Source organism: Chelmon rostratus, chromosome 11, assembly GCF_017976325.1.
Source record: "Chelmon rostratus isolate fCheRos1 chromosome 11, fCheRos1.pri, whole genome shotgun sequence".
NCBI classification, from domain to species: Eukaryota; Metazoa; Chordata; class Actinopteri; order Chaetodontiformes; family Chaetodontidae; genus Chelmon; species Chelmon rostratus.
Genome location: NC_055668.1, coordinates 19,247,681 through 19,824,396, shown reverse-complemented (window position 1 = coordinate 19,824,396; position 576,716 = coordinate 19,247,681). Strand labels below are relative to the sequence as shown.

The 576,716-nt window shown below is 42.2% G+C and overlaps 19 protein-coding genes across 23 annotated transcripts; 10 read left to right on the top strand and 9 right to left on the bottom strand.

The window, feature by feature from the left end:
- Nucleotides 1-22,615: 22,615 nt before the first annotated feature.
- On the bottom strand, nucleotides 22,616-127,168 carry camkmt (calmodulin-lysine N-methyltransferase). The gene is made up of 11 exons (XM_041947689.1): nucleotides 126,862-127,168; nucleotides 125,441-125,619; nucleotides 124,274-124,338; nucleotides 57,066-57,126; nucleotides 55,566-55,617; nucleotides 51,170-51,233; nucleotides 47,210-47,276; nucleotides 44,918-44,992; nucleotides 35,965-36,028; nucleotides 33,698-33,829; nucleotides 22,616-25,841 (listed from the first exon to the last, which is right to left on the bottom strand). The coding sequence occupies exons 1-11, from the start codon at nucleotides 127,018-127,020 to the stop codon at nucleotides 25,743-25,745; spliced, it is 1,017 nt and encodes a 338-aa protein (XP_041803623.1). The 5' UTR covers nucleotides 127,021-127,168; the 3' UTR covers nucleotides 22,616-25,742.
- Nucleotides 127,169-127,414: 246 nt separating this feature from the next.
- Nucleotides 127,415-135,828, top strand: prepl (prolyl endopeptidase like). The gene is made up of 15 exons (XM_041947334.1): nucleotides 127,415-127,736; nucleotides 128,148-128,279; nucleotides 128,544-128,610; nucleotides 128,796-128,976; nucleotides 129,099-129,187; nucleotides 129,287-129,413; nucleotides 129,491-129,707; nucleotides 130,239-130,430; nucleotides 130,707-130,919; nucleotides 131,222-131,397; nucleotides 131,523-131,739; nucleotides 132,016-132,165; nucleotides 133,118-133,244; nucleotides 134,289-134,377; nucleotides 134,697-135,828. Exons 1-15 carry the CDS (start codon nucleotides 127,605-127,607, stop codon nucleotides 134,772-134,774), a joined length of 2,187 nt encoding a protein of 728 aa, XP_041803268.1. The 5' UTR covers nucleotides 127,415-127,604; the 3' UTR covers nucleotides 134,775-135,828.
- slc3a1 (solute carrier family 3 member 1) lies at nucleotides 134,926-142,100 on the bottom strand. Its single transcript, XM_041947336.1, has 10 exons — nucleotides 141,630-142,100; nucleotides 140,748-140,927; nucleotides 140,509-140,654; nucleotides 140,249-140,374; nucleotides 139,817-139,936; nucleotides 137,839-137,963; nucleotides 137,086-137,287; nucleotides 136,007-136,189; nucleotides 135,563-135,688; nucleotides 134,926-135,464 (listed from the first exon to the last, which is right to left on the bottom strand). Exons 1-10 carry the CDS (start codon nucleotides 142,048-142,050, stop codon nucleotides 135,033-135,035), a joined length of 2,061 nt encoding a protein of 686 aa, XP_041803270.1. The 5' UTR covers nucleotides 142,051-142,100; the 3' UTR covers nucleotides 134,926-135,032.
- A 1,623-nt stretch (nucleotides 142,101-143,723) lies between these two features.
- Nucleotides 143,724-162,169, bottom strand: ppm1ba (protein phosphatase, Mg2+/Mn2+ dependent, 1Ba). The gene is made up of 6 exons (XM_041947129.1): nucleotides 161,822-162,169; nucleotides 155,047-155,963; nucleotides 154,494-154,611; nucleotides 152,972-153,086; nucleotides 152,476-152,533; nucleotides 143,724-147,240 (listed from the first exon to the last, which is right to left on the bottom strand). Exons 2-6 carry the CDS (start codon nucleotides 155,932-155,934, stop codon nucleotides 147,211-147,213), a joined length of 1,209 nt encoding a protein of 402 aa, XP_041803063.1. The 5' UTR covers nucleotides 155,935-155,963; nucleotides 161,822-162,169; the 3' UTR covers nucleotides 143,724-147,210.
- A 19,990-nt stretch (nucleotides 162,170-182,159) lies between these two features.
- znhit2 (zinc finger, HIT-type containing 2) lies at nucleotides 182,160-184,292 on the top strand. Its single transcript, XM_041947954.1, has 2 exons — nucleotides 182,160-182,231; nucleotides 182,448-184,292. Exon 2 carries the CDS (start codon nucleotides 182,509-182,511, stop codon nucleotides 184,243-184,245), a length of 1,737 nt encoding a protein of 578 aa, XP_041803888.1. The 5' UTR covers nucleotides 182,160-182,231; nucleotides 182,448-182,508; the 3' UTR covers nucleotides 184,246-184,292.
- An 816-nt stretch (nucleotides 184,293-185,108) lies between these two features.
- On the top strand, nucleotides 185,109-246,654 carry lrpprc (leucine-rich pentatricopeptide repeat containing). The gene is made up of 38 exons (XM_041947184.1): nucleotides 185,109-185,314; nucleotides 186,314-186,516; nucleotides 186,722-186,844; nucleotides 187,139-187,260; nucleotides 187,474-187,532; nucleotides 187,645-187,731; nucleotides 188,343-188,469; nucleotides 188,669-188,813; nucleotides 188,913-189,070; nucleotides 189,236-189,341; nucleotides 189,509-189,616; nucleotides 197,147-197,265; nucleotides 197,364-197,454; nucleotides 198,254-198,323; nucleotides 200,342-200,369; nucleotides 201,425-201,479; nucleotides 202,320-202,426; nucleotides 203,151-203,228; nucleotides 203,395-203,457; nucleotides 203,634-203,747; nucleotides 203,846-203,976; nucleotides 204,281-204,366; nucleotides 209,555-209,762; nucleotides 215,285-215,409; nucleotides 217,648-217,754; nucleotides 228,093-228,161; nucleotides 228,278-228,368; nucleotides 228,922-229,064; nucleotides 230,859-230,979; nucleotides 231,305-231,431; nucleotides 234,323-234,411; nucleotides 234,498-234,702; nucleotides 236,498-236,625; nucleotides 236,771-236,886; nucleotides 241,063-241,137; nucleotides 241,649-241,733; nucleotides 242,816-242,958; nucleotides 246,387-246,654. The coding sequence occupies exons 1-38, from the start codon at nucleotides 185,109-185,111 to the stop codon at nucleotides 246,450-246,452; spliced, it is 4,284 nt and encodes a 1,427-aa protein (XP_041803118.1). The 3' UTR covers nucleotides 246,453-246,654.
- A 2,915-nt stretch (nucleotides 246,655-249,569) lies between these two features.
- abcg8 (ATP-binding cassette, sub-family G (WHITE), member 8) lies at nucleotides 249,570-257,588 on the bottom strand. The gene is made up of 13 exons (XM_041948024.1): nucleotides 257,544-257,588; nucleotides 255,820-255,924; nucleotides 255,556-255,703; nucleotides 254,569-254,807; nucleotides 254,231-254,363; nucleotides 253,124-253,393; nucleotides 252,855-253,008; nucleotides 252,294-252,395; nucleotides 251,584-251,783; nucleotides 250,576-250,652; nucleotides 250,140-250,407; nucleotides 249,860-249,987; nucleotides 249,570-249,707 (listed from the first exon to the last, which is right to left on the bottom strand). Exons 1-13 carry the CDS (start codon nucleotides 257,586-257,588, stop codon nucleotides 249,570-249,572), a joined length of 2,007 nt encoding a protein of 668 aa, XP_041803958.1.
- Nucleotides 257,589-258,153: 565 nt separating this feature from the next.
- On the top strand, nucleotides 258,154-268,911 carry abcg5 (ATP-binding cassette, sub-family G (WHITE), member 5). Its single transcript, XM_041948092.1, has 14 exons — nucleotides 258,154-258,323; nucleotides 258,516-258,637; nucleotides 258,968-259,104; nucleotides 260,130-260,228; nucleotides 260,895-261,027; nucleotides 262,376-262,515; nucleotides 263,239-263,368; nucleotides 263,544-263,757; nucleotides 263,981-264,186; nucleotides 266,780-266,918; nucleotides 267,122-267,195; nucleotides 267,849-267,960; nucleotides 268,097-268,209; nucleotides 268,727-268,911. The coding sequence occupies exons 1-14, from the start codon at nucleotides 258,154-258,156 to the stop codon at nucleotides 268,909-268,911; spliced, it is 1,974 nt and encodes a 657-aa protein (XP_041804026.1).
- Nucleotides 268,912-269,614: 703 nt separating this feature from the next.
- Nucleotides 269,615-277,113, bottom strand: dync2li1 (dynein, cytoplasmic 2, light intermediate chain 1). Its single transcript, XM_041947911.1, has 13 exons — nucleotides 277,027-277,113; nucleotides 276,802-276,925; nucleotides 276,655-276,689; nucleotides 276,242-276,311; nucleotides 275,323-275,411; nucleotides 274,905-275,103; nucleotides 274,545-274,613; nucleotides 274,305-274,382; nucleotides 274,043-274,122; nucleotides 273,661-273,731; nucleotides 273,401-273,498; nucleotides 273,105-273,197; nucleotides 269,615-269,846 (listed from the first exon to the last, which is right to left on the bottom strand). The coding sequence occupies exons 1-13, from the start codon at nucleotides 277,038-277,040 to the stop codon at nucleotides 269,784-269,786; spliced, it is 1,083 nt and encodes a 360-aa protein (XP_041803845.1). The 5' UTR covers nucleotides 277,041-277,113; the 3' UTR covers nucleotides 269,615-269,783.
- A 524-nt stretch (nucleotides 277,114-277,637) lies between these two features.
- lyrm7 (LYR motif containing 7) lies at nucleotides 277,638-279,059 on the bottom strand. The gene is made up of 5 exons (XM_041948050.1): nucleotides 279,018-279,059; nucleotides 278,719-278,791; nucleotides 278,513-278,583; nucleotides 278,185-278,266; nucleotides 277,638-278,044 (listed from the first exon to the last, which is right to left on the bottom strand). The coding sequence occupies exons 1-5, from the start codon at nucleotides 279,033-279,035 to the stop codon at nucleotides 277,974-277,976; spliced, it is 315 nt and encodes a 104-aa protein (XP_041803984.1). The 5' UTR covers nucleotides 279,036-279,059; the 3' UTR covers nucleotides 277,638-277,973.
- Nucleotides 279,060-279,158: 99 nt separating this feature from the next.
- hint1 (histidine triad nucleotide binding protein 1) lies at nucleotides 279,159-281,414 on the top strand. The gene is made up of 3 exons (XM_041947835.1): nucleotides 279,159-279,296; nucleotides 280,810-280,914; nucleotides 281,156-281,414. Exons 1-3 carry the CDS (start codon nucleotides 279,186-279,188, stop codon nucleotides 281,318-281,320), a joined length of 381 nt encoding a protein of 126 aa, XP_041803769.1. The 5' UTR covers nucleotides 279,159-279,185; the 3' UTR covers nucleotides 281,321-281,414.
- A 669-nt stretch (nucleotides 281,415-282,083) lies between these two features.
- cep170aa (centrosomal protein 170Aa) lies at nucleotides 282,084-324,464 on the bottom strand. Of its 5 annotated transcripts, none has more exons than XM_041947088.1 (22): nucleotides 324,359-324,464; nucleotides 314,323-314,382; nucleotides 313,524-313,660; nucleotides 309,560-309,649; nucleotides 307,990-308,068; nucleotides 307,712-307,770; nucleotides 307,355-307,580; nucleotides 304,823-304,960; nucleotides 300,556-300,729; nucleotides 299,343-299,648; nucleotides 293,802-294,164; nucleotides 293,101-293,390; nucleotides 291,308-291,397; nucleotides 290,289-290,406; nucleotides 288,598-290,145; nucleotides 286,943-287,210; nucleotides 286,489-286,720; nucleotides 285,907-286,074; nucleotides 285,711-285,799; nucleotides 285,470-285,563; nucleotides 285,321-285,372; nucleotides 282,084-284,918 (listed from the first exon to the last, which is right to left on the bottom strand). In XM_041947088.1, exons 3-22 carry the CDS (start codon nucleotides 313,626-313,628, stop codon nucleotides 284,593-284,595), a joined length of 4,815 nt encoding a protein of 1,604 aa, XP_041803022.1. In that variant the 5' UTR covers nucleotides 313,629-313,660; nucleotides 314,323-314,382; nucleotides 324,359-324,464; the 3' UTR covers nucleotides 282,084-284,592. The 5 variants fall into 5 exon arrangements, with proteins under 5 accessions (XP_041803022.1, XP_041803024.1, XP_041803023.1 ...); XM_041947090.1 differs by having other exon boundaries at nucleotides 286,540-286,720; XM_041947089.1 differs by having other exon boundaries at nucleotides 286,489-286,699.
- A 2,390-nt stretch (nucleotides 324,465-326,854) lies between these two features.
- Nucleotides 326,855-336,612, top strand: rtkn2a (rhotekin 2a). The gene is made up of 12 exons (XM_041947632.1): nucleotides 326,855-326,983; nucleotides 328,674-328,873; nucleotides 329,186-329,244; nucleotides 329,436-329,489; nucleotides 329,580-329,697; nucleotides 329,997-330,197; nucleotides 330,802-330,896; nucleotides 331,906-332,012; nucleotides 332,109-332,240; nucleotides 332,751-332,919; nucleotides 333,189-333,296; nucleotides 333,673-336,612. Exons 1-12 carry the CDS (start codon nucleotides 326,855-326,857, stop codon nucleotides 334,380-334,382), a joined length of 2,082 nt encoding a protein of 693 aa, XP_041803566.1. The 3' UTR covers nucleotides 334,383-336,612.
- A 432-nt stretch (nucleotides 336,613-337,044) lies between these two features.
- arid5b (AT-rich interaction domain 5B) lies at nucleotides 337,045-412,172 on the bottom strand. The gene is made up of 10 exons (XM_041947903.1): nucleotides 412,106-412,172; nucleotides 411,522-411,776; nucleotides 401,272-401,506; nucleotides 379,339-379,569; nucleotides 358,256-358,419; nucleotides 356,407-356,692; nucleotides 350,806-350,858; nucleotides 349,640-349,737; nucleotides 341,446-341,656; nucleotides 337,045-341,247 (listed from the first exon to the last, which is right to left on the bottom strand). Exons 1-10 carry the CDS (start codon nucleotides 412,124-412,126, stop codon nucleotides 339,223-339,225), a joined length of 3,579 nt encoding a protein of 1,192 aa, XP_041803837.1. The 5' UTR covers nucleotides 412,127-412,172; the 3' UTR covers nucleotides 337,045-339,222.
- A 12,053-nt stretch (nucleotides 412,173-424,225) lies between these two features.
- On the top strand, nucleotides 424,226-431,999 carry LOC121614183 (transmembrane protein 26-like). Its single transcript, XM_041947988.1, has 6 exons — nucleotides 424,226-424,492; nucleotides 425,427-425,523; nucleotides 425,799-425,888; nucleotides 429,657-429,853; nucleotides 430,126-430,205; nucleotides 431,704-431,999. The coding sequence occupies exons 1-6, from the start codon at nucleotides 424,290-424,292 to the stop codon at nucleotides 431,997-431,999; spliced, it is 963 nt and encodes a 320-aa protein (XP_041803922.1). The 5' UTR covers nucleotides 424,226-424,289.
- Nucleotides 432,000-436,981: 4,982 nt separating this feature from the next.
- Nucleotides 436,982-447,561, top strand: LOC121613968 (p53 apoptosis effector related to pmp22). The gene is made up of 3 exons (XM_041947710.1): nucleotides 436,982-437,339; nucleotides 442,567-442,707; nucleotides 445,538-447,561. Exons 1-3 carry the CDS (start codon nucleotides 437,135-437,137, stop codon nucleotides 445,747-445,749), a joined length of 558 nt encoding a protein of 185 aa, XP_041803644.1. The 5' UTR covers nucleotides 436,982-437,134; the 3' UTR covers nucleotides 445,750-447,561.
- A 6,755-nt stretch (nucleotides 447,562-454,316) lies between these two features.
- Nucleotides 454,317-466,746, top strand: tnfaip3 (tumor necrosis factor, alpha-induced protein 3). The gene is made up of 9 exons (XM_041947483.1): nucleotides 454,317-454,583; nucleotides 456,191-456,611; nucleotides 460,518-460,708; nucleotides 461,002-461,143; nucleotides 461,374-461,544; nucleotides 461,638-461,818; nucleotides 462,055-463,052; nucleotides 463,272-463,477; nucleotides 463,683-466,746. Exons 2-9 carry the CDS (start codon nucleotides 456,305-456,307, stop codon nucleotides 463,962-463,964), a joined length of 2,478 nt encoding a protein of 825 aa, XP_041803417.1. The 5' UTR covers nucleotides 454,317-454,583; nucleotides 456,191-456,304; the 3' UTR covers nucleotides 463,965-466,746.
- Nucleotides 466,747-472,524: 5,778 nt separating this feature from the next.
- On the top strand, nucleotides 472,525-517,813 carry sdccag8 (SHH signaling and ciliogenesis regulator sdccag8). The gene is made up of 18 exons (XM_041946882.1): nucleotides 472,525-472,702; nucleotides 473,761-473,922; nucleotides 474,105-474,190; nucleotides 474,387-474,500; nucleotides 474,617-474,742; nucleotides 475,059-475,154; nucleotides 475,611-475,675; nucleotides 475,769-475,969; nucleotides 476,250-476,388; nucleotides 476,540-476,692; nucleotides 477,086-477,220; nucleotides 478,222-478,338; nucleotides 478,870-479,012; nucleotides 494,309-494,436; nucleotides 498,901-499,009; nucleotides 500,970-501,101; nucleotides 516,376-516,502; nucleotides 516,787-517,813. Exons 1-18 carry the CDS (start codon nucleotides 472,636-472,638, stop codon nucleotides 516,823-516,825), a joined length of 2,139 nt encoding a protein of 712 aa, XP_041802816.1. The 5' UTR covers nucleotides 472,525-472,635; the 3' UTR covers nucleotides 516,826-517,813.
- On the bottom strand, nucleotides 517,308-569,989 carry akt3a (v-akt murine thymoma viral oncogene homolog 3a). The gene is made up of 13 exons (XM_041946883.1): nucleotides 569,674-569,989; nucleotides 545,931-546,056; nucleotides 541,823-541,934; nucleotides 538,193-538,337; nucleotides 536,296-536,427; nucleotides 536,010-536,075; nucleotides 534,955-535,023; nucleotides 532,791-532,913; nucleotides 531,915-532,043; nucleotides 525,951-526,165; nucleotides 525,349-525,436; nucleotides 523,096-523,198; nucleotides 517,308-522,229 (listed from the first exon to the last, which is right to left on the bottom strand). Exons 1-13 carry the CDS (start codon nucleotides 569,717-569,719, stop codon nucleotides 522,144-522,146), a joined length of 1,440 nt encoding a protein of 479 aa, XP_041802817.1. The 5' UTR covers nucleotides 569,720-569,989; the 3' UTR covers nucleotides 517,308-522,143.
- Nucleotides 569,990-576,716: the final 6,727 nt, after the last annotated feature.

Here is a 576,716-nt window from a genome sequence, read left to right as displayed (position 1 = left end):
CACTCAATGGATTTAGGTACTGGAAGAAGGCAACATATAAAGACGGGGGAGCTGATGAGACATAGAGTCAGATAATAAAGGGGGTGGGGGGGTCAATGTTTGAGACCATAGCGAGGCATGACAAAAATGTTGAAAAAAGGTTGAAATCTATTGAGAATGCCAAATACACAAGCTAAACAATTCAGAATGAAGTTCTCAGCAAAGCCGTGGCTCTCGCCTTGAGGGGCATTGTGTACTTACTACAGCGGGTGAGAGAAGGTCTCAGCCAGATACAGTGCCGCTAGAAAGTTTGTGAACCCTTTAGAATTTTCTGTCTTTGTGCATGAATGGGACCTCAAATGAGATCAGATCTTCATTCAAGTCCTACTGTAAAACTAGATAAAGACAACCTAGTTAAAGAAATAATACAAAAAATATTAACTTTATTTAGCAAAATTATCCAACATTAAACGTCTTTGTAGGAAAATGTACAATAGGGGAACCTCTAGGATTGTGAGTTGATATAAAGAGGGAGTTGGAGTCAGGTGTTTCAATTGGTGGGATGTCGGTTAGGTGTGAGTTTAGCCACCCCTGCCCTATTGAAAGAATATAAAACTGGGTATTTGTTATCAGAGACTGGTCTTCACCACATAGGTTTGCAGAAGTTTGCCATCAAAGGAGATTTCTGCAGAGCTCAAACAAAAAGTCGTTGATGGTGACCAGGCTAGAAAAGGGTACAGAACTATTTCTAAAGAGTTTGGCCTTCACCAATCCACTATCAGGAAGATAGTATACAAATGGAGGAAATTCAACAACACTGTTTTTCCTCACAGGACATTTTTGCCCAATGAAAATCACTCCAGGAGGTCACAAAGAAGCCTTGGGAAACATCTGCAGGCGTCTCTTGCATTGTCTTATGTCAACGTTCATGAGTCCACCATCAGACAACCACTGAACACGAATGGTGTGTATAGCAGGATAGCAAGGAGAAAGCCACTACTCTCCAAGAAGAGCACTGCTGCATAGATGAACCAGAAGGCTTTTGGAAGAACGCTCTGTGGGTGGATGAGAACCTTTTAAGTTGAAATGAGAAGTGTTGTGTTTGGCGGAAACCAAAAACTGCATTCCAACCTGAGAACTTCATCTGAGCTGTGAAGCATGGTGGTGGCAGTGCTATGATTTAGGTCTGCTTTGCTGCTTCAGGACCAGGATCAGGGCGGCTTGTAGTCAATTGATGGAACTATGGATTCTGGAATGCACCATTAAATTCTACAGGACAATGTAAGGGTGTTTGTTCATAAACCAAAGCTCAACAAGAGGTGGGCCACACAGCAAGACATTGAATCTAAACACACAAGTTAGTCGACCAAACGTTTTGGAACGGATGAGTCAAAATCCAGACTTTAATCCAAGAGAAATTTTGAGGGAAAACCTGAAGACAGCAGTTCATCCAAGGAAACCCAGGAGGAAAAAAGCAGGATCGGGCCAAACTTCCTCCATGCCGATGTGTGGCACTGATCAACAGTTACAAAAAATGGTATTGCTGCTCAAAGGGGTCACACCAGGTCCCAAAAGCAAAGGCCCTGGGTCCTCTTCATGTATGTTTAGGACTTAGATGAAGTTCTTATCACATTTTAACTAAATAAGCTTGACAGATGGCTCTCTAAAGAAAATTGCAATATCTTTCTGGCATCAGGAGTTTGAGTCCTTCAAGTTCCTCATTTCTTCAATAGAAGGCTTTGTTTTTATTTGCCAGCATGTTTAACTGTAGCATAAAGGACTTGGGTCATGAAGTACACCAGTTCAGCAGAATCTTTAAAGTAAGGAATGGAATGCAGAGGGCCTCAGAATAGTAGAGCTAACATTGTTCATCAAACCGTACAAAGAAGTCTTCTTTGAGCTATTCTAACTGTGCAAAATTGCACTTGTAATTGGGCGTCTTGAGCATTGAGTCTTGTGGGCCTGTTCATCAAGGTGACCTCTCAAGGGTTTTGCATGTTTTTTTTTTTTTTTAAGTCACTACGACGCTTTACTATAGCCAGTATCTGGATAACTTGCTTTAAGCATTAGCAATCTAATTTCTCTGTGGGAGGGAACATATAAAAAAGGGTTTCCTAAAAAGAAAAGCTCACCTAATGAAAATGGTCACACTGCGAGATCAGCTACTGCTGGCTGTTCTGTAGATTTCAGTAATGAAGCGGGAACTAACTAACTAACAGTGTTAGCAACAAGCTAGCAACCAAAGCAGGGACAAGTGCAGCCACCACATCCCTCACCATTTACACCACCAGCAGCTACCTCAGTCTCGAGGGGCAAAGGCCTTAAATATGAATGATTTTGTTGATATCTTAGCAAGGAACCACAAAAAACTGCAGAATAAACTTGAAATTGTAATTATTCATGGTATGTGATAAATAAAATCTAGGTTAACACTGAATTAGTGTTCTTTTGTTTATTTGTATATACAAACCGTGTTGCAACCAAGCCTATGGGGGTGGTGAAGGGATGTAAAAGTTGTGCTTAACATATCTGGTACCCCTGAAATCGGATGTGGCAGCATCCTGTCCCCCCCATTTTAAATGGTTCAGAACTTCCACTACCTGGCAAACTAAAAAAGTATAAGGAGACCTTGAAAATGAAGTAAAGAATGTGGACCAAATATTCTTTACTCAAAACAACCATTATGTAAAAACAAAAGTGTTGTGTTAATATAGTTACAATAGCTTTGGTTGACAAACTCCTAGAAACTATGTTTACATCATGCTAATTTGTTCCAATTAATTTCTTTTTGTGCCTGAACGTAACGAAAAAAGTTGAATTAAGCTGCTGGAGGATATTGTTTTACATCAGTGGAAAACAAATGAAACTGTACGTTGTCAGTGAACTTTTTACTAATAGAGTCAGAGTCAACATTTTGTGATGTAAAATTTCCTCAATTTGTCAGTAAAAAACATCACCCAGGTAGCAATACATTTCCTCTGAAACATATGTATACACAATAAATGTAATTTTAAGGAGATGGGTTTGCGGTTGCGGATGCATTAACGTGTCCTCAATCTCAGTTATTATTCTAATCCAACAGTGGTTCTGAGAAAAGAATCTAAACAGACGTAACTGCTACCTTTTCAGTTAATCCCCGTCTCAGTAATGTAAGATTTAGTCACTCTCAATAACAACGAATTAATTAACAAGTTTAAAAACAATAAACTTCACCTCTAAAAAGTTATAGTAGTCAAATAGAAAAGCCTGGTGGGAACAGAATCACACGTGAATGTCCCCTTGTTCATTTAGCCACAAATTAGAGGAAAGTACAGAAACAGAATAACAGAGATTGTGGTTCAACAAACACTTTCACCAAACCGTATAGCAGTGAGTTCTGCAGTTGGGCTTCAAATTGGAAATTGAAAATTGTAAGTGAAGTTAGGAGTGCGAAATAACATTTTTATCTTACAAAAAAATCTCCACCACATGACTTATTCATGTGAATCTTTACGTGACACCATTACCATGTTTATATGGTAATAGTTTTCTTTATCCTTTGTCCAGACAATTAAGCCGTCTGCACTCTGTCTTACTGTCACCATTTGTGATTATGCGTACCCCGACTCCCTTCACGCACACACACACACACACACACACACACGCTGTAGTTAAATCAAGGCAGTCAAGCCGTTGTTCAGACACTGACTTCTTTTCTCCAAAATGCACACTGGACATCTTTGTCAGGGGTTTGGGCTGAATGGTGACCCTCTGCCAAAGAAGAGGAAAAGGAAGAGAGGGGAGCCAGGGCGAGGGTGACACTCAGGTGGTCCTGACTCCATCTTTCTTTCTCGCTCTCTTTCTCCTTCTCTGTTGGACAAACATCTCCACACTGTGGTCCTACTGTCTGTGTGGCTCTCTTCACCCTCGAGGCCATTTCTGCCCATTCAACAGGCTCCTATAAGCAAGTGAGTGAACAAGGGGGGGTGGAGGACGAGACGGAAGGAGGGAAGGGCAGACAAATAATTTGGGTTCTCCCCTTTTTGTTGTGCTCTTCCTCCGAGCAACACAAGAGAACACAAAACAACACAAAGAAGAAAGTTCTGTTCCTTTTCCTGCCCCCCTTTCCTCTCTCTTGTAAGCCCCCAAAACACACACATGCAGGCACACACACTCACTCGCACACATACAGAGGAGGTCCTTTCTTAACTACGACTTCTCTAACCCATGTCACAAAGCCCCCCTGCTCCCTGCCCTGTGCTTGAGGAACTACAAGGTCTGGCTTTGCGAGTGTGTGTGTGGCAAAACCTCCCTACAAATTAGCCCACATCCAGAGAGATGAGGATGGATGAAGACCAGGAGACAAGAGATGGGGTGACACAGAAAGGTAGAAAGAGAGAGAAGTGGGCCAGGAGGGGTGCACAAGTGGGACAGGAGAGGACGACCTGCCCCAGAAGTTATCACTCTTTTCCAAACAAGGGAGTGAGAGAGTGAGGGTGGAGAGATCCTGGAGGGGAGGAAGGAGGACCAGAGGGAGGTAATGAGTAGGAGAGGCCAGACTTCCCTGAAGTTATCCCTCATTTCCGTTATGCTTTTGTGCCCCAGCAGCCTCCCTCGGAGGGGCTCTGATGGCTATTGTTAGTGGCAGACTGGCAGTGGCGGTTCTAGGCCATTTCAAATGGGGGGCCAGGATGGGGCCACATGTGATTTTAGGGGTACCAAATATGTTAATTGTTACATACCGCCACTCACCCCCATTGGTTTGGTTATGAGACTAATGATGCAATGTATAACAATAAACACAAGAATACTCATTCAGTGTTAATGAACATTTTAGTTATCACTGCACATTAATAATGGCAATCTCCGCTCTCTGGGGATAAATGCAGGTGAAAAACATAAAAAAAAACGAACTAAAACTAAGCTAACTTGTTTACTATTACTTATCTTTGTTGGAAAAAGTATGTGAACCTTTGCTTTCAGTACTTGTGTGATCCTTTGAGCTGCATTTTCTCTAACTGTTAATCAGTCACACATCAACAGGAAGTTTGGCCTGATCCTGCTTTTTTCCTCCTGGGTTTCCTAGGATGAACTGCTCTCTTCAGGTTTTTACCTCAAGATTTCTATTGGATTAAAGTCTGGATTTTGACTCATCCATTCCAAACATTTGTGTGTTTAGGGTCAATGTCTTGCTGCATGGCCCAAAATGATGAACAAATACCCTGACATTGCCCTGTAGAATTTGCTGGTACAGTCCAGAATTCACAGTTCCATCAATGATTGCAAGCCACCCTGATCCCGAGGCAGCAAAGACCAGTGAGCAGAGAGCAGTGGCTTTCTCCTTGATGTCCTGCGATACGCACCATTCGTGTTCAGTGGTTGTCTGATGGTGGACTCATGAATGCTGACATCAGCCAGTGCAAGAGATGCCTGTAGCTCCTTAGATGTTTCCCAAGGCTTCTTTGTGACCTTCTGGACTATAATAGACCTTGATCCTGGAGTGATTGATTGATAGTAGATTGTTGAAGACCAAACTCTTTAGAAATAGCTCTGCACTCTTTTCTAGCTTCTAGCTTCTTTCTGGTCACCATCAACAACTTTTTGTTTGAGCGCTACAGAAATCGCTATGCGGTGAAGACCAGTCTCTGATAATGACACAGCAGTCAGTATGCAGCGTCTTTAGGCATTGAATATTCACCATGAGTGACTGTTGTACCACAGCTCAGTCTTCTGTCCCTGATCACAGTCCTTGAGTTTGGCCTCAGCTGTGGCTGCACAGGTGCATCATCTCTGTATTTGGAAATATCTTTGGAGAGAACAAAAGACATCCATATCATCAGTTATTAGGCACGTAAATAGTTATGTTTTTTATTAACTCAAATATAGAAATTGAGTTATTTCTAAATAACATATTGAAAAGACAGAAACCATATTTTCACATGGAAACAATGACAAAACCCAGTTTTATATTTATTACAATAGACTTGCCAATTAATTTGAAAGTTATTAATAGAGGAGCATTATATTGAATGATGTGCATCCATTCTAATAGTAGGCTCATATGTTTCTACCTAAATCCTGTGAAATGGCTGCATGAATTTATCTACTAGCATCTTTCCACGCTGATAAACCTGGTGGTCCAGTAGTAGTGGATGCATGTGGCTCCTTCTTTATCCGTCTCTGTTACTTGTTCTCCGTCCTGCTCTCCCTCTGCCTCATTCTCCAGGCTGGTTGCTTCATCTTGATGTATCTCTTCTTGTTCTGTCTCCCCAGATCTTGCTCTTTCTTTTCTTTCATGGCTTCTTTGTCATCTCTTTGGTCTGATTTAAACTGGGCAAAAATGTGATAAAGTGATAGAGCAGTAAAGAGTATTTAATGACCGCCATGGTAATCATAGATAAGTAGTGCAGCTTAGCATTTACACTGGCCAATCACACGCTGCCGAGTGGTTAACATAATGGTAACATTATTACAAATATATTTTCATGATAATTAGTGTGCGAAGGTATGTAGGCATAGTGTGTCTGTAATCACCTCACCCTGCTTTTCAGAACCAACACAACTATTGAATTTAGAGTTATTGCCGTAAAAAGTGTGTCTTTGACTGAGACCTAATGTGAACAGTTTGTCATGATCCCATCAAAATAAAACTGATGTATGCTGTTATTAACCAACTGTCAATTCTATCTCACTAAATTTATTAAGAAGCACTGCAGTTGTATACCGAGCTGACTATATGTGACTATAAATGGTTGTTCTTGATAGAAGAAATTAGATATTATTATATTGTTGGATCAGTTTTACATCACTCAGAGTCAGAGCATGAAAAGATGCATACCATGTAAAATATAAAAGCAATGGTATTCACAAATTTAGCTTTACTGACTAACTAGAATAAAGAAACAGATCCTGTTTTCATATTCAGCCAAGTATATGTATCTACAAATATTTGAAAAGTATATTTATTTGTATTTTAATCCAAATACAATTCACCATTAAATTGAGGGGGGTGAGGACTGCCAGTTCATTTATGAGATATGCTGTTATGTTAATGTGTCAGATGCACACACATCTATGCCTATAATATAACATCTAGAGTTTCTTTGCCTGTGGTGTTTTGTCTTCTCTTTGGAGCTCCCAATTAAACTCATTTTCAGCGGATCTATTCTGGCCTGGCAGGCTATCAACATATTCAGCTCATTATCTTTATCATACGCCACTGTCTCTCTCTTTCCTGCCATTTTCCACTGTAACCAATCGCACAATAAAGACAATAAAGGCCACAAAATGATCTAAAAACACTGCAATGTTTAAACCAAATGAACAAACTCCACAGCTGGCCTTGCATCATTTGATGCAATTAAATCACCGTGCTGAGGGCAGCATCTATAGTTGTACCATTTGCAATCCAAAACCATTCAGGCACAACTCCATTTAACCACACGGGCAAAGTGCATTGTTCTTGAGAACAGGAGGAGGGTATGTGCATCTTATTGTTGTATATGTCATGCACAGGAGGGCTCAGTGGGAACGGCTATATATACATACTTAAATGTCATAGCAATCAACTGGCCGTCAAAGGGGTAATTCGACGTGTGATTTGGCAGCTAGGTGGTGGGATTGACACTGGAAGGGACGGGAATGTGTGACGCGATGGAGAGAGATAGATTGGTAAATGTGGGCTCTGTGAGAAAAAGCTCCAAAGAAAACTGGGAGGCAGATCTGCTGCAGATACAGTGCAATGACCAGTCGCATACAGACTGCATTATTTACACTCAAGTAAATATTAAGACAGATCTACGAACAGAAAGAAAGATGTAGACTGCATTGCTTATAGAGCTTCTTATAGGCTGAGACCAAGACAGACAAAAGGCCAGGCCGTCGTACAGTGCAGACAGACAGACAGGTTTGTGTCACAGAGAGCTGATGGATAGGTTTGATTGACAGGTAGACAGACAGGTCTGTGGCAGCCCAGTCAGTCCCATTATGGCGCAGGGGTGTTCCCTCTACAGTGGAAGCTGTCACTCCTCTATCGCTCAAATGACAAGCCACTCTAGCCGGGGACGCGCCGCAACGGGCTGAGAAAGCATGTCATCTTTTTCTTTTCTTCCCTCTCTCGGCGATGTCTCGCTCGATAAAGGAGCAGCCGCGAGAACAATAGGAACGACGGACTAGAAAAGGACAGAGAAAGACAGAGAGATGGGGGAGAGGGCGAGAGAGAGACGGGGCGTTTTGACATCTGAATTACATTTCTATCGCCTCAGACACGAGAGAAGAATGGAGGAAAGAAAGAAAGAAGGAAGGAGGGAGGGAGGGAGGCGGGACGGCAAACCATCACTTAGATGTTTATTTTAACTTCACTGTATTTGGCTGGCATCTAAAAAACTCAAACCTCTGTTCCTGTGACATGTGCTCTTTGAATATGGCTGCAGGGTAGGAGCTTACAGAAAAGTGATATTCATGTTATTTGACAAGTGCAACAGATGTGGGGGAATTTGGCTTGGAAGCAGTTTTTCGAGAATCACTAACTTCCAAGAGTTTCGCACACTGCGGTCTACAAATACCACACATGAGGCCTGACAAAGGGACACCGCAATCTGACAAATATGACAGCAGACTCTAAAGACCGCCGCTGAAAGACGGCTGAGAGGAGATATCTGACACAAGGCAAGATTCCTCCTCGTAGCTTCGCCTCGAGCCACTTTTTGTATGTATGTCTCATTCATATCAAGTGCTACATTAATGTCAGTTGGGGTTCATGTGGTGCAAGAGAACAATAAAAGCCAAGGGGGTAAAGAATGAGCCTCCATCTATTCACTAGTTCGGAAGACACTTTCACCCCCTCTTGCATCTTATTATCCCAGTGCAAGCTCTCCTCTCATACTTTTAACTTGTCACATATCTGTACTCGTGTGTGGAGCGGAGAGTGCGCACATGTAAATGTGTGTGGGGGTGCGTGTGTGACACCCAGCCCTCTATAACCTCATTAGAATCTTTCGGGTCCCGCTGTGCGCCCATCCACACACACTCACAGTGCTTTGATTTCTCAAAGTATAAAGATGTCAATCACCTGCCTCCCCCAGTCAGAGCAGGGGAATTCATACACAGCGGCGCACACGCATGCACCCCCCCCATTCTGAGCACACACACACACACACACACACATAAACTATCCATCAACGTCCTCCTCCCACTCCCCTCCGTCTCTCTCTTGCTCTCCCTCGTCACTCCCCCTCAGCCATTCCACTATTTGAGAGTAATTTCATGTGCCAGCGTGGTGCATAATACACTTTTAATGGACAACTAATTCTCTGCCATTACTTCGTCAACATGATTACGGGATCTGCCGCTCGCAATCCTGAGGAGTTGGGCCCAGGCTTTTTAAATATACACAAGACATTAATGTCTCTCTATTCAGCTTTACATCAGGGGATGTCAGCCATTTACATAATGCTGCCATTGAGGTCTGTGACAGCCTCTCTCTCTCGTTCTCTCCCTCTCACTCCCTCTCTCGTTCGCTCTCTCTCTTGCCCCGGCTCTATTTTTCGACATGATTTCTTTCCACAAAGGGCCTCAGAGCACTGCCTTTTCCCTTCTGCCGCTCTCTCTCTTCTGTTCCATGAATGCTTGCACTTTCCGCCAATGTCATGGTTTAGAGGGTAGAGAGATGGCGAGAGAGAGAGGGGGGGGGGGGGTGGGAGAGAGGGGAGAAGGGATTAGGCGAGGTTGGTTTTTCTAAAGGGGTGTGAATGGGGAAAGTTGCCTTTCCATCACCTGTACAAAGACAGGATATCAGAGAATAAAAAGGGATGAGTGTATAATTTGACCACTTAAACGGCTAGTTCATTAGGCCTGTCAGGATAGCACTTCTCTGCCTGTCGGGAGGCAAGGCAGATATGCAAATCTGTTCCCCGTGGAAGTCTCTGTTCTGCTCTTGCTTTCCGTTTGTTGGGAAGAAAACACAGCACAGACTGCAAAACACGGGCTGCACATCAGAACAAGTAAATCAGAGTTTTCAACCGTTTGTGGCGCAGATACATCATGTTCGCTTTCATGGCTATTTAAAAAAGGGATCAGTCGGATTTGATGTGATATGGCAGCCAAGGGAATATCAACTCCGTGCAACAAAAGGTGAAAAATCTGATTATTCGGTCGTGTGAATGAAGTGCTGAGAGGTGTTTGCTGGAATCACTGCAGCTTAATTGGGAAGAAATCCTCAATTACAGCAATGTAAGCAAAATGTCTTTTGAGGCCGTCAGACATTAAGAGAAACGCCGCTTGAGTAAACCAAATTCTAATCAGATTTTTTAAAAATATTAATTTAGAAGCACAAGGTTCACAAAATACTAAAGAGGGGTAGTAATAATACAATACACACATACACAAACACAGCGTCCTGGTGACATAGGAAACACAGTCTCTCTGCTGGCAGGAAGTCCAGGCAGCGTCTGAAGTCCGACACTGAACATAATAAAAGCCTCCATCCGGTTTTTGGTACCTTTTAGCCTCAGTACAGAGCCTTGCGTGCAGTGTTTGTACAGTGGGGTCTCCGGCTAAATCAAAGCCACCAAGGTTGTTATTGTCTCCGCAGGGACATTTCCTATTGAGCTCTGTTTGATGTATGAGAGCAGGCCACTATTGGCCACTTGGGCCAAATACAGGAAGTTGTCTTTCATGTTGTTGCCGCCATTTTATCAGGTCAAGGCTGGTTTATGAGTCTCTCAGGAGCAACGGGAGTTTAACAGAAACGTATTACTGTGCGGCGTCCGGAGAGAGGTCGATTTATACAGCGAGTGTTGGAACTGCTTCCCACCTGACGTTGTTTAAATAGATATTAAAATGGAATATTTTCTGTGCTCTCTGCTCTTGACAGCAGCGTAAGGTGAATAAACATGACCATGAATTCCCTCTTTTGATTTAGCTTTTGCTAAACAGGTGTATTTCACACAGTAAATCAACATTATAAAGTAAATATGGTAAAAAAATATATATAATTGTACACACATGTAGAAGATAAAAGAAGCAAAAATCCCCAGCCACATGCCGTTATTGAGCGAAGTATCATGTAACTTGTTTTCCGGCGTAAACAATGCATACTTGACATGAACAAGCCAGCTCTTTGACCAAAAGTGATAAAACCATATGAGAATGTTGGAGCTAGCACCGCAGTCTGGGCACTAATTGCCTCTAATGGAAAGGCATATAATAGCAAGAGAGTAGGAAGGCCATATACCAGCTTAAAAGTGAGAGTACTTTTCTTGAGAAAATGGATGAAAAAGCCTCGGCAAAAGACTGTCTGCGTGCGCGCGTGTGTGTGTGAGTGGGGGTGTGTGTGGTGCACAGTTGGAGGTGCTGCGTTGACTACCATCAGGTGAGTAACCAGTAACAGGTGTGTGTCCAGGCGTCCATAGAGCTATGTGTGAGTGTTTGTGTGCTGTAGTAATGGCCTGGCATGGTCTGTAATTTGGTGCGTAACCATTAAAGGCAGTGCTGGACTCACCGCGGATGCTTGCATGTGAGCATGTCGACTCACACACACATGCAGTTATCCCCCTTTGTAGGACAGAAAAGAAAATATAAATGCAGTGGAGAAAAAAGACTATGAGTCTATAGCCATGCGAGAGGCTCCGTGAGACTGCGGTTAGCATGATGAGCTAAATGCTAACACAATTATGGCAACCTGCTGACAATGACAATGCTAGCATGCTGATGTTTAACAGGTGAGGTTCCCCACGGTCACCATTCACTTGTCGGCAGGCTTGCATGTGCATATTAGCATTAAAAAGTAAAAGTACAGGTGAAGCATACATTTGCAGGTACTTTGTTAAAAACCAAACAGCTTTTTTTAAATTTTATTTTATTTTTTAAGTTTGGACCAATAATACAGCTAAAAAAAATAAATACCACAAATAAAGCTGATCCTGACTGACATTCTGTGCTTCCAGGCTGTTGAGGCTGAAATAGAGAGTGATGATACATGGAGATAATCAGGGGCAGCAAGCAAGCCGACATTCTGGGGGGTACAATAAGAGTCGAGGGGACTTGGGGTCCTTTTAGAAATTCACTAAATGGAGTTTTTGTAGCTCAGCAATCTCCCACTTTATATTAGGGTAAATACTGTACATTCATTATGAGATTTTTCATACCCATTATTTGTGCCGTTGCAGCTTTTGAAAATGGCACTCACCTATTCACTGCTTCACCCAAAAATTTTAAGGCATAAGGCTTAAGCACAAATTCACATAAAAAGACATCATAAAAGCCACAAAGCAACAGATGGAAGCAACAGCTGTATTTTCAAACACAAAGCACACATCACACAGCATGCATGTCTCCACAGCCACTAAAGGCTCAGACTAAGAACATATAACCTGTAACCACGCGTGATATAACGAGAGAGAGCAAAGTGTAGGATTTTAATGCCTGACATCTGTCTACAAGACAAAAAAGGAATCCCTAAAGCTCCCCTTGTTCACTTCCTGGATCCTCTCTGCCTCCACCGTACTGGCCACCTATCACAAGTCTCGACTGTCTAGCGAGCCGGAAGGCTGAACAACCAGACTGAGGGATGGCTAACTTTAGCTGCTGCAGGCTATGCCTACTTTTTTCAAATACAATTAAGTGTGTAGCTCTAATTGCAACGCTTGAAAGGGAACTGATGCTCGACTAACCACATCAGCAACACATTGTTGCCCACATGTCCTCCAGCTCATCCTGCAACTTTTGGAAGAAACCAATATCACGCGGAAAGGGGGTGTATGACTTTTTGCAGTATGATCTATGAGATAATTAGAAGTATACGTTTTATTCATAGTATAAAATGATCATAATTACATACTCCAAAAATGCATAAAAATAAAATGGAAACTAAAATAAAAACCCAGCTTGAATGCTATGATCCTGCTTATTCTATCTACCACTTATTTCAGTGAAAAGGTTATATAAATTAAAGAGTCTTTTAGATCCATTTGAAAAAAGTGCAAATTAAAGACATTCCCTCAGTGGTTCTTTGCCCCCTCACTGCAAAAGTAAAGCTTCTAAACAATCATAAGACCTTCAAAGCACCAAAAAAAGTGGCAATTACAGTGCTTTTCAGCAGCACCCATGTGAAATACTAATTGATGAAATTCAGATGCAAACATTCCCTCGCGCAAAATGAATTTCCTAATGTGACTGCTCATATAATATTGTTTTGACTTCCAATGCTCAGCGTCAGCATCTCGGGATCGGAGACAGTGACAGGTAAAAACACACGCTGTATATGATAACAGACATTTCAATGAATAGCTGAACAGTGCCATTAGAGAGGTGAGGGGTGTGGAGCTATGCAGATCACAGAGCAATAGAAAGATGATATTGCTATTACCAAGTGTTGACACATGAGATTGCATTTACATTTTCATCCAATGGAAACCTAAACACAGGCTGTTGTTTGTGAGAGTTAGCCACAAGTCGTGAATACCAAAACAGTAGTCAATATGTAGAAATTGCATTGTAAAACATGGAAAAAGTCTAACATCTTACCCGTCTTTACTCCCCACATCTCATCTCCCTTTGTCTCTCTTTTTTCTCCTCCCAAGGCCTTTTGCCGCTGACTCTCATCCTTCACTTCCTCCCGCTTTTCATCCAAACAGCTCTCACTCTCTGGAGCTTGAATAGGTTGTCGGCGAGAGAATTCTCTGTGTTTGTGTTTCGAGTTGTCAATGGCAATGGCGTTATCAATTAGTGCAGCAGTGGGAGCCCAATTAACAGCATCAAACAGCTAATTAATAGAGCTGTGTGAGTTAGTAGCGCACAACAGCACGCTGCATGACTCTAAGCTAGCGCAGCCACGTTGTAGCATGAGTATGCTGCAGGGGAGACAGGGCTGTACAGTAGCATGTAGTCACGTGCATGCAACAACATGCACATAAACGTACATATACAGATACAGGCACACACAGATACATGTAAACACACACTGTATTCACATATTTACTTATATTTAAGTGTAAATGTGCAATTCCCCTGCAAACTATACAGTTAACATAAAACTATACTAGCTTGCACACAAATACTGAAAGACAGAGAAACCTAACAATGACAGTGAGTAATGGATAAGAGACATCAGTGAGTGTAACAGTTTAACACTTATTGACAGCAGCAGGTCAAATGCCACTGCACAGCTACAGATGGTGAAGGTTTACAACAAGGTAGGAGGCTCAGTCACCTGAAATCTTATTAGTTTGCCATCTTTCTCTGACTTTATGCTGCTGCATCCAGACAACTTAGTGGTGAAAGAAGAGCATCGTATAAAACTTGTTGCATCTGTTATTATCCTGTTCCGATTGGTGAACAATGAGATGGAGCATCTACACCACAACCAATTAAAAATGATTGCATCTAAAACTGTGAAGCAATTCATAAATTCAACTATTGTAACCATTGTAAATCAAAAATGATAATAATAATCTTTAGGTTTTCACTGTTATTCAGGTAAAATAAGCAATGTAAAAATGTCACTTTGGACGTAAGGAAATTGTGACAACCAATTTTCATTATTTTTGACATTCTAAAGACTAATCAATAAAGCGATACTTAAAACCCAATAAAACTAAAGCACAACAAGTGTGTGTTTTGTTTAATGACATAAGTGAGCAAGAGTCTGCCCCCTTGTTTCCTGTCAGCGCTTGATGGTACAGCGAAGCTGCAGAGGAATCAGGCAAGCAACCGCAGCAAGGAAAGTGCTTCTGCCTCTGTAGCTGGGCCCTTGTTTGAATCAGCTGGCACCAAAGGGCACAAAATGAACTACAGATAAATGGTTTGCTCATCTGCATGGCTGAGTTCCAGGTGAGACTCGATTTAGCGTTCAGTCAGGAAGGTGCACAGGTAATCAGAGATATGATACACATGAGCACATAAAGCAAACACAAAGAGAAAAAAAAACAAACACAGCGTATGTACATACACATGCAGGGCAACAATAAGCCGGCTCTCCTGAATCATGCCAATATTTTGGGGGCTTCCAATATTTTCAGCACATACTTAGCTCAATCCATTGGAGCCAATAACAAAGCGAGAACTGAAGGCTAGTACGCTCTCGAGAGGTGACAGTCTGCCAGGGCCACAGGCTAGACTCGAGCTGGAGCGCAGGATGCTCCTTCTGCAGCGTACACCCAGGCCAGAACACTGAAGCTCTAAACTCATTGGCTGGAGAAGTGGCTGCACTTGTGGTGAGTCAGGGGCACAAACACACACACACACACACAGATTAACATGCATAGACACATGAGAATTCATTTAAAAACTGTGAAGTAGGGGTGGACAGTGAAAGACTAGGGAAGCAAGCTTGTGACTGGCAGGTTGCTGGTTCAAGCCCCCAGTGCGGCAGGATAAGCCTTGCCTTTCCCTTATTACCACCACTGATGTGCCCTTGAGCAAATCACCAGAACCACTACACTGGAGCTGCCCAGTGACGAGCAGACGACACTGAGGTTGCACTGAGCTTCTGGGTGTGACTGTGATCAGGGTGCTCCTGCAAAAGAGAGGCTTCCTTTCAGTGAAACTTCCCTGAATAAATAAAGTAAAAAAAAAAAGTAGGCCAACTCCCCTACTTTCATTACTTAAAGTTCAACATTCAGTATTTAAGAAATGCACACACACACTCTCTCTCTCTCTCTCTCTCTCTCTCTCTCTGTGTGTGTGTGTGTGTGTGTGTGTGTCTCTCACACACACACAAATTCTCTCAATCACTCACTCACTCGAGGTTGTGGTTATGGCTTAGGGAACACTCAAGCTCTATTCAATCAAACAGAGTACTCGGACTGAATCAGCTAAAGGTTAATTGCACCAACGTCCTTGTGCACATATGGACGGGAAATGTGTGTGTGTGTGTGTGTGTGTGTGTGTACGTGCAACTGTGTGTTTGCAGGGATGAGTGTATCTGTTGGAACCCTCACCCAACCGCCGTATTGAAGCAAAATGCCTTTTTGTCGCAGAAGGATTAGTGTGGACATAATCTATGTACATTTCCCCCTAAGGAGGCAGACAAGTGGCTACTGGAGTATTTACCTCCCCCAAACAGAATAGCCAGAAAATTGTTTGGAACAGGTGCATGCCACCCTGTGAGCAGGCGTAGAGGAAGACTGCGAGGGAAATGCTGTTCGATGTTGACAGATTCAATACTTTTACACCCAAATTCTGGCGACTTAAAAAAATGACATGTGAGTGGTTCACCTAGAGCGCCCTCAGCAGGTTCGAGTCCAGCCATGTCTTCACTTCTTTCTCTCCCCATTTCCTGTCAATCTCCTGCTCTATCAAAAGGCCAAAAGAAAAAATAATAAAAAAAGAAAGAAACTACATGTTGTCTGCCGTCTATTACAGTGGGTCTCGACCCTAAAGAGGGCTGCGAGATAAATCCGAAGGGTCACAATATGATTAAGAGTGAATCAAAAACATTTTTGGTTCTACACAAAATCATCCTGCTGTTTTCTTTTTTCTTTTGCTCTTTTTAATCTCTAATCATTCCTTTTTTCTCTTGAAGTAATAAACAGTTTTACCACCACCAAGCATCTAAAAATTATGCAAATGAGAAGGGAAAATCACTTTTTTCGTCCAGCTCACGACTCACAGACATATTAAACTTTACACGAGGGGTCACTGCTTGGTGTTAATGGGATGGAAACTAAAAAGCTTGGACACCACTGGTCAATTGTTAGCTTATAGTGATATCATTTAGATACAGAGTCCATTTATACCACCAGTGAAGTCAGTGAGTGATTGTACAAAAAAAGTGAGACATTTTAAAACCTCTGATTTCATCACTGGATGGGGGAAAAGTGTAGCAGTAAATCACGGTTACACCCAGGATATGCACTCAAACCCGGGACTCATAACAATGGTTATATGTGCTTGCGGTTGAATTGGACCTGTTTTTGGCCGTGCTGGTCTGGGGGGGCCCAAGAGTCACTGGCAGAGTGCCGGGCTGCGGCCTTGTTGACCTTCAAAGCAGAGACGAGGACCCTCTCCATCCCGCCAGCACCACTTGTGGCAGGAAGAGAGGCTTGTTGACTGGCCCCTAATGGCCCCCTGGCCCACGGGAACATGGGTCGGCAGGTTAGAGCTGTTGCCCTGGCGACCGCAGGCTCATGGGCCAAAGAGAAGAGGGGACAGGAGGGAAGAGGAGAAAAATAGATGGAAAGATGGAAAGAGAACAAGGTAAGGAGGCAGACAGATGGGTACATGGGAAGGTAATAAATCATAAATGAAGGTTTGGCAAGATCTACAGTATGACTGTCTGGTCTCTAACAAGTGAACAACTCCACCTAATGTATGTTGTGCTAGACTTAAAATGCTCCCTTAGCATGATGCTAGTTAACAAATGTATTGCAGTTCCAGGCCCAAAGTCTTGTTTTATTACCACATAAATCACTAGTATAATCACATGTATCATCAGAGAGCAGCATGTACACATTTATCTTCTCAACTGTTCCCAGTTTAAAATAAGCCTGTTTTACTCTCAATGAATCTTTAGGAAATGTTTTAAACAGTCTTGTGTGTTTTACATATTTAGCAGAGAGGGGCTACTCCTTTGTTCACATTTGAGATTGTAGCTCGAAGGTTAAAGTCTCCCTCTACTCAAAATTGTGTTGCTTCACTTGGATGTTTGACCCCATCTCAAATTCGTCTGTTGAAGGTGGAGAGTTTCTCTGTGCCACATTACTGCGACGTCAAAACTACTTTGAAAGCCAAAGAGTATTTTCACTTAATTAGTATTTAATGACTGTAGGTAATTGAGATCTGTGGTGGAAAAACAATATCAGACACAAATGATTATTCCGAGTGTGTTGTGATTGGTCAAAGTCGGTGGCTTCAACAGTCCTGGGCCGCGGGAACACAGTGCAGAGCCTTCTCAGTGTTGCTGTCATGTTCCTTCATTTGGTAAAACAGGTCAAAGGACATTATTAAAGAAATGTTTCTCATACCAGAAGGATTGCTAATTAGTGGACACTGGTTAGACAAGTGGAACCAGCTATACAGTAATGGTGGTTAGACACCTGAGCAGCCTATGACATTCAGATAAAGTTAATAAAGCCACCGACTATCTGTTGTTTGCTTGATGAGGACGGGATTCACGGATGCTTTACAGGTGCACTTGGTCAGAGAATGGTGTGAAAAGTTATCTGACAGGACAAGAAACTACCTGTAAGACCAGCAGGGGTTGATGAAGGTGGACGGCTGAGCTATGACTGAAGCTGCGTCGAGTCAAAGAGAATCTGCTCTTTGATTAGTTGGGTCAGGGCTCGGCAATGGTGAGAGGATCCTGAATGGATCGAAGGGGCTTTTATTTAACTTTGTATATAATCTTGAAAAATATACATCACCATTTCCTCATTGAAAATGTTAGTTGAATATCGACAGCCTCTTATTTTAATCAAATTGTACAAAAGTACATAATCATATAATAAAGAAGAATACAACTGGCTGCTTGCTTGCTTGCCGAATCTACTAATTGCTTGTGTTACTCATTAAATGTAAAGATTTGGTGGCTCGCTGACAAACTAGCTGTTTCGCAGACTGATTGATTGAAGGCTGCGTTGATTAGCTGGCTGAGGAAGTCACGGGCAGACAATAGCACGGAGAGGAGCTGCTTGCACGTCGGGAGACAGGTGTTAATTCAGCGTAGCTCCTACGCTGGCTTATGTCGGCCCTCCGCTATTAAAAAGTCGGGTAAACACTGCCACAAGAGACTGTCAACATTTATCGGAAGGACTCTCAACCAACACAAACCACTTGTGTCCTTCTATATGTCTCACGGCCTGTTTCCGTCCCTCTCTCTCCGTGTCTCTCGCTTCCACCCAGCTTGACCTAATCAGCGATGAGTTGAGTGCTTTCGTCAACAGCGTAGCCTCCTTAATTAGCTGCCCATTGCTATAAGCTCATGTGTAAGCATCGCTGTGCTGCGTGAATGTGCATGCATCTGTGTGTGTGCGTGTATACTGCCAGCCTCCAGATTGACCTCACTCCAGTCAGACAGCGAATAAGTCAGTCAGCGAGCGTAGCCTCCTGCATATCCAGATGGAGAGCTTTAATGGGTATTAGAGATGAAGGGGCTGAACAGGTAAATGGGGATAAATACAGGCAGCCTATAGAGCCAGGCAAGCCTCCGAAAGAACAGATGGGAGTCAGCGCACAATTGATTTTGTGTGTTTGCGTCTGTTAAACGCATCTACAAGTGACAAAAGCAATTTTTTTTAAAGATACACAATAATAAACACACGTCTCCCACTCTGTATAGACAGTGTCCTATTCATCCCTGCTCCAGGTGACTACATTAATACCACAGAATTCCACCTCCACATATTTCCCAATTCCTTCTCCTGTAATGGAAAACATTATTGTCATCAAGGCCAGCATCAGGTGCGTGCACGAGGAGGACTGTGAATGTGGTGTGTGTTTGTGTGTGTGCATGTGGGTAGCTCCCACTTCGCCACGTCAAGTCATACTCGATGGCTTTCTAAATTTAAAAAAAGAAAAAAAAAAGAAAAATGCTCTCAGGGACTTTGCTGCATTCCACTTCATGAGCACAAACAAACGGAATAAAAGCCATTCTGGAGGGAGAAGTGGGAGGGGGTGCAGGTGGAGTGGGGGGCAAGCAGAAAAAGCCCCTTAAAAAACAGGGAGAGATAAAGAGGAGAGGGGGGAACCAGGAAGGCAAGCAGACGGAGCTGAAAAACCAAAGTGACTCCACTACCGATAATGAGCGGATCATTTAAAAAGCCCTCCTCAAATTGCCTTGAGGAGGAGAAGAGAGAGGAAAAGGCTTGAAAGGTTTTGAGATTTTGGGCAATGGGCGAAGTGGTGGTGGTGGAGGTAGTGGTGGTGGTGGTGGGGGTACAAAATAGAGCAGGGGACGTGTAAACATGTTGGGCTGTAAGATGCACAATCTGTTCGCTCACACATGCAGTAAATACACTGAAACATATGGCTCATTTCAGTCGGAGGTTGCGGTTGTGGAGGTCAAACAGTCAGGTGGAGCTGACCACCTGAGCCCACCTGGCACACACCATGTGTATCACATCCAGTGTGAGGAAAAGTGTATGTGCATGCCTGAATGTGCTACCTGCTCTATTTTGCAAAAGTAATGAATTTAAATACCTGTTTAATATGTCAAAAAGGGGAAAAACAATGTTTTTGTGGAAAAAAACCCACCTAAAATCAAATACATAAACATGTTCTTCTGGGTTAATTTGCAGGTCACCCATAAAGTATAGTCTGAACTACTTAACACAGAAAATATTTTTAAAATGGCATAAAAATTGCCAGTGTTGACAAATGAAAGTAAATGAAATAAAATATAAAAGCTGAGCAAAAACAGTCAATCCATTTTGCCCAGATCAAATTAAGTACCTTTTTCTTTAACCTTGTACTTCAAAAACAAAAAATTAAGACGTGTGAAGACTTTTTGGAGAGCTGCACCAAAAACACGCCAAAGTGGAGGCAGAAACTGTTCGGATGTACAGTGTGCACGTGTGTGTGTGTGCTGTCAGTGGTAGTTTGCCATGCAGTGGCGACCAGCCTGAGGCCCTACGGATGCCGGCTAGCTGGCGGCAGAATATCAATAAAGCACGGCGCGACACGGCTGGACTGCAGCTGAGCCCGCGGTGAGTGAGATGAGGAAGAGTTGTGTATCTGAATGTGTGTGTGTTCATTTGTCAGGGCTGTTTGCATGTCGCTGTATCGGCCTACATACTGTGTGTGTGTGCTGCATGGTGTGTGTGGGGGGAAGGTGTGCTGTATCGTGAGGTTGTTGACCTGTTTGTGTGTTCGAGTGGAGGAAGGATGTGGTGTGTGTGTGTGTGTTTGGTGGAGGGGGGGTCACCATGCTGGTTGCCAAAAGATTTATTTAAAAAGTTAAATAAATTATACACATTTTTATACACACACTTGTAATCTCCAGTGGCCAAGAGGGCCTGATGTACTTGACCCTATTCAACCCACAGCTTTATTTTAAAGCAGCTATTTGCAGCGACAAAGCCCGGATAAACCCGCCGTGGGCTACCTACCCAGTGTCAAACAAAGTTAGCAACTCGCTGGTAAGGCTGGTGGAGCATTTAGCAGTTTAACAGCCAGATATTTCCCTCAAGAGTTGATAAAGACCAAAACAGAGCTAAAAGAAGCTTAAGAACTGGACTTGCATCTGTCACAGGCCACAAACATGACTTCACATGAATGCTGATGTTGCACCGTGTTGCCTGGAAGCAACATTTGCATTAACGCTCCACATATCAACTTCATACGGTTGTTTTATGTCAAGCTCAAAGCTTATTCTGTTGTGCTAAAATTAATTAAGTACATTTCAAACCTCACTGCAAATACAGGTGAGATGAAAGTCACAGGAGTGGACATTTCCATGGGACACTGTCTGCAGGACTCTCTCTGCCACTGCAGTAACTCACAGGACACTCACATGTTTGAATCCTTTCCATCTTAACAATAATTTTGTCGTCCTTCATCACCCAGGCCTTGTCTGTGCTCTCCTTCCCTCTCTCCCTCTGTCCCCTTCTTCCTCCTCCCTGCTCGCCTCTCTCCCCCTCTCCTCTTTTCCTTCCCTCTCCATCTTGACACAGTGCACTGAGCCTAATCGTGGATAATTGGGTGGGAGGGGCAGTGGGCCGGCCCTGCCTTTGTGTGCAAAGGGCAAGTGGTCAAGTTAATGGGGCCCTTGTGTCGAGCCGGGAGCACTCTGTCTCTCTCTTTTTCTCTGTTCGATCACTCACTTGGCCAGTCAATCTCAGTCTCTCAGTCAGCTTCTCTTTTCTTTCATGGCTGAAGCTTTTCCCCGCTGTTTCCATCAACTTTCACCTCATTTCCAGCTGTCTTACTTCCCCTTTCCTTCCAAGCATTAAGTGTGTCTTGTCCCATTTATTTCCTCTCCTCCTCCTCTCACCTCCTTGTCTTCCTCAGCCTTTCTCTTTCTCTCTATGCTTCTGTCTGCAGATTTTTCTATCTCTTCTCTCTGTCTCTCCAGCAGAGTGTTGGGGAGGAGAGAACAGACCTCTTTAAAATATCAAAAGACAGATCAGGAGGCCTCACTGGTCCCTCCCTTTCGGCCAACTCTCCCTCCTTCTCGCTGATAAACAGAAGAGTGAGCCTGCAGGATTAGCTGCTGTGTACTGCCTTCCCTCCCTCCTTTATCCCTCTCTCTTTTCTTCCTGTGGAGGGGTAGACTGTTGACTGGGCTTGATATGTGTGTGCGTGTGTGTGTGAGCTCGAATGTGTGTGTATCTGTGTGTGTTACCTTGTCTGGCACCAGCTTAGCCCGCAGGAGGCCATTGTGTTTGAAACACAGGCCACAGCCGATCTGGGCCTGAAGGAAACTTTATTACATCTGTGGACATTTAACGCTGTATTTCTAATAAGGAAACACACAAGTGTAGAAAAAAGCTGCCAGCCAGGTCCCCATGATAAGCATTTATTGAGGAAATATATGTCAATCAGACATCTGCAAGGTGACAAATAGAAATTCCTTTTTTTTTTTGCTTTTGTGATGCTGAAATGTTTCAGTAATTAAATTCTTCTTTTCAAAAAAATGAAATAATTTTTGCAATATTGAACAAGGTTTTTTGAATGAAAAAAAGTCCCAGTCTCAAATTTCTTGAAGAAATTTTTTTTTATTTTTATTAATTCACACACAAAAAAATCACCCACCCGTAGACTGCAAAGTACAATATTCAACCCAGTGATTAGCTGGAAGCAAAGGATTCTATGTACCGAACAGACAAACTCTCGACATGAGGCCATGTCCACACTAAAGTGGATCAATTGAAATATTTCATTTAAGTATATAGCTTTGTACTTCTTGTGTCAAACCCAACACAACGCGAAAAAGATAAAAGCTAGTCCACTAGACCTCGAGCAGGAGACTTTACACCAGATCACATCATTGTAGTACATAAATACTTGGAAAATGCCTCCTAATGAGGAAGTACCACAGAATCAAACTTTACTCAAATTGGAGAGTTTTCTTGAACTTTTTGTTTCTGGTGGTTGAAATTAAAAAAAAGGTGAGTGTGGAAAGAAGACCAAAACTGACAGAAATTGATCTGGATTAGTGTGGACATGGCCTTTTTAATAGCCTAGCTGAGACATCCCACAACACAGTGACATAAGTCTGTTGGAACAGAGCATTCCTGCATGATGGCTGTCCAAGGTAAATCCCAGCTGCAACACAGACCCTCCTCTGCAGCCTTTTCCAGAACAACTGTTGGGTTTCTCACCATTAATCAGCAAATCCAAATAACGACCACATGGCTTTCTCCAAATAACTATGAATGGTTCCTTGACTTTCTCTTGGTGTCACAGTGAGAAGTGGTAAGTGACCCGGCACACAGCACTAATATTACAACAAGGAGCTACCACATCGGTGTGAAAAACATCACAGCAGGTCGCGGGTGCACCAGGTGAAGATTTCTTTTCTTTTTTTTTTTATTTTGTCACTAACAGAGGCAGTGATGTTGGAAGAAGCAGCAACGCAGCGCAGACGTCACAGTAAACAGTGTGCTGTAAAATGACATCACTGTTTGTGGTGGTGATGTCACACTGGACGGTGATGGAGTCACAGTTGGGATGGTGTTTCTCTGTAAGCCCACAGATATCAAAAGTATACACAGCAAACTGCATTACAGATAAAAAAGAAATTAAATATGCTTTAAAACCTTTGCAATGGGAACTTTTTTGCAATGCAATTTAAGCCCTCAAAGCATTGAGACCACTGATAAAACTGGCTTAATTTACTTTTCTGAGTAGTTACACACAGGGAATACCTCTTATTTCTGCAGGTGGATTATTATTTTTTTCCAATATGAGGAACGTAAACAGCAGCCACTGAGAGATAGTGCATAGCTTCTTGGCTGTTGCGTACAGCAATGGATCACAGTGAAATATGGAAACACCTTACTAGTGATAGGTACAACTTTAGGCTTGAGTGACCCACTGACACTTGGCGTTTCTTTAATACCAGGAACAGGAAATGGCTGAATGCACGCAAGAAGACCTGAGTCAAACAGTTAATTGTGCTGACAGAAAAAATGGCAACAGAAAACGGAGCAGCATGGTCTGAATCTATGAAGCTTTTTATCTTGAAGCTATTAGGAGATGGTGTAACTTTCACACAGCTGATCAATGTGTACATCATGTTCAAGCAGCCCGATTTCAAATAATGTTTCTAGTTGTTTTTGTGTTTTATGTGCACTTAATTTATGGTCATTGTAGCAGCAGATACTCTGCAGCTGCACTCGTTTCGGTTACAGACTGCAGCATGCCGTCTTTGTATCTGTATTTTCTGAATAATGTATATGTGAGCAGAAACACAGACTCAACGAGAGCTGACATAAGCTTTGCTAGCTTTGCTGCATGTACGTAAAGACTAAATCAATAACCATGAACAGGCCATTAAATGTTGATTTTCCTGTCAACATACTGTATGTAAGCAGTGAACACAATCAAATGTGAGTGTCACACTTCAGTGATGCAAGCAGCTCCAGCAAAAACAGGCTCTGCACAACTTCGGGTGAGATGTCAGAGGATCAGACTGTCGCCGATCAAACGACTCACTTTACGTTGCTTTGAAGCGCTAAATGTTTGGCTCAGCGGTTCCACTTCTGTTACCAAACGGAGTCATGACAGCAGACGCGGTGGAGCCGAGCTTCACTCGTCTGCGCTGGAGTTTCATCCGTGGCAACTTTTGAAAGAGGCTAACAGTGGAGCAGGAGTTGGAGGTAATGCTGTACAGTCAGAACAAGTTGTGGCAGTTCGACCACAGATTATAACACCAACGGAGCTGCGTAAAATGAAATCACATCATGTGATTTACAGTGGACTACTTGTATCCATGGCGATGTTGCTGTGTGACACGCTAGCTCCTGGGCAGCAACAATTGCTGCTTAGTCTGAAAGTGCCTTAATGTGTTAATGCGCTGCTGTAAGTAAAAGTAGCGCAACCTCTTTAGCAACCTCTGACTGGGACAAATTAGTTGTATTAGAAAAAATTAACGTGGGGGAAGAAGGGAAGAAAGAGAAATAAAGGAAACTGTCAGCTGCTCCACAGTCTGTGGTGGTTCATGAATTAGAGCTTGCCTCCATGCTGGAGCCAGAAACACAGTGACATTGGTAAATACTGACTGACTGAATAACTGACACACAGTAGGACTGACTGAGGAAATGTCCAGGTAACTGATTGAGTGACTGGTTGCCTGACTGGCGGGCCGGATGACTGTTTGGCAATGTGGTTCACTTTCTTGGACGGCTGATTAACCAAAGGGATGACTGACTGGCTGATTAGAGCAGTGATTAAGTGTCAGGTCAGCTGATTAAAGGGCTGAGTGACCGGGTGACCACTCTGGAGACTGACAGTAGTTATTTGGCATATGGCAGATGGTTAAAATGAACTAGGTCAGAATATATCCACCTCTCCTTTTCTTCCTCCTCAGCTGTAAAAATACCTCCACTGCTTTGGAATCGAGGTCGTTCCACACCAACACTTCAAACTACAAAACATGCACAGTCAAATAGAGTCCAAAGCCATGCACCATCTGATAAGAAACCCTCTCAGTGGCCAGTATCACTCTGACAAATATCTCAAATACTATCAAATCTAATACTACTCTTTCAGGGCAATTCTTCCTCCTCACTTAGGTCACTCGTGGATCTCATCGTTGGCATGAATCTGGAGCATCAATCCATCTCAAATATCCAAAAGCATGTGTAGTGGTTCTGTACGGAGCTGAGCGCTGAACTTGTTTTGGTTTACTGAGTGTGGCTGACAGGTTGAGGTCCTTTGGTCAAGGTGATGAGGAGAGGATAGTGGATGTTCTCATCATATGCTTCTTTTCCCTCTCTCAGCATCTGAAAGTACACAAACACGAAAAGACACTGAGACAAACTTAAAATTTTACAGAAAGCCTTTTTTCTCTAATTTCATCATTATTTTCAGCATCTTCAGTTTCGTCCTGGTTGCTCTGAGATTCAAGCTGATCTGGCAAATTTCCTGCCAGGGATAAATAAAGCATCCATCCATCTATCTCATCACAACGCCGTCGGTTCCCCTGTCACCTATCTACTGTCCACCATTGAAATTAAGGGAAAAATGCCCTAAAACAACACATTTTTAATATTTGAACATCTAAACACATTTCTCTTATGTTATCATTGTTATCTGAGAAGCTTCAATTTGAAAACCCTGTCAAGAAAATCCGAGTTGCCACATGACAGATTAGATCGAGATAATGTGTAATTACAGGATGTAATGGAGCTCAAAAGCAGATAATGTTGAAGATGAGGCTGCAGAGGCTGCAAGATAAATATTTCAAAAAGAATGGAAAAAGCTACGGACGGAAAACTAATAATGACAAATGACTAATCATTTATTAGGTACTGTTAATCTGCCAGTCAGTTACTCAGTTAATTGATTATTTGATCTGTAAAAAAGTGAAGATTTTCCATTTTGCAAATGTCCTGAAGTTGCTACCAACCAAAGACATTCAGCTTGCTGTGATGTAAGACCTGAAGGAAAAGCAGAAAATTCTGACATTGGAGAAGCTGGAACTGGACAACTTTTTGCATTTTTGCTTGAAAAATGATGATTAATTGATTGCTGATTAGTTTTCTGTCAGTTGATTGATTTACTACTTGTTCCGGCTCTAGTGAGCACACACTCGCTCCCTCAGACACACACTCAGCTTCGCGGGGTGCCCGTGTTGTGCCCACTCACTGCCCTTTTAAGCAGACTTGGCAGTTTGGGCCTGCAGCAGCTAATCAGCTCGCTCAGCGTCTGGCCAAATGATCAGAGACTTATGAAAGTGAGTTTAGTGGGTCTGCCCATGTGAGAGTGTGTGATTGTCTGTGAGTGTGTGGCGAGACCAGGACAGGGGAGAACTGTGTGAAAAGGTTTCCTCACAACAAACAGAAACTCAGACTGACCCAAAATTCACTCCCGTCAGCGGCATGCAGGTGCTATGCAAGTGCTCATCCATCCAAGTCAAACCTGCTTACAGTACAAACTCAACTGCTGACTGTGCGCTCTTTGCCTGCAAAATTAGGCTATTTCACTGCACTGAGCGAAATCATAATGTTGTGGGCCACAGTTCTTATTCAGATTTTCCAGCATCAAAAAATCTCGATCAGCTTGTCCTATAAATGTGCATAGAAAGAAACTACAAGACATAATTGTTCATGTCAAATTATAGTGAGTCATAAAACAGTGATGTAATTCATTAAACAGGAAAACTAAAAACAAGAGTTTTTTCACCTCTGCTCTGAGGCAGGTCTTCATAAAACCCCTGCAGCTCTCTCACTTTATTCAGCTGTATTAACAAACTTGGTAAGTTAACAGGACAGTTGCATGCATTGTTTTAAATACATGTGATATGCAGTGTAGTGTGCATGCGTGCATGTTGCATGTAGTGATGGTGGAATCCTTGAAGCTTCTTTCAGGTGGTTGTTAGGCCGAGTTCAGGCTGCATGAAAGTCTCCTGTTCATTTCAATGAGACGACTGTGCTGACACAGCAAGAGTGGCAACACAGAGGAGTCCAGCAGCAAACGTGCACATTTAAAACAAAAAAATAATAAATAACTGTAACAGACAACATTTTACCAACTTTTGCTGTGACCTCATCAGCAGCGCCCTGTGTTAACCAATCAAATACATGCATGCGCACATTCCTGGTAGATTACTATCTAAAGTGAATGACTTCATGACTTTGAAGTGGAGCTCCTCGATTTTATCTCATCTTCTCACCACTACCCGTAGCATCACACACGTATCAGGTGTGTGTAAGTGCTGACTGATAGTTGAAATTATTTATTTATTGTGATAAGGTAAGATTAAACTCAAGTGGTGACACATTCTTGGACATTTCCACCCAGAAAACAGGAGGTTTGTGTGATTGAACTGGTTACCTGAGGAGCTCTCTCACGCGTCTCATTACTCCTGTTCCCACACTTTGTCCCACAGAAGCCTGAGATGTTCACCTCCACACCATCGCTCCTCATTCTGCCTTTTTCCAATTTCTCTCCTTTTTGTTGAATATGAACGAACTGCTCTCCCCTCTCTCCTCCCTCCCCACCCTTTCTCCCCCGGTGCCCTTCATGTGCGTTATCTTCCTGTGGCCATCCCTCCAGGCACCGGCCTGTGGTTGAACCCATGACCCCCAAAGGAGGGGGGAGAGAGAGAGAGAGAGAGAGAGAGAGAGAGAGAGAGAGAGCACAGACGGCCCAGGGGGTGGTTGGGCGTGGAGGGGCAGCTGCCTGCCCCCTGTGCTAAGCCTGCTATGGGGACCACGGCCAGCATTCACATTCAAATTCTACCAGGCAGAAGGAGCAAGGAAGCGATAGACGGAGGGATGGAGGGATGAAGAGGGAGGGCGGGGGCCTTAACATGGTGCGGGCTAAGAGCTCGCAGAGGTGAAAAGTTTAACAAGCAAAGCTGTTCCTCCTGATCGCAGGCTGCCTAATCAGCTTCATGGGTGGCTGGCTAAATCGGCTCTCAACCCGACCCCCCCACCCCGCCGCCCCTACAATCTTTTTCTCTTTTTTTCCCTTTCCAAGGTGCAAGTCATTTATTTTATTGCCACTTTCGCCTCAGCTTCTGTCTCCCTTTCTCGCGCTCTCATTGTGCCTCTCTATTCCTCTGCCTCCTTCCTTTTTCTCTCCTCTTATTCCTGCCCTGCTTGTGAGGACCGGAGAAAGTGAACAAGGTGGAAAAAGAGAGAGGAGGGGGCTCTGAGACAAGGGAGGGACGGATGAACCGGATGTCTGGGGTCTCCCTCGGCAGGATTAGGAAACAGAGAATGAGGGATTGGGTGGATGGAGAGACGAGTAGAGGAAGGGATAGAAGGACAGGCTTGAATAAATAGAGAAGTGGGTCGTGATGTAGGAAATGGGAAGATAGTGGGGAGCAGAGGGAGGGAGGGTGGAGAAGGGTGAAGGAAGATATGTCAGAGGAAGGGGTGGGAGGGTGGACGGGGGTAGCCAGGCAGCTGAGGGGGGAGAGAGTGAAGGAGGGCCACAGAAAGAAGGAGGCAGGGAAGAGGGTGTGAGTGCATGGACACAGTGGGGATACTATTTATGCATGTGAGAGAGACGGGGGATCTACACATGTGCACACACACACACTCGCTCGCATGTGTGTGTGTGTGTGTGTGTGTTTGAGAGAAATTAAAATTCATGACTCTCTCTTCACAACCATTTGAGTAACAAGATTAAGATGGCGGGTTAGAAAATAGCGCTGGCATTATCAGGCTGCTTGCAGTCCCTCCAGCTGCTTGCCTCTCTATTCCACAACAGTGGGGATAAGAGGATAACGCGCTAGCCCTGTCTGCCCGTCCCAGCACACGCCTTACACTCACACACACACATACACACACAGAGTTCTTAGACACACTACTGCTGCACATCGGGCCTGCCTGCTGTCTGCAGTCCCTCGTGTGTGTGTGTGTGTGTGTGTGTGTCTGTGTCAGAGGGTGAAAGTGTGTGTACGTTTGGAAAACTGCAGCGCGGCGAGCTGGGGGTCTGGAAATGGTTTTTAAGAATTGCAAAAGACACACCCTGCTCTCTCTTTTTCACACAAAGCAAACATTAAGACGGGCGGCATATTCCAAACAAAATCAAATCTGACATGTGTCGAAGACGGCGCGGCGAGGGATGCCAGTGTACTCGCGGCGACCGGGGGGGCTGCGTTTGTTTAACAGCGCCTGTGCCAGATGGAGGAGCTTGTGAGTCGCTGTGGGAGAATGAGAAGAAGTAAACTGGGCCTAAATGACACACGTGGAAACTAAATCGGCTACATTATGTTGTTGTGTGGCTGCGTGAAAATTTCGGCATGCTTGGACTTTGATTGGAGCGTGCAGCTCGCTGGACTCCAGTGTCATTTTGCAGATAGCAGTGGTTTCATATCATATATCATGTGAACATATAGGCTCACAAAGCTCTGCACAGAAGAACACAGTTATTATTACTCACACAGATTTTGTATGCATTTGCTATATAATGATATATTAATATTAAACAAATTCCCTTATTAAAATATAACTGATTTCAACCATTCGTTCTGTTGACACTTGTCACATGTATGTGAACAACACTATGCAGTGGTCTATTAAAACCCTCATTTAGTGCATTCGTTTGTTAAAGTAACAGCTGATTACGGAATCTTTGGGTAAAAAGTGTCATTACATGAAAAAGAAATTAAAGATGTGCAGGCTAGATTTTTTTTTATTATTGTCTTATAAACATATCACTGATTGAATGAATAGATTTATGACAAATTTCAACAAAATATGCAAAATGTAAAATGCTGAGACAGTAAAAACATTAAGCAGGCGTTTGCTTACAAACTAGAGACATTTTAACAGCTAGAATTCTCAGTATTAAAGAAAATAAAATAGAGGTTTTTCACTTCTAGTTTTGTCTTCAGAATGGATACACCTGCTTTTGGTGGAAGCACTTTGTTTGTTTTAAGCCGCGGTGAAAGAAAATCCATAGTGTGTCGGTTCTGATATGCATTTTTCTTGTGTTCTGAATCACCCACTGAAAGTAAATATAGCTGAAGAAAGCTAATCTGTAGTGCAAATGAGCAGCAGCTGCTCATTTGGATGTGCATATGTGTGTGTGTGTGTGTTTGTGTGTGTGAGCGCACGGTGGTAGTGTATGTTTCGCTGTGATATCATCGTGTGGTGTGTGCGTGTGTGTAATGTCTCGCCAATATGCTTCCTGAGTGATGTCTGGTCTGTGTGGGATTGTGATATAGCTTGTTTCTTAGCTGTGTGCACAGTGTGTCTGTGTGTGTGTGTGTGTGTTGCTGACTTTTGGGGACAGATTTCAGGATCAGTTAACCAGTTAATTGAGGCCAAAACAGCTGATTTTTGGGTCAGTGGTTATGGTTAGAGTTAGGGTACGTCTCCAGGAAATGAATGGAAGTCTATGTAATGTCCCCAAAAGTGACCTAACTCAACATGTGTGCATGCGTTTGTGTATGTGTGTCTACAATGGTCAGTCAGACACATAAACACACACACATAAAACCACACAGGGGTTGTCCAGAGTGTTCATCAGAAGATAAACACTCTTAATCACCTTCAGATGTGAGGGGGACACTTCAACTTGTCCTCATATCCCCACGCAGCACCGGACCCCACTGTGTGTATGTGTGTGTGTCTGTGTGCGTGTGCGTGACAGTGTCTGTGTGTGCATTTCAAGAGTGAGCCGACTGATCTGACACTCCCCTCGCGTGCCAAAGAAAAGGGAAAAAAGGGCACAATTTCAGGGTGATATTTTCTTATCCCACATCAATTTTAGTCTGAATTTCATTGTACAGATTCAGTTGTAAAGTAACTCTCATCACTAAAACAGGTCTGAGTGGCAATTTTCCCAGCCGGCTGGGGTGCTGAACCATTAGGATTATTCAGTGACTGTATTCTGTGGCCTTGAGGCCCAATCAATCCTCCGCAGCTTTTTCAAACTGAGTTGTATTTCTTTTAAATCTAAGGCAGTGGCAGTTTCCACTTTAATGCCACTGAAGCGACTTCTTTCTTCCTGGTCCTCTTCTGTCTTTTTCTTTGTCCCTCCTTTCTTCATTTTCTAGAATTTCGTGTCCTTTTTCTAAAGTGACTTTAGCTCTTCTTGTGCTGCTCCCACTCCACCCGAGGCTAAGAACCACCTACTATGAAGTGTCATTTATGCCTGTTGGAAAATCATCTACGTTTTTCTCTTCTCTTTACGTGTTTAGAGAGAAGAGACTTGATTACATTCAGTGGCAACATTTTTTCCAGTCCGGGAAATGTGACGTGTCGGCTGTGATTTAATATCATGCTCTCTCTTGTATTTCATTGTGTCACATTCTTTAGAGCAACATTTTCTATCATTTGGACGACGCTTTGTGTTCTTCTGCGTGGATGCAGGCAGGAAGGCAACACAAACAAACATGGAGTATTTGAGGAAGCACCTTTTATTTGTTATGTATATAATTCAAAATGTAATAAGAAACAGGCCTTCCCATGTGGTCATTTTACATTAACTATTCATTCAATTTACAAAAAAATGGGCTATATCGTGATATTTGCCATTATCTGGATATTGGGATAAGAGATTTTAGTCATTTCACACAGCCAAGTTACAGTTGAAGAGGAGTTCAAAGTGAAGCACAGAGCTTTGACTTCGGGTTAGGGAAAGGTGCTGTTTTTTGATTAAACACTCTGTACATTTTTCCTATCTTGTGCTAAAGTCATAATGGACTTTTTTAATATTAACCAAGACCATGATCTTTCCTGACCTTACCAAAGTGCTTTTATTGTCCTAAATCTACTCATAAAAACATTAATCGCGCTTTATTTTCCAGGAGGGGATACTGTAGGGAAAACAACTGACAGGCTGTGTCACATGAGAGCAGCAGCCCCCAACCCTCTCACTGCGGACCAGATGTGGATTGTGACAGTTTGACCGGCGCCTGCCTTAAACCTGCCAGTCCTGTCAGTCTCCATTGTAAGTCTGTGCTTACTCCAAATGTGGTTTGAAAGGGTCCAGACTCACTTAGATATAGAATGTGGTTGCGCATGCTAAATTTAGTGGCGGATAAATACAGGAGCAGAGAAGGAGTGAGATTTTCCTTGCTGAGGTTCAGGCCACTTTAACAGGCACTTTAATGGCCGGTCTGTCCAATTGTCCCACCAGTGCAGGTGAACGTGTGTGCACCAATTTAGCCCACTCCTCGCTGTCCTGTTCTTCTGTAGCTGTGTGTGTAATGGAGTTAACAGCTGGACACCACTTCTTTTAACACTGCCGACTCGCTCCTTTTCTCTTTTTCACTGTCCTTTTCTCTCCTTCCCTCGCTCTGTCTCTCTCACGGTGCCACGTTAAGGCAGCTTGTTTTAGCTCCGGTGTGTCTCACAAAGTGTCTCTCAACATCAAACGAGAGGCTAATCCGCCAGTCCTTATTAAAGCTGAGTGCACGTTACGTGACCTGGATTGTTGCTGGTTTCCTTATTAAGCAGCAACACATTTGGCTCTTTTTCGAGTAAACAGTTGAACTGTGTTAACCAGGTTTTCATCCAATTCCATTTTAATACAATGTCCAGGTGTTACTGACCTCTGCAAAAACACAGAAGCAAATATTTCTGCATTTGTGTACATAATGTCCCATTTCATACAGTGTGGTCGCCTTAGAAAGGAATAACGCCATGGCCACTCTGGAGAGAGGAATGATTACAGCGAGCAGACAGTGCCCATTATTCCAGTTCCCTGTGTTATTCCTCTCCCTCCAGTATTCTGGGAAGACCCGCCCCCACTCTGCCTCTGATTGACACCGTGCAACCAATCATCTCAACCTAACCCCACCCAGGCAGTGAACACTAGTCAATCAGATAGGGCACTGGCAGGTCTTTGCAGACATTTTTCGGACAATTGGGGATTCAAAATAATGGACCATGGGAACAACGGGCAGTCCCCAACTAGTCAACTTTCTAAACAAACAAGTACGTAAGTATAATATTAAGGTGGACTTGAACAAAACCTGAATTAAGTCGTCACAGGAATTTGCCCCCTAAACGCCCCCTAGTGTTTCTTAAATCAACTGCATGAAACAGCGACTGGTTCTCTGAGCACTCTGAACTTTTGACTGTGCAGTCATCTCTCTTACCTTGGAGGGATGCAGTGCTTTTGAGCCGTGCACTTTGCAGCTCGTCTTTCTTTTCTTGGACAGGCTTCTTACCTTTAAGTGAACATCCATGACCTGAGCATCGTACTGCTGGTGTTGAGAGACGTAGAGTCCGGCCTGCTGGGCCAGTTGGCAGAACAGCGCCAGAGTTTCACCGCGCAGAGGAGCAAACACCAACGCCATGCCCTGGGGAGAAAGCCAGAGGAAGGCGAGTACTTTTGCAGCTGGATAGTGAATACAGCGCAGAGTATATTTATGGGCTACTTCACACACCTCCACTCCGCATTTCTCATAACATTTCTTGTTTAGCTTTATGCACACAAAGACACATCCTTTGATTTTTACCAGGTACATATTAAATGATAAACCAAAAAAAAAAATTAAAGCACTACAAATCCAATCAAATGTGAACACACACGTGTAGGTGTGAAGCGTGTGCTCATGTATGTGACGTGTGCCTGTGTGTGCGACAAAGACGCAGAGAAAGAAAGAGTGTCTGTACGTGTGTGTGCATCACAGACGTCCTGCAAATACTAAGAGGATTACCAACAGGTTCAAAGTTTCTTTGAAATCCTTCAGCTTTCCGTTTTATTTCATGTTGATCATGTTATTATTGTTTTAATTAAATGGAGCAAAGAGGGATGTTCGCGCAAACACACAGCAAAACGCGCGTGACGCAACACACACAACACAAGCTACATTAACACAAAGGCAGGGAAAACAGCAGGATCACTCCATTTGACAGATGATGTTTCATCTGTATATCCAGTCGCATTCTGTAAAAACACAGCAAATGCAAACAAACAGGCAAAATTCCTCCCAGCACTAATCAGCTGATTACGGGGATCCAGCCCACCGGATGGACCACCTTTGTCAGAAACAACAAATTAGTGCCATTAGATGGGAGAATTAATTGCTTTGTTAATTGCTTAATCAGCTTAGCAAATTATTAAATATTTGGCAAAGCTTGTTGTGGCAGCGACAGTCTGATGGCCGACACTCAAATCATATTAGCCACTGAATTATCTCCACTGGATTAAAGAGAGAGAGACATGAAGAGAGACTTAACACACAGATGTACAACAATGGCCAGATGTCATGTCTGTCATTTGACCACAGCAGCTTCTGCATTCAGCTGCAACCGAGACACATATTCAAGTTGCAGGTGTGACTGCGCATGTCTGACATGTCAGCTGAGGAAACTGGCAACTGCCTGAATGTACTAATAATAATATAATCCTTTTGTCTTTCTAGTTCCCTCTGCTGTTTTTAACAAAGGTGATAAAGAAACTTGAATTTAAAGGGTTAGTTAGAAACACGAGGACAGTTTCGGTTTTATGTGACGAGGCTTTTTAGGACATTTGTCGCTGCGATTTCTGCCTCCAACCCAAGAAAATGACATTTGAAAAAAATACAGCGCCAGCATCTCTTTCCAGAAACAGTGTCCCACTCGTGCGGGATTATGCTCAGAATATGCGGTCAGCAGTTTTCATCGGGACTGTTTCCTCTGTAGTTCAAGTGAAAACAATTGAGGTCCGAGGATTATTCAAAAGAACAGGGACAGTTTTTGTAAAATAAGGGTTTTATTTTTGTTTTGCTTGTTTGTTGTAATTTGGGTGAAATGACCCTTTAATGACTTGAGTCAAGCTGAAAAGCACATTATATCCTAATGTTTCATGGTTCGCCATCTATAAAGGATTTCAAACATGTTGTACTTTCATGCTGCTTAAATGTGTTTCTCAGCCATTTTCCCTCCCCGTTTTTTCCTCCATCCACCTTCATCTCTCCTCACTCATCTTTCCCACTCCTCTCCTTCCATCTCTCTCCTCCCTCACCCCTTCCTGTGTCCTCTCCTCCTTCTTCTCCTCCCTATCTCCTTCCCCTCAGTGCTGTCTTCACCTCTTTTTCATAAACGGGTATTCCCTATAGCAGTCTGGCCTCTGTACTTAAAATGCACCCCTCTTCCCTCAGATGAATAGAAACCTCAACCCTATCTCTTCCAGCCTTTCGCTCCCCCCCATTTGCTTTGGCTGTCACAGCGTGGGGTCTTATCGCGAGGCCAAAAGGGAGAAGTTGCCTCGGATTTATGATTAAGGGAAGGCAGGAGAGAGAGAGACGGAGATCAGAGCGATGCATTCAAGTTGCTCATAATAAGCATTAAAGCATTACATGATATTAATCCTGTCAGCCTATTAATGTGTATAGGGTTTTGGGCGAGGCCTAATTACGATTGAGAAGAGTGGGTGGTGATTTAGAGGGAGGGGATAAGCAGGGATATATACAGTAGACACACAGAGGCAAAAACGTACACACACACTTACATTGGGTTGCAGTAATCTCCTTATAGCATCAACCAGGCAGGCTCTGTACTGGTCGAGAAACAAACTGAGAGGGAGAGGGAGACTCAGGTTAGAATGGATTCTTATGATAGCAGCCCAGATAAACCAGCAGGCTATTTATTTTCTTTTGTTCACAAATAAATCCACCAACAGGAAGAAGGGAAAAACAATTTGCATGAGTAAGATGCTCTTCCGTTTTGTTTACGTTCGAGTTTCCATGCGTATTCACCTCAGCCTGCTGTCGAGGCACTGAGAGGAATGCAGAACGTCAGAAAACCCAGCGCGCTCAGATACCATCGCCTACAGTAAACACGCACACACGTGTGCGAGCAGGCGTACGCACTTTTACTGCTTCAAAGCGGCGCAAAAGCACCTTGAATTTGTGGAATTAATACCTGGAGTGTGTGCTCTGAAGTTAATTTGAATATATAAGAACAAAAACAAATGCACAAAGGGAAAAAAAAGAATCAAATTAACTGGTTCCATTATATGTTAAACACCACTGTACTGTGCGGCCGTTTCTGCATGCATGTTGTCCCATAAAACTTCACAAGCAATATGATTAGCACCACATTTAATAATTCAGGTACCATAAGTTATAATACAGCTAGTGTGTGATGATAAGTACATCAAAGCTTAGCAATTAGCTGAAGTGATTAATATTAGATTATCAGAGTGCTCTGTGGTGGAGTGTGTGTACATGTACTGCATTCATGTTCGTGTTCGTGTACGTCAGTGTGCATTTGTGCAGTATGTTTGTGTGTTTGAGTCACTGTGTGTACGTTTGCATGCAGAATGAAGTGTACTCATAGACAAAAGGTGATTTAAACAATGAAAAGATGAGTGGATGAAGAGAACGGGCTCTGGTTGGAGTCTACAGGTATTATTCTCTGAAGAGGAAAATTGTTTGAACCTGAGAAAGAGGGGGAACAGAGACTCTCTTTGTTAAATGTACAGTAATCATCTGAATGAAAAAAAAAGCCTCCCGAATGGCAGGTAGATATGTAATCTATATATTGTATATTTGGGTGGAAACTTGACAAACTGAGAGGAGGAGGGCAGGACTTTATTGTCAAAGACACAATCCAAAATCACTAAGAAAAAAATTGGCATTGAATTGAATGTTTGTCCTCATCAACTTCATTGATTTTTCTAAATATCTGCTTATTCTGAATTTGATGCAACAGCACGTCTCAAACACGTTGGGACTGGGGCAACAAAAGACTGGGAAAGTTGTGGAACGCTCCAAAAACACCTGTTTGGAACAGGTGGTCATCAGGAGGCAAATTTAAATGAAGTCACAGTCAGTGTACACATCAGTATCTAATGAATAAAGCACAATCATTATAATCTTCACACACTGCAACGTGTGAGATCCCGCACATTCAGAAATGTCATTGTTTGACAGAAATAAAGCAGAGCATCAACCCAAAAACAAGGAGGTGGGAGGAGACGTGGGCTTCGAACACTCACACATTTTGTTCTTCAAAAACAAAACACAAAGGACGACAAGAACATCTCCGAGAATTTCAGCGGAAATAAATGTGAGCTTTGTCTTTGATGTGCAGGGTGATGTCATGACAACTGGCTCCTTGTAACTTGATCAAGCCCTGATGCAAATATAAAAATGCAAGCGTTCACGTCTTTGTCCCTATATAATTCACTTTTTGAAAACGGGTTGAGTTTACATAATGGAGATGCATGCAACACACACGCACACACACACACACACACACGAACACAGGCCCAAATCGACTCCAATCATTCTAAACAAAGTAACACCTGTATCCACAAAGACAAATTTCAATCCATTATGCAAGTAAGAAGAGCGGTGTGTGTGTGTGTGTGCGTGCGTGTGTACCTATTATCACAGATGAGAGTGGAGTAATTTGACTAAAATGCAACAATACAGTGCAGATTTGACATAATCCCTCACATCCGCCCAACTGGCCGGTGGAGTGGCAATCTGGATGTAACTTTTCAATCACAGCCTCTGACCTTTCCTCATTCAAAATCCTCTGATCCCTAGGTGCACGTCACAGACCCTCCTCTCTGCATCTCTGCCTGGGCTTGCTCAGATATGTTTTTGTGCACAGGATATTGGGATTTTTTTTTTATGAAAAAGAAAACAAAAACAGGATTTTCCATTACAAGCCCTTGGTGAAACCAGGATGGGTGTATGTATGTGCAAAGTTTATTGTTCTTCTAAGGTTAAACAGAGGTGCCAAGTTTATTTGACTTGAAAGGTGAGAGGTTTGTGTTTGGTTTATTTTGCCACAGATATCGGTTCACAGGAAAAGCGAGTGGTAAGGAAAACAAGGAAGTGAGCTAGTTGGGTGGAGGTAACAGCTGAAGCACACGCAGACACAAACACAGTGAGGGCAGGGGAAGGACAACATGTCATTAAGAGGGCAACTGTTAAAATTCAAAAAAGAGCCACAGTCATTACTGACGAAAAGTTTTGATTTAAAGATGTCTACAGCTACAGCTATAACAATGTGGCATGACTTATAAAGCCATATATGTTAGATAAAGTGAAAGTACCCATTACCTACACAGCAGTAAAGTGGTGGAAATCCAAAGTTTAACTGCTAATCAAATTATACACAAGTCTCCATCAGGGATGATGGAGTCATTTGTTTAAGGTTATTACTGATGGGCCGGAATTGTTAGTTTAAACAGAAATGGGGTGTAAAAATGTGGGATACAGAGTAAAATGGTGCAAATAGCAAAAGAATGTGCACCAAACTAGAGGAGAAGACAACACTGCAAAAACAAGAAAACAAATAAATAAAAACAGGGAAATTTTGACTAAAATAAGCAAAAATTTCTGCCAACTAAGCAGGAAAACATTACTTACCAAAATGTGTAAAACAAGTACAAATATCTATGCTCAAAGAACCCACAGTTATCATAGAAGTAGTGCAACCAGACTAAAAGTAAGTACATTTGTCTGGATATAAAGAAATTCTGACTTGGACAAAGCAGTTTTGTAGTCATCATTGCTGATCAAACAGCTTTATAATAATGGAAATTCTATTTTCAAGCCTTAAGTTACTCATGACCGGTAATAAAATCTCAGTAAGAGGTTATTATATCTTATTAAGATAAATAAGGACAGCAAAGCTTGAAACAAGTGAACGCCTTGTAAGAAGATATATAACATCTTGACAGAAAAAAAACAAGGACATATTGCCTTGATTTAAGATATTTTATCTTACTAAGATTTCATTTTTTGCAGTGTGGAATCTGAAAAATTATTTAAAATTTAAAGGGGAAAAAAAAAATCATTGGCCACATTAGCTTGAATGCCAACCAGCAGTATTGACGCAGTTTTGCAAAGTGGTAAATTATGTCATCATGTCTAATTCTGTCACCTCCACACAATAAATAATTAATCATTTCTTTCTTTCTTTTTTTGCGATATTTTTTTATGTTGGCTGTCTCAGGTACAAGTGTGGATCACTGCTGCTAATCATCACTTATATTATATGAACCACCTGTTTGCGTGGTGGTGTGGTGAGGTTACTTAAGACTGTATCTCCTTTTTTATACATGTATATGATCTGTTATTTTTTAACTGTTACTATTTCACCTCTGATTGTAGTTCAGACATTGGCATTATGGAATCAAGTCGTTTGTTGGTGGTTGTAGTTTCTGGCCTCTCTTCACACTTTAATAATGCCAGTGTAATTTTGATGAACTCTCAAATTGAGCGGCCTTCCCCTTTAAGGTCACTTTAAGGTCAGCTCTGGTGTCCCCAGACGGCCAGAGGCCTATTGTCTCATGCTGACCCGTCCCACCCAGGACAGCCCTGTCAAAAGTGACTGGAGGTCAAAGGCTGTGAAACGGTGTGTGTGTGTGTGTGTGTGTGTGTGTGTGTGTGTGAGAGAGAGAGAGAGAGAGAGAGAGAGAGAGAGAGAGAGAGAAAGAACCTTGCTGCTATATTTGTCCTCACGTATGTGAACATGCAGGATGTCGTCAAAGCTGCAAGGGTGAGACCATCGAAACACATGACATCAGCTACTGAGCCACAGCTACTAAGCCAGAGGCATAAGTCTGGTCCTCGCTTACACAGGTATTTTCTCTTCTCTCTCCTGTCTCTGCCTTCATGCAGGAAACCTAAGTCGCTAAAGACTGGAAGAGCAGCACAACCTTGTGACCATGAAAACAAAAAGAAACAAAACAGCACGCGCAGACGCTAAATACACAGTGTGTTGACCTAGACCCTCTTAAAAAGAGAGTTAATACCAAAGCTGTGTACGAATCACAAAACTGGTTACACTCTTTCATCTGATTAATACAAGGATGTGTTTTCTTGGCAAAGACACTGAGCATGCCTCTAAGAATCACTGTGTTGAAGTGATAAAAAAAACTGGAGACCTTTTTTCTTTTTTGTTCATATTTTCTGAAGCAGAATCAAAAATCATAACGGACGTTGAGATCTGTTATCAGCTTTTTGTTGGCTGAAAATACAGAATTACTTCAACTTTAAACAATTATGAATGTTTAAAAAAATACCTGAAAGAGGTCTGAGAAAAGGACATGATGACTGTTTATCAAATATTTCTCACTGGCTCAATTGATGATACGTGTGTGTGTGTGTGTGACTACATATTTTGGTTAACTGTCGCTTTCATTTATTTGAATTTTATCAGTTTTGAAAAAAATTAAAACCACATTTTCTCATTATTTTAGTGTGATAAAAAATGCTCGACAAATGAAAATGATTTCAATTTGGACTCAGCAATTTAGTGAAAAGTAAAAGTGTTTACACTGTTTCATTCCCCTGTTAGAGAATTGAAAAACAAAGTGCTGCTGTAGAAGATGCCTACTGCAATTCTGGCAATCATTCTGAAATTCTGAAGCGATATGATGGAGACAGAAAAGACATAAATTGAGAGAAGAAAAACAAAGTTAAGCAACTGAGAAAGTGTCTTTTTCAGGCAGAGGACTGCTCTAAGAATCGGTGTTGCATTGTGCACACAGAGGAAGACAAGGAATACAATAAATGATGACTTCAAGGGTGTTTAAGGCATCTAAAAGTATATTTTATAATATTTAAGTACTTTTAAGCCTGGGCCCAATTTTTACACATTTTGGGATCTAAATAAGGAATTGGTCCACATCTGAGCTAATGTGTTAAAACACCACAATAACATAAAGAAACAAACCAATCAAGGCAGTGGAAGACCTGTAACTTCCGTGTTCTGTGAGGTAAAATTAATGTTTCTGGTGACTTGGAACAGAGTGATATAACAGCTGTTTCTGGTTAAACATAAGCATTTTACTCTTTATAAAAAGGTCTGTCTCTGTATGGATCCTTTCCATATGTCGTCAAACACTTACAATAACGGTCTGAGCCTGTCAAATAAAAACACTTCTAGTGGACGTACGTTGCAGCTAGGCAATCTACTGGACCATCTCCAAAACTATTTGTCATTTAGAGCTCAAAATATGTAAAAATAAATAAATAAATAAATAAAGGGGTTTAAAAACACACAGAACTTTCCCTTTTAGTTAACCTTTATTAAATACAATTACACAATGTGATTTTTTTAGCGTGAAATATTGACTTAATTTCCATCAGCGATGAGGTTGACTCCTACAGAATGTAATGAATGCTCATGTGAATGTGCAGAAGATTCAAATGACATAGATGTAGTGCACAAAAATAGAAAAATGCACACAAACTCACACACACATAAACAGGGCTTTATCTCAGTGCCCACACATGGACAGCTTTTGGAGGAACCAGACATGCCAACATCCCAGCCAAGGATCCTCTGCCACCCACATGCCCACTGCAGGAATCCCCCTTTCTCTGTCTCTATCTCTGTCACACACACACAGACAGACACACACACAGAAACACATGAATGTGAGGACACACAGAAAACTTCACTATTCCTGCACTGCTGCCTGTCTTTCTCTCTGTGAATCTCTGCCACTGATTACACTGAAGACTTAAAGATATCCTCAATTAAGAGTCTATGAATACGTAACTACTGTTGATTTCAAAGGTTTCGCTACTTGCTTGTCTCCTACTTCACTGAAATGTCCACTCTTCATTGAGGCTTCACTTGTCTATGTCTTCAAGATATTTCCATTCATTTTGCGACTCATTTGATGAACAAAAGTGTGAGATTTCGTGACAAAACAAGAAATTGTCTTAGTGTGCATATGAAGGACACTGGCGACATTTTTTTCCTCTAAGGTTGTTTGTTCGCAGAAGTCATCTGACATACCACTAGCACACTTTTTAATCAACGGCCATTGTGAGTGGCTATGGATGGCCTTGACATTTAATATCCAGAAGCTACATCTTGCAGGATACTAACGAATGATTCAGACCTTGAATTATCACGCAGAGAGGCAGTTCATAATGTGCTGCTGGATTGGTGCAATTTCATCACGCTAAAAAGTTGGTGAAGCGGTGAGCGGTACCAGATTCATGCTTTAGCAGCACTTAAATGACAAAATCCACTCAAACACTCGGCAAGTCTACTTTTATAATACCCCCTCTCCAAAGATAGGCAGGATTTCCAAAGACGTTAGCACATAATGGACCACTGATACACTCTTCTCCTGTCCTTACTCCCTCTCCTCACTTCTGCTCCCCTCTCTTCTCAGCGGTAGTTCCACTGCTACCGGTAGGAGCTATAATTAATCGGAGTGGTAGCCGCGTTGTTGACCTTTTCGTAGGTGATCATCACCATGATGCGCCCGTTAATCGGTCAGCCATCACTCTTCAACCACCACCACTGCAATTATCACACAACCGCTCACTCCCATACGCACGCAGGAAAGATGGAACCTCACAGGAAAACATCTTGCAGCGCACGCACGCACACATGCAGCACAGAGGCATCACTAAAGCATGAATATGCTGAGCAACATGGGAAATCTGAAGAATGTGTAATATCAAAAATGCATGTGTAATTTACTCTGTTCTCAGCCTATCTGCTTCTGTCTGTCATGCACACATGCACAGATACACTAGTCTACTTGTAAAATATCCTCTATTAGCTGCCTGCTCTCTTTCTCTCTCTGTGTGTTGTACCTGACTATTACCTGTAATGACCATGACATTACAATAATGATAACGCCGTTTGCTAATGCTGCACTTAGCACACGTGCACACGCCTGTGCAGAGTGCACATGCATGCACACATACTGTCCACGTGCTAAATTTTTTCAGTGTTTGTCAATCTGGTAAATAGTCAAGTACTTTCACTTCAACCTACAGAATGTCCATCTTCTCAGTGTGTGTGTGTGCGTGTGTGGGTGTGGGTATGTGTGCGTGTGCGTGTGTGCGTGTATGTGAGTGTGCAGGTGTGGTGGTAAACTGATGAAAATCTGATTACCCACCACTAAAAATCTGAAATAGCTTCCATGACCAGTCCTAAAAAAGAGGAACCACCATGCCTGTCTTCCACTCCTCAGGGACTGTCCTGAGACCCCATGGCCATTGAAGAGACATGTGAACTGAGACAGGCCAACACTGTTCAGGGCCTTCAGCATCTCATTTGAAGGAGTTTTCTTGTACTTCGGGTGATCTCCACCCCGAAATTCAGCAAGGCTTCCTGCAAGCCCTCTTACCTCTCCACAGACGGTGTGACGCTCAAGTTCAGGAGCACCTCAACGTGCTTCTTCTATCTTCCATCACTATGACCAGCGGATATCACTCTGGGCTTCTCCCTCCAGAGTCATCTACAGGTTTGCCTGAACCTTCGTGAGGCAAAATGAAAGTCCCTCTCATGTCCTGCACAAACTCCTCTCACACCTGAGGCTTTTGCTTCCACAGAACCTGCAAACCCTCTCACCTCCTCATATCTGTCTGCCGATTTTGAGGTCTGCAGCATGCGTTATCCCCCCCCCCCTTTAAGTTTCTACTTTACTGCCCATATGAGCATTGGAGTCCCTTGGCAGGGGCCCATCCAGAGAAAGGCCAGATACTGATGACGCTGTGTCTCTTTGCACCGAATCTCAGCTAAAGATTCTGGCTATCAAAACTCTGCTCTCTTGTATTGAATGAGACTAGCTTTGTCTTTTTATAGTGTGGGTGCACAAGCAAAAGCATTATAATGACTGATTTTTTTACATGTTAATATGCTCAAAACATGTCTCCATGATGAAAAGTAAATAACAGATCATGTTTGATTTTGATTTTTTTTCTCTCTCTCCAGTAGATACTGCACGGCGCACTGGCTCTCCTGAGCTTATAGCAGTTGCAATGAGCAAGGTGTACCTTCCATTGTATATGCCACTACCGCCCTGTCTGCGCACATGTGTCTCAGTGTGTGTGCATGTTTGTGCGTAAACAAGTCAAGGTTGTACAACCATGTATTTTGTTGGACTTACTACAAAGAAAAAAAAAAAGCAAAAGAAGAAAAACAGGAGCGATGATAACTCGCGTTCACAGATGATTCCTCCCTTTCCAAAAAAAAAAGTCCTGATGCATTTTGCCTCACACAGACTGACTGAGCAGTAAAAAAGATGTAATTCTTGATTGGCCACAAGATCTACATTTCAATGACCGATGGGCTAATTGTTATGTTTATGTTGCTCTATCTCTCCATTTCCATCTCCATGTCTACTCCTCCCTCCATCCGCCCTCAACTCTTTCTTTATCTTACTGTGTCTCCTTCCTTGTCAAGGCGCAATTATTTGCAATTTGCCTAAGTCATCCATTTGCTGGGACACCAAGCATGAAAACGAGGCAATTTGGTGTAAAATGGAGGCAGGCGAGCATCTGAGCATATGTATGTGTGTGTGTGTGTGTGTGTGTGCATGTGTGGACAAGGCAGGGGAAGGTCCAGGCGCTGGTGGGGGGCCATGCAAGAACTGTCACGCAAAAGTGAAAATTAATGTCATGAATGCACACACAGCGTTGAATCTGTGCGTGTGTGTGTGTGTGTGTGTGTGAACCTACCAGTCTGCACACATGACCACGTCAAAGTGACCGTCTAGTGCTGAAATATCTGACTCACAGTCCCACCTCAGCACCCTGCAAGCACAAGCATAAAACAGAGAAAGCAGAGTTCAGTGTTTGCAGAGCTGGTGACAGCAGGAAGCCATGCAGCGTTCACGGAGCTGCGCGGCGAACGGCAGTTTGTCCTTCACCGCTTCTTTTCGTTCTTTCCAACACTTTGAGCTTCTTGCTCCCTGACACCCACTGTTTTTCTGCCTCAGTAGAGACTCGGACAAAGTGTCGGGGAGGGAAGGCATGTCATCTGCGAGGTAAAGAAAGGGAGCTTCTGACATGACACTTGACATTTATACCATGTCAACACACACACACACAGACACACACTATAAAAATATATGATAGGCTGACCTATCATAAAGCGGGAGTAGCGAGAACCATAACAGAAAAGGGATGGTGGAGCTCAGTCTCATGTGTTTTGGTGGTTTTCTCTCCAGATCTGACATATTTTGCTGCTTCTGTGGAAATTTCAGTGTCTTCCGCAAGTAAAATATTGCATTTTGGTTTGGTGTTTTTGGTGAGAGCAAGTCCAATTCTCGGTATTCAAGCAGGAAGTGTTGCTGAGTCTCTACGTCTTGTTGTTGGCAGCACTGGTTCTGTTTTCTCTGGGTTGCCAGGTTTGTCTCTGTCCACCAGTCTCTATGACCACTTTGTCTGTTCTGTGCTACATAGCATTGAAGTTTACTTTTTTGCAGTAGATTAGCAGTGGTTAATGTGTTTCTTTTTGGCTTTCTTTTGGCTGTACCGCCACCACTTTCTTCTCCATCTCTATATCCACAGCATTTTACCTCTCTCTCTCTCTCTCTCCACTGCAGAGTGGGGGATTATTAATTAGGCATTATTAACACTCAGTAAACAAAACATTAGGCCCTGCTAGAAACACAATCTCGATTCGCGGCAGGAGGTCCCAACACGCGCACACACATACGCATGCATGTGCACACACCATCATGCGACATGCCCCTCCCTCTCCCTCCCCTTGTCCAATCGCATCGTGCCCTTCGCCCTCTCTTGCGGTGCGGCGATGACAGCAGCCATAATCTGAAAAGAAAACAATCAAAGTAATGTAGCCTAATTATACGTTTACTTTTTCACTCCGTCTTCCACTCATGTAAATATGCGCAGGAGGGTGAAACGGAGAGAGAGAGAGAGAGAGAGAGAGAGAGAGAGAGAGAGAAGAGGAAGGGGAGCACAACAGTCAGTCAATGGCAAAATGCTTTTTTTGAGACAGGGACAACAATTAACTACGTTTTAGCCCGTCCTTGCATATCAAGTGTGTGTGTGGGTGTGTGCGTGTGTGTGTGTGTGTGTATGGTGGAAAGTTCCATCAATGGTTTCTGGATTAGAACTCCTATCAAAGGGAATCATTTTGCTTGAACGAGTGTGTGCACATGTACACAGACACAGACACACGCACACGCACACACACACTACTTGAAGAAAGCGTATTACATAGCTAACAAGGTTTGATCTTCTGCCTTTCATTTTTCAAATGTAAATGTAAAAATGTACAAAATTGACATATTTTTTCAAGATAAAAATGTGTTGATAATTCATGGAGTTAATACAAGAGATTTGTACAAGACAATGTATAAAGACATGTGAAGTTGGTCCGAAAACCATCATTTACAGATATTTGACGATCGCACAAATTGAACACGTTTGAAAACCATTTAAAGCCAATAGTTAAGTCAAATACTGCGCAGGACCTGAAACGAAAACATTCTGGTTGAGAGACACTCCCAGTTGGGGTAAGGCGTTTGCCTTACCTGCTGTAGCCTACCATTCACTTTATTCTCATGCAGCATTTATTGTTGTCTTATTAGAGGGTCATCAACAGGCCTGGATGCATCTCCCAACAAGTTACTTGATTAAGGGAGGGCGAGTGGTGCTGCCTCTGTGTCGACTAGAATGCCGGCATGGTTGACGTTTTACATTCCACTGGGGCCACTCAAACTAAAAGTGTGTGCACTCAAGGCACTGTAAAGGCACTTTGAATGAAAACATTCACTACATGGCATACATTTCAGTATGTTATGTTTACCTGCAGTACAGCACGATGTGTGCCCAATAAATCTGAGCACTTGTCAGAAATAGTTCAGGCACTTCCAGGTAAAAATGTTAACACTGCAACAAACACTACATACATTCCTCTCTTCTACGTGACTGCGGCGATAAAGAACCCAGAGTCGAGGTCAGGTACTGTATCTTTCCATTAAGACATGAAAATGGTCTCACCTGGCAGATACATGTGTTGACCCAAACTTTCCAGCTTGCCTGGTCCTCTCGACGAGCCCTCGTACATCTGATGTGCCATGGTCAAGGACTCATCATAAACACACATATTATTATATTATATATCCCTATTTGTATACAGTACATATAGGCAAAGATGTTTACAGTGGATAAAAAAAATAGAGAGGTCGTTGTTGAAAATGTATGTATTGAAGTCAAGTCAGTTTTATTTATATAGCCAGAAATAACAAATTTACCTCAAGGTGTTTTACAATCTATACAACATTCGAAACCTTCAATCTTTTGATCCTAGATTTAGACAAGGAATAACTTCTTCCAGAAAACCCTTTAACAGCAGGAAAAAATGGAAGAACCCTAAAGAAGAGCAACAGCGGAGGGATCCTTTTCACAGGAGGGACAGTCATGCAACAAATGTCACATAGTACAACTACAATGTGGTCAACCAATCAAGGATTCTGAATGCATGTTGTTAGGAGTCTAGAGGACTTGTATAAAAAAAAAGAAAGCCGCCACCTTTAGAATTTGAAAATCTCCCATCTCTGGCACCCAGAGAACGATGTTACAGTATTTTTCCAAGACAAGGTGTGAGTGGAGTTGATGTACATTTGGTAATTTAATTAATCTTTTTGCAAATGCAAATGTGTTGCCAAATCAAAAATTCTTTGACGTTTGCTTAATTAATCGGAGGATTCAAACTACCGACTGTCCCATCAAAAGATATTGGGTTTAAGGATTTCGGAGTGGTGTGTGTTATGTCACAATAGTGCTGCACTAAGAGTGACAAACTCAAAGTATGACCCTCTTTATGTGAAAACACATACGGTGGACAACCACATAGAGACAACATGAGTGAGCAGAGCTGATCTCCAGGGATAGAGAGCAAGCCTGCAGAAGCAGATCACAGCAGCCTCCAGTTGGATCAATGGGAAGGCTTTTAACCACAGATACACAAAATCACACTGTCCCTCTTGCACACACACACACACACGCACACACAGATGAACGCACACAAAAGGAGGGCGATTGATGTCAAGTTGTCTAGTAATACACTGGCTTGTGGAGTTGCAAAGCAATTCAATTAGGATTTCCTTGTCTTTAAAGCCTGCAAAGAGCTGAGACAAATCCAATCGACAAAGACAGAGAGCAGGAGAGGGAGAGCAGGAATGCGTGATAAGTTGATAGACGGGCTGATAGCTGGAGAGCCAATCCAAAATCAAAGAGGCCTCCCAGACGCAGACACACAATAATATGTAGGTTAGCATGCATTTATATAAAAGCACACCAACAGAGGCGTAAGCGCACCACATGCACATGCTCGACACCTGTGCGTCAGTGTGTTATGCATAGGGATGACAGGGCATAGAGCAGAGCAGCTTACTGTAATCTCATCACCAGCACACCACTGGGGGAGAGGTCACAAACACACACACGAGTTGGAAAACACACACCAAAATAAAGAGGAAAAAACCAAGGAGAGAGAGAGGGATTTGAGTATTATTGAACATTAAAGTGGAGGAATATTTGCTCCCATCACTTGAAGTAGACAAGCAGCAGCCAATGACGTGCATCAATCATTCTTAATGGAACATTTCCATTGATTTTCAACATGAGTATTCAAGGTCACCGCAACCGAGTGTCTCTGCTCACTGGTGTGCATTTGTGTGTGTTCCTGCACAATAAAGGAGGTCAACAACTGCTGAGGAAAAGGAAAATCTCCGGATGTAGCTAAATGTCGTCTATTCACAACTTCTTTCCCCGAGTATCTTCTCATCTGTTTCACTGTATAAAACTGAGCCATATCACAGCGCACTATCTCAGTCTATTGTAACACTAGCTGCGCAATAAGCGCATGTGAGACAAACAGTGGCCATTAGCACAAGGCTAAGACCAACAGCTTCCTCGGCGAGAGGAAATTCCACACAGTATGTGAATGGGCCAATTTGGCTGAGCCCAGAACAAATTATCTGCCTTTCTCAACCCTCCCTCTCTCTTTCTGTGTGTGTTCGATCCATTCTCGCTATGATTTCACTTACAATTCTCTCTATGCGTTTGTTCTGTGAAACAAAGCAGTCGGTCAATGGTGTATTGTTTGTGTGCCCAAGTGTGTGTGTGTGTGTGTTGTGTGTGTGTGTGTTTTACAGGCTCCGCAATGTTATTGTTTGGTGTTATTGTGATCAGTAAAGGAGCATTGTAGCCGGATAAGACATATTGTATTTTTATTGAGAGATATTGTAAGCACAGCTAAATATGGAAAGTGCCATATTGGTCAATGGGGAAGAAATGTGTATTTATATTTCCTGCTTTTGTGAGGCAACTGTGGAGAGCCGGGGCTCCTTTTCTCTTGTCTGTGTAGTTGTTGAGTGAATAAAGCAAGATCTGGGAGGATGGAGAAAAAGGACAAGAGAGATGAAAGAAGATGGGAAGAAAAGAGAGGGAAAACAAGAAGCTACAAAGGAGAACAGACAGGGAGAAGTGCAAAATGGTTAGAAAGATGGTTTGCAAGCTGACAGGAGTTGATCAATAGCCCACTCAAAGAACAAACGTTGGCAAAAAAAAGTCTCACCTAAAGATTTGTCCTAAAAACTTAATTATAGGCCTAAACCTTAACCACACACAAAAACATTTTAAACAAACCTTGATTGTTCCTGTTTTTAAAACGCTCATCAAGTCCTAACCCTAGCCTTAGCATTAGATGAAGTCGCAAACTAAATCTGACAGGATGGCAATTACTGTGCTCTTAACATGGCATTGTGGGCAGCTAGGATTGGTAGATGCCATGTTGAGCGATAGTGCTGTGTATTTGTCACTGTGGGTGCCCCATCTGCTGCTTTTGCCTAAGGATAAAAGAGGTGGATGGCTATTTTTCCTTCATTCCACCCCAATCTCTGATTTCAGGGCTGAAACGCCAAGGTTATAGCACTACTGTTTGTTTATGGTGCCGCCTACAAGAGTCATGGTATAGCTACAGCAGAATCACATCGCGTGGAAGAGATTGAGAAAACTAGGAGAATTGATTAGCGATAATAATGGTTTAGATTGCAAAATGTTTTTGATGTTTGATAGACAATAACAACTGGCACCATGTTTCATGACTGATTAAGCAGAAACTATGAAACTAGGATATTACTACTTAACAGGTTGCAATTATTTTAATGGTGCACATAGATACACCCAGTTTCCAGTTGATCAGGTACACATTACTAAAAATAATGCAGCCTAATACAACAGACATGCATTAAATAAAGTTTTTTTTTTTTTTTTTTTTGCTGAAGCTTTTTAAAGAGGTGTCGATTCAACGTTATGGTCATTCTGGAGGACACAGTTTGTGTTGCTATTGAACTGTACTGCATAAGAGTGGTTTCTGTCATTTACCTTGCCCTGACTGATATAAATGGGGTGGACATAATAATGGAAACAGCTTAGTAAAAAAGTATAACCAGACTGCATAAGTTTTAGCCAGGTGCTCCTAATAAACTGGCAGGTGAATGTTTATTACAGATGCAAATATCCCATATATGTGAAATTACTGTTTGCACATGTGGGATCTTCAACTGCACATGCAAGCACATGTGTCTGGAAGGCACACGGGCCTGAAATGGTGATTTTTTTTCACATGTGAAACGTACGTCATGTTAAATTCTGTTACATGTGATATTACATATTGTCCCTTAAAGAAAATCGTCATCTAAATTTACCATGTCACATGTGCTTAAACTGTCTGCCTCTTTGTGTGAGTGTGACGAATTTTCGTGGGAATTTCGTGCACAGGAATGCACAAACACATTTTTCGATTGAAACCTCAATTGAAAGAAGAAAAAAAGGACAAAAGTTTTCACCAAAATAAATCCATATGAATGCATATAAATAAATCTGAGGTACAGGAATGAGGCAGAGATGGAGAGATAGACGGAAACAGGAGGAGAGAGGACGATGAAAGGATACTCTGAATGGACTTCTCGTTCCCATCTGATAGCAGAACTTCTTTCACGTCAGCACAAATGGCAACCTGAGAGACAGAGAGACGGGAAAGAGACAGACAAATGAAACAACACGGAACAAAAGAACAAAACCAAAAGCACCCTTAGATGAAGCAAACATCTGAACACACACACACACGCACACATACAATAATGACATAACCATATCTACAAAGCTTCACTCTTGGCAGCCCAGCCCACCCCACCCTCTCTCTCTATTGCTCCCTCTCCTCCCTGCCATTTCCCTCTCTATCTTCACCCCATTTTTATGTCTGCATTATTTTAATCATTCAATCAAATCAGTCAATACTTTTATCATTGTGGCTAGCGGTGGGGGCTGCTATCTTGCTATCACTCTGTTCAGTAATTGCATTGTGACAGGGGATGATGGCAAGCGCAGAGCCTTTTCATTTGACGCTGGGTGTTTATCGGGCCGAGCCATCACTCCGTTCGCCGCTGTCACTCTGCACTCGGCTCGCCGGGCCTGCCTGATGCCCTTCATATAACTTTGCGGAGCAGACTGCGAGAGACGAAGAGAAAGAGAGGGAGAGGGAGGGAGACGGGAGAATGGATAGACAGCTTTGTGCTGCACTGTGTGTCTCTGTGTGAGGAAGATATAGATAGAGACGTGTGTGCTTTACCATAACCTCATCTTTTCACATTCTCTTTTCTTTTTTTTTATATCAGCAAGTGTGTGTCAGGCTGTCAATTTCTGTTAAGGAGCGTGTGAGTGTGTGTGTGTGTGCATATACCCATGAGTGTAAATGCAAGGAGCTATTTTGTTGGTACGCACAAAAATCCTATACGGCTGTAATCTTGATTTGTATGGCATATTGAAAATACATGATGTAGCATATCAAGTGCATGAAAATTTCTCAGACAAACAGAACATACATACACACACACGCAAACATGTGTTTGGGCCTGCAGGGTGTGTGAGGGGGTCACTGGGTGCTCTGCGTCCCACCATCTGCTCAAATGGAGGAAGGGACCTCCGGGCTGAAGCAGAGCATCCAGCTGAAAGATCAGGAGCCCAACCTCGCAAGCCAGGAGCAACAACGCGCCACCCACCAACACCACCGTACACACATGCAGAGTCCGACTATATCAGATGTTCACACACATCTTAATTTAAACAAAGGTTATCAAAATGTCAAACTGTACTCGGCTGTGAAGTGGGTAATCCGATATCAAAGCTGAAACCATACATTTTGAGTCAGTGTTGTTTTTAAGCAACCACAGTTGTTCCTTGACCTTAACCAAGTGTTCCAAATCATGATCTTTCCCTAAATTCCTTACTGTGACTTAACATAATCAAAATTTTAAAACGCTTCTACAATATGTGTTGTTCTGAAAGGCACGGAGATTATGTATTTTGTTGTTCAATTTGGAAGACTTGCTATATTTATATGTTTGCATGCAACGCAAAAATCAGAACCTCTACAGTGGCTGAATAAGCTCACCATATGAAGAGCAAAAGGCCAAGTACGCTCATCGAGATATTTTTGTTGCTGAATATTAAGTATTTATCAAGTCATTTGGAGCTATCTGGTGGAATAACACTGGTCAGAAGCAGGAGCTGATTTAAAGTTGGGAAAAATTTGAACAGATTTCCAACAAAGACAAACAATCTGATTCAGAAATTGGTAAGATGGTAAAGGGAAAATAAAGCACTTGCCTCTATGAAGTATCTACCAACTACATAGAATCTGACAAGTATTAGTTTCTCAGTGAAATCAGATTTGTAATGACTCTTTTAGGCTTCAGAGAAGTTCAGTGAGGGAAAACACGTGGAGATTTGCAGAATAGTGAAGAGGTATTAAACTTGACAGCCGAGTTTTTAAAAAAGAATATAAGTGAATCATTGAAAATCATTGCAATTTTCTCAGCTTTACTTATCACAAGGCTTGATTTGAATACAGGTCTTCTTTTTATCAGAATTTCTCATGTAATGGTTGAAATTTCTTTTTGGCTTAAAAGCTGTTTGAACATTTTTTAAACATGGTACTTCCCTTTCACACGGTTCAGCGGTGGATTTGTTTCTGATCTTGATTTTGAGATTTGCTTTATTCTTCCCAGATCTTACAGATCGTTGAGGGAGAGAACTTTCTGGCTAAAAAGTTAAGTTATCCACATATGAACTAATGGGTTTTACAAGTGAATTCTATGTACGCTTTGTATAGATTTTAAATATTTCCTAGTGTTTTCTGAACAAAGTCTCAATTTCAAATGAACTGTGAGTGTATCTGGAGACACCATCAGAGAAATAAGATTAAGAGTGTACACCCACAAAGTTTGCAATTTAACATGCTCACAATGACAATTTTACCATGCTGATGTTTAGCAGGGACCATGTTACCCATCTAAGTTTTGTGTGTTAGCATGCTAACCTTTGCAAATTTGCATTAAACACAAAGTACAACTGAGGTTGATGGGAATGTCATTAGGGAACATGAATGTCATTTTCATGGGAATTGATTTAAATGTTGTTGAGACATTTCACTCAAAACCTAAAATCCCAGCCTGGTGTAACGTAGTAATTGGATCAACACCCTTACTATAAGGACCACGAGCTTCCATGGCTATCCATCTGCTGATAGGGTGGCTAAAACCTTCACCAGGCTCGTCAGTGCATGTTGAGTAGACAACCATGGAAACAGGGGTTTAACCATGATTCAAAAAAGGCCAGAACAAGAGGTTACTTTAATCTATCTTGGAGTTCAGATCACAAATGTTAAGGTGACATATCTTCATTCCATTGCATATAGCAAAGTAGTGTAGACGGTTGCTTCCTGTGATTGGTTGATGAATGCGGAGAAAATTAATGTCGGCCTAGAGTGCAGTTCAACAGGACGCTGCTGGAGGAGGTGTAAGAGAGGAAGAGGGGATTGAAATCATGGCGTTAAAACGGTAAAGAACAGAAAATAAAGAATTAGGGACGTGGATCCATGAATGACAAACACCAGGGAGGAAGGGAGAGAAGAAATGCAACAACTAGAGGGAATAAGTGATGAGCTGTTCACGGGGACGACGGGGAAAAGAAGGTTGAACGTGGTGTCAGTGGCGGATGAAGGAGGGATGAGGAGCAGGAGAGGTGTGAAGGAAGGTCTCCATCTCAAGCCACCAATGTCAAAACATGGTGTATTGACTGCAAAGAGATAAAACCAGGCTTTCTCACACACACACACACACGCACGCATGCACACACACCTCGCAAAATGGCATCCAGCAGATCGATTGGACACTGACGCCTGCTATGTGGAGGGGCCCTTAAGACCCTGGCTAATAAACCCTATGGCTGACAGGCTGCGGTATATCTGAGTGTGTCAGTGTGTATCTGAGTGTGTGTGTTGTGTCAATACAGGACAGCTTTTAAGACCCAGGCTAGTTCATAAAGCTAGATATCACTACCCCAGTAGGTCTGGTGGTAGTGTGAGTGTGCTGAGAATCATTAGCATATTATAATGATTACATCTTACATAAAAATAATGCTGGTAATCCCAAAAAAAAAACTGTCTCCTACACTGTGTCTTCTGTGATTCTAGTTTTCCTGCAATCAATTATGAAGGCAAATGCAATCCATTCTATAGCTGTTATACCTGGCATTGAAAGAAAACTGGAAAACACTGACAAAGTATTTTATATTACACTCCAGTCTAACTAAATGATACCTGAAGTTGCAAGATTAATGTTTTCTCTTAAGATATTTCACAATGCTGCTGAGAGCAATTTTCACTAAGCAGGCGACGCTTAAGGTAAGAGAAAGAGTGTGGCTGACCTTGCTACTAAGATCGAGTCTGTGTCGCTCATTTCAGCATAAAAATCAAATAGCGACAGGTAGAAATACTATTGCCATATTGACCATTAAAGCATTTGTATGTCCAAAAATTAAAAGGGAAAGCAAATTAAAGTGACAAAAACAAAAATAATGAGGTTACACGTAATAAATAAAATGTGTAAGTGGCACAAGGAACTGTTCAAAGACTTGAGAGCTGTTTTAGTACCCATAAGCATTGTAAATTACTCTAAAAACTTAGGAGGCTTAAATTTAGGATGGACTGACGCAGAATTTTGGAAGTTACGCAAACGGTTAGGAGCAACCCAAAAGCACAAGATGTTCTGTGGATATGGCCTAAGGTGGAAGAGAAGACATGTGATCTACTATTAATTTAATGTGGGTAAACACACAGGCACATACACACACCAAAAGTGAATGGTATGTATATGAATAGGTATGGATACTGTGTGCCCATGCTGTTTGTGTATTGATTGGTGAGGGTCAATTTCATTAGGGAAGCCAAGACAATTCTCCTGCGGGCACTCTGTGTGTGTGTGTGTGCGTGTGTGTGTGTGTCACTTACCATGAGCCCAGCAAGACAAGTCATACCTCCTCCTAACTCACACACTGCACCCCTGAGAGAGGGAGAGGGAGAAGAATGGAAGTGAGATTCACCTTGCTGAGCCAAACCTAGCAGTTGAGCACTAACACACACAGACGGACACACATGCACACACGCACACGCGCACATGCTGTACAGTAGATGCACACAGATGTATACACACGCGCACACACGCTATCATACAAACGCATACACATACACACACAGTCAACACAGCAGGGTAAGAAATATCAATTCAACCATCAACCTGAAAGCTGAATACTGAACATTGAGAAGCACAAGCTCAATCAGCGGGAATCTGAGAAAACACACACACACACACGCACACACACATACACACACACAGTCCTGTAGCTTGCTCATGCTCATTCAACCCCTCTCTCCATCCTCTTCCTCCTTTCATCTCCCCTTCCCCTCCATCTCTACCCCTGTCCTCTTTCATCCCTCCCTGCCTCCCTCCCTCTCTTGCTGACCTTCACTACGCTGCTCTGATCAATACCCCTCTCTTCCTCGCCTCCCGCCTCTTGAATGTTAAAACAGGAAATCAAAGGGTGACGTTCCACCTTGAGTGGAAATCAAAGGTGCCTGGGTGCTTTTCAGCCCTGTGCCGCAGGCCAGGCCAGCGCTCAGCAGACGAGAGCAGGGGAAAGAGCAACACAGAACAACACAGCGTGGCATGGAACGGCACGGAATGACACGAGTGCCGAGCATTTACTGCAGGAGTCAGATTTAAATTAGGGACATTTTCTGGAAAGCTGAAATGTTCTCCGATAGCTACGTTTACTGTATGAACTTGAAATACCGTCAAAATGTAGCAGAGTAACAGGTTAAATGCAGAATAATTGACACATTTTGGTGTAATTACATTTGATAAAATATTAAATGCATACCATTGTCTCACAACAGCTAGGTGTTAGCATTTCCAAGGATGTTGCTACTTCACCACCAGCTCCCTGCTGCTAATTTGAGCTCTTTCCACTTTAATTTCACTGAAGAGAGGAAATATTTTCAAAGTGACTTTTCCAACAGCCTTTCTATACTGCGCTTCCACGGTCGGTTATCACAACAATTGCGACGCTTTCAATAAGTTTGCTCTTCCTGATTTGTATCATAAAGCAATTTCCTGTCATGCAGCAGGTTTGTGGTGAAATCAAACATGGTGGAATGAAAGCGATTATATGCTGCCAAACGTCTTTCTGAGTGTCTCATTTGTTTACATTTGCAATCTTTCAATATTTAAGCAGTAAATATTTTATTGATGTCAAGCTGTTGCAGAAACCTGAAAAACTCTTAAGTGAATTAGAGAAACAATGTTCCCTGACAGTCCAAACAGACACTTAAATGCAACCTTAAAAACAATGTAGTAGATCCTGATCCACATAATGAATCACCGTCCTTGTTTTATTGTCGAAAGTCTTTTGATGATGGAGTGTGCGGCTTTAAAGACAGCAGAAAACTCACCTGAACATGTGACGCTTCTGCAGGCAGTAATGAGCCATCACCTCTTCAGATGGCCACACACCTAAAACCGGAGAGACACAGAGAGAGACAGAGATGGACTCAGTTACTATCTGATGTTTATCCATTTCAGCTGCAGATGCTTGTTTGCGGGCGTTTATCTGGCATCTCTAGCTTGACAAACTGCTTTGATTCCAGTGTCTCAACATCAAAACACCTTAATATTGATATAAAACCCAAATAAAGACAATGAGTGTTCAGTGAAACATAATTGGATGCATTGTGTTTTCCAGTCTGTGTTCATTTGCTTCTCTTGTGGTTTCCACCTTTCCTGTGATCCAAGGCTTCTCTGTCTCTGTGTGTCTGTCTGTCTGCCTGCCTATCCTAAATCCTTGCAACACACTCTCTCATTGGGCACTGTGTATGCAAGTGTGTGTGTGTGTGTGTGTGTGACAGGGGGTCCGGTGGGTGATAATCACAGCGTGCAGGCCTGTCTGGCTTATCACCTACTGTCAGCCCTTCTCCTTCTGCCGTGCATGTAACACACACTAACGTGCACACGCACTCGCATGCCTGGTGCTATTTTCCTTCTGTCTCGCAACACACACGCACACACACACACACACACACACACACAGACACACATCTTGGCAGTAGAAAAAGTAAACATTCATTTGAATAAAACTTCAGCTTTTTGCTTCTGGCTTTGAACAAGAAGGTTCAGCTTGGCGCCGCCTGTGTGTGTTTGTGTGCACATGTGCGTCTCTTTTTGCGTGTGTTTATATGAGTTGTTGAGAAAAGGAGAATGGAGGGTGGGGGGATATAGAAGGAGTTTGAGAAAGCAAGCGAGGGAGGGAGACAGAGATAGAAAATGAGCGAGGTAACGAGAGAAAACTGGGGAGGGAGGAGGGTTTGAGGAGGAGAGAGAAAAGGTGGTAGTCGATATAATAAGCGGCTTACAGGCGGTCTCTCTTCACCTCATGGGGCAGACATCACTGCTCTCTCACTCTCCCTCTCTGTGTCTGTCTCTCTCACTCGCTCTCCCCCTCGTTCTCTCGCTTCCCCCTCGCTCCGGTCCGCCAAGATTAGCTCAAGCAAGCAGGATTTAATAATGCCTATTGATAAAATGTCCAAATATTCCTTTTCCCCATTAGAAAAAAAAAAACACGCTTTCTACGTCTCAGCCTGACAGCGCACACACACAGACACACACGCGCAAACACACACAAATGCAGTGACATCCAGAGCAGCTATACTGTGTGTCTAGAGTGTCAAGACATGTAAGGCTTGAATAAGGTGACATTTTAAATTTCATCTGTTATTCCCCTTCAGCCAGGCGCTTGTCACAAAGTCCTGAAAACTTTATACTGTCAACTGTGACATGTGCCGTTTGTTGTTGTTTTTGTTGTGCATGAATGTTATATTTCATCTCATATTTTCTAGATTTGTATTCTTCTTCTATAATTCCACACGTTTTATTCTTAGTCAGTGTGTCTTTAAAGGATACGGCTGGCATTATTTGATTTTTTTTCTTCCATTATCAACAAATCCCATAAACGCTCAAAATTAACAATGCATTACTCCATCTTTAAATATTTCTGATTACCCTACCTTGTCTGAGGCTCCAATCGCCAAGCCTAATCGTCACAAATTTAAGGTTACATTACCTAAAAAATGTCCTAATACAGCTGAGCATTTTTGGAAAACCTTTCTTTAACAGGAGTAAATAGTGTAGGGGACTATTTCCAGCAGTGGATTAATACACATTTGGTGCGATGTTATGGCAGCAGAACAGTGTGTGGAAGGTTGAATGAAAATAAACTACAGTACAGTGCTGTGGTAAAGTAGAATCATCATCTCTCGCAACATTTTGGCTCATTGTTGGAAGAAAACTATAGGTATCTATATATAAAATCAGCAGACTTATCCGTTAATATGGAAAAAATGACACTATCTTTTCTTACTTTGTTTAAGTAAGGATGAATGATGGCACTCTGGAATCTCTGTAACTAAATTAACCCTCACATGGGTTTTTAATAATTTAAGAGCCTGGATTCAGTATAATTAAGCTTTAAAAAAGCTACAACAGCAACACTAAACCAACTGATGAGCCCAAAGTCCAGCTCTGAATCTTAACCATGACAGTCTGTAATTAATCTAGCCACACATATAAAAAGTAAGACAGCATGATAAAGGAAATGTCAGGCACTGACGAATGCTAAATATACTTACCGCTACATTTACTGAGACAATTTATTGTGATTTAAATATTAGATATGCTTGTCAAGTCCTGTCTTTAAGTGGAATTTGGACTTGGGGACCACTGGAGCCACAGATCAAAGCCTGAGGTGCAATTTTTGTTACCTGATGGAAAAAAAGCAGTAATTCCAGTCAATTCCAGTATTGAACAGGCAGAAGGAAGAAATGGTTTAAAGCACTGCTGCAGGACTGAGTACACTGGAGCAACTGCAGTGTATGTGTGGAGTATTGAGGGTCTTAAGCTGCACCCTAATTCTTCCCCCTTACCTTTTACCCCTCCCCTTTTGATTGTGTGTTCACATGAAAATGTAATGATGTCCCACCGCACACCTTTGCCCTGTCAAATGATAGTTTAGCCCCTCCCCCCTCCATCCACAGATGTGTGTCACCGTGACACTTGACACTACGGACCTGCCAAAAACATCTTGGGCAGATGAACAGTAGAGGGTGGTAATGCAACATTAACATGCCACCTTGAAGGTGAAGGTGCCATGCGGACAATTCAGACCATCTTTCATCTACACACCTGTGAAAGGGCTGTACATCTGTATGTGTCAAACCAAGATACCTGAAGGCTATCTGTGATTATGATGTTGAGAAAAATAAAACAAGAGAACACTGTGACCAAGAGTTCAGTGCAGCACCAAGAATGTAAAGCTCTAAACTGAACGTTTCTGCATTGCTTTCATACACACTGCTGAGGGCCTGTTCCAGTCCGCTAACCAGCGCCCACACTTCCAGATTAACTTTCTTTAATGCAAAGATATGTGCCTTTGTGTGTGCACGCGCGTGAGTGTGTGAACACATGCATGTGTATGAGAGAGAGAGAGCAAGACGGACAGCACTAAGTAATAAAGCTTTGTAAAGCATATGTGAACCTGATGGTTAATCCCCAACTCCAATAACATTAATAGCCCAGGGTGATAAAAAAAAAAAAAGTACTTGTGTGTGTGTCTGTGTGTTTGTGTACGTGCGTGCGTGGATGTGTGATAAGTATGTGGTAGCTGTTTGTGTGGGTGTGTGCCTCCCAGGTCGAGGTGCACTGTAGGAAATGAAGGGATCAGGGGTGGAGAGCAGATTACTCTTCCTGAGGATAATGAAATTATTTCTTACCTTCAATTACTAGATGAGGAAAGGAAGCAGTGTAGGTGTGTGTGCATGTGTGTATCAGCTTAATATAGTTATCGGTTCCAGGCGCTAAACCTTGTCAGTGGTGTTACCCCGAAAGCCATATGTGCAGCTTATTGGGGCTGTGTGCTAGAAACAAAGTTAACTGGTCTCTGGGTTGCTACTGTTAGTTTAGGACTAACTAAGACCTGTTAGACATGCAAAAAGTTTTTGGGATACAAAAAGGCTGTGGCATAGGGCTGCATACTTTTCTCAAAAATGTGTAATATTCAAATATAGCTTTAATAAGACACACTAATTTCATGTGGAGGACATCTTATTTTGATTAACAGTACTTTACAGGTTTATAGGTTGTGCGAGTGAAGGCAGTTTTCTGGATAAGTAGGATGTTCAAATGCTCAACAACATTTCCAAAGGCGGATCAGTGATGATCAAATTAAATGATGATCTCAATACAAATTTCCCTGTGAAAATCTTTCAATATCATTTGATTTACAGGCCTTCTTTGACTGATGTTATTTACTGCTTTAAGATTAAATTCTGAAGGTTATTTCATTTTTAATTGCATCTGCCCTGTTTGCTACTATGGCAGAAAATAATGTGTCTGAATATGCACCATTCAAAACAAAACAGCTGACCACAAGGTGTGAGAATTGCAAGCAGTTGCATGCTGTCTATGTGTTTCTTCATGCTGTGCTTGCTTAGAAACAAGTCGTAATGACATGAATCATTCGTGGTATGCTTTATAAACTCACATACATCCAGTTTTAACATTAATGGAGGTGGGAGGCCTGCTTAACAAATCAGATTTATTGGTTGCAGCTGCCCACTCAGTCTACAGTATAACGCCATGGTCCTAAACCCTTACCCCTCCACATCCTGGTGACCTGGGGCTGACCCTGGGAACTCCCCGACTTATGCCAGCACTAATCTGGCCTCAGTAGCTATCAGTAATCACATGCACAGGGATGGAAATATCCATCCACCCCTCCGTTTTCTGCAGCTTATCCAGGTTTGTGCCGCGGTGGCAGCAGGTTACCAAGAATGGTAACTCGGTCACCAAGGCATCCTTCTCCCCACCCACGTCCAGGTCTTCCTGAGGGATCCCGAGTCATTCCAAAGCCAGGGGTCAGATGGAAGGGATGGAATTAGCTAAAGGGCTATTTCAAATATCTGAAGGGGATCCAGGTGCTATTTGGGGAAAGACAACCTGAAATAACTTAATAGCTAAGCCAAGCTGAGCTAACAGTACTCAACTGAGTCAAGGCTGTTCTTAACTCCAACAATTAATTAAACAGAACCCGAGCGATTTTAATTTAAAATACAACAGGATCTGCTTAAGCAAGCTCGTGCTGCTAAAGGCAACGCTGATTGCTGATTTTCACACTGTTTAAATATGCTGACAAAGTTAAAACACTCTTCCTGTAGTCTAAATGCAAAAAGACAGGTGATCCCTTGTAGGTCTGACATATTCACTCTGCATCTACCGTCACAAAGGTCAGCTTCCTCACAATATGTGTCCAGATGGCGACCGTTGTGTTTGCTTTACCTTTTATATATGTGTTACCGATGTCAGCTGCTGTGTTTACAGTTACACAGGAGGGCTCTGAGGTATGAGGCACTGATCAATAATTTTTCTTAACAACACAAAGCTTTAGGTGTGATGCGTTTTTTTTTTTTTTTTTTTTTTTTATCTCCGGACAATAAAAGGTCTGTTTTTCGCTTTTCTTTCATCAGCCTCTGCCAGATCTCCTGCTGAGGACAGAATGCTGCTGTACAGTGCTATAGAAAAGATAGGATGAGTAAAAGAAAATAAGAGGTGAGAGAGATGATCTGCGTGGAGAAGAACAGTGTGGAAGAAGAGAATGAGAAAAATTCTGAGTGCAGAAGAGCAGCGAGGAGGAAGCTGAAGGGAGGAACATGGAGGGGGTCCAGGGACAGAGGGAGGAAGTTAAGCGGGATGGAGGAAGAAAGTCAGATGGTGGTGATAGTGAAATGAAAGATGGGGCTCATAAGAAGGTGACAAAGAGAAAGAGGAGGAATGGGAATGAGAGGAGTAATGGGAGGACAGCGTGGGTGAGGAGGACAGGAATGGATGGCAAAAAAATAAGCAAGGAAGGGGAGTGAGAGAGAGAGGTGTCAAGATGGGGTTAAGTGGGCCATGATGTTGCTCTGTACGCACACACACGTGCCTCTATCACTATTACATACTGATACACACAAACACACACCTCTCTGTTGGTTTCGTTCACACACACACACACACACACACACACACACACACACACACACACACACACACACTGTTTTTCCCTCCCCTCAGGCCCAGCGTGTCTTCAGGCTCCGTGGCTCTCTGGCGGTGATCCGTCTCCACATTAAGCGAGGCCTCAGATAATTCCTAAGCCTCCTCCATGGCCGATCCAATAAGGGATAAGGCTCTCGGCTGCCCATGATCAACTGACAATCTGTCCTCTCACACGGCTACTTTAGTGGAGGCCAGGATTACCCCAGCCAGCCTAGACAGGGTACACACAGTTCACAAGACCACAGAGATGATGTGTGCATGTGTGTGGTGTGTGTGTGTGTGTGTGTGAGAGAGAGAGAGAGAGACAGTGAAGGAGAGAGACAGGTTGGAGAAGATCGTGTACACAGTTAAAAGTGTGTGCATTTGTCAGTATGGGTATGCGCATGTGTGTGCGTGTGCTTGGCACCACAGTGAGGCACAAGACAGCTGGTTGCCGTGTGTAGTTTGTGTCGCCACGAGTAGTTGAGGGGTTACAAACTGACAATAAGCAGCGAGATCGATGACAAAACACTATGATACTTAAAAAAATATAGTACTTCTGTAAAGGGTAACACCTCTACTGATTAGACAGTGTACTTTAATATTAAATGATATACATCAGCAACAGGCTGTTTTCCAAACTGCTGCACATTTTACAACAAACACTCATATACATTATCATATAAAACAGCATCAATCTACAACAAAAAATGTATTTGGGAGGTGGATGAGCACACCAAAACCAGCAGCTGCAGTGCTTTTGTTTAGAAGTGTGTTTGAGTTATACCTCATGCAAGAGTCAATGCGTTTTTTGTTGTAAATACAACATACAGTACACTAAAACTGTTTACTTCCTCTAACTGAGGAGTTATTTTCATAATCCTCGATGCACACAAAACAGAGTAAGTATACTATCACTCCTAATAAGTGATATGTCTATCAGGATTATTTGGTTGAAGGATTCATGGTACAGTATATCTTTGTCTAGTATGTGATATCTCCTTATGCAAGTACATTTTCAAGATTTAAGTGTATTTCCCAATGAGTTTTGTTTTGACTATGGAGCAGTACTGAAGGGCTGGGTAAGCAAAACAGAGTGCTGCCCAGTTGATGCAGTTTGTTGACACTGAAACCAAGTATCATAGAGGTACTCCAGCCTTTTAGGAGCCATCATGCATGTTAATTAATCAGGTGTCGACTGCAGTCAGGTGACTGAAAACAGGAAAGCTGAAAAAGCTAATACAAGTCAACAGGGATAAAGAACAAATACTCCTGATTTCTTTTTCCGGTATTTCAAAATCAAAAAAGTGAAATGCTTTTTGGCCTGAATCCGATTAGGTCAAGTTTTATCAAAGCTTCGACTATTAATAGCAGTATGTTAATAATAGCAATTATGAAATGATCAGTCTGCCTAGCTGGTATGGTAAATACACATGCTGTGAAAAGGCAGTTCAGATAGCCTATTCGCCTTTCACCAGAAGAGCCAGGCAATGTGTGATAAGCATCGACATTCTAGCCAACAGAGTCTGCCTTGGAGACACTCTTGATCCCTTTTTCCATTGGAATAGGCTCATTTTAGCACATACTCACACACACACACACACACAAACACATATATACACACACACATACACACAAACATGCACTCACACACACGCTTGGAGGACTGTGCAGGGTTTCGATAAGCGTGGCCCTTCTCTCTCTCTCTCTCTCTGAGTAAACATCGTTTTGGATTAGGCAGAGTATAATGAGAGCAGGGGGCTATCTGCCCACCACGCCTGCATTGTGGCCCCCCGCTCCTCTCTGAGGGGGCCGGGACCAATCTTTACTCTGCTATTTATCCCCCTCCTCTGATAGCTTACTTATCTGCTGCAAAATGCCAGGGCTGACTGCCTGTCTAACTGCCCCTATAACTGTCTGCTTGCCTTCATGTCTGCCTCATTCCACACCTGTCTGTCTGTCATCCTGTCTTAAAGCTTGCAAAAGCATTACGACAAATGTACGACCGCATCGCATGTTATCTCTCCTCTATCTGTCTGTCAGCATCTACATGACAGACTCTTTCCCTGAACCTCATCTGATGCTGTTGCAGAGGACTGTGCTGCAATAGGAGTGGCATTATAAAACTAATGATACATATAGAGCAAGCACGACCACTTTTCTTTGCACTGCTATGGGATGTCATAGTTTCCTATTATGTGTGCAGGCACTCAACCTGATGTTACAGGCTACTTTATTAATGTTACACATCATCTAGACCAAGAGCTCACCTCCATACAGTGTTTATTTAATACCAACCCTTCAAAACCTACAAAAATGGGTGATGCACTTAAGAAAATGTACACATCTCGACCACTTTTTTACCCAAGTATGAAGAAAAATGAAAAATGCAAAATGAAGAAAAAATGGATCCTCGAGCTGTAAAGGATATTGGATATAGGATAGTGTTTACGTAATATAAGTATTTCACTATTTTCATGAACCAGCTTCCTTCACTACCTATCCCATCATGCCTTGCACTTCTCATTGGCAATGAATAGAAGTAGAGAGCGTACACTTGATGGAAAATAAAGAAGACAGGGGAAGTGAGGGTTGCAGGAGGAGAGTTGAATAAAGTGCGGCGAAAGAAATAGGAGGAGGGAGGGAGAGAGACACGGCGGCGCAGAATTGCAGAGAGGAGGAACGATCGAATGAGAGGGGAGGGAATGAGATGTGGGGAGAGACAGGAGGAGGCAGAAACAAAGAGGGAGTTTGACATGTGGCTAATAGACATATCAGCACTGAGGTGTGGGGTTTAGCTGGCAGACGAGGGCTTTGCAGTGCTTCATTCATTGATTAGCATACGGAGAGTGGCATGGGGCCGTGTGACAACCCCAGATTACGCCATGTTCACACACATACACACACATATGCACACACACATATGCACACACAATGTAGATTGCCACAGATTGCATCTCTCTCCTTCCTTGGAGAAAGGCAAGGATGTCAAATTACAGGGTGTCACCTGCACCAAGCTATCTAGTTTCTTGAATGTTAATGTATATAAACAATTAGGACAGGAGAAAGAGAAAGAGGGAGGAATGGGGGTGACTGAAAAAGAAAGAGGAAGACGGAGAGCAGAGGAAGAAAGAGAGGGAGAAAAGAGTTGGGATAGTGTGAGGAAAGAGAGGGGAGACTGGGAGGGTGAAAGGGGCAGGAGAGGGGAGTCGGTGAAGGGAGTGGGGAAGGTAGAAAATGGGAACAGTGCACACGGAGGAGGAGGAGGAGGAGGAGGAGGAATAGGACAGTTGAGATTAAAATGACTGATGAGAGGTTCTTGTTTCTTGGATCACAGGAAAAGTATGAAACAATATGAGAAAGCATGACAGCTGCCACTGAGCCCCTCCCTGCCTTCAACCTGCCGTACTCTCTTTGAATGTGAACCGATGTGAAATGAAAAAAAAAAAACAGAATCTTGCCCACAGCCATATACAATAAAAACATTTGATTTGATTAATATCAATGTTTTTCTATTTTTTACTCTTCATTTTAGATCCATTTTACCATCCATGTCCATGCTAGCATCAATTTGAATTTAAAAGAAAACCCAATCTGCATCATATGGGTGAAAACTGTTCTATTTTTGCTTTACTGTCAATATCCTGTGACTGTGACATTTGATGATAGTCATCTTAACGCAAGTGTCACCCTATTTGACATCAAAAATACCAGTTGTTTCAGCAGAAATTGGTGCACTGGGTAGGCTTTGCTTAAAAAAAAGCACTTCTGAAAGGAGCCCCATCTCCAAATAAATGAGATTGTGGAAGGTGAAAACACGCCAACACCTGAGGCGGTGTCAGTTGGTCTGGTGTTATCTGAGTACGGCTGTGACCTCTGTGCCTGCTGAGTGCTTTCCTGCTTTAACTACAATAAAAGCATTTGCACCAAATAACGCAAGTTGTGGATTCAGTGTTCAGTGTCTGTATCTCTTGCTAGCTAACCCAAGTCCGGCCCTGAACATTGAATCTAATTCACATCCGGGAGTGGTACAAGGGCAAACATGTAAGTGTGCTGTGATATACACACATCATTGGCATTGACGAGGCTGTATTCAGAGCATAACTGCGGATCCCTTATGGCTTATTTAACCATGGGGTTTAGATAAATGTTTAAGCAAAAAATTGTTTACTGAAAAACTGAGCTCAGATCGGCAGAAATGGAAATGGATTCTGGCCAATGATGTGGTCTGGGGTGTAAAAGTATCACCTTATTCATAGAAGTCAACAGTTATTTTCATTATTCAAATATTATTTCATTTCTCTTTTTTAAAGATCTTTGTTTTATTTGACGGTGCAGCCGGAGAGAGACAGGAAGGAGGTAGTTCAACCAGGTGAGCTGTCGTGGCGCCTCCATTTTTGGCTTTTTTGCATAAAAATTCTTACATTAACTAGATTATTTGAAGTAACCTGATTAATGACTAATCGATTAATTGCTCAATCGTTGCAGCTCTTAAGCCAACATGGACAAGGAGCCCGTGATGTGTTCAGAAAAATATCTACATCTCCCCCAACTGCAGAAACACCATCTGCAGGTAAAGGCCGAAAACTCCACAACAAATTACAAGCTACAAATTCAACCTTAAGGGCGAGATTGTTGATAGTTGGTTTAATCAACTACCACCTCATTGGATAGCCAGTATTTAGGCTGTTAGTTAGTTTACAGCTACAAAAGGTCACATTCATCACAAATTTAGACAAAGTTTGGGTCTTCAACCATTTATATTTAGAGAAGACGGGTAGAAAATGATAGCTCAAAATTCTACATCCATTCTACCAAGACCAGTATGAGGTGTGTATACATGGGTGTACATAGTTTGGAGTAAAACCGTGTCTGCCTTATGTGTGTTTGTACTCCTGCGAGCGCATCAGTGCAGGACTGAGCAGGGACCGATTATGAGCTGTTATCAAAATTCAAAGAGGGAGGCAACTGATGGAGGGAGAAGAGGAAATATTCGGGAAGAGTGGCAGGGACAGGGAGTGGGTGACGGAGGCGGGAGACAGAAATCCCATCTACACCACCAGAGCATCCAGGAGTCTGCCCAACAACTGCACTGATGCTTTAAACATGAGACCCAGATTTTCTATCTCGGTGAAGAGGTGCCGAGGGAAGAGGAGAGGAGAGCAGGGGGAAGATGTAATATAGAGGAGAGGTTATAGGGAGCAAAGGGAAGGGTGGGTGGATACAGAGACAGGGCTGCTGAGGGACAGATTGTCAAATTGACTGTGGAATGTGTTTTAACTGTGTAAATTGACTGTTAACGTTCTAACCTATCTCAATCGAACATCGAATGCACGTTCAAGTATTGTTGTGCTGTCCAGGGGCTGCAGAGTAATCACTGGGTTATGTGTCCTGCACAGTTGCACCATGATGTCACTATAAACAATACTTTTTAGAGGAGGGGAGAGGGGTGTTATTTAAGGCTGCAACTAAGGATTATTTTCATTATCAATTAATCTGAATCTGAGGTATTTCTCTGATTCATCGATGAATTGCTTGGTCTATAAAATGTCAGAAAATTACAATTTCCTAAAGGCCAAGGTAGCGTCTTGAAAATGTTATGTCTGATTGACAGGCCAACTTTAGCAAAGGCGATTCTAAATACAAGCTTGTTGCATCTTAACTCTCGAAGATTTCGAAACACAGAATGTTGGACGGGACAAGAGACGGGAGGAAGGAAAGTAATGCTTCTGATTTGGAGCTGCAGTGGCTCCACATAAAGTCCTATCGGGTCCAGTCACATACTGATCCACTTGAATGATTGGCTGCCTGCAGGGTCACCTCAGCCTGTGATTGGCCACTTAGCTTCACGCTCCAGCCAACATCAAGCTGGACGATTTAAATTTCCTGAGGACATAATTGGTAGCTTGTGTGTTCAGTTCAGCAGCTGCTTTCCTTAGCGCGGCACTGCCGATCGCTTGTCAGCTTGCATTTTTGTTGAACCCTTTGTTTCACTATCATGCCATTTTGCTATGATCTGTCTACTTTCCTGAAATTGCATTGTGTGAGCAATCATGTTGCAATTAATGTGTGGAAAAGATGCATTTAAACTTTGGCACTGACAGAATCTTGACTTTGATTTTACTTTAACAGTTTGTCGACTGAATCACCTCGCTTATCCCCTGTGAAATCATTCCAGGTATATTAAGAATATCATAACACTGGCTCTGACATTTGAAAAGGATGACAGGCCAAAGTGCCATGCATGACTTGATAGTGAGTAAACCAAAATGCTTTCAGGAGTCTCAGCAAAGACCGGTGGTGAGGGTTTAGAGGAGGTGAGAGCAGGATAGGAAAAAGGTTAATGGGGTGGATATGGGTAAGTTTGTAGGCTGAAGTATAGATGATTCAAATGGGTGTGGGCAGTGGTGATTGGGAGGAGGAGTGGTGGTGGCAGAGTGTTAATTTGGGAGGTTCAGAAGAGGAAGGAGACCCCCGGGGCTCTCTGTCGCTCTCTCTCTCTCAACTGAAATAAACTGCACTGCGACAAACTCGCCATGAGAGGCCAGCGAGTGTGTGCACATGTGATACAGCGGTGTGTATTTCCTGACTGAGTTAGCGTCTGTGTGTTTGTGTATGTGTGTGTGTATTTGCATCTGTGTGTGCGGGCGCGTTCACGTGTGTGTGTGTGGAGGGCTGCCTGAAGGCTCCCTGTGTGCAGGCGTTTCATTGGAGAGGCAGATGAGCAGGGCAGATATCCTGGGGCGGCCTGGCAGTGGCCAGAGCTTTATCTGAGCTGAAATGATTTTAGCACTCCGTTTTGGAGCACTAACCCAGGAGCAATGTCACTCCATCCTCCTCCTTCTCCCGATCCTTTTCTCCTTCCTTCGTTCCTTCTCTGTCACTTTGTCATTTTCAGTCTCTCTTCTGCTACTTCCTCTTTTATCTCTCCTGTCTTTTTCTATCTCTGGCTGGCTACTGCTAAGGAGAAAGAGGAGACAGGAAACGAGAAAGAATGAGGGAATTAACTCTTTCTGGATGTGTATGTTTAGTTTTTTTTAAGGAGCTGTTTATTTAATATGTCAGACAGAGAGGAAGAGAAAGGGCAATAAAGACACATCAGAGAGTCAAGGACTACAGCTAACAATTATTTTCATCATCAGTTGATCTACAGATTAGGTTTTGGATTTATCAATTAATGCTTTTGGTCCATAAAATGTCAGAAAATAGTAAAAAAACAACGTTCATCACAAAGGCCAAGACGACCGAGAGTCTAAAACCCAAAGATATTTAGTTTGACATCATAGAAAACTGAGAAATAGAAACTAGAAGCTTTTGGGCACTTTTGATGATGGAAGAAACATGGACACTCTAAAGGCATTAAATGGATTTGCTTGCTAAAGATGCAGTTACAGGCCCGTCTTACAGGAAATTTAACAATGCATTTCAATAATGTAGCTTTTTAATAGATATAATATAATAATAACTAATTTTTAAATCATACTGTATAGCATCCCTGGTGTACCCCTGGCTGGGATGTAACACGATTGCCTGCCAGTGAAGTCAGGTAGGTTTCTGAAATCCTGCCAGTAGGAAACACTAACATTAAGTGGCGCTCCAGTGCATTTTCCCAGTAGGAGGTTGGACATTCAGACTTTCCTAGTGGTCAGGAATTGCACATTACAGGAAGACTAATGCACACGGAACCTCCCTCAACCTCCACCTCCTCCATTCTTCCGAGCTCCACCTATTTATCGCCTTTAGGTAATGTCCCATATTTTACATGAGAGTCTCAGGCAGAGGCACGCTGGTCTTCAGCAATCAGAGTCGTTATCATGCTGGGTCGATGGCTTGGGCCCAACAGCCAGCAGCAGCGTAGATGGCACCTTTCACACTCCTCCTCTCTCATCTCATCTCCCCACTCTCTCCTCCACACCACCACCACCCACATCACCACCATCACCACTCTCTCTTCCTCTCACTGCAGTTACCTTGACTGCCACATGGGGAATTAAGTGGTATTACGAGGAAAGGCTTCTAGCTGAGCTTAACTGCATTACAAGAACAGGTAATATACCCTGAGAGTGTGTAGGGGAACAAGGGGAAAAGAGGGTGGAGGGACGATGGGTTCTTGTGGGTTCGAGAGAGGGAGAGAGAGAGAGAAAAGGGGTCTTAAGTGAATTGTCAACTCAAACGCTCTAATCACAGTGAAAGCTCTGGACAAAGAGCACCCACGGACACCAACGGAGCACACCCTGGGGCCAACGAAAGGCCACTTAGCCCCATCTGACTCCCTCTCTACCTCCGTCTAGCTGCTTCCCTCTAATTCTCTCACTATATATAGAGGCAGGTCTCCTCAAAATAATACCCTCCACAACACCTGAGAGAGGAAGGGGCCCGGGCCCGTTGCTGCATGTCATCCCATCTCTCTCCAGCCGCCACGATCATACAGTAATAAAAAGAAACGGCGACAACAACAACAAAAAAAGACACTTGCACCTCTGAGGAGTTTCTAACAGAGCACACACTGGCCTCCATTCTGGGCCTCAGCAGCTCTGCAGGACATCCACTTTCCATAAAGTCCATAGGCAGATCACTGGCTCCCCAGGGCTAGGCAGCCATGATGGCTCTATTCAACAGTCCAGCTAATGCTATGCTGATTGTCTGCGCACAGCTAGCATGTTGTGTGGCTAAGCATGGGTCATTTCCTCATTTCCCCCATGTCTCTTTTCAAATTTCCAGACAGGGAGGGCCTTTACTTGGGAGCGACGGAAGGTGACGAAAGATGGAGGTTTTTTGCATGCGTGAAGTCAAACTGGAAAATCCCAATGGTAAAAAAATGTGCAATCACCGAAAAGCAATTAGAATACTCGACACAGAAATAATTTTAAAAATGTCTGCAGATTCCGAAGTAAAACACACAACAAAGTTGCCTGTGCCCCCTCCAGAGTGTCCATTGTGCAAGGTGACAAAGGAGCGCTCATACAGCCAGGCTGAAACATAATGGATGTGCCCCCTTGGTCCACTACTTATTGTACCATAGAGGACCTCTTTCTCGACACGTGTGTGTGTGTGTGTGTGTGTGTGTGTGTGTGTGTGCACTCACTTGGAGCTAAATGTTCATTTCTGCACTGTAAATGTAGCCAGATGAGAATGTTAGAGGAAAAGAATAATAAAAATAATAATGTTTTGAACAAAAATGGGGACGCTGACTTCCACAAAACAGTTCTGGAGACAGATGCCGGCGATGAATGGATGATTTCTGTTTTTTGGGTCGAGTTCTGACTGTTTTGTTTTTTCAGGTTTTTTAAGGTCCATTTTCAGTTTGGTAGTGCTCTTTAAAAATAAAAAAAGAAACAATCGATTTAAGTACTTTCACTTTTAAGCCATTTTGAAATAATGGTTCTGATCAAGAAACAGTCATGTTCCAGTTCATGCACTCGGTCACTCTGTCCTGCACAAACATTGTTGTCAGAGAAGTTAATACAGGGGTTTTGATTCTTTTTTGGCTGTTAAACTCTGTCATTTTGGTATTTGGATTTGTATCTTTGTCGACTCAAAGCTGCCGGTTGTGCTCCACAAAGGTGCAAGCTGCAACCTTTCTGAGCCACCTTTTAAGCCCACAGGAGGTCAGAATTCACAACAAAATTCACAACATTTTCCTTTCAAGTGTCAATTGGTGAAAATATTTTAATATCAGAGTGACAATGCACACGGCTGAAAAGGATTCTCCAGAACTGACCCTGCACTTCGTTACTGACTACAGAGGAATGCACTTGAATTCCTGGTTTGATAAGTAATATGCACTACAAATGACACACTACTGTCTTCCATACCCTAAACAATAGGAGACGTTTGAGTGGAAGGTTTGTGTTTTTGTTTTTTGGTGCCGGGGGCACGGAAGCCACAGCGGTGAAGTGAAAGAGGGGGAAAGGGCAGAACAGAGAGAAAAGGAGGACAGAAGACAAGACAGGGTATGAAAAGAGAGGAACACTGTCTGAGCAACAGAGAGTGAAATGGAGAAATGGAGAAGGGCAGAAGAGGTGGGACGAAAAGAAAAGAATACTTTAACACCTAGTGTGAGTGAGATTGTGTATGACACCAAACCCAGGCAACATACAGAGAGCATGGCACTGTAACCCGGCACAGAAGATTGTGATGAATATTTCATATTAGAGATTGGAACTTATTGAAATGGCTCCCATGAAGTGTGCATGCGTATATATGTGTATTTGTGTATTTATCTTGGTCCTTCTGGAGAAGGTGGACGAACATAGCAGCTTTCGGCGATTGAGTCCATCGCATGTTGTTTGTTTGACAGATGTTTGTCATTTTACTTTGCTAATCAGTAGCACAACAAGGCCGGAACTGACAGAGAGAAGCAGCGGTCGAGCCAGTATATATTCAGATCTAACTCTGTGAATCAAGGGTTTACTATGACCAAAGCAGAGTTGGCAGTGGATCAGTGGAGAGATTAACCAAGACAGTTTTGGTGAGTTTTGCAATAAGCTAACAAGGCAATTAAACTTGTCTTAGTTTGGTAAAAGAGAGAAACTTAAATTCAGTCACACACACATGCACCAATATTTCAGCAGTCACTGGTTGTTGGGCTGATGGTGGCCAGTTGGAGAAGTTTAACATATCATCCAACCCCAAGACAGTCTAGAATAACAGTTCTGTTAAATATAATATGGTGACAAAGGAGCACAGCTGCTACATCGCACAGCAAAGGCCACGTATTTGATGTGTGAGGGAACTGCTACGGCATCATCTAATAACTAAATTGACCACAATGTGAGAAGCATCAGGATCTGACTGATCGAGCTCAGCAGGGGACGGTGAACGATCGACAACGTCGAAGTTCACTTAACTGTAATCAATCAGAGCGGCACATCGCAATATCTTTTTTTTTTTTTCAAGTCAGATGATCTCTTGTCTTTAAATGTTCTCACAGCCATAAAAAGAAAGCATAAACTATAACATCTTAATTAAGGAGACACTTCTTAACGTTGTTACAGCAGCAGGAGAGCTTCCAAAGTTTCCCTCGAGTTTGCTGTTCATGTTTAAAGATGTTAACGCTGAGCTGGAAGGAATTGAGGAGTTTAAGGGTGCTGCTGAGAGAGCATCGTTAAATGTGGCAAGGCACAGACATGTGGGCCGCTGGTAATGTTTGAGAGCTGGTTTAAACTGCGGTGCTAACGATCACACACACAGTGCTGAAAATCCTTCTTCCTTCAGGCTGATGTTGTAGGGTTGGACTGACTTGTACTGTTTCATAAGTGACAGAAGCAGGCAGACAATGGCCAACTGTCAGAGCCTTGAGAAGAGTGGGAGGGAGGGAAGACACACACCACACACACACACAGAGGGAGAGAGAGAAAAAGAGAGAGAGAGAGTCGAGGTCAGTAATTGAGTGGGAGGGACAAGCCCTACTCATTCTTTCTGTTTGCCTGTCCCCCCTGTCCCTCGCTTTCTGTCTCTCTCTCTCTCTCTCTCTCTCACACACACACACACACACACACACACACACAGACACACACTGTAACACACCAGTCACCCCTTCATAACCTAACAAGACCAATTTGTTGCCACGAGTTACCAGCAGGGTCCCGGACAATGTCAGCTGTCAGTCATTGGTTTGGTGGTCACCAGTGGTTAGAGATGGTGCTGCTTAGTTAGTGAGATAATTTACTCAGTAGCTTGGCAGCAACTTTGAGTCCAAACACACACACACACACACACAACCTTACACACATACACGCACACACACAAAGCCTAAATTGGGAGAACAAAAAAATACAAACTCGCTCACATACACAAACAGACACACAATGCCTTGAATAAAAAAGCAATATAAGATAGAGAATAAAAATGCATTGGTGCTGCCCCGTATCAGACAAAACAGAGCGACATTGAGATTAAGCGTCATACTGCTGAGAGAGAGAAACGGAGATGTGAATAGTGAAAGGCAAGATATCATACATTTATTTTCAACAGGGATGGGTGGTGATTGAGTGAGGAAGGCTGCGAATGAATCTGTGTGTGTGTGTGTGTGTGTGTGTGCGTGTGCCTGTTTGCATTCTGGCCCTAGGGTCGTGGCGGACATATTGACACAAAATAAACAGCGCTCAATCTCCCGGCCTGTGATTGCTGCTCCGGTGTCAAGATAAGTCCTGGGCCCGTGGCAGCCGAGAGACCGGCCGCTTGCTCAACAATACTGGACAGAGAAGGAGGAGCAGAATAGAGGAGAAACACACAACGTCAACATCTGACTGACTGTGTGTCTCTGCGCGGCAGCTGCTCTTTACCAATCCAATATCAATGTAGGAACTGTCTTGTTCCACTACAAACACTGCACTCAAACTTGCCTTCAGATTTCGACGTTTGCAGCAGTTACAACATTTTCTCCATCTCTTATTGTTTTGAGTGCGCCACTCGAAGCAATTCAGCATATTTGATGAAGTTTGACGAACTCGCATGATTCTTGCAATTGTTCAGTTGTATCCACTCGGATGAATGCACTTACTGCAAGTACAACATGAATAAAAGCATCAGCTAAATTAATGTAATGTAATGTAACAGAGGAATATACACACAATCTGAAACTGTGTGGGAGCCTCCAAGCACAGCTGCAATTTTGGTTAACGTATGGGCTGCAGTGCAAAATGAAACAGGTTGGGTGAAGTGGAAGATAAGTGCAGATAAGAGGGCGTGGTGATTAATAAATTCTCCGCCAGTCATATCACTGGTCTCATAGGCCTGAAACAGCTGAGCCAATCACAGTGACGCCTGACGGCTCAACAAACACAGTAAAGAAATGGTAGCAACAACAGAGGCTATGAGGAGTTATGGCCGACCTGTCTGATGGTGTGTAGAGGCGTGCGTGGTTATTCTGTAGCAACCTGGTGCCATTTGCACATGATTTAATCAAGGCAAACACACTGGACGGCTGTGCATAATGGCACTTCTCTCTGGCGCGGTACTTCTCAAATCAGAGGCTGCAGATTTATCAGCATATCTGTCCTGCTGTCTTCAGATGGCTGCAGGGATTTAATGAGCTAAAGCAGATTTTCTTACAGTATAAAGCAGCTGTGGACTACAGATACTGCAGCAATCACTCATATTAATTTATAGATCAATGCAGGCTGTTTTACCAACAATCTCGCTCTATTTTTAAGTGTTATTCTTGATGCCAATTTGAACACATGAACCGGCTAAGGCAGTAATTAATTAAATTTGCTTATTTACATTTTAAGCATTATTGCATCATTTCTGTGCATCTGCTGCCGGCTGTTCTTGATATAATCTTCAAAGAGGCAGCAGATTGACGTTGCGGCAGGTTCTTAGATGTCTAATCTCAATAATGGCAAAAGCTTGCTTTGTTTACACCTCCTTTCCCACCTGTTAAGTTTACACTCCAAAATACCACACAGGCAGGCAAAAGGAATCTCAAGGTCAGGTCGGGGCACTGCTTGTGTGGTTCATTGAGCGACCAGAGATTACACACTTCACATGAACAGATATTCTTTTCCAAACATAAGTGCTAAACAAGGCTCCAGGTTCAGATTTTTTTAGATTTTCCAGCCTGAAGGAGACTTTTGCAATTAAGTTTTCTAAACAAAAAAAGAGGTAATAGTTGAGAAAAGGAGTGCACAGAAATCACAGTGTATCATAGAAAATAAAATTTAAGATGTGAGGCTAATTGCTCTTGTAGTAGTAGCAGCAGCCAACAGCTGAAGACTGTTGAAGGCCAGAACAAACTGTGAAGGAAGACATGGGCAGATATAACCTGAAGGATGAGTGGAATGTTTTGGCCCAGAAAGAAAGAAGAGAATGGAACAAAGAAAGAGAGAAAATGTGGAAGCAGGAGCGACAGGAAGGATGAACAGGACCCAGGGACGTGAAGAAAGATTGAGAGATCGACAGGAAGGGCATCACCGCATTAAAGCAGAGTAGGTGTCAGGGCTCTGAGTTCTTCGCCTGTCTCCTTCCTCACCTCCCTCCTCCCCGGGGCACCACCAACACCTTCCACCCCTCTCCCCCCTCCAGAAATGAATATTTCTCATCACCATATGAATATTGCGGGTGTGACAAGTGCGTGTAAACACACAAAGGCGGAGTGCTCAAATCCACTCTCTGGGAGCTATTAAGTCGTCAGGCGGCACAGAGAAGCTGACAGAGGGGAGAAACAGTGTGCGCGTATGTGTGTGTGTACGGTGGCGGGGAAGAGAAACGATGTGGTGGGCCACTGAACAGAGCAGCCACAGAGAGAGAGAGAGAGAGAGAGAGAGAGAGAGAGAGAGAGTGGACAAGCAGTCAGAAAAAAAAACAAGGAAAGAAAGAAAGAATTGCTGGCAGACTGCTAATTTTACTTGTCGCAGAAAAAAAACACCCAACTGTCAACGTCACTGTCACCTCAAAACCCAGGGGAAGGTGTGTGTGTGTGCACGTGTGTGTGTGCGCGCGTGAACAGTGTGCATGAGCAGACAGAGGCAAAGACAATGTTTGTGCAAAGTGTCTTTTTGTGTAGCAGGTGTGTGAGCAAGGGCAGCCCTTTTTTTGATATTGCAGGCTCAAATGTGTGTGTGATGTGCCCACATGCAAATGTGCGCACATGCACACACACAAAACAACTCACACGGTACTTGACAACTTCCTCATGTCAGATTCAATAAGGTAGCTCACTCGATTCAGTGTGTTAGAGTGTGTGTGTGTGTGTTGTGGTGTCTGGCGAAGGAGCAGGTTGTTTCCTCTGATCAATGGAGAACATGCCAAGGTGACCCAGCTCCGTCTCTCTAACAACATCTAACTCCTCACCTGTGCTCCTCTCTTTCATTTCATCTCAAACTTTCTCTTTCCGATCAGAAAGAATAAAATGAAAGAAACTTTGATTGTTGTCTTTTTATTGTTTTGTGCAGACCTCCAGTAGACTAGAGACCACTTTGTGGAAGCTAACAGGGAACCGAATAAAGAGTAAAGAAAAAAAAAACAAGGCTTGGCCCTCTCGTCTTTTTTCTTCCATGTTTACCTTTCTGAGACATAATGTTTCTCTCTCTGATGTTTTCTGTCAACAGAGGATTTCTTCTTTGTGTAATTATGTTTTCATCTATCTATATGTACCAATATATACCACACACACACACACACAGACTTCACCAGCACGGTGCTCTCTAGGGATGGCAATGGTTAGATGGCCGCTGGGTAAGTTGGTGTACCATCTTACAGTCCAGGCAGAAAGATCTCTACAAACACTGAAAGGATTGGCATCAAAATCGATAAAGGCATTCATGCTCTCCACAAGATAACTTTGATGCCCTGACCTTCCATCAAGCCTGCCAGCTGGTCCAAATTTTAATTTGCCACTTTGGTTTCTGGCCAAATATCTGTAAAACTTGTGACATCTCAGCTGATGCTTGATGCTAATGAGCAAACTAAGATAAGATGCGGATTATTACCATATCAATATACTCACTCCAAGTATGATAGCATGCTGACACTAGAAATAAAAAGAAATATAGCACTAGTTTTAAACGCAGTTGAGGTGAAAAAGTTGGCATACATACTAACAAAGGCTGATGGAAAAAGCATTTGTATACAATCCACTTACTCTATACACACAAACCATTAGATTTCCATATCTCTCGTTTATTTCACTGAGTAACTAACCCTGAATAATAATTCAAGGTTGTCAAGCCAACCTTGAGTAATCTTGATTGGTGGCACAGCTTATCAAGTGAATTGATATCATTTATCATCTACCTGCTGTGTAATTTAACCGTCAATAGGTGCTCCGATTATGCAACATAAATGCACAAACATGGAATTCACAGTTTAACAACGACTTGTCCTCTGGCCTTGTGAGCATGATGCTGTATCAGTTAAAACGTGTGCTGTTTCTATGTCGGTGCATTTTAGTGCTTACAGCCGAGAAAATTGTATCTGTTGAGTGAGGGATCTTTTTTTTACTGTTGTGTGCATTTAAACTACTGCATCTAGACCTTTGTATGGATAAAGAAGGTGGTTCTTAGCAAAACAGAGTCCAATCAGAGTGGATGAGCGCACAAATGTTGTGTTTAGATTGCACATTCAAGAAGACAAACCAACAGGTTACAGAGAGTCAAGGAAGTTATCAAGTGGACGCTATTGAGGAGACCCACATCGCCACACAAGTTGTTATTCTCCAAAACCAGGACAATGTTGAATTATCACATTTTATACAACAAAATGGCATTTTGTTGTTCATTCAATAATTATTTACCTATATTTGCATATAGCAATTACAGTAAATGTAAAATATGGTTACGGTCAAGGAACTAGAACACTTTGTTAGAGCAAAAATAAAAATGAATTGCACGAGAGGCGGACACAGTCCATGTCGATCCATCACCCTGACCTCCCCCGCATCTCAGCACACTACTTTCTTCATTGGGACTGAACAAACTACATTGGAACTGCATGCGCCTGTTTTTCAGCACATCATCTTTAGTAAACAGACCACTCTGGTTAAAACAAGTCCAAATATCATCATTTAACCATGGGCATTAACTCAAATTGTCTGTATTTGACAGCCTCCCGCGCTCTCATCTTTTCATTTTCTCACAAAAGTGCCAATGAATGAGTGCCGATGTCGTTCTCTGATTTAGGGGTCAACTAGGCGGTTCAGTTTCCCAGACCGAGCAGATACAGCTCTGACGTCAGCCGCTAAGTGGGCCAGGGGTCTATCAGTCAGCGGATCTGTTAGGCTTGTAACCTGCGGCGACAGGTCCTTAACGCGCCGCGCGGACAGAGCCGTAACAGATGCCCAGCTAAGTGCCTGATTAAAACTTAATGTGCAGAAGGAGCCGTGTGCGAGTGTGTGTGCTTTTCTGCGAGTGTGTGTGTGTTGCACAGTGTTAGGGAGAATATGAAATGGGCGCCAGCCCTCCAGCGAGCGAGGGGCCATGCCAGCTGCTTCTGTCCCCAGAGACGGAGCCCTGAAGCTGGGCAGCGAGGCAGGGCAGTCACAACACAAGTGGCATATGTGACGTGACACTCCACTTATCAAATGAGATTTCATTTTCTAATTATAATAAACCCCCATACCCACACACACATATAAGTGTGTGTGTATGTGTGACACTTTCAAATGCCAGACAATGGTTTGGCCCTTAAAGTTAAATGTTCAAACCTACTTTTGACACAAGGCTGAATAAAAGCTGCACATGCAAACTACAACATGTAAAAGTGCCCAAGGTGCAACTTACACTGCTGAAGATGTTCAGTTAACACGTAATAGGTAGAACTGATCTAATGTTCATCATCATAACGTTACAGGATTGTAAATAACTTCCTGTGGTTCCCATTTTCCCTCCTATTTAATGCCAGTTTGGTTGGAAAGTGTGACAGAAATTTCTGGAGCAACAGTTATTATTGTTATGTTTATTGTGAGTATAATGAACACAATAGTCTACACATTTAATAAACAGGTTGTTACGTTATGTGCGAATGTACTCAAAAATTAACTTTCATGACTGAGGCTGATCTTCTGTGCGTTTGCGTGTGTCCAGGAGGTATGAGTAACTTCGTGGGTCAACAAGCCGGCAGCCAATAATTTACCCTCTGACAGAAAATTTCATCTGCCTATCATCCTCCCTCTCTCTCTCTCCCCCTCCATTCCTCTCTCACTGATTATGCCGTCAATACGGTGCGGATGAGAGGAGCTGACAATTGACCAGCCTGGATCAATATCAGCTAATAAGCATGTCAGGAGAGAGGAGAAAAGAGCAAGGAATCGACTGAGAGAGAGAGAGAGACCCAGAGAGAGAGAGAGGATGAGTGAGAAAGTGACAGAGAGAAAAAGCCAGTTTGATCCAATTCGGCTGCTTGGCGTGTGGAGGTGTAAGTGGGATGATTGGCCTGTTATTGCTGGTTTAATGTTAGGCAATCAGAGCCCTAGTGGTCTAGATATCAACAAACATCCATCAAATTGTCCCTTCTTCTTCTTGATACCACCTCCTCTGCCTGGCCCCGCCTGGACCCTGACAAACAATACGACAACAATGAGAGCCGAGCAATGGTGCCGTTTAAAAAAACCCCAGGGAGGTTGAATTGATAGCCTTGCACTCGCTGCACGAGCCAAAAGAAAACACGCTTGTTTGGGGGGTTTTTGTTTGTGTTGGGGAGATCTTCACTCATTTTATTTTTTATTTTCTTTTCTTTCCAGCCTCTCGCCGCCCTTCCCCCTGGCAGAGGAGCATGCCGTTGTTGATGGTGATATAATAACACAGTCAGGTGTCTGTGGCCAATTCCCTGTCATTTGGACTTTTGCGTAAATCACCATGTATTTTTCTCTTCTTTTCTTTCTACTTGCTTTCTCTATTTCACCGCTCGATCTTCCTTTTTTTCCCCAAGGTGTCATTTTCTTTTGCTCAAATTACCTTTCCCGTGGCCTCCCAGACGCCACAATTGCTGATGTTGTATGGATACTGATGGAAGCTTTTCTGTGTAAATACAACACTGCTACTAGCACAGCTAGTCAACACTACTTAGTCTAATACTGCCTATTATAGAGGAGCAGGTAGGTACATGACTTACTCTAAATTGACTGAAATGTTGTTTGACTAACTACCTGATTGACTGACTGAATGGCCTGCAGTATGACTGATTGACTGACTGTCACTCCACTTTCTGCTCACGCCATTGTCAAGGATTTCAGCTGAAATGGATCGGTTCAGGTCTGGTCAGATCAGTGTTGCCGCACCATCAGAAATAAAAGACAATAAAGCTAAAACTGAAAGGTGTGAATACAATCCTCACGATATGAGCTGCAGCAAATAAGAATACAGATAAGATAGTGCCAAACGGTGTGAGTGGGTGAGCATGCACATCTATGTATATCTATATGTGTGTTGGTAAATGTATACACGCGCGAGTGTATGTCTAAGTGTCTGTGTGTGTGTGTGTGTCTGTGTGTGTGTGTGTGTGTGTATACTGTATATATACATATATAGGCAGTTTTCACTATTTACTCAAGAGGTGGATTCTTAAGTAAGTACTTACTTCTGTATAAGTGCCATGTTGTGGGTGAAACCAAGAGGCAGTTTATGGTAAATTTAAATTGGGCTTATTGCATGTGGAATGACTGCTACTTTGAACCTGTTGTACGTGCTTTTTAGAGACCTGTGTCTTTTTAGAGAACTGACCAGAGGGGAGGATAGATGTCAAGATCATTACGATGGATTTACTTTCCACAGACAATAATTTGTTGACGATGTGTCACTGGGCTACTTCACAATATTGCCCATACGAGCTGTGATTGATTCTACCAACTGAATTACCTTGGTACTACCGAGTGCGGATTCATGTCAAAACAATCGGTGCCAAATTTGGGTGAGAAGGTAACTTAAGAGTATAGAGAGAAAGAGAGAGAGTGTGACGATGTGAATCAGGGCAATGATGGCTTCAATCAATTCCAACCCGGAAACCTTTGCTGCACGTCATCCCCACTCTCTCCCCCTTTCCTTTCTCTTTTTTGCTGCACTATCAAATTAAAAGGCCCACACTCTCTGCAATATTTGAAATGCAGACATTTTTAAAAAATGCAAAGCTTGCCAGTGCGGCACGTCTAACCTGAGGATACACCTGGTCAAACACAAAACGTAGCATATCTAAAAGTTGAAGAGTGCACCATGCTTGAAAGTCCTCCCACAGCAGCCAAAGGCAACACTGGCAAGCCTGCAGCCAGCGCCGAAGGGCCCTCCCCGAACTGCAAAACTTTAAGTGAGGCAACGACAACTTCATCAGCATCTTTAGGTAACAAACTAGCTGGTTGACTTTAGTTTAGCGTTTTTACTAGCTTAACACTCCACTGGTTGCATCTGAAATTCCTTACAAGAATGCTATTTAGTACACAAGATTTTGCTGTATGTCAGAAACCTTAGTATGAAACCAATAATACGTGAATTGCTTACTATTTACCGGGAAAAATACTGCAGTATACAAGCACTGTGGTAGTGAAAATCTGTTTTGGCTTATTTTGTTTGTCTTTTACTAACATCCTTTCTGCGTTTATTGAAATACGGCCATGGTAAAAATGGTCTCAGATTGTTTTTGTTTGTTCTAACTCCAACAGATAACTTGCCCGTCACTTTCCTGTCTGTCCTAACACGTGCTGTCCCCCGCCAGACATGTTAATCACCATGCAGAGCCCCCTGCCTACATATTCAGCCAGTGTCCCTGCTAGGACCAACTAGACGATACGACCTGTTCTCCCACACATGCTGATTGCGGCGTGGACGTAGTGATGAGTGATGGAATGAAGGGGACGGACGAAGGAGGCGGAGAAGGAGGAGAGCTGTGTTGTTCTCATTTACATGTTTATAGCTCCTCGGTAGGGAGGGGACAGCGCTTTTTTTCGCGTGTGTTCAACGGACATGTCCAATTATCAACCCTGTTGTTTCCTCGACAACGCTCTCTGACTGCTCAACATGCAAACACAGACAACAGGACACACACACACACATTCACACACTCATATGAGCCAGCTGTGCTTGCTGGGAGAACGAGCTGGTTAGTGTACTGCGGGCTGCTTGTGAGCATAAGGGTCATATGTCATATGGCAGGTATGGAGTCAGCTGGGTTTTAATGACAGCTGTGTGTGTGTGTGTGTGTGTGACAGAGAGAGAGAGGGTCAGTGCCAACCTGCTCACACACACATGCACGCACGCACACACACACACACATGCACACATATGCACAGAGCGAACGAGGTTAACTCATAACTCACAAACACCAGACACACTGGATGAGACATAACATATGCCATATGGCAAACATACAAACTCAAGCATACCTAATGTGCTATTTCCATGTTAATGCAATCCTCTCTGTCACCATGGCAACAAGCATGATTGACAGAGCGGGAGAGGTTGGAGGGGGCAGGAAAGAAAGAGAAAAGAAGTGTTGAGATCTTTTATACCAAATGCATCTTCTTAACCCCTCCGCCCAACAAATACACACACTCATGCACAAAGATAAAAACGCAACAATTTATTCCAGTGTTGGCCCTCCCAAAAAATAATCGAGGACCCAAAACGTGAGCTGCAGGGAGGCTAAGTGCACGCTCACGTACCATCTGATAGTCAGCCTCTCATCTCCTCATTCCTCAGCCCCCCACCCTTGCAACTCCAGCAAACACACACACATACACCCTGGCTGGGAGGAGAGAGAATATTAAAAACAAACAAACAGAGAATTGACTAGCTGAGAAGAATTACAGAGGTGCTGATTACATCTGACCCCTCACCTCTGCTGTCAAAAAGCGCTCCTCGCGCCTCTCTTGTTCTCTCCTCCATTTATGTGTCAACTCTCATCCCCCTCTCCTCTTCGCCACTTTGTTAACCTCTGTGTTTCTGCTCTGGATTTTTCTGTCATGGTCGAGGCTCTACACAGAGACTTCCTCAGCAGCAGTTCCCAAATCTTTGCATTGGTGAAAGCATTGTTAATTTGGCGGCGGGTCTTTACTACCCACATTTTAAACAAAAGAGACCTGACAGAAAAGGCAGAATTTACTGGGCTTTAGATTAATGAGGTGAGGAGAGCACTGATTTTAATGTATTTTAATGTGTTCACAGTAACTCTGTTCCTGTATCCCGGCCCATCTTATCCTACAAATGGCTTGTGTGGTACATATAGATCTGTCAGATCTGTTAAGGGACTTAACTGTGTAAAGCTACTTAGGGCCTCCGATGCACAATTGTCAACAGGCAAGCTACCTGGATTGTGCGCTGGTTAGTAAGAGGGGTCAAGAGAAAGGGAGCACCCTTAACCCTATAAGTTGCATGCTTTGGCTGGACCATAAGTTACTAATGACAATGGATTTGCCCATTAAACCCTCCAGTAACATGCTTTGGAGACTGTAACTTAAACCCCTTAAACAAAACACGAGGAACTTTCCCCTTAACCCTTTAAATTGGATGTTATTGGACAGCCACAACTGAAACCCCTTCTGGTTAAATAAAAAAGACAGTTCAAGGACAATGAAGCATAGTGCCATAACATAAACCATCCTTGACTTGCTAAACCTCAATTACCTGTTCATGGATGATGGTAGATACTGAGCTATGAGGACTCCTTGGCGTGTGCACTAGAATTGTGGAAAACCTCTACGAGAAAAGGTGGCAACTTGCAAGAACCTTGAAACCTTGAACCTTCAAAGATACCATGAAAGCACCAAAACCAACAGTGCATAAGTCTGTGTCTAAATTCTTTCTGATTTCTTTACTCTGTGGCACTCCTCATACTCAGTTCCTACTGACAACGTAATCCTTGGTGTGTGTGTGTGTGTGTGGTGAGTATCTACGGTAGCAGGGTGTTCTGTATGTGGGATCAATCTAAACTAAAGTCTATCTGTTAATGGTAATGAGGGACATGTCAGTGTGACACACTGTTGTGTTTTTAATAGTTTCTCCATAGCACAGAGGAATAAGCAACATCAGGCTTTTGCTACAAAGGTATCACTGTCGATTTGATAAATTCATTTCTAATTGTTGGTTTGGGACTTATTACGGGATTTGGTGAAACCAGGAAAACACAGAATACCAGAAGACATCCTTTAAGGAAGCAAGATGCTGTCTAAATGGTGTCTGGTTGTGAGTGGATAAAGCTAGCCTATGATACACCACATTTGCCCCTTTCAGTGAACCTTATGCTCACATGCAAGAGTGTGTCCAGAGTGTTTTCTTAGCTAGTGCTGAGGGACTTCACACCAGCGGACCTGATCAGAAACATATCACTGATGCTCAGTCGTCTGAATCCTGTAACCCAGATTGTTGCCTCTGCTATTCCTTTCACACACACACACACGCACACAGACACACACACACACACACACACACACACACACACACACACACACACACACACACAGTTTCTAATGACAGCAGTGTGATAGTTAACTGGTGCTGGAGTGGAGTTGCGGTGGTGTGGCAGGGGCTGATTTGGCAGCAGTCACAGCTGAAAGGCTTTTATCCTGCATGGTAGAAAGCACAGAGATGGACATGCACAAGGACCCCTGAGGGACACACACACACTCTCACACACATACACACAGGGAGTAGTGGCAGTCAAAGGGAGTCTACTCAAGTGTTTGTTGGGTCTGAGGAGGCAGAAAAAAATACAAAAGCGAGAAAGAAAGAAAAAGAGACAGAGAAAGAAGGAAGAAAGACCCCGGGATGATGTTACTGTATGTTGCTAGGAGATAAACTGCTGCCACTTTTTTTTATTACCCAGAGGGCTTTGCAGCAGTCTATGGGTCTATCGGTCAGTGTACAGATCAATGGAGCTCTTCAGACCAGTGCTCTACTGTATGATACCACATCAGGCCACACAGGTGCACAGAGGCAGACAGAATCTTGGACAGGAACAATCAAAGAGGTTCAGAAGCGTTTTGCATTCTCCAAAAACAGCATTACGTTGGGGAAAAAAGAGAACTTTATCCTTACCCTCATCATCTCATCTGAATCTTTACTTTGTTTGCAAAAGTAATGCATTTGATCAGTTTCAATCGCTTTCAATGCCAGATGAAGACAAACGTTGAACTGAGTTGAATTGAGCCAATTTGTTGCAGTTAGCAAAGGCTTTTTCAAATGACATCTTGTCAGTCAGCAGCGATAACACTGAACAAAATGATGCTCTCAGAGTTCATCAGTCACCACACCCGTTAAGTGCTGCAGTTTTCATGCGGCCAGAACAGAAATGTGTACTTATTGTTTCTGGTCTGGGGGGTTTAAATCTAACAAATCTGGTAATAAACCAGTCAAATTATGCAACTGTGTTGACACAGAGATCAAAGGCTAAAGAGAGACAAAACAAAGACGAGACCATAAAACAGCAAACCAGTTATCTGGCTATTACTGAGTTCAGTCTCATTATCGGTTGTTAGCAGCCTGGGGTCGTCCCTTTAATCCTAGTGCAGACAATAAACACGTGATTATACAAATAATGAGAGGAGATATGGATAGTCAGGCAGAGCACAGCAAAGGAGCAAAAGAAGATGGACATTACAGAGAGGGGCACAACAGGGTGGGACACAGCAACGTAGGGCCCATTACTACACACGAAAAGACTGGAACCAGAAACGGTTTTAAAATGAGAGAATGGCTGAACCATATTTGGTGCTATGAAGAACTGTGCATAAATGATTTGAAACGCACAAGATTGTATGATTTTGTGTAAAACTGCTGCATTGTTCTTTATTAAAGAAAGAATGTCATGCAAGTCAGGTACAGGAATGGAGGACACAAGATTGGATTGTACTCAGTGTTCATGAGAAGTGTGGACAATGGTTAAAAGATGTATATTTTCCAAATGATATGTTTATTGTAAGTTAGAGGGTTAGGATAGGAATGCAACCCGGATTCCAAAAAAGTTGTGACTCTGTATAAAACTTAAATAAAACAGTATATGATAACTTGCTAATCCTTTGTGACGCATACTCAATTAAAAAGACAATATCTTCAATGTCAGAGCTATTTTAAATAAAGTAAATATCTGCTTATTCTGAATTTGATGGCAGCAACACATTTCAAACGATTAAGGACAGGAGCAAAAAAAATGGAATAACTCCAAAAACACCTGGTTGGAACATTCCACAGGTAAACAGGTTGATTGGTAACAGGTGATAGTATAATGATTGGGTATAAAATAGGCATCCTGGAAAGGCTCAGTCGCTCACAAGGAAGGATGGAGCAAGGTTCACCACTTTGTGATACATGATTGGATAAAGGATGTTACTACATGGGCTCAGGAACACTTTGTAAATATGTAGTAGGTAAACACAATTTGTTTGCAAATGATAGTATTCAGTTTTATTTATGTTTTACACAGCGTCCCAGCTTTTTTGGTATCAGGGTTGTAAGATAAAGGGTTGGAATAGTTTCATTGTGTCTGTAGCAGAACAACAGGTGAATCTTCCATGTTGCAAAGCAAGCCTCAAAAGGACTTCCTAACAACGTATACTTCCTGGTATTTAGTGACCTCAATCAGCTGAACGCTCATTACTTTGTTCCACAGTAAACACATCCAGTAAACGTGCACAAACACGGCAGACTTGAGACTCACGGTTGAATATAATTAACTCAACTCTGAGTAGTTTTCTGTTTAAATTGCAACTTTCATTTAAAGTTTACATTAAAATTCAGGAAGAAGGATTTCGGTAAATTTCAAAATACCTTTCTGCTTCAGTCCCTACAAACACAAACACGCACAGAGCCACCGCAGGGAGCGCGGAGTGTTGCTGCAGGGCCTATCTAGTACAGTGTTTCTCCCTCGCTGGTTTGACTATGGCACTTATCTGCCTACTGCAGAGAGAAGAGAGCAGATACCACACAGATGAGCTCTGCTGCCAGTGTGTGCCTGAGCATGAGTGTGTGTGTGTGTGTGTGTGTGTGTGTGTGTGTGTGTGTGTGTGTGTGTGTGTGTGTGTGTGTTTGTGGGTGCGCATGCATCTGTGTGTGTGTGTGTGCATACTGTATGTGTGTCCTCTGAATGGGTCTGGATCTGTGTGCATGTATACGTGTTTATACGGTTATGTACTGTGCCTGCGTGTGTGTGCATTTGCCATTCAGTGTACTGCACAGGAGTGTGTTTGTCTCTCTTTACCTTTTCCACTTATCTTGACATGCAAACCCCTCTGTGTGAAGGTGTGAGATGTGAGTAGTGGCGTCTGACTGTGAGATTTGAGCTGTGGTAATATTCAGGCTTGGGATCCCTCTCTCTCTCTGTAGGATTAACCTCAGATGGAAAAGATCTGGCCCGCAGACTGTTGACAAAGCCACAGTTATGTATGATACAAGAGCTCAGCAAGTGCATGCTATGCAGAAGCCAGACCTTTCATAGGCATATCAGAGATGATGTACATTTGTCACCTTATAGATCTCTCTATACAGTTCAAATATTATGCATAATGTGCAAAAGCAAGTAGACAATATCAGTAACCTGGGTATAAACACTGTATGTGTGATGTTCGGCTGCTGTTTTATGTCTGTCTTAGTGCTAAATGAGTCATTCATCAATTAGTGATCTAAAGAAAAATCATCCACAGCTATTTTGAAAATCTGCTTATTAAATCATTTTTCAAGCACACCTGCCAAATATTCCCTGGATGCAGCTTTGCTGCTTTTTTGGAGGGGTTTTACTGTTGGTTGAACTAAAACATATATATTTAGAAATATATCCTTGGCTTTTGGGGAATTTTTCACTATTTTCTGACATTCTGACAACCAAGAATTTAATTGAGAAAATAACTGACTGAAAAATAGCTGATTGATTAATAATAAAATGATAGTTGCAGCAAATGCACTTTCATACTAACTTGCATGTACATAATAGCTAATGTTTATTTTTGCATACTTTTCTTTCGTTGTATATATTTGTACCTTCCACTATTCAGATTCAGATTCTGATGAAAGTTGATCACAATATGATCACAGTTATGTGCTTAGGAAGATACTCTGAAAGCCACAAAATTGAAGGTGAGCAAAGAAACAGTGAGAGACAGAGAGAAGTAGAGTTCTAAAAAGTAGGGAAGAAAAGAGTGTGTTCTGAATATATATTTGTGTTCCTGAAGAAGCCCTATGGGGATATATTTATTGTGTGCGTCTGTTAGTGTATGTGAGAGAGAGGGAGCAAAGAGAGAGGGACCACCATGGGTCATCCGTCCATCTGTCCAGCCAACGGTCAATTTGGAGCCGGAGAATAGAGGCATTGAGTCAGGTAAATGGGTGGCGAACACAAAGTCTGTGTGTATGTGGCCGTGTGCATGCGCATTCGCCCACATTGAAAGGCAAAGGCAAGTCGGACCAAATCCATCACTGTGGATGAATAGGGACACCCAGGGATGAACGGATGGAAAGAGAGATGGAAGAATGGGAGAGGAGAGGCGGAGGACAAGGAGTGACAGGTGGAGGTTATCTGAACACAGAGAGAGAGAGGGAGAGGGGACGGGAGGCACACATGGGAGAGGGGGAGCTATTGTACATTATTAGCGGGCGTACAGTAAAAAGACCTCATACATGCACAAACACACACTGGCTTCAGTGAATACACAGTTCCACCAGGGATCACAGTGTACTTTCAATGCAGTAGTCAGTGCATGTGCAAGTATTCTGCAGCTATTTCATGTCCTGTTGGAACATTATCTTGGAGACAGGTGCTGTTGACTCTTTGGAACAAGCTAATTCATTTTTCAGCAAAAAAATATTTCTCATTCAGTCCACATTGATACTGTCAGTCAGAGATAACGTGAGTCATAAACAAACCTTTCAGCATTGTTGTTTCACTGATAAAAACCCTCCAAATTAAAAGATGACAGTAAAGATGATGTTAATTAGTGATACTCATCATCTTTATGTAGTCAGTGAAATGATCAGTTAGCAGGTCAACAGTTAATTGACCACAAACATTGCTTGTAAGTGTTGAAGTCATTTTTCAAGCAGAACATTTGCTGGTTCCAACTTCTTTAATGTGAGCATTTGTTCTTGTTCTCTATTTTATATCACCATAAATTAAAATATCTCTCTTTTGGACTGTTGGTCAATTTGAAGACAGCACTATGTGCTTGTACGATGGGAATTAGTAATTTATACTATTTTCCAGCATTTTACAGACAAGTCAATTCATCTGAAAAAACCTGATTGATATGTTATTCCTTAAAATCATTTGGCATTAGTAACACTAACCGTGTCATGACGGCTTTGATTTACTGTTCTAAACTCCCATTGCTGGCTTGATTCTCTCTGTAAAATAGTACTCTGGTAGACAGAAAGCAGTGTTTCATTTTACACTTTTATGGTTTGTTGGATTAAACCGAGAGAAGACCTGAGTAATCAGCAATTAGCATAAGCAACAATGTCCACCAGGGCTGGGATGATATGCTTAGCTCCCGATCCAATACTGCCATGATACTTGGGTGCTGATTCGATATGTAGCGGATTCTAGAAGAATCATGATTTGATATTAAGATTTACAGTGATTTATAGTAGTTGCTGTTGCTTGTTAATGGCAATTCCCATTATGTAATTATGTGCTAGCATTGAGTAATAGGAAAAGGAAATCTTTAATCACCTGTTTATGTGACGTGTAGTGAAACCGTAGATTTTCTTTGCACAATGTAAATACTATATGTTCTTTTTTCCAATGAGAACATGAAAGATTCCACTAAATGTTTTTCCTATGAGATTTTTTTTAATTAATACTGACTTTTTTTCAAATCAGAGAAGCTAAGTTCACTGATTGACTCTATCAGACTAACGTTTGCCTTTGCATTTTCACTTCATTGCTGAACTCTCATTCATGTTCGCCATAAACCCGTCATTCATCATGTATCTGTTTGGTCGACATCACGCCGTGTTTGTTTCTCAGAGCAGTTAACGATTCAAGAGTTGATGTTTCTCTACACTGGCCTAAAACAACCTGCATAGGTGAGTCAATCGCATGCCATTTTGTGTGGCCAATTTTTGGACATCTCCACCCAGCTGACAGTCAGCTGACGGTTCAGTTTTACACACATACTCTGTCTCCTGTTTACTGCTTACAAAAAAGTTAGGGCTGCATAAATAGGCTCAGACATACACATTCCCACAAATACCCCAAGGTTAGCAAAACACTCCTCATTTCAATTAACAATTATTATGCTTCACAGGCAGCCCCTAAAATAAACTTGCTTGCCATCTCGCTTTTTCTCTCGCTCACTATCTGTCTGGCGTTTCTTTCACTCTCTCAACAATTCGTGGCCCTCGCTCGGATCTTCCCTCATTTCCTTCTCCTCCTGCGGGGTAGTAACTGTTCATCTCTGTCATCTCTCTCTCCCTTTCCTGTCTCGCTTTCTCTCTCTCCCTCCCACCTCAGGGCCACTCCAGTCTAAATGGAGTGATTAGTCTAAAGTGGGTGCTGTCACTGAGATCATCCTAAGATAGAGTCCTATCTGGAATGACCTGAGCCGACAGCAGACCAGCTCCAGAGAGACAGAGAGAAAGAGAGACACTATTAAATGTTCTATTTGTGACAGCTGGCTCCAGGCTCTGCCACAGCCATGCCTCCTCTCTGCAGAGCCCCATCTAGATCCAGCCACGGCTCTTGCTCTTAGCTGTGTCTATGTCAACCAGTCTCTCTCCATAGAGTTAATGTGAAGAGAGGAAGAAAGGAGGCAGGAGGAAAAAAGGGATGAGGAGGGGAGAGTTTAAGTAAGGTGAGGGTTAAACCGGACTAACACATTAACGAAATAAATCGAGACATATGATCATAAATAAATATGGCTCAAAGATTAGGAGGCTTTGGCCTCCACCTGGCTCTCACTCACACACACACCCACACACACACAGACAAAAGGACAAGGACAGAGCATTACAATACGCTGCAGAGGGCACAGGCTGACAAAAGCCATTTCATCACGGGTTAACCTCATTCACACATTAATCTGCCACAATAGCTTCCTAATCACATAATCCACAGAAATTATACAGACAACACCTTTAAATTATGATTGCACAGCTGGGGGGGGGGGATTAACTAAGAGGAATGAGAGGTGACTCTGTATGTGCGTGTGCATGTGTGTGCATCCTAAAACTGATGTAAAACTGAGATGTGAGCTACCACATACTGGTGTTAAGGTTTGTCTGTATTATTTGTCAAGTGAGCAAAACACACTGCCTCTCAAAAACCCTCTGTGGGATGCATTGTTGTTGTCGTGTGTGTGTGTGTGTGCGTGCGTGTGTGTGTCGGTGCGCGCGAGTGCCTAAACATCGCTATGTTTGTGCCGTTTTAGAAATGGAAGCGATTCCACCCACTTGACAACACACAACTGCACTAATCACGACAGTGTTAAAACACTCCACATAATGTGCGATCTTGCATACACACACCTACACGCTGACACCACGACACACACATGTGCGCACACACACACTGCTGAGCAGATGTATGGGCGCACTGAACGATCAACAACTCAAGTGTTTTGTTATACAGAAAACCACTTCTCATTAAGGTCGTGTTACAAACAGCAATTGACCTGCGAATGTATGTGAATGGCTGTATGTGCGGCGCCTGGATATGTGTGCGTTTGTGTGGATGTGGTATTGTGTATAAAGGAGTAGCTGCTACCGAACAGTTGACGTTTGAGTGTGTGTATCGAGTAACATAGTGCCACTGAGAGATAAGTTTCTCTCCCTATGCATTTCCTCTTGCAGTCAGCTGCTTTCATCCAAATTGTGTGTGTGTGTGTAGCCTGTGTGTGTGTGTGTGTGTGTGAAATTGGGCTCTTCAGTTAGACAAGGTAGGATTAAGAAGAAGGGATAGACTTTCAGAGGGAGAGAGAGAGATGCTTCAGAGAGCCCATCACATATGCATTGAAAATTTCCTCCTCACTGCAATTATTCAAGAGCTGCTGTTTGCCAGAAAGGGATGAGCAACAGGAAGAGAGGCAGAGAGAGGAGTCAGATGGTGGATTAACACGAGGTTAGATGGCGTGGGTAGGTTTAACAGTTTACCAGAGCAGTGAATTCAGAATGGCAGGACGAGAAGATGTGTGAGTGAGTGCGGTGGAGTAGGTGGATAAAGTGAGCAAAAGATAGAAAAATATAAAGAGATAGGTGCATGTAAGAGAGACCTGGCTGCTCTCGCAGATTATAAGTGTCAGTAGGTAATGAAACAAGTGTGAACTGTAGAGGAGAGAGGGAGGGAAACAGAGGAGGGAGGCAGAGAGAAAAGAGGTTAAGGACAAAAAAGAAATGGAGTCGGAATTTAACAAAGTAAAAGAGAGAATGGGGAAAGAAAAATAAGAGAATATACTGCAAACACTGCAAGTATCGTGACTCCACCACGTCAATTGAGGATACTCCAACTGGACTTTTGGTTGCATCTGATTGCATTTCACTAGCATGCAAAAAAAAAGTACAACCAGTGAAGATATTTCCTGCATGACTGTGTATGAACAGCAGAATCCATGTTGTTTCAGTTCATCTGTTACATGTGTTTGTGTGACAGTTTACTCCACCGCTTTTGTTTTGCTTCCGTGCAGAATATGGAGCGTCTTGTGAATCCACGCGGGCTGAGGAGCTTAAATAAAATATCAAATCATGCTTTATTTTATTCATGAATGATTTGTGAGGTACAAATCAGATTTCACAACCAAAGACATATGTGTGCTCGGCTTGGCAAATATTTCCATAGTTTTTAGGGTGTTATTTTGGCTTCAGTTCCAGCCAATCAGCAATTTTTTCCCCAATAATGTGTTTTTGATTGAATTTCACTGATCTGATTATTGGATTACTGCATGTGTTTTTACTGAAAGTGAAAAGGTAAAGGAGCATACGTATTAAGATTAAGATTAAGAAAAAACATAGACACTACATTATGGTAAATGTGTAAACACCACAGTATATTTAACACCAGAGAATAGTTAAAACTAGAGTGCTGTCAGTAGAGAGCAGATCTCCACCAGGCAGTGAGGATAACAAAAAATTAATGACTTGGGCAAAAAGTCAGTTATCAAATTAGTTGCAGATGAATGTCTTCAAATCAAATGAATAATCGTTGCTGCTGTACAAGAGGGAATGACATGATTTTATCCAGATTTGCTTCCAAACTTCCTCTCATTTAGCATCTTTCTCTCACTGTCGGACTGTTCATTACACAACAGAGACGAGGTCCCAAATATTCAGGGGGGGGGTGTAAGAATGGAGGGGGGCAGAGAAGGTTAAGATCGGGAGAATTGGGTGGAAATCTGTATGAGGGTCTAGTCCACCAGAAGCAGACAAAGAGGGCGAACAGAAAGAGGCGGAGAGGAGGAGAAGAGGGTTGGAAAACAAGATAAGCTGAATCAAGAAGAAAGTTCAGTGGTTCAGCCTGTGCTGTTTGCTAGCTGTTTTATCTCAAACCGTTTATGCCAAAGCAAGAAGAGAATGCGTTATTTGTACACTTGATTTATTATTTATTTGTACTGTTTCCAAGTGTTTGTAGTAAATTTAACCCTGAGTTATCAGCCTGTGTTGTACTTTGCTAAGGTTCAATGTTACTGAAGGCTCTGAATGGCCTTCTGTGGGTTATTGTGGAAGAAGGAAGCCCACTGCATTGTGACATGTAGCAGGAGGGACGTTTGTGTGTGTGTGTGTGTGTGTGTGTGTGTGTCAGAGGTGGTTGAGGCTGTGGACGAACACACAGCTCAGCTCTTGCTCCCACAAACACAAACACGAAAACAGGAAGCTAAAGAAACACACACGTGTGCAGCTCTAAGAGGCAAATACAACTGCCATTCTCAGCATTTCATTCGACACATGATTGCTGCATCCTTTCTCACTTTTCAGCCCCCTCAGATTAGCTGAAAAGGACAGAGCATCTTTTATGATGGCACACTTTAAGAGTGCACGCGCATAAAAGCAACGTACACGCGGCTGCGACAAACGTCAAACGCCATCCCGAGCCGAGAAAGCTCTCGCTTGTTAGATGATCAGATTGTTCTTGCTGCAGGCTTGCCTCTAAACATATATAGCCTACACCCGCCTGATGCTAAAAGCCTGACTTAGTCCTGTTGAATATTGCATGGCGCTAATGTTTCACAGCCTGGCACAGATTGGCAACACACAGTCTCCTGGGTGAGGTGTGGGTGTAGGGGCGGGAGAGGTGTTGACAGTGTGAAGAAAGTGGAAAGATACAGTTGTCTCATGTCCTGCCCCGTTTTCTTTTTGTGCTTTTTAATCTCTTATTTTTAATTCCTCTTGTCCCTCTGTCTTCAACAGTGTCCTTGTACACCCCTACGACTCAAAATAGACAAAATTCTATAAACGCTGCACAAATAAGGACTTAATGCTGAAGTAACTCGAGTAACAGTCCCACAAATCATCTTTGACTACACAACTGTTGAACTGACCATAGAACTAATTAAGTAATAAGGAAACTTGGTCACTGAACATCCAACTCGGAAGTTATTAATACCTAAAATAAATGTAGAAATCTGGAACTGAACATCAAACCAACTATAAAAACATGTAGGTGGGAGCAATTTTTATTTTGCCTCAAATTCAGTAATATTGGAGCTGATTAATCAGTCGAGTCCTTAATCAGAGAAATATAAACACATTTTGACACATTTTTTTTAAAATATGCCTAACTTCTGATCTAGATCAGGATATGTGTATTTAGGCCGATGACAGATACTCAATCGCACTAACTGGCATCCAGAGCACTGTGACCCAGCTTTGAAGCAGGGATTGCGGGAGTGTTTTAGTTACTTTAAACTTCCGTTCTCTTTTCATGAAGAACTTTCCCTCGGAGCCCACTCTCGCTCCGTGGCGACTCCGTCACCTCTCTCCTCATTAAATTTCAAATGTAAATTTTCCATGCTGGCTGTCTGTCTGTCTGTGTCTGTCACTTTCTGTCCCTGTGTAAATATCTCTCACAACTCCACTTTCCCTCTTTCTCTCTCTCACCCTCTTTCTTCCTCTCTCTGCCTGTGTGACATGTCCTATTAGCATTAGTGAGGCGGCTAGCTGGAAAACCATCTGTTTCGTGTACCTCTTTAGCCCATTATGTGGTTGTCTGACTAAAGCACTCACAAGGTATTCGTGTGCGTGTGCGTGTGTGTGTGTGTGTGTGTGTGTGTGTGAGAAGGAGAGAAAGTCACCAACATAAAACTGTGAAGTAAAACTGGGATGGTATAAAAATCTGTCCTGATTGCTTCACAGGACAAATGTACAGTGTTTTACAAGGATCTGCTACAAATACAGCATGCACCGGTCCTAGAGAGAGAGAGAGAGTGTGTGTGTGTGTGTGTGTGTGTGTGTGTGTGTGTGTGTGTGTGTGTGTGTGTGTGTATCAGACAAAAAGGCTTGTCTCTGTATAATGGGACAGCGGGATCTTGACAATGTTGATTTGGAAGCCCCGAAGGGAGCCTGCATCAAACACCCACACCTACTCACACACACACTCATGCACACACCAGGGGGGAGGCCCTCATCAGAGGAAGGTGCGTTGTTTTACCAACACAAATCACATCAAGTGATTAGACACAGCACAGTCACCGTGGAGACAGGTGGGAATGGCAACAGATGATGAAACAGGGCTTCCATCAAGAAATCACACAAAACACACACACACACAAATCCCATATGCAAGAATGCAAGCACACAGGCTCTCAATCAAACACAAACACACACACACACACACACGTACACACACAGAGGGACTCCATCAGGAAATCAGCAGCCAATCAGAATAATTTGACTGGGATGATGACAGGTCTGTCCATGGAACAATCTGCAGCCGCTGTCACCAAGAGAGAGCATCGTTATCACCACACACACGCACACACACGCACACACACACACGCTCTCTTTGCCCTTGTACTGTATGTATGACATTATATTATCTAGGTGCTTCCAAAAGCAGTGCCTACTGCTCAGTCCACTGTATGCATATGCGAGTGTGTCCAAACTGCTCACTTTAATGTTCAGCAACGGAGCGAGCATGTGGCTGACCGCTCGAGTGTGTTCATGCGTCTGTGTACGTAATTTTGCATGTGAAGGTGCTTGGCCGTTCTTCGCGCTGAATACAAATCCAGCGGTGTGTCAGTCAAACTGGCAGCGTTAGTCTCCCTGGCAATTTCCATGAGATTCGATTTAGAGGGCTAATGTATAATAGGCCCTCGAAGGGAGGTGGGAGAGTATTAATTGAGATGGACTGAGCGAGAGAGAGGGCGGGAGGGAGAGAGACAGTGAAAAAGTGACAGAGAGAGAGATAGAGAGAGAGAAAGAGAGAGAGAGAAAGTGATGTTACTCTAAGCCGAGAGTGGACTCTAGCGGATACTGTCACTCTCTCTCTGTCACACACACACACACAGTCACGCTCTCTCACACAGACACACACATATCCTCCTAAGAGTGCAACAGAAAAGGAAAAAAGCACTCCAGCACCATGCTGCTGTCTTGCAGAAATTACTTCCTTGTACTTTATTTAACTGAACTTTTTTAACATTAGACGAAACTCTTTGCGACGCTGAGCGGGAATATTGGTAATCCATCTAAAAATACCCAAAGTCCGTCCATTATCTGTAACCGCTTATCCTCTGCAGGCTCACGGGGGGCTGGAGCCAATCCCATCTGACGTTGGATAAGAGACGGAGTTCATCCCGGACAGGTCGTCAGTTCATCACAGGGCTGACACACAGAGACAAACAACCATTCTTGCTCACATTCACACCTACAGACTTAGAGTCACCAATTAACCTGGATGTCCACACAGACCCCAGCCGGCCGGCCAAATACCCAAAGTCGTTTTAATTATTTTCCCTCTTGAGGTCAGACTAAAAGGTTTTAAGAAAAGGCTTGTTAAAACCACTGAGGTGGCAGCAGAAGCTCCTCCAGAACTGAATATTTTTTGGTTTTGGACTGCGGACGGACGAAACGAGACATCTGATGACGTCAAATTGGGCTTCAAGAAACTGTGATGCGCATTTTTCACGATAGACTGAACAACTAACTGAGACAATAATCTTCAGATTAATCAATAATGAAGCTAATCAGTAGTTGCAGCCTATAGACCTTCCTCTCCTTACACAGGGAGGTCAGAGTTCAGGGTCGCAGAGCAGCATCGCTGCACCTGGCAGGCAATTAGGATCCTGCTGCACAACAAAGCAGCAGAGTGGACGACTGCTGCAGCAGAGGGTCTAACTCCTGATCGTCAACCATTAAGTATTTAACTAAATTTGAGAGGCTGTAGGTCCAATCCTTGTAACTACATCACTTGTAGTAAATGTTATATTTATCATAGACTGTTTATCCTTCAGTTTAAATATCTATACAACTTTAACTTCATTCATTTTCCTCTTTCAGTAACTCAAACATGGCAGACCTTTTGTGATTTTTGTGAGAGTGCTAGTGATGGCTTTCAGTTCGTGCGTGTGTTTGTGTGCAGGCGTATGTGTGTGCGTGCACGTGTGCCTCTGTTGGGCCGAGTCTCCCTACGACCACTTTAATGCACTAAGATGTTGTCAAGCAGGAATGTTATTGATGTTTCTACGGCAACCTAGGGGCTTGAGCGGAGGATTATGTTGGGAGAGAGGGGCAGGAAGACACAGAAAAAGAGAGAGAGAGAGGAAACAGGAGCGAGACCAGGAGAGGAAAACATAAAATGCACTGCAGTTGGAAGTAAGCAGAAGGAAGGAAGAGAGGGATAGATGGGTTTTTTCACTCACAATATCTCCCTTTTCAGCAAATAAAAGGCCACTTGGACTATTAGATGGGATGAGAAAGGGGTACATGAGAGCAGGCACACGTCACTTCCCTGTCATGAGAAGGACTACACCCCCTTTTGGGTGAAAATACGAGCTGTAAAATTGCTGGCACTAAATTGAAAGCTAGTTACACCATGCCTAAAAGCAGCTGCGTCATATTTTGCGCGTCGATAATTAAAGAAAATGTCTTTATTTGAGAAAATGCTGAAAACGGTAAATTGTGGGACGTTGCCTGACAATACCTCTGTGGCAAACACTTCATCACGTTAGCTAATGATGTTAGCAAGTCGGTGGCATGTGTGCCGATTGTGCCTTTGGATTGAAGCGAATCAGAAAAGAGTTGTAGTGATGGTGTAGTATAGCTTTGGTTAAAAGTCTGTCCACTTGAAAGACCACCGGGAGCAGAGGGTGTTTTAACATTAATAAGTCACCTAAAGTGAGTCGACCTACCTCCTAATAATAAAGCTTGGAAACAGCATAAAGTAATGTTGGAAGTGGGGCTAACGCTGATCTGTTTTCTCCTTTTCTCGGCTCATAGTAGAAGGTTGTGTTATAATAACACAGTCATCAAAATAGAAAGAGCATGCTCGGTCACATCCATCAATGAGGCAGTTTATGTCAGGGCATGACACCCATGTCCAAAGGGACTGAAAGGTCACTCATCAAACCCTAACTTTAATTTTTTCTATTTAATATGCTGTTCTATAACATAATTGTTTGTCTGAATGGTCATAGAATTTGGGCTCCTAATAGCTAAAAAGACATGCGGTGTTCTTATTTTATAGTACTTAATTGGCAAAGACTTCAGAATTTGCATTTACGCAAGGGTAAGGATGAAGAGTGTGCCCCAGAGAGGCTGATGAGGAGAAAGATAGGAAGTTAGTACACCACAGTCAACACAGATAAATAAATTGTAGGAATTATGAATACTATGAATAGCAGATTGTTAAGGTGAACAGGGGTAAAAAAAAAATTTAAGAGGTCAAATCTCCCACATTAGAAAAATCTAGCTATGCACATAGAATTTATTTTGCCAGAAGAAACCAAAGTCTGTGTGGCCACAAGGAACAAATGAGAGAACACATTTTTTGTAATTGATTTGAACCGACCCTATCATTTCTTTACAGCAATCCAATATTTAAAGCATTGTCGGGCTGCATTCTCAGCGTTGAAACCCCAATGAGCCATCAGTTAGCCAAAATTATACATATATCTTACAAATCATGGAACAAGAAGTGTATTATTGCTGCAACAATGTAATGTCTTTGAGATAATGTGAGTCAAACATCCACACCATCATAAATGCTATAAAAAGAGTACATAAAACAAGGGAAAATTGAAAGTGGTGGTTGGTCAAATGAACAATGACAACATGAAGGGAGCCGGAGAAACAGAGAGAGACAGAGACAGAGGGAGAGGGTGAAGTCCCAGTTTGAGCATCATTTAGAGTCCAGTTGGCACAAAATTATGTTCTTCACCATACGTACCCTTTTAATTTTCTGTCTCTCTCTCTTTCACACACACACAGACTTAAAAATGCATTTTCTCTCTCTCCCTCTTGTTCTTTCTCTGGCTGTCCCACATCAATCAAATCTACTCCCAAAATGATCATCTGTTTAAGGCAGATTATCTTAGGGAAAGCCATCTATCGAATTACAATAGCACTACTTTATCCACCTAGCCAGACATCATCCCTGGAGTGTGTGTGTGTGTGTGTGTGTGTGTGTGTAGCCACAAAACAATGTCCGGAGCATTTGCCTTTGCATGCCAGCATCCGTGTGCACACATACACACCTCTCACTCTCCTAAAGCGTTTCTGCCAAATCATTCGCGTGCAGTTTGTTTTTAGGAGTGCATTTGCATAATTGTATGGTATCATTGGACTCTGGTTCAGGTTCATTCCCTTTTCAAATCAACAAATATGTATTTCCCCTCTTAAGTCCCTGTGAAACCAGACATGCCAATGCATCTCGTCTACATCTGGTACATGAGCAAACAGATTCCCATGGGAGACCTCTGCTGAGCACTAGGATGTCATTGCTTATATTTCATCATATCTACAAACTATAAAGAAAAGGAGGCTCTGTACACTCAGGTCCCATGCAGGTATTTAATATTAAAGCCAGTCTTTAAGTCACTATACCGTTATCGGAGTAAAATGTAGCCAAAAGCTTGACTTTATCATTAAACACCTGCATTGGACCGAAATGTACAAAACATTTGAATTTTTTTGAGTGTGGCGATCTTACAGATATTAATAAGCACAACCGTTTCATATTCATATACTGACTCTTCACTGCGAATGCATGTGAGCAGCACTAAGTGTACAACACACATTCAGTCTATGCTACTTCTTTTATGTACCTTAACCCCACAGAGTTTACACAGTGAATGGAGAAAATTATATATGAATGAATACAACAAATATCAGAAATATTTTTTGAACTTGTATAACCACTATATTATAAGTGATCCCTCCATTTGCAGATGAGTAATACTACTAAGGAGACAATTTGATGGATTTTTGTATTAAATCTTTGATGAGTTAGCCAAAGAAATTCTTGACGACTACTCGACTACAAATTTCTTCAGTTGAGGAGAACCCTGGTACAGCTAATCTTATGCTAATATCCTTTCAAGTCACCTTTCTCAGAACAACCTCCCTATAGTGAGGCCTAAAGCTAATCTAGACCCAAAAAACAAGACCTGTAAACCCAGATTAGTGGTGGTGAGACATTAAGTCAAGCAGGAGGCGTTTTTCAGAGTTTGGTGTTAACAAGTAGCCCGCTTCATTCCAAAGACAGAAAGTTATTCTGACTAGTAATTAAAAGAATTTTCAACGCTGTTGCCAACACCACTTAATAAAAAGCAGGGGAGAGGGAGTGCAGAGTGACTGGAAAGGGGCTGAACGTGAGGAAGTGTGTGTGTGTGTGTGTGTGTGCTCCTCAGCCGAGGGGGCTTGTGCTGCGGGCACTCTCAGTGAACAATCAAAACAGCTCAATTTAGGCTTTATCTGCAGCTCAAGCATGCATACACACACACACAGACACACACATGCACACTCTCTCACACACACACACACACACACACACGAGGCTGAGACAAAAGGACAGTGAAGTGAGGAAGGCAGGAAGAAAGAAAGAGAGGAATGAACATCAGCAGTGTGCGACGGTGATGATGCCAGCAGTTTGGAAGGTCAGGTAAACGTGGAATTCGATGCGCACGGCACCTGATCAATATCTTCCCTCTCTCTCTGTCTTTCTTTCTTTCTTGCCCATTCTCCTTCTCCCCCTCTCAGCCAGGAAAACTAAGACCTGGCAGTATTGACTGGTGCAGAGCACAAGGCGATCCATAGCAACGGGTCAATCAATTAAGAGCGCACATAAGAGCGCACATCAAGGCAAATACACAGAGAGTGACAATGTGTAATCAACTGTTCAGCGTACCCGCTTTTTTTTTCATGCACATCACTTCTGGAAAACAAAACAAAACAGCTTAAAGTAGAATAGAATGGAATAGAATAAGCCCATATGAACAGGAGAGGCTAGCTCCAAAACAAAACAAAAGCCACTACACACCATTAAATCCATTAAATCCTACATCAACCACATACAAGTAAAAACACACCAAAATAATAAAGGCAGACAATTAATAACACGACTACTTGCATAAGATTGTTACGCTTTGTAATTCCCTCCCATTGTATGTTTTGTTTGTACTCAAACAAGAAAAGTAGACAGTTGTTCAGGAGCTGCTCTGTGTGTGCTGGAGGTCTTCCTCTACTGCACCAGAGCTGTCAAACTGCAGCCACTGCTCCCACCTTCAGGCCACAAGAGGTACTGCAGGTGTGTGGAGCAGCACCGTGGCCCTCTGAGGCCTTCACTCACCGGACTTCCACAAGATCTTAGCTTCGTATTTTTAAGTGTACAACAACATCTACTACTTTCCAGTGATGTATGTACTGGGATGACTAATGTTGATGTAACATCCAAAGATTTTGACAGTTTCATGTTATGTTTTATTTTTGTTAGTGACCCCATGATCTTTTATGGAAATACAACTACAAGGGTTGAGATTGTTCCAGCTGGAAGGCTTTATAAAGAAATGAATATTATTCATCATTATTATTTACTTTTCTGTGGTGGTGTGATAGAAATGCCTTGTAAACAATACTGCTCAGTGTCATGAGGTTTTTTTTTTTGTTTCCTTTTTGGGCTTTTGTTGTTTTCATTTTGTAGCAGAGACTTGATAAGAAATGAAAGAGGGACACCGGATGACAGTCAGATTTGAACAGGGTACATAGCAATTACATAAGAAAACATCTTAGACCCCGAGGCCACACGCACATACTACTTTCAAGGTTGTTTCTCTAAATATTTCAGATGTCAAAGTGTTTTGCAGCTTTTGCTGATGAAGATTAGACTGTAAAAACTGACACCACATAACACCACATTCATTGTAGCATGAAGCTGGAGGAGGAGAGAGATATGTGATGAAATTAAATGTGTATCCAACTGAAAGAGAAACCCACCACACTGAAACTGGCTAAATAAGCAGCTGATAGAAAAGGAAGCCAGATCGGGGAAAAGACGCACAGACAGACAGAAATACAATGCTTCAAAATTATGTCAATAAACTGAGCTTATTGACAGTTTGGAGCTAACAATAGTGTTGTGTGTGTGTGTGCGTGTACTGTATGTGTGTTTCTGTGTGTTCTTGGCTGTGGTCAGGGTTGTTATGGCGATGACAGCACTTCTGGAGGCTCCTGGCCTGTTCCTGTGTGATTGTCCTCAGCAGGAAGTGACGTCACCTGTTTGTTCTCGTCCCGTCCTGACACAGGAAATGGAGCAGAGAGGGATACTGGCCTGTCTGTCAGTCTGTCTGTCTGTCTGTCTATAAATCCATCTCTGTTTCTGTATATCTGTCTGGTGCTGCAGTGCAGGTGAGCAACATCATAGAGGCTTTAATGAGTGTGTTTGAAGTTGCTGAGGCTCAAGTACAGATAGTAGTGGATTTTATATTTCTACAAATTATATTTACATTTGTATTTTGAGTACAGATTTTCAGTATGTGACAGGAGTTGGATCAACCAATCAGATTGCTGGCCACATTGTGACTGAAGAGGTGCGCATGCCAGTTCTTCTGCGAGCATCTCTGACCTACAGAGACATTAACATGAATCTTTGCAGAAGCGTAACTCCAGGATTATTCAGAACATAGAGAGAGAAAACAATAACATCAATACAAACAAGATAAACATGTTTTTTTGTTCACAAAGTTTTAGTACAAACTAAGACAACTTCTGGTTAAACTAAAACAGGAATTTCTATTTCTATTTAAGAGAGAATTGGTGAGTACAATTCTTCTTCCACTTCACTCTCACTCTACCCAACCATAACTTTAACAAATAAAAGATTAAAATAATACAATAAAGCAATTTTATAACTTTACAACACCAAGACGATGCATAAAGTCTGTCGACAGATATACTTTCATTCATGCAAGAAGAAAATACGCTGGCAGTGGATTCTCCTTCTCCCAGTTTTCACCTCTTATGCGAATACCAATTTATTTCCAGAGCAAAGTTATTCTCTGAACAATGTAGCTTACCTCTTTCAACAATGCCTGACTCCTAATTTCATCAGCACAGCGCGTCTTTTTTAACAGTATTATATGAGAATGTTAATAATACATCGAGCACCATAGATACTGAGCAAAAATTATTTTTCACATCTGCAGTACCCACTCTGTGCATCTGCCCTCTTGTATCTCTGTATGTGTGTGTTTATGTGTGTGTGTGTGTTTGTGCTAGGCTCACCTACTCCTCTCAACAAATGACAGTGCTGTGGCTAACAAGCACTCCGGCCCATTTTGACTGGGCAACAAGGGCTTAATGACAAGTCACATAACAATGGAGAGGAGAGGGGAGTACAGTAGAGCGCTCCAGCCAAACTATCAGTCTGTCAAACAATGGCTTGTCAGCCCTCATCTTCTCTTCTCTCTCTCATTGTGGCACAGATAAACAAATCAAACACACACTCACCTATGCACATATGCTCATGTACACAGTGGACGCTTGTTTTGTTTTGTTTTTGCAAAAACAAGTCGACTCATTAACACACAAACAGAAAAACATGCTCAGGTATATGCATTAGCGCACACGAAGATGTAGAAGCGCAACAAAGTGCAAACTCTCCGTCTCCCACACACCCATGCACACACACACACATACACACAGACAGGCAGTATAACTGGCTGTACAAGCAGGGTTTGATGACAGCCCCCAAACAATAGGGAGCAGAGCAGCCTAGCTATCTGCCTGTCACACAATGAAGGGGGTACTGCTGAAGAGGTTGTCACCACCAATACATGTAAACACACACGCACAAACACACTGAAAAAATCATCACAAAAATAAAAACATGAGCTGTGGAGTGTGTGCACGTGTGCGTGCCAGCGGGCGCACACACACGCACACACACACACAGGGTAATTCAGAGCGCTGCCATTTATGTGAAGAGCGCTCCGTTTTCCAGACTGTGAGTGGAAGTGAATTTGCTTTTTCTGTCGAGTGCAAGTCAGGTTGGATTAAACAACACTTGGCCAGTGCTGATGGGTTATCACTGTGCATCTGTGTGTGCATTTGCGTGTGTGTGTGTGTGTGTATGCTTGTCCTGTGATGATGCCCACAGGCGCCTGGTTTTGATGCAGGCAAATCTGTAGACAGCCCTCTTCTCCTGTCAGGACCCATCTCTCTCTTTTCTCTGTCTCTCAAGGTGTCCTTCCACTGTTTTCTCGCTCATCATGTTTCACTTTGTTTTCATCTCTTCTCTCTGTGTTGCTCACTCGTCTCCTCCTCGCTCCCGTCTCTTCTGCACCTCTCGTCACGCTTGTTGTCTATAGTGGCGTTTAATGAGGAATTTTATAGTTTTTTTAATCAATAAACCGAGAGAGACTGAGAGAAAAAGAGAGAGTGGTTTCCACCCTAAGCATGTAACCACTAACAGCACCTACACAGCAGAGATGACGTCAACATAAACATCTATAAACTCTAATTATTCTTTCCATCTAATATGGATATACCCCAAACACCTTCAAGAGCTTTCTAAGAACTTGTTACACTTTCCTTTTTTCCTTGATGTTATTATATTATGGGACCGTGGTTTCTAGGAGCTCTAGGGATCCCTTTTTATTGCGCTGAGCCAATAAAACAAAGACTGTGTTGTTGTGTTGGGTAGTAATTAGCTGGTCTAATGAGGAATTCATAGAGTACAGATCAATCAATATTGGAACAAAACCAGGCTTGAGTTCTCATTTTTGCTGTTGCTGACAGCCATGTTGCTGACACAAAGGACTGAATGAGATCACAATGCTATTTGGTGATATTTTCAAAGTATAATAACTCCCTGTTTTCAGTCAAATTGTTACTATACATGAAAGCAGCCCTCTCGGTCAGGAAACATTTCATATTACTGCAACATATCTGAAAAACATCTATTGGTAATGAAAGCATAGAATCAGGCGTGGAGATCAATGTCGTTCCAAGCCAAACAAATTAACACATACAAAGAGCTGCTGTTACATTTCCTTATAGCCTGCTCATTAACTGTATTATTCAGGCATTTGTTCAATTGCAGTAAGACTGGTGCTATAGTATGTTTTGTATACACACAATATGGCATACATGCACACAAACTGGCTGTATTTAATGTTGGTTTATTAGCATTAATAAATCACCTGAACATAATGGATTTGATGACATACAATGGTCATGGACACTGAATGCTGAGCTCCAGGACTGCACTATCATTGAGCATGCTCTGGGATGCAGCTGAGAGGAGTAGCCTACACTCCTCATGCGCATTATAATTAAGGAAAGTAAAGTCTTTGTATGCGTTTTTAATAGTTTGTGAACATCCGTGGCCTGGAGGAATAAGCGATATCAGGCCACCGCTACACATACAACATTTGCCACTGGGATAAATTCTTTCATTCAAATTTTAGAACGAGCATTCACGGCTCCTGGATAATGAATCCTACTGACTTCAGTGATCGCTTGACTTTTCCTCTAGTGCCACCATGAGGTTGACAAGTGGTTTTGATAGGATATTGGATGGATTGCCATGACATTTTGTGGACGATTTTTAATTTAATGCCACCATCAGGTCAAAATTTAAATTTGTCAAATAGATTTACAACTAAATAAATGCAAAAAAAATGATGTGCCTCTGGTGGACTTTGTGTTTGGTGCCACTTAGCAAATGTTTGCATGCAGCATTAAGCCTGCTTAAAATCAGCATGTTAGCATTACCATTTTGAGCATGTTAGCATGCTGACATTAGCATTTAGCTCAAAGCACTGCAGTGCCTAAGCACACTCCCACATAGCCACTAGCATGGCTGTGATTCTTAATCATGTTTAATAGATATGGAATTCTGCAAAAACACAAGTTCCTGTTATGGGAATCTAATGGAGGTCAAACTGTTGCTGTTGCTTGTGTACCTGAGATGTTTCTGTGTTTAGCATTATATATAATACTATATAACATGAACTGTATTGTAGTCAGTGTGCCAACATGTGTCCAGTGTTATATTTCCTTTAATCCCTCATTTCCACACAGCACTGTCCAGCCAGAACAGTTCAGTGTTTGACACAAGTCTGACATATTTCCCATGAGGACTGGGTCTGAGATCTGTATGTATTAGATTAACAAGGAGTGTTTCCTCTGAACTCATAAATAGAAAACGCTTCATTAGTTTAGCTCATCTTTTTGTCATTTAATTATTATATGGCTGATTTCCACATGTTATAAGGGATTTCCTGTACAACACCTGAAGAATTCAGGCACATGGACCAACTTCACTTCATCCACTGCAGGGTCTCCTGGGTGTCTGTTCTCTCATTTTCTTCACTTTCACACACTTCAGCACATTTGTTGTTCAGCTAATTCACCTAAAAAAGCGCTGAGCCTGACACTCTGTGAGTAATACAGATCTGTGAGAGTGTGTTCAATTGGACGGATTTGAGGGAGCTGCAGAAATGAGGGGCCTGGTGCTAAGGAAGAGAGAATGAAGAAAAGGACCAAAGAGCCACAGTAAAGTAGAGAAGAGTAGCACTAATGGTGTCTGGATTGCAGTTCGATAGATAACAAGGCAAAGGATCAGAATATAGCACTTGATCCCGCAGCACTCTGGTGATTTTAGCCATGTGAACGCTGATGACCTAATGACCCTACTGCCTGGCTCAGGACAGGAAAGAGGAGGATTGTGTGGGGTGACATAAAATACTACAGCGGCAATGCCCTCCGACAAATGACGTGTACTGTCACAGATCCGCACAGACAAACCTGTTGGGTACAACAATTTTTAAACTTCTGGAAAGTGAAAGTAGCCAGAGTGAAAAGAGGAGTAAGACCATGAAAGACATGAAATTTCTTCCTCCGTCCCTGTAACTCATCCATATACGTGACATGTCATATTGAAGCTAATTACTTGAACACACTTTCTAAACATGGTGGAAATGCTGAATTGTTTGAACAGTTTATTCTCACTTTTATGTGGCATTTGTGTTTCCCTTTGTTTTCTTCCCATTTTAATGTGTGCACCAGTGAAAATATGCATATCTTTTACCTTTACTTCTCATTACCTTGTTACACAGCATTGTTGAATGTATGTTTAGGATGTCCTACTTGCATCCAACACTACTATTAGTTTAACAACATGAAAACTAAAGATGCAAATACACATTAAATGCAACTGTGTACACTTATATCTACTGTACATACAAGCATTTGTAGTGTTTCAAGCCTGCAAGCGCTATATACTGTTTGTGTATGCAAGTACTAGGTTTGTTTATGTGTTCCATACTAGCGCACTGATGTGTGTTTGTGTATGTGTGTGTCTGTCTGTGTCCCAGTGAGTATAATGGTCCCTGGAGGCAGGCCAGCGTCCATCAGCAGGCAGCGGGCATTAGTGCACTGCCCGAGTATCGATGGACCACCGGCGTTTGACAGCAGGCCCCTCCCTATGGTCACAGGACAGGATGGGTATATGTATGGCTGTGTGTGTGTGTGTGTGTGTGTGTGTGTGTGTAATAGACACAAAGTGTTTTTGATACATACATACACACAGAAGTAGAGAGGGAGATGTCTGTCTGCGTTTGAGAGACAGAGATGTTTGTGTATGACCCCTGACCCCAGGCTATGTGTCACAGCTCTGTGTGTGTTTATGTGTGTGCGAGTGTGGATGAGAGGCTGCCCGGCTGTCATCGATCTCACACACACCAGGCCAGCACTTAACACTTGGACTGTAGCGACTAATACACTCACACCCTCTATTACTGCCCCACTGGAGGCACAGCATGTGTGTGTGTACGTTTGTGTGTGTGTGTGTGTGTATGGCCTACTGCCAAACTCACGCTGCTGCTGTTCAATGGCAGCACAATAGATTACACATATAACAGTGTAATGATATATCTCTATTAGACATTCTCCTCTTCTCTCTCCTCGCCTCTCCCCTCTGTCTCTTCCCTCTGAGCCCATCCATGTTTTACTTTGCTGTGCATATACAGAGGACAGGGTGATCGTTATTAATGGGCTTTTCTTGTGTTATCATTGAGTTTTTTGTACTTATTTACTTTCAAAAAAATGCAGAAAATTACTTAGAGTCCCGAGTTCAGGATTAAATATACAAAATAGAGGCCTTTCTTTCACAGTTAAGAGCTGATGAGTTGCCAGTGTTCCATTGATTTCCGTCTGTTTCTGCACTCAGACTTAAAATATCTAGCATTAACAAGGCACCAAACATTTTTTTCAAAAGTCATGGATACAAGGCTGCATATTTAAAAAAGTCTTCCATTTTTCATAGTATATTCCACCAATGTGCACCTTGGACAAAATATACTGCCATTTTAGACAGCCATGGAGCATTTTACAGAATCCCTGAGAGAGAACACAAAGCAGAACCGTGGATCGGACAAACACGGTAACTCTAAATTTCTTTCAATTGGCAATGCAGCATGTGCGGATACCTGGGCTGCTGAGGAGCCTGGGTCACATCAGCATGAAGAAAAACTAAGTGGAACATTCACAACAGCATAATGGTTGTTTTCATCCTCTGCGCGGTCAGGAATCGGTGAGACTCATGGGTGTTATGGTAGATATCATGAAAATGCAAGCATCTGACAATGAAGGAAGATAAAAGGACAAGAACACATGTCAAAACATCTGCGATTACTGCAGTAACATAATGGAGCCTTGCTTCAATATACCTGAAGTACGGGTATATAATCACCAATAAACAAAGTAGGACAGCTGGACAACTTGAAATGACTTGATGGACCATGTGATTAACCATCTTATTGATAATGAGGTCAATTTTGGCTCCAGAGTGAGCACATTTCTAGAGTCAAAAACACAAACATATTAATTAAACTAAGACAGGCACAAACCAAAGTAGTTACAACTGTTTAAAAATTACAAATAATTCAACACACAATACAGATGAAGCTGCCTTTGTGTCTTTTAAGTAACTGATGTAGATTTGACATCGATGTTTATTTATAATTCTGGTTCTATGGGAACAGATTCATGGGTTTCACTATCAAACTCCTCAGTGTCATTGGGGTTAAGGGACCTTCCACTAAACAGCCTACCCTGACTGTCTGTGGCAATGCTGTCACCATTGTGCATGCATGGATGGAAACAGTCCACTAAGCATGCTGTCAAGTCACACACTAATACACACATGCATTAGTGTGTATTTGCAATGTGGCAGTAGAGCAATGTCTACGCCACTGGGTCCCAGGGGCAGTTACCCACCTGTCACACACACACACACACACACACACACACACACACACACACACACACACACACACACACACACACACACACACACACACACACACAAAGTCTTGCATTACCCTGCTCTTCATTCTTTTCAGTAATAGCTTGTCAAAGCACCCGGCTAACTGAAGCTAAATAATGCCTTATACACAATTGGGCATTATCCGCTAGGCTAGCTAGCCTCTCACCATGGCTGCCCAGGGGCTAATGTCCAAATGAGATGGTTCATTTCAGCTCTCTCTGTCTCTCTCTCTCTCTCCCACTCCACTCACTTTTCTATGTTTATCTTCATGACCTTGTCCCTTTTTCCCCCATGGAGGTAAAGGACAGGAGGCAGGAGTGGTAGAGAGGAGAAGAGGCAGGGGTGAGGAGGGGGAAGATAAGGGGTGATGGATATGGCTGCTGGGGTTTTTGTGTGTGTTGGAGAGAGGCATTAAAGGTTAGAGAGAGAGAGAGAGGGAGAGAGAGAGAGAGAGAGAGTAAGACATACATGGAGAGACAGGAAGCTTTAGGCCATAGACCATAGACCAAGCAGCCTCTTAAGTGATCTGATTGCCTTGCTAGGGAACTACGGCTCATGCTCAGAATGGTTACTAATAATACCATCTCCATTTAGACTGACCCTACGAACACATGCATGCACCTAAATACACATACACACACACACACGCACGCACGCACACACACACACACATACATACACATGAGCGCACACAAGCAAAGAGAAACATGTGCACTTATGCTAACAAAAGAGATCACTCTCTTGTCCCATAATGCCAAACAATGAAAACTAAACACAGAAGTGCACAAAGAAACAGGGAAAGGTTTAAAGGGAAATAGAGACGGACCATCATGGCTCTGTCCATGTCCTTTAGCAGACAAGCAAATGTGAATGACACTTATTTTCAATTGATCAGCAAAGCACTGTGGTGTGTGTGTGTGTGTGTGTGTTTGCAGGATGAGAATGGGCTTAAATGACAATAATTGATTAGCTTTAGGCCTATGGCCCACTTAGGGCACGCCATGTGTTTGCACTCACACAGAGGTACACACACACACGCACACAATCATCATAAGTGGATGGTGGACTGACACCGAAAAAGAACTGGACAGACAGAGAGTAAAGAGGGAAAGTCGAAGGGAAAAATAAATGGATACAGGCGAGGAGGAGGAAGTAGAGAGTGCAAGACAGAGGGGGATCAAAGAAAAGGCTCAGAGAGAGGGCAGTGGATAAAGTGGACTGTCAATTCATTCAAAACTTTTTTGCTTTGCTTAATTTTTAGCTTCCACAAATTTCACTTTGGCTTATTTTATTTTTCAAACCTGCTTTTGTTAGCAGATGGGCTACCCAGCTTTGCTTGCAGTTAGGTGACGAATTCAAGGAAAAACCAATGTAACGTGCCTTAGTATGGTGTTGGGCCTCCATGAGCCTCCACAACACCTTCAGTGCTCTTTGGCATGGATTCACTGGAACTGTACTGGAGGACTAAACACAATCTTTCAAAAGACATTCCCATATTTTATGTTTTGATGACGGTCCAGAATCTCCCATAGATGTTAACCTGGGATGGGACCTGTGAAGCCCATAGTATATTTTTCACACAATTTTCACGCAAATCAGTGACCCCTCATGTCCTGTGTGGAAGCATCTGCTTCCATCATATTTCACCACTCATTTATTCAGATTTTTGCTTTAATATTTTACCTGTATGCATCTTTTAAAATGCTGAGCAGCATAACGCATAACAACCCTGCTGAAAACTATTAGTCCTACATCTAAAACTTGTGGAAACCTCTGTAAAAGGCAAAAGGCATACCAGGACACTGTGGTATGACAACACAGATGTCAAACTGGCAAGCAGCTTCGATATACAAATAGCCAGGCATCCAGGCACATACACGAATGAACATGAACAAACATCAGCCAGCAGTGGAGCCATACAAAGACTTAGAGCACCCCCAGCTGGGGGACAACACTGGCAAAAAGAGACAGAGGGAAGCACTGTACAGATATACATGCACACACAGTGGTGCATTCACATGAATGGGGGCAGGGGGGTCTGCACATACAGTAGCTTATACCTATTATAAGGCATGCTATTCTCTCTCTATTTGTTACTCTCTCTGTACTTAGACACTTCACACCCCTTACATGTGTGTTATGTAGCTTATAGTGTTTGTGTAGTGTAGTTATAGCTGAGCAAATGTTTTCCCGCACACAGTCCAAACAAAGGCCAGGTGACACTCACACTCGCACACACATCCACAAACACACACACCATGAAAGAGGTGCAATTAGTGCATCCCACTCCAATTAACCAGCTCTCTAAACAAATCCACATTAGGCCCTCCATTGTGCCTGCCCTCGAAAACAGCCACTTGGGAAAGCGGCATAAAAGCTCCAACTGTATTTCTCCTCCAGGATGCATGTGCGTGCGTGTGCATGTGTGTGAGTGTGTCAATACGTGCGGGCTGTGTGTGTCCAGACTGGCAGTGCTAACACAGTGGCACAGAATCTGGGCTGTTATGATTATGGTGGTGAAGGGAAGATTGTGCAATCACTGGTGGGTGGAGAGAGTGAGAGGAAGGCAGAGAGGCAGGGAAGAAGCACAGCAGAGAGGGTGGAAAGGATTGAAACAGGGAGGGAAGATGTCACCAGCAGCACAGGAAGAGAAAATTAGAACCCGCAGTACTGACATAGTGAGCTACAACTCAAAGAGTGAAACATCTCTTTACCAATCTTCCCCAACTTGTTGTTTACTTTAAAAAAAAAAAAGCTCCACATCATGCTTGTAGGTTTCCACCATGTTTTTAGATACATCTTTAATTCAAACTTGCAGTTTCTTTGCCACTAGTGACTGAGGAGTAGTGGCAAATGTTCATACTCTACGCCCTTGATGTCTTACTGAATCACTGCTTTGGGCCTAATATTGGTATCAGACAGAAATAATCAAATGACACAAATGTCAAGCAGATCATTTGGAGTGCTTTGCCTGAGGTTTTGCTTTGTTTTGACATTTTTTCTTACTTTTCCAGTCGGAAATGTGCTTAATTGTTTTTAGTATTAATGACCTGACATTTTTTGTTATATGCATAAAATATATGCATATAACGATTCAATGGTGTCTTACAAATCGGCCTCTATAACAGCACTTCCTCCCACACTGAGTACCTCCACACAGCTACCCCAATCAAATCATTATGTTCAAATCTATTTTAAGGTGAGGGCAATGCTTGTTATTCAAGTCTGCAAACCCTAAACAGGTGAGATTTATGTGTATCCTGGTTTTCACGTCTAAAAAGGATGCTAACATTATCATTTAAAACCACAAAAAATAGAAAGGAAATATAAAAGAAAGGAAGTCAAAAGCCACACAGAGGCAGTGAAAGAAAGAAAGAAGGAACGAAAGACAGAAAGATGTTGGGGAAAAATTATGTCTCCATCTGTGATCCCACACGTCACCCTCCCTCCCTAGTTCCAGCCCTGAACACACACACACACGCACACACACAAACACACACACACACACACACACACACACACACACACTCTTGATGAAAGGCCCAGTGGGGCAGCATGGAGAGTTTGGAGGGGATCCGTCTAGCAACCTGGTGGCACACCAATCTTCCTGTAATCCCTTCTGTCACTACTGAGACACACCCACACACACACATGCTAAGTACATGCACACACATATCACACACAGGTTTGGTGTGTATGTGTGCATATGAGCCTTCAAAAAAAAATGGAGCTTATCGCCATAAGAACCTAGTGGTATATCAGGCCTGCACCCCTGTATCTTGAGAGATAAGGGGATAAAGAGGGTCATTGCTCCTTTGTTTCTACTTCCTCCCCTTCCTATTCCTCCTATCGAGTTCAATAATACAGTGTATTATTTTGAAGAAATTCTGGATTTTTAAGTAACATGCTTACAAGGCAGGCACTACACTACATACAATTCGAAGAGTCAGAGCCTGTCAGACTGTTGAATTTCTAGTCAGACCGTTTACATGAAGCCTGTTTATGACCCATGGCTGTTTATTAGGATTATGCTTTATATGCTCTTCTGTGCCATCATTAGTCCTGATCACTTGTGACTTTCTGTCTGTGGCAGACTAATAGCAGTTAAACTCAGTGGAGGGTTTTAGGGTTGGGTTTAGATAAATTAACCAAAAAGAACGAGGCAGCCATATTGCATTTTGTTTCTGCTGTGATTTTACACCCCAACTTTATTTTCTGTATCTGGACTTACATGGTCTTCTGACTTCATATGATTTTCTGTTTGTTTCAGGACAAAGGACAGTGGCACACTGTCTTACATTATTGAGTCCATAGGTGTCATTGTCATTGTGACATGTTGGCAAAACACATCGCTACTTTTCCCCAGCATGAATTTTTTTATGTGTTTACTGTGTGCAAGGTCAGGCATATTATTTATGGGCTGTTGTGAGGGTCGTACCGGTCAACAGCTGTACCATAATACAAGTATATCCAAAAATCGTTTTGTTATTAGTAAAATTGACTTTTTTCAACAGCAAGCGCCTTCCCAGCCATTTACCTCTGGTTTTTATATCTTCCTAACTACAGCCCACAAGTGATCATTTTCTGATATAATCTGCTCTGAGGGCCTTCAGCCATCACCACTGAAATGAAAACTGGTGGCTACATTAATGAGTAGCCTACCTAAATAACAAATATGGAAATATATAATAAAACATATAAGAAATATATGGAATTTGTATCAAATGCTGAATCCTAATCTTTCCCAAATCAAATCTTTTTACATACGTGTGTGCAAGAGAGAGAGAGAGAGAGAGTATTTCAGCTTCAACTGGCAAACACAAAGGTCTGTGGCGCCATGGCCTGCTGTGGACAGATAGACGGACAGAATAAGAAGAGTAAAAAGGTGTGTGCATGCGTGTGTGTGCACGCACATGTGTGTGCATGTGTGTACTTACACAGCTACTTTGCGAGAGCCAATCTGAGTATAGGGTTAGGGGTTAGGCATTTATTTGTTATGGTTAAGGTTGGGGTAGGGGGCTAGGGAATGCTTTATGTCAATGAGTGTCCTCACAAGAATAGAAGTACAAATGTGAGTGTGTGCATTTGTGTGTGAGAGAGAGACAGAGAGAAAGAGAGAGAGAGAGAGAGAACGCTTGAAGGAAATCAAAATGTTCAATTTGCAATGTTTGATAATACATAATATATATTTTGTCACTGTCTCATTCTTTAAACATTTCTAACTTCTTCAAATGGCTAATGTCACAGACAATAGATCACTTACTGAAATGCTTTTCTCCATAATATTCTACAATGAAAGAGTAAAGCCACAGCACAATATGGCAGCTAGAATAGCCACAACAGCTGTAGTCCTTTCAGCCTGGAGCCCAAGAGAGATGCTACAGCTAGTTAGTCATTAGGGCCGTCTCTCAGGGGGCCACTTGAAAATCAGTTAACTTCCCCTCAGAGTCCCACGCTAGCTCACATTAGCATTTAGCACACCCATTAGCGTCAACACCTACTTTAGCGTTAGCACAGACAACTGACAGTTAAAGACCCCTGTGGGGCTATTTAGGGAGTCTCCAGATAGAGACTGACAGAGTGAACAAGTACTGTAGCAGTTTGTGCATTAAAGCTGTATAGTGAGACGCTAAGCAAGTTAATGGCTCCTTAGCAAAATAGCAAACACATTAGCAGCAGCAAAGACATGTTGACAGCTTGAAGGCTGACAGGCAGCCGCTCCACCATTGCACTGTTAAGGCACTCTGAGAAAACAGTCCCAAGAGCTAAGGATCAATTTATTGATAGTTAACAATGACTCTCCACGCAGCCAGCAACTTACAGAAATTTATTTTGTAAATTAAACACAAGATTAAGTGAAAGTCATTACCTCTGGTACTAGCTCAGGAGTTGGTATGACTTTCAGGGAGAGAAGTTACTGAGCCTGGAACCAGGTTCCTATGGACAAATTGCAGGTTCCTGAGGGCTTTTACCATTTTCAAGTATTTAAAAACTGCATAATCATTTTTACAGCATTACATCAGGTGAAAATGGTGAAACCAATACAAAGCAAGAAAATGCTGAATGTAGCCATTTACTATGGCGGTTTCACTCCCCGACCAACACGCTAATCACGTTAATCATCTGTTTGTTTCAAAACATCATCAGGGACATTCAAACACAGGCGTGCACACACATAAACACACACACATACACACTTGCATATGTACACTTGTGGCTTTGGAAGTAGACTGTGGTGCACTTGACAAAAACAAGAAAAAGAGCCAAATTACCTATTATGCACAAATCATTTAGCTCTATTATGTAAGCATACTCAATACACTACCTGGTTAAATAAAGGTTTAATAATAATAAAAGAATTTAAAGAACACACAAACTTGCATGTAGACCATGGACCGTTCCTGTAAAAATAAAAAAGGCAACATATACTTTTGCTACTTAAAGTTGCGCAAATTTGGGCCACTCTCATTCACTCAAGGGGGTATTCATCATCGTGACCGCAGGTGATAAAAAGCAAATGTAAAAGAGGCAAGTCTTCAATCACAAATGTATATTATACTGCAAGCAGCTATAATCAGAGATAATAACATCTGTGAAGGTTTTATTGCTTTGAATGAATCATTATGCTTTTGTACTGACTGAAATGTTCTCAACTCAAAGTAGTGTACATTTTTTTGAGAGAGAGAAAAGAAAGAATCTTAGCGATGCCTACCACAAGAGTTGGCATAGCAACTAATAAAGCATAACTATTTGTGCTATATGTGAATTAACTCTTCTTTGTCCAGCCTACTAAGAGCCTTTACTTTTTTTTTACTTCAAACATAAAAGGCCTCATGAAGAAAAGCTTTAAAGGTAACAGGATGGAGTAGAGCATATTGCATGATGGTGATATGGCCAATGTTCCAACTGTCAATCACAACTAAATGATATTATTACTATTATATACTCCCACTCTCATTCTTTGTGTGTGTGTGTGTATGTGTGTTACATGGTCTGAGGGGCCAGTGTAGGTTGAGCTTAGGCACCATAGGGGACATTGCCAGGAGGGGCACATAGGGGTTGGGTGACTTAAATGGAGAAAAATCCAATAATTGTATCCGTCCAGAGGGAGGGTGAGCTTTTAGGGAGGGGAGTGACCTGTTATTACTCTTTCTTTTTTCTCTCTCTCTTTCATTTCATCCCCTAATTCTAGGGTGAGGGGGTAACCTAAGAAAGGGAGGGAGCGAAGTGGAGAGACATGAGGGTAACGGACTGAGCTTGCTGTTAAAGTATGTCCTTGTAATTAGCTGAGTATTAGCAGTGGTGACAATGCAAGAGCACTGGGCAGGGAAGCACCCTTTAACGCTCTACTCATTTCCTGAACTTAATCCCCACCGCTTACTGGTAATAGTGCACACGTGCACACGCATCTGGACACACACACACACACACACACACACACACACACACACACACACACACGCACACACACGCACACGCACACGCACACACACAAGCTTTCAGTCATGCTCACATTCACATAATCAACTGCTGGCTATAATGGGAGCTCCTTGAGCAAAGCTACACCCAACAGCTCACCTTCAAACCCCATTGTGCTCAAAGTCATAATGGCGGTTTACTGCAGGGAATTTCAGCGTGCACATGCATGTGTGTGCATGCGCGTAAACATTTCTGTCTGCATGTGCACATTAGCATCAAGTTGTGCTCAAATACAGTGTGGCGACTGTTCACTTCTCGAGTGTCAAGAAGCTTCCAACACCCAGCGGTACTTCAGGCAAGTCCCTGTTCCTTGTTTCCTCCTGTGAACGGATGGAGGAGACAACGCTACAGAAGCGAAAATCAATTACTTTCAATTAAGTCAACCGGCAACTCTTTCAGTGTGCCCTCAAGCCACTCAAGTCTTGCTTACACTACCTCCAACCCCCCCTCCTACACCACAAAGCGACACACACACACAGTACATGCACATGTGCATACACACTTTAAAAGCCACATCCACTTACTGTGTGACTGTCTTCTTGTGTTTAGTGGCTAAATTATTGACTTAGAAACAATTGCTGTGGCAATGGCTAAAAATGCGCTTGAACGATAGTTATGGAGCATTTCAGTCTCTCACTTTTTTTATCCAACCGTAAAGAACACGCAGAAGTAGCAAAAAATACAAAATTACATTTAATTGTGCTTGTAATCATTATTTGAAGATTTAACTTAATGACCGTATTAACTTTTACAATTGCTACAGAAGAAAATTTCAATTATTTCATGTCAAACTACACAATTTATAAAAAATTAATGCTGCAAAAAGGTAGTAAGTAAACTCGACACGATCTGACACAAGTCAGATCTAATTGTTCCCTATCACACCAAAGCATGTTAAACAACAGTGGATGACAGGCAAACCACTTGTGCAAGCACCAGCTTAAGAGTATAACAGCAAAATGGTTATTTTATTCCTTTAAGCTCCTGTAGTTAGTTCAGTTAATTTCCAACAATTTAAGCCACCAATTCAATCTCTCCGGAAGCATGTTAGTGGGACATGTATTGCATACTATAAGAAAAGATTATAAAGCTCAGATGGGGTCACCTAACTTTATTTGAATTAATCCATAAAGCAGAACTTCTTTACCTAAATCAATGTATTGAAAGCTAATTAAAAAAAAGAGATTATATTTATATCATTATTCTTTTTTTTCTTTCTAGCAGTCTGATGAGTGGTCTGTGAATTTTAGTGATGTTGATGTAAAGAAATTATAAAAAATGAACCTATTTTTCCTGAAATCCCATGGTAACTGAAGGTAAACTGAAGTGTGTATTATCAATTATTGTCACAATAAACAGAGTTTAGAAAAATATAATAAATTGCTGGCAAAGGAACAATTAACAACAGCTCTGAGGAATACGAGAGAAAGGGGATTATGCGCATGGACCGGTTTTATTAGATTCTGAGGAAGCTTGTGGGGTATTGTTGTTTCACGTCGATTTTTGTTCCATCAGCTTAAATCAAAATCGTAAGAGACACCTGAGCTCAGTCCAGAGCACACAAGTAGAGCACCATTTCTATAGAGAGCATGTTATAAACAGCGCAGAGGGGGACCACAAACCTTGTCATTGACACAACAGTCTGAGTGAGCGTGTGTCTGTGTGTGTGTCTGTGTATGTGTGTGTACGCCTGCCAGCTCCCAGTCTAGCGCTATTGTCTAACAAGGTCTAATTAGCACTATGGCACAATGAATTAGCATAATTATGCAAACAGGGCTCCGCTAAAGGCTTGGCACAAGGGGAGGCTACGGGGGGCACCTATTACAACACACACACACACACACACACACACACGGGTACATGCGTATATGCGCATGCACACACACATACACACACAGTCACTAAGAACACTTAGACACTTGTACAACACATTAAACACGCGTACATGACTGTGATGGATCCACGGGATAGAGAAAACACACACACCTGTCCAACGCTGCAACAGGAAGTGACAAGAACACAAGGCTGCCATGTGCGCTGATGACTGGCTTATTTGACGGGGTGCAAACAGACATGCACACATAAATGACCAGCTAACACCACCCCCTCTGCCGAGCTCTCTCTCACAAATCTCAAACATTCTGGGCTTATAGTATTTACCAGCGGGGGTGATAGGTGAAGTCTGTGGGAGATAATAGGGATGAGTGAGAGGCTGAAAGGCTAGTAGCCATTCAGACAATGACAGCTGTGGTGAAGAAGGCTCTATTAGGCTTCATTAGGATGCTTGGCTCTTGATTACACACACACACAAAGACGCACACACACTAATGCAGGAGCAGAGAAAGCTTTTCTCTAAATGAGTATGAGCTTATCCGCATCTATGGCTTCCTGTGGAATCTCCTTTAAGGTCCACTAAACCATTCATTTAAAGCACCAGATAAATAAACAAAGGGTTCATGCACATTATCTCGATCACAGGCAGCAAACATAATGTATTCCTTTTTGTGTGTGTGTATATGCATGTGTATATGCCTGTGTGTGTGTGTGTGTGTGTGTATATGTGTTTGTGTATAGGCACACTGGTCTCTCACTGTGGCCTTTGCCTGTGACATGAACCCAACAAGTAAACCCACAGCCCAACAAGCCCTCTTACCAAAAGCTCTGCAATGTCAACAAGCTCTACCTAAACCCTCTCAAACACACAGACACACATCCACATGCACACACCTCCTCTGATGCATTCTGAGTCACCCAACCCCAAGGGCCTGCATTGTGTCCTAAAGTCCTGATCCCTAGCAGGAAACAAGCACCCCTAAAACCCCAAACACGGCTCACACAAAGCTCTCTTACAATTCAAGCCCCACTGTCAGCTAAAGAACCAGGAAGGTCGGGAGTTCAGAGTTCAAATAGCTCAAAGTGATCCAGACCAGTCTGAAATCAATTCATTGACAATGAGTTACAAATGTAACCGCAGTTCTATGACTTCTGGATGACCACCAGAGGGGGTTCTTTGGACTCAGATACCTCATCAAGAGCAAACATTGTTGAGTATCTATATCACTAATTTGTTTATATGCTTCAAAACCTAATTTATGGAAATAGTAGAAAGCCACTCAACTCCTGCACCAACAATTAAACATTCTGTCGCCAACTGGACAATAGATAGACAGAATGTACAGGTTACATTACTTTTCTGACCAATTCTATATCTACCAATCAAAATCCATATCTATTTTTTTCATTTAATAGCATACATTTTCTACCTATATTACCGACTGACTAATATATCTTCTCCCGTGATTATGGCGCACCATGTGATCAGAGTTGAGATCAAGTGTTCTCAGGTCTCTTCCGGTCCGCTCAGGTGTTAGACATAATGACACAGACCCGAGATCTGCGGCAGCAAAATAATTACACAACCCGAACAGACTCAGTATAATTTGGACCCGGTTGAGTGATGGCTGGTTAAAGCTTTAATTTGGTTTTGTTGCTGTTTTACTTTCCTTTTCTTTGTGGCCTATTAGGTATTTTCATATGACTTCATGCCAGTACAAACTGACATAAACAACAGGTAATGGGCTGCAGATTATACCTGTATTCTTCATTAAATATATACATATGGTTTACTTTGGGTTTCTTCAAAACAAATAAAATGCATATTAAATTTGGGCAGAAGTGTCTTAATATCCCAGACATTCAAATATCTAAACAGTATGTTATCTAAGTCTTCTCAGTCATATGACGTCATCTCTAAGATTCCATTTCCTAAAACATCTTCATTAAGACTCCTTTCTTGATCCCGAAATGAAACCATTGACTCCAGCTTACCGTCACCTTAAGAAACAACATATTGTTCACATACGTGCACAGTGGTGGGACAAACACAATAGCCGAGAGAGAGGGTTCACGCTGAGAGGGGGCAGCAATTCAAAGCTGAGTCCACACATTTTGGAGGCAGTGGGCTAATCCGGCCAGGCTTTTTAGCCTGCTATTCAGGAGGACAAGGACCCCTAGGATTTGGGCTTGTCCACACCTCAGGGGTGGGGGATTATCAAGATAGCAGGAATGGTGGAGAGGGTGTGACGGTGGGCGAAGCGGATACGTGTTTATTACCAAGACTGTGTAGTTTTTTTGCAAGCATTAGTGCATGGCTGTACATCTTTGTTAAGAGTACACATAAGTAGGTATGCGTGTGTATTTAGAGGGGTTTCTCTCTGACTCCCACCCCGAAAAATATACCCCAGAGCTCTGACAGGGTCACCTCTGGGCCTTTCAGAGCATCCTCTCAACCAGTCCTAATTGATCTCACGCATTACTAGTCCCAAACATGGGATGGAGAACAGGAGGGAGATGGCTGGCTCATTGTCTGAGGAACGAGGTCCCCTTGCTGGTGGCTCTTCACTCCTTAAACACACACACACACAAACATCCACACACGCACACCACCTCTGGCATGCCCACCCACCATCTCCCCTTCTCCCCCTTTCCTCCTCTCCCCTCCTCTATGCTCTCATCTCCGGCTGTGCTAATCCACCGGCCAAGTCAGGAACTCAGTTACCCATCTGGCCAAGCACGACTCCAGCTGAGAGGAGAGAGGGATGGAGGGGTTGAAAGAAGAAAGAGGAGAAAAGGAAAGATGGGTAGATTGAGGAGGAGGGATGAAGGGGTACGCTGTGGGTAGTCAGGAGGTGTTTGGTTTGAGGGAGGCTCTTAATACTTATTGCAATTTTATATACACAAAAAAAGGAAGAGAAAGAAGAACAGAGGAAGTGAGATGACTGCTAAACGGGAAAAACAACTTTTTCTCTCTTTGAATAAAAAAGGATTGATCCTATTGTCAATTTGTAGAGAAAAGGGATTATCCACTCTGGCAGGTTGGAATGAGATCTGCCACTGAGCTCTGTCGTGACTAATATAGGCTGATCCCAGTGTGCAGTGAAGTAGCCCCAGCCATGACCTTCACCTCTGACCCTGACTCCTGTGGTGCTGGTTAACACTAACCCATGACCTTTGTCATACACCATCACATGCCAAGAGGTACATAATGACTTGAAATTAGTCAAATCTGAGTATATTTTCTGTGGATTTGTGAAGTTGAACAAATATTTATATAACCATATTCTCATCACTCTATTAACAAACACAGTCTGTGGTTGTTTCTAATGATCCTTGTCTTAATATTGCAACATCATCACATTCCCTAAGTGTCACAGAAAAATTTCTATGAATCCTACTTTGCTGGTTTGTTCCCAAAATAGCAGATTGCACTGTTTTCACTCATGTAAATAACAGTCATGCATGTCTACTTCCAATACTTCTATGACTGCTAAAGGCGAAAGCAGTAACTGAACAGAATGCAAACAGTAAAACTGACTTAAACTCAAACAGAAGTGAACTCAGTCAAGGTAAATGGCTGACAAAAAGTTCACAGAATGAAGGTGAAATCAAGGCTCTTGTGTTTCAGGTGATGCTATTTCACTTCATATCATAGAGCATGTGCAAATCCCTGTTTGAGTCATGCTCTTTCCTTTCTCCCAAACCACTCATCACTGTCGACTGAAGCAATAAGAAGACTGCAGCCCACTTTCCTTCGGAAGGACATTTGAAGGTAGCAGGGAGGAATAAGCACATGATAAACTGCTGTAGAAGCCACAGAGGAGACACACTCGCATGCAAAGAGATGGAATCAAACCACCTCCATCAAACCATCAATCAAATACTAACAGCACACAGCATGAGGCTAACCCAGAGTTGAGGTGTGTGTGTGTGTGCTTGTGTGTGTGTGTGTGTGTGTGTGTGTGCGCATGTGTGTATGTGTTTGTGTCAAGTTGGGATAAAAGCCAGGGAGTAGAGCAAGTAAAACAAACTCTGTGAACATAATAACCCCCCACACACACTTACACAAGCATATTACAAATACAATGCCTTCAAGTAGTAAGATAACATGTGTACTTACAGACATTTCCAGTGTTGTCAAAACTGTTGAGCACTTCATTAACTCTAAGAGGCCCCAGGTTATCCCTGAGAGACGCAGAGATATAGAGGATTACACAGCAGTCTGGGGGAATATTCTTTTGTCCTTTTTTGTTAAAGACAGTGAAACCAGACAAAGAATTTTAATTTCTATTTTAAACATATGACAACGTTCCAAAGGAAATCTTATGATCTTAAGTATGCACAGATATGCACAGGCTCATGCTTAGTCCACACGTTCACGGGTATTTGTCAAAATGTAGCTTTTTCTACACATTTTGACTTTTTGTGCATTCCATCACTGAAAACTGAGTTTTTGGAAAGCTCCTTCTTGGTTGAAGAGTTTTCGGCTTGTGACATAGAGTGTGCGCCATTATTGCCTTTGTTGACTGTAGTGAAGGCGGGTCATGACTCCACCATAGTAGGACTGAGAGGCATGTCTAGTTGCAGGTAGCCCACTAGTAATAACCTTTCATCAGGCCTCTGATTGGCCAGCATGGCTTTAGGGTTAGGGCTGTATCGCCACCTGTTGGTTTGGAATGCTTTTGCTTCAGTGCTTGTGCGGACAGGATTGTTGTTGAGAAGGAAGGAGGAAAACCCCTGTTTTAAAAAATATCTGTGTATGTGTGGACAATCAGTCACAAGCAAAGATGGGGCGAGGTTCACCACTCTGTGAAACACGAGCGTATAAAGGATATTACTCGTAAAACTGCAAATGATTGCATTCTGTTTTTATTTACATTTTACACAGCATCCCTAAGTGTGATCCCTAAAGCATATGTAAGGAAGTGTTTGGCTGAATTGTTTCTAATTATTTTCCTACATCACGCTTGCCGTTGTGAACTCAAGGGAATATCTTTCAAACTGATGCTGGTTTGTTCATTTCAACAATCGCTTTGATCTGATTTTGCAAATGAACTCTTCATCTTTTCTCAACTCACAACAAACCAGATTCTAGATACTTTTAGGTAATGTCACCAATCACCATAACAGTGTAGAAACCTGGATCTTGTTCAATACAGTCTTTTAACCAACTAGTCTGATGTGCTGTGATATCCTGGAATGGCCACTTGTGTAGTGTATTGTCTCTGTCTAATCTGTGCCAGCATTAAAACTGGAATCTTATGTGCATTCATTCAATCGTACGTACCTGAGTAAGGCACTGTACTCAGGAAAGTACACACTTCTGTACTCCACCCAATGGTCATCTGAGGTATCGCTAGGGTCTTGTGTCATAAGCCTTTTCCTGCTGAAAAGGTCAAACGTGGCAAACCTGCGAACAGACACCTGTTTGACCTCTGGACTGTCCACCTGCTTCTGACGCAGAACCTGTGAGAGTCAGGAGCAGGAATAAATGGGAGTTAATTCAGTTAAACTCCCACAAATTAACACTTCCTTTACCTGATAAATCTGCACATAAGATGTAAAGTCTCAGAATTTGCAGATATAAAGGAATAAAGGCTTATTTCCATTGCGGTTCTCTAGTGAAACACTTAACACGTCAGTCATGTTTTCCTGTTTTGCCAGCATGAGGTTTCAGTCCAAAAGACAACTGAGATCCTTCGGGATAACTACAATATGCAAAGGAGTTGAAAGACATTTTCAACAAATTTTAGATTTCTCATTTTAATGGAAATGTTTTGGTTTTCACTTGATGCAGAAGTAAAAGTCAGAGGTTCAAAATTTCAACAACAATGTTATGTTTGACCGAGAGTTAAATATACTTAAACTCAGTGTTGTTGAGCTACTTATCTATCTATCTATCTATCTATCTATCTGTCTGCTTATTTTGGCAGAGTCCTTACACATAGACATCATTACTGTGCCAGAAGGAGGAAGTGCAACATGCAAGATGGCCCTGTTACAGGGACCTTTTCTTGTCATCTGAGTGTAGCATCTCTGCAATGCCCATCTATGGGAAAAAGTAGAAGCCCTACTTTTACAGCTACTGCCCTTGTGTGCACAAGGTTCTTGCAGATGCACAGCTGATCCGAATCTGTGGCCAGAGGAAAGAGACCGATTCTAACTGGGGACAAAGTTACTGTACAGCTGGAATATATTGTTATAAAACTACTTGTTGATAAAATTATGTTATAGTTATACTGTATGTCAAAGCAGATTGGAGTACTAACAAGACTGAGGACAAAACAGATTGCTGTCATACTGGAACAGGCTAATAAAGGTATAGACAATGTCATAGCTAGTAGATAATCCAAAATCAGACATTGAGAAAATGCTCCAAAATATTGCCGCCCTCCATAAATCACACAGCTTGGGCTAGGAATAAATACTATGTGAACTACCTACTATAATTGTATTTCGAAGCAACAGCTTTTCTTCATCCAAAATTAGGGAGGAAACATGACGAGGAAGGAAGACGGCTGCTACAATATGTTCTCCTCATCAACCTTATTATTCTACAATAATGAGAGACAAAGATTGTGTCTGAGACACAAGATCTTAAAATGTCCAACACATTTTATGTTGAAAATTCAACAAATTATGAAACACGTTTGTAAAAATAGGCTAAACCCACAAGAGGCTTGTGTTTCCTTTTGAGGCTAACAATACCTGTCTCAGTAGAGTCCACCTAGCTCGTGCGACATCAGTAGTACCACAGGTCCCATCCCGGGAGGTAGAGTTAGCTACGCAGGTGGCTTCATTAATATTTTTCCTCAAAGGCGAAGCCGGCTCTGTCTTTTCTGCAGCACCGGTAGAGTCCCTCTCCATTTTCTCCCGGGAGTTGTGGGCGGAAATAAATCAGTAAACAATTTACTGGCTGTAAAGCTGTCACAGTTATCGGTAGCAATGTGGTAATAAAAAAATAAGGTTTTTCTTCTGTAAACGACGCCAACGCAGAAATGGTCACAGATATGGCTCTACTGTGATCACCTGTTACACCCACAATGGATGCATGCTACTTCCGTACACTTTTGGCAGTCGAGGCATAGCAATAGATTATCGACAGAGTCATGGTCGATTCTTAGTTACAAACGAACAGCAGCGCCTGTCTGAATTTGATTATTTTAGCCTGGCACTGGTGGCTACGTCATCAACAGCGGGCTTTGTTTAGGAAACCATGCACGTGCATATAATTTGCTCGTAACTGTTGACGGTTAACAAACGGCAGAATGGTTGTTTCAATAACGAAACAATAAATATTACAGGTTGAAATACCATACGTATTTCTTACAGACATAACGTGTAGGCGCTTAGTGTAGTGATGACCGACAGTTATGTACGTGACAGTGACAGCTGAAAACTACATAACAGCTATCATGTTAATTTAGCTGAAAAACCGTTAAATCTTCGTAATGGCCGTCGTCTTGTCTCTGCTGTGTCCGTCTGCTCGTCTCGTTAGAGCATCTCGGTTACGATTTTGGAAGCTCGACGTCTATAAACTGATAACATGGCCCTCCTTGTCCGTCCAACGTTGTAACACGTCGGTAAGGGTGTTCAGTAAATGTTAATGATGTGTTTACCCGCGTTAGAATTGGTGTAGGATTAATGACTGTAAAGCTATCGCGGCGATAAGGTCAAGTCATTCATTATTCAAAACGGTGTCTTTTCACCAAGCTGACAAAACTAGTCTTGTACGGATCTTGTAGGGCTGAAATTGAGCCCCTTTGGATGTGGCTCACTGCATTGACACCGGAATAAACTAGACACATGAACACCTGTACAGAATTACTAATACTCAAATTAAGTCTGCTGAGTTAAAACATTTGAATTATTTGTAAACAATACATGAAAATTGTCAGTCAGCGTCCATGTTTTCTGATTTGAAAGTATGTCACCAGTTGCAATTGGGGCTCTTGAATTGAAATCTTTGCTAAATTTATGGAGGTTTATTTCAGGAGGGCACTTCAGACTCATCAGTGGATCATCTCAGTTCTGGACTTGAGAGGTACAAGGACTTGCAGAAGTACTTCAAAAGGAGACTGAAGGCAACATACCACAGATTCTCTGACATACCTGATCACTCAGTGGTAAGTCCAGCCTTCTGCTTTTTTACCTCAGGGGGGCTGGTGGATGCAACATCTGAATTACAAAAAAAAATCATAAAATAGATAGCAGTTACATATCAGTCCTCTGCCTACCTGATGCATAAGGATAGGAACCACATTTTATATCATGACCCACCACCTAGTGTCAATCACACCAACATGTACCCTTGTGGTGTCAGGATGTGCGTATCTGTGTGTGAAATTTCAATATATTGTTACAATTCACTGTAATTTCTTTGAACACAGGTCTCGGGACATCACCATGTGTATTTCATTGAAGGTGATGGCATCTACAGAATGGACAACAGGCAGAGTAAGCAGAAAACTAGCCTGACTACTAGTAGCTTGACTACTAATGTCAACAACTCTCAAAGCCAGACAATTGGGAACAGAGACCTGTAATCTTATTGCATTCTCAAGACTGGAGTTCATCCACACACGCTGAAAAACATGTTAACATGTTTTGTAAATGACTCTATTTCCTCTCCCTATCTGTAGGTGAGCTGGAGCCGGAGCTGGTGCTAAATCTAGGACAAGTCTCGAGACAGGAGGAAAAGACAGGACTCGATGATGATGAGAGGAAGCAGAGGGTTCAGTGGACTGTCCAGAGAATACGTCTGTCCCCACAGGAAAAGCATCTTGCTGCCACGCTAAAAGCTAATCACAGAGAAGAGGCGAGGTGAAGAATACACCAGAATTAAACACACAAAATATCCTTTATTTGACGTATTTTTTTCTTTAATTGTCGAATTTAAAATGTCACGCAATGAATAAATTGATGATTGTCCTGTGATAATCCAGGTGTGTGATTGTGAGGCTTGGAAAGAGAAATTCCCCTCAACTGGATCCTCAACAAATCATATTTACATTGGACAAAGTCTTTAGCTTTGGTATGTTTTTGAAAAGTCTGCATTTCTAAAAAATGTGTCAGTAACATTAGGGATAATAGTGCACTTGCTAAGTCTATGTCTGTGTCTGCACGGGTGGAGAGTGGGCCACAGACGAGGTCCTGTTTTACACGACTTTGGAGGGTCTACGCTGCAGCAGAGTGTTTCGTCTGGACCTGACCTCCAGTGGAAGCAGGATAACTTCTGTTTATGAGGAAACACATCCTGAGTAAGTGTAGCTAATGTACCATCGTAGCGCTGTCTGCTCCCGCACTATCTCTAATCAAAACACCGACATCTCTCCAGTGTGTTTGTGGAGGTTGCCCTTTCCAGTGACCGACAGATACTGACCATCAATTGCAACAGCAGGACCGCTTCAGAGGTGCTGCTAATTGATATAACAAGATCCTGTTTAGAGCCTTTCCTGGTTCACCCACGACAACTGGACCTCCTGTACCATGTGGAACACTGGAAAAGATGGCTGATTATACTGGCTAATACCGGGCCTGGACAGGAATATCAGGTGGAGTTTGTACAATACATATGTAAACACACACTGTTTATAGGGTGCATGTGTAGACATATATATGTACATACAGGCCAAATACCTTCTGTTGCTCATTCCTTTTTGTCTTGACATGTTCTGTTTTGACTGGAAGTAGTTGGTCCCCATTAGCAAGTTCATTCTGCTGTGGTTACTGACAGAGTACTATATTAGTAAGAAGAAGAACATGAATATTGCAAATGAATATTTCATGTTTTAATTTTAAAATGTGGGCTGCACGGTGGCTCGGTGGTTCGCAGCGTCGCCTCACAGCTAGAAGATCGGGTTCTCTGGCTTCCTCCCACAGTCCAAAAACATGCTGAGGTTAATTGATAACTCTAAATTGTCCGTAGGTGTGAATGAGCGGTGTGCGTGGTTGTTTGTCTGTATATGTAGCGACCTGCCTAGGGTGTCCCCTGCCTTCGCCCGAGAGACGGCTGGGATGGATGGAATTTTAAAATGTGTTTGTTATTTTCTCAAATGAGGAGATTTATCATGTATGCTCACTAGGTGGTGCAGGCCCCTGTCTCAGAGCCATCCATGGTTTCCTGGGTGCCCTTGTTTGACCCTGGCCCTGGCACTACAGTCAAAGACATGGATGTGGTCGGAGATTACTGTGTGTTGGTTGCAAGAACACCAGCCAGTGAACTCATCCTGATCGTGGTCCCACTGACCAATCCCAAGGAAGCATACACTGTACAGGTCAGTGTGACAGAAAACTATTTTCTTTCTTTGCATCTCTTGCTGTTTTCTTGCTGCCTGCTTGCTGTTATTCCTTTAACTTGTGTCTTTACCATTTTCCTTGCTCTTGCTCGCTTGGCCATGTTTTTCTGTGAAACTGCTTTATGTTTTTAGGTAGATAATTCTAATTGTCCCAGAGAGTGATGAAATATATACTTGATCACATCCTCACATATACATATAGTGTTTTTGTATAAGTATTAATCTCTTTTACCCTTATTTTTTTACACTCCTAAGCTTCCTCCCTGGGCCTGTGCTGTCAAAACCAAGAAGCCCAGCATGGCAGACAAATGCAGTGTGTTAGAGTTCTTGATTTCATCTCCAGTCCGCTCCCCGGTGCCCTACTGTCTATACCCCAAAGATGGGCTACTTGTGTCTTGCACGGAAGATGGGTCCTCACCAGAGAATCACGGCAATTACACCACCACACGCTTGGAGGCCTGCAGCCAAGTGAGAATACTTGACATATAAGACAAGTGCATACACAGCGAAACATTATCTGCACGGAGGTAAGCATTTTATATTAAGACTCAAGTGTCCACTGACAAAGCTCTTTTGGCAACTAGCCAACAGAGTCAGAAGACCTCAGAGGCACACATTCTGTCATGCATTTACACACACAAACTTAACACACAGAAGGGCAAGTGATGCAGTTTGAAACAAACTTCTGAGACTTCTGTCAGGACCATTGAACACTTAGTATCTCTACCCATTACAGTTTCCAGACCAGTGTCTCTGCCTTTCCTCTATAGGATGGTACCTTCGTGCCAGTGACACTGTTTCACACAGTACCTGTAGAGGGCTTGAAACAGGCACCACTATTAGTCCATGTCTATGGTGCTTATGGCAGAGATCTCAGCATGGAGTTCTGCCCAGAGGAAAGGCTGCTGCTGGAGCAGGCCTGGGCTCTGGCCTACTGCCACATAAGGTAACAAATGAAGTCAAGATATTGTGGTGCATGAAATTGCTGGAAAATGTCTGTGAGGGCTATAGTCTCAAATTTAACCTTGTGGGTTGAAGTGAATATGTGTTCTTTGCCTTTACACCACCAAGAGGTGGAGGAGAGCGTGGTCTGTCCTGGCAAAGACAAGCTCGTGTGGAGGGGAAGCAGAGAGGAGTGGAGGACCTCCAAGCATGTCTCCATCACCTTTTCTCTTCAGGAGTGTCCTCTCCTTCACTCACTGCCCTTACAGCCTGCAGTGCTGGGGCTGTGCCAGTGGGAGCGCTGTGCAACAAACACCCACACATAATGCAGGCTGTCACGCTACAGGTAAGATGTTAAGTCACTGGAGATTTGTGTGTTTGGGTGCTTGCATTTTCAAGAGTGTAGCATTTAGTGTTATTCTATGTCTAAAGAACAAGATTATTAGGCACCCTGCTTCTTCCTCAGGGGCACTTTAACAGAGTAGGCGTTTGCCAATACAGTATGTAAGGGTTAAACAGTTTGAAGGACAGTCTCCCTACTCATTACACCACAGAGCCTTACCATAAGAGATTACGTAAAATACACACAGACACCCAGAGCCGTCTCTTTTTCTGTGTTCAGGCACCTTTCCTGGATGTGTTGGGAACTATGGAGGATCCCAGCCTGCCTCTAACTTTGGAGGATAGAGAAGAATGGGGGGACCCAGTAGGAAACCCAAAACACAGACTCGCCATCTCCTCCTACTGTCCCCTTCACAACATTACTCCTCAGGTATGGATAGGACAACCATGAAAAGCAGGACTGTACTATACAAAATCTATGTCACATGTGCTACAGAAAAAAAAACCGTCTGTGAAATGAATGACATTACAGCAGTATCACCTGTGCGACAAAGCTTTTTTGTGCATCCAAACTTCACCCAAGAGCTTTATCCAAGCAAATTTGTCCTTGCAGGTAATTCAGGACCCAAAAACTTTCTTAGGCACACTGGCTTGCCTTTTACTTCAACAGGAATATAATACTTGTCCATTTCTCTTGGAAGGTGTGACACTCATCTAATCTACTTTTGTTTTGTTGACCAGCAACATGATGGATGGTCGTGATATTAACTGCTACGTATGTGCTCAGGGACCTTTCAGAAAAGCTTGATAATCCTCTACTTTGTTATTTTCTTAGTGCTGAAAAAATAAATTTAAGTAACTGCTTTTTTGTATTGAAGAATAGCCTCTTGGGCCGGAGGTTCCCCACCCCTGCTTTAGATGATGTGTTTTCCTTATCTGTTACCACTTGCACTGTTTTCTTTTATTCAGTTTGCTGCGTACTTTACCGAGATAACCATGTAGTTTTACTCTAATTAAGTTTGCCTTGCAATGAAATTTGACGTGTTCTGGTAGGTAAAAGACATTTAATTTCCACCATGTTGAAAACCATTTTAAATTCCCAAGGCCCACATATTGTTCCAGAGCCAGTGCTTGAATAATACTGGCTCTATTAGTGGCTTTCAGGCTCTCTCTGAAACCAAGTTGACATCTGTCCAACACAGGACCAGAAGCACTGCTTGTTTAGTACCATGTCCTACTGCTAGCAAATTTATACTGAAAACCAAAAGCCTTCAAATATAGTTTTAGGGGACACAGAGGACCATTACTAAATGATAGCTATGCACCATAGTGAAAACTACTAATTAACAGTCTGTGTGTTTCTGTGGGTGTGTGTGAGCTAGCGCTACCCATCGATTCTGCTGACGGCCTACAGCGATGATGCCAGGGTTCCTCTGGCAGGGGTTCTCAAATACACTGAGAAGTTAAAGAACGCCATTCATACGTACTTCACTATGAAGCCAAAGTCAGGTACCTGCACACATACACTCTCACATATGCTATCACAACAGCTTATTCACTTGTTGATCATGTAGACGCACATGTGCAGCCGTGCATTCTGTTGTACAAATGTATATGTTTGTGTACATATTTGCATGTGTGCATTTCAGCTTGGATTTTCCATTTGTTCACATTCTTTTAGGTGTAATTTCTGCATCATTAGGGGTCTTAATAGTCGAGGGTCAGCTCCCAGTAGTGGTGTCAGTGTGCATGTCTGGAGAGGCAGCAGTAACAGACGTATGGCTGTCTGTCTGGGGAAACTGTTAACGGCATGTGAAGTTCATGGCCAAAGTATAGCATAGGTCACCTTGTAGTATAGCATGTGTGTGTATGTGTCAGCTAATTGCTCTCATTTCCCCCTAGACAGGCTCTTTCTCCCTCTCACTTATAATCTGCCTTCACCACATTGGTGGTACTCCTCTTTACACCCCTTGCTCTCTCTAGCACTGCCTCCACTCTTCTTGTTTCAAATGCACACATTATCTCCGTCTTTCACCCTCTCTCACTTTTCTGTTGTTCATACACACATACACCAGGCAGTGTGTGTGTATATGTCTCCCTAATCTGTCTCTCTCTGTTCTCCGGAGTCTTTGATAAAGTGCTGATGGCATAGACACATGCGAGCGGGTGGGCAGGCCCATTAGCATGGTAAAGAGATAGTGTATCAGAGCAAGAGATTAGACGCCACAGACTGGGAGCTGTCAAGGTCAAGACCGCACTTGTGAAACAGCCCGTACCACAGAGACGGGGAGGGGGGATAATATGGAGGGGCTTGAGGAGAGGGAGGGCAATATCAGATGGAGCACGATGAATGAAAGTAAAGACAGTTAGAGGGATAGAGGGAGGGAGGGAGAGAAGATTTGAGGCAACTGGACAGAGAGAGAAGGGGAGCACAGAAAGTGGGCATACAATAAGATAAGAGAAATGTCTGAAAGGACGTTTTAAACATTACACATCATCTTCTCCCCCATTCTGCCTTTCACCTCTGTCTCTCTGTCTTCTTGTTTCTTTTAGAACGTGAGCCAGCACCGAACATAGTTCTGAATATCCAATCTGGAACAGATCACTTTGGACCAGAAGACTTTGAGCTGATGCTGGAGCAGGTAACACACTCAAGACTGTAAGGGTCTTAAAGGGATTTGTAACTTGCCTTTTTTTTTTTTTTAGTTTATAAAGTCCAGCTTTTTAAATCTGTGCTTCCAAAAACATCTACAAATAAGAAGTGGCTACTAAAAAGAAGTTTTAAAGCCCCAGTGTGAAATATTTATACACACAGTTCGGATGTGCATGCAATATTTTCTCACACCATTTGTGGTCACAAATACTTTTGGAATAAACTTGCACTGAGAAAGTAGTTTTGTCAGATGAATTGATGGGTACAGACTGAGAAATTTGTCCTCTTATCTTTTCTCCCTGACACAGGAAGCCCTAAAACTAGCATTCCTATACACAGAGCTGGGCCTGAACCCTCCTCGGCCTCCACGCAAGAGGAAGAGATAGCGAGGCTGTCAGGAGGCTGTCCGGAAGCAAGCGACAATGGCCCAAACATCTACCATTACAGCCACAACAACTAGGATGACACAATGGTGCCCAAATCTTGAACAGTTCCAAGGGAAGAAGAAAAGACAACTTCAACACTGAATGTATCTGCAATGGCTCTTTTTATTATTATTTGACATGCAAAGGAGACGACAAATAAGAATCTAAGTGATTTGATTGCTGTTGTGAAAATGTAATGAATACCTTTGTCCATTCATATTAGCATTTATAAAGGATGTCCACAACCCCCAAATAGCAGGCCTTCTCAGAGACGTAGCACTGCTCAGCGTGGTTGGGATTAAACCGAGTGTGGGTGGAGTACTGAATCACCAAACCCTCACCTGCTTCTGTCGGAATACGAGACTTTTGCACCACCTTGCCATTGTTGACTTGGTGTGTGCTCATGAGCACCTTCAGCTGGTCTGGTAACTCATGAATAGAGGAGAGATCTGTGATGACAGACTCTTGACCAAAGTTAAGGACCATAAGGAAAGCTCGGTCAAGCCCGTCCACCTCTCTGAGGTAAGCAAAGACGCTGGAATCAGCATGGACGTAGCAGAACCACCCACGGTGAAGGGGGAGCTCTGACTGACGCAGGGTGTTTAGGAAACGGTACTGAGCCAGAACAGAACCTTCATCTTTCTTCTGGACCTAAAAGAGAAAGGTTGGCGAGGGGATACATGATCTAAAATAAAATAACGATATCAGATGTTTGTCCAGAGTTGAACATCACTAAAAGAGTTCTGTACCTCCACATTGACGCTTCTGTAGTCAGGGTGAACAGGCAACCAGGTGGTGTTGTTTTTGTCGCTAAAGCCTGCATTCATGTCGGCACTCCACTGCATTGGAGACCGCTGAGGGTCCCGACTGGCACTCTGCAGTGAAAGGACAGGAATCAGTTTGGTATCTTCTGACAATGAATGTATATGGACACATTTTAATGTACAATAATTCAATTGCCAGTTTCTTAGGTACACCTAGATAAAACAGTCTAGAATACAAGAAACCTGCAATAAATTCTACCTTTGTGAAGGTTTAATTGTTAAGTTCTTCTTTAAATTGTTGTACAGAGGCGGTGATTTAAATTTTTCCTGGCTGTATATAACCAGGTCATTTTTTATGCACCTACTGCACTTGGCAGACGTGTTACACCAAGTATTTAAATGTGTTTTCAGTGTATGCACAGTACTGACTGCATTGTATTTGCCAGCAGGGTCCTGTATCTGACTGTCCGTGACATTAATGTTCTCCATGCCGATCTCCTCGCCATAGTAGGTGGTGGGCGTGCCTGGAAGGGTCAGCAGCAGCATGTTGATGACACGAATATAGGTCTGACCAGCACTGGAGGCAATTCGAGGCTTGTCATGGTTCCCAACCTGATAAGAGTGCAGGTAAGAGAAATACAAGAGGGGGTGGTGAGGTGAGATAAGTTGGGAAGGAAGAAGGCAGAGTGAAATGGATGGGTTTGGATCATGGAAGCTGAAGTTAAAAAGTGGGGGATACAAAATAGATGGTGGGCTTAGACTGTCACAGGGGAGTAAATGATGCTGAAACAATCATAGAGTAGTTTACAATATCTAGCACTTCATCTGCGCTGTGTGCTCAGAGAGGCAGGTCAGTGTAGCTCATACTGGACACTTCTCTGTGACAAAGGGAATCATAAGCCATTGGTAGCTGAGCCCAGAATGAAAGTGATGCACACATCTTTGTTTTCTTTGGTATCTGTTAGGTGGTAGGGTCTGATCACTCTGGATGCACATTGCATCAAAACGTTTTCTGTTCACATAATAAATGACCAGTTGTTTTCTGGAATCAGGTAGCCACATGAGCCACCGTATCACAGAGGAGCATTTTTGTCTTCATAAATGTGATTTAGCAGGTCAGTGTTGTGTTTTTGTGATACTGCAGTCTTTTAATGTGCAACAAATACTACATGCAACATCCTGTGGTTATAAAGGCATGGAAGAGAAACACCATCTAATCAGACGATATATTGAGACTGACCTAGCAGTCCATAGTTATGAATAATAAAAGACGCTAATCTGAGGGTCTCAACATGCACATCATTCAACTATCACATTGTGTGACTCTTGCCACCCCTCATCCTGATATGATCTTGTATTTCTTACCATTATGATGGAGAAGAAAAAAATCAAGCATAATTGTCAGAAATGTCTTTGGAAGCCAGAATATTTGGTGTTATCCCCATATGGTGGTCTAGTTTTTAAAAGAGCCAAGAAACCAATATGTAAATGCGATGGTGATGACTCACCACCCAGTTGGCCCACAGTCCCCTGGGCATGTTGGCCATCCACAGGTGGACTAGATGTTTAACCCACAAGCCGCTGGTGTTCTGAGGCAGGTCCAGCAGGTAGAAGTTAAAGGGGAAATCACTTTCTTTAACCAGTGGGGTGCTGTAGTACATCATGGTCTTGTCCACCTCGTGGTAATCATATGACTCTGTCACCATGAACCTGGAGTGGAGCAAGAACTTGCGTAAGATGATGTGCAAACTGATCCTTAGCCATAAACTGTCAACATTCAAGACTCGGCATGTGAATTTCCTACTTCAACTCCTTTGAACTCTATCACATGAGCCACGCTGTGTCAATCTCATTTAGGATTATTCACCTTTAACATGAGATTTATTAACCTTAAACTAAAATAGAAATTTGTAACAGAAAGGTTCTATTCCAGTGGAAAAGAGGAATATTTTTAGTCTGGGCTTTACATTAATATTGGACCTTAATTAATGAACTGGGCCGTTGTGCCCTTTTACTTTTGATACTTTTGAGTATATTCTGATACTAATACTTCATACTTAAGCAAGATTATAAATGTAGGACTTTTACTTGTGACAGTATGTTTACACTGTGGTATTGCTACTTTTACTTAAGTAAAACATTTGAGTACTTCTTCCACCATTGATCATGTCATATGTTCATCAGTAGCATATTATATAGGTAAGAGCATTGTCAGTCTCAGCCTCTCCAATAGCATTATTGTATTACTATAGCTCCCATACCTGTATCTGCCAGGCTCACGGCTGTAGGTGTCCATGACAGCCCTCCAGTCCCTCAGCAGGTCATGCAAGCCAAGCTGACTGGTGGTGTAGTCATGGTGGAGGTCCCACTCTGAAGTAACAGACTCCTGGAGTGTTATGAATACAAATATGAGATCATGTAGTTATTATTGTATTTCTGGCCTGCTGGATTAGTAGCCTAAGAATTAGAGTCAGGTTTTGTACTTGGTTAAGGTGGGCATTAGTGGTCCACTCATAGTCCAGCTTCCACCCTGAGATAATCCACTATGGTGAATTAAGAGAGTTCAGTTGTATTTTCTTCTGCTCACTGGGAGTTATCAGAGCTTGGCTGTAAATATTTTCCTTTGTCAGGCCGAAGCACAGGGTCCAGTCAAAGGCCAGGTCATTGTAAAATAATTAGAAAGCAGACAGGGAGAGAGAAGAGGCCAAGAGATAACAGACCTTTGGGGTCAGTGATCGAGGACCACTGTTGTGTGGAAGGAGTGTTCATTGGTTGTAATAGTCTTCATGAAGTAAGTTACTATGAGTAAATTTGACCCACTGGGCTTCAATGTCACAGCAAAGACCAGTGCAAAGTACTGGGTTAACTATTTTAAGGGAATCAGCCCTGGACATGCTTCACTCCTGAAAGCCCTATTCAGAGACAGTGATGTAATACTCCTAAAAACTAACACCTAATGTGCATGTCTTTTTGTGTGGAGGACACTCAAACACAGAGAAACACACTCCACACAGGGCCAAGCTATCCGTCTATTTCCACACACTTAAAGTTGGGGTTGTTAATGCCGGAGAAACCAGCAAGAGTAAGATAGATTAAAAAAATAAATAAATAAAAACACCAGTCCATTGGAGCTGACGCGCTGCCACATGAGCCAACCATCCAGCCAACAGCCAGTAAAGCACACGTGTAATCTGTCTGGACTCAAAGCTACAGCCAACACCAAACCACTAAAGCAGGGATGATAAAACAGGTAGTTACTCAGTAACTTTTTTTGCATGGAAATCTCTGCGTAGTGACTAACACTTACTTGTTGTTTTTTGTCATCAAACAATCATAAACCACAGCTTGCGTATGATACTGCTCAAAAATGAGCAGTCGTCAGTGTGGGTGGACTGCAGCAGGAGTGAGTTCACGTCTCAGTCAACATTAAGTCAGTCTCAGCACTATAGAGTTATTCTGCAGTGGTAAGTAAATCCCAGTGATTTGCTAATCCACCAAAATATGCCTCTTTTCTACTAATCTTCCCTCTGTGAGAAAAAACTTCAGCTGCCGTGGAACAAAAACTCTTTCTTAGTGAGCTCAACTCTGCATGAATCATGAACCCTTCAGATTCCAGGAACAGTATTTTCTCCAGGAGGGCACGAGATGAACCTGACATTTAAGATAGAGGTAACGTACAGTGCGAACTCTCCCACCCAGCTGCTGGTCATGTTTGTTCTACCAGCTACGCTGGAAACTGCTGCGTCAGTACTGCTGCTTCTTCCCACAGCGCTGCTTTTATCCCTGACCTTGTTAAACTCTGGACTCGCACATGTCACATGTTATGTAATTCAGCAAAATAAAACCATAATTTCACTGTGTGGCTGGATGCTACAGCAGAGATCGTTAACTAAACTGAGCTTTGATCTTGAGGAAGAAGAGCTGCCAGGTGGTGAGAGCACAGTAGAGCGCTGCTGACTGAACAGACCTTGTGGATCATGTTATTTATTACTATTGCTTATTATTATGTGACCATTTCAACTCAGCAAAGCAAAGTTGGAGTGTCACGCCTGCTCTGCCATTTGACATGGATCCATTCCAACCAGCAGATCGGACAGACCTCACCGTCTTTGTTGAGTCAACGTGAGGACGAGCAGCTGTTAGAGCTCAGACGTTTGCCACCTGTCCAGCGCCTGCTGGAGATGAGCAGTGGTACCAAGTGAGGTGAGGCGTTAGAAGGTGCAAAGATGTGACACTCACTGGTGGTTTGTTTGGGTCCACCTGTGGTTCATCCCTCAAGTGTTCAGCCTCCAGGATGTGTTTCACCGCGTCCATCCGGAAGCCATCCACTCCTTTCCCCAGCCAGAAATGAATAATATCCTAAAAACAGAATAATATCAAGGCACAAAAGTATTTTAACTCTCATTTCAACCAGCCTTTCATTCAACTGTAACACAGGACTACTGAGTATAAACATTCACAATATGAACACAGACATTCATTCTGTTGCTCCATGTGCTGTGTAATCAGTTGTCAACAATCGTGGGCCCGTGGAGAAGACAGAACAGACGAGGACAACTCTGAGGTTTTAGTATGAGATAAAATGTCTGAGCCACCACAAAGCAAACACTTAGACAGGACAGCATGTGAGAAAGTGTGTGTGTGTGTGTGTGTGTGGTCATGTGATCTTACAGTTATCTCTTTGCGGACATGTGGGTTTCTGAAGTTCAGGTCTGGTTGCTCCTTCAGGAACTGGTGCAGGTAGCATTGTCCTCTGACTTCATCATAAGTCCATGACGAGTTCCCAAACACGCTGACCTGGGGGGATTAGGAAGCGTAGACTTTAAGAAACTATTCATCTGATCACTGTGAAAACTTCACCTATAGTGAAGGTTCAGTGAAAATGCACCCAAAGATTAAGACAGACACCAGGTTGAAAACAGTACAAGTACCCAGTTATTAGGCTTCGGTGCAGTTGCATTGCAGTCGGTCCAGATGTAGTAATCCTTGTAGTGAGGATCTCTAGTCCGGCTCAAGTTGAACCAGCGGTGTCGGTCACTGGTGTGATTAGGAATGAAGTCCATGATCAGCTTTAAACCTGGTAGAGACAGAGATTATCATGAGTCAACCCCGCATCCCCCAGAACAAAAGGTGTGTGGATCCACCATCACGCCTCCCACCACGGAAGTACCTTTGTTGTGCATTTCAGCCAGGAGATCCTCAAAGTCTTGCATGGTTCCGAAGAGCGGGTCGATGGCTCGGAAGTCTTCCACGTCATAGCCGAAGTCCCTCATGGGAGAGCGGTAGAAAGGACTGATCCAAATGGACTTGATGTTCAGGTACTGGAAGTGATCGAGCCGCTCATGAATTCCTGCCACAGCACAGACACGACAGTGATGAATACTGGATGCTGCAGTGCTTTTTCCCAATGACGGGTGCAATAGCAAAGAAGAAAACCTGTGCTAATGCTGAGGCTGTCAATAGTAGAGTTAACATGTATTTGGGCCATATTTTGCCATAAATTATACTAGTAAAAATGAATCTTGAAAGGGATCTGGAAGTAAAAACCACAGCGCTTTCCCTAAATAATGAAAAAATAGCACTACCATTCCACTAATGAATCAGTTTTAAATGCAGAGTTTAAATTCTGCTTTAAAACTAAAACTTAGTTTTCATTTTGCAGACACTTTGTGCAGTCATTGCACATGAAGTCAGGGGACATCCAAGTAACGTATTTTTATCAGCTGCTCAAATCAATATATTAAGAGAAGCTGAAGGTTTATATGTTGTAACTGTCGTTGTAGATGGTTGACTAGAGTCAATTATTCACTCGCGTTTTACAGAATATTTACAAGCCAGAGAAAAGAGCAGCTTTCGGGTTGCCAGGTGGTGACAAATCCCTCTGTTTGTCTTTTCTGTTTAGCAGGAAGGCATCAATAAATGTTGGTAATTTATCAATAAATGCTCGTGTGGCACACTTTCTAATAAGTCATCAAGTCCAGATTTATAAATGTTGATGCATTGTTAATAGATGGACTTGAGGAGGATAAGCGTCAGGTAAGGGGCATCTTACCTTTAAGGTCTCCGACCCCATCTCCGTCGGAGTCTCTGAAGGACCGGGGGTACACCTGGTACACCGGGGAGGTCTGCCACCAGCTCAGGCACGACGGCGACAGCGCGATCAGCGCGATGGTGATCGCCACCAGCGCCAGGGTGATGGTCACCATGAGCCAGAACAGGATCTCCCGGGGCACCCGGTACCGGGCCCGGGAGGAGTACAGCAGCAGCACCTCCTTGGGCATCCCGGCGTACGGCTTGAGCTGCGTGTACTTCTCTTCAGCCGCGACCTCCTCCAGCTTCACCGCGATGGAGTCCTCCTGCTCCCCGGGGACGGCGGCGTCGGCGTCCGCTGCACCGTCCACTACATCCTTAAAGCCCGGGTTACTGATGCATTCCCCCAGCTCCATGCTACCGGTTTGCTTTTTAAAACTCATCTGATCCAGATCTCTCAAGAGGAAACCCCGAAGACAAAGCGCAGTGGTTCGGCTCTTGTTCTTTAGAAAGACCGGAGAACTGAAGGCTGATTTATCTGCTCTTAGCGGGTCAGGGTACACACACACACACTCACACACACTCCTCCCTTATTCAATCTCCCTCTCTCTCACACACACACATACACACAGAGCAGTGCCACCTGTGGAATGCGGGGAACTGGAGAGGTGGATGGGAATGGTTGGAGATTAACGTTTCTTGTTGCAGTGCTGACTGGGAGAAGTGATGGGCGAAGCATTCAGAGCTTTTATTTACTTCAATAAAAGTTTTATCATGGGGAAAAAAAAAACACTGGTGTGTTGGATCACTATCACTGATGTGCAAACTGCATTTTAATATTGGGGTTGATTAATGTGCTGCTAACTTCTCAAAAATATATACTTTTAGTAATTTGTCTATGGCAATGCATCATAGTTTTCAAGTCCATCAAATGTTTTCAATGAAAACTTGTATTAAAACAAGTATCTAGCAACTATAGCTGTCAAATTAAAGAAGAATAATGATATAAAGTACAATATTTCCTTTACTCAAGTACAACAGCTATTGGGGCAATAAATACTTTTTACATATTTTTTATATATTTGTAATATATTAAGTATTTCTACAAATTTCATTTTGCCAGTATAATATGTACATATATAGTCTACTTTTTATTTTGTTTTTTGTTTTTCAAATGTTCTCTATCTCTGCTTTTTTTTTTTTTTCTTCCCACTGCTACACATGCTGCTGTAATGCCCAAATTTCCCCGGCTGGGGATAAATCAAGTTTTATCTTATCTTAACACTAGTAAACAAAACTATCCACCACTAGCTGGGACATTTATTGTTTATCTGCACCGCACTGCAACACTGATTGGACGTAGAAAATACATTTCAAGGACCAAAATGTTCTAAAATCTATGTTATGTTATTTGCTATAAAACAGAGAATAGAGATAGTAATATGTTACTGTGTGGGGAATTACCTCAAAGAACTACAACAACAGTGCAGGTAGCTCCGGGGCAGGTACCTGAGTGAACATCACATTTTAGTACCCTCATAAGTATACCACGTGTACTTTTGATAAACTTTTTTTTAACACAGTAGCTACACAAATCAGTCACCAAACTGTCTGACCGGTGGTGTGCAACACCATGCGAGCGAAGTGACTAAAAAGAAATACTCCTAACACAAAATCACAGGGAGAAACAGGGCCACCCGCCAAGTATGATCCACTGAACGTGTAGAATTATCAGAGCGAAGTCTAGAAATATAACTGCCGCATATCTGAATTGTTGCAGTGATTGTGCCGTAATCCAGGGCGAGAAGCTGGACATAAATTCAGATGCCCTAAGTTATTGTGATAAAACACCAGGCTGTGCGTTTCAATCATTTCACAGGACACATTTTCAGAAACGTATTCAAAAGTATAGGTTTTACTGGTAGGCTTATGTTTTTCTCTTCTGAGCCACATGGTGACTTCGCGGCACAAAAGAACGAGCGACACGGAGGGAGCAATCTGTCTTTTGGCACCAAACATGCACATGTTGTGTTGTACTTAACAGTGAATGCTTACAAAAAGATGACATTTCAAGCTGGCACTGAAAAGAAAAAAAGCAGAGCAGTTTAAACTTAAATCCATCTTTTATTGACGTTTATGTTCACTGTATGGTCTGTAACATCACAATAGCATACTGGGAAATTAGTACAGGAAGAAGGAATGGTGAATACCCTGGGTGTTTCATAAACCTCGCCTTCCTTTAGTCTTCTCAGAGGTGAAGTTGAGTGAGCCACAAGTTGCTCTCAAATGCACACCAGCTTATTGTTACCTCATTCTGTCTTCAAAATACAGCATTTTTGTAAGAGCTAAAAAGCACAGGAATAAATAAAAAGAAGTGTGGAATTTATAATTGCCATCGTACATCTGTCAATTCCAATAGTATGTAAAAAAAGACTGACCAGAGACGACAGGAGAAGGTGACAGAGAGTACAAGTGCTCAGCTCCATCCTAAAAAACCCACAGGAGGAATGTCGCGTATGTTTCTGTTTCGGCATTTTCATATTCCCGCCTCTGCCTTCCGGCGCCCTCGAGATCATGTCGACCCAGCCGGCCCAGAGTAAACGGCAGGATCAGGGGACAATATGCTTTGCAGAGTGATCTCTACTTAACATAACCTGGCATCGAAGCAACAAGTCAAGGTCAAAGTATTCAGGCATCACAACACCTCCAGAGTCTCCTTCGAAAAAGCTACATGTCTGTCCCACGCCAGTCTTCAGGTTATGTTCCACAACAAGTGCTTTTTTTTTTTTTTTCTTCAAAACAAAAGGAGCCAGGAGAGCTTGTTTTGTCATTAAATGACTGACGAGGAGAGAGTGTGATGCTGCAGTGCTGCTTGTATTCAGTCCATGCAGTGGAATCAGTGTGAATATTGACAATTTACATTCAGAAAAATAAATGTTTCTCCCTCCTTCCCACCCTTAATTCCTCTCCTAGCCCAGTGTCTGATATAGCTTAAACATAAATCCAAACTGAGGGCTGTGTTCAGTGTGGTAAACCTTTAGCAATGTTAAAAAGTCAGGAAAAACTGTACATTTTTTAAGTTTTTCATTTGGTCGTCCAAATGAATTTCAGTCCTAAAGCACAAATGACATCCTGCTGTGTCCTGCTGTCTTTGTTCTTGCATCGAGCCTTTTCATACCTTCTGACATTGTGTTCCACCACACTGAACATGCCCACATCATCCCCATCCGCCCAGTACACCTCCCACTCACACACTAAATACACTCCCCCTCATCACAAAACATGCACAACTATAGAGATCCCACCCCTCCCGCTCCCTCCACCACAAACAAAGGCAAATCAATCATCCCGTTAAAACAACGCAACTGCAAAAGAACTACACATTCAAGTACCTATTCGTCATATGGCACCAAGAGCAAGTGTACCACAAGAACATTAATCAGCCGGCAAACTCTGTGAGGCCTTTCAATACTGCCACTTCAGAAGCACAATGAATTCGCCATTGAATGATTGGAAAAAAAAAAAGTGTATAGTACAGGTTTGTATATACTTATAGACTATTTTAAGAATCTACAGAAAAGAATACACATGCAAAGTATGTGTATCCACTTTGTCTATGAGTACATTTGTTTCAAAAAAAGAAAAAAAAGAAGAGGCTTTTTCTGACAAATATTTGTTTCTGACGTTTCAATCACTTATTAGTGTTTGGGTTGACAGAAATGAAAAGGACTCCTGGTCAGTCCAGAGAGTCAAACCAGGGCTTTCCCAGCAGCCGTCCTGTGCCTTTGAGACAAAGTCTGTGAAGGTAGCTGTGGGAGGAGAGGACGGGAATTTCAGTGACAGTGTGAACTCGGCTCTGGGTGTAGGACCTTATCCCTTCTGTCCTACAGTGTCCGTCCTTTACTTCATACAGTGAAACACCAAAAACTTCTCTCCCAATCTGCTGTACAAGGTATATTTCATGCTCCCCTTGTTGTTTTGTTGTCCATCTGTAATTGGACCACAGCCACAGTACTCTGAAAAGCCATATATACCAAAAAACATAAAAAGCCATTTAAAAAAATGTAAATGATGGATTTTTTTCCCCAATCAAAACGAAAAAAAGCATTCATTTTTTACACAGGATAGTTAGAAGATAGAAAAGGCAAGTTGTAGCAGAAGCAGGATTGTTTGTGTGTGTGTGTGTGTGTGTTGAGAAGAAAGGGGGATGAAGAAGAAGGTGAGGCAGGAATTCCTTTATCCCAAACCCTGTCTTTGGAAAGCTGCTGTGTGGGAACACTGTGTGCAGCTTTTTTTCTACACACGCACACACACACAGACCACACACACATTAGGCCACAACGAACACCATGGCTGGGAATTAAGATGAAACAAATCAAAATATATATCTATATATATGAATTTAATATATAATTTCTATCTTTCTATCTCTGAAACAACAGCAGGCTCAAAAGCTTATGATTCTGGCAATGTCTGCCGATGCAAATGACAGCCGAGTCGCTTCTGTCTTGTGGAGAGACAGACAAAAGCGAAAAGAGAGAGAGAGAAGAACAGAGGGGAAGGGTAAGAAATCAACTATTTGATAATATCCTTTAAGAGACAGGAGGAGAGAAAGGGAGCAGGGACGTGCAAGAAGAGTCATCACACTTTGAGTTGAAATGTCTCCATGGAATTCCTATCTGCAGCCAGGCACCCCGGCCCATGTCCTGTTTTAGCTTGGACACAGTATGGAGCAGCCAACCTGAAATAAGTTGCCAGACAGACTCGGTCCTTTGCTCTCGTGTTCAGGTGCACGGCCCCAGGTGAGGGGCTGGTGTTTGGATCGCGAGGACTTCGGGGGCTTTAAAATCCGGGAGTTCTGTGAAGGCATTTCCAGCGAGCTGGGTGCGCGGGCAGGTGAAGTGTTGGGCCCCGTTTGAGAACTCCCACGGCCGCCTGATCTGCACAGTGAAGCTTGAGGTGTGTGGAAGTCGTCGGCTTGTGTGGTCGATTGGCTGCCAGTCAAGTAAAGTTCACACTTCAAAACAAATAATGCCAAAAAAAAAAAGCAGCCAACAAACCACTGTAGTCCATTCAGGATCTTATCTATGAGTGGCTGGTTTAGTAATGACTCGCTGGCTGTTCTGAGGTCCTCCCTTCTCTCTCAGTTCTGAGGAAGGCACCGTAGAGCAGCGCAGGGCTGCTCTTATGTCCCCGTCAATCGACAACAAAAATAACCACCACACAAAGAAAGCAAGAAAACGACGGGCAAGAGAAGCCGTGCTTGTCTGCTTCTCCTCTGATGCACATACTGTGGATGTAGTCCCGCATTTCAGACCATCAGTGAGGTTGTTCTTATTTTCCCCATTCTCTTGTTCAACAAAAAGAACCAACAAAATCTGTTTTTCAGCCTTCATCCACACCGGATGTGTTGTTTGTTTTTTAAAAAACGTGATTTCCGCTTCGGTTCATCTCTCAGTGCGGGTGGGGGGGGGCTAAAAAATTAAAAAATCCCAGAAGAAATTAAAAGGTGACTATGGATGTGATCTTGTGTGGAAAAGTGGTCCTGTATTTTTTTGTTTTTTTGGAGGGTTTTTTTGGAATCAGGCAGTTGTGCTGGACAGCTACCAGTGGTACTCCAACTCAGCTCCGCTCTGCAGGAGGAAAGCCACCAAGAGAGGAATACGGCGGGACAAGGAGAGACGGGGAGAGGAGGAATAACAGAAACAAAAGAAAAGAAGACACAAGAGGGAGGGGAAAAAGAGAGCATGCTGTTATCAAATATAGAACACAATCTTCACAATGGCAATGATTTTGTTCCCCAACCTTCGCCTCAAGGCCAGGTTTTCCTCTGATCAGCACAACAAAGAAATAACAAAATAAAGTTTAAAAGCAGTTACAATAGCAGTGTATTGTACAGGGCACATTTTCTACCTCAGCATGTAGGTTCTTTCTGCAACAAAACGCCAACACAACAATTCCTTCGCCTTATTGCAGGGAGAGACACAGAAACAGAGGCTGGTGTATATTTGCGTGCAGCTGTGGAAAGACTGAGTGAGACAGCGATGCATGCGTGTAGGCCAGTGCATGCGTGTTTGTGTGCGTGTGCTGTGAGAGGGGGACGGACAGGACCAGAGACAACGACCATTCATCCTCATCCAACCTGGACAGTCACGTCTGCACGCAGACGTCCAAATGCACACACGCCTTAGACTCTAAATGGGGCTCCACATGCTAGAGAGGAGATCAGAACAGGGAGCAGAGACTGATGGAGGAGTGACAGGGCAATATGCGTAGCAGGTCGCCACTTACATGCCTGTAAGAATGCGTGTGTGTGAGTTAGGGGTGGGCGGTATGACAGTTTCATCCCTGGTGTCCCGCTCTGCCACAACATGGATTTTACAATACTGTCATTACCGTGATAAAGGTTTTAGTATATTAACATAGTGGCTGTGATAACATGCAGGTACGCACATACTAATAGAACTATATTCCTCGCTATAACCGCCGTCTCTGGTAACACAAAGATGTGGAAGGTAACATTACAAGCAACGCACGCCACTTTTCTCGGTTGGCTGCAAGTGAAGATCAAGTGGATTCATTAGATTGGATTCAACTGGACCATATACTTAGGTTATATGTGTGTGCTTATCATTTTACTTCAGACGGCTTTGAGGGTCGATACGAAGCAAGATTGACTTCAAAACTGAGGTTCAGGGATGGATCAATACTTAGAACCTGTAAGTTTTGCGATTTCTATGTTGCTTTACGTGTATTTTGCTGGTTAGCCTGTTGAAATTGGCATTAGCACGTTCCGTAGCTAATGTAGCTAGTAGCATCTATTGTAGACCCACACGCTGGAGCATTGTTGGTATGTTTAATATTGAGGCACAGACAAGAGAAACTGCGTGAAAGTTGACCCTCATTTGAAGCCAATTACATAATCAGAGTAGTAGCTTGGATGTTTTTCCACGTTGCTTTTTGTGTCGTCTCACATAGCCAGAGCTAACGTTATCGCCACGCTTCATACTGCAACACAAGCTCAGCTGGCTTTGTTCATAAATGACAGCCCCTTCTGCTGCATGCTGTGTCAGTATGCATGTCTGTTGCTGCAGTATGTAAATGTATTTGATGGACATGTCCTGCAGTAAACTGATGGTTTACGGCGGTGGTTCGATCCCTGGCCCCTGCAGCCTACATGCCGAAGTGTCCTTGGGCAAGCTTTAGGGCAATCAATCGTTCGCAATGACCTGGATGAATGAGAATATTCACAGGCACGTCCTTGGCCAAGATACTGAACCCCAAATTACTCTTTATAGCTGTGCCACTGGTGTTGGAGTGTGTGTGTGAATGGTTATTACTCCTGATGAGCTTTATATGTGGGCCATTTACCATTTACCATAGTATACTTTGGGTTTTCTGCTCATTAAATGCTATGATGCCAACCCTACCACTGGGAATGAATCACATTACATTTACCATATAACCTACATGTCAATGTTGGTCTATACCTGATTTACCCCTTTTCATTCTTATGTGGACCCAATAAACACCATCGCTTTTAAAATATTTTTTCTTTCTAAACATATCTTCCCTTACACTGCCAAAATGTAGAATATCCCTTCTATTTTTGTAATACTCTGATATACTGATATAATACCGTCACCATAAAATACAAAAAACAAAAACAAACATGATAAGTTTTCAGTCATATTGCCCACCCCCAGTGTGAGTGTGTGTTTTTGTCTGTAGATGAGGGGTTGGAAGAAGGGAAGGGGGGCGGGGGGTAACAGTTATATATGTGATCACTTACCAAATGAAACAGGAGGGCTGCGTTAATCAGAGGTGAACACACAGTTAGACAAATCAATACAACCCTTATCAATCTGTGTGTGTGTGTGTGTGTGTGTGTGTGTGTGCGTGTTTCACCACACACCATTAGCTAACTACAGTATGATAAAATATTTGAGAGAGATATCACATTGTTTTTTTTTTTCTTCTGCAAGCTTATTTTAATAGAGGGGTGTTTTTTTACCTTAAAGGTGCCATCAGTAGTTATTTTCGAGCTTTCTGTGCGTCTCTGTAGTCTCACCTGCCTTGCTTCAGTTATATCTTGAATGTCGCTCATTAAGTGGTGGATCATTATGTTGCTACCACTGTGGTTGTTCTCTCGATTTTGAATGAATAGAGAATAATTACACAAACATATGACACATAGGCTCCGTACTGTAATTGAGTATATGTCAAAAAGGATTATCAAATGATCACATTTTATTTTATTCATGTTGTACAAAGCGTCCCAACTGTTTTAGAACCAGGGTTTGTATAACACTCCAGGTTTAGGTAACGATGGATAGATATAATAACATTACCACATGCAGCCTTGTTTGTTTTCCTCTGAAGTACCATAAAGGTTACCCAACATGTGGTGATGTTAACACTAATCTTGACATAAAACTTTTACACACGAGAGGTTGGCGAGGAGTACACGTGTTCACAGATGCAGTTTCCCAAGGCCGCCACAAGATTTTTTTAAGAGCCATATTTTACTGATAGCACCTTTAGTTGAGGAAGTCTGTCAGAAAAACAGTAAGTGCTGTTAACTACGTAATTATGTAACTTACAGTCTTCACCATATTAACATTACAACATTCCTTAAATTAAAAAATTATTTATCTATTTAATTTAATCTATTTAAAGACAGTATGTGTAGAATTTGAAAATGTATTACGTTGGCACCCCGAGCTGGTGAGGTTAAAAACATATACAGCGTATAACGTATACAGCAGTGCATGCTGCAAACCCTGCCCCTTCCCACAAGGGTTAGCTTAGCATCACAGACAGCTTCCACCAGGACTGTCACATCTTTCTACAAACAAAATGTGGCCTCACAATAATTTGAAAGATGCTGTAATCACATAAAAATTCTACACATAACAGCTTTAAGCAGAGTAGATTATGTCCTTTTCATACGTGTGTGTATGTGTGTGTGTACATGTATGCATAAGGCAATCAATCACACTAACACGACGTCCTCATAGTCAAACCCAAGACAACGATGAGAACATCATCTCACCACCAGCACCACCAAACAAACAAACACAGATCCCTTCTAAGAGTCAGACTCCACCTCAGTACTCCTGACATGTCCATAGCCAGCAGACGCACGCACACACACACGCGCACACACACACACACACACACACACACACACACACACACACACACACACACACACACACACACACACAAAGAACGCACCAGATATAACAGCTAATAAACAGGTAGACAGAGCTTTATCATGACACTGCAATGCCAATGATTTTAAATCATCTCGGTGTGCCATTCCCTTGCAGACACATCTGATCCATCATTTAAAGTGTAAAATGTAACCACCAATCCACTGCAACAGAAAGTAACAGGAACACACACTTGCTGGCAAACAGAGATCTCTGCAAAGCACAAGAACATATTTCCATATCTGTGTGCAAGACTATACATCCCTGCACACAGCTCGCTGGAGTATAACACCGACATTGTTCAACACAGACTCCATAAGGTTACAGCCTTGATTCACCTCACCTACAAAGAGAACTAGGCCTTTACTTGAGACAGGACGCTATCCCATTTTTAGGTTTACTTAATCGTTGTTGTTCGCAACTAACTCAGTTGGATGCAGCAAAGGTAAACGACTAACTGCACTAGCGACAAACAGAAGCTGTGTATTCAGGTCTCTGGAACATACTGAGCATAGGGACAAACAGCAAAGAAGAGGATAATGCAGCAGCAATGGTTTGAAAAGTACTGTATCGGACATTTTGATACTTTGTTTGCAATGAAACTGTCAAAAAGTTAAATATAGCCATCTTCCTCCATGAAGGAGCAAAATACAAACCTTCCACAGACACTTTTCAAGCCTACACAGCATGAGTTTGAAACTCAGTTTTCAGTGGAGCATTCCTTTCTGCAATCCGTTGTTCCCACATTGCATCAAATCTGTGCATTGTGTTGCTATTTGGCATTACTTATTGTTATTATTTTCATTTACTTACTTACACATTTTGTGCCGACTACTGCTTTATCCGCAATGTGCATTTATCTGAGTCTGCATCTTGCATTTGCATTAGTTGTAATAACACAGAAACACAGTACAAAGCTGTGTGATGCAGAGCCATATCTGACTTCCAGCAGGAAAGGCAAGCTTACAATTGGGAGTGACATGAACCGTGACGTCATCCTAAAACAGGGAAACACTGTTCGAGTACCAGTGGCAGATACTTGTGTTTGCAATATACTGAGTATCCCTGCTAATAAACAGACTCATTCAGAGAGTGCCCTATGGGGTAACTTTGTTTTAGTGCAAATAAACTGAGCAAAGAAATCTTTGATATACAGACAGTCTCCCACTTGAGATTTTTTCTGAGATATTAGAAGAGAATGATTTCAACTGCAGTAGAGCAAAAAGTTCTCAGTTCCACTAGAAAGACTTAAGATAAAGCTGTGTTGTCATGCATGCATAATCCACTATAAGTGCTGACAGGAAGGTGTGCATCATGCACCATGCACAAAAAAAACACACACATGTTTATCATAATGGGTGTAATGGGCTCAAAGCCATCTCTAAGTCAACTGTAATACTTCATCTGCTCTGGTTTTCAGTGTGAAAATAAATACGATGGATACCAAAGCGCCAGCCTGGATCACCAGACGGGATGAATCAACATTAGAGTAAGAGGTTTTCAGAGACCACTGAAACTCACATGTGAAAGATAAACTTAACAAATGAGACAGCTGATATCTCAGCTGTGTTGTGTAGCCTCAAGACTTTAGCTTAATAGAGTGTGGCTGTTGTGTAAATGGTTAAAAAAAAGGACAAAGCTCATACTCACTCCATCTTCCTCCCGGTATGGATTCAGGCGGTTGTATACTGCTTCAATAACATTGCGTCTGCAGGAGGAAACACAGATGCAAAAATGTGAAAGTTCTCTTGAGCTATTTAGTTTTAGCCATGCATCAAAGCAACAACAGAGGGCATATGTGGAAACACAAGGTACGGCAAGGAGCAGCTGTCAAAAACATTTTCCTAGTACTATAACAACTGCAAAATTGGAGTAGTATATTCTATTCCAATGACATTAAAAAAAAAACAATACCTGGGCTGAGCAGGTGCAGACTAAACTTTTTCCTTATTGGTTACTTTTAATACTGGCTGTTTCGGCCAGTTGATGTTTTTTTGAGATACTGGTCATTAGAAAAAAATGACATGTGCTGATGCTTTCTATTCTCCTTCAGCTTTCATCTTGTTATTCCAGGTGTTTATGACTGCAGAATAATGTATAACTTTTGTGTTAAAATGACACAATAATAATTTTTTGAGGTCCTTACTTGCTGGCAAGGCCTCCCCCTGGTGGCAGAGTGGGCATGCCGCTGTCAGTTGACAGGTTCCTCATCACTGTTACCAAATCCGGAAACCCCACCTCCTCTGGCCGAGACAGCATCTCTAAAACAACACCAGACATTGTTGTTACACAAGTCAGTATTAACAGAGCCGGTGATAGCCAAGAACAGCCGGGGAAGGATAGAAGAGGGAGAGGGGAACACAGGAGCGAGACCAAAAATGTGACAAATGAGGAGAAAGGAAGTGAGGATAGAAACCATACAAGCAAATTTGTGGACATGAGTGTGGAGAGAGAGAGAAAGGAAAAAGGGAGAGAGGGAGAAGGAGATAGGGAGAGGGGGAGAGGGAGAGAGGGGGTGACAGCTAGAGGCCTGCAACTGAGTTGAGAGTGGCATGAGGCCAGGTCAATGTTCAGCCAGAGCATTCCTCTCCCTCATTCTTTTCTCCTCTATCTATTCCCTTCTTTCTTTCCATCTATCTTCAGTATTAGACAGTAGCTGGAGCCAAATATCTACTCTGCTTCACCCGAACCAAATTTTTGCATAACTGTACTTCAACCTGAAACGTAACCCACTCTGGAGTGCTTTTCAAACCATTCAGCAAACATAATTTGCAGTATTACACATATTAACCACCTACATTCAGCTGTCTTAAAATGGATATTATAATCTATCTTTTAAATACTAGTCTCAGGTTTTTCCATTTAGTGGATCCAAATAAAATTGGTACCACGTTGATAAAAACAGGTGTGAAGATTAATTGAATCTAATCTCAGAGTTTAAGAATAAGAATTTCCTGTTGGGCCAGGCCCTGAAAACAGCCCTGGTTTTACACTAACTAACAGTAAACGGGGAAGAGAGCTGACATAACCAACAACAACTAGAAAAGCTGCACTGTGTTCATCAGAGGGCCTCGCGCATCCTGAGAAAAAAACGGGATGAAATGAGAAAGGAGAGACAGAGAGGCAGGAGGGGAGCAGAGAATCCATACAAACAAGCCAGGGAATGTGTGAGCGAGGACGGGGAGAGAAAGATGCGTTTAGGGAGGTACACGGAGGAGAGGAGCAAACAGGGAATAAAGAGGGGAGATGCTTGCTGAAATGGAAAGGGAGGTCATGATGGTGTCATTCCTCTGCTGTGAGCTGGAGCTAACTTGGCTGGAAGTTAGACAATAGAGGGTAGCACAGTCAGTCAGTCGAGAAAACATGCATACAGATATGTTTCAGTTGGAGAGAGCTCCTGTGTCTCCTAGAAAAACCATCACAGGACCAATTTTTCCCCACCACACCTTTTTAAACAGTAACAGTATTGATGGGTGTAATTGATTATAATGTTTGTAAACCCTCAGCTGTTATACAGTAAATTCTCCACAGCTCACTACATGTCAGTAAAACACTAAGAACCTATTCAAATTAAACGACCAAAAATTCGCTCAATTTTTAATATTCAACCCATTATGTTTGCAGATACAGTGAACAATGGTTCTTTTTCGCCACCCATCCATTCTCACCTTCCACTCGAGATTCCAGATATTTGTTGAGCTCCGCGTCTTTCCTCACAGCTTCCTCTGACACTTTGGGAGCGTTGGGAAAACACACTAACACAACACTCATGTTATCCCGACTCCCCTAAGATGGACCAGAGGAGAGAGGAACGAAGTAAGAGAAGGAGTTATTGTGTGGTGATGAAAGACACAGTGATCTAAACTGCTTAACCAATTTCATTTTCTCCTTCTTATCTAAGGGTCCATTTAGATATGTGTCTGGGCCATTAAAGCCGTTACAACTAGTTCCTGTTAAGGTAGCAAAAACAAAAAATCCCTCTTTAAAAATTCATGTACATTGAATATTATGTACATTCCTTCATCATATAGTTCGTTTTGGAGCAGGGAACTCAAATTGGTGACACATTCATTTTAAAAAGTCATGTGTGACAAAACAGTTTCTTAAAGGACTTGATTCTGCCAGATTCCACACAATTGAACCTCTGTGTGCTGTTAGCAAACAGAGGCTCTCACAGCAAAAACACACAAAAGTCATGCTCAAAAACAAATCTGTACAAACCTTGTGCAGGCAGGTATCCACCACTTCATTGCAGACTCTCTCCAGGTCATCAGACACCTCAAGCCTAGATTTCACAAACTCGCACAGCTCCTCATTGGACATTACATCCCAGATGCCATCACACGCCAGGATCACAAACTGATCCTGTTCTGGGGCCCGAACCATCTCAAACACTGCTGGTTCGGGGCTAACCAGCTGCTCTGTGGGACCCTTCCCATCCACACACTTGTAATCGTAGTCCCCCAAGGCCCTCGATACAGCCAGTGACCCATTAACCCTCTGAATCATCACTGAGCCGCCAGCATTCTGGATGCGCTCTCTCTCACGTGGGTTGCAAGGCTTGTGGTCAAGTGTGGAGAAGCACACGTGTGAATTGCGGTATAGAACAGCTCGAGAATCACCACAGTTAATGAAGAAGAAATGATCAGGTGACAGGAGGACTCCAACTACTGTGGAGCCACTACGGTCCATGCCATTTCGAAGGTCGGAGAAGCTGCGCATGTGCTCATCAATCCTCAGGAAGCCTGTCCGGATCCCAGCTTTCACAGCCTCCAGTGAAGGAGGAACTGGTGCTGGAGGGTCAGTGGTGGAGGCGTCTGAACCAGCCTGGGAGCCTTGTGTCCCTCCGACCCCAAAGCTAGCGCTGATTATGTGTTCCAGGAGATGCTTAGAGCAGTAGTTGGCAACCCTTGAGCCAGCATGACCATCGTACACAGCAAAAAAGGACCAGTCATTCATACCAGGAGCAGGAAGTCCCAACACAGCTGTGTGTGCATCCTCCATCTCCACCCGCCAGCCCTGCATTGAGCTAAGCCCGTAGTGCAGGCCATTTCCCTCACCATGCAAGTTGTGCTTCTCTGTCTTGGGCTTGTCCAGGAACGCACCCATGGCTTTTCCCTAGAGAAACCCACTGCTACCTGTGGGAGAGGAAAAAAGAGACAGACACAGGACAAAAAAAAAGAAAGCCACATAGGATTTCAATTAAACACTTTAGTCATAGGATGCCTGTACTTTGTTGACACAATAACAAAATTCTGTCTCTAATAACAATACAGTTTAACATGCTAATCCTCAAGATTGTCTGGTTTGCTAGACTTTATCTTGATTTTTATCTTTGATGTTAAATAACATTTTCATACTAACAGGTAAAAAGCTGCCCCAATTCCACACTATAAACACTGTATTTATACTTTATCAGCACTTGGTTAACTAATTACTATTTCAAGTGAAGGCAAAAACAAAAAGTAAACTGAAATAAGATCTGCAAAGTGCACCTGCTTTGTGAGTCAGATACAGCCTTTCATAACTTATACTGCCCAGGTTTCAACTTTCACGTTGTTGCATCAGGTTGTGTAAATAAATTAGGCTTCCACTCAAAATTAAAGACCAAAGCAGACTGCATATCTCTGAATCTTTGTTGGTCTGAAAATCTAAATCCTGCAAATGTCCCACAGATTTTTAAGGAGACTGTGTGAGCTTTTTAGCGTGTGTTTCTGTTTACTTAATAGGCCTGAAGCAACAATTCAACCAAACAGTGATCATTGCTCTTCATACCCAGAAATAGCACAGTCACTTTGGTTTATGCTTTAAGAGACTGAGTAGCAAGCTTAAAAGCTTCTTTGGCCAGCCAGAAGTGGCTACAAAGAGCATTAAACTCAGGAGGATGTGTTATCTGTCCATAACTGCACCTGCATTAGCTAAATGAACAGCAGCATTAAGCTGCTTGATGGGAGAGAGAAATTCTGTAACCAGCCTATTGTTAATTGGTTATGTAATGTGAGAACATCAACTTAGACATTTCCATTGATTGTAATCCTACGTAATGGCCTCTTAGCATCGGAAATTACACTCTTAACTTGTACCTTAATTCCTGAAAATATCAATAAACAATACTTACAAATAAGTTGTAGCCATACTCAAGGTTCTGTTCTCTTTAGGTACACATGGTTATGGCTAAAGGTTACTTTCTTCTTTTTATTTAACTGCCCAGTTTCTCACTATCTCATATTTCTTTTAATCCATAATTGAAGGTCAAAGGTAAAAACATGGTTGGATCCATCTGTCTGAGGCAGTAACGAATCAGTGCTTTACATTTTACCAACAAAAGCTAAACAATTATGAATGGGGAGGGAGTCAATCATAAATCACTTCATCATGTCAAATGCTTAACTCACATAATACTTCTTACTATGTAGTTAGCTACTCTAGACTATATTTGATGATTAGAATGCTACTGAAAATTGTTCAATCCAAACATTATCATCTACACTCTACCTCGTAATACAGTAAGTGGTGGAGAATCAACCTAAACACGGGTTTAGTTTTTTTTGTTTACTTTTAAAAAAAGAGTGGATTATCAGTATAGAAGTGGTTTGTTTAACTTCCAGTATCCCAATTAATCTAACTGAGATAAGACAGGTGTGTTTTGTTCTGCACATCAGCACAAACACAATCAAATCCGCAAACACACACACACACACAAGAATCACATATCAAAGGGATATAGTGCAAACCACTTGAATAATTACCTTGACAACACACACACACACACACACACACACACAAGCACACGCACACGCAGCTTACTATTGAGCAGATATGAAAGCCATGTGCGCAATCACCAAACCAAATCATTTGCTCTTTCACCTGTGCAGCAACCACACATGCACTGGACCGAGCCAAGGGCCCTTTTATGTCAAGACTCACTGTAAGTCATCAACACACAGCTACAATACTTGCCACGCCCTGCTGGTCTTACATAAAAAATAAATACCAGCATACGTAACTTGTAAGCACCTGTGCAAGCACTGAGAACTCTGCACTGAGTGATGTCACCCAGTTTGATGTCTCCATGGTTACACAGCTTGGAGTGGCAGCTGAGTGGCTGCCATAGCAACAGAATCAGTAGGTGTCAGTGGTTGCAGCATGCGACAAGAGGATTGTACAGCCACACCACTGTGCCTGTGGTTATGTGTATTCATGTAGCCGTTTATGGGGTGCAAATACATTTCAGGGTTAGGTCTCAACAAAAGTGGCAAGCCTGATCTTGCTCTGATTTACTCACACCACACAGTTGTTTCTCTCACATTTCACATGGCAAGATGAAGTGAATGGCTGATGCTGTTTGAGAGTCCAAGCTGAAAGCTGGCTAACAGACAGCCCCACAGGTCTCAGACTTCAGACAGGCAGGGTAGCTTTAACAAGCTAATTCAATTTAACAGTCAGCTGCTGATGGGATCCACACAGGGCCAGATTAGCCTGTCAAACACAGACTATACACAACAGTGAACTACCACCAACATAAAAGCTCTCTCTCTCCTGACTTGTTTGGTGACATGCAGTGTACAGTATGTTATATAATAGCTTACATCTATATTTCAGACAACAGCATGACTGAACTGTTGTGTTGTACTGTATTTGGTGGGAAGCTGACAGGTGGCAGAAGCGTACAATGCACTGTGTTTGTGGCCATGTACAAAACGAGCAATACATTAACACAATATGATCAGAATACTGTTAACCAATATCATACCTCAAGAACAGGATGATGGAAAAAATACAATAGTGTGGTGGTGCAGTAAAAGCCAGGTGCTGGAGTACTGTAGATAGTTGAGCAGGTGAGGAAATTTCTCAGTAATCAATGCATGGGGTTCCCAAAAAGAAAAATACAGAGTCAAAGGGGGAACTTGGTGCCAGATAAACACCCTCCTGCTCCATCCTAGAAGTATATTTGGTACAATATTCAAACTGGCTGGTTCACTTTAGGGTACACCTGATGTGGCTAAAATGATCCACTATATAGTGTTTGTCTACTGCACCCTGAATATCTGGTAAGAAGATTTAAACCGAGCGTATCCTACAATGCAAATTAATAAGTCATGGCAAAACTGATGGACATTCAAGAGCTATCATGCACTGCACAGACAGACACTGGACTGTTGAATGAAAGGAATGACCTGAACAGTGTCCAAATATTGTTTTCACACAATATCGTCCATTACAAAATATTCCCTGCAAAGTGACCAATTATGAATACAGGTCAACTATTTTCAACACAACACAATTACAAGTCCCCTTGGCCGATGGTGTCCTTCCTTAAACTGGGGCCAACATACATTTTATTTGCCTACAATACTGTGTATGATTCTCATTTATATCCTTAACCAATATCTGAACAGGTTTACCACAAAAATACAGATATCTGGGGCATTAATGATACTTACAAGTAAGAAGTAAATTACTGTATGCTGTTTGTGATTCTACCTATAGTCAACTGCACTGTTCATCTTATACTTTGAGTCCATGTTTTGACTCAGTTCGTCTTTGTAGTTTACATCGGTTTGAAAAAGCAAATACTGACAGCATGGAGTAAATTTTAAAATGATCGATTTCTACTAATGTGTTTGTATTGTCACTTCGGCAGGGGATCATCTTTCTGCTGATTAAGCCCAGGATATGCAAAATCCTGGTGAAGTTATCCATTTGCGTGAAAACTTATTAAAACTTTTATACCTTAGCTCTGTGTACATGTAGTTGGCCCACACATTGTTTCCTACACAGCTATGATCAGGGTTTACAAAAAATGTCATGTGTGATGAGCAGTAAAGATTCAGGACTTTGCTGAAAACATGGTGGGACCGAAGCCCAGTAGGCCCATGCCTGGCACCACCTATGATTAAGAATCCATTAGCCACATCCACATTTGAAAGAGTAAAAAAAAGTAACTAGAGCAGTTGGTGCACTGTCCTCCATTCCGATAAAAAAAAATTGTAACTAAAATTGAATCAGTTTTGCCTTACAATAAGGGCTCTCTTTTTACAAATTGGAGAGGTGGAACAAACAGGATGGGGATATCGCAGATCCCCCTCTTTGATGACTCATCACTGAAGTCGCATCAGAAGCAGTCAATTTCCCAGAACAAGTGCGCTTTGAACAGACAGCTTCAGTCATTTTCAGTGCAGTGGCGTCGGGGAAGCTGGGGCTGTTATTTGACCAGACTGGAGTCTATCAGACTACAGCCAAAGAGGAGGAAAGTAAATGTGTCAGGTTATACTGAACAATGAGTGGGCTGTCATCAACAAGAAGGACCTGGCCTGCCTTCAATTTGAATACCAGGCCTCAAAAGTTGAGAAACAGTGAGATGTGAGGCAGAGGGACAAATGACATGTTATTGCATGGGTTCAATATTTGCCATTTACTAAATGGTGACAACATAACATGTGCAATGTGTTTGCAGACTGTATTAAAGCAGACAGTAAAATGTATCAAAATGGTTCAGTGAACCTGCTTGGGTCTTGGCCACAATTACTGCATCACGCAATTATTGATTTACAGGAGTCCAGATTCTACTATCCAGTGGAAAAATTTGAAAGAGTCACGGTCAAGATGTGTTCTTATCTTAATCCCAAACGACCTTATGTAAATCAATATCCCTTTGGTAAATGAATGGTGAGCATCATCTAAATATGACAATGGAAAACTGATTACGGCTACAAAAGTTTAAGTGAATTACATAAGGTGTTTTAGACACCTCAGTATCATGGATCATTATGCACATCCTAGATTTCATGCTCTGGTATCATTTGGGACATCAGCTTAGTATTTATGCTGGCTAATTCTAAAATAGAAAACAGTGTTATCAGAAAATGAATCTGCAACTCAAGTATTTATCTGTTCAGACACATACACACAATTTATCCTTCTAACCCTCGTTTGACAAGTCTATCTTTGAGTTCTGAGCTTCCCAGTTAACCATGTATCTCAGTGTGCATCTGCATGTGAAGCGATTCAATCCACAGACACAACCAAAAGCGTATAGATAAATGCCTTTGGATAGACCAGTGATCAGAGGCTACAACAGCATGGTGAGTGCAGGATTCTGCATCAAGGTGCCAACACAAACATGCCACTGATGATGCTGCCATTTCTGGAACACACTGTCACACAAACACACAGCTGAACACAGAACCACACAAACCAACAGGCCAATAAAACTACCCACAACAAGGCAATAAAACAAGTTCATTCCTGTACTGGAGTTTCATAGATACATAATGGAAATAGAACATATCAAGGAACTTTAGTTTATAATAACACTGGACACGCCTATGTACATTAACAGCAAATAATAGAACTCGAATTTCTTAATTAAACTATAAGGGTATAGCTGGCATAAAGAGATATTGTCCTCTTAGCCCTCTAGAGCATAACTGTTCTCATCACCTACCAGAATAAACTATATTAAACCAGCGCCTCCTGTGAATTGATACGCACCATTATCGGTAAATAATCACTTAACTAACCCCTCGACCATCATAAAATGAAAACAAGGACGTATTAATTTACAGTTGGAGGGGAGCAAACATGTTATACCATAAACAGGCACATACTTCGGTCTATCAGTAATAAACAGACAGATGCTAATGATACATTTGTCCAGCATAATACACCAATTAAGTTAACGTCAACCACTTAAAAAAAACCCTGGCATGTTAATAACTGGCGCAACATCAGCAGGACGGATAATATCATATTCATCACCACCACCATTACCAAAATACATACAACTATACTTTTATCGTTCTAGTCCATAATAACGTTAGCTACGAGGCAGTTGTCCGTAAGTGAAAATGAGGCCACTTATGTTGCTAGCTAACCAGCTAGCGAAGTTCAGTTGTCAAAGTGTTGACTACACGTTAGCGGGTGACTAGCCAATGTTAGTATGAGCCAAGGTTTCTAGCAACGTCGTGTACTCTAAGAACCAGATGTTACTTACTTTGTAGGGAAGAAACTATCTCTATCAGTCCTTCTTCTTGTGGCTTCAGGTATGTTTAAGTACCCAGGCTTGTTGTGATAGGCTTATCTCTCGTTAATGTTAGCCACTTTTCGTTTCTCGGCCCCTGCTCGTCGGCTAGCTTTGATTAGGCTAGCCAGCATTTCACACGATCAGTTCTCCTTTCAGCATGTCTCTGCATCGGACTAAGGCTTTTATATACATGTTTGGCACAGTAAACCTAAGAAGCACAAAATAAATAACCCTTACGAAGGCTGTCGATTGGAAAGAAAAACACTCGTTTCGCTTAGCTGTATGTATGATTTGAACACTAGCTAATTTGGGCTAAAGCTAAATGTATGAGGCAGATGACGTTCTTTTTCAACATGCAGTGGACAAGCCTCTCGTTCTCTTCTATGATTGGACAAACGCTGATTCGAAGCTGAGACACAATTGGTCAAACGATTAGTCAGTCACGTATCTCCTCTGACATACAGTAAACAGTAAAATTGAGATTGTTTTATACTGTATACTCATTGCTGGTGTGCGTGTATGTGTATGAGCTAAAAACTTTTGTTAATAGACACACACAAACACTGACAGTGAACTTTTCAAGTTTTTTGCCAGCCAATACATATGATATTTAGGTTGTAGAATCAAATACCTTTTTCATGACAGACTTATTCACTTGTCATAGCAGGAAAAACACAAGTGGAACAAATAAAACTGGTTGCACCCCATTTAGTTTTGTCAGGTCCAGGGCCCTGCCATTATGACACTTGCGTGGTGCTGAGGCATCATTAATGGCATGTCCAACTGGAAGGAGAACTGGGGCAGACCAGAACACTATGGTGGAATTATACTATTTTATATCCCATCTGTTCTGGGAACCTGGGAAGAAGTGGGTGGGTGAAGACATCTTGACTACCTTCCTTAGCCTGCTGCCACTATGACCCTAACTTGCATAAGCGAGAGACATATCCTCTGATGATTCATGTTCAAATAGATCATTGGACATTTGTGAGGAGATGATTGGATATAACACATCGGACATGATCCACTGCAATCCTAAAAGCTATGCCTACTGAGGAAGGATCTACTCAGTTACATGATGTCCAGTGTGCTTCAGTCTGACTCACAGTTGAAAACATTTTCTCTATAAAATCATTATGTTCTTACTTTCTTGTACAACGGAGAAGTTTATTTCCCATACATGTAGGGGTGAACGAAAACTTACTTTGCACATTGTGATAACATTAGTGCCAACCTCCATTGCCCTCCATAAACTTCAACTGGTTCAAAACTCTGCAGCCCGCATCATCACCAAGACCCCCTCCTCTCACCATATTACCCCCGTCCTTCAACAGCTCCACTGGCTCCCGGTTAAATTCAGAATCTCTTACAAAATCTTGCTGTACACATTTAAGGCTATCCACAACCTCGCCCCCCCATATCTCTCAGACCTCCTCTCCATAGCCACCCCCTCTCGTTCCCTCAGATCATCCTCCTCTCTCCACCTCTCTGTACCCTCCGCCTGTCTCAGCACCATGGGGAGCAGAGCTTTCAGTCGCTCTGCTCCCCAACTCTGGAATTCATTACCGCCCGACATCAGAAACATTGATTCTCTCTCCATTTTCATATCCAAACTGAAAACTCATCTGTTCCGGACTGCCTTCTCTTTATAACTCCTTGTTGCTTGATTTTACTCGTTGGGTATTATTTATCGTGCTTGTATTTATCCTGTGTATTTGTGTTTTTTTTATTGTGCTTATCCTGTGTTATTTGTGTTTTACCCGCTCTGTAAAGTGTCCTTGAGTGCTTTGAAAGGCGCTTCCAAATAAAATGTATTATTATTATTATTATTATTATTGCCCATCAGCAACAGGTTACAAGAGGTGGCTCCATGCACTCCTTAAGCAAACAACTTGTACTTATGTCACATAGAGGTATACTTCATATGAAAAAAGAGGCAAACCAATCATTTTAATGTCCCTCCAATGTATATAGTATGATAAGCATGATGTCATCATGTTGGCGCCTGTCTGTCGGTCTGTGTTTTATAAATAGTTCAGAACACTTAAAGTGTACCATTAATAATGTATGTGATCATTTAGTAAGTATGTAATAAACTTCATACTGGCACCAAAAGTCGCTCCTGCAGGTTAGTTTACATTTTGCAGCACCATAAGTCATGTGCATATGAGGAAAACTGGCTTTGAAAGTAATCTGTGCTATACTGTGTTGTATATACTTAATACAGATACAGCCCTGCAAATATGACAACCAAAATAATGTTTCCAAATAATAAGTACGTTGAATAAATAAAACAAGAAATCTTGCATTGCAAAACAAGCCCCTATAAGCAAAATTATTCCTTAAAATGTGCTAGATTAATATTGATGGGAAGCCTAGTGTCTACTGTTGACTTGAGACTCATGGAATTACCTCCTATAATACAGAATCTCATTATATTCATGTGAGTGTATGTCATGAATTAGGTGTGTGCTTGCTGGCAGGTTAGAGTACCATGACTGAGTGTTAATTATCACAATTACACTGAATTTAACTGTGAAATTTAAACAGATTTTTTCATCAAGGATTTGATGACATATTGATATGAAGTGGGAGATCAGTCAGTTGATTGTGTGACGCAAATGTTCAGAAAAGAACATGTTGTCATTAAGCTTATCATAAGTCAAATCATAAAGACATTTTAATGGTTCCATAAACAAAGTATAAAACAAAGTGTAATTTAAAGCCATTTCACAGTTAATACTGGATTCACAACCTTCAACCTCTGTTCTAAGCATGTGAATTTTGTATTATATAACCTGTATTATATAAATGTTAATGTTTGATGTTATGCAAATGATGGTACAAGCTTTATTACCTTAAAGGAAGCCACAAGCTGGAATGGATTTTTTTCATTTAGTATAATAAAGGGATTTATGGTACCTATCTCTGCATCATCATCATCCAGGAGATATTGTGGAGCATATTGTTACCACACCTTGCAGGGCTGTTTTATTCTGTTAAAATAGTGTATTGCGGGTATCTGTTACCTTCAGTGAACGTGGAGAAACATGGAGAGATGGGACTTTGATATAAAAGTAAAACTGAATAATTGAAAAAGGGGTGGTGTAAATGATTGTTGTGGAGGCCACAGTAAGGAGTGAGTCATTCACTTCAGTACATGTGTTCAATAGCACAAACAGCAGCTGAGCTGAAAAAGCCTGGCAGTGACTTGCAGTCCAGGCATGAAAGGCCTAAATGTATGTGTCTCCAAAAGGGGGAGTGTCTCGAGGAGCATATGACTTAATACCTTCAGGCCACAGCCAGACTATATTCACTATAATGCTATATTGCTTACTGCTCTCTGGGCTGATGCTATTCAGAAATATGTCTGCAGATTTGTCAGAGAATATTGTTGCAAGTGTCCCCACCTTTTAGTGAGGTTAGGTGATGTATTTGATGAACAAATCAGTAAATCAATCACTCTGATGTAACAAAATCACAGGCCTGTAATGAGCCCATCCATTTATTTCACTTGGCTGGGATGAAATGATTGGATGGTCCGCCCGCCTGTCTGCCCATGTGCACTCTGCCAGGGCATGAATGACTGGAGTCTTCCACAAGGCTAGGCAGATATATCACTAAAGCTATAGCAAGCTGGGCGCCCAAGAGTGGCAGACAAATGCAGCCAAACTTTCCAGTTCCACCTATAGACCATGTTCAAGCTTGATTACATGCAGAGCGTTACTTCCAGGCTTAAATGAATGTGTCCAAGATGTGCATTGATATTTCAGAATTAATTTATGCCTTTCCTATAGTATCATGTACGACAATCAAGCAGTCATGTTAGCTAGGAAGTGGTCGAATAGCTGTTGTTTAAGAGTAGCTTGTGGGTTAGCAAATATGTTGTTTTACCTTATCAAATGGTACAATGTCCTTCTGTCCAATGTCTTTTCAGCTGCCGATTAACCAGGAAGCAGTGAAGTGATAACAATTTGTCAGATTCCCTACGTTTATATAACTTGCAACCTGAAACACAGCAGTACGACATTATCCTCTAGCAAGAGGTCAAACCGGAGTCAGCATCAGTGTGGATCTCCAACGATGGCCTGAAAAGTGACACCTTGGTTGCTGTATTTCTGTTGGACGCCTGTTTGGTTCTGTTTTGGGGGTGAATTTACCGTATTTGTTGTTTCCACTCTTTCTGATAACCTCAGGCGTTTTCTCACATGTGAATGAGGCATGAGGTAGTTGCATTTGTCCTCTAGCAGTAGTCAGGCAGTGTGTGTTCATGTGTTTTTGAGGAGTGGCTTTGGAGGGAGGCCTGAGGGAGGTGATGAGATTTTTATGGTTTGTTACTTCTGATGTTACCAACCTCATCTTTAATGGTCACTTCTTATCTTCTGGTCGGGATGACATTGAGACACAGACCTTCAGTCGCTTCTTTTGCTATGATCAACACTTATAAATAACTCCAGAAGTTTATTACATATGATAAAGATACCCATTTTTGCATATTGTTTCCTGCTTGTTGACGTGATTGCATTGCTGTGCAACTTCATGTGCTGTATGACGCACTAGTTTGCGGATGGGTTAACAATTCGTGCACCAGGCACGTCTTTATTTTGCCACCAAGACTTTGCGACACACAAACTTTACGTTGCACAAGCTGGAATGTTGAATTGTTTTTTATCAGCAGTTTAATATACGCAAGAGTTTCCTCTATTATTATTCCTCTCCACAGATCAGCACAAGTTAGTGGAGTAAACACTGAGTTAAGTGCCTGCACTGCTTTCCTCAGCTTGTATGAAATCACCGCATGTCTGATCCTCTCTGCAGAGTGCGGCAATCACGCCTTGCCTTGCCCTCCACTCTTCAAACACAAGAGCACTTGAAAAGCTGATTTCCTGCTCCTCAGAGGGAGCAGGTTTCTTTTGTCAACTGAGGAGCCAGGTCAAAACAATAATTGTTGGCAAATCGTGCCTGAAAATATACAACGCTCATTTGATTTACATGTCATTTTCATAAGTCTGCTCTCCAAGCCTCCTTAATAGCTCACAGTGTTGCATTAGGGCTTTATCGAATGTTTATGAGGGCAAATCAATTTCATTTCCTGGGTATAATATATAGAGCGTGTGTGCTTGTGTGTGTGAAAGAGAGAGAGAGAGAATGTACACAACTGCCACACACTTACACATACATATTAATGCATGTTATGTGAGGGGGCAATCTGCTCCCCCTGCTTAATGGGATTAGAGTCATTAACCAACTGTTTACTAAACGGGAGAGGACCTCTCTCTCCTGCTTTGTCTCAAGCTCTCTTCCTTTGTCTCTCACTCTCTCTCTCTACCTCACTCTTTCCCACTTCTCTCTCTCCTTCTCTCTCTCCCTGTCTCTGATCCCTAATCAGCGAGACAGCCTAGAAGTGCCTTGGGGCTGAATACGAATGAGCGCAGCTGCCCAGTCCGGATTACTATCACACACAGGCTTGTGCTCGATGTACAAATTCACACACACACACACAGAAAACAGTGCATGTAAACATAGTAGGCTATGCATGGACGTATGTCACTCACATGCACACCCAACCCTTGCTGACACTGTATTTTCCGAGCATATGTCATACGATGAATATATCTCATACATGCATTCACACACACGTGAACAGAAAGCCACACATGGACAGACCTGATCACATGCCTGTCATGTCCAGTAGCAGACATATGCTGGGACACACCCACTACTTTTAGTGTGTCACAGGAACATGTGTGTACATAGCTTGTAGTCTAGTGTCATTGGGACATGAGCTGCCATATGTCTCTGATCGACATTGTGGGACCAGCTCTACTCTTGAAAAACAAGATGAATGGAAGTCAAAGTTCGTAAACGGTACTGGACTTTAGCAGCTGTAATAATCTCAAGCTTTGCATACGGTATGTCATGTAATTCATGAATAGTTATATTTTTAACTAATTATTTCCTATTTATTTGCCTGTTGTGGCCATGTTGGCCTCTTTGTCTCTCCCACTGCATCACATTTGAAGTCTTATCTTAATGCTCTGCACATTTCATTGAGATCTGAAGTTGAGGATTTTAATCTGTGACCTGGAATCTGTCATACAACCACAGCCAATGGCCACATAGCAGCTCCACTAGAGTGGTTGGGCGCTAATGCATGGCTCAAGGGCATCTTAGCATTATCTAATGAAGCAACATCAAGCTACTGAATGACTTCTCCTTCCAGATTTATGCTGCCAGTGTGAAATTGAAAGAACAACCTTCCAATCACAAGTCGTTTTCTGTTTCTGTTTCAGTCCACAGTGGCCTGAAGACCTAACAGGATACAGTATCCCATACAGTGCAGTAAGGTTTAAGTGTAATTACAGAGCTGTTAAAATGCCCTGCTATAGAGAGGTTGGCCTGAGTTGCTAAATTAGAGGCCTGGCTGAGTGCCCCCACTGTGCTGGGTCAGAGATGAATGGCTGCTGTGGATCATCCGTAGTATCGCACCGTCATCTAGTGGTAGGGAGAGGTACTGCTGCCAAACATATGGGAGCAACAGGGATGGAGCAAGAGAGAAGTGTTGGAGGGGAAGATGGTAACGAGACAAAGGCAAGTTCTGGTTCTGATATCAACTGTTTGCAAAACTGATGTCTTCAAAGGTCTTTGAAAATGTTAATTCTCAAGCAGTTTTTCCTAGGAATCCACTGATGAATTCCACTATATTCTGCCAGAGGTTCAGGCACTTCAAATTTTCTTAACTAGCTGATGGATATGAATTAAAGAGACCCTGCTGTAAGCTTTGTCCACTCATCATTGTGTCCCTGACATTGAATCCCTCCTCTGATTTACTAAAACTCTCCCTGATATGAGTGTGGTATTTACAATTCATGTTCTATACCATCTGTAACTGTCTGCATTCTTATTTCAAATCATTCCTATTCTCCCCGTGCAATGAAGTGGCTTCCAGCTGATACATTTTGCCATTACAGCAATGAAATACGCACATCTAGAAAAATATCAAGAATACTCTGTGGGGGTCTAACTGCAACTTGGCCAGTGCACAGCACTTAGTGACAAAAACAACCTGAATGGCTATTGAAATGGCAATAAACGGATTGATTTACTGAGTGAGCTGTATGCCAAGGTGACCCAGGAAACTCTGGGTATTCATGCAATCTTGGTATTCTCTCTGAGATCTCTCAGTGATCTCACTTTGACTGATATCGGGAGAAGAGTTCAGCTGGAAGAAATCGTTTAACAAAGCAAGGACGATCTTCTCCCTGAGTGGGCAGGGAGAAGGCCACCACCTCTGTTTCTGCATCTACTTCATCTTCATAGTCTGTCCCAGCTCTTTTCTGTCTGCATTTCTGCTTGACCCTGAGCTTGCGGTATGGGAAGATGCTCTTGAGATGGAGGTTTGAAGGTAAGGGGGAGAAGTATTGTAAAAAAAAAAACAAAAATAAAAAATAAATGGGGATCGTGCTGAAAGGGAAACAATCTTTTTTTTTTTTTTTTTTATCATTGTAGATGACCTGTGTGTCTTCTTTACACCTCACATCAGGAAGCATTCACCCCACTGAAATGGCCTTTGTGTAAAACCACTAAATTCATCTAAAATCTGTCTTTGATGCAGATGCTGTCTGATGACATGCTGGAGCCTGACAAGAATCAGAGAAATTTCTCCACAGCAGCGATAAATCAAACGGCAGTCAACACATACAAGTTATTGTATTTTGGTGCAGGTTTTTTTTCCTATAACAGGATTTTATTCAAATCACAACCTGATTCTGTCTTACGAAGCTCAACAGTGAGATTACTGTCATTAATATCACAGATCAACTTGCAGACGACATTAAACAACAGCAAGCATTACATTTCTGACCCCACTCTGCTACAGTATGCTACAGGGAGAAAATCCTCTTATGCTTCACAAAAAGCTTTTCACTGTGTCAGATGCGTCATCCTGTAACCATCAGTGATGCTAAAATGAACGTTAAAAATGACCTTCAAGCTGGCAAACTGCTCATCTAAGGTGATTAAATGTAAATGGTAAAAGAACCTTGATGGAAACTAAGTGACTTCACCATCAACTAAAGCTAAGATCACCCTGTTTCACCTTGTGGAGGCTTTTTGTTCAGAAATCATGTTGAAGTTAAGTAGAACGGAGACACTGTGCAGAGGTCTGAGTCAGTCACAGACAAGTGTGGCTCAGACGTAAACAGCAGAATAATGGACTCACCAACAAACCAGCCAAACCAGAGATTGTTAATTTTCAAATTCAACTAGTCTGACCCATATATTGTGTGTGTGTGTGCGCGCACGCGTTTGTGTGTGTGTGTGTGGTACTGTGAGCACTGTGAGATCCTAGCTTGCCCTACCACAGAATGGGCACATGTCCATTATTGATGATGTCATTTAAATATGCACAAGGACAAAATAGGCAATGCTGTGGAGGGTTTTGGGTGATGTGTAAACGCGCGCGCGTGTGTGTGTGTGTGTTTTACATGGACCTTTATCTTTCATTTGTTGAGAGGATTATAGAGAAGTGTGATTAACTTTTATAAACCTTCCTACAATACTGTTTATATTCATGCACACATTTACGTCACAGAATTATCTGTGACGTAGTTGTTAGAATTTTTCATTGGAGGAATTCAAGCATTTTAATCTAACATATGGGATATCATGTGATTTAATACTAGGATTGAATCTTTCCTCAACCATCATTTAGCTCAGATGGATATGCAGACATAAGCAACTTTTATTAATCTTAATCTCAGTGTAAATTTGCATTTCTGTATGTGTGTGTGTGTGTGTATGTGTGTTGTGGTGTCGGCCCAGTGCAGTGTGATCTAACAGCAGCTGACAGGCAGGTTTGAGGCCTCTCTCTAGGGTCCTCAGTGTGTGTTTGTGTGTGTGTGTGTCTGTGTATGTGTGTGTGTCCTGCTCTAGTGGTGTGTGCTAATTGGAATCTCAGTGGGACAGGCAGCAGGTCCTCTGTAGTGCCCATGTGCGCATGTGGAATCGTACACATTCGCTCTCTGTCTCTGTCAAATACACACACACAGACACACACACACACATGCACACACAGCTCAACAGCAGTCTGGTCCGTTAGCCTTTTTACATTTAACATGAGTCCAGTCTGCAGCCTCTTCACTTATTCATCCCTCTCCACCTCTACCTCAGCCACCTCTCGCCAGCACTAACCTGAAACGACAGCTGTGCTGTGGCCGATGGAGACCTGACCGCCTCCCCTGTCTCACTGGACATCAGAAACACACACACACATACACACACATGCACACACACACACCACCACCACCACCACCAAGTAGCTGTGCAGGCATTTCAAGATGAAGAGAAGAGAAGAGAAGAGAAGAGAAGAGAAGAGAAGAGAAGAGAAGAGAAGAGAAGAGAAGAGAAGAGAAGAGAGTGGGATTGAGGGGCCGATGTGGTGTGTGTGCAGGGGGATCGATGGTGTGTCCAGTGGTGTGTGAATGTGTTATTTACCTGAACAGGCAGGGGACCGAAGAGATGAGACATTCACCTTCTCTTGAGAAATCCCACAACACACACGCTTACATGCAGACATGAGCACACGTGCATTAACGCACACATCTACACACGGGGAGGCACGCATACACATTCCAACACTTGCACACGCTGTAAAGAAAACTACAGGATGCAAAATAACAGCAGGCTGGAGAAGAGCTGAAAAGTGAAAAGTTTGGTGTACTGATCGTTGGTTCAGGTCATTCTCTCCTCCGATCCCACAGTTCAACATACACACACACAAACTCTGCTTTGTGGCATAGGCGTGAATAATGAACACTTTACTGATCCTTGAGGGAACTCCTCTCTTCACTTGACCTCTGTCAACAGATGTTACAGAGCAGGGTCAGCATCCTTGGCGCTAGCAGGCTTTCAGCGTCTTGCTCAAAGACACTTCAGCACCTCAGATGAATCAGATGTTTGGTTAAGAACCAGATCATCCCACTGGCCCCCTGACAAGGTTGTAATGCTTCACCACTTGGACTTCAATTAAAACACATAATGCTAACTGAAGCCATTTTCAGTTCAGTTTTTTTGGCTGACGAGTATTTATCATAAATATAAATATATATATTTATATATGTCAAATTAATTGGAATATGTAAGATAAAGGTTTTGGTTCTGTGTTGTCACATGACTTCACGGTGTGTGTGTGTGTGTGTGTCCTGTATGTGTGTTTTGGGGGTTGGATGACAGTTTCTTTACAGCATGTCTGACAGCCAGCATATGATCCTGAGACAGCATGACAGCTGCCTTCACACTCCTCTCACCATACACACACGCACACATACGCACACATAAATACGTGCGCGTGCACATGCACAGTGAACAACAGCTTTGCCACCCAGTGACAGACCTGCTACATCCACCTGCAGCCAACATGCCCAGGGATAGAGAGGTGGAGGGTCGAGGGTAAGACGGAGGTTGGGATTAAGAGTGTGACTTGAGGCCAGACAGGAGACAGATACAGGGATGGACAAGACACCAAAGGGCTCGTGGATGGATGGATGGATGGATGGATGTCACAGGTCAGGTTAGGGGGAGATCTAAGTGAAGCTAGGAGAGGGAGGATAAGAGACAAGAAGGGGAGGAAGAGGTTGTTTGAGTGACAGGAATTGAGAGAGAACGATAAAAAAAATAGAAAAGAACACAAATTCTACCAATAAGCAAGTGAAGCCTAGATGATGCTGGAGACTGTGAATTAAACTGAATCACAAAGTTGCAACGCAGCAACGTTGCATGAGACCAATGAGCAACAGCATGCAGGCAGTAAGCTGCCACATCTCACATCTTCATCGCCTTCAAAACAAATGTCTTCCTCTCGCAGCCATCAGTTCTCAGGAAGTACTTTCTCCCACATCGCCGGAGGCAAGTTTTTTTTTTGCAGGCAAACCCACCCCCTCCCCGGGGGAGCGCTGACCCTCTAACTGATAAGTGCCAGGGATTTGGGTGTTGGGGGGGGTTGGGTTGAAGGATGCTGGGAGTGTAGAATCCATTGTTGAGGCGCCTTCATCAGAGCGCGATGGCAGGCAGTGTCCTCCTCAGCGCTCGCTAATGCGACGAGACATGCCTGACATTCCACACCACATAAATCAAAAGAGAGCTCTGGACTTCATGCATATGTTCTCACACAAACACATGAAGCGCGCGCGCACACACACACACACACACACACACAGACATACATACAACAAGGGTTAAGGAGACAATAAGAGAAAAACAATGAGTGTTGCTGCTGAGGCATATCTCAGATGTATGAACTCTTTTCCCTATTAGTTTGCTCTGTATCATTCTGTTGACCGTTTCTTCTTTTCCCGCGTACCAAATTGTCACGGTTGAGAGGGCCTGAGTCTCCCCTGACGATGACAGGCATGTTGTTGACATAAGCGTCGGGTTATTCATCTATGTGCTTGTTTGTTTGCGTCTCGCTGTCCTCTTCCATCCGCTCAATCCTCCAGAGTTGGCATAGTGACAATTTGCGGAATATAAAACTTGATCGGATTTGATTTCCGGACGGACGTGAGAGCGAAGAAAAAGTCAACAACAGGCTCGCAGGAGGTGAAAATCAACACGGTGAGAATGAAAAAAAACACAAATCTGGGGTCCTTGTGCTGTAAAGCTGTGGTGCAAATGGCTGAAAGAGGAGATTAGAGCAGGGAATGGTGTCAAAGAGCTGTGTTTTGTCTGATTAAAACTGTGAAAAGAAAACTTCCAAAACATTTTATGGTGGAATAAAGCTGCACTTCAGCAAAGTATTCTCACCTGCCGGCAGAATGTGAACCATTGTATTGACATTGATTTACATTTATATGCTTCTGATCAAACACACACAGAAACCCACAAATATGCATTGGTGAGCTTAGAATTAATATGCCCAGGCATTAGCAGGTGCTTTAAACATTGCAGATGTCTGTGGTGCTTTGACTTTCGCAAAGATATGGACTAAAATACGGCAGACATACAGAGAACCCCGTGCTGTGCTCTGGGGCAGGCTCACCGTAGGCCTTTTCCCGAAGCAGAGGTGATGTGTCCTGGTCCACTAATGTCAACATCGCAGCCAGGGTCAGAGAGCTGTCAAACACACTAACGCACAACCTTTTCCAGCTAACACTAACACAGCACGAGTGTGTGATTATGTGCATCCCCAAAATGCCAAGTGCCCCCCTGTCCCTGCTCAATATTCGAAATAGTTCTTCTATTGTGTTCTTGCCTTGCCTATCAGGTAAACACAAACATGCAACATGCAAGTATGCTATGTTCAGTGCATGGTGTGTCTTTTCAATTATTCCTCTCTTCCCTGCTGTTACCTGGTAATATCTTTTTTTTCATATTTCACTTAACCTTTTCACATTATTAAGCAACAATTAACAAAAAATAATGATAATAAAAAAAAATGCAGGTTTGCTTATTAGAGTAATAGATTGTTTCATGCTCTCCCTTAGTCCAAGTTTGGCTTGTTGATCAGCTTTCTTGCTAACAAAGAGCTCCCATCTTTTAGCAGCATGCTTTAGGCTCCACCTTTATTTACAGAAGGCTATATAACATGGACAGGCTCTCCACCTCTGTACAATGACTTACACCTTTAGTCTTTTGTTGCACCAATTTAAAAAATATCTGCATGTTGCATATGCGATAGCAGAGTGGGCAGCCTACATATTTTTCTAAACATATTATGCCATGAATATCTGTCAAGCTTCATGTGTCAAGCTAGAGCAAGGCAGGGACACACACAGACATGGTAAATGAGTCAGAACACACATCACGCAGTGGAGATAGCATGCTGTGAGGCATGCAGGTGTTGGAGCGTGAAGGGTTTTCCCTGCTAATACTGACATAATGATGTGTTTATAACTATATCATCGTCACTGTGTGCGAGTGTATCTATGTGTATGTGCTGCCTGATCACAGGACAGTTGTCTTGTTGATTTGCAAGACAATTCTTCATGACAATTGATTGTGTGCATTTTAGCATGCTGGATTTAGCAGTTAGTTTAAAGTGCTGTACCTAAGCACAGCCTCTCAGCGCCGCTAGGATGGCTGTAGACTCTAAGCCTAATATTACAGTAAATGCACAGCAGCTGTGCAGCACATGCTTTCATTTTGTTAAGTTTGAATCACTATTTTTAGTTAGAAAGCAGCAAATGCTAATACTATTTCTGGCCTTTAATCTTTACACAGACATCTCTTGCTATGGACTGACATGAGCACATACTCTTTCTCTGTTTGGCAGTATGTTTTGTCACTCCTACAGGTGTCTTGTTGTTTTGTTATTGTTGTTGTTTTTGTTGTATTTTGTATGTTTTTTTGTCATCCCAGCACCGACAGTATATAACATTGTGATGTGTTTTACCTTTTTATGCAGATGACACACAGTTATGCATGCAGTTTAAACCCCCAGATTTTAGCAGCCTAGCTAATCTCACATCCTGCCTCTCTAATATCAAATCCTGGAGGACCCAAATTGTCCTTAATATTTATGATCATATGTCTGAAGCTCCTTTGGTACTTATCTTGTTGGTCTCTCAAAAAATATTATGGAGGCTATTAGGACTTCATGGGTAATATTTGATGCTAAGCTCTGTTTTGATGATCAAGTCAAAAGTGCTGCACAGTCATGTTTCTGCCAGCTCAGGTTAATCTCTAAAATTAGGTCATTTTTATCAATTGCTTGATCAACAAAAAGTTGCACATGCTTTAATGTATTCTTGCCGTGATTACTTCAATGCATTTTACTCGGATCAGCCAGGGCTCCCTCCACCGTCTCCAGCTGGTACAGAACGCCGCTGCTCGACTCATTGCTGGAACAAAAAGGCATGATCGCATCACCCCTGTTCTTGGATCCCTACGGTGGCGCCCGGGTATTGTTTTAAAAATTTTATTGCTTACCTTTAAGGCCTTAAATGGTCTTGTCCCCATATACATTTGTGATCTGTTTACCTGGTATGTGCCCTCTTGTGGATGGAGCCCTGCTGGTGACTCCCAGGTCTCGGTTTATGACTAAAGGTGATCAGGCTTTAGCTATTAGAGCCCCCACACTATGGTGTGCTTTGCCTACTGAACTCAGACACACTAAGTCTCCTGCTTCTTTTAAATCTCTTCTTAAAACTTTTCTTTCAGTAAAAGCTTTTGTAAATGTTCAATATATTTTTATTTATTTATGAGGTCTTATTCACTTCATTTTATTGTCTTTATTTCCCTGTGTCTTTAGTCTTTTTTAATCATTTTATCTGCCTTATCTGGTTTTATTTTTATTTTGTAAAGCACTTTGTAATCATTAAGAAAAGTGCTATATAATTGAAGTTTATCATGATGATTATTGTTATATAAGATGGACAAGCTCTCCACCTCTGTCCAGTGACTTATACCCTTTTCTTGGTCTCCCCAGAATATCTGCAGTGTGCCACATATAGCAGAATCTACATTCTGATAAACATATTATGCTAAACATGCCATGAATATGTGTCGAGCTTCATCTGTCAAGCTAGAGCAAGGCAGGGACACACACAGACAGTAAATGAGTTAGAACACACATCACACAGTGGAGATAGCATGCTGTGAGGCATGCAGGTGTTGGAGCGTGAAGAGTCTTCCCTGCTAATACTGATACAATGATGTGACTATAACTATATCAGCGTCACCGAGTGGGAGCGCATCTGTGCGTCTGCCCGATCCCAGGGACGGTTGTTTTGCTGATCTCTGAGACAATTCTTCGTGACTCACACCTCAAGAGAGAGTTAAAGATAGATAGAGGTAACAAGAGATAGATAGAGGCTGATAAACAAGAGGAGACAATGGCCAGTGTGTTGTTTTGACTGCGCTGAGAGGGAAGTGAAGCCGACAGTGAGTTGGCCTACATTCATCTAGCTTTATGTGTGAGGGGAAATAGAGAGACAGCCCTGTGTCTATCTAATTATTCCTCCCCAGAGAGAGAGAGAGAGTGTAACATTAGGTGTGTTTGTGTGTGTACATACCGTGTGCCGTGGATACTGTGCGGGAAGTCCACATCAGTGATTCCCAACCAGATGTGGGCCTGCTTGTACCACAGTGGGGACTTCAGTTACCAGGGAGTAGCCTTCTGTTGAGTACTTCAGCATATTTAAAATCTAAAAGTTGAAACAGTTAGTTAGTAGCAATGGGAAAATAGTTAAAATAAATGGCTAAATAGATTGATAAAAAGTTAAAATGAACACATATGTCTGTCTGTATATGTATACAGGGTAAATGGTTGACATACCAAGCTAAAAATATAAAACATTGGAAAAAGTCAGCTAAAAGTCATGAGAATGAATGAACTATAGCTGAAATTCACAGAGAAATGGAAATAAAGCTAGAAGTAAAGGATAAATGGTAGAAATATAGTGTATGGTGCATATAGTATGATATATTGCATTATGCGATTAATACTGAACGCATTTGGAACATGACAGGTGACACTGATGAAGGTGTAGCCTATTTACACTCGGCTGACAGGGTTGTGTGGCTCAGACGTAAATGGCAGGCAACCAGTGTGTTTGTGTGTGTGTGTGTGAGAGAGAGAGTGTGTGTATGTCCATCAGGGTCCAGTGGAGACAATGTCACTCACTTTTTTCCAAGGTGACACACTTGATAACATTTTCACTTTCAGACTCTAAAAGTGATATTAATCTCCATCAAATATCCCAAAAGACACACACACACACACACACGACATATCACAGCACAGTCGTCTCTGGCATTTCAGTGATTTAGAGCGTCATCCCCGGTTGCCACTAGCTTGAAACTGTGATCTTCACATATATGACACCTCAGCTCAACAAGGTCCATACAAACAAACACACACACACACACACACACACACACACACACACACACACACACACTGAAGGGATGTCTCTGCTCTGCCTCTCCTGCTGTCACACTCTCACTTCCTGATTTAGACAGACAGAGACCAATCCTTTGGGACACAGACACACTTCTCTCTTTCGCTCCCTCGCTCCGTCCTCCATTCCTCCCCTTCTCTTGATCCGCTGCTCCCCCTCGTGGGGATGGAGGGAGGCGGGGCCGGAGGTTAGACAGATGGAGGCGGGTGATACACCGATACGCAGCCAGTCTCAGGTTTGCTCCTGCGGGAATGGTGTGATGGAGAAGAGGAGAGAGAAGTACAGGAAAAAACATGGAAGTCTCACTTAGGTTTTTTTATTTTTTTTAGCAGACATGAGAGGACAGAGGTCAGGTTTGCTATATTGAAATATCTGACGTATTTAGTATCTTCAGAAACTTTGGTTTCTCCACTAGTGTATAAAATAGAGTACAATGTTTGGCTGCACAGCATGAGTTTGAAACGGCTTGTTAAGGGATTTGAATTTCAACGCTTCACATGTTTTTGACACATCTGTCAGTTAGAGGACAGACATGTTGCAAACACTGTTCCCAATGGCTTTTTACCTGTTCCCAACCTGCTATTGTGAAAGCTCTGCAAGCTTTATCCTAGTCTGAAATAACAACACCTTCTCTGTTAGGTGCCATATACTTGAAAAAAATATTGTTGAAAAAAAATCCAACCCACTGACAGTTATTGTAAAAGAGCGTAGAGACTGAAAATACTCTTCGTCTTGTTTATTTTTTAGTTGGGAGAGGTTGTCACATGCCTTTTTATCACACTGTTTTGTATATATTGCCTGTTTTTATGCTGTTTTATAATTATATAATAGTAATTCAATTAAAAAAATGAATGTCTTTCAAATTAAATGTTTTTATTTAGCCTTTATTTAGCCAGGAAGGCCTAACTGAGATTAAATGAATCTCTTCTAGAAGAGTGTCCTGGCAATGATAGATCACAGAAAATATGACAACAAATCAGAAGTGTGATTAAAATCATGACTAAAATTTCTAGTAAAAACAGATAAAAGATTCCATTCTGAAAAAACATAAATAGCACATTAAAACATGAACCCATGCAGTCTCAAAACGCATTCAAATAAATAGGATCAATCTAAAAAAAAACAGCCTAATGAGACGTTAAGATTCTAAAACACACTCAAACATCAACAGCCTGAGGAGAGAGCACAACGTCTCTGCAGCAATGCTTTGAATTCACAAAGCGAGACTAAAGTTTGCATTTTAGATCTAATCAAAATGATGTATTGCACCCTTATAGATTATTACAAAAAATAGATACACATCAAAGCGTGGAGGAAGGGAGTGAGAAAGAAAGAGAAGTGAGTGAGAAAAAGTGAGCAGAAAAAGCCTCAAATCTGGAGCTGCAAAAAATAACGGTACATGGAATCACTGGTGTAGAAAAAATAATAGTACATGAAATAACTGGTGTGGACTACTGTGATACGCTGGACCCTCTATTTCCTACTGGGGTCAAGAGAGACAGAGGCAGGGAGAAAGTTGACTTCTAGAGTGCTGTGGGGTTTCCGCTTGTTTCTACTGTCACTGCTGTCAACAGCCGCTTTAGGTCACTGAGAGGCTACCGCTCCATCTACCTGTGTTTTAGCACATCACATGCCGCACTGCACCCGGCACACACTCAGAGGGAGAGTCCGCTGGCTGAGGCAGATCACGGAGCTGCACTGGAAACAGGGACTTGTTTATACGGATTGAGTGACCTGGCAAAGGCTGTCAATTAAAGGCAGGAAGACAGGGAGAAGGGGAGAGGAGGAGGAAGAGGAGGAGGGGGTTGTCTGTGATGCCCTCTTGTGAAGAGGTGAAAATAATAGGTAAATAATAGATCCTGGAGATGAATTATTGAGGGAGTACATTGATGCGTTGATGCCGTGGAGCTGGTCCTACATTCCTGGGTTCATTCATGAAAAAACCCATATGGAGGAAAGGAGGATGAGAGGGTGAGGAAGATGCTGTCAGGTTTCAGCACATTCATTGGCACAGCCTATTTTCAGCATCTTAGCTTCATATTTATGCAATTTCCAAATAACTTGTATGTTCTGTTCCAAAAGAAAAGAGCATTCTTGTTCTGTATGCTGCTCCCTTTGATTCGAACATGTTTCAGTCAAACATTTAAGGAACATTTATATTGTATCATCGATGTCATTGGTTTGTTATATTTATCCATTTTATGCAGCTATTTTTTAAGCTTTTTATGTATGTCATATATGGTATACAATGTATACCATATATGACATAGGAGGAAAGGAGGATGAGAGGGTGAGGAAGATGGAGGATGCTGCTGAACTCCAGGCCAGGGCACTCCTGTAAAAGAGATTTTTAATCAGTAAGATGCTCCTTTCCTGGTTGAATAAAATATAAGATTATATCCAGTTTATATGATGATATCTTCCCAAAGACAACATTGTCGTGTTATAATTTCCTCATTCTAGTATATGTTGCACTTTAATAGCGCGTGAGGAGAGGGAAAAGTTGGACTGAAGTCAGTGAGTCAAACTGAAACACTTGCTTCTGGCTGGACATTAGACAAAGACAGGACATTCCACCCCCCAACACACACACACACACACACACACACACACACACACACACACACACACACACACACACACACAGTCCCCCTTTTGGGTGCCCTATAGTGCCAGATCCTTTTGAGCTGACAGGTGACAGAACAGTCTACATCAACATAGGTCTACTCTCTTTTACTGCAGACACACACACACACACACACACACACACACACACACACCCTGCTGCTGTACAGTAGACTGTTCCAGACATGCCAGGGCTGGACATGCCCAAAAGGCAGAGCCTGTTCTCTGTCACCTATCAGCTGGTGGCAGACAGCGGGATGTGTGTGTGTGTGTTTGTGTGTGTGTGTGCCTGCCTATGCTTATACTGTGCATTATATTTTCTTGTACTCCAATCTCAGCACCGATATTAGTAGAGCAAGTAAAGTAGAAGAGCATGGACGGAGCTCCACGTGTGCTACGATAAAGCGATTTATTTCATACTCATGATAAGTTACATTTTCCTGTATCAGAATAATATTTTAAATCCTCTACCTTGTCTGTATACCAATTGATGCGACAGGGGCGTTTAATGGCACTAATGATGTGCATCCGTATGTTTAGGATAATATAATGGATAGTATAATGAAACGTGTATAAAAAAATGAAGAATATGTGTTACTTTTTGAAGTAAAAATAAAAGAACAATTAATAATGTAATTAAGAGATTATGCCCATGTAGGTTTTTATAGCTAGAAAGTGTCTCACAAGCGCATCCTTGCAGTCATGACCTGCTGGCCAAAATCCCGCTGTTTGTTACATGTCATACCCATCTGTCATGTCTGTTTATACTGTCAGCTAAAAGCAAAAACACCAAACCTGTGCCCAGACTTATGCAAAGAGAACAAAAAGCTTTTGCAAGCCTTCATGACCTGAATGAGATTCTGCATTACTACATATCATCAACCTAACAGTCAGTAAGTAAGCTTGTGGATTTGGTGTATGGGGTTCCACCATGTCACATGACATGCCAGGGAAGGATAAAGGAGACACGAGGAGGCAGCAGCCCACCCAGGACTGCTGGCACGGCAGCCAGGGGCGGGGCCAAGACAGCATGGCACACGTCGACCTCAGACCCCCCTCCTCCTCCCCCTTTCCCCATGGGCTCTGACAGGCGGCACGGGAACCCCTTGGCCCAGTGAGGGGTGGACAGCCATCTGACAACTCCCCACCTGCATGACCTTTACCATGCTTGACCCCCTGCAGGAGACAATCACCTCATAGCAAACAGCCCCACGGGAGATGTAGACACACAGCACAGCCAGGAAGAGACACAAATAGACAGACATGCATGATGCACATACAGATTGACAGAAAGTTAGGCAGAGGGACAGTTAGTCAGACTGTGACAGGCATACATGCTTGTGATGAGTCATTCAAATCTGGCTCGTTGATTTCCAGCAACAAAGAGGCTCTAGTTTAAATAACATCCCAACTTTTCATCATAACAACGGTTTGTTGACTCATTTAGTTGCTAAGTCTATGGATGAGCTCAGCTTTCAATCAACCATCTTAATTTGGAGTAAACGAGCCATTTGTCCTTGTGGGCAGTACCACTACAAGTGCCTCATGACACAATTATGATAGATTTGTTGAGTTAGTTATTCAGCAGGTCACACAGAAAACATTTTCTGTGTATATTATTATTATTATTATTATTATTATTATTATCATTATTGTTATTAGTAGTCGTAGTAGTACTGTTAGCTCTAATAGAAGGAGTATCTGCTGTAGTGGTGATAATAGAAGTACTGGCACCACGTGAACCATTACTACGAAAAACAAACCGCGACTTTAACTTACCGATACGTCATCAATAGGCGACGTGGCGGCTTGATCGGACAACAAACGTGAAACGTTGGTGTTGGTGCAAATAGTAGGAAGTAAGTGCGACTTGTTCTTTGAGATATTAACGCTGAAAATAGCCTGTCGCGTTGACATTACACGTTGCCAGAAAAGACTTCTTTGCGATCTTTAAAGTAATTTTAAATCGGTTAGCTAACGTTAGCACCTCAAACTGTCACATCTCCGAAGTGACAGTAACGCAGCTAAGGATAAATGCATCTTGCTAACATAAGTTTCGTCTGTTCATTTCTTAGGTCACCTCTTTTGGACAGCTTTTTTGCTACAGCATCGTGCTTCGGTCCAGTTCAGCCGCTAATGAATCCATTAATTAGACGGAGGCTTCCTCCGTCTGTAAGAAGTCTTCTGACAGACATTGGTCCAAAGGATGAGTGGACTGACCCAGAGCCCGACACCGTGACCAGAGATGGGATTCTGCTCCCCGCCAGAGGAGCTGCTTCTGGACAAGAGGAGTTTCTCACACCAGCCGAGACACAAGCGGGAGAGGCTACAGTGGATGGTAGTAACGCCAGAAGGAGTGCAGTCTGCATGTTGTGTAAATGTAAGCCCTCTTGTTACACCTGCCCTCGGTGTAACCTGCATTACTGTGGCTTGGCTTGCTACCAAAGCCCAGATCACTCTGTGTGCTCCGAGGAGTTTTATAAGGAGTCTGTGCTACAGGAGCTGAAGGACATGGGGAAAACAGAAAGTGAGGGGAGAAAGAAAATGCAGGAGGTTCTTGTGGGACTCAGACAAAAGGCGGAAAGGACAGATGGGGGCATCGAAGGTTTGTTAAAGGAAGCGGGTATTATGTCAGATGACACAGATGAAGGGGAAGGAGAGGCAACAGAAAAAGTGCAGGTTGTGGAGCTCCTGTCCAGGTTAGCAGAGCTTCAGCAGTCTGGAGATGGGAGTGAAACAGACATTGAGGCTATTTTGAGAAAGCTTGAAGAGTTTGGAGGAGGTGAGCCGCTGCCTGGAGAGCTGGATGAGGATGCTGAGCATGCAGAAGGGGAGCTGGACTTGGCTGATCGGCTCTCAGGGCTGGATATCAACAAACTTTCTGAAGAGGAGCTGTGGGGACTTCTCAGCAGTAAAGAGAAAGAGAGGTTTGTGGGTCTGATGAAGGGTGGAGCTCTTGGCGGGCTGGTTCCCCTGTGGAAGCCATGGTGGGAGGAGCATGAGGATGGAGGGAGAGCACTGGTGGAGGTGCTTGAGGAAGAAGTGAACAAACTGGAGAGACAAAATTCGACAACTGTGGGTGAACTGGACGTTGATAATAACGTCAAGACATCTCAGCAGAATCAGGGCGAATCAGCCACGAAGTTGAAAAAGATTAAAGGAGGAAAAAGAAAAGAAACAGGAAAGGGCAAGGGAAGTTCAACAGTTCCTAGTGTCCCTCCAATTTCTGCAAAAATTCCAAAGTTAAGTTCATTGTGTGCAAACCCATCTCCCCTGGTATGTTATGGTTTGGTCAATGCGCTTTTTGGATACACTTTCACCCTGTGCCTGCTTAACAATGACACTGATTCACTGATGTTTGAGTTCTGTGACATGATTCTTGCTCTGTCTGAGGCACTGAACTCAAACAGGGTGTTCCACTCTGTCCAAGAGGCCTTGGACTGCGGAGAAGCTCTCATTTTGGGTGAAGGTTACCTCGACAAGGAGGATCCTCTTGCCCCGGCCAGGGCAGTGGAGGCCGTGGCTCACATCATGACTGGCAGAGACCGAAAAGATACTGCGGGATACTGCTTGGCATCCTTGAGCCAGCTTCGCTCCGTGCTCTCCCAGGCCAGAACAGCCCTCTCAAAAGAGGGGGAGGAAGGGGCAAGGAGACAGAAGTTCTTCCTGGCAAGCAAGAAGTGTGAATTCTTTCAAGCTTGGGTGTTGGACAATGCACACCAAATTCGTACAGTAGCTATAGAGCTGTGGAACGAACATAGTAAAAGAGAGAGTGTAAGGAGCAGCATGGAAAAAGCAAAGACTGTAGTTGAGGAGAACTTGAAGACAAGGAAGAGCAAGGGGAATAGCAAGTTAATTGAAGAACTGAACTAATGATTTCTTTCTTGAACATGCTGATGTTTGTAAAAGTTCATGATGTAATAAAAATATATGAAAACCTACATTTCTTCTCTCACTGTGAAATTCAACCAGCAATACAGTTTAATATCACTTAGCATAAAAAACATTGCCACCCTGAAATGTATGCAGACATTGCTTTTATTTGATTTCTACAAGCACAAATCAACAATGAGAGTGTAAGATTATGACAAGCTTTAGTATATGAGATGTAAATTCATAAATTGACAATGGAGTATTTGCTTATTTGGGTGTACACATTTTTATTGGACCTTTTGCTCTCATAAGTTTTTAAGGTATACGACTAAACAGGCTCAAATTGAACAATGACATTCCTTTCATTTGTCTTTGTGGGTTTTTACGTATCTATTTACTGGAAATAAAATCAAAGGAACAGTTTGACAAAAGTCCACTTGCTAGCTTTTTTGGGAGGCTCAGCAGGCTTAGCTGTCCCTGAGATAACATTGCTCAGTTTTTGTTCTCCATGGCAACTGATTAGAGTCCATCTCGTAAATGGCTGAAACCTACAGATAAAGCCTGTAAGTGAACCTTTTTGTAAAGCTACTGTTTCCAAGGTCAAGCATGATCTCTCATGCTCAAAATGTGTGTGTACAGAGTATTATAGATACACTATATACGTATTATGCATGCAAGTATTTTATTATCTTTTCATCTTCAGACAGACACTCACATAGAGAGAGAGAGAGAGATTTACAGATGTATAGATATATACAAAAGATTAGTTTTATTTATAGGGTATACCAACATCACCACTCAGTCTAACACAATATCACGCCCGTGCTCTCGCGGTGCTTTCTTTGACGGGTCACGTGGTGCGGATGCCCTTCTACTGTGCGACAGAAAACATGGCTGCGCTCTTGAGATCGGCGCGTTTACTCAAACTTTCGTCTTCTGGCTTGCGTCAGATCACAGGGACCAAAAGAACCGGACCGCCACTCAGTCGGCTATACAGCGGAGCTCTCGGCGGCAGCAGAACCGGCATTTGTTACCGACAGATCGGCCATGCCTTGGAAAATGCGTCCAGGTATCACGCAGTCAGTTAGCCGGTGTAGCCGCTATACACGCGTGTGCGTGAAGCGGAGGTGTCATTGAGGCTCAATGACAACCGGAGACACAAAGTATTCACACGAATATGACCTGCACAACTGAATATGGTGTGCGGATACATATGGGATTGTATTAGAATAAACTGCCTGTAACGTTAGTAGTTAGCTGCCTGCTTAGGTAAACATGGCTCCTGTTTTGTACAAGCTGATGATCAGACGTTGTATAACCATGATGCTTACAGTCTATTTCACGATTTTAAGTTAAGCTAATTATGTTAACTTAGTTCGTAATGACAATGTAGCTGTTAGCAATCAGCGCTGTCATCGTGGGTTTGGGACTTTTTATTAGCTTAAATACATGCTATGTTTTAGCAAAAGGCCCATCATTGGAGACCATCCGCTGCACGTTGCCATGTAGCTAATCTCATTCAGATATGTTATTGTCGCATTTGATATTGAACATGCCCAGCACTTCATTAATGGAGGAACTCTGACCTCATCTGATGTCATAGACAACGATGCCAGATCTGCTGGTGCTCTTTCTCTCAAGGTCATAGCTCTTAACAAAACTACAATCAGCCTTTGAGTAGGTCTGATATTGACCTTTATTTTCGTTGCTGATTATTTTCTCCACAACCAGAAAGATATTCTGTTGACTATGATGGGGGAATAAAGAAACCAAAAAATATTAACATTTCAGAAGCTGAAATCACATCATTTTGACTTTTTCTATCTTTAAATTAATCAATTCATGATTGTAGCTCCACTCTTGAGCAGGCTGAGTATTCAGAGACCTATCTTTGTTCCTGCTTCTTCAACATGTCTAGTATTGTGCACTCACCACATCCTGTGCTACTCATATAATTGACCCACAAAGAAAGCACATTTATCTGTTTGTGTTTGTGTATTGATCTCATTTTAACTCCTTCCATCCATCTCTGTCCCCCTCTCTACTGTCACTGTCTTGTCCTCTACAGTCGTGCGCTGCCATGTGCAGTGGGGTGTGTGCGGGGCTATACTGTGGCCACGGAGCAGAAGGATGACACTGGCGTTGCGATGCAGTCCAAGCAGGCGCGGGAGTTTGACTGGGCTCTGACCAAGTTGGACAGCTCTGTGAGGAGAACCGGTCGCGTCACCAAGAGCCTTCTGCTCAGCATCTTTCATGATATCTGCAGGACAGGTAGGCTGGCAGAACAATTATCAGGGCTTTTAAGGTAGGATGTCAGATGAAAGGGGAGACCGTTGACTCATCTCGTGAATATGAGCAACATGAAGCTGTAATTTATATTAAACTGAGCATGTTTTATGTTTCTTGATATTGAACCAGCTGTCTCTTCTTTCTTTCTTTACATCTGTTCCCACCTTCTTCTCTTCTCTGTTTGCAGGTTATCCCAGTGGAAATCAGGCCTTGTTACTGCTGCGTAGCTGTGGGTCCCTGCTGCCAGAGTTGCCCATGGAGGAGCGCACTGAGCTGGCACACCGTGTGTGGGAGAAGCTGCAAGATTTGGGTAAGAGGCAGCACCAATGGAAACAACCTAACTATGTTATGATCCAAAGAAGTTTCTGGTCACTGCTGCTGAACTGAAAGGTGTTTAACAATGGTTTCAAATATGTTAACTATTAGAATAGTGTTTGATTCATGTTATTAACCTGGAACTGACTTGGTGACTGTATTTGACCTTAAATTTCACTCACAACATTCATGAGAATTGCCAACAACTATGTTGTTTTTTTATTATCACTGTATGATGTAGGTGTTGTCATTATGTTGATGTTTTAGATTTGCACGTTGTTGTCCCCAGGTGCACAGTATGATGTCAGTCACTTCAACGCCTTGTTGAAGGTTTACCTGCAGAATGAGTTCAAGTTCTCCCCCACTGACTTCCTGGCCAAGATGGAAGCAGCTAACATCCAGCCCAACAGAGTAAGCACTGTAGTACAGAGAACAGTACTGGCACGAAATCCCATGGTTAGATTTCTGTTTGCTTCAATCCATCGACCAGAACTGTGGAACAGAAACATGAAGATTCTGGCTTAGTTGATTATGCAAGTTGATTCTTCAAATCCCTTTAAAAAGAATAGCACCCAATCTGCCTTATACACACACTGTTTGATTTCCTTTTGTTTCTGTGCACAGGTTACCTACCAGAGACTCCTAGCAGCGTACTGCCAACATGGAGATATCGAGGGAGCCAGGTGAGCACCCTCTCTGTCCTGCTCAGGAACAGAGTTGATGTTATATTAACACTTCGGATTTACCTGTTTCTTTTTTTCTATGTCATGTTAACTCTATTATTTGCTTTCTCAGCACCATATTGGGTTACATGAAGAGCAAAGATTTACCTATCACTGAGGCCGTTTTCAACTCCCTGGTGACAGGCCATGCTCGTGCAGGGTGAGCATCACTGCTTTTGGTCTTGAAGCATGCCGTGTTTAACGGAACATAATAAGTGTTAGTGTTGAAATAAGCAGATAATTTGCCGGTGTAATATGCAGGAGTTTCCTAAAAAACAATGTAAATGCTCACATGAAAGGTATCCCTCTCAACTATCGCTTATTACCCACAAGAAGTGTGCGCCAGTGTATTTGTCTGCGGAGACCCTGCCCTCTGCCTGTCTTTTCTTATGTTCTTATTGTTTTGTTGTTTTTGAGACATTTCTGGGCTGCAGCATTTTGGGCAGTTGGTGTGTAGCCCCCAGCAATTAGTAGCACGCAGGTGAGGTCGGGACTTTTTGAAATGGTAGCAACAACGATAGACATTATTTTCTAAAATATTTGCCAGGTACTTTAGACACATTTTTCTGCAGGTAGTCAGGTACACTGCTCTTAAGTCACTGCCTCATGTAGGTATGTGATGCTGCATGTAGTACACTGGGCTGTGTGTTTTCTGCTGTCAGGGGCAGGGGCATTGTGCTTCTGGTGAACCAAGTTTAAATGTTGACAAACAGTAATGAACAACATCTCCGTAGTACATAATTAAACAAGCTATCATCTGTCACCATGCAGGGACATCGAGAGTGCTAAGAACATCCTAAATGTGATGAGGGGAGCAGGAATTGAACCGGGTCCTGACACTTACCTTTCACTGCTTAACGTTTACGCTGAGAAGGGAGACCTGGACAGTCTGAAAAAGGTGTGTGTGTTTATTCGGTTGGTCGTCGAGATGTTGCTGATGAACATTTTATGCATGTGCTTGCTTGTATGTGATGGTTGCCTAATTAATTGCTCCTCTGTTCTTCCCTTTTTCCATCCATCGGTCCTCTCTGCCTCACCAACTTGCTCTTTCCATCTTCACCTCCTCCTCTCTGTCTTCCTCCTCCTCTCTCTGTCAGACTCTGGAGGCAGCAGAGAGTGCAGATTGCAGTCTGATGGACAGGGACTTCATGCAGCTCGTCTTCACCCTGGCCAAGGCCGGACACAAGCAGCACGTCCCAGAGATGGTTGGGCGCTTCAGGCACGAGAGGAGTTACATTCCAGGTACGCACGCACCCGGACCTCGGCAACTAATGTAGCGTCATTGAAAATACTGGGGCACCGTGCTTAGCACATTAAAGCGCATTGTTGTTTTTCTTGTAGATGCCATGAACTTGTGCCTGAGCCTCATCACCCATGGCCTGGAGGACGTAGCTTTTGACGTCCTCAAGACTTTCCCCACAGTGCAGTCTGACAGCCTCAACTCACAGTCCGTCAATCAAGGGAATTTCTTTCTCAGACACTGTGTCAACATGAACGTGGTACATGGACTTAACGAATTTCACCCTTCGCTTCCCTAACGTAGTCATACTACACAGACACATGCTCATAAACTGAGTTTTTACAATATTTCAAAGAGTCGATACTTGTCAGCATTTGGAGAATTAATTTTAATATTTTGATTTGTCTTTGTGTGTGCATGGCAGTCACTGGAGAAGATAGGCCTCTTTTGCAAAGAACTCCAGGAGTTGAATATGCACAGTGAGCCACTCACCTTCACCCTGTCCTGTGCCCTGGAGGCCAAAAAGACTGGTACAGCACAAACTCTCATTTCCATGCATTTAGAGAGACCTTTACATCCAGTTTGCACACAGATGTGTTGTCATTCAGTGTTTCTACGCACACACACTCATCTATTGTGCATTTGGTGACTTGTAAATAGAAAATAAAGTTAATCTTGTACTGTTTTATTTTTGCAGCTATGTCTTTTGAGCTGATGAAGATGTTGAAGGAGCAGAACTTTCCCATAAGGCAGCACTACTTTTGGCCCCTCCTCACTCAGCATTTGAAAGACAACAACGCAGCTGGTACACACACACACACACACACACACACACACACACACACACACACACACAGACACCTTTTTAGTTAATACCTAGGCTGATTTTGGGAAATAATGTACACATGGCAACTTTTATGCTTTAAGTTAGTAGCTTAAGAGAGAGCAGCAGATCTTGAAGTTCAATGTGGCCAACTGTCTTGAGAAGCTTGTAGGTGGATCTTAAAGCCACTCCAGCCTCATGTGAACAATCACATGTGTATGTGAGAACCTAGTGGGTGCCACAGAGCCCCAAGGAGGAGAAAATGTGTCTGCCAGCTGTTTGTGCATCCAATCTGAAATGGAAAGGGTTTTTTTTGGGTAGCCATGATAGTAGCAGTTTATGGACATGTGTGTTATTTTTACGGTGTAGAGGGGATTATGACTTTCTTAGTCCTCTGTACCAGAAAGAGCTTTTAAAGGAGTGTTTCCCTCAAATATTAATGCCCCACAGAGTGGTCCAACTGGGACAGATTTCACTGGGCTGGGGCAGTCAAGGGCAAACAGGTCTGATCCCTGTGTGAGAGAGTTGGAACAGGCAGAGATGAAACAACACATGCATGCACACTCACTCGCAAACACACACATGCAGGTCTCTCTGGAGAGCTCTAGGAATAGATTGCAAAGTTTAGAAGAGGTCCCAACTCCCCATGTTAGCCACTTTGGACAGATGAGCTCTGGACCAAAAAGACTCTGACTTTCAGAAAGAGCGCTCAGACATGAATGTCATCGTTTTATTTCCTCTTCCTGATCTTCAGTTTCTGGGCTCTTGTAGCCTCCTGGGTGCAAGTCTACAGGACATTTTGTGACTAATCAATCACGTTCCTTTTTTTCTATTACAGAGTGAAGGCTACAGGCTAAAATATCGTATAAAGTAAAGTTTTAAGTGTGTAGATTGCAGTTAAAATAACAGTTATAGACACTGATTATTTACTCAGATGTCAGTGCCTCACCAACAAAAAATCTTAGAAGAGATGACATTTTAGCAGTAAACCTGGTGTTATGTCATTTCTTGCATAAACTGACTACATTCATGTTATAGACACTTTATCAGCAGTGCAGAAGCTGATTAAAGAAGAAAGTGGTGCACAGTGTGTAAGGATGGCTGAACCCCATGGCAGGAGGCACCTAAGGTACCTTGTTAGGGGCACTGGGGGGACTTAGTAGCCTGAAGCATCTCCCTTGCACATGCAAACACACATACATGGATGCACATACAGGCCTGAGGCTGAGGGGTCAGAGGTCATTTTGCTCCAGTGGCTGTCCTCAAATCATTTTTCTTTTTTTCATCAATGAGCACCCAACCCCCAACAGATAGCTGATCCCTGTACAGTCTTAATACACCACACTGAGTCTCTGTGACATCACCCACAGGTTTCTGAAGAGCTATTATGAAGCTCAGTGTCAGTGGCTCCAGTCGTTGCCATCTACGCAGCGCTATGCATCACCAAACTCCTGGGTAATCTAAAAAATGAGCAAAAAGTTGGAGCGTCTGCGGTGCTGAGGTGGACCGAATGTAGCTGAAACCGAGCGGTTAGCAGCCATGCCTGTAATTACGCATAAATTTAAGCCTCAATATAATTTAAATGAGTAACTTAAAATAATATTCACTGTTCGGACAGATTAAAAAGTTAGCTATTGAGACCAAAACCGTTTGTTGTATCAGGCTGTTGGCATGTTTATTTCTGCTGTAAAGTCGGTTATTTTAAAATGGGGCTCTAAGGAGATGGACTCGTTTTTTGGAGCCAGCCTCAAGTGGCCATTTGAGGAACTGCAGTTTTTGGCACTTTGCACAGGCTTCATTTTTCAGCCCTGGATGTTGTTGCTTGCGTTGGCAGTTCGACAGTCACACAAACAGACAGTTTGTGAGCCATATTTTTAAAGGGAAACAACACCAGGCTGAAAAGCTGCATTTCACGCCAATGAAAGTTTCAAGCCTCTGTTAGCTCTGATGACACCCAAGTAAAGTGTGCTTTATTCCTGTTTATTTTGTTTGTGTAAAAATGGCTGATACTACAAGGTGAGTTCATGGGGAATTATGCTTGTTGAAATGAAAAGAACAACTTTTAAAAATTCAGTTTACGTCCTGAAAAGGACTGAAAGATCTTTATCTTTTCAGTTCAGTTCAGTGGAGATCACAGTTCATGTACACGTCAGGCAGATAATCATTGTCCCGTTGTTTTCATTGAGTGGGCGGCTGGACATCGAGCAGTCCGTTTCTACTGAGCCTCTGTCAGACACTTTGTTTCTGATGATTATTGATGTCTTCAAGTTTGTCTTCTCTATCTGCCACTTAAGATGGTTTAATGGCTCTGTACTTGTAGTATATGTGAATATTTGTCTTCCCAGTTTCTGTCTGTGCTGAAAAATGGTCCTTTTCTCTCCCTTGTTTTTGTCAGCGATGAGCTTGTGGGGTAAATCGTCTCAGTGACAGATAGCCGGCGTTTGTAGACTTGTCAGAATTCACAACTCATTACGAATGTACCCTGTCAAATGCATTCAGCAGCGGCTTGGCTTTTAAGTGCTTTATTTATGCTGAGCTCTGGCTCTCTCTTTGGGGTTTTTTAGAGCGATTAATAAATTATGTATTTTTCCCCTGTCAGCTAATTGACAGCATTTGATCTGGCAGGGAGGAGAAACTGGTTAGACCAGTGTGGCGACGCTGCAGGTTGGCTTCTCTGTGCGGTATGGACGGATTCTCAGTTTGAATGGCGAGATGCTTCAGTGCCTGGCTTGGCAGCATGAAGAAGAGGACTAGACATGAGTTAAACATGCACAACCACACACACCTGACACACACTATTACTTAAATTCTCTAACCGCGTAGTCTCAAAGTCTCACGGATACATCAGACGGCATCTGCTTCTGAAAGCAAGAGGCCAGGAAGGGAAGCGGAGAAACTTCTCTTTTGCTCACACACTCGCTCGTTTCCGATGGTGTTAGCCTTAACCCTCATGAATGATGCAGCCTCTGTTCCCCCCCCCCCCCCCCTCTGTCTCACTAGTGCTCTCTCGCACTCATTGGCTGCAGGAGGTGTGTGTGCGTCCACATATGCGAGGGCAGGAGGGGGATTTGGGGGGGGGGGCAGTGCAGGTGATGTGACTGATGCGGAGTGACTTGATTTCATGTAAATGCAAGCGCTCTGAGGGAATTCACTTTGGATTACGCGCCCCACTGTGCACGGCCCATGAAATATTAAGCGCCGTGTCACTTTTTGTCCACAGGTGTCACTAGCGGGCAGAGAGGCCGGAGCAGTAGAATTGGAGGAGAGCACGGGGGGAGGGATGGGAAGGAATAAGGAGAAGGGGGGGGGGTCCCTTTGCCTTTTGATGAGGTGTGGATTTGGCGGGTTTAGCGGAAGCATATGCTGGCCCATACTTCCCACCTGCCGCCAGCAAGTCACCGCTTGTCAGTCCTCGCGACGCTGCGCCCTCTTATCACTTCTGACATGGCGGAGTAAGAAAAAGAGGGAGGGGAAAGTGCAGAGGAAGGGAGTGTTTTTGGCCTTGTGTGTTTTGGGTGATTGAGAGACGCAATGCCTCCCTTGTTCAGTCTACTTTTCTTCCTGGTGTCCCCCTCCTCCCCCACCGGACTCTTATTTATGTGACCTCATCTTCAACCCTTTCACTTTTTCTTAAATGCAGCCCTATCTGTCAAACAGAGTGGGCTGCATTAAAGAATCACTGCCACAGCAATCTGTAATGCAGTCCTCCATGAACTCTGGTCCAGCCTCGGCTATAGTTAATTGGTGGGACAAGAGCCAAGCATCACCTTGATAAAAAGAAAAAAAAAATGAGGTCAGTGAGGATGAAACGGCAGCTTTTCGTGCCTCATAAAATAGAAGTGTTCTTTTACTCTCTTCTGTTTTCAAACAACGGCCCGTCATTGCCTCGCAGCGAACAAAGTCCACCTTTAGAGAGCCATAGACACGAAGAGATGGAGAGGCAGATGGTGTTGGAGGAGAAGGAAAAGGAAAAGTGACAGGTACTCATGTCCAAGGACGGGAGGGGATGACAGCGACCGGTTCGCTCCACTCCTCTTTTTCTCTCTTTTCTCTGTCCTCACTTCTCGTCTGTGACAGTTAACCTGAAGACATGAATCTGATGATGATATCTTGTGACCACTGCCATGCTTAACTCACTACTTTGATACTTCTTGCCTGGATGGTATGTCAGGCTTTATGCTGACCAACATGGAGAGGCCGCTACTCTCCTCAGTTCTCCTCTGTGCCAAATCTTTATTTAAATTGTTCAGACAGCGGAGGATGCCAAAAAAGAGTTACAAACATATGAGGGTTATGGAGTGAAAAGTAAAGACGTAGAGGGAGACCAAGAGAAATGAATCTACACAATGTCACATTTTATTTTGTTTTGTATCTTCTCTGATTTTCTCATTTGTTCTCAACTCTTTTTTTTTTTTTTTTTTTAATTTGATTTTTGTTGGGAAGTTCTCCACATTTCAAGTTTTTAGGTTAGCTGACTTTCAGGGCGCCTTGGTGTGACTTCCATCCACCAAGTTCATATGGAGACTTTATGCAGGATGGCTGCCAGTGTCACAAATCTTTATGTAGCAGTCATGGAAAGAGTCTGAAGTGCTTGTGAGGAACCGACTAGGTGATGCTGGAGACTGTAAATTAAGCTGAATCACAAAGTTGCAACGCAGAAACGTTGCATGAGACCAATGAGCAACAGCAAACAGGCAGTATGCTGCCAATTTCACATCTTTACCACCTTCAAATCAAATGTCTTCCTCTCGCAAAAGTATGTTTCAAGTATTTGGGAAATTCAAGATTCAAGAGTCTTTATTGTCATTGAGCATGTCAATGAAATTTTCATTGCAACCCCCATGTAAGGAACAGATAGTAAGAAAGATAAGAAGACTAGAAAGAATAAAATTAAGATAACTACAATAAAATAAAATAAACCAACATGCAATAAAAATATTCGTAAAGCAATTAAAAATATAACATAATGAAAATATACTAAGGCAATAAAATATACTAAACAATAAACAATAAAATATGGAAGTGAAATGTGCCAACAGAATAAAATATACAAGCAAAATAAAATATACACAGTGAAATGTACCGACAGAATAAAATATACCAGTGGACAATAAAATATACCAATGAAAATGAAATGTGCAATATACTAAAATGTATATAATTTAGTTAAGTGTATGTGTGTACTAAAAGTTGAGTACACAGAAGGTGCAGGTGGAGGTGGATGTATTCCTACACATTATTTACAGTATTTTACTATTTGTATTGCAAAAATGAAAGACTACCAACACAAGGTGGTCGGGAACGTCTTCTGTCTCCTGAACAGGAAACTAATATCACGAACATGGTCCTAGAAAATAATGCAGCGATTTGTGTCAGCAATCTCACCCTTTCTTCTCAGCAAAGTCAGTTGCCACCATCATTGCAATTGCAGTAGTTTGTCCTTTCTCTCTTTCTCTTTATTGACAATGTTAGTTAATGAGCTTTAGAGATGCTGGTAGGTGTAATTTGTTGCCTTCGGACAGAACCAGGCTAGCTGTTTCCTCCGTTTTCCAGTCGATGTGTTAATTTAAGATCTTCATTCTAACAATGCAGACATGGGAGTGGCATATGTAAAAGTTTTTTTTGTTAATAAAAGCTGTATTACAGTAGTATCACTCACAGGCAAGCTGATGGCATTTCTTAATAGCTTATTATTGCTTAGCTTAATAAGACATGCACTGACTTAAGCCATAAGCCTGTAAATCAGAGAGTGAAAACTGAACAGAACAGCATGAGGTCAAAGGGTTAAAAGCGCTCTGTCACAGACTTGACTTGCAAAAGAACGCACAAACACGCTTGTTGGACGACCAAAAAGTGCTGATGATCATGAAAGCTCACAGGCGGAAGCTGGAAAGCGTGCTTGAGAGAGAAGGCCGGCTTGTGCATTTATACCTCCAGCTCTCCATTCACTTGTTTTCTGTCTGCCTGGCTCACCGTGAAATTGATTATGGATTATTCAGGAGGAAAGCAGGTGCTCCCTCTCTTCTTTCATAAAAAAAAGGCTGGATGAAAGCGATTAGAGGGTAAGAATGGACGGGCGGAGGGCAGAGCGGATGGATTCTCCATTGAGAAGAAAGAGGAAGATCGCCTGTTTACTTTTTCTTGAAAGCAGGGTAGATGGATAGTGAGAGGGGCAGATGAATGAGTGATATGGACGAAGGGGATGGACGGATGGAGTGGTTCAGGTAGCCTTACCTGGGGTAATGCAGCCCCAGCCTCCGGTTTTAATGGCGTATAAAAGCATGGGACTCATCTTTTATTCAGCTAAAGAGAGAGACTGCCAGGTGAACACATACATCCCAGGAGGATGCAGAAACACAGAGCCGTGGGTGTGTGTGTGTGTCAGAATCGTGGAGAGTAAATACACACAGAATCCTGAGGTGTGTCGGCTCAAGGAAGCACTTTAGCGTAGTTTACTGAAGTCCACATGGGAACACGGTGTATTGGTACACTGGATGCAGTCATATATAGCATATAGATGTACCGAAAACCACATAGAGACCCATCTATGCCCTCATTCAGACTCATGTCCTTTGTGGGCACGCTCCCAGACATATGCAAAGTGCTGCAGTGCCTCCTGCATATGAGCTCACACACACTCTTGTAGGCACGTTGAGAGTGTGTGAGTGGCTGTTCCATATGCATGTGGCTGTTTTGGCCTCCTTCCCCGGGGCAGGACCGAGGGCTCTGCTGCAGTGCAGTTTGACGGTGCAAGAGTCCACTTCAGGCCACGTGCGTGTTTTTGCGCATGTATCCTCCAGACCAAGGTGGAGATGGAAGCAGCCATTAGCATTTTGTCGATGGAGGGTGTGTGAGAGAAAGTACGTGTCAGCTCATTTCTTAGACGCATATTTAAACAGTGCTTACACATCTCTCTAGACCGGCACATGAGCGTGAATGCGTGTATCTGTAAAAGAGCAGCATGTGATTGAATTAACACAGTCAAACAAAAATGTGTTTGCTCAAAGTTTTGGAATACAACATTTAAACTAGAAACTAACCTCAAACTTGTTTTGATCCAGATATGACAAATATACTCAATTACATCTGCCATCAAACAAACACCAACTTATTCAGCTTGCATTCTCGAGGACATAAAGATCATCCAATTTAAGTCACTGATGAATCATTTAAGTACAAATACCAGACCTGCATTTGTTACAGCTTCCAAAATTGTCCCCCATCATGAGTTCCCATGATGAACATTTTCACTATTTTCTGTCATTTTTTATGAGAAATATGACATTGATTTGTCAGGAAAAACTTATGACATATGAATCCTCAAAAAACAACTTTGTTGCACCCCTGAGCTCACACTCATTTTATTTGTTAGTTTTTATTTTGGCTGTTATTGCAAATTTTGTGAAAATGCCTCTGTTACAACACAAGAACAAGCCCGTCCAACTTGTATTCAAAAAAAGTTGATATTGATTACTTTTTGTGTGTGTGTGCGTGCGTGTGTGTATGTTACAGGTGTGGTTGAAGTGTTGAAGGGCATGCAGGAGCTGGGGTTGTCCCCTGATGCCGACACTTTAACCATCTACGCCCTTCCTGTCTTCCCCAGTGTTGCAGCCGGTCGACAGGCTCTCAAGGTAATCCATAAGTGTGCGTGCGTGCGTGCGTGCGTGCGTGTGTTCATGTGCTTTGAAAAGTTTTTGCTCACTTAAAAGTGATTTTTTTTTCTGCTCAGGATGCAGGTGTGTTTATGGAGTCAGAGGGCTTCTTGTCTTCAGAGATTCGCACAGTGGCTGGTCAGAACCTGGCTGAACTCTACACCATGTGTAAGAACACACACACACACACACACACACACACACACACACACACACACACACACACTCTTAACGTGGCCCAAAGAAGCTGTGCTGCATCTGAAGCACCCATCATCATAAAAATCGCCGCCTCGCCTGCGGGCTAATTGGACACACACACAGACACACACACTCATACATTTGCCCACTTACTCCTCTGTGCTCATCAGGCCTTTTAAGAGATTAGTCTGTGTGAATATGTAAAGAGCGAGAGCGAGAGGCGCCTCAACTGGCAGAGGAACGGGTTAGAGAAGGCTGTTACATAATGGATGATTCTTCCTGTTTTCTGTCTTTCATCTCGTTTTAGTCTCAAACAGCCACCGTTCGTTTTCCCATACCTCTTTATGTATTTCACACTCAGGCCGATGGATTTTTCCCCTCTTCACATTACGACAGTTTTCATTGGTTTTCAACATTTCAGATATTTTAAATCCTTTGCTGCGTTTGGCTTCTTAAATTTAAGAATTTCCTGCTTTTTTTGGGTTTTATTTTTCCTTTGGACTTTTGTTCAATTTAGATGACCTCGGGCACTGGAAACTGATTTCACTGATTTTCAATATTTTACAGATTCCCGCCTCTGCCCCTCATACCCATACTAAATAATAATTAGCAGAATAATTGTGAATGAAAGTAGTCGGTACTTGCAGCCCTGCAAATCTTATTCACTGTATTTTCATCTTGAACCACATCGATCCAGTTGAAGGAAAGTTGATGCTGTTTTTCTTTCTCATCACTCTCATCGCTTGTCTGTCTTCTCTCTATTTTCCAGTGTCTGATCCCGCCTTCCCCACAATGGACCTCAGTGTTTTCCGCAGCGGCCTTAGCCGGGGCTTCAAAAAGTGAGTCAATTAGCCCGTCCGCTATTTATGTCTCTATGTGTTCTCCATCATTTGATATTCCATATTTCTCCATGTTTTGCCTCTTAACTCCTGAGTGGAGTTTTAGGCAGGCCTGTAGCACTATGGAGGTCACTGCAGCATATGCTATGACTATGACATGTGCAGCCTATCACACCATCTACAGCGTCTATGCGGGCAGCTGCAGGGAAAAACACTCCATCTCACACACACACACACGGGTGCCTCATGCATATGGAGGCCGTCATCCCTCTGCTCTTACCCCAAAGCACCGTGGGAGATATGTAAATTAGCAGATGCCCACCACTGCCCCTCATTCCCTCTCTCCCTCGCACACACACAGCCCTAGGACCAGGCCCTGACCCGTGGGCTTTTGTTGAAGGGGTGTTTATGAATATTTACAGTTTAACACTACACGCCCACGCAAAAACACCCTGGCCCCTGAGCCAAGCTGGAGGTGAGTCAAAGAGAAAAGTGCTGACTTGTCTGCAGGGACCAAAGTTATTTCTTCCTCTAAAAAGCCAAAATACGCTCAGTTGATCTTAACTTTGAACTTTCCATTCAGCCAATACACTCCTTGTTGTGACTGATGTGTCCATTAACTCAGGTGTATGTTGATAATTTAACTGAACATATAATAAATAATGTGGCTTCCCCTTTTGAGAAATGTGGAGTCTAATTAAGTTTTTTGGAAAGTCATGAAATCAGCAGTAGCATCCGACATTCGGTTCTTGACAGCAAAGTTTTATACCTTTTAGTTCAAAGACATAAAAAATAATGTAAATGCAATTTTTTAAGGAAAACAGGCGTCTTAAAAGTAGATACACGACTGCAGCGTGTGTGTGTGCGTGTGTGTGTGTACCTTTTTAGATATTAAATCAGTGCATCCACTAATTGTTTGCCCGTCTTTTTTTGTGTCTGAACCCGCTTCCTCTCCTCCATTTGCTTTGCTCTCATTGCTTTAACACACACATGCACACACCTACACACTCTTCTGACTGTTCGGTTGCCTGACAGAGTCATAATTGGGCTTGTCACTTGGGGAGTGTGTGTGTGCGCGCATGCGAGCGAGCGCTGTGTCGTTGCAATGCGGGACCTGCCCCTGTCAAAGACAAGGTCAGGGGATAATTTAATCATTAAAGACCTCTTCTTCTCTCTTCTCCTCTCATCTCCCCCTCTCAACTCCTTTCCACCAACTAGCTGACAACGCCAGAAATGTTACACGTTGTCATCATTTAGTGTGTGTGAGTGTGAGTGTGTGTGCGTGTGCGTGCGTGTGTTGTTTCCTGGGCTTTTGTACTGCCGTCTCTCCTCTCTCGTGCGGTGGATCGAGTGTGTCAAACTGAAAAATCTGTCGCTCTCTCTTGTATTGTACTACACTGTCGCTTCAGTGGCTATGGCAACATGACACGATCAGTATTATGGTCACTTGAATCAAATACTAATTCCTGCCAGAAAATTAATTAATTCACCTTAGATCATTGTACTCAAATTTTTTTTTTTACACTTGAAAACAAATTTGTAGTGTGCAGGTCGTTGGATATTCCAAATTTGCAAAGATTTATAGAAATATAAAAAAACGCTAATATATTCTTACAAATTTAAAACAATTTTCACATTGTATGTGAACCTCATGCGTTTTATGTATAGAAACTTGAAATAAGTGAAACAGAATAAATTTTAATTCCTGGTCCATCGACAGTACAAACAATTAAAGGTTTAGAGACGTTTCGCAGTTTTATGATTTGGCAGCTTTCCACTTATAAATGATCTTTATGGGTAAAACAATGGCGGGAGTAAAAATGAGCGCTAAGCAGAGTTTGTAGGTGTGCATTGGAGCAATCACTGGAGAGGAGGATTAATACCCGTTTGAAGTATGTGTGGTGGAGGTGCTTCTTAAAGAGATGCACATTAACCCTGACGTGCATGGAGTCTTGTTGACCCACTGGTGGTGCATGTTGACTGTATGCTCATGTCTTGTCCTCTACTGCCCCCTGCAGGTCCAACGATGTGGAGACCATGGTGAAGGTAAGCCCGCATGGACTTCTAATTTGGAAAATAGTTCAGTAGCTGAAAATGATAAATAAAAAAGAGCCTAAATGCAAAAAAGAGGACATTTAATTAAAGTTCATTGAAGTTCAAACTAAACTCTGCTTTTTAAAGGCGCTTGGTGAATCTATTCCTCACAACATAATGACTATGACAACCGGTTTACTCACCATCTGCTACATCCTGAATTACATTTAGGAAGAATATACAATATGACAAATGCCATCTGCTGCCTTTTATGCAAATCTCCTTATGGCACACTGAGTGTATAAATAAAGAAATATTTAGGATGGATATTCAGCTTCAGGCAATTTTATGCAAGATGGTTTACAAACATAAAATCACACAATTCATTCACACACATAAAAATCTTCATAATGTTATCACTACAAAATGTAGAAGGAAAATAAAGTAAGTTAAAAAAAATAAAAGAATTGTTGAGAATTGGATAAGAGGCAGTTTAGCCCGCAAACCCGTCTGTGCAGATGTTGTTCTTTCTCATAACTACTGTGCACAACTCTGATTCCAGCAAAGGCGTGACGCTGTATTAAGCAAAAATAAAACAGAATGAGTCCTTTTTTACATATACTGGATTGAAAACAGTGAACGACAAAATATTTGATCTTTTGCAGCATCAACTTCATTGATTTTTGTAAATATCTGCTTATTCTGAATTTGATGCAACACATTTCAAACAAGTTGGGACAGGAGCAACAAAAGACTGGGAAAGATGTGGAACGCTCCAACAACACCTTTTTGGAACATTCCACAGGTAAACAGGTTGATTGGTGATAAGTGATAGTATCATGATTGGGTATGAAAGGAGCACCCTGGAAAGACTCAGTCAGTCACAAGCAGCTGTTGTCGGTAAACACAGTTTGTTTGAAAATGAATGAATTCTGTTTTATTATTACGTTTTATGCGGCTTCCCAACTTTTTGGTATCGGACTGGTAGGGTCTCCTGTCAGTTTTTAATTAACGTCTTTGCCCTGTTGTGTATGTATTTGTATTTCATTTGTTCTTCTTTATTTCAGATTACTGAGCTCTTGTACAAAGACGAGCGCTTCTCAGCAGGCTCCGACCCTGCTGGTAAGGAAACATTTATACACAGTTTTGTCACTGCCAAGTCAGGACATTCATATCGGAGGTGTCCTTGTGTGCAAGGGGTGTGTGTGTCAGCGAGAAAGAGAGAAGGAGGATGCCAATGTGTGTGTATCATCTATCACATATCAGTATTTGATATGTGATCGATTAGAATTTGCAGACTGCAGTCTCTGTCTTGCTGACTGTTTATACCTCGGATCACAGAGTGTATGTCTATATGTGTGTGTTTGTGTTCAGTCTCAGTAGCAGGATACTGCTGACGGGCCCAATTCATGTCATGAAGCCTGCGTGTCTTTACGTCCAGCTTTGTGCATGTGTGCGTGCGTGTGTGTTTGTGTGTGTGTGTGTCAGTGTGTGAGTGAAAGACCTGCTACCGCCATCTGAGGAAATAGAGCCTGGCTGCTGACACAGCGCTGAGTAGTTAAATGTGTGTGTGTGTGTGTGTGTGTGTGTGTGTGGGGAGCGTTAGTGTCGCTCCGTGTCAGCGTGTGTGTCACTGAGAGTCCCCAGCGCTGGAACTGTTGTGTGTGCTGGTGGGAGCGATGGAGACTGTTATCCATGTCACATCCCATTAGACGACATCTGCTTGTGTGTGTGTGTGTGTTGAAGTAAGGGGAGGCTGTCACTGCCGACCATTGCACATTCACTCACACTCCAACCCAAAAGCAGCCTCTGTCAGCAGAAAAGGAACGCAAACACACACTCTGCAGAGGTTACAGAAAAATGTAATAATAATAATGGGTGCAGTGACTGACACGGTGGCAAATGAAATGTATTCCCAAGACAACTACTCACTGTGCGTGTGTGTGTTTCCTTCCCGTCCAGAAAGGACATCCTACTTCTTGTACTATCTGATCGACAGCATGTCAGAAAAGGAGGTGCATGCACAGAAAGAGAAACTGCAGAAATACTTCAATCAGCTACAGACTCAGGTAGACACACACACACACACACACACACACACATACACAAACACACATGCCAGACTCTAATATGCTGTATATCCATTTCATTCATAACCTTCCCACTTAAAAGTATCTTACACACTCTGATCTAAGATAATTTGCAGCGTGTAATCACGACACAGATTATTCACAGTATATATGTATATAAACACACACACACACACACACACACACAGCAAAATACACTCACATGACCTCCTCTCCTGTGCACCATCTCTGAGGAGTAAAGGTTTGATTTGGGCCATCCAGACATGTTGTGGGAGATTAAATTGTGCTTGTGTGCATCTTAAGTTGCTGTTTTTATAAGAAAACGTAATTGAATATCAGCCAAAACTTACCATAATAATAAAGAATAGATAAGTAAACATCTTACTTTCTGAATCATATTTACCTCTCAGTAAGTGTTTGTGTGTTCTCCAGTTGAAACTTCAGTATTTCCAACAGCACCTGAATGCAACTTTTTCAACAATCATTTCCCCACAAATTCAAACTCAAGCTCTGTGACAGCCTTTAAATGAAGCTCTGGTGGAGTTAAATAACCCAGTCAATGGCAGTGAAGTAATTTGTAATTAGTTTCCTATTTTGTCCTCGTTATGTTCAGCAACTGTCCAAACGTAGTTCTCAAACACACACAGAACACGTTCAGCTGCTGTTGTGCTAACAGCTGATCCTTCCTCTTGTTTCTCTGCAGAACATTACCATTCCAATAAACATCTACAGAGGCATCAGGAACACTCTGGGGTCCCATAATGTCCCAGAGCTCATCAAGGTATAGTTCAAGTATTTACCTTTTAATCATAGAACTTCATTCAAGTACATAAGACTCAACAGCCAAGTGCACTTTATGACCAGACTGAGGATGTATTTGTACTGCTTATGTTTTCTGTACTGCCCCAATGATGTTAACTGTGTCTGCGTGTTTGTGTGTGTGTCAGGACGTGATTGGTTTGCTGCAATCCAGAGACCAAGAGTCCAATGGCTCTCTGACAGCTGTCCATGTAAGTAAGACGGTGTGAGTGTAAAGAAATTCATACAAAATGTTCCAAATGCTTGAACTCTGTTTCAAATAAAGCACAGCAGTTGGCCTCATTTTTTCCTTTTAATGTTTCAAGCCCATGCACACGTTATGCATATGGTCATGTACCTGCGTTCGGCACCTGTCTGTCTCCATCAGGGAAGCGAGGAAAAGGTGTTGGCACTCGAGAGGAAACTGGCCGAACTGAAAGAAGAGAAGCGACCATTAGGCGTCATTGTCAAGCAAATCATCCAGACTCTCTGCGCCGAGGACGTAGGATTTGTTCGAATAACTCCCAGAGCTTTCTTTTTCTTGATATTAGCTCCCGTGTTCAGTCCTGAGGTTTTTTTTTTGCTTTGTAATTTGATCAGAACCTGCACCGCGCCCTTGAGCTGAAGCAGCAATATGAGGAGGAGATGACAGTCGGCGGCTACGTCAGCCTCATGAACCTGTGCTGTCGCCACAACAATGTGGAGGAGGCGCTCAACCTGAAGAGGGAAATGTGAGTGGAGCAGGACACACACACACACACACACGTACTCATTAGACAGTGCTGTGACCAGTAGTAGACCATTAAAGTTTAACTTGAGTGGTATTAGGGGAGACATTAATGCAGGGTCCAGCCGCTCTGTTGTCGGGCTAAAACGCAGGAAACTCACCCCTCTTCCTCCCTTGTTTCCTTCTCTTCACTCACCACCTGCTTCCAGCATCTGACTGAACTCAAACAGGGGAAAGTACAACAGATGAGTTGCATTACTGTGAGTGGAATACATTAATCGAGTCTGTCTCTCTCTCTCTGTCTGTAGAAACCGCAAGGACTCATCAGTAGCGCTGGAGGGCAGTAAATACATCACACTGATCAGGACCCTCGCCATGAATGGCAAGGTGGAGGGTAAGTTCCTCTCAGGCTGCAGCTAGTGTCTAGTCTGCCGGCTTCTTTGAGTAATCATTCAGCCTCTAAAGTACCAGGCTCCAACTCTCAAAAACCAAAAGATATTCAATAGCAAGTTTTCTTGAAGGATTTAAAACGATTAATCAGTCATCAAAATCGTTCTTAATTTTGCCTCCATTCACTAATTGGTTAATTGACTAATCCCACGAGCTCTTAGTTCCTCATTACTTTTTCCTCGGACAGTAAGCCGGATCAAAGTAGATCAGGCTTGAACTTAAAAAGGCTGCTGATGTGTTTGTGTGTGTGTGTGTGTGTGTGTGTGTGTGGTTGAGCTTGCGTGTGTGTCACCAACTCTGTCACAATCTGTCTTTCTCTCTCCCTCAAACCCACATTAGCCGGCCATTTTCAGAATGCTACGGTGGGTTTCCCTCAGCCCATCGAAGACCCAATTACCATCAGTTTTGCCGCTCTGCTTTTTTGCACACAATGACAGGCAAAATGTTTCCCTTGTCTGTCCTCGCCTCCTCTCTCCTCCCCTTCGCTCTCTCTCCCTGTATTCGCCTCTGTCTCTCTAGCTTGACCCTCTGTCCCCCGCTCTGTCTCCAAGCATGTCATTCTCTCATTCCAAACCCCCACCCTGCCTCGTGCACATTCGCGTCAGTGAGAATTGAGAGGGGGGGGAATTACAGGACTGTGTGTATTTTTCCAGAATTACTGAAATCCGCCTTGATGCTAATGGCAGATCATGTCCGCCGAAGTGCTTGAGCATTTCACACACACACACACACACACACACACACACACACACACACACACACGCAAATTTGCATGTGAATTCAAGCAAAAGGCATTTGGTGGGCACAACGGTTGGTGTGTCCATCTGTGTGTGTGTCAGGGTGTGTATAGGCAGCGCTAACGCATTTGCCATTAGCCAGAGTGTGCATATGTAGGGGGACGCTTGTCAGCCACATTAGCACACATGGCTAACCTTGATGTTAGCCTGTCCCCACCCAGACGCTGGGCCGCTTGGCTCCCAGCACACACCAGGCCCAGCTGAAGATCATGTCTCCTGGCATCTTGCTTTATTTCTCACCCTCTCTAATGGCTTTGTTGTTTTTGCCCTTGGTTCGAAGCCTCCCATCCCGCCTCGCCAGGCAACTTTGTTTCTACCTTACTTCATCCTTTTGACTTTATCCTTATGCCTCCTTCCTTCCACCATTGCTCTTTTGCATTTCTTTAGAATTACTTCCTCTTTTTCTCACTAATTAATTTTCTTCTGCTGCCCGCGCTTATCTCCATCATGGTCCTTTAATCCTCACATCTGTTTCCACATCTGTCCTTACTTCCATCTGTGTAGCCATCCATCTCTTTGCTTGCATGTAATTCTCTTCAACACTGTTATCCATTAACTTTCACAATATATATTTAGCCATAAGTGTGAAACAAAGACAAAAATGCAAAAGTATGCATGTATCTATACTAGGGTGGGTGATATGGCCAAAATACTCCAGGGGTGGTGTTCAGGGTAGAAAGAGGAGGAGGACTCATCTGTAATCACTGTTTTTGTGTTGATATCAGTTTTACGTGTATTTGGACGTACCTGCAATATCAATAGAACAGTAGAAAACAGGACACATGCAAGCAGAAGAGTACTAGTAAGATTCAGCTCTCAGTCATAACTAATTTGACATCTTTAAGCTTCTTTTTTTTTTTTAACTTCAACCTCAACCTCAATTGGAGGTTCTCAAAGTTTTGATGAATGGTCCATTTTTCCTGAAAACGTCTCCTCAACAATACAGCGTTTTTTTTCGTCATCTACCAAAATATAGCTGTATCATTAATGACCGAACGGGATTCCTGCGACACTCACAAAGTAGTTGCCATGCAACCGATAGCTTTTGACAAGTCATCATTCCTAACCTGACAGACGCTTGTTAGGGGGCCGCAGTTTGACGCAGCAGCTGAGTAGTGTATTGAATGTAGGCTATTGAAAATGAAAGTGTTGAAATGGAATAATTGTTTCCACTGCTGACACCAGTGCCAAGTGCAGCTTAACATGCTGGTTATTACTTTTTAATGAACAATCCTGCTCACACAGAAAGCGGCAGTGAAATATAAATAATGTAAAATACGCCGTTCTTCGCTGTAGCAGTCTAAATGAAAACACAACAAAAGCTGCTCCTAAAAGTGTAGTTTGTTTGACCTTAGTCAAGTTTTTTTTCCAACCAAGGAAAGCCTGCAGATACAAATGCTGTATTATTAGATTACCTTTGTGTATATCCCATGCCAGAACAAGATACATACTTTTCGACATGGGCTTCAAGAGCCTGAACACTCCGTTCACCTCCTACCTTCGCTTCTCTTCCTCCATTTTTTAAATACACCTCTCCTCTATCACCAAGCGTCTCTTTGACCTGCCCTTGCCCCTCTGCCTCCATCCGTCCATCCTCCCACTTTGGTAAACACAACTTGTTCTGGCTTTTCGGTGGTCCTGAAGTCATCTTTGATGTGTGTGTGTGTCTGTGTGCTTGTGTGTGTTTTGGGAAAGAGACATCACTAGCAGTCAAGTCATGGAACATTAGATGAACCATTGGGCTGTGTGATGTTTGTTTACCTGGCCTGTCTGCATCCCCATCTTTTGATGTGTGTGTATGTGGTCTGGCTCGCTTTGCTGGCCACGATGCTCGGCTGAGCTGATGGATATGCATACTGGCTAAACTGACGGATAAAGGGAAAGAGATGGAGGAGGAACGAGGGGTGTGGGGGGGGTAGGGTTGGATGGTGGACGAAGGGATGTTAGCTAGTGTAGCTCCATTTGGGCAGATCAACTCCAAGCCATTGGTCTCAGTGATTAGCGGGTCTGTCAGAGAGTGATGGAGAGAGGCATGGAGACATGGAGAGAGACACATGGAGTCAGAGAGCGAGAGTAAGATACATCTGAACTGATAAACAGTACAGACTTGACAGCAGGTCAGGTCATTGCAGGGCAATTGTTTGGTGCTGATACCACCATTTGCGATCTGATTGTTTTTCCCCTGCATGTTACTGTTCACTTTAGTTTCAGTCTCTTTTCCCTCTTTGCACTATTCGCTCAAATATAAATGGACCTCAATTATAAGACAACCCCAGATAAAATACTAATATGTACTCCAACCTCATTCCAAAAAAATTGGGCCACTGTGTTAAACATAAATAAAACAGAATGTGAAAACTTGAAAACAGCACAAAGACAATATGTTTTAGTGTTTGACCTCATTAACTTCATTGATTTTTGTAAATATCTGCTGAATTTGATGCAGCAACACGTTTCAAACAAGTCGGGACAGGAGCAACAAAAGACTGGGAAAGTTGTGGAACGCTCCAAAAACACCTGTTTGGAACGTTCCACAGGTAAACAGGGTGATGTTATCTGTAAGCACAGTTGTTTTTTTTTTGTTTTTATTTACATTTTACACGGCGTCCCAGCTTTTTTGGAATCAGGGTTGTGTATATATAGACTCAGCTCTGGGTTTGGATGGTAAAGGTCTTCTGGGAACGCTTCTTTGCTTCATGCCTCCTGCGAAGTAGCTGCAGATGTTTGGCCTGAAAATGCTCAGTTAAGTTATTCTTTATCTTAATTGGATCATTTTTATTCTGTGCTTGTTGAGCTAAATCACGTCACAGTGGAGGAAAAGGGAAGCACTGAATTCCATTGTTCTAATGTTGCAGCCTTAGAGATCCTGTATAGCTATAGTGGTGACAGTGTGATACACCATCACACCAGTGACAGGGAGCACTGTAGCGTCAGGGTTTGTCCTTTCCCTTTCTTCATCACTCTTGCCAAGCTCTCATCCGGCTAACCAGACTTATCCCACTGACAAGCCTCATCACCCTCTCATTGTGCTCCCTTTATCTCCCCCCTCGTTCAGCAGTGTCTCCTCCATTGCCAGCCACCCCTACTCCACCCTTCCCTCCTCTATTTTCCCCTGTCCCATTAAATCTGTGACAGTCTTTGGTTCCCATCGCCATAACAACTGGCACAGAGAGGTGGAGAGATGGAGAGACAGACTGAAATTAGGATGCCAAAGCACTCACCAGTGGCCCTGTCCCTCAGCCCATGAGTGTGTGTGTGTTTGTGTGTGTGTCTGAATGTGTGTTCCCAGTAGACAGTGACACTCCTGTTGGAGGGGTTTTGTTATATTACCAGCTAAGTCTGTGTTAGTATCATTAGACCCACATTTGTTCACTTCTTTTTCACGCTTTTTTTAATGTTTTTGTCTCCATGTTTGTTGCAAACATAAGGAGCAAGGATTTTAGTTGAGTGAATTTTAAGTAAGGGGCCGATATTGCCCTGCAGTTGGAGGACTGGCTTTATGCACATTATTCAAATATATTCTGTGTATCTGCATCTCTCCATCTCCTCCCTTCCTCTTGATCGTTCTGTATAGATTAGTGTCTGTGGTGGAGAGCGGCTGTATCGCTGTCAGCCCATTAGCAGCTGTCTAAATAGACAGTAAACGCATCTTAATTACCTTACCCTGATTCACCACATATACACACACATACACACACGCTTTTCACCATTTAGCCCCTAGTGTTGGCCAGATGGGCGCGTGGCCCGGTAAAAAGCCCTCCATTACCGGCTGGACTTGACCAAACTGATCCACCCCTCAGCCCGCTTACAGGGGTCTCTCTGGGGCCACGGCGGGCCCTTGTTGCCACATACCTATAATTTAGCCCCCCAAGTGCTTTCTACATGGCCACGGCAAAAAGCCGGCCTCCATTGTAGGGGTCCGGTAATTGTAGTCTCGTTTAGAAAACCGCAAGTAGCAATTAGCGCAGAGTTGGCATTATACGGGGTTGGATTTGCATCCCCGCTGGGTGCAAAATGCTGTTTTAATATGGGTTTGTTTTCCCCACATGGAATTAGCTAAAGGGGCCTTTTATCATATTCACACACCCTACTCTTCTGCCAGCCAAGCTCTGCCCACCTCTCGCTTTCTCTCTCCTCATCTCTCTGCATTATCTCTCTTTCTCCTTGTCTTTTGTTCCTTTCATTCGTCCTTTACCTCCAAATCACTCTCGCCATCACTTCTCTCTCGCCCAGTCGCCTCACCAAAACACGCTGAGAGACGTGGGAACACGCATTGCTGATGAGAACATTTCTGCACATTTAACGTCTTCGTCTCACTTTCCTCCTCCGTCACAGAGGCGGTGGACATCCTGAAGGAGATGAAAGAGAAGGAGGTGGTGGTGGATGACACAAACCTCTCCATGCTGGTTCACATGCTCAATGGCTTAGCGGCCAAGGGCAACGTCCCCACCATCCGACGGCTGCAGGACACCATCTTCACCCTCGGACTGGCAATGCCGACCACCAATCTGTGCTCTCCTCTGATTACTGCCTACCTGCACAGGTAAAACGAACTCTGACTGTGTTACAAATCACAAAAACACTGATTCATACACACACACAGAAACACACTTTAGGCTTGTAGACACTGGTTTGATATTAAAACATTAGTTTGCATTATCATATGTTTTATTTCTATGGCTGAAGCTGCCAACCAGCTCACTTTTATTGTCATATTTGTGTCTTTATCTGCCAAATCCAGTTGCCAGGTGTGTGTATGTATGTGTGTCTCGATGAGTCACTCATCCCTCCCTATGATCATAGCTGAGGTTACATTCCGGGTCAGCGATTCAGACAGAGAGAGGATGTGGAAATTGCTCATTCGTGTGTTTGTGTGTGTGTGTGTGTGTGTGTGTGTGTGTTGTGCATTAGAGCCAGGTTTTGTTTGAGGATTCGCCAGCTGTAACTCCCAAGCTCTCCCATGAGCCCCCACCCCTGATCTCGTGAAACACCCACTGCTATAGTCCAAGGTGTGAGTGTGTGTTTGTGTGGCGGGAAATGGCCAAGCCTGTTCCCATAATGCAAATATGCAAATGAGCGCTACCAAACACGGGCTGTGGGGTCAGTGGTACTGCCCCACCCCTCAACTCTGTTCCAGTATGTGTGCGTTATTCAGTGTATGTGTGTTCTATTTGTCAGAGCAGCTTTTAAGTAGATCAACTCATTAGCATGTTAATTATGTACAGAGCACTAATTGCTGGATTTACCACAGCCACACAGTGCGCCGTTAGGGGCCCGCCACTATGCGCACACACACGCACACTCCCAACATGCTTTCATACACACTGTTTACCTCCGGCGTACATGCTGCTGTAGAGGTAAACCTTTACACATGAAGCACGTCCGCACACACACATGCTCAGACGCTCACACACCGCCGCTCCCCTGCCGCTGTTTGTTTTGCTGTAAGTCTGGTCTCTGGCACAAACAGAGTTTCCAGGTTCACTCGTTAATCACTGCCTCTGTGAGATTAGCAGGCTAATTTACTCCTGGGTCATCAACAGCAGCCAACACACACACACACCAGCTTACCGCAGCCCTGTTCACAAATCAAGTGCCAGTTGTACTTCCTCCAAATGATACTGCAGTGAACACACACTAATGAACACAAGTGAACCAGCTACCTGCTGGTGTTCTATCATCATCTGTCATGTGTTATTGGTACATTTGTATGTGTGTGTGTGTGTGTGTGTGTGTTTTTTTTGTTTTTTTTTTGTGCTGGCTGGTTGTCAAGGTTTGGAAATATTCAACAAACCAAAGGTGGAACCTGATGTGCAGATGAAATCTGTGTGAGAGAGTGGTCCACTTCAACAGAACAAAGGGTGGATTGGTCCTGTTTACCTTTATTAAACAACAGTAGCAACATTTTTTAAACTTCTTCTACTTTTAACTCTCTTAACCAGCTTTTTTTTTAGCAGATTCCTCCCTGCAGGAGTGCGTTAATGACTGGATGGCTCATCTCTACTCTAAAACATCAGTTTTACTGAATAGCCTTGAAAATTCTTCACAGAATGGAACTAATCGTGATCATGACTCTTAAACTAATTATCAGTATTACACAGTGCACATATAAGGCTGTAGTACTCTTGTTTCATGATGAAACCTGTGGTGTTAAAGGTGGGTTGAGCCATTTTGTAGAAAGACTGTTGATATTACCATCTCCCCTCCCCTTCCTCTTGTCCTGTGCGCGAACGCCACCTGTTGCTGATTGGCTAGAATAGTGCTGCTGTCTCGTGGTGTCTAGCTAGAAGATATTTACTGAACTTCAAGTGCAAATATCACCATCATCTTTTTCCAGAATGACTCACACTTCTTGTGAAAGGCTTTTTGGAAATACATAATCGTATACGTTTGTCTTGTGGAGATACATAAAGAATGTGTAATGTTTTTGGAGTGTAACACGGATTAAACATGTGGTTCCTGCAGTGGTTCAGCCAAGCTTCAGGGCAGGTTTGAGCACCACGACACTTGACTTTTGCGCTCCAGCTGATTCCATCTCCTTGCTCTCTCCCCCGCTTTATCTTTTATCTTCTTTCGTTTGTCTCCACCTCTTCATTCCGTCAGTCAGCGGACAAACAGACAGTCGGGAGGAGGAGGGACGGAGGGAAGCGATAAAAAGAGGACAAAGCAGGCATCACTCCCGCCTGCACCCGTCTCATCGCTGCGTCAGCGCTAATGACTTAATGAACACTTCTCCGGCAGATTAGCCCTTGACAGCCCGTCATATGCGCCGCCCCGTTAGCCTTCAGCTCAGTGTTGTGTGTGCTAACCTGCTGCTATGCTAGCTGGCAGGTTGCTCAGATTGCCACATCCTTATGGAAGTGATTAGTGACAGAAAATGCTAATGAGTCAAACAAAATGAAGAGCTGGCAGGACATGTATGATAAGACAGAAACTGTGGCAATAGAGGAGGAGGAGGAGTTGTGAGGGGGATTAGAGAGCTGATGGGAGATGAGTGGTTCAGAGGAAAAATACCTCATTGACTTCCACTCTTTTCTGCTGTCTTACATTGTGTGTACATAGAGTGAGGCCTGGTGAGAGGAGAACATCCCATTGCTAAGAAGCGCAGTTGAAAAGAAAGACCTTTAGCAGAAAAATGGAAGGAGCAAAAGGTGAGACATAGAAGTAAATCGTGAAGATGAAAAGATGGAAGACACGATTGTTAGCTCCAGCTCAGCACAGCTCCATTAGCTATTCATCTCGACCACGACTATGTGTGTTGTGAAAGGCGTCGCTCATCATAATATAATTGTCACTTGACTCTTCCCCTCGGCTCTATGGGCTTCCGTTAGCTCATTGTTTTGGTTTTCTGGCCCGCAAACTCTCATCAACCTTGTTTCCTGCTGCAGGCGTTGACTGCTTTCAGCTAGAAAGCTCTGATGAGCCCACTGTGCACTGTAAGCCAAGCAAGCACCCAACGGCAGACGAGTTGTCGAGTTGTGGTGAAGGTATTCAAGCATTTAGCATCAAAACAGCCAGACATTTCCGTTAGCAGTTGGTGGAGAGCAAATGGAGCTAAAACAGAGTGGATATTGGACTTGTATTGATCAGGTGGCCAGAAACACAACTCCAAATAAATGCTAATGTTGCTGTGTGTTTGCTCGATGTGCAAATACTGCAGGCAGCTGTCAGCCAACACGTCTGCCGCATCAACATTATGTGGTGATGTGTGCCGATATGTCAAATGTTGTGTTGTCAGCTTGTTCAGTTTTTCATTAGCCAGTACCTACATGGCTAATGTGAGCATTCACCTGTGAGGGCACTGGCATAAACATTAGCAAGTGCCATTCTTCAACACATGTAACAGTGGGCTAGTGGTGTCACGATCGCAGTCTCATTTGCGTTTCGAGACACAGACACCTCGTCCTCCCCCTCGCAAGGACAGTGGCTTGATAACAGGCCTGCCGATCTCCTCTGAACAAAAGAGGAGGACGGAGGGGGGGGGTGGGGGCTTCCTTGTCTAATCCTTCAGGTTTCCACTGAGCAAAGCGCTCTTTTTTCTTTCTTTTTTTTTCAGGGCTTAATTGGCTGGAAAGTGGCTGACATGCAAAGTTGAGGACATTAACAGGGCTGTGCGCCGCAGTAAATGGCAACGCAAAGTGACAGTTAAATTGTACCTAGGGGAAATTATCCATCTTTCGACATCCTTAGCTCTTTTTTGGGGTGGATCGGTGGGCGGAGAGTAGGGGAGAGGGGAGGAAGGTAGAGAGGGTGTAATTGCAACGCCAGGCCCTTTTTTTCCAAGAGTGATGTGATGGTTTTTTTTTTTTTTTTTGAAGATATCTCATTAGGAAGGAGGGATTATAAGTAGCTGTGCAGGAGCTTGATGGAGGAATGAATGAGGTGGACAGAAAGAAGGGGTGAAACAAATGTGGAGAAGAAGTTTTTACTTGGTCTCAATGTATAGAATGGCTCCAGTATAAAGCCACATGCACCACACCACAGCAGTTATGATGATCATGAATATAAGCCACATTACTATGATTATAAGCTGCTTTCTGCGCTTTTTTTCTCGTCCTTTTCTCATTTTTTGAGTAAATTATGTACCCGATACCCCCCCCCTTCGGTCTCATTCTTCTCTTATTTCCAGAAATCTCTCCTCTGTGTTGTTCAATCAGACTGTTGTGCAGTTGAACAGCCTCTTGACTGGCGCTGCTGAATAATGTTGTCCCTCTTCATTTCAAATAGTGGACCCCTTTACCTTCCAACCCTAATCACTCCATTCCTCCTCCCTCCATCGCTCCCTCCTTTTTCTGCCTCACAGAAGCCAACCTCAAAGGTCATACCATTTCCTGTTTTTTTTTTTTGTTTTTTTTGTTGTTTTTTTCCGGGTTGTTGGGCTTTCTGGGCATATTTCTCTTATCCACTTGTCTAATTGATAAGAGGAGAAAACACTTCAGAAATTATACCTGTTCGCTCTCAATCTCTGTCTCTCTCACGCTCTGTCCATCTGTCTCTTTTTCACTCACTTGCTCTGCCACCCACCTCCCCCATGGGTGCCCTATCTGCTTTGACCTCTGTGTGATTGACATGGTAATTACCCAATCAACAGATTGATGGCAGCGCTGTCACAATAGAGGGGATTGAAGTGGTCTCTCTCTCCCTCCCCTTTCTCTCAGCTTCTCGTTCGCTTGCTTCCTTTCCCCGTCTCTCTCTGTGCTTGTCTCGTTATCACTCCATCAGGTGCACTCATCCTCCCTCTACGCACTCTTTTGTGTGTTCCTCCGCTCAGGAGGGATAGGAGGATAGATTGAGCAAGAAAATGGTGACATGAGACGAAGGCAGCGAGCTGGTGGTGGTGGTGGTGATGGGGGTCTCTAATGTTGTTGCTATATTTCTGCTAAATTGCTCAGCTGGGGGGCAAGGTCGTCAGAGGTGATTGAGAGCTGACAGCTTGAAATCAAAAGGAAGATGGTGAGAAGGAGAAGAAGAGAGAGGATCAGGAGGAAAGGGAAATGAGAGGAAGAGGAAATGAGGGGAGGTTAAAGGGGGTTGGAGAAGACAAAAGAGGAGAAAGAACGAGCGAAGTTGGAAGGCGCGAGAGGAGCCGAGCGGAGAGGGTAAAGATCAGTCCAGTCCTTTTGTCTGTTGCACTGCTTCCCCTCTAAAAGCCTGTCCAGAGAGACATTAGCCCCTCGCAGACAGGTGTGTGAGAGTGTGCAAGACTGTGTGAGAATGATGTATTGGGGCCAAAAGGCTTCATCACCCAGAGTTGTGCTGTCATGAATTCAAAGACCTGCATTGTTGTAGTGGGTTATAGCGCTCAAACGGGAGGTCACAGGGTTAACACCCCATGATACACTCTCTATTCTCTACCGACACAATCCTGCACATGACTGATTGGACAGACCTGACATCTAACTCGCTCTCTGTTCTTTCTCCTTCTGTGTGTGTGTGTGTGTGTGTGTGTGTGTGTGTGTGTGTGTGTGTGTGTGTGTGTGTGTGTGTGTGTGTGTGTGTGTGTGTGTGTGTGTGTGTGTGTGTGTGTGTGTGTGTGTGTGTGTGTCTGTGGACGCATACCTGCAGCAATGACCTGGCTGGAGCTCTAGATGCAGCAGTGGAGTGTCAGAAGCTCTACAAGCGCCTGCCTCGCATCCACGACATCATTATTGGTCTTGTGGAGAAAGGAGACACCGAACTGCTGCAGAAAGGTAACACACATCTCTAACTTACATGCCTCGTCCTTCAGTCTTCTTGTTCTGATCCATCAATCTCGTGCTAAACTGGTTCAAGCTTTTCAAATATGAAGATTTGCTGATTTTCTCAGATTTCTCATTCTTAATTGGATAACATTACTTTTTCAACTTTTCTTTTCTTGCAATATAAGCAGTTTAAAGACATAACCGTCTGGAAACATGTCATGGGTATTTGTCTCGATTTTGGGACAATTTATAGACTAAAACCTATTGATCAATCATACAGATATGAGACACTAGCAGGTGATGAACGTGATCATTTGTGGCTTCATCAACAAAATAACCAGGTTCACGCAGGATCCCCACGTTCTCTTCATTGAGCACTGATTTTTTTAAATGAATATTTTTGGGGTTGCATTTTATGGATTTGAACTTGGGACGCTACGATTCATCAAAGTCAAGTCAAAGTCAAAGTCAGCTTTATTGTCAATTCTGCAGTATGTACAGGACAAACAGAGAATCGAAATTGCGTTACTCTTCAACCCTTTGTGACAGGACATATATTAAAAAGAGATAAATAAAAACTGTACATTCATGGTCAGCACCTTAAGCCCCTAGAACATCAGGATGCCCCAGAACCACGATTCTTAAAAAAGCACAAACATCATACTCTGCTTGATCAAACTTTCTGTTTCTCCTGGTTGACTCTATCCTTCTGTTATTCATTCCTATGTGTGGGCGGAGGGAGCGAATCCAAAGTGCGGGCGTACAGTGTTTGCATTAAACTTGCACATAAAAAAAGCGGCAACAAATCAAAGAGTGTGTAAGAGGACCAGAGAATGAGAAAGGTGTAGACTGGAGTCGTGGTGAAGCACGTCGGCCGATCACGTTTTGAACAGTCTCCCTGCGCGTCGACAGCGGCTCGGTCAAAAGGTCAAGTTCAATGTGCCTCAGGGGCAAGTGGCTGTGGAGTGCGTAAAGGTTGCAACCGTGCAGTGGAGCACCTCTCCACCTCCCCATTCACCCACACCCTCATCATTCACCACTCCCTCCACCCTCATCTCTGGACTCCTCTACCCCCACCTCGCAGAAAGGCGACAGACCCTCAGAGTCAGTCGCTGCACCCTCAAAAATCAAAATGACTTTTACAGTGAATATCTGACAGAGGCCATCATGTGAACCAGTGCCAACTATTCAGTGGATCTTGAAATAATAAATGATTTTGTCTCCCACTCCTTCACATAAAGCAGTAGAGAGAGATGACTTCTGACACAAACCTTGAGTCGCACTTGACCTGATGGCATTATAAGTACACATTGAGTGCCGCAGCCTGCTGCACCGTGGCTTGCTCCTATGGACCTATCTTGTTGTGACGCATGAATAGTCACCTTAAAATTCATCGTCTGAAAAAAAGCAATTGTACTGGAACCATCAAATGAGCAGACTTCCAGCAGACCGGCCTTCGGTGGTCCAAAACTCTCTAAAAGCATGACATGCCTCGTGAAAAGATCTTGACTCACATGTCTTGACCTTCGCTTGGGTTCAAGCGTCAACAAAAAAGTAAGCTGTATGGTTTTTGTGAGGTTTTGACAACCACAGCAGCCACTGAAGCAAAAAAAAGGTCGTCATAAATGCTTTTAACTTGGAAGTTTATGTCATGGAAAAGTCTACAGGAGCGAGAAGAAAAGCGATTTAATTTATGCACCCTACTTAGTCCAACTGGTTTGAAACTCGTCTGCAAACTTGTCTGCATGAGATGTGGACCATGAACTAATTTAATTGTTAAAGTTCAAAAAGCAAAATCACAGCACGTTGTTTTTTTTCTGTTGACTTCAGATGACAACAAGTGAAGGAAGAGGGATTATTCTTTTCCTCCTCTGCTTCGCTGAATATGCAGGTCCATTTAGATGACTGAAAGTTTGCATTGTCTGTGTGTGTGTGTGTGTGTGTGTGTTTGTGTGTGTGTGTCTGTGTGGTACCTGTCCTGAAGCTGCTGGACAGAGATAGTACGTAACGCTGAGCAGAGCGCTTTAGCAAGTTTACCATGAGAGCTTAGGCTTTCATTCGGGACTTATGTGTGTGTTTGTTTGAGAGCAGGCTTGATATGGCTGCTTTGTGCCTGTGCCAAATAATGGAATCAGAAGGAAAAGATGAAGTGTGGGGAGTGTTTGTTCACCTTGCAGCCATTTTTATTCATGACCTTTCTCTGCTCGGTTTCCCCCGTCTGTCTGTGGCTTTGTCTTTTCTCCTCAGCCATGGACTTTGTGAGTCAGACTCAAGGAGAGATGGCCATGCTGTATGATCTGTTCTTTGCGTTCCTGCAGGCGGGTCGCTACCGTGAGGCTCGCAAAGTCATTGAGGTAAACGCAAACGCACACGCACACACACACCACACACACCACACACGGATCTGTGGGAGCCGAGTTGGTTCTGTGATACAGTTTCATGCTGAAACTAATGTACAACCCTGATTCCAAAAAAGCTGGGACGCTGTGTAAAATGGAAATAAAACCAGACTTCAATCATTTACAAGCAAACTGTGTTCACTGACAACAGTTTTACAAAGTGTTCCTGAGCCCATGCAGTAACATCCTTTATCCAATCATGTGTTCACAAAGTGGTGAACCTTGCCTTTGAACAACTGAGCCTTTCCAAGATGCTCCTTTCATGCCCAATCATGATGCTATCACCTGTTACCAATCAACCTGTTTACCTGTGGAATGATCCAAACAGGTGTTTTTGGATCATTCCACATGACTCCTGTCCCGACTTTTTTGAAACGTGTTGCTGCATCAAATTATTTGATATTTACACAAATCTATGAAGTTGATGCGGTCAAACATTAAATATATTGTCTTTGTACTGTTTCCAATTGAGTATGTGTCAAAAAAGGACTAGCAAGTGATCATATTCTGTTTTATTTATATTCAACACAGCGTAATCCTAGTTCTCAAAAAGTTGTTGTTTCCAAAGTTGTTGCTGTTATTTCATCAGTTCTCACTACTGTCTGAGAGCCAAGAGTATCACGTCTGCAGTGATTGGATGTACTGTACTTGAGTACAAAGTTGAGGTACTTGTACTTTAAGTCTTTTCATGGCACTCTCTACTTCTACTCCTTTACAATTCAGTACAAAGTGACATTGTCGCATTACTTCACTACATTTATCTGACAACGTATGAAGAGCTTAAAATATACCTACTTTATATCTAAAAAATATGTTACGGTTATGGTCGAGAGAGATTTGGGGTGCTTGTCAAAAGGAAAGGCGAGAGGGTGCAGGTCGGCAAGTCTAGGCGGCAAAGAGAAATAGAGAAGTTAGTAAAGGAAAGGAGGCAGTTAAGAAAGCAGTGGAGGAAGGCGACAGAAGAAGAAAGGGAGGGAATTAAGGTGTTGCAGGAGGAACTGAGAAGCAGGTTAGCAGTACTCAGAAGGGCAGAACACCTTAGGGAGAAGAGAAAGAAGAAGGAACGTGCAAGGTCAGCATTTTTTAGGAACCCCTTTAATTTTGTGAAAGGCTTGTTTAATCAAGAAAAAGGAGGGCAACTTAAGGCAACGAAATCAGAGATTGAACAGTATTTGAAGTCGACGTATTCAGATTCAAAGGAGAATAGGAACATAGGTCTTCCACCTGACATGCCACCGTTAGGGGAAGTGGAGCAGGAGATGGATGTGAGCCCACCTAGGTGGAGAGAAGTGGTGGAGGTGGTTAGGCGTGCAAAGGCTTCTTCGGCCCCAGGGCCTAATGGAGTCCCCTACCGTGTCTATAAGAGTGCACCTAGCATCTTGAGGACACTATGGAGATACCTGAGAATAGTTTGGGAGAAACAAAGTATTCCAAGAGCATGGCGCAGGGCAGGAGGTGTCTTCATCCCTAAGGAGAAGGAGTCATCGGACCTTAGCCAGTTTCGGATGATTTCTCTCCTAAATGTTGAGGGAAAGATTTTCTTTAGTATCGTAGCACAGAGGCTGGCTAAATACTTAGAAAGGAATGGTATGATAGATACGACAGTGCAAAAAGCAGGGATACCAGGATTAACGGGATGCTTAGAGCATACTAGCATGATTTGGCATCAGATTCAGACAGCTAAGAGGGAGAAAAGAGACTTGAATGTTGTATTTTTAGATCTGGCTAATGCGTTTGGGTCAGTGCCACACAACCTTATTTGGAGTTCCTTTGACTACTTTAAAGTGCCGGAGATAGTTGTTAACTTGGTGAAAGCATATTTCCAAGACATCAGACTGTGTGCAAGTATCGCAGAGCTCACAACAGGCTGGCAAAGATTGGAGGTTGGTATTATGGCAGGATGTACAGTGTCCCCGCTAGCTTTCACAATGGCTATGGAGGTAATTATGAGGGCTTCCAAGTGGGTCGTAGGTGGAGAGAGACGGCAGAATGGAATGCGTCTTCCACCAATTAGGGCTTATATGGATGATATGACACTGCTAACTTCAACAGTGCCATGTACAAGGAGGTTGTTAGATAAAGTCAATCAGAATCTCAAGTGGGCTAGTATGAAGATTAAGCCTAGTAAGTCAAGGAGTATTTCAATATACAGAGGGAAAGTAAGTGATAGAAAGTTTGCTATAGATGGTGAGGAAATCCCAACAATTAGGGAGAAATCAGTTAAGAGTCTCGGACGGTGGTACAATGTGGACCTGAATGATGCTGAACAGGTTGTGCAATTTAGAAAGGATGTTGCAGAAGGGCTGGAGAGAATAGATAAATCAGGGCTCCCAGGAAAACTGAGGTTGTGGTGCTTGCAGTTTGGCTTGTATCCTAGGTTAATGTGGCCAATGTCAGTATATGAAGTCCCATTATCTGTAGCAGAGAGAATGGAAAGGCTAGTTAGCTCTTATATTAGAAAATGGTTGGGTGCTCCCAGGTGCTTAAGCAATGTAGCTTTGTATGGGAAAGGAATGCTTCAGCTGCCAGTATCCAGTCTAACAGAGGAGTTTAAATGCACTAAGGTTAGGACAGAACTTTTATTATCTGGGAGTAAGGACATGTTAGTTAGCAATGTGGTTCCGAATCCTTCTGGGGGGAGGAAATGGAACCCAAGGGCAGCAGTGCAGGAGGCAGAGGCAGCTCTTAGGCATGCAGAAATAGTAGGAAATGTTCAATTTGGCCGGGGAGGCTTGGGGCTTGGCCCAGGCAAACCAGTGTGGAATAAAGCAGGTCTAAAGGAGAAAAGAAAGCTTGTAGTGGAACAGGTGCGTAGGCAGGAGGAGTTGTTAAGAGGGGCAAAAGCAGTTGGTCAAGCCAAACAGGGACAATGGTTGAATTGGGAAGGTGTTGAGAAGAGGAAACTTAGTTGGAGGGACCTGTGGAATATGGAGGAAGGCCGTATTAAATTTCTGATAGGGGCGACATACGATGTGTTGCCAACCCCGCAGAACCTAAGTCTCTGGGTACAGGGCGATCAATCGTGCCCACTCTGCTCAGGTACAGCAAGTTTAAAGCACATTTTGTCAGGTTGTAGCATTAGCTTATCACAAGGCCGGTATACATGGCGGCATAATCAGGTGCTGAGAAGCTTAGCCGCAGGCATTGAAGAGAGAAGGAAGCAGGTGAATTCTGGAAGTTCTAGAAAGGAGAGGTTAGATGTGCAGTTTGTTCGAGAGGGGGAGAAAAATAGAGCTGCTAAGTCAGGGAGAAAGCAGGTAGGTGGCTGCCTGGTAGGGGCTGATGATTGGCAAATGCAGGTCGACTTGGGAGGAAAGCTAGTTGTGCCCCAGGAAATAGTTTATAGTAATCTGAGGCCGGACATTGTCTTATGGTCCATGAGTAAAAAGACTGTGTATTTTATTGAGTTAACAGTCCCTTGGGAAAATTCAGTGGAGGCAGCTTATGAAAGGAAGAAGACTAAGTATGCAGATTTAAAGACAGAATCTGAGCAGAGGGGATGGAAGACCAGGGTCTGTCCGGTTGAAGTGGGGTGTAGAGGTTTTGTTGCAGGGTCAGCTGTTTCACTGTTGAGGGAGCTGGGAGTGCATGGGCAAAATTTAAGAAAGACAGTGAGGGAAATGTCAGATAAGGCTGCTAGGTCTAGTCAGTGGATATGGATCAGGAGAAATAATAGTAGTTGGGGGGTGAAATAGGGACAGTGAGGGGGGGGGGCATCTTCTCGCTCTGCCAATAGGAAGAGAACCAGGAAGAGGAAGTTTAGATAAGGTGGGGGTGTGGCCAGCTAGAGTCTCTCTTTGGGACCATGCGGCCTGCTCAGGTGAGTGTGCGTGGTAAGATACAGAGTTGGCTTGTTTTTTTTATCTTTTTGGTTGTTTTCCTGTCTTGTTTGCTTCTTGAAGGAAATGTTAGGGTTTGTTTTCCTGCTTTGTTTGCTTTTTGAAGGAAATGGTAGGGTTTGCTGCTTCTTGAAGGAAATGTTAGAAGAGGCTGTTAAATCTAGTCGGTGGTTTAGGCCTCCACCTTCAGCACCCTCTAAATTTTCCACCCCCTACCCGAACAAGGGTCTGTATCCAATCCCTACTTTCATCTTTTGACTCTACCTCTTTATTTTCTATCCCCTACCCGAACCAGGGTTTGTATTCCCACCCCGCTTTTTCTTGGTGCAGTTGGTGAGAGGCAGGGGTAGATGATGGTCGTGTGGCAATCGGCAGTTACATGTGGCATCTAGGCATCTAGGCCTGTGGTAGCATTGTAGCAGCTAACAATAGCTAAAGCGGTGAGAGTATGATAGTATCTTAGCAGTTAGTATTGGTAGCTAGCAATTAACATTAACAGTATAGGTGAATCTAGCTTTATTATCTTCTTCTGTTCGTCTTAGCAGGTAGCGGTTAGCACGTAACATTAGCTAAATGGTAGCATCGGAACTGTATTGTCCTCTTCTGTTCTTCCTAGCCGTTAGCATCAGCATTAGCAATAGTTAAATGGTAGCATCGGTACTGGCCACTACCTGGAGCATCTCTGGGTCAGTTGAACGTGGCGGTGCTGTTTGGATTGTGTAGGAGCAGTGTGAACTGGCACTAGGGGGGGTGACTCTGGGACGCCGGAGTTCACTGCCTAACCTCCTGGAGGTGTAGTGGGACTAAGTAGGCGAAACACTGTTGAAGGGAGGTTTCCACCTGATGACCCCCAGAGACGTGTTAGGAATCACTGCTCTTTGGCAGGTATAGAGGCAGATTAGAGCTCCAAGGTTCTTCACTGAGAATGAATCCTCTTTTTGAGCACAAGTATCTTGTGTTTAAATTAACATGAATATTATATATATATATATATATATATATATATATATATATATATATATATATATATATATATATATATATATATATATATATATATATATATATATTATATATAGACAATTTCTCTTCAGAGTACATTTTCCTGATTATACTCAGATACTTTTAATTCAAGTTCCTCTGCTGCCTTTGATTAACCCCTAAAAACTCATCTCTGTTCATCAGAATTACTTATTTGGAGGGCTTTTTTTTCCATGGAAGTCCTTCATGCCTTATATTGGCTTTGATGTAACACCTTTGCCTTCATGTAGTTTGCAGTCCCCACCTCTATCTCCACCCACCCCTAGATGCAAAGTCATATATAAATGGTAGAGTGCCATTTGCATTTGATTTTCCTGCTATCCATTCTGCACCGTGTACTGTACTTATAAAAAACTGGCTTAAGACTTTCCTTTTTTATTTTCTGTCCCCAAGGTCAGAGCAGAATTTGACATAAGAGCTCTTGTGTGCTCTACCCCCACTTCATGGTAGTGAATAGATCCGTTCTTTTTGGTTGAAGCATCAATAGTTTGCTGTTCGCCCACAATTCAGCCGTCTTAAAAAAACGGAGCTGCCTGAAAAATACTTAAATGAAAATCAGGATGACATCTGCACCACATCAACGAGCCACAGAGGGCACGCCGGGATGTAATTGCCAAACTCTCTTTGTTCTCACAGCTCATCTGACCTGAATATTTTATGAATATTTATAACTTCGTCATCTTAAGTCTCGCTATAAGCCCCGTAGATTAGCGTGAGAAAAACAGAGAGGCAAAGCAGACAGATAAGAAGCGATTTTCACATGGATAAAACGGACAGGCGGGCGGGGACCGGATAGCAGGACAGAGAGATTGATGAATAAACGAATGGAGGGATGAGCCTGACATCAGAGGAAGGAAAACAAGGCCATTATGTTGTCTGATCAGGATGAGAACAAAAGCGAGGAAAAAAATACCATAACTCCCTCGCTCTGACTCGCTCTCTCTCGTGTCCTGGTGTGCACTAAAAGAGGGATTTGACCCTCTTGAGGATTTCCAAACCCTCTTAAATATTATCGACATGTTGTTATTGTGGCTCTCATTCCCCTTCTGCTCGATTGTGTTGCTGTTATCCTACTTATAACAGAAAGCCAGCTACATGCCGGTGATGTGTGAGAGTGCCGCTGCCTTGTAAATGTGCTGCAGATGTACAGTTGTCCTTCATGCTGACGGAAGATGTAGGTTAGAGTGACAAAAGCTCAGCTGCATCACCCCCATCTGTTGGGTTTTAGTATGAAGGTGGATGCACAGCATGATGTTAGACCTGCACATCTTTAAATAATACAGTACCACTTTGTTTGAAGGGGTATGCATAAGACTAACATGACACCTGTCATGAACATGAAGGCTATTGTCATTAAGTGTCAATTATGTCATTTTTAATGGGGGTTAGAGTTAATTGACCGAATGACACTTCAAGGGAAACTTTGCTGTTTTTCAAGCTGGACCCTATATTCCCATGTAATTGCACACTGTCAATGTATTTCCATTAAATGTGCTTGTTTTTGTCACTGTCAGGCCCGGATTGTTGGTGTCTGACAATATTATGGATAAGATCCTACAGAGAAAACACCTTTTTTTACCTTTCCCAGTCTGATCTGTCGTCTAGCCAAGTCTCGCTCAAGAAGAAGTCTCGTTCTGAAGTCTCAGCAGAGGCGACTTGTTGCTTACGTGTTTCAAAATAAGTAAAATATTCAGCCGTGACATTGAAAATCATTCGGATAACAGCAAGCTACGCATGTCTTCCTGCAACAACTCAACTCTCGCGAGACTTCAGAATGAGACTTGTGCTTGAGTGAGACTGCAGTATTCTGTCATGTTCATGACAGTGTCGTGTCAGTCTTATGCACACCCCTTCAAATAAAGTGTTACCAATGATACAGTATAATAACGTTAGATCTTAAATTAGCATCAGCATTTCCTTGAAGTTGTTTCAGGAATCCTATTCCGATATTCACCCTCCTTTTTTTTTTTAGCTCCGATTATGTCTCAACCGCCTCTTGGGGGAAATATATGTCTCTTTAGCTGCTAAATGCTCCACTGTGTTGACCAGCTAGTCCTAAACTTGGCCTGTCTGACATTTGGGCTGTGCAGGTAGTGCAGGTGGGTTTATAGGAGGTTTTTTGCAGAAAACAGCTGCCTGCTGCAGCTGGAATTTAGAGAGTCGATGAGAGCAGTACGAGTAAACTCTGCAAGCTGGAAAACCAAAACACTGAGCTTAAAAGATGCTCGATAGAGCCGAGGAGTTCTGCAGATAACTCTCTCGCTGGGTTCATCACTACGAGCGGCACATTTCATGTTGCATTTCATCCATTGTTAATGGATAAAGAATATTAATTATGCAGCTTTAAAGTATAATCGGCTGAGTTCACCTCACCTGCGTAGATGTTTGGAACGAAGTCTCAGAAAGTACACTTCTAAACTGTGACTTATTGTACTTGCGTGGCGATGGATGAAGCACTGAGGATATATAATACAATAGAATCCATCACTCAAATATGCATACACGCACACTCAAACACAGAAATACTTTTTTCCCCTCTGAGAGCGTCAAGTGGTAGTCCAGAGTGGTGTCTCTCTTTAGGCTGTGTTTGGTATAATTGGCAGCTGATTAATCACAGCTAATTAAATGTAATGATAGAGAAAGGTGGCCCATTTTGTGCTAAATGGTCAAGGTTAGGTAGAGGATTGTCAGGTGGCCGGGCTTATTACTGCCACACGCGCATGTCTGTGATGGTCAAGGTTAGGTAGTATTGCTAAAGAGTGGTGAGCCATTATGTGTTTTTGTGTTAGGGAGAGGGGTGTGTGAGTGTGTGTGGACTAAGTGGCCAGGTGATTAGTGGAATTAGAACATTAGGAATTGAGATGGAGAGGGTTTGTTAAGTGGTGGTGAGACGAGGTCGGCTCTGTCTGTTTCTTTTTGTGTACATGTACATAAAGATGTGAGAGTAATGTGAGACGTGTAAAGATGTTTCAGCATCTAAAGGCCACACAAGACTCTTAAAGAGGCAGAGTGGAGGACTGTAATACTGTGTGTGTGTGTGTGTGTGTGTGTGTGTGTGTGTGTGTCAGAGGATTGTCCTGATAATCTGACCTGATGGCATTTTTCCATTATCTCTTTGTGAAAGTGAGAGTGTTTTTTGTTTGTTTCTACTTTGTATTCTTTTCATCCACCCGTGCGTGTGTAAGTTATGTGCCTTCTTATTTCGGAGGATTTTGTTTTCTGCTCAGATTAGGGAGATTTGTCCTGACGGATACAAAATCCCAAACATATTTGTGTGTGTGTGTGTGTGTGTGTGCGCGCGAGTAGATGTGCGAAGGCTGCTTTGAGCCCGCAAGACTTTAGCAAGTAAAGGGAATCGGAGGCAAAAAGATGGAGCACTTGCACTGGGCCTTAGTCTCTAAGAAGATTAGACAGACTGAGAGAGAGAGAGAGTGCAACACATTTTAATTTGTCCCTTTGGCTGGTTGGGTAAGAACATAATGCCTTCGCCTGGGCCGGATGGAGGCAGGGAAATAAAGAGCGAGCAGGAGCGGGGGAGATTTGGAGGAAGGGGGGATTGAAAGAGGAAAGGAGGACGGCAGTGAGGGATGGTCAGAGAAGGGGATGAAGCCAGTCTTTTCTTGACTTTCCCCTCCCTCGCACAGTATGATGGGCTCCCATCAAAGAGGCCAGCGGGGATTGAGCGCCGTTGATCCCCGTTCAGATTAACATCCCGGTCTATCTCACTCTCTCTCTCTCTTTCTCTTTTTCCTTTTTTTCTCAGCCAGATTACCAGGAAGAGAGGGAGATTTCTCAATCCCAGCCTTATTCAGATTGTATCAAAGCCCCAAGAGCCAGATGAAATCCTGATCACTGTTATTCCATGATAATAATCATCTAGTCACTCCACATATCAGGCTAAATCTGAGCTACACGAGCCTGCAGATCAATCTATGTCAGCCCTTGTTTGACAGCCCACATGCTCTGTCTGTCTGTGTATCACTGCTCTCCTAAAAGTATTACAAAGCTCCCAAAAATGCACGACTATTTATGGCTGTTGGGCCTTTTGAGTTGGAACATTTTAAACCTAAAATCTTATTGTTCTATTTAAAATTTGTAACCTGTAATTTTGCATCTAAAGTTAAGGCTGTACTTTTCTGGCTTATTCTGTGACTTCACAACATAACAATATATTTAAAGTATTTTTTTTAAGGCGAACCTTTTATTGGCAATAGATTTAAAAGATAATGGCAACAAATTACTAACATTTTTAGTTAGATTCCTTTTTCTGTCAGTTGTGCTTAAATATTTGTCCCGACATCAACAGATTTGAAATAATCTTCCAGTGTGAAGGAACATGTTTGTGGTTAGGAGAAATCTTTATGATTAATGAAGGTGTTAAAAGGCAGAATTTAAACTAGAACCTCTAATCAGTCCATGCAGAATCTACTCTGTACATTAATGCTAAAATGATTAGGCGATTCATTGATTAGTGCCTGGTTATTAATTATTAATTAACAACAATTATGATAATGAGTTAATTGTTCGTATGAAGAAGAAATGAAGGCAAGCATTTGCTGCTTCCAGACCCTAAAATATCTGAATAGGCTCCTTTTCTCTGTTTTGCATAATAGTAAATTGAATATCTTTGGTTTTGGGACCGTTGGTCGAACAAAACAAGCATTTTCACCTGATGATGAACACAAGCTTTAGTTGCACCTCTGATGACAAACGCATGGATCAGACTCCTTTGAACACATGTGACTGTTCAGCAGTTGCATGCTGTCTGTGTAGTGACGGGCGGCTTTGTGAGCTCGCTCAAGGCCACACAAACATCTCCTTGACATTCCTCGTGCCGGCTTGCACTTGATGAAGATTCGTCTGTGTGATGTTACTATGAAACTGCTGCACTCACATAAAAGGGGACACATTTTATTTTTCAAACCACTGATACATACATCTATATTGTTTCTTATATATGAGGCTGTACTTGGTGTACATCAGCTAGTAGCAATATTGAAAATGCACTTTAGGCTGAATGGGTTTGTATGGATCAATAGGCATTTACCCTATAGATAATGCATTAATGCTTTTAAGTTATATCGATTTTTATCCATGTTTCATTGGCCTTTAATGACGTCTATATTGACATCCTGCTTGTACAGTGATTTATGTCTTATGCTTTTAAATACTCCAGGCTGGATTTAAAAGATAATTCTAGGTTGTTATGACTTTATTTTCATGGATTTGCCATCATTTCTATCCCTAATAATAACATTGTCTTGTAATAGCAAGTTCAGTTGCTGAGATCTGGGAACGCCACTGAAAAGATGTTGGTGATAATTCTGAAGCATCCACATGACTCAGTGACAGTCTCAGTTTGACACTCTTATTTATCTACTCTCCAGAAATTAATCTGTTTTTCCTTTTGTAGACCCCCGGGCTGAGGGCAAAGCCTGGACGCCTGAATTGGTTCGCAGAGAGATGCATTTTTAACAAACAGGTAACACAAACACACACAGGCTCATCTAATCTAGGCCACAAAGACCCACAGCAAAAAGAAAACGAAAATACGAAAATTCCAACTTAAATCATATATTGTTGTGTTTGTGTGTATAGATGGAGGCCTTGGAGCAGATGGTGGACATAACAGTCAAGCTGTTCCAGTGCGACAGAGATGAGATGTACAGTTACATCCTCCGTCTCTGCAGTAAGTCCTTCTTTCTTTCATTGTTGTGTCTGTTTGTTCTTCACTTTCATTCCTCTTAAATTGGCTGTCGTGACCTCCCACCTCTAGGTGTGTGTGTGTGTTTGTGTGTTTGTGCGTGTGTGTGCGGACGTGTCTGGCGTGCGTCCATGCTTGTGTGACAATGTGAACAGTCAGAAGTTAGAGCAGAAGACACGGTGGTGTGATTGCTGCAGTGGAGAGCAGAGGAGATAACAACTGTGATTGGAGTGTTAAAAGCTGATTGTCAATCCATTACCCCCCCACATACACACACACACACACACCATTAGTTAGTGTGTTTCCTAAATTACAGCATAGTTGAGGGTCAGTCAGTTGATCAGATTAGTGCGTTGATTGCCCCCTCTCAGCATGGAGCGCTTTGTCAGAAATTACTCTGTGGTGCAGGCTGAGTGGCGAGCTACAACCGAAATGGGCCGACGATATGACCACATGGGTCTGTGTGTCACGGCTTTCATAACAAACGACACGAGGACTCACCTTTTCTCATTGCCGTCCCTTTGTTTCTTGCTGTCAGAGGAGACAAATGACTGGCAGAAGGCAGACGCGGTGTGGACGAAGATGCAGGAGGAGAACGTGATTCCCAGGGAGAGGACCCTGCGTATGCTGGCAGACATCCTGAAGAAAAACGGCCAGGAGGTGCCCTTTGCAGAGCCTGAGGTAAAAACCTGTGGCTTTATAATGTGTACGTCCCATTAATACTCATTAGACAGATCTGCTATTCAGAAGAATAATTGCCAGGAGCTTCCTGAGGGGGGGAAAAGCAAAGCAGATAAAGGCCTCGAGGGTCCCAAGAGCTCTGGAGGACTCTAAAAGTGCCTGAGGTCAAACATAACACACAACCATGTGGCACTGATGGTTAAACACAAAGTGTGACGGAGCCTGTGTGTACCTTTACACACCTTAATCTTAAATGTGATGAGATGGAGCTGATGGACAGGTAATTTCAAAAATTTTGAAAATCTCAAGCCATTATTAAGCAGAAGTGGCAACATTCTTTAATCCACAGCTTCTCAGGTGTGAGGGTTTTCAGTTTTTCTTTGTTTTATGTCGTTGTAAATCAAGATGTTGTACAAAAAGGAGTTTGTAGATGTCTACCCGGTCTGTGGGAACAAATTGCAGCCCTATCTTGATATTAGAGGTGTCCTTGATAAATGAACATAAAAAAATACGGCAGCTCATTTTCGTACAAAGCAAATGGATGGAGTACGTTATTGAATCCCAGTGGGAAATGTTGCAGCAGCCAAAAAGCAATGACTGTTGATACAAACAACAAAAGGACGCACAAAGAAATAGGCAAAAGAAATGAAATAATAAAAACATAAATAACTGACATCTCTACTAGAAACTGAAGAAAAACTAAAAACTATGGCCCTTTAACTCTAAATAATAAACACAATGACAGCACCCTGTAATATTGTGTGCATGGTCAACGTAGGTCTGGTATATACTGTGTATAGCCTGTGCAGGGAGCTTTATTCAAGCTGCATGGAAGAGTACCCAAATATTAACTGAAGCTGCACTCTGCCATTTCAAATACAATCGTCTACAATTACAACTAAACAATTATTTTCATACCGCATAGATTAACCGAAGAGCAAGCTGACCCCAACCTCTGATCGTAGGGACTAACCCCAAAAACTCTTATCAGCTGCTCTCCGCGTACAGCCCCCACCCCACCCTGCTCCACTTTAAGCCTCTGTTCATTACATGCAGAGGAAACAGGATTGAGGCTCTGATCTGAAGTGTGGTCAATCAGACCGACTGGCTGGTGAAAGGAATTACTGCCTGATCTGTCTGTAAATCTGTAATGCCAGACTAATTTAGCCAGCAGCTAAATGCCACCATATGGCTGCCGCTGGATTCTTAGTTATATATGCATGTGGCCTTGACCGTATTCTGACCGAACGACAGAATAAAAAGGACAGAATGTAAATGTGTGTTAGAAAAATGAATTCAGTCAAGACAGAGAGGAATTTTGCTTTAAACAACATAATATTCTTCATTCCTCCATGCTGCATTTTTCCTCTGGTTCACTTTGCACATGCTCCAATAGCCTGAAGCATGATGAGACAGGAAGTGATTGCTGTTGCCGGGAGCGATGAACTTTGTGACCCCTGGGGCTCTTGAGTTGACACCCCCGTTCCGACACACACACTCTAACTCACGCACACACACTTTCCTTTTGCCCCTGGGGTGCCAGGCCTAATTTGCCCCTAGCCAATACAGCTTAACCCCCTCCCCTCACTGCTACACGGGTGACCGAGCATAAGGGGACCCCGGCCTTACCGGCACAGCAGCATTATTGCACTGTCACACTCACACACACACATGCACACATCAGCTCATTGCCAGAGCACACAGTTGAACACATGCACAGGCTTGAATTTAGCTGCGTTTCGATGGAAACATTGGAGATTCATCGCAGTTTTCACTCTGTGTGTCATTTTACAGACCTGGTACGAACAAAATGCCAAAGAGACGGCAAATTCTGAAGCAAACGTCGCCGTAGCCGATGCTGGTCCCGACGTCCAGGCCCGTCTGATTGCCCTCTGCAAAAAGGGCAAAGCCAAAGGTAAGCAGCAGCAGAAGCAGGCCCTGGTGTTGTTGTCCCACACGACAGAGACATAAGAAGCTGGTTTGAAACACTTAAACCATCTGAGGTGTTTTTCCAGTCATAGAGAGGCAGCAAGGTGCGATCAGTGGATGTGCTTGTTTTTAGTTACAAAAGCTATTGAACACATGCCCACTTCCAATGGTTGTAAGGGTGTGTGTGTGTGTCTGTGTCTGTGTGTGTGTGTGGACTGAAGAATATTGAAACCTTAAAAGCTGTGTAGAGCAACAAGACTTGAGTGTTAATTCATCTTTCCTTTCTCTCCTCTTGTTGTCTTTCCCTACAGAAGCCCACAAGATACTGAAGGCTGCCGTTGCAAAGGGTGTGGCATTAGACCTGGCCACTTACGACCAGGTAATCCGTGCCCTGCTGGCCGAGGGATCCCTGGAGGAAGCCATGGCAGTCAAGGACATGTAAGTGCCTTAACATGTCAATCTGCAACGACAAAGGGGACAGCTGAAACTTGTCACCTTGCAAAACATTACTCTTCATTAGCTATGACACCAGGCATAAACAGTGTTTGCAAGTATGCCTGACCCTGAGTATTCCTCTACACCGTGCTCACATTTGAACATTTTGTCCTGGTATACGCGATAACCAACATCCCTTTTGTTAGTTCTGATCTCCATCAGCCATAACAGTTACTGCATGAGAACATTGTGTGATCTGAGTGCAGCTGGACTGCCACATGTGTATCTTGCTCATGAACATCACAGACTGACAAAGTCAACACGTAGCGTGGTTAACGCTCTGCTACTTTCCCCCGTCTCCTCAGTCTGTGGCACCGGGTCACCTCAGGCTAAAACTGCATCTCCTCAATACACATGAGGATTATAAACTGATTGTGTGCTAACACACTCAGCCCTGCTGGATATGAACAGTGGTTCTTACTAAGCCCCCTGATACACAGGCGCACACACACACACATGCCCAGATGTACAGATTAATTTTGGTTTTCTGGGAAGCGGCTGACTTTGCGCAAAAACATCAATCTTCTTCCAATTAGTAATGTATCATGTGTTGTTGTGTTATGGGGACCATATCAGGGCTTGAGCCTGGAGACAAGTAGACGGAGAGACAGAGGTATTAGAGATGTGAGCTTAGTGCAGCTCTGATCTTCTCTGCTCTGTTTGTCTTTTCAGGTAATCTCCTCCTTTTCCTTTTTTGTTCATCTCCTTTTGTCCCCGTCTTTGTATCACTTTCTCTCTGCAGAGGAAAAACACGGAAGCAAAGTGTCCGAAAGAGAGATAATAACATAATGACATGATACGAGAAAGAAGAGATGCAGTTACTAATTTGTAGGGAAAGAAAAAAATATGTAAACACATCTATTACGCTATCAGTCTCTCCCCTGTTTTTCGTCTCTCTACATGGTTCACTCTCTTATGTTATGAGAAATAATCGTATCAATTTTAGACCCGTGTTTCAACAAGCGCGAGGCAATACAAGTGATAACCCATCTCCAGGCTCTGTTTGAATTGGTTTATGGCATCCCTGCCTGGATAAAAGCTTCGTTTATCTGCACTCTAAATGAGAAGTGAAATGAGCTGAGAGGAGAGTCGGGGAAAGATGGAAATGCGGAGGAAAGGAAGGAGATAAAAAGAGCTGAATGGGAAAGGAGGAGTGAACGAGGGGAGGAGGGCTAGATTTAATCACGTACGAGGTTAATGAAGACGCTATAGGCATTAATTCTCTGTGCGTGTGGATGTGTGTGTTTGTTTTTGGGTAATCTGTGCAGAATTGAGCAGCGGGGGTGCTTATGGCAAGATTAAGGGATTGGGAGAGAGTGATGATGATGGTGTGAGAGAGAGAGGAAGAGGTGGATGATGGATTCATTGGCTAAAGCACAATACCCCTGGAAGGAGAAGGCGAGAGAGAGCAGCAGTGGGAGTCGGTGTGTGTGTGTGTTGGGAATAGGTGAGGGAGAAGCGGCCTCCAGAGATTTTCTTCCACCCGATAAGAATAATTCTGACCCCACACCCCCCCCACCGCTCCTTCTCCCTGTGCCGGCGACCCTGTTACCGCCCCAATCTCTGCCATGACCCTGTCACAGCAGCTGCCGGATGCCGCTTGGCCTGGTGTCGCCGTGGTGATAAGGATTGCCGGCCTGATGCTCAATTGAGCGGACGGATTAATCTGGTTGCAGGGCTATAATAAGAAATAAAAAAAGACGGGAGGCGAGCTTGATTGAGGTTTTAGTGGCAAAGAAATGAAAAGGAGGAGGGCTGAAAAGAAGAGCAAAGAGACGGGCAGACGGAGCGAGGGAGGCAAAGTCGGGAGGAAGAAGTGATGAGGAGCCGGGGGCCAGCTCCCGGAGGCCTCAATACTGCAGCATTCAGCCCGTCTCAGCCTCAGCCTCCCACATAATGCCACACACAGATACACAAACGCACATGTGCAGTGGCTCAGCAAGAAGTAATCAACTGTTTGATGTCTGTATTATTTTCGGGGTCACAGCAGGCGCTTTACAAGAAGCTCAGACTTGCCGTCAATCACATTTGTTCCCATTGTCTCGTGTGCGTTCTGCCTTTCAGCTCATGTGTTTATCCACTCCGTCTCCGTGGAGTGTGGAAATTCAAAGATGAGGATGCTGCAGAGATATTAACTCAGTCATCACAGATTATAAAGATTTGCTTTTAATGGTAGAGTACAGTATCAGCTCTAAAGTTAGACTTTCTGATAGCTGTGTACAATCCACCCTGGTAAGGAGTTACATGTTGCAGCCGCCACACTCAGATATCTTCTCTCCTGGTGTACATAATCTCATATCACGATATATGTGGGCTTACATCACACATGTGATGATGATCCTTATATTATCGAGATAGTCTGACAGTGGTAATGTACATTTTCTGCAAAAGTTCAAACAAAAACACTCAAAGATAAAAACCAGAGTCCACTCCAGCGGCTCTGAGTGTTCAGGCACTGTAGTGCAAATGCTGGCATCAGTGTGCTAACATGCTAACAATGGCAATGTTAACATGGTGATGTTTAGTAGCTGTGATGTTTACAATGTTCATCAGCTTAGTTTAGCGTCTTAGCATGCCAACATTTGCTGATTAGGAAGTACAGCTGAGGATGATGGGAAAAAATTGAACAAATTTTTATCCGGTGGTGGTGCTCAATGAAAAGTTCACAAAATCACTAATCACTAAATTGATTATGTTACTCCCCAGATGTGACCTGATCACTGTAGTTTGTTTGTGGGAGGACAAACTTACATTAAAAACAGAAAGTTATTTTCAACAAAGTGTAAAGTTGAAAGCCGATACCAAACCAAGAAACTACTTTGTGTCTCCCTCAGGACTGTGTTTCATGTGCCAGGCTTCCAGCTGAGCGACAAAGCCATCACTTTGCTCATCATCACACACAGCAAGAAAGGCCAAACTGACGGTAAGAAACAGACACGTATGAGTGAGCGCGCACACGCACACCGTCAGTTCTCAACACACACGTTCACTTCTTGCTCTGCTCCACAGTTGCTCTCGAGTTACTGAAGTCCATGGTGTTGGCGCACCAAGTGCCGTCACAGCTGGCCATCACCAGACTGGTCCAGGCCATGGGTAAATGTGGTGACGTGGCGGGGATCCAGGTTGTGGAGTCACTGACAAAGGACCTCGGCATGCTCCATAATGTGTCCAGCATGGTGTTTGTCAACAACACGGCCCTGGCACACATCAGGAAGTAAGACTGCTAAGCCTCTGTGTGGTGATTTATGAATGAGCGTGTGAAGATGTGGATGAAGGATGTCTAGGATTTGAAGACTTCTCACTTTGGCTACGTCAGTATTGCCTCATTTTTCTGGAAACAAAAGTTAGCCATCAGAATAATTTGAAAGATCCAGTAATCATGTTAAAGTCCACGCAAAAAGGCTTACTGGCGATTTTGATATTATGTGAGACACATTTAGGCACATGAAGTTTTTCAGATTGTTCCCTGAATCTGATATTTCAACAAAGTTGTCGTCATATGACCTTGTACCTCTAATCCTTGCAGACGACACAAACAGTCAAATGTACAGACAGACGCCGAAATCACTGTAGATGAGCAGGGCTACATGTTGCACGAGCAAAACAGAATTTCAGCTTATGACAAAATGTACCATCCAGTGTGAAATCTTTTTATACTGTTTTGTAAACTCTGTTGGTGTTACTGTGGAGCACACAGAGATAAACAGTTCAACGCAATACCAGCAGAGAGTAGTGACAAGACCCAGGTTGACACACTCTTACAGTAAAAGCTTACAGAGGGAAAGTACAAATAGGAAATGCAGTCGTAACAGGATTATTCATGGATTCCTTTTAATGTCATGAAAACACCCATCCTCCGCTGCTGCTTCGTCGCTTCTCGAACAACAGCGAACAAAATACAAAGCACATCGCACATCGCGCATCAAACTTTCATTGCGCCACTTGCTGCATTAGCGATGTCCTCCAGCCCGAGCGGCAGCGTCCCCACGCCAACTCGGAGGGACAGCAGGAAGTGAAGAAGAGCAAGGCCGTCTCACGCCCGGTTGGCCATCGCAGCGCGGGCCTGTCAGCTTGAACCCTGACCTCTGGGAGCTGCGCTCTGAGCGGCTCTGACACGTGCGTCCCCGCTGCATCTGAGTCAAGCTGACTGGTTAAGAGCCGGGGCGGAAAAGCAAGCGGGCCCGGAGAGCGGAGCGCCACATTTAGAGAGGCCCCCCGCTGAATTATTCAGACGGTCCCGGTCGTAACAATCGCTGTAGATATGTTCCCCCCTCCCTCCACCTCTGGACACTCTCACATATACATACACAGAGACGCACACACAGCCTGTATGTTAAATATTCATTACGACTGGTGACGGTGGGCAGGGAGCGTAAAGTGTTAGTAGCGAAGGTCGGGTTGCCAGATTGAGTTGTTTTAGATTTGTAGTGCTTTGGTGTGCAGGCTTTGTTTGGTTGTGGCGAGCTCAGCAGAAAAACATTTAGCTGTGTGTGTGTGTGTGTGTGTGTGTGTGTGTGTGTGTGTGTGTGTGTGTGTGTGTGTGTGTGTGTGTGTGTGTGTGTGTGTGTGTGTGTGTGTGTGTGTGTGTGTGTGTGTGTGTGTGTGTGTGTGTGAGAGTGAGAGAGCGAGCATCAGTGGAAGAATGAGTTGCTCTGCACTCAGCGGGAGGTTGCAGAAGGACAAAAGATGAAACCTGTATCATTTACATTAAAAATGTTTTGTACAACAGCACATGGGAGCAGTTTTTAATGGTCTTTAATCTGGTCTCATTCTCATAACACTCAGTGGGGGGGCGTAAACCACACCATAGCTCCGTGCATCAACACTAAAATTGAATGTAATTTAGGGTTTCGCAGAATCGTCCAATATTAACCTTCTTGCCTCAGGACAGGGTTTATTTCTCCTGTTCTCTGTTTACCAGTTTGCAGATTACAGGTTAGCGGGTGTAGCTTTGATCTAGCCTAACTGAACTAACCCTTTATTTCCCTCTCACCACCCGCCCTCTGCAGTGGCGACGTGGAATCAGCAGTGGAGGTGATAGAGGCAGTCTTCACGAATCCAGACAGCAGTAACGCCAGCATCGCGTTCGTCTTCAGAAAGATCTTGGAAGAGGACAATGACAAAGCCATGGACAAGAGTAAGACACACACTCACACGATCCATACACGTCTATAGACAGAAATCCAAAATATGAGACCACAAGCAGAGTGGCTTAAAATAGGTGAGTGTAAGAACGATGCAGTCCAGCCCAAAGAAAACCAAATGTGCATGCTGTGTTGCAGTGAGCGCGTTGGCAGAGCGGCTGGCCAACCATTTCGCCTGCTACAAACCAGCTTTGCAGCTCTTCCTAGAGCTGCTGGATGTGGACAAAGTCGAGGACGCCAAGTTCATGCTGGCTGTGAGTATGAGTGTGTGGTGTGTTTATTTGTGTGCGCCCCAAATCTGTAAGGCAACACGTGTGTGGGTGAAGTAGCAATTTGGTGTTTTCCAAAGGTATGTTAACCAGATTCAATATTTTGTCATCTAATATATCCATTATTATTATTTTTTTTTTTTCTGTTGCGTTTGGGATGGTAAGCTGTGTGTGTGTGTGTGTGTGTGTGTGTGTGTGTGTGTGTGTGTGTGTGTGTGTGTGTGTGTGTGTGTGTGTGTGTGTGTGTGTGTGTGTGTGTGTGTGTGTCTGCTGTGTTGCTCATGACGCCTGCATTAATTACTCTGTGTAAAGAAGAGAGCAATACGACAGTGGGCTGTCCTGCTGGTTCTTGATTGTTTAGGTTTGAAGGAAAGCAAAATCTGAGCTCAATGCACCAAAGAAAACTCTGACAAATGTCAGCTGTGCTTTTTTTTCTCTCTCTCTCTTTTTATGACCACTTTAAATAAATTTTAAATCATCTGGAGCGTTTTGTCCCGGTGCGCACTTCTCCATTTGAGTGTCTCGCACTTGGCATCGTTTTAAATTATTACATCAAAGCAATTAAAATCTGAAAAAAAAAAAGTCAAGAATGGAAGTGGTGATGAATTTAGTCCATCACAACTCCCCGATGCACCGGTCCAGTTGTCAGCCGCTGACTTATTTATCCAGCCTCACGTCTCTGTCAGGAAATGCTTGGCCACAATCCACCGCTGAGACTGGCGGTCTGAAATTGGCCTCCTACTACTTCACTTATTTAACACAGTTCATACATTACAGCTCTATGGCTTTGCATTGAGCCTGGGGGCATGAATATGTAGAGGCTAGATGGGTGATAGACAGGAGGGAGGATGAGGAGGACGAGGGCGGCGGAAAGAGCTGAAAGACATTCACAGAAAAGGCACAGAAACTGAGAGGAAGACGCCGCTCTCCTGTCTAACGGCGATCATCTCGCTGTCACTTGCCGAGCGATTAACCCTCTCATTCAGTCGCACGTGTGATTAGAGCGCACGCTAACGAACACAGATATGTTACCTTCCACCCTCACTCACTACACTTCATCACTTTTTAAACATGAACTAAATGAATCTGTGCACATTCTTGTCACACTGTCATTTTCACCCTGACGTACATTTCTTGTTTGCCTTGGAGACGTTAAGGTGGAAACAGGTCGTCAAAGTACCTTTTGAAGAAGCAGACAAAGGGCTGCTAGCACAACCGAATCTGAGTGGTTAATATGTTGATTATTATTAAATCAATTTGCAGCATTATAATTAAAAAATATTATTGTAATATACAATAAAAGAGCAAGTGCATTTCCAAGTTGTTGTAATTCCTGAGGACACTATGAGATTAGGGTGAAGACAAGTGGGGACAGACAGGACTTTCCTGCTGAGAAAGATCTGGACAGGATTATCAGCGAGGGACAGCGTAAGACGCAGAGAAGTAAAACCGCCGTAGATGGACTCAGACAGAGAGGCCACATGTTGTCTGCTCCTCTCTCCTCCCTGACATCTTGAGTGATTATCCCTCTCAATCTTTAAACAGGCATGTCTGAGTAGCATGCATGTTAATGAACAGATACTTTTCTCGCTGCGCTCCTCTTCATCTTTATTTAAACGCAAACTATGAATTACACGGTTCTAAAGCTATAATATGCTTCCTGCTTGATATGCATCTTGGCTCGATTTTTTTCCCCCCATTTTCTCTCTATAAAATAGATAAAGATGGAAGAATTCTCAAAATTTCTGTGAATTTCAGGAGGCTGAGGGAGGATGAACTTTTTTTAGGAATTTCTTTTGGAAATGAAGACATAAAAATGAAATAAAGGCGAAAAGCACAACATTAGACGGCAGCAGAAAATAACAGGGTTCTCAGAGTTAGTCAGATAATCAGTGGGATTATTTGTTTGCTGTCAAACTGAAGATGATGTTTTAATCATGAATGCCGAGCGGCGTTGTGAGTTGTTTCTGCTCTTGAAATGTGAGAAACCCACCGATACGTAGTGAGGGCGTCATGCCTCCCTCACATTCAACCCCGGAAATGTAAACATGCACGCCAAACACGAACCAGACGACAGAAATCCAGGCGTGAAAGCTCGTGGTGTTGGAAAGTCTGCAAACACTTCCATTTGTCTTTGGCGTGTTAAGTTTGTGAGTTCAGACTCCACTGGCGTGACCCAGGCCAAACTGCGGCGCTGCTTTTTGCCCCTCGTCACGGCCCGTTCCCGTCTTCTCGCCTCCCCCCCAAGCCACCCCTCCATGGGGTCACCAGAGGGTAGCTTCCCGACTCCTCCGTCCCATCATAAGTGAAGCAGGACCAAAACTCTGAAAAGCTTTTAAGTACGCGAGCAGACAATAATGATGACAAGGCTATCAGGAGAGAAGGGGGGGGGCGAGGTCGGCGGGGAAGCGGGAGCAGAGGGACGAAGTCAGTCATTAAGGAGTGAGACGGCGGCGGAGAGAGAGGCAGGCGCTCTACGGGCGTGTCGGGAGGGGTGGTTGAAGGGAAGCGTTCCCTGGGTATGCAGAGCTTTTAGGCAGCGTGTGTGAGGAGCCGGGGAGACGGTAGGCCCGGCCTGATGTGGCGTCACCTCTGGGAGTGGTCGGTGTAGCGAGGGAGGGGGGGGCCAGGAGAGAGCGAGTGAGAGCACGGAGCAAAGTTGAGTGAAGTGGCACAGGGTTGCTCTAATTGCCTGATTGTACTAAAGCCATTCTGCCGCTTGGTGACTCCGAAAGAAGGCAGCTTACTCTGTGTGTGTGTGTATGTGTGTGTGTGCGTGCGTGTGTGTGTGTGTGTGCGTGCGCTTGTTAAAAGCCTTACAGGCCACTCGCTTTTAATTCTGTAGGAGGTGGAGAAGGAGTGAAACACGTTCGTTTACGACTGGCTAGTAATCGGACCTCATTGCTGCTCAGCCAGGAGAACACACTCGCTCGCTCACTCGGAGCACAGCGACGTTAATGCATCTCCTGCGCACACACACACACACACACACACACACACACACACGCACTTTAAATGCACATGCAAACACACACACACACTTGTACATATGCTCGCATGTTTTCATCATAAGCAGCCATGCGCAGGTTATGTTCAGCCACAAAAGTCTATCAGTCATCAGATTTTCTTCATAAAGTGCATGTGTTTCTAAATTCTTTACCCGTATTTGAATGTATATCGAGTTATTAAGGTCTAGCGCACTGGAAATGCTCATTTTTTTATCAGCATCACTGCCAATATGGAGTCTGAATGTGCTGTAATTTTTCCTAAAAAGCTGCTGTTACTGTTTCAATCCTGCCGGAAATCTCTCACTGCTGCAGGGAATTAATGCAAATGTCAAACTCCACATTTAATGTTTCCTCCTGCTGATATATTGGGCAATATTAGATGTAACATGTCGCTCTGTGTGTTGGTGAATGAGTAAGGAGCAATTGTTGTAAAGGAATGCTGATAATGTGATAATGTTAACATCATTACTCCAGCACAGACAAAGTGGTGACCCTCGCTCCATCCTCGCTGTGAACCACTGAGCCTTTCCAGGATGCTCCTTTCAAACCCAATCATGATGCTATCACCTGTTACCAATCAACCTGTTTACCTGTGGAATGATCCAAACAGGTGTTGTTGGAGCGTTCCACAACTCTCCCAGTCTTTTGTTGCTCCTGTGCCAACCTGTTTCAAACGTGCTGCTTTATTTATGCTTCGATTTATCTTCTGCTCGTTCTCTCTCGCCTGCCAGCAGCATCTCTTTTACTTCCCGTCTCCCAGCAAGCGATTAAAATCTTAAAGCTGCGCAGTTGTGCAGTGAGCGGCTTTGGCTTATTCTGCACTTTTACTTCCACCGAGCTCAGACGTGGCCTTCGGTGCGACTAAGTGATGATAATTATGCGTTCAGATGTGAGCGGTGCCGAACATTTAAATTCATAAAGAAAAGAGTAGTTATTAAATCCATAATTAACCTTTACCCTGAGTGTGGGTGTGCAGGTGTTTATATGGAGGTGTGAGCGTGTTGGAGTGCACGTGTGTTTATATACTGTACGTTTGTGAAGAGCACAGGCTGGAGAGTCCTTCTGACTTCAGAAGAGGGAGAGAACAATGCAGCCGGCTCTCGTTATCTCTCACACGTTTCTTTTGTTTCTTGTCCCTCTTGTCTTGCCGTAGCGCTGCAACGCCTTGGCTGAACAGAAGCCGCTGCTGATGTCCTACATGGCTCGAAAGGCTCAGATTCCTGGACAGGTACATTTTAGATTTATCTGCAGCATGAGCGTCATTTGTGTATTTTGTTTTCCATGACTCCTGTCGGCCATGATGATATTTTTATAGAGAAAATAAAACCTGTGATGAAATAAACCATAATTATTCTTCAACTGCCTTTTAAAGTTTATCTGAAATATAACATTTTATGTAAGAAATTTTAAACCATAGTAATATGGCAGCAGTCCTCTGACATATTTGTACCAATGGTTTTAAGTTTTAACCACCTGTGTGGCCATTAGACGTATGTTAAGTGATATGAAATTTGGTAATTTGACAATTCTTGCCAATACATACTTAAATAAAACTTAATATATGACTGTATGTATGACCTTACAGGCCAGTGTTGGCACATGGCAACAACACCGTCTCTTCCTGTCATATGTGCAATCATTTGAGGTTCAACATTGATTCAAAACCCACGCGCACACACACACACACACACACACACACACATGTCGTTACATATGTAAATTCGTGTTTGTGTGTACAGGTGAACAAGATCAAGAACCTCATCGACCTGATTCCAGACTTCGCTGAGAAGCACGTGCAGTACGCGTACCTGATGAAATGCCATTGTGAGATTCTCTCTCTCACACGCACACACACACACACACACACACACACACGCACACACTTGAGGCCTGGGTGAGAGCAGCTAGCAGTGCAGCAGGCGGCTCGCTGGCCTGTGGCTAAGTCAACATTAGCAGACGCATTAACAATGCATCAGGTCAAGGTGTGTGTGTGTGATTCAGGGGTTAGAAGAACACATGTCCTCTAATGAGTTGGCTGTCCTGGTTAGCCTAGCGTGCTAATCGCAACACGGTCCACCACTCAACTTTTCTTTTTTTTTTTCCCTCCTCTCTCCGTCACTTCTCGCCCTCTCCACCTCTTTGCTCCCGTCTATCTTTTCTTTTCTTGTCCTCAATTTTTTTTTGTCCTCCCCTCCTTTCTTTTACCTACTTCCCCTCCTTGTGTCCTTCCGTCCGCCTCGCCCTCTCACCCTCCCGTCTCCCCCCTTTCGTACCTTGTCACACCAGAGATGAGCGGACATGACTGTTTAATTAGCATCGGCTAGCCGGTCGGTCAAGGCAGCCGTGGGGGACACAATTAGCGATGCCCCGCTCGCCTCCGTTCTCTGCCATGTCTTTGCACTTTTCTTTTTTTCTCTGTGAGGGGTTTTCTTTCCTCTCGTCTCTCCAACTTGCTCTTTCCTTTATTTTTTTGACATTGGCGACCTTACTTTGATCCACACAACCACACACATCCATGCAGGTTCATTCAGATTCACAGGTTGCTCTCACGCCAGATATCGGCTCTATGATATTGAAATGATTTTATATTGCAAGTATTTTGTTGTCCAGAGGCTTTTACTTCAGAGAACTTTAGTCTTACAAGTTTATCCTGGCAAAAGCATGAGTGCATACAAAGACTGGACAGCATGCATGTGAAAGAAATCAGCTGTCAGTCAACCATCAATTAATGAGAAATCAAGGTGGAAAATAACATTAATATCCCACCACCACTGCACTTTTTTGTCTCTTTCACATGCACGCTGTCATTTATTTCTAAATGTCCACATTCAAGTAAGAATGTGACAGTTTCCTGTCTTGTTTGCTGACTCTTTCTCTCGCTCTCTCCCCCACGTCCCGTCTGGCAGGTCTGGATAAGGACTTATCGGCAGCCAAGGCTCTGTACGAGCAGATTCAGAAGGAGGGGACAGTCATAGACGAGCTGTCACTCAAACGGCTGGCTCAGCTTTACCACAAGAAAGGAGAGACGGCGCCCTTCCCCGAGCCCCCTGTGAGTCTCACACACACACACACGTTGGACAGACTTCGTCCAACAATAAGTGATTGTCCTTTAAGTCACACAAGCACATTGTGATTGGCTGTTGCCAGCTCAACTCCACAGACAAGCACAAAACAAATCGGCTCTTACCACTTTGTTGAAATTAGGGATGTAACTGATCATTAACTAACCATTAATCGTCTGTAAAATGACAGAAAACAATGGAAAATGCTTCCTGGAGTCCAAACCGATGTCATGAAATTGAGTCCAAAGAGTCCAAAATGTAAAAAATATTGAATTTAGTATCAAATAAGAATGAAACACAGCAAATCCTCACAATTGACAGTGTTTTTTTCTATTTTAAACTGAAAATTAGCTTTACCATTTATAAGCATGATATTTGCTGATTACTTTTCTATCAATCTAATCAATAAGTTGTAAATGTTGGACTCAAGTTGAAATCAGAATATTATTCAGAATAATTTTCTGATATGTTATTGACAAATGTCACAATATAGCAAAGGTATTGGTAGGTGCAGTGATGTGGGCTTCACTGTCACTTCACACTATAACAAAACTTTAATTTTAGACCTCAGAGTCGATCAATGATACGATTCAATAATCCCCCAACCCTACGGTAAACCAGCACGCACACATGGATTACACACACACACACACACCTATCCATATTGATACAAGCACGCAGGCCTGATCAACATTTTATGAACAGATCTGTGTACATACACACACACACACACACTTCACAGCTCCTAACTGGTGCTGGCACATGGCCGGCTGGTGTCCTCATGTGTGCCACTGTGTGTCTGTGTGTGTGTGTGTGTGTGTGTGTGTGTGTGTGCTGTGGTCTGCGTGTGCCAGAGTAATGTGACCGAGCAGTCTGCCTGCTCAGGGTAGGTCAGCATACGCAGGCCTGCAGCTTCCTGTGTGTTACTGTGTGTACGTATCTTGTGTAAGCGAGATGGTGTCACTGCAATAGCCGCTCTCTTTTCCAGCTCCTAGTGTTTTGAGCATTTCTGCACATTGCACATTTTGTAAGTTGATGTAGCCCTATTTTGGGCAGAGGACTCACACACACACTCATATAAACAGACACACACACACACACACACACACACACACACACACACTGCCCTCTCAGCCCGAGCACTTTAATGTGCTGTCCCCTCGAGGCAGGTGTAGAACGAAGCCTCCCCATCACTCACCTGCAGTGCAAAGATAGAAGGAGAAAGAGGGATGAAGGTAGAGAAGCTGCTGCATTATTCACTGAATGTCAGGATAGTTAAGTGATGGCTGGGTTTTATAAGCAAAGGAGCCAGAAGAGTTGCAAGGAGAGGGTAAGGTGAACGGTCGTGGTGTTCAGAAGTTTCTGCAAACAGCAGAGAAGCTGAGACCCTCCTCCTGCTCCAACGTGTCCTCACAGCGGATGCGTCTCGCCAGAAACTTACAGATTTGCTCTTAAGTGGCTTTTATGAACGATTTAAGAGACACATTCATCATTTCATATTTAGATTTTCCTCTCAGGTCTTAAAGAGTGGCCCAGACCTCTCGTACAAGCCATGAACAGATAGCCTGCCTTTCTACACCGTGTTTTTTACATGTTGTAATCCCTTAATCTGACTGAACATGGACTTTATATAATATGGCAATGAAAGAAAAAAAATCTTAATATCCTGTTTACCGCATCAGTGGGACGTATAGTTGATCTCGGCTACTGAGGGTCCGCAGGGGGATTTAGTTCTACATTTTACTGGCATCAGTTATTCGGCTGGAAAACCAAACCGGTGTCCAGGTGACTCTTCTGTTACACCTGACGGTGAACATCACCTGTGGATGCATAGATCTAAAACACCAGATCCGACATCACGGCATGACTCGTGGCACAACCGTCGGCCATCTTGCCTGGGTGTTCACGTTTGCCGTATATGGGCAGCTATTTCCGACAAGTTTGTGCAGCAGTTCAAAACGTTTGCTGAATTTTTTTTTGAACTTATATTTTATTGATTTTCTCATTTAAACAACACAACAAATATAGAACATAGTGTCAGTAAAATTACTATCAGTCTTCATACTGTTTTTTGTAGACAGTCCATTTTTCCCATCTGCTCTCGCATAATGATTGTTGCAGTTTTATGATATGTGTGAGTCTCTCCATAACGTGTATCTCGTCAATGATCTCCATCCAGTTCCTCCAAGTAGGGGGGTCTTCTTTATACCATTTCCTTGTGATGGCTTTCTTGGAAGCTGCCAGTAAAATCTTAATCAGATATCAGTCTCTGTCTTGGATGTTTTCTTGAGTTACATTTCCCAAGTATAGTACAATGCACGTTTTAGGCAACTCATAGCCTAATATCTTTTCCATTCCTTCCACACATCATTCCAGTATCTTGTTATTTTGGTACAATGCCAAAAAATATGTGTGTGACCCACATTCTGTTCCCCACACAGTCTCCAGCAGAGTCGTTGTACAGGTGATCGTCCCTTTTTCATTTTTGGTGTGATGAAAAATCTCACAATGTTTTTCCAGCAAAATTCTTTCCATATTCTGGAATAACTAGTTGTTTGTTGTGTTTTCAATATGTTATACCACATCTCGTCAGTTATTACTTCCGTTAATTCTTTCTCCCACTTATCTCTTATGTACAAAGTTGAAGTGTTTCTATTTGCTACCATACCCTGGTACAATTCGGATATCACTCTGCTAAATTTGTTCTTGTGTGCATTGCATAGAGTCACAATCACTTTATTTGGTTCACCTGGGAGGTCTGGCTTTATTTCTTTATTAAAATAGTCTCTGACTTGTAAATACATGTAAAAATCTTGATGTTCTAATCCATATTCCCTTCACGTTTGCTGAATTTGACTTGAAAATGTGACGACCTCAGAGAGAGACGTATGTAGAAAATGAAAATGTTCTTGCACGAGACAAATTTAAGTCTCAAAACTACATCTAGTGAGAAAATCTGTTTTTGTGTTTACGGTGAACTGACCCCTGCCACGATCTCGCTCTCTCTCCTTCTATAGTGAACACAGCTATTCATCAGCATTAATTACTACAATAATAAGCGAACGTACAGTGTGAGAAGCCGGCGTAATCTGCAGGAAAGCTCTCACCTTCTCCCCTCCAAAAAACCCCCACCACAACACTTTGTCTGGATCAAAACACTGATTAATTAGCCAGGAACAGAGGCAGTGTGCGTTTGGGGAGTGTGCTACAAATCCCTTATTTGTGTATTAATGGGGGTTTAAAGATGAAACGAGACAACCTGGTTGGAGGGTGGAGACTATTTAGACGGACCCAGGGGGGGGCTCCGCTGCCGCTTGCTTTTGGAGAGGGGCGAGATAGAAACGCACGCACCTCACAGCCTGACGATGCAGCAGGTGAGCATTTGATGCTAAATCGTCTTTCTTTCTCTTCGCAGGAGTCCTTTAGGTTCTATGCAGACAAGCTGAAAGCTGACAAAGACCAGATGGCGCCGGAGGAATAAAGATTCATCCTCCTCATCTCACCTCCATCCAGATCCCACTGTTGTTTCTCCCTTTCTTTTTTTTTTTACATGACTTGTTTGAGCCGAAATGTTGGGTGTTGTGTTATAGCTGTCTGTTGGCACACTCTTTCCACTGCGCTATTGATAATGATGAAGATGATGATAATGTACAGAAGTATTTATGCCAATAAATGATGTTAGGAATCCCCACTCTGCGTCTGGGTCTTGGTGTGGTTTTCGTCGTAAAATTAACCTTTGTCCAGGCAGCAGGTAAAGCAGAGTTAATCACATTAACAATGAATGCATGAAAACGCTTTAAACACCTGACAAGAATGCAGTGAGGTTATCAGCAACATCTCTGTGTTTCCTGCCAAGGCACTGCACTCAAACGGTGTAAAGCAGGGGCGCCCAAACTTTTTCTCTCACAGGTCCAAAACTGAACAAAACTAAAATGAGGGCCAAAAGCAAAAACTGAGAATCAGAAAAATATGGATGTTACACATTTAAAGAGCACTTTTACCTCACAAAAAAATAAATTATCATTTGTTTTCATTATTTTTTGGCTAGAAACATCTAATGGGCCAAATTGATCCTTATGTTGGCCCAGGTTTGGCCCATTGGCCCCACTTTGTGTAACTCTGTTGTGAAATATGTACTATACTACATACTAATCTTTAAAGTATACTTTTTATGCTGTCCGTGTACAAGAAATCAACATATTCTAAAGTCTGACTTTATAATGTCACTACAAATTAGCCTAATAGACCTAATAGTTTTTCCAAAATATGTAAATTATTTTTTTGTTTTCTGATGTGTTGCAACAGTTTTTATTCTAATTATTTGTATTTTATATAGCACTTAGACATTTTAGAGCACTTTTCAAAATACTCTGTGGGTTTGCAGCCACAATTCAGCTCAGTGGTGGAAAGTAACTAAGTACATTTACTAAAGTATTGTACTTTTTAAGGTACTTGTATTTGAGTATTTTCATTTTATGCTGCTTTTAACTCCATGTATTTGACTGCTGTAGATTCTACTTTACAGATTAAAATTGTACACACAAAAGCTAAGAACACATTTTTATTGACAACACTTAAATTATTTAAATATGATTTTAACAGCAACACTTTTGTGTGTAATGGAGTATTTTTACAGTGTGGCTTTTTCCCATCCCTCCTTTGTGCATTGCATTGTGGAAGAATAGCATACTTAGCTTTTTTCAGAACACTTTAATATTTATATCTTTTCCAGTGTGAACTCTCCAAACCTGATTAAAATCGGCTTGTCGTAGGGACTGGACACAGCTAATATCTGCTGTAAAGAGAACCGAATCAGATGGACATACATTCCTTTACTCAAGAAATTGAGTAATATTCCCTCTTACACTGGGATCATTAATAAAAAAAAATCACTCTGAAAGCTTCTGCATATGCTTATTTTACAGTAATGTGTTTTCATATAGAATGAATGCAAAAGATTATTGGGATCAGTTTGAGTCAGCATTGATTTTCATGAAAGGCTGTCCCATGCTGCCTAATCCTAACCCAGCATCTTCTCTCGCCTGTCGCCTGACCTGCATCTGCCCCCTTCCTCTGCCTGGCTTTGAACTCTTTTTGGTGTCCAATCCCGACCTCAGATATTCCTCTTTCATGTAACACAAGCTGTTCTTGACCCTGTCTGAGGCCGGCCTTAGATAACACAAACTGGTTGTTTCTGAAGAAAATTGTGTGCTGGTTGACGTCAGAGGTTCAGCCTGGGCAGTGGATATTATCTGGGATACAAATTAAGGTGCAAATGTAACATTTTGTACTTTTTACTCCACTACATGAATCTGAATGCTGTAGTTACTAGTTACTTTACAGGGCTTGTTTTTGCAAGTTTGCATAAAACTCAGTTTTTTGCTTTTGGAACATTGACTCATAAAAATGAGTAGAGTTGATGTGAATGGGTAAAACTGCATTGATCATTTTGGACGGCCCTCAGAAGCTCAGCTGTGTTCATGCTTATTGAAAACTAGTGATCATTTTTTGCAGGGAACATGACTTTTTTTTTTAGAAACTGTTTAGCTCATAATTAAGGTGCTAAATGCACTTGATGTTCCCTTTATGATTACACATTAACATTTTTAAGGGCTTTGTTTGGTGCTTAAATAACCAGAATGTGAAGGATAATCGCTGAAAATAATCACATTATCAGTAACATTCATTGTTATGAAGCTGCTCAGCTACAAGCGACTGCACCATGTAACTGCATGACGAGGCTAAAGGATAGCAGAAAGCATGACGACAAAAATAAACACGCTCATGTGGAGCAATTTGATTTAATACTTTACTAATTTGGACTCAAAACATGTCGGCAAAATATTTATCAGGCTTTTGCACCAGTGCAAAAACACACATCTTACATAATCTTCCATCTATGAGGACACAAGTACAAGCTCTTTTTTTTCTGAGTGTGACTTACTAAATCTCTACTAGGTTTTTTTTTCAGTGCTCCCTATACTGGCACACACATTGTTAAGCTTAATAACCTTACATATACAAAAAAGATAAAGCTGTAGAAAAAAAGAAGATTGAAAATGGAACAAGCAAAAGCTGCAGATGGATATCTGCCAAAGTGGCGCTCTAATCATTTGCCAAGACGGAAGAGAGAGGGAGGGAGCAAAAAAAAATAATGCTGTAATTTGAACTTTGATGATACAGCAGTGCTCTGCTGCCATCCAGCAGCAGACAGTGGTACTGCAACCAACACATTCTTCTGTTCTCATATTGAAACACTGAGAACATGTTGAGATTGTTCGACTAGTCAAAGATGAGAGGAATTGCTGCAATTTTACCTAGAAGGGTGCTTTTTTTTACCCTCCTCAGGTGCCAGGTGAGTGATTATTTCATGTGTTTCTACCATTAAAACAAGTGCAGGAGTTTCTGCTGTTCAAATTGTTGTTAAATTGTAAACTTTCCTCTCCTAAACTAAGCACCTGTAAAGCATCCTGATAAGAACAGTAATACAACGACGGAAAGCTTGGCTCAGTGTCGAACCAGTCGAACTAGAACCTGAATTACTTCCCTCCACCGCTGAAAGTGTTTCATCTAACGGCTGAAACTGCTCCAGGTGTGTTCACCAGTCTTGACTGGACTTCTGTTTGATGAATTTTAGGGACAAGTAATAGAGCACCATGAAGCCTAGGCAGACTGCCAGCAGGACCAGATAGCAGGAGTACAGAGGGTACTGGTCCATGTTCATGGCCTTCACCACCTGAAAGACAAACAGAGCACATCACAGGATGAATAAAAAATAATAAAATTGCACTCTTGTCCTCAGTCTTATGCTGCGAATGATGCTACGCAGAAAAGCTGACTGATTAACACTCACATATGAGTTTGAATTTGCCTTTCTTTCTAACTCACGTAAATGCCGTCAAAAAACTCGGTCTTGTTTGCGATGATGATGGGGTACTTTGCGCCTCTGAACTGCACCTGCAGCATTCCCTCAAAGCCCCAACGCATGAAGGAGACATGAGAGATCCATGAGGCCACTGGGGAGTGAAAAGCATAAAAAAGTATAAGCATTACATGCTGACCACCATCTTTTTGTGCCCCCAAGATGTTCTCTAGCATCACCCATAGTTTTCTCCAGGTTCCTCATCCCCACATCTTTCAATTGGAGATAATTAATCCCTCTCCTCACCAAGCCACATATTCTCCAGGCTGATGACAAAACCTCCAGTCAAATAGAAGACCGTGAACAAGGCGTTGCCCATGAAGGCAGAGGTCTGCAGGGTGGGCAGCGCAGCAGCGACAAACAGAGCCATGGCTCGGCTGCAGTAAACCACCAGCCACACCAGCAGGAAGTTGAGCAGGAAACGCTCCGGAGCCTCGTTGAGCCCGGCCAGCCAATAGATGGGCAGGCCGTACACCAAGGTGAACACACAGTGCTCGGGTAACTCCCCCAGGACCTGAATGTGGAGAAAGTGTACATTCAAACACACAGAACAGACAGAAATGCAGACACTCACACACATTCCAACACCACGTTACAGTACAACACATCACTGGACATTACGCTGAAGTGTGATGCCAGCGTGGAGCGAGACTGACCCCTGCTGGAGATGCTGGAGGCTTACCTTAGCAAAGAAGTAGGAGGTGACTGAGTACATGCCGTCCTCCAGCTCGTGGTAGAGCATGGCTCGCTCTGTGTGACCTGCAGAGAACATGAAGTTAATCTGATGAGGAGCCGCATCATAACCTCTGCTATCAAGACTATAACTGTAAATTTGCTGCACGCTGATACACAACACACAACTGTCACAAGTTACGTGCTCATTTGCAAACAAACTGTGTTTACCAACAACAGATTTACAAAGTGTTCCTGAGTCCATGTAGTAACATCCTTCATACAATCGTGTGTTCACAAAGTGATGAACCTCGCTCCTCTCTTGATTGTGAACGACTGAGCCTTTCCAGGATGCTCCTTTCATACCCAATCATGATACTATCACCTGTTACCAATCAACCTGTTTACCTGTGGAATGTTCCAAACAGGTGTTTTTCGAGCATATATTTACAAAAATCAATGAAGCTGATGAGGTTAAACATTAAATACATTGTCTTTGTACTGTTTTCAGTTGAGTATGTGTCAAAAAGGATTAACAAATTATCACATTGTTTTTTATTAATGCTTTACACAGCATCCCAACTTTCTAAATCAGGGTTATACATAAATGTAGCATTAAATGATTTTGTTCATTTTAGCGTTATTAGTTGTATATCACCTCTAAACGACTGCAGGTTTGAACTTCTGATTTCAGTGAGTTGTGTGTTCCAGTATTTTTTAGACAAAATTTTATGAAGAGTTTTGAGAACACAACGCCTTTGCTGCTTTGCAAACGGAAACACGGCTTTGGTTAGTGAGTCAGCTATTCTACAACTGTATCAAAACAGCAGAGAAAAACTGTCATGATGTTCCTGTACACGGTTCTGACAGAACTGAAATCAGTACAACATTACAGAGAGAAATATTAAACCATGACCTTGTCTCAGTGTTATATGGCGACAAGACGTGACTGAAAGTTGACTTCGACAGCAGTGGAAGCCACTGGCTGTCATCCTCCTAAACAGCTGTAATCACTCACATTTAGCTATGACGTCCAGCACCACAGCGAATGGGGTGAGAGCTCCGATCATGTAGAGGAGGGCCACGGTGTCTCGGATGGACAGATGCTCTTGTCCCGCCCCGTAGTAGAGAAAACCGACCAGCAGTGACATGAGAAGGGCCTCGAAACCGTGGACCAATAAGGTGACCAGGTCTCTGTAGTCATTGTACATGTGACGCCTGAGGGGGAGGAAAAGAGAAGAGGTCAGTATGTGTCCCTGCGTCCCTCTTCAGTGCTGTAATACAATGATTCCCAACCAGGGCTACATGCCTCAGTCACCAATAAACGACCAGCTTTGATTAGCTGACTGCACAGTTTCCCACAAACCTGAGTAAGATGCAGTACTTGAACACCACCTGCTGCAACTGAGTTTGTGAAAGCTAGTTTGCATTAACTCTAGTTAATTGAATAGTTAAAAATACTGTTGAAACCTGGAGAAAAAAGAAACAAGAGATCAAGACTATAAACTTCAGAATTTATGTGTCTTAAACGTAAAATGTATTATCGATATCTGCTCTTATATAAGTAATAGCATTAAATAGCATCCAGTTTTAAAGTTAATTCAAAGGAACACATTTTCAACATGACAGGTGGTGTGGATGAAGGGGTACTTGAACTAATATGATGGGGTTGTGAGGCAATAAAAATGGGAGCCACTGCTGGAACACACCTGTGTGCGTTGTTCTTACCTGATGAGGATAGTAAATTGTTGTAGTTTGCCAGGCAGTCTGTCTCTTTGCTTGGAAACTGTGATCACTTCCTCTTTTTTTATCGTGCTCAGCTGCTGAGGGCTGCGGGAAAACAGTGGATCAGTTTGACTGAGTTAGAACAGGGGGATTAGTTTCCATAAATTAGCAACATTAACATTAAAAAAATCTCTACAAATTAATATCCTTAAATTCATCTCAACATGTCCTGACTTTTGTGTCCACAGCTAAAATCTAACCACAAAGAACTCGGCCTTTGAAACAGGCCACTCAAAACACAGTTGAATTGTTGTGTAGAAAGCTGAATTTCCATGCGTCAGGTGGAGAAGGCAGTCATCTAAACCCATCCAGAAATGCCCTGTAGTTGCTCAGGTAGGACACTAATAGTTTAGATTAGTGAGACTCCAAACCTGCCTTTACAGTTATGTCATGGGGAGGTGGTGAGAGGAGAAATAGATAAGAAATTGCAGGAGGAGACAGATATGTGAATATATAAATGAGGAAAAGGAGGAGAAAAGTGGCCAAACTGAAACACACCCATACCTTTCAGTTGGTGGCATGTCGGTCCCAGCTGGTTTCCACATGTGATCCTCTGTGTCTCGCACCTTTTCCATAAACTGCTCAGCCAGAACTAAGGCCCGCTCCAAACACTCGGCCTCTCGGTCCAGACTGCGCCGGTCTATACTGATCAGGTCAACTGGACACACGCACCAACAAAATGAGGCGTGAATACGTAAATACTTTATAAATAAACCAGATAGAAGCGCCACTCAACGCTGTTTTGATAACTTTCTACACACACACACACTAACCATAGAAATCAGAGGGGTTGCAGTATCGCGGGCAGGGGTATCCCAGGGCAGTGAAGTAAGGTACCATGTCCCGAGCAGCGCCACAGTAAACGGCCGAACCCGACGACAGCAGGACGACGAGGTCGAACAGCTGGAAGATATCTGACCGGGGCTGGTGGACTGACAGCAGGACCAGACGGTTTCCCCGGGCCAGGCGGGACAGTGTGATCACCAGGTTGTGGGCCGTGAAGCTGTCCAAACCTGACGTGGGCTCATCCAGGATCAAAATACCTGAGGTGTTAAAAACAACAGTTCAGTAATCCATAAAAAGACACGACTCTCTAACTGCCTGCTTGTCTGCATTGTTCTCTTCCGTCTCCGTTTTGGTAATCCGCTCCTGGTTCGAGGGTTGTAGTGGAGAGCTTATCTGTTCAGATTTCAAAATGGCAAGAATACAGTCTTATTTTTAATGATCTTGTATATTACTTCCTAATATTGCATCACAGAAAACGACGCAGTACTGAAACACTGGGCTGGAACATAAAGGCTATGAATATTGATGACCTATAAACCTGCACGTTCTTGAAATCAGTTACCATATGTTGTTTATTGATAGAATTGTTGGCTGGCGTGACAGTTTTTACTAACAACACTTAATGGCACATGTGAGTAGTTGATAGATGTAGATAGAAGGGCAAAAACTGCTAAATGATTTACATATTAATTAAACAAATATCATCAACTATCCTTCAAAGATAATATTTAGTGTTTTATAGCCACAATTTGGATTGTAAGTGTTGAATGTGCACTGTAAAACCTTGACCCCACATACACACGCAAGGAAAGAGCAGCTATAAAAAAAAACGAAGGAAAAACTGCAGCAGCTGTTCCTTTCTTTGCCTGTAGGTGGCGACATTATCAAGTCTACATCTGCAGGACTGAACTGCTGCTGATGCTTTCTTTCCCTATAGTGCAGGCTGACATGATGAAACGGATTTGTGATAAAATTAGACAGCATTTCACGAGGAGACTCACATCTAAAATGCCGGGCAGATGGAAGGTGGAAAGGTAAAACTGAAAATTAGCAGGGAAAATGAGTTTAAGAGTTTGTCTCTTTTTTCCTCTCACCAGGGTTCCAGAGAAGTTGGACTGCTATACTGACTCTCCTCCTCTCTCCTCCGGAAACTCCCCTCACGAAGTCGTTTCCCACCCTGGTGTGAGCACACTGTCGCAGCCGCAGCTCTGCGATGACGTCGTCCACCTGTGACAGGAAACAGCAAACCCACCTGTGACTTACAACATCTGTCTTCCACAGCACACAGAAGAAGACACTGCTATCACATCTGGTCCACGTAAAGATTACATGCAGAATGTTTGGTTCATAATGTCCTCATGCTGTGTACACTCTGTGTTGGTTGTGCTTGTTTTGATATGATTTGTTTGTCGGTTTAGACTTTTAATCTTACCCTCTGCTCCCTCTGAGCCTGTGTGAAGTGGGTGGGGAGCCTCAGTTTGGCCACAAAGACGAGAGTCTCACGGACAGTGAGGTGAGGAAGAAGGCGGTCGTCTTGGCGGACATGAGCGATGCTCTTCTTCACCAGCTGGGGCGTGTTGGGCTTCCCGTTGATCAGAACCTGACCAGACGCCATCGTACCGCCCTCATCGCGACATGTTATTATGTCCAGCAAAGATGTTTTACCACAACCTGTGGTAAGTGAAGATAAGATAAGACTTTACTAATCTCACAATGGAGAAATTCACTTTTGCAGAAGCTCTACAGAACACACAAGGGGCGGGGGACAATAAGGGGTGCAAATAAGAACAATAAGGGTGCAAATATGAACATTAGGAACAAAAGGGTGCAAAATAAGAGCAATAAAGGTGCAAATAAGTACAAACGGAGCAATAAATTTTATTAGAAATTAGATTTTTTTTTAAGGAAATTAATGAGGAAATTATTACATAAGTCAAGATCAATTTAAGCACAGAGGAAAACAAATGTTCAATACAAACAAAAGTAATATACAAAGCATATGCATAAGCAAAGTAGTGAGCAGTTCAGGAGGCATGTGCTACACATACTACATGAAGTTCTGTTTTTTCTCAACCAATGAAAGTGAGTTTTGTGACACTGATTTGTCTCCAAAGGCAGCAGGTCTTTTCTTCCTTTCTTTCTCGTCTATTCACCTGGAGACTAAAGAAAGATGGAGACAGTTTTCATTGTCTCTTTGTTCTGCAATATGTCTCATGTATCCCACTGCAGTTTGAAATTGAGGGTTTGATTGTCCATGTGAACAATGCTGCTGACGTGAGGCCCTCGGCCAAACTTGACAGCGGAAAAGCAGGTGGAACAAATTATCCAAGGAAGCCACTACAATTAATAACCTGATTATAAATACTGATACTGTGTGTGTGTGTGTGTGTGTGTGCGTGTGTGTGTGGCAGTCTCTCACCTGAGCTGCCAATGATAGCCAGCATCTGTCCACTGCGGACTCGGAGGCTGAGCTTGTTGATGGCTGTCTGCTTGTTTCCTTTTATCTCCCATGGCAACTTGAACTCTGACAACCTCTCATACCAGGGGATCTGAGCCGCTGTGTCCACCTGGGAACACACACGAGCACATTCAACATGCACAGATACAGTACAGACATGCACACACGGAGGGGCTCAAACAGTTTAAAGATGACTGCACATGAGAGCAGCTGTCTGTCAGTTACCTGATAGTGCAGGTTGTTGACCTCCAGCTCGTTGCACCCTCCACTGTAGGTGAAGTAGAGGCTGCTGTCTTCTTCAGTGGAGAACAACTCCGTGTCTTGATGTTGCTAACGGTGAGAAGACAGGTCAATGAGTTTCACAGACGCAAGGACTCATTTTTAAACACAGTGCAATAAATTTAGAGAAAATGAAGACAATTCACTATTTTAAAGTAGATTACAAAATGCACGAGAGAATCTGTGCTCCTGTACCAGACACTGCAGTGAAACACACAGATTTTAGTCTCGATGACAATAAGCCTTTAACAACAATACAAATGACAGCAAATGGTAAACTTGTTGTGATGCTTGCATTAGATTCACAAAAGTTTAAAAAGAGCTTAAATCTGAGATTTCAATCGTGTTAAATTAAATAATAATTGGTTTTTGCTTGCATGCTCACTGTGTGACGACCAGCTGAGAACATTGTCCCAGTCTTTGCTGTGTTATAACATCTGCACGTTACGTTTGAACTTTATCAACAAGTTTATTGGACCACTGCATTTGTACGTGCAAATAGTTGCATGTGACCTTTCATGGGTCCAGAGTGCAGTTGAAAATAACCCTAATCATTATGTAATCCTTAAATCTCTCCAACAGAATAAAATTGCATGTCGCATTGTATATACTGGATAGACACTGTATATACTATATACATGTTGTATAAATAATGGTTGATAAAGCTTCCAGCAACATGACTATCCAGTTTTCAGACCCTTTCCTTTAAAGCTTTCCTTTACACATGTCAAAATTTTGCCATTGTACATTAAACTGTAGATAAAACCTGTGGAAGCCATATGTCACCAATGCTATTGAACCAGCTTTATGAAGAAACCGCATTAATTAAACTACTGATTTCTACTGACCGTCCTGGTCTCGGAGAGGGTGGTATTTCTAATTATGAGAAAATGACAAAAAGCTCACCATTTTTTTGTGGAAACAAGTAGATGATGAACACTTAATAATTAGATTGTGGGGAAAACTGGAAACCACAAATATAATTTAGAACACAGTGACCTAAAGCTACGCAATCAATCAGCAATCTAAGACACAGAGAAATATAGCTTTTAAAGTTTGGAAGAGGTTAATCTTAACATGCATCAACTGCAGGGGAATGACATATATTTTACCAAAATAAAATAAGTAAAGCCAAATAAATGGAAATATTAAAATATTAATTTTATACATTTTTCATTATAATATATATATTTTAGAGATAAAATATAGATTACTTTGGTATATGACATTTTGTTTAGAAATATTAAAGCACTGTTCTATTTTTTGAAGTTCAAGCTAAATATCTTAGAAACCTCTGTTGAGGAAAATAGTAAATTACTGCTTGTTTTACCACATTTAACAAACTTTCAGCAACAGTGATACATTCAGAGAACGCTCTAAATCAAACTTAACATTTTTGACCAACATACCCACACCATATAGTTGTAATTGACTGGATTTAGTCACATAAAGTTTAATTAATAAAATTAGTGGTTATGCAGCAGACAAAGACAGCAGCTCAGTTGTTGGTGGGGATGAAAGGAATCAACAGAAAGCTGGTTTTGATCTAACCAAAGCATATTGGTACATTAGCAGAGGAACTTAAAACCAAGAGGTCACCCTACAAGAGATCTAAAATTGCTGACATGTTTTTGTCCTGATGTTTACATGTTTGCATGTAAGAGACTGACCTGAGAGGTGCCATTTGCATGGTTGAGGCCAGTGTCTCTGTCCATGATGATGCAAGTTGCTGGTTGACTTTTGGTGGGTCAAGAGGTCAATGCCCCCTTTTTCTTCTTCTGTTCGGTTCCTATCTTTTTCTCTCGATGGGGATCTGCCTTTTTTCTCTCGTGTCGTTCCCCTGCTCTCTGCCTCTTCTCCCTGTTGGATAGTTCGACTCCAGTCCAGCTGAAGATCTCCTCTCGTCTCAGCTCACAAGCCTTCTCTGTCTTAAAGCGTCCAGGTTCATGTCACGTCAGTCCTTCATCGCTTTTCTAGTCACAGCGCACAATTTGAGGACTGAGGGGAGACTGACAGTCAGTCAATCTACTCAGCATGCATGTGTTTTTTTGTCTTCTTTATACAGCTCCAGATCAAAGTTCTCTGAGATAACGCAACCTTCACTGTGTGTTTATGGTTCCTGAGAGAAACCACTGCTCTGCAGAGAAACAAAGTCTGAGCCCGTACGACGACTCAGCTTTAGAGCTTCACATGTTGTACCTAAGTCGTGTGGATATGAAGAACCTGGTCTGAGACGGACTTGATACGGTTGTTGTTTGGAGTAGCAGACCTGCCGGAGACATGAACAGATCTTATTCAATGGAGGCAGAGGAGCCTGAGAACGGGACCAAAGGTAGAGAGTCCTTCAAGTTTGTGTCGGAGGTGAAGAGGGACGTGTGGAGGGACGGTGGCGAAGAGCGATCAGAGCCCTCCTGCTGTCTCAGTGTCAGAAAAATCTCCTACACAGTCAGGTAAACGCACAGGCGGAGGAATCAGAGACAGACTGAGAATCAACCACATAACATTAAACAGATTATCCCTGTCAAGGCAGACTTGAGTCGAATTATCTCTAATTTTATGTTGACTAACTACAATAACTACTACTTGTCTATGCAGTGTAAAATTAAACACATGATGTGAGTGTGTGTGTATGTGTGTTCCAGTGAGCGTGTGGGTCCTTGGTGGGACTTCCCCTCCTTCAGGAAGCGATGGACTCGTCAGATCCTCAATGATGTCTCCTTCCACATAGACAGTGGGCAGATCATGGGAATACTGGGCAATTCAGGTTCGCGCTTAGCTCAGTCCAAAGAGCATTCAAACAAATCTGATATTTTTAGGGAAGATACAGTGAGATCAGTTTGGAAGTTCATGGAAAGTGATTTCATATTGTTCTGAGTGATTTAGTTAGAGCTCAGAATAAAGACAACGTGACAGCACCTTTGATTCAGGCTGAAGGTGAAATTAACTGGATAAGACTGTGATAATGTTCACATGTTGATCAGGAGGAGCACTGGGAAAAACATTATCAAGCAGGAAGCAGGGAAAATCCTTCGGTTGGCCAATCTAAAATCTTCTTAAACTGTGTCTTTTTTCACATGCACTTTGCATCGTAAAGGCTCAGGAAAGACCACGCTGTTGGATGCCATCTCAGGGAGAATTGGAAACAGTGGTACTCTGTTGGGTGAGGTCTTCGTTAACGGCAGGAAAATGAAGAGAGAAGAGTATCAGGACTGTTTCTCCTACGTACTGCAGGTAACACAGAGAAACACCCCAACAATACAGTATGAACACAATCATTTAGTTTCACGAAGAATGTTACTGGAGCATCTTACTGCTCCCAGAGCACCTAATGATCTATAACAATGTTAGCAGCTGCAGTGTTAAAGTAAATATTGCCAACACATTAATAAAGAGGCTGAACAGTGGTTTAAAGTTGCTAGCACATGCACATTTCACTCTTCCCTAGTTCTCATCACAGGCTGACATCAGGCTAAACTTTGGCCCGCAGCACCACATGTGAGTGGCAGCATGCAGACACTTTGTAGAAGTTGCCTGTGGTAAACCACCATAAATACCAAACCACAAACTCAATGAACACACACTATTTTGCAAAAACTCCTGAAAAGGTTGCCCTGGCCTCTGGATGAAATTAACCAAAGACCCTTGCTAGCCTCCTCATACACTTAATCTCTCAATGAGAGGTGCTCAAGTGTATCCAAAGCCTGAATTAAAAACAGTGGCTTAAAAACCGGCCTTGCTTCCTTTCAAATCATCTCCCTCTTCCAGCTGATAGCAACCCCCTCTGCTCTCTAAGCCTCGTCATTAACTTCCCCTGCTAAGCTGTAGATGAGGAGGTGATATGAGCTCCTGATATTAAAGTCATTCAGATGAGAGACTAAGGAGAAGTGGGATTCAGAGGCGCCACGTGTTAATTGAGGCAGGCAGCAGGTTCAGCAGGTTCAAGCAATGAATGTGGGTATGTGTGTTTCTGTGTGTGTGTATGCGTGTGTGTGCATATTGCATATGTCTGGGGCAAAGGTATGCTACCATTGGTTTGAACACATATAAGCAAATATACACTATACTGCATTATGTGTCCTATATGAATGTATACTCTGTGTAGGGGTGTGCAGTAAAGACACTGAAGATACATACTCTGAAATCTACACTTTGTTAAGAGTGTGTAATGTAGCTCTTTGCATATTTATCCACCTCACTTCATCTTACCTTTTCTTATTTTGCTCTTTCTGTCCTCGATCTCTTTGTTTCTTTTCCAGAGTGATAACTTATTGAGTTATCTGACAGTGGAGGAGACTCTGACCTACACAGCCCAGCTGGCCCTGCGGAAACACTCGGCCGAAGCTATCAAGAAGAAGGTGACTTTTGAAAGCCTCTTCTGCTCTGTCCACTTAGCTTAAACTTTGCATTTCTCCCTGCTGAGGAACACAAAAAGGAGACAAATAGAAAGTCAGAGGCGATGATGCACATTGTAGGGTTTTTAGCAGAATTAGCACTCATTAGAAGACACTTTCTCTAGAGCACTGTGATATTCTGCTGTATATGTTGCTAAGTCACAGTCAGGTCAAAGAAAGTTATGTCCAAAATCACTCAATCAATCAATGTATGAGATTAAAACAACATTTTCATTTCATTATTTGGATGTTCCTTGAAACCTGTGTCTAATGCACACATTTAAGTACACTAGTATCTGTATTGCACCCATGTGTTCTTTGTTTTTGCCAGTCATTAGTGCAAGGTTTGCTTAAACTCATCCAGCTGGCAAAAAAATCTCCCCTCTTCTGAGCACAGCTCACATGTTTTGTCAAAAAGGGGTAAAAACTTAAAGAAGAACATTTATAATATATGCTATTTGACGGGAGACAAATGTAAACCTCCTGGCCCTGACCTTCACTTTATTTCAAAGAGCAGCAGTAAGCAGAGAATATTCCTACTATTTATCAACTACACTGACTAGAACCAGCAGGTACATTGTCTACAGCGGGCTCTTGTCACCTGACCCTTGACCTCTGGCTCCTGTGCAGGTGTCGGCGGTGATGGCCGAGCTGAGTCTAACTCATGTGGCCCACAGTGTTATTGGAGGTCGCGTTTTCCCAGGGATCTCTGGGGGCGAGAGGAGGAGGGTCTCCATTGCCGGCCAGCTACTTCAGGACCCAAGTGAGTAACCCTCCAGAGCTACAGGAGTTTTATCTGCGTATCACCAACATCAGACTTCCAAAGGGTGCTGTTGCTGCACATTCAAATCATGATAAAGAAGCGAATGGAGTTAAAAAAAAACATTATCTCTGAAATGCTTTAGGCTTTACAGAGCTCAAATGAGGAGTTATGGGGTAGATAAATTGAAGAGGTTTAAAGTTTGAGACACATGGGAGAAGGATTATACAATATGGGATGTGGAACCATATCAGAGAGATGTCCCTGATGTTTTGCACACTCTGTTTAATAAATTATTGCATATAACACATAAGATTTCATGCATATACTAACTGCAACTAACAATTAGTTTTCATCATTGATTAACCTGCTTATTATTTTCAAGGTTAAAGGGTATAAAATGTCAAAAACATGCTCGTCGCATTTTCCCAGAGCCCAATGTGATGTCTTCAAATGACTTCGATTGTCCAAACAACAATCCAAAACCGCAAAACTCTTCATTTACTATCACAAATGATAAATATAAGCTATTTTGGGTTTATTTTTCCTTGTAAAATGACAGAAATCATTCACTGATTCTGAAAATAGTTGGCAATCAATTTTCTTTTGATTGACTGATTGATTAATTGACTAATCGTTGCAGCTCCAACACATACTGTTCTGTAGTAAGCAGGACAGTATGGAAGCAACAGGACAGGAGGCAGGACTGTGCCCTCCTGAGAACAGAAGAAAGTTCACCACAAGACCCACCTCTCCCCAAAGAGTTTTAGAAGTCCATAGTCCATAAGAGGGGAATGAGAAAGGACAGAGGGAGCGATGGAGAAGAGTAATGAAAGACAGGGTTATCACACCACGAAGGGAATGAGCAGAGACCCACCTCTGTGTGTGTGTGTGTGTTCATCCCAGGTGTAGTTTATCAGGTCGACAGTCCTCTAGGGAGGATGAAGGGTCTCAGTCCTCATTCAGGATTAGAATGGCAATGGACACACACACACATACACACACACACACACACACACAGAGTAACGAGGAGTTCCCATTCGCTGCCTCTCCAATCAACCAGGAAATGAATTAATCTCACAATTAAAGCATCTGCTAATTCCACTCTACTTTCATAAAGCAAAGAGGCAATCTTTTAATTGTCCTAATTAGAGTAATTAACTAAAAAAAAAAAAGAACTCACTTATCTTCACAAGTTGGCCCCGCTGAGGGTCCTGCATGTGCCACTTAATGAAAAGTACATTTAAAAGTTCCCAACTGGAAAAAGGAAAAAGTTATTGTCCTGCCTTTCTCTTGATCTCAGTGTTTCAATGTGTGACAAGCCTGCATGAAGGTGATGATGTCATTGCAGGGGTAGTCCTATTGGACGAGCCAACCACTGGCCTGGACAGCATGACCGCCAATCAGATTGTGGTGCTGCTGGCAGAGCTGGCCAGGAGGAACCGTATCGTCATAGTAACCATCCACCAACCACGCTCCGAGCTCTTCAGGGTGGGTTTCGACATAAACTGAGGGAAGGAGAAGGAGAGACTGAAACTTCACAATAGTCACAATATGCACATGTCCATACGTACATTCCAACAGTCTGGGGTTGCAGTAATTGTTCCTCTGGTCCATATCGGCCGGGAAGTGGAAGGAGAGAAAATCCTCTGTCCTTCTTCTTGAAAGTCGGGGCAAATGTGAGGCTTCAGCAGTCTGAGTTAGTCAAATCAAGAGCGTATCTTCCAAAGCTAAAGCCTTTTAAGTTTGTAGCATCCTCTCTTTGTTTATGTATACAGCGTTTCCTTGCTGAGCTGCAGTGAAAGGCATGGAAACACAGAAAATTTTTATTAAAAACACAAACTTTGGAAGACACACTTTGTCTCACTCAGATAGCTTCATATTAAGTTCAGCTGAACTTTGAAAGTGAGTTTTACTCAGAACGAGGACTGTGGATTTTGTGTTCCCCATCTCTTACATTAGGATTACATTAGCAGGACAACAACTAAGAAGCAATTACAGCAATTAAAAGCTATTTCAGCATACATACAGGCACGTGAGTGCTGTCTTCAGACTTGAAAAAATGTTCACTGAAAAGCTCACCATTTCCTACCAAGACAGAAATTCATGTGTTGCAGTTCTGTAAGTATTTGTTGATTAAATTAAACTATGTGTTGGTGTGTCTCCCTGTGTGTGTGTGTGTGTGTGTGTGTGTGCATGCTGTATGTCCCAAAGGTGTTCAGCAGGATAGCAATAATGAGTCGTGGAGAACTTGTTTTCTGCGGGCAGCCAGGAGAGATGGTGGACTTCTTCAGCCAATGTGGATATGAGTGTCCAGAGTACTGCAACCCCTTTGACATCTATGGTACTATATGCTATGATCCTGGATTATGTACTGCAAATTTACATTGCAACCACAGAATTATGCTAAAATACAAACAAATAAAGAATGTGTACATCTTGAGAATACATAGAACATATAGAATGAAGTCTGTGTTGCATGAACATTAAATTGTTCAAACTGCTGCGATGTCAAACAGTTGACTTCACCTCAGTGGACACACGCAGCAGTGAGAGGGAGACCGCCACCTTCAGTCGCATGCATGAGATCACTTCATCCTATCAGGGGTCTGCCATCTACCAGAGCATGCTGGGAAAAATGGAGCAGAGCCTGCAGTGGGTAGACAAGCCAGCCATCCCCTTTAAGAGCAAAGAGTCACCCAGTGGTGCAGCCAAACTTGGGGTTCTGCTCAGGTCAGTGCAGAGTGTGCTTGTGTAGAGACATCATCTGTAAAGACAATAACTGATTACTGTCTACGACAGAAATGAGCATCCAGCTGCATTTATTTGAAAGTGAATTTGACCTCCTAGCTATTTTCTGTCTTTCTCATCTGTACATTTTTCCCTTTGCCTTTTGGTGTTGATGCATGAACGTATAACTGAAGACATGTCCGCCTTTGTGTGTGTTTGTGCGTAGGCGGACAGTAAGAAACCTGTCCAGAGACAGGATGGGTGTTCTGATGCGCCTGTCCCAGAACCTGATCTACGGTCTGTTTGTGGCCTTCTTCGTGACGCAGTTAGACAACGATGTCAACAAGGGTGCTGTGCAGGACCGCATTGGCATCATCTATCAGAGCATTGGTGCCTCGCCTTACACCGGCATGCTGAATGCTGTAGCTCTCTGTGAGTCGACCCGAAATGTACATCTGTACATAGAAGGGAAAAACACATTTTAGTACATGTTTTTGATCATTCCAACATATTGCTTAAATGTAGCGCACTGCTAAATTTCAAGCAGCATTCAGTGGAAACTGAAATTGGACCGAAATTGTGTTCGAGACAATAACCTGAAACCAAGGTTGTTGTTTTTTTTTCCGTTAAAAACTAAACTATAACATTACTATGACAATTAAATTGCTAACTTGTCTGGAAATAATAACTGAAAGCACACATATAAATGAAGTAGTTACTGTGTAGCAGGCTACCATATTCAGCAGTTACACAATGTCAGTGTGACATGATATTCTACCACCCACCCATAAATATCTACATGAGGTGGCATGATAACTGAAACATGAAACTCTGAAGTGTCTGTGGTCTATTACCTGAGCAAAAGTAATCTATTATCTACAGCATGTTTTAACCGTCTTTATCTCCGCTGTGTAAGCTCACTTATCTCTTGTTCTTTTGCTTGGTGAACGTCCCTGAAGAGACTTCATGTACTTTCAGTGTCTCCCTGACAACCCTGATTCCAAAAACAGCTGGGACGCCGTGTAAAACCTGAAATAAGTAGAATGTGATCATTTACTAATCCTTTTTGACATATACTCAAATGAAAACAGTACAAAGACAACATATCTAATGTCTGCCCTCATCAACTTCATTGATTTTGTCATAATTAGCCAGAGTGACACCTTCATAATGCTTTTCTAACATTCCAAAATTAAAAAAAACATTTAAAAAGAAATTAAAACTAGTAAAAGGAAAAGCAGCAAATACTCTGCTCTAACCACAAAATGTTTTTACATGAAAACTTAACTTTCATCATTTTTTTAAAAATTGACTAATCATTAGAATTGTATTTACTGTCGTGTAGTTGAGCTCATAACACAACATCACATTTTATATGATATTTTTATATGGAGATTATTTGTTTTCTTTCTTGACATATACTCAACTGAAAACTGTGCAAAGGCAATATATTTCATGTTTTCCCCCAACACATTTCAAACAAGTTGGGCCAGAGGCAAAAGACTGGGAAAGTTGTGGAACGCTCCAAAAGCACTTGTTTGGAACATTCCACAGGTAAACAGGTTAATTGGTAACAGGTGATAGCATCATAATTGGGTTTGAAAGGAGCATCCTGGAAAGGCTCAGTCGTTCACAAGCGAGGATGAAGCGAGGTTCACAACTTTGTAAACACATGATTGGATAAAGGACGTTACTACATGGGCTCAGGAATAGTTTGTAAAATTGTTCAGTTTGTTTGTAAATGAGTGAATGAATGGATTCTGTTTTAATTCACGTTTTACACAGTGTCCCAACCGTAGCCGTAACTTGTGATATCTGTTATTTGTACAGGTACTATAGTTCTGTATTTGCATTTTTAGAGTAGAAGGGGTCAGGGGGTCGGGTGGTGGGGGGGCAAGGGGGGGTTGACTCCCGGGAGAGCTCAATGAACTCAAGTGCCTTTTTACCTACAAACCTACAGTACCTGTACTATCTACTTTATCTCTGTGTAGATGCATGTGTTATTCTGTGTTAAACAAGTTCATGCTTAGTATTTATAGCAGAGCAGCGGCTGTGACACAAGTTAACCTCAGCTACAGTCTGTTGCACACTGTGTACAGACACAGAGAAAGAGAAACAGCTAAACGAAGCTGAATCTCAGCATTCTTTCAAACTCACTCTCATGATTTTACGCTGTCTTTGCTTGTTTTTAGGAAGTGAGCTTCCTATTGCCAATTTTACAAGTTGTGTTAAGTTTATTTCTCATTTTCTGGAATATATTTTGTGTTGTTTGAAACTTGGTATTTTTGCGGCTGGGACGCTCGTGAATAAGGGTTATTCTCTTTCTTTTTTTAAAAAAATCTCATTGAGAATGCCCTACTTAAATTAAGGTTAACGAGAGTTAAACACACTTTGAAAAGTCTGGGAAATATGTAATAAGTCCTTGGTAGAATCTACCTGTAATTTCATACATACAGTATATGTTAAAGGATGATACAGAAAATAACCTGTGAAGGATATCGACTGCATGGGGTGATTATCTCTTCAATGTCTTGCTTGGTTATCAGCTGAGTTTAAAATCTTAGTTTTAGGGCTTTGGCTGTCACTGATACTGATGATAAGGGATGTGATAAAACTCTGGCCGACCATTAAAGGTAACTAAAGGCACCCAAACAGCCAGAGGTTTTATACTGACCTTGAATCTTATAGATAAAGACTGATAGGATACTGACCAGTGTTTTTTTTTCCAAGCAACGGCTTACTGATTTGTTTGGAAAACTGTGTTGGTTCCCTGCAAATCTGGAAGATGGGAAAAGACTGGGTTTTAGTTTCACTCAACCAAGATATCAAGAAAAATCAGTAGATCCAAAACCAGGCCCTTGGTTGCCTTTGGTCTTCATGTGGGTGGTTGGTAATGGGACCAAGCAACATGCATTATATAATAGGGATCTTTTTTTCCCCCCAATTTCTAACAAAGTTATTGCAGCCATTGAAGATCTTCATGGTCTTTCCTCACATTATTTGCCCTCTCTGTTTTTCTCAACAGTCCCAGCGCTACGAGCCATCAGTGATCAGGAGAGTCAGGATGGTCTTTACAATAAATGGCAAATGTTCTTGGCCTACATCTTCCACATCCTGCCTTTCAGCATCCTCGGTGTTTTCATCTTCACCTCTTTCCTTTACTGGTGCGTAGTAAGTGTGTATGTGTGTGCCACACGGGGCATCACACAATATGTGTTTTTGTTAGGTCCAGTTACACATTCAACCTCCCTCAAGGATTTAATAGATCTCATATTCTGTAGGTGCACCCTCAACTTAAACTCAACCTCTCTCAGCACGACCTTCTTTTGTCTTTTCTATTTTTTGTCCTTGCCTGCTTTGCTCTCAGGACGGTGGGGATGTACCCTGACAGCTTGCGATTCCTGTCTTTCTCCGCAGTAGTCCTGGTGCCGCATATTATAGGTGAGCTGACGAGATTAAGCCAACTCATTTTTCTTCAAAGCAAAGAATTATTAGAATTACAACTCTGTACAAAACAGTACAAAGGCAATATATTTCATGTTTTCCCCCAACACGCTTCAAACAAGTTGGGAAAGTTGTGGAACGCTCCAAAAACACCTGTTTGGATCATTCCACAGGTAAACAGGTTGATTGGTAACAGGTGATAGTATCATGATTGGGTATGAAAGGAGCATCCTGGAAAGGCTCAGTCGTTCACAAGCGAGGATGGAGCGAGGTTCACCACTTTGTAAACACATGATTGGATAAAGGACGTTACTACATGGGCTCAGGAACACTTTGGAAGACTGTTGTTGGTAAACAGTTTGCTTGCAAATGTTTGCATTCAGTTTTGATGTATGTTTCATGCAGCATCACAATGTTTTTGGAATTGGAGTTGTATACAAAGTGTTTAATAGGGACATTGCTAGTCTGATCACATCCTGCAACTCTTAAAAGTTATGTCTTCATTACTACTCTGCTGTCAATGGACTCTAAATATTCAGTGTTTTAAAAACATAAATATTTAGTGTCAAGCTCATATGTGCTTGACTTGAGTGGAGATACCTTGAAATTCAGTTGCATGTATTAGTATGTTTTTTTTTCCTTTTCCTCAGGCGAGTTGCTGACTGTGGTGCTATTAGGAGTAGTCCAAGACCCAAACATGGTCAACACTGGAGTGGCCCTTCTCAATATTGCAGGGATCTTGGTGGGATCAGGCTTTCTGAGGTGAGACACCAAATATGTATTGAATTTAATCAGCAAGTTCAAGTAACTGTATGTCAAGTTCATTTGGATGGACTAAGGCAACTTCTCCAGTCTTCATTAAACATAACACACCTTTCTCTCCTCTTCTTCTAAACAGAAGCACCCAGCAGATGCCAGAAGTCTTCCAGTGGCTCAGCTACCTGACCTTCCAGAAGTACAGCTGTGAGCTGCTCATCGTCACTGAGTTCCACGGACTGGACTTAACATGCAGTAAGCCGTTTTTACCATGGGACCATCCTCCATGTCCACCTACCCTGAGAATGAAAAGGGACCCATAATTCTAATAATTTAACTCTTAACAAGTTGTATTTGCAGCTTATGTGTCCCAGCACAAGTAGTACTTTGAAAAAATGTGCACACAATTTCTACCCATTACATTTTGATTAGGGTGGCTATTTGTGGTAATAATTTTATGACTCTTTTTATGAAGAAGGATGTTGTAAAAGTTAAAGGACTTGGCCTTGACTTCACTATCTCTAGAACACTGATAAGAAAATCTTGACCTGGATCGTATTTATAATTCAGTAAAAATAATCACAGCTGATTCACTGTCGTCTTTAATCTTTTCTTCTACTGTTGTGCTGTATGTGATCGACTTCACATTTTATCATTCTGCTGATTAGGATTGACTAAAGTATGAGTTCAGTATTCAAGGACACTTGGTAGGACAGATCGAAGGACACACTGAAGCTGTGACAACTCTTTCTCTGTGGTGTGTTGCTTGCAGATATTTCCAAACCTTTTGGGGGAGGCTGTATGATCACTCATGGCGATCAGATCATTGATGAGGGCTACCCCGGCGCTCTGTCCAGATACACACTAGACTTTGTTCTCCTCTACTCCTTCCTCCCTGCCCTCCTGCTGCTGGGCATGATCAGCTTCAAGATCAGAGACAAGCTTGTACGTCACTAAAACCAGACACATTTTTGGGCGAATCTTCTGAAGAGGCTCGACTGAGTTTTGTTCTGAAGATGTAAAACAGATTTAGAGTTTGATGTTATTCAGAGAAGATGAAGTAAATTGAAATACTGTGGCTGCTTCTAACATATTATCTGTGTCTGCAATTAACCCTTTCCTCTAACATTCAAGGAATATTTCTGTGCAAGTACTTACCTTAAGGTTTTACAGAATAAAGTATTATATGGTTCAGAGCAACACGGACACAGCCATGGACATTACGCCACCTGACAGCAAAGCAACTGAATGTTCAAACTACTCAAAAGCAGCAGAAACCAACCTGCTGCTTCAACTATGACTGGGCTCAAACAACGACCGAGACGGACCGCAGAGATACAACTTCAAGTCTTGTACAGTTCCAATAGGCAGTTTCTTATAGGGAAAAAAAAAAATATTTGCACTAATGTCAACTTAATCATTTTTTTATATAGAAGTATAAACAAAGGAGGAACATATAAACTAACATATAACTATAGTTATACTATAAATCTTGTTTGAGATCATATTATCATAAGTGGGAAAATGTCACCTATGTGTTGCATGCATTACATTTTTGTTTGAATACTGTGATTGTAATGTGTCATGAATAGGACGTGATGGCTATTGTAGTATTGTAAAATTGTTTATTTTTTAGAATACATTTTGTTATCAGTATACAAATAGTTTTTAAAACAGTTTCCAAAGAAATCTCTAGCTATACAAGTTGCAGGAATTAACAAGTAGTAAAAATGCAAAATGACACAAAAGGGAATAAATAATGCACAATATATACTGTATTGACATGAATATGTGGTGTATGTGTGTGTGACCATAAAGCCAATTATCTCTCATGTCTCCAGCTCCAGCCCTTTCCATGACTTAGCTGCATTCCTCTTATACTGATCCAACTCCTGAAAAACAGACAGAAAGACAGAAAGAGGGGAGAAACAACGTGAAACTTTTTCAGCTCAGGCTGCTGCACAGACATAAGGCACACTCATGATGGTAAACAAGGTTTCAGTTTCCTCATTAGATATTCAAATGTAGATACAGGACTCAGATAACATTCTGTTTACAACATCAGCAACCTGTGATACAGATGAACATTGCAGTATATCCAAAAAGTTCAAGGACTCCAAACATCAAACATTAATTCTGGCTTCATCATGAGTTAGTTGGTTTAACCTTAAAATAAATATGATCGCAGGCTAGCGCCATGCCACGGATTCTATGGAAATGTTGAAAACCTTTTTAAGATTCTTTAATTAATTTTAGGACATTTGCATCAAATGCAGTAATGACTTTGTCACAATTTTTTGTTTTGTAAGAATAACCCAAGAATCTGCAGTTTTCTTAACTCTTTTGCGCTTTTTTTAAATATAATAATACAATACAATACACAGAGTTAGGGTAAATTGCTGTGACTTTATGGTTAATATATCTTATTGGTTTACAATACTTTACATTTAGAAATTTTCACTTCAAGGTAATCTGGGAGTCTTGAGCCACTATAAGTACTATGGTGCATTTTCTTTACAAGTCTCTCTCAGTTCAGTTCACGAGGATGCACAATATACATTTCTACTAATGGTGTCACACTATTGCGCATTGCATATATTAATGCATTAATATATAAATGTAAACAATGATTCCAACTTTTAAGAAAATTAAAATTTTTGCAAATGTTTCACAAGGAAGGAAATGCATTTATCAGTATACACACAGTGCATTTGATGAGCAACACTGAATATGAACTTCAAAATGCACCTTTTAAGCTCTGCAAGGCTGTCTCTTTCAAAACTCTTTGGGTATCATGTCTTCTGGTCCTGCCCACCCATCCAGATTTTCTGGAGGGAAGTGGCTAAAATTATCTCTATGGTTCTGTGTTTTGACATCGATGTATCATTTTCAACCCTTTATCTTGGAAATATTTCTCATGGACAGTCAAATAGAGCTGATAATTACCTTTTCATGGTTTTGCAGGCAGCAAGTAAAAAAGCCATTACGGCATGTTGGCTTCAGAAAAACGCCCCCACCAGTGATATCTTTGTTGATGTAGTAAAACAACTACATGTCCTTGAACAAATGACATACTCAATCCGACTTCAAAAATATCTGGGTGAGAAACGATGGCAGAAATGGACTGTTTACTTGGCCAATGAGTGACTCTGTTGTAAATGTGACAATGTTATGTGTCTTAAATGTATGTGATGCACATAAAGGATAATTTATCAGTTGGATGTATTGACTATACCCCTGGACCCTGACTGTTTGTTCAGTTGTTATTTTCTTTGTGGAAAAAATGAGTTTCAAAAAAAAAAATAAAATAAAATAAAACCTCTTTGGGTCCACTAGTCTTAGTTTGTACATCTCAAAAAAGAAGAAATGTCACCTCTGGCTGACTTATTTTTTGAAAAGGAAAAAATGTTGGGAAACTTGGAAAACAGTTTAAAAATGTTTATATGATACAGTGGACAGAATATTTTTGAATCAAATTAATTAATGGGCAGAAGAGTCTTTGAAGATCCTAAAAATGTCTTCAAAGCTTTGGTACTTGACCTTCTGGATTTTTGAAAGATCTCCAGAAAAACAGATGCTTAGCTCTGTGACATTTCTGTAATAATAATATTTAAGAGGCACAAACTGTGCTTTCGTGTGTTAGAAATATAATTTAAGCATAGAAAAGTGATTACAAGTACATGTTCTCTTTTTACTTTAAAGCTGTTTCACATATACTAATACTTCTGTACTTCTGTAAAATTGTAATGTAATATTTTTCCACCTGAGTAAGGAGACACAAGCTGAGACACGTGGATTAGATTAATATTATCTCTTAAAAATACATAAAAGACAGAGATACAGTTTGCATGAAGCATATTATCTTACAATCTGCCCAGACATGCAAATACGCCTCACAAAGCTTTTCGCTACACTCAGTTGGAATAAACCTTTATCCTGTTTCTCTTATTGGTTACTCAGACCAATTACATTATGTGCCACCCAATGGCAGAGCACAGTGACCAGCATCAGGTGAGACTCAGTAAGTGATAACAGCACTGCAACTCCTACAGGTTACTGCAGTTCAAGTGCCAGAGTGGCAGCAGGGCAGGTCGGCGGGGAGACTACTAATCTCTGAGGTTATAACTGGAAGATACATTACAGCCTGTAATGAGACCACGACAGACAGGCTAAGACATACAGGATACTGAAGGACAGAAGGTTACTCTAGATCATTACCCTTGTTTAACACAGCCGTGGAGCAAAATGCAGAAAATTTCCACATCTTCAATCGCAGATCCATTTGTGTCTCTGATGAAGTGTGAATTCTTAATTCAGTTTAACTTGAGCAGTAGAAGGAGAACAACTAATTCACAATATGTTTTTTACTTGACCTCACTCAACCAAAGTAAGGTACTCATAGTGTATATAAATAAAATAAAATAATTAAAATAATAAATAATTAGCATTAAAACTCTTGTGCACTCTGGAGCACATGGACAGTCGGCCTGTAGTGTCACTATGACCAAGAGAGACAGCAGAAGCAACAAAATACAAAACAAATTATCATAACAAACAGGAAAAACTGCTTCTTCCTGCAGGGTTCATTGCTGAAATGTCACCCTGTCTGGGCTTTCATTAAATTTAACATCTTAATCAACTAGAAAACGAAGCACTGCTCATTTCTCTTCTAACGTTTTTAAAATCTGTCATCTTCCTCAATACTCCTTTGTCTTCACAGAGAGGTCAAAAGTCAAGGTCACAAAGCACAGATTTGATTGACTGATTGAGAACCAAACTGCCAACTCATGAGTCATGCCACAGTCACAGTCCAGAGTCGCACGTCAGTGACTACGTTTACATGTACACTAATATTCCATTATTCCAGATGTGACAATATTTGGAGAGCGCAGCTCTGTGCATTGTAGACAAAACCAACTAGCAAACAGTTTGCAAGGCTGGGGTTGAGACGCATGCTCAACAGAACATTTCTAGTCAGAGGGAGAAACACACCTACTTTTAAACATTATGAAAAACTTGGATATCAATAAGTTTTTGAATATGCACCAATAGCCATGTAACCAGCTTAGTAAGAATATTGCACTTGCTGGCATAAAGGCTTTGCGATAACTTTCACAACTGTGCAGCTATAAAACACAAGTTTGTGTTACCTGGTCTTTCTGGGCTCTCATGGCATCAATCTGAGGCTCACTGTACTGTGGGTCTTTAGCTGGATCCTTAAGTTCTCTCTGCTCACTGGTATTCTGCAAAGACAAAGTCAGATAGATGGACAGAAACACATTAAAATGGACCGTTTACAGAGATCCTCCTTCGTGTAAACATGTTTATATTTATAAGAAGGAATGTTGTATTTTATGTACATACACAGTCAGTATGTGTGTGGATATGATTGTTCAGTTTGAGGGTGTTGATTTTCTGAAATATCAGAGGCCAGTGACTAAACTACCTCTTGGGGGAAGACACGTTCGTAGACTTTCTTCCAGAGGTCCTTTGGGTTTTTGGCATGCAGAGAAGTAATGTCCACATCAGTAGTTGGAGGGGAACCTAAAGTAATACACAATATCATACAATCCTGTCAATACAACCAATGTCAAGGCAGATGGTGGCTCTAAATCAGGTGTATGTCTTACAACATAGCACAGCAAGAGAATTAAATTCTATTTCTATGCATTGCTGCTTTTGGCCACAGAGTAGTGCTGTACTCACCTATTTGACTGAAGGAGTCAGAGCCTGCTGGAATGATGAGAGGCTTGGTGGCATCACAGGACATAGTTTTCCTGATCGTTGAAAAAACACGAAAAAAAAACCCACAAATAAATTTAAAGCACTAAATCAAATTCATTTAATGATTTGGTAAGACTGATAGTGACATATACAACCATCTATTTTGGGCCATGAAATGCATTTCTCTTCATCTCTTCACTTCACTTCATTTTGAGCTGTTTACTGAAAAACTATTGTAAACAGACCACATATCACAGGCCTAAGTATTTTTTGTGTAAAAAAAAAAAAAACCCTTAAGAATGCCGGCCCCAGTCCTTGTTCATTACTAGTCTGTGCACAATGAATGCTGTATTATCCTCCTCACCCTCTGTCCAGACCAAAAGCCAGGTGGGTGAAGAAGCTCTTGGTTTTTGACATGAGGCTCTCCGACTTGATGCTAGTGAACTGATGAAAAGATAAGGCACAGGATGAAAAATGTAATAAAAGAAAAGTGGAACCACAACAGCTGATAGAGTGGATGGATTCTATCGAAAGAGAAACCAGAATGGACTAAAAACTGCAATATGTTGTAATCAAAAGTGATATCAAATGTAAATGTTTTGCATGTATAATAAAAACACACTTACAATAAGAGAGGCTGCGTAGTAGTGGGCAACAAAACGCAGTGTTTTACTAACCACTTTCCTCTTGTCAGAGTCAAATTCCTGCAACAGATGGAACAAATATGTTTCACATATTATACCACATTAAAAAAAGAAAACTAAGTAATGAAATTGACAGGTTACACCAATATAACTGTGACAATAACACACCAAACTTTTAGGAGTAAAAAGCACTCCATAGGTAACATTTAGGTTGTATTTTACCTGAAAGACATCATATTTGCTGCCAATGATGAGCAGAGGAACAGGAAAGGGACTGACCAGCTCTCTGTCCTGTTGACAGAATTACAGTAAACTCAGGGTACACGTACCTTGTTACGTCTGCACTGAACAAAAAACAAATTCTTTCAAAAATAACAACAGCAACAAAAATGTCTCATCTCACATATCTTACTTCGATTTTGTCTGCGCTGTGAGGTGATATTTGGTGTTTTTTGGTGAGAAGCTGTTTTCCTGTAGTAGTTCATGCATTCTAAACTTCTTCAAATATGCTACTCTATGTTGCCCTGGACTGAACCAAGGACTATGCTAATATATGGTGTGGGTAATGAGCCAAGGCCTTACAGGGTAGTCTTTAGGTAAGACGCGTCCTGCTGAGTGGACAGCCGTCTGGTGTTTGGCTCCAGGTTTGGTCTTCTTCGCTTGCGCTTCCTTGGAGGAGATTTTCTCCAACTGAGCTTGCGCTGCCTGCAGCAGCTTCTCCATGGTACCCCACAGGGCATTGGGTTTAGACAAGTCCAGAATGAGAATGACAGAGAGAGACCTGGGAAAAGACAATAAGGACAATGTGTTATGGCAGGCCTTCCTTTATTGGCATGACACTGCTCTTCAAACCAGACTTATTTTAAAGACAAACAGGCAAAGGTCTGAATAGAAAACAAATAATATTCAACCCTTACTCTATAACCTAAATTACAACGGTAAGAAAACAGTGAACTGCATGGAGACAACAAGACTTCAGAAATGTGTGTAAGTGTCCTACCTGATGCTGACAGGAGTGATGGGGATCTGGACCAGGTCTGACAAAGAGGTCCCTCCTCCCAGCTCCCATAGGTGAGCTATGTCTTTGGGCTGAAAGAGGCATCAGGCCACCATCAGGCATCCGTTTAATCAACAGCAACATCTCAACAGTCACAAGTTAGATATTAATGTGGTTTTACTAAGGTCATCAAAAGTATTGATACTTCGATACGAGCCACAAGCCTGTAACTGTTATTCAACCACCGTACTGTGTTTACAAGTGAAGGAACGTTAGAGAAAAAAAGAAGTAATACTAAAAGCTATAATAACGACAAAAAGAATGTGACCTACATTGTAGAGAAAAGATTTAAGAATATTAATAAAAATGTCAATCACTACAAACTTTATTACATTAACAAATGTCTTGGTATGTGTGCATTGACCTTTTCTGTACCAGCAAGTTGTTAATAAAAAAGGAGAAAAAAGTTATCCTATTTTGTGTGACTAGGACTTTTCTTTTCGCTGTGGTATCAAAAGAGGTATTGAATATTGTTTGTGGATACTAGCATTGTATCAAAGTTTAAAATTCTGCTATCGTGCCAACATTAGGTAGGTCCTACACTCCAGCAGCATTTGCTACAAAGAACCACTGTATTTGCTGGAGTACTAGAAAACCACTAGTCTTGGGTAAATAGCATATCATGTCTCATAAACAATTCAGAGTGAGCCTGGTGTAATGTGCTCAATGTGCTGGGGTAATGGAAGTTGTGGTGAATGAATTTACAGTCTTTTGTAGCTCTTTAAAAGGGTTTAGTTTACACACAGCTCAGCATATCAATTTAAATAAAAAATACATTTATCAGGATTATCAGTTGTGTTGTTAACTTTTTTAAGAGATGTGTTCAAGCATTCATTGTGTCCAAGACTGAATGTTTTCTCACTGTGTTGTGTCCTCGGGCCCTTCTGCCAAAAGTGTACTCCAGTGCCAGAGTTGGCTTGGATGGTTCATCCCTGATGGATTAAAAAAAAAAAAAAAAAAACAGTATTATTGTTGGGTAACAACATAATCTAAACAACCCATTTACTAGCTTTTGGTGCTTTCCTGATACTGTTCTTGCTGTCTTTTTTGATAAATGGAAAGGGCCAGGGTGTCATTTTGTATCAGCTCTATTCTGTGAAGAAGATTGTGGGATGGAGCTGGAAGCTTTGAGATCGATCACATCCTAAACTTTCATGCTTAAAGTCTTTAACATTAGTCTACATGCAGAATATGAAGAGAGTTAAGAGCAGGTTTTGTTTTATCATGAGCTACATTTGCTAATTTTGGGATGAGTTAAACCACACACATACTCACCTGTCCAGGCATCTGAGGAGAATAGACGTTTTACCCTGAAAAAAAAATCAAAGGTGAGCAACTTATGGAGCTAAAAACGAGGCAAAAGTGCCTCCACTAGAAGGAAATATATGTACTGTCTGTTTGCTGGCACGACGGGAAACATACCCCTGCTTTGCTCCCCATCAGAAACACGGTCCTCTCACTGACCGTCTCTCCTCCGTTTTCCTCCCCACCTTCAGCCTCCCGACTGTGGATCTCCGCCGCAGCCAGCTCCCATAGCGTGTCCGAGCTGACAAATACGAAACAAAAACGACACGTTGTTCCAAAATAAATGTATTATCCTCTTGTTGTCAAAACAACAAGAGAAAGGGCATACAAACTGGTCCTTACCTTATTCTTGGCATTACATGTGATAGTTCACAAATTTGACAAGCTAGCTAAACGGCTAACACCACAGGATACCGTTAACAACCGTTGCCAGAGTAACGGCGCATCTTGATGACCCTTTTCTTCTTCTATGGTTTTACTGGTGGACTACAAACCAACGTTAACATTGCATGCCGCCACCTACTGTGCCGGAGTGTGTGCCACCATTACTATAAAGGAGTTAAAATGTTCTCTATATCAAGTGATATTTTTTACTTCTTAAAGGGCATTGTGGGAAACATAGCACATTAATTGAAACGGACTTTGTACTACCAGCATCAGAACAATGCCATGCCATGGAGAGTTAACCAGGATTTCCTTTTGTAAAGAGCGTTTATAATATTTAATGAGTATATTAAATGTTTTTATCCACAAGATACTCAGATGTATAGACAGAAAATCTAAGTATAGTTGTTAGCTTGTTTGGGTCCCATGAATAAACCATGCCCTACATGGATTAAAATCCATGTCCTTTTTTTAAATAATTCTGGCAAACATCATAACTTTATCAGATACAGTACATGCAATGCACTTTCTGAGAACTTTGATGGGGAGTTGTTGAACAGGAGACAGTCTGTGAATCTTCCTCTTTAATCAGAACATAATGAAACATTTTTTTAAACATTTTCAGTTGAGTTCATTAGCTACTGAAAAGCACACAGAAAAAAAATCAATTGAAAACACATTTCAATTACATTTGAGAAAATACTGTACATTAAATAATGGCATTCAGTTTACTTCACGGATTTCTTAGAGCAGAACATTTCTTCATGTAGCAGTGATATTTAAAATGTTTAAATGTTCAGGAGATCCTAAAAAACTTGAAATGCTGTTTTGGCTGATTTCTTGAAAATGCACATGGATGGTTGTGAGTCTGTTTTTTGATGAAAAATACGTTATCAGATGGTCTGTCAGGACTTTTTCCTGGGCTGGTCACAATAAGGTACATTTTCTAGTAGAAGGCTCTCTCTGGGTCGAAGCACTGTGGGAGGGAGGGGAAGTACAGGAAGTACATTTCATTAGGAAATATTAAAATGTGAGAAGTAAGAGAAATTAAGACTCCTGGTTTATATTCTTTGCAAAAACATTAAACATGCATGGAGGAGAAAAATAATAACATACAAAGCTTTTTCTCTCCAACATGTTCCACTTGTAATACAGCCTCTCGAAGAACAACCTCCACATTTGAGGCCATTTGGATCATCTGTAAAGGCATAAGGGCAATGAGTGTAGACAGAGTGTGAGACAACGGGCCCCTGGGCACAAGCATGTAAAATTCCCCTCTTCGTACATAGCAGCACCCCCTTTGTTTTGCATCGTTTGAAGGTTAAACATAAATCTAATATTTTTTTTCAACAGTATAGCTTGAAAAGTCAACCTCGATAGATATTCAATATAACAGGACTTGAATCAGGATTGTGGATTGCTACTCTTCTCACTTTGATTGTACCTTCTGAATGTTTTCTTCTGACGTTTCATTTTTGTTTTTCCGGAACTCCTCGTTGATCTTTAACCTTGCAGCTTCGTGGGGAAAAAACAGATAATGCATTCAGTTATATTCTGTTCGGTAAGAATAGGTTTATAAGCATTATCCAGCAAATACAGCAACAGACATTCTTCTATCGGGAATAAAACCAACCACCATACATAACTCACCCGTCAGTCCTTTGTCATCATCTTTGAATACGACCATCCTTGTTCTGTGCAGTGTTTTAAACACATTCAGGACCTGTATTTACATAAAACACCCAGGTTTTAGCACCCTCAGCACCTTGCTAGCTGCTACTTGAACTGAAGTCGCTGTGGACATACTAACAATTTCCTGCCATTTTAGCTGTCTGCTTCTTTTAACATTCAAATGTAGAATTTTATACTGAAACCGGCAAAATGGGCACAATGGAAACATTGCTTTTATCATAATATTTTTTATAAACATTACAATGTTCTCTCCTCACCTTCAAACGAGTGCCCATCGTGACTTCTCAGCTCACTTCCGGCACTGGAGAAGTACCAACGACCAATCAGTGCAGACTTCAAAATGACGCGTATCGGCAACCAATGAGCGTCCGCTGTAGATTCACAGAGCCAAAATCGGCGCTGACAGACTGTTATCCTACGTCAACATGGCTGATGAAACGGCCAAAGCCCAGGTTGCCCAGCCGGGCGGAGACACGATATTTGGAAAAATCATACGCAAAGAGATACCTGCCAAAATAATCTACGAAGATGACCAGGTATGCATGAAACTCCGGAACTCATAAACACATTTGGGTGCAGCATGCCGCTCTGCTGCTCTGCAGCGTGGCACAGCTCCTTGCAGGCGACGTTTAGCTAACATTAGCTCCGCGCTAGCTTTGCAGAAAGTGCTGCTTTACTGAAATTGTGAGAATAATTAGATGTGCGTTATTTGTAGTTCGATTATCACAGGATAAAACTGAAACAGTACCGTGTGTGCTGCGGTGATACACAGCTTGCTCAGACTACAGAATTACTCCTCTAAAATAGAACAATCAGTGTAAAGGCTTTAAACAGAATTGGACAGGTTCCTGTCCACGGTTTAGTTAAACTCTGCACATTTTAAGTCATTGCTCATGTTGCATTTTCTGCCATTTGGCGTCTGCAGACACTTGGCTTGCCACCAAGGTACGACAAGGTCCACTTGGCTTGTCTGCTACTGCTGAAAACCTGTAGCCACTAACAGTTACAGCCTGTGTGCATTCGTGTGTTTCTGTTGCTGCGGTTTGGATAGTAAAATCTCTTTGTAAAACACCACTGCCTGTCAAACAGGCTTCACTGCATAGACAACACGACACACTCATCTGTATGACTGGAATGTCAGTCAATGATATTATGATACACCAGCAATGTAAGACAGAGAAGGAGAGTGGCAGCTGTATATTGACCAGTCATGATGTGTAGTGGTTACTGTGGTTCCAGTTGGTAAATCCTGGGTCTTATCCTACTTTTTATAAAAATGCACCTGAAAAAATAACATGGATACTGTACGTCAGCTAAAGTCTGTTACTCAATATTATTAAACTCATGTTTTTGATCAGTGTAGTTTAATATGAGAAATGTGGGGTATGTTTAACCCTCACGCAACCAACTCTGCGATCATACCACTGTCTCGAGTTGTCCGATGACATTAGCTTTCAAGGGATTAACATTGTGTCCTCTGGGGTGGCACTGGCCCACCTCTGGTTCCACCTCTGTGTGTAAAAACAGATTTTAAAAAGAATTAATGTAAAATAAGATGCAGAATAAAACCCACTTGATAATAATAGCAAGGATGAAAATAAAAATAAGGACAATGCATAAAACCAAAGCATAAAATATTAAAAGCTTGGAAAAGGGTGGAAAGCTGCATCAGACAATGTTGCATCTTTGAGACCTCAGGTCAAACATAAAGATGCACAGTACTGTTTACCTATAGGATGTCAGTAATGGCCAACAACAGCTTTTTAAAAAGCTGTGTCATATTGGGATACATTGTGTTGAAATTCTGTGCAGACAGGTGATTACCAAAGATTCATGAGAGCATTTCAGGTTTAACGGACAATGACACATGACCCATTGTGCAATAATAGTCTTGATGCAGAGCAGCTCGGTATATGTACAGTGAATGAGGTGGACAGCACATTAGCACATTGCATTATATCATATAGATGTCTCTAAATCTCCAAACCAGAACCACAGCTGTCTGTACAAACTAGACTCTTCTCTTTATTTTGTTCTTTTGCATTTCAGAGTGTTGCCTTCCATGATGTTTCTCCTCAAGCTCCCACTCACATCCTTGTTGTCCCAAAAAAGCCCATTATTCAACTGTCAAAGGCGGAGGATAGTGATGCTGCAGTAAGTATGATTGTCTGACCTTCTCTGCTAGCTCTTATAATAGACTGTAAGCTTCCGACTGTCAGTGATTTGTACAACAACTCCGTCAGTGACCACTAGGTGGAACCCTTTACAGCCAACTTAATGCTCGTGTCAGCTATCTCGAAATGCTGTTGTGATCCAGGGGTTGTCTGCCTATGCTTATGCACACATGTATGTATTTTCACATCAGTGCCACTCATTAATTCTCTCTCTCTCTTAGTTGTTGGGCCACTTGATGATAGTTGCAAAGAAGTGTGCTCAGGACGCGGGCCTGACTAAAGGCTACAGGATTGTCGTGAATGATGGACCGGATGGAGGCCAGTCGGTCTACCACATCCACATCCACGTCCTGGGAGGACGCACGATGAACTGGCCCCCCGGCTAACGTCGGTCTCCCATCGCATACCACTCTGCCATCATTGGTCATGTGCATTGTCTGTCTGACAACCAGTAATGCTAAATTCAGTCTGTTTGTCATGTAAAAAAAAAAGTCAAGCAAATCACCTGGAAATTCATTCATGATAATAAAATGCCCTTCACAACTGAGTCTTGTCTTTGTCTAAAATTCCTCAAATCAGGCTGTCTCACACAATAGCTTTTCATCCATATCCACGTACTGGCCACGCATCATGTAACAACTCACCTTAGTTAAACAGAAGTTGATTCTTGCACAACATTGATCTAATGCTGCAGTTTGAATATGCTTGGTTTTACTTGCATTATTATGTTTGTAATATGTTGATATTCTCAGTATTTGTGTAAAAAGATGATTCATGCAAGTGCTCACAGCTCAGGCAACACAGGGCAAATCTGAAAACATTTGCATTGTCAGTTGAGACATGACTAATGGTCTAAAGTGAGGTCTACTTTTATCAAGTAAGAATTATATAAATTCAATCTGAATTTAGATTGAACCCTTTGCCTTTTCTTTGAATAAAAAGTTCCAGCTCTAAGTTGTTATTCAATCCAATTTAGTAATAAATAATTTGAGTTCCTTGTCTGTTAGTATCAGTGCCAGCACCTGCCTGTAAATGGGGACAAAGCTTAATTTTCCAAAACAGAGTCTCATAGAAATTCCCACATGAAATCTGATTATGTTAAAGCCCAGTCAAATGAAAAGGGAGAAACGAGTGAATGGCTCTCTTTTATTAACAGTAAGAAACAATGCAGGTAGTTGAACAAATATAAAATGCATGAAACATCCACAAAATATTAAACAAAAAATAAATAAAATGGTGTTTTTTCTTTACAAAAATGACAAAAAACACTGATCAGATGACACATGTAGAATTTCAAAAATAAACATGTACCTAGCATTCACAGTCCCCTAATTTTTTTTTTTTTTTTGATAAAACGGGGTTAAAAAAACAAAACAAAACACAATTAGAGGCTTCGTTTGTACAAACAGAATAGTTCCAGAGAGGCAAGGCAATCACTGCTGATATCAGGCAAAGTGATATCATTCTTTGTCAAACCATTTGACATTTGATGCAGCCTTTCACTGCTTCGTCACTACTTCTGTGTGAAAAAACACCACAATCTGATGTGCAAAATAAGAGATTTTTTTTAGACAACTACATCTTAATCAATGCCCTTCTATAGTCAAAATGGGCACTTGGAGGCATTGACGACATTGTACAGTACAGTATAGAGAAGGAAATGAACATGTATTCTGGTACCTAAATTTACTATTGCAAGAGTATCTAAGTACTAATATCCTGCCTTTAAGTCATCTTACTCTAGAACACAGACTATGAGCTGAAGAGGGATTCACAAAATAGTTAGTCCCGATAACGTAACTAGAAAAGCAGCAAAGTCAATGGGAGGAAAGAGGCTAACTATATTGTCTCTCCAGTTCTACAGTATCAGTATGCTGGAACTTCCGCCCTTGGTGGAAATAGAACGATGCACCTACTGTATGTACACTGATATGAAGCCATATTAAGAGCAGAAATCATAAAATGAATGGGGAGCGTATTTTCAAAGATGTTTTGAACCACAGATGGCCTCCCTGTAAGTTGCCTGCGATTAAAACCAATTCAAGCAGCTTCTTCATGTTCTGGTTTTGAGAGTACGTGAGCTCAAACTGGTTAGTGACTATGAAAATGAAATTTATTGTGAGGTGATGCAAAGCATTAAAAAGTAAAGGTCTACAATATTATAAAATATTTAAACAGTTCTTTTCTTTGCTGATCATTGCTCAGTTTGAAAATAAGTCACATCACCAGTTACTGGAATAAGTAGAAAAAAGCCAATTGGAAATCATAGGACACTTGAGTGGGTGTACTGCAAAAAGCTAAGGGCTAACTGATTCTCACAGGCCCTGTCACATTGGCCAAAAAACATATGGCAGCAATGATTAAGCTATTGTTTCATTATAATAAATAGGCTTTTTCAATCTTTGATTTGTTGACAGAAACATGGTCTTGACATTCAGAGAAAAAAGTGAACTGCCTTTCGTGAAATAAAGATTCTCAGGCTTTTGCACAACAGATGAATTCCAACATGGCTCAACTGTTTGAAAATGACATGGTCAATTAACTTGTTAACTTTGGCAAGTGATTACTTTGAGTGAAAATGATCATTGGTTTCCCAAAGGCTGTTACCATTGAGTAAAACTACCATTCAGTATTAGTAAGATCGACACAGACACCGACTTGCAGGAAGAAAGCTCTCAGCTTCGCCCTGCACATGCTACTGGAGTGACAAACTGCGGAACACTTTTTTCCAACTACTGGGAGAAAAACGAAGGGAAGAGTAAAACATAATGAAGCACAGAGACAGGGAGGCACTACAAATCCTTTTCTACAGAGTCAGTCTTAGAGATGCATTCATGGACGGTTAGTTCTGAAATATCTAAAAACATCTGCAATTCTGCTTGGTTTGTGAACTCTTTCAGGCATAAAGCATGTCTGTATGACTGTGTGGTTTGTCAGAGTGGTTACTTAAGGCTGCTGAAATATTCTTTATACTGAAAAAGAGCTAATAAATCATTGCAGTGTGCTGCATTTCATCATAGTGTAAATAGAACATATTTTGCAAGTGTTATTTTACAAAGCATTCTGTTGGTTTGAAAGTATTGTATTTAAAAGTTGTATATTATCTGAGGGCACGGGGCTGCTACTATCGCGGATGTGTTTTAAGGCATGTCCTTCGTGTAGGTAGGGTCCAGACACATGGAGAAGGCAAGAGGAGAAGACTGGAGGAGAGTGGAGACTGTACAACCACAGAGATCTGTCCACTGAGAGAGCAGCCAGGTAGCCTTCAGTCCATCAGGAAGTCAGCTTGGCCAGTAAGCATGAACAGTTAACAGTTGAAAAGCTCAGAATATGACTGTATCCAAATCATACATTGGTGAATTTCTGTTCTGAGGGTATATCCATGATGCGTTAGTTGGGGTTCAGCCTGTGGAGTCTTAAGGTCAGTTGAAGCACTTCATTTCCGGTCAGGTCTGGTAACACTTTAGCTAAATTATGTTTATATTATACTCATAATACTCCACTGGTATAGTCAGCGGAATGGCAACTGTTCTGTGGGAAAAACTGTTTAAATGTTTCCACACCTGCTTCATTGCTGTGAACACAGATCACCAGCCATCTGCACTCCAATCCAGACTCCTGTTATTCACATGACACTGATTTCCAGGAAACGTTCTGTTCACTTCTGCGCAATGGCCTCCTCTCCGCTGGGCCGCATGCGGTTGAAGGGGAGTCCTCCAACTCCCGTTAACCCCTGACCCAAGTTGGGCTCTCGTGCAGTATCCCCTGTGCTGGCAGAGGAAGCCTCAACCCTGGCTGTTGATCCTCCAGGGCCAGGGAGGATCTCCGGCAGTGATTCTTTGGCTGGAGGTGCAGACCCAGGGCTGGTGGCGGAGGCGGACATTGTTTTGGCGATTTGGGGCTTGGTAGGGGTGGTGGGGCTGGTCAGACCAAGGCTGGCCAGGGCGTCTAGGGTCCCATCTGGGTCTACCATGACATTGATCACTGAGACAGAAACAGGGAGAGAATCAATGTGTAGAATGCTTTGTGTAAAAGTCACTATATCTGGGTTGAAGTATGCAAGGATCAGCTGAGGAAAAGGCAATGTCAGGCACTTGTGTGCACTAATCAGGATTAAAATTACACAGAATCTGATAACAGCTGGTAGGTCATTTGGTTACAGTCACTCAAATATGATCAAACCACACCCACATAGTCCTGATGAATTTTACTCAAACTGTTGCTTATTCAGTGATAATTATTTCATATTATAGAGAAATAATTCAGATTTGAAGCCAAGAGTTCAGAACCAAAGAATCAATACCACGTGTGATGTCTACACATCAATCTCTGTCACATATTAAATCACTCACATAAGGTAGTTATACAAAGGGTATGTGTCTTTACCTTGAAGCTGCTTCTCAACTCTCTTCAGTTCGAGCAGAATTGAGGAGATCTCCTGAAGAGAGGAAGAGAAAAAACAACGTAACTATTAGTGCACAGTAATTCTGCACTTCCTTGGTCATCAGATATTGTTCTACAGTTGGGTTCTGTACCTTATTGGAGGTTTTCAGCAGTGGTATGTCACTCTCCGATCGCAGTTTATTCTCAATCTCATCCCAGTTTCTGTCCTTATCCTTAAATAATATCCTGGAGAAAAGTAACAGACAACAGGGCACATGCTTATTCACAGTGGCTTTGACTATACGAAGCAACACAATGGCACACTGAGGGCACACAGTGTAAATACACTGCTACATACTAACTGAAGGTTATAATAGCACAAAGTATAATTACCTGATTTTCCCTGCTGTTTTGTCGACAGAGTGTCTGATCTTGCTGGACAGCTGAGAAACTGAATTGAGCAGCAGGCTGTCCAACACCGCCTGAATACACAGAGGAAGAGAAATTCAGTTTGACAGTTCTGACAATCAGAAGGCGATTACCTCCATGTTGGTACATTTTTGATGTCATGCTCTGTGTTGCTTCTCACCTCCTCTCGGTTCCAGGTGCGCCTCCTCAGAGCGCGGGGCTCCAGACTGTCAGGAGCTCGGGGGCGGAGCTCCACTGGCTTACCGTTGATCTCTGGTGCCTTATTGGCTGAAATCACAGGCGGGATCTTCCTGAAGTTGAGGCTCTCATCGAACACCCGATCCACCAACTGTGCAAAAACAGGGAGAGAGAAGGGAAATAAAACTGAAAAAGTTGAACATATTTCTCTTCTTTGTTATTCCAGCTTTAAAAGAGTTATGTAAAGATTTATGAGAAATGAAGGAATTAGGAACTGTTTCAGAGAGAGCTAAGATGTTCTAAAGCTTTAACTGTCCAGCCAACAAACGTTAGATTTTAATGCTGCAAAATTGAAATAATTAAATCCTCTCAAGACAAAAATAAGAGTTAGAGATAAAGGAAAGAAAGTGAAGCAGATGGGAGTGTAATAAATGAATACCTTTCAGATGAAAGCTACAAAGCAACAGAGAGGCGGCCATTTTTATCCAAGCAACATAGGAGGGATGGCAAAGGTGCAATGGAAGCACACGCAGTAGAGCAATAATAGAAGAAGAAAAACGGGCACCTTTCTCATGCTCTCCTGTATATCCGGTTGCGTGGGACGTGCAGGGCCTACCTCTTCCCGGGTGTCAATGGCCGATCCCGGGGTGGTGGCGGCGGTGCTGACGGTGGTGCTGGGTGCCGTGCCAGATGAGCTGACAGAGTCGATCTCACCAGCCACATCGTGGATCTCGCGGGCCAAGATGGCCAAGTCCTTAGCCAGGTCCTGGCTGATCCTGCGCACACATGGGAATAACCTGTTAACCATCAGACAGATGGAGGAGTTCTTTAGGACTCAGGATAGACATGAACACATGCAACCTGCATACACAATAACCCGTAATCACATACATATCAAGATAAAAGTCAAGACATTAAGGACAGCTGTTATTAAACACTGCATTATAACATCACATTAAAACAGAGATTCATGAAAGATTAAAATCTGAAATCTTATACAGATCAGTGTGGATTAATACCTGGCTATCTCCTCGCTGTGTGCTGTCCAGTCCCTGATGTACTCCTCTTGCTCTTTCATGCGGTGTTTGACTCCACCCGGACCCGTCACCACGCTGGAGCCTGGGCTCGCAGTGGTGCTGAGTCTCGAGCTGCGGTGCGGGACGAGGTGATGAGGCCGCATGTGGGGGCGTCCTCCATGCTTCGGAGAATTCCGGTTGGAGCCAAACTCTTCCTCTGAGGTGGAGCCGTACTCCGGCGGCAGACGTCTCCACCTGCTGCTACTGGACACTGTGAAGATAATGGAAAAAGGAAAAGAATTTTTTAGTCAACATTACTCAACTTTATTCCATCACATTTGTTATTGATGAAGTTAATAAATGAGCTTGCGGACATGAAAGGCTTTAATACTGAGCCAACCCCCACACAATCCTGCTTTGATCTATCAAAATTCAAAATGCAAGTAGAGTACATCTGCACTCTTAGGCAGTAGGAGTAGAGTAGATATATACTTTATTTTACAAAGAAAATAAAGATAAAATTTAGGTTCCAATAACATGTTATTCACTGCAATGTACTGTATATGCTTCCTGAACTAAAATAAAAAATGGGGGCTGTGAATAAAAAATATTGGTGAAGCAAAGCATTAGCATTTTTGTTTTGTATCTTAGTTCAGTTATGGTTATTGCACACATATTGAGTATTTTGGTAATAATAAAACCACAATAAAAACAGCAGAAACAGCAGCAAAAATAAACCCTACTTGAGTTTATCTAAAAGCATCCCGCCCCAGGCAGCCAACACAAGCATCGGACAAGGTAGGCAAAACCTTGACAGAGCCAGGGATATGTTAAGCTGCTTCAGAATGGTCACACAACAGCTGCATTAATGTAGCCTCACCATGATGAGATAACACCATGCTCTATCAGTCTCTCAAGGGTAAAATGGGACAAAGTGCAAGTGTCATGAACAAAAATCTCCACAAGATGGAGCACAGTTATAAAAACCATTTGCTCATGGGTTAGGAGTTGGAGCTCCAGTGTTGTAAAATGTTTTGACAGAGGGCGGATAGAGCATTTGAGTCTTCATCACAGCATTACTTGATGGATGTCAGGGAGGAGACACAGAGTCAATGTGACAACATATGCTAGAGCTGGGTCATCGTACTTCAGCTTAACTTTGGAATTTCTTTATGTGATGTTGATCATTGCAAAATTTAAATCTGTAAAATGTAAAAAGTTCAGAGTGTGTATATTCCTTCACAAAAAATATTTAATCAATAAACAGAATTGAGCTTGCTGGTGACTTCTATTGCTGTGACCCAGCTCTGACACACAAACACACACACACTGTCTATTTAAGCCTCTACAGTTCTGGTACAGTACCCATCAGCTCTTCCTCTGCATCACGGCCCTCAGGTTCGGGCTGAGAGCTCTCTGGATGATGACAAGTTTGTCACAGCACAGTGGAAATGTTTACAGACACATGTTTACACACTGAACCAGGTATGCAATGGTGCAAACAATCGTACCACAATAATTTTGCAAACAACCATGCTGTCAGAAATAAGAAGAGAAATAATCAAATAAAAAAACCTTGATCCCTCATCCGATTGTTCCTACACTATATGTGAAAATCAGAATAAACCAGAGATTAGGTATGCAGCTGATGTGCTCACCTGTGGGCGAGCAGTATCCAGATGTAGAGGTCTTGGTCTTCGCCTCGTTCAGTTTGGACACACTGTTGGCCCTCATCCTGGGTGTCAGCCTGTTCTCTGTTGGTGTTGATGAGCGCAAGCCCAGACGCAGAGCAGTCTCAGCTGACAGACGGGGTGAAGAGGTGGAGCTCCGTGTCACTGTACACTCTGAGTCACTGCGGGCTGAGATGGAGCCCAGACGGTTCCTACGTGGCTGAGCTAGCATGTCTAGTCGTGACAGTCCCTTCCGACCAGATGGTGGCTTAGAGGTGGAGCTGGTGGTGGATACCTCAGAGGCAACAGACACCCTGTCTGCATCAGCTAGGTCCGTGTCAGATGTGTCCCCCAGTCGGGCGCGGCGGAGGAGGGAGGCTCTCGTGGGCCGCGGCTGAGGAAGCGAGGCCTGCTTGTTCAGGGAAGACGTGGTGGCGGCCTGGAGAGTGCGGCTGGTTTTAGAGGATCCGCTGGTGGAGGTTTTAGCAGACCTACTGTCGAGTTTGGGGTGCCCCAAAGGTCCGGAGTAGGTCTCCTGGTCTGAGGAGAGGATGTCAGAGATGGGGAAGGAAGAAGTCTGGTCATCATCAGTTAGGTCCAGAGAAGGCTGGCGTGCTCTGGAGGAGGCAGAGGACGACTGAACAGAGCGGCGTGCATCAGCCCGGCTTGTCGCCTCCACTGTTCTTGTTTTAGACTTTCTCTCCAAGCGCTCGCGGGCACTTGCGTTAGTGACACTGGTCTTGGAAGCTGTACTCATGTTGCTCTTCTCCCGGTGCATGCTGCTGAGGGAACGTCGTTTTTGTTCACCAGGGGCTGATGCTTTCCTCTCTGCCTCTCCAGCCACATGACTAGCTGTGCTGGCCGTGTCCACGTCTGACTCAGGAGAGATGGAGTCAGTCCGAGGGGGGAAGCCAGAACCTGAACCCTGAGTGGTGATGCCAGTTTTACTACTTTTCTGGTCTAGTTTATTTTCATCTCTTAGTTTGGCCTCCAGGAATGCCATGACCGCTTCAGTGTCCTTCAGCAGTGTAGCAGTGTCCATACTGCCCACGGAGTCACTGCGTTCACGTCCACCGCTACCTCTGTTGATGCGTGGGATGAGCTCTGCAGGGACATTGGCACTGGGCTTTTCGATTGTGAAGCTACCCTGGCGCACTAGAGGCTTTCCAGACTTCTCTCCTCCTTCTCCTGTTCCTCCTCCTCCTTTCCTCTCCTCTGACCTCTTCTTCCGCTCTGTGCTGCCAGAGGTCCGGAGAGGAGCCTTGGATGGAGAAGATGTAGAGCTTTGTTTCCGTTTACTGATCATCTCACCGTCCACCATGGGAGTTGGGGACTCCCCGTCTCCCTTGTTCTCTTTTTCCTGGGGTTCAGTGTCCTGTTTCTCCCCAATCTCAGACCTCAGTCCCAGAGCTTTGGTGCTGGATTTAGCCCGGGGGTCATCAACAGGGAGCTGGGGGAGGGTCCTGCGCTTGCGGTCAGTCAGACTGGAGGAGGATTCACCTCTGCTGAGGGATGCACCAGACTCAAAGGCATCAGCTTCAAGAGAAAGAAGGACAAACTCACTTAATTGAGATTGAAGATTAAGGGAAAATGTATAGTGTTTAAAAACTCCAGAATTTACTCCAGCTCATCACTCAGTTTAGGCCTACTCATTCTCTGAGAGTCAAGTGAGTATGTACCTCTCTCTTTGTGCAGGAAGGCGGCTGTTTCTCCTCCTGAGCCTTCTGGGTCTGTCCTGGTGTGATTGGCAGCTAGACTGGCCCACTGAGAGACCCAGCTCGAGTCACCAGGAAGAGCCTGAGGGGACGCGAGGGGGAGGTAGTGGGGTGGGGTGACAAGAGAAAAGGACACGTGAGAAAGAGTCAGATCAGTGTGAGAAAAAAAGAAACAAGAGCAGTTTAATCAAGTAGTGGCACAAAGTGGAAAATATAGAGAGCATAGCTGAGTAAGATTAGCATTCATGTGTTCAAGTGAAATGGAATACATGATGATGGAAATGATTTAGCTTGTGGGTCTGACATGCGCTTGTATTAAGGTACATTATAACGTCTGATTTGAGACTGCTTGTAGGCCTAAATCTGACACTTCAACACCACCATCATCTTACAAGAAAGTTTTAAGAAAAGCGTAACAGTTGCTCCTCATTTTACTTCTAAAAAGACATCTACCTAAATGGCATAAAAGACTTGATACAAACACTGGCAATGCTCATTCACACTGTCCCCTCCCTCTTATGAAATGGCCTGGAGGGCTGAGCGTGTCTCTCCTCATCTTCTTGGTATGATCTAGGTCAGTCTATGGGGGGACCAGCCTCCTCCCATGAACAGGCTAAGGGAGTAGAGCAGTCAAGCCATGGGAGTGACTGTGACTCACATTATGAAACGCAGCCTTGATTCTTATATCTCTTACACACTCTGTTATACTACACTAGACTGAGAGGCATATTGAAACACTGGGAATCAGAGGTCATGTTTTACATTAGAATTTACTAAATGAAAATGATATTAAAGAGAGAGTCACATTAATATTGTAGTAATGGAGACTCATATATAGGAGGACTTATGAGAAGACATACAGAAAGGTGGACAGAGAAAGAGAGGCGCAAGAGACAACCAAATGTAAATTAAAAAAAGGAGAAACAGTAACTAAAAAACAAAACAACAGAAAGACAAATAAGCTGTTAAAGTACAGTTTCTACCTCTTTCTCTGTCTCTCCTGTCTCCTTTCCTTTTCCTTCTTTCAGTTCTGACAAAATAGAGGAGTCTTGGCTCTGCTGCACACCAAACACCTACAAATATTTGAAAAAGCAAGGGGGAACAAAAGCTGACAATGTGGCAAAAGATTATGCATTTTGCAGAGGTTTAATACGTGCAAATCTTACGGCATTATGTATGTACAGTATGTAGGTATTGTCAGACTTTCCATTCAGTCTATATTCTGTATGCATCCTAATGATATAAGTATTGTAGCACACACTGTAATGAAAACTGACTATCCTCTTGATATATAAACACTAATAACATTATTATGCTGTTCTCTTGATGAACAAAGGTGAACTGAACAGACAGACAAAGATGTTGTTGAATTAAAGCACCAATCTGCACTTGATAGTTGAATACCATGGCAACAAAGCGCAATCTCACACACACACACACACACACACACATATATATACACACTTACAAAAGGGAGAGAGAATGAGAGCGGACAGACTGTGAGCAGTGTTCCAATTAGTGTGTCAGCTAATTACAGGAATTAGCATAACAACACTTCCAGTTTTGACTGTAATGCGCTCAGACTAACACTGACTAGAAAAACACCCCACTAACTATATCACTGCTCCTCCTAAGATAACACCTGTATGCAACACTTAAAGGGACATGTGCCTCTTTAGGGTGTCATTTAGTAAAGTTTAAATTACATCTATGTAACAACCTTAGTTGGCAACAACTTAACTTCCTAAAAATAAGTGGATATGGCCCCAGTCGCAACTTCTGAATCTGGTAGGTGGCAAACTAATAGTCTAGTGAACTTCTGTCTTAGCGCTCTTTGCTTTTGCTGTAGCTGTTTAAAATAAGTCATTTTAATTCCTACTTTACTTGTAGTGAAAGTCAAAAGAATTGTTAGCTATTCCACTATTTTTAGCCCCAGCTAGCCAAATCTCACCCTGATGTATCTCTAAGTGTATTGCTTTGCCCCTTTCAGACATGTTTTCTGTGAGTGCAGAGACTGCTGAGCCACAGGACACAGGGAGCAGTAAGAAACTGATGATGGTTTTTCAGCTTCCCTGGAGCATTGTTTCATGAAACAGAGCAGTGCTTGATGGAGCAAGTCTCCGCAGGCTATTACAGAAGCATTAGGTTTACCAGTGGGACAAAGAGGACAGAGTGGTGGTCAAGCAAGGCAATTGAGAGATGATAGCTTTGTTTTAGTGGCAAAAGCACAAACCAGTCTCAAAGGACTTCCTAACCCTAAAAGTGCTAACGAAGCAGGTAATAAAGAGACGATTAACCTTGCTCTAGTCTGTTTGTGCACCTTCTCTTCAGAGTTACTGCAGATCAAGTTTAAATGATGCTCATGTCATTCTATTTGCTATTTTATGGTCTCAAATAAGCAAACCACAGCATCCAAGAACACAGTACAATATTGCAGTGTTGAGTAGTAAATAAAGTGTGTAGGAATTGGATTTTATTGCTGTATTATGCAGGAAAGACTTTAGCAGGGTCTGCAAATTGCTTTTTTATCTCAAATTTATGGTGGTGTATGTGGCATAAACACACAACAAAAACCTTGTTTTTGGTAGCAGAACATGAAAAAAGAGACAAAAGGTTTTTTTGTTGCATTTTATTAGCTAAACTGCAAAAAGTAATTCAAATGAAAATTCTCTTTCAATAATTTCGATGGGATTTCAAACGCGTCTCCCTGTACTAGAATTAAGACACTGCAGTCAAAACACTGCAGGTAGGTGCTAAGATCTCTGAACACTCCTACCTTGTCTATCATGCGTCTGGCCTCCTCTTCCTCTGGGTTCCTGTTCTCCAGTTCAATAGTGTAGGTGCCCTTGTCGCTGTGGTCGTCCTCTGCCTCCCCTCCAGCTGTTCCTGCTCCTCTCCCAACAACTGAGGCGTCCTCGCTGGGGGTGGTGGGGCTACCTGTCGCCAGCCCGGTACTGGCTGAGCTGCGACCGATACTCGGGTCCTCTGACCTCTGCTTGAGAAGGACGCGGGCAGCTGTAGGGGCACCTACAGTCACTGTAGCTGGTATTGGAGCTGGGACCTTACCTAGAGGTAAGGTAAGAGGTAAGTATAGAGCAGAAATCCAGGCATTACAAAAGTACACGTAACATGCTTTCACAAAGGATCACAATACAGAGACAAGTCGCTACAGTAAAAGTAAATGTAAATGAAAAGTAAGAGTAAATAATTTTTATGTATTTAAAGCTAATGAACAGGCCCTAACGTACCGATTTACCGCAACTTTTTCAAATGAAAGTTTTGTTTAATTTCACTTTTCATTTACGGAGGAATACTTTCAAACAAAACACAATGGAGCCTTTAAGGTGTCTTTGACTTAACCTCATGATTTACTCTTTCTCTCTCTCTCTCTCTCTCTATTTCAAATGCACTGATTAAACTTAAATTAAACATTTTCTTTACTCAATAAAATGAATGACGCAATCACAGATTTCTTACCCAAGTCTGATGCTGTAGCAGCAGAGGTGGAAATGCTGAACACCTTGGGGTGAGAGGGAGGCTGGGGACACAGTCCCTCCCCACCAGCTCCAATCCCCTGCAGGGGTGCAGTCTGGGAAAAGGAATACGACCGGCGCTTGCGAGGGTTTTCCTCGTCGTAGAACTCGATCATGAAGGCAGTGCGGGAGCCGGTTGCTCTGGTCCCGCTCACCGTTATGTTCCCCCCTCCTGCTCCTCCAGCTCCTCCTCCCACGTGGCCGTGTGCTGCTTTTAAGCGTTCCTCGAGGGCGTGGCGACGGTTGGCGAAACGCAGGCCCAGTCCATTCTCTGAGTCACTTTGGGTGCCATCCTCATGCTTGCTGCCTGTCAGGACACAAAAAAGGAGCCAGTTGAGTTACTATCATGCAAGTAATGCTTGGAGGGAAAGACATTTTTCTGTGGCAGTATTCCACATGACAATGTATACGTCTAACAATCCACAAATAGATGCTTGTCTGACATTCTTGGACTGTAACCTACATAATCTGATCAACTGTAGGATGTTACATCAGCTAACACTCTTGGATGCATATCATAACATGCACACAGCACTAACAAAGCAACAGACAACAGCTGTCCATAAAGATACAATACAGAAGTATTGTGCAGTAAGACAATGTGTGTGGCTGTTCAGATGTCTACTTAAATTAAGCAACCATGATGAAGAAGAAGAAGAAGAAGCAGAAGAGAAAAAAGCCCCATATAGACCACAGCACAGAACCACATTTTCCTGAATGCACATCCATTATGGATACCACAACAAGAAACAAATGTTTGCTAACCTTTACAGCCTAAATTAACTATGAACTTTCAGCTGTTGCCTGAGTCTGATCATCCAACTATCACAATGCCTGGTTTACCTACCACATTACTGCTATTTCTACATTTTGATCAGTCTGGGTTGAATCAGCATGTCCTCTCAGTGTCGTAGGAAGGCAGACAGTGTGCCACCCTTATCCAGACATGCCACCCACATGGTAACTGGCCCTGCCTACTGGCAGTGTGAGAGAGTGGCGAGGGGGAGGGGAGGAGAAGAACATGAAGGGGGAAGCGGAGATGGAGGCTGGATGAGAGTGTGTGTGTGTGTGTGTGAGTAGGGAGGAGAGAAGGGGCTTCAGGGATGGAGGAGGAGGGGAGGTGAAAGGAGACTGGGAAAGAAAAGGGGAGGCTAAACTGGGAAGGAGGATGGGGGGAAGAGGAGAGGAGTGAGAACTCTTAACCGAAAGAGGCTCAGGGTGCAGTATATTGTCACTTGAGTTGACAAGCGCTCACACAGTCAGTCAGTCAATGAGCCAACAGTCAGGCTGTCAGCGAGAAGGGGGGAGGAATACCACATGACTGTTGTTGTGGATGACAGGATAAAAAGACCTCCTTCGCATACTTTCCTAAATCATTGCACAGGTTCGGATAGTGGCAACTTAATATACTATCATATTTTCTCCCAACTAATACATTCTAAGATACCTACAGTATGAAAATGAATTCATACTACAGCATCACCACATCATCTACAATCTAAATGATTCCCAGTCCACCAGCAGATTAAATGAGTTGAAACAAATGAAATAAGCGCTTTACATCCTATATAGTATGACTTTATATTGTAATTATTTACACCATATAATGCTTATAGTTTATAATGTTTTAACTGTAATGAATATATAACCAAATTGTGATGCTCAAAGACGTTTTTACTATAGCAACAGAGTGCAAGAGATGAATCAAGTACCAGAGGTGGACTGCCTGCCATGAGAAAAGAGGACAAAGTGCTTCCATGGCTGAGTGGACGATAGTGGTTTGCCTGAGGAACCATCCACATACTGTGACTCTGAATCAGTCTGATGCTCTGGTTTCTTCTTTGTTTCAAGATTTATCTTTGCTGGAATCTACACTAAAAGTTTTGTCAAATTATGGACAGAGCTGAAATTATGAATGATTATTTAGACATTAGTGGTGACATTTGTCCAATTATATCGCATAATCAATAGGTGTTCAGTCTGTGTACATTAAGGGGGCACTGCAGTGATTTTATACACAAGATTCAGTTTACTCATCATGGTTAGTACTACTGTGGCCGTGAAAGCAGTTGTTTAATGTCATCTGTAGCTCTGGAGTAGCTCTGTCGTATCTGAGAAAATGACCCTGATGGCGTCATCCTGATGTCACAAGCAGTTATCTCAGTTCGGACTTGGAAACAAATGAGGGGTGTGGACAGGGAGAGTTCAATAAAAGACAATTTGGAATTGTGGTATCCAAAATCTTTTGAGTCTGAGCCATACTTGGCATTAAATGTCAAGATATCTCAGGTTGTGCTGCTTTTAAAAAAAAAAATCTATCCCTCACAAGTCCCCAAACTTTAAGTCAAATATTTAAGTACTGTGTCTACTTGGGGTATCACAACAGCTCCGCAGCCTCAGGTAAATTGAGTATAACTTCTGCAGCTCATTTGTCACATTCCACCATCCACCTCCTCCATCTTCCCTGTCTTTTAACAGTTTGAAATTTAATAAAGCATACACTTCATTAAAAAGAAGAAAACAACAGCATTAACGGAATGAGAAAGGGAAGCCACAGAGCGTTACAGTAGCTTGAGCAGATCAGCAGATAAGCAGAGAGAGAGAGGCAGGTCTTTCATGCTGCGTGCCCCAGACAAAGAAGCTGTTGGCAGCCAGAGAACAGAGGTATCTGTGAGAGTCCAGCGCTCTGCCCCGCTTGCCCCGCCATGACTCACAGTGGTGGTTGCCTCTGCCTCCACCGCTGCCTGTTTGCACACACACACACACGCTCACACAAAACTGAGCGCCCGACACAAGGATGCACTTACTTTACATACATGCGCAGCTGCACAAACAGGCAAGCAAACATGCAACCGAACAAACATAGAATTGCTCTGTATGTGAGCATACAATAGAGAATAATATGCAGACACAATGTGGAAGTTCAATCCTTGTGTATCTGTTAAGCATTTAGTATTGCTGCAAAAGAACACCAATTGTGCTGGAAATACTCATCATAAATCACAAAGATATTCTTGCAATTTCAACATTTCTATCACATATGTATAACCTTACACTGATCAGAATGCACAAATATTCAGTTACAACAATACACATAGTTCACATTCCAACATTGATTAAATAACAGACAAATTAAGATTTATCCTCTACATTACTCCTCACAGCAAGAAGAGAAAGACTCACCTTGATGTTTACAAACCAGCAGCTTTGGCTCAGTTGCCTCCTCTCAATTTCCTTGCTAAACCTCTGCCTCTCTCTCTGCCTCGTACCTCTATGACACACCCTAAGCACATCTCACACGCCTCTTCTCACACATGCTGCACTGCTTGTCTGCAGATCAGTGCTGAGCATGTCTCAAATACAACCTTGCAGCAAACACAGACACGACAGATTTCAGCCACATGTGAGCAGACCATGCTTTGCACACGCCCTCAGTCAGCGCTGAAATGCGTTTCTCACATGCTCCCACAGCCTTCACACACGCAGACACAAAGAGATGTTCGCTGCTAGTTTTTTGTAAATGTACGTCTGAAGTCTCTCCTTCCTTTCCATCATTTGCATCACTGTTACTATAACAACTATCTACCAAAAACTGCTCTCTCCTCATTTGCTGCCTCCCTTTCCACCTTTACTGCAGTCCAGGCAAAAAGCCTCTCTCTCTCTCTCTCTCTTTCTCTCTCTCTCTCTCTCTCTCTCTCTCCTTCCTGCCATTCTTTGTCCAATCACCTTTGCTGTTATTGCTGCAAATGCTGCTCTCAGCATTACAGTACGGTTCTCTCGCCTTCCTCACCCTCTCACCTGTCTCTCCACTGTACTTGCTTTTTCACGCCTCACATGGCCACAGCCGACATCAATAGACAACTTCCCATCCAGCTGTCCACCTGCCCTCTATCCATTTGTCCTCTCCCTCCCTTTTCTGCACCTCACTCCGCCTGTCATTAACCCCTTCTTTTCTCTTTTCTGTGGTTAGTCTTGATTTTCCTTCCTCGACTCAAGTCACAACCACAGTCCATTCCTGAAATACTAAGGGCTAGCTCATCAAGTATCAATCAGCTGCATCTCCAGTTGGAAAAACTGCTGTGTCTAGCCCAAAGTCAGTCTGACAGTCAGCTAGCAACATAATCATCCATCAGGTTAGCCACTCTGTCAGCCAGTTGACATGCATGTAGTTGTAGCTCCATCTAATGAATTAGCTTCCCTGCTTTCCACTTACCACACTTCCATTTTCCTTAGCTCCTGTCTGTTGGACCCTCCCCCACACATGTCAACAACATAATAAATTTACCTCCATTTAATCAACTCATCACGAGCATATAGTCTACCATAGCCTAGCTTAGTATCAAGCTTGAACTCTATTTACTGGCGGCACATAGCCTCGCCTTGTCTGGCATATTCTCACAAAAAAAACCCAACAGCAGGCTCCTGAATTTGCTCCTTGCAGGTAAAGGGAACAAAGAAACACAGAAGCATGAAATTTAAAGTCACAGCAATCTCAAACCTTACCCCAAGGATACATAGCAACAAACCCAGAGGGGTAAACAGAGAAAATATAGATGTCCACACTGATAATGCAAAACATCTAAAGCTCTTGTAGCCAGGAATTAACTGCCTTGAAGCAGTATATGCATACAATATGTGCTCCTTTCTGGATAATATGGCTGTAACTGAATAAAAGTGAAACTCAATGGAGCCCTCTACTATGATACTCATGCTTAGCCTTGCCAATGAATGTTAGGGCAGTAGAGGAGTAGTTAGGGGTTTAAATGTTTCTGTCTGCTAGCTGCTAATTCCCTGGCATGGTTGCCACAGCCAGCACGTAACAAAGAATGAACCCAGTCTCCACATTGTATTGGAAGAGACAAATGGAAATTGAGACAATGTGTAAAATCTTTTAACATTAAAGTACAACACTAATAGTATGATCATAATTTTGGTGAAATAACTGATAACTCACGAGGGAATACTATGCAGATGACTCCTTAAAAACTTGATATATCCTCTGTGGGCGGTGCGAGTGTGTTCACATTGGATCATGTTATCGCTTTTTGAATACACTAGCAAAGCTTAATCTCATTGATTTAAGAAGATACACGACTACACTTCCCTTCAGATTTTTAAATCACTTTTACCTGACTGTGATAAATTGATCATCATAATAATTAGCTGGATATGTACAATTTAATTTGAGATAAAACTGACCAACATTTAGATGGACTAAATTATGTCCAATAACAGAAATCTACTCAGATGGGGTGTCTCAATTATGAAGCATGCACTGCTACATCCCGCAAAACCATGCCAATCTGGGAGAAATACCAAGTTTTTAGGGAGAACCATTTTTGCAGAGCGTAAATGAGAATCCTTTTGTAAGAGAAACGAAGGAAGGAGAAGTGATCAAGGAAGCAGTAAAGATCCAGAAAAGGCTACGGCAAAAGCTTTTACAAAGTGCACAGACATAGAAATGTAACCAGAAAATAACCTCGACCTTTTAGCCTTTTGAGGTGGACTGGCACGTCGCTCTTGATGCTCTTGCTATCGTCCTCTGTTGACTCGCTGCGCACCAGAGTGGGGTCATTCTGGGCCAGCCAATCAGCCACCTTGCTCTCTGATGCCATCATAGCGGCTTGCAGGGTGCTCAAGTCCCTCCCTCCTGCTCCTCCACTTCCTGCTCCGCTCTTCTTGGAGCGAGATCTGTGGTGGTCGGATGTGAACTTTGACACATGGTCTTTAATTGTGACTTTCCCAGGAGAAGTGTTGTCAAACTCTATGGTGAAGGAGGCGTGACCTTGAGCTGTGGAGCAGACATTGCAGTTTTGTTACTGTGTCAGTCAGTGTCTGTCAGTGGGTATAACTAAACATAGTGGTGCTGGGTGATACACTTCTAAAAAATTAATGTATAGCTGTGACTTATTGGTATAATTCTTCTCATCTTATGGTCAAATGAGCTGTTTTTGTTTCAGAATGACTGCTACTCCGTTTGTGCTGAACAAACAGTGGCCATTTCCTTTTTTTGTGTTGTAAATTAATGTCTCTTTGTTCTTACACATTTTTCAGAAAGGCTGGTTTGACGTGTACAATAATTACGATGTCAATGTACAATTACTAATGTTCCAAACTAATTTGTTGTCTTCACTTAGAGATTATTGAGTACAGAGGGCTGACGACTGATGACAGTCACCCGAAGCTTAATATTAGCAAAACCAATGAGCTTGTGGTTGACAACAATGCTACAAAAATGGATGTTGCTGCAAGGAAGCTCCAAAAATTCAGTATCTGGCCAAATGTGAAATATGGTCTCCCCTTCTGTCCCTGAGTTATGGTGTTAAATAATGGCCAAAGTGTTTTGCTTAACATTATGATATCACTGTGAAGTTCAGTTTTGACCCTTTTGATATTAAATGTTATCTCTTCATCATTTTATGCTGTGAGTTATGGTGAAAATGTGTTTTGTGAGGTCACAGTGACCTTTGACCACCAAAATCTAATTAGTTCACCCTTGAGTCAAGCCAATATTTGGCCAAAATAGAAGAAATTCCCTCAAGGGGTTTACAAGAGAATGGGATGGACAGACGGCTGGACAACCCGAGAACCTAGATAGATAGATAGATAGATAGATATACTTTATTTATCCCAAGCTGGGAGCTGTCACTGGCTTGGAGGCATAAAAATCATCAGAATAAATGAAATGTTTACTTCACCTGTAGTGGTGTGTGTGGCAGTGCCCTCTGTGTCCTTGGTGGGAATCTCATGGATGCCGTTATTGGCCATGTGTCCCTCCTTGGTAGGGATCTCAAAGTAACTGGAATCGTGGGCGGAGGACGCATGAAGGTTGTCCTCTTTAGCCTTCTCCCCTCGACGAGCCTCTTTGCTGTCTGAGGTTGGAAAACACGTGAAGATGCTGATAAGAATAATTAAATTTATATTTATGAGCACTATTTTAAAACATTTAAACAGGTTATATATAACAGATCTGTATGACTTGTATAACAAAACAGTGTAATGTCCATAATGAAAAGTGCTATATGATGTGTTTTCATTAAACTCTTGTACAACTAATACAGCAGTCACAAGTCCGTCACAGCTTCTTTCTAAATCTTCCTTCTAAATCATTTATTAGTTTAATAACACAGCATCCAAATGCTAAAGGGGATTCATCATCAAAAGTCAGAAATGAAACGTCAAGCCAGGCCTAAAATGGACCAATTCAATTAAGGTCCTCTCTTCAGCAAGTGTGTTTTACCATTTATCAGAATTACTGTCTCATTTGGGGGGAGGATGGAGACCTATAAACAACAAATACTACAGCAACATTCACACATATGGCCTATGTCCTGTCTCTGTCGGTCTCTGATAAAGACATACAAACAAATGCACACATGTCATGTAAGTCACACAGGACAAGAAGTGCTGGTGCAGCTCTTTAAAACCTGCTTTGGGGCACTCACAATATGGAGCACTTATTTTCTCGTCCGTTCCAGTTAACAAACACAGCCTCTGTGGGACCTGAATATGATAAATGATATTTTCAAAAATTAGAGGGGCCATCTGCTTCGTTTTTGGAGAGCAAATGTAGGAGCATATGGCAATCTGCAATAAGGAGCAAGACAGAGAAACTGCCATTGCAGAATATAATTACCTGTGAAAAACAACTAAACTGAAGTATTAAAGAATCTCTTTGGACTTGTCTTTGCAACAAGATGTGCGGTTGCCAGCACAAGCTGCTCTGCAACTTTGGGAAGATTTACGACATAGATTTAAACAGCGCAAATATTTGGATCTTGATCAAGCGTGTTAATGATGCTTAAGATACAACGACGTAGCTTAGAAAGTAACACCACGCCAACAAGGCTAACAAAACTTTTATCTAATAGTGTTACTACAGTATTACTTACCATCCATGCTCTATCAACTCCAAAAATAAACATGTAAAACAGACAAATCCACAGAAAGTACATGGTCTTTATTTGCTCCTTTCTTAAAATCATGATGAACTGACTAAACTTCCTGTATCTTACACATGTAGTAAGTGCGACTATGTGTGAAAACTATCACAGCTTCCACTGATGTCACCATAAGTCACAAGACTTGTCTGGGAAGCACTTAGAAACGTCTGTGGAGTTATGAGCTTCATGAAGGAGTTTAATGCCGTTCATGTTAAGACCATACAGCTCAAACTAATGCTAACTGGGCTGCAGGATTTGTTTTTGTCGGAATATAAAAAACCTAAATAAATGCAAAACCTACAGTCGGCTTTACAGAATCAGCTTTACTATTATTAACAGAGTTCCAGCATTCAAAAATTAAAACCAGCAATATTACATTAAAACAACATTAAAGATTAATGACACTCTGGAACATGTGCACATTCAACACACTTACAGGACATTTACTATGAGGTAAGTGTGGCTGACTTTAAATAACTGTGGCAAAACTTAAAACAACAATCCATTTATAACTGGCAATGCTTCCAAACTCTCACTTCAAATTCTAATGTACCTAAGAGGTAAAGAGAGTTAACTGACCAAATAGTTCTTAAAGAGCCACAGGTAATAAAGTGCAAGGTAAGTGGATGTCACACAAATCAAAAGTTGCTTCAAATAAAAAGCCCTGTACAAGTTCCAAAGTATATGGAACTGAGAGCTATACTTACCGGAGAATTAGAGAGTTGTTAGCTAATGATCGCTGCAGCATAGAGTGAGAGAGAGGCCTGTTTGAACGCTGTGTGTATGTGTGTGTGGGTTGGGAGGATTGGGGGAGCTGGTGCAATGGTGTAACCCAATCGGAGTGAGTGACAATACACAAGGAAGGGGGTAGGGGGCTCTGACAACACAGCCTATTCACTGGGAAGGAGAAAAGGACACACACTAAACTTAACTGACATACAAAAACACACTCTCAACAAAATCGCTTCCTGCCCTGAACCTCTCAATTTCTCTTTCACTTCCCCTTCGCTGTTGTATCTGATGTTAAAAGTTTATTAGAGCAGATACAGAGGGCGTGCTGATACAATTTTAAAAGCGTGTGCACTGATAACATCTTCTTTTGATGCTGAAGTCCGTGTAACCTACATAAAAAGACTGTGCAACAACCCCCGGAGCATGCTGCTTCACAAAACAAATCCTACATCACAACATCCAGACTCAGTCGAAAAGCCAATGCGTCAAGAGGGCAAAATGCCTTCCACTCACCCACTTCCATGACTGAAGTGCCCAATCCCATTTGCCTGATTTTTTGGAGAGCTTTTAGGGTTTCAAATCACCCTGCCACGCTTCCAAAGATTTACTCCAAAATGACAGTTGTTTCTAATCTCACTCTAACAGAAAAATTATTTGCTAAAATCCTCCGCATGGTATAACAAAAAATAGTTAAAATAATCAATTGTTAAAAGAGCTGAGGAACAAAGTATTCCGTTTCAGGCTGGTGAAGACGGTGCCAGACTATCCATCCAGATGTGGCGAGAGATTTGAGGACTCTTCAGTCTGCTCCAATGTTTGCGTATGATTAACCTCCCCCCACTCCTTCTGACTACACTGGTCCACACTAAACCAGCCTGGCACTGACTGATTTTGCATCGCTGAGCTCTTTTACTATTGGTGTAGCCTCTAATCCTGTTACTCTGACCATCCACCACCAGTTAATGGGATCCCCCCATTTCAATAGTCAGCATACACACACATATTACAAGCAAACAGCTATACTCACAGGCTCTGAAAAAAAACCTTTGTGTGTGCTTGGACATACATTGTTACACATACAAATACACAGTCTGGTTGGCCATTAGTCCTCCAATAAACTGAGTTAGTGGGCATTATTATCAAGCGACTATTTCTCTACTAAATAAAATAATCTGCACTGCAAGATTCAATTCAGCATTGCATTTCAGTTACTGCTTAATCTGTGCAATAAGACAAGCCCCATGTGGCCTTGTTTTAACATCAGGAGCTTAACCAGGACCCCTGCTAGCACAGCAGCCTGGTCAGCGATAGCAATTATCAGGGACACCCTCAGACCTAAACCGCCTTCATGTTAAAGCACAGCAACTGCATCTTGATGTAGTGGTTTAAGCCCTTTCCCTGGTGACCATGTCCACCCTGTACTGGCCTGAGATAAAACCCCACCACACTTAATTGAACCTATTCTTTGTGAAAATGTGTATTCTTAGAGGAGAAATCTATCCTAAAGTACTTACACACTGCATAAAAACACACAGGTAATATAACTTGCACGTTTTGTGTGTAAAAATGTGGACCATAAAATTCTGTGAATAGTAATTAGAGGACATTAAGTTCAAGCTACTATTCCACAACTAAGGTAAAATAATCTGCAGTGCATGATCCAATTTAGCATTGCATTTCATCTGTGGGCTATCACATAGCATATTGTTTGTAGCATACAGTAATACAGTATATACCTACTGTACAATTTTCCATTATTTTCTTTTTGCTGAAAATATATATTATATATTTACATATATAGTATATATACAAAGAAATGCTGCAATTTTTACCTTTTCAGACAAGGTGCAGTAAAGAGGCTGACTATGATAATTGTGCTATTTTCTACTGTTTCATCACAACATACATGGCTACAATAGACTTCAGTGTTACATCAATTTCTGCATGAAATCTGTGTCTTGTGGCCTTTGTCATTTAAGTCAAGATAAACAAAATTTTTCTGTACATTCACACACATATATGCAGTAAAAATTCTTGTCTTCTTGTAAAACATTTTTACAGCCTTTAGTCTACCTTTAAACTACTCAAAAATCTGTGGTAAAATGTCACAAATACAGAGGCTTCATTTGACAATCAACCAGCTTTCACTGATGTTTGGGCAACATGACATTGTCAGACATTTGAACCACTGTAACCATCATTTTCTACACCGCATGCTTGAATTATAATGGGGGGAGAAATGTGTGTGATAGTGCTGTAGTTGGAAGTTCAAAATCAAAAAACGTCCTACCTGAAATGGAGCTGTCATGTTTTTTGTTGGATGACTTGCTTTCTTGTTTGAAGGAGTTCTCATCATCTGCATCCCCATCCCCCCACCAAGATGGCTGGCCGTACAGGGGGGTCCCACGAGGCAGTGCTGTAACGTCCCCTGAGACAGATGCGCATACACAGACACATTTTAACAAAGCCTTGCAGAAAGAACACGGTAATGTAGCTTTTACTGCGGCCTGCCATGTTCAACGTGTTTATTGCGTACTGTACATACTCTGGTACTGCTGGCATAAACTGTTCATTGTATCATGATGGCATAAAGTGAACCCATCTGCTCTTTGTGTATGTGTGTGTTAATTCCACACTGGTCGGGTCTTGCACCAATGACCTATTTTCAGAACTTTAGCAGGATGGACACACACGTGCACACTGTCTATCATGCACTCTCTCTCCCTCTCAGTCTCAGAGACAAGCAGTTTAAATGAAAGAGGAACTTTCTGTTTGCCTCCCTGTCTCCATTAGAATAAAAGCTGACATGGGACGAGCATCCTACAGGAACTTCTTTTCTTAAATTGGCAGCGGGGTAGAAAAGTGACAGGAAACAGTTGAGAGAGACAGGAATGGTAGGTAACAATGGTCTCCAGCTGGATTTGAACTGGAGCAGCACTGTACCACAGGACGCACCCTCCCTGTCTTAACCTCTTCCTGCTTTATCCTCTTTCTTTACCTACTTTTCTTTTAAGTACCCCATATCCTGAGCTATGTAAGTTTAATCACAGTATATCCAGATAATTACAGATGCTTTTTACCAAACTGCGTGCAGTAAGAAGGGGTCTTCTATGTAAAAGCAACTAAATGTATGCTCACTGTGTGGTATATAATATCTGGGTGAGGCCTGGTATTACAGTAGCAACATCTGCAGAACCACAGTGAGGGGTGTCATTTAACACATGAGCTGCAGATGGAGAGACAGACAACACAGTATGCATATGTTTGCTTGTTTTTGGTCCAAATGTGGAAATATATGTGTGTGTCAGTGAATGTTACTGCATTTTAAGAAAAGTAGTGCTGACATATGGGTTTGCATTATGCACACACTCTGACCCTGTTACTGCTTAATCTGTGCAATAAGACAAGCCCCATGTGGCCTTGTTTCAACATCAGGAGCTTAACCAGGACCCCTGCTGGCACCCTAGCCTGGTCAGTGATAGCAATTATTATGGACACCCTCAGACCTAAACTACCTTTATGTTAAAACAAGCAACTACATCTTGATGTAGTGGTTAAAGCCCTTTCCCTGGTGACCATGTCCACCCCCTACTGGCCTGAGATAAAACCCCACCACACTTAACTGAACCTATTCTTGGTGAAAATGGGTATTCTTTTCATCTTAAAAAGCTTACATGCTTCTTAAAAAAACATATGTGATGCAATTTTCAGGTTTCTTCGTAGTACAAATGCAGACCAGCAAATGTCTCCACCTATAGTGCATGAATGCAATACAGAGAAGCCTATTCTTTGGAGGTTGCAGAGTACATTCAAATACTTGGTGTTGAAAAGGTGACATTTTAGTATTTACAGAGTATTAGAACATTGCTTAAAATACTGTTCCATAGGTTATTATACAGCAGTGAAGCCATTAAAAAGGTTTAAACTGGGCTCAGACTATGCAAGTTTTAAAATCCTCACCGATTTTTGAAATCGGGTTGCATTACGCACATTGAGAAACTTCACAGATGTTCTCTCTCTAATCTCAAACATGAACACATTACAAGATTTGAAAATAATGGTGTATCACACACCCTAAAAAATATTATTGAGATTATTGTGACAATGCACCATCCCACTAATCTGTCTCACGTGATCTCATGTGGAAGCAGATGTAAACTAAATGGAAACTAAGAGGGTACGACAACTCACTTTAGTAATTCTTTGCAGTAAAAAAATAAATAAATAAAGGCAGAAGGCTAAACCAGTCTGGATTAGAAAATGTATGGGGAAATGTGGTCAGCATGGGTTGTCTATACTTCAGTGAGAATTAGAGATGAGATCTACTATGCTTGCTATCATGACTTCACGGCTAGAATGTTTACTGTTGCTTGGCAACACCGTCAGCTGCTCAATCTCCTTGCAGTCTCTCTCGTTGGCTGGGAAAGTACTGAAGTGATAGTCAACAGCTCTGAATATAAAACATGTGTGAAATTATCGGGGTGGTGATGAGTCTGCTGGGACAGGTGAGTTGGGGATAAATTGGTCCAAAACACTTGCAGTCTAAGCCCGGCTTGTTTGTGGTGTAATATGATCCACCACCCTGTGACCATTTCTGAACTGTTGAACTTGAATTCTATTGTTTGTATATTTTAAAGTAAAATAAGAAGCAAGTGGCCTCGCAATAGCAGTAAATGCATCTAAACACCAAATCACCAGAGCAAACTGCCTTAACACATAAAACATTAGATACTAACAATGCACAGCAGACACCAAAAAACAATTTCTGAGACAGCTCACATTTGTAGTATTGTCACAATTTCCTCTATGATCTGCCTCTTACCTCCTATCCTCTCCTCTGCTTTGTGAGTGTCCACAGGTTTAGTTTGTTGCTCCTTGGAGGAAGTGACCCCATCTGTTGCTCGACCCTCCACTGGCCTTAGGGTGCTGCCACTGGGGGACTTCTTTGTTGGGGTCTTGGCAGGAGATTTGCTTGTGGTTGTGGTGGTAGTAGTTTCACCATTGGACGGCTTCTTACTGAGCTGGAGGCCACTGGTGAACTTTTCATGCTAAAGGAGGATGAGGAAATGAAACAGCAGGTAGCGATTTAAGGAGTAAAATACAACTGTGTATTATGGTGAACATCGATACTTGGTGGTGTGTGTTAGGGTACATTCTGTGTGTATGTGTGTGTGCTTACCTTTAAAGCCTCCTCAGGCACAGTGAGCTCTCCTCTCACCACCGTGAACAGGTTGGTATGTGAGACAGACAGGTTAAGGAAATACCGGGCACAATTAGAATACATGTACACACACACACATACACTTTAGGCATGATAGGAGTTTAGTCCTGCAAGCTGTAAATTCTATAATCTTTATATAGTACACAGTAAAAGAAGATAAGGTAGAAATTCAAATAATAATACGGGGGCTTGAGTTGGCTGTTCACCATGTTTTTAGAAGGAAAGTGAAAGGATATCATATCCAAACCTCAGCTTGTCCTCCAACTTCAGAGTGATGTACATCTGCTCCTGGATGCGGACATCATTTACAAAGGTCTACAGCGGGAAGAGAAGGCAAGACAAAAAACAATCAAATGTAACAATAAACCATTATTATTTTAATGACATAAAATAAACATTAAATAAACTACAGTTCATGTTTGAATGGGAAGAGTTCAAATCTATTCTTTAATAACAAAAAAATATCTATTATTTCTAAGATGCTTCCATGTGCAAGAAATTAGACAATGGAAGCACAGAACACAACTTAACAGTCCAAACCCCAAAGATATCTTGCATATATGACCAAGAAAAACAGTAAATCCTGAAGCTGGAACAAGAGAATGTTGGGCATTTTTGCTTGAAAAATTACAAAAAACAATTTAGTAAATTAGTTGCTGATTAATTTTGGTTGGTGATTGATGGTTCAATTTCAAGAGGAAATAACAACTACTGCTTGGATGTTAAACAGATATTTATTTCTGGTTTCAGGATTTTGGCAGCTGTAACAGTTGCCAGGCAGTAATGTTAAAGCTCCATGTGGTTAGTGATATCCGATTATGCATGAAGCCATGGTGAACAGTGGAATCAGTGGGCACAGCCAGGCCTAAGCATGACAATGCATGTCTATGACTTTCTCCCACTTCCATTCCACCCATTCACCCCTCCCTCTACTATGCAGCTCTGAGACAGATCATGTGTCACTGAACTGCAAATGAAATTCAAATACTTGCACTGCTGTTGTAATAGAACATTCCTTTCTCCTCTCTAGTGAGATGAATTCGTGACAGCTTAACAAAGCAGCAACCAAACACCTCCAGTAAGACAGTAAATGGTCACTGGACAGTGCCCAAACACTGCTTTTTACTCACCACTGTGGCAAATCTCTATATATCCACTGACTCAGCAGGACAAAACTTCCACTGAATCCAGCCAAGAGCTGGATGGTTAATGACACAGCAGGAAGTGACTCTGACTCTGGCTTCCTGTCTGAGAACTGGAGAGGATGTGGGGGGCATGCTGCATACAGTACGTCTCCAATCTGGTGAGCTGTGACTGAGTGCTTTTCGCTAAACATGACTAACAGCATGTGGACAATGTTACAAAGAGAGAAATGAAGTGTATCTAAAATGAAAGACTGATCAAAGATTGGGCCCTTAAGTTGTGATTTGCATAATTAGGTTGAGATTCCAATTCCAATTGAGATAAAAATCTTTATTGACAGAGTGATTGATTAGCAGTGGAAAAATAGAAGGTCATATTGACTGCCAAATAATAAGTTAACCTCTAACCCTTCAGAATCAGCTCTGACCTTGAATGTGTTTGATTTGTTCCCTCTGTGCCTCTTAATTTCTCTCCATCTTTGCAGTCTTGATCCATCTCCCTCTAAACCCCTTTGCCCCTCCTTCAGCTAGTTTAAACTCATTCCCTTATCTCACCTCACCCAAAATCCTTCTCATCTCGGTTCATTTCTGTCCTGTTTTCATTCTCCCTTTTACCTTTGTCCTAACCTCTCTCTGTTTTGAGTATTTCTATCTGTGCACTCACCCCATTCAGGCTGCCCAGATCCTTGACCTTGTGTTCGTCAGTCCCAGCCTCGTAGTTAATGACTGCATGCTGTTTATCCACGCTGCGGGACTTAAACAAAAACATAAACATGGAGCATTAACCAAATGCTTACAGTTTTGAACTTGATGTGATTATTAAGATCTGGTTATGAAGATCAGATGTCGTCAGTCCAGATTTCTTAACAAACAGAGGGAATTACTAGCTTTTCTCTTCATCTGTGCTGCTCTGCTGCAGAACAGCAACTGTTTCTCACACAAACCATTAGAGGGCTGTGTGTGACAGGAGCAGACTGTGCTATGTTAAATCTGTGCGAAGGTATGAACATACAAAGTCAAGAATGTATTTCTGACAGTAAGCCTAAATGTTACTGTGTATGATATCTTAATGCAAGATGGTTAGCAGCCTCTGTACTGCACTGTTTTTCACATACTTGTGTACATAATAGTCCTGTGTATTCTTTACCTTTATATGCTCAGCTTTGTCATACTTGTTCTTAGCTGTAACATTTATTCCTGTGTAAGTACATTGAGAGCATTGAAAAAACAGACTCAAATTCCTTGTATGTGTACACATACTTGGCCAATAACACTGACTCTGATATCTTCTATAATATCAGCTTGAAGCATATCAGCAGGAATTTCAATGTCTTTGACACTGCATGCAACATACTGACACCTTCATATTGATGCCCAGCTGTACACACACACACACACACACACAAACACGGAGGACAGTGGAACAATGAAGGACTGGAGGTGAAAGTATTGATTTTCTGCAGTGTCCTGATATGAGCCTATCAGCTCTTTTGACAATAAATTGCTTCCAACCCTGCAACCTTCTGTATGATGAAAAAAGATGATGCAGGCCTGAGATAGATCTGTTGTGGAATTGGCAAATAGCCCTCATTGTATCAATGTCACAAAATTTTAAAACATTTCTAGAAGAATGCATTGACTGATAAGCAAATTTGCTGCAGTCTCCAATAGTCTGTTGGAACGCCCTTCAGATAAGATGTACAAACCATCTAACAAATCAGTTAAAAAGACTTGTGCAACTGAAGCACTTTGTCAAAATTAAATTAAAAAATGATCAAAACCAAAAAGCAAGTAATTTGCAGAATGAGATCCAGGCAAAGATGAGTTTATTGTGCTGCAGTCAATCGATGCTGATTCTGGGAGGTGAATCTCATGTTCAAATCGCATATGAATCCTTCCTTTTAATCTTATTACTACGCTTGTTCAAACAAAAAAGCGACCTGGACTGCACGCAGACCATGGACGAGATTACATCAGTGAGATTAGGCTAGATCAAACAGGATAGAAACCAACTGAGCTGCCTGTTGTACCTCACACCACAGGATAGAGGAGGTACCTGCTGTTACACACAGACATACTGCCGGTCAACTGAGTATGTGCAGAGGCAACTTAGACTACAGATGTGGACTAGCTCAATATAACCAAAAGGTGGGTGTCAGCAAAGTAAATACATTTGTAGTATTCAAAGTGAGCGCATACAGAAACTTGCAGGAGTTAAACACATCTTGTGCATATAGGCAAGGAGTGAAAAAGGGACAAATGATAACAAGATGTGGAAAAGAAGTAAAATTTGATTCATCAAGGAAACAAGAAACACACACACACACACACACACACACACACACACACACACACACACACACAAACACATACACACTGCAGAGGAGTTGAGCTATGAGACAAAAGAGACAGAAGGAGCTCCAACAGCCTCAATGACTTTCCTATATCCAGTTTATTATTACCTAGAGGAAAAAATATATTACATGAGTCAGACTGACATCATGGAGACTATGTTCCTGTATTTATTACACCCCTTCTCCTTTTCAATAAATAAATAAAGTAAGAATCTATTCTGATCATGAGGCCAGAGCTTAGAAATAGCGCCACTGATGCCATTGCAGGAGAATTCTTTGAGATGACACCAAAACATTTACACAACACTCACTCAGACCACTCAAGTTACGGGGTGATAATTCTCATGTCATACAATCATTTGAAGTTTGATATTCTGTCCGTGAGTGTGTGTGTTTGTGTTTTATGTCGTGCACGACACAAGCAGCCCTTAACATTTAGCCATGTGACGAGGACTTGGCTCAATAAACCAGTCACATGGAAGACAACTGAAAGAAGTTACACAAAACAGACACACAAAGCCAAAAAAAATGGTCAATTTGAAAGATTTTCCATATTTTTCTAACTTTCCAAAGACATCACAAGGGTAAGAATACAAGAACACACACATGTACACATGCAGGAGCAGTAGATCCTCAACTCATCTGAGACATATCAGAGAATATGGATGAAAAAAAGACTACATGCTTCAGTAATCAACCCATATTACTTCTCTCTTGTGTTTCCTCATCAAAGAACAGGACTGTGAGAGGATTTAGGCCAGCTGGAAACTAATAAAAACTTAGCAATCAGCAGACTGAAAGGGCAGCACAGTCAACGTTAGACACAGAGTCCTGCTGTCTTTAACTGCAACATGTCTTCATAGGTAGTATCTTTTTAATTGCGATTGAAAGTTCATAACAAACTCACCACAAGTGGACAGAAGATTATATTATATGATCAAAAGCTCCAGAACAGCAAGTATTTCTGTATGCAAACATGTGTCTTTGTGACACCAGCAGGGTGCAAAGAGTTCACATTTCACAATATTTCAAAACTCAGTCAAATTTGTGCCATCCTCATCAAGACCGTGTGAGCAACATAGCTGACAGGCTTAACACTGGAACATCAAAACATAAAAGTCTGTTACCTTAATAGTTTTTTCTCTGTTTATTCATAAAATTCAGCATCAAACATAGACTTTAAAACAACCAAATAATACCATAGGAAACTGACTGAAGAGCATATGATCTAAGTAAAGCCAACTTATGACATATAAAATTTAATTTAAAAAAGTAACCAAACTGCACACTTAGATTTTAAAAAAATTTAACTTTAATCAGTCAGGAACTACCGTTCGTTCACAAAATAAATATATATTTTATGCTTTTATAATTTAGTTATACGCTTCAGCCTCCATAAATGGATTACATTTCTACATATCTCCGAAGTTTGGATTCAATACTGTAAGGATCAATACGACCAAAGGGACTGAACTGTATCTAGAGGGCATAGAGCCTGATTTATTTTCGAAAATAATGACACTGTTCTACACATTTTAAACACTTTCACAAAGTATCACACAGACAGCAGAAACCTCAGGAGAAATCTAATTCAATAGTCTCCCAAACACATTCAAAATGAAGAAATATCAGTGAGACTAACTTGAAAGTGTTCTTGACAGTCAGACTCTCAGACAGACACTGGTACCAGTAAAAACATCTCTCAGCATTTAATGTCATAACAGAGACATTAGTAGTGGGTAGAGGGTGCACCCTCTACCCACTACAACAGACTCAGGCAGATAAGATCTAACTCAGGAGGTATCTGCCCCACTTTCTATTAATAGCACAGTGACCAGAGAGGTGCACATGAGCATACACGTGGTCTCCCTGGATGTATGTACAGCTGCACAGACACCACCACTGTAGTACACACACAGGCACACACACACACACACACACACACCAACATGAAGACATGTATACATGTTCTACTGTTGTGTGCTCAGTCAGACTCAGTAAACAGATTTTTAAACCCAAGTACTGTGAGGTCAGTAGGTTATCTATGTAACTAAGAGGAACCCCTTAATAAGTGTCAGGCTCTATGTGTTTACAGGTCATCAAATTAACTTAAAACTTAGCAACTTACTAAGTCTCAGCTGCTATTAGACTGCTATTCTTTCTTTACTAAAGACATAAATGTATACAGAAGGAACAAGAGGGAAAATGCAACAATTACATCTGGTTTATTAAAGCAGATGTAAGTGGAGAAACTGCTGTATAAAGTGTTCCTACCTGTAGCATGAGTTCGCAGTCATCCCTGCCGACAAAGATCATTTCCCGGGGGAGTCTGTGACGAGTTCCCCCGCTGCTCACCAGGAACCAGGAGGTCACACTCATCTCTGCAACTTGCTGCTGCCTCTGGTACACACCTATTGGGACAGAAGCAAATAAGCAGTAGGTCAGCTAATCTGTACTTCTATAAACAGAGTTGGATCCACCAGCTGTAAAACTGCTTTCAAATGATGATACTCTGCCACATTTGTCCTCACATCATTTTAAAATATCTATATAAAGACCCATTCTTCAAATACACCATCTACTTGGAACATTCAAAGATTAGTCCTCTGTCTCAGAATCATATCATCTAAAAAACACAAACATACATATAGAAAGTCTGAAACAGTTTAGGATATTATGAATATATGAAACAACTGCAGGAACACTTGTTTTATTGAACCAATTAAGCACCATTTCACAGTGCTCTTTAAAAAAAAAGACTTTTACAAGGAGGGATCGAAATATAAAGGGAATTCTCTCTTCTGAAACAATGGAAAGACAATAATTTATTTGATTGCTGCATATTTGTGGGGTTAAAGTAAACACATTCCATCGTTGTTCCCTTATCAGAGTGCACCTTGCAATATGTAAAAGCAAATTAAATAATAGCATTTTTAGAGGAGAGAAAATTGCAATATTTGCAAACGTGGCACTAAGGTTTGAAGACCATTCTTTTTCCTTAACTTAGTGTCAAGAAAATACAAATGCAAGTAAGGAGTTTCAAAGTTTGCAAATAGTAAGTTCTATTACACACCTCTGGTCCAGGTAGCTCACTGCTGATAGACTGCCAACAACACAACACAGCTAGGCCATCCTGAGAAAGGAGAAAGATGGAAATGCTTATTTTCTTGTTTCATTTAAAATCACAGAGGCAGGCAAACACATAATATTTGTTTCTTTGCAACATGATATAAACAGTCGCAATGTATGAAAGAACTGATGAAGCAATGAAGGAATACAGTAGAGTTACAGACAAAGTGTAAACATTGAGAGAGACACTGAATCAAATCACTCCATCTTGCTTCATTTTCTTTTGCTGGTAGGGGGAATGAGGTTGAGTGGGCGGTCTTGCAATGTGATGCCTCACTGTCTACGCCTGGAAATGCACAGTAAGCCAGCCAGTCAGATGCATCCTCTCTTTCTCTCTGCCTGCCCTGATCACTGCCAGATGTTAGATGAGGAAGTGATGTAGGAATGTTGGCTGGCCTCCCCAGCAGGACATTTATTTTCCCTCCAGTCTACCTCCTCCCCTCGCTCTCCGTCAGATGAGCTCGAAAGGAGGTCAAAGCCAGCCACTCTAACTTTCTAACTGCCCAAGCCTGGAAGAAAAATACCAAGCAGAACTAACTGGGGTTTTATCTGTATGGCTGTTTTCTAAAGAACTGCCAACATAGCACGTTAGAAGTTTGGCTGATGGCTGGTTGAGTGACTTCTGGGATTGATGCTGTCTGATTGAGTGACTGGCTGTGAAATCTAGCAGCCAAAAGCACCTTTTCATAATTGATTTTTTTAGACTGTTACAAAATGACAACAAAACAGAGCAGAGCCTCTCAGAGTGAAGTTGAGAATCTGTTTCCTCTGTTATTAAACACATTTTAAAAGATTGCTGCATTTGGTTACACCTTAATGTCTAAACTAATACCGCGGTTTAGACAACTTCAATATTTTTTATAATGATTTATTTCAAAATGAGACAGGTTTCAAAGGGAGGCTTTTCATGGTAATTTCAAGTGCCGCTAAAATAACAGGAGCTCTTCTCGTGTGTAGAAAGTGCAAAGAAAAGCCCATCAGAGAGGGAATTAAAGATTATTGAGCTAAGCGCTTGCTCACTTGACCTCATAAGTACTTGGTATACCAACTCAATAATCCCCTGGGTAAAATTCTAATCAACTGCACACCTCTGACAGTTCCTTGCACGACACTGTTCGTAACATGACTGCACCAAAGCAACAGCTGTCTCTGATGTAAAAGGGATCAACTCTTCATCGTAGTATTCGCTCAGAATATCTGATATACAGTATATAATATTACTTTACATCATGCGTATAACATTTAATGAGGGAATTTTAGACAGAGTAGCAAAGTACTGTGATATAAGTAATCTGCTGCAACATGCTGTCCTTGTTAAGTGTTTTTTACATATTTTTTACATCACTTTTTCTTTTATGGTGTTAAGAGTGTTAAGAGTGACATGAAATACGTCCATATGTCCAAAATTTACCAGACTTTTAGAAACACTATGCATCCACATAAGAAATAATTCCTAAAGCAGGTACAAAACTTAAATGAATTAAAATTTCTGCATCCTCAATATAGAATAGATGGGAAAACAATGCAAGATTGGATTTCCTTACATCCAACCAAACCATCACTGTATGATGTGCATGTTGTGCTGCAGTACCATGTCATACATGGGACACACAATGTGTTTGGACGCTACAATGAAACATCACACTATGCATACATTTCCTGAGAAAGCCAACAAAGAACAACAACAGCATTGACATTACACTATAATTATGTGTGGCCTCCCCTCCCCACAGCAACCAAAGCATCTGAAGGCTTGCCGTCTCAATAACCACTGCATACTCACAGCAGAATGCAAGGTTAACGAGAATGTGGCTGAGAAGCCTGAATATGATGCATACCAGCCTGTGTGGTGCCATTAAAAAACCTTCTTTCTATCACACATGAAGAGCATGGCACAGCTGGAGGAATGCTGTGGTAGGTCTGACGAAGGAGACGCAGCTGTCTGCTTTACATGTGCTCTTTACAGTGCTAATGCTAAATGGCCGGTTTGCCCAAATTACAAAAAACAACAAAAATTATACTTAAGGAAATTCAGACTTAACCGAGTGGTTAAGAAGGTCAGCTCTGTCATAGGATGCCCCCTCTGCCCGCGAGAGGTGGCGGGAGAAAGGAGGATGATGGCTAAGATATCATCCCTGATGGAGAGCATGTCCCACCCCATGCAGGACCATTTGACAGCAGTGGGCAGCTACTTTAGTGACAGACTGCTGCAACCACAATGTGTAAAGGAGAGATATGCAGGTCCTTCCTTCCTGCTGCTGTCAGACTTTACAATCATCACTGCTCCCAGTAGACCACACACGAAACTGAATCAGTGCATCCTAAATTGTGCAATATAAATACTTACATCTTACATACAACTTACATTGACAGACTTACAGCAATAAACGCCACATGTATAGTACATGTGGCATTTATTGTTGTATTTGAAATGAAAAGTAAGAGGAGATCGAAAAAAATGTTTGCTTCTAATTATCAGTGAAACAACCCATTAACACTTGTGGTTCTGTCTCATCTCCATTCCACTCTTTCAACAACTCAAATTCCTGCTGGGGCTACTAAGGAGAAGTAGTGACCTCATGGTTTTGGCAGGAATTCCCCAGCACCCAGACCTGCGCTTATCTCCCCCGACACACACACATGCACACAGAATTAAGGAGTGAAAGGACAGGATTATTCCAAGATGACTGTGAATTCTTTGTTTGAGGGAGATGGCAGTGAAGCCACAGGAAGCATGCACAGCACTTCCTGCAGTGGACAGAGCTCACTTGCCTTTTGAGTCCACAGTAGATGTGCATCTGATGTTGCTCATGACTGTCTGACATGAATGAAAAACCATGTGTCACCTACAGCAAGGCTGCTCGTCCGCAGCTCGAAGGAACTGAATCACATTGTCATGAGAAAAATCATCTCAAACACTGACAAAGAGGCAGATTTGAAGCAAATTAGTTTGAGCACTGCTATTATTATTCATTATATAATAAGATGTTCAGACATTTAAAATAAGCAGGGCGATTATAAAGCAGTGTTATCCAACACTGCTTTATAATCAGATTTGTTGGCTGTGACTAATCACTCTTGGCGTTATGTTTCCGTTCTCCCGCAAACTGTTATATAAGCAGTCTTCTGTCTTTTCAACAATTCAAATCTCTTCCCTCCACTCCGAACCAGCCAATCACAGACTGAAAGAGGACAGGAAGTTATGTCAATGATTGCCAGTTTATTAACTGTCATCGCCTTATTTGTGTCTTTACTGCAACACGTGGCTGCTGCTCTCCACATAGCATCTGGCTCCAGCATGTATCCCAGGATGATGCAACAGCTGGGTAACCATGAGCACTGTTCATCTGCTTTTTCTATCTAACCCTCGCTGACCGTCACATCACCGCCGTGACTGTGATAGCTGACTCAAACCACATCATGCGCACTGACAGCTGCTGTGTGTAGCCTCAACACACAGATTTGCGCAAACACATGCTAAACAAACCAAAGCGGGAAAGACAGTAGGAAAGAAAGAGACAGGAAAGCAGGCACAGAGAGGCAACTCATACTCTCGTCACACACATTTCCACATGGTCTCATGATGAGAGCCAAACTTAGCCCTAGTAAGGGTGTGGCTGTCTGCCTACATTGTAAAAATATAGCTTAATCTTGGTGCAGCAGCATTAAAATTTACAAGCAGCTACAGTGGATGTTAGCTCTACAAAACTCATTAAGTAAAAACCATGTCTGGCTAGGTCACACCCTATGTGCAGTGTGTCTAAGGGAAGTAGTAATGACAGAAAGATGTTGCCATTTGTCATATTTTGCTACTCACTGATAATAGTGATTCAATTGAAAAGCTTTTAGGCATTTGTTGCTCTGAACGTTCATGTCTGGTTGGCCTTTCCCAGGAGGTATCAACTGGCAGAAAGGAGGTGATGCATTTAATGTTTACAGCAGCAAACACTGATTGTTCTGATATATAAATAGCACTCAGTAGTTGAGCAGTGATAGCCCCCTTGGCTGAACAGACAAAATAAAGAGCAGTATGTACTATGTATTAAATTAAATTCTACCAACAACAAAACCTGAGGAGAATATCATGATACATGGCACTCTGACTCATTGCAAAGCTTTTTCTTGAATGTGCAGTGTAAAAACACCACAGCAAAGGTGGTTTAGTACCAAAGATGTTGCTAAAAAAAAAACATGACTCTTTTAGAATAAAATTTGTGTAAGGCGAGAAATTCATGTTCTGGTATAAAAATTGTAATCAATATTGTAGCTTTCCAAAACTGGAAAAAAGAGCAAAGGGGGTATGGGGTGCTAGCAAGCACCTTGGAGGTATAAATACACTGAAAGACAAGACAAATAGAAATGCAGCTGCCTATTCCATTGAAAATGCTGAGGTAAGGTCAGTAAGTCAATACGTAATAGACAAGGGAGACAGAATCTGTCTTGCAACCCCAGGGATGTTTTGGAGAAGCACAGCCTCCAGACCCTGAGGGGTGTAAAGAACAAACTAACAGATTCAAGATGAGACAGCCAAACAACCTCTGGTCAGACAGACAAACAAACACACAGACAAAAGGTTTTTCTTGTCCCCAATGGCTGAGTCCACTGTAGTTCAACAGACATGAAAGGATATAGAAGAGAAGGTATACAGTCTATTGTTCCTCTCTGAACTTCAGGCTGAAGGAGAGATTGGGCTTTTTCTATGATGTAGATAAGGATACACCAGACACTTAAAACAAGCTGAATCACAGTGTTGCTCTTTGGGTGATGAACTTAATCATTTTAAAATCTTACCACCTGTGAGCACTGCGGTTTCACAGATTATTGTATTTCACTAACATACTCTGATACTCTACTGTAATGATACTTGCATATCACACTTGCATGTAATCTACTGTATGAATAAAATGTGTGACAACAAGCATATGACAACACTGAACTCCAGCACTTTGCATGACCAGTAAATACCCAGTAGCTCTACAGAAGTATGTCAGTCACAAAGGTTTTGTTTGATATCAGCTAAATAATGCAGTATATATGAGATGTTCTTGGTCTTAAATTAAGGATGCGCAAAGGAGCATGCTATGGCTGCTCCAGGGATATCAGTCTTAAAATGTTTGATTCCATTTGACATTTGAATCTAGTTGGCCTACTTTACCTCTCCTTGTAAATAGTAGACATAGGGCAAAACACCATAGTCAGTTTAAGGGACCTCCTTTGACTTCGCCATCAAAGTACCTTGTCTAAACATTCTTTGTGTCAACATTTTGACACATACAAACAAAGTGATCAACTGCATCATTCACCATTTTTTCTCCTGTTTACTGACATGTACATATACAACAATAACAACATGGTCATATGCATAAGAATAAGAGAAGAAAGACATCTTAACATTTGACTCAAGTGAGTCATACTTTCCTTACTATGCTTTTGTAAATCTGGATGTGAAGAGTGTAAAAAAAGTGTACTTATTTTGAATTTAAATAAACTACAGTTTTGAATTAAAACGCCAAAAATGTAACAAAGAAAACATAATTTATGCTAATAAATGATACACTTTGAATAGTTTAGACTTTATGCAGCTAGATAACCACCATAAACCAACATTAATCTCTTATGACAGGATAACAGCACCATGCAAGGAGATAATAAATCATTATGGTGTCAGTGCAGCACCTCAAATCTGCAGAAACTTGAGCATCCATGTGTAAGTATAACCTCATGTGTGTTAATGCGGCTTGTGCATGCAGCATGTGGGTGAATAAAACTGTCCCATGCAGCAGAAAAGACCATATGGTGCAGAAAAGCGGTCACACTCATCACATGAGCAGTTGGCAAGAGGAACAAACAAGCAAACACCTCCATTTAGCCAGCATCTATGCAGCCTGCTCATTGTTATTATCATACACAAGCCAGCACACCCATAGCCTTAAGACAGAAACCCACCACATGTTCAGTGACCCCTGTGTTCCACATGACCTACAGACCTACATATGGACATTTGCACTTCACGGATGTTAGAACTGTACAGGATTATAGGGCAAAACATAACCTGCCCTATGAAGACTATCTGAGAAAGTTATTATTCTCCTGGAGTCTATGGAGGGGGGGTCCAACACTCTGAACAAGCTCCCGTACTGATACGGAGATAATAAAAAATAGATTATTAATAATTCCAAGAGAAATGATGAAGCACATACCCTGCAGCATAGTCTTTTTCAGTGCATGTGACTAATTCTCCAAAGCGTGTGTACTGCACATTTTTCAGAAAAAATACTGAGATACTCTTATTTCTGGGGGCAGATTTCTCAATGGGTCATGGGAGCAGTAGAAAATATGATGAAGACTAATATGCAAACTTCAATTAACCATCAAAATGAGCAATAAACTATTTCACATTGGTGCTGAAACAATTGGTTAAACTATCTTGATAATCAATTAACTGTTGGAGTAATTTTTGTAGCAAAAACAAAAATTCCAATTCTCAGTTAAGAGCTACTTTTTCTCTGCTCAATATCATTGCTAACAGGATGGGTTTGGACTGACAGCAATCTGAAGATGTCACTTTTGCCTTAAGGATATTGTGATGGGCATTTTTCACTAATTTCTGGGATTTTATAGAACAGGCACTTAACTGAGAAAATAATCAAAAATGAAAATAACTGTTAGTGGCAGCCTTTTACTAGTTCACAGCCGTGCAGAAAAGAAAAAAAGGAAATTTAGCAATTTTATCCATCACTCTTAATATATAAAAAAAACATCATGTAAGAAGTAATATACTACATGCATATGGTACGTAAGAATATATCCAGTCATATATCCAGTCAGTTGTTAATAAGAGAACACTTAATGAAACACAATTCACTTTTAGAAACATGTCGTTATGTTTCTTTTTCTTGTAATAATTTTCGCTAATAGTTCTCTTATAACATCTTCAACTTAGGTGTGGTCAATCATACTTTGTATGATATATTAGACAGAAAGGTATTTGAACTGGGTTAATATCTTTAGCCTCTGAAACATTCTTGAATAAGACATATGAGTAAATCATTGTACTATGCACCTACAGAAGCCATAGCATAAATATATGTGTGCCAAGTACAGGTTTGCTCTAGGGAGTGCTCTTGTGGCCCCGTGTGGCCCCTGTTGAGTAGATAATGACTGACCGGTGGCCCTTTAACAGGAACATTAGTATTTGACCAACCCTGCCACGTTGATTATGGCACCAATGTTTATGCAGCCCACAGCAATAGCCTCAGCCGCAGACAAAAATAGTGAACTCTCTCACACTGAAATCCACACTGGCACTTAGGAGGGAAAAAAACATCAACGTTAGCATAACAGGACAATCGGGGGAGCCTGGCATAGGAAGAGATGGGAATGGAAACTGCCCAAATACAAGATCAATATCTGCAGTGGAAAGAAGCAAAAAATACCGGATATTCAGAGGGGAGTGTGTTACACCCCAAAACAGATGTGAAGGTCACTCTGTTTTATTTTTCATTTTGAGAAGTTAAATGCAGAAAAAAGAAATAAAACCAGACACACCCTTGCTGTTCCATAACAAGGGAGAGGCTGATGATTATGTATATAAATAATTGTGCCAAGCTTTTTTCTTGTTTTCTGCTCTGCTATGCTGTCTCTACAGAATTTCCTACCACAGACTTTTCTATTCACCTCCCATGTTTCTCTTTGTGACTCCACACACAAGTTGGAGATTCACCAGGCAAAGCTATCTGACTCTCACAGCCCTTTCAACGTTATACTCTGGCAGATCACACAACTGCGTTTCACTGCTATTTTTAGACACAGACACCCCGGTACAAAAACACTTTAAAAACATCTTGAATGGAGTGGAATAGATTAGAATATGAAGTTCCAGGATATGTTGTTTTCAGTCACAAGTAACACTGAAGACCAGACCACTGAAGTAAAATGAACTCACTTCCTAAACTTCCTACTATACACAATGGCTGTTGGCAGGCTGAACAACAAAGACCTCAGTCCCAACCAGAACAAAAAATAGGTTAATATTATTGAAGGAAACCTTACAATACATGCACACATTGCTCACTGGCAGCAAGGTCATCATAAGAATTATGATACTGAATGTGAGAGACCAAGCAATTCAGGACACATGAGACAGCAAGTTGCAGAGGATGAAAAAGCAGGATTTCAATATATTTTGTCTGTTTACTGTTAATAGCCAACTTACAGAAGTGCTACCAGAGTGTTACCAAATTTACCAATCAGCACGGGCAGCTTGGTGATCATAGGAATTGATATGCTGTTGAGGTTTCCAGTTTTTCAGAAGAAACCCGGTACAACACAAGAAAAACTTCAACAAATAAAAAAACACAGTGCCCTATTTCTATTTATTCACATGACTGCCTGTGTTCTGCACTGTAACTGTGTAAGTGGACACATATGGAGGCAGGCTGGGCTGCAGTCTAGGTAGGACATTGCTGCTGCTTCCCCTCCGCCCTGTGACACTGACACAGTTTTTAAAAATGCAACCGCTTGTAGAGCCAACCAGCCTGCTGGCAGCCACATTTGCGGAGAGGACAGGAAAGAGGCGGAAAAAGGCAGAGTGAAAGAGGGAAAAGAAAGGAGCAAAGCTGGACTGGATGGTATTATCTGCGCATTCTATGGCTCAAACCCAAAAAATTTGAATTATTACAGATGAGGGAGGAGGAGGAGACTAACAGGACTCGCTGATGTGCAGCCTATAGCTCTCCAGCTTTCAAAGAACACATCAGGCCAGTATGTGGACAGCCAACTGTGTTATAAACCCCGACCTGGATTGCAGGTGGTCTTCACTGATACCTTTGATGCCATCAGACGCAACTAAGGGAAGTTATCAAGATCAACAAATACAATAGGGATGCTGCTATGAATATAGGTCGGTTTCAAATGTTTTGAACAGTTGTGTAACTTTGGTATTTGTATTGCATCTGCTTCCAGCATTTACATTAAATTCATAATTTATTCAAAACAGTCTGTTACCTGATAAACAATAATAATTTTGCATAGATCTGTTTGTAAGGGGCACGCAAACTATGCATCTTAGTCGGTGCATGATGAGCCATATCAGACATATATACATTGTACTGCAGGTATAGCACATATTTTGCCATTTTCAAGAGTTTTGCATCTTATGTGATGATGACAGCAAAAATCAAACTCAACACAAAGAGAGCGGATGCATGTAGGCCAGCTACATCTGCCCCACGAAAACAAAGCCCCCACACAGAAGAGGAGGGGATCCGACATCGGGAAACACTCTGCAGCCACATTACACAGTACTATTCCTACTCGTATAATTTACCCTTCAGACAATAAAAGCAGAATGAAAGGGGAGCGCGAGATGAGTACGTTTCCAATGAGATAAACACAAAGCGTCCATTGTGACCGACCTTCATTGATGTGCATCCTGTCTCGATAGCCTCCGTGCGGTTATAGAAGGATGCAACTAATAGAATAAAGCAGGCCAAACGCAAGTAGTAGCAGCATAGAGGGCGAATGTGGCCGGTGTTTTTCAGAGGCAGCAAAGTGGCGAGGCTGTGTCGCTTTACAAAGGCGGAGCAGGACAGGCTGGTCATGCTGCTGCTGCTGCCGACAACAGTAGCCGTACAGTTAGCCAACAGAGGGTCAGACCAGTTAGTTTAGCCGTTATAAGCATAACAGAGTATGTAACGTTACTGTGATTCTTCATCAATTTTGAATCCACGCTTTATGGTTTTAACAAGAGACGCTCCAAAAATGTGCGGTGCCACCAATTTTATATCAACACCGAAAACCAACACTGACATCAATAGATGGGCAGCAGAAAAGCAGAAAACCGACTCTTTCCATTTTTTTCTCCTCCGCAAACTTCACGTGCGTCTAACGGTCGACTACCTAGCAAAAAAAAGCCTATGTTAGCTAGCCGGTTTATTCAACTGTTCGCTGAATAAAAGTGAAATATACTCTTCACGTACCCCTTTCCTTTCTGGTGTGTCCTGCTGTTGAAGGTGTGTGTATGTGCAAAGCCCAGCCCTGCCGTTGCTGCAGTTCAGTCTGGCTCTGCGCGTCGGCCTTCTCTCCCTCCGTTGCTCAGCAATAACGCTGCTCCCTGCTAGCGGCGAGCGGACCAACATTCTGGAAGAAGCGTCAAAGCGGCGCAGACGTAGACCACGGCTTCCGGTTCTAACGTTCATAATAAAGTCAGAGCGAACCAGGTGCAGAGATTTGTGAGTGAGTGGTATGGCCCTAAGCCGCGTGTGTACCTAGGCAACCGTATGCACAATTAATCACGTGACCACAGCTTCAGGAAAAATGTAGTTCAACGTCTTTAAATATGTGGGACGAGATGAGCACCTGGGAAAACAGTGACACGATAGTCAGGACAAATAACATTAAAAAACAGTTTTTCTATTCAATTCTATTTTTTCTATTTTTCTATCTTGTTTATTTTGTTTTTTGTATAGTCCCTTTTCATCTTAACTGTAAATTTATAAAAAAAAAAAAAGAAAAAGCACTGAGCTTAGCTGCCCCTTGCCCTTACATTATACCATATTAATAATGAAACAATACATTTGGAAATAATTACAAAACTTTGTACTAATGTTCGTAAAGAATAAGGGAATGATAAGACAGTTATAGCAAATTATTCTTTTTTTTCAAAATTAAATTATAATGAAGACTTTTGTCTCAGTCTAAACAGAAGTCATTCAGAGGTGTTGCTGAGGAGAAAAAAAATGTTATTATAGCTTTAGTAAAAATACATTGTTGTCACCCACAATGTCTTTGTCAAAATAAAATTAGAATTGTGTTTTATAACTTCTTTGATATGCTTGATTTCTTAATAGGAAATCAGAAAAACAGCAAGGTCAAGGCATGGATTTCCACTGATGTAGGCTACAAAGCTGAAGATAAACATGTAGTCAAATGGTTTTCAACAACTCAACGATAAACTGAGACTGAGACACCCTCAGTGCTACCGCAGGTTATTCATTCGCACCGCTGTTAGACTGTACAATTTGAATATATAGTTATTATGTGCAATAACCTCTGTTCCTCTCTGATTACAAACATCCAGACATCCAAATCCACTACTGCTAGGCAAAAGCCCCCCGTGTGTTCTGAAGAGCTTCTGTAAGAGTGGGGGGAAGTGCAAAAAACAAACAAACAAACAAAAAGGTCTACAGATGGCAGAGTAGCTGACATCACTGAGCACACACCGGATAAGAGGATTACAAATGCATCAGCTCATTTTCAAAAACCAACATTTTAATTTGAAAGCAGATATCGTAATTTCCGGAATTTCCCAGTTTTGTCTCTGGCTAGCTTGACACAGTTCATCCTCAGGAGCGCCAGCGTCTACACTTCCAGCCATGGATGCTTCCAACTCGACCAGAAGTCCATGTCACCCAGAACCGGGTGGGCGGGTTTCCTGGACTCACTGGATACGTTTCAGGGTCTGATGTTACTGTGCCATCAGCTGGGCTGCGCAGCTGGCAATAGTGTATTAGATGCTGAAAATGAAAGCAGTGCTTGCTGCGTGATGCGCAGCTCCAATGAATGAGGATTCCCTGGAACAAAACAACTAAAGGAACAGTCAAGTTAAATGAGAACGTTGCAATACGAGACCGTAAGAGCAATTGCTCAAATGTACACCACTTTTTAAATTACACCCAATTTTAAAGCTTTAAACAGCTTAATGGCAATATATTATCAAAGTAAATTAAAATGTTTTGTTTGCGTTTACAGGTGATCGGGCTAGCTTAGTGAAAATGCTACAAAAAGTGAGGATTAAACGATATGCCATCGATTAATCAAATAAATAAATTAAAAGTCTATACATATTTAAAATGGTTTGTTTTAAATGTACATTCCCATTAAAATAATAGCCTAAAACATTGGCCTCATGTTATATAGTATATTTTTTACCATTCAAAAAAATTCAAATCGAACACAGTGCAGTCCCGGAGTTGCTCTGCCACAATGACACAATGACGCGCCCTCTCTGACGCTCGTTTTATTTCTTCGTAAGTACCGGCTGGCAAGGCGGAGTCTATGATTGCTATTTATTTTCGAACTGTACATTTGACCCTGTGTAGTTGTATAGTTGATTGGGATTAACATTTGTGATTTAGCAATTGTAGGCTATGTCCGCACGTTTGCATTCATATTTTTTAGTCTGTTTCAAGTTTGGTTGCGTTCTTGATACATATCAAGGTGATTTTAATTAAAGATTTTGTGTTTCAAACACCATTGATAAAATGTAATCTGATTCGCTATTTGTATTACATATTTAGCTTTCCCAAAAAGTTGTGCGTTGAGCTTTTGTATACAATTACTGGTGCATTTACTCGACAGGGTCGTTACTTCGGCAGACGACGTTACAAATCGAACCTACCCGTCCGTTGGAGGGGCGTTAATGCAAAGAGGAGGAACGTACTGCTCGTGCTGCTGCTAGCGAATGGACAAACAATATGGACGACCCGCGGCACATTCAAACTTCCACCGGTAGCTCCAGGTCCGTGCTGTCGGCCAGTTCCGCGGTGGCTATGGAGATTAAACGGAAGAAAATACGACAAAGTGCCATATTCCTGCAAACAGAGGTATGGACAAAGAAATACACAGCGGGCTCGTGTGTTTTGCCGTCAGCACACTCAATCATAATGACAATTCGGTTGTGGCTAAAGGGAGTCCAAAGTGCAACGATACTAACAAGCTAACAAACGGTTCTTTTTAGCTAAACACTATCCAGCTTCGATATTTGTTTGGCTTTGTTCGAATAGCTCTGGGTCAATTACTTTAATTTTTTAGCGTCTGTCTCAAACATTCGTCTCGGCTTTCGCTTCTCTCGGACAAGGCTAACGTTAGTTAGCTGGTCGGGCCAGTTTTCCAAAAACGGGAATCCTCCCTTTCAACGTTCTCCAGTTCCCTGAAAGCAGAGCCGCTGTCGCTGAGCATGTTCAGAGTAACGCTTTTCTCTTTGCCCTAACACCGCTCAAACTAATGTCATTTCAGGCCAAAAGCATGAAAAGATGCCCCAGTCTTCTCAACGACACTCTGCAGATTGTAGAGGACATGAATTTGTTGTACATACGGCAGATTTCTAAGAAGCTGCAGGTGCATATTTTTAGTTTGTAATATGGAGAATGATGATGTTTGTATCCTCAAAACAAGTGTGCCTGCATCTCTGAACTTGATCATTTCTAAACCACCAACACCAAATTGCCATATTAAATTGAAAAGGAGGTGTTTTGAATTTAATATGAGATGTTTTCAGACCAAATTATATCAGACATCATCATACTTCATTACGGCTGCAACTAACGGTTATTTTGCTGATTAATCGATTAGTTGTTTGGTCTAGAAATTGTCAGAAAAATGCCAATCAGTGTTTCCCAAAGCTCAAGATGGCTTGGTCTGAATCAGAGAATTTGGACCTTTTTTAAAAAAGAAAACACTGATTTTAATTTAATAGTTGACAACTAATCGATTAATCTGTGCAGCTTTATACTCCATTTAGTCCACAGATATGTTAGCTAGAAGAACCACCCTGATCCATTTTTCCTGCCACTGTTCTCTCATTCCTTGCAATATGCCACCCAAACATATCACCACTGTATCTTACCATCCAAACCGTGCACGGTCTAATGTCATGTACTCACTATTATTTTCATCCCATCTAGATTATTCAGTATGTTGGTCATTATTTCACACTATTTCACATTCTGCCACAAAAAGTTGCTCTTGGCTGAAAAGGAGTTGGCTGCACCACCACAAGTCTGACATTTTTATTACCAATGGATCATTGTTAAATTAATTGTGGCGGCTATCAGTGGCGCTACAAGATCGCATTTCCTGAGAGCCTTGCAATTATGTCTGTCATTCGCAAGCAACTCTGAAAGCTTTAGCTCTGTTTGTGCCAGAAAGACGGTGCATTTTTATTTTGTGCTGCAAATCAATCCAACTCAGATTCAGAGGCACACAAGGTTAAGTGCACTGTAGATGCAGGAGGAGGTTGTAGGTCATCTTAAAAGTGTTCTTGTTTGTGTGTATGAAATTTATGTGCATTACTTGTTGACTCTACATTACCAAAGTGCGGTAATGCCCTAAACACAGGAAGTTTTTTTTTTCTTGACAAAAACAGCATTCACTATGGCAGAGTCAACATGGTTGCACTTGGTTGTTTGTCTACTAACACAATTTAACACATCACTGGAAGCAGCCGGTCTGTGTTCTGACATGGATTCATTTGGTCATTTTGAACTTTCTCCCTTGTATGTTCTGTCCAACAAGAACACTAACATACAAGAAAAGCTTGAGTTTGAGATGCGAATGCGGGAGGGTGCCTACAAGCTGCTGCTCGCCTGCAGTAAGAGGGAACAGGTTCTTAACGCCTCCAAGAACCTGCTGACCTGCAACGCCAGGATAAAGGCTTATCTCACACAGCTGCAGAAGAAGAAAGAGCAGCAGGACATGATGGGAGCAGTCGGGAGGTAAGAAATTGGAGACTTACTGTAGTCTTAAATGCAGAAGATAGTTTTAAAGTTGCACAGTTGCAATCCCAAGTTTAGTTTCAGCACACATGATCAAAATATATAGTTGTAGATCAAACTGTAATATACAATATATCTTGACTTCAGTGAGGTAATTAAGTTTGGGGGGAGACAAGTGAAGAAATGATGTAATGACTTAACACAGGGCTGAGGGTTATAAATTTGAAGTGCTGTTTTGTTGCAGTGAAGTCTTTGTGTGTTGATACTCAGATTGTGAGCAATTGTAATGTTAAATTCTAAATTTTATTTCAGACTTTCAGAATCAGTTTCAGATGACCGTGTGCCCTGTAATGGGACAATTGCAATGTCCGGTAAGATTATCCCCCCAAAATCTTTCAGCACTCTTAAACAATATATGCTGTATGTAGCACAAAATGAACTCATATTTTAATAATTTTATGGTAATTTGCTGTCAGAAAATGGATACAGTGCGTTTTAGGTATGAACTCTTAATAGTGTTGTTAAGAGCTCTGTTAATGAACTGTTCTCCTTGCTGATGTAGGGCTGCGCATTCCTTTGATGTGGAGAGATTCAGACCACTTTAACAACAGGGGGAGTAAGTTTGTCCTTGCGTGGCTAATGCCTTCTGTCTACCTCATGTTATTTTGTGGACTAACACATACTCTACATCCCCTGTGTTTCTTAGGCTCTCGTCGCGTGGCGGTGTTCTGCCTGATGCAGATTGGCTCAGAGGTGTTTGACACACAGATGGTGGTGGTGGACAGATTAGTCACTGACATCTGCTTTGAGGGAGTCACCATCTTGTGAGTATTTATTGTACATGTCTGTTATGCAATGTCAGACACTTAGAACAGCTGCACTTACTTTTGGGAAGCCCCTTTTGGTGCTGTACAGCAGTTGAAAAAATCTTGTGGATTTATATTAAGAATATGTTGCTGGAAATATGTTCTTTAGTTAATAATATGAAGAGCTGAATATATATTTGAATTTCAAGACACATCTGATTATAGGGATTTTACTGATCATAATTCCTGTGAAATAAAAGCCATTATTCAAATTAAATGTTTATGCTCTACTGAAATATATCCGTTCTTTCTTATAGTAAAGAAGCAGTTCCTCAGTTTGAGCTGAAGGTGGAGCTGTGGAGCTGTGCCCTGGAGGAAGAGCTCACGTTGGTAAACACGCCAAAGAAACTGGCCAAGAAGCTCCGTAACTCCTTTGGAAAGACTGCTGGGAAGAAGCTCTGCCCTCTGGTGGACTCTCCAGACCCTGACACCTTTCTGCAGTACAACCCCGTACCCGCGTATGTATTGTGTTATCCCATAAAACCCTTTACAGACTCTTGGCTCTCTGTTTAAGGTTTTTGTAGTTGGAAAGTAACTCGATTATGGCTTGTTACTGGAACAAAGGGAGTAGCTTTAGGCTCACATAGCAGCTTTGTAAATAAATCACACTAAGTGAATATTGAAATATGGGTTAGAGCAATATTTGGGGTTATGACTACTGATATGTTTATCCTTTGGACATTTTGCACCAGTTGAGCTGTATAATTAAAATATAATGGCACATTCTTTAATGTTCCTGCCTGTGCTTTATTTGTGACTGAGAGGAAAAGCGTACTTAACAGCATTTAGAGCATCTAGAGATCTGATGTATAGGTGATGCATACCACCTGTTCAGTGGGGGGGGGGGATCACTGGGATAGTTAGGCCTTTGAACAAGGACATAATTTACAAAAAGCAAAATACTACACACATTGGGTTAAAGAGTTATTATTTGTATATTGATATATCTTCAATATTTTTTTATTGTTAGGGTTAGAGTTGAGTATGGATCTTTGTATCTTGTTCACTTGAAAAACCCATAAATTCTGTGTATGTGTTTCTGTGTGTGTCTACCTGCACCAGTGGAGCCAGGTACAGCCTGCTGGCCTACACAACACTGTGTCTGCCTGAGGCTGAAGGAAGCTTTCAGTCTCACTCCCTCATTGTCCTCCAAGACGGTAAGAAGCAAAGGCACAGAAATTTAATATCTGGGGATAGAGAGGGATTACGCTTTTTATCTCCTCATTTGATTCAGTGCTGTGCTAATGATCCAATATTTTTTACGAAAAAAGAAAGCTAAAATTAAACAAAATAACCTATGATTGAAGTTCAGCTTGGATTACTTTTCTTCCTTTTGCATGAGTGATTAAATGGATAAGAAAGTGGGTGTTCAGGCAGGTTTTTTGTTATCCAGCTCTAATTTCAGGGGGTAAACGTTGGGTATGAGTCGGCACCATGGTACATTAGAGTTCATGTCCACGGTTTTAAAATTACTGTTATTGTTGAACGCTCACATGACAAGGAGCTTATGTGACAGGAAGCTCTCTCTGTGTGTGTTTGACGTATAACACTACGCCTTTATAACAATGATTCTTAATGAGTACCTCCATCTTTACATAAAACATGTAGTAGTTTATGAAGATTAACGTACAACCCTGATTCCAAAAAAGTTGGGATGGTGTGCAAAACATAAATAAAACAGTATGTGGGAGTTTGCACGCAGTTTTGGCATATTCTCGATTGAAACAGTACAGAGACAACATATGTAATGTTTTACCTCACCCACTTCATGGTTTTTTGCAACTATATGCTTATTTTGAATTTGATGCAGCAGCACAAAAAAGTTGGGACAGGAGCAACAAAAGACTGGGAAAGTTGTGGAACACTCCAAAAACACCTGTTTGGATCATTCCACAGGTAAACAGGTTGATTGGTAACAGGTGATAGCATCATAATTGGGTATGAAAGGGGCATCCTGGAAAGGCTCAGTTGTTCACAGGCGAGGATGGAGTGAGGTTCACCACTTTGTGAACACATGATTGGATAAAGGAGATTACTACAAAATGATGTCTGTAAACACAGTTCGTTTGCAAATGATTGTGTCTTTATTTAGGTTTTGCGCAGTGTCCCAACTTTTTTGGAATCAAGGTTGTACTCACATGTCTGTTATATTTTTCATCCCCACAGCTGAGTGGTCATCTTGGCTTCCACTTTATGGCAACCTCTGCTGCCGGTTGGTGGCCCAGCCTTCCTGCATGACGCAGAGCATGATGACCGGCTACCTGAGCCAGAAGGTGTGTTGACTGCTGTTATCAGCATCAGCTCCATAGCTGGTTTCTGTGTTAAATACTTTAGCTCTCTCTGTTTTTTGTAATGCTTGTCATTTTCAGAAAAGTGTGGAAGGGATGTACCGCTGCTGCAGTCTTTACTGCGTGCTGAGTGCTGGCTTTTTATCCTGTTACTTCACCCCAGAAGAAATTGATGCTAAAGTGCAGCCCACTCTCAACATAGCCATCAACAAGGTAAGACAGCATCCAAACCTTTACATTCCACACTCACATTTGCATTTCATGCTCAGTTGTTCTGTTGAGCTCGTTAATTAAAAATGACTGGCACTTTTACTACAGGGGGAACATAAAAAAAACACATTCCTGGAAGAAATTGCTCTGGTGTTTCTGTACTCTGTAAATGTATTTCTTAGTTAAATTAATGAAGGCTATCACTGCATTATTATCTGTTTTGATTGTGCTGTCCAGTCAGTGGAATTTGGATTCAATATAAATATCACATTCATTATTATTGATTTTAATCTCAGTTCAGAGTTTTCCATAACATTTGCAGAATAACCAAAATACAAAATGCCACATTACTCTCTGAGAGCCTACTTGCATCTTTGGCATTTTGCTGAATTATTTTTTTTCTGCAATATCAGCGATGTACTTTTTAGCGCAATATCTCACATAGAGCTGTCATTTGTTTACAGTGGAACTCATCTTCAGCTTATGATAAGTTATTTTTTGCTGCTTCTGCAGGACACCCGGATCCGTGTGATGGAGAAGGAGTCAGGAGGTCAGAAATCCAGGAGTCTGTCCATCATCAACCCATCACCAGAGGGATCCCAGACCATCACCTTCACCACAGAAACCAGGGATGAGCTGGAGGACTGGCTTGATGCCCTCCACCAGCACCTCTTTGATCAGAGTGAGTGTATTTCTGTGTAAGCATACAGCGGAAAGCAGTGTATGTACATAAAAACGATGGGTTACATACAGTACAGAGCAGGACCATGTATGTTTCTTAAAAAGGTCTTGTGTTTGAGACTGTACAAAGACAAGGTGAAACAAGTAGACAGCGTTCTGTTTGTGCAAGAACAGTGGCTGCACATACTGTTTAGCTAAACTTCTCTAGGACAGAACGCATCCCGTAACCTTTTATCTGTGTCTCTCCCGCCTCTCCTTGTTTACAACCAGGCCAGTGGCTGCACTGCTGCAACCAGCTAATGAAGATCGAGGTCGCGTCACCACAGAAACCATCACTCTTCCTCACCAAGCAGGCTGACTCTGTTTACAATGACCTCAGTGAGTAGAGTAATTGGAACGAGTGGCTGAAGTGAGTTAAGCAGAGGGTGATAATTCGCTGACTGTTTGATGTCGACTCTTTTGCAGGATTTGTATTTCTATACATCTATTTATAGACAATATGATGCAAGAGCTCAAAACAAATGGGACACCTCAAGGAAATGAATATATTCTATTAACCACACATAATAGTTTTAATTTCAGTGGTGACTCATGTAAATTAATCCTTTTCACATGCAAATTAGAATACTGGAATGTGTGTTTATGTGTTCTTTGTCAAATCTTATTATAATTCTCTTCATTTCAATAATAAATCAAACATGAAAAAAACACATTTAACATTTCTAATCTATTTGACTTGTTTGTTTGCATTCAGGCATAAATTCACCTGGCAAGTTTGAGAGCATCACAGACATCATCCACAACAAGATAGAGGAGACGGATGGCCGCTTTCTTATTGGTCATGAAGAGGAGAAGGAAGCAGCTAATTGGTCCTCTCTGTTTGATGGGTCCCATTCAATGGTGGTGCAGAAGACCATTCTGTCCCAGAGCAAAACCTCCACCCCTTGTTCAAGCCCCAACCCCAACACCAGTTCCACATCCATCAGCACCAAGAAGCGCCGTGCCCCACCCCCTCCTCCTGACAGGGAGCCTTATGCTCCTCCCACCTGTCCTGCCAGACCCCCCCTCCCTGCTTCTCTTCATCCTCCTCCTCCTCCTCCTCCTCCACCATACCAGGAGAAGGAGAACGCCGGCTCCTACACTTCACGCCCGGCTGCAAGGTCCAAAACCGGCAGACCATCTCTGGATGCCAAGTTCTCTGCCATCATACAGCAGCTCCAGCGGAACAACACTGCAGGAGCCGGAGCCCACAGCCGCAAAAACGCCCCGCTGGGCGTCCTCGACGTACAACCACAAAGTCAGCCTCAGCCCCCTCCCCAGCAGCCAGACTACCAGAGCCACTACACCCAGGACAGCGAATCCACAGGTGAACATGGCTTCTTCAGACCGAGTCATGGCCCTGGTCCTGTTCCAGCACCGAGGAGCAAGCTGAGGAAGTCTTTCAGAGAGAGGATGAACCTTTAAGCCTTGTGACCTCGACCTTTGACCATACTAGGCTTAACCAACTAACTCTACCTTTCCACTAATACAAATAACGGTTCGAACTTCAGCTGAGCTGGTTGATGTTGATAAAATCAATATATTTACCTGTACCTGAGTAGTGATAGTAATGATATTGGTATTACAGTTGGTGTGGTCTTTAGATGATAAAAGGAAAGGTCAATACCACACTCATATCTGTATGCTAGATATGAAGCTGTCCAAAAGGTAACAATGTCCACCTGTCAGCACCTCTAAAGCTCACTAATTAACACATTATATCTCAGGACAAGACTCCAAGAAGTCACTTTTCCCAGCCAAGAACGCGTTAATTAGTGAGCTTCAGCTGTTCCTGGTAGACAGATTTTGTTACCTTGGGACTGAGCCAGGCTAGCTGTTTCTTCCTGCTCTCCGTCTTTATGCAAAGCTAAGACAACCATCTCCCCACTCTGGCTCCATTTGAGCTGATCGATAAAAGAGGAGTATCGATTGTCTCATCATTATTCCTAAAATGTCAAACCCAGCGATGGGTGGGTGGCGTGGTCTCTTAAAACAACAACAACAAAAAAAAAAAGAGGTCCTCACAATGTCCATCGTGACAACCCAAATCCCAACTGACACCTCAGATCACAGTATCAATGTTGATACGTCTCCAGCTCCACTCTCCTTTTATAAACTTTTTCATGTGCAGCTAACTCATAGATGGAACTGAAAGCTGCATGTTGGCTTGAGCACTGCCATCATCAATCCCACTAAAATGGAAAGGCTTATTTCTCAGCTCTGCCACTGGAACATGGACTGAAGAAAGAGCCTTTGCAAAAGCACTCAAATTGGAATTGATCCATTGGCCGACTGCAGACGAGTCATTCTCTTTGGAATTATTGACTTATTCCACTTACTGTGACAATTTTATGACCACTATAGCAGATTTTAAGGGAACAGGATTTTAGGAGCAATTGCAAGCACTAATGTGACTTCTCCATTTCCCAGAGGTCTTAATAATGGAGTGACCTTGGTTTTCAGTGGCTACACAGTATGTCCAACATAATTTGACACTGCAGCCCATAAACGTTATAAGCATAATTGAATGAATGAGCCTTTTGAGTGGCTAAAATAATGAATGCCCTTGTTTTTGTGTTTTGAACATATCTAATACTACCGGCCACTAAATATTTCAACCACTTAAAAATCCTGTGTTGAAGAATGGTTTTCATAATTACACAGAGTGCACACAACATTAGGTTTAGCTACTTTTTCTGAAATTGCCTGGCCAGATGAAGCAGTACGGTGAAAGCTACAATCCCATTTGTTTTACCTCACCCTCTAAATTCTGTTTAATCAAGAGGGGGAGATGTAGATTTGGGGGGAGGCGGATTACAGGAGGATTTGGTTTAAGCCTTGAAAGAACCGAGAATGGTTTGTACAAAAGGGGGTGCTGCTCAATATTAGCAGCAAAATGTTTTCTGTGCTGTGTGTATTTCCAATACTTGAGTCACTTTGATATTGTACTGCATGTACCTGAAAAACAAGGGAAGCTTGTAGTTTTGAACCTCCTGGCATTAGTTTTACTAATGCTGTATGATTATATGCACTTCCTGTATCCCCAACCATTTTCAGTTGGACTAAACATGCTTGAGGGAAAGAGCATTAAATGACATTTCAACATTACTGACAGTTCTTGTGAAAGCTAACATTTCTGTGAGGCGTCTCAGTTAACTGTAACCCTCATGAAAGTTTTACAGTAAAATGTTTCCCCTGTGGATATTAAGCTTGAGAGAGAGAGCGCGTGTGATCCAAATGTAAATAACTGCTTCATGACTAAACACCGACTGAACATTCTCACTTTGAACAATGCCAAACTAATGAGCCAAATTTCTAATCATTTACAATGTTTTAAAAATATCTTTTATATTTGTCTTTTCATTTGTTAATGACACACCGCAGCAATAATTTGTAGTCATTAAAATGTTGTGTAACTCCCTTCTTTAGTAGAATACTGTCTTGTCATCTCAATGTTCCTTTTAGCATGTGAATTATTTAGACTTTAAGTGGCACTGTGTAATGTAATGTAATGTAAGTAGGAATAGTAAGTAGGAATATATTAATCTGTGTGTACAAAAATATTGTAGTTATTTTTGTGTCTCAAAAAGTGCAATTTTCTCCTTTTTCTGCTCACTGTTGTCTTGAAAGCTAACTGTATTTTTTATTATTGCTGATCTGCAATAAAACGGCCTACATTCTACCCTGGTGAGGCTGCTTTATTTTTGCTGAGCTTGGAAGTATTACTGAATATTTTTCATGGTAAAGGTTTACCAGGGGGTGGCAATAAAAGTCAAAGCATAGCTTTTATTGCAGTCCAACACACATCCCATAGAGATACATGCACAGGCACATTTCTCCACTGCAGCAAATACTGGAGAGGCTGCTCTGGCTTCGAGCCCAGACGTAGCCTGTTGTGAAGATTAAGGCGGATGGAATCTCATGCCTGATAATGGTATTACAATAATAAAACCCCATTCACACTGCATTTACTCAGGAAAAAAAGAACATTACATTGACGTTAGCACACTGGTGTTAAATATCAGTTTATTCAGTCCTTGCTATTTATCTGCACTTCAGTTAAAGAACACAACTGAGGAAACGTGTAGATAGTAAAATATTTTAATTAAATATACAGGAGGTCATATCATACAAAATGTCTTTATTTTTTGTCTTGCTCGCCAGCTGGGTGATTGGTAAACAGATGGCTACTGTATCAAAAACACTTTCAGGATGCACATTAATGGAAACAGCGTGGAAAAAAGTGAAACGACAACAAAGAAAAAGAGTATCCTAATTCTTAAATTGTAGTGTTTGTTTCAATCTAACATGATCACGGTGACCTTGAAACAGAGCAAGCAAGGACACAGCTAGATTGTGTAACCGACCTTTATACTGTTTTTATACTATTTACAGATTATAACAGTTTATATGATAACAACCACGCGGTACTATCTACAGTGCTATTTACACAGAAAATAAGACGAGAGAGAGGGGTTGTCATGATTTGATCCCGTATGAATGTTCTGTACTGGAGCCAGCACTAATGCCAGTTTTACCTACACACAGCAAAGTACAGTACTTAATCAGAAATCAATGTCTTTACCTAAGTATTCAGTAAAACTTTACACGTAGACGTTAACAGCTTTTTTTCTTCTTTTGAAACACCAGACATGTTGACTGTGTAGTTCGACTAGCCTGGATTGCAATTATAGTGGTTGTAGAAGCCAGAGCAGGTGTTGTCTTTCCACCTCAGGCTATGGAGCATGGTAGGCATACTTTATGGAGTTTGGTACCTTTTCATCACTGCTAAAAAAAACACATAGAGCACACAAGCCCTGCGGAGGACAGACACCAGACCTGTGTCAATATCAGCTATCTGCAAATCTTTTCAGGTTCTTCTATTATCGGCTGCCTGACACAGTTAAGCGAAGTACACAGATTTACTTAAGCACAAATACTAACCATCAGGTTAAAGCATAACTGTTTAAATGTTTAATGTTCTTACCTATCAAGTCTGGTGTCTGATAGCAAAGTGTGCCAAATAGTTTTTGTATGAGTGTCTGTGTGCTGCATTTCAGACAAGAGTGACAGTAATATCGATATTCCTACCCCGCTACAGAAGATAAACCTTAACAACTGTAGTGCTAACTCTAATCCAAGACTGCGAAAGGCACAGATATTTGCAAAGCAATAATATCCTAAGTGACAACATTCCTATCAAATCATACAGTGAGTCTTTTCAGCGTGTTGAATAAAAGAGTCTGTTTACCGAAAAAAAAAAGAGCTCTTGTCGAGAACAAAAAAGATGAAATGCTGATTTCTTGTGGTGAGCATTCCGCAGCAGACGGCTGCTTCATTATGCTGGTCCTACAGACAAAAACAAGCTGCTACAGTCTACTCATCACACAGGGTTTTGGGGTCAAATTACTTTCAGTTTAGAAAGTAAAAAAATTTTAACAGCTTTTCATTAACTCTAATAATAAAAAAAAAACATTCATGATTTGTCAACAGATTGAACGCAACAACCGCTTGTGTCGTATGATCTTAACTGAAATGCAATTTAACGAATAGAAACCTGAACTGAGTAAAAAGTGAGTCTACAGTACATCTGTTAAACACAGCACCTCTGAATGTTATGATGAAACTATCTGCAGCACCGCGGTGAGTGTTGATGTCTACTCCAAGGAGTTCAGGTGGCACAAACAGGCAGCAGCTTTCAGCGTGGAGACATGTAAACAGATGCAACACCACTGGCTGCCCAAAGTGTAATAATGTGCTAAACAGCTGTTTAAACGCACCTCTAGTTACATAAAGAGTTTCATTTACGTTGTCATGTTACTTGTAGTGTTTCGAAGCAAAAAAGTTTAGCCCTCAGACGCAGTAAACAAATGGCTTTTCTCTGTTGCCCACCGCTTTTCACACATCCAGAGCAACAACCTGACTCATGGTGACCGAGAGCGGCAAACCGATTTGTGAGCACATACACACGAGCATTGTGCAAATAAGGATACAACAACAACATAAAAGATACAGTAAGTGGTGATAAAAATAAAGAACAGTGCAAAGTATATAAACAAATGCATACACAAATTAAAAAAAAAGGAAATGGAATTTTCACTCTGCCTGACTGATGAGTTTATCAGTCTGTAATCAGCCAAAGTTTTGTAATCAGTGTTATATTTCGGCTGAGCCACAATCCCCGAGCAAGAGAGACAGAGAGACAAAGCTGAAAAAGTTTCTGAGGACGAAGAAGCAGAGGGGGAAAGAAATCCTCCTCTCTCCCTCACAGTCTGGTGCTGGGGTGTACCGAGGACAGCTGAGGCGGTGGGAGGGTGGAGAGAGGGTACAGGTGGTGCAGCAGGTCCCCGTACAGTGCCGCCCCGCCCGGGTGCCTGTAGAAGTGGTGCGGGCTGGGGCTGGAGGCCAGCAGCTGCCTGTGGAGCATCATGGAGTGGAAGGCTAACGGGGGCACGAGGGGCGACACTGCTGACTGGCTCTTCAGGTACTGCAGACCTGGGTGCTGCTGGAGCCCGTCCTGGGCTCCCGGGGACACCAGGCTGCCGGGCGGGTACATGCCAGGGTAGAAGGGTGCTGCGTGGTGCGGGGGGTAAGTAGTTGTCGGGTGGCCCTCGGGGAGATGGTTGTTGAGGTGAACGGCGTGGGCCGGCTCAGCTGGTTTTAGCTCTTCTGGGTCGCTGCGTCGGATCGCGCCAGCTGGGTGGATTGGTGTCACCACGCGGACTTTCCTTTCCGGGACTTCCTCGCTCTCTGGTTCCACTAGGCTCCGCTTACTGGGTCGAATGGGGCTGGTGAGGGGCGAGTCGCTTGAAGCTTTGGGGCTGGGAAACGGCTGAGATGACTCTGCTGGGCTCTGCTTGGGGGGAGAAATGGTCATAGGAGGAACTCGACACGCCTTGGGGTGGGAATCCAGACCCTGGTGCAAGATGGGATATGGGAGACTGCAGAAGGAGGGCTTGGAGAAGGAGGACACCCTCTGAGAGAGAGGTTTAGAGATCGTGAAGTCCCTGGGCTCATCGTCCACCTCCCGCCTCTCTCCGTGCGTTTGAGTCCTGTCACTGTAGTGAGATCTGTAGGCCAAGCCCTCTTGCTCCAGGCCGCCACAGACAAAGCCCTGGCTGCCTTCGCGGTCTCTGGTGTAGTGCTCTCTCCGCTCTCCGTTGGGGAAGCCGGCCATCCTCTCCTGGCTCAGGCAGCTCTCAGTTTGCCTGTACAGACTGTGGAGGTGAGGAGAGGAGTAGCAGTCGCCCGCGTAGCTCCGAGGCTGAGCGGCTGGGCCCTGGATTAGCGTCTCCCCGGCGTGCTCCACGCCATCCTGGGCGTGGGCTCGGGGGAGAAAGGGCTGCCACGGCGGATTGACATGAGGCTGGAGGTGGTGGCTCGTCCGGCAGCTGTAAGTCTCTGAAAGCTCCACGGCAGCGCTCCTCTCTGATGGGCCCCTGGTGGCTTGTTGGTGAGGCTTGCTGCTCTGGGCGTGCTGGATGACTGATGGCCTGAATATGGGCGCTACCTCCGGGATGTTGTCTGACACACACCCGTGCCTCTGCCCTCCCGCCTCCTCCTCACCCTTTTTCTTCTCCTTCTCCCTTTCAGCCGCTGATATGGCAGGGAGAGAGGAAGCAGCTGTGGGAGGTGGAGGCTGAAGAGAAGGAGAAGCAAAGGAGAAAGGATTGGACTCGCACGCTTGGGAGAGGAGCTTCTTTTTGGCTAAAGGAGACATGACCCCCTGGCTGGCTTTGCAGTAGGCGGCCGTCTGTGCGGAGCCCTGGCTCGACTCCTTCTTAATGATCCCATAGTCGTCTTTCTCTGGGAAGGAATCTGTGCTCAAGTCTATACACTGTCTGTCTTCCTGCTTACACATCGGTAGCACCTTCCCCACTCTCCCACCGTGGCTTTCTATGGAGTCTTTGACCCTGGAGGAGGGCTCAGGCAGAGCAACGTGTCCAGCGGGTTTGTTCTGATCCCAGCGGTGAGGCAGGTAGGGGTTTTTAGGAATGAAATGCCCTTCAGTTTGCTGTTCACAGGAGAGTTTTACCTGAAGGGCCCCGCTGATTTCCCTCCACTCGGGCTGGGGACCGGGCCCCGTGCAGAGGGGTAGGCCAGCATGCGGGGCCCTGCCGTCTGGCTCTTTGGGGCAGAGTGACGACGGCCGCTCCGCTGCCAAAGACTCCTCCTTCTTCAAGGTAAGGTGTAGCTCCTCTTCCTCTATTACAATCGGTTCATCTCTCAGAGATATCTTCTGTTTTATGGCTGTGGACAGCTCAGGAGTCTCCTCTTCCCCCTTTGAGTCCTGCATGCGGAAACATGATAGTTGCTACAGTTAGTTTGAAACGTGAAAGAAATACGACACTCACACAGCTTCTTTTGGCAAAGACAACAGGACAGCGGGTGAAGCACTGGTGGGAAAGCAGAGGGGGATTAAAATGAAATAGAGTTTGGAGCGAGCGAGCGTCCTGACGAGGCAGCAGAAGGGAGACGTCTGACTGACCTGTGATTGTTCTTGGCCTTTCACCGTCTCCCCTCTGTCCTTTTTACTCTCCGGCTTGGGAGCGTTGGTGCCTTTCAACTTCTTGGCCCCCGCTCCTTTGGCTTTGGCTCCCGAGGCCTTCTCCTGGCCGCCCTCCTGCTTCCTGGGTTTGGTCAAGGGGAGGGGCTTGTCCTGCTCGCCTTTCACGTACCTCTCGTACGGGAGGAGGAGCCTGAGGAGGAACACAGGCAAAGGGACGTGGATGAGACTGCTGTACGATCATGTTACGTCACGTCACGCTCGTAAGGCACAAGTGACTAATCTCTGTTTTTGCTCATCGCACACAAACAAAAATCATTTTCAGCCAAACATCAATTTTAGGTTAAAAAAAAAAACACATAACTACACACTGAACATCCTAACGTGGGGTGGGTGGAGCATTGTCGAAGCACACCACCTTGTTTTTTTTATGTCAAAAGGGAAAACATATAGTACAATAAACCCACGTTAGCATTTTGTTTGTTAATACCGAAAACAGAAAGAGCTGCAGCTTTGCCACAGGCATGCAGAGTATCAAATGCCTTGATTTAAAACCTCCTTGTTTTAATCCCCAGCAACCATTAACAATGCTATTGTAATTAATCTAGGTTAGGGGAAATCCAGGTTCAGACTGGTGCCAGAGTGTGTGAGTGTGTGTGAGAGAGAATGTGAATAACCAGCTATCTCCTGCTGAGACAGATCACATTTGGTATTAGTTTAACCATGAGAGAAAAGAATGTGTGTGTGTGTGTTGTGTTTGTGGGTGTGTAAAGCTAATGTGGCTGGTAATAAAGAGGAGGAAAATGTCTGGAAGAATTGAAATCAAATTGTTTAAAGGAACCTCGCAGCATATAATCTCTCATTTAATACACTAATATGATTAATCACAGAAGCCCTTAAAGTGGTTACAGCCGTAAAACATTTCAGCTGGAAACAGCACGCTCTAGTTTTTAACACGCTGTCCATTCGCTGTGTTTGAATGCAGGATAGCAGCATGTACGCCAACTTAATTAAGCCGGTACTAAGTGACAGGGAACGTTCAACTATTTTTGACTTGTGTTATTTCTCTTCTGAATACTTCCCAAGTCAATTTTCCGTATCTGATGTCATAACTAATGGGAACATTAAGATCTGGATAACATAACAATACCCATGTGTAAAATAATGACATGAAGAAACCAGCGAGGGAAACTTTTAGACTTTTATTGCTCAGTAAAGAAAATGGAAATTGGCGCTCGACCAGAAATAAGAAACATCGTGGAAGAGGAAACCAAGACGACTGAAAAAACTACAACACCCCAAACTTCAATAAGCTGCTCTGAAAACCTCTCCAGCTCCTCTGTCAGTTTTTTTACAATAACAATCCATAAAAGCCAGACAGAAACATGACTTTCTCAGTCATGAGAAAAAAATAAGGTCTTCTCGTGTAACGACAAGAGACGGTTGCAGTATTCCTTTTAAGGGACATGGCGGTAAAACAAACAATGAATCAAGAGCTGTTTCGCCTCCTCTTCAAAAGGAGGAGAGGAAAAAAAAGCCTCAGAGAGTTCAAGAGGCTCTGTGGGATTTTTTGTTATTTTTCCTCTGAACAAAAGTGCTGGCAGGGAAAGCGGTGAAACTACATTTCATACAGCTGGTCTGGCACCAGGCCCCAGGCCAAGAAAGGAAATGTACTATTAAATGTGACTTATTGGAAAGACGGAGAGCAAAAGGGGTTGTGAAAGAGAGGAGGGGAGGGAAAGAGAGCAAAAGGAAAAAGAAATGCAGGGAGAGAGAGAGTGAAAGAGGGGATAAGGACATGTTAATGAAGAGCAAAAACGACCCTGAATGAAGGAATGAAGAATCCTTGAAGACAGATAAAAACATGGAATCTCTCTTGACTTTGAAATAGCAGCAGTGGTATTTATTACAAATAAGAAAGTGGTTCTCAGGCTTTCTATAATTAGGAATTACTGCACAGAACAGGCAGGTAGATTTAATGTTTCACTATTATAAAACGGTGGATTCGATTTCTCCAGGCTGGTAAATGCGTATTCAACATGTGCAAATGTCCAGCTGTCTTATTAGTGATCAAAGGGCTGGAGAAGTGGCATATATACATACACACACACACACACACACACACACACAGTATACCAGGGTGCACTGTCGACTATCACAATGATCTGTGGGAAAGAGACGACTGCCTTGGCCTGGGTCAACTTTATGGAATGTCAATATGGGGTGGGGGTTGGGGTGTCGCAGGCAACGGATAATGTAAGAGCTGAGCCCGGGAAATTACTGCAGCCTTAAATAGTTCCAAATGGAAAGACTAAGACGCTCCATTGGCCAAGAAACCAAAAATCACTCTCAGGAAGTTCTATTACAAAATTGTCAAAATTATTTGCTTTGTTATGCTTAATAAATGTAAGATGAAAAGTGCAGCCTATTAAAATAACTCCAAGACATCCACCTTTTACACTTTTATGTAAATTTAAGGAAATGGCTGAATAAGCAAAGAAGGTTCAGGCTACAGGGCACAAGTCTTTTTTCCATTTTTAACTCCTTGTTCAAAAAAAAAAGGGTACAATCATAATAGAGCCCTCTGTGTGAAAGACTGGAGTAATTTTAAGCAGTGTATATATAACTTAGTCATGATCATGTAATATAGCACTCATAATACAATACCACTTATATAAGTAGCAATTTCCTCCAAGGAAGGGGAAGGGTTGAGCTTGGCAGCCGCTGCATTAGCTGAGAGAAAGCCAGGTGTAGTTAATAATTGAAGCCACTAGGGGGCATGTGCTGCACTGAGAGATTCCAGGAAAGAATTTCATTAAAGCAGGAGAGGCAACATTTTTATGAGGTCAATAAATACTTAACTTCCTCTCATGCCAATTTATCACTCGGCTTTTGTTTAAGCAGCCTTTTTCTGTGTTGATAACAAGCAACTAAAATATGCGGTGAGGAGATTAAACAGGCAGGGATAGAAGATGTCTCATGTAATTAGGCTGGAAAATATATAAAGTGCATTATATCTGACTGATCTTTAGAATCTGTGAGATCAATAACAGTGTAAACCTCAACATCAAACCACAACTGCAAAGTAAGCATGTCTGCGCCTCTGAAATAACGGATTGCACACAAAGCACCTCCCCCCCAAAAAAACACAACTTGGCAAAAACAAGGTGACTTTACCAGCAATGTGCTGCTCTCATCTGAGTTTTGTGTTACAGGAACAAGCAGTGTGCTAGAATCCAAGAAATGCCTAAGTCACCAAATAAGTGGAAAAAGCCTGCAGGCTGTTCCATTTCAACAATTTCCCTCCCATCCGTGCTGAAATTAATTTTAACTGGTGTTGTGTTAAGATCACAAGAGCTGCTTCACGCGTGAAAAAAAAGGAAAAGAAACTATTTAAAGAGCTGGTGGACAAGACCCGGGGGGGTGTAGAAAGATTTGGGAGAAAGAAAATGACTTACTTTTACAAGCCTGTGAGGAAAAGAGAGTAGAATAATAATACAAAAAAAAACAACATAAAATCAAATCTTTATCAGATCTAAATGCAATGATTAAACATCATCACAGCGATGAGAAAACAATCACTGCTGTAGAGAAAGAGAGAGACAAGCTGCCAGCAGAGGGATAAACAGACATTGTAGCTGGTCCCTCTGCTTTGGATTCATGCCTCAAAGCCCCTCTTTTGTCTCGAAGCCAAACCACTTGAGGTGACCCCCATTCATGCAGTTAAAACAGGAGGGCAGCGCAGGAATGTATGAAAAACTTAAGTCCTTTGTCAAGTCTGAAAATACCAGATTTAAAATGACCTCTACTGTTCCCCGGGGGTTTGCTCTCATTAGCTGCTGCTGCAGCTCGCAGTAAAGGTTCGCCATAGCAGGTGTGAGCCAGGAGTGCTAACAGTTTAAAACAAATGTGCACTATTCTGCATAGAGAAACAATCAAGTATTAATACCCCAAAATACACAGCATATGTTCCCTCTCACTGCCCTACAGTGGACTGAAATCACTGCAAGGATGTCATTAATTTAACTTGCTACACTGAACTAGTTATTAATCTCTGTGGACTTGAATAGATTCTCATACAGTCAATTGCCTGTCACACATCAGTGCTGTAATTTGTGATTTCTCATTGCCACTGGGGGAAGAAACCTTGGACCTTTTGATTAAATTCCACGCATAAAGAAATGACCCAATATTGTGATTTGTTGGCTCGCTGCAAAAAAAAAAAGAGGTTTTATCACCGAATGCTTAATGAAGCATTCTGTCTTGGGGAGACCATCGAGCTCTCAGAGGTTAAAATAGCTGCGTGCTATTTCAGCGTAAAAGAACATGCGGCTCTTTGGCTGCACTCCCACTGAAGCTGAAGTCCAGATCCAGGAGAAGAGTCGTGGCGATACAAAGAACTTGGCTGCGCTCTTGATGCGGACAACATGTTGAGACATTGTTTATAGTGTGTTAAGGAATGCTGACAGACGATATGCAAACATGTTCTCGTGTTGCAACTGTGTTTCTGTCCTCTTTTATTTCTTAATATTGAATCATTTTCTGCTTGCTTATTAAAGTCTGCCTCTGTTTCTCTCAGGTCTGGGAATAGAAAGCAGGGAGGACATGTAGGTGATACTCCCTCCCGAGCACTTCTTATTGTAATCCAATGATACCGTCTGCTTTAGAACAAGAAAGCAGAGTAATTGAAATGTGTGTTTGAGCTGCAGTATTAGACGAGGCGAGCTCAAGTGTATCTGCAATACATCGAGGGAAATGGCAAGAGATGCTGACAAGTGCGAGATACTGAGCATATAGCAAAATAAATTGTCACCAAATCTGAACTCTATTCTATTATAATTCTCAGTGTGAGGACTGCTTGGTTTCCGAATAATTATGAGTAACAAATGTATTTTCATATCTGGAGAGCAGCTTTAGTGAATGCAGAGGCACATCGATACCAGGAGGAATGAATAAAAGGCTGAATCAATAAAACATCTAGTCGACTAAAATTGGAACAGGCGTGCATCTGTCTTAAAAGAAACACATATCTGCATGATCTGCGCTGCAGAATATTTCACAGGCCTCAGACTCTATGTACAGTACATCTGGCAAACATCTAATACTTTTAAGATAAAATGAGCTAATCCAAAAGCCCTCATCTGCGTTCTCCTCTATTGCCCAAAACCTCAGAGTTTTTAAATAGCAAATTATTCTAAATAGCTTCTCTGTTGCCATGGATACCCCCCCCCCCCCCCCCCCCCCCCCAAAAAAAAAAGAAAACCCTCCCGCCCCAATACCAACCCTGTTGTGCAATTACATTAGCGTGCCAAGGCATGGTGAGGTATTAAAAATCTGTAACAGGCAGAAATGAACAGAGATGGTGAAATGTGATGTTTCTGTAACAAGAGATCATGTAGGAAACTGGGAAGATTAAATATGTAGGAGCTGTTAAAAGGCGCTGACCTGTATAATGAAAGAAACAGCATGAAGTGCAAGGCAGGGAGTGGGAGAGAGGGAGGCGGGGGGGGGTGGCGGGGGTAGCACAGAGAAAATGGCACAGCACAGAAGCAAAAGGCAGTCTATTTCAAGGTTATTGATGCCATCTTTTTCATGACCTCATTTTTAATTCAGAGCGCTGGGCCCTGACAGCTAATCTCGGGAAACGGTTTAAATAAATATCATTAAAGCTTCCCCGTAGCTGCGGCGGCAGACCTTGGCTTGGACGTTTCTACATTGATTTTTCCCTGCGCACTAATGAACGCCGCTCTGCGACTAAAAAACAGTAACTTTGAAAATGACAATTAGCTGAGGTTATCTCCTGTTCAATTCAAGCTATGTAACTCCATTACTACACCAGTGATTACCACCTGCTCCTGGACAGCATAAATACAGTGATTATGCCTCTGGTTCCATTTTTCACAATAACATCTCCTAGGAAACCATTTCATATGATTTTACCATCAGGGCTGTAAAGGGATAATGTGTATAATTTAACATGAGAGCTGAATGCTTGTGGATATCCACAATCTTTAACCCAAAGAGCACGAAAACAGCCAAGAATATCCACTTAATTTAAAGCAATTATGCCCTGAGACATTGTTTCCTACTGCGGCACCTTGAGACTCTTTATTTCCTGTTCTACCAAAGTTTGGCCCGCTGAGACAAATCAGAAGTGATCCTTCTGAGATGAAGAAAGCATAAGCGCTGTTCCAGTTTGTACACTGTACAGTCTTCCCTGTGAATTATATTTCTGTAGCACATTGACTAATGATTAAAGGTGGAAACAAAGACGCCTCTGGGGAACAAACACACACTTCAGCGAGCCCACAAACAGCCTCATTCATCATGCGGAGAGAATGGCCATGTTTGCTGAGTTAATACAATGAAGCTAATTGCCCTCCAAGCAGCCCAAACACCAAGGCTCAGCTAAAATTATTCCCCTGAATGGAAACTTGCTCAGCTTCAGCTGATCTCTCTCTCTCTCTCTCACACACACACACACACACACACGCCCCACCACCTCCACCCCTCCCTCTTACACCTTCCCTCTCTGTCAGCCTGATATTCACTGCAGTGTGTGGATATTATTGCTTTGTATTGATTCAGCATTATTTTCTCTCAGCTGCTTCTCGGTGGCTGGAGAGGGAAAGGCCAGCGCAGCAGCAGTCACACCTCGGCGCTTCCCACACGGGTTCGTCCTACCCCCGCCTGCCTTCCTACGACCCCATTTACACCTTATAAACTGATGAACAATACGGCTTTTCACATCTGGCTTCAAAGTAATTTCTTGGCAGAGACAGACCATACTGATTTCAAAGCTAGATAAACAGTCACAAAACAAGGATCAAAGATATATTCTGTCTTTTACAACAAAATGATATTTGGCCAGCATCATCTCTGGAGCTAGCTGTTGAAAGTCATATCTATTATTAGTATAAATAAGGAGCTCCACCATGCAGCAGCTCCTCCTTTAAAACATATCCCCGTTTGAGGCAGCAGAGGAAGAACTGGGAACATAGTGTAAACACTGAAAGCACCCTCTGCAGAACATTTAGAGGCACATTGTCACCTTGTGTACAAACACAACACACTGAACAATACGCTCCTCACACCTATGGTTTCACAAATTTCCTGGAAAAGCCTCTCTGGCCGCCACTGCCTGTGCTTACAAATTCGCTTACAGAATGCAATCCTGACACAATATGAAGCTGCCTGGCGCCCTTGTATGGTACTGCTGGCATATTGCTGCACTACTGACAGGTGTGAGTGTGTGCGTGAGCCTGCGTGTGCTGATGCATGAACCTGCGGCAGCCGGAGGGATGGGGAGAGGGTCACCAGCCCGGAGGAATGACCTGCCTCATGAGCGACTGGTTATCTCTTGTTGGGAAGATATTTGTATTTGGCATTTGTTTAACCTTGGGAAAGTGGCCGTGTGTGCATGTTTGTGTGTGTGTGGATGTGTGAGTGTGTGCAAGCAGCCCTGCATAATACCCTCACAGCTCCCTCAGGATCATATCCATATGCTTGCTTTGGTTTGGTAATACTATCTGAGTGATTATAATGTGGAGGTTCAGAATGCTGCAGTGTCTGACTGAATGATTAGATGAATACATTAAACGGCTGTTTTCATTTCATCGTGCATGCCGCTCTGTGTGCTTCCAATGCACATATGGAGGAACGGGTGGTTACTGTATGTATGTGTATCCGTGTAGGTCAGTTAATAATTCAAAACTTTGCTGTCGTTTTGAGGTTTTAAATCCTCTTTAGCCTGCTTGTATAGCAGCATGGGTGGAGTTTGCTGCATAATTGGTTCCATAGTGCCACATAACTAATCAATTAATCCTAAGAAAATAACTGAATCTCATCTCATCACGAATTCATTTAGACCCATACGGAATGCATTTGTTAATACTATTAGAACTGCATGCCATAGTAGTGAGAGACAGTGAGGAGTGATTTGCAAACTACCCCACTGTTTCGAACACAGTTCTGTACGTATGTGTAAGTGCACTGGCTTCCCCTAAATAAGATCAATATTTGTCTTGTAGTGTCCTGATGTTATGAATAAAGCATGGTGAAATCACATTAGAAGCAGCTGCGGGGGAGTTCACTCACTTCAGGCGATGCAAACTGTTCCATGTGTTCATGCATAGCAATGATGTGTCATATGTAACTGCCGAACGTAATAACTCACCTCTCATAGTGTCTCCGTGTACACGTGGCGGCACTTGTGCTGCTGGGGTTCCCGCCCAATTCATCATATACATGCTTCCACTGTCTGCGGACTGTGATCTGGAGGGATGGATGAGAGGACAAAGAGTGATAAGACAAAGGGAGAAAAAGAGACATGAGATGGAGGTCGAGTGAGGGAAATTGAAAAAATACGAGGAGGAAAGATTATATATATAAAAAAAACAAAGAGAAAAACATAAGTGGTTGACATCATTTTGAGGTCTTGGGGAGTTACTGAGTCATGATGTTCCAGTTATTGAATCCTCAACACTCAATTCTCTAACATAATAAGCTCTGTTAACATCATGCAGCCAGTTGTTCCTGCTATAACCCCTTATCCCATAACAGATGACAGTCTACAACACCAAACACAAAACTGCAGGCTGCCACAGAGCTAACAAAGCCTCGACATGAAACGTGAGATAATCAGCTGCAGATATGAGGGTTTTAAAAGGATATGAGCCTCCATTATATGAGCTGTATCCTGTTTATGGTCTGGTCTGGCTGTCTGTTTGGATGACATTATACCAGCTAACTAATGAAGAAACAGACATGAGCAATGCACTTGACGACTTAACATCAAACACTCTGGAAACACGTTGCAGAGGAATAGTGAATGAATAAACGGCAGGTAAAGCAGCCAAGTTAAATGCCTCATACATACTTATTTCTGACTCACTCTGGTTGTGTGTGTGTGTGTGTGTGTGTGTGTGTGTGTGTGTGCATACAGACTATGTGCGCATTTGTGGGTACATATGTGCATTGCACTTCTCCAACATGGGAAAAAATGAGCGATTTGACCAATTTCCGTCTGACCAGCGCGGGGCAGAGGAACATGTGTTTTCCACTCCGAGGGGGTTTTGAAACAACGGCATCATTTTTGCTAAATGTGGCTCTGAGCAAGACTTTCTCCTTGGGAAAAGAGTGACTGAACCCAAGGGGCAAGAGGAGGGCAGAAAAAGAAAAGACAGGGAGGAAAGAAGGAGTGTAGGAAGAAGAGATAATAGAGAAAAAGAGAGCAGGAGAGGGTAGACATCAGGAGGAGGGCAGCAAAAAAGAGGAGGAAATAGAAGAAAGAAAGGAGGGAGGAAAGAGAAGGGATATATTGCCACACATGTGAATACTTACTAACTCATATCCTCCGAGTTTCTGAGCAGCTTGAAACATAGTCCAAAGGTTGACTGTGGGAGATAGAAGACAAACAAGAGAGTCAGGAACTCTGGGAAAGGACCTGAGCTGAAACGCATGACGTCATGTACTGTCATTACACCAGAGAGGGGTCATAAATACAGTCATGGAGGAAGCATTTGTAAGTACGAGCAGCAATACCAAAATGTAAAAAACAAAGCAAAACACCTATTTAACTCCAGTTAAAGTCAAGTACGAGCAGCAGAATGTACTTGAACATCAAAATCTGTAACAATGCACCATATTTTATAAGCTGCAGCTAAGCCTCCATAGTAAGCAGTGACTACAGCTGTGAAATCAGATTAGGTTCAAGTATCAGTACAACAAAATTCAGTTGAGCCAAATAGCACAAACAGTAGTGTATTAAATATATACAAAGATAAATAGATAGATAGATAGATAGATAGATAGATAGATAGATAGATAGATAGATAGATAGATAGATAGATAGATAGATAGATAGATAGAAGGAATATTACATATTCCTGGTTTGGCAGAATGAAAACAGCTTTTTATCATTCTCATACAAAGCAACCCTACACTTCAGCTGAAATGATGCAAATGAATATTGAGTACTTGTACAGTCACTACTATGTGATAAAACACAGCATATGTTCCATCCCGACAAAGAGATTTGTTAACCCTCAGCTGCAGCCTGCAGGTACGAATGAAAACGATTACAAGCATCAAACGCTTGGCAATATGCTCAAACTTCTGTTTGAACTAATGCAAATTCATTTGCATTGATTTCCCCATGCAAATACCCCGTGACAGGCCATATCAAAATACAAGTCTTGTGTAACATTTTCCTAAAAATAGCCGTGTAAGCTCTCAGAAAGGCTTCATATGGCTGTCTATCTCGGAAAGAAAATATTTTCCACAAACAAAGAACCACAAGTTCATTGGGGGACTTTTTGTGCCAATGACATTTGTATTTGCTTTCTGTAACATCATTGTTTAACATTTTTATATGAAGGCCTATAAATAAGAAAAGGAGGCCTCGCCTGGGGAGAAATCCATCAAAATTCAATCTGTGCGTACACAAAGCCTTGCATTTGTCAAAATGACATTTTCCTATCTCCGCATTTGACAGCATTGATTTTTTCCTTCCCTCCTCTCTGCGACCGTTGTCAATGCACGGGTGGAATAACAAAGGGAACTGGGTAGGTTTTTCTGTTTGAACTGAGCACTCCGGCGTATTGTGCTTTCTGACTGTAGAAACAGAAAGACGGTCTATTTAACTAGCTTGTTATGCATCGACTGTAATTACCACAATAGCACACGGGACTGGGAGGGAACAGAACAGATAAAGGAAATGAGCGAACATGCCTTTTCTTAGATGTCTTGTCATTAGCAATTTCTTTTCTTAATTCCCCTCTATTTGGCAGGGGCAATTATCACTGAGATAAGGATGACAAAAACAGCAACACAATGCAGCCTCAATGACACACCGATGGCATGGCAATTACACAACAAGCCTGAAAGAGAGAGACAAATTGGAACTGATGTTCACAATCTCATGCTGATGCCCAAGCAGTGAAGCACACATGCATCTGGAACAGTCAGCCGCACACACAGTTACAGGATAATCTTGCAGATCAAGGGCATTCAGAATGTACAATGTAACCACAACTACTCCTGTCTTATTTGTCCTCAATCCACTCTATCTTCCATTTCTTTCAACACCTCCACTGCACACATGCACCTTCAATGGCAGCAGCTGTAGAGCAAAGTCAATATTAACCAAGTGATAAAAAATAGAAGGACAGCGGCTCACATGAATAAACTGCAGCACAAAACAGTTTTCTGTGCCGCTCCTCAAACGAAACAGCCAACTATTTTCTGTCATTTCCTGTGATTCAGGAGCTTGTGTGCATTCAGCCTGTATGAATGGGTTTACTGAAATAATTTAGAGCCACTTTTTCACTTAAAAAAAAAAAAGTCAATCGAGGGCCGTTGAATGGAGCCACCTTGAGGCATTTCATATGGTAGGTATGAGAAATTAAGAAAAAAGTATTACAGCTGAAGCAATTACTCGATCGATAGAAAAGCAATCCACGACTATTTTCCAGCAGAAATTGTCAAAAATGCCAAACGCTCTCTGAATTCAGCTCCTCTAAAGTGAAAATGTGTTATTCCTCTCTGTTTCATGTCATTTTACTGACAAAACAAGACATTTAAGGACGTCACTTTGCACTCTGGGAAGTTGTGAAGGGCATTTTTTCTTTTTTGGGGGGGATATTTTAACACAGTTTCATTATTGGCATATTATTGCCACATTAAGTGTATTGTATTTGGCAGAATGAATGATGAATGTTCTCGTTATCACCACTGCGCTCAACTTGTCTATAGATGGAATATCAGTTGAGCAGGTCACTAAAAATTCCTGTTCAACTAGATAACTGACTGAGGTCTGAGCAGACTGATTACATTGTCTAAGACGGGAAAGGGTATCGCTATTTCAAGGAAATGTTCTGCATATGTTCCATCTTCTGTTATGATTGATGTTGTCAGGTCACTTGTTCCGTCACACTTGGAGTTCTGCCCATTTGGTCAAGTGCTGCTGAAAAACATCTTAAAAGAACAACAACTGCAAACTGTGCGGAACAGAGCAGTCAGATGAGCTCGACATTGCTCTTTCTGTGCTTGTGTGTGCGAGAAGCAGAAACGATCATCCCGGCTAACTGCGGAGGCTAAACTGAAATCAAGTGTTGTGTTATTCACGCAGACTGTCATCACAGTTCATTCGTGAAAAGCTAGTATACGCTGCTTTATCTCGTGGTTGTATGACACGACAAGTGAGCACTCGTCATCTGGTAGTACAAAGTCCGCGAACACACATGGTGAGAACTGTTCTCATACAGAGGTCGTTCTGCCTGGAATGTGCTCCCTGCCCACATCAGACACTTCAAACACAGATTTTCTCTCACTAAAACATAGTTTGATGATTCTCACATGGATGTAATTCAGTCATTGCTGTGTTGGTTTTTGCTTGTTTGTATTTATTTTATGGTGGCCTGTATTCATTATAGGTTGTTGCTATTCATCATGAGTCATTTCACTGATTGTCTGAGGTTGCTCTTTCTTGCCTTATTGATGCTGTGATTTGGATCTGTGGACCCCAGGAAGAGTAGAGACCACTTTGTGGAAGCCAACAGTGTTGCAAAGAAAAAATAAAGGATTTCATGGAATAATTGAATAAGAAAGAAGAAAGTTGAAAGGCAGATTCATGACTAAAGACAATAATCATTAGTAGCAGCCTACATGTTGATTGTTGAAAGTCCATTTTCAAGCAAAAATAATTCAATAAACTCTAGCTCCAGCCTCTCAACTGCAAAGATTTGCAACTTGTTTAGCTTTTCAAACTGAATATCTCGTGATTATTACAGACGTTAAGAGGCGGATCGGTCTCAGATCAGCACCTCTGCTCTAAGATGTTTAGTGCTTAAAAAAACCCTGGAGTGAAATATAAATTCGACATGAGAGTGAGGCAAGCAAACAAGCGGGCACTGTGTTAAATCAACAAAATGAATATCACTGGGTTTAAAATATGTTATGAGCCACCTGAGGTTCATACCTCTCTGCTGGGCTGCCACAATTGCAGTCTTAAAATATCAGGTAAGACCCCAAAGCTCGGAGATGAGGGGCAGTTTACTATATTGTTCGTGTTTGGACCCAGTCAATAACCCACGGGTAAGTCTGGTAAATCGCTCAACCATCTGTTGCTTTGTTAAACTCCAGAGAACTTCATAAAAAGATTATTACTCAAACGCAACTGAAATAACATAATTTCAATTTCCATTACAGGAAAGAGAGTTCTTTGATCTTTTAATGCATTTGCAACGACTTTAAAGGGAAGAATATGAAAACGGCGCCTGATTACATCTAAGGGTTTGTTGTATTAATTATGATGTGTTTTCCTTTTTTTTCCCTCCTCTTTACATGTGCTGATGTGTGCTCGCTGCCAAGGACGAAGTTTAAACAGCATGATTTCACCATTTAATGAGGGCCTTGCTTATGATGTGTCTGGTTTTGAGATTCAAAGCATGTACTGTATGTAAAACAGTTGGCGCGTGGACCTCGACTTTATTCTGTGCTCAAACTGAGAAATGCCAACTAAAAGTAAAGGATGTTGGGTATGTAATTCTCCCTCCGTCTCTCTCAACGTCTTCCTCGCTCCCTCTCTCTATCTCCCTCAACCACAATGACCTATTTAAGCAACAACATGTCGGCACTCAAGATGACAGGTTCGTCAAAATACCGTGGTGAGGTTAGCGGAGTCGAGGCGACCACAGCTTTACCTTCGTGTAATAGTTTAGAGTAATGAGTTTTACTCTGAGATAAACTGTCACCGTCAAACTCAACAGACATGTCTCCCTCTCCCGCCTCTCGTTAATTTGCCGATGTTGTCGTGCTACGTTCTGATGGCTAAATCTTTCTCGGCTCGTTTGGCATGAATGCAAATGTGATTTCCTTGCTTGAGTAAAGAGTGAGAAAAGGGTACATTTGGAAACCACATTTTGCGATGAGAGCCCACGTTCTCATGTGTCTTGCCTCGAGATCAAACACGTAAAACAAACGCACTTCTTCAGTTTCAGGAGACCAGAGCGCGCCCTTTATGATGTTTGCGTGCTTGTTTCTCCTCTCTGTATCATGCACGCCGAGTGCAAGCTAAGCATCCGACCTATATTAGAAATCTTTCATCTCGGGCAGACGTGTTTCCCATACATGTGATGTTCTTCTAACACTGTTAGAGGACGTTCTTGGCCTTCACAGCAAACCCCTCTGACAAGCGCGAGTAGATATTCTCGCCTTGTATAAAAGCCAGCCAAAATGTGCTCTGACAGGGAGCCTCCAGAGTCTTTTACTAACCGCTAGATGTGATTTTTCTCAACACAGACAATTATTCCTTTAGTTTATTATTACTGTAGATTGAATAATCTTTTTTTTTTACTGTTTAACAGCAGTGTAATTTAGAGATTTTGGGCATAATGCCTGCAGCAGCTGGCAGCCATCTCCACTTCTTCTGCTAAAGCTTTCATTTTCGGGATAGTTAGGACACTCTCTGCCCTTGACTTGACTGAAAAGCAGCTCCTGCTTTCTCATCTGATCACAATAGGGGGGCACTGTAGATAACATGTGGTTAGAGATGCTGATTAAAATCCACACGGGGGTTTTTCCCTGCGTGGATTTTAACGACTTAAATGACTTACAGAGTGCAGTTTCGCTCTGATATCTAAAGTGTAATTTGAAACATATACTTCTGTTTCTTCTCTCCAAGCACAAGAGGGCTCAAATAATGTGGGTGTTTTCCCTCTCTTTGCATGTTTTGAATAGACTTTAGTATTTTTACACCTGCTCCTACAGGTGTCTTTTACTTGGACATCCCCATCAGCATGCTAACCTTTCCCACTGGTGATGTTACCACCTAAATCTCCTCAATAACCTTACTTTACGATTAGACTATTGAGTGTAAACTAGAGTACTGCACTGTTTAAACATTGCCAGTGAGGGAATAAGAGAATAAGATGTCCTACTCACTCTGTTTGAAGCCGAGGAACGGGATCCTCTCTATGGGCGTGTCTCTTTCTTTCATGTACTTGTAGAGCTCTACTAAGAAAGCCTGCTCCTCTGCTCGGCTCTCCTCTGATGCTTCCTCCTCTTTCTTCTCCTCCCTCTCGCTCCTCTCCTCCTTTTCCTTATCCTTTTCTTTATCCTTCCCTCTCTCCTTCTCCTCAGCTGACGATTTCCTGCTGAGGCCGTTGGCCTTGTGTTTGGCCGCCGGGGTTATTTTTCCATTGGGTACCGTTTTACAGTTGGGTTTGACCTGCAAAGAGAGAGCGTAAAGAGTCAGCGGATGTAACTTTAAATGAAAAGTGAAGCTTTAATGGACTGCTATTCAAATGAGATCAGACAGTTTGGATGAAATGTGTTTGGGTTCAAGCACAAACAAATATTCTAACGGGCCACAGCGGCAGCCTTTCATTGATTACCAATGGAGCAGCTCTTCTTGTCATCGCAGATTAGGCACATATTAGTTTGACTCTTTGAGAGAGAATTGCTAATATTGATTCAACTGTCCAAGGTCATAGGAGTAACAGCTGTGGAAGGGCTTTTAGGTTGGATATTTCCTTCGCTTTCAATATTACAACCAATGTCAGATAGTGGCTCGATAAAAAAGGGAGCACTGCAAAATCCTAAATACATAATCAATTATAGAAAGGCAACACGATGTGATGATTTTATAGCTTTTAATGCAACTTAGCTTTAAATAAGCAGCACGATTATGGCGGTAGTTGAGTAACTCTTCCACATTGACATACTGGCTCTTGTTTATGGGAAATGCAGTGGAAACAGAGTGAAAACATCTTGTTCCACTGCGGGATCATGTTGTACTTGTTTAAATGACTATTATGTGGTCGGAAGAAGAGGAAAGACACACAGACAAAGAGAGCGCTGCTCAGCAACGATGCTGTCATGACTGATGTATCAATGGATGAATCAGGAGGATGAAAATAATGACATTGTTTTAGACTCGCAACAAGGGAAGATAATTTGCAAATATTCTGACAATAAATTAGTCGTTCAAGCAATTTTTAAAGTAAAAAGTTTGTTTCTTAGTCTTATATGACAGTAAGTTTAATTTTTTTATATATATTTTGGATGGTTTTGTCAAACAAAACAAGCAGTTTGCCCTGGACATCTTTCTCTGTATTCTGTTATATTTCCAGACCAAGAGATTGAGAAAATAATCGGCAGATTAATCTATAATGAAAATTATCGTTAGTTGCAGCCCTAAAGTATACTGTTTGACCTAGTGTACCATAGATATGAAATTTATTACAAAAATCATCACCACCTACAAAAACCTTTAAGTGATCTAATAAAATAAAGTGATCTATAAAACAAGAAGTAGTTCCCTTCCCCAACCCCTCTCCCACAAACAAGTACTCTGTCACAGGTGTTCACCCCTTCATGTAACGTGTGGCCTTCACGGTACACGTGACTGCATGTGCTGCACACACATGTAACACTGCACTATGCTGCTGTTGTGTCTCTCACAGTGAATTGTTTGGGAAACTAAATAAATAAGATACTGTAGCCTTGTTCTGTGACTGAAGATACAAGGACGAGTCGGAAAGGAGTTGTCTGACAGCACAAGTTTAGGTGTCACATGTCGTTAGTGCAAAGCTGGTGGGGGCGACTTTAAGTTACTGTTTACTGTGCAATTCTCTCCATACAATGTACTTTACGTGCACATGAGTGCTACGTTTCATACTGGACTTTTTTTGCACAGATATGTTGCATAACATTGCATTTACATATGTTATGTGAAGTCACCCATCTAATTTCTTTAATCTCGTTTTTGTCTTATTTTATCTCATCTTACCTTGGTAGTAGTTTTGCTCTCTGGGCTGCAGGGGTCCTGTGCTGCCACTGCTGTTGACCCCTGGGTTAACCCCGATGACCCTTGACCCTGAGCCTGACCCTGGGAGTCCCTCTTTTGAGAGATGGATAGCTTTTTCTTCCGAGGTCGCCCCTTCAGGTTGGGTGCTGAGGGAAAGAAAGCGGTACAAAAATCTCAATTTAGGTGGAAACTCATGCGCGGATGCAGCACTGTTTGATTGAAACTTTATGTATTTTTATGTCTTTGTTGCCAGCATTTGGTGACGTCAATTGTTCTAATTCTAATACACTATATCTGAGTGGAAGAGTAAAAGAGATTGTAAAAATGCATTTCCTCTCTGAGAACACTGACTTTAGCTGAAGAGGACGGAGGCTATGACAGGAACATTTACAATAGGGGAAAGGAATTTCACAGGCCTGCTAGCCTGTAGCTAATTATTTTTAAACTGGATTAGTGCAACATTGTGCTGAATGGGGTAGCAGGCTGCCAAATTGCTCCAATGTGCTAGTAAACACGATCCTAAAGTTCCTCCCCCGCCTAAAAGAGAAACTACATTTAAATTCAGACAGATGTGTTTTTAAGATTTCAGATGAGGGCGTTGTAACAGTCAAGCAATTAGTATAATACTGTAAATGACAGATGCTGGTTAACCCACAGATCCACAAAAAAGAAGATATTTTAAACAGCCTGTTTCTGCTAAGAGAAATATTTGCTACAGATGCTACATAAACTCTGACATGTATATGTTTCTCACCACAACAACATGTATAATATGGCTACGAGATGTCTTGTTTTTCACAGTCATTACCTCATTGTCAGCGTCAGCATCAGAAGGAATTGCATTATACTAAAGCACCTCAGATGTGCTGATCATCATGGCTTCATTTCCCTGTTTAGCCTGCTCATGTCTTAAAGCTGAACGCTGTTAATTAAAAACACATGAACCTGCCTGATAGGAGCTCTTTGTTTGAAAGGCTGGCAGATATAATTGCTCAGTTCACATTACACACACAATAAAGTATTTAAGCCCTCCAAGTCCTTTGTACACCCACGTTTATGTCAACCCGCGACTGTAATGTAACTTCTTGGCAGAGAGCCTTGCCTCCACGCAGCAACACAAACAGAGATAAGCTCAAAGGAGAGAGAGAGAAACAGAAAGAAAAAGAGAGAAACTTCAAATAATCCAAGTTCAGTCACGTACATTTCACAGCGCCAACATTCTTTCTTTCCATCTGCAATGACAATTAAATCACATCCAAGGTTGTTCGCTGCCAAAAGGACTCTGTGATTATTTTTGTCGGATCAAATTCCCATCAAGAAAATGTTACAATAACACCGGAGCTGAATAAAACTAAGAGGCAGTCATTAAGAAGGGTAAAATGATCACGACTCAGCAACCTATCACTTCATGTTGTTATTTTCACAACCACTACGCTGAGAATCAGCGCAGGGAAAATTCCAAGGGCATTTGTTGTGCATTTGTCATCCCTTCGGCACTGGAAAAAAAAACAAGTTTTCAGCGCTGTAATCTTTACTTAGAAAGCACTGGGTGTGTTTCCTCCTTCAATGCTTTCTCATTCTGCTGCTCACTCTGCCTCTTTTATTCTGCCAATTACTCATTAATGCTGAAAAATTACATAAGCCCTATTATTTATTTATTTACTCATGTTTATTATTGAAGGGACAGATAAATAAGCACAAACTACTCTCTAAATGTGCAAATGCCATTTATCATAGCTTTTATAGTCTAAGCTAATTTGCAATGACAGGCTTCTGTAAAAAAACATACTCATGCAATGAAACAAAACTCAAACCATATATGGATAAATGTGCTTTTAAACTAGATAAAATCTTAAGAAAAGTAACTGATGCCAGACATGTACATGCATTAAAAAGCACATATGCAATTACACAAAACACAAACATTATGTGACAGATGACTAACGCTCGCAGGTTTTGACTTGCAGGAGATTTATGTTTTAACATGTGACATCAGTTAAAACAAACGTTGCATAGGTCTGAGTGAGGTCACACTCTCAGTGCGGTTCTGTTTTTAGTCCAATCACTAACCTCCCTGACACCCTACACTCAGTTACATAACCTGCCTGACTGTTTACATTTTTCATCAGGTCAAATGCTGCTGCGTAACAAAAAGCTGCAATTACAGCAAAACACTGCAGCATAACACTGAGTGGCACTGCGGTGAGCGAGTTTAAATTCATTGACTTATCAATAAAGCACAACCTGAATGCAGTTAAACAACCCAAGCTGATATTACTATAAGCTGGGGTCAACTGGTGCATTCCTGTATTTTAGAAAGCAAATACAAACAGGCACACAAGGTCAAGCGCAGGCAATCTTTCTCTGCTGCAGAAGTTGTGCAGAACTGCTGATCTGCTCTCCTCGTGGCGGAGTTGCATAAGGGAGGAGTCATCAGCTTTAGAATAACACAAAGAAAATCAAACATGGGCTGACTCCGTGCAGATTGATTTTCGAGAATGGAAACAGACATTTATAGTCTGCAAAAAACAAAGCCAACATCACAAGATAATGATTTTACAGCACCTTGTGAGACGTGATATTTTTACCACTCTGTGGGCATTAAGTGTTTCTGTCAATGTACAAGAAAGGAAAGAGATAATTTAAGTACACATGATACTTCTCTCGATGACCAAAAATGGGCACTGCAGTCAAACAGAAAAAATGGCTGCTGACGACGATACCAAGTTCCTGTTTGCCTCCCATCAAGTTACTTATTTCTCAGTCTGTGGCTTTCTGCTCATCTGGGTGGTTGACATGACTTGGAGACATGCATTGAAGTGACCAGAGGACTCTTGTCTGGTTCTTCACAAACCCCAGAAGGCACACACACAAACATGCAGACGCACACAAACACACCAACAACAAATACACAACAGTCACAGCAACACATACACTCACAAACTACTTATGAAGCTGAACAAGACTGAACAGCATTCACACACACACACACACATAAATACAGGTAAGGGGTATTCCCTGGGGTGTGAATCCATCATGTCTTGTCACAGAGCACAACCCCTGAGCCATGGAAGTCGCAGCAACTTCGGCAGCGAGATGCACAGCCTGACAACTTGATCTCCGGATGCAGCCGAGCGCTCTCAGCTCTTAACAGCTTTACAACACGGCTTTGTCTAATAATTTCCCAACCCCTCAGATTCAATTAAATACAGCTATAATACCTCTGTTTCATTGCCATTCAGTTGATGTCACTGATAATGAAAAACTCATTAGAGACAGCTCAGGCAGGGTTCTGAAGGTTCTATGCATCAGCAGAGTAAAGCCACAGGGAACCACAACAAAATGGACTGATTGATTGAGAGGCTGCTGGGAATGGAGAGACATACCAAGCCGACTGGAGAATTCAACTGATGGATGCCTCTGTTGATAACGCTCACAAAACTGACTGAAGAAAAAGTTCAATATCTACATGTGTTCACTTACTGATTGTCTCTTTAAAGGGTCCTCTTTCCAGTAGATGGACAAATTATTTGCTCTGAGGGTGCAAGCCAAAAGCTCATGAATCAGAAAAATACTTTGATGTAATTCAGCAGATTAGCAGCTTTTATTTGGCAATTTGAATAACCCAAATCACTGGCTGCTCTGTCTGCTTGACAAGCAGATACCCCAACCCCAATACGGTTATATGATCTCTGCTTTTAAATAACCTCAACCTTGTTTTCATATCAACATTATTGCCTGTGGTTGTGTGTGTGTGTGTCCTGACTTTTCGCCTAGCTCCATTATCATGTCAAAATATTCATTTGAATAATTATTTGTTTTAAAAACCGGTCAGCCTCCAGTGTCGATGTGTGTTTAGTCCTTACTGGCAAATGCTAGCATGCTTAACTAAGATAGTTAACATGATGAACATTATACTGTACCTACTTAACATCACCATGTTAGCACTGTCATTGTGTGCACTTTAGCACACATGATGTTAGTTTTTCACTCAAAGCACCACTAAGCCTAAGTGCCTCGCAGAGCTACTAGCATGGCTGTAAACTCATAGTCTTGGGAGCAGAAAGCAGGAGTAGAGTTTATTTTGCAACCTTCTTTGCAGTCTCCTTAGTGATCACATTATGGAAATGAGTAATGAGGCTGTTATGAATGTTGATCATTCATTTTATGGGCATCCATAAAGGTCAAGCTGAAATAAATCACTTAAAAGTTGTTGAGGAATACTAAAGTGTAAAAGTTCCTAATGGCGGACAGAACAACTCTCGTCCATCAGGGTTACAAAACCTGCCGAGCTCAATAATTAACATTTAGTCTATTATCTCTTTACGGATGCAACGACTGTTCTGACTCGCTAGATGTGAAGTGAGTAACATCTAAGCGTTTTTATCCTCCACGCAGACAAACTGTGACAGGCTGACTGAGGAACCTACCAATCTGCAATGTAATTAAACAAAACACCCACTTGTGTCTTCACTCAGACTCTTAGTTCTACAGCTCAGCTTCAACTTCCTCTCCTCATAAAGAGGTCCAAGGTCAGACAAAGAGGTGAAGGAGGAGGAGGAGGGGAATGAGCGAGGCATGACTAGAACAAGCGCTGGTAGGTGAAAAACATGTTTTGACATATTTTGTCATCTCACTTGGTTGCAAATTCACTAAAGGCCTGACACCCACTCAGCAATTATCAGCATAGCTCGCAGCCAAAGGTAACATTCATGTTGAAATACATGGCCGTGTCTGTACAGTACATAATGTCCCCCAGGACAGAACTGAATACGATGCATTACAGGGCAATTTTTAGAGTTATAATTCACCTTCTAGATAAACAAGTAATGTCTCACTCAGATTAATAATCTTTTATGCAAGAGTCACATGGCCAAAAGGGCAGCGTGCATGTCATCTGAAACACAAACCAGATCTTTAGAGCATGTAACTATTCACAACCATGCAGCACAGAGGCAGTGACAAGTCGGAATCGATGTGAATTTTCAAATGCAGATCCATACGGTCAATTTAAAGTCACTCCTTAATGAGTTATGTGGTGAAGGAGCAGATGAATTATCTGTAAAACACCCTATGAGCGCAGACCACAATGACCACAGCTTCAGGACAGATATGTATCCGCGCAGATGAGAAGGAAACCTCCCCTGGGATGGATTTGTAAATGAAACTTTACCTGTAAACACGCCCACGCACAGACAAAGAAGGTCATTCAGGTCTGGCATACAGGGTTACAGTGGTGCGTTGGAAATTTACAGCCAGTCATAAAACACAAGCCACCATGACAGAGAGTATTTAAACAGTGTAAGCACTGAGCAGATGCATTTTATGTATGTAAAAACACAAGCAGTAAAGCTGCTCATAGTAATACTGCGAAGGAGTAACGCTGCTGAAAAAGGGAACTTCTTAGATGGAAAACAGAAGCAGAGTTGTGTAACTCAAATTAGAAATAAAACAGAATAAAATAGGAATAAAGAGAATATGATTCAAAAGTTCAAATATGATTCATAAGGAACAATAGTAGCACCTGTCAGATTGCAAAACCAAAGTAATAAATAGAACCCGGCAAATGAGTAAAACCTGACAAATCACGATACAAAACAGTCTCTGATAGAACTCTTGAGACACAGACTTTAATCTGTAGAGCAGCGGAGCATTAAATGTGTGATCAGTGAAGTGATATTACACTTTGGTGGAACATTTTAACTCCACTGGAGGCACGGGGATGTGACAAGGGAGGCTCCAAAGCAGCAAGGCAACAGCACCAGAGAGAATATAAAAAAGGCAGCGATGACTGATTCCTCAGCCAGCAGTGACAGGCGACAGCGCGTCTTCACTATACATCAAAGACCTCCGTGGTTGTAGAAATTTCGAGTGTTTGTGCTCAAGGACTGCGTGTTTCTGACCAGCATTTCAGGAGGCGACTGGAAACGAGAACTGGAAATCAGTGTTCCTGTTCTGAGAAACATGTTTGAGCTAATGTTTCTTTCCCAAGCTTACGTCCAAGTAAATATCTTGTTGCGCAAAACATCGGGTCCACATCCGACAAACTTCGAGGCAACAAGATGCAGAATCAAATATTTAATACCTGAGCACACGCATAATATACCCAGCACATATTCTACTGTATACACCGGAATTTTAAATAATGGAGATCCGCCTATCGTACAAAAGGAAGCTTTTTCCACTGAATACTAAAAATCATATCTTTCCTCCACGATTTTGACGCTTTCACTTTGAATGACTCTTCTTTTTAAATAACCTTCAGTTTTACATACATTTTACATGAACCACAGTTTTGCCCTGTAAGTAGATCCCTATGCGGCCAGATTTCTAATTCTTCCGTTAGATATATGGAGGGCACAAGAACCAATGTCATTATTGTTTTTTGCTGAAGGTTAAAGGCTCCCTATGGAGTTTTTGACTTCTATTAGCACTATGGAGCTGTCTTTTCATGAGTGGGTCCCCATTTTGTTTGTCTCATGCACGCTGGTGACACGATATACAGTCCTTCCAGAGGCTTCAAACTATTCCGGTGGTCTACAGGAGGCCGTAATCAGCACAAAAATGCAGCAGTGTGTCAGGAAAGGTGAGATAGGAAGAACACTACAAGCTAGTAAACATGGGCATAAACAATTATTTTTGTTTGTTTCCAGGAGGGCAAATTTAATACAAATGCATGGAAATGAATAGCTTCCTTTTTGTTTCCTCTGGTTGAACAACTACAGATTTCATTGTGTCTGAAATAAAATAAAGAAATAGACAATTAATTTTCCATATGTAAAGCAGTGAGTATTAAACGCTCCCTCCTCTCTATCATTTTGTTGCTGACTGTAGCCACCGTTGCATTTCACGTACTAATACCAGGCAATGCTGACGTGCTCATAATTCTCACTTTGTCACATCTGACAGCAGAGTTATTCCTCTGTTCCTGCGCTCGAGGCACGTTTCTGCACAGAGTCATTTGAGACACACTGACGGCACAAAAAATTTTAATGAACAGTAATACTTCAAGCAGCTCTATCACTGCAATCATCAGAAATTACACAATGCGCCCACAGAGTGAGACAGAGTGCGTGGGTGGACAGAGTACACTGTATTTTATTAATCATCAAAACCTCCGTAGGTTGATGGATGATACACGTGTTAATTAATTTCTCATAATTATACAGAGGGAGATCATCATTGATAAAGTGAAAAACATTTCACAGCAGAGTGTAAGAGTACAGTGTTTCACATTAGGTCAACCTCAGGCTGATTTAACATCAATAATACTGAAATATTTTCATCACTGGTGTTATTTTCTTGCCTGTTTTCACCCGTGAATGCAACTGCAACATAAGAAGGTATTTTTATACGGCTGTGGCTGAGAGCTATTCTGAATCTGAATTTAATGAGGAATGCATTTGGCTCCTTCTTGGGCATGACAATGGATACTATACTGTTATTACACAAACACATCCGAGTTTTGGCCGGCCTTCAACAACAACAACCAACTCACCTTCCAATGTAACAGAGGGAGAGAAAGAGGGAGGAGGAGGAGGAGGAGGAGGGGTGGAGCAGTGACAGAAACACACAGAGAGAAGAAGCAGTAAACTCCATTGAGCAGCTACAGCGACAATTTAAATTTTTCACCGGCGTTCGGAGTCAATGAACAGTGGTGTGTTTGGAGAGAGAGCACCTGTATCAGGAACTCTTGTCCTGACCACTGACACACAGAAAATCACTGTAATACAAGGCTATTAGAGCATGTGCCTGAGCAAAAGGCAGGGATTAGTCTAGCTTGTTGCTAAAAGGGCTCTAACAGCAGTCCCCCGAGGTGCAGCCGACTCATCCTCAGGCCCTCAACAGCTTCTTATAAACAGGTCTTTCTTTCCAACCACGCAGCACTATGATTTACTCTGCTTCAGTTTCTCTTTTGAAGGGCAAGTCAACCTACATCACAAAAAAATTATGTTCTGACTTAGCCCTTGTTAGTATTTGTTGGTTGTTTCGTGTCTCAAAGCTCAATTTGTTCAGGTTTTGTCGGAGATTTCTCTAAGCTAATGCACTGGAGGTGAACTGAATCCTGCTTGTGATGCTCACAGCATCGAAAAATGTCATTTAAAACTACACTAATTGATTTTTTTGAGAGAGGAGGAACAAGTTGAAAACACAACATTAACATATTATCACCTTAAGTGATTTAACGAATACTTGCCTAATAAATACTTAAATGGGGAAGTTTGTAAACAACAGTTGCCTGTTTTCACACACAGTGACGTGTAAGGCAGGTATCCACTTCCCTCACTCTGTTTTGGTCTCCACCAACCCCAGAGAGAAAGTTCTGGCTCTTAAGCTGCTATACGCTCCACTACGTTCGCCAGCTAGCTGCTAAGTCTGTCTGTTTGCTGTTTGGTGCTGAGCAGGTAGTGCAGACTGGCTTTATCAGAGCTTTTTGGCTGACTGAGAGTGAAATAAAACACTGATTATTTCTTTTTGCAGTGCTGTGAGCACCACAGACTGAATTCCATTGAACTCTGTTATTATTGGGTGGAGACGGAACCTCCTGAACAAATTAAACCAAAACTATTTGCATGGTTGGATACTACTCGTGCTGTGAAAAACAACATTTTTTTGTAATTTGGTTGGACCTATCCTGTAATCAAACTGACTCTCTCTAATGGACGCCCGTGCACGTCTCCAGTATGACTGTATAAACATAGTGACACAGCAAAGACAGGAATCCACGTGAGATTTTCTGGTCTGGGAAGATTCTCACCAGATCTCCTCTCCGTGTTGCAGCAGCTCTGACATCCCGTTCCACTCTATTTCCCAAACCTATCATTTCCTATACAAATACTGCATTATATCGGCTACAGTCTGTTTTTATTTTCCTCAAAGACGATTCCCCTTAGCCAGCTGACTGACAGCTGTGTGTGCATGCATCATTATCTCCTTCACCAAGCCTGTCTGTTGCCGTAGCCTGTGGCAGACCTCAATCACACAGTATTAGAAGCGACTCCCGTTTCCACGGAGCGCCGCACTTTTACCTGCCACAGGTACGCCACACATTATATGAACCAATGACATATAGGAGAACTAGTTGTTCTGCCTGTCTAGAACTGCAGACATGTAAAGTCAGGTACTTTGGGGCTTACAAGTTCACCTGATTTGGCCTGAGCAAGCCAAGGTATAATGAGCGAGAGTGTTGCTGATGATGTTCCTGTTCCTGGAAGCTGAGGTTAGAAAGGCCAACACAGATAAATGAAAGACAAATCTTTCCAACTACTAAACAAAATTCATGTAAACTTAAGCTTTCTGGGAAGCAGCCCAAACTCAAGCTCAAAATGAAGAAAAACAGACATCATTATCTCCTTTTTGTCATAGAAACGCATCTAAACTATCCCCCTTTTTGAACGCCGTGGTTACTCAACGGTTAGCATGGCTGGCGACCTTCGTTGCTTGTCATGCCCCTCTCTCCCCCACTTCCTGTATGCTTCTGCTGTCTAAAAAAGGCGGAAAATGCCAAAAATAAATTATTAATAAGTTGTCCAGTTTTGTTGTTTTTACAGCTCCAATTAAGTAAAACCCTAAAAGGACTACTAAAATCACTTCAATCTTTAATTTGAGTTTGGTTGAGGTTTAAAATGCTGGTCAGGTCTGAAGCATACAGTCAGGTAATAGGATCCACAATAGAGGGTCTATGCTAATGCCTTGGCAGATAGTGTGGAGTAGATAAATCATGTTTATAGACTGATGTCCTCGTCTATGGCCTCTGTGAATATAACAAGATTGCTTCCAATTGCATCTAAATATGAGCTTTATGCATGCAAACACACTGCATAATAAAATACTGCGCACATGGATATGGAATAAAGAGTCTCGCTTGCCATTTTAAACTGCAGCCCACCCCACCAGCTAATATCTGGTATTTATATTCTAATATGTGACTATACTGTAAAAAAATGCTGCTTCTTTGTGTTGATCCTGACAATTTGTCAAATTTAAATTCAGCAGCACTGGGAGGAACACATCAATTCAAAGTGAAATCAATTCTATCCCCCCTCCCTCTTCCGCCTCTTTTTGACTTTCTCCCACTCTCCTGCTTCTCCTATCTATTTCTCTTTCCTTTCTATAATAATTATGTGAGCGGCAGCAAATGTAATTACAAAGGGGTGGGGTTGGTGGGGAGTGTGTGTGTGTATGGAGGGGGGGGGGCTGCTATGCATGCACAACAAAATGCAACATTAAAAAGCTATTATCAGCAAAGGGAACATTTTGGCAGATATACGGTGGAGGGCAGCTCCCGCCATATGTTTGTGGAGATGGGGACAACAAGTCAGGTAGTAATTATCAATCATCATCAGGAGAACCTGTCAGAACGCTAGGCCGGGCACGCTCTGACTAGCGTTGCCATGGAGACAAGCCCACATCCCTGCAAGTGTCTGTTTACCAGGACATTAAAAATACACTCTCATATTTTTATCTCACACTTAGAATATCGTGTAAATTGTTCTTTGAGTTTCTTCGAGCCACAGTTAAAATGTGTGTGTGTTAAGGATCTCCTGCCAAGCCATACAAGGGGAATGTTCAGGGTTAGAATTAAGGATAATTTCAGCTGAGGTTATGGGTTTGGTTTCACACTGATTTCCTTGCCCTCGGGATCAAGCGTGTTAGTTACAATTAGCACATGTAAATGGAATATTCTCCCTATTGTAATATTAAGATAAACATGTCTATGTGCACATACATAATGCATTTGCCAGTAATGGGCTCATTTCTGTGGCCATACTGTTGCTGTACACAGACTCTCCTTTCAGACTGTCACTGTTAATATTCCTCTGTCGAGAGAAGAGGACATTCCTCCAAACCATCATGACTTTGTCAGTTTCAATTTTGCGTATTCCTTTTTGGCATAGCCTACTTCAGTTTCCATTTTACATACACCAAATGCCTTCAAATCAAATTTCACTCCCTGCCATACAGCCTAGTCAATGTAGTAGCATTTCCAGAACAGTGTACAGTAAGTGTGACTTTTCACAGAATCACACATGAGGAATGTTGCTGGAACTTTTCCACATGTTTCCGACGACAATGGTGCTTTCAGATGACAATCAATTTTCATGTGACCTCAATCCATTACCCTTCCAGGAATCAGGATTATTTTCACTTAAAACAAGCTCTGAAAATTAAATACATAAGCAAGTAAACATGAAAGCAATTTATGGGGAAAATGTTCTAAGTGCAGTATGAATGTTTCCTGCTTTATTATGGCAGTCATTTGGAAAAAAAAAAAAAAAAAAAAAGGGTAGTGCTCTTAATTCATTATTTGTGCGCTGTTGTGCATGCTCCCCCTGGGGAGAAGCAACATTACTCTTTCATCAGATCAAATGAAGCGAAGCCGTGCCGTTCCAGGAAGAGCCAATTAAACTGTTCAAAGAAGTTTATTATTGCGACGGATTATGAAATCATTCTCATCGGATTCATTCGGGTGTGTGTTTCGACAGGGGTGTGAATGTGTGTACTTTACCACTGCGCAAACTCATAAAGGCTGTCGACTCAAGCTTTCCATTTGCAAAGTAAATAGAAAATCATGGTTCGCAGTCACAGCGCTACATGTTTTACAGGAGACACGTCACAAGCTTAATTTATAGTCAAAATAAGCTGTAATTGCAGGGAGAAAAATGGTTCCTTTAAATTTCTCCAGTTTCTCCCTTCATTTCTTCCTTCCTTCTTTCATTCTGTCCACCTCATGTGATCGCCTCATGATGGTAGAGTCGCCTGGTAAGTACTTATTAACACACATCACATTCAAGACATGGCTGGGTTTAATCTTAACCCAGATCCACTGACTGACACACACTCTGAGGAATGCAATGACCTCTGACCCTGGAGAACTTAATAATATCACTAAGTATTTAGCACAAGACACACACACACACACATGCTCAGCGTAATCATACAAGAAAAAACTCTGGCTGGCTAAAGTCCAGCCAGGCACAGTATCTCTCTGCGTGTATGTAATCTGTAATAACTAACAGCGCTGCTTTGCTGTCAAGACAAAAATAAACAAGCCACAACACAATACAGGCTGCAAACATCTGACAAGTGAACATGTCAGTGTAGCTTTTGCTGGTGCCCAAGTGTTGGCAAGCAGCTCTTTATGGCTATTGTTCAAGGAGAGGAAATTGAAGAATAAATCCCATTTTGCTAAGAAATGTTAAGAGTACACAGAGGGACTGTCCCAAATACACACCCTGTTGTTCCAAGAGTGCCAAATGTGAAACAGAGTCAAAGTTACATAACGTGGAGGATTTGCTAAAAACGGGATAACCTTCAAACGCTTCCACATCATTGATACTGACAGACTGCAGCAACAACTCAGTAGGACTGGGGCTTTAAAAATACAGTATTTCAATTTGGCTTTTGGAGAGAGAGAGGGGGGGGGGGGGGGGGGGTAGATAGAGGGAGGGAATGGGGGGGAGAGAGAGGGAGGGAGAGATGAAAGGGAGCAGTGGATAAGCTTCAAGGCTTATCCTATTCATTACTGGAGGAAAAAAAAAAATCACAGCATCGACCTATAAATAAATGAATGCCAGGATAAACACGAAGCCCATACATCAATAAAACATATGTATTCTAATAGATCACGCTCTAGTTACACTTGATGGGATTGAGTCAGCCAATGAGCCCAATCATGGGGACTTTATCATTTTGAAAAGCTACACAGCATCAAGCCACGGTGATTATAAATAATCATCATTCTCATAACAAAATAGGCCAATGGATACTTTTATCTTTCTGTTCGTTTTTTCTTGCTTATATGCTAATATATTGTATTTCAGGGATTTAAGGAGTTTATTCCAATCATCTACAAACAATTTCAAAAACACAACAAGCTCTCTCCTGTGCTTTGTATTTGTGTATGTATTTTTTGCATTTACTTTTCATTAACATGAAAGTGGCTACATAGTCAAAAAAGTGGACAGTGGCAGTGGTAGAATGCAAGTACATTTACTCAAGTACAAATTTGAGGTACTTGTACTTGAGTCTTTCTGACAGCTTTAGTTACTGGTTACTACACAAATGTTTGATTTCTGCATACAAAACATATGAAGAGCTCATGAAATATAATGCTTTGTTATAAATTGAGCCGCCAAATACTCTAAACAACAGAGCTCAAACGATCAGTCAATAAATCGACTAGTCGACTGACAGAAAATCAATTGGCTACTATTTTGAAAATCATTTAAGTGATTTTCAGGCAAAAACATGTCATGGTTCCAGCCTCTCGAATGTGAGGATCAATCAATTGCTTAATTGAGAAAATGATCAGCAGATTAATCCATAATGAAAATAATAATTAGTTGTTAGTAAAGCTAAGTTAATAAGTTAAGTTAATAAATAAGTTAATAAATGAGATCTAACTCAATCAACAGCAGAATCCTGCTTTTACATGAAATACTACTACTAATAATTATATTACTAATAATCATATTTATAATTTAGTATTTTTCTACATAGACTATTTTTACTTTTAAAACTGAAATTATGATTATATTTACATACTTTCACTTTGGTAAAATTTTGAATGCATGACATGTACTTTCTCTAAAGTAAAGAATCTGAACACTTGCACCATGACAGTCCTCTTGTAAACAAACATCTAAAGCAGCTGCCAGTAGTGACACGGTTAAGGTAGGCGTTCATTTTTCCAAGTAATGTCTGCGTCATTTTGGATTAAAACTGAAAACATCAATCACAGCTGTCACATACAGTATAATAATCTGCTACTGTCACAGACCGGAGGTGCAACAATGATTTTTGACGTCACTTGAGTTACACAAGCTCTTTTCAGAAACAACAACCGGTAACAAGCCTCTACCTGCAGACATGTGGAAAATGCTCGACACTTAACCAACAGGCCATCCACATTCATGAGCCTCCCTGGCGGAGGCAGACTTTGTCAACAGCATCTTCAGTTACACTGATGAGTCAGATGTGTTCACTCCAGGTTGCAACATGCTGTTCTGTAATTTTTATTAGGGGCATTCAGGAGTTGTATCACAACTCACATCTGGGGTTTTGTGAAAATATGACTCAATGCGAAATCCCTTGCAGCTACAAACCTGCCTTATCCTTTTAACATGTAATTATAATCTTGCTTGATTTAAACCATGCGCCCCAACAGTGGTTCTTCCACATTTGACAAGTGTATTAATGGAATAATCATCGAAGGCGTTATGAATGAGGTCAAGCCGGCCTGGTCAGCTGAAGTGTAAAGCAATTTATAACATGCTCTGCAGTTTATCAAAGTTTTGAATTACACGACTGCTTTGAAAAACAAAACTCAACATCTTTTTTTATCTCCACTCTTGATAATGACCTGTCAATTTATTTCTAACCCTCATACCAAAGTGGTTAGTAACTTATCTGAGGAGGACATGGTTGTGCCTTTTCAGTGGGCTATGTTCTCTACCCAATAACTTTTAAACTGTAATTCTTTAGAGTCATTTCCTACATCTGAGGGAGTTGCTGTCAACATGCAGCAACATGAGATGTTTAGATATCCTTCACAGTCAGCATATTAGCACCTTTTTTATTGTGTCAATATTAACATCTTGTTGTACTGCAATCACAAGCGGAAGCCAGAAAACTCTCTTTAGTGGTGAGTTCCAGGACACTCCAACATACGATGTTTGAAACTCTGCCACCAAAAAAACCCTAAAAAAAAATCTCCATTGCATTCACGATCTTCAGTGTGTTAATAGAAAACTGCACCCAAAAGAAGACTATTCATCCAACTCCAAAAGGATAATGTGATCTTGGTCATTACTTTCATTTAAAATGGTTCCTGTTTGGCAGATATCTTTTAGAAATTGGAAGTTGGAGGACCCATAAACGCAGCACCGGGGAGAGATTTCAAAACAGTCACAGCTGCAATAACATGTGATGATAGTTTGACCATAAAAAGGTGACTAAACGTTTCACTGTGTTGGAACACCTACATAAAGTAGATTTTATGTTACAGCAAAAAGATTTTCATTCCACATTAAATGAAAAAAAAGACTGAAAAGTAGGAAACTTTTCGATATAAATATGTGAAATATTCAAGGGCTGCAAAAATGTGGATGCTATTTCCTTCATATTGATAATATCCTGCCTTCCATGATATCAGGTGTAGTCTAATAAAAGAAAAAATAGAAATACTTTGTAAATTGCAATATTATTAATACATTATCCCTACTTAAAATCACAAAATAATGTATGGTGATCTATACTTAAATGTAAGTATGTAGCCTTATATAGCCTGAGAGGCAAAACCCAGGGCAGATAAGGTTTATAAATTACTCACTGGTGCTCATAAACCATTACATTCAAGCCCTTGCCAAATGTGTTGACACAATGCTGATGAAGCCTTCCACCAGCAGGTAAATCTGTATTTCGTATGCTGGAGTTTTTAAATCTGGTCTGTGGCGACATTGCCACACTAGCGCACCGGTTTTATGTCAACCAGCAATGATTTGTTCACCAGACCTGAAGCAGGGAGCAACCATAGCGACAGAGTAGGCTACAGCAACTAGAAGCGTGGCAGAGAAATGGCGTCATAAGCACGTAGACAGTGTTTGTGTAATTACTCTCACTGCCAGAAGGGGGAGACAAAAGTTCCAAACGCCAGGTTTATGCTTACGGACAGTAATAGTTAAAGGTGACCGTTCAATGTATCAACATTTTTATCAACACCTCTCTTCTCTCGTCTGGATTTCAACAGCTGGATAGTCAGAGGACACCATTTAGAGACATTTTAGTGAGGAAATAAAACTGCAACTGTGAAAGTGGGTGAGACAAAAATGACCCGTTAACTGAAGTAAGCTCATACCTGGGTGCCTGTTCTTCCTGCACTCATCAATTGTTCTCGATCAGCACTGCTCCTCTGAGAAACCTTTGCCCTGTAAATAACACGTCCAGACCTTCGAAATGCTTCTCGCCTATAGCCAGATGCTTATTTATCTCTCTGTGCTGTTTGCTAAAAATAGATAAGCAGCATTGCAAAGCAGTATGCTTAGAGCTGGTGTGTTGCTGATGACATAATAGGGATAATCAGGAAGATTGTGCCTCATTCAGCCCAAAAGTCATGCTAATGCTGCCGACGCCAGTCGAAGAAAGTGCTTTTAGCGAAAATGCCACTGTGGAATCAATTCTGCCTGTACATACCGGGAATATTAGAGCAATAAATAAGACATATCCTGCTCACAGTGTGTTAAGGCTTGTCATATATAGCACGCCGTGTTAAGTTATATGCTGTGTAAAAGAGCCTATGGTGTAAAAATATATATATCTTTCGCTTCTTGTAAAAACACTATTTTATAGATACGTAAGGACATGACAATGCACTACATAAGTGGCCTTTCAACAGATGTTCATTTCATTTATATACACAATCCATGTCTGGATAATGAAATGTGACAATACAGTTACAACATGTGCTCTTTTCTCCTCAAAATTTCTCCTCTATGGCCTCTGTATACCATGACATATGGACGATGAAAAATTCATGGCCTGGTGGTTAACACAAATCTGCAGAGGAGACGGGAAAACATGAGCTTAGCAAGCAGTTTGCCTATTACATTAACAGACGGGGCTGTCATGGGACGATATTGGCGTATGCATATTTCATCTAATCTGATTTCATGTTTAAAGAGGGAGCGAGAAAGTGGTTCAAGTTGTGGAAACAATGACATCATACTGTATGTTCATCTGGTGACCCAACCCAATCAGGCTAGCAGGACTGAACGTTTTCAAAGATATTATCTCAAAGTACAGGTTTAAGATTTTTGAATGCTCACTGCTTTTCTTTTCCTTGTCTCTCTTCTCTAGTACACTATATTTCACTATCAGTTTCAGTGAGAAGACAGGAAATCTTTTTCCTGTCAAACACACACGCAACTAACTCAGACTTGCAGAAACGCCGTCATAAGTACACAAGCACGACCAAATACAGCCACAGATGTACAAAACTAGCACACACGCACCACGGTACAAAAATAGACTGTAAAATTCTGTTTATGATCAGTGCATCTGGACAATGTTAATATATTGAAGCAATAAATAGTTTTTTTTTATACTCCTCCCACCCCGGAGGATTATGAAAAAGGATTTCAAAGGATTGCACTGAAAATGTTTCGTTTTAATAAAAATCAAACCAGCACTGAGTGAGAGATGTTTCAAACAAAACACACTGAGCTGAGCATGAAATATATAGTTTCTGTGCCAAAGAAAGAGACCTGGGGAATATAGGTCAAAAGAGAAAGAGGAGGGGGGGCGACTCCTCTCAACTGCCTGAAACATGATTTCCTCGCTAACTTTCAAAATACTGTTGATTTAAGCTATGTGCACACAAGGAGTGTTAGATTTCTGAATGCCGGGGAGAGGAAGGTCAGCAGTTTGGGAACATAACTTAAGAATTGGAGAAAATGGATAAAATCTTGATCGTAATATTTTTCTTAACAGACCCGCAAATGAGCTGCTGTCAAGATGCTCTGAAGCTCTGTGATGTACATCTTGTTTAAATATATCATATACGGCACCTCTAGGTCGAGCTTACAAATGTTTGTGTTATTGCTTTGTCACACATACAGTATCTCTGCCAGATGAATGTGAGTAATGCTCGACAGAACCATGACAACTAATAACAAAACCTTGAACCTTGTCATCTGTCATTCAGCGCCGCAAAGGCTTGGCCCACTCAAGCCTATTTCTGGCTGGTTCTCACAGCATACAAGCCTCAGTAATGCTGATATTATTATAGTACAGTATGGTATGTCAGAGTTTCTTTTTTCTTACTTTTCTTTTCAGTGTGTCACTGTCCACACAGAATATCTTGTGCACCAGCGAGGTCGTTCACACAACTTTCATTTCCTTTTCTACCATTGTGCAGTGGTAATACTACATTCCTCCTGGAATGAAATTAAATTGGGGACACAAAGTAGCATGGGTATAATCAATCCACTCTGGCAGAGAATGCATGATAATTTTAAACAAAAACTGTGTCATTCCCCGTGAGGAAAGCAGCGGCAGGGGTGACAGGCGACGCTGAACATAAATATGGATCACAGGGCTAAAGATCTGGTAACTGACGCAATCGCAGTTTTGCTCGTGCTGGTTCAAAAGCATGACGGTGATGTGGATGAACAAATGTGAATATGTATCAAGTTAGAAAAGGCGCAATATTCTGTCATTGTCACACCAGGAACGACCTTACGTCATCGAGCAAACTCAGAGCAAATATCGAAGATATCAAAGTCATTATGTAGACAGGAGCAGCAGCTCCTCCTTACTCGCCTCCAAAAAATATAAATCAGAATGAGAGTACACTGGACATCAAATAAAAAAGAACATATGCTGCTGATTATATCATGAATATTACTTGATTATGCATGCATACTGTATGTGTGTTGTGCTGAAACCATAACCAGGCTACCAGGAACAGACTGGATTTCACCACCAGGCTTTCATCTGATGGCTACATTTCACACAATACTGTACCAACAGGCTTGCTGAAAATCTACAATGGCACTTTTTTTTTTTTTTCCTGAGGCCTCCCGTCTTCTCTACCCCCTGAGGTAGCCTGACACACTTTCATGAATTAGCCTAGACAAGACGGACAGCTATTAGAGCTGCCACAGCAGATTTGGCTGACTCCGAAAGGTCAGAATTAGCATTGAGAGAAGCATAGAAGAAAGTCCTGAAATTGTTCCCCAGATCAGTTTTTAACTTTTTAATATTTCACAGCTGCTCAGTATTACTTCTTACGTGTCCACAGTGCTGGTATTTATCCTAATAAAGGTGGATTTAATATGGCGTTTATAGCTGCTTTCTGATATGGAGCCTGTAAATGGCAGGAGAACTTTGCTCAGCAGTTGTGCATGTTTCTAAGTGCATATGCGCAAACATTCACGTGTGTGTTTGTGCCTATAAGTAAGACGCCCTTGAGACCTCAGTTGACTTGGCAGGGTAATGGAAATTACTTGGCTCTGCTGTTTTGAAACAAATCACAAACAAGTCTCCTAGCAGCAATTCAAGCAGAAATAAAAACCTGCTTCAAACCTAGTAAACCTTCATGTGAATAACATTAGAAATCTGGTTGCCTTAGTAAAAAAAAAAAAAAAAGTGGAGCTCCCTTAGGCTCTGAAAATAAACCTTTAGCTTAAATGTGGCTCACAGAGGAATGGCATTATTGAGCCAAGTGAATGAGCAACAGCAGCCACAGGATGTTAGCGTTACTATTCATAACTTATTTTCCTATGCCTAAAACCGTTTTCCCTTCTGGTCTCACCTCTGCCGCTCTCTTAAAATGCAATTACCTACTGGCAAATTTACAGGAAAAGAAAAACAATGACTTTTGACCGGAGGAGCCGTTACTGTGAATGTCAAATTGATGCTGCACAAGAGCCCGCTGAGCTCCACTGTGCTACCGAGCAGAGGAAATATAAAGAGAGATGAATCACATTATTCCTTTGTTTTAGCCCAGCTCGGGGTTAATAAAATGTGTGGATTCGTGAGCGGCAGGGAAAGCACGGTGAATGGCAAATAGACATGTTCCAGCACTTCAAAATTCCTCACTGGAACCACAGAATGCTTTTCATAGGTGTGACTGGTGAGGGTGTTTGAATGGCGGTCACTTGTGTTCGTAAACAGCAAGACCCATCTGGGGACAAAGGGACTGAGGCTGAATGAAAAACACACTGAAAGCATGCTGAAAAGCAAATGATGGTCAATTGTGTCATATTGAATTTTAATCTCAGTCTTTCAGTCTTAATTAACTAAACTAAAAGAGCATTGATCAAAGGCATGTTCAGTTTAGATGGCTTTAATTCATTCGGGTAATGAAAGGTCAAAAAGGACAACTGAAAGAGTTAGAACAGAAACAAAGGAGTAAAGAGTGAAATGAGACCACAGCACACAAACTAATGATCTCAAAAATAAATAAATAGATTAAAAAAATCCAAATTACAGCTGGGGAAAATACAGCCGTGGCTTCCTGCTAATGATCCAGTTTCTGTCTAACACTCTTTTCTCTGTCTTTTTTATATTTATTTGATTCAAAGCCAAGCCAACTGACAGCTAGTATAAAAGCCTCCTGAGTTTTGGGTTGCTTCATAATGTCTCCACATTTGATAAATTTTGAATCTTTTAGAAACACTGAAAGCTTGCATGCATTCATTTCCTGCTGCCTATATCACCCACAAAGATGCTTGACTATTCAGGTGTGTTGCTAGTGGCAGCTAATGTAGCCTTGAGCCGCTAGCCTCAAGCAGAGAGGCAGAACGGCCTACAGAGGTCTGGTAAGCTCACTTCTCTGTATGCCCACACCTCCTGATTTTTTAATTTTCAAACTCATAATATTCAGCCCCAGCTGACACTGACTCAAGTGACATCACAGATTTTGTGCAGCTCCATGCAGCCATAAAAGACTTCATACACCTTTTTTTCACACATTCTGTAGTACTTCCCAAGACGTGTAAACAGACTTTGATGTGTAAAATCAGGATTATCTGTAAAATACACTGTCAGAAAGCCTTAGACCGGGCTGTTTTTCTCAGCTCCTGAAATGCTGTGTTGTTGTGAGGATACGTGTTTGTCACAGGACAGCAACTCTATTTGACTTTGGAACCCATATGACGCAATAGCTCCCTTTTCTTTGCCCTTTAATGGTCTTCATTTTGATAAGCAGCCCTTGCACAAATTAAAATCTTAAATGGACTCAAGTACATACGCTGGGATTTCACACAAAGGAACTAAATCGCTCGGCCAAAAAAGTGCAAACACTTTCCATTTTCCACTAAAAGCAGACTTGAACAAATGGTCAGGGCAACCAAAATGACATAATTGAAAGTTTGAGATGAACCGTACTGTGAGAGGTAGTTTTAAGTGCATGAGTACATGAGGAGTTTGATGTTTCATGGGGCAATGTGCAACACTCCAAAGGCCATAAACTGCCACTGTAATGGCTGTTGGCATTTCAGATGAGCTAATATGATAACTTATCTAAAGGCTACAATCAAATCTCCAGCTGCCACACTCACCAAACTCGTCGCAGATGCTCTCGTTCTGCAGCAGGGTCGGGTGTTCGAAGGTGTCCCGGCAGTACAGGATCCTCGTGCCCCCGCCCAACGCAGCGATGCCGCCCAGCGCCAGCACTGTGTGGTCTATGAGCAGGGAGGACGGCTGCTCTCTGAGCCGCGCCAAGACCGAGCGGTAGCGGCAATACTGGGGGTAACTGAGGACCAAAACCTTCCGCCCATCCTCCTCCTGGCCTGAAAAACACACAAAATACAGACACACAGTTAGAAGTTCCACAGAGATTATACATAGTTAAAGTTGACACAGCGAAACAGAGAACCTTTTGTTTTCCAAGTGGCCCTGTAAGATTTTACAGGACACATTCACTCTTCCATTTCTCTGCAGGTTTTACTACTTTACTCTCTCTCATAGATCATTCTTTGGCTACTATTATATTCTGGCACATCTCCTGCCAGTGTGCTGTGAATATGATCCTTTTACTCCTTACTGTTGGCCTTAAATTGCAAGATTGTCAGTAATGTTTGAGATGATGGACTTTAGCTTTGTCCTATTAGAGCTTTTAGTGAGTAGCAGATAAATCTCAAGAAGATAAATGTGATCAACAACACAGACACTTTGAGAAATCAGGCCAAAAAATAGGCCAAGGAGTTCTGTCTCTCACATACAACGTATATCTCTTGCTACCTGATACCCAACCCCAATTATATCCGTGTGTGTTTCAGGAAATGCATCACATTAAGGAAGCAACGTGCTCTTGTTGCTGTTTCATTGTGACCTGTATTCATGAAGGTTTTAAACCCTTTCCTTCTAGTGATAATACATTCCACCAAACTGACACAACACCCTTTCATGTGTGCTGTACAAATACATAATGTTGTACTGCAGGTTTGTAATTGCTGCCGGGGTGACAAGAGGAATGTCGAGTGCGACTCCAGATACTCGCAGCTTTGATTATTTTTTAACAAGCAAGTTGAAGGTGGAAAATCAATTTAGACAGGGTAGGTGTGGATGGGTGTTTGCATATATGCATCTGTGCGTGTCCATTTGTGGTCTGACCGGGTGGGATGTGTTCCTTACTGCTGGCCTTTTTACCCTACAGCCATCTAAATGCATGAATCTATTTATACCTGCTGGAAAATATCAAGCATCTAATTATTCATGAGAAAAACAAACACTTAAATGCAAACTGTGTACAGTTTCCCCATCATGCTTTAAGATCTACAGCGTCCAGTTTGACAGAGGTAATCTGGAACAGGGGGTTGATAACAAAGCTCACTGTTTTACTCAGGAAGTAGTTAAACCTTCCGTTCGAGACAGACTTTACCATCACATTGGGTGTGTTGTTTCTGGTTGTAATTAATATTCCACAAACAGTGCGCAAGTCTGACTAATACATCATCACCTGTGACAACTAACTGGCAGAGAAATCTCTTTTGTTATTTGGAAAACCTCTGGACAGGAAGTACAGACTGAGATGACACAATAAACTGCCATAAAAGCCAGGAGGCTCTGCTGATAGACAGACCAAGCTGTTAATATTACACCACGTAAGAACAAGACTAACAACAGCTACGTCTACTTAGGTACAGCAGAGCAGCGCCCCAGCTGGCTAACACCCTCACCATGCTCACCAAATTAGTGTGTTAATGGCTAAGATTTGCTAACCAGCAAGAACAGCTTTGACATACTGCAATCCCTGGAAAAAAATGCCACACACTGTTCAATAGTTGAAATAGAAAGTATTTTATAACATATACTCTGGAGTACTCTGGAACTGGATCTGTTCATCACCTTTTCCCCTGCATAATACTTGCCTCTGACACAAAAACTGAACCAGCAGACCATACAGTGAACTATAACCAATCCTCTTCATTTAGCTCATATAAAAACCTATTTTACTGTAGTACTGGATCTTCTATATGTGGATGTGCAAATAACAGAGCCTGAGCTGTCAAGGCTACAGGTTACTGATGGTAATTAAAATCACACCTTCTATGCAGTCCTGCTTAATTATAACACAACACATCTCCTGCCACAAAACAGAAATATAATCACGCTCAATTACATGTTCAATGTTATTTTTATGCAGCAGTAGAAGGAATTGAGAGAGAGAAATACCTAAATGAGCTAATGTGAAGTTATAGAGAAGACTTTTCTTGAGGATTCTGGATCCAGCGTTTCCTGTTTGAGCACTTTGTAGAAAATCTATGTTCAGCTGATTACTTTCCTCTGCCTACAATGTTTAACGCTCTCGCCATAAAACAGGTCTCAATCCTACCCACCATAAACACTGAGAGGAAATTATCTGAAGCACTGACATAACACATTATGACCCAACATGACATGTAATATCTAAAACAAACAGATAATCTCTGTAGCATAATATAGGCCTGCAACTTGTGATTTATCAGCATTATCAGTCTGTCAATTATTTTCACAATCACAGTCCAGAAAATATCAGAGAACAGTAAAACAGGTCAAACAGTTCAAGCAAATGTTCTGTAGACCAACAGTCCAAAACCACCAAATTATTTAGTATAATATCACAGAAGACTCAGAAAACCTGGAATATGGACATTTGAGAAGCTGAAACTGATAGTTTTGCCAGTTTTGCTTTCAAAATTATTCACATAAGTAATTATACAATAGTGGCTGTTTAATCTTCTGTTGATCGATTCATTGATTTAAGTGACTCTACATGGAAAATACAAAAACATCAAATATGGTGTCTCTGTTCCATAGCTCCAGTGGGTATATCCTGAGAATCTGCTGTTTCTCATCTTCTACTGTGGTCACAATATGATAATAAAATGACACATGACCATAGCAGAGCTACTACAACACTGCACAGTTTTGCACAATACTGACTTGAAATCCGCCATATCATAATAGACAAATCATGCATGAGCATTGTTCCTTAAAGCTTCCGTCAATGTCACATTTTGTGAACTCACTTGCTCTTAGCAGAGTTTGTTTGAAAGCAGAGTGCTAATATTTTTCTAGCTTACAAAGCCGACTACACGGTTCAACAGTTGATGAAGCAGAGTCAGGCAGTTTGAAACACGATTTTTACATGAATTATTCACTGTCCTGTCTGCTTTTACAAAGCCCTTGGACATGACATTCATGGGGAATTTCTGCTGGTAAGTTAATATTTCAGGGATGGCTAACTAGCGAGCTTTTCACCTTCCTAAAGACAAAACAGAAAATACATTTTCCCCCTTTTTGGTGTTATTTTATCAAGCTGTAGGCTGATAGAATCACCAAATTGTGCAGCAGAACTTGGGCAGGAAGGACACCATTCATAACATATTTACAGCAGCTGCATTCCCGACAATCAGCGTAATTAGTTCCACTGTACTCCAATATGACAACCACTTCAAAAGAAATTATTAAAACCATTCAACCAGCACACACACACACACACACACACATACATGCACACACATACACAGAGCCTACACAGAGATAGCTGCCTCAGAGCCCACAGATTTATTAACACACATATTCCTGCATACATGCACATGCATATCACTCTGCAGACACACACATTCAAAGATTGCGGCAGTAGTCGTATGCAATTACAGCTCAGAGGTAGAGCAGGCTTTGTTTCCAAATGTCAGGGATTTTATTGTAAGCGGTCACCGTCAGACCTGCTCTTTCTCCCGAGGACCCTCACAGCATTTCACTTGATTAGATTCAATTTGGAGAGAGAGCCGCAGGGCATTAATAACTGTACAAAGGCGTTGTAAAGCATGCATGCCGGTGTGTGTGTGTTAGTGCGTGTAATGTACATCGACTGCACGTACACTTTATAAATTCCTTTTGTTCTTACAGCCCGACCTTTCAAAATAAAGGACGTCCTTATCTTTGTGTAAGCTTTCTAATTGGTTGGGGCTACGGCTGCATCACTGGAGAGCTGGAAGACATTATGTGAGAACATTATGCAATTTGTTTCTCTCTCTCTGGATCTCTTTTCTATTTTCTCTTTCTGTCTGTCAGTCCTCTCCTGGTGCTAGCACAGCGTGTTGATCAAACAGCTGTGGCGTGGGAGATTATTTTCAGAACATGCTGTAAAGCTCCTGACCTCATAAACTACAATAGTGTCAGGGTCATAACTGCTCTACAGGACATTATAACCACTCAGCCAGTGCTGCAGTCAATAAACTCTAATACAACAGGACATACAGTAAAGTTAAACTGATAAAGAAAACTGATAGTTAAGTGTAATATTTAGCACTAAATGTCTCATACTCTGTAAAAGTGTATTGCACTTAAAGGAGCCCAGGCTAATTTTAGTACTCAGCCTGTGAAAACAGTTGTACAATGTCTTCTGTGGCTGTGGAGGAGCTTTCCAAAGAAATAACCCAGATGACATCGCTATGACATCATCAGGATCTCATCTCGGGCTTGCACTGTACAAATTGATAACAGAAAACATGTGTTACAAACTGGGGGGCATTGAGTATAACAGACATGGGGGTTTACAAACCAAGAGAGCACTAATGAAAGATACTATCATGTTGCATTAAGGGAATTGTACAATCCAGTTTTGGGAGTTTAATTCATATAAGACTGAATATTTCGGCATCTGTTGCTTCAATTTTGACTGTTTTTTTTTTTTATCTGTCTCTTGTGAGTCCCCAAAATTTCTATAAGTGCAATGCTTAATTGCTGGAGTACCCCTTTATAAGTGCTGCAGTTCATTAAAAAACAATACAAAACGAAGCAAATATCAATAAAAAGAGATATATAAAACAATAAGAGCAACACAATTCAAACCAGGATAAGAATTATTAAGAATCTGTTCTATTCAGGCGAGTTTTCAAACGTGATTTCAAAGCACTTAAAGGTTTCTGGCATTATACTGTATCCTAAAATTCTGCATAGTTTGGGAGCCATAAATAGAAATGCTTGTTCTCCTTTTGATTATGCTTAGTCAGACAGACAGTTAGAATACCTTGATCAGTTTTGTAATGGTTTGTTTCTACTGCTTCCACACTTATCTTTCATTGTTGCTACTACTGCTGTAGCAGTAGTAGTAGTAGTACCAGCTAGTGGAGGACGCCTACAACAAAATACTGTAGACTGGAGCTCTGCCACGCAAGGCCTAAAAAGTGATTAAAGTAATTTTGAAAAAATGTGCTGAGGTTAGTTGAAAGAGGCAAAAGCAGGAGTGATATCATACATCTAGTCTTATTCAGGAGCCTGAGAGCAGAACTTTGTTAAAGCTGTAGAGACTTCAAGGATGACTGAGTCACTCGAGTACATTACAGTAATGTAACAAGGATGACTGAGTCACTCACGTACATTACAGTAATGTAACCAGGATGTGACACGGGCATGGATGAGTTTCACTGCGTCTTCAGATGACGGGATGGGGCCGATCTTACTAACATTCCTAAAGGTTAAAGAAGCACGACTGAACCAGTTGTGCAATATGCAAACTGAGATGCAAACAGGGATCAAATTGTTACACTTTCAGGCGCAGGCATTACATGAGTGCAGCAAGAGTCCAGAAATTATTGAACTGCTTGTGCAATGGGGTCAGGACCAATGATTAAAATGTAACTTTCGACTTAAGGTTTGAGCCATCCACCCCCTGATGTCAGGAAGACAATTATATAAAATGGATGGTCTGCTGAACTCATTTGTGGCCTGAGACACCATATAAATTACATCAGTCAGAGAGAATTTCTACACAGCAACGCTTTCTTTCTTTATTCATAGAAACATAGTAGTGCTTCATAGTGCTGACCATTAAATAAACTCTATAGTAAATCAATATAGTATGCTGCCGGTGTGGCTTCGTGGGATCGTGCTTTGTTATGAGTACAGACACAAGGGATGAGACAGATGCCACACATATGAAAGGGAAGTGAACTCAAAGAACGCTATATCTGTTGATTTTCTGAAGACAAAAGCATACAAACATCTGTCACTCAGCCATATTACTCTTCCAGCGCCTCTTTTAATCAAAAACTGGCAGGCAGGGATCAGAAGCAAAGTGCTAACAGTGAAAAAGGAGTAGTTACAGTGTCGAGCTTTTGTTTTATACTTATTGATTTAAAGATGTGAAATAAAACAACTGTACAGCAGAAACAATAGACTACTTCTTCTGAGCTGCAGTATTTCTTGCTGCTAGATTTTGACTGCATCGATTTCTTGGCTTCCAGGCAGCCACTGTTTTCTATTCGGAACAGTACAAAAATCAGCTTGCAGAGACTTTAAAGTTGCTAATAATACATTTGGTAATCCATCACAGAAAATAAGAGAAATTCCTTCTTTGATGTTGAAAGAAACAAGGAAATTTGAGAGTCGTCTGCCAAACAGCAACTTTTTAATGCAGAACATGATGAAATTCATATCATCCGTTTTGCAACATCTGTGTCTGCTTCCTGTCTGTCTCTCGCTCAAAATCACTCATGATTTAGCAGCTGATTTCTCTTTCTTGGACATGTTGGACGCTGGATTTGCCTGAACACATCATCGTATTTCAAGACAAATCGCTCACAAATGCATTTCAGCAGGTTTTACGTCTGTCAAAGTTGATTTTGATTTTCTTGTTGCCCTGACGTGAAATGAAACTAGCGCTGAAACAACTCCCCAAATGACAGAAAATCGTCTGTTGACAATTTTGACGAAACACCTATTTCCAGCTTGTCAAATGGGAGGATTTGCTGCTTTTCTTGTAATTCAATATCTTTGCTTTTTGGTTGCACAAAACAGGCAAATGACTTGGGGTCAAAATCATGAAGTAAATTTAACTCTATTTTGTGATAATTCATAAAGTTCAATTAAATTAAAAAATGACCAATAGAATAATTCATAATGAAAACTATCATTAGCTGCAGCCCCAAGTGAAGTATTAATGTGTTTAAATTAATTTGTTTACGAAAAACTATGAGGAAATATGTGCGTCAGCTACCATGGAACGACAAAAACGAGACGATGGCGAGACAGCATCAATGTCATTAAACACTGTGACTATATCAACAAGCAATATCATTGAAAAAACACAAAACTAAAATCTAGTTTTAAAAGATTACAACTTTACCAAAATTTATTTTCCTTGACAAAAAAAGAGGAGACGAAATATTTCAAACAGTTTTTTTGTTTTGTCAATGCATCATTTCCATTTCCTGTGCTGCGTGCATATCAGGACTACACCGACACAGCAAAGTCAGGACTCAGGAAGTGTGTGTGTGTGAGAAAGAGAGAGTGTGTACGAGGATAAACGCAGGTGTCGGTTATGCCAACGTAAAACTGTAGTGGGGTAAAGATGTTTCAGATAGATTACACGCATTTTTAAAGCAGCAGTAGGAGTGTCAGTCAAAAACTAGCGAGCTAACTCGCCAAAAGCCGTACGTATTGCAATTCTAAACAACAGTGTGCACCTAACCTCTCTGCAAAGCTGCATTCTTAATCATCCAACCTGTTTTTCATCGGGTAATGAAAAGATAAAATCTTATGTGAAATCATTTTGACTAAAGGGACAAAAAAAAGTAAGGTTTTAGTGAGACGAGATTTACTGAAATGTTCAATATAATCTGATGACTCCAAAAAGAACTCCATGCACATGGAGAAGATGATGTGGTGGCTGTTTTTATCATGTCTAGTCAAGCTCATCCTGTTTTTATTGAAGTTTTAGTTGATTAAATGTCTGGAGTAGCATGTTTAGGAGAGACTGACAGCAGAGTCATAGTTAATGCACTGAAATATGTAAAAGTAGCAATATAGTCGATTAAAAAAAAACACAAATATTGCATTAACGTATCACAGTACACTGTAAGCAACACTACTGCAGCCCGCAGCAGACTGGTAAAGTCATTAGCTACACTAGCTGTCATGAGACACTCAGCACAGTAAAATACAGATCTCACTCTACTCCAGCTCCGTAAAAGCAACATGCTGTAATATATGTGCACTATATTTGGTTCATAAATATGACAAAATAATATTTAACTGCACAGGATGGATTTGATCCTTGTGGGGGGAAATATTCCAGTGGACCAGCTCTTCCTTTGAGGAAAAACGCTTAGCAAAAAGGGAAGAGAGGAGGCTGTAGTGTAATGCAGCCCCGCAGTCTATGAGAGAAACAGGAGTAGAAATAAATATGATGGGAACAAGCCCTGACACTGCATTATACCAGAAAGAATTAAAGAATATTTTCTGTAATTACACCAAAGGAAAAATTTCTGCTTCTCTTCCACAACAAGCATGATAAATTACTTGTCGTAATCAAAATCTCTGAAATGCCGCATACGACATGAAAGTCATTAGTTGTGGTTGAAGCAGCTGCTCCGCTGGATGAATAGCTATTGCAACGTTAGATGAAACATCATTGATATCATTGAATTTCAAACCAGGAAAATAAAAAGGGTGATCTACTGCTGCATCTCGGAGAGCTTTTTATTGGAGAATTTCTGTAGCGGCTCTGGAAGCTGGGAGTAAAACTGGTCGCAATATGAGGGCTGCTGACAGTTAAAAGCAGATCTGCGCTGGCTAATTAAAACCCAAATGTGACTCATGTAAACTGTGTCATTTACATTCACCCAAGCTTAAAAATATTCAAACTGCCCACAAGCTCTGACAAGATCTTTCAGGCAAGTGCGCTCATTTCTCTTGTCACAAACGAGCAGGAAAAAAGCTGAAAACCATTACTCACATGCTCTCTGTCACCCGCTGTAGTCCTTAAATCACTCACTCGGCTCAAATTTGCTGTTGTCAACATTTCCACATTATCTGCTCGGCCAAGGAATTTACTGGATCCCCCTGCTGCTTTTGTGGGGTTGGCGAGAAATGGCAAGGCATGTAAGCCATAGCCAATAATGTCACTTTCATATTTGATATGGGGGGGGGGGGGTTAACACCAAAACAAGTCTAAAAGCTTTAAAAAACAAGCAGGAGGTAGTAGTGAAGAGAAGACGGAGAAGGGACAGAGAAGGAGTGAAAAGGAGAAGCTTTTTGTTTGGTGTTCTCACTCCATCCTGCAGGCTCTCTGCTCTCTGGTCTGTATTGATCTTCGAGGTTGCCCTGTTTCCATTTAGCCTCTTCTCATAATATATAACACATCTCTGATTCATCTGCCTTCTCTCTTTCTCTCACTTCTCATTGAGGGGACATGACACTGAGAGGGTTCCATATAAGCAGCAGCAGGCGCCCGATCTGGCTATTGGTTTCATGTTATTGAAACCTAACCAAATAAAGAGGGAACAGCATCTGTCAATGACACCAAATGGAAATGATGCGTAGGGGGGGAGGCGTCACATTGTCACTTGCGGCAACCTTGTGTTTCCTCCGAAGAGAGAATTACATGAAACAATGGAATCCATTCATTTGCATGATTCATCGCTTCGTCCAATCTGTGAATGACTACGCTGTCGCAGATAAAACAAAATGTGCAAGAACATTTTGCTAATTACAAGCTAGTCTGTACTGTAAACAACATCACATTAATTATGCGGAGGATGTGGCATCAATAAATCACTGTATTGGAGTAAAACAAAGCGAAGCGATCACCCAGTGTGTCACTAACAGTCAGCTCATTTTGTTCAAAGGGAGCAGAATTGGAATAATATTTAACGTTTATTTAATGGATCTGCATTGAATACCATACTGTGTTTGCAAATGACTCAGTGGCCAGCCGTCATCAACATCACATGTCACAGACAATGACTCGCCTTTCCCCTGCTCATCATATCAGCCGCAATCTGCACTCTCACACACAAACGTACACAATGTATGTGTTCAGTCCTTAACATTTTACACCACCTAAACTACATCTTTTGAGGATCAAATGGCACCAGGCGACATGGATGGAAGTCATGACAATAAACTTATCTCCTTGTGTGCTGGGTGTGTAAAGATGCAACTGTTTGTTAGCGTATCTGACATATCAACTTTTTGAAGTGATAATATTCGATTGTTCGGCTGCCACCAGGCTGCCAAAAAGATCAATTTGGACAAATGGCTTCAACAAAAACCTTTTAATTGCAATTTGCTTGAAATCACTAATTTAACAACAGGATTTTGTAATTGTAACACTATTGCAGCTCATGATGGTTACAAGAGTTGTGTCAAGCATCCATAGAAACTACTCAGCAGCGTTATTCACTTCTCTACAGTCCATTTTTAGACTCAGTGTGTTTCAAACACTCATTTCAGCAACATATTTAAATTTTAACACACAACTATGTTAAGAATGGCTGTCTGCTGGTTTGTTTATTCAGAAATTTAAGGGACACGGCCAGAAACAACCAAACTACAGTAAAATGTCCAGCCAATCAAACTAGCTGGAGACAGGTGTGTGAGAAGAATGGGGCACTAACAGGGTGTTGATGTGTATTTTGACAACAGCAGGGCTATTTGGAAGACACTGAGCTTACAAATGGAACACGGAGAAGTGGCTTTAACAGGAGGACTGGTTTGAGAAGTTTCTGTAGAGGTAAATCAATCGCACCTCTGATGAATCAAGCTCATCACATGTGCCGTACCTGACATTAAAAAGATTATGCCTTATCAGATGCACTGGGTGGCGCATGACTTTAAGAGATATCAGGCTTTTACATTCACAGGCCATGTCTGTGCGCTAATTCTTCCAAGATAATCATATTCCCACAAAAGGCCACTAACACCCAGAGGAAATGTTCTATTGAAACTGTACAGAGAGCTGAGAGAGCTAAGAGTAACACATAGAGAGAATAATACATAGAAAGAGAGAGAAAGAGAGCCCTCCATGCATGCTGGCTCCTGTTCTTAATTATAGTAAAGCACTAAAGTGCCTCATTCATTTCAGCAGGGTGGGGCAGTGGCCTGTGACAAAGAAAAAAAAAAAAAGAAGAAACATTTATATAATTTTCACCTCAATTTATTCAAGTGTGCACAAGGATTGAGGACACACAGCTATGCATACAAACACAAGCGTGCGCACAGACACACACACACACACACACACACACACACACACACACACACACTCTGGTCGTAACACTCATAAGAACTGTACACACACATATAAACACAGAGAAAATTCAACTTCCCTCAGCTTAATTCTATCCCAGATGTTCTTGCGGTTGACAGAAGAGGAGGGGGGTGGTGGATGTACCACATTTTCAAAAACACACACCCATATTAAATGTTTTCAGTTAAACAGAGAAGAGAAGAGAAGAGAAGAGAAGAGAAGAGAAGAGAAGAGAAGAAACAACACAAGCACTTTCCTCCAGTTGATTTATGTGATTCTATTACATTAAACATTCTTTCCCCTGAGCAGGCTCAGCTCCCTAGCAACCATCGCTCGCAGCCCTAATGTGTCTGGCACGGGGCCAGGGAAAGCTGCCTGCCTTATTGATTGCCAGATTGAAAAGTTTGCATTTAATAGGTCCTGTAATACATGAAGGAATTATTCAGAGGGGCTCCTTGTCAAAAACCCAAATTGGTTCTTTTGACTATCAAAAAACAACAGGGGCCTCGTAACGAATGAGCCATCACAAAGCTCCAAAGGGCCCCTTTCTGTGCCGAAATTATATGTCGCTTTGGCCCCTCAGAATTATCAGACTCACGAGGAAGAAAAGTTGAAACCGTGATTATACTACAAGGTGAAAGGCCACGTTGTCGCTTAAGATGAAGAAGACAAGTTTGTGCCATGTTGGTCCCCTTTTGTGTAGTGATGGATTGGCCCTAAACACTGTTCGCTGTCTGGTCCCTGGCTGCATCCTGACTAATGAAAGACTACTGCTGGGTTTTGAGGGTCAATCCACTTATGGCGCAGTCAATTCAGAGGGTAAAAACAAGCTGCTCTGCAAGAACCCGAAATGTGCAAATACCACAGGGAGCAAATTTAATCAACTATCTTGGTTGCAGAAATACAGCTGCCTTCACTACACAAACAAGTGGAGCCCCTCTCCATGTCTCTTTGCCGCTCCTCAAACGAGCCTAAAAGCTTTTACACCCAGGTGATGATACTCTATCTACTATGACGGCTACTCTCATTTGTCACGCAGCTCTGTCTGACACAAACTCAATTGAGCAGCTGTGATCAGAGATCTCAGAGGTTGTCACTGACAGAGAGACGGAGGGACACACAGAGTTTCCTCGGCTCAGCCTGAAGGAGACAGCGTCTCCAACCTCACATACCCTTCTCCTGCAGAATGAAATGGATGACATGTTTGGCTTTAAATGTATCTTTAATGGGACAGCAAGTTCCCATTTGAGTGAGTTCTGCGGGAAGGTTAGAGCAAAAAAGGAAGAGAGGAAAAAAAAACATCTTATCAGGAGATTGGGAATTGGGTCAGGCAAGGAATTACATGCCATTCTAGATCAAAGTTGCCGTGTGTATTTCCTCAAAGAAGGGCCCCTCATTATCAACTCGACTTATTTCTCTGGGCGTACACTGTGTAAAAGGAAACATGATTTAATATGTTTTCAGTATAAGAATGAAGCAAAAAAAAGAAAGGAAGGGGTAAAAAAGAAATATACTAGAGGCTATTTGGGACAGGCATGTTTGCCAATGGTAAAACTATAATGAGAAAGGGAGGGGGGGGGTGTATTTGTTGGAGATGTTTGGAGGGGGGTTGTCATTCAACATGGCTCTATTGTGAATTCCTGTCATTATATAAGAACCTCTCTTTCTCCCTGTCTCTCTCTCTCTATCATCAGATCTGTACGGAGGAGGAAGGCTTTAAATAAACAGCCCGTTGAGTTAAGCCAACTGGAACCCTTTTCAATAATTACATCCAGCACAATACTCAATTTACATTGCATTTATTTAGCTGGAGGACTTGACAATGTGGCAAAGAAAAGAGTGACATTAGCAGCGGATGATAACAACTAGAGCGGTGCGCTCCCCGAGGGGAGACGTTTTAGTCTGTGGCTTAGAGGGAGACTTTACAGATAGCAATATGTCATTAAAAACCAGTGCCATCTGTTCAGATTTCTTGTTTATGTGCTGACATTGGTATCAAGCGTATTGAAGATACAAAAGCAAATCCCAGAAATGCAAACTGTAGGATTTTCTCTTGCATATTTTGGTGTGCAATTAGTTGTGATTACACATTCTAAGAGCGCCACAAAAAAAAAGAAAATAACAACCGCTAACAATTGTTTTCTCTCCACAAGCCCTAATGATCTCCATTTGAAGCTTCCCAGCTCGTTCCTGCACAAACTGTTTTCACAAGACTGCTGGGTTATTCATGTGACATACACGGTGTCGGGCTAAACAAGCAGGTAATTTCTGTTTCGAGCTTGCCTTTAAACTCATTCATTCCAGATTACAGAACACGACCTGTGATGTGGCAAGCCTAAGCTTTACCAACAGAGCTGCAATCACAGTAATGCAGCACATATAATACAGCGCTTGTAGCTGCTCGTCACACATTGCACAGGAAAGATAAGAACTTCAATGGTGAATATCTACTTGCTCCGATAACAAGTTAATGTTCACTGGTCACTCATGCCAAAAAGTGCTTTTTATACCTCTCTGTAATATTGCTGCGGCTTTTACAACCACTCGCAATGAAACAAGTCCAATATGAGTTGAAAATGACAGAGGGAGATATTTTTATGTGCTGCTTTTTGTTTATTTGAATGCCATCCATGGACTGTTATGTATTTTGTATATGGTATAATAATGCAGTGAGAAGAGACAACATCATGAATCACAGAAATGGTTTGGCTCCTATTGTCTAAGAAGTCATGGCGATGACTGGCAACATGTGTGTGTGTGTGTAATAAGACAGAGGCAATAAATGGTCAAAAACATTCCTGGAATCTGATTCCTGGAATTGCTCCCCATGAACGCCAAGTACTGAAATATCAGGTTAGTTTACTGCATATTTATCTAGCTTTATCTCTGTGGAGCCCTACATCTACTCAGCTGTTCTTTTCCACATTCAATGAATTAAAGTTGCACCTACTACACTGAAACATAGTGATTCTGTGACTGGGCTGTTGTTAACTTTAGATATTATCCTCTGACACGTCGAATGAAACAACAGCTTTCCCTGAGTTATGGCTGAGGGGAAAATCACGGGGAAAAACAAGGCTGGCTGAATGCCTCTCATTTTGCCAAGTGCTCCTCAGGCCAGTACATAACAAGGAAATGGACTGACAGGTTGAGAAAGAGGACAGAGAGGCATCAATGATCTATTGTTTGCAGCCAAGGCGCTCCTTCCAGCTCCTCTGGCAGTCAATATATCAAAGAAACCAAAATATATTACACCATCTGCACCGAGATGTTTTACAAATACAAATGATGTCATTTGTGTTTCTTTCGCTTAATAAAAGCATTAAGAGCAGTTATGTACCCAAGCAACTATGTGTGAGAATGCAGCACACACACACACACACACACACGCACACACACGGCTCCCACCAAAGGTCTGGAATCTATCAAAGCCCCCATTGCAATTACCTTTCAATGTGGGTAAAATGCATTACCTCTCTGCTGTGAAATGAACACTATGTTATTCCTTCCCTTCAAGGCTGGAAGTCTATCTTCCATACTGTGTACTACAGTCTATATATCCTGCAGCCTGGCTCTGTGACCCGCTTGCATCAGTTCTGCCTTACAGATTATGACAGATATTAAGTGGATGTTGAGAAGCTGATCTGCAATCAGCAGCGAGAGTTATTTTTACCTTGGCACAGGTCTGACTGAAAGTGTTTTTCCAACACTGCAAAGCTAAGGTAGAATTAAAAGGTATTGTAATGTGAGGGATCATGTGTTCACACACAATCACATACTGCAGAGTTATTATTATCCATGCACGCAGTTCAGTCCCATTAAATCATGTAACCATAAAGAGTGAAAAAATTGAGCCATGATTCAACTTCCAAGAGACTGAACTGGATCTTCGGAAGTGTCACTTAAGTAAAAGTGTGCACTGAGTGTTATTAGCAAAATGCACTTAAAGTATAACAATTAAAGGTACTCACAAGCCTACTCAGTACTCATAATGCAGAAAAACTGCTCCTTTGGGTCCACACTTATATTATTAGGTTATTATCACTGATGCATTAATGTATAAGAATCATTTTACTGTTGTAGCTGGTTGAAATTGAGCTAATTTGAGGAAAGAAATTGTTATTTTTGTTTTCCTATTATATTTCCTACTCAATATATGAAAATGCATCATATTTGATAAATTCATCATATGTCTGCATGTAATTTCTTTATCTGTTAAGTAACTAAAAACATGCAATACTTCCTTCGGAATTGCAGTGAAGCAAAAGAATATAGCATCTCAAATATGCACATTCCACAACTGTTCACATTCTTGTCACAATATGTGTTTTTCTTAAAGCTCCTTTGAACCAAAGTCCTTTTGATACGCACAACAGGGCATCCAGAAGAGGACAGTTTCACATGCATTCATAAAGCAGATGGACTGCTGCTCATAAAATATGCAAAGTTATTAATTGTACAATCTGTGATGTCTAGAATGCCTACTGAGCAGCACAGAATCATCCATATCTATCTGTCTGAAGGCAGAATGTGAAACTGTCAGGAAGAAATAAGCAAATCAGAGAAACATGTACAAAAGGCAGTTCTGCCCTGAAATATTAATGTTGCTGTAATACTTGAAATGAGCATCATTTTGACAAAGACGGATATAGAAATCTCTCCAGAAAGGCTGCTGGTTGGGTAACACTTAAGTGTGAGTCAGAGTATAACTGGAACTGGCAGGCAATTTGTTTAAGAAAAGAAAGCAAATGTTCTTCAATCAACACAAATCTAGCATAAAAACCTCCTGATTTTTAAGCCCTTTCAAAACAAATCATGAAAAATAACAATTTAATCTGTAATAAATCTATCAGGAAATTTGTCTTAGAGAGGACCTTGCTTCCCTTCCGTCTATTTAAGATGCCTGGCAGAGGTCACATCAATAGCATCTCTGTTGTTCCAGACCTGACTAATGGAGAGAAGAGAGACACAACTGTTGTAATGGAGAGACAGAGCTCTTCATTTCCTCTGAGGCCATTCTCATTGTTTAACCATGCACCAGCCATCAGCCCCCCTCCCTCGCGCAAGTCGGAAAACACATTATGTGACATTCCAGAAATAAAATAACACAAATTATTAATGAATATAGCTATCCAAAGAAGCTGAATTTGATTACGGTGTGAGCCATAACAGGATATGGCTTGGGTGTTGGGTGGTCTCTCTCTCTCTCTTTCTCTCACAGTGTGTCTTTCTCTCTCTTTCTCCCATTCAAATTCGAGGCATGCTCAAACATCTAATAGATTTTTCCACCCCGGCACACAATTTACTGCTTACAGATTTAGAATTCTTTGGCTTCCGGCCAGTCAGAAGTGAATTAATGATATGAGCACATCGGTGAGGAAAAACAGCTTGTGATTCTCTCTCCTACAGGTCTGAGCATAATGAAGAAGATACTGCCATAAACTCAGCCACCCCCTCGCCCAACACCACCAAAAAGGGGAAAAAAAAACATACCAGAGAAGGAAGGAGAGAGAGAAGGGAGGGGGGATGAGAGAAGCACATAATCAATACAAACACTCCATTAAATTACTTCAAAAGGGATTTTGGACAGTTTGTGGAATTAGTTCTGCGGAAAAAGCAGAAGGGGAAGCAAATATGTTTGAGGGGCGGAAAGCAAACAAGTGCAAACGATACAATCTGCCACATATTCTGAATGGAGGAGTACAGTGTGGTGTGTCTTACAGAAGCATTCTTTCCCTGTCAGAGTCACAACATGCCATTACTCTCGTAACACCGCGACACGCTCTGTTTATCTCTTCCAAGAAACCGCTTACTCCTTCCCACGTTGTAGTCGAAACATAAAACATTTTCATGTGCGATAGTGAGTCAAAGTCCCAAATATTGTTCTGTATTGTCACCAAGACAAATCAACCATGAGACGACAGCATCTGTCTGTTTCCTTATCACCAGTTCCTACCCGTATAAACATTCTGAGACGCTCTGAACAGTCTCTGAAAGGGGACAGAATCTACCCTCTACATCAAATTGAAATGTTCCGACTGAAATATTGTCGGGATATCAACTAGGGTATATGTGCCAAGCCTGGCATACAGATCAGATGTTGCATCGGAGGGAAATACAGTAGTGCTTTCCGAGAGCAGGTGAGGCTGTAAAGAATCTTGAAATACAGTGATATCCGTCTGTGCCTCACTGGCCTTCCGCACCTTCCAGCTCAATCAATGTGCGTTTAGCTCTGATCACATAAAGTGATGAATTAGTGTGTCCCAATTCCAGATGACACACTAATTCTAAGCAGGTTCTGAGAGTAAAGTGTGTTTGCACTGGAAAAATGATTAAACATCCTCAGAAAAGCTCAGTAAAAAACAGATTTTTGAGTGTGCTGGTAATGTAGTTCACAAAGGAAATAGAAGAGCTGCTCGCAGCTGAAAAAAAAAAAAACATTTTAAAGCAATTTTACAGCTCGGTTGGTAGAGAAGGTCAGACATTTATCGTGGGGTTGGTGGTTTGATCCCTGGCTCCTCTGTCCACACGCTCAAGCGTCCTTGAGCAAGACGCTGCACCTCTAACTGCTCCTGATGCATGTGTATGGAAATAAATATAAGTCGCTCCAGACAAAAGTGCCTGCCAATGCAATGTAATGTACTTAACTTAAAATATACAGAATGCACAGTCATGAAGGTCAGTTATAGAAAAATCTATAATGTCATTCTTTTTATACATATGGCTCCCAACAAAGTGCATTTTCATTCACGTCGAATTTTACTCTTGCCATTGATGGAGATGCAGGAAGGAAAACATCAAAGCACACTATTAGTAGCTTTTCATACAGCAAATAGATGCATGATGGACATTTTCCTTCCTTGAATAATAACAACTGACCTTCATTACCATCACTAACTGAATATTTCATGAAAATGCTCACATTTTCTGATATCTATTGCATAATACTGCCTCGACTTGTGTGACGCACTGTATAAATTTGTTGGGTCAAAGAACTGAATATGCAGCACTGCAGGAAACATTTAATACCTTAAATATTTGTCAGTGATAACAATAAATGGTTTATATTACTTTCATTTTGCAAAAGGTGCTGCAGCACAAATCATGTAAAAAAAATCAAGGGGCAAGATGACTATTTTTGCAATATGCTGCATATTTATTTCCACCTGCATGGTTACTTTTTTCCATGGGGATATTTTTTCAGAGAGCCCTGATCCTCGCAGCGCTGAGGGATGAACCAGCTACAGATGATACTATAGGGGAGGGCAGGAGTCAGGAATACCATCTATATTCTCTGAATGCAGGAGTCGCAGGCTATGACATTGTATAATCCTCCACAACATCTCCACTCACAATCTGCACAATCTGCTCACTGGCTTCCGCACTGAAGGCTTGACTTGAAGAACGACAAGACAGTAAACCTATTAAGCTATTTTGTAAGTGGAGGGAGATTCTTTTACATTTTTTATTATCTTCCTTCGACAACTCTGTGTTTCTCCCAGCACAAGCCAACAAACTGTATCAGCAGATACGGCTCGGCCTCCTAGTATACGACCAGAAACCAATTTCAGCAGGCAGCAATGAAAAAAAAAGAATCAGGCCAGTTCTCTGGGGAGAGATAGAGGGGCAGAATGTAAACTTCCCTGGCAAGCCATCCCCGGTGGATTGAACTGTAAAAAGAAGTTCTAATGCTCACTTCAATACAAGATAAACTGAGTGGAAAGTTTGCATTACCTGATTAAGTGAATTCAATTACAGATTATGTAAGGACTGTGAAACCCAACAAGGACTCTCTTAGCCTGGAATACTGTATGTGGGTAACTGCAATTCAATTAAATCATTTTTACACATTATGTTTAATATAACTGAATGCCGTCTGTTATGTGCATCACAAGATCCTTGGAAAAGCAATGCACACGTTTAACATTTTTGCTATTTTGCGAGATTAAGATAAGAAGATCGATACCACTGTCAGTGTTATCTTAGCGCAGAGAATGGAAATGGGGGGAAACAGATAGCCAGGCTCTTTGACAACAAGAGGAAGATGTTACTGTGCACAGCCAAGAAGTAGCCCAGCAAATTACAAACAGGATATAACATGTTAATTAGTGAGCTTTCGATTTGATGGTAGGTGGGTTTTGTTTCCGTTGGACAGAGCCAAGTCAGCTGTTTCCTAAGCTAACCAGCTGCTGGCAGTAGCATCATATTTACTATACAGACATGAGAGTGATGTCAATCTCTTTGTCTAACTCAGGGCAAAAACAGACTAATGCCTTTAATTGCATTTAATTTGTACAGCTATTGAAACATAGCTGTACAAATTAAATCATTTGTCCTTTTAGTTTTAAAGGTTTATGAGAACGTTCCGCCATTCTCGAGGGCCTCTTCTGCCGGGTCAGCCCCTCGTTTAAAACACTGCATTTCAAAGCCTGGCTAAAGCTGGACTTTAAATTATGATACCAATCATCTCTTTGCCTCACAGGTTTTAGAGTCACAGCTGTCGATGCTGCAGGACACCAGCAAAGGTCACTTGTTTCGCTAATAAATTACTTGGTGCAGGCATCTTTGGTTTCACTCTTTATGCATTTCTGAGGACAGAATAGCGCTTTGTTCACCAAACCATAATGCTCCATGTAATGTGGAAGAACAATACAACTGTCATTCTACTTTATTTGAGACACATTTGTCTTGTAGTATTTTTCATGTGCTGCCTGTGAAACACAAATCCACAACAGTGCACTTAATTCACAATGGCAGCATGCCAGGAAAAGTTAGGATACGTACTTGGAAAAAAAAAAAAAAGAGCAGTTTCCCTCGATAACAATGGCACACTTTATTGCTCTTTAGCTCACAATGGTTTTCTGTGCAGCTTGTGGTATTGCTGCAGTATCCTGTTATGGGGAACAATCCAATTCCTCTGACATAGTTACAGATCAGCCTGAGAATAACAATCAGCAAATACATCATTCAAGTAATACAGCGAGCAGCCACCTCAGGCAATTCTGTTTATAAATACAATCCAAAAAAGAGAGAGTAGCAATATCATAAAAAAAGTCAGTTTAGTCACTGAGCCAACATATTACACAGAATTACAGACATTCAGCTACAGGACGCTTTAAGGGTACTTTTACATCTGATCTGCTGGTGCTGTGGCATGAATATTTCATTCCGGTAGTGAGCAGCATTGCAGTGGCATATTTCATATTTCTATGCAAACCCTTGCTCAGAGTAACATGCATTTGCCTTGATGAATAAGTGATCTCTCTCACTCTCTCCCAAACTCTCTGCCTGCCCCCCCCCCCACATATTGTTAAAACCATCAACAACTGACACACGCCAAAGATGGAGTGAACAAACAAACAAATGGATAAGTGAGTGCACACCACTGATTGTCTGTGTGTAGCATGCGTGCATGTGTCCATCTATGTGTGTGTCAAAGTGTGTGCATGTGTGTGTGTGTCTCTGGTGCCCTGCCAGAGTCTGAGCCCGTTCTGCTGAGTGGGCAGATTCTCTGGCAGAGTGTCCCATCGGAGTGACAAGTGCATTTAGAAACAGCCTGATGGAGTCATTAACGGCAGCGCTGCTCATTAGCAACACACGCACACACACTCATTCACACACACAACCCCTCAGTAACAATAGCGTCATCGTCAGGTTATTACACCGACAACGGAGAAATCTATAAAATCTGGACGATACAGCACATTTATAGAGAGCCATGATATGGAACATAATATCATTCAAGAAGCAGGCTGACACATCTGATTATAAAAGCAAGCGATCACACACACACACACACAAGCACGATCAAACTATATTGATTACTGGAATAACAACAAAGCATCCATTATTGATCCCCTTGTCCTTTCTGCGTATGAGATTCGAGCAAAGTCGAGTAATCAAGGGCATTACAGCATTCCTGGAAGATCTCGAGCAGAAAACTGAACAAGAGTCATCAATAAACCATTATTTTCTACAGAAAAATGCCTTGTGTTTTTAAGCCGAAGCAGTTTCACTTCCACATCAGCTTTAGGGATAAAATGATCATTAAAAATGAATTAATAGAGGATAATAAATTCTGGCTTATATCACCAAGATACATACTTATAACCTGACAAGACCCACTGTAATTGAGATGGTATTTTTAGCATGTTTGCTAAGCTACATTATACCATTATAATCAGCATTAGGCATTACATCACAGCCATGTGAGAGAGAGGCAAATAAGTGGGAAACAGCTTCAAAGGGAACATTATGTTCTTGCTGATTATTAGGCTCAAACGCCACTTTCCTATTTGCATCGAATGAGTCATCCACAGAGACAGCCATCTTTATGTTGGGACTGATTCATGGGTAATGCTGTAGTGACACCCCAAGAGCCCGCTGCAAGAATCAAACAATCGCTGACACTTAATGGCACTGCGTACACGATGAATATGCCCGAAAGCCATTCAGACACACACAGCAATGATCCTTAAAGCTCCTGAGATACACAGCCAATTATGATCTGAACTGAGGGATAAGAAGGTGTCATCGGTGCTCTGGACTGTAGTGTGATGTGACTCAATTATTTAAAGACATTAGCTGAATTATGTGACGCTGCGATGTTGCTTTTGTTGTTGTCACGCTCAGAAAACAGAGCTGTTCTACTGTAGGAGGGTAATACTTTGGCAAACACGCTGCCATTACCTCTAGCATGCCTCTATTAGTGTGATTCTCAGCTCATTATATCGGGAGGAACTCCAACTACATACTGATGAATTACTCCAGTCAAGACAACACTTGTTAAACCAACCAAAAGGACAATAAACATAAGCTGATTTATAGTAGAGACAGGACATAAATACATAAACATTCAACAGCAGCCCTAGAGAAACTGGAAACACTGCAGTAACCTTTAGAAATGAAGGAATGCTTTTAGAATAACCTAAAAGTGAGACTAAAAGAAATTGAGGTTTCTGCTGGCGCTCACCTAGCTGCACCCTCTCCCTCTGGACATCCTTGAAGTTGAGTCCGCTGGTCAGGGTGCTCTCTCGGTAGCGGTGGAGGGCCTCCCGCCTCCCATTGGTCCCCAGCTCCTGGAGCACAGACTGTTTGAGAGGCTCGGCCTTCAGACAGTGGGCCCATCCTGAGAAGTCTGGTACAGTCCACTTCACTAGGTCCTCCAGCCGGACAATCACCTTCTCAGACACTGCAATTACCTCATGCTGAAAGGAAGCAGGGCAGAATCACAATTACAATCAGAAGCACATAAAGGCAGTTACATAAATGCAACTGTGGCAAGGTCATGGATCATTTACTGGTGCCGCAATTTTATGGCTCTGCTTGAAACAGTTTTGCTGAGGTACGCAATGAGTGAAAGTGACATTTTGAATCTGAAAACTACTTTGCTCCATAAATAATTGCACAAACAACAAATAAACAAACCGATGCCAACGTGCCTGATCGTACATTTTTATATTTCTCCATCAAAGTATTTCCAGACATCTTTCAAACTTACAAAGTGAGCAGCACATTTTCAGTTCCTCACTACAACTGTTCCATAAATTCAGCCCTTTGGTGGTTCTTAATAAGTAGTTTTGTTTACAATTATAGTTCTTTTTTGAGGCATTTGGATTTGGATTTGTTTTATGTGTGTTTCCCATACATCCACACAGTAAGCAACAGTGATGGAGGAAGCATTCACGTCCTTTACTTAACTAAAAGCAGAAATACCATAGTCTAAAAATACTCCCTTACAAGTAAAAGTCCTGAATTCAAAATGTTAGTGAGAGTACTGAACTAATATCAGCAAAATGTATTTAAAATCTAAAAAGTAAAAGTACTCACTATGTAGTATAGCTCCTTTATTACACATTATTCTGTTTTTAATCACTAAAAAATACATGTAAGAGCATTATAATGTTGTAGTTCATCTATATGTATCCAAGCCTACAACCCTGACTCCATTAAAGTTGTGTATTTAATATATTTAAGTATAGTTAATGTTTGACCTCATCAGCTTCATTGCTTTTTCTAAAAATCTGCTCATTCTGAATTTGATGCAGCAACATGTTTCAAACACGTTGGGACAGCTGGAACAAAAGACTGGGAAAGTTGTGGAATGCTCCAAAACACCTGTTTGGATCATTCCACAGGTAAACAGGTTGATTGGTAACAGGTGATAGCATCATGATTTGGTATGAAATGTATCCTGGAAAGGCTCAAGCGAGGATGGAGCGAGGTTCACCACTTTGTGATTGGATAAAAGATGTTACTACATGGGCTCAGGAACACTTTGTGAAACAGCTGCCAGTAAGCAAAGTTTGTTTGCAAATGCTGCGTTCTGTGTTTATAATTGTGATACACAAGTGTCAAATGTTCATTATTTTCCTCTGAAATGCAGAGGACTACAAGCATAAAGTGGAAATACTGAAGAAGAGTTCAAGTACCTCAAATTTGAACATAACTACAGTACGTGGATAAACGTTTTATGTACATTCGACCAATGGTAAGTGATGTATGACAGTATAAGATGATCATAAAAAAAGGATTAAAATAAGGACAAAGAACAGAATCTGAGTCAGAGCTCATAGAGGAAACATGACAAACAACAGAACGTCCTTATTTATCAAGTAAATTGGTATGTGTGTCAAGTAGCATTACGGCAGTGGATGCACATTAATGTAAGTAAATTACAGCACCATGAATATGGATGATGTGGATGATTGCTGGATTGAATTTATGCCAGCAGTTAAATCAATGTCAGTGAGGACATAGATGTTTTGAACTTTTTTGATTAGCATTTAGGAAGTCTGGCTCCTGATATTCACCATGAATGTTGAGATTTTATGCAGAGATATTAAGTCACACTCTGAGGCTTGGATTACATCTTCAAAGTATAGACAAGTTCCACAAACGTAATTTGTTACAGTGAGAGTGTAATGAAGGAACAGGAGAAAGCTGTGAGCCAGTGGTCTCCCTGGCACGCAATAAAACTAATGTGACATTGTCAGGAAACCATAAATGTAAATCTATAGCTGCGATGTGCATGGCTGACACTGAGGTAAGCTGAATAAAGCTGTGGTGGTTTTGTATACATACTATTGGTTTACCTAATAAGATTTGCTCTCTCTCCAGTCTGTGCTTCAACCTGTTTTTTTTTTCCTAATGTTGTCTCAACCCCTTTTAATAACTCTCATACTCGAATAACTTCAAGTCCAATGGAGAGTGGAGGAAGCAGAGACGGTTAAATGTGTTTCCATTTGAAGGGCTAATGGCTGAAGTGTTTGTTACCAACAGAGCGGAGTGGTGTGCTGGAAGATGGCTATTACAGAAACGGGGGAAATCTGGAGGACAGATGTGTACAGGCAGAAACGCAGACACTCTGAGTAGGTCTCTGATGTTTACCTTGGTTATCTCCAATTTACCAGGCATCTGTCTGACTGCACACATTTCCCCCCAAAGAGCCTGTATATTACCGGCATTAAAATAACATTCATTTACTCTATATTGACATGTTTATGCATTGTATGCCTGAATGTCGAGAGGTTGGACGCAATAAAAGCTTTACCTACACAATCAATCCAAGCCCAGTAAATCCTTCCTTTGTGAAGCTTAAAGTGTCAAGTTTTTTTAATCTGCATTTCCTCTGTTTCAAGTGTTCCTCTTATTTTATCACCGCGTCCTAAAAGCGAACACACGACTTTTCAGCGTTTCAGATTCTCTCTGAGTACTCTGTCTATACAATTACCCATATTCAGTTCTCACATCATCTGCAACTACAGGCATATCAAATCCCAACCAGTTGGAGACAGTATTTCCTTATAAAGGAAAAGCCTGCGAGGGATAGCTTGATATAGCTGTGCCTCCCTCACTAAGTAGAAACATCAAACATGGGTTTTCGGTCTTCTTATAATGAGCTGTCTTCAGCTGTCAAGTGGTGGCGGGTGGTTGTAACCGGCTTTCCATGCAATGAAAAACTGACTGCTGTTTCTGCCGTCAGAAAAGCAGGCCATTTGAATAATGTAGAGCAACAGTAAATAGCATTCAGCCTGCAGCCAAAAACCACATTGTACTGTATCTCTACAGAATTAGCTACTGTACTTTGATGCGATCTACTGACAGCACATAGAGAAACAAAACCATGAAATATTTCACTTGAGTCCATTCTAAACAAAAATAATGCACTGGATGTTCTGCTGCTGATGTATGAGTCAAACGGCAACACTTCAAGTAATCTGATAGCGCACCGGAGCATACACACAGCAACGGCAAACCTCAAAAACACACTGCCATTCCCTCTATATCAATCAGCTGAATGACATGGTGCCTTGTGTGAGTGTCAACAGATCCTGTTTGGGGACTTGTTCGGCCTGAGAGCAAAACACAACAGGTGAGAGCAATTCAGCAGCTGTCAACACAGTCCAGAATATAATCAGTCTATGAATGGAGCCAAAACAGGCTACATCCATTCGTTTTTCATTTTAGCTCTACCAGCCAACTTTACACCAGCTGAAGTCTGCGAGCTGCTGTGTGATGCAGCACATAGAGCCAGGAAGCTGAATACTGGCTTGTGGTTTGCATAAGTCATGATATTTGATTGAGAAATGTTTAGGCAAATAGAATTAAGAAATGTACTGTTTCCATGACAGGGGGTTTCTGAGAACCAGCCAACCCAGTCAGTTATTGAGAAATGATCACAACAGCATTACGCCAGCCTGGTTTGCAGCTATGAAATAAAAAAGCAGAAGAAATTCTTCCAACAATGAAGGTCTGCAACCAATAATTGCTTTCATTATTGTACAATCTGTTAATTCATTTCATTTTTAGTTTATAGTTACAAAATAGGGGAAAATTACCCCAAACAGATTGATTCAATTTATTTCTGTCTTGTATTCAATCAACAAATCAGTGAATCTAGAAAACAATTGGCAGGTTGACTGATAATCAAAGTAATTATTAATCGTAGTCCTACATTTTGCTAAATGGCTTTAAATGATTCATCTGTTACTAAAATTCTTGTCGATTCATTTTCTGTCAAACCAATTAATCGACTAATTGTTTCAGCACTCTGCCGAGATTAATCATCGCAGCGGCATCCGTCAGCGTTGCACGGGTGCTTCTGCTCACTACCTGGATTTTCTGTCTCAAAATGTGCTTTAGAAACGTGCTCTTCTGTAAATGCCGCCCATCCACACTGTCCTGTCATTTCGAGTTAAGCAGCTGATAGTTCAGCAAAGCGGCAGACACAGCCAGCAGGCCTCTTGATAATATAGGTCAAAGGACTGCAAGCCCACAGCCAAGAGGTGACACTCCACATCAGCAACATACTAAACAGCCGGGTCTCGTTTCAGTGACACTTCCTACACAGATACATTAAGAGCATTTAGATACTCTGTATCCTACACCAAATGTCTTAATGCACTGCTATAATTTTACCTTAGGTATGTCAATAAACGCACATACTCTCTAACTGCTCATTTTATGATTGAGTTAAAATGCAAGATAGCACATTAACAGCTGAATGTTACATTCTGTCTCCATCCTTCTATCAATAATTCATGTTATTACTGCAGCAGCACGATATCTCCAAAAACATTACTGAGTGAATTTATTGCTATGACTGCACATAATGGACTGAAAGTGGAAAAAAAGCAGACTTCTGCTGTGAAACTGTAGATAACTCTGTTCCAGCAACCCATGACTCCAGCAATCTCATTGAAATTAAACTCACTAAAATCCATATCATTCAATTTCGTATGGACGCGGCAGTGTACTGGTGGCAAAACAGCACATAAGAGACGTTCCCAATTCTATATTCGGTGATCCAATTAGAAACAATGCACCCTGAAATATTCCATATCACTCTGAACAATTCCCTGCGAGAAATCCATGCAACAGTGAGGGAGACATTCCTGACTGTCAGCGTTCTGCGGCGGAGCGTCTCATCGCTCGGACAGGACTTTCAGCTTGGGAGTCAAGGGGTGTATGCTCCCAGTGGGTGGGTGTCTTTCTATACTGTGGGTACACGCACACACACACACATACACAGTACTCCTGTCATGCTGGGAAGGTTTCAGCCTGCTGCCTCGGAGAGGTCAGCACTGGAATTCCTGAGGCCAAAGGAGATTAGTAATTGAGTAATGGACATGGTGACATGGACAATGAGGAGACAGAGAGAGGCAGAGAGAGCAGGAGGAGAAGAAGGAGAGAGAGAGAACGAAGGTATGAAACACAATATGAGTTCATTATCTGTCTCCCCTCCCCATGACTGACCTTGGCTTCAGTGTCCCAAAACAAACTTATCTGGGAATTAAAAAGGAGCTCTGGGGAGTAAGCCAGGGACAATTGAATTAGAATATGTTTTCTGAGACTGCGTCAAGACCAGAAAGAGTTCAAGGTACAACAGTTAAAAGGTGAGAGTTATTGTACATAATGTTCTGCCACTTAATGCATGCAGTTTATTCATATGCATAAAAGTTGCTGTAATATCTGCAGGGTGCTGAACTCATCTTTTATTCACCGATTCCATTAAGAGATTGCTCTTACATGAGCCGGGGTGATATATGAACTTAGCATTCTTTCGCTGTTATAATGACAGAGAAAAATAGCGAGATAACAGGAGATTTCAAAGCCTCTCTGACAGTGGGTGAGGCATCCATCATGTAAGGTGACACCACAAAAAAGCTGTGTCAGCTCCCTCGAATCACTGCATCTTTGTACTCTTGTATTTTGGCAAATGCACACACAGACAAAAAAAAAAAAGAGAGCGAGAGACAAAATGCGTGATGATTCCACATGCTTCGTCTCAGAAAGCACGGTTAAGAATGAAAAATATTGGCTGGAGTATTAAGCAAGAGCTTCTCATCTGTGGCTGCATTCCCCTCAAAGGTTATAATAACGATCCACTGTAGCTGGGGGCACTGGAGTCATGCATCAAGGCAAATGTTTGCCTGTTCAAGTGGTTAGTCAATGACAAAGTGGAAAAAACTCAGCTAAAGAGCACCAAAAGAACGCTTGTGTGTTGACAAACCAGACGCTGCTGTAACATATCATTACTCAGGCAGCAAAGACACAAAATAGTTTGGTGAAAAGATTCAGAAGATTGTGCAGGACCAGAATGACAACTCCTAAACCAATGGGAAATGTTAGCGGGAGTTTTTTTTATAGCCTTTGAAGTCCAGGGTATTCCATTTTAAAGGTTTTAAATTACACTATCCTAAAAAGCTGGTAATAATTTACATGCTATTTCAGCAATGGTGAGGAATTCACTGGAGGGCAGTGTTCAGAGTTAATGACTTGTTCTGCGGCAGGAGGAGGCGCACATGCGCGCACGCCACACATGCACACTAAAAGCCCCCCGCCCCTCCCCTCCACCACTAAATTCCTGCCATTGTTGTGTGAATGGGGAGATTTGGTATAATGCACAGACTGGCCAAGACAAGGCAGCAGTATGGATGTTCTAAAAAGATCACTGTAAAAATCTGCCATATCACATTTACACTCGAGTCATTCAGCACAACGACCTTATCCATCAAAATGCTGGTCGCATATCTAAGCCACTTACACTTAATTCAACTAGCATCCCAGATGCCTGAATTACCCATTCAGGGTTTTTCCCTTAGGAAAAATCAAAGAAGCAGCAAATGAATACAATCTAATTTCCCTACAAGCTGGCTTTCCAAGCACTGAAACACATGCATGGACTACTGCCATGTACTGAAGAAATGGCTCTGGATGCATGCCAAAGTGTTTTCCACAGCAATCAATACTGGCCTACTGCTGCAGTCCCCAGCCTGTCAGTGTATGTGTGTGTGTGTGAGTGCGTGTGTGTGTGTGCGTGTGTGTGCCAAAGCCTTGTCAGCTAGAGGGACAGAATAGAGGAGAACAGAGGTCAGATGAAATCAGAGGTGATGATAATAGCACATTAATATAACATGATCCAGAAATATTCTCAGCGGTCGTGAATTCCCATTAAGACTGCCTTGCTGTATTTGCACTAAAGTGGGATATATAGTATAAGATAAGCATAAGCAATTAACCGCCTGTAGCAGAGTATACAATAAGTGGGTGTTGTGTGGGGGTGAGCTGTTATCTACACACACTGTACAACAGCTCTCGCTCCCGAGTCCAAAAACAGAAAGTATTACAGCCGGTGAGCTGTACCAGCAGGAGAGGCAGGCCAATTGGAGTGAGAAGAAATAATGTGTCACTCAATGAGTTTTAAAACACATGTGACTGTTTAGTCGGTGGCAGTTTGCAGGCAGACAAATAGAGCAGAGGCCCCAATAGAGGGTTTTGTCATAATGGGTGAGCAACTCGACACAAAGCCTGTTTAAAGAGCAAGCACAGCTCAACTGGTGGGGGTAAACACTGCTTGTCAGGCTGAGATGCAATGAAAAATGGAGCTTCCTCCACATATGGACTTAATAATTAACTCAGAATAAATACATTAATAAATTTTCACTGGATCTGTTTATCAACTATTAAGCAAACACAGGCGCCGAGAGGTAGGTTTATTCAGTGAATCATTATTTCTATTTCCAGCCAACGCTGACTGGATTTAAAGCTGGCTGCGTTTAAAAAGGAATTGACCTCCAACCCTGTGACAGAAGAAAAACAAGCACAGTAGGTCATGGGTTGGTTCCTCTTGTCGCTGCACAGCACAGCAAAACACGGCGAAACACAGCGCAGGAGAGGCTGAGAGCAAACAAATGCCTGAGAAATAACCAGGAAATTACATCATAGCTCGGCGCTGAGAACACAAGTGAATCAGTAATCCAATTTCAGTGAGCTAGTTCAATATACGGCTGTTCTGATGTCTTGAAAGAGTCGTGCCTCTTGGTATTTGGAGGATATTGGCTGCAGGCTTAAAATAATAGCTATCTGCAAAGAAATGAGGTGTGATCTCACAGAGAAAGGGAGCCAACACAGCACTAGCTGTTTACATGTCAAATGTTCAACTCTGTGTCTGTTTTCTATTGTGTGAAAATATTCAAGATGAAATCTAACGTGATCTAAGAATACATGTCATGAGCCTCAGTGACACCAAGTCGTGGCTTTACCTCACGGTGCTTGCCTGTGCTCATTTGAGAATATGCGTAACACACTTCCTGAGTGCTGTGTGTTATCAAGTTCATATCTGTATGAGTCACTGGGCTAATTTGAACTCCTGATTTTCAGCCAGTCTACTACAGATCTGCAGTTGAGTATAACTCTGCAGCCACTAATCAGTGTGAAGAAAAAAATGACTAATGTGAGCTTTGTAAACTCCACTTCCCCGTGCAGCTAAAAATGAACTCGTTGCTAACGTTTGCATTTTAAAAACAAATAATCTTTTCACACATACATCACTCGGGCGCAGAATTTAACAGCCAAAGACTTTTAATATCGCAGCATTTTGTGAGGTTGGTTTACCCTTCCTGTTTGTTTTTGGGATTATGGGCTGCATCTGTAAGCGCTCCTAGCTGACTCATGCAGTGCAGATTAGTGTTATGGGGCAAAGTCAGCGAGAATCTGAATGGGCTCAGTGAAGGTCATAAACTGACTTGAAGTTGTCAGGGCAATTTCCACTGTGTAATATACAGTAAGTAGTCCGATTTGCTGAGAGCAGGAGGTTTGACAAGCCCTTTAATTGAGGTCAGCCTGCAGGCACCTACACTGCACTTAGACATATCATCCCCAAATTATATTATTTCATCGTCTGGTTTATTCTGTAATCAGACTGCAACTTCAAAGCAAGTGTATCTGTCTCTGGTGCTCGCAAGATTGTGCGCTGTGATGCAAGTTGCTGCATAATTCATGCAGGGAAACTGCTTTTCTGATTTTGCTTATCAAACACACAGACTATGCACCAACTGTATCAGTCTGTGTTTTGCTAAATGTCCCAAATTCCTTTAAACTTGATTTGCTTTGGCAGTGCAGCCCTTCTGGTAGTTAATATAATATTTTCCAGATATACCCAATGGACTGGAATGTAAGCACTTTGCAATGCAAATAAGTCTTTGGGAAAGGGGCGGAGCTGGTGTGTTGTTGCGCAAGTGTGGCCTCAGAATCGGCGATGCATGCACTCAAAGTAATTACTAAATAATTGCAGCGTGTTAAAGGCTAAAGCGAGAGAGCTTCAGGAGATGATAGCCGTCCATAGAAGAATTTTGCCACAAAGATGATAGCTTGTCTAAGCGGCAGGCCATAAATAGCCACCTTTCTCATGAAAGGGAAATGTGATAGCCACTCTATTACTCAAGAGGAAAGAATGTAAGTAAACCATCAGCGGAAGAGTCGAGTACAAACACGGCTTTGTCCTTCCCTATAAACAATATAACAGCAGCAGAGAATAATTTCCATCCAGCCGCAAGTGATCAAAAGCACAGAGTAGTAATTAAAGCGCTGTTGTCGCTGGCTCAGGAAACAACACATCATTTGTTTTGTAACCGGTGAGAAAAAACTCTCAATATCAGAGTAATGCCATTCAGTGCAACGATGTAACCGGATCACATGCGCCACATATGGCCACAGTCAATCATAACTATTGCTTTTCTGTGCCAACGACGGCGTAATGTAACACAGAGGCGTTTTAAAGTGCTGCCTCGACTGTGAGCTGACAACATCGCATTGTTGAGGATGGAAATGTCCACATGGAAAATTATGCAAAGCTTGGAGAGTAGTTAAAACGTGTCGGAGCTGGCTTTGCGCTGCCACGCTTTATGACTCGCTCTGCCTCTTTCAACATCAGGCGACATTACAAAATATCTAATAACTATCGCGCCGACCGATCTCAGCCAAGTTGACCCTATGCATTCATTAGCGTTTCGCAATTTCCGCCCATATGTCAGTATTTGACACGCTTTACCAAGAAATGAAATGACAGAGCCGAGGCGCAGGATTCTTGCGGATTTTCCCCCTTTATAACACAATTAACCCCATAGAGCGCAGCGGCAGCCTTATTGAGCGCAGCTGGACAAGTGCACATTCAGCAGTTGACACCACAATAGGCAAACAGGCTAAAGTAAAACTAGGGAACAAACACTGCTGTAGGTCAACCCTTATACCACTCGGATACATCAATGTCAGTATCAATACATGGGTTTAAGAAAGCCTGCCACCGGAGACTACACATCCACTGCCAGCTCTTAATGCAGTAAAGATGCCGTTTAATAAAAATGCTCGCAGAGACGGGAGAACAAACACGAGGAAACAGCAGTCGTTTCTAATTATTCACCAAGCGATTAATATTCCTACCTCTCCATGGGTGACTGTCCGTCCCTGGGGAGTATCCTCGGGTAGAAAATAAAGTTTGGAGCTTGATAAAAGTTGCTTGCTTGTTCTTTCTTCCCAGAGCAGCTGAAGCTCTGCTATGCAAATAGGATCCTCCGGTTTACATCTGACGAAGAAAAAGTCTCCGAGAGACAGAATCCTCGGCTTGCCGTCCCGGTTAAATTTAAAGGCTTTGTAGAATATATATGGTCCATGTAAACCGCAAGACGAGCCCACCCACTGTAGAGGAAAAACACAAATGGAGAAATTAATGCATGGCTTATCAACTCATTTGGTAAGCAAATCGTCGCTAAGTGGACACAAACGATTCAAACATCCCTGCGTAATTACGCACGGTTGGAGAATATCACATTCGGATATCTCAGTTTTCTCCACACAATCTGTATCATGTAACTATTTTTAGATGTTCAACATATGACACAGATGTGGTCATACTAAATACAATGTGTCAAAGTTTTGTGGATTAGGCACGTGAGTACGGTTTACAGTAGGTGGCGATTAGCGCAATGCGAAAATAAAATAAATCGGCGGTTGATAACAAACGTTACCTTCAGTGAGTTCGGCTCCATCTCGACGTTATGAATTGATTAAACTCAACACGCTCTCCAAACTTGCTGGCTTGAATGGATTGCTGAAGGTCCTGCAAGGGACATATTTCTGTAGAGTTTAAAACATCGTGTATTAATCGATAAAGAGTGGTGGAAAAATATGTTTTGTGGTGGATACACTGCAAGAAATACTGCGCAAGTCTGCGGTTTTATTTATTACTGCAAATAAGGGATAGCGATTTTATGAGGAATTTCTAATAAGCATGATCACACGTTTAGACAAAATATTAACATATAACTATAAACATATCAAGAATTTTCAACCATCACTGAGTAGTAGTTCTACATAAGCATAGAAAATACAATTTAGGCAAACCGATCTGCCTAAAAAATCTTTATTTAAGCGAATTTCCTGTGTTTGTGGGCTTTTTTGAGACTGTGTGCCTTCCAGGACTTCTGTAAAAGACGTTCAGTATGAAAGCACATTTCTCACAGTAATGACACTGAGGCGCTTGCTGTGGATGCCTTCAAGAAACAATGTTACATGAAAGTTAATAGGGCTATCAAATGATTCCTCAAAAGGCAATGTGGGACCCGTGAGGTGCCGGCTTTGCTGTGAGCGGAACTTGCTACGCGTTATGGCTCAGGCGCGCCGGTTGGCTTTAAAGCTGAAAATAATGGCCTTTGTATATTTTGAGGCGAGCATGAAAAGACAAAATTGGCCGAGTTAGAAAGCGGGGCGTCACGAGACAGAATTCACGAGGCGGTCCATTATCCGGACATAAATCATCTTAAAACGCAGCGCTGACCTTGTGTGGACAGCGGGATATATTTGACACGGGTTAACACATTTGCACGATCAGAGCCTCTTATATAATTATGCTGCTGAATATTTATTACTATAAACACCGGAGAATTACAAAGGTATTAGGAAACCAATATTAAACCATGAATTATTAATTATAGCCACGATATTTATTCGAAGTTAAACAAACTTGGCGGTTTCTATTTACATCTGTGGACTCGTTGTCCTTTCAGTCTCCGCTGCTGAATGTGTCAGCTGGATTTTATCGGCTGTCTGTCTGGAATTATTCATGTATGGAGAAGTACCCACTCAGTCCACGGCGCTGTGCTGTTTCTCCACTGCCGTCCACCCTTTGCCCTGCATTTATCCACCACTCAGATCACAGAGCATGCAACAGCGACATAGGCCCACTTCTGACACCAGCTATTTCAAGTACTGTATTACGCAATGCGCTTTTTTTCCTCCCTGAAATGACGGGTAGAGCATACAGGCACATTGATTCACATCTTGTGAAGTGTTTTCCTGTCTACCTCACGGACATGTTGTCTTATTCTGGTTCTGCTGTTGTTATAAAAGGCTGTCTGGTAGTTATCTTAAAGGCATACAGGGGCTGATGGTGAAGAATCAGGGCCATCAAGGCTTATAAATAACCATTACCTATTATATGAATGGGGTCAAATAGACCTTTATAATAGAATATAATATAGAACATTTGGAACATTTGAGAACAAGATCATAATTTTAGTCCTCTAAATTATGTCATCAGAGTTTCCCTCCACTGCTCGCTATTCAAGGAAGCAGCAGAACATAATGCATTAATACTAAAACAGCTGAGGCAATGTTCTGTGACTCTCAGATATTTTAAGTACCAGTTTAGTGCATCGGTTCAGAGTAAAAGGTGGATTACACAAAGGCTCATTGTCTTCCATGCGGCTGCAGCAGTGTTGGGATCCTGCAGTGAATCTAATATAAACCGCGGCTCTTAGTGTTATCTTGCTTGATTCCTCTCCCAGCCATTTTAGTCGCTGAATCAATGGGGTTGCATTGTTAATGGCAGCCACTATAATGAAGTCCCTGGTTAATCAATGGCACCACTCGAGCTTTTATCTGGCAATGGCAAGTGTTTGCTTGTCAACAGCCAGAGAGCCCAGCAGTGACTGCAACATTGTGATGCAGATATCGAAGTAAATTGGTGTGAATGGAGCTTCATGTTGAGAAATCTTTATTGAAAAATAAAGAAATAGTATGTGTTGAAAGAGAGAGAGAGAAAGAGGTATTAGCCAATTGTGATGTGGCACATGTTGAACAATACGCATGTCAAGTATAAAAATCTAAATTTACAATCTCATCTGTCTCTCTTTATCTCAACATGTCTTTGTGATTAGATAAGATTTAATAAAGGAAATCAATAAGCTGTATTTACATGGTTAACCTCATGAATGAACTTGGCACATGACAAGAATGAATGAATGAAAAGAATAAGGGTCCCAAACACTTTCTACATTAGTCGAAAGACAAATGAGCAGCTTGAGGAACATACTGTGAGCCATATTGAACAGTTTAACATGAACTCGAGGCACACTGGCAAGAATTAAATGTGTTATATTGTATCCACACTGAAGTGCGGCAGCTCATATCCCCTTTAGTAAATCTAAAAGCAACGCCCTTTAAATCCAGCCTCACATGTGGGTTTGAATGCTAAAGGTTTTTTCACTTGAGACTCAGTTTACGTTCTCAAGCAGATTTTTTTTTCCACTTTTGCAATCACTGCTCGCAAGTTTGTTTATTTGCGCATTCTGCTGAGTGGCTGAGTGAAATAAGATCACTCCCTATATGAATAATCCTTGCTTCGTTTTCAAAGCTGTGACACAAAACTGTTTTTGCCACTACTAATATGTGTTGGTTGCACAAGTGAGCAAAGAAGTCTGAAAAATAAACACAAAAGCACTAAAAAGGCAGGATAAATATGTTCTCAGACAGATAGTCGCTTATTTGTTGCCTATGGCAGAAACGTACACTGAGTGGATAAATGGTAAAACCTTTCTTTTTCTCAGCACAGGTGTTCCACATTCCACATAATGAGGCAGCCTCAGCAGGGAGCCACAAATATGGTTGGAAAGTCACCTCAGAATGGAGAGCTGGAGTTACAGTTTCAACCACAGCAAAGCAATACAAAAGCCATTAAAATAGCATATCCCTACATAACTCTGACCATATGTTGACATGTATTAATGATGAATATGAATTTTTGTTAGAATGGCTTCAAAATAATGGTAACTATTTAACCATTTGCAGGCTGGAAATCAACACGGACAGCTGCAGAGATTCAAATCAACCCTTTGATGGTCCCAGAAAGCACATTATTTATTAGCTTTTTCAAAGATTTGGCCATGAGCCTCTATCAAACAGTACTTATACATGTTCATACGTATACCATTAACAAGCTGTGCATGTTTTCCCCCACTAAACTAAATTCAAGAGCAACATGAAAAACCTAAGAAATTAAACATTAGACATATAAGTATTGTTGTAGATTATGGATTGAAAAAGATTAAATTAGCATTGTCCATTAATCTGTCAGTTGCTTTCTCAATTAATTGATTGACCTGTATTCAAACAAAAGCAAACACAATAAGAAAAGTGAAGCTATATGTTGTATAGTTAAATATGGATGCACCTTTTGTGCCATATCTACAACTGTCATTGTGCTTAAGGCAACTGTATTTTCACTATTGTTATGCTAATAATGGATCACATGACTACATGTATTTGAAAAGAGAATCATTGCTGCAGGTCCCCACAACCATGCCATTACTCCGCATTTTAGCTTCTTTAAGATAACCGTTTTGCAACAGTGTTGGTTCACACCGACTGCTGTCATTCATTTCCCTCCACAACAGACAGATGTTAAGTGAAAAAGCTCTCATAAACCCACTGTACACTTATCTGGCCTGCCTCAACAAATGGCATATTAATAAGTTCGCCGGTTAGCAGCTAGCTTGGTGCATAGCTTAGTCAGTACAACATCTAGCAGCTATAGAGCCACTAAGAAGTTGGTGGAGAGCAAAACCAAGATAAAGAGAGAGTAAATTTCGGACTAACATTGGTCAAGCGACCAGAAGCAAGCTGCAAATTAATAACAATGTTGCTCCGGAGCTGCTGTTAAAATATCCGACTGTTTGCTGAAGTTCGCCACATTAACCGCAAAAAGCGGTAACATGAATGTCAGCGTTGTTGTGATTATAGCTTGTTTCTGCTGCCCCCAAGTGGCCATGGAAGTTAATATAGGTTTAAATTAGGCCTGGTTGAATAGCTATCACTAGTAATACCACTGCCATCGTGGATTAAACTACTTATAATTCTATATTAATCCAATACATCTTCACACAATGCATCATAAATCAGCAAATATGAGATGGAATAATGTTAGACAAATCAATTTTATATATGTTTAGACTCTTCTCGACTATGTTAATAGTCAGTTTTGTACCATCAAAGAGCGTTTGTGCCAATTGATATGTGTTTTGAAAATTACGAAGCATTAAACTTTTTGTTTGCTGCATTTACATTATAATGTTCAAGAAGCCCAGGAATGTTTGTGGCACTTCAGCCAAGTAGGCAACTAAATATGTCTCAATCAAGTTGACTTAAGTAAAACAAATGTTTCTGCATTGGGTGTAGAAGTACTCCCCTGGCATCTTTATGCAAGAAAAAGTACCACACTGCAAAAATACTCCAGTATAGTAAATTTTACTTAAGTAAGAGTACGTGAGTGTAGTCAGCAAAATGTACCTCATTGTGTTTTGATGCAATAGCATGTACACAACATTTGAATATTGTAGCAGGTTGAGGAGAAACTAATTTTACCCATTTTATATGTTGCTGGGTAGTTTTATAATATTGCCATATGTATTCATTTGTTAATAAACTAGTGACTATCGTTGAGTAAATGTACTTAGCTAGTTTCCTTTCAACGAGATGTCACAACTGAAAATATGCTCTTCCAAAGAAGAGAAGATCACTGAAGGATAAAACCACTTAAGGCCGTCTCATTTGCTGAATTAGAGTCAGACAATAAGGGGATATAGGCCTACATACGTGGCCAAACATCACTTTTACTTACAGTAAAAGCTATTAATGTGATATTTGGATCCACATTTCTAATCATGCTGGCAGGCATTATGAAAATCTACTAATGACTAAAGCAAGAAAGCTTCTGAGAAATTAGGGCAACACACTCTATCTCCTACTCATTCCACATGCACAATTGCATTACCCAGTGGATATCCATCTATCATCAATGGAAAGCCCAGGGACATTAAAAATCCATCAAGTAAATTTGTCCACAGGAACACTTTTCAATAGTAACTTTACACCTGCATCTTTGTGCTGCTGTAATCACATGACAATGGCCCTCGTCTGCAGCATGACTTTAGGAAAGGTAACAGGAGATCTGGGTGATGTTCCTGGCCTAATTTTAGCCTCTTAGACTCATTATAACGGGGTGTTACATTTCTCTCCATTCAATCACATGTGAGTCCACCTACAGACAGCACATGCACAAGAAATCCAATTAGTTTTATTGAGAAGAATCACTTTTAATCACGGCTCCAGTTCGATATGCTCATCTGGAGGCTATTTGGGCTGATTTCTGTGTATATTAGCAGGTGTTAGCCAGTGTACTGTAGGCTGAATATTAACTGACTTAGCTCATAAATATCTGCGATGCAGTGATATCCTCAGAACATCAAAGGAGTAATCGCATGCAGTGGACTGTGTGGATTATCGCAGCAGAATAGGCAGCCTCTTGAGAAAAAATGCACATTTCTCTCTTTTTGTTCTTATATAATATCACTCTTGTTTATCTGAGCTACCACACCTCATCGTGTTTAATGCATAATTCATGTTTTCTGCAATCGATCTCTCCAATTACGGTATTCAACATCGAGGTCTCTCATTTCTAACAAACCAATTATTGCATCCATTCACGGCCATTGATCATACCTAATATTTATATGTGCTTTAGGCATAGTAATTCATAAGGCAAACATTGGTTGGCCCAGCGTGAATGACTGCCATGACAATGAACTAATTGCCTGCAAAACACAATTTCACATTCATGGGCCTCTATTACAGCTGAATTGTTTGATAATGTCAAGTGAGTCATTTTATTAAGCGCCACAGAAATGTAATCATGTGGCAGGGCAACGTGAATTCGAGTGTATACAAGTGTTAACATCACTATGGGTTTTAGGTTATTACTGCTGCAGCAAATGTAAATTTGCCTCATTGATGGAGAGTGCTCAGCTGAATCAGAAATGTGCAAACCACAAACAAAATAGGCTGCTTCATTCCCCTGCCATCTGCATACACATCAGGACACACACTCCCACACATACAAACACACACACAGTCGCATTTTATATCTCCCCATCTGAAACCGGGATTAGAACCATGAATAATGTATTTATGTAAATGCATGATGGGTATAACTATAAAAGATGAGAGTGATTGAAAAGGCATTTTGTTAGATTGAGTTACAGCTGCCTCTGAGTTATGGATGTTTTCAGAGCAGGGAGAGAGGCTAACACCACTGAGTCTAAAAAAAGAAAAAAAAAAGTATTTTTGAAGCAAAGAGGTCACAGTATCACCTCCACACCCGAGGAATACATTAATCCTGAACCCAATCTCAGCATTTACGATTTGCTCGGCGCGTTTCAAACATCAGTCAGGTTATTACACCCATGGTCAAACCATCATTGACTATGAAGTTGCTGAGGACAGTGACCTCAGCGTTTACCATCTGTGTAATGCATCACGACTGCCTTTTCTGTCAAACACTGAATTGTTATAAAACAGGCATAAATGTCAGCAGACATCTATGATCAGATTACTCACTGGTGCGTGTCACCCTCCCATCTGGGCTGAGAGTACTGCATTATGTATATGTCAAATAACCGTGTGTATTGGCAATTACCATGCAGCTATTTTACACCGGCGGTTTCCAGGATTTGTCGTAAAGTATTCCATTTGAATAACAGCTTCACTTGTCATGCGCGCAATGCTGCTGTAATCTGTGTAATCCCTGTGATATATCTGCATATCAGGACGCAGCAATCAGCCCATTCAAAAATGGAGACAATGGGTAACTTTTGAAATATGACTGACAACTGCTGAATTGTTCCATTAGAGCAGTGCAGGAAAGGAAATACAGTATTTTGTTCAGAGCTCAGAGCCTGAGCACACATATTAAAGAAAAAAAAAAGCTCTTTCAGCATTCATAATTTATCACATTTTATAAGGCAATTTAGCAGTCACTTGAAGTTGCTATGGTGACAAGGGGGTATTTTGAGACAACTAATGACCTATGCAAAACCCACTCACTGTAAACTTCACTCAAGCTAAATGAGATTGCTGTCTGTGCTGTGTGTGATACATGGCTGAGAACTTAATCCCCATGCTATGCTTGGCCTTTTTCTGCGCAGGACAAATTAAGGTTCTTAATATCAATGTAAAACATCTGTGGGCTGTTTACTGTACAGGGAATATGAGCCAAGTAGCAACCGGGGGCCAGCAGTGCGCTGCATAATAGTCTTTTGTTTTGATTGCTAATGCAGAATTCATAACAGTTGTCAGGTTAAGGTCAGAAAAAAATCCAGCGAGTGAAAGGAAAATGAATACTCATGATATGGTTTGAATGTAACTCAATATGTTTCACACTAAATCCCCTTCAATATCTCTTTATTTTTCGGCTTACGTCAAAGATTCCACATTGGAAAAGCTTTGAAGACTCGCTCTGTTCTGAGGCGAATCATATTTGTCCAATAACTGCTTGGCCTGTTGCAGCTGTCGGGGCTGAGACAGAATGAGTCATGTGTTACCCATTTAAGTCCAATTTCTCCCATGCAAATGCCTGACATGTGTGACTCCGCAGGGCCCCGGGTTGAAACGGTATTTCTGAAACGAGGAGAGAGAATCAAGGCCGGGGCTGTGTGACCATTTAGCCACCTGCTTCACCCGTGACCTGTGCTGTTTAAAGAAAGTTTATATTTGCGAAACAATCCACTTGTGTTGTTTCTGACATGGCTATAAAGCAGGCGCAGCTGCCATGAAATTAAATGAATAAACAAAGAAGGAATGGACTCTGCGGTTTCTCCTTAAAAGGAGCTCCCTTTTGGAAAATATGAGTTATATCCACAGAACTGTGGTAACTGTGTGAAAACATTTTTCACCACTAAAAATAAACTGACACACACACACACAAACACAGAGAGAGAGAGAGAGAGAGAGAGAGAGAGAGAGAGAGAGAGAGAGAGAGAGAGAGCAATGGCTGCTAATTTTAATAACACCTCTCCAGTCTCTCCCCCTCCTTTTTGCATAGTGCACTGAGCCTTTTGTCTATTAGCATAAATGGCAGGTTGACTAATAGAGGTGTGACTTTCAGAGCTGTTTTGCTCTCCTCCACCAGGAAGCTGCGGTGTTGAGTGCCACCTGTTGGGACACAACAGTAATGACATGGAGCTGGTGACAGCTGTATTACACAGGATTACAGAGGGTAATTTACAGAGTAACATAATAGCTGAGTTATTAATTAGCCAGCCTTGAGGGAGGTGTAGCATTTGGTCACATACTACTGATAAAAGCTGCACTGTGGCTTTCTACATTACAAAATGCATCTTCAAGGGTCGGTTGCAGCTTTGAATACAACCAGAAATGTCTGTAATAGCTCTAATATTCTGTTGATGCCTTGTGTGTTTTTAATATTACCATCATAATGCTTGAAATGTCAGTGTTTTAGATACATTTTATTCTCATCGGGGTGAAAAAAGGCAGCTGTTCAGGCATGCAACTCTTAAACTGTAACCTGAAACTTGAATGAATGGAAATCTCTGAGGGCTAGCAGATTTGTAAAGCAGGATTATTCAACACATCTGCAGAACCGCAGAGGAAACTCAAGGCTATGTGGATCACCAGGAGCTAATTAATAGAAATATATACTATAAGATGACAACAATGAAAAAAATACATTCCTTTCTGTGCCTTATACTTGAAGTCACTGAATGCAGACATTGAACATATGAAGCATACAGAGCAGTGATCCCATACTCCGTCTCACTTTTGACACCAGTTACTATACGGATCAGACAGACACGATTGATTTTCACCACTGTAATAAAAAGATTGTGGCCCCACAAGAGATAAACCTTCCGGAGGAATATCAATAAAATTTGCACAATGTTAAAGAGAACGTAGGCGTGCGAATGCCATAAAGATGGAGGTCGTTTTCCTGAGTCAGCCTCAATAACCTCAATAACCTCACCACGATGAGGGCAAGACAGTTGAAAACATCCGTTGAGCAAAGTATTACATCAAGGCTGTAGCCTTAGAGTCAACACTGGGGGGCACCAAATCTGCCGGGGACTCAAAACCAGGAAAAAAAGGGAAGTTTTAAAACAAATTTTCTGCCATTCTAAAATATTTAAATATTTGCTAACACATGGATTGAACTTTTTATTGCACTTAACCCTGACTTCACGTGGGTTTTCTGACAGACACAACATCATAAAGACATTAACATTTGTTGAGCACAGCTGTGAGCACTGTTGCTGGTTGCTGGGTGAGTGTGTGGCTAATTAACTTTCCAGGTAATTTAGCAATGATAGCTAATGCTAGTAATAGCTGATTGATTACCATTCGCAAATCAGCCCATCTCTCTTAGCAAAGAAACTTTTATTAAATTTAGAGTTTTTTATAATATTGGAGGGAAGCTGTGGAATCATACCTTCCTCGTGAAGGACTACATGAGCTTTTCTGGTGTATAAACCCGAGCCACTGAACCCAGTTTGGATTTTGTTTTCCCCTTATTTAATTTTAGTTGTCAGTGCTTTTTATATGTAATAGTTGTCATCCTTTGTAGTTTATAACCAGAAACATTTCAAACACTGATCTTACAGCTGATGCAGATTATTGCTCCACTGTGGTCTATTTTATTCTACTCTACATTACAAAGATTCACTGTTTTTTGGGTTGTTTTTTGTGCTGACACAGCAAACAGTGCAGCTCCACATGAGCTTTGTAGCAGCGCTGATTGAAGAAGCATCACAGAGGGAAGCACTGTTCTGTGATCAGTGACCAGAGCCCCTCGGCCATCTCTGTCATCATCATCTCCACGCAGCCAAGTGGTGAGTCTCGAACAGCTCCTCCTCACACAGGATCTCTGGGTAACACCAGGCCGGGGGTATGGTGTTGGATGGCCTTTCTGTCTCGGTCAACAGAGGAGGGTTTGTTTCCCTTCGTGACTGACTGACTGTCTCTCACTGTCTGCCAGAGAAACTTGTTGTAGTCCAGAGGGAACGCTCCTGACGAAAATTGGTTTGATTTTTGTTTCAGTGCCACTTTTTTGTTGATAGTTTATTCTAGACGTCAGTAGCTTGGAAACCAGGAAACAAGATAAACACCAGGGACATGTTTCACAAATACACCAGTGGTTTCTTGAAAAACTCAACCCACAATGTTTTTCGATACAGGATTTAGCAGAACTCTTTTTTCCCCCTGCACGGTGCTGGTTACCTTTTTTTTTTTTTTTTGATGCTGAGTGAAATTCTCATTGTGATTTCACGTGATGCAAACCAAAGGATGATGACAGACTGACATGACAGACTGGAACAAAGGCAGGAAAAGCATGTCTCCTTGCCAAGGTTACAGCCCTTTTTCTACCGTTTCCTGTCTTCTGCACTGGCTGGCCAGATTGATTTGAATAGAAATCTACTCAGCATGCAGCCAAGTAGGGCAAAATGAGTGTGCGTGCGTGTGTGTGTGTGTGTGTGCGTGCATGTGTGTGTGTGTGTGTGTGTGCCTCTTGGTGTTTTAGCCAGGGCGGATTTGGTCTGTGTTATTTCCTGCATGGTGAGATGGTAAGTTATGTGATTAGACTGCATGATTGTGGTTTCATGTTGGACAAATCACTGATGAGAAACGTTAAAAACTGAGTTGTGTACATTTATGTATTTTATTTGAACTTTGCTATTGTTTTAATTAAAACTATTCAATTTACAAAAACATAAAAGAATTAAAAGATGTGTTGGTTAAAAGGACATCATATTACAGCATGCTTTCATTTTTTGCGAGTTTTTATACTCTATATTATAAAAAAGGAGAAAAAGGGATTTATGTTTATATTATTAAAGGGCACGTAACATAAGATTTTTTCTTCTTCCAGCTCCATTTGTTAGTCATGAAATGTGGCGATGTAATGATACAGTGGATTATTTGCTGTTGTACATTTGTTTTTGGAAATAGCACAATGAAATGAGCAAAATAAATAAGGTATTGTGTAATTTAAGCATTTTCACATCTTTGCATGGTTTAATAATATGAGCATAACTCAGGCACTCAGGATTACATTCACCCAAGTACTGTAGTTAAGTACAAGTTTGAGATACTTGTAATAAACTGCACATTTTTTGCTATACTCTTACTCGTGCTGTACTACAGAGTGAAAAAATGTACTTTTGAACTCCACTGCATTTATTTGCAGAGATGCCAGATATACTGTCAGAAAGAACATATATGTTCCTTATAGATTTTAAAATGTTGTAACAAATCTAATCTAATATTTTAAATAATTTTTGACAAATGTAATTTCAGATGAATTATTGCACTGTAGCATTTTGCTACAGTTAAATAAACTCGCTGAAATAGTTAAAATTATCTTCATTACGAGCAGCAGCAGCGTCAGAATGCAGCTTGCAGCCTTCATCAGTACATCAGTAACAGTAATTGTCCATTAATGTAACAGGCTTTACTATGCTGATAATGCTTCTGTACTTTGAGTAATATTTTATAGCAGTGTAGTATTTCATCCTTAATGCTTCCTCCGCCGCTGGCTCCATGTGACTCCTCTGCATCAAACAGCGGAGCACTGGATGAAAGTGCAGCCTGTTAGTCATTCTGTTCGTCGAAGTTTACTGGAACAAGCAGAGGAAGTGCGCCTCATGTTGTCGTTCCTCGTGAATGAACAGCTGATGTGGTGCTGCCCTCTCCTGTACAGCCACAGACTCAGTGATGGACTCCTGATGCCATTCATCCGCACATCACTGAATGATTCTGAATGAGATCTGTGCGCGTTGGCGTGCGCTCTGCAGCAGCGCATTGGGTGCGGATTTGTGCAGCCGCGCCATTACTCTCCGCTATCTGATCCCGGGTCAGGTAAAACTGGATGGGACTTTGGAGGAGGGGCTTAAACTTTTGCGGACTTTGTTCAAAAAAAAAAAAAGCTACATGCTGCAGTTTATATCTCTCAGTCGGAGCAGCGGTCGCCGGCTTTCTAGGAGCTGAACTTTTCAGGAATAACGGAAAAGCTGCAGCCAGCTCAGCGCGATGGGTCTGTTCAAGTTTATATGTGCGATTATTACCAGAGCCATGTTCATCCTCGTTTCTCTGACCGGGGTCTGGAGGGTGACATGGGTCAAGAAGGATCTGAGTTACGGTCGTTATTACTGGTTCCTGACGTTCCTCTTCCTGCCGCTTGTCGTTGAAATGATTGTAACGCTGAAGCGCCGAAAGGGAAAAGATTACAAATGGTAAGATAAAGTGCATGCGTGGAAATGACTGGACATGTGTTGTAGTTATTATGCGTGAGGAGGCAACTTCACCTCATCTTTTTAGTTGTGCATAACCATTCTGGACTGCATGGTTTGCACGTATTTCCTTTGCTGAGTAGATTAACAGTAGAATCTATAAATAAATCAAGCCATTGTCATTTACACACTGATTTCAACCCTCCCCCACCTCCCTAAATGCACGGCATCCTGCAAGTCCCTTGCTGCTATTGTTTAACTGGTTCTGGGACAGTAAGGGTGGGGTGGTGTCCCTTACATCAGCTGCCCCAGGCAGCCAACATAGACTCAATCTGCAAACTATATTCTGCATTTAATTTTCTTGACATTCATAGTTATAGTTTTTGTTAAACCTGCGATGACAATAGACATTTTAATTCAACATACAATTAAAACAATTACAGTACAGTTTGTGAGACTGTAAATTTGTTATGAAGAGACTTCCTTTTCCACGCTCCAAGACGTCCAAAACATGTGTTTTGTCATCCTGTTATATTATGAAGCCCCACAAGAAGCAGATATTTGTGTGGAAGTATCTTAACATGGTGAACTAAAGCCAAGTGATGCAACCAATGATTATTTGTATTCTCGATTAATTATTCGGTTCCAGGAAGCAGTCCAAGATGATGTCTTCAGACTTCAACAGTGAACAGTCCAAAACCCAAATATATTCTGCTTGACTTCATATAAGACAAACAAAAGCTGCAACCAGCAGAATTTTGGCATTTTTGCTTGAAAAAGCAAGTCAGTTCACCAGCCAATCAATCGATCAATACGTATTAACCAATATTAGTGTCGAGTTTAGAGTTTGAAATAACTGACATTTACTAACATCTCCAATTTTTCCCATGTGTCTTTATGAAACTGTGTTGTTACAGTGCTGCTGGTTGTCTTGCAGGTTTTCTCCTCCGATCTTTCTGTTTCTCATCAGCATCATTCCCTCCATCTGGATCCTGGAGCTCCACCATCAGCAGAACAAAGACAGTGACCCTCTGGTACTCAACCCCAGAAACAAAATACTTAGTCAGTGTCTGTTTAAAGCAAAAGCTCTCATGCTTTCCAAACACTGTAACCTAATGACAGCTGTTGGTGGGCTGGAAAACTCTAACTCTTTGCACACGTAGCTGCGGTTCATCATTGAGTAGTTTTCTGATTCCGTCAAATACTGCATTTGCCTTTGAACTTTGAAGCTTTTAAGCTTTAGTGTCAGTGAAAAATGCACAATGTCTGTGAGATTCTGTTTTGAAAAGCCTCTTTCAACTGTTTTCAGTGCAAAAAGCTTGACTCTTGGGAGAATGTGCGTGGAGTGGTCACTCTGAACAAGACCCTGGCGAACCAGACATACGAGGACTACCTGAGGGTAAGCGGACAGACTGAACAAGTCACTCAGCTTCACTTCTCCCTTCTAGAAGAACATGTTCTCTTTCATGATATTCCTGCAAAGAACAGAAGTGAGCAGACAAGAGGAAGAGGAGCGAGGGCGAAGATGTATTTTCTTGAAAACCACTGACACAGTATAGACACAATCTGGGGTAGTGAAACTAAGGACAAGCTCAAAAATAAAGTACAGACTTCTCAAGCAGCTCTCAGGAAAACTGCTTACTCACTTCTCCTCAAGCACACTTCTGTTGGTTGTAACCATTCGGTGCTTTTTTCACTCGGATTCACAGTTTAATCACAGATCTGTCACCGTGAGGTTGCCAGAAAACCAGAGTCCAGAAAATGACTGCACCCAATCAGGGTGCAAAATAGTCAGAAAATTCTCCCCATAGCTAAAACACAACATTTTTACACCTCAGTTTTTTGCATGGCATAAGCAAACCTTTTACCTTTTTACAGAATCGGGCTAGCTGTTTGCCTCTGCTACCAGTGATTATGCTAAGCGAATATAACTATCCTCATCTTAAGATACAACAAATCCTCTTAACTGCGTTCGGCTGTTGTCTTGCTCTTCAGTGTCAAAGAGGAAAAGACTGTGGTTGCCAGGTGGTTATCTAAACCCTACATCTGATTCGAAAAAATTTCCCCTGAGGGGACTTACTTGGTCATTTCGGAGCAGAGTTTTGGACAGGTGCTCTGATTGCAAGTTTGGAGTGAATGCAGAAGAGAAAAGCCTGCACAGAGGAGAGGGAAGCCGGATGAAGCCCCAGGGGTTAAAGAATTCAGAAAGAATCCACCAACGGGACTGACAAAAGATCTTCCCACGATACAGGCTTGGATTACGTGAGGAGCCGTCCTCTCGCCATCATCTCTGATGAAGATTTTCAGTGAAATTTAGCAGAACTTAAAAAGCCACGTAATGGTGCTGATAACAGGATTACAGAGGGGTCTAAACAAACTGTAATGCAACTAGCAAGAAAATCAAGTAAAAATAATTTGGTGATCATCGGTTGCTGTTCGATTGTCTTATGGACAAAAACCTTCAACAGTTGTTACAGTCTTCCTTGTCATTTATTTGTCCATTAAAATAATATTGCAGCCGTTAAGGATGCATTGCTTGCACCATTAGATTGGTTATTCAGATGCTTGAATGCTGGTGTGCACTTTAATTTCTGAGGTATTCGAGGGGGTGTAACTCAACATTTTATAACTGGAAATAACAGAAGGGAATGCCTGATATGGGATGAATACTTTCAGAGGTCTAATCAGGGGCAAAGACTTTTTCAGTTTTGTTGTGAGTTAATGTAAGAAAGCTATGAGTCACCCAGGCACCGAGTTCAGCAAGATGTAAGAAGTATGACTTAAGTGGTTACAGGCTTTACAAAGATCAATATCACCAGCATATGAAGGATGAATAATGTGCCCTCAAATATAGAGAAAGAATAAAAAAGGTCCAAGAATTGACCCATGAGAAACTCAGAGAAGCCCAGTTAAATAATCAGTCAGAAATACATACAAAGAACTGATAAGAGGTCATGTACCAGATATCGCAGCCCACTTTCTCAGACAAACTAGTAAAATATAATAATACGATCAACATAATATGCATTTTAATCAATATTTACACAAATGTAGCTTTCACCCCAATCAGACTGCAGCAGGATGTCAGAGGAAAAGCCGTCTTTTTACTTTGCTTCAGTTGAAGACAGAGACTGACCTGAGAATAAACCTCAGACTTGCACCGCCAGCAGCAAAAAAATGAAGTAACAGACACGTAACTGTACACATATCTGCACCAACATCTGCGTGAAAACTAAAATAAACCGCTAGGTTTGGTTATTTTTACAACCACGGCAGCAAGCTAAATCATTTCATTTGGATGAAAAGTTCAGCAGAGTTTTTCGACAGATCACGACACAGACAGGATAACAAACATAAGAGCCTGAAAGTGTGGCCAATCACAGTAAGAGGGGAGCATTTGAAACACTTCATATAAACATCAGCTAGACCACCACCACACCCATGAAACCCAGAGGAATTAAAAGCATGACCTCCATGTCCCTGCCCTTCACTGTGTTTCAGTTAAGTCCAAGCTGTGCAGCATAATGGAGTCATGAAAGGATAAGTTTATTGATATTCTGTGTTTTACTTATTGCCGACACATCCTTTTTAAAAAGCAAAAACAACCAAACTATGAATTCATTCTACTAATAGGTGTTGTCTATGTTGTCAAAGCCCGACAAGCTAATTTCTCTGTGCCAGCTCCGCTGTTGTCCAAAAACCATTAAAGACACATAATGAGACACACTGCTGCACTTAGTTCATTACGCTGAACATGGGTCCTGCTGCTTTAAAGCACACAAACTCTGCAGCTGAAAATAGTCCCTAACAAATGCACCATTTCCTGTTTGAGTAACATCTCCAAAAGCTACAATGCCCAGCTGTTTTTTTAACAGATAAAAGTACTGCATGTATTTGTGGCTGATTTGAGTGTTGGGGCTGAGAACCACTCACAGTGCAGGGAAGTTGGAAAGTATTGAGAGAAGGTCTCACAAACTGTTGATTTGATCTTTTTTAATGGATTTCTCTAAATAATAACTTATTGCATTTATCAGATCAAATACAGAAAGAGAGATGAGATTTGAACAGGAAGCATCACCATGTTAATATCATCTCTGCATACTTTAAGTACAGCATTCAGAGGTTGCAGTAGTACTCAGACTTTGTACTTAAGTAAAAGTAACAGTGTAGAAATACTGTTACAAGTAAAAGTTGCGCATTTAACTTTTTTAAAAGAACAAAAGTATTAGCATCAAAATACACTTAAAGTACCAAAAACTCATTTGCAGAATGGATGCACATTTCAGAATAATGTATATTATATTATATTATATTATATTATATTATATTATATTATATTATATTATATTATATTATATTATATTACATTATATTATATATATTGATTAGAATTATTGATGCACTAATCTGTTTGTAAAGGTGGTTTAACTACTTTAGATAGTTTATGGGTAGCTTGTGAATTTCCCCTCATAGATCAATTAAGTTTTATCTTAATCTATAAAATTACATCAGAATTTATTTGGTGATTATTATTTGCGTGTATTATTTAACTAAAGCTGCAAAGTAACTAGTAACTCAAGTTGTCAAGTAAATGTAGTGGAGTAAAAAGTACAATAGAAAGTACAAGTACACTCTGAATTGTAGTGAAGTAGCAGAGTATAGAAATACTCAAGCAAAGTACCTTAAAATTGTACTTACAGTACTTGAGTAAAAGTGCTTTCCACATTTGTGGCATAAAACCTCTTGGGTTTCACTTCAAAGTTTCACTTCACACTTCAAAGACAGAACTGTATGAATACAATATAACCCCCCCCAACAGAGCCCCATCCCTACAACAATATTACTGTACCATTAGGTAATTAAATAATGATCTTATAAAGAATTACTTATACAAATAGATGTATATAGAAATAAATAAATAAATCATTAAAATACAATAAATAAGATAGCAATCGAGATTAACAAATAATAAAAGAAAAGGAAAAGAAATTGATGAGTTTGACATGCCTGCCATAGAGCATAAAATTTTCGAGCACACCCTCTCGTGGAATAGCGAATTTTTTCCAACACTAAGTGATGTAGGAGGTCAACATTCTAAAGAAAGAAACCCTCTTGGTTTTGATGAAATAATTTTCTCTCTCCCTTCCTTTTCCACCACTTTCACCAGATGTTATCATCTGTCTGTTCCAACGACTGGATCCTGGCTCTCCATCAGATCCTGCTCATCCTCCTCATCGTGGGCAAGTGGCTTCTCCCACTGGGAGGCGGAGTCACGCGTGACGAGCTCTCGCAGCTTCTCCTAATTTTTGTTGGCACGGCGGCGGACATCCTCGAATTTACCAGTGAGACGCTGTCAGACGTCAAGTGGGTGGCTAATCATGTCGCTTGTTGGTTATGCTTCTTGGTTTGATGTCTGCCCACTGAGCTCTGTGCACGTAATTATGCATAAACCCTAGACGCAAATGTGTAGAACTGAAGCACTTGTAAGGTGAAGTCACCATATCTGCGTCCCTCAGTCTGATCCCTGATGCGTTGACATTATATCAATGCCTTTACTAAAACAAGCAGCATCCCGCGGGCATGTACTGAAACTGACGGGATTGACTTTGACCACATTTTCCATGTGTGTTTTCCAGAGATAACAGCCCTCAGCTGGTCTACATCATCTTAGCCGTATGGACTTGGAGCATGCTGCAGTTCCCCCTGCATCTGGCCGGTCAGTCTGTGTTTGTCTGTTAAACCAATAACTTCGCTGCTCAATAAGCAGTTACAGCCGTGCATTGTTGTGCATGACCTCATCCCAGTGCGGGACAATCCAAACAGTGTGTTTAGACATTGGCAAAACATTAGTGAAGGCAGCAGCGTCCGCGCCAGTGCGGTGAGTAAACAGCGAGAACCAGTTCGGCTGAAATCACCCAGCTTTGTCAAAATTTTAGCCCAAAAATCTGTTTTCGCTTCCAGAGCCTTGAATAAAAGGCTTTTATCAGACACTATCAGTCCGATATATATATATATATATATATAGCTCTAAAAACAGCCTTACAGTCTGACAGGAAGGGTGTACTTAAGGAGTTTGTATAAATGTCGACAGGAGGAAATCCAGTCTCACATGCTCATTACATAAATAGATTTCTACTGATAAAGTTGTCAGTTCTCTTATCAATTAGCAAATGTATTTCTGAAACTTATTAAACTGAACACTCAGAGATATATAAACCAGCCTGCACAACCCAACAAAGGAAAGAAAGGTAGAACATTAAAAAGTGATTAGAGGCAGCGTAACTTTGTTTTCGGAAAAGACAGCTCGGGCTGATGAACTCAATTATTCACAATCCACCTTTTAATAATTTACAAAGGGATGAGATTCTTAATAATGATACTGCATTTAGAGCACTTAGAGCTGGAATGCATAGAGTGTGTTTACAAATGAATACTGTGAGTGTCCAGTATGTTTGGATGCCGTGCAAACACAGGAAGTGCTGACAAACAGGTTCCACGCATTCGGCTGAGTTTCAGAGTCCACCCTTGACCTTGAAAGCCAGCCGCTGGGAAAAGTTAGGCCCATTTATTGGAGCTTACGATCACATCACGTGATCTTCATCAGCAGTTCAAGTTTTTATTTCTTTCTGAGCACTTTAAAGGCTTCTCAGGCATATTGTCTTAAAATCTGAGGTTCATACCTGACACCAAGAATCCTTAATCTGCTCATGAAGATCTTGTTATTTAAGTGAAAGCTCCAGAACAGCTACTAATAGGACCTTGTGACGGGACTGTGTTCTTGAATGTGCGTCCATATTTTGCGCATGTTTACTTCTGTCAGATTAACTGCATCAATCTTAACTGTTTAGGATTTAAATACAGTATAAGAAAGTTAGATGTGGATCATTGAATCCGTTAAAAGTTGTTTTAAAGGAGGCTCAAAGTGTTAGTTTATCCAAATCACAAAATCTCCAACCACACAGAGATTATTACCACCACCTCAATTTAATGGAGGTAAACGGAAATCAGCAACAAAAGTGACAGAATTTTTTGGTTATTGCCAGGTTGGTTGTTGGTTTCCCTTGTGACAGAATCCAGCCAAAAACAGCAGGAAAAGTGGCTGTAAAGAGCGAATGTGAAGCCTAACAGACCCTCTCTCTCATTGGCCACAAATTCCTCAGTGATAATGTCCTTCTGCCGCCGACCTCCTGTTTTTATCTCTTTATTTTCAAAAGTGGTGAACTCCAAGCCAAACAGTGAGGATGTGGAGGACATCCAGGGGGTGTCGCTCATGACTAAACACAGCACGGACATGTGGAGCATCGTGGAGGCCCTGTTCATCCAGGACGGGCCTTTCCTGGTGGTCAGGCTCACCGTCATGACCTACTTCAAAGTCTTCCACCAGATGCTGATTTTCTTCGCCATCAAGAACTTCCTGGTGGTCATACTGAACTTGTACAGGCTGGTTGTCATATGTCAGGACTTCAGGCCCTCCAGTAGCAGAACCAGCAGTGGCAATGCCATGCTATGAGTCAGCTCAGGGGGAGGGAGGGGAATCGGGGAGATGTCACACCCAAAGGTGTACAGTTAAAGTAGACGGTAAAATCTACAGTTGGAGCAGAAAAAAAGGGAGAAGTGCTTGCTGTGTGTTTTCTTTTCACAATAACTGTGTGGGATCAATCGGGTGTGAATAATGGACACTGTAGGGAGCAGAAAACTGTGAGCGACCATTTTCTAACACGAAGGGGGATGAAGTTGCCAAGTTCACATTCCGCACTTCACTGCCGAGCGTCCAGCTCGTTAAGCCACCTCACTGACATTTCATTACGGCCCCTTTGGAGCTTCCCTCAGTCAAGTCAGTTAAAACGCCACCATTTATTCAGTACTTCAGTTCGACTGTGTGTGCATGAACGAGCTGTGCTAGACCCAGAGGAACAGGAAGAAGGTGTGAGGGTAAAAAACGCCCTGATATCATTACATGTAAACAGATGAAGCCTGTCAGCCTGTCACAATAAAAAGAATGGAAACAGTCCCAAAGCACAACTTCTGCTTGTCAACACGGCGCCTGCAGAAACCGAAGCCAGGCTACTGCTTAGAGACGGATCGGACAGGTTTTCTAACAGCGTGATGTGTGGCGTCTTGTCGAGCGGAAGCAAGGACGGGCAGAACGGGCGCAGAGGAAGACAGCGGCAGACTAGATGACACAAAGGCTGTGAAGTGTTGACAGAAGCTGAGATTTAGGAAGAGACGTTTTCCTGTTGTAGACCAGACAGGAAGTTAAACCTGATTATAAAAACATCCCGCCCTACAGTTAGCTGGCAGTGTGATAAAATCACTGTGTGCCAGCGCTGGATAAGGAAGAGCATGAAGTCTGATTATTTGTGACATTTGAATGGGGAATGAATCAAACTTTAAAAAATGACTATTCACAGGTCCAACAATCATTAGATTTGTTGTCTCAAATTTGGCCCTTTCTGTTGGTAAGATTTTATTCTGTTACATGCTAGAAAATAATTTACATCAGGGCAGTAGCTTTAAAAATAAAGAGACTAAAGACAGATTGCACTCAGGTAATCAGCTCAGTTTGAGTTTTGTGTGTGTGTGGGTGTGTGTGTGTGTGTTGCGTAACCTGTAAAACCATTAATTCTTCCAGGCTTTGTAATGCCAAAGAATTGTTATTATAACTCCCTGGTTTATGTGAAAATGTTTTGAAGACGACCTCAGCACACGCTGTGCAGTTTAACCTGTCAAGGAGCAAACATGTATTATCGTTTATGTCATGTTTTTAAATATTTCTTAGCCCAGATGCACCCAAAATAGCATTATATCCAGGGTCCAAGTGTTATTTTTTCTTGTCTTTTTAAAGATCTTTATTGAACTCCACAATAAAAAAGTGCAAATACATTTTTTAGAATTTTATTATTGTTGTTATTTTTTATCACATCGTAATAATTGTTATATGTTAATGTGGCTTGGCCTGACACAGACCAAATAAAACAATCCATACCATTGTCAATTGTCAATCTCTTTCTCATTATTTCAGTCAGAGTGCTACTGTCACACAAGCGTAGTTGTAAAGATGGAGATCAATCTTCTTATTTTGTATTTTTTTTATTGATGCTGCCTGTAGCACCAAATTTCCCCAGCTGGGGTTTAATACAGTTGATCTTTTCTTCAGTACTGAATGATTAGGTGTTCTTTCCTCTATTATTTTACAGCTGCCCTAACAAGTACTTTTACTCAAGTACTGCAAATAAGTGAACACATCAGAGGGGAACATTGTACTTTTACAATTTAACAGCTACAGTTACCTTGTACATAGTCTTACTGGAGAGGGTCGAAAAAACAAGTGGCAGAGAATCTACAGACAAGCTGGAAAAGGTGCAGAAAGGCAAGTACAGACTTTAGGTCATAGGGTAACGGGTAACAGCAGCTTGAAATCAAACCATGTGCAACAAAGCAGCACTGATGTACTGACAGCTGACCGGAGAAACAGGGCTGATATTTGTACGCAGGGATGTTGAGGGAAGTGGGAACGGGTGTGCAGGCGGGAGGGGACGTCAGGTGCCTGGAATCTGAGGGCCTCCAATGGATCGCTGGAGGGCTGCAGGTCCGGGGAGCCAGAGGAGAGAACATGGCCTGGGGGCAGTGAGCAGGGGCTAGAGATGGAGGCAGAGAGTCAGGCCAGGCAAGTAAACACAAAGTCCTCCTGACATCATGGTCTTATAAGAATGAAAAGTAGTAAAATGCAGCGCAACAAAACTAACAGAAGAGCCCTGAAGTCCAGAAAAAATGTTTTTATCTTCTTCACACAATCATAACTTGTGTACACCAATTATTATCATGTATATATAACATTTTTAACAAAAATTGATCTTTCAGGACCTTGATGGCTCCATAATTTAACACCTGTGTATTTTTACTCATGTAGAATTTTGAGTGCAGAACTTGATCTGAGTACTTCTTCCATCACTGATTGTTGCTAATGTACACAAACACAAACACACACTCGTGTCCTGTGGCCATACTTGCTTAAATCTCACCTTTCACAGATGAAATGATATGAGCTTGTTGCACTTCTCACCTGACACCTATAACAAGCTCTCACCTTACAGCAGCAGCTGCCCTCAATATGAAAATCAGCATAGACCTGAAGAACAAATTTACACGGTGCTGGTGGAGACAGCAAATGTTGTATCTACAAACACGGAGTACTGTCTCCCCGCTGTGGACATCAGAGTATTAACACTTAAATTGATTATGTCATATGGTGACGTCTTCTGGCCATGAATCACTGACAGACTCTGTAAGCTTTCACGGTTTTTGATTGAGATATTGCATCAGTTTTGTTTAAGCTTAGGCATGCTGACAGCTGTGAATCAGAGAGCCTCCCAATAAAATCACGAGGCCTGCTGTCCAAGTGTCATCAGGGCTGTTGCACAATCCACCGTCTGTGAAGCGCCACAGAACGCCTGCAGATGTCAGCTATTCCTCCAAACGAGTTTCCCCTCATTTGGTGTTTTGATGACGGTGCAAACACCAAAATGTCCCGGAGGTGTTCAGGCGGGTTGAGATATGGTGACCGTGAAGGCCAGAGTATTGGATTCACATCATTTTCACACCCTTAAAACCATTCAGTAATCCCCAGTGTCCTGTTCGGAAGTGTCTGCATTTGTTATGTTCATCATAAGATAAAAGAAACTTTATGCCTGTGCAGGCGTCACAGAGGCAAACACATCTACTATTTACAAAAAGCATGGCGGAAAAAATCACATAAAAGCCACTAAGCATTATAAACAACACAAATACTAACCATAAACTGTGCTGAGACAAGTTTTTGAAAATAATCCAAAGCAAAAAATGTCCTTGAGGGGAATTAAATTGGTGGGTAAAGTGTTTAATGTCTGCACATAGCAGGGTAGCAGCTAAAAATACTGTTTCTGTGCCTGAAGCTGCAAAACCAAAGTGTCTGTCTTATAATGCAAGACAGCTGTGCAAGACATTATTGAGGTGTTTAATTTAATTTGCCCCCCTTTCTTTTTTTTAGTTCACTTTAGTTTATTTGACACAATGAGAGAGAGATGATGCCTGGCTTCAAAACACAGTGAAATCAAAGGACTCAAATTAAAACACACAAATTACCTACGAGGATGAGCTTTCTCCATATACTATTTTGTCTATAGATTTTTTTCTCTTTACTTTTTATTTTCATCACTATATATTTTTATATTTCTAAATGTATTTCTGTTTTTTAAATTCTAAAAATATATTGTCATAATTGAGATACATTGTACACCACTTTTCTACAATAAAAACAATTCTCAAGGATGATGAGCGCTCTCTTCCAAGTTTAATTTTAATAATTTTGTTATATAAATGTGCAATGGTAACTAAACTCTTTCCTTTTCATTTCACTTCACTTCAGTTATCAGACGGTTTAAGTTCCTAGTTACTTTAAAAAAACCTGGTTTCTGCAGACAAAACATATGAGGAGCTTATAAAATATGACGTTCTGTAATAAATTAAAATATTCAACAGTACGTGGAAGCATACACAGCTGAAATGATAAGTTGATTAATCAGTTCGTCACTCGACCGAGAATTAATTGCCTACTTTCACGAAGTCACTTTTGATGCAGAACCATTTCATGGTTCCAGCTTCACACACGTGAGGACTTTCCTTTTAATCACTGTATAATCTTGAGGCGTGGACAGTGAAGGTGTCACTGTTCCAGATAATTACAACAGCATTTCTCACTGTTTTCAGGCTGCTCACAAAAAAATTAACTGACGAAGAAAATAATAAGCAGATCAATCCAGCATGAAAATATTCATTAGTAGCAGTCTAATAAATGCGCCACCTCAGCCAACTACAACAGTAAAATCCTACTTTTAGTACTGATAATAATCTACTGATTTATTATAGGATGACAGTTACAGAAGCTGAGTACTTTCACTTGCAATACTTTAAGTCCATTTTCTTCATTATACTTAAATACTTTTACATTAGGAACATTTTTAATGCATGACTTTTACTTTTTATAGTGTGGTTTTGAATGCTTCCTGCACCACTGACAAATACTGATGCTGGCACCTGAGAATGACTTGGTATTAAAATATGCATGAGCCTTATTGTAAAGAGAAGAGGAAATTAACAATACAGGAGAAATGCAATAATTATGTATTCTTTCTTTATATAACTAGTTTTCCTTGCACTGCCACCTTGTGGCTGTTCTCAGTACTGCAGCTCCTCACTTTCTGTCTCACTTTTCTCTTATTGTACTTTACCTCTGCCACTCCATCCACTCACAGCTCGGTCTACAGTCACCTGTTGTCATTCTAAAACCTAAAAAATGAAAGTTTACCACTGAAAAGACGCTCAGGTGAATCAGGCGCCTCAAACAGCTGCAGTTTGTGGGTGTAATATGACACAGTGAATGGGGCTGGGCCTGATTCATCTTAAACCAGACAAGCCCAGCCCTTCAGGTCCTAAAACAGGTTGCATTACACACTCGGGTGGGGTTTCTAGCTGGTATCCACACCACACCCTCTGACACAGCCTTTGCGCAAAGACGCACAAGACACTATTTAACCGGACGGACCACGTCGCGCTCCCCCACAGCTCGTCCCTCTCTCTGTCCCGCTCAACGCACTCCGATCGTCGGTCATGTTTCGCTGTGGGATCGCCTACCCCCGATGCAGGTGGATCGTGCCCCTGCTGCTGCTCTTCGCCATTATTTTTGACATCATCGCCATCGCCGCTACCTCCGGATGGGTCGAGGACGAGGACGCCAAGTCTCACTACGCCAGTATGTGGAACCAGTACCGAGGCAGGAATGACCAGTGGGACAGCAAGTCGCTCATGGAGTTCTGTAAGTATACACGAAACACAGCGGGACACAGGCTTGAGCGAAATAGAGAAAATACACGGGTTAATTCAGCCAATAACATGGCCTGATTCAACTGATGTCTCGCTGGGGTGTGATATTCAGCATTCACGCATTGTAACCTGAAGGACTCGACCTCTGATAACAACTAAAAAGTCCAGGCTGAGGCAGGAAGGAGGCCTGCAGCACTCTCTGCCAGGCGGCCTGAACTTTGGTCTTCATTATCTAATTTATAACTTCCAACCCAGGCAGAAACAGCGCAGAGCAGCCAGCGTTCATGCAGGTGCTGTATTAAACACTCAAACTGCCTCTTCTGCAGGTTAACTTTGAATTCCCCGTGTTTGAAATGTCTCTTTATGAGTGTATTTGTACAGAACCAACATTACAAAAAGTGTTTCAGTGGGATTTCCAGGCTCACAAATGTCGCATTAAGATGAAGAAGACAGTTAAAGAGGATGAACAGCAGCTTAGCATGTGAAAAAAACAGCGATCAGATCATTTTTCCATTTCTTTCCTTTAATTTGACACCTGTCTGTATCTGTCACAGTGCTTCGCTCCTCCTGTAGAACAGGTTGTGATGCCGATCAGAGCAGCTCTGTCACCTGTGGCTTCTTCTTCCACCTCCTGCTGCCGCCACATTTTCTTCTTTTAATCTGATTTTAATATACACAGAGATTTAATATGAGCTGCAGGCCAGTGTCATATCCCAAAGGTTCAATCATAGGCTGGATAACATCTCATGAAGCAGACAGTGGCAGAGCATTCCCAGCCAGAGCAGCAGCAGCAGCGGCAGCAGCAGTGTTTAGTGCTGATAGTTCTCCGCGGAAGGCTGTTATATCTCTGAAGGGAATGTTTGGAGGGTCAGATTGGGAATGTGTCTTTAAGCTTCTGAACCAGGCCTCAAGCAGATTTTGGCTGTTTAAAATAGTTTGTGACCTGCACAAATCAGATAAGATGGCCGCGAAGACCTGTTTACACAAACATGGCTATTTAAAGACAAAAATGTTAATGGGTTTTTTCTTCAGTGTGGACTCAGGAGCTCACTGACACTCTGCAATTACTTCGAACATTAAGTGAACAGAACAGGCTTCTGTTCTCGCCCTCTCCTCCTCTCAGGTTGGGTTTGTGTTATTCCACACCCACAGTCGCCAACAAAGACTGTATTGTTGGCCCTTATCAGACTGTGTGAAAACTCTGCTGGGAGTTCAGCCTCGTATTGTGATATATGTTCAGAAGATTTTTCTATCCTTCATCTTCGTGGTGGTTTCTGACTAGTTCATACGCTCTTCTTCACATTTACTTGTGTGAAAAGAGGCAACGTTAACAGTTTATGTGCTTCTGCAGAGTCTATACTCAGAGCTCTAAACGGCCGAATATTCCTCCACATTTTACTGCTGTTATTTACAGTGTGGTTGCTAGAAACTCGGCACCATTTAAGTCATTACAACCAAACCCGAGTGCTAACCGCAAATCCCAACCTCAGTGAGGTGAGTCTGTTCAACCCCAGGCTGAATGAATCTGCAAATATCTGCTGCTTTTTTTGGTCTTGCATAACAGTAAATTGAATTTTTGGGGTTTTGGACTGTTGGTCAAAAAAAGCTCTCTAGGATTTACTGATGTAATATTCACTGTTTTGTGACTTTATGTAGACCAAGGATAAATGGAGAAAATAATTAGCAAATTAATCAATAATGAAGATAATCATTAGATGCAACCTTTAGAGCAATGTCCACTATCAGTTATAACATAAGACTCAAAGAAATTCCTCTTTAATAGCTGTAGAAACATATATCTCTTTATATTTTTGCGTTTCATCGCGTGCATGTGTCCCTGTGTGTTTCTTAATGATTGCACAGTGATTTGATGGGAAGTTAATTAAAAGAAAGGGATGAATTCCTCCACTTTTTCACTCCATCTTGGCTCAGTGACAGCAGCCGTGGAGAGCCCTTTAAACAGACAGTGATGAGGAGCGACTGAAGAGGCCAAACACGCAATTGCTTTTATTTAGTTCTCAAGTTGCTGCTTCAAGTGTTTTCCAGGTATTTTTCTGGTCTCGTTTGGAGTATTAGATCGAGCAGTTTTGCTCTACGTCCGGACCGTGCGCTGCTCCTGTTTTGGCCGAGTCTCCTTTAGTCTCAGCAGGACTGAAGTGGTTAAACAAAAGATCACCACAGCTGCCAGAAGACTGCTGGCTGGATCTAGGATGCATTTTTGCCCAGAGCTCCCTCTGAGCATACTTGGCCTAAATACTTGTGCAGATATGTTGGTGAACTAAAAAATAATGAGGAAACAAACATGCACAGTCAATGACACTGTTGTCGTTTGGTTTTGGCCGCTCCCTGTGTGCCTGTGAATTCACTGCAACTTTCCTGAGGACTGCAAGAATAAACATGCTTTCGTGGTTGAGTGTGCCACTGGCAAAATGTGCGAAAAGTAGGTTACTACTGGTTTTATATAAGTCATTGCACATGGGTAGGGCGATGTGGCAGTATTCACCGTGAGACAATAAGAAATATGGCTGTACCGTCATATTAAGGCACAGCTTAATGGCAGCGTTTGATTTTTATATGACCAATGTGATGAAACGCCGTGATCTGAATTCATTCTAGTCTGCTGATTTTCTGCAAAATCCAAAAATATATTGATTTAAAATTAACTAACTATTACTGCTCTATGTGATGTAGTGTAAGAAAATTAAGAAAACTGCTCAGTATAATCTCCCAGAGCTCAAAGTGCTGTCTTAAGACTCCCAATTTATGTGACCATCGGTCTGATACCAAAAAATATTCAGTTTACTGTCACGTATGACATAAAAAGGTAGAAAATCATCATATAAATCGATTAACAATTGAGTTTCCCATTAATTTCCTGTTGTGAACTCGTCAACAATCGAGTAACTGTCTCAGCTCTGAACGTTTCTGTTTATCATCGTAGAGTTCATCCACATCGCCCGCTCCCACATTTCTATCATCTCTGCTGCTGAATTCCAGTCACATGACTGTAAACTCAAAGCTTTTCCCTTTTCACCAAGTTAAGGCGCTTCATAAAGTGTGGATTAAAACGTTGGCACTGTGTTTCAAGAGCACCAAGAGCTGCTGGCTGGGCAGGTGTCCCATTAAAATCTTTTCAAGGAAAGTGCAGGGTGTCAAGTTGATCCCTGCTGCCTGCATGAAAGCCCTTTTCCAAGAGGTTTTGATGAATATTATCCTTGACTGTTTGGCCAGCGCTGGTCTGAATACAAGCTTCAGAGCAAACACATTTGTCACAGCCAAATCCTTTATGCGGTGCGTGTGGGAGAGTCGAATTGTGTCTGAGAGTGTATTAACTCGGACAATTCATAGGTGCGTTTTCGTGAAAAAGCCACAGTTTTCCTGCGTGCATGTAGCGCAGAAGTAAAGTCTCTGCTAGTTTTGATCAGAAGAGGAAAACAGATGCCGAACAGCTGGATGGCATTATGTGGGAGTGATCGAGAGAGGCGGTTGCAGCGCTCGCCCACAGACACACCCAGACATTTTCACAATGCATAGTGAGCACAGAACATTCCCCAGCTGAAAACAAACAAACACACATCCATCAGGACACGGCAGGCTGAGGCACAAGAAGGAAACGCACACTCACCGAGGAAGGCAGAACCGGAAGCACCCGGGCGTGAAGGAAACAATTTGAGAGGAACATTTAGCAGCATCTTAAAGGACTTCAACACATTTTACAACATGTAGAGTTCCGTCCTTCCTATGTTTTGCTCATGAATGCGCACATGTTAACTTGGAAAACATCTGCGAAGTGTCTAAAAGTTATGCAGGCGCTCACGCGTCCACATGCAGGTTGAGGTTGAGTTCTGGAAACACTTTTAGTGAATTAAAAATCTTTTTACACTCACCACAGTGCAGATGATGGATTGTCACTGCTGGATGCTGGAATGCTAAGCTAATTATTTTCTTGTGCTTTGAACAGAAAACGTTGCTTGACACTTGGTAATGTGGCAGATTTTCTGTGCGGTTGTTTTTAGCCACAGCTATTATGTGACAGTCTGTCTTCCTGTATGGCTGAAATGATGATATGTTAATGGACAAACTTAAATTTAATCATATAACACGGGGTGTTTGGGTGCAGCTTTGCTCGAATTTTGTTTAAAAAAAATAGTTAACTTGTGTTTTGTGATCGTCCGATTCGTAATGCACAGAATCAAAGTGACAGTGTGACATCATGACGATGTTCAGTTGGTTTTTCTTCGTTTCTTGAGCTGCGGATTAGACGCTCCCACCCCTGCAGTAAAGTATTGACGATGCACACGATAAGTCTGAGTTCCTTATTCTGGTGCTGACATGATAATGTTAAAGAATCCACCGCGAGGAACATTGAACCAGTCGAACTAGTCTGCCGTGTGTCACTGTGTGAGCGATGAACCAAGCACCTCAGGCTGAGGTGGGTAGGGTAGTACCTGAACGCACTCACACACACCTGCATGAATAATTTAGGGTGTTGTCAGATCCAGTAACAGTGGATAGGGTGTGACAGTGTGTTCCACTGGACTTCGCTGTAGTCATATAGAAAAACACTTGGATTATCTGCATTAGTGCTGCTTTAGTATTTAGAGTTATTACTAGATAGTTACTGTTTTAGTTACAGTTTTTTGGCACAAACATCTACAACCAGCAGCCACAGGATGTCACAGGGCGACACAGAAAACGAAAGTGCTGTTGACGGTGAGAGGGCAGCCTGTCTCCGTATCTATCGGTATCAGCTTGAACCTCGCTGACCTTGTGGGGTGAGCTGTCAAACGGAGGTCGGCCGCAACAGTGACGGAAGACACATTGCACCAAGCATTGACTCATTTATTTTCCGAAACAGAGCCACAAAAACTGTGCAACCTACGAACTAATCAGATAGAAATAATGCTATTTGCATTTAGGACATCACGCATGAAATATAATTATCCGACATAAAACAAAAGCAATATAACAATAAGGTCCACATGGGACACGAAGCCTGGTCTCACAGGTGAAATCCTCCACCATTTTGCACTGATGGTGCTGCAGTGACATTAATTATGATGTTTAAGGAACAACACCAACTCGCTGATATCAGATAAATCCTGACGGGATAATCATGGGGCAGAACTACAAAAGTGTGCAATTCAAATACAAAGAAATGTTCTGATTGTTCAGAGTATTTCCATCTAATCTGTGCGTTTGTGTGTGTTGGACTCCAGCTTGGGCCCAGGCGGTGGCTGCTCTGATGATCATCGGCCTCCTCATCCTCATCGTCGCCTTCATCGTCTCCTGCGTGGCTCTGTGCTGCTCGCTCAACATCGCTCTCCTGCCCTTTATAGGAGTCCTGTTGATCGTTGTCGGTAAGATGCCCACACACACACACGCCTGAACATGCATACAGTCTTACAGAGTTCTGGCGAGCGTGACAGCGAATAAATCCTAAAAGTTTGAAGCGGAGTCAGGTGGAGTTGGTAGTAACAGAGGAGTAAAACTGAAAGCAGGACAAGCGAAGTGTGTCAAGATTCAACCTGTTTCGGTTGTACTTTGTTGGAAAATTTAACGAACTCGGCAAAGATCAGCACTCCATCAGATATGAGATGAGAAAGACACCTCGGGCCTCACAGATTCGGGCTTTGATAGTCCTCCTCAGAGAACATGTTTATGCTCGCATGTGAAGCCTTTAAAGGTTTTAGCAATTTTAACTGCGGGGAACAGAGCGATTAAAGGGAAAGTTTACCTTTAGCCCCTCAGGTTTTGAGTTTTGCTCTACTGCTGATAATAAAATACGATAATAATATAACGTGTTTCTCTACAAAAAAAAAAAATTTTATTGAACAGAAGAAGCCAAAGTTCTCAGATGCTAAATGTCTGAACACAAGCAGCCATAAATAAAATCAACGTAATTGTGATTTAAATCAGTACATTTGTGATTAAAGAGTGAAATAAGACTATAAATCTCACCAGGGATGCGATGCCGACTCCCTCAGCTCACTTCAATACTTGTTGCCACATGCACATTTTGATTTTTATATAATTTTGTGATTTGCAGAACGCAAGTGTTAAATGCACAGATTTTTACAGCCCATGCGGGAGGTGGTTTTGTTGCTGATCATGGTCCAGCTAAAAAAAAGAAAAAAAAGCACATTTTGGTAACACTTTACATTAAGTTGCACACATTCACCATTAACTAGCTGCTTATTAGCATGCGCATAAGTAGCATATTGGCTCTTTATTAGTCATTACAAAGAGTTTTCCCTCAATAACCTCCTAATTCCTGCTTATTGATAGTTAGTAAGGAAGTTGTACATGAATTACACCCTAACCCCGAAATAAGACAATAATAAGTGCTTTATAATAAGATAATATGCATGCTCATAATCAGATCAATGATGAATGTGTGTACTTTTTTTCATTAAATCTGACTAAACCAAATTAAAAGCTCCTCTGAATCCTTCACCGTTGCGGGATTAGTGTGTCATCAGACTGTGACAGAGCGTATGAGACATCGAGGTCGGGCAGGCAGACGAAGGTTAACAGCATACGTAAGAGTTAACATGAAGGAGGAAGTCAGACTTTCTTTAGAAATGGTAGTTTTTTAAGTGGGAGTGACAGAGGGAGGAAAACCTAACCCGAACCATGAAGAAATCAGGTGAACATGGCGACGATCGATGCGAAAAGGAGTGAGAGAGAAGGCGGGGAGGGAGCCGAAAGTTAGACGTTCGAGGGGTGAGTTCTTCTGTGACGTTGCCATGGGAACATCTGGTTTATTGTTTTCATCCGACTGACTCACCCGACAGATACTGTGAGAACACGGGACAAACAGAGACAAACACATAGCTCTTCACTGCCAAGCTGACAGGTGAGGCAGCCAGTCACAATTCACAGGTACGCTGACGTCTGCTTCCAGTGTGCCAGACAGACAGTTGGACGCCGTTTGTTGGTGTCACACTGCTGTAGCAACAGAGGAAATTGGCGCTTGGCTCCCACCGGTGGCACAGGATGACTCTCGCATCAGTCAGAGTGGAGGAAGATTAGAAAAGAGTAACCAGATTCGAGCTATGTTTACCGATCCCTCTGTAGCGCTTTCATCTCACCAGCTCGACACTTATTAGAAATAATAGACGTGTCTCTGATCTGCGTGTATATGAATCATCTGGGATCATTTCACAACGCTTGTTGGTGTAATCTGACGGTCGCTTTCTGGTAATTGGATGAAAGTGCAAAGAAAAAGAAGGTGGTTACTCCATCTTATCACATCTTTTTATACACTTTTCCAAACTTCACCCTGGTGTAATAGGTATCTTTGAAAGGTTTGGGATTTCCACTGGAATGTGGAATAAAGTGATGAGGGTTTGGATGTTTGTAACTTATTTAAAGTCATATGGAGACTGTTAGGAAGTTAAGTGATGGTTAAAAAAATATACAGGTATTCCGCTTTGTTGCATTGTTATATACATAATTTTACAGGAAGTAAAGTGAGTTTTCTTGTCTTAAACATCTGTTTAAGTCGCTTTTTAAGTTATTTTTCATCCCATGCTGACATGAACTGAAAGCAATGGCTGCCTGAAAGACAGGAACATGCACAAACTCCTATCTTAAGTGAAGTAATGTGAAGTATTTTGTAGCAAATGCGCTAAAACAAAGGCAGTATGGTCGTTTAGCCCCCGTCGAGTCACTGGTGACATACTGTTCGCCCTCCTCACCTCACAGGGCAAAAAGGCCAATCACGCTCTTTTGAGTAAAATTCATTCGTCTGTCTGCATCACACCTGACTCACTGCCTGCCATGCCTTGTCTTCGGGGCGTAAAGGGTAAAACATTTCTAATGACCGTCACACAAATCAGTGGCACACCTTTCTACAGAACATCTGTCTGGAAACTCTGACAGGCAGCCATCAGTGCCAGCGCCGTGTTTCAGTGGCAGATCTGATCGCCGCTGCTTATGCTGACTCACCTCATAGGCGTTGATATGCTGATGTCACTGTAACAGGCTCGTGTAAACGCATTTTCCACACCTTGCTGTTAGTGCGGCGGGTTTGTCCAGCCAGCTGCGTGACTGACTGCACAGTTGTTCTGTTTCCTGCATTTGTGCACAGTTTTCTGACTCCCGCTCACAGTGTGATGATGTTTCTTGGAGTGGGTTTTAGTGTGCTCTAACCTTTTCCACCCCTCTCTCTCTCTCCCTCTGCAGTGGTTCTCCAGGTCATCGCGCTGATCATCTACCCCGTCAAATTCAACGAGCTGATCTTCGAGGGCCACTACTACTACACCTGGGCCTACGGCTTCGGCTGGGGCGCCACCATCCTCTGCATCGGCTGTGCCATCCTCTTCTGCTGCCTGCCCCGCTACGAGGATGAGCTGTCCGGCCTGGCCAAGACCAAATACATCTACTCCTCCGCTTAAAGACAAAACCTGCACACCCGCCCAGTTACAGCCATCTCCACCCTTCACCCTGAGCCGGATCTGTGCTGGCCATTGAACATTTTCACACTGTACCATTTCACCAAAGATCCACAATGGCTCAGTTCAGTTAAATTTGGTTCCTGCAGTGGAGAAGCCTTCCTCCGCCATCCAAGAGTAGAAGCAAGATTCTTTCTGGAAGTGGACTGTGATTGGATGTCGCATCTGTTAGCCCACAGACCTCGATTTTAGATTAAGTCAGCACCATAAAAAAGTTTTTTTTTCTTCACATTCTGCATTTGAGTGGAACACATTCCTTATTTTATCTGTACTTTTGTACCTACAATTCTCAATGCAAGATCACCCAAGTGCACTTAACCTAAGGGATGTAATTATGTGTAAAGCATCGCTCGAGCCTGCTTTATTTGAGATCGCCTAAAACTTTGGCAGTAATTCAGAGGAAACATTTGCACAGGAGAAAGGAGTCATTAATCATCATTTGGTTTTGCCCCATTTATTATAATTAGTTTTTCTCAGTTCTTCAAAGCGTGTCCTGTCCTCTGTATGTTGCTTTGCGTAAGATAAGAATAATAAGCGAAGGCTTGGACTCAGAGGCTGAATGTAAGATATGGAACTGTATGGAACTGTATGTGTAGTTTAACAGTCGCGTTTGCACCTTTTTAAGTATTTTTTAAATTCTTATTTACTCATCAAAAGGGGTATAACTGTGGGAGTTTGCTGTGCTGCTTTTGTATCTATTCTGAACACTACTAATCTTACACTTCATGAGTAGACACTGTGACTTTCCTGCTTCACCGTCACTCTAAAGTGGAAGCAAATCGAAAAAAATCCTCATTGACTTTGACAATTAATCTGTCTCATGCACATTTAGAAAACAATTTGAGTACCTTTTTCCATTTTGACCCAGCCTTTTTGTAATATTCACTAAATGGTCCAAACCCATGCGAGCCTTCTTTAATGTTGTGCCCACATGTCAAAATTTTGCTTTTGAGGAAAGAATATAAACTCAGATGCTCATTATGTGCTTTCCTCGCCTCAAAGTGGGTACATTAAGAGAAAGGACTAAACCATTTTTCACAATTTTTCCTTCCTTCTTGGAGTCAGACAGACACACCAATCGTGTATTTTCTAAAAGCCTCCATAAGTTTTGATAATGCTCCTTTGGTTGACCGTCTGCTGAGACGAAGGTGCACAATCTCCTGACATACTGTGTATTAAACCTTGTGCCTTAGCTTCTTCAGTGTTGTGAGTCCTTGAATGTCCCATCAGACTCGTCACTCTGGTTTCATGACTCCTGCTTAATCCCGGTCACCCGTCGCGTGGCTGTTCATGCCAAGACCAACTTCATGCTCGAGCGAGAGCAAGTCATTTTGTTTTTATAACGCGTATCCCAGAGGGTTCTGAGGAAAGATCGCTTGTGACTGCTGGATGAAACGTGATGATTGATCTTAGATTAGTAGTCAAGTCTTTCAAGTTGTTTGTGAGGCAAATTAACTACATTAATGTAATTTGGTGGAAGTTTTAACTGACAGTGAGGGCAGATGAAGGCAGGTTTACACTTGAAGAAACTCTGCCTGCGTGTCTCGTAGGTGAGATGCAAAACATGCTTTTACATACGGGCATGACTGTGTTTTCAACTCCAGCTTAGTCACTGCATGGGTATTTACTGTCCTGTAGAGAATTAACTTTCATCCACCTCTGGAAATCACCCAGCTGTTCTTCCACTGTAGTATGAATTGATTATTTTTGGTAGTCTGTGTATTTTTATGCAATAAAGAGTTTCTTTTTTTGGAAGCGGTTACGTTTTCTGACTGATTCTTACAACGCAGCGGCCATGTTTATGTTCAAAGGGGTAGGGAGAGTGAGAGAGGAGGCTGCAGGAAAGAAGTATTAAAAAGAGGAGGAAAGGATAAAGAGGAAGGAGCCACAGTGGATTAACATAAAAATGATCAACACCTGCAGTGAAACACCTGAAATGTAGTTTTATCTATGTGCAAGTTTGAGGTTTTTCTTCATGACTGTATGTGAATAAGTTCAGAAAATTCTGTTGCAGCCTGCAAGTTGTCTTGGTTTTTGTGCTCATACTCATGTGGGGTTGTCCCTGCACACACCAATGCAGACACATAGAGAAACATAGCTGATAAACACGGCAAGGATCAACAGATATGAGTCACGGACACACCCGGAGAGCCCCACCCTGGGACAGGCCTCGGTGAGAACTAGACTTTGCTCAGCATGTTCTGACAGCTCCTGCTTCTCTGTGAAAGGGGTGGAGAGAAAATGGCGCAGAGGGCACGGAAAGAGACACGAGGGTGACAAATACAATGTGAGGGAGGGGAGGGCAGACAGTAAGGGAAAGTAAATGTGGGAGGGAGGGAGGGTAAACGTCAGAAGAGAGAAGTAAAACAAGCAAGAACAAGATAGACACTGAAGAAGACACTGTACTTTGTTTTAATCATATAGTCGTGTCCCGTCTCATTTTGTCTTTAGGGTAAATCTCAGGGCAGCACTGGCAGGGATTGACATGTTCAAGCATGAGGAACCTCTATCGCAACTACAGCTGCAGCTTTCCACTGGAAACGCCCACTATAAATAAAAAAGCTCACCTCAGCTCACTCATAATCCTCGAGCATACACTATTTACTTTCACCAAGCTTTACATTAATTTACACTGATTCCCATCCTTTTTTAGAGAGGAACCTCTTCTCTATCATTGAGTAAACTGATGACTTCTGACTAAGTGTGATATTTTATGGATATTATATAAATTCTTTGTTTTCTTCTTTGTGTCACTTGGCCATTGTTCTTTAGACTTTGGTTGTTTTAACTGTGAAGGACGAGGCTTTTTAGCAAAAATAATCTATACTATATCTATATAACTTAAAAAAATATCAATTCCGTTTAGTTTTTCTCACTCAGATGGATGAAATGCTGCGATGTATGCTTGCTGTAGATTTTCAAAAAGGTTTTCTCACAACCCTTAAAATCATGAAGTCCTCATGACAACCAGTGAAGCTCTGGCGACCCCTAGTGGGGATTGGTACCCCAGAGGTTGGGAACTGTAATTTACAGGACTGCAGAAATGGAACTTGATCACACTTTAAGTCCACTGAATAGTAGTGGTGGAAGAAATATTCAGATTTTATTACTAAATTGATAACATAGCAATCTAAAAATAGTCCATTACAAGTAAAGAACAGATGTATTATCAGCAAAATGTACTTAAAGTATAAAAAGTAAAAGTACTCATCTTGACAAAAAAAAAAAAAAACCCTGTGACTGATAACATTGTGATGACATTATTGGATGGTTAATACTGATTCATCAGTGTTTTTTGTTTTTTAAATTGTGTTTTATTATTGTAGCCAGCTAATGTTGGAGTAGTTCAATCCTGTGGTTCTCCTCCAAAGAATCACATGATAGATTATGATTTGATCATTTTTGAAGGGCAGAAGAAAAAACTTCAGCAACACAAATTATTTTTTTCTGTAACTTTTCTCTAATCTTTGCTTTTTTAATGAAATTGACCTCTTTGGGCCCCCAAGGGTGATTTAAATGAAACCATCTGAGAAGTTTGGAGGGGAAACGTCTCTGTGGTGGAACTTTAACAACTCATAGACATCTGAAAGGTGACAAAGAACAGAAGAGAAGAGACACAGACATAGACAGAAGCAGAAAATGTTGAAAACCACTGGCTTGATGTTTACCAATGTGCTGTATTTTGTAAGGCTTTCATATGTTTGTTAATGTGAAATCTTAATTTCAAAAATAACAGCTGTGAGATAAAGAAGCAAAAAAATTGGCATAAAATGGTAATAAAGTACACAAAAACTGCACTTAAGTAAATGTACTTTGTTACTTTGCACCACACCACTTCATAGTATATCAGACTCTGTCTGGAGGCAGTCATCATGGAGCCACTATACTTCAGAGGAGTCGGGCACGCTAATACTGTACAAATACAGTGAAAATTAGCTTAGCAAGCTAACTGATGATAAAACACCCCATCATTTTCTTTAATGTGCTTTTATTGTGAAGAAATGAGAAATGTCCGTCCTGGTTGCTGGCCCAGTATTACAATGTGGTCATTTCGGTGTGACTGGGTCAATGTTTGCTTTCCATTTCTCTGTGTCTCTACATGATCACCACTAGAGGTCAGGCTTGATTGGTAAATCAGCTCCTATGACTCCCTCATGTTCCACCTGTCCAGCCCACATTGCTTTCTCTCTCTCCAGGTTAACTTTTAGAGGAGTCTGTCGAGTCGAGGCTCTAAAAAGAGACATATGACAAGTTAATGTCAGCCCTTACCCCTACGCAAAGCTGCATTGAAAGATTTTCAGTGGGGGTGGGTTTCGATCTGCCTCCGAGGTGCTTTCCACCGAGAAGAAGAGCCTGAAGAACATTAAGATGTTCCCCGTCACAGTTCTCCCCAGGGTTCTCCCCGCTTTTCTGCCACATCATACTAGGAAGGGGCCTGGAGGCTTTTGGGGCTCTGGAGGAACAATCTGGGTTCAGAAGTCACTGTGAGGGACAGGCCACACTGTCAGAACTACAGAGACGTATGACTGGAGGACGTGTATAGGTATGTATTATGAGGCTTATAGATTAATGTGGAGTTCCTGGATCTCCAATACAGGTCAACATGATTGTGATTATCATAAACACACAATTTTAGTTGTGCAATGTCTTTTCAAAATAGAGACTGTTAATTGTTAGTGTTTGTTAAATATAAGATAGAGCACAGCAACTTATCAAGAGACATATTCTTGGTTATTTTGCTGAGGGAGGGGAGGAGGAGGACATGTGACAAAGATCCCATGCTGAATTCAGCCACAGGTACATATGTTGCATTTACACTGAGTCACAAGGTCACAAGTTGTTTTGTTTTTTTTTTTACGACAGCACAAGTACTGCATGTGCTGTACAAAGAGCTGCAGTGACATGACCACTCAGGAACAAAAAACTTGTGTCAGCTCTTTACAATGTGAGGGTTATTCTCAGTCAAAGTCTCAGTGAGTCAGGCTCCTCTTTTAGCTTGTTTCTCAACATTGTGCCAGAAATCTTCGTTTCCTGCGGTCAGATGGCATCAACGTAACTGTGGAAGGGGCCTCAGTGCAGACATGTACAACCCACAGAATTATCTTTCCACAACATTCAAGATGAAACAAGATTGTTTTAAACCAGCCAAGGAACATCGCAATTTCAGTGTCAACGAATTCCATAACTGTGGGGCTCTGAATTTAACCAATAATTGATGTCTTGATGCACAACAATAGGGTAAATGGAAATATTCATCATTCATCTAGTTGGATCTGAGTGAATGAAAAGTCAGAAATGCAGAAAAACGGCCACTGAGAGCATCAGACCAGATCTATTCTATTAACACATTATTACCACTGATGCACTAATGTGTAATTAGCAATTTACTACTGTAGCTTGTGGAGATAATGTTAGCTACATCATATACCTCTGGGTTGTTCATATTTTAAAAACTTATCACGTTTCCCATGTGAAATCTCGATTCCTTAAATAACAACAGCCGTCGAATGAATGTAATGGAGTAAAAAAGTACAATATTTCCCTTTCACACGTAATGGAATAGAAGTAAGTGGCAAGTATTTCAGATTTGACCATAAGTACAGTATGTGAGTACAGGAAATGTGCTTAGTTACTTCCTGCTCCTGCAAAATAGTCATGCTGATTAAAAGATTAAGAAAGTGCATCTGTGTGACTGCTATTATGGCAACAAACCAGTCATCTGACTTACATCTTTTCATCTTGATCGGAATTTAAAAGAAATTCAAAGTAGAGCATTTAATGAGGGATACATTTGACTTTATTGCTTGAAGGCAAACTTTGAGTTGTGAGATTCCTTCATTCAGAAACGATCCTCTCAGCACACGTCATATCTGACCATCTCGTGCACAGTAATGTCATAAGAGATCTGGACAGCGAGGAAATGAGAGGATTGCTCATACTGAACCACCTGCTGGTTCGGAATAACAGAGTGGACCAATTGTCTCCTCTGGGGTTTTCCGTGTGCTTATCACTGTGGTGTTTGGCTTTCATCGCTTCCACGACCATTGATCACCTGTGACTCAGCCAACATGTGACCCAGTGAGGAACCTGTAGAAAGAGTTAAACCGTCAGCATTATTCATTATAGGAGTCAGGAGGCAGATTATGGGTGTTTGTGAAATTGGTAAAGGTGACACTGTACGTGTTTAATATGACATACAGTACGTGCTGTATACCAACTCTGGAGCAAGAGCTTTGGGCCTGTTTTGAACTGGAACAGGTGAAGCTGACTCAGTGAGCTCTTTGCTAATGAATCCATGCTGTCAGGTGATAGAGTTTCTGTTCCCAGCGTGAGTAGGTAGGAAAGGAACAGAGGTCCAGCGCTGTGGGTGCAACACAGAGCGAGGAGTCTTTCCACAGGGAGGAGAAAGGAAAATGAAAATGAGGCCGCACAGGCGTTTGTCAGGTTTAGTTGGATAGCGCCGGGTAGACGAGACGTCACGTTCTTCTCTGACGGCGGGGGCTCAGAGTGGAAACACAACACAAAGTTTGACCTGTGATTCATTTCCTTTGTCATGTTCAAACATCTGGATTAAAGGCTAATTTTTGGTAAATCTACTTTGAATTACTATGAGTTTGGACAGATTATACTTTTATTTTAAGTACTGATGACGTGAAATGCGATGCTACAGAAGTTGCTGCTGTGTGATAGTAACATTCTTAGAACTGAAAAGATGAGTAGATTAACTGATTAATCTGTCAGTCAGCTGAAAATTTATTTACAACACATGTGAACAACTTAAGCCATTCAGACTCTCAAATGAAAAGATTTACAGCTTTTCTTTCTATACATTCTATAAGCTCTGCGCATTTGGCACATTTGTAACTTTTGTGGAGTCTTGCAGCTAAATGAATAATTAGTTTACATAATCAGCAGACTAATGAGTACTGAAAATAATCATTTTTTGGAGCCTTGTAATGAATCATTTGTAAAATGTGTCACCATGGATGCAAACATGGAATACAAAAATCTACAATGACACAATATTTGTCTGTCTCTCTCTCTCACACACACACACGTTTCATTCAACCTTTACTTCACCTCAAAAGACCTCTGAGGAGGTATCCTCATTTACAATGGTGTCGAGAAACAAAACAAACAGCAGACAATAAAACAGTTAAATACAGAATAATAACATGCTATCAAGTAAATGAGAAAAAATATAGGAAATAAAACGATGTTCAACTGGAATAAAATAGAGGAAATAGATAAAAGAGATAAATACGATATTCAAAAGGAGTACAATAACAAAAGCAAACATTTACAATCAATTAGAGGGTGTGACATCCAAACACACAAAGACAATAAGTATTCGTCCATTCAGTCCATCTAAATGCATCACGCCTTTTTGTCCCTCGCCAGCAAGTCAAATGTGACAGTTGGAACAAACACACAGAGTTGTGATGGCTCTGCTGTCGTAGCGTCTGCACTGGTAGACCACAACAGTTGGTGCACTTTTCCACCCGCTGCTGGCTCAGTCACCGATGGTAGAACTTGTTAACCACCAGAACCCACAGATGCACAAAGGTACGACGGAGTTTCAGTGTTTCTGCGTCTCTGACAGCCACAGACATGAGGAAGGATGTTTCCCACATCAGCTGATGTTTGGGACTTAACTAAATTTGTGAAAAACAACTAAAACAACAAAGATTTCTGTGTGCACAGTTGCACTGAGGTGCATCGTCATTAGCTATAGGAGAAAAGCCTTTTCTGCCATGTAATTTAAAGACACACTCTTTTTCATGTTTTATTGCTCATCATATGATTATTAAAGAGCCACTCTTTCTTTGTTGTGGCAGATTTGATTTGTAAAGCTTTGTTCTTGTCTGACAAGTGTATTTTTTTGGTGTCTTTTAAGTCCGTGTGGGCTGTGCACTTGCACTTGCACGAGGCAACAGATAACATAATTGCCTTCCTAACAAACTATTAAAAGAAAAGAGAGAGGGAGAAGCGTTGTTTGAATTGATCTTGCACCCGTGCATCCAGCACACCTGCTTCTCAAGAGTCCTTGAGCACGACATGAAATCCCTCTGAGCACCACAGTCTTCTTTATAGCCACTGACATAATTTCCTAACAGTCAAAACTGTATCACATCATCATTCCACTCATACACAAGTAAATGCACACATGCATACATTCAGTCAGCGGCACAAAGTCTATTTATCACCAAGTGATGAGTTTTTCTTTCGCTCTCTTGACTCATTTGCCGATGCCGGACTCATCGCAGGATAATGATTTATTTCTAAGGTTGTCTCATGAAATAGAGTATGACGCGACCTGTCTGTCTCCCTCAGTGACGCTCCTTTGTGCACAGTAGGTGGGATATGCTTTTCAGTATTGAGTCAGACAGATGGAGAGCCCCCTGGCGGCGGTGAGCTGTAAGTGCGCATGTTGTGTGTGCGTGTGTGTGTGTGTGAGGAGAGAGAGAGAGAGAGAGAGAGAGAGAGAGAGAGAGAGAGAGAGAGAGAGAAAGGAAAATGGGTGGACGGAAAGTCCCCGTGTGGAAATCCCCTTGACTTGGGATTTTTCCTTTTTTTAAAAACTATCTGTAGCGGACGTGTGTACTCTTTTGAAAGGCTTCGCAGGCTGCGAGGGCTCCAAAATAGATCTGATACTGAAGGAAAGAGAAGGTTGAATGGCGCCGAGGACCGCTGCGGTGAGGCTGAGTGAAGTGGCTGAGAGAGGACTAGCCTGAGCATCCGGGAGGGCTTTGTTATTACCCCGACATATTACACAGGTAAGACAGCCGTCCTCCCTCCCTGTGCCTCCCCATGTGGGCAACATTTCTCACCGAGCGGGGGTGAGACCTGGCGGGCACGTCACGTTCGGGCCTTGAGTAATGTATGGTCGTGTTTCTGGGGACATGGAGGAAGCTTGAAGCCTGCTCACGACAGTGGCTTTGACAGCCATTGTTTACAAAGACGTCACCCTCAAGCGGATGGCAGGGCATTTAAACAGCCGAACGTAGCATCGCCGCGCGCTACACTGTATCGACACCCGCGGCGCGAGACGCGATTGAGGGCTACATTGTTTCAAAGGTAGTTGTCATTGGAATTACGTAAGCCTTAAACGTCAGCAAAGTCTCCTGTTATTGTGTTTTTGTGTAGCCAGTCATCCTAAACCGCAGCGTCCACCGCTGTGCCGCTGTCTGTCTGCCCGAAAGTCTGCCAGCGGTGCCAGCACACCAAACAGCGACTAATGAGTCGTGTCAACATGCCCACTGACACCCAGGTGCCTGTTGTCTGGTCCCTCGTGTGAGTGACTAGCCCTTTAGCACGCCCTAGCCTGTTGTTGCACCTGCTGCTGTTTGGGTAGTAAATGCACGGGGGGCATTGCGCGCGAAGTGCTCAGGTGTTGTCGTCGCGTGCAACAGAGGATGTTGTCGGGAGTTAAAAAGTCAGCAGGAACTCCAGGCCTGCTCGCTGACCGCCACTTTCTACTTCCTGTGAAGTCAGTGTGCGCTGACACCCCCCTTCATGTTGGGTGAAATGGTCCTTTTAAGGCTGGAGAGTGGCACACCACTCTCCAGCCTGACTTCTGACAGGTTTTAAGTTCCAAGCAGAACATAGAGATGAGTGTCAAAAACTGTCCAGCAGCTAACGTTAGCCCCAGATGTTTGTCCATATTCTTAGCTTTGCTTATTCATCCTTCAAACTGAAATTTCCTAACCCAGTTTGCTAACTTCAGGTTGCATTTTGCTGACTTTCTGAAATTCCTTTGCAGCAACTCATGTTAAGGCAACATCAGACAGTGATTTAATGAGAACAGTGATGTTTTGCTGTCTGAAATTTCAGCATGATACTGGCACAGGTATTGAAAATTCTCCAACGATTTTACCTTTAAGCGTGTTTAAGGACCTGATGCAGGCCGACCACCAGAAAAAGGTGTCGGCGAGGGAGGAGGCCTCTGGGCAGTCGGTGTGACCTTCCCAGCAGCCTGGGAAGCCCTGGGTGGCCTTCAGTTCAAGCCTGGAAAACACCAGTTTATTGTTGGAGGGCTTTGAGCTCAGTGGTACACAGGGCCGTCCTGTTTGGGGAAACTCGGAAACCGTCAAGACGAAAATGGAGAATTAAAAGAACAAACAAGAAAACAAAGGGCTCTTTGTGTGCTTTATTCTATTTGGCCCACCAGAATCTCCAGTGAAAAAGCACCAGACAGCTTTCGCAGTGCGTTGATCCTGTGTGTTGGGTGGTTTCCCGAACAAACTGTAAACTAAGTTGTGTCTTGAGTCTCAATTAATAAGGACGGGGAATCTCCACTGAAAATTTCCCACCAGTCTATACTGTTATTTTCTACTGTACGCTGCTGTGAAATAACATAACCACTCCCCTTCTCTCCATCCAGTTTCCACGTTGTTCGGACAGCGGTGGTTGGTGCCTCCTCCTCCTCCTCCTCCTCCTTTCCTTCTCCTTGTTCCTCTTCCTCCCCTCCTTCCATCCACCTGGCCACACATCCGCCATGTCGCAGGGTCAGAACTTCCTCCCCAAATTCCTGTTTGTCTCCAACCTGCTGAAGGCGGTGAAGATCCGTCAGCGAGTGCCCAACGACGTGGTGAAGCCGGCTGCCAGCGGCGGCCTGATGCACCACCTGCGCGGCATGCACCGTTACACGCTGGAGATGATCGCCATGAACCACTTCCCGCAGGCCTTCAGGGAGGTGGTGCAGGCTGCCATCCTGGACCGCGCCATGCAGGCCTCATTGGAGCAGGAGAAGAAGCTGAACTGGTGTCGGGAGGTGAAGAAGATGGTGCCCTTACGTACCAATGGTAAGAGGGATTTTGCTGATATTTAGGAATTGAGTCTCCAGTAGATCGTCTTTCTTTGACTTTATTACTTGAGGATGAAGCATGAAGTTTGGAGCACTTTAGTGAGATTTTGGGATGTTTTATCACATACATTTGTGGTTTAGTAGTGCGTGTGTGTATTTCTGGATCAATATGAGTGAATGCTGTTGGAGTACAAGGTTCTGGTGGCATTTAACCTGAAGTTCAACGACAGGAGCGATTCAACAGATGGGTCACAGAGCTGATGTCAAGCTTTTGTTCCTTGATTTCAGGAACTGTAGCGATCTCCATTGCTCAGGGCGGAGGATGTGTTTTGCTTTTGTTTCATTTTCTATGATCGAGGAGGTGCATATGAGTCAGGCCTACTTGATATGTAAATTCTGAGATGGCATTACTCACAAGCAGGGTTACTGTAAGTGACAACAATGGAGGGACCCGGTTGACACTTTCACATCCACTCATTTAGCAGCCCCCTTGGTTTTACTGTGCCGAGCCGAAGCGTTTGAGTTCAGTCAGCCCGTTGCAAAGTCATGTTTTCTGTTACGTGGATGTCGTAACACGGGAACATCCCAGAGTAGGCAAACATTCAGACACGGGCCCGATTACTTCTGATCATAGCTCTGCACTGGGAATTTCTCTGCCGTCACATGCAGTACCGTTATTTACTGTCGGTGATGTTTCAGACCCGACTATTTCCACAGTGTTTCATTTACAACCTGAGGGGTATGTCCCCTCTGTTTCTGTGTAGGTGTGTGTGTGTGTAAGTAGTGTGAATGTCAATGGCTCTTAAAACATCTCAGATGATTTTAAGTTCCCCACCTGCCTGCCCAAATGACTGACTTAGGTTTATGGCACCGTCTTAGTGACAGTCAGATGTGTCACAGCTCACCAGCCCTTGTTAAATCCAGAGTGACCAAATCCAACTGTCTCACTGTCTCTGCTGGCCTTTTTTCAGTCTATATTGTAATAACATCGGCACATCTGGTGTGTACATCAGACTCTATTTTTACACGAGGGGAAAAAACAAGCTTTGAAGGGAAACATCAGCCATGGCATTCACAACAGAAGGAGGAAGCGGAAATCAAGATGGGCTGCAAGTTTGTCTTAAACATGTGAGTTTCCAGCGGAAATAGTGTTTTTCTTTCTCATAGGAAGCAATTAACACTCAACAGAGAAAAAATTCCTACGTCGGACTCATCTCAGAATTGACTTTGTACATTTACCGGATGGATGAGGAACTTGCTGGATTCTTTGTGTGCTGAACTCATTTTTCATAAGTACTGAAACTCTTTGTGAGGGCCCCATGGTGATTGTGAAGTTGGTAATGACTAAAGTAGTTACTGGAACGCTCATTAGCACATGGTTCCTCTTCAGAAAGACCCCTGAATGGATGACAAGCTCGTCTGGCTTCTGCTGACGGCAACCTGCCTGGAATTTCCTGTCTTGCGAAGATGATGTCATAAAGATGAGACAGAATTTAGAGCCGGAGCGTCTAACTCTGAAGGACCCAGACGTGACTTTGAGCAGAGGACGGACAACGTGCACACACGCACGCACACACACACACACACACAGGGCTGACTGACTGCTGCTGAGTCACTGGAGCTCAGCAGACACACATACAGAGAGCGAACGTGAGAGAGCAAAAGTCCGTCAATGAGCGTCCAGTCAGAGCAGGTCACATTAATCAAGCTTCTCGAAGTCCTAACACTGTTATAAGATCAGTCTCCACACTGTCTGGGAAATAAATTCACCCATTAGCCCGAAGTCTTTTCCTCAGGTCGCCATCTCTGTGATGTTACTAAAGATTTAAAACCGCTGAACGAATTTCAATCTTCCCAAAACCCAACTTCATTCCCAGACTGGAAGAAACAGAACTGATGTCCACTCCCCGGCAGTCAAGATAACCATTGTCCTGTTTTGTGCAACGTTTCCACCCAGCCAAGAAACATGTTATTGAAATTCACTGCGTCTTCTGTCCTGAATGTCTCGGACGCATCCGGGGGTTTTTCCCAAACAGCATCCCATGTCTGTCATGTGTCCCCAACAGGCAGGATTTGTTTGGCTGCAGTACACTGACTCCACATACTGTAGTAGCAGGGAGGACACACACACACATAAGTGCAGATTTCAGGTTTGTCTTTTAATGTGATAGCCGTATTATTTGATTAAAACATACAGCGGTGAAGTATCAAAGATAGTCATGGCCAGGACGTGTTTTGTTGGCTTGCGGACAAAGAGTGGGAGAGTGGATGATGTGTGGCACAAACCTAGAGCCACTGGAAAGCACAGCATTGCAAACTTGTGGTAAGTGTCACCTGCATGGCAACCAGATGAGGATTAAGACTGGTCCTACACTGGTGTGTTTTCAGGAAGTGTCTCAGCTTGTCACAGAGGAAGTGTCTATATTTAGACAGATGGGACCAGCAGACCGTCTTTCATCTTTAGTCGGCAGGCAGCTCGATTCAGGGTCAAAAGTCTGTGTGTTTTTGTGCACAAGAGGAACTGATTATACATGCATGTTTGTGCGTTTGTGCCTATTCTTGTATGCCTGTGTATGCATCTCTGTTGAGGATGCCTTTTCTCACTAGAGAGTTGTGCATTTTATGTTTTTGTTGAGAGTGATGCAAGAGCATCGAAATGCAACAACAGCTAGCTCGTCTGAAATAGAAGTGGATGCTTCTTTTTCTCAGAGTACACTGGGATTGTTCCTTCAGTTGAATGAAAACAACTGTATCTCACATTACTGTCATCTCGCACCACTGATGATGCTATTTTGAGAAATCTGATCACAGTTTGGCCTGTGGCACGACACTTACCCCAGGCTAAACTCATTTCAGGCTAACCTTTTCATAGCTGTGTTTTAAATGATGTTTCCTGTGCAGAGGTTTGCTCTTGTGATGTGCACAGCTTTTGGATATGGATTGTCTTGGTCTGAAAGTTTAATTTTTAATGCAGCAGTTTTATACAGAGAGGTTCAGGTGAGTGTGTGAACTATCGCCAGGTAAGCGGATCATAAAGGCAGACAGAGTACACACATTACAGTACATGTGAGTGCACATGTTATCTCAGCGCTCATTAATCACAGCCTTCATCGGGTGTTGATAGCAGTAGTTAAAAAGATAACATTCCATCCTGTCCAAGCCACACCCCTGTGGAAAGTCCAGGACCAGCTGAGTAGCACTGATGAGTTGGGATCATAGAAGGGGAACACACACACGCACAAAAGGCAGAAGTTAGCGCAGGGAAATTCCTGTGTTTAGTGTGGCAACAGGGTTTTTCATTGCTACACACATTGACAAACATGGGCTCTCCTGTTTCACAATGAGAAAAAGACCCAGCGCTGCTATAGGAGACCAAATAAAATTCCAAGGTTTTTAGTTGCTCAAGCTCACACGCACACACACAAAAAAGCCTTTTGAGAAGCCAATTTTATCTCTCTGGATGGTTAATAGAACATAGAGGAAGTAGTTTCCTTGAAATGAAACAAGAGAGCATATTTTTTGAGTGTTTCCGGACAGATTAGAGAAGTAAGCGAGTGGCATTTAATTTTTCAAAAAATTGATTTCAGGTACATTTAAGGCCCATTTTCTCAGGCCAGCTGTGTAAAAGCTGAGCTTTGTCTGTAATGTGTGCATACTTTCAGACATGTGAGGGTCATATAATAGTCTAGACACCAGATAGTGTGACAACCGGCCCGATGGCCTGGAAATCCCCAGACTTTTGTTACGCTTCAGTGTGTGCACACTGCAATTGTCTGTTGGTGTGCTGTATTATTTGCATGTGTGTGTTCCCCTGCGCAGTTCTAGAAGTTTCTGTCCTGTTTACAAAACCAGCTACCCTTGGTATGAATATCTTATTCTCTGCCTCTCCTGTGTGTGTCTGTAGGAGATGGGAACTGTTTGCTCCACGCGGCCTCTCAGTACATGCTGGGCGTTCAGGACACAGACCTGGTGCTTCGGAAAGCCCTCCATGGTGTTTTGAAAGAGACGGACACTGGCGTCTTTCGAGCTCGCTTCCAGGCAGAGCTGCTCCAGTCCCAGGAGTTCACCCAGACCGGACTGCGATACACCACCATGGTATGAAGATCAGACTGCGTCCATGTCAAAAGCCTTTTCCATTACTTTGCATTAAAGATTGTTGTTAGATGGGAGACGTCTGAGCTAAAAAAAAAATACAACCTATGTGCAACCTGCACATTAATATATTTTGTTTTAATGGAATAGCCTCAAGCCAGAGCATATGCACATATCCTTCTACTTATTTTCCTACCTACAAGTTATTTTATGGGATGGTTTTATGCAGCTTCAACCCAAATGTGCAGTTTATATATAGGTTTATATCCTAACTCTTTGTGTTTGTGCTGCCCCAGAACTGGGAGGAGGAGTGGGAAAAGATTGTGAAGATGGCGTCTCCGGTCTCCAGTAGCAACGGGCTCCAGTTTGACTCTCTGGAGGACATTCACATCTTCGTCCTCTCCAACATTCTCCGCAGACCCATCATTGTCATCGCAGGTACTCCCTTTTTATCATCTCAAAGTATGTTTATTGCTCCCTGTTAGTCATCGAAGACTCACTGCCCTTGTGTCAACACGTCAAATCCCCAAATTAGTTACCTCCCTCCAGAAGCTGAAAAGTTTGATTTCATTCAGGAACATGTTAACAATAAGTCATGTTCTAAAAAGATATTCATATTTTTAGACAGTTCTTTTTATAAATCTCTTTAATTGCTGTTCCTTCAACAGACCAGGTGGTCAGGAGTATGAAATCTGGCTCCTCTATCTCTCCTCTGAATGTGGGTGGGATTTATCTACCGCTACACTGGCCGCCCACTGAGTGCTACAAGTACCCGATAGTGCTCGGCTATGACTCCCAGCACTTTGCACCCCTCATCACCATCAAAGACAGTGGTCCAGGTAGGAAACAGGTGTTGTGTAGCTGAGACGACAAAGGCCTGATATGAAGTTGCTCATGTTTTTATTCAGATGCAATGTCTTTGAATTCCACAGAGATCCGAGCCGTGCCGCTGATCAACCCAGGACGAGGGGGCTTTGAGGAGCTGAAGGTTCACTTCCTGATGGAGAAAGAACAGCAGCAGAAAGAGAGGCTTCTCAAAGACTACCTGCTACTGATAGAGATTCCTGTCATAGGCCTGGGCTACGACGCCACACGGATCATCAATGCTGCACGGTACCTACAGATGATAATGGACAAAATGACAGAGATTGGTTTCCAGATGTAGATCTTGGCCATGGTGTTAAATGCAGTTTTGCATGTTGCAACTCAGGAATTAGGAGATTTATTTTAGATAGATGATTACAGATTTTGTAATACTGTCATCAGCACAGTGATGACAGCAGCTATATTAGCTATATTAGCTACAAAAAATTCAATGAAGTAAAAAAACACATTCTCTCTGTCTCCAGGCTGGATGAGGGCAACCTCCCTGAAGACATGAACCTGATGGAGGACTACCTGCAACTTGTCAACCATGAGTACCAGCGCTGGCAGGAGGACAAGGAGCAGGCATGGGCCGCCCAGCCTCAGCGCCCACCGCCCTTCTCCGTCTCCCAGCTCTCTCTCATCGAGATCCGCTGTGCCACACCACGATGCACCTTTTATGTCTCCGTAGACACGCAGCCTCATTGCCATGAATGCTTTGAGAAGCGACAGGCCACTACAGGTGGAGGAGCGAGGATAGAAGGGGTGGTGCAGACCAAGGGAGGAGGGGTACAAGGTGGGGTAGGTGTGATAGGGGGATCAGAGACTGAGGTGAGCTCCAGGGGAGCCCGAAGCAGCAGCCCCCCATCCTCCTCATCTGGGAGAGGTGTGGTGTTATCCAGCCCCCGTTCAGCGCCACCCACCGCTCCTAGCCTCAGCCTGTACAGTGAGACTCATGCCATGAAGTGCAAGACACCAGGCTGCCTCTTCACCCTTAGCGTGGAGCATGATGGACTTTGCGAGCGCTGCTTCAACTCCAGGCAGAACCACGGACCCCCTGGAGCTGGAACAGCTGCTACAGGACTCCCAGGTCCCAATGGGGGGCCTATAGTCCCCCACCCGGCCCAGGGCTCCGGCTGGACCCAGTGGGGGGGCTGCGAGACAGAGACAGAGCGCTGCAGCATGTGCAGACAGGAGGCGTTCAGGATATTCAATGGCCTGTGTCCTCCCTGCATGCAGAGACAGCAGGCTCCAGAGAGGGGAGAGCCACAGCAGAACAACCCCAGGACTGAGGCATCGTCTTCGGCTTGGAGTCAGGCCAGGGACGCTGAGCGGCCGTGCCTCACCCTAACTCCAGGGCACACCTCAGCCTGGCAAGCCCCTCTGGCCCGCCCTTGTAAAAGATCTGGCTGCCAGTTCTTTGGGACGCCAGAGAAGTTGGGTTTCTGCACTATTTGCTACGTAGACTATCAAACCAACCACCGTAAGTCCTGAAACTGAACACTTCTATCATGTTACAGATTTTCAGAAGTAGAAAATGTCTTATCAAGGCTTTTTAAACAAAAGTCTTTCTCAGTTTGTTTTGCATGGAAGAAATAAGTGTCTACTTTCTTTTTTTCACTCAAATGTCATATTATATGAGACATTGCTATTATATATACGATTATATTATATCAACTTATATTTAAACTGACTATTCCAGACCTGACCCCTCCCCCTGCACCGGTCCAGAGCCGGCACGGTTTGGAGGCAGGCTTCCAGAACGCCTCGCGGTGTCGTGGGCCTGGGTGTGGTGCGGTTGGCAAGGCAATGCTGGAGGGCTACTGTGACAAGTGCTACGTCAAAGAGCAAAGTGCACGGCTCAACCAAGTGGCACATCGCACACCACACTCCCCTCCTCTGGTCATGGTAAGTGTCTGCCATCCGTTCTGAACTCCTTCTCCTTTCACCTGTGCCATCTGTCGGCTGTGTCTTGTCCTTCCTTTGTCTCTCTTTTTCTGTGATTCTCACCACCCATCTTCTTCTTGCAATATCCTGCTGGTCCACAGTTGCCTTTCAGTTGCCCATTGACCTTTTTCTCTTTGCTCCCCCTCTCTTCCCTGTGTACAAAAAGCGTGACCGAGCAGTCAAACCCAGATCTTCGCAGCAATCCCAGACCCAGACCCAGACCCAGTGCCGGCGGAGTGGCTGCAGTAATGTGTCCCCAGGTTGCACAGACCTCTGCCCAGAGTGCCACACGCGCGGCCAGGGCAGAGAGGCGGGCAGGCGGGCGCAGGCGCCCAAGGAAAAGTCCAAGCAGCGGTGCCGGACGCAGGGCTGCGACCACTACGCCAACCAAGAGAAACAGGGCTACTGCAATGAGTGTGACCACTTCAAACAGATTTACCGCGGCTGACCACATACGCACCCACGCACGCAACGACGATGACGAGACATCGCTAGCACGCTAGAGCCGCTGCCCTGCTGTGGGCGCCCCATGCCAGTCAATGCACCTCTGATACTAACTAACCAACTAACTAACTAGCTAGTGACTAACTAGTAACCTTATGGCCTAAAAATCAAACCCCCCACGTAGAATGTGAAGAGAGAGTGTGTGTATGTGGGGGTGGTTGTGGGGCGGGTGGTGAGTGTGTGTGTGTGTGTGAGTGTGCGTGTATGTGTGTGTGCGCGCATGTGTGTATGTGTGTGTGTTCGCAGTAGACATGGCCTCCAGAATACCTCTTTGTGCAATTATTATCATCTGATGTGCCCTGTGCACTTACACGTTGAGAGGTTTGGCTACATGTCAGAGCAACTGACTTAACTCTTGTGTACAATATGTATTTAGAGGTACGCAGTGAACCGTGCCGGACAAAATGATTGTATGTTGACATAACAAGAAGCATCTGACATTGCTTTCTAGACCACAGCCAAGGATTTATACCCCCACCCCCCCAATCTGTCTGTCTGTCTGTCTGTCTTAACCCATCTGTGTATCTGTCTGCCTGTCTGTCTAGCATTTGCTCTGCAGAGTGAGGGACGCAGTAGTTGGGGAAGCCCAGCAACAAATCTGTGGAAGTTGTTAGCAGAAGTGAGCCAAACTGGGCCAAAATAAATAAATGCTATCCACCATTTTTTAGCTTAGTTCTCCAAAAACACTTGTGTGTCCTCCTAAAATAGACTTACCAAGAAAGGCTCATGCAATCAATATTGTAAAATTATTATAAAGAATTAATTTCTTTCATTAGTCAATCAATAGCAGTGTTAGTTCATATTCTGAGGCAAATTAAACTTAGCATTGTTAATAATCTGTTATATGAAGTTAACGTTATGAATTGCTGCATATGGAAAGTAAGACCAGACCATGTGTCTCAACAGTGCAAGACAGACAGGGCAGGCCCCTGCTAGTTTTGGTGCTACATGTACAGAAATACAAGCCTCTCCATTGTAGCCAACATGCTGGCGGTGTCAGCGGACAGAAGGCAGAGAAGACAGAAGAGACAGGACTCATTCTCTTTCTACTCCTCCTGTCCTTCCTCTTATTTCCCCTCTTCTCCTCCAAAAACAGATCTGTTGCCTTGGACGTTGTTTTCCTGTTTACTGACCACTGAAGCACCTAGAAATGCATAACACAGACCTGCACATCATGCACACACAAATGTCGTAGCTCCAGTCCTGTCAGAAGGGGATTGCCAACTATAGAGAGAGCTGAGAACATAATGACGAGCAAAGTCTGGATGATTATCCGCCTTCCCACCACATACACACATATGCACACACATGCACATGCAAACACAGCTCTGTGAGATTGTATGCGCCCCACCCCAGCCTGAGGTGATGTGTAGGTAAACAACCCCGTAGAGAAATGCATTCCTCTCTGCTCCACCCCACTGGATGTGCCAAGGCGACAATTCAAAACTTCAGAGAGCAATCCCATTGCCTGCTTTGGCTAATCTTGTTTATCTGAATGTGTTTTGTGCTGCTGCTACAACAGCACAGTATTGGGGCTGATCCTCGATAAGTTTTGCCTTTAAGTAGTGATTGAAATTTTATGGACCAGAGGGGCCTGATCAGTGATCCTGGATCAGTGCTCCCACCTATAAAATGCTTTTGTGAATATGGATCTTGGTCCATATTGTAGGACCTTCCAACCCGATGCCTCATCTCCAACACACACACACACACACACAGACACACAGACACACACACAAAACGCACACATGTGTGCGTCTGGAATACGCAAAACTGACATTCCTGTTTATTTTTATTTTTTTTTGTTTTGGGATTTTTTAATGTATTTTGATACATTTGGTTTTGTTTCTGCCAAAAAAAAAAAAAAAAAAAAAAAAAACATGTGCCATCAATCGCCAAACAGTTGTTGTTACCTCCTTAAAAATGGCCAGCCTGGATGATTCTAAGCTAACTAGCCACAGATAGGCATCTCAGATTGTGTGCAACCACAGGCGAGAGCTTATCAAGCTCTCTCATGTTGAAAATCCCCACATGGCCGCTGTCTTTTTGCAAGTATCTATTTTACCCAAATACAAAGAAATATTCGGCTACAGAGATAAGCTCAAGCAGAAAACATTTATCAAATGAAACAGGAACAGTTTTTCCCCTCCTACTTCTGCTGAAGAACTCCACCGCTGTCGGCAGATGTCCATCTGTGGCTCCAGTTAGAACAGCATAGACAAACAGGCTCTTGGTCTGCCTTTTCATTCAACTGTATCTAAAGCTGTCGGGCCAGCCCACGTGTTGACGGCCTGTACGTAGATCTCTGTGTGCTTTAATCACCTCTAGACAAACCTTAATCAATTAAAGGCCAATTAGTGGTCAGCTCATCAGGGCCCCTTAAAACGCTTTCGGGGCATTGACTGAGTTCGACTGGGAGGAGATCACATAAGTTGCACATGACTTGTCTAAGCTGCTGAGGCATTTAAGAATGGTACTCCGACTTGCTTAGGGACATTCCAACAGTAGGAAGAGCATCCGCTTAAGAGCAGAAGGTGTAACAAAACATGCAAACTGTGTGGAAGTTTCTTTGTGTGACCTTTCGACAATAGGGTATTGTATGAAAAAAAGCCTGGTTTTATTTGTTAAGTATTTATTCATATCAAGATATCTGTATTGTGTGATTCAATAATTATTTATATGTCGTCCTGAAATGAATTATTTTTATTAAGAAATCTGAAATCTGTCTAATGTGGTTCTTGCCTCACTGGTTTGTGTGTGTGTGTATGTGTGTGTGTGCATGGCTGGTTAGGAGGGAGAGAAAAAAATGTGTGTGTGCGCTATCATAGAATATGTGTACGCAACATAACCATGTGTGCTACCCTACAAACACTTGCACATACAGTATGCTTGTGCGTGCTCTTTGAGATTTCAACATTGCACTCTTATTACAACATCTCTCTCCTCTACACCGTGTGTTGCCTAATTCAGTTTTCTGCTGAAAAGCATCTGCTCACTATTGGCACCAAATCCATCTCCAGTGTAGGAAGTGCAGTGGGTGCTGCAAAAGTCATCAGATAACTGATCACTGAGGCCTGGTTTAGATGTTGCAGAGTGCACCATTTTCCTATGTTTAACTGGGTTAGCTCGTTTTCTCTTTTTCTTCTCTCCGCCTCCGTTGTTCTTATTTCTTTTCTCATTGTTACACATTTCCATACAAAAAAAGTTCAAATGATGAGGTTTTTTCTTAGGTGCTTTTTTTTTTGGTCACAGTTCAGTTCTTTCCAGGCTTACGTTAGGGTGTCATGCTTTTAAAAAATAAACGGGAACCCCCACCCTCACATAGAATAACACAGCCTGCTCAGGAGGAGTTGATCATGCAGTGGGAGGGGGGAGTTTGGAGTGAGGGGAGATGTGGCAGTGACAGGTGGGGAATTGGTAATAATTATACATGGCAGGGCAGAGGTGACATTTAACAAGTGTGGGGCTTTAGGGTTGTGCGTGGGCTTTCTCATCACCATCCTCCAGCCCGTACAGCAGTCAGATTGGTAAGTTGATGCGGTTTCCTGGAAATACCCCTGCATGCAAACACTCCCCTGTCTAACTGTTCGTTTGCAGACTAGCGCTGTTTCGCTTGATGTGTGAGTGCCTCACTCATGTAGTGCAGTAAACCTTCCCATGCAGAGTCTGTGAAAATAATTACGTGAGGCAAACATGGTAGTTACAAGATAAGACATGAAATGAGATGGAGGTGCACGGCTAAAATTGCCTGTTTTCATTAACAGAAATCTGAGGTTAAATAATGCACACAGTCATCTCGTTCAACGCAGCATACAGTCACTAGAAATAATTGCCATTTAAATGACAAGTAAGAACTGTGTGAGCAAGAACACATGCATTGATCGATGAAATGAGTATGAAGACATTAATATGAATGTCTGTTGTGATATCTATTAATATAACAATATTACAAATCTCTGCAAGATCATGTGTAAAACAGTCAAATTGATTGTAATAATCTGACAAAACTCTTCACATTTCTACAACAGAAAGTCTTTTAAATTCAGTTTGCGCAGAATCATTTGGACTGAAGAGGTCAAAACTCCAGCAAGATTTCTTGTTTATAGAACAACTTTATTGTTCTTATAATAGTCATTCTTAATGAAGTTGCTGCAAGTGTTGCAGGAGTTTTCACCTATTTGGACTATTTACCTTCTCTGTGCATCTCGGAAGTAGGCAGAGTTGTGCCAGAAATCCTTACTGGGCTTCTAATCAGTCATTTGGACAACAGAAGTTTTGTAAAATGATCACATGATATGATATTTTCATGTCAAGAGTCTGCTGGAAATCTTCAAATGATAATTAACAACATATTACTAACAATATACAGTAACAATATACAGCTGGGTGGAGGACTACAGGAAGGTATTCATATGCTTCACATATGTATAAGTTTAAGTAGTGATTCCAAAATGTAGAACTATATAATAACTGTTACAGTGAGAGGACCCCTACTGGACCCACAACATCTACCATCTGTGCATGTGTCAGCCAGTACTCATGCTGTATGCTGGGGCAATACTACCAGGCCCTAAAGTTTCTGCGCATTATTTATTTTTTGCTCATTTTGATTGAACATGGCTTTATGAATATGCTCTATGTGAACACAATATAAACCAAAATTAGAATTGCCACTCTGCAAAACACAGTATTTTTGTGTTAGTAATGGATGTAATGTGAAATGTGTCCATCATAGTGACAAATGCATGGGGTTTTCACCCAACTCTGGAGGTTTCCTCAGCTCTGCAGAACGTTTTGGCATCTTTGATGACACTGTTTTGATTTTACGGCCCACTGCTTTACTGTTTTAGTTCTCGCTGCTCCCATCAGCACTGTTTACAGATGCAGCAGCAAAAGCACTGAATACCAGTGTAGTGTGCACTCCCTGCACAGCACCAAACAGCTGTCAAAGTTAGCAACTTGAGCATAGTGCAGCATTTAGCAGCTAAAGAGACAGATATTTTCCCCAGGAGTTGTTTAACAGAGCTGCTGTTTGTCTAAATAAGCAACTGTTTGTTACCTTGTGAAGATAATACTATTTTCAATGCTGTGTTTACAACTTGTTTCCACTCTTCGCATAGGGCCAAAAAAAAAATCAGTTAATGCAGGTTAAACAAGATTACAGTTAATAAAATGACCAAAACCCACAAACATGCAATGACTGGAGCTTCTGGGGCGCCTGGAGGTCTGGAGACAGCGAAAGAATCAGTGTTTTCAAAAGGTTTTCAGGGCAAAGAGGCACTCAAATTTACACAACAATTGAACCAGCCGATTTTAAATCCACATGACCCAAACTCTGTGTTTAAGCTGTCACAATAAATTGTGAATGAAAATGTCAAATCTCGATCACAAGACAGTGTCTATTATTTATGAATGAGCCCACCAAAGTCTGACTCACCGTCTCCTCTGTTGAAAAGTTAAATGTCGCAAAAATCAAAAGTACAGCTGAGGCTCATTCGACAGGAAGTTATCTGTTGTTGTGCAATAGGAAGAGGGTGTATCCATGGTTACCTTTGTGTGACCCTTTCGTAAGCGGCAGCAAACACAGACCAACAGTGTCTCTCTCTCTGACACACACACACACAAACTAAAAATCATTTAAAAACTATGTAATTTGAAACTCCCTGGAGTCTGTGTTTGCCAGGAACTTGATGCAGCTTCCATGTTTAGGTTACAGAGGGTCCAGTGATGAACACTGTGTGCTCCATGTGGTCTGTCTTCAGTGAAGAATCTCATGCTCAGATTTAAGCCTGTGAACATGACCCTAACTCTATAACTCCGTAATTCATCCTGAATATTTTAAGACACTTTTCTGCAACTTTACCCATGTTTGTTTCTACTTACACCACTGCATTAAAAGTTTTTTAGCATTTAGAAAAAGTGTACACAAACTTACTAAATTGTTCATAATACACACAACACAATTTATATAGTTGTAAACTAATATGAGGACATTTCAAGTGTTTAAGGGGTTTTAAACAGTAAATGACTACGCAGTATAAACTTAGCTGTAATTGTATTTAATGGTATATAATTAGATACATGTGGAAGGTGTGTTGTAGGATTTTGAAACTGTAAACTCTAAACTCATGGGCACATGCTGAGCTTGAAGGTTAATTCTTGATCTGGGAAATAGTAGTTTGACAAAGTTTTTATAAATAATTTATTTCCTACTTGATAAAACAGTAAAAACACATATATGGATACTTAGACATAAATACAATAAACAATACTCCATCATATTCATAAACATTTTAACTTATTACAGCTATGTTACATGATATTGTCAATCATTCACTATCTGTTTAAATTGTTGCAGATTCCTCTAAAGAGGAGATTATAGTAATTAAAAAACATAATAAACACATTCACACATAAAAATGCCCTTACGTCAGATACATTGCTATAAACTATTATATACTGCTTAAAAATGCTCTATTCAGGGCTTGTGGTCAAACAAAATGAGAACCGCTTCTTCATGCGAAGTGTCCAAAATTTCACAACCCTATTTCTGATTTCAAAGTAATTCTGAGAAATCCCACAAGCTCAGATCACCTAGGTCTGCATGTATCAGCAAACTTTGTGTGCAAGTCTTCGTGTGCATGTGGGGGTGCTCAGTGGTGACTCACTGGACTGTCAAGGTGAGATGATAAAAGTTGTGACACACAGCAAAACACAGCACATTGTAACCAAACAACAGGGACACAACGTGGTCCTTAACCACGTAGCTACAGGGCTCTTAGCTTTATGTTGTACTCTTCAAGCCGTTTCTCTCTTTTAGTTATTGTTATATATCTTTATTCATATTGCAGTCATGCTCTGTGGTTGTCCTTTTTCTTGTCTGCATCATGTTCTCTGTTGCAACAGCAGTTTCCCCATGAGGATCATTAAAGTTTTGGACTTTACAGTGAAGTAGGAGACATCTTGTGTCTGGCAGTTGAACTTGTGATATGAAAAATATTTACATATTCTGGAGTTTTTCAAAAGAGAGAAGGGATAGGTGCCATTTTAAGGATTTTAATGTGTGATTATACTTTGTTTTTTATGCAAAAACCATGTCAGACACACATTAGGCAGTTTTTACATATGCCTTAATATATGCATGGAGGGGCTCTTTAATGTGTTGGGTAGGGCTGGGTATTAGTTATTTTTCGATACCAGTACCTGCAGCCTCTGAGTTTCAGTGTTAATGCCAAAACAAAGGATTAATTCCTTACTTAGAGGAATGTTCTTTTCATAAAATGTAAACCCAATATTCTCTGGCACCCCACCAACTTGCTGTTATACTTTAAACAAGAGTTTTGGTGGTAATCCAAAAGCAGTGACACAGAAATGGCTTTGTGGTTTTGCCATCCTTTCATATACACTAAATCATTTGAGTCAGTATCATTAATATTGCTTAAAGAAGCTTACACACTGACATTTTTTTCATGCTTGTCTTGCAACAACACCCAAATGTTTTTCCAAGAGGCAGAACCTCTAGCAAGCACTGAAGACATGTCACGTACCAGTCTGCTTCAAGACCTCCGCCATCAACCCTGTCCCAAAAAACAAAACAAGGACCACAGGACTTCACGACCAGAGACCCATCGGCTTGAACTCTGTGGTAATTAAGCCGTTTGAGCGCCTTGTGCTCCCACCTCAAAGACAGAGCCAATAGCATGTGAAGCTGGGGAAATGTGTCTCTGACTCCTGGACGATCAGCACCAGATATCCCACAAGGCTACATCCTTTCCCTTCTGTTCTTCCCCTTGTGCACCAATAGCTGCACCCCCAGCCAACAGTCCGTCAAGCTCATTAAGTTCGTGGACGACACCAAAAGGCCCAACGGACACACCACAAGAACATTTTCTTCTTGACTGCAGCTGACTTCATCAACAAGGCCAGAGACCCCCACTGACACTGACTCTCACTCCCTTCCTCAGTCTACACCACCTGACTCAGCGAGTTACACTGACACACATCTTTTGGGATTACTATCTTGCACACTGCAGCAACAGGCTATTCTTCACACTGTGAACTTTTGCACTGTCCTTTCCTTCCTCCTCTTTCGTCTTAGTTTTTGGCTAGAAATGATTAAAGAAGTAACATTTTGCAGTAGCTTATGTTTTCAAAATTCCTCAAATTCCCCACTTTGCATTTTTAGCTGGGCTACAGAGCGAAGAAAACTCTTAATTTGAAGGACAAACACTTAGAAGTGTCCTCCTGTGCAGTACGTTGCAATACACCGTATTCAACGCAGGGTCGCAGGCGTGAAACTACTTATTGCAAGTACAAACAACGACTACAACTCCCAGCACCTGGCTGAGTTTACGGAAATGGTGCCGCTAGTAGATGGTTGCCTCGTTTTATATCACAATACACACTGACTGGATTCCGCGCCGGGGCGGTCATGTAGATTAAAGTGTGGGAACAGTGACCGCGGGGTACGCAGGTGTTTTCAAACAAACACACCACCGCTGAGACTCGATGACCGTTACAACGTACACGATGTTATGGTTGTTGTTGTAGTTGCTGTGCCTAGCCTAGCATGTTTAATTAGTAACATAGCGTGATACACCTTTGGTTATACTTCAATGAAACCGTTCGACTCAGATGAGGAGGAAGCCGAGCAGCTGGCAGCTTACCAAAAGGAGCTGATACGTAAGTTGACGTTGAACCGTGCTAACTTTGCTAACCGCTAAAGAGAGAGGCGTTAAACGGTAAGTCATTATACAGTAACTCGCTGTGATGCAGCTGGGTGTCTTTTAAGGTATTGTTTTGAAAATACCACATACAAAAGACAGCATCGTTAAAAATAATTTACGGCAAATTACCCAGAGGAGAGGGCGAATAAAACCGTGTCACTGCCACCTGTTGCTCATCGTGCACACTGATACCAACAAGCATCCCTATGAAGTAGGTGAAGTTCTCTGGGCTAAGCTAACGTTACATTTCCAAGGTAGCAAATACTAGCTCGCTAATGTGGCATGCTCCGGTTTCAGACCTTTAGCTGACATTACTTCCAAATTATTGAGAGACTTCCAAAACAATTGACAGACCACCAAGGTGCAAATTCATAGTAAAGCTGAATGGCACCTATTTTTTAGAGTTCATGTACAGAAAGATAGCGTAACTATTTTGTTTTCTGAACTGTTCCTGTTACGAACACCGTTAACACTTACAATGGCTTTTTCATCGAGTGCCTAACTACGCCATGACAGTCTGTCAGCATGCACAATAACAGCTAAATATGATGCAGCCATCATCAATTAATACTGTTGATTACACCTGTGCCTTTCTTACTGTGACATGCAAAAATATCTGTGAAAACCTCTGTATGTTGTCACTAGGACTACCCCCTAGAAAGAAAGTGAGGAACTGTCCCTTTAACTGTATTGATTGTGTGGGTTCTTGCATCAAGATCATGTTTAAATATTACACAATACTACAAGGATTTACAAGATTCCTTCAGCTGTGAACAATGATGTCTTCACCAATTCAGTGTTTGGTTAATTGTCTTTGGAAAAGTCCAGTGGTTTTCACAAATTGTACACTCTTAATACGCGTGTTGGCCAAGTGCACCACTTTTGTGGTCCTCTCCTTAAATTCGGAAGCTGAGGATTTATGAAATGAGTCCTGCAAGTTCACAGGAAGCGACTGAACTGTTGTGGATCACAGGAACATAAACTGAGACTGGTGTCTGTGTATGTTGAATTTAGAGCGGGCCAACCAGAGCATACAGCAGCTGGGCAGTACTCTGGAGCAGCTGAACCCTGATGGAGAAGAGGCGGAGGAGTTCAGAGGCACTGATGGCAGCCTTGTCACCAGCATGGTCGAAGAGGACAAGGCTGCATGGAGCCAAAAGACACAGAGCGAAGCAGGTGACTCAGTTTGATTAGTTCATTGATGGCTGTCTGACAAAGACATTGTAGTGCACCACCTGGAGATTTTCCTGCTCATGATCTTGTTGACAGACAATACACAAAGTTCTAATAAAATACTTTTTGTGTGTGTGTCTGTGCACACATGTGCATGCTTGTTTCTGTGTCTTTTGCCATTGTAGTTAATCAGCTGAAGAGCCTTCTACTGAAGCAGTGCAAAGAAATTCCCTCTGCTCTCTCTCCTTCAAAGAAACAGTCTTCATCCAAGGTAGAGTATGCAGCTTTGCATGGCAACAGTTTATACACATTAGACCCATTGGATATTTGAGGATAGGATCTGTTCTCCACAGATTATTGTGGCAAATTCCATGATGTCATTGGCTTTCCTGTTATATCACTACTTTCTTTGTCATACTGCTGTAATTTGCTTCATTTTTCATTGTCACTCTTCTTTCCTCTGTTAGAGAGTACAGCAGGAGGGAAGGTCCAGTTTGCCTACTTTTCAGGATTTGGTCCCAATGATTCACAACCAGTCAGAGTACATCAAACACCTTGAAGCTGAGGTCAAATTCTGCAAAGTATGTGCACAGGCAAATTGTTGTACAAACAAATATGTGTGTGTGTTATATTTGCAATCCTTTTTACATTTGTGCTGATTTGGTTACTATTAAATTCTATGTGTGTGTGACTTCAGGAAGAGCTGCAGGGGATGAAACAGCGGATCAGAGTGGTGGTGGTGGAGAATGAGAAGTTGCATTCAGCCCTCAAATCCAGAGCTGAGGGTGATTCACTGAGAGACTACACATTACAAAACTCCACGGTAGGACACATACAGTACATCATAATGTGCCAAATAAAGGATGAAGTAATTGTGATTTTACTTGGTTACAGACACTAAAGTTCCCTCTGACCTTTACATAACTCTGCAAAATCAGTACACAGCAGTTGTAGATGTCTTCAGATAAAGTCCGTTGTTCATCAGTTACATCCAGCACAGATTGCAAAATGATTTGAGCAAATGTAAACTACACATATACAGTAGAAGTGTTAACAGATTTAAGTGCAGGATGACACTGGAATTTTTCAAATAAACACTAGGAAAAGTGGCTCATCCCTTGTCCTGATGTGTTCTTCAGGTGAATGAGAGTCTGGCAGCCAACAGACACATAGGCTCCGATACGAGCCACAGCATGCTGCAGAAGGCAGAACACACCCCATGGAAAAATGAGCTGGTAAGGATGATGGATCTATTCTCTCTTCTAGTAACTGTTCAGTTCTCCTCCGTCTCTAACCCAAATGGTTCTCAGCAGTTCTAGCATTTCTACAATGTTACTGATTTTTGTACTATGTATTCCAAACAAGAAAAGTTGAGTTGATTATTTGGGAATATATGAAAATATCAAATCCTTTTACAAATGTGTTATTTTAAAAGAATGTATATTGTTCCGAATTGTATTTCCAACTTGTTCTCTGCATTCATTTGCAATTTGGCCCCACTGAAATTTTTTAAAGATGAAAAACAACCACCAAACAAAAGAAGGAATACATGTTTCTAGTGCTTGTACAGTTGTTATGGAAAATATGGGCAAAATCAAAATCTCTAATCAAATTCAATCCTCTTTTATTTCCATCCACTGATCCATTGTCTTCCAAACAAAGTCTGTTCTGAAAATGTTTGTGTTCATCAGGAACAATTGAAAGTGATCTACCAGGCTCAGACTGAAAGCTTGGAGGCTCAGGTCATCTCCCTCAGGTCAGGGTACAGAGCAATACTCATCTCCTTTCCTGCCATTTTCCTCTTTCTCTGTCTGTTTCTCCATATCTCATATTTTGCTTCTATCTTCAGGAAGGATCTGTCAGTCAGTCAGAAGGAGTGTGAGGAGGTGAAGGTTCGGCTGAGACACAGGGAGAAACAAGCTGCAGAGGCACTGAGGGCTGATGGAGCTTCCCGTGTGGCGGGATTGTGTCTGAAGTGTGCACAGCACGAGGCTGTATTGGCTGGGACTCACACAAATCTGCATGTCCAGGCAATTGACAGGCTCACAAAGTCAGTGGAAACATCCACACACACACACAAACACAAACACACACACACACACACACACACACACTACATTAGCTACAGTATATCAGCTCTTCATACTCTGCAGTTTTAAGGTTCCAATATATGATTATGCATAGGTTGATGTTATGTGTTAGAGATTTTCTGATTGTTCGTCTTGAAAAAATGTGAAACAACACATACAAAGACAAAGAGATACAAAAGTTCTGTTTTTGTTTTTTTTTTTAATGCTGGTCCTGCACTTTCTCATCTGTCAATCTTTTAGGGAGCGTGATGAATTACTGGTGGCTCTGCGAGCGGTGCGGGCTAGTCAGCAGGAGGCGCAACAAAGGGAGTGGTCAGCCTGTCTTCAGGTCAAACAGGCTGTGGAGATGGCAGAAGAAGCAAATCTGTTCAAAGCTAGGGTCAGAGAAACATGAAGAAGTTTTGATTTGTCAAGCTCTTTCACTCATCCTAAAGATTCCTCTTAAGTGATGTAAAATTGTGTTTCCCCATCCTGCCTTCTACTGTGGTCGGTTACCTCAAGTAAACCTGTATCTGTTTGTATGCACGCAGGTGGAGGTACAATGTGAGCAGTTGTCCAGGGAGCTGGCTCGACACCGGGAACAACTAGAGCGAGAAGCACAGGCCCTACAGGAGAGACTGGCTGAGGCCAGAGAAGAGGGCCGAGCTGAGGCCCGCAAACAGAAAGAGGAGCTGTCACATACGGTAAATCTTACTTATTCACTTCTTGTGTGTGTAGAGAACTATTGTAGATGTATATACTTCCAGCCCACAGTCCTGGTTGCTTTGAGATACTGAGCTATACTTGAATGCACAAGTCCTCATACTTGTATGATGTTTGACCACTACTAGGGGGAAATCCTTAAATTGTTTTACGAAAGTATGACATTGAATTTTTGCTGTTTAATTGCATGGTATAGATAACAATATAGTTAATATTTGTTGCACTCAATTGTATGGGATTCAGTTGGCTGTATAGTGGTAGTTCTTGTTTAAGCTCTCTCTTGAAGTTGCTGTAAAGAGTCAACAGTGAGATTCTTATTTTTCAATGAGATGCCCATGGAGACAGTGTTTGTGTGTGTTTGTGTGTGGCGGCAGGTGTCCAGCCTCTCCCAGCATGTTGCTGAGTTGGAGGGACAGCTAGACAGAGCTCACAGAGACAGGAGCACACTGACCAATCAGCTGGAAGATAATCTTCGCAAATTTACCAGTCAGGAACAAGACAATACCAAGGTACACTGTGTGCATTGTGCAAGAAAGCCACAATCCAGCATGTATGTATTGTTGTATCAATGTTGCTTTTGTTGCTCAATTTGCGCTGAGCAGATTGAATCAACATGATTCAGGGCAGATATTCAGGTTGTTTCAGCTTCAGGAGGCATTGCCTCCAGTGTTGCACTGAATGATTGAAATGCACTTTTGCTGCCTAACCAGCACCTGAAAAAATGGCTCTAGCTTTGAAGGAAAGCAGTTAAAGTGCAGTCCTGATACTCAGATGCAGATTGTACTGACTACTTGCAATGCTTCTGTAAATCCACCGGATGGCAGCAAAGGTTTATCTATTGCAGTATTTTTTTTTTTGGCTGATGGAAGGGAAATTCAGCGCAAGTGCATTAGTAAGTTTAAGAAAGGGTAAAAAACCAAGCGTCATGTGAAGGTGCTTAGTTCGGGTTTTAATCATGTTGTAGTATAAAAGTACGGGTATATACTGATGGAAATGGGACCAAAGCAGTGACAAAATTGCCTAGTAGACTGCAAGGTTTTTGCTTTTGCTTAAACTGGATGACTCTGGTTCAAGTGCTGCGTGTCAGCCTGCTGAAATGTCTTAAAGACACTGAGTCCACACCAACAAATGAGAGAACAATTTTTCAATCCAAGTTGCATTTAAATATATATTATTTGTAATAAATTAACATAAAACGATCATTTTCAAATATAGTAACATAAACATATAGAAGAAAGTGATTTTTTTAACTTACATGGTTTTCAGGAAGAAACTTTCAGTCACATAGATCAGTATTATCAGATATTGTGTTAAAGGTCAGAGGACTTTGGCCTTTAAACAAAGACTCATGACATGGCAGCGTCTGATGATTCAAATGACGGCCATTCCTAGATAAGGATAGGGTAAGATGATAAGAAGAAAATCAAAAAGTGGCAAACGATGATGAAACAGACAGGAAGTAATATTTATTAATCAAAGGCTGTTTTTAATCCATCCTTGTCATCTCTAGGTGTGTGTGGATCTGCGATATCAGCTCAGCCAGGCCCAACTGAAGAGAGAGGAGGCAGAGAGAGCGCTCCGAGAGCTCAACACCAAGACCAGCAGACAGATAGAAAAGGCTGCACAGGTATGTCTGCAATCAAGACACTGCTTAATTTAGATTTATTAGTTCAGCAGCCTTGAAGTCAGCCAATGATCAGTTAGATAAGCTGATAATTTAGTAAGCAGGTTGTCATTTTTTCGAGGACGCTGTACTGAGGTGTAAGAAGCAAAACCAGGAACCCCTCAAACATTTATTTCCAGACTTCCAAATTTATCCCAAATCAACTGTACAAACCTCAGTTATCCAGACTGTCTTGATGGAAATAATGACTAAATATTGCAGTGCAATACACAGAAAGTCCTGATTACACTTTAAATGACAGGAGGCGTTTTTAAATAGAATGCCTCATCTGAATTGAATTGACCTGATATTTCAAAATATTATATTACCGTGTTTTGAATTTTAGATCATCAAATTATTTCCTTGTCTCACTCAACCTTTACAAGTGGCTGTAATCTTCTCTTAACGTTTTGTTTGTCTGAGGGCATAAGGTGGGTTGTTGTGAAAGATTTCCTCACCTCCTCTTCCCTCTCTCCTTCCATCTCTGCGGGACAGGAAGTGGAAAGGCTGAGCTCAGAGCTGGTTGGCTGTCGGCAGCATCTGGAGGCGGTCCAAAAGGATGGGAGCCAATGGCAGGCCGAAGCCCTGAGCCTAGCAGAACAGCTGGCAAATGCCCAGCGCCAACTGCACCTCACCAGGTAGTACCTAATCCTATTATACATGCCACCACACTCACACACACACACAGAAACACAGTGCTCCCCTCTGTCCAGCTCCTGCCCAGCTCAGCCCAGTCCAGTCCAGTTCAGACCAGCACACCAACTGTACCGCACCAGGTAACAGCTAATCCTATTATACAAACCACACACACATAAACACACGCGCGCGCCGCTGTGCCATGGTCCCGGTACCAACTGGACCTCACCAGGTCACCTCTAATCCTGTTAAGCATGCCACAACATAATGCAACACACACACACACAAACACGCTGCCCACTCTGTGCCACCAGGCCAGTGCCGAGCCCAGCAACAGCTCCAGCAGAGCCAAAATGGCGCCTGAGCCTTTCTTCTGTCCCTGGCGCGCACACACACACACACTGACACACACACACAGAAAAGTGCGGCTGATGGTCACTGGACAGCCTGGCCTCAGTGCCACCTGCCAATGCCCTGCACCCGTTCTCACGACAGGCGCTACCGGCTCCCCTCCCTCCTACCTCCTTCTTCTATCGTCTCTCTTTCTATCTATTTCTGCATCTTTCTATCCCTTTTTTCCACTGGGTCCCTGTATTGCTTCCTCTGTTATTCTTTTATCCCTTTATCCGATCCATACCATTCACCTATCAACATTTTGTAACCGCTGTTCTAAGGTCTAGCTCTTTACTGTCCTTACTTGCCATCCTGTAATTTCTTTTCTCTTTCTCTCATCATCTTCTCTTTCACTGTTTTTTCTTTCCTATAATTTTTTTTCCTCTCCTGTCTTCCTGCATTCCTTCCTGCCCCCTTCCTCCCCTCTGTCCCTCCCGTCATCCGCTGGCTGCTGTTCCTTTCCACACCAGTCAGTGCCAGGGCCATGCCAGCCCATGCCAGCCGCCCAGGGCACTCTCTCACCCCCGCTGCCCACAGCCGAGGTGTCTGTGATGGGCACAGATGTGGCAGTTGTGCCCTGTGGTGCTGGAGGCTGCGGGATGCAAGTTTGTGTAATCTACGTGTGAGTATGTGTGTGTATTTGTTTTTATGTGTCTGTCAGCTTGGTGGTACATATGAGTGTCCACTGCAGCTCCCGGCTTGATCTGTGTTTAAGTGTGTTTGTCTGTCAGCTGGCCAGCACTAACACACTGGCTGCACGGTGGGCTTGTGTGTGTGTGTGTGTGTGTGTGTCTGTGTGTGTCTGTGTGTGTCTGTGTGTTGCAGCCAGCTGTGGATAATGACATGCATATTAATATGGCAACATGATGACTTTGACCTGTACTAGAGGAGCTACTGGACTAAACCATTTTACTGCCATGTGTGCGGTATGTGCATGAGAGAGTTTATAGTTTTATCTATCCGCAGATGCATACTAGATGTTTGACAGCTGTTGACTTGGCTGAGCATGTAGCAATTCAAATTCAATTTTGGTCGTTAGCAGTGAAAGCCACTTCTGATACTGATTTAATATGGATATTTCTTTTCCTTCAACAGTGCATGAGAGGCATGTTTGCATTCACTGTCACAAAATTACATTTAAGGTCACATTCACAGCTAGAGCTTTTAAAAAACAGTGTTGTCATCAAGTAATTTACAGAAAACGAAGGACACGACTATAACAGACATTAAAAAGTAGAAATTCCCACAGTGATAAATTAAAAAAGGTGTTAATGAAATTAAATAGCATGTACAGTACAGCAACAGCTTATAAAGATCTATGTCTGTGTCTGTGTGAGAGCCCAAAATATTGTCACAGGATGGAAGATAAATAAAATCATTTTTAAGGAGGCAATTTTGTGTAAAGCTTGGGTTGTATTTAGCAATACGAATTCATGATACCATTTTCAATGTACTGCCAAGTATCTGAAACTGATCTTTTAATTTTTTGTGAGGAACATGTATACCACCAGTACTGGTCAACAGGAAGGGCATTTTATCGTACTCTGTTAGGACTACAAAACAACACAAATTAAATTTACACTTCCAGCACCAGCTGGACACATGTTGGAAGACAGAAATGTTGATACGCTATAAGCCCAAAACAGAATTATCACATCTGTTGAACTTCAGTAATGTCACTTCTGTGCTCTATTAAGGTATTTATGATAACCTGAACATTTGCGCTTGTTTGTGAGCTGGGTGCTAGTTATGGTGATCATAAAAAATGATCAGTGGTTCAGGGCTTGGCTCTTTTAGAACAGTTTTACTTCGTATAAATGCAGATTGCTAAAATATGAATACAAATATTTGAATGTGGAAGTATAAAGGTCAAAGAATACAATACAAACAGTACCACAAGGAATCTACTGACATGGGTCCACTATTTTTAATTATCAGAACATGGCTAACAAAATCATCCTTTAGTCCCTGGCACTGTGTTGATTGATTGATTGATTGTTTGTTTGCATTTAGGGTCAGCTAAAGAATGAAGACTGGTTTAGCTGGTCAGGCTGCCAGTCTTAAGGCAAGGTATGCTCAAAATGCACTAGTTTGTACGACATGTTGTCTGACAACTTTTGAAGGCAGAAGTGTTAATAACTGTTGTGTTTATGGTAACCAAACAGCCAGACTCAAAGGCTACTGTTGTGGAGACAAGCTAGATGTGATAATTGTTCCACTATGGGGATAACTTTGCACACTTTGAGACATTTTTTCCTCAAAGGTATTCATAACTGTATGAGCGATTACAAACAGCGAGAATTTCAAATACTGCTCACCTTCTTAGCTCCACACACCTGGCCACTTGCTGCATGAAGTAAGCATGATTGGCAAGTTCAGGAAGTTACAGAAATTGTTGGATGCAGCTTTCTAATTCAGATGAAAGGTGTGGGTGGAGGAGGATATAGTCGATGTTCAACCTTCTGGCAAACATTTGGGTTGGACCATACTAACGTCTTCAGATACAGACTTTAGATATTGAGCTCATCATTACATACTTTATGTTGTTTAGCATCGTGAATCCCCAAACAGGAACTCTGGGCCAAAAGGTCTATATTTTGGTTCTGTTCTCACTTCATTCATCAATCACCAAACTTGGTGTTTTCTTGGAAGCTCATGAAGTCTTTCCATGTGTTGATCTATGCCTGTTGATACAACATCATAGTTTTTAAAGGATGGGGTTAAACAGTGTGTTTGAGATACGTGCAGATGAAGGAGGTTATCTAACAAAACAGGGAGCAGTTTTTGGAGCAGCGTAGAAAGCAAGCATCAGACACAGATGCACACGCCCACACGCATCCACATTTCAAGCACACACCTGCTGAGATTTGGTCACAGCCTTTGCCCGTCCTCAGGCCATCACTGCGTTTTCATTTTTTCCTTTTTTGTTTTCCCCTTTTTCCCTCACTTGTCATGTTCTCTGTTGCTTTTTTCTCATGCTGTTCCAACCGGAACAAATGAACCTCATGCAAGCGTCTTCCTGTCCTCCCTCTCTCTACCTCTGTCGTTCTGTCTATCTGCGGGCCTTCTGGGGTTATGCAAAACTACATGTAGTTCTTTCGTAGCCCTGCCGCTGCTTGCCCTCTCTTGTTGTTCACTACAGAGCCATGCATGTGTCTTTGTAGCTCCATTGGGCTGGTTTGTGCAACTGTGTTTGTGTGTGTTGTTAGGGAGTAAGAGTATGAGATTCACAGTAGCGAGGCTGGAAGGCATTTGTATGACCAGCCTTGGAAGGCAGCTCTTTGATTCTCTCTCTGCAACTTGCTCGCTCCCCTCTTTCATTCTGTCCTCCTCTCGTGGCCCAAATGATCACAGCCCGCCTTCAAACAGGGGACATGAAGCACAGACAGCCTCTGTTTGATTTCTGATAGCCCTACCTTCCTTTCAGATAAACACATACGTATGCACACGCACACACACACACACACACATTTGTTTGTACAACTGCATGCCTGCAAATGTGCACACTGATACGCACATCAGTCGAATCTGCATGCCTGTACACACAGACACAAACAGACACACTCACACACACAGATGCATGCACGCGTCCGGGGGTCCCATGGCGGCTGGTGTGCTGTGCTGCGCTCCAGGATTGGATCATCAGCCAGCTGTGAGTTGGACAGCCCAGGATCTGTCCTAATCCCCGCCACTCTGTTCACATCGCCTCACACACACACATACACACTCCAGTCCCGGCCCCAGCCCAGCAGAGGGCTTTACTAAGTTTGTTTTGTTTGTTTGCTCCTGTCTTTCTTCACTTTCTTTCTTTTCTTCTATCCTTGTCTCCACCCGGCCTCATCTCCCTCTGTGTTGTGTTCTGTCACGGATCCCAAAGGCCACTGTGAAAACTGCCCAGCATAACTTCTCTCACGTGCCAGATAGACATCCATGGGTAGATATGTGTGTTTGCATGTGTTAGTGTATCCATGGTTAGTTGAGACCTGTGTGCGCCCTGTGTGGTTTGGACCAGTGGAATGTCTGCGAGGCCCCAAATCTTCCACCAGTTTTGTCATCCCCATGAAATCAAGCATCCATGTTCATGAGGGTGCTTGCTTTGGGCTGTAGATGGACAGGGGGCTTAAAGTACTTCAGTGAATAAGTTTACTTGCTGTCACTTTCTCACCTATAACTTGTGACAGTGGATTCCAGGCCAGGAAGCGTCTGAACATGACTGTTCATATAATCTGATTTGTGGCTGTATGTCCTCAACACACAGTTGAAGAAAGGAAGAGAGCTTTCAGCTAAAATCCTCCAGGTTGTGAATTGGATCAGGAGGCAGGGAGGCTGCCGGACAAACCCACTATATCAAAACCTGCAGGGAAGGTCAGCTGTGAATGTCTGCCCGAGGATCTTCTCAGAAAAGTCTTCATTTTCCACATCTGGGGAAAACAAATATCTTGAACCTAAATAGATCAAGGAGTCCGGAGACTCAGGGACAAGTTTGCCCATCTCTCTGCTGCAGATCACTGAGGTAGTCTGTTGTGTAGCTTGGACACCAATGGTCCTTACAAATGAAAGAAGCCAGTTGAAGCAGTATAGGCATGTGATCACGACGCCTCCCTGTGGAGGTATTTAGGGCATGTCTGACTGGGAGGAGACACCATGGTAAATCTAGAACATGTTTGAGAGATTACTGTTTATGGCATTCCTGGGAATGCCATGGGATCTGTGGTTTGGGAAGTTGAGACGTTCGGGCTACCTTGCCTATCCTACTGCCACTGGACCAAGGTGAGTGGCATTACAATTAGAGCATGTACAGGACATTGATCAATATTCACAAAGGGTGAAAGAGACAGGCAAGCAAGTAGACAGAGCTTGAAGGAGTGACATATCCCTGTGTTTTAAGGCCACATTCTCCTTTCTGTGACCCTGAAATCATAAGACGGATGCTGAGAGGCAGAGAGATAAAAAGCTCCAGACCAACCGCTGCGACTCTTATACACAGAGTTCCCCAAACTCTATTAAACATGTCACGCTGATGCGCTCTCTCTGTACGTCTACCTAGTTCTCTCTCCTTTTTTTGTCCCTCAGTTGTAGATCGTGATAGCAAGGTCTGGAAAGGCGGTGAACAGAACTGTGTGTGTGTGTGCGAGGGCGGAGAAGTGTAAATGAGGAAGGTGAGGCAGCAGATGCCGCGTCCCGCCAGAGGCTCGCTTTGAGCAGGGAGCGAAATCTGGGCGCGACAAAACTGCTGCAAACCAACTCGGCGGGAGGCCCTTGTCCAATCACGGCCCGGAATAAAAGGGCCGGGGCGCCACGCGGGCTGCAGTCGCTCAGGAGAGGTGGGGGCCATAATGAACCTTCAAGCGCTGCCAGCGAGCGCACACACACTTGAGCAAAGCATCTTTCTTTCTACCTGGCATTAACAGTGTCTAACCACTGTCGCCACACACATGCACGCACACAACCTCTACAGCAACTGTGTGCGTGCGAACACATCAAGTATCCTTGTTTTGTGATGTGTGTTGACTCGTTTGTGCGCACGCAATTAGATGAGTCTGTGTGCATGCCTTTGTGCGAATGTTAGTGTTGATACCTTTGGGCTACACCTGTGTCTGTGAAGTTTGATGTGTGTGTCTCTGTGTGACAGCAGCGGGGCAGTGCCAGGTATGAGGCTTGCTGTGTGTGTTTGTGTGTTTGCGTGTGTGTTTGTGTGTGCGTGCGCTTGTCTGGTCGGCAGCCATGTTGTTGGGTAGCAGATGGCACCATGGTTGGCAGGGGAGGGGCTGCTTAGCACAACTAATCAGACAGTTACGGATAGGGCAGCTGGGAGGGCCGTTGGCCAGCCGCGTGTGTGTGTGTGTGTGTGTGTGTGTGTGTGTGTGTGTGTGTGTGTGTGTACACACCACAGAGTGCCATGATGTTGACAGTGGTGGGCCCGTTGGCCCGGTGACGAGACCTTGCCGCGTTCTTCTCTCCTCGCTGTCGGAGTGCCCTCTCTGCCATCCTGCCTTCTCACCTCTCTCTCTCGCACTCTCGCTGTCTCTCTCGCTCAATCTGTTGAGACCTGCTTGGTCTTTTATCTTTCTTTCAGTTTCTTTGACTCTTTATCTCCTTTTGTCTTTCTGTCACACTGTCTCACTCTCTGCTGCGTATTTCTTTCTCTGGTCTTAATTGTGCGTTTATCTGTGTTAATTTAGTTGATGTGACAATAATTAAAACAGAATGTTTATTTTTGTCAAGCTGAGTACTAGTACATGGAAATGGAAACCATTTCAGTACAGCTTAGTAAAATCTGCACTAAACCTTTAAAAATGTGGCCTCTTGAGCAGGGCATTTCTTCTGTCTTAACCTAAAACCTTCTTTCCATCACTTCAAAACCTTTCAAGGTTGTACACATGTTGACATTAATAAATGTAGGTCTGTTGTGTGTATGCTTGCTAAAAACATGAAAAACAAAATAAAGTATTATGAAAGCGTTATTGTGATGCAGACCTGCAATTTCCCAGCTTGGGATAAATAAAGTATATCTATCTATGTTCCCTGTAGTTGTTTCGTTGTTTCAATCCCTGTGCTCATTTTTACTTGTCTCTATCACTTTCACCTTATCTCACTGTGTCAAGTGTTACAGCAAACACACTAAGCATAAGACATCTGTACGTTACTGTATTTCTAGATCTAAGATAGTTGTCAGTGTTGCAACTTTGCTGCGTTGATTCTCCAGTTGACCTGCAGCACTAAGCATTGTATGTGACATCTGTACTTTTTACCAAGTAGTCTATGATCTCTGAAAACAGGCTACAATTCAAGTCGCATCTTCATTGTGTCAGTTTGATATAACTAGATTATTAAAGCAGTGACAATATACGTAGGTTTAAATCCTTTTCAAGATGAGTATATGGATGAATGGCTCTGCGCATCTTTCTATTTTCCTTCACTACTCCCTCATGCAGATCAGGTACTAAAAGTATATAGCTGCTAGGCTTCTTTATCTCTAAACAACTCCATCCATCCATCCATCCATCCATCCATCCATCCATCCATCGTTAAAATGTAGGTACTATAAATTCAGCAGTGGAAAATCACACAGGATAAGTACCGGGATTATTAGGCAGAGCTGTAATCTGTCCATCCTGCAGGGCTGGGAGTAGAGAGGAATAGACAGATCGCTGACTGGGAGACCTCAGGCAAGATGGAGGCAAATCTGTCGGCTACAACTGTTGTCACCCTAGCCAAGTGTGCCCTGGGACACTGGCCTACATACACACACTACTGCTGGAGGACAGAGAAGGAAAGCGAGCGCACCAGCCCTCTGCCATCAATCCCCTCTTTACCTCATTCTATGCTCATCTTTTCTTGCTTCTCATACCGTGCATACATAAAGCCACCTCTTCACACTGTGTATATACCTGCTGTTTTTTTGTAATATTTTGAAATACACCGAAAAATGTTCAGAAATACCTGGATGTTTGCTGAAAGAGTGTAGTGAGCATTTAAGATGACTGCGCTGCTTGTCACTGTGTCGTGAATGCAGTGTGTGTATGGATCCTGTGCATCCTGAATGAACCCTCTGTGTGTGTGTGTGCGTGCGCGTGTATATGTGTAGCGTGTGTGTGTGTGTCAGTCAGTCATCTGGTCAACTTTGTGCCTTCACACACCCCCCCTGCTGTGTGGGTGGCACCATCAGTGACTCTACACTGTTCCCACTGCCCAGTAGGCACAGCTTTCATCCAACATGACAGAACGTCCCCCTGCTCCTCCTTTCCCCTCATTTCTCTCTTTTACCTCTGTCACTCTCTTTTACCTGATTGATCTATCCTTTTATCTTTTCATCCTCTTCATTTTTATCCTTCATATAGCTCCTCTTTGTTCTCTTTTTTTTTTTTTTTTTTTTTTTATACTCTTGCCTTCAATCCACCCCTTTCTCTCTGTTGCCCTTTGTGGGAACAACACTGCCAAGCATTGCCTCGTAGGTGGCAGGACACTGCCCCCATCGGCAGATTGTATCAGGAGATGATCGCAAAGACAGGAGCAAGACATAGCAGGGAGGAGGATAAGAAAGGTTCAAGGTAGCAGCTGAACTGACATATTCAGAAGATGGATACAGAGGAAGGAATACTGGAATGGAAGGGAGTTGTATAATGAGAGGAGATGGAAAGGTGCTCCTTCTGCACTGACACTTAATGTGAGACTCTGTCTTCAGTTATTGAAATAATGTTTTACTTGAAATGATCCAAACTGCTCCATTGCCCCAAGTTACATTGAGGTTGCATGCAAGTTTCAAGAAAATAAATACTTGCAGACAGATACATTTTTCTATGGCTGGCACATGCATTCTTGCATTATGCATTAAAATGATAAGAGTAAATGTTGACTTTTTATGGCATAATGATTACCATTAGAAGTCCTAAAATGAAAGGCAATTCACACAGGTAATGTAAAAACAGCCTTTACATTTTTCAAAGAGATGAATATACTTCAAAAGGTCTGTGACTGCATTGCTACTTGCAGCTTTTATTTCTATGCATGCACGTGCTGAAAATACCCAAAATGCCAAAGCTGTATGCATGCACATTGATGGACATCTTATTCAAAGCGCTCTATGAACCAGGTTGAAACAGTGTTGCAGTGTGGTTTGTTGGTAAGAGATTCGAACGAAAAATGAAGATGTCACTGAGGCTGGGAATGGAAAGAAGGGCAGATATATTAGATGTAGATGACAATGAAAGAGAAGAGGACATATAGGTTGTTGGGAGGAAAGGCTTTAAGTGGATACAGTGGAAGTTTTAAATGTAGAGAGAAGTGGGAGGATGGCCGAGGGGAGCAGAGGAGAAAAGCAGCGAGGCTGGCGATGGTTCGTATATGAAGGCGGGCACCGGATGGGCACAAGCCCCCCTACAGTTCCATCTCTAGCCCTAATCCCCCCCACTGAGTTTAAAAAAAGCCTGCCTTTGTTTTCCACCTCAATGGCCGCCTCTCTCTCACTAGGCATCTGATCTAATGGCCCAGGAATGGAGAGGAGAGGGTGGGAGAAGTGAGGAAGTATGAAGATAATAAAGAAGTTCACTGAAGATTTCTTGGGTGGGTTAGGGGAGAGAGAGATGTTCCTGTCAGTTGCCCCAAAGCTTATATCTAGGTGGGAGGGGTGAAGGGTGTTTGAACGGCATCAGGTAAACCTCAGGTGTGAATTTAATTCCAACACAAGTTGCTTGTGCTCACACCACGAGAGGACACTGTCAGCTCCTCATTTCTTGTCTTTAAGAGAATTGTATATGTGCATTGCATGCAGATCAGATATTTAACATCAGTTAGAAACACTTTAACTTGTTTGGTTATTTTTTCCATCGCTAACCCTACTTTTATGATAACATATGCAACATTTCAAACGTTCATATAATGCATTATACGCTTTATCTAAAGAGAAGCAACTTGAAGCTGCTATCCTGATTGAAATAATTAATTCTAGGCAATCATTTACCTTCTCAGCTGAAATCGATTCGACCCCCAGCCCTGCCACATATGCTTCGTACAACTATTTCTGTAGGGCACAGATTTGACACTCGCGTTGAGTCCTGGGTTTCTGGATTGGGTCAGTATGGGAGCATATTGTACGTATGCTGTGTGTTTATTTTTAAAAATCACAGATGCCTGCACTGCCAATTTGCTCTTCCTGTGTTAAGACCATCAGTCATCTGTGCCAATTAGGAGTTTTAAACTTCTCTTGCACTGTTTTGTGAGCAGATAGATGACAGAGGCCAATCAGCAGCTAATTGCTTGAATCCAGAGCTGCGCTCTCTCTATGGGAATGTGTGCTGTAACAGAAAATGTTTGTCTCCATGAGGGTCGCGCATGTGTTACTGTCTGTACATGTATACATTTATTGACATGCATGAGAGAGTGAAAGACAGCTTTTAACATGTGCATATTTGTAGAAAGTTATTGTCCATACTTATGTACATGTGTGTTGGAGGGGGAGGGCAAATTCTTTTTTTTTTCTAATTTAATAGTTGCAGGGTTTTTTTTGTATTTCGGGCATGATTGGCTCACCACTGACCTTGGTGGCAGTGGGGGGGCTTTAGCGCTCCTTGAAGACGAAAAGAGGCTTGGGCCGCCCGCTGTAAACAAAGTTGACTTGCCGACAGATGGATTGAATGACAGAGAGGCTAACTGAGCCAGGAACGGGCCTGGCAGCATTGCACTGAGCAGAGAGAGAGGGAGGGAGAGAGAGAGAGAAAGAGAGAGATAAAGGGTGGGGGGGAGAGGGGAGAAGAGAGAAGAGGTGGCCAACAGGAGAGGAGGTGTGAACAGGTGCAGGGCCGCTGAAGGAAGAACCAGCAGATGGAGAGAGACACAGCCAGTTTAGTTACAGGAAAAAAAGGGTGGGAGGGAAAAGAGGAGGGAGGAGGGAGAGATGGAAACAGCAGAAAAAAGGATCGGAGCAGAGATGAGAACACTCTGGACAGAAAGATGGACAGACAGACAGAAAGATGGGCTGGGCGCGGAGTAAACGAGCGGCGAGGCTGCATCAGGCTGCCTCTGTCTTTGATGTGCTCGTTTCATAAAGTAGAGCAGCGAGATGAAGGGGAGTCGGAAGGAAAATGTGGGAGCAGAGTGATTGACTTACATCACCCGAAGGTTTAATAAAAATGTGCTAAAACACATTGAGGTGCATGTGAGAGAAAATCGTGTGACACTGTCTGCCACACGAAACAATTCAGATGTTTATTGTACGCAGCATCAATGACGCGGCGCGGCGAATGTTCAATATGTCACTTTATTTTTCTGCGGTGCGCTCATCCTTTGTTGGCAGTACCCGGTAGATGGGCCTACACAAGGCCTCCGTCTCACTGTCTCTCAGCCACACACACATACACAAGCACACACACACACACACATAAGCAGGAATCATCTTTGTAGTCCCGCGTATCAAACTGTTGAATATTAATGTGGTCTGATTGATGCAGTCTATCATAAATAGCTGTGGATCCACTGGAATTCCTCCACAAAAATGATTCATCACGAGTGTCACCATTTTGAGCAGTTGAAATACGAGCAAATAGTTAGCAGTTGTAATTTTATAGTACAGTATCGGTTCATTTCAGTTAAATCCTATCAGCAGCAAGTCTCACAAAACGATCGTTTGAGCTCAGTAGAGATAATTGATTGAAGTGTAATTGATACTGGATGAAGTTAAATGTATCAGTTTCATCTCAAAGGAATCTTAAAAATAGAATTCAGAGATGATATTGCAAACAGTGATACGACAGGTAATGCACAAATCTGTAACTGATTATAAATGTTGCATTCTAAACATTTCTCATTTACATTTTTTGATAATATTAGGTATATTTCTGAAAATTGCTATAAAAACTGTTAGTACAGATGGTCCTCTGTGATAGAAATAGTATGCGTCTTCCTCCTAACCAACTCTTTGTAGGGATCATTAATGTCTTGCTACAATCAGTCGTCTTTGTCGTGAACAAAGCTTGTGTGTTTGCGTGTCTGTGCTATAGGCTGGGTTCACAATCTGTTCACCTGTATGTTAATTTCACACCTGTTCTTTTGCAACATAAGAATGTCGTGTGCATAAATATGAATATGCATTGATTTGAGGAATTGTTGTTTAGTTTTCTATTAGTTTTCATGTATCTAATTTATATACGATATCTGTCTTGCACTCTTGACCTTGTTTTCGGTGAGTGAACGCTTCCAAAAAGTAGTCTGAAAAGAGCTTCTTCAGTCATGTTGATGTTTCTCAGTTAGTTGAAATTACAGCAAAGTATAGTGGCATATTTTACATGTTTTACGTGTACACATAGATTTTTCCGTATGTGTGTGCGCGTGTGTGTTCATCTGCTGTATGACTTCAGTTGGTCTGTGTGTGTGTGTCTTGGTGATATTGTATTTATTCAGAGAGAGTATAGTCTCTTTTACTTTAGTCCAAACAGCGGTCAGTGGTGTCTGGCGTTGGCGGATGTCTCCAATTCCTCCAAGTCCACCGTCTGACTCCAATTTGTGCTCGTTCTCTGATAAACCGCGGCATTTGGTGGTTCTGGCGTGGGATGCCGGCTGCACCATGGGGTGCTGCAAACTCCGTGCTTGGTCAGGCCCTGGCACCCCACATCTAATGGGCAACAGCTTGAATAGTGCCCACTTAGGCAGGCAGTGCAGACTGGGCCCCCTCTTCTTCCTCGCCGCTCCAGCCAGCTAGCCAGCCAGCCACCGCCTCTGCCACCTCCCACTTACCCAGCAGCCACTGTACCTGGCCGCAGCCCCAGAGCCATTCCAGCCTACCTTAGGCCCCTGGCCCATGCAGCTCTCGCCATACTTACCAAGCTGTCCTACAGTGCATCAGGCCAGGCATATACAAACAGGCCCAGCTATGCGCTAACTGAACATTCAGTCTATTGCCTCCTAGGCCCAAACAAGAGTTCCTGCCACAGGCAGCAACCCAGAGCCCATTCACCAATTAGCTGGAAGGCAGATTATTGTCCAGGGAGAATTATCCAGCTCCAGCCCCACATATTCAGCCTCTGCTCTCCCCGTCGCCCTTAACGCTTGCTCCAGGGCTTGGCTCTCCGCTGACATCTCTCCTTTGCTTTCTCTTTTTTACGCTTTAATTTGACAGTGCTCATCAGCAGCCATTTTGTGACAGCATTTTGCATGTAAACGTGTTGCGTTGCAATGAGGATCCAAAATGGCGCAGGGGAAAGAACTGCACAACTTATCCTGACTCCCCAGCTTTAATGTGGTCCTCAATGAGGCCTTCAGGCCCTTGTTGCAGCGATTTGAATCCTTAGGCCCCAGAACTGTTCAGTACGTTGTTATTAGGTTGTACTTAAAGTGTTGGTTCAGTAGATCAGCAAGACCAAACAGATGCCAAATGTGTAACTCTCTGTGTGCTTTTCTATCCTCTTCTGTTTTTCATTTCTCTCCTCTTCCTCACCACCACTCTATTGCTGACTGCTGGAACTTTCTGGCGGTCTGTCTGATGCTAATTGGTGGGTAAACAGGTCTGGTGTGAGTCCCCCCCCCCCCTCCAATCACACACATACACACACACACACATAGACATACACAAACACACACGGCCCCCTGGAACCTCTTGCAGGACCAAATGGCTGGCAACGCCTGCCCGCCATCTCCCGCTGAGCCCTGGTGTGCGCTTTGGTGGCTCAGGCTGCTGTTCAAGCCCAGCGGGGGTTCATTCACTCACACATACATGCACACACACACACACACGCACACACACACACTCATACGCGTACAGACACACACAGTCTCCTTGTGTCCCCTGCACACCCGCCACCCGCTTTCACACCCCAGACAGCAGGACAGCAGGAGAACACACACACACACGAAGGAACAGACAGACGCGGTCACTTTAGAGATGCAGGCCAAGCGCTGTAGGGGAGAAAAGTTTTCACTTAAACTGGAGAATTCTCTCTTCATTAGCGCCTTTGGACTTCAGGAAGAGTTCTGTTTATTTGTTCGTTTTTTCCTGTCTTTGTAGTTTTTCTTTTCTTTCCTTCTTTGTCTGTTCCTCTGTTGTCTGGGTACATTTGGACTAAGCTGAGTTAGAAAGTTTGGCTCCAACATGAAGAAGATGCAGTGTTGTTCGAAGTCCACAGGGATCAGCACCTTAGTTTGCATCCTACCTGCACAATTTTGATATTGAGACGAATGAAGGGGAGATTAAAGTGATCTGATCGCTCCAAAGCACATCATGCTAGTCTGCATTCCTGTCGAGCTAAAAACGGCGCGTACGACAAAGTCATGCAGTATTTCTTATATAAACCTTGTATAAGTACAGCCTTCTTATAAAATGAACATGTGATTGATCAGCAGATGTTATGTCGCTGTAGTGTTATACGTGTTTTTGCCATTAGTGTTACATATTTATGGAAATTCTACAGGAAATGCACAAACAGGTTAAGCAAATATGGCTTTTCTTTAACGTTTGCTGCATCCGTGACTTCAGTGGATGAAGCTTTAAGTCTGGCCCACTCTGTAATTGACCCTTGTATTTCTATGTGTGTGTGTGTATGTATGTGTGTGTGTGTGCTTTGTAGACAGCTGCAGTATCACTCAGGGGTCTTCAGGCTGACAGTGGCCCGACGCTTTTACTCGTCTACCCCCCGAGTCTTTTCTGTCATTCTCCTCTCTGTCCTTTCCTTCATTCTCTTGTTGAACACCGTGTTCTCTCCTCCTGCTCTCTCCCTCACCTCTGTTCAGCCAGCAGTCTTTCTTTTACTAGGAATGCTCTGATCACTCGGCTGCTGATCCTAACTGATGTGTTGTAAACAGGTTGCTGGTGTTTGACTGAGAACTCCCTGAACAAAATTCATGGCCTACATTTGTTCTTCATATTCATGTTGAAATTGACACTAACGAGTATGATCTTTGGCATTTCACATCACTCGGTTTGCACATCTCACTTTGAGAGCAATTACATTTCCTGCTTTCAGCACTGTTCATACTGATACATCCACCAAAACACAAGCTGGAACCTGTTGTCAATTTATTGATGTGCCTTTAGATGCATAGAATAGAAGAGTTAAACCAAGCATTAAGTTGTTTACCTTAGTGTTTTTTGAAAACACAAGTTAAACAAGCCTTTATTTTTAGTCATGGTCAGTTGAAAACAAATGACATGTTTAAGACAGAAGTTGAAGCCAACAGTGTGTGGAAATGTTTCTCATGCTCCACCACTGGTAGATGAGTCAGTCATCTCCAGCACTAACACTGACTAACATTTAGCACCTCTGTTTAAATGAAAACTGATTTTACTCACACTATAGGCAGCTGAGCAAAGACCACCAAGCTAATCATCATTGATAGAAAATGTGGATAAATTATTATTATTTTTACAAGAAGGATGGTGGTTTAATTGTTCCTAAAACATCCTGGTCCTTTTCCCCAGACAGGACAGAGAAAGTGCTGAACGGGCTCATGAGGAGGAAATGGCGTCTGTGACCCTTTCAGCACAGGAGAGGGAGAGAGAGCTGGCTGTGCTGCTGGAGCGAACAGAGGCTGAACACCTGCAGAGAGGTCAGTGCTTCACTGGGTTTGGCTTCAGTAGAGGTCCAGGACCAAAATACTGTCACACCTGTCAGACACTGTCTCCTCCCACCTCTGTGACGTATCAAAGATATCTGACCTGTTTTAAAGGCAGTTACGTATCCTGCAGGATATCGCTTCTTCAAAAGCACAGCTTTAATTTCCTCTCCATATTTTGCTCATCAAAGGACTACCTTTAGTTGAGATTCTTGTGTTGTGGAAGTGCAGTGAACGTCCACTAAATACAGCTGCATCGAGTTTCGGTTGCGCCGCAGCTCCGTCACATCTCCGTCGCAGTTCAAATGTTCACTGGAAACGTTTCAGAGGCGGATCGTCTTCAAGCAGTCTGTCCCTCAGCCGCCACGTTTTGTTAGGAGTTGTTTTGCCAACACTCTTTGTTTTACAAGCATATCGAATACATGTTTGCAGCTCATTTATGATCAATGTGAAAACAGAAACTTTGTCCCTCTACTTAACTTGTTTTAATTACTGTACACAGCACGCCGTCTTATCTTCATTTTCTTTTCTTTTTTTCTTGTCGCAGAAGGAAAATTGTAGCATTCTTTCTCCTGCTATACAGATTTTGGAGGAGAAGAGACCTAAACAAGAAGTAGTTTCAACAACCAGTAACCAATAATTAATGAAATGTGTCATTTCATATTAAATTAATATTAATTGGCAATAGATATCAGCATTTATATACATTCACACGTTGATTTTACTCTCCAGTCCTGCGTCTGATGGCCATCGGCCCACCTGCTAGCAGGCAGTGGATCGTGTCTGGCAGATGCGACGGAGCCACACTGGGTGTCCGACTTCCCAAAGGGCAGAATAAAAGGTTTTTTTCAGTGGAGAGCCGCACACACTTCAGAAAATCTCTACGTGGATACACAGAGACATGTCGTCACCTTTTTAATTTCAGTAGATTTACTGTAGGCCACTGTGGTACACGGCCATATTAGTTGTCTCACACGGAGGGGAGTGTGATGTGTGTGCGGGGGGGCAGGGACCAGAACAGAACAAAGCAGAACTGAATATGATGGAGCGCACAGAGTGAAAATACCCAAAACTGTAAGCAACAAAACAGCAAAGTTGATCAGGGTCAGCTACAGAATCGCAGCTGGAGCTGGGAGGGTCTCAGTCTCATCCTCAAGGACACCTCAGCAGGGTGGTTCTTTGCTGGAACCGGGTCTTGAACCTGCATCTTCCAGTTGAAGGATGGTTTTGCCTTCTTGCTGTGCCACCTTGCTCCCCACCAACACAGCGTGGCCAGAGAGGGAGGGGATGCGCGAGAACACAACTCATTTGAGCCGAACAAGGCTGAGCTAAAGTGACCTCAAAAGAGCAGAGCAGAGTACAGAGCCGTGAGAGGAGAAGAGAGGGCAGAGCGGAGGGAAGGTGATGGGAGCAGAGCACAGAGACCCAGCTCAGAGCTCGCTGTCTGTCTGCACAGCAGAGCTGCTGCTGCTAGCACATCTGTTGCACCATCTGGACCCCCCCCCCCCCACACCCACCACCCACCCTCAGCCGCTCGCTCCCTCCCTCCCACCCTTATCTTTTTATTTACCTGTGGTTCCCTTCAACAACCAGGGAGCCTGCTGGTACGCAGAACAAAGATGGAGGGTATAGAGGGAGGAATGGATGGAGGGAGGGAAGCGGGGGGGGTAAACAAAGGGTTTGTTTCTGGCTCATGTCGGCAGCACACATGTTGTCTAAAGAGAGCTGACATCAGAGCACAGCAGGAAACTGTGGATGGGGAGGGGATGGAGGGGTGGACGTCCTTTAGTAGCTCGCATCACTTCCTCTCCCCGTGCAACCCAACAGACGAGCTGGATAATTAGCTTTCTTGCTCTCCAAATCCCGCCTCTCTGTCCATCCGTTTGTCCTTCCATCCATCCGTCCCCCTCTCCCTTTTTTTCCGCTCCCTCCTACCTTTTTTCAGATTTTTTTTTCATGTTTCTTTTTTGAGTAAATGCGTACAGAGCAGCCTCTAGATGATATCAGATATTTGTTTCTCTCCGTCCGTCCCTCCCTCCCTGCCACGCTTCTTCTCTCCATCCCTCCCTCACTCATTTTTTCTCTGTTTGTTTCCAGTGCCAGTTCTGCTGTGTTTCTGTGTCCCAGGGTTCTTTTTGGCCTACGCATGGCCAGACGCATTCAAAGCCTGTTCAGCTAATTAGCATTCTTCATGCAACTTTTCCAGCACTGACCAAACTTTGTTGAGTGTACGTGTGTGCGCACGTCTGTGAGTTTGTGTAGTTTAGTTTCATGCTCTGTAGCATCCAATTTCTGCCCTCCATGCATTATCTATGGCAGTGATCTGTATAGAGTGGAATGAAAAAAGGTTAGCGGTAATGGTTACGGCTACCGTAATGGTAACGGTAGCGGTTAGCGGAATGAAAAAAGGTTAGCGGTAACTCACTTTAGAGACACAATATGGGGCCAGTGAAAGGAAATAATATTACATTCCAAGCCCAGAGTGAACCATTATTGGGCGTTGGCCTTTACACCTCTCCCAGTCCTAATTTCCTGTTTTGTATTGTCGTAGCACATAAAGAGAGAGAAATAACAAAAGCGTAGAGTCAAATTTCAGCCTGCAGGTAAATGTTATGCATCACAGAGATCTACCGTCATCGGTCTTTATCTACTTTTTTTGCATCCCCCCCCCTAATATCTACTGTATGCAAAAAAAAAAAAAAAAAACTCTTCACAAGTCTGAGCTACTTTTCAAAGACTGCGAGTCCTTGGTGTTTTTGGTTTTGGTTGACTGTAACAGAATGCTGGAGCAGGTGGATCATTGCCTCCATCCAAACGGCAGCCATTGTTATTTTAAAAGAGCAGACATATGTTGGAGAGCGGAACGTGGATCATTTCAAAGGAATGATGAAAGCCCAGTGTTGGATTGTTCAGAAAGAGGCCCCCATGAGCGGATGAGGACGTGGCAGGAAGGGTGGAAAGGAGAAAGAAAGCGCTTTCAAACAGCGATCTCCCTCTCTTTCTCCATCTCGTTTTACCCTTCGCACACACTTTTCCATTCTCGATCCTCTGTACTTCTGCTTTTGCTCTGTACATCTCCGCCTGTCGTTTGAACAGTTTTGATTTTAACGTGAATGTCTGCAAAAGCATTTTTTGGAATAGATTCAAAGAGACATATGTATCTTGCTGTTGGTGCAGTATTTGTCACAATAGATTTCATTGTCAAGCTCTGTCTGTAATGTAGATGATTTCCTCATGTATGTGAGACTGTTTGGTTGGCCTGCTCTTGAAAATGTATAGTATGTGTTAATAGAAGTAGCCATGATGCTCTCTAAGTATTATTACTTACCATTAATACAGTACATTAGGTAGTTTGTTGAACAACAGTTGCAAAAAAGTTGAAGACATTTGCTTTTTTCAGTTCATTTGATACTTTAATTAAATCAAAGCACGACTTAAGGTGCGAAAGATCACTCAAATCCTAGTCACAGTTTTAGTATTCCCCACAAAGAAACACTTCATTGCAGCCCTGCAGTTAATTGTAACTGTAACACTATTTAATTTTATGGGCTTGAGAACAGTCAGCCATCAATATTTTCCCTCGCAGTGTTTCACAGTTTAACTGACTTGGTTTTTACTTACTTGGTTTTCTTGTGCCGTTGTAAATTGGAGTCATAAATCAAATTTTATTTTTAGTTTTTGTTGCAATCAGATGGTGTGGTCTTAATGACAGGAACAGTCTACTGCATGGACTGGAGTTTGTTCAATACAGATAAGAAGCAGGTGCAGCAAAGAACTGCCACCACAGATTAAGAACAAGTTTCAATGTAAGAAGAGTTAAACTGTAAGCTCATTAATGACATGTGAACATATTAGGTTTGAAAGGGTTAGTTTAGTTGGGGTTTGGCTCAGTTTTTGGATCAGGGTGAGGATTTACGAGAGACAGAGGGAGATAGAGATGACAGTGTACAGATATACAAGATGCTATAGATACTGTGTACAGTACATGTAGCCTACATTCTGTAAACTGGGGGGTGTGTAAACTGGATTTACACAATGACAGGCAGTGTCTCTAACTCAAAATGACACAGATGCTCTGAGCAGTTATTGATGTTGAAACAAGACAAAGCTTGCTAATAATTGATGATTTCAGAAAATGAAAAGTCATTTGTGTTATTAAACTATGTGCTAGGAGCAAATGCAGATAAACATGGCCTGATTATTAGAGAGAGGAAGGCAATTCATGTTGTTGTCCACTAATAAAAGGCCTGAGGCAGGCTTTCGAGTTTGACAATGTCTGAGTGTAGGCGTGTGGGCTGAAAAGTAAAAGTGTCTAATTGAAGTGAGATATTGATTCAACCCCTGTCTACAGTGGCCCTGACAGGTCACCGCACTGCACCTTACGAAAACACAGTAGACAAAATCACCCATGACGGTTAACCCCGCAGTAAGAAACATCGTTCCCATGATTGATTGCAGTTGGAGAGTTGGATGGTCTGCTGAGTTCCCAGAATTCCTTGATCGGGAAGCTGAAGGATGAGTGCTGCGCGCTGGGAGTCAAACTGGAGGAGCTGACGGGAAACAGCAGGTCAGTATTTTCTCTTTCATTCTTTCATTAAATTTCCTCTTTGTTTGACAATTCATTCACTCAATTATGTTTTCATCTTCTTTCACTCGCTCATCATTTGCTTTCTAACCGACTGGCATCCATACTTATTCATTTATCTTTTTCTCCCACGAAAACATTTTCATATGGTGAGTTGAAATTTAGTTGCGTATATATACACAGCGTCTCTTTTCCAGTTATTTATTTACTCGCTCGCTTGTTTAATCCGTCTATCTGTTCCATCATTTCATGCAGCATCATCTATCCAGGCTGTTTGGACAGATCATGTCAACATACTACATACTGCTTCCCAGTCTGACCTGTTTTCTTGTTAACCTGATGCTACAGTAGTCACAGCAGGCCCGCACAGCTCTCCATCTGGGCTGCCTGTGTGTGCTTGTGTACTTGTATGTGCTTGTGTACTTGTGTGTGTTTGTGTGTGTGTGTGAGAGAGAGAGAGAGTGACCCTGGGCCCAGTGTCCTGTCAGCTGTTGGAGCTGTGCTGCACATTAGTCACATGACAGCCCCCAATCTGGCCCTGCCAGACCGCAGTGGCCTCACCAAGCACAGGACACGTGCACACAATACACACACCAAAGTACCGTGTGTGTTTTCTTATGGACGGACATCAATACCAAACACACACACATGTGTACACAGTAACGGCTACGGCCTTGAATGTGATTTTTATGGGGAGGATTTCACACACATGCTGACACACTATCATGAAGGCTCATACCCTGCATCTGCTGTATGTGTGTGTTATGTAGTTTAGCAGCCGCGTGGTGTTGGTGAGTTTCGTGCCTCAGGCTGTTTGAGCTCCTGGAGTCCAAGCCCAGTGTAGCGGTTAAAGTCCTGCTGGACGGCCTCGGTCAGGCTAAGTGAGGTTACACTGAGACAGTTGCCGCATGATGAACAAGAAAACTCCAGATAAATTGTTTTCAGTTGTTAGTCTGACTGTGGCTCTTACGAGGTCCGCTCCCGCTGACCGGCCAGTGTAATGATGTGGTTCAGGGCATCCGGTGGACTCGTGGTTAAGAAGCATTCCACGGAGCCTCAATGTCCGACCAGGGACCTTTTGCTGCATGTCATACCCCTCTTTCTCTGCACACACTTCCTGTCTGTATCTCTGTTATTGCTGTCATATATTAAAAAAAGGAAATGTAGGTGCACTGAGCTAAAACTAATAGAGTCTAATACCAGCAAAGACAGTCCTGTAATAAATCCTCCCTTCACGAGGGTTATGATGTTGATTGAACTGTCTGATCGAGGAAGTAGTTTGTGGTGCTGCTGAACTGCTATGCATCATACAGAGAGGTGTTTCTGTTATTTAGCTCACCCTCATTGATATGAATGGGGTGGACAAAATATTAGAAACACCAGTCTGTATAACGCAGCACAATTCGACAGCACCACAAACTGCAGAATGATCATACAGGTGAATCAACACATCTCTAAAACTGTTTCAACAAAAACTGAATATTATAACGTTCATGAAGGGGAGATTTATTGCATCTGTCATATTGGACTGCATTAGTTGTAGTTATGGTAGGTGTACCTAATAAATTGGCAACTGAGTGCATATTTAGGAAAGATTTCTAAACAGTTATTACTACCACAGCTCCAAAGATCTGTGGAGACTGTGGACCCCCTTAAACCCCTTAGACCGTGACTTTGCTTAGTCTTATTTCTTTATTTTCTTTATTGAATTTGTATTTTGCCTCTATTTTGCATCTTTCTTATGTCTCATTCTGAAACACTCTGCACTGTACCGACAGTGTTACCACAAAGCGTATCATTTTTAATAAAACACTATTTAGTATTTGACTATTTGCATTTTTTGTGGTACATAGTGCATTCGTAAGGTACATTTGTACATCTGTATTAACTCTGTGTGTGTGTGTGTGTGTGTGTGCGCGTGTGTGCGCGTCTGTGTGTGTAGAAGTGAGATGGAGCAGCTGGCTCTGGAGAAGCAACACCTAGAGGAGACCGTTAAGAGTCTGAGAGCTCGCTGCTCCGACATGGAGGAACAGTGTGTCCAACACGGCCGCATGCACCAGCGCATGAAGGACAGGTAGGCAAATACACCTACAGTAATACATAATACACACACAGCTACACATTCTGTATATAAATACATCTTACATATTTCTCTAATTTTTTAGGATATTTTTGGTCCATTTTAGGCAATGAGATTTGAGATGTATACTAACAGATAAACATTTGAGTTATGCAATTATGATTTGTTAGTTCCTCACTCAACGATTGTGTTTTCAGTAATGTTTCTGAACATCTCTGATTTATTTCCCCCAAGAACTTATTTGAATGAAAAACTGGCACATGTATCTTTTGATTGTCTATCACGGTGTGTATTTTGAAGCACGAGTCAATATCGAGATCAAAACATTTTTTATTATTAAAATAACAGCAGCCTTGTTGGAGTTAAATGTTCCCAAAGTGCTTTTTAGTTTTAATATCTCTCAGTTTGAATCTGGCAGCAGGCAGTTTTCTTCACAATCTGTCCCTAACCAGTCCTTCTTGTGCACATCTAATGTTTAATTATTAGAAAAATTGTTTTGTTTTTTGTTGACACAGTGGTTTTTGTGTCATCAGCAGTTTACTCTCCTGCTGTCTGTGCAGTGGCAACATTTTCTACTGAATCAGGCTGCACATCAAACAGTCCTCTGATCAAAAAACACAACTTTTCCTCTTGTTCGTGCTGGAAAGAATAAACTAGTTATTCACTCCCATGACATCACTTGTGGTGGTCAAAAGAGGACAGAACATGTGTGAGCACTCAGTGCACGTTCGTCTCTTATGACATTGGACAGATTATCTTTGGGTTTTTCGACTGTTGGTTAGACAAAACTAGAAATCTGAATGATGTCAGCTTGGGCTTTGAGAAGCTGTGATGCACTTTTTCTATTATTATCTGACATTTTGTGGACGAAACAATAAATTGATTAGTCGAAAAATATTGAAAAGTTGTACACATGCTATCAGCACCACATTTTTCACTACATTGTGGACATTTTTGAGGGCAATACACACTAAAGTGTATAATTTTACATCTTAGAACTGTGAAACTCAATTACAAAAGGTAAAAGAATAAATATATTAACTATTTTTGCTCTGTGAAACATATAGGGTGTGATTTTGGAAACATTTACTTATAAAAGCTGCAAAAGTGGGTCCATCTTTGGCTGTACAGTACCTGTACCTGTGTGTGTGGGTGTGTGTGTGTGATGCGGGGGTCTCTTCCTCCCTGAGTGTGGAGCCCAGTTGGTGTGTGTCTCCACAGGGCGCCTGGCATGAAGCCTGGCTTTGCCAATGTGGGCGAGGGCGTGTGGGTGTTGTTGCCCCACTCTGCAGGATCTCTACCCCAGTGCCACCCCACCCCCCAACTCCACCTTCCGCGTACACAAAACCAAACACACACTCGCGCACCCTTTTCTCCTGCTCCATCCCTGACACTACATATTGTCTACCACCCACCGGTGTTAACCTGTCGACAGTCAGACGCTGCCAAAAAAACAAAGTTTACCAAGTCACAGCTGTCTCTTGCCTGTGTGTGACTCTTTTTGTGTAAAGAAAAACAATCTAAGTTGTCAAGGAGTGTGAAGTGTGAATATTATGTATGTTTCCGCGCATATGTTATGGTGGTATTTTTATGTGTGAGTGTGTGTGTGTGTGTGTGTGTGTATGGGTTGCTATTGCATGTTCTCAGGAGGTTTAGCAGAGTAGGAATCTGGCTGCCAAAAGTGGATTGGCTGGGAAGTTGGCACCTAACTTCTCTCTTCTCCCAACTGAACCACGATAATCACTCTTGGCATTTAGTGAGTTTTATTTTCTGCTTTGACACTTACTGGGTTGATGAATCCTCCTGATATTTAAAAATCTCTTGAGTTCAGTTCTACATGAGGTCACTTTTGGAGTGACTGTCAAGCCGCTTGACCACATTTTTGGAGTTCATTTTCTGAGATGATTCTTTCGAGTCGAAAGTGTGTATGTTTCGGAATGCATTTATTAGTTCTGGGCAGCAAATCATTATATATTTGGTATTTATGCATTATGTTTCATTGTAAGGAGGCACAGCAAAGAGATGAGGGAGAGACAGGGAGGCGAGAAAAGTATGACTAACGTTTACGGTGATCCACATTGCAGCTGGTACTTGGTTTTTCAGTATGTGGTTGTATTTCTGGCACTCCGGGGGCAAAACTCAAAAACCTGAAAACCTGCCACGAATATATTCTTATCATATTTGTTTTAGCTTAAACAAATAAAAAAGAGACTCTCTGCAGTCATGGCTTGCAGTTTGTAGATCACCAATGCTTGTGTGTGTGCGTGCATGCAGTTATGCTTGTACGCATGTGTGTATACTCGTGTAAAAGCGGGTACGTCAGCCTCCCTACATATGGCACTGTTCTCGTACTGAATTGCATGCATGTTCTCGTAATCCTCTGTGTGTGTGTGTGTGTGTGTGTGTGTGTCTCCATACATGTGGTATACGTTAGTTGGTCCCCGCAGGCCCTGAGCGCTCGGTGGGCACCCTGCCGCGCCACTCGGGGGTTAAGGTGTACGTGTTAACAAGCTGGTGCAAGTGAGTTCAATATCCAGCGCCCCGCCCCTCCCCACAGCCTCTCCATCGGCCTGCAATCTGTGCTGCGAAGAGCGGCAACAGCGCACCACGCACAAAACATTTGGAAAATCAGCTTGATTTATTTTTACATGGGCAAGCTGATTGCCAAACTACACAGGGGTTTTAGCACACAATGTTTTGCTTCACCACTTAATTATTTATTTCACTATGTCTGTGTTGTTGTTTTTTGTTTTTTTTTTGCCTGGAAATGAAGGGATAGAACGGAGAGATGGAGCAGGAACGCAGCGAGTTCGTTTACTGTCACTGCTTAATTTAAAGGTTCTATGTGTTTTTATGGAGAAAGAGAAATAACACATTACGTTTGGGTTTATTAAGTTGAGTGTATACTTTATATTTAGTGAGCAACACTGGAAATGTTTTCAAGCCATCTACAATTTTATTTTCCACAATCTTTATTTGATTTAGTTGATATTTTATTTAGTTATTATGCAATTTTCAGGTGATAAAATAATAAATCTCTATTAACTTGATAGTAGTTGAAATATGATGAGAGCTTGTTTCTCAGTGAGGGAAGGTTGCGTTTGTGAGAAAGCTCAGTATATAAATCCTATAGGCAAGCAACCAAATTACAGATGCGGAAAGAAAAAAAAGAGATGACTGCGTGTTATTTCGTTAAAGCTGAATGCCGGGATATTAAAGGCACAACTAACAAAACCCGTTATTTTCAGATGAATTCGATTGATCATTATGTGATTGCTTTAAGTAATTTGTCATCTAAAATATTCTGGCAAAAGCAAAAAGCTTATTTCAGATCGATGAAGAGAGAAACATGAAAGATGTTTGTGCGAATCACTGAAGTAACAATCTACTGATGAATTCCTGGAATGCTTGCAAGGGTTTTTATGGCTCTTAAATTATTTCCTGCTCATGTATAGTACTTAGTGACCAGTCTCTTAAATGTTAATAAGGAAAGAATCAGATGTAAAATATGTGGTTGGCAGCAGCAGTTTCTCTGTGACGAGACGAGGCACCCGAGCGAGACGCGGTCAGAGTGAATGTGCAGCTGTCCGTGACACTGCAGTGCACCTCGCTGTATTTTTCTGACAGGAAATCACAGTTTCTTTTCTCTGGATTCAGCTTCAAAAACGAAAAAATCAAAAATTATTCCTCCTTTTTTGTGTATCAAAGTTTGTATATAAGAAGAATGAAAGACAGATTTATACACTTGCTGTGTATAAAAAGTATTTTTATTTCCGATAGGTTGACAAGGAATTTAAAAGAAGGCAGAGAAAAGTTTGCAGACTTTTTCCTGTTCATACCTGAGATTTGAATCCACGATTTCTGTCTCCCCCTCTCTTCCCTTCTTCTCCTCATCTTCATCTCTTTTCACTTTCCTCTTTGCCCTTCTCTTATTCTCCAACTTTACTCCTCTACTCCTTCTCCTCCTCCCCTCTGCATTCTGCACCAAACACCACGCAACCTTTTCTCACCTCACAGCTGTTCGCAGGCTGTTTCACCAATTATCACTATGCATGTACACACTGGGGTCACACACGCGTACACACACACGCACACACAGCAGAGCAACATAACACCAACGTTTGCTTAACCACACATAGTGACAGCAGAGTGTGTTTGTCAGCCTTGGCTGTGCGTGTGCGTGTGCTGTATGGGTGTGTGAGTGTTTATGTGAGCACACAGCTCACTGTGCAGCCCTTTAAGGAGAGCAGCAACATATACGCAGATGTGCCTGTAGATCCACAGGCTTCACTGGGCCATATGGCCTCCATGAAGAAAGATGGTGCGTGCGTCTGGAGGAGAGCAGAGGAGGGAGGGAGGGATGGAGCGAAGGATGGAGGGCCATGTGTGGTATGAGCTGTGCAAGCAGTTGTTGAAGTATGTATGCCTGTGGTTGTGTGTGTGTGTATGTGTGTTTGCACCAGAGGCTCCAGGAGATTGGTTAATGGAACAAATGGTCGCGGCGGGCCGGGGAAGAAGGAACAGGCTTGCTGCTACCGCGGGCGGACAGCGAGCCCCGGGCGAGGGCTGCTTCATCTGGGCTCCTGCCACACATACACACACACACACCCTCTGTCAAACCCTCCTTTCTCCTAACCCCCCACCTCCAAACACGCAGTGTGCTGCCATGCCCCAGAAGCAAAAGGACGCTCCTCGCAAAACTTTTCATTTGCAAATGAAGTTGGCAGAGGCTGGGCAGAAGAAGCAGGACAGCTTTCATTCGTTTCATCTGTGTGTGTGTGTGTGTGTGCGTGTGTGTGTGAATATGTGTATATGGGCGGACGCACAGAAACACACACACACACGCGTATGTGCTTGTGCATCTGCGTGTATGATGCGTTGCAACTGTGTGTGTGATCAGAGGGACAGAGAGATGAAGGGATAATAAAAGAGTGAGATGTGGAGAAATCGGGGATAAAGACAATGAAGGTGTGAGGTGCAGCTTTCACACACTTTACAGTCATGTTCCACACATTGTTAATGTCACTGTCAACGCTTTACATTTCGCAAATGCATAATTTGTCCTCATATATTTTTAAAATCAGACATTTTCATTTTTCACAAAACAGCAGCCCCTTCACCTTTAGCATGTTTTTTTGTCCCCTTGAAGTTGAGTGTTGCAGAAATGGCAGAAAAAGAGCTTCAAAAAAGAGATGTTACATTAAACAAAAAGTTATAATTAATTGGCTGTATTTGAAAATATTTGATACTATTGACTTGCTGCACTTATTAAGCATAAATGAAGGGTTTTCAGATGTGAACTTCTGAATTACTGTATATGTGGGGAAATCATCCGTATTAAGACAGAGGAACACTTCAGTCCACTGCTCAGTCTCACGCTCATATCCTCACCTCCGGATGGCGCTGTCGTCCTCCTGCCTTCTCCTTCCTCTTCTCTCCTTCCCATCTCATCGTTTCTATCTCTGCATTGCCCAGCTGGCTTCTGTAGCCGGGAGCGACTGCAGGGCGGCCTGCTGAAAGAGCATTGTCAAACGGTGGCTTTACAGCTCTATCACACACACACACACACACACACACACACACACACACACACACAGACGCACAGATTTGCAGCTCAGATGTCAGGCTGTAGCCAGAGGCTTGCAAGCTGGAGCGTTAACTGTGCAAAGCGTCACATCTCAAGCCCCAGTCAGTGACACTCGCTAACACTACTTCATAAAACTACAACTAGAAAACTAGTGCAGAAACACCTGCCCCTTCTTTAGAGAACGTTAAATGTAATAACAGCAGAAAACACTTTAATGCCAGGAAAGCAAACACTCAAACACCAGACTTAAAAAGAGTCAGCAGGCCTCACGGCAGCAAACACTTTGACATTGAATAGCTGATATAACAGCCTGCAGCAGCACTGAAACCTCTGTTAATGCAGTGACGGAATGAAAGCAGAGACAACTTCTGTGCTCATCCAGAGCTCTTTAAAGTCGGCGAATATATTCCTGACAACCCTCTCAGACACTTCCCAAATCTGTTTCACTGCGGCTCGTCGCCGAGGACATTTTATTTGACCCTTTTTGATCTCGCGTGAGTTCAGGTTGAACCTTCAGTAACACTGATGCTCGTTCACGGTCTCCTCCGACTCTGTAGCAACAAACTGTAAAAACGTAAGCCAACACCGGGCCAACCACTCTGGTTACAGCAGGTCTCGTCAGCTCAAAGACCGACTTTGATCTTGTTGCATACCACCTTTAAAAGCTTTCACACCTTTTCTTTTAATTTATTTATTCCTCTCACCTTTAATGATTTGATTCTTTATGTAGAGGGAAAAAGCTGATCTACATGTAGCTTGATAGTACAAAGCCACTCTCTGACTTCTGGATGAATATAGCCTGTTATAATTGTGACCAAGAAGAAATTATATCAAATAAATAATATAATAAGAGGGAATAGCAGTTGGACTTTTTAAAGAGATTTAGATTTTTTGCATTATATTAAATGTGAAACAACTATGAAATAACAGATAAGAGTTGAGGGCCTACACCAGCGTTCTGCTTCTTGTAGCTCATTTATAATGAATACCTTAGAAAAATACTTGAATATTTGATATTTATTAAGGAATTTAAAACGCAGCAGCACTTGAGATTTACAATAGGTGACACTAAAACATACTAAAAAGTAAAGATTAATTTATGCTGTATGCTTTGTAGCACTTTTCAAAACAAAAGTTACACAGTGCCTCAAAATAAAAGCATTTAGCAGCAAATATCAAGCAGGCGGGAGAGGAACAAACACAAGAGCAACAAAGCAGAGTTGATTAAAAAAAATAACAACAAAAGCAAAATGAGGTGAGGAGAAATAAAGGAACAACAGTTACATGCACACGTGATGGAGAAAACAATCATTAAAAAAATAAAGTCAGTCATGAAAGATCAGATATTTAGAGGAACACTGTTTCTAATTTTAGGGCCTCTAGTCAATCTCCCTTCATTAATTTTAAGCCGAGCTCTGGGAAGCCGAACCAACATGAGAGGCTTCAAGTTAATATTTGGCCACAACAATTCAGATTTAAACTCTGTGGCTTCACTGTGAAGTGCCCAGCAGGCAATACATTACAACTCTGTTTTACTACGTTATGTTAGAGGTTTCACACACAGCTCTCTGAGCTGCAGTGTTCAGTGATTCACATCTGGCAGACTACATTTAATAACATCTAAAACCTTTTTTTCTTCTCCTCACTGTGTTCATCACAGCTGAAGATTCAGACTGATGCATCAGTTGAGTGAGTGATTATCTCCGTGGCGTGTTCGCCGCCTGTGATGCAGCACCGGGAGGTCACTCCACCCCGCTGCTGCAACTGTACATTTGTCTGAGCATCAGTATATTTTTGCATGAATTTAATCATGCGTTCCTTTTAAATGTAGAATCCTACTGCCTATTTTGTGTTTTTTAAGTGGCTCTGATTAAATTTATAATCTGCTCACATGATATTAATTCTGTAATGTTTTACTGGATGTTATCCTTTAAGCAATTAGTGTGATGTTGGAGAGGACTTTTGATTTTTTTTCTTTTTTAAGTTGAGGAAAACATTTCAGTGAAAACACATTAAAAAAAAATACACAAAATAAAATGTTAAAAGGTTTTATCTTGTGCATACTGCTGTGCTGCCTAAAGAACAGGATATATATATGTATTATATCCGTGTACCTGTGCTTTCAGACATTTAGATGCTGCTGTCGTGTGTGTTGTATCTGTTAGTGTGATTCTTCTGTATTCATGCTTGAGCTGCAAGGACGAGTTACAGAAAGGTTAGGAGGCAGATTTCCTTTAAGAAGAAGTGACCTTTTCCAACACGATGCGTGCATGTTAAATGGCCAGTACATTTACAGAGTGAAGCACGTGTTTGAAAGGGGCCAAAAAAGGCAAATGTTGGGAAATGACAGTAAATGAAAAGAGAGCACGAGAAAAGAAAAGAAAATCAAATAACTGCGGCAACGCGTGTCGGTTTCATCCTGATCAAAACACACAGTGTCACTTATCGTGTTCCCATGTCAAATGTGCATGTTAGCAAGAGCAACAACTGGCATGACAGGTTGGTGGAGGGGAGAGGAGCATGGCCTTCAGGCACACACACACACACACACACACAGATTCTTGAGTGCAGTTGTGTGCTAGCCAAGATTTAGCTAGAGCGCTCGGGTGTGAGGGTGGAGATGGTGGGCCTGGGATTGGGCGAAATATGGTTTTGTGTATGTGTGTGTGTGTGTGTGTTCATGTGTGTGTGTGTGTGGCAGCTGCAGCCTTCATGCCCCTGGCAGTGTTGTTGTAACCAGGCAAGCCAAGGCCGTCTGCCTGCATTCTTCACCCCCTAGGCCCTCTGCCTGCCACACGCGCGCACACACACACACACGCACGTACACGCAAGTTCAGTTAGTCAAATGTTGAGATTTTTCATTATCTTTTAGGGTTAGAGTTGACTTTTACACTTGAGATGCGAGTGTGCTCAGATGTGTGTGTGTGTGTGTTGTCCTGCTTCTCTCTTGATGTCAGATCTCGTTACAGGAGAACACTTGAAATTTCTTTATTATTAATTTCTGGCTTGAAAGTTCTTCAATTATAGCCCACATTCATCTTCACACTCAGATTTTCTTCTCTTCATTTTCTCACATTTAAAGAAAAATTATCTGTACCTAATCTCCTAATGCAGAGTTTTCATCCATGCTGAGTGGTTATTTTTGGACGAACGTCATTTTGATAATGTATGCATCGTCCAATAAATATTTTCTTTAAGTGACACGCTCCACTAGCTGATTTGTTTAGTAATAAAAACACACACATTCATATGGGGCTGTTGAATGACAGACCTGAACGCCGCTTCCAGATCCTCTTTTTCTATTACCGTCTCTCTGTTTTTCTAACATGACGTTAGCACTTTCCCTTTGGACCATGCCTTTAGGACATATGCTCCCACCTGTAAATAAATATGCAAACACAGACAAACACACACACGCAACAGAGTTTAGACACTGGCTGTGGGCTACGACTGATGTATACCACAGAGAGGTAACTGTGTCTGCGTGTGTGTTGTAATTAATCTCCTTAGTAGCTGCAGTCAATAGAGAGCGCGGCGGTTCGAGGTGCAGATTGTGAGCAGAGTTTGATTATCGGGCTGTCAGGGGAAATTACTGCAAACTGCCTCCCAGCAAAACTTGCTTTTATTATGTCTGCTGGAGAGCAAAATACACACTTAATACCATGACTGCTCTGGAAGCCGTTTCAGGCGTTTTTGGAGCATCGTTTTTTGGAGGATGAATCTAATTTACTTCAGCCTAGGTGTTTAGTCGTGTGCGTGTCAGTAAACTGTGGGATCCAGCAGGTGGTGTCCTTTCACCAGGTCAGTGTGGAGGCTCTCCTTCTCCAACTCCCCACCACCACGATAACCCTGCCATCAGCCGTCAGCCAGGCCAGCAGCAGGCGGCAGGGAGGTGACGGCTGGAGCCTTCAGCCTCTTTGTTTCCCCGGCCCTCCTCCGCTCCGTCCCGCACCTTCGCCCGACACCACAAACTGTCAGCCCTCATTTTTCACCGACTGCAGATCCTCTTCACCTAAACATCCATTTATCTGTCTCGCCATCAATCCATCCGTGAATCCATCCAAGCTTCCTTCCTCACCAGTTCCAGGCAGAGGCGGGCCAGCCTGCAGAGTGTGTGTGTGTGTGTGTGTGTGTGTGTGTGTGTGGGTCAGTGTAGGGCAGTGCCCGAGCATTAAGCCGTATTAAGCCCTAATTAATGAGTGTGCCAGTCGATAGAGGCCAGTTATTGGATTTGCTGCTTTAGCTGCTGGAAGGAGCGCTGCCTTAATCACACACGCATTCATCTACACACTCGTGCGCACACGCACACACATATCCCCCTCTGAGGCAGGATATGTAAGGTGAGACAAGGGGTGGATTAGTGTGTGTGTGTGTGTGTGTGTGTGTGTGTGTTTTATAAGAAGGCCAGAGGTTGGCTGCTCTCTGGACAGACAAACTGAGTGTGTGTGTTTCTGTTTGTGCCAGAGTTTAAGCTTTACTCACAGCATTACATAAACCTTCAGCTTACAACCTGCAGCCGCTCGAAACATCTCAGGCCACAACCTGACCGGCAGATTTACTGGCTTCCTGTTCAGCTCACTTACTGTCAGACTGCTATGTGTGAAAGTCTGCTGGCGTTTTGCAGCAGTGTTTGGATTTAAAGGTGTAAGATATGGACAGAATTTTAGTTTAAAACACTGAAAAAAACATTATCTAACTAACATCATCAGCAGAATGTGAAGAAGTAACAGTTCTGACTTTCTGTCAAAGACGGATACTGAAGTTAGCATGCTAACCGGCTAGCAGTGGGCCATCCTGTCTCATAATAGTACTGCTTTGTACCTTAATGAGATGAATGCGAATTTGCTACGTTTCACAAGTGCTCTGAGCTTTTTTAGTCTAATAAACAAAACACCACAAATGTCGAGACACAAAATATTTTTTCTCCTATTTTCATTATTAAACATAAAAATACAACTGCCCGGCTTCTGAGTTCAAGTTTGTCTCTTTCACCAAGTTCATTCATCGTGAAACACACTTAATTCAAGCTTGATAGAAACAAAACCAAACTCACCGACACCGTTGCGTCTTTCCACTGTTCCAACAATCATCAGCTCTGGTTTAGTTCTCTGAGTTAGATGTGAAAATGCTTCAGCTTTTCCACATTGATGATGACCGACCTTCCTCTTGCCGTTCTTCTGCCTCATGCCTCTCCTGTCCCGGCCTGCCGTGTCATCATCCCAGGAGTCCGAGTCCTGGTTGGAGTCTCTGTAAATCACGTCGGCACTGCTTTTCTTGTTGTCAGACTGGCCTCCGTTGGCTGTGTCCGACCCTGATCCAGCTGCGTTCACTGGGAGGCTGTGGAGCCCAGCTTCAAGCTGTCAATCAGGACAGACTCCAGTCGGCTAATAGAGCCACCAGCTGCAACTGAGCTAAGTAGTTAACGGCAGCTACAGCCAATAATGTGCAGCAGTCAGCGTTTACTCTGGTGATATTTGTTTGGAGCAACCTTTGACCGGTGGCCATTTCTTACTCATTGCACCTTTAAACTACAGAAATTAGTCTCATTTGCAGATCATTTTTTATCATTGGTGCCATTTCTCCAAAAAGTCAGGTTAAAGGAAATCAAAATCAGTCACAAACTTTGGATATGGAGTTTGAAAGGTGTAGATGTTTACCAGGCAGGGAAAGTCTAATTATTGAGATACTGAGTTGCATTATGGGAAGCGTAGGATACAGTGTTTTGACACACATTAGGACTAAAAGTCAGGATATCTCAGCCTTTGCTGCATTGATTTAGATCATTCAGGCTTTATGGAAGTTCCCCTTTAAATTAAACCCATTTCTTAATTACATACTTATTTTTTCTTGGCAATTAAAGGGTCAGTTCAGCCAAATTCCAAAAAAACAGAAAAAGAAAAAAAATTTCTCACTTACCTCCAGTGGAATCTAGTCATGTTGAGAATTTGGTTTTATTGGCCCAGGTTTTTAGATATCTGCTGAGATATCTGTTCTGTGGATTATACAGATCAACAGGGACACTGTTTCTGGAAAGAGATGTTGCTGGTGAATTTCTAAGTGTAAATTTAAAATGCTGTAATCACTTCAAATGAAACACACTTCAACCCCTGCATTGAGGTGGCTGCAGCAAAACTTTGCTCAAATCAAACCAAAGCTACTTGTACGGCTGCGCACTTTTGAGGTTCTGCTTTGTTGCCTCATCAGGATGCCCGTCCACAATTTGTGGTTCACTTCAGATACTCTGAATCAATAAGTGGATAAATCCTCTACTAGCAGAGCAAGTGTAAAAGTCTACTTGGCAAACAATGCTGATGCATCTCCTGCTTTCCAAACCTGGAGTGGATTCCAGAGCTGGCCAGTCATCACCACAGAAAACAGGCCGCTGTACATCCTCTTTCTGGAGAGAAGTGTTCGGTGCATATACGTGCACCAAGATCAGAGGTTGTGATTGGATAAGGATTGGCATTTTCTCAGCATGACTCAGATTAGTTTGGTGGTGTGGAGTTAAAGGCCTTCAGTCGACACTTTCTCAACACTTCCCTCATCAAACATTTACAGCTTCGGAACAACAGGCCCTGTTTCTGACCTTTAGGTCCTCTGCTGTGTGTGTGTGTGTGTGGCTGATATCTTCTGCACTTTGCATGTGGCACATCGGTTGTGGCTGCATCTTCGCTCACCACAGCGGGGCTCTCGCTGTGTGTGTGTGTGTTACTGTGTGACGTGGCGGTGGCCTGCTGTGTCGTGCTGTGTGATGGCGTAGGAGGGAGAGTGGGAGGAGGAAGAGAGGGGGTGTCTGGTCAGGACAGCTTGGCAGCCGGCTGTAGGAACACCAGGCGGGGAGGGGAGTCGCCGCCCGCGGGCTCCAGGACTGGACAGAGCCTCCAGGTCTGAGATAAACCGCCTGGCGGGCCTTCGGTCGGGACGGAGGGGACGGGCAAGGAGAGAGGGCGGCTGAGGGAGGGCAGGTTATTGCAGGGGTGACTGATGGTGAAAGTTGATGATGATGATGGAGGAGGGGAGTTCCTGATGAAGAGGGACAGGCAGGAGCAGGATTAAACCCTGCGGTGGAAAATGAGGCAGCGCAGGGCAGAGTGAGGACAATGTGTGGGGGGGGCAGGGAGCAGATTGTGGAGGAGAGTTGGGATGTTCGCCTCCCCCGTCTGTCACACACAGGCAGCCCTACCACTGCCAATATGACCAGCAGGGCAGGGGCATCTGTCCCCCCCACCCCCCAGCTACCTCTCCGTGTCTCTCTGCCCCGAGCCACAACTCTCTTCATCCTCCTCCTCCTCCTCGCTCTTTTTTATCACATGGATCTGTCCTGCCTTACTTGTCGCCTTCTGAACCTGTTGAAACGGCTCAAGAATATTTCACGTCAGTACATCGAGCAGTGTCTGTTTCCTTCTCAGACTGTTTCTCATGAATTGTGTTTTGTGGCCTAAAGAGGTAAAACTCTCCTGTATTTCTTCAAGTAAAAGTCCTGCATTTAATATCCTACTTAAGAGCACAAATATTATCAGCAAAATGTACTTAAAGTATCGCAAAATGACTTAAACATGTCTGTATGACATTATTAGATTGTTAATACTGATGCATCAGCCTGTAAGCAGCATTTTCACTTTAAAAATAAATAAAATAATAGAAATATGGATTAATATGGATGTTAGTTCAGTGTGCAAATGTGGATTCCAGTGTGTGTGTGTGTGTGTGTGTGAGAGAGAGAATGAATGAGTTCACCGTGCTGACTGAATGGATGGATGAAATAATTGGCTGCTGGTGGACATTCCACCTCCTCCCCCGAACACCATCCACACACAGACACTATTCATACAGACTTACCCCCAAACCCCAGCTGGAAAACAGCACCTCCCAACACACACACACACACACAAAGTTTCTAAATGCCTTACCCCAGTCCTTATGCTAACCTAAACTTTATTCTAACCTAACCCTTGAAACAAGTCTGAACCCTCAAACAGTATTATGTATTTATGTAGCGCTTTTCTAGTTTGCTGACCACTCAAAGCGCTTTATAACACGAGCTGCCACACAAGGTCTTAAACTCAAATAAGCTCTCACGAAGATAACTGTACAAGTATATACACGCACACAGTGAAAGTCAGAGGGGACACGCCTCAGCAAAAATCAACACTTTGCTTCATAACAGCACACACGAGTTTCCCACCAGACTGTTAGCCTGCTACTCCAGGATGATCATATATATCATGATCACATGTATCATGTAATATTGAGCCAATCGATCCAGCGTCTCCTACTCATGTAGAGTGCAGTTAAAATACAGGTTCTCCTGAAACTAAGTAAAAGTTGACATGTTCTGTCTCGGGGAGTATGGAACACACAGTGGTGGAAGGTAACTCAGCACATTTTTGAGGTACTTGTACTGTATTAGAGTATTTCAATTTTAAGCTAGTTTATGTGTCTACATACAGTATATTGTACTTTTTACTCCATCTGACTACTATAGTAGCTAGTTTTTAATTAAGATTTTACATTTACATGATGAGCTTCTTAAAAACAATACAAACCTCTTGCGATAAAGCAGCGTCTGCCTGGGTTCCCTTAAAGGGAGTAATGTTTACATTCAGTGCTACTCACCTGAACACATTGTGTGTGTCTTTGAAGTCTAACAAACACGCTGAGTACTTTTCTTCCCCATAAAACATTTGCAAAGTTTGAGTTTTTTGAACATTTTAAGTCCTGTATTGTTATCATGTTTACTAGCTTGCAGTCTTCTTCTTCTTCTCTGCCTTTTTTTGCACATTCCTACATTTCTTGGTGCATCACTGCCACCTGTTGATCGGTGGAGAAGTGTGACACCATCGTCAGGATGTGTTGACAGCGATCGTAGAAAAACTGCTCCACAGTGCGACTAGAGGTCAGAACGTCCACAGGAAACTTAAACACAGGTTTTTAAGCAGTGAATTAAAATGAGAGAAAACGGATTCAACACACAATCTTTTTTTACCTCAATCATTCTGTCTGGTAATTCTTTGTCTGAAGGTATACGGAAGATGCTAATGTGTTGCAGTAGAAATGTTCATACATGTTGACTGTGTTGTTTAGAGGCTTTAACATCTTCCTGAAACAATTTCTTTGACGACGGTCACTTGAAAAAATGCGAATCAATCACATCTGGCCAACATCTGATCTAGAGCTGCAGCAATTTTTAGTTAATGAATCGAAGGTTTGATCGTTTTCTGACACAGAGGAGTAAACTAAACTGGATCTTGGACTGTTGGTCTGACAGAAGAAGACATTGTAAAACGTCACCACAGCCTGTGTTTTTTCTCACATTTATAGACAAAACGATTAATGGATTTATTGAGAAAATCATCAGCAGACTCATCAATGATGAAATTAATTGTTAGCTGCAGCCCTAATGGGATCTATCCATTGGATCAGCTTTGTCCGATATCGATTCAGTGCATCACTATTTTTCAGCTCCTTGTTTGCACTCTAACGATAAAACAAACACTGCTGTCACATTCATGTAAACAGTGTTGATTACTTGATCAACACAAAGTCCAGTGATATTAAAAGCTCTTTGTGGATCCAGCTCTCTTTCAATATTTACAACATTTGGTTTTATATCAGCCAGGAGGGTACGTTCCTCTCACACGCTTTCAGTCAATATTGTGTGTGTGTGTGTGTGTTTTGCAGACTGCAGCAGTTGGACCGTCACTGTCAGAGCAGTGCCCAGCAGGTGTGTGAGCTGCTGGCCAAACAGAACCAGCTGATGCAGGAGAGAAACACACTCACCGAGGAGATGCAGAACCTACACGCAGAGGTACACACACCTCAAACACACAGCAGTGTGAGTGTGTGACTCACTGTTCTGTTGCTAAATGAATCCGTGACAGCGTCTTTTCTCTCCAGGTGCACGTTATGGTTGTCAGTTTGCTAAAATAAAATCAGTAAGATGTCTGTCCCTTCATGACTAATGATTCTGTCTGGTTCTGGGTTTGCTGAAAAACATGTTGTCTGTATTCTGCCGTGATTCATTATCAGAGATTATGTGCGTTAGATGTTTTATCGTGTGCTGTGTGTGTGCGTGCGTTTGTGCCTTTATAGCTCCCGAACACGAGACGAGTCGATGCTCTGGCCACATGAATCTTCCCTGCCTGTTTCCTCCTCTCATCTCATCGATCTGGATGTTTTCACTGTCAGAAATCTCCTGTTGGCAAGAACATATCAGACTGTTTTTTACCCAGGATAATGTGCAGGGAGACAGGTGTGTTCATCCATTTTGTACTCAGGTACACTGTATAATCACAAATGTTTTGTTATCACAACTTTTTATGTTTTCCGATGGACTGTGGTTAGAGGTACTAGGATGTTTTTTGTTTTTTTTTTAATTAAAGCAAAATCATTGGTGCACATCTATGAACTTTCAGAACATCCTAATTTTTTTTTAATACAAGTTTTCTGCATTTTCTTCTACTCAGAACAAATATAGTGTTCCACATTTTTATGGGAAAAACAATGAGCCTCAACTGTGAAGAATATTTCAAGTGTTCATTTCTATTTTAAAATGTTTGAGCTGAGTTCAAAGTTCAGAGGATAACCAATAACAAGTCGACACCATTGCAGCAGATTGACATAGTGCTTTATTGAAGCTGTCTGTAAGAAGGAAAATAATGTGCATCCCTATCATATACATTTTATGTGTAAAAATACTAAGGATGTACAGTGTAAAAAACAGCTTCATGTTGATGGTAATTTGTTGTTTTCACATCCTCGCGGCCTCAGCGGCCAGCAGCACTGCTTCTTAACAGCATGAGGGACAGAAAAAGGCTGTTTGATCGATCTGCTGCGTTTCCCGACACTGTCTCAGAGTCAACGTCATCTCTGCTCCGCCGACATGACGCGGAGCAGAGCTGACTTCAGTGCTTCAGGGAAACGTGGCCCACTCTGCGAACAGCTGGTGGCTGTCCAGAAATGTCTCACACAACTGTAAAGCTACAGTAGAAGGACATGGACGTGGAGTTAGAACTCAATTACACTTTGTAATATTTGTACATGTTTGCCGTTTTTTGTTTGCTGTTTATAAATAAATGCATCTCATGCTTGTTCATGTTAATAATCATGATGATAGTAGACTAGTACCAGAGAGAGAAGAGAGGGGAGGAATTCTGTTGCAGACATGAGGTCAAATACTTTCAGAAATCCTTCCAAACACTGGAGCCATTTACTTATTATCTGCATTAAACGCCAGGCTGAGCGCGGCTTGTGATTTTTGGCTGACGCTGTCCGTTCATTAACAAACGGGCCGAGATCAATACAGAGCAGCTGAGGTCTTTGAAAGGATTTTACATATTATTCAAATACTACTGGAGTCGGATCTGTTGTGTGATAGATGTACAGTACAAACAGCAGCAGCTTTAAGAGTAAACGCTGTCAGCGCAGCGTCAGATAACTCACATACTGTCGATTCACACCAATCGAGGGCACCAGTAAAGCTGTGAGGAGGCTTTAACTGAACTTCATCGTCCAGTTTAAGAGCCTCTGTTTGGTGAAAACAACTGAGACAAAGTTAAATCACTGACATGTTCTCCTCCACTGATACACAGCCTCTAAGGGAAATCCCACATTTGATGAAGAGGATTACTAGGCTCCACCTTCTCCACTTATAGTAATTTGAGGAAAACTTGAATCTTTTCATGATCTCTGACCTTTAGAATCAGCCTGGGATTGTTGCTGCCAGTAAATTAACTTGAATCTGAAGAGGACTGAGCAAGGAGGCTCACTGGAGGGGGAACTTTTCTAAACAGAAGAGGAGAAGGAGTCAGTGACATCAGTGGAGTTTTACCGATTGCTCAGTGGAGTTTTTAGTTTATGAAGACTGACCAGTTTCCTGAAAACGTCCACTGAGCATGATCCACAGCCCACTCTGCAGTGGCAGCACTGACTCCTCTCTGGCACGTGGGACACAATCACCCAGGTCTTGCCAAATCCAGACATCAGAGCAACATCAAAGCCATCGGTTGAATGTGGAGGGGAGATGTGCTTTTAAAAATCCTCATTTTCTTAAAAACATAAAAAAAGCTAAAAATCTTCCTTTAAAGCAGGGCTGAATCAGATTCCTCTGAACCATATAAAAAGTGATGGTTGTGAAAGTGCTGTGGCCAAAGCTACAAAGCAGTATTTTATGAACTCTGGTTTCTAATGATTTTGGCGGTAAGCGTGCACATACAGCTAGAACTCCTCAGTCACTCGCAGACCTGGGTCAAATCAAAGCTGAAATCCTTCCAAATACTTGGGAGCGTTTGCTTGAGCCTGTCGGGGGTGCCAGCTGGTTGGTTTGGGCTGCTTCAGCTGTGCCAGACAGGCTCAATCGATCACAGAGAAGTATTTTTCATAAGAGTTCTGAGTGCCACTTTGACTCAGGACTGGTAGTGCGGACAGAGGAGGACTACAGCATGCAGGCCAGCGCCATCCTTTTATACTTTCTGCCATAAAGCGTCTTTGCTAACTAATAGCAATTTAATGGATGTGCAAGAGTAAAGCATATGGACATAGGAGCAGCAGGAAAACAGGTAATGTGTTGTATAAGATATCCGTAAAGAAAAAAGGAGGCATTTATTTTTAGAACGAAGTCTGAAGACTTAAACTGCAGAGTGAAACACGACTACACCCCCTTACTGCTAAACTCCAAAACAAAATGACATCAAATAAATTAAATAGAAAAGAAATTCAAGTTATCCATCAATAATAATAGTAATAAAAACATTCAAATAAATATACTGGAATACAGTCTTCTATGCCTAATAAGAGCACATCCCCTGGTGCTCTGTGTCATCCAGATACTGAAGGTGACGTCTTCCACATTATGAGTTTTTTTTTGTTTTTTGGATAAAGTTTCAAATTTCTAAAAATATATTTCCACACTTTTTTTTCCCACTCTGACGAGCTTATTCTGAGCTAAACCATAAGGCTCACTGGCATTTGAAGACAGAAATTGAGGGGATTATAAATCTTGTTGGTCAGACTGGAAGACATGACGACACAAACAAAGTCCAGACCGGAGAAATGACAGAACATGCGAAAGACAGAGGAGAGAGCAGGAAAGGTTTAGTGGTTGGGGTCCCAACTCTGATCCCCACTCTTACGATAAAGGTTGCATTAGTGCGGAAGATATTCCTTCTCATCTAAAACTGGCAGGAAAACACTGACTGACCTAAAACCTCACACACTTTTTCAACTTTCTCCTCTACTCTGTCTCGACACACTTACAGTTAACAGTAGCACTTACAGATCTGTATTAAATCTTTTCCATCCTTACCGCTTTACATTCAGACTTCTGTGCTGCACTTGTTTTCTTTCTGCACAACTTCCACTTCGTCCTTCTCCCTGAAATCTGTCTCAGCCTTCACCAACACACACCTGTGGTGAGATTAAATATATGGGGCGTTTGTGTCAATATCCAATCAGGTGAGACGAGCCGTCACAGTACACGCCTGTGGGATGATATGGATAATGTTGAAGGGAAAAAAAGGTGAGTTTCTATCATTATCCCAAACTTCAGTTGCCCCAAAATGTTCGTTAAGCTCACAGCAAACTATCATCTGTCTTCAATGTGTCCTGTCACCTCTCGGCTGTCACATTTTGGTCACAAAACAACACAAAAACATAATTAAAATAAAATAAACAATGGAGCAGGAAGGCTATCCGCTTTCCCTCCTACATTCTTCAGCCATTTTTGTTTCTTGAGGTGCCTTTTTTCCTCTCAGCCCTAAGAAAAACTATTTTCTAGAATAATGTAATAACAATAGAAAAGTTAAATATAAAACTGATGAGTAGAACAAATAAATAGAACATATATATATTATAGCCATTGCTGTGATTGGTGTAAACCTATAACTGTTGATGCGTACCTCCTCACAGACCATAATGTCTTTTTTTGTTTTTTTAAATAATTTAAATCCTTTTAAATCTCACAGGAAACAGGAAATCAGCCGTCACCTCACTCGTCAATACATCATAGTAAGTAACACATTATAAATATTTCGTATCGTATCATTCTTGGAGCTTTTCACCTGTACTCTTTCTCTCTTCTCATCACAATCCCCATCCGGGACTTCTCTTTTCACTGTATGGTGAATCTGTTCCTGCTGCAGTTTCCCTTTCCTGCACAAAGACAGAGAGGTACAGCCGTGTGGTTCCCAAAGCCATGACAACAACATGTCACAGTAAAGCTTTCTATCATGGACACTAAGTACCATTTCGGTTTTGTTTTCCCTTTGGGGGACAGAGGAGATTTCAACTCAGAGGGGAAATAAATAAAAATCTTTGGGGGGAACATTCAAACCAACCATTTTCCTCTCATTTTCACCTCTGCAGTGATGAATATATCAACCACCCTGCACTGCATTGTGGGTAACACAGTAAAGCTCATGGTTTGGGAGCTTCATCCTTCCGCACTGCTGTGCTTTGAGGTGCGTTCTTAAGCACAAACCCATAATAGTACCTCTCTCACTCACTCACTCAAACACACACACACATACATGACATCCCATCATCTTAATCTACAGAGTTAATGTGTATTAGCAGTACATTAGGAGTAGTAGCAACACCTGTTCTGCAGCTGTACAAGCATAGACGTTAAAACAGGTGGTTGATGTGTTGCTGGCGCCTGTATAATGATCTGCAGCATTAAGCTAGTAGTGTAGCACCGGGTTTTAGTAGTAGCAGTAGTAATATAGTAGTAGTAGGACTAGTACTACCTGTAGTAGTTGCGGTAGTAGTTGAAATAGCAGCAACAACAATAATGAATTGCACTGAGCAAAACCTGAGTCAAATCCTGCTTGACAACATGAGGTGTGAAGGATTCTGCTCAATGCCAGGCAGCCTCAATCAATCCCCAGAATTATTCATGTGAGGATCTGAAACAGACCCAAGTGTCTCTCTGAGTCTGAGTATCTGTCTGTTTGTAAAAGCCTGAGATACGACCAGTAACGGCAGTTTGGGTCTGAAAGACTTAAAATGCTCTATCTTCATCTCACAGATAAGAAGCCACAAAAACGTTGCGTTAAAAATGCATCGGCTGTTGTCGAACTTGATCAGAAGTTTGTTTTTAGGGTTTGGCAGGACCGACACATGTCAAAGCACAGCAGGCCACCGGTGATGCTCCTGTCTTTAAAGGGACATTACATAGTAACTGATCACGTCACAGTTTGGATCACCTAGGGTTGCAGTGCAGGATTAGAAAGTAATTTTGTCTGGAAGTTCTCTCTAAAAAGGGATTCACAAAAATAAAAAAAACAAATAGAGAAGAAGACTGGAGAGGTGAAAAGGAGAGGAGGAGAGGAGGAGAAGGGCAAAATCCTTCAAGTCACGGCCATTCTGGGTCGGTCCACAGCTGTGGGTCTTTTTGTCCCACATTGATGACCTCAGAGACCAGCTGTGACGATGTCACCGAGTTGAACAGTTCATTCCCGCCCACTGGCAGAGTAGGAGAACTGTGGGAAATGTGGTCTTCTCTCGTTGTCCAGGCAGTCCATCCCATCTTCGTCAACTAAAGAAAAATGGGGATTCAGAGTTAATTAATGACTTGACCATTAAAAGTCACTTTTCAGTTAACATAAATACATAAAATCTAACATGAAATCTATGAACCGCCATGTTGATTTTATCACCTCTAAATATGATCAAACGCTACAAAGCATTGTGTTTGCGGAATGCTATTGTGCTGTAGGTTTAAACACAACATGATTCAATTAACGAGCATGTCTTTGATGTGCCAATCTCCTGCTAACTAACTGATGTGCGACCTACAAAACAAGAACCTCACATTAACGCAGAGAAACACGTCGCTTCCACTCATGCATAATTCAGTGCCGAACATTTCTGAAAGTGGCGTCTTTATTTCAAAAGCCTGTGAAGAGCTGCGTGTGGCCCGAGGACTATTACTGAGACACTTGAATAAACAGACAACAGCACTTTTGAGTGTTTGTTCCCTCGGTTAATTCAAGTGGAAATGTCTCACCCGAGGAAAGAGAGGGAGCAATGATTCAATTGTTTAAATCTGCAATTATTAAAGTAATCCATACGAGTGAAAAATGCTGGAGTGTGAATCACTAGCAGGTGCGTTACAAATGCAGTCTACTCAATGTGTGTCAAATATGAAACAGAAATCACATATAACAACTCAAACATATATAGCACATACATTTTTTGGTGAGATGTGTATTATTTTAACAGTAACATGTAATTCTTAACCCCCCAAAGCTTAATAAACAAACACACCAGTCTGTTTATGTTTTTCTGTCCAGTGAGAATATTTGCAGCTATGTAACAAAAAGGAGATTAGACATCATCAAGTTTTAATGTGGGCATATGTTTGTGCGTACGGTGAGAAAGACAGAGACAGAAGAGACTCACATTTCTCTGGTGGAGTGATTGTGATGGTCTGGGCCGTGAACTCCTCATCAAAGTATCTGGTGTCTGTCTCCGACGTCACCTGAGGCTTGAATGGAGGGACCATCTGAGAGAGAGAGACGTGAAGAGGACACAAAGAGGACAGATTATAGATACAATACCACCGCATACTGCTGTTCCAAACCACAAAGCAGCTGCTCGAAGGACTTCAAACTCTTTGTTGCATTTCATATCCTCCGTTCTATCTTTCTCTCTCTCCTCACATTTATTTATGCTCTCTGCCCTGACTGTCCACACAAGGCTCAAAAATTATTCTTAAAAAACAAGAATTACCCCTCACGGTTGTTTGCCTCTACCAACCAGTCAAGCTGCAGTTTACATCCATGTCCATACTCAAGTAACACATGCAGTGAAAACTTTGAATAAAGTTAATAACAAGGTATTTAGTGCGTTTTGGGTGAAATGGAAGTTACCACAGTATTGACATGTATGATTCCCGTGCATAATTTCCAGTGAGAAATGTGCTGCCTTCACTTAGAGGCTATCTTTTACAGAGACTGATAGAGAGCTTTATCACATGTTGCAACGACAATCACCTGAAGATCAATATCAGCAGAACCGATGAGCGTATGGTGGACTGCAATGCTTCAAATATGGATGCTGCTGCAAAGAAGCTACAAATTATAAAATGCGGATGCTTCACACAAATCTTCAACCCGACAGCGCAGACGATCTATGCAATCAGCACAGTTACAAGATGGACACCCAAGATGAGTGTCACCAATTCAGTGTCTGACCAAATGTTAAATCTGGTGCTATGGTAGAGATTTAGCAGTTTATTTTGGGAAAACGTCTTGTCGAAGTTGCTGTAATTTAGGCAGGCTGAAAGAAGCAGGCGGGTGGTGGCTTTGACTCATTTAGCCAGCAGGAGTTTCACCTGTGGTAGAGAGATTTTGGGCACACCACGAGGAGGACGCCGAAGGCAAGATATTTTGGAGAAAAGCGACTAATTTGTTTCACCCACCACCACAAACTGTGTATATACACCTTTTAAACCGATCATCCACACTGAAGAGCGGACTGCGTGACTGACTGACAAGTGAAGCGGTGAGTGATCGCCTGGTCTGTGTGAGCTTTGTGTGGTAAGGTAACCACACACACACATTCACCCAGGGGATTGTAGGTCGCATTTTCACCTCAAATGCAACATGCAAGTGGATGCGCTAGGTTACTGGCTTGCTAGCCTTGGATTTAAGATTTATCACAAGACTAGGTTAGCGTAGCAACGTGACATATGGTCACAATGCCCTCTTACTTAGGTGTTGAAAAATGGCCAGAGTCAAATCGACCTTTGACCTCTGGCAAAAAGTCATCGCTTCATCATTTAAAAATAAAAAATAAAATAAAAATTTTGTCATAAGTAGTGTATGCATTCTTGAGGTATGGGCAAAAACGTGAAGTCACAGTGACCTTTGACCACCAAATTCTAATCAGTTCACCCTTGAGTTCAAGTGAACGTTTGTGACAAATTTGAAGAAATTCCATCAAGGCGTTCCTGAGACATTTCACTCAAGAGAATGGGATGGATGGACGGACAACCTGAAAGCATAATGCCTCCGGACACAGCTGTCACTGGTGTGGAGGTATAAAAGGGTGTGATGCTCTCTCTGACTTCCATGTCACTTCCATCATCGGATGACAACACTGCTGTGCCCTGTAAATGACTGTGAAAGTCATTAACCAGCTGCAAAATGCAACCAACAAACTGAATTGAACTGAACATACTTTATCAATTCTATCACACTGTGTGTGTGAGAATATGTGCTGTCACTCTGCATTTATATTTTAACGTTTGTGTTGTTTTACCACAAGGAGAGGAAGCTCAGCACCTGTCTAACAGGCTATAGGCGTCACCACACAGGACCTGACTTACACTCTGTGGTGTTATACAAGCAAATACATTAACAGACTGATAGACCTCCAGGACACAAGGTCACACCTCTTCATACTGCTGCCTGTCTGTTCTGATGCACCTCACATGTGTTCACGTGTGACATGTGCATGGGTACATGTGTTACAGGAGTTAACCCTGAGCTCTGTATAAATATATCACACAACTGCAATACACTAACTCTCAACTTAGGAAAGATGCAGGCAATTAAATAACTTAAGTACATAACTTTGTGGGCATCCTATTTACTTCATTAGACGTGGCACAGTGCAAACATATGGTTTAACCATCATGTTGCTCCATACCTTTTTATCATAGACATCCTGCCAGTCAACGCCAGAGAAGAAACTGTGTCTCATTATTTCTTTAGCGTCATCTGGTCCTCCACCGAGCCTAAAGGAGAAGGGAGGAGAGGAATGTTATAAAATTAAACTGAGACACTTGATTTGAAAGAAGAATCTTAAAAAGACATTAATCAAACTTCTAAAAGTCAACAGAAGTGATGAAGAGACATTTATTACTTTTTTTGCCAAAATAACAAAAAGTTCTTATTGGTGGCAGATTCTCCATATCAGAGGACCACAGAAATGAGGTCAATTGGTGAATGAAACACCATGAGAAATACACATTTCCATCCTGGAAATAAAGACTCCCTGATGAAGGCTGCATTGGCCATAATGTAAATAAATATACCAGCAGTAAGTGAAGCTTCCTGCAGGTATGCAGAAATTTCTACAGTTTTAAAAACATTTATTTACATATATCATATATATTTATTTTAAATGTAAATAATTGTTTTTTTTAACAGACAAAATCTATTCACCTGGAAACCTCTTTTCTCACCCTTAATTTGCCTTTTTTTGTCTGTTTGCAGCAGATCTGTTCACATCTCTACAAGTGCACACACCGTTTGTTGGGGTCTTTGATGAGCAGGCCAGACAGCAGGGACTTGGCATCGGCAGACAGAGTTCGCGGGAACTTGATGTCCTCCATGAGGATGAGCTCAAACAGCTTCTCGTGGTCCTGGTTGTAGAACGGCAGTCGGCCGCACATCATCTCGTATGTCACCACACCCAAACCCCACCAGTCCACAGCCCGACCGTAGTCGTTGTCCTCCAAGACCTGAGGACAGTGGAGATACACAATTTCTGCTTTTTAAATGGGTCCGTTAAATTGGACATGTGTTTTTGTACTGCATTACTACATTTATTCTATTGGACAATGCAGACTGCCCAAGGTATTCAATGAAGAGACAGATGAGCGCAGAAAGACAGCAAAGGACAGTCAACGTGCCATTTTGCTCAAGGGAAAAACAAAAGTGTAAAAGTTGTCTGAGATGAACAGAAGTGGCTGCAAAGATAATAAGGACTGAGGTGTAGACGGGACCCCCCCCCTCCTCTAAATACACAGACACACACATACAGAGGCAAACATCATGGGATGGCAGGTCTTCAGAGGCCCCTGTTACAGTAAGGGAGTCCGTGTGCTGGCGTGGCCCACCAGATGCCCCCTCTGGTCCCTGCCAGTTCTCTCTGGCACACTGATCCTCTCCTGGCAGGGACAGAGAGGAACGTCCCTGGATGGAAAAGGCAGGAACAGCCCGCAACATGGGTCAGGGCCAGTCCATCCTCCAAGCTGGCTAGCACAGGTACTGTACTGTGAGCTGATGTGTTTGTGTGTGTGTGTGTGTGTGGACGGGAAAGAGGTCCTGTGAAAGAAGTCGCTCCCGTATCAAAGTCTTGTGTCTGGGCTGCCTTCCTGCTGCTATTTGCTGACGCTCTCCTTGTGCTTTCCATCCTGTCTTATCCTGCCTTCTCTGTCCTCTAATCATGTCTTCCCTTCATCAACTCATGTGCCAGTTCGCTCACCTCTGGAAGAGCGAGGAAGAAGAGGAAAAGGGAGGCAGACGCAGGAGGAGAGGTATTTCAGGTGCTGTTGAGGCCCTAATTAACATAATAAGCTTATTAACATGATGAGTGTTTGTGTGTATGTATCCATGCATGCGTGCATTCATGCGTGTGAGTGTGTGTGTGTGTGTGTGTGTGTGTGTGTGTGTGTGACTGACTGACTGACAGACAGGGCTGGAAAGCAGCCAGAATAGCATATGTTGTATATTTCGACAATAATAATAACATCTCACTCACTGTTAATAACGGACCAGGCAGGCTGTACGAGAGTACACACTAACAGACACATACACAAATGCAAACCTGCGCAAACATACTCACACACAAAAACAGGTTTTTGACACAATTATTGTAAATACAACGATAAAACTATACAGCAAATAATAAACACTTTAAAGAATATACTATTCACTGAACTAATATGTGCTATAAGCAGTACTGCGATTGGTTGCTGATTGCAACGATCATGAATAAATAGGTTTGACTGATTAAAATAGAAGCCCTGTGGTAGACTGGCGACCTGCCCAGGGTGTCCCCTGCCTTCGCCCAAGAGATGGCTGGGATAGGCTCCAGCCCCCCCGTGACCCTGCAAAGGATTCAGCGGTGTATAGATAATGGATGGATGGATGGATTAAAATAGAGAGTTGTTTACCCAAACTGCAGACTGACAATACTGTAAAAAAACATAGCAAACAAAGCAGAACACAATAACGCTCGGAAATTTAACCTAATATTTAAGTAATGTCCTCTGGTTATTAATTATTTTATAGACACCTTAACAAAAGGTGAACACAAGAGCCAAAAAGTTCTTGTTTCAGTCGGTCATAAGTATTCAGTGTAATCTTGATAATACAGATCATGAATCCTGCATCTTAAAGCCCACAATTCTATGAAAGATTTGCTGTAATTTACAGTCATACTGAAGGGTTTTTAAAGGTCAGCGGAAAACCTATTCTTCTAACATTTTACTTTGCAGTTTCTCCTAATACGTGTGAGATGAAGGTTCAGATAAGGTTCTGTTGTACAACCCCAACTGTAAATTATGTCAAATGTCACCATGCACTGAGACCAGGTGGGAGAAAACACCAAACAGCTGCCTGTGAGTTTCCACAGCAGCTAAATACCACAGAAAGCTGGTCATTAACTGACTGTGCTCACACACTCGACACTAAACTGCTAATGATGCAGGCGGCTGCTTCAGTGTGGGCAAGTCAACATGTTGGTGGAAGTGAATAAGAGAGTTATGAGAGTTATTTTATGTGTGTGTGTTTGTGTGAGAATTAAGCTGGTCACCCTGTTGGCAGCTGCAGAGAAGAGCTGGGGGAACGAAGTACGCCGCCAGCTCCAGATATACTATTGATTGGTACGGCTGGAGGGATAACACTGGCTTAGACTGCTGGGAGACTGTCAGGCGTGCACACACACACACAACACAACAAAACACAACACACACAGAGCAGATGGAATATTTATCCGCCCTCATCAAATTCATAAAGTTTGGGGAGTGAGGCAAACTAGGAGATGTTTGGTGTTGTTTTAGTCCCTGTACCTTGAGGAGGGACACACACGCACACACACATACACGGTGTGCGGTTTATGAAATTCAGAGCAGGCTGGTTTTGATGCTGATCTACAGGGCTGTGTCGAGTCTTTGTACAAAAAGGTACAGAAATGTATACAAATGCAAGCTGTACAGTTGGACATGTACACAGCATATAAGTGCATAGCCGGGTGTGTGTATGTGTGTGTGTGTGTGTTTGTTTGTCCTGGGACCAAAGAAAGTGGTGGCAGCTCGGTTGCAGGCAGGGAGCAGATTAATCCACACAGAGCCAGAATGCTGCCCCACAGCCCTAGGCGTGGAGGCATGGGAGTGTGTGTGTGTGTGTGTGTGGCTATGTGTATATTTTAGAAAGAGACAGGACAAATAAATAGGACAAGACAGAAGACGTAACAAATTAGATAAATCAGCAGGAGAAGAGAAGAGAAGAGAAGAGAAGAGAAGAGAAGAGAAGAGAAGAGAAGAGAAGAGAAGAGAAGCTCTTATTAAAAGCAGCCGTGAGGGAGAAGGTCTTGTCCTGTCCTGGTCCCTGTTGGGGCAGCCATGTGGCAGCTAGATGCTGCTCGCGGGACGGGGGCTTTGGCAGCCTGGACAGGACTAGATGGGACGGGACGGGCACACACAGCCTGTGGCTGTACCAGCCCAGATACCCAGCAGGCTACAGGGAACACACACACACACACACACATCTCATACATTCGGTACAGTGAGCATACACTCGCATATTGTTGGTGTCGCACAGAGACCTTCTATCTCCAAAGTGTCATCATTTGGAAATCGGTTTATGTTGACACTGTTCTGACATTCTGCAATGTTTTCCTAATGGCTGACTGCGCCGCTCTGTTTATGAAACATTTACAGTTACAGTAAAAAAAAAAAAAAATCACAATGCCCAACATATACAGCATACAAACCAAATAAAAACAAACACATACAAATAAATGGAAAAAGCCCAAACCCATCCCCTTCAACACTTTCAAAAAAAAACCAACAACAAATAGCCACAAGGAAATGTGTCAAACACAAAATATGAGAAAACAGAGAAAAACACTCTCCATGTGTTTTCTCTGATCCTGTTCCATCCCTTTACAAGGACCTTACACTGCTTATTGTTCATTCATCTCATATTAATCTTCTTTTGTTTGTGACTATCCTTGAAACACTTCAATCTAACTTTACAAGTTGGGCTGACAAATTATTCACTTTACTGCATCGTGTTGCCGAAGTATTTGTGTACAAGTTCCTGGAGGCACGCACGGACACAAACCTTCTTTATTCACTTCTCATCTGCCCTTTTCACTGACGGCAAACATGGGAACTGTCTGAATTTCACTCCTGTAACCCTGAAATATTTTCTCTTCCTTCTCATCTTCCTCTGTCTTCAACCCCCACCTCCCCCTTTCTCTTTTTAATCCCGGCTACTTTGCATCTCTGTAACTTGGCTCCGAGCAAACTGTGTTATTTTTACACGCGGGCGGGCGAGCAGAGCGTGCGGGCGGGTGAGTGGCGGCGGCGGCGGTGTAGATTTCCAGGTTTTTTCCGAGCACCTTCCTCCAACCTCGCCCATCTGCCGCCATCTGCCTCGCTTTAGCCCGCACTTTCTACTGCAATCACACACACAGCACACACGCGCACACACACATAAATGCACACAGACGCACATCCTGTGAAAAATAACCAACAGCCTCCAATCAGCTTTTGGCACGCAAAGGAAGGGACTCTAAAAAAAAGCACAAAATGCTGCGCCAAATTGTCCTCCATACTTTTTCAAGTGGGATATACACTATGCCTCTCCCCTCCTGCCTTCATCTCCACATCTACATCGCTCTGTCTCCACCACCCACAGTCCTGCAGCGCTCTCGCCAGTTGATCTGCTGGCCTTCGAGTGAGGCAGCGCTGATGGCTGGACAGCGGATGGCTGCAAAAAAAAAAAAAAAAACTATTGCAAGAATGTAGTTGTGTGTGTGTTTGTCTGCGTAAGCGCTGTGCTGTGCCCTTTTCCAATTCAACCAACACCCTCATTCACACGCATAAGCTGCATATTTACTGTTCATCCTGATATGATGGGAAGTGTTTGCCTGTGAAAACTGCAAATGAAATGTACATACATAAATTCCACTATAAGAAGGTTTCAAACATCAGAGTCCTCACAAAACGCAGGGTGCAAGAGAGTACCTGGATCATCACTTCATGACTTAAAGGTTTGGTGTAAGTGTGGATGCCAGAGATGCTTTTAAGTACTACACAGTCTCAGTCGATCTGCTCAGTTTACAGAATTTAACATACAGTCCCTGAAATTTCTGTCACTTAGAAATTGATCATGTAATTTATACAGAGTCAACATTGTGTTGTGGACTTGATCATCAAATCCATCACCATTTGGCCACACTGGAACATGTTCATAACGTAAGTGAAATACCAGAACTGCACATAATCAGTCTAACGTGTGTTTAATGTGTTTAAGTGCGCTTCTTATTATTTTTACTTATTTCACTGTGTGTAATGCTGCTGCTGCACTGCAATTTCCCAGCTTGGGATAAATAAAGTCAGTCTATCTATCTATCTATCTATCTATCTATCTATCTATCTATCTATGTATCTATCTATGTATCTATCTATCTATCTATCTATCTATCTATCTAAATTCAGCATTCGTGTCTTGTAATGTTATCAATGACACACCAAAGAGCAGAATATCATTAAACACATATATTTAAGCTTGACGTTGATTTTGTGTTGTATCATTTGGTTTTGTTATTCGAGGATAATATAGGTTGACCTTCGTAGGAAAGTGATGGTTTAATGCTACATAACAAGATGTGTGGAACTGCGATACTGTACAAAATATATCCTGTAGTAGTCAGTGACAGCATTGTGAATTGATTGTGAGAAATGTGCCTTTTCGTGCTCATATTTCATGTTAAATAAAAAGGAACAAAAAAAGTTGCTGACATAGCAGCACACACACACTAAAAGGTTCTATCTTTTCCTCTTACTTCTCCTAGGATTGTCAAGGCTCATAGATGCGTTGCATCTAGTATAGAAGTAGTAATAGAGGCTGTGACATTATATTTTACATTACGCTTCATACCTCACTTTTGGTTGTTTGTAAAGTTAGAGAAGAAGAATTAAAGGTTATTCTACTGTTGCTATCTTACGGTAACTTGCTGCTTGGTGCGTGAAAAACAAAGCAAGAAGGGAGAGGGAGACTCAAGAAGAAGAAAGGTGCAAAAACATTGATCACAAATTATTTCAAGTCATGAAAGAAACATCTCAAAAGACAAAGAATAGGAAAGGAAAGAGGGTGCAGACATTCAAGACACGAGAGAAAGAGAAACAGGATGCAATGAAATCAAACGAAAATCAGAGAAAAAAGAAAACAGATAAGATGAAACAAAAAAGTTACCTCAGGTGCGAGGTACTCTGGTGTGCCACAGAAGGTCTTCATGGTAGCAGCGTCTGTGATGCCCTCCTTACAGAGGCCAAAATCAGTGATCTTCATATGGCCATCTTTATCCAACATCAGGTTTTCCAACTGGAGGGGAAACAAAATACAAAGCAAATTCCCACAATGCAACTTTCATCACTGGAGTCTCAAAAATCAGTGGAAGTATAGCATTTCTTACAAAAAAGAGATTTTTGTCAGAGGTTTTGAATAATATTAAATTCTTATCAGTCGTGACTGAGAATCAACAGTATATTTTGCTGCATTGTTAACCGACTAAAATACTTTCATCTGAAGAGGAGGGCAGAGGCAGAGGGATAAAGAAAACCACATTGTAGTTTCCCACACAGTGGCAGGACACACACTCAGACACACAAACACCAAGCAGAGGAGGGAAATAAACTTCAGGCATGTAGTGAAGCCGCTCAACCTTTTAATTTTAATGGCTGAAGTGTTTTTCTCGCTCTCAGTCTGCTTTTTCTCCTTTTTGTTTTCTTGGATGCTGCGAGGAGGGCTGGGGCCAAGGCTGCCAGGCAGACACTCAGACAGAGCCATCTACCTCTCTACCTCTGTGGCATCAGCACCCACCCCCCCTCCTGCCTCCCTCCCTCCGCCTCCCACGCTTCTTTACTGCTTTATGTCTGTGTGAGCTTGTCCCTTTCCCTCTTTTTAATTACCACACATCCTGAGCCACCCCTCCTGGATGAAAAAATAAATAAAAAACTGTGGAACACAAGAGTTTGGGGGGAGGGGGGGCTCAAAAAAAGTTTTCTCTCAGACATCTGATCACCCTCATCCATGCCCCCAAACCAGCCTCCCTTCTCTGTTTCTGTTTACCTTGAGGTCCCGGTACACAATCTTGGCTGAGTGCAGGTAGTCGAGAGCCGAGACGATCTCGGCGCCGTAGAAGCGCGTGCGCTCCTCTGAGAACACCCGCTCTCTGGACAAATGGAAAAACAGCTGCGGGAGAAGGAGGGAGGAAGAGAGAGAGGGTGAGAGGGAGAGAGGGTGGGGGGAGAGAGAGAGGGGAGAGACAGCAGGGACGGCACAGCAATAATTACTGATTTATTGGAGGAAATTAGCACAACACAAACTGGCTGCCCGCACCATATTGAGATGATAGATAGCGGAGGGGAGGATGGGTGGGGGGTGGTGTGTGTGTGAGGGGGTGCGCGTGGAGAGGGGCTGGGTGTCTCGGAGGAGGGCGGGTGGAGGCGCTCGGCAGCTGGCGCCTCATCTAGCAGCCCCCCTCACCACACACACACACACTCTCATACCTCTTCCACGTTACCCTCTGGGCTAGGTTGGCACAGTGCTGGCGTGGAGTTCGGCGACGGGGGCCAAATCAAGGGTTTAATCAATACACCAGTCTAGTTAAAGACAGGCCGACCGCTGCTGCCGCCGCTGCCAATGCCGCCGATGTCCCACAATCCCCTCCCATTCCAACAGCCTCCAGTGCAGCACTCATTAGTGGCCTAACTGGCCTTGCCCTCTGAGCCTCTGTCTTCATTTACTCCATTCTCATATACATCTCTCGCTGTTTCTGGCAAGAAGCTCATCTTCATACTTTAAAGAAGACACAACTCATGTTTTTTTTTCCCAGGTTGCTTGACTCCCCGTTTCTCCTCCGTCTTGCTTTTTTTTAATCGCTGACCTCACATTCCCTTCATCTCTCTCTCTCTCTTACTCTTCCCCTAGCCGTCAGTTGTCAAGTTATCATCGTCACACAGCTACACATGTGGCACCGAAATGACACCAGCCTGCTGCGGCACACCAGTCAAGTCGTACAAATTACCCTCGAGGCCAAGGGGCACACATCTCCCCATTCATTGTTCAGGGAGGTTTGCATATGGCCGCTGGAGTGATGCTCACAGACCACCTTGCTCAAATTGTGTCCATGTGTAATGTGTGTGTGGTGTGTGTGTGTGTTGGTGTGGCGAGACGGGGTAACACGACAGGTGGGCCTTCATCAGTGCACTGGCAGCTGTGACTGTGGCAGGTTTGTAATGGGTTGTGTGTGTTTGTGTGTGTGCCTGTTTGTGAGGCATGTTTGGTCACAATTTGTCCGTTGAGGTAAAAATTTGCTGTGTGTGTGTTTGTGTAAGTATGTGTGTGTTTGCTGGTGTTTCCTGTGTGTGTGTGTGTGTGTGTTTGCTCAGGCCTGGCGCTGGCTGAACTGCCTAACTAACTGGGAGGGGAGCAGGTGACAGTTACACTGAGGGAATGAACCAAGATTGCAAAAAACGGCCCGATTAAAAATCTGAGAAGTGGAGAAGTGGGGGAATCCAAACTCATTTCGTCTCCGACTGTCATTCTGGCTATATCTGCCCCATAGGTGTGTTCATAAATAGACACAAGCAGGAGAAGGATGGAACGGAAAAGAAAGAAGAGAAGGCAAGCGAGAGGCCAGTTGGTTGCCAAATTAACTGCGTTACGAAGCAATCGAACAGTCAAACTTTAGCCACTTCTTCAGTGTTTGCACGTATTAACATTCCTTTGCTGCATTACTGGTGCAGACTCACACACCTCCAATTATACTATATTAGCCTTGTAAAAATGCGTATTTATCCATAAGAGGCATTTTATATAAGTGTTCACAAGACCATCTTTGAAATAATATGTAAAACAACTACTTTACACTTGGAACACAGTCTTTTTAGTGTGGTTAACACTGGCATCAGCAGCAATGGAAAGTGATGCATTATTATTTAAAACACTTGCAAAAACCCTGATAAATAATCATTATTTCTGTTAAATATTTTCTCATCAAAATTCAGACAAAAGAGTCTAGAAATTTAGCTTTTTAAATCCTGTAAATATGCCAATTTTCTGTTGTCTGAGTTTCAACACAGCTCTGAGCATGCAGCAAATAGGTGAAGTGCCGAAACGCTGTCAGTTAGTGTGGTGGAGTTGTGGTTCAACTGAATGTTTAAAGCAGTAACACAGAGATGGGAAACCACATACAGCACAACCATTATGAAACTGTGTATGTGTGTCTTACCTCTCCTCCATTCACATACTCCATGACGAAACAGAGACGGTCTTTAGTCTGGAATGAATACTTCAATGACTGAAAGAGAACAACACAAACACACACACACACACACACACACACACACACACACACACACACAAAGAGAAAGGGAGACAAACATAAACACAATTTATATAACTAAACTGATTCATGTGTGGGTCACTAACACCATTAAGCAAACAGTTTCCTCAGTTTCAGTGCAATGTTTATTGTGCCTGCCGTTTTAGATATAGATGTATCAAATATACAGGGGAGCCAAATTATCCCAAAGTGCAAAAAAAGAAGTGTGCAAGTGACTGTTACGAGTCAAGTGTTAGCTGCATGTTCCATGATGTATTTACTGACATTTACTGTAACAGCACAGGGAGGGGCGACTTGAATGATATGAAATATTGGTTTTGATTTTGCCAGATAATCCATTTTGGACTCATGTTCTACGTGCGACATGCAGAGCGCAGGGAAGTGAATGAGTTTTTGTACCCAGCGAGAAGGCTGCTCCCGTTCTAGCTAAAACAGCAGGAGCAACAAAATGTGATCATTAATAGATTCAAACAGTTTATGTCCGCATTTGCTTATTCAAAGCGAGTAGCAGTGTGTGCCTTTTCTTCGGAGCGAGAAAGCAGCTAAACAAAAGAACAGTTGGTCGGAGTCTCTTTGTTGCTGCAGGTGTGACAGGGGTAAACTCAGATGTGAACTGGAATTGCTCTCACAACTGTGCGTGTGAACATTCATATGTATGTGTGTGTGTTTAGAGGAAGTGTGACAGAATGGAGCTGCAGCTAATGTGTATATGTGTACATCAAAGACAGAGTGTAAAGCTAACAGATGCGGCTATTTATGTACAACAATTTGGTGTCTAACTTAATTAGCCTCAAGAGACTTGGATATGTATAAGATCAGTATGCTGGGTGTGTGTGTGTGTGCGCGCACGCACATGACATGCACTCTTACAGATGTCAGTACATTTGCATATGCACATGTCTTAATTTAAACTATTTGTGTTGAGTGTATGAGGTACTTACAGTGAGAAAGGGGTGTCTGGTGTTTTTCAGCACTCTGCTCTCGGTGAGTGTGTGAGCAACTTCATCCTGTGCAGATACAGTGAAAACATTTTCAATCAAACAACTAAATAAAGCGGCGGGGGAAGAGCACTTCATGAAATGCATTAAAAACATCAGATACTGACATATGACACTGCTCAAAATTAAAAGCATCCAGAGAAAAGGCTTCAGTTCCACAAACTGAAGGTCAATTTAAAATACAGCACAAAAATAAGATCGGTAGAAGAACTCTCTCTGCCAGACTGACCTTAGCTATGATGACTTCTTTTTTAAGGATTTTCATTGCGTAGTATTTCCCGCTGGCCTTTTCTCGGACAAGAATCACTTTACCAAAGGTTCCCTTTCCCAGCAGCTTCAAGTAGTCAAAGTCACTCATTGTCTTGAGGAAGAAAACACAGAAAAAACAGTGTCAGCAATTCATGCTCATTTCATTATGCTTCAAGTTGAATAGCTGATATGTTAGGGCCTACTAGCAGTGTAGGGCTGTGTTTCTTTTGAAATGTTTTAATACTTCTGCCAGTACAGTACCCGAGTCAGACTTATCAGATGTCAACCTCCTCTTCCTCATAGATTTCGATACGTAGTGCTACGGACACATAGCATCAGCACCAAATGAGAACTAAGTTTCGATATGCTGCCCATGAGCAATTGAGCCTCAGCAGGTCAATCTTTCTTTAGTCTGTTGCTCTGTTGGTCTGTCCAACAGTTTGTCCCATAGTAATATACCACAATAGCTACATGCCAGAATGCCATGAAATTTACAACCCTGATTCCAAAAAAAATTTGTGATGCTGTGTAAAGCATAGATAAAACAGGATGTGATAATCCTTTTTGACATATACTCAATTGAAAATAGTACATAGACTATGATTAATGTTTTACCTCAACAACCTCATTGATGTTTGTAAATATCTGCTTATTCTGAATTTGATTCAACAACACGTTTCAAACAAGCTGGGACAGGAGCAACAAAAGACTGGTAAAGTTGTGTAATGCTCAAAAAACACCTGTTTGGATCATTCCACAGGTAACAGGTGATAAGGCTTTGAAGGAATTTAACAAAGTATCAAGTGTATTTTTCGGTGAAATGGAAGCCATCACTATATTGATGACATGTATGATTCCAGTGAGAAACATGCTGTCTTCACTTATAGACTATTTTTACATATCAGCACAGAGGACTGATAGAGAGCTTCATCAATCACCTGAAGCTCAATATCAGCAGAACCAATCAGCTTGTGGTGGACTTCAATGCTTCAAATATAGATGTTGCGGCAGAGAAGCTACAAATTAAGTAAGATAAGTGAATGCTTCAAACTCTTCAACCAGGCAGCACAGAAGATCTATACAATCCTTGCAGTTTTAAGGTGGACGCCCAAGATTATTGTCACCAATTCAGTATCTGACCAAATGTGAAATATGGTCACAATCTCCCCTTCTGTTCCTGAGTTATGGTGTTGAATAATGGCCAGAAAAGTGTTTTTGCAGAACATGAAGATGCCACAGTGAGTCCAAGTGGACGTCTGTGCCAGACGTAATGAAATTCCCTCAAGGTGTTCCTGAGATATCGTGTTCATGAGAATGGGACGTAGGGACAGACAGACGGGTGGATGGATGGACCCCCGAAAACATAATGCCTCCGGCCACAGCTGTCTCCGCTTGCCTTGGCATAAAAATGAATTTTTACTGAGCCACTGACATTTCTGACATTAATCCCCTTGTGCAGAATTACACCATGCAAAGCCTTTAAAGTGTGGAGTGCAATGCGCAGTGGAGGCTGCAGGGGCTTCTAGCTGTACTTTAGACTGTTTAGTTCACTTGATGTATCTAGTATACATTTTACCTGAGCATAGCCTTTGCCTTTGATACCAACCACATTTACAAAAGTTATTTTGCATGACAGCTTTTACTTGCTGGGGCACTTTAATTTGGGAAAACCAATTTACACCCTTGTTGTAACAAGGGCTATTTCATGTTGACACAAACCTGTGACTAAGAGAACAATTTTTTAAAATTGCAAGCAGTCAGTGGTAATAACCCATTACCTGACAAAGAACAGCTGGAATCATTTATGTATTTTGAGTATAGAGTGTTTGAGAGTGAGTATGTGTTTGTTTGTCTGCGTGTGTGTCATCACGTGTTACCTTGCGTTTGTGGTGTGTGGTGGAGATGTCCATCTCCTCCTCCACCATGTTGTCGATGTTGGAGGTGGGGCTGCACTGGATCCTTTCTTCCTCTTGTCTCTGCAGCTTGTCAGCCACCATCTGGATGGCCTCTGTCCACTCATCTCTGAGTTTACAATATACAGTGAGATAAAGTTTAGGGAGCACTGATGCCTACTGTATCCCATCCACTGCTTCTGTCAACCATTAGAGACATGATCCTTTATTTCAAAATAATTAAATCTAGTGTTCTTCCATGTTTGGAAGGTCATGGTCAGAGCTAGTCGTTTGACACTATGCATTAATTGTATCCCTAGTCCTGTTGTTTCCCTTGAACTCACTGACTCAACATCAGCGCACAAAAATGCTCTCTGGATGTTTTCTCTCAGTTTCGGGCCCCTGATAAAGCTAGTAATGATAAAGCTACCTCCTTGTTACAGCTACTTTAAAGCTAACGCGTGATAAAGCTAAAACCCCTGATAAACCTTGATTCATCACAAAAAAAGTTGTTATCAAGGTTTATGTAAAGCGTTTCTGTACATTACATTTGTTTTTAAATTGACCTGTAATCATGTGATTTAGCAAACACTAATGTTTTTCAACGAGTTTTTGGAATATCTCACACATTAGTCAGAGACAGTTTAAAGTAAATCCTTCGTTTTGTCACAACATAAACAAACATGAGCCATACCTGATCAAATATATATGAGTTATATTTCCCCCTTATTCTCTGTGCATCCCCATGTAATGTCCATTTAACTTCATTCATAGTGGCCTTGTCTGTTCCTGCCTTGCAAGTTGTTTGAAAGAGCATTGTGCAATAAGACGAAGACAAAGTTTTTAACCCATTAATCAAATTAACAATCAACACAATCAAAACAGTTGTTAGTTGCAGCCCTAATTTTGATACAGTCTCACAGAAATTGAACATTTCAAGACCAGAAGCAAAGGTATCAAAGGGGTATCATATCATATAGCATGATACTGTACAACTGTTCCTGCTATTGCTGTTGTTGCTATTGCCCCTGTGCCCTATCTATAGTTCTCCGGACTAAAAATGCTTACATGATGAAACAGCATCCTACATATATACATGCAGTAATAGATAATTGAACCCTTCCCGGGTAACAATACATTACACAGGTGTAAAATATAATACTGGCCAGAGATTCTCCAATAGACTAGCTAGTGCACTTATTTAACCAGGTTTTTAAAGGCGGTAAAGTGTTTTCAATTAACATAAACACCTTTTTGTTCAACCGAGAGGAAACATGGTCAACTAGAGAATCAACCAAATGAGCAATGATCATGGAGCAGAACTAATGCCTACCAGCCTGTGCATGTGTGCGAGTGTGAGTAAGTGTGTGCACGAACAGACAGCCATGCATTAGAGGGAACAATGCATTATTTTTTGCTAACATTGTTCCTCCCCATTGACTTCCCATTAGCGGTGTTGTTCAACATCTGTTGAGAGAAAATGTGTGTTTGATTTTGTGTGTATGTTAGTATTTACAGTGTGTATGTGTGTGTATGTGTCATCATCATCTGTAGCAGAAGGCCAGCCATGCATCAGGATGTGTAGACATGTTAACTGTACATAATGATGATGAATATAATGGTTTATACGCAGGGCCAAGCTTCCCTCTGCTCTGACAGAGAAGAGAAGTCAAAGACGAGAGTAATTATTTCTAGGGTTTTGTCCCTTTCCCAAAATTGCAAATTTAATCAATTGCATATAAAGACAGTCATGTTAATATGTAATATTTTTTATTTCAAACAGTGAAATGAAGTGCTGAAATTGTGTTTTCCTCAAGACTGAACCGGATTCAGAAAAAAATTCTCTTTGCAACTTTTTTCCCCACTGATCTTCATTCAAACAGTGTTAATTCTGTGCTACATACAAGGGTTACATGTTAGCAGAAAACACTACAAAGCTTGAACTGAGGTGAACCAAAGATGATATTCAAATATTCAGAAATCCTCATGACTCCAGAGAAGCAAAGTCGGGATTTACGAGTGTGCACTTTCAAATACACTTACCCAGTGTAAGCTGTGAGGAGATCATAATAATGAAACCTGTTTGACTCCCAAACGATCACCCCTGTGTCTTTTGTTTTGTTTTGAGTTAGATGCCCATATGTTTCCTTGAGGGATCTGGAAGAACTCTCCATCTGAACTAAAACAGAGCAGTTTGTGTGTGAGTGTGTGTTTTTAAGATCTAAATCCCTTTCTACTGCAAAGACTTCTGAGCATACCCTACACACTCCAAAACAAGGGCAAACTCAATTTATACTCCATCTACGACAATGGAACACTCAATATGTGGCACCCATGATGTATATGTGCACGTGTAGCTACATGAAAAGCAATGGGAACTCTCTCAAGGTCAGGCAGCAGATAAATGCTCCCTCTCTTGGTTAGAGTGTTTTTTGTATAATGAGGTTTTTTTTTTTTTTTTTTTTGCTAATGAGAGATAATGGGCCTGCCTACAGTTGGGCACCATGCCAACACGTGCCACCCTCTCTGCTCACGGCTGGGACTGTGGTAGCTGGAGCCCTGCCAGCACTGGTACAGTACAACAAATACAGTAACACACACACACACAAGCACAGACACCCAGTTGTGGCGCCCACACACACACACACACACACACACACACACAAACACACACACACACACACACACACACACACACACACACACACACACACACACACACACACACACACATCTCTTTCCAACCCGCTTCAACTTCAATGATGCACACACTTCTTGCATGCACACATCTGGAGCTCACAGTCATCTGCTTATACACTTGCATATATACACTTGACATTATAAAATAATCGATAGAAAGTTATTAGTTTTGTGTTAATTTTGAAGTGTTATTTGATTATCTAGAGGCAAAACTATTATAAAGCAACATATAACAGACAAAGTTGGGCAGACAGCTGCAACACACACACATGCACGCACACACACATAAAAACACACACACAAACTCAAAGGATGCACAGAAGCATCTGTGGTCTTCTGGGCAAAGCTGTTCATTTTCTGGAGATAAACACCTCAGCTCCTCAGAAAGGAACTGAGCAGCTGGAGAATTTATGCCAACGCTACTTGAAAGGTCTCCTTTCCACTCTGTCTCTCTCACCCCCTCTCTTTCCCTCAGACACACACACACACACACACACACACACACACAAAAAAAAAACAGCATAAACTGTCTTCTGTACAAACCTCCTTACACATACCTCTGCCCCTGTTGATACTTTTACTTTTTTACCTGTGTGTAGTCTAATGTGAAGGCCTTTTAATGTCAAGGCCTTTTAAAGGCCTTTTTGGTGTTTTAACTGGCAGGTTTTAACTAACTTGAATATCAATTTTTCATCTAAGTGCTGCTGTGAAATAAACACAATTAGAAATGTCCACAGTAATACAGGCAGTATAAAATCAATAACCTGAACTAGCAATAAGATGCAACCTGTACATAAAAAGTTTATTTTTCACTTCACCCTTATATTTATGTATAGAGCTCTCATTAGACAGCTTCAGGAGGACCAACAACGACTGGAGGATGCTCTAAGAACAGAGAGTCTTTAGGGAACTGACCTCTCGTCAGGCGAGTCCACATGGAAGGTCCTCTCGATGACGGTGGTCCACTGGAGGCAGCGTATGATGAAGGTGTTTGGCTTCGGCCTCTCTGTCTTCATAAGCTGACATTCTGAAACAGGCAGCCAGAGGTTCAGTGCCATTTTATCAGTACAGTTACAACAATGAGGGAGAGCTTCCAACTGACTCTGGAATTTGATTCAGATCTGGTGAAGGTGCTTTGCAGTTACATGTAGTTTCATCCTGCACTGATGAGCCGTTTTCTTAAACTTCTGTGCAGTTACAGTGTGTGTGTCTTTTTTTGTGTGCTTTTTAGGTTTTGTTGGGGGTTTTTCCTCTTCCTTTGTTTAGTTATTGCTACATTTTCTTTATTAATTATTTCATTATTTATTTATTACGATTCTGATTTTTCACTACATGCTGTATGCACTCGCTCACTGAATTTACCTGTAATACTTGAGCAATGATTAAGTTTGATTTGAAAGAATCTGAGCAAGATCAGGTAACTGATACCACCTTTGCTTTTCCTACTATGACAAAAATGTTCACTGTCAAAAAGGCCTAAAGTGGAATGATGTCCATGATGAATATCAAGTTGCGATTAACTGTACAATTAAGAAAAGATGCAGCTTGGTTTTTAATTTTAAAGTTTATAACTAGGCAATAACTTAAGCCATCCATGATTCAAATAAAGCTTTCCTGCGCCGAGGGATATTATGTTTTGCAGCACATACGCATCTGGCGAATATCCGAAGAGACACATTTCTGCGAAAATGGGCAATATAGTAGGCCACAAATGGATAATACAGTACACAAACGCAGAAACGTACGCACACATAGCCAGATGGGGCTGTGAGATCGCTGTGGGAAGGAATGCATCTTCATTGTCCCTCAGCAGTCTCTGTGGTTATTGGGGACAAGAGCTGATGTAAAAGAACATAATAATCCATCCTCTGACCTCTCATCTCCCCTACTTCTTCTTTATTCTACATATATCACCCTCCATCCCCCCTTTCCTGTTTTCTCCTCCCCTCTGTTCTCCTTTGTCTCCTGTCATTCTCTTCTCACCCACTCTCCTCCACCCGTTTCCTCTCCTGTTCCCTCCTCTCCTATCCTCTCACCTTGTATCCTCAGCTATGCCTGCCTCCAATTACTTTCTGTTTAAGTGTGGCACAGCACAGCACGTCATGGCTCAGCCTAAATATAGACAGGAAGGTTAATGACAACACCGCTCAGGTCGTACACACGGCAGAGTTTCAATGGAAACTGACACGCACACATACACACACAAATAAGTTACTACCTGACTCGTGAACATGGCCTGCTGGGCTGCCAGAAAACAAGGTCATGCTATGGGTTGATGCCAAAAACCACTCACACGCTTGGACAGACAGAACCCACGCACACGCGCACACACACACACACACACACACACACACACATATAAAAGTGATACTGAAGTTTGAGTGTTAGCTGAAATTGGATTGTTTGCCACAGCAGGCAATTGTGATATTCGTGTAACGGTTTACGGAGTGTATGTGAATGCATGCATCAGTGTGTGTGTGTGTGTGTGTGTGTGTGTGTGTGAGAGAGAGAGAGTGCGACAGGCTTGTATGTATGAGTCCCTCTGCAGGGAACAGGCCTGTACCATCTCTGTTCCATCTGACCACTTCTGTTGTTCACACACACATAAACACACACACAGGCACGCACAAATAAACAAACACACACACACACGTACACAGACACACACACACACATGTACACACACATTCACACACGCCACCTGGCCTCCCAGCTTTGGGCAACAGATGTGGCAGTGCCAGTGCTGTGCCAAGCAGCCGGGGCCGGATGTATGGCCTGGCTTGTCCTCCTCACAAACTCTTTTCCTCTCTCCTTTTTCCTCGTTCTCCAATCCCGTCTTCGTCTCCTCCTCCCTGTCTGTTCAGCGCTGACGATCCTCCTCTCCTCCCTCATCCTCCCTTCCTCTCCCCCATATTTCGTCCACAAAAGCCTCACTCTCCAATCCCTCCATCCCTCTCTCCATCTCTCAACCATTGCTCTCCACCCTAATCATCCTTCCATCTCTGTCCTCTCTCTTCTTCCTCTCTCCTCCCCACATCTCCAATTTTCTCTTCCTCTGCCCCCTCAGATCGACTCCCATTGCTCATTCGCCATACTTGTCCTCCCTTCCGGACTCCTATCTTTCTTTCTCCTCCTCCGTCCTTCGATGGACCATTCTTTATCGTTTTCTCTGAGGTATCAGCTTGTATTCTGCCATTCGTCATCATTTTCTCTTCTGTTTTCACCCTCATCCTGCACCTATTCTCCTGTACTCTCCTCTGCCTCTCCTATCATCCCCTCCATCACCAATCACTGCTCTGTTCTACAGATATTTTATCCTGCGCTCTTCCAAAGCTATTCAACTAAAAATCCTGACAAGATTTCACTGATTAAACATATTCAGTTTCATTTGGATTATATGTTGTTGGCATCTTTAAATCTAAGATCCTGTGCAGTATTACAGTATTCAATACAAATACATGCAAGTAAATACAGTAAGAGGTGAAACACCATTTTAGCACCTATCAGATTATAGCCACTAAACAGCAATGTATGAACATGAAATAGAGGGAACAACTACATAACATGCATACATTTATTTATCAAGGGACATACAGTGTCCCTTGTGTTTTACCTGTTTTATCCAGCACGGTCGTGGATACTGATCCGTCAATAATACTAACCCTAACCGAGAAAATCTAATTATTAGATTATCCTGTTTACTCTTCCAAATTTAAGCAATTCATAAAAGGCCGTCTATGTCTTTACCTCATTTTAACTTGATTTATTCTCTGGTCTAACCAAAAAAACTTTGCCTATGGCTAAATGTAGTCCTTGGTAAAGCCAACTGACTTGACATGACTGACATTTGTAGTCTGAATCAGTGTACTGTATATATGTCTTGGCCGTAATAATCACTAGTAGATTCACTACATTTGGCAACTCTGGATTGAATAAAACAATATCTGAATTTGCAACATAAACATAATTGACTTAGAAATCACTTCTAACTTGACCAACCTTTTTGTCTTTATTGTACTCAGTAAAATAATAAACTGCTTTGTGTCCTAAAAAGTAAAAGTGAAGCCATCTTGTGAGTATCATAGATTAGTAAATCTTCTGTCAGATTATGGGATTTTAGGGTGACTTTCATTTCTAATCCAAAGCACAGACACAAAGTTTTACTGACAACTTGCAATTATTGTATGAACAAGAGGAGGTGACAGAGGTGGTAATGACACTGAGAGACATTAAAATTAATCTTGTTAACTCATTAGCTGGTTAATTACACATGTCAATGACTCTGTGGATCTTGTTAACCAGGTGTAGACAGATGATATACTGATAAATGGTTAATTAGAGCCTTCTGTGAATTCTGTAAGGCATACCAATGCTGTGAAGGCTGATGACTGTCAAGATGCTCTGACACGCCATGAGTGAAAGTGATGCAATAACTGTTGACTAACCACTTCACTGTGGCACTGTGTGATGAAACCACAAGAACATTTCAGCAACATCTCACAGCAAATTACAGGACAGAGGTGATTTGCATTTACGATATGCAAAAATATAATCAATTACAGGATATTGGTTATTACACGCCACTTCAACTGGAAGACATGGATTCAATTCCCTGCTTAAGTTTGCTAGAGGAACACAGTGATTCCCTATCATCTACAGAGGTTCTGCTCTAAACTGAAATGTTCCCTGTAGGGGTTAATTACAGCAGGTGTTACAGTATCGTTGTCATTGTTAATTATAACCCTATAGAGAACTATGCAGAGTACATGTGTGTAGTATATGTGGAAAAGATGAAGGTATTTGAACACACTGATACGAGTTACTCAGTATTCCCTGTAGGATTAAAAGTTTACAGCATTTAACTTTGTTTTTTAACAGCAAATGCTTGATTATATCAAGCCAGCAAACACAAAAGCTGCATCATTCAGACGGGAATCCCAAAGCATTGGATGGATGGACTGCGCTTCACTTTTACATCAAACGCCAAGAGGCTATTTTGAAAAATGTATGGTAGGTAACATACTCGCTACAGAGAAGTTATTTAGGGGGTAGGGCAGGTCTGCATCCTGAGGTTTCTCCTTGTAGCCGATGAAAGAGCCATCTGTCTTCAGCAGAAAGTAACGTGGCCGCCAGTTCTTTATATATTCACCTTAAGAAAAAGATGGACACAAAGAGAGGAAAATATAAGTCAAATATGTTTAATCATCTTGACACTTGGTGCAAACAAAGCAGGATTCATTTGGGCAAAAGTGATGATGATGCTGAAGGCCATAGTGCAACCTAATGATGATTATGACCATCATGATGACACTACTCCCTAGACAGCTCAACCCTCATAGCCAAAGGATATCACACACATATACACACTGTAGTGTTTACACACACACACACACACACACACACACACACACACACACAGTAGTCCATGACTCCCACAGTACTTGCCAGATTCAGATCGGATTATCGTGTAAAAAATGACAAAAACATGTTTACCCGCACAACAACCACTCTATCCATGCCAGAAACATCATCTGGCTGATACATGGGCAGGTGTCGAGGTGATGACCCTTCAACCAAAGACACACACCAAAGCATACTGCACACACATACAAACACAAATACATGTATGAGCTCACAATTTAAAACACACACACAGATACACACAACCCACTGGTCGCCAGCAAGGGGGGAAGAAGAGGGATGACATGAGACGAGACAAGATGACATGACATGAGATAAGATTACACATAGAGAATAACCCTTCTTAGCCCACAGCAACAAATAACAACATCTGCTGAGCAGCTGGTGGCAGAGTATTACCCAACTGGCTGGCACAGACTGGCACTAAGGTGGCACCACAGCTTTATCAGATGACCCACTGCAGGATTACATGAGTGTCAAACATTTCCACACCACAGAGGCGGATAACACTTACTGGAAACAGCATGGACACACACATGGATTAAAGTACACACGTGTGGATTCACACATAGTTGGACGAGTGCAATGAGTACAAATACGAGGATGAGACTGTGTGCACACATGCACAAACGTGCAAAGTACACGGTTGAAGTAATACAGAGACACACAGCTCTGATGAAAGTAACCGACAATCTCAACACTTTCCAAAGCCGGAAGCTGTGTAAACATTTCACTTTCTCATTTCAAACAACAGAAATAAAAACCACAGAAGGATACAAATGTTCCCTGCTTCTAAACTCCTTTTAATTAACCAGCCAGCCGATCCTTCACATGCACACACACTTTTATGCACCTTGTGAGGACATACTAATAGACAAAGGTGCATGCATGCATAAGTACGCTCATAGCCCACCCCCCCCCACACACACACAAAGCTCAGTAAAAGCTCTGATCACCTTTCTCAGGCTAATTTGCTGGGAGAGGAGAATAGGCAGTGTGTGTGTATGTGTGTGTGTGTTCTATTTGTGACATCCATTTAAAGCGGAAATGACAGCAGGCCGCGCTCGTTAACACGTCGCAGAAAAACACCTGCTCCGCCGAAGGGACCATGCGACTGCGGGGCCTGCCGGTACCTCTGGGTGGTACTGGAGGTGTGTGTGTGTGTGTGCGTGTGTGTGTGTGTGTGGTGGGGGTAGCGGCTGATTTGAACCACCACACAGGGACAGAAAGAGACACAGATAGACACAGATAACGAAATGCTGTTGGGTGCCAGTGCGTCATCAGGATTACCAAATCACACCTCTCTCTCTTCTCCTCTCTCAGACTCTATTTTTCTCTTTTTCACAAATCCACCCACTCTCCCCTCCTCTCCCATTTCCTTCTCCTGTTCTTTCAGAAACAAAGCATCTTCTTTGGATCACTTGCTACTGTGAGAGGGGCTGAATGGGAAGGGTGGGAGGGGGATAGATGGAGACATAAAGAAAAAAATAATAAATAACACAAAAAAATTGAGGGAAAGGAGGTTGTAAAGGAGCGGAAAAAGAAAATCCCATCAATTCTGACCAAACCAATACCGTATATAAAACTAGCGATAAGGGCTGCATGTGATCAGTTCAGTTTTTTGACCTGCATTGTGGTGCTTTGCTGAATGAATATTAGCATGCTCAATGAGCTCATATTCTACCAGAAAAATACCTTCAAAAGTACTTTATAAATTATTGTGAGTAAACTCAACAGAAACCCATGTATTGTGTTTTTTTGGTACATGATCTTTTAATTAGAAAACCTTCAAAGAGATGTTTTTTTTTTTTTTATTCAATCCAAACTACAGGAGGACATACACAACCCTAGCATCTATACTATACAATTCAAGTCAAAAATTATGTTTTGTTCTATGGAAACTGTGTGAAAGATAATGGACCGAACCATGACATTGAACTTCAGCCTGTAGTTTGTGGTGTTGGTGAACTTTGTACAGGTGTTTCTGTTTGTGTTTAGCTCAAGTCAGACAAAGTGTGTATCTAATAAAATGCAATGATGCAAAAAAACTGATCATCTGGAAAAGAGAAACTCTGGTTGACTTCAAAGTGGATAGGAGAAAGAGATGTATTGACTGAAAAAATGGATGATGATAAACGGAAAGTTAAACTGATAAAACTATTATAAACTGGCAGTGATGACTGGCTTGCTGGTCCAAGTCCAGTCATTTCTCTGAGTCAGTTTCTAGATGAAGTGTCCAACCAATGGAAGCCTGTGGCTGGCCACTTCATCGCTCAGCTGTCCAGTACAACTGAAAACATTTAAGCAATCCTTCTGGCCGGGCCTAGACAGCGTGTGTGTGTGTGTGTAAGTGTGTGTGAGTGTGTGTGTACACGTCCACTGGGGGGCGGGGGAGGGGGCAGCCAGGGGTGGCACAGACGGAGAGAGGAGATGGACAGTTGTCCACACATGCCGTTCCAAACAAACACAGGCATGCGCACGCTCATACACGCACACACAAACTAACACAATTCCGTTTCGACTGTTCCAATTCTCCGAATGATCCAATGGTGTTCTGTCAAGCTATCCCGTCTTGGCCCTGCCTGTAATGAGTCCAGCGAGCTCTCCCACTCTGGACAGCTTGTCTGGGGAGCCACATGTCTCTAGTTTGGACTGCTGGAGAAAACAGAACAGCCGGTCTCCTTCCCACACCATCTCTCTCGGACTCCTCACTTCAGTTTCATTTAGTTTTCTCCACAACTTTACTTTTCCCTTAAGGCCAATTAGTAAATACTACACTATACAGTGCTTAAGACAACAGGAGTCTCTTGTTTCTTGTTAGAACAACAGGGTATCAGTAATATAGGACAATGTTGGTGATCTGAAAGATCTAAGGAACAGAGGATATTTCGGAGGATCAGATTAACTGTTTTGAAGTGTGTTTAAATTCTGGGCTTAATTTGTTCAAAACACAGACAAATTATAGACTTATGCAGCAGTTTTTAAGTGCTCTCTTCCATCTGAATTCAGGTCTTAATTAGATGTAGAACCTTCCCGATGGAAAGTATCAAGTAACATTGTGAGTCATGACAAAGTGACACAAAGGTTTAAAATAATTAAAGTGATTAACATACGCCACAAACAACCACATCCACTGGACTAAAGAATGAACAGTTGAAAACAAACAGCTTGAGTAAAGGTGGCAAACTTTCCCCAAGCCTCTACCCCTCAAGACCTCTTGCTTTCAGCTTTTATGAATGAGCCACATACTAAGGATTAAAAACTAAACTTTTTAAAAGTTATTTCTGAATTTCTAGGAGAAATAAATCTTGCTGGCACATCTTCCAGTTGCAGCTTGTGGATTTAGAAGAAAGAGGCAGAGATGAATCAGCTGTGACTGTGTGCGTTCCAAGCTTTCTGATTGGACAATTACAACAATGCACTGACTAACTGTCACTCAATTAGCAGACTGATTAACTACTCATTTCAAGACAGAGGGGGGAAGGGGAGCGAATGAGAGAGAAATGCAGAGAGGAAAAATAGGAGACAGGTACAAATGGTAAGGCTGACTTTGAGCCAGCAAAACAGAAATGAGACACACAAACTTTACAGTCTCTCTCCGCCTCTCTATCTCGCACTCACTCCTTCAGGACACCTGCACACCTCTGCTCTTCTGCTTTGCCGGATTGCCACGCTTCGCAGAGACCGAGACAGACGAAAAGCACGAAAAACCTTGATGACAATTAAATAAATAACTCCATAACTATGTGAGCTCACCAGCCATTTGTTAATCAACCCAAACAGGGATTTAATTTAATGCTTTGGCCGAGGCTGGAGCTGATATGCAGATGGCGCAGAGACGGGGCTGTGTGACTGGCACTCTGGGAGCTGGAGGGGTGGCGGGTGGTGGTGTATAGAGGTAGGGGGAGGAGGATGGAGGGGAGGTTCTGCCACGTTCCAGGACATACACAGCAGCTCACCGGCAAGGAGAGGAATGCGTCGTCTGGCCACATGACAACACACACACACACTCTCTCTCTCTCACACACACACACATCCAGTACTCAGCGTAGTAGTATTTGGCTGAAATGGGACAGAATAAATAACAAGTTTACTGACCAAGTGACTGAGTAGCTGGCTAGTTGATCCCCCCGACTGAAAAGCTGGCTGACCAAGAGCAAAGGTAGCAGACTACTTACCTTGCATAAAGGTAGGGTAGGTGGGCTGGGTAACTGAATAACTGACTATACTATAATATGTTTTAGTGCTAAAATGATTCCATTAACTAATTAGTCGTAACTGTTTTAAGATAGATTAATCATTTAAGTCATTTAAAAAGAAAAAATGCCAAACATTTGCTCATTGTTGCCTCTAAAATGCCACAACTTTCTTCTTGATCATTGCAAAGTGAATATCTTTGGGTTTTGGGCTGTTGGTCAGACCAACTAAAGCTATGTGAAGATGTCACCTTGGGCTCTGGGAACTCTGGCATTCTTTGGTCTTCTCTGACATTTTAAAGAACAGGCTATTGGCAGATTAATTGACAAAAAAACCCTTCTTTCATCTTTAAATTCACTCCTATCATGTTTCAATGGCATTAAAGTACAACAGTATCTCACCTTTATCTTACTGTAAAGGCGGGCAGTAAGTTTCGTCACCGTCACCAGTGTCTCGTTCTGCCATGACATGGATTTTCAAATACAGTCATTATCGTTATAAATGTTTGTAGCATGTTAAAAACAATGTGATTTACCATGTGTGAGATAACATGCAGGTAGTGGGCTACGCATGTACTCACAAAAGTGGAGTTACATCCTCTCACCATTCTAGTAACACAAAGATGTGGAAGGTCGCGTAACGCATGCCAATTTCTCTGTTGTTGGCTGCAAGAACCGACACAAAAGTCTTCATCTGCTCTCACCATCCAAGAAAGTGAAGACCCACTGGATTAACTTAATGGAGATTTCAACACAACAACAACTGGGAAAACTCTGAGGCTATATGTGTGTGCTAATCATTGTCCTTCGGACTAGTTCGAGGTCCAATACAAAGCAGGATTCTCGTCGAAACGGAAGCTCAAGGATGGATAGGTACCAGTTTAAACATATGTTTATGTTGCTTTACTCTTTATTTTGGGTTAGGGTTAGCCTGTTGAACTTGGTGTTAATGCAGCTAGAAGCATCTTTTACACAGGAGCAATGTTGGACAATTTAATATTGAGGAACAGTCAAAAAATTGCATGAATATTAAGCCTCACTTGAAGCCAATTAAATAACCAGAGTAGTAGATTGGATGTGGGTTTCTCACATTGCTTTTTGTGTCGCCTCACGTAGCCAGCGCTAACGTTATCTCCACACTTCATACTGCAATGCAAGCTAAGCTGGTTTTGTTGCTACACGAAAGCCCCCTCTGCTACGTGTCGTATGTAAATGTACTTTGATAGACATGCCCCGTGGTACACTGAGTATTGTACTTATATAATATACTTTGGGACTGCCAAATAAATGCTGTTGAGATGCTAATCCTACCCCTTGTCTCACTCTGAGAATGAATCACATTATATTTACTAATTAACCTACATTATGGGGCAGGTTACTCCTCCCAAAACACGTGTAGGTCTATGCCTCATTTTCATTCCTATTTGAAGCCAATCAACACATTTGTTTATTCAAAATCATTTTTTCTTTCTAATGATACTGTATGTTCCCTTACACATGCTTATTGCCAATATATTGTGAAAAGAGGTAGAATTATGTTTTGAGGAGAGTATCTCTTTGATTTTTGTAAGACTGTGATATAATCACTGTAGAAAACAAACAAACAAACAAAAACCCATTGTGGTATACGTTTTACGTCTTATTACCCACCCTTAATGTACTGTACAGTTCAACTAAATTAAGTAGGTTACAAGTATCATCCTAAATGTTCTCTTGTAGGCTAAATTCAATGAAATGTATATCGCTAAAGCACAATGTAGCAGTATGGGTTTGCACCACCGAAACAACAGCAGCAGTCATACTGATTGGTGGGTTTGAGCTAAAATGGTTGGCTGGCTGCTTGAGCTGATCTCCTTATAGATGAAGGTCAATGCACCTCCAGACACAACAGAGTGGGGAGGGGGTTCATGTGTTTGTGTATGTGAGCATTAGCAGATGATGTAAAAGCTATTATGCATAGGGAGGAGGAGGAAGAAGAGAGATTAGCTGTACATAATAGGTAAAACAAGTGAGGGAAAGGTGGAGGTGACTGTGTGCAGCAGATAGGGCACTGGGGGTTAAGAAAGTGGTGAATTGTGTGGTAAGACGCTTGAGGAAGACATCTGTCTCAGAGTCTGTCCATGAGCTATAGAAGAACAGAATGCATGTTACAGAGCATCATAAGACTCTTTCAGTCACTCTTACTGGTCCAAAACAGTGTAAAGAGAAAAAGAAAGAAAAGACCTTTTGCACTTTTTGTACAGTCTATTTCATTGTGCATGTGTGTGTTTCTGCAGATATGGCTGTGTGTGTGACGCCGACACCAGCAGTTCTAACTCCAGCCCGCTCAGACGTCTTAAGGTGAATCCAGGCTCTTCAAAGACAATCCACTTACAGTGCATTAGTCTCATTACCACATCGGGACTGGACTGGTGTTAGTGTGTGTGTGCGCATCAGTGCTTTAAATACAGCAACCATCACTGACGACATAAAAGTGGTGCTGTGTTCTCCCTGTAAAAGTTCAGCAGGCATCTTTGCCACTTGTGTGATGATCACAGAAGACTAGAACAAGCAGGAAAAAAGATTTGAAGAATCAAAGAATTAAATTCAGTTTGAAGCTAGGGCTCCAGCTGGGTTTAAAGGTTTAGTGCTGGAGTAATTGTACAAGCCTATTGCTCAGTCTGTGAAATGAGACTACAGGCTGGAAATGAAGAGAACACTATAGTGAAGGATGAGGGAGAAGAGCAGGGCTGAACAGGGGACTAAATGAGAGAGCGAGAGAATGATGAGAGAGAGAAAGAGAGAAAGAAAAAGAGAGGGAGGCCTTGGTGTGTGCTGTTAAGGCTATGACAGTGACAGAGAGCTGGGACAGGGCAGGGCAGCCACAGGGCGGCCAGATTGAGTGGAAACCCATGGGAGTGTGGCCATCCCTTGGGGGCCACTAGGAGATTTCATCCAGCCAGCTGCACACAGCCAGATCCTCCTGGTAGACTATGCTGGATGCACACACACACATACACAGACACACACACACCAATGCAGGCTGCCCTGGTGCCCCTCTGCTCGCCCAGCTGGTACAGAGGGAGGCACATGCACAAACACTCGTACGCACACACTGGCAACATATTACACATTCACAATACAGCAACTACATAAAGGTGAAAACACCCCACTTTTTTCTATAAATGTCATTTTTCCTCTTGTCTTCCTGCTTGTTTCCTGCATATTCTTATAGTCATTTTTTCCTTCATTCCCCTCTTCTCCTGCAGTACCGCTACAGTCCAGTAGATGGTGGTGGCTCCCTGGACCATGGTGCCCACTGCTGTGACGCTGACACAGAGCTGGAGAGTGACTGACAGACACACAGCAGCCAAGATGCCTCACGTCCTAATCCCCCCCGCACAACACTGTGTGTGTGTGTGTAAAGTAGAGACACACACACACGCATATATATGCAGTATAAGAGATGGGGGCCATTTGTGTCAGTGGGGTGTGTAAGTGTGTGTATTTCTGCATGCCGGCATTCAGTCATCTTAAATCTGTATGTGTGTGTGTTTGTTCATGTGTGCTGTTAGGGAGGAGGCAGGGTCCGCTGCTTCCTAAAGTACCCTTGGATTAGTGCGGTGTTAGCATATTAGCATCTTAGCTGGAGGGCTGCTGCTCAACACCACCTGTGCCAGACAGGAGGCTGTGGCTTCTCTACCACCCACCCACCCACCCACACACACACACACACACACACACACACACACACACACACACACACACACACACACATAAAGTGGATGGGTGAAGGTCACTTAGCTACAGCAACTCTAAGCTTACTGTCTTAATTCATTACTGTAACTACTTTATCTGTCTCTTTACATGCAGTAAATTATAACAACAAAGTCACACTAAAATATAATCAACATCACCTTTTTTCAATATTCTAAATTCAAGTCCAGCAAGGTTTCTGTGACAGTTACTACGAAAAGGGAGAGATGGCCACATGTCACATGAAGAAGACTGCATAATGTCATTAGCCACATTAACCATAATGACTGAGAGATATAGTTGGCCAGAGGTGACTTCTGTGATTATAAGTAAGAATTATACCACTTAATTTCTCACTTTCTTGTGGTATAGTACTGTTACACTCTAGGAAGCCAGATCAGAATGCATTATAAGGCTGCTCTACTGACTTTAAAATTACTTAGCAGACATACGGTCTTTGCGGTTCAATACATGTAGGGTTTGATCTAAGATTATGAGTCATTTGGATGGACGAGGATGCCAGAAAGCAAAACATCGTGACAGATGCGCTGTCACCTTTCATAACTCATTTCTACAAATTGATGCCCTGTTTCAACATCAAACACCAACACAAAGAAAAAAAATACCCAACAAGGCTACTGAAATTTAGAGAGTGTACAACTAAAGTCAAGTTTTCCTCCTTAATGATGTAATTCAAAGTGTTTTGTGATGACACCTCTACCCTGTTTGCTGGTTTTCTGCTCTGTGCTCTTCTGTTTGCAGAGACCTGTCCTGTGAAGCAGGACAATTAGTGGCAAGAGACACACCTGGGCCCAGTATGACCTCCTGTACAGTACATAAGGCTGGGTCAGCCTCCATTCCAATAAGAACTATTCCTCATACATAAGAGCCTGGTGGCTTTCAAGATAACAGCCCATTTCTACTTATCCACCCATCACAATAATGGTACTTAAGACTCGCCATAGTGATTGGTTTGTATTATCCTGATTCATAGTTTGTTTGTCACAGAGAGCAGGGCTGTGACGGCTTCAACCATAGAAAAATTAGGCTAAAAACATACTGTATGAAACAAATGAAAAATAAACATAACAAACAAAATGATGGTCCTGTCCTTTATGCTAATAAAGTGAAAAAGGAATGAGACTAGCTATCAGATCGATTCTATTACAAATACATGTAGTTCAAAGAGTTAAACACATACTGTAGGCATTATTACTATCTTTTACCAGACAGGACAAACTCAGGTTTATGCCTAGATCATCTAAAGAATTTAACAATGCTCAGTTAGATTGTCTGTTTCCCCTTCATCCACACACATCCATCCACCCACACACACAAAAAGGCACAAACAACTATCAAGGCTTATCATGCCATTGAAACACAAAGACAGATCTTTTTGGATGTCATCTACCATGTCAAGAAGGTAAAAATACAATCCAAGCTAACCAAAAGCCCCTGCATTCATACCCTCAATAACATTAGGAATGCCATGCTGCTTGTGTTCAGAATGCAGTGGATCCAATGCGATTAAGAAAGGCACACACAGCCAATGAGCTGGCTAATCAAATTGCACTGATTGCTGGTATATTGCCTGTCTCTGTTCTCTCCTTTGGACGGCATTGTGTGTTGGCATAATTGATTTCTTCATTTATTTTACATCATTGAAGTTCGCATTAAATACAGTTTCTCTCCAAAACACTGTATACCATTTTCTAAATATAACTAGTTGAAATGAAATTTAAATCCAAAACAAAAACACATCATCTCTTAAACAGTAGGACCTGTTAAGGTGTCACCACTTTCAACCAAGGACATGTATTTTTTCATTTACAGTACTTTTAAGCAAAACAATTTGCAATTTTGTTCAACTATAAATAATATTGGTCACCTATTTTTGGTTTGTGGATATGTAAGAATAGTTCTGTTTACATCCTCACAGACTATGATAATAATGATGCCAAAAATAACTGCTCCTGACTGGCCATGAACCTCTTTTTTTCTTTCAGTAATTCTTATATCTATATTGTGCATTTATAATCAAACAGAGGAGTGGGTTTCTTTGACACATTTAAATCTGACATTCATATTCAAATTCTTATTATGTTCTTTTGCCTCATTGGCTGTAAAACCAGCCAGTCAGAAGAGTAGAGTAAGACAGCTGGACCAATCAGTCAATGAGACTAGCTGTCGATCAGAACAAGAAGGGGAGGGGCAGGAGACAGACACAGCTGTCTAACTGTTGCCTACAACCGACAGGCAGCAAGGAGTGTGTGCATGTGTGTGCTGGGGGGTGGGGTGGGGGGTGGGCTAGCCCAACCAGCCCAACCCTGTCCAGTTGAGCAGTGGTGAACAGGTGCAAAGCTGTATGCACGTGTGTGTCTGTGTGTGTGTGTGTGTGAGAGAGAGAGAGAGAGTCACTATTATTCCATTGTGGTTGGCTCTTTATTATTAATTCAGAAATGCTGGGCTGGGGCTGTGTGCAGCAGCTGGTGATACGTGTTCATGCGTGTGGTTGTGGTTGTGTGTGTGTGTGTGTGTGTGTGTGGATAACATAAGACCCCTCCTGGTCTTTTGTCAAGCCCCAAAACCCCTACTTTCCTAAAGCAGGGGAGAAGCATTGTGCTGCATGTCTCCCCTGTCTGTCTGTAAACTTATAAACATGCACACACACAGCATACTCTGTCAACACAAATACACACACACACACACACACATGCACACAAACAAGAGCACAATAGCCCCAGCCCAGCAGGCAAGAGTAAACAATATCAAGTACTATACCTCAGCTACTGTCAAGTGTAGCCCCACCAGCCCCCACTCCTGCCTTCCACTCACCCACACCCACACACACACACACACACACACACACACACACACACACACACACACACACACACACACACACACCAGCCACGCAAGTCATGCCTCATTCTAAAGGTTCCATTCATGTCTTGCACTGAAGGGCCGACAGTAAGTGCTCTCCACCTCACTAACTGCTGCTCTCTGCTCTCCCCTCTGTCCTGGCTACCTGTCTGTCTCTCCACCTGCCCAAGTATATGCCCATCTGTCCATCGGCGTGCAATCACGCTAGGCATGTTTGGAACCTAACCCTGTCTCAAACTCTGGATCGTTTACTCCCTAACTTTTGTTTGGTGAGTGCAATGCCAACAAGTAACCGCAGTGTGACACCTCTATTTGTTCTTGATTCCAAGCGATTCCAAGCATAAGGTTTGCTTGTGACACAACACATAGTTCTAACCAGAGGAATCACAGTTTTATGGATATAAAGAGACATGTGATAGGCTGCAGTTAATCATGCTTGTTAAGCAAAACATTGCAAAATGAAGCAAGGGCAAAACACAACCTCATCCAATTCCCTCACAATCAGTCATGCTTCATCACGCGTAACTGACATGCCTAAGTTACAGAGATTGGAATCATATTTGTCTTGGCTCATCTGCTGCTAAAATCCCTTCAGATGCCTCATGCATACAGTTTACCAAAAAACTGTCCAATAAAAGAGCTACTCGTAAGCTCAGATGAATTTCTGTTTGCTGTTTGCCTGCGTTTAGGCAGTGTAACTTCATGGACTGCTGTAGAGTTTGGACGAACAAAACCACAGTGTGACTGCAATTAGTGGCAATTAGTTCCTGTGACAGACAGCTCTACATGTCAGTCAATCCGCAACACTTTTCTCTCTCCTGCCCTGAGAGCTGTAACGTCTGTTTGTCTAAGAGGCTGTTTTTGACAATGTGTCCACCTCAGCTGGCCAGCATCAGCTGACAATTCAAAAGACACAAATATATGCGCTGTAATCAGTATAAAACATAAAGAAAGTAAAATGCCTTGTGAAAATAATCACTATGTTTATTTAACTGTATTAATCTTGTATTCTGTATTATTATTCCGCATTATTCTTTACAGTCAGGGCACAGAACATTGAATTAATCATATTCCCAATCAGGAGCTGAAAAAATTTAACTCTCAAAATGTTTTTAACTGAACGGCCAGACTAAATTCAATATTTCATCCAACCCATTATGCAGCTTAACACTAATGACAATAATGTGAAAATTCATAAAACATTGTGGGAAAATCAAGAGGCCAGCTGTAGACCAGATCCACTGCAGCCGTTATGGACTCAAGGACACTTGAGCTCTTGACAGGCTTATCATTTCATAGCGTGAACCTGGAACAGCCAGATGAAAGATGCTCTGCTTTGAAAGATGGTAATTACTAGTCTACTTGACAACAGGATAAAATCTCAATTTTACAAATATCAATATGTGTTTTATGAAAAATAATGATTTTTACAAGGCTATTTTCTGGTTATTTTCCAGGACAAAAAATGTACTGTGAAACTAACAAATGCACTAAATACTACTTCATAAGTAGTTATACATGCTACCTTCTTAAGATACAAAAAAATCTGCATTGTTGGTAAAATATAGTCAAGGATATATGTGAAACACCCATATATTGGTGCTCCCTGAACTCGCCTGCCTAGCCCTGAAAGATACTTAATGAGCAGGCCGTTTCCCAGGTCTATTCAAACTCGAGATATTGTGTAGAAACACTCAAACCACGGAGCAATATCTGAATATGGTGTTGGTCCTCTTTTCTTTTCTGTTCTCCCCCTCCAACACTTCTCATACAGCAGTCTGCCATTGAACCTCATGTTCCAGCCTCTACGCTGTGAGACATCTGCACCTCCCTCACTGTTTCTTTCTTTCTTTTCCATCTCATCTTTCCTCTGTACACACACACACACACACACACACACACACACAGAACTCTTTTCTTGACGACAGATGGCAAGTCAACAATTGTACAGCATCAGTCTCTCAAAACACAGACACACAACACACACAAACAAACACCACCTCCTTGTCCTCCTGTCCCTTTGTGCCCAATCCCCTGTCAGATGTCTTGATTTGTTTCTTACAGCTGAGTGTGTGCATTAGTGTGTGTGTGTGTCCCTCTTTACCTTGGTATATTAAGCACTAGTTTAATGAGAGCTTGGTGAGGTGCGGGCCCCAGCCCAGTGGACCATATGGGGGATATTTAGTCCCCTCAGAACATTGAGCCAAGTTTCGCTGACATGATTACCACTGCCGTCCGCTTCTCTACACTAGTGTCAGATTGGGAACGGGGAATTTTGTCATGGACAGCTAATTAATGACTGGAGATTGGCAACCAGAGACGGAGGAGGCTGAGGGAGGATGAAAAATTTTCTCACTGTTTGGTCTCTTATTCCTCTCAGTTTTTAATCAGGCTAACTAACCAAGGCTCTGTTAAACATGTATATACACAAAAAGGATATGCATGCAAGCACACATGCACACACATATGTTACGTAGTCACATTTTCTAGTTGGTTTAAAACAGACACACATTTGTCCTTCCTTTCTAAGAATATCCTAAAATTGTTCACATTTCACACACTTGTTTGTCTTGCATGTACACACTGCTGTCACTGTACATCTTTGTGAATGCATGTATTTATTCATGGCTCACATTTTCAGTGTGTCTGTGTGGCAAAGCAGGCTGAAGCTAGTGGCTTAGTTAATCCTGTCAGAGACAGATTACAGGTGGGAAGATATAAATAGACTGACTGTCCCTTTAACCTGGCCACTGTGACATCAGCGTGCAGCTCAACTATTAAGTCAGGCATAGCCGGAAGAAACTTAAACCAAACCACCAACGGCAGCACATTGTAGATATGTTACCACAACGACCAGATGTTTCAACAGGTTGTCACAGAACACAGGGTGTCATCTGTAGTGTACTCATTAAAAGAAATGACCATAACAGCTACACCTACCACCTTTACTGTTGTGAAAGTAAGATCATGGGTGCAATGGCACTATACGCTCCTTGACAATTTAACATATTATCTAACATTCATTCAATTACACTCATCAACTCTGCAGTGCTCTACGCTATTGGTAAATTATGACTAGCTGTCCAAAACATGTATAAAGACCCTAACATTTTAGTCAGGGAATGACATGCAGAAATTTTCTGTTAAAATAAATTTTTAAAAATATATGTCCCTTTGAAATGAATGTCATGTTATGTGTGTTATGCGTTACTGTGGTGTATCAATTGGATTGACAGCTACAAGTCAGTGTCAAAGGATTTCTCACAGAACCAAACTGACTGCGTGGTTAATGGATTCCTGAATCTTGGTTCACCTTAGCTCAACAGTTAAGCAAGGAGAGGAAGAGGCCAACTCTAAACTTGAGTAAGTGGCTCTGCTTTACATTAGCGATCACTGTGTCTTATCTGACAAGCATCAGACTGGGTAATCAAGTATCCGCAGTAGCCTCAAACAGCTGCTGTTACAGAGGTTGCTCTCCGGAACTGACGCTCTTTTCTACACATGAAGCAACACAGAGCTTTGTGCTACAGTAGCAAAGAGGAAAAAATGCATCAAGGATCCAACTGATGTTTCAGAGCAATAATGGTTGTCCAGTTGCCCTTGGCAACCAGATATAGACCACTGTCCACCATTATGGGTAGTGTGATCGCCCTTGTTCGAAACCACTTTTCCTGTGCCAAAAAATAAAAAAAGGATTAAGTAGAATTACCATCTTGCCTCGTGCCAACCAATCAAGTTGCAGTTTACATCTATGTCTGTCCAGATTCATATAATATATACAATGTTGACTATGAAACAATTTAGTTAAACGTATTAAGTATATTTTTAGGCTAAATAGAAGCCATCACTATATTGACATGTATGATTCCAGTGTATAATTTCCAATGAGAAACATGCTGCCTTCACTTAGAGACTATTCTTTCAGAGGAGTACAGAGGACTGATAGAGAGCTTCATCACATGGTGCAACGACTATCACCTGAAGCTAAATAGCAGCAAAACCAATGAGGTTGTGGTGAACTATAATGCTTCAAATATGAATTATGCTGCAAAGGAGCTACAAATTGTAAAACATGGATGCTTCACACAAATCTTCAACCCGACAGCACAGAAGATCTATACAATCAGCGCAGTTTCAAGGTGGACGCCCAAGATTAGTGTCACCAATTCAGTATTAGAGAGTTATGGTGTTGAAAAATGGTCAGAAAAGTGTTTTTGCAGAACACTATGCTGTCACAGTGAAATTGACCTTTGACCTGTTGGATATAATATATCAACATAATTTTATCCTATTAGACATTTATGTAAAATTATGTCAGAATTAGTATGTAAATTCTTGAGTTATGGCCAAAAACGCGTTTTGTGAGGTCACAGTTACCTTTGATCACCAAATTCAATTCATCCTTGAGTCAAAGTGGACTTTGGCCCTCCAGGCATTCCTGAGATACCATGTTAATGGGAATGGAACGGACATGAGATCAAAGTGATCTTGACTTTCGATCTATGACCAACAAAAAACTAATCAGTTCATCCTGAGTCCAAGTGAACGTTTGTGCCAAATTGGTGGAAATTCCCTCAATGTGTTTCTGCAATATTGCATTCACGACAAAGGGACAAACAATCCTAAAACATAATGTCTCTGGCCACAGCTATCCCTGGTGTGGAAGCATAAAAACATGATGCCCGACTCACTCTTTCTATACAATAATGTGCTCAGGTAAACAAAAGTTTAACAAGTTAAATTAAGTGAGCAATTAAAAATCACACAATCAGCATCACAGAATAACCCATAGAGTAACAGCATCACAGAATAAATCTGTGCCAAAATGCTAGCCAAACTGAGCCACTTGTTTCAAGGGACATTACATTTTCAGCGCTGACATATATAATAAATCTTATGTGGGATCATTATCACTTCAATTATAAACTACTACTGGAACAGTGATCACTCTGTAAGCAGCAGAGTGTAACTGATGCCCAGTTGTCAGCCTGGTAGGCATTTCTAAAACATGTTATTAGACTGTGCTGTTTCATATTATTTGATAAGGTGCTAAATTCGTGTATTTAATTATCTATGGTGCCCAATAGTGAAGAAACAGCAGGTTGGAACAGAAATCCACGAGCCCTCCATGTAGCATTTTCCAGAAACACATTGCATTATTTTGTATCTTTTGCACAGTCTTAGTAAAATTTCTCTACAGGAAAAGCTATGGATTATTATTTTAAGTGGTGATATGAGATCAAATGGTCAGTCTCTGGGGGACTCTGGGGTCCTTCTCCTGCCAGCCAACACTTACACTAGCTGTGAGCCACTAGACACTAATCTGTTGGCCTAAATCAGCAAAACCAACCCCCACTCTAACCTGCCTCCTCTAATCAGCCCAAGGCCTCCTCCAACCAGCCCATAATACCTGAAGAAGTTAGACTACACACTACCCCTCTGGTCTAATCTGTGTGTTACTACATTTAAACACAGAATCTGATTTCATTTTAAACCCAAATTGCTTTATCAAATAAGGACAGAGCTGCTGCAGCCAATGGATTGCCATGGAGCACAATAGAAAAATATAAAAATAGAAACAACTGCCTCGTAGCGATGAATAGAAACCAGTCGATGAAGAAATTGAGGTGGGCAAGAAACCAACGATTCACAGGGACTTCATAGAAATCATTATAGAAATCTCTGCCCTTAAATAACTGCCCTATAACAACACCTGATTGTCATGCTGTCGTATTCAGAAATGGAAATGAGTATGTGTTAAAAATATATGCAACAAGACAATAAACTGACGATTATAGAAATCCATAGCAAATCTAACAAGCTTAGTTTAATGATGATTTATAGTAAACTACCCAAAAAGGGATGGAGCATAAATTAGATACAATCTGCAATATGATATACAATGATTACTAATCAAGTAAACATGTATGATGCATAACATGTAAATAAGTTTTAATGAAGGAAAATACTTGAAATTGAAATGTTACATTTGGATGTTGACACTGATTGGTACTGTGATAATTATATGATCAATGAAGAGGATAATGAATAAATAATGCTAACAATAATAAGAACCTAGTAAAGTGTAAATGTGTGAATGCTTGAGCATGCATCCACCCAGCCAGTGATCAAATGTTTGAGGTGAGCACTTCCATGATTCTAAGATACAAACTAATCCCATTACTCAACCTCTCCTTCCTTCACCCCTTCTCTCTTCCTCTATCCACGTTTTCCCTCTGCACTGATCAGCACTCCATTCATTGATCCATTCATTCATTTATCCAAGGCTGCCTCACTCTACATTAGTTCATTCACTCACTCATCCATTAATCCATCTCTGCTTCCTATCGCTTACCACTCATCTGACTAAGGTTGCAGACTTAAGCAGCTTCAACCATATAGTTTGGAAACTGCATGTTATATTTTGTTTCTGAACACATTTACAGGTACATATACATTTAGGCAAAGTTAAAACCTGCATCATTCAAAACAGCAACGCGGAGTCAAAGTAAAGCCAGCACAGTTATAGTGTAGTTTGGTGGTAAAAATGTACACTGACACCTCTTCAAACCTGTCTCTGACTGGTTGTCAAAACTCATCTAAGAAACAGGTTTTTTTACTGTGAGGCTGCTCACTGCTGTTTAGTTTTGTACTGTGCGCTTAAGTTTTTATTCATCACATCCTCCAGTGTATGGACCAGATTTGTTGCCAGTAAGCATACACAACACCAGGAGATATTCTTGTCTGTTGTAGCCTAAATTAGGATAGGACAGGTGTATTTTTATATAAGATTCTTGCCTGATGCTGCTTCATTTTGAAGTTGAATTTGATTTCACGGCTTATTATCTCAATTTTCAACTTAATCACTTTGCAAAACAATAATATCATATCCCAACAGACAACCAAGGTGACACACTCTCTGCTGCCTGTCTGTACATGTTACCCATCTGTCTTTCATTCAGTGTCTGTACCCGCTAGTTGCAGGACTCTTCTGTATTGGCAAGTTGTCTGCCTCTGTTCTATGCTGGCTCTATCTGTCACAAACTATCTGTCTCTCCGCCTGTCGTTCCTGTGCTGTTTGTCTGTAGGCTCTGCAGACTAGTCTGTCTGTTTGCGCTGTGCTGTCGGTCTGTCTGACTGACTGTCTGGCTGACTGCCATTCTCTGCAGTGTAGAGTGAGTCATTCTTAGGACAATGGAGACAGTTTGTAAAGCCACACTGGAGCGTACACTTCCTCCGGATGTGCAAGAGGATGCCATTCATAACAAAGCCTGCACTGTCTGCCTGTCTGCTACTGCCCTGTATGTGCATGTGAGTTTGAGGAACAGAGGGGACAGAAATAGGAGTACAGGGAGATGGAAGGAGATACATGGATAGATAGAAACAGACGGTGAATTGCATTAAAAAGGGTGAGTTGTGTAGACAGGCTCTACAGCAGAGGCAGGACAGAGGAGGAGGAGGAGGAGGAGGAGAGGAGAGTAGAAGGGCGACACAGCAGACAGTGGCGGCGGCAACAGCAGCAGCAGCGGCTGGTGATTGATATCAGAGATCTGGCACTGCCACCTGATCCAGCCAGCCAGCCTCCAGCAACATTGAACTCACTGAACCCAATGAGCCAAGATGGCTGCCTCACTGCACTGCACCCAATGAACCCCACAGCAGTCTAACGTATACAGTATAGCACAAACAGTTCTCAAACGAAAGAAGTAGTAGTGATGGAGAGTTCAGAGGCAAGAGTATAAAAGAGTACAGGTAAGTTGCTTCACATTTGAGCTTGATGTCTCTCATACAATCATGCCAAGATGCATGATGCAGGGAAAGGCTGGGACAGGTAAAAGGATTTTCATATAAAGGGAGACATTGGATATCTAAAAGAGCCACTTCCTAATTGCCTCAACTGTGAACAGAATTCTGCATATCATTGACGCGATTTGCAAATGAACAAGGTAAAGATATGAGGAGCAAGGGCAACAAAAATCAATAATAATAACTTCCAATGCAGCCAAATTACTCCAAATTACTGAGATGCTGATTCTAATATTATTAGATGACTGTGTTTGATGAAATATGGGAGATTATTTGTAGTGGAATTTCTAGTATGTACATGGCATTTGATTATAGTCTTGTGCCAAGAGGGCTTTGGAACTCAAACATATTTGAAGACTTTTCTGAGCTACCACAGAAGCATTGTTGTAACTTGCACTTAACATTGAGTGAAACTCAACTACTAGTAATATCTTTAACATCTATAATGGGATGAACAGGAAGCAGACTTAAAAATAAAATTCTGAACATGTAAGAAACACTTGGACTTACTATCTTAATAAGTGCAACTGTAGAAAAAAGGACAATCCATTATCAAAGCCTTGTGACTTCAACACATAGGCTTGGTCTTTCATTTTCAAATAAAAAGGGAAAAGGAAGAGTACGTACAACATCCTCTTAACTTTGTGTGTGTGATTGCTCAAACCCTCCTGGGAGACAAAGAATCATTGATCTAAGAGCATTTTTCAAAAGTGAATCAGTACTTGTTTCACTTTGACATAGCCCTATCTCATCTGATTAGCAGCTTCGCAAAGAAACACTTCTGGGGGACAGAAAATGTCAGAGAAAAGATGATGGTGTTCTCCCCGTCTCTCTCCTTCAGTTTTTCTCCTCCCTTCTGGCCATCTGTTGTGCTGACTGCAGTGTGGGCTGGTGCTGGTGGAGGTAACAGTATCCTCGAATACAGTGACTGACTGTGACCTCTGTGGCCTCACATGGGCTGACAGAAGGTAAACTCCTGGCCTGGGCGGAAATGAAGTGGGGTTCACTTTGGATTCAGATGTTTAAGGTGCAGTACAACAGCCTTGTGTCTTCTGTCGACAAAAATGCACCATTCAACACAACACAACATCCTTGCAAGGCTACACCTGTAGCTCACATGTATCGACCAGATTTTCTATCGTCATTCAAAGTATCTTTTTAATCATTTAGTCGTTAAGAAAAGAAAAGAACACCATGTTCCCAAGCACTGGTTGTTTTTGGTTTACTTGCAAATCTTTTTCCTATATATCTGACTCTGTGACAGACTCTGGTATTTATCCACTGTTCATTATTTCCACAGATAAATAAGTGATGCAGCCAAATGCACTCCCGACTCTGATTTAATGAAAGGAGGAAGGAAATCATCACCATGATAGTGAGCAAGTGAGTACTGAAAGGCTTGGTCATCTGAGGACATACTGTACCGTACTTTGCAGCGGTGCTGTTACTGAGGTTTGCTGCTATGCTTTTGTTACTTACAGGCATTTTACTGCTTTATATTACAATTATTTGTATCATCTGTTCTGGTTTTGTGTTCTATCTCTCATCAATCTTTTATAACATGTGAGACACTTAATATTTTAGGTTGCTTGATTGACTGAAGGGAGGAGGGAATCAAAAGGATCACCCTAAAGCTTTTATATTGTTGCAGTGCATTTTTGTAGCCCAGAGCAATGCCTTTATTCCTTCCTTCTTTCTTTCCATTCTGTGTTAATGTTTGCTACTGACAATCTTGCTGCCACTGACATGTGTAAGTTGATCAGTGCGTTTTCAGTGTGTGTTTATGTGTGGCACTGTGCTGTACATGTCTGTCATGTTTGACCAGTTATTCCAATGGTAAGTGGCTTGTCAAACCAAAGCTGCACACTCATAGATACACACAGATCCTTCATAAAACATGCAGAGAGGCGAGCATCCCCATGAGGGTGCATGAGCAAGAAGTCATCACCAATACTTTGTGCTATGAATGGGAAACACTTTCTTTCAATCAATCAACCAACCAATCATTCCAATGTACTGCCGGCCCCATTAGTCAGGCCACAAACGAGTAAAAAGAAGTTACGAGTATAAAAAATACATTTACAAATATTCAAAAACAACCATCTCATGAAATCCTCATTATCACTATCAATTACCCATTCTGGTCTAATTATGGTAAAATAAATGCCCACACCAAGTCGCCACAACTGTTATCCAATCTACACATGCATTGACACACTGTGCTGAAGGATATATGGGAACCACTCTAAAATCTCTGCACAAGCTGTATTTTGTACAGGGGCGAACAGTAAAGTCCTGAACAACCAGACCGTCATGTCAGAAGAGCACATATGAAATTTATGTACAAGTGTGTTGCCAAGAGAATAAAATTTACAACAATGTCGTAATAAATCTCTGCCGTGCATTAAGTTGTCTATAAAATGATCACCTGACAGTGTACTTTAAGAAAAACCTCTGCGTAGGTAGAACTGGGAAAAACTAAAAACTAATTTTCTATAATCATAAAACTCATCATTAAATTACTTTCTTTGGCAACAAAACTACACCATATTAGAAGCATATACTTAACAGCTGTTGTAGACCAGAACTGCAGGAAGAAAATATAACCAATACACCGAACATAGAAAGAGAAATTATGAGATAACTAAAAACACAAATTGTTATAACAAGCATTTACCTGCATACAGAAACAAGAATGCAGATATTGTAATACTGACTTATGGCATTACTCTCATGAAAATACCCACAACTCATCTAACCTATGAGGCTAATAGGCCTATGGTATAAGTGGCCAACAATACACAAGAACTAACCAGTTATTTAGGTACTCCTCTGATGCTTATTTTATCAAATAAACCTTTCTCATGATTAAATTAATTACAAGCCTTAGACATTTTATTCGACTTTTTTACTCTGTTCTTTTTCCATGGGCCAGTTTTTCTTTCTTATCTTCTGGTCATTCAGTCACTGTGTCACTGTCTTCATGCCTCTCAATTCAAAACAAAACAGACTTAAAAAGTACAGGCCCTTCCAGACAGTCAAAACACAACTGAATGCATTCTTATTTGTGTGTGTGTGTGTGTGTGTGTGTGTGTGTGTGTGTGTGTGTAGAGGTTTCACTACCTTTCTCGGTCTCTCTTGCCGTTTCATTTCAATAAAAAGCAGTCTAATGACTAAGGCTGCAGTCTTTGCTGTATCACGACCTGGACAGTGAGTCAGCACCCTGACCCTGCTTCTCTTCACACACACAAACACAGACAATGATTTAGCATATGATGCAGACAAACATTCATATTCCTGACACAAACAAACACCCCCCCTTCCCTACAACCTCTAGCTGTGTCTCTCTCACACACTGACGAACGCTGGTATCGCTGCGTCGTGACTGGGGGCGATGTGTTCCTCTTAATATGCACAGACGACTGTCTGAGGATCACACTGGCATGCTGGCATACATAGACATAAACTCTCCCCTCTACTTCAGCAATATAGAGTGTGTACTGTATTTGGCCATGTATGTGTGACACAGTGAAAGAGAGCATCCACTCCATGTAGTGAGGAGCACTCAGCTGTCCAACATGTTCTCCTGCAGTGCCATAGTGTTAGCCTACATTACCCAGAAGCCTGCTGTCTGTTTTGTAGCCATGTCACTTCCCGTTCAACAGTTTGTGTTACACATTCCTAGACACCATCACATAGTCAGGGGGATGATGCTCATTGGACTAAAAGTCTGGAAATCCCCCTTGTTCTATCCCTGAGGCTCTCTCCCTAAAATGTACATGCACATTCATATACACATACAGTTGTTCCTGGAGGAATCAGCATCAACAGATACATAACCCCTGAAAATCCTGGTTTTGGGGGCAATCTTTAATATGTTAGAAAAAGTGTCCTAAAGTGGCTGACGCTCAACACTGCAGTCATCACAGAGCTACTGTAAATCACTTTTTGACTATTTGTGGTTCACTTTGGCCTGTTTAGAAATTACTTTTCACCTGTTGCAGGAACCAGGCACTGAACATAAGCCGTGACTGTTTGAGAAAAGAGAAGTACTATCTTGGCTACATGCTCTAAAACTGTTACAATCTTTTTTCCTATTTCTCATTCAGTTAGTAGTAAGCAGGATGTGTTGTCAGCACCCCCCTTGACTCCACCCCAACCAAGCCCTCAACCCCATGTCATATGACTCTTGAGTGACACCATTCAGGATTTTTTACGACTTAAGACACAACTATGTCAAATAGTACCTCAGAGAGACAGAACTAACTTGATTTCATAGACTAGTAGACACACTGGCCTGACAGAACACTATGCACCAGCAGTGTAACTACGGGCCTGGTAGATGTTATTAACTGCACACACACACACATACACACACACATACATATGCACACAAATACATGCACATAGCCATGCAGACATTATTTTTCAGACACAACCTGACTGAAGCACATAGAAGCTTAGCAAACAAACAGCCAGCCAAGCTTATAATAAAGAGACACATCCCTGTGGGGGGAAAACGCACATACGTATACACTCGCACACTAGATAATCAGACATCCATGTGATCACACACACACACTCAATCGCAAACACTCACATCCTCCCACCAGCACATGTGGACCGGCACGGCCAGGCCCTCAGTCTAGACAAGAGGCAGAGAAGGAGAGGAAACAGAGGTAGAGAGGAGGGGAGTAGAATAAGAGAGGTACTGGATGTACTTACCCCGTTTCTGGAGCCATCCCTCTCTAACGATGGTGACATCGCTCATGGTTCCTTCACGCCGAGTCTGATGCCGCTACACGCCTGCTCCACAGAGAGAGAGAGAGGGAGGAGGGGAGGAGAGGAGGAGAGGAGAGAAAGAGAGGGAGAGGAGGAGAGGAGGAGAGGAGGGGGGGGCCGGCTCTCCCAGCCTCCGCGTCACTCTCCCTCCCTTCCTTTCCCGTTCACCCTCTTGTTCGCGCAGTCTCCCTCTCAGACACACACACACAAACACGCGGTGTGTATCTGTACGCCTGTGTGTCGTTTTGCTTCCTGTTGTGGCTTATCTCCCTGCCTCCCTCCCTTCTTCGTCTTCTTCTCCCCCTCCTCCTCCACCACCTCCTCCTCCTCCTCTCTCGTTCCCTCTCCAGACCTTCCTCCTCACCAGCAGTGACTCAGCCTGGAAGGAAGTGAAAGGAGAAAAAAAAATAAAGAAAAAAGAAGGCATGGATTTATTTTTCTCCTCCTCTGCTGCTCCCTCTCTCCCCTCTACCCCACCAAAGCCTTTTCATACAATCTGACAAGACAAACAACTAGTTATTGTGAGGACAAATGCACCCTCTGCTCTACCCGCACCCAGTTCCCCTTTCAATTGCTAACACTCTCTGTGATAAACTGGAAAAAATGATTGCAGAGCTCTTGATGAAGCAAAAACTGACCTTGATTGCCAAACAAATATCCCTGAGCTCTACCTCTCATTCATTCATACATCTTTTTTGTTCTGGTGAGCAGAAGGCGCTGTGTGCAAAAACGAGTCTACCTTTCTGTGCTTGCCGTATTTCTGCATGTCAAATTATTTTGTCAACATGTGTGTACGTGTGTGCGTGTAGGCGAATTTGTCTGTCTGTACGTGGGAGGTGGGAGAGCATCTCAGGACTGTGGAATAGAGCTTGGCTATAAATAGCAACAACGGCAGTTAGGGATGCTCTCACACTCTCTTACTCTCTGCCCAAATCTCTGCACCTCTCTGTCGTCTCACTCCCGCTCTCCCCCGCCTCTCTCTCTCTGCATAGCTGCCGCGTTCACCTCAAATGCACTCTACTACACTGTATTACACAACGCGCAACAACACTACGCTGCTCAGCTTGAATGGAGATCAGCACTACGGCGGCTAGGCTAGCAATGGTAGCCATCTAACTGGAGATCAGTATTCAGATCAGCTAGTGTCTGCACTGCTGCCGACACTTGGAGGGACTGCAGCGTCATAACAAAGGCTGGGAGAAACCCACAGACGCACTCACACACACCCTACCCGGAGACTTTTTTTTTTAATGTTGAGGCAGCAGAATAGTGACCAATCTGAAACCAGACGAACAAAGGCAGACTAATATATCAAAGGTCTTGGTCACAATGGCTGCTACAGTGCTCAGCTCAGGCTTTCACTTACAGTATGGTATCAGCTTCATCAGATTTTACATTTTTGTCCCTATCATATCCTCATTGGCCAAAACGACGCATAGATTTGTCCCCATCCCATCTCTGGTACAAAAGTTTTAGTACACTCAAATTAAAGAAATGTTTGATCTCTCTGATAAGGATTATTTAATCCCAAACTGCCAGGAAATTGTCAATGAAAAAAAAAGTCAGTCAAATTAAAATGTACAACTATGCTAGAATTAACAAGAGATGAAACACAGGCCACCAATGGTGTTATTACTTTGATGGGGACTTTTAAAGCAACCAATAAACTGAGGATGCAACAACTGATTATGAGATTACTGATTCAATCAAATAATTGCTTAGGTCATTAATAGAAAAAAAATACCCTTGCTGGTTTCAAGTTTTATATACTTTAATTTCATATTTTTGGGGCTTTGGACTTTTAGTTGGACAAAACTTATTATATAAGGATACCTTGTACTCTGGGAAATTATGTTGGACTGGCATTTATAGCCTAACATGAATCAATAGGCAGATCAACATTTTGCATGTTTTAATATTTTACCACACTGTATTACAGTGGATGTAATAATTATGAGTCTGTGTAGCAATCAAATTGTTTTGGTGCCAACCACAATACCCCTCAAATGTCTACATAGTATAGAGAACTATTGAAAGACACCATCAAATCTCTAATCAGACTTTCTTATTCATTGATCCAGATTTATATCAATTTGACCAGTTTTAGACTATTATATTTAGGGAAAGGTCTTACACTACAGATTGTATCTAGACCACAGTAAATATTTAATATATTTTGTCTTTTTTGCTAAATTAAATAAGGGTGCTGTAAAAACATGTTTATATTTGTCAAACTAAGATAAGGTATAAGGTAAAAAGCAAAAATATTGTATAAACATTGTTTATATTGGTACAGAAACTTGGCTGTCATATTAGCGCTGATTTAGAAAAAAAAATGTATGATACCCAGCTCTAGTAATTATATCCAAGGGAATTGAATCCTTTTTATGGGCACATTACAATGGATTAAGCTTTAAGACTAGAGTGTAATTCAATAAAGCTTCAGTTAGGAGGAGAGGAGAGGAGAGGAGAGGAGAGGAGAGGAGAATGTCCAGACAGTGGCAACCCCTTGTCACCAGGGCAGCTGTTGCTATGGAGATATCCACTGGCATGATGAACAAAACCATGCCAAGGGAAGCACCTGCCAGACAGCATTTACTTCTTGATATTTCATTCCAGAGGCAACAACAAGGACAACAGAAATGACAAGGAAAGGGAGAGGGTGAGAAAAGAAACACTGAAACATAGGAAATAGCAACTGAAATGAAAAGATAGAAAGAGAGCTAGGGAAAAATCTAAGTAGAGGGCAGGGACCAGACAGCCAGCTGTCATTATTCAGTCTAGATGTGTCAAGCAACACTGCAGGCCAATAAAGAATGGCAACTGGAAAAAAACTGATACAATCAAAACACAGCTCCGACACACATTAAGCATGACTACTACTTTGCCCTTTGCATTAGCTATTATTACACTGCTCATCCAATCCTTGGTTTCTGCCAACACTGCAGTGGTAAAGAGGAGCAAAACATTAAATAATCATTTAGAGTGGCATTTGACTACATCACAACATCCTCTCTAACAGGTCACCAACAAATCTGACAGACATTATAAGCTCTTTTCCTTGTCCTAAAACGACCACACCGGAGGTATACAGACCCCAATAACTTCCAACCATTCTCCAAGGGAGGGTTGCTAAATGATTTGATTGATTTCCTAGGTGCCCACAAACTCTTGAAAAGACTAACAATTCACATTATCAAATCTGTTTCTGGAACTACATTACTACATATTATATAATTCTGATATACAGTAAATGGAGCAGAATAAGTTTTCACTGTGGTGGATTACTTGTCTCAAGTCTCTGCATGCAGATTTTTATACAGTACTATGAATCATCAACTGAAACCTTGGTGGTGGAGAATCACCTATAAACCTGTGGAATTAGGGTTGTGCAATCATGTGAGAATAGAAAAACATCTGTAGTTTCATACTATGCTCATTTATTTCAGTGTGTTGCAAATCACACACATCTCTGTAATATTTTTGTCATTTGCATGACGTTTGCATTCCTCCACATGGTATGGATGCAGGCAGGACATTTGCATGAAGGGAATACAAACAAACATTGAGGAAAGTGAACATGACATAGACTGAGGAAATTCCAAACAGGAAAGGGATTCCAACAAACCAAGCCAAGACAAAACAAGGAGCTCCTCCCTAAAATAGGGGCTCCTTCTGTCGCATGGACGTGGTTTAGGTATGGGAAGTCTGACATGGAGCAGAAAATGTCCCCACAACAGACTCAAATGATATTATTATATTTGTTGGGGGGGGGGGGGGGGGGGGGGGGGGGGTGCACATTCCAATTCATTTGAAAGAATTGATTGTCATATCAAGATCATTTCAAATTTATATCTTGTCACATGCCTAATTGAAAATAAAAAGAAAAAAATATTTAACTAGGAGTAAGTACCTTTCACTTGTCAATTATATAATTCAAAAAGCAATAAGAAATAGACCGTTCCATGTGGTACTTTTATAGAAACAATTTTTGCTTGTATTAACAGAAAACATTCTATATTATGATACGCATCAGTATCTGGATATGAAATTACCTATATTGGGATATGAGGTTTTTCATCATATCACATAGCACTAAATGGTATGCTTTGGAAAGTGGCAGAGGGACATACTATACAGTACATAAAGGACTAAAACATGCAAAATTATACGTGTGGCTCTCTCATACAGAGCATGTACAGATAGTAGGACATTATGGGAAAATATTCATGTATGGTATGTTCATGTATCTATCACCCTTCTGTCAGGACGGCGCACCTCACCTTACTTCACCCCTCGTCACACTAAACTGTAACCTCATACAAAGTCTGGCTGACATCAGCAGCAGTGAGCCCACAATCTCCTTCCTAAAGTGCAAGCCAGCCTTTGGCAGGACCTCAAGTGTTACACTCCGCTAAGACAGGATGTGTTTCAGCCACATATTTCAGTCTTTCATCAAGCCTGCATCTGAAGAACACACACCCTTCTATTTTATCAATACAGCTTACCACACAGGCAGTGTAAAGGCTTGCACTTTACAAACACTGAATCCACTTAGGATTCAAGTCTATTTTCTTCTGTTTCATGCACATAAATACATGACTGTGTATTAAGCTGTGAGCACTGCCAAAATACAGATAACCAAATAGTGGTACAGATGCTGAACATAGCTGCTGCAATAAAGAGTTTGGTCTGTACCTGCTCTATATGTAAAGTGTCCTTAGAAAATTTTGGTTGTGATTTGGTGCTATATAAATAAAATTGAATTGAACTGAATTGAACCTGTGTGTTTGGACAGAAGCTGCCCCCGCTACGCTTCACTGCTTTCACTATGCAGCATGTGTAGACTATACAGGATGTAAGAGTAGAGCTGAATGTACTGGCCAATTAATCAAGTAGTCAACGATTTTGATAACTCATCTTTATAAGTAAAGACAACCAGTTTGCTGAAGCTTCTGAAATTTGAGCATTTCTGCATTTTCGTTTTATAAAATAGCAATTGTCTGTCTTTTGGACTGTTGGTAGGACAAAACATTTGAATCTGACAGCTCAGGATGTGGGCTAGAGCAAAATATGTCTTCCTTCCTTCCAGTGACAAATACTTGCGCCATACATCACCATACTTTAATAATCATAAATATGTACTTTTTCTTTTATTTTACATATGTGACGGGATAGTCTGGCACTAAAACGTTTTTAATACTCACATTTTAGTCAGACTCAGTACCACAAAAATAGGCTGCTGAGGTGTGATAACCAGCCTTAATCACAGGTCCAGGCTTTCCCCAGTCTGACACTGAATCATCATCACAGATAACATTGTCTGCCATGAGTGTGTCATACCCTCAATCACGTAGCCATTAGTACAGTCACAAATACAGGCCTAGTTTGTTGTCTCTCTCTCTCTATGAAAATAAACATGATACAACCTCTAACATAACTGATGTCATTTCAGTGAGTCTGCTTATCTGCTGGAATGAACAAGCTGAAACGTTGCACCTGAGTGGACCATGAACGAGCAGGACACACGGCTCGCAGCACTGCATCACACACGTCACGATGAAAACTGACGCATGTTGCATGCAGCATGCCAGACAACGGCATGAATGCTAATCATGAAAAGAATAATGATTTTTAAAAAATCACTTTTACTGGTCAACCAAAACTGATTTTTTCGAGACAGGGACTGAGCCTGAGCTACTCCTCACCTTTAACACACAAACCATTAGCACTAAACATCATTCTCTAGTGACCTGTCAAACACGGGACCGCCCCCCACCTTGCTAACGTTATCGCAACATAAACACACATTATCTAGCTAGCTTTAGCGGGGTTTATGTCATGTTCGCTGTCGCAGCACTGTTGCTAGCTAACAACATTACCTGTAGCGGCAGGTGCTGTGGTATCCCCGTGCACCTGCTGTTCATAAACCGCTCGGGCTTTTTTTTTTCTTTTCCTCCCTTCTTGACGAGTAACGTTAAGCTATGCTGGACTGCAAGCTAAACTAAACCGCCTGTCAACGGTCGTTGTCAACGTAACGTGAACCAGCCGGGGCAGAAGTGAGCGTTCAAAGCTACATCAAACGGGTTTCCGAGAAGCAACGAAAGCTACCGTTACCGCAGCCAACGGTTGTTTTGACTTTCAGGAAAACTTGTGACGTCACCCAGAGAAACGGCAACCCCCTTTCTCTCGCGCACAGGCGCGTGCACATGCACACACACACACACACACACACACACCCTACCGTCTCGCCTCGCCCTCCCGTTTTTGGTTTTAACGGTTTCAGCTTGGTGTCTGGTTCTCCTCCACCGTGTAGCTCTCTCATCATCCCATTCCAACATCCCGTGTGTCTCTGCCGGTTAATCAGCCAACCATCGCGAGAGTCAGCCGGTGTTAAACCTGTTAATCTGCGAGAGTCGGACGAGAAGAGGCCTGTGCTGTGTCCAGTCTCAGTTACAAACTGTGTGTCATATACTGAAGGTTTTGGAAGGCAGTGATGGATGAAGTTTGGTTCCTTTACCTTGTAAATAAAAGTAGAAGGCCTACAACAAAGTAAAAACGGTACATTGCAAGTAAAAATGTGTGCTGAGGTTTTAGTGATACCTAAATTGCCTCCTTGCTTCAAAATGTAAGTAACAATCCCCCAAACTCTGAAAAACACAGGTGTAACTAATAGCAATGGCAGCTGTGTCCCAGTAATCCATGACCATGTGACAGTGAGCCAGCATTCACAGACCCTGAAACCAAAGCAGAAAAATGTAATTATTGAACTGGCTTATGATGTCATTAAAATAATTTAACTCCACCTTTGTATATTTTTTTTGCAAAAAAAAACCTTGTTTCTCTGATTGATCTTAAACAAAGACGAATGCCATTTAAACTTCACACGGTAAGTTTGTCACGCAGGCCTTCTGTCAAAAATTAAAGATTATTTTCTCAAGCAGACATTACAGTCTAACTGCTTTTTTTTTTTACCTCTAGTTGTG

What these genes read in the sequence shown, in the direction of transcription:
- camkmt (XM_041947689.1), bottom strand. Translation starts at nt 127,020, where the DNA reads ATGGAGAGGGACTCTACCGGTGCTGCAGAAAAGACAGAGCCGGCTTCG. An exon ending in GGTGGACTCTACTGAGACAG is followed by an intron (nt 125,620 to 126,861) that starts GTATTGTTAGCC and finishes TGACTCTCACAG; the next exon opens with GTTCTGCGTCAGAAGCAGGT. An exon ending in CTTGTCTTGCTGGGCTCATG is followed by an intron (nt 51,234 to 55,565) that starts GTAAGTGACACA and finishes TCTGTCTCTCAG; the next exon opens with GTTGCCATTTGTGCTGACGT.
- prepl (XM_041947334.1), top strand. Translation starts at nt 127,605, where the DNA reads ATGGCCGTCGTCTTGTCTCTGCTGTGTCCGTCTGCTCGTCTCGTTAGA. An exon ending in GGACAAAGTCTTTAGCTTTG is followed by an intron (nt 129,188 to 129,286) that starts GTATGTTTTTGA and finishes GCACGGGTGGAG; the next exon opens with AGTGGGCCACAGACGAGGTC. An exon ending in AGGAAGCATACACTGTACAG is followed by an intron (nt 130,431 to 130,706) that starts GTCAGTGTGACA and finishes TACACTCCTAAG; the next exon opens with CTTCCTCCCTGGGCCTGTGC.
- slc3a1 (XM_041947336.1), bottom strand. Translation starts at nt 142,050, where the DNA reads ATGAGTTTTAAAAAGCAAACCGGTAGCATGGAGCTGGGGGAATGCATC. An exon ending in TGGGGTCGGAGACCTTAAAG is followed by an intron (nt 140,928 to 141,629) that starts GTAAGATGCCCC and finishes GTGCTGTGGCAG; the next exon opens with GAATTCATGAGCGGCTCGAT. An exon ending in GGCTGAAATGCACAACAAAG is followed by an intron (nt 140,655 to 140,747) that starts GTACTTCCGTGG and finishes TGTCTCTACCAG; the next exon opens with GTTTAAAGCTGATCATGGAC.
- ppm1ba (XM_041947129.1), bottom strand. Translation starts at nt 155,934, where the DNA reads ATGGGTGCGTTCCTGGACAAGCCCAAGACAGAGAAGCACAACTTGCAT. An exon ending in TGGATACCTGCCTGCACAAG is followed by an intron (nt 154,612 to 155,046) that starts GTTTGTACAGAT and finishes GGTCCATCTTAG; the next exon opens with GGGAGTCGGGATAACATGAG. An exon ending in CATACCGGGAGGAAGATGGA is followed by an intron (nt 147,241 to 152,475) that starts GTGAGTATGAGC and finishes TTCCTCCTGCAG; the next exon opens with AGCGGAGCTGAGTTGGAGTA.
- znhit2 (XM_041947954.1), top strand. Translation starts at nt 182,509, where the DNA reads ATGAATCCATTAATTAGACGGAGGCTTCCTCCGTCTGTAAGAAGTCTT.
- lrpprc (XM_041947184.1), top strand. Translation starts at nt 185,109, where the DNA reads ATGCCCTTCTACTGTGCGACAGAAAACATGGCTGCGCTCTTGAGATCG. An exon ending in ACGCCAAGTTCATGCTGGCT is followed by an intron (nt 236,887 to 241,062) that starts GTGAGTATGAGT and finishes GTCTTGCCGTAG; the next exon opens with CGCTGCAACGCCTTGGCTGA. An exon ending in AGGCTCAGATTCCTGGACAG is followed by an intron (nt 241,138 to 241,648) that starts GTACATTTTAGA and finishes TTGTGTGTACAG; the next exon opens with GTGAACAAGATCAAGAACCT.
- abcg8 (XM_041948024.1), bottom strand. Translation starts at nt 257,588, where the DNA reads ATGGACAGAGACACTGGCCTCAACCATGCAAATGGCACCTCTCAG. An exon ending in ATGCAAATGGCACCTCTCAG is followed by an intron (nt 255,925 to 257,543) that starts GTCAGTCTCTTA and finishes TCTCACCGTTAG; the next exon opens with CAACATCAAGACACGGAGTT. An exon ending in GGCTATCATTGGCAGCTCAG is followed by an intron (nt 254,808 to 255,555) that starts GTGAGAGACTGC and finishes CACTTACCACAG; the next exon opens with GTTGTGGTAAAACATCTTTG.
- abcg5 (XM_041948092.1), top strand. Translation starts at nt 258,154, where the DNA reads ATGAACAGATCTTATTCAATGGAGGCAGAGGAGCCTGAGAACGGGACC. An exon ending in AAAATCTCCTACACAGTCAG is followed by an intron (nt 258,324 to 258,515) that starts GTAAACGCACAG and finishes TGTGTGTTCCAG; the next exon opens with TGAGCGTGTGGGTCCTTGGT. An exon ending in CCAGCTACTTCAGGACCCAA is followed by an intron (nt 261,028 to 262,375) that starts GTGAGTAACCCT and finishes ATGTCATTGCAG; the next exon opens with GGGTAGTCCTATTGGACGAG.
- dync2li1 (XM_041947911.1), bottom strand. An exon ending in TGATGGGGAGCAAAGCAGGG is followed by an intron (nt 276,690 to 276,801) that starts GTATGTTTCCCG and finishes TTTTTTTTTCAG; the next exon opens with GGTAAAACGTCTATTCTCCT. An exon ending in CTCCTCAGATGCCTGGACAG is followed by an intron (nt 276,312 to 276,654) that starts GTGAGTATGTGT and finishes TTAATCCATCAG; the next exon opens with GGATGAACCATCCAAGCCAA.
- lyrm7 (XM_041948050.1), bottom strand. An exon ending in TGATGACAAAGGACTGACGG is followed by an intron (nt 278,584 to 278,718) that starts GTGAGTTATGTA and finishes TTCCCCACGAAG; the next exon opens with CTGCAAGGTTAAAGATCAAC. An exon ending in TGTTGGAGAGAAAAAGCTTT is followed by an intron (nt 278,045 to 278,184) that starts GTATGTTATTAT and finishes TCCCTCCCACAG; the next exon opens with TGCTTCGACCCAGAGAGAGC.
- hint1 (XM_041947835.1), top strand. Translation starts at nt 279,186, where the DNA reads ATGGCTGATGAAACGGCCAAAGCCCAGGTTGCCCAGCCGGGCGGAGAC. An exon ending in TAATCTACGAAGATGACCAG is followed by an intron (nt 279,297 to 280,809) that starts GTATGCATGAAA and finishes TTTGCATTTCAG; the next exon opens with AGTGTTGCCTTCCATGATGT. An exon ending in CGGAGGATAGTGATGCTGCA is followed by an intron (nt 280,915 to 281,155) that starts GTAAGTATGATT and finishes TCTCTCTCTTAG; the next exon opens with TTGTTGGGCCACTTGATGAT.
- cep170aa (XM_041947088.1), bottom strand. Translation starts at nt 313,628, where the DNA reads ATGAGTGTGACCTCCTGGTTCCTGGTGAGCAGCGGGGGAACTCGTCAC. An exon ending in TGCTACAGCATCAGACTTGG is followed by an intron (nt 293,391 to 293,801) that starts GTAAGAAATCTG and finishes CCTTACCTCTAG; the next exon opens with GTAAGGTCCCAGCTCCAATA. An exon ending in TACAGGAGAGCATGAGAAAG is followed by an intron (nt 286,075 to 286,488) that starts GTGCCCGTTTTT and finishes GTTTTTGCACAG; the next exon opens with TTGGTGGATCGGGTGTTCGA.
- rtkn2a (XM_041947632.1), top strand. Translation starts at nt 326,855, where the DNA reads ATGGACGACCCGCGGCACATTCAAACTTCCACCGGTAGCTCCAGGTCC. An exon ending in CCATATTCCTGCAAACAGAG is followed by an intron (nt 326,984 to 328,673) that starts GTATGGACAAAG and finishes CTGTCCAACAAG; the next exon opens with AACACTAACATACAAGAAAA. An exon ending in CCTCATTGTCCTCCAAGACG is followed by an intron (nt 330,897 to 331,905) that starts GTAAGAAGCAAA and finishes TCATCCCCACAG; the next exon opens with CTGAGTGGTCATCTTGGCTT.
- arid5b (XM_041947903.1), bottom strand. Translation starts at nt 412,126, where the DNA reads ATGGAGCCGAACTCACTGAAG. An exon ending in GGACAGTCACCCATGGAGAG is followed by an intron (nt 401,507 to 411,521) that starts GTAGGAATATTA and finishes GCTTCCTTTCAG; the next exon opens with CATGAGGTAATTGCAGTGTC. An exon ending in AACTCGGAGGATATGAGTTA is followed by an intron (nt 349,738 to 350,805) that starts GTAAGTATTCAC and finishes CCATCCCTCCAG; the next exon opens with ATCACAGTCCGCAGACAGTG.
- LOC121614183 (XM_041947988.1), top strand. Translation starts at nt 424,290, where the DNA reads ATGGGTCTGTTCAAGTTTATATGTGCGATTATTACCAGAGCCATGTTC. An exon ending in AAGGGAAAAGATTACAAATG is followed by an intron (nt 424,493 to 425,426) that starts GTAAGATAAAGT and finishes GTTGTCTTGCAG; the next exon opens with GTTTTCTCCTCCGATCTTTC. An exon ending in GTTCCCCCTGCATCTGGCCG is followed by an intron (nt 430,206 to 431,703) that starts GTCAGTCTGTGT and finishes TATTTTCAAAAG; the next exon opens with TGGTGAACTCCAAGCCAAAC.
- LOC121613968 (XM_041947710.1), top strand. Translation starts at nt 437,135, where the DNA reads ATGTTTCGCTGTGGGATCGCCTACCCCCGATGCAGGTGGATCGTGCCC. An exon ending in CAAGTCGCTCATGGAGTTCT is followed by an intron (nt 437,340 to 442,566) that starts GTAAGTATACAC and finishes GTTGGACTCCAG; the next exon opens with CTTGGGCCCAGGCGGTGGCT. An exon ending in AGTCCTGTTGATCGTTGTCG is followed by an intron (nt 442,708 to 445,537) that starts GTAAGATGCCCA and finishes CTCCCTCTGCAG; the next exon opens with TGGTTCTCCAGGTCATCGCG.
- tnfaip3 (XM_041947483.1), top strand. Translation starts at nt 456,305, where the DNA reads ATGTCGCAGGGTCAGAACTTCCTCCCCAAATTCCTGTTTGTCTCCAAC. An exon ending in ACCCATCATTGTCATCGCAG is followed by an intron (nt 461,144 to 461,373) that starts GTACTCCCTTTT and finishes TTCCTTCAACAG; the next exon opens with ACCAGGTGGTCAGGAGTATG. An exon ending in ACTCCCCTCCTCTGGTCATG is followed by an intron (nt 463,478 to 463,682) that starts GTAAGTGTCTGC and finishes GTGTACAAAAAG; the next exon opens with CGTGACCGAGCAGTCAAACC.
- sdccag8 (XM_041946882.1), top strand. Translation starts at nt 472,636, where the DNA reads ATGAAACCGTTCGACTCAGATGAGGAGGAAGCCGAGCAGCTGGCAGCT. An exon ending in TTACCAAAAGGAGCTGATAC is followed by an intron (nt 472,703 to 473,760) that starts GTAAGTTGACGT and finishes TGTTGAATTTAG; the next exon opens with AGCGGGCCAACCAGAGCATA. An exon ending in CGCCAACTGCACCTCACCAG is followed by an intron (nt 479,013 to 494,308) that starts GTAGTACCTAAT and finishes CCTTTTCCCCAG; the next exon opens with ACAGGACAGAGAAAGTGCTG.
- akt3a (XM_041946883.1), bottom strand. Translation starts at nt 569,719, where the DNA reads ATGAGCGATGTCACCATCGTTAGAGAGGGATGGCTCCAGAAACGGG. An exon ending in GGGATGGCTCCAGAAACGGG is followed by an intron (nt 546,057 to 569,673) that starts GTAAGTACATCC and finishes CTTTTTCTTAAG; the next exon opens with GTGAATATATAAAGAACTGG. An exon ending in AATCACTCCACCAGAGAAAT is followed by an intron (nt 522,230 to 523,095) that starts GTGAGTCTCTTC and finishes ATTTTTCTTTAG; the next exon opens with TTGACGAAGATGGGATGGAC.